The sequence below is a fragment of the Globicephala melas genome, chromosome 18, assembly GCF_963455315.2.
Source record: "Globicephala melas chromosome 18, mGloMel1.2, whole genome shotgun sequence".
Lineage (NCBI taxonomy): Eukaryota > Metazoa > Chordata > Mammalia > Artiodactyla > Delphinidae > Globicephala > Globicephala melas.
In genome coordinates, this window is record NC_083331.1 from 2,003,612 (window position 1) to 2,515,877 (window position 512,266).

The window sequence follows — 512,266 nt, forward strand, 5'->3', positions numbered from 1 at the left end:
ATGTGCAAACACATTATTTCAGCATTATACGTCTGCTGGAAAGAACTCAACATGTCCTAATTGTTCAGTAATAGAGGCCGATTAAAACCATTAGTCATGATCACAGATTATACCAGGATATTATTTATCCATTTAAAATGGTACAAGAATCTGAGGATTGACCAGCAAAATGTTCATGGAATGAGGTTACTGAACAACAGGTTACAAAGCAGCATGTTTAATTTGATCTTCTGTGTGTATCTACCATTCCTCTTGTCTCTCCATCTTTCTATCTGTACATCCATCCATCCATCCACTCACCTACGTACCTACCCATATACCCTAAAGGGTTAAATATCTATATCTATACCTATCTCTCTATATAACCTATATATAGTGTTTTACATGTATACAACCTATACAAGGGGTATCTATGGTTCTGTATCTGTGTGTGTGCGTGTATATATGTGTATATATGACATTGCTGTCGCTTCACCACAACCTATTTTACTTCCCTTGGTAAATTTCATACAGGTATTTATACCTTCTTTCCTCAGGCCTGTGAGTTTGGGAGAAGCTAACTCCACCTCTGGCCCTAGGGGTGGAGTAGCTGATTAAGGCCTAAAGTGATTGGTGTAATCGTATCAGCTGGCTACAGTGATTCAGAGGTGGACGAGTAATTCCTCTCAGCAGAGTAAGATGGGAGAATAAGTTTTCTGGAAAATTGTAGTATGACAGTTCTTTGCTCCCCTGAGATGACAGTTCTTTGCTCCCCTGAGAGAAATTCCAGAAAAGGCCCTCAGTCCCTCTCCTTGGATATGGTCATGTACACGTCTGTTCCCATTAGTGCTTGGGACTTTCCTGACATCATAAGAGAAGGGACTTTCCCTTGGTGAAGCTGATACCATGGAAAAGAGAGGAGAAACAGAACACAGGCATGTCCTTGGTGACATCACCAAGTCCCTGCGTCAGTAGCCCTTGAAGCCACACCGCCAAGACAAGGGACCCCCTTCATCGTTTAAATCAATGTACTTCAGTGGGCTTTTCTCCTACCTGCCATCAAATGCACCATAGTTTGGGTGTGTGTGTGTGGGCGGGGGTGTGTGCATTGGCAGATAGACACACACACACACACACACACACACACACAGGGAAAACACTTGAAGTGATATTCACCAGAATATAACAGTGGCGCACTCTGGGTTGGAATTACAGTTGATTTTCACTTCATATTTGTACCTTTTAGATACCTGAACCCGAATTACTTGATGAGAGGAAAACAATAACAAAGGCAACAAACAATTTATAAAACAAAGATCAAGCATATGTGTTTGGGGGAAAAAGATTAAATTCAGCATGAAGTGGAAAGAATCTGTGTGTGTGTGTGTGTGTGTGTGTGTGTGTGTGTGTGTGTAACTCTCATGATTTTCTGTGACCACAAGTACCAAATAAGCCAAAAGTATCATGTAGCAGCCAAAAAATACATATGAATATAATGCAAACGTAGGTTTTTTTAAAATACGAGAACAGTGTCAAGATCAAGGGTGTTAAAAATACCACTGTTCTGGGCTCAGGTCAGACCACCCTTGAAGTATTGTTTTGTAATTCCCCGTGCCTACAAGGATTCAGGCACTAACGGACATATTCCAGGGATACTGGGGAAGGATTTATGCATGCAGAAAGAGATGGAATTTTAAGACTTTTGAGATTGTTTTTCCACGTTCAAGATTCTATAGTTCTCCGATCTCAGGCATTGCCCTTGGACATTAAAAGACAGTCATACTATACACAAAGCAACCAAGCCTCGGAGAGCTTGAGGGACACGCCCAAAGCCACACAGTTCATTAACGGTGGGATTTTGTCCAGAAGGCACTTCACAACCCACGTATTAAGGAGGCTCTAGACCGAGGTGTTCAGAGTGACTGAACATGAACGTGGGGGCTAAGGCAGAATCAATGAGCTCCGCGTGACGCACGTAGGAAACCTCGCGAGGGTGAGAGTACAGGGGATTGTCATCCAATCAAGCCTCCTCGGGAAGGGCAAGGCCACTTGTGTGATGAGTTGAAACGAGTCCGAGTACACGGAGGGTTGGTGGAGACCTTTCTTTTTTGCCCTTTAAGACTGTTCCGATGTGAAGAGCTGTCTGAAGATCACCCACGGCGACTCAGGAGGAAGGGAAGGGGCAAAGACTAGTCCCTGCCTCCGGGGTCACCTCTGTCCTTCCTCACGGCTGGAAGGCCCCGGGCTCTGGCCAGGTGCCTGGCTGCCCAGAGGGATGTGACCCTCTCCCGCCCTTGGCAGCACGATGGGGCCTGTGACGTCTTCGTTTACAAAATAACTCATTCTTTTTGCGAACTGGCTAAAGGTTGGTGGCCGTATGAAAATCCAGCAGTGTTGTGTCACAGGGATTCAGAGAGTAGAGCCCAGATGGGCCGCCCAGGCTACACGTGGATTGCTTATGGCTTCTGTGCACGGCACCATTTGCCGTCCACTGGCTACCAGGTCCAGGGGTTGCTGAAACTGCGGCCCAGGGAGACTTGGGAAGAACTAGAAAAAAGGCAGCCGTGTGTCCTCTACAGGGGCGAGGTAGCTGATGGAGGAATTACAGTAGAACTAGGACTGTGTGGGGAGCCTAGGTAAATTAAATCTTCATCCGCCATTATAGTGAGAATTAATCAAGAATGAGGGGTAAAAATTATCCATCTTTTTAGATGAGCAAAGGGCACTGCCAGGAGAAACTGCCGACAGAGTTAAGAGGAGCCGCCGCCTCAGGGGTGGAGCTGAGTGGGGTGTGCAGAGGCAGGGCGCTCTTGCTTTCGATTTTAAGCACTCAGTGTTATTTTATTTTTAAAGATGAGCACACATTCCTTTAGTAAAAATGCACACACGCGCGCGCGCGCGTTGCTCTGAGCGGCACTAAATGATTTTCCAACGTGGGTAGAGCCTGCAAAGCCGCCTGCAGATGGGACACCAATGTATAATGGACCTATTTCTACCCAGAGGCTAGAGCGTTCATAACAGAAAATGATGCTGCCTTTGGTCTGTTCCCTCTCTGCGCGTCACCAGGGGGAAGCACTCCTCCCTCACCCTGCTCTGACTCTAACTTTTAACCCCAGCTTTCCCTGAGCTTAGTGATCTCCAGTTTCCTCATAAAAAATTATTGGAGCTTTCAGAATATAAAACATGAATTCTCGGTTATATAAAGATTTAGCTGAACACCATTTCATTTTTTTTTACCACAAACATTGTTTTAATATGCTATTAACTTTTACAAAATCAATTGTCAATATTACCAATGTCCAAACAAACTCCTAGGGTCATGTAAGAAGGACCTGGCGACAGGGCTTCTGAAATGTGAACGCAATTTCTCAAAAGGATGTGTACTTTTTATTTGAAAATTCTCCTGCACTATGGCGGTACTTCCCAAAGAAGTAGCATGTTGGACGTTTGAAAAACCATGGGAGATTGAACCGCCAGCAGCTCATGGGAAAACCTCTTACTATAAGTATCTGGTGTGTTTCTCCAGATCCTGTTGACATTGAAAGACACAGAAAAAGACATAGATTTCTCTTTTAACCCACAAGACCTGTTGCTCCCTTTACCGGTACATCCATCTTCAAAACCGTTCCCTACAGCATTCTTTACTTTGTATTGTGTGAGTCACACATCAACTTTTTTCTTTTCAACCTCAGAACCACTGTTTTTCTCCCGTTATTGCCAAACTGAAGGTACAGTGTAGCAAAAGAGCGTGCTCTTCACCCCCAGCTCTCTGAAGGGCAGAGGGTCATGGTGCCTTAAGCTCTGGAAGAATACTCTTTGTTCTGTAGACATGGACTTACCAGCGGCATCCGGGAGAAACGAGGACTCCTCTGGGCGGTTCCAGAGCTGAGAGGTTGGGCAGCATCTCCCGTGCATACGTTCATGTCAGAAGACCAGCTCCTGGCATATGCCTCAAGGAGAGTGAGGTCTTTCCTGTGCTCCGATGGAAACTGGCAGGGTTCTCCAATAGGTGTTAGGGTTTGAAGGGAATGAGATAGTGACATTAATTTTGCAAAATGTTCAAATTCATAGAAACAACCCTATTTTGCTACACAGTGAGTTTAGGACAAGTAATGCAGTACCTTTGCTTTACCCTTTACATTAGCGCCCTTGTGTTTGTCTTTTTTCCCCCCTTTTCCCTAGCTGGGTTTCTAGTTTCTGTTTGGGGTTTAATTTTAGGTGGTTGGAAAAGGTTGGACCCTGGGTGAATAATTTTCAGAATGTTCAGCACCTTGGAACTTCTGATAGGGAGAGCTTTTCTTGGTAACCTTCATCAACAATACTCCTAATATTTCAAAAGAGGGAGGTTATATTCACCTAGGCTCTGGGAATCGCATTTTCACACATCTAAATAAAGAAACACTAAATATCATTTGAGTGTGCTTTTTTGCGAACAGGAATCCTTCCTTCTGGAGTTATGAAGGAAGACAGAGGCTATATTATTATATTCCGGGGTTTGATCTGTAGACGTCTGAAATGTTACTGTTAGTCGTTTCCACAGGTCTTTGAAGGCTCCACCTAGACTTGATTCTGCACCAAGATAATACAACCCATTTTTTTTCCCTGAGGGAATTTATTATTTCTTTCTGGATCCACATTTCCTACGTTACTCTGACTCTTACATCTGTCTCCAGCTTGGGCTACGCCTAACACATTTCCAAAAAGAATTCACTGTGTCTGAAAACATAGATGTCTCAGCCCTCTGTGCCGTCTGTGGGCGATTCAGTTGTTGGAACGATGCTCTCCCCGGCAGTACTGGCGGTTACAGCCTCTTCAAACAGCAGAGACCCGAGGACCTCTGCCCCTACTGATCTACTCTCCCAGCTATTTTATCTTAACTAAGTTCTAGAAGGAATTCGTGCAGAAGTCGAGGGGTGGGGAACCTACCTCAAGTGCACAGATTGTATGATTGTGTGTTTACCATTTCCTAGGAGCACGTTGGATAAAAGACAACGAGGCAGCATGGACATCACTTTTCTCTTGCTCTAGAGCATTTCTGAAGATAAAGTCTTCTTTACGACTTGAGGTCAGGGACCCACACCAGCTGTTACCCTGCCTCGGATGCAATGATACTCTGAAAGGTCGTGAAGGTCGTAGGCTATTTCTCCCAAACATAAAGGGAGAGATTCGCTAAGCCTTTTGAAAATTGTCTAGATTTTGTGTTTTCCCTCTTTCCTTCCCATCTATCTTCTTACAGTTTTAGGTCTCCCAATTTGTTGCTGTCGATCTTCAGTGGATATAGAAAGGATCAAAGCTTGCTAGAAATTTTTGTAGAGTGAGGATATAAAGGTTCTGGTGAAGGAATTTTCTAATCGTCTCATGGACTCTGTAGTGTCCATTTGGGCTTCTTAGGAATTCCCCCTCCCTTTTATTTTGTGTCTTTCCCCATTCTTGGCTAGATGCTAGATCAAAGGTTTGTAAATTATGGTCCAGGATTCCACAGGGGTGCTGAAGAGCCACCACAGATGGGAGCTAGAGCTCCTGTTCCAGATTGTGGATCTGCATGCAGTTGGGTTTACAAAACGTTCATGTTGGTCAAACAGTTTAAAAACCGCGTTCTAGGGCTCCCCTGGTGGCGCAGTGGTTGAGAGTCCGCCTGCCGATGCAGGGGACGCGGGTTCGTGCCCCGGTCCGGGAAGATCCCACATGCCGTGGAGCGGCTGGGCCCGTGAGCCATGGTCGCTGAGCCTGCGCGTCCGGAGCCTGTGCTCCGCAACGGGAGAGGCCACAACAGTGAGAGGCCCGCGTACCACTAAAAATAACAAAAATAAACCACGTTCTAGATGGATGAGGTTATCACACAGTTAAATTACTTATAGGCAAGTAAGTCGATGAAGTCCATGAAGACATAAGCAGCAGATGTATTGAATTCTTCCATTGACAGATGTGTTGTCTACTGGTACAATTATAATCAACCCAATACCACCCAAACCACAAAACTCTTTAGACAAAGAAAAATGGGTGAAGGTGAAGGGTCACAGAGTACTACTAGTTGATTTTTAGAAAATTGGGATCGGCTAGTCTTCGGGGGTTCTGCTGAATGAGTTCTTCCTTAATATTAAACCCTGGTGAATTTCAAGGAAAATTTAATCCATATGTTTCTGATTCAATTACTCTTAACTCATTAAACGTTTTTTAAAAGCTATTTGAAATTTGAGAAGCCTTTTTACGAGTGTTAGTAATCCTTTGTTCTTTGAATTAGGAAGGAGAATTTTGCCAAGAGTTAATGGTACTTGAACCTCCATACGCTTAAGGGGATTCTAAACTTAGCAGAAGGTCCAGGATTCTGTCATAGCCAATGACTCGGGAACTTGCGAAATCTCGGCCACTTGCTACTCCTTCCCTGCCTGCCGATGTCAGATCGTTTCTTTTACATGTGACGATGACCTTTGTGTGCAAGACAGCTAAGGCTGCTAAGGAAGGTGATGTCCGCCAATGGAACACAAACTCGGGTCATCACCCTGTTTGGGGGAAGCTAATCAGATACAAGGCGAACATTCTGAGAAGCAGAGGTACCTACTCCTCTTTTCCTTTGTTTCTTATTGTTTCAGGTCAGAATGTATCAATAGTTTGTTACCCCTGGGCTGGTATCATACAGCAGTTGAAGGAAGGCAGTGAAATGTTTTGTAATTGAAGGGACAGTAAACGTTCAAATATGATACCTGCAGAGTTCCTCAGAATTGAACAAGAACTGAAAAGCAACATATGTATGCAGAGAAAACGGCTCTGCTGAATGATGTCGACGGCGTATGTTCTGTTAACAGAAGCCGGGTTCATCTGAAGTAGCTACAGACTTTGGAGGTCCGAGCTGCTAAGAAGAATCGTCCTCCCCAGCTGAAGAGTGGGAAGATTTTGTCTGTTTGCTTTTTGTTTGTTTGAATAAGTTGAATCATGAAAGGTATTTCTGGAAAGAAAAAAGTCATTAAGACACACGGAAGCCATCATTTAGAATCATAGGGTAAGAGTCTGGAATTTGAAGACGCAGGGTATTAAAGATGCCCTAGTAGCCAGAGATGAAATGGCCCATTTGGATCTAAGATTTCAAAAAGCTCATGAGAGAGAAGAACAGAAAAGCCAGCAGTGGCAGGTAAGCCATAGCGATGGCCACGTAGTATCTCTAAACCCAAGAGAGACAGTTCTGACAACACACCCTGGGCATCCCTAATCACCTACCTCATCTTCCCAGGTAAAAGATTCTATAAGACCAAGTGGGATCACATTGTCCATTCCACTGGGGAAGGAGCAAGAAACCCATCTGTGGGGATCCAGGGCTGTTTTTCCACCACTGCTTTTTGGGAAGGTTCCTGTGTAGACAGAGCACTAATCCAGTCACTGCAGCCACTAAGGTTCCTCAGTGAAGCGATACAAGATGACTTCAAAGATGAGGGCTTCTAAAACCATAGAACTAAACTTGAAACATAGTTTCCATTGCTCTTGGTTCCATTTGCTTCCAGATAAACAGTTTCTAGTGCGTTAGCAATGTTTATATTATTTTATTTGTCTGGTAATTATAGAAGAAGGTCAAGGATGGCTTTCAAATGAAGGTCACAGTTGTTTGCACAGCACAAGCGTCTCCTTAGAACCACGTGTTTTCAAAGAATATTTCCTCGACAAGTTAACTTTAATTAAGGGTAAGGGTGTGAAAAAGTTTTGCTTAAATTTCACAAAATCTCACGCCCCCTGAAACAAACTCGTAATTTAAAAACCTATTCAATACCTCTACAATCTCATTCTGACTAAAGTGTTGGTGACAAGAGTTTATAGGAGGATGTGATCGTCTATCTGATAAGTTCGACCTCTATGGACCCACTCGATTTCTTATCTCCAAACCCTGCAATAATGGGAAAAAATTAGGCCTGCAGATTTTTTAATTAATAAAAAAAATAGACAAATGAGACATTTACAGAGGCAGAAATTATTTTTAAAGAGGAACAAAAAAGATACCAGGCACATAATTAAAACCTCTTGTCAGCCCTGTAGCTTATACGTGCTGTGAAATAATTTTCAAAAAGGTCTACCAGCAATTTTGCTCCTTCGAACTCTTTTGCAGTCTCAGCCCTCGACACGGACGCATAGCAGCTGCCCCGCCGAGCTACCTGAGCGTGGATGTGGGCCCACCGTCCACCCAGGAGAGGAACGTGGCAAAGGTACCCGTCTGGCCAAAGAAGCGAACACAAAAAGCTTCCAAAAACAAACAAAAGTTATATTTATTTTTTTTCAAAAAAAAAAAAAGAGTATCCAATTTTTCATGTCAATATAGATAATCTGCTTAATAAAATATCAAGTTTCGTTATTTTTCTTTTCTTCTCCTCCCACGCAGGAGTTGTACCGAAGTATTTGAAGTATGTGCGGTATTGGAAAAATAAGCCCGCGTGGAGCAGAGGCACAGATGTTTTCTGTGTTTAATGATTTTCCTCCTTCTTCTTCTGTTCTCTGTGTTTTAAAGATTTTTTTATTTGTGGTGGCCTCCCTTTGCTGGTTGACACCAGCTCAGGGCCCCGTGGGGACCAGGGTCCTTCAGAGGGTCAGAGCTCCGGGTCCCTGCAGCAAAGGGAGACCCTCTGACGCCAGGGAGACGGCTGTTCTCGTTTCAAAATCTAAAGGCCAGTTGGCTCACCTGAATTCTGTGTCTCTGGCGATGATATTAATTCACTGCTTATTCAGAGGACTCAGCTTACCTCAAAGAAGTAAAATTAAGTTAGCTTTATGTTTGCTTATCTAGATGATTTCAAAGAAATTCCTCCAAAAGACCTATGAGGTGAGTAGAACACCGAAGACAGAATCCAGAACAAGTTGATATCACCCTGATTTTATTCCAAGAAGTCACTTTGTTCTTCCTTTTCCCCTTTCTTGTTTGGACACAGACGGAACTGGCTCTCCTGATAGCTCAGGACAATTCTCAGAACAACCCGCTAATTTAGGGACGACCTTTAGTCCCCCGACCATCGGCCAGCCTTTCCTGCTAACGCTTATCTGGTTTGTCCTGAGAAACTGAGGTTAATGAAGAGGAACGAAAGGGGATAAAAGAGGACGATGCCATTTGTGGCTGTGTGGCCACGTCCTCAGGCCCTTCTCCGTGACATCCGGGCCGGGGCGCTGGCTCTACAAGGAGCAGAGGAGGACACGGGGGTCCCAGTGCTACGCCCGAGGCCTGCGGTCCACGTGGAGACACACCTGGGGATGCGCTGTGATGTGATGGGGTCGTGGCACCAGGAGGGCAGTGAGCCCAGGGCTGCTCGGGGAGGTCCTCTTGGAGGACTCCCATCTAAACCCACAAAGAGTTCTCTCCTTTCTCTTCCACCCGCATCACCAGGCCCCGAACTCTGCCCCAGGCTCCCCGGCCCTTCACCCGGTGTCTCTCCCTCCAGCTTCTTCTAGTTTGAAGCTGAGACAGCGGGTCACACGCCTTCTACTCCGCGCGATTGGGAGGACACATTTCTTGTTCTTTAATAAAGAAAGGGAGGGCGGAAGCGCACGGGAAGTGAGCACAGATAGAATCGGAAAAGGCGGAGGAAGTAATAGGTGGGCGCCGAAGACAGTCCAACGTCCTGGGCACCTCCGGGCAGTCAGGACGGTGAGAGACGCTTCCACGCCCCTGCGTTCCGGAGCCCACGGGGCTTGGCTAAGGTACCAGAATTTGGAAGGAGAGCAAACAAGCTTACTCTGATAGTCCTGCCGTCACCACTGGAGGGCACCCAGAGCGGGGCTGATGGAGGGTACCGGCCCTGAGGCTGGAGCCCAGCTGTTACCGCAACGTCGCGCGTGTGCGGAAAATGGGGGGCCGATTGGGAAGCTGCGGCTGTGAGGACAGACAGTGATGCCGAAGGCCGAGCAGAGCGCTCAGAACCTCCGGTGTTCCCCGCGGAGCTTGATTTGGGCTCGTCTCGGGGGTCAAGAAACCCAGGAGACACAGGCTCCGCAGCGCTGCTCGCCAGCCCGCGCCGCTCACAGGCCCAGCCTCTGCTGCACAGGTGCGCCGGGAACGGGCCAAGGAGGATGGAGCCGAGAGAAACGTCACCCCCACGTTTCCTGCTCCCCTGGGCCCTTCCTGATGTTCCCGGAGGGGACTCGCGCCATTTGTTCCTCTGAGATCCTGGCCATCTCTTCTCTCTACTTGAGAGATCTGTATCTTTCAGCGTGTTCCCAGATGCGAGGGGACCCTTTAGACACACAGCCTTGTTTCAGTGTCCTGGGGGAGGGGGTTCTGGAAGTCCCGAGGTCAGGGCACAGCCTTGATTACGTTCCCGAGGTGACTGTCCTTACTGGCCAGGCCTCTGCCTCCGTGTGTTCAACTGGTCCCTCTGGGCTGGCAGCTGGGAGGTGGGTCCTCAGCCCCTGCTGGCGCTGAAAGCAGAGAGTAGGCTGCACGAGAAGCTCCCGGCCGGGGTGGGGGTGGGGATGCACACAGCTGAGGGTGCACGAGGGGCCAGTGAGATTCCCGCCACTTTCATTAGCCACGTGTTTACATTCTAGAGCCGCGCGGTCCAGAGGGGTAGGCAAGGGCCATTGTGTGGGACCATTTAAATTAAAATGAAAGGAAATAGGCCTTCCCTGGTGGCGCAGTGGTTGAGAGTCCGCCTGCCGATTCAGGGGACACGGGTTCGTGCCCCGGTCCGGGAAGATCCCACGTGCCGCGGAGCGGCTGGGCCCGTGAGCCATGGCCGCTGAGCCTGCACGTCCGGAGCCTGTGCTCCGCAGCGGGAGAGGCCACAGCAGTGAGAGGCCCGCATACCACAAAAAAAAAAAAAAAAAAAAGGAAATAAAACATTCAGTTTCTCTGTCACACCAGCCACACTTCAAGGGCTCAACACCCGCGTGGGCTAGTGATTGCGCTGGGTACGGAACCCCTCCATCAACGCAGAAGGTTCACTGGTCATGGCCTCTACAGAAACCCTATCCACTGTGACTCTAGGTTCTTGCTTTACTCACGGGCTTGTCTTCAGATACAACCGAGTCCCATTAAGAAGTCATCCTTTTGGATTAAGAACCCTTCTACGTTTTACTTTTATTTTGAGGCCAGTTTAAATTTGTTTTTTTTCAATTTGATAGTAAGATGAGAAGCCATTGAGTTGTTTGTTTTAATCTCTCCTGTACTTGGATTTCGTGTGTAACGATGTCGTCACAGTGGAGTCTAGAGTGGTTTAGCGTCTTGTGTCTCTGCAGGACGCCTGTTCTGTGAGCAGCGCAGTCTGTGCCTCCCAGGATGAGTTGCCACTATCCACGCTTTCTACTGAGAAAAATGATCGAAACAATATGTTTATAGCGTGCAATCAACAAAAAGCTAAGAACACTTTATATTCAATCAAAATTTGTCATTTATCTTAGTTTTGATAGAGTCTCTAAGGGGGCCTGTAAGTTAACATTAAATACTGAGTGAATAAAAATTCTGAGCCAGTATAAGCACTTCAGCTCACGGCTGACCATCCATCTGGTCTCCGAATGGCTGGTCTTCATGAGGAGGGAGACGTAGGGACTAGGAAACATGCACATCCATTCAGAGCGGCTCCCGCACGGAGCAGACAGGTGTGAGAACAGGTGTCTGTACAGACAAGCAAAGCTGACTATTGAACCACCAGCATCCGAATAAGTTTTAAAAGGATTTCACTTCATCATGAATGAAACCTCTCATACAACTAATGATAAATCTGAACGACACAGTGGTGAAGAGACCTGGCTTTAAAGGGACATAGACACACCTGAGATCAGGTCCCACATGTTCCCAAGAGCAGGTGACCACAGGCGAGTGGCAGTCTGTTTCTGCTTTACAAACCCTGGATAACGCTTGAATGTACCTCATTTTGTTGGAGGATTCGATACAGGTTTATTAGCCTTAGCACTGTGCCTGGCGTGTCATAAGTGCTCAAAAGCTGTTAGGATAGAGATGACTATTCTTACTCTAAATACTAAAGAGAGAAAAAATTAAATGAAACCACAGGGTGCTACGTTAAGAAGCTGGACTTCAAAGGTGTACGTGTGTGTAACGCATGGGACAGCAGGAGCAGGGCACCCCAGCTACACATAGGCACTCAATCAGTATGTTTAGTGAATAAAACAATGTGGAGAGACTATTTCCTACTTTATCTCTGAAGCCTGGGTTTTTGTGGACTTTTGGCTTTTTAAAAAATTGATTGATAAATTCATCCAAAAGGAAGAGGTAGAAAGGAAAATTGGTTTAGCCCCCCCCAAACCCATCCACACCCCCTCTTAGTGATAGAACAATCGCAGTTTGCAGCCTCAGAAAGGCTCCCTGAGAGCAACAGGCGTTTCAGTGTCTTTCTGACCTAGGAATCAGGACTGCTTCTATATTCAGTGTGAAATCTCTCTGAAACGTTCACATGTCTCATTTGCCTCAACTGTGGCCTTTGTTTCTTCTGTGACTTGTCAACTTTCAGGTTTGAAAATGGTGTCGATAAAATATGGCCAGTAAATGAGTCAACTAAACACATTTGTCTCAACAAGGAAGCTGCAAGGAAGTGCGACTGTATTTTTAGAAACAAGTATAGCAGACACCACATAAGTGAGTGAGTGAGCTCTTCCAGAAAGTTTATCCTCCCTGTTCAAACTGTGATCAGAACAACTCTGACGGCGTGTTCAATAATCTTCCTTTGTTAGAAGAGAATTACATTCATCATCAAATGTTATCAGCCCAGATAACAGAAAATAAACAAAAACAAAGAACCACAACTGAAAGCGTTTCATTTTAAAATCATATTTATGTACTACGATATAGTGCTTAGGAATCTACTGTCAAGTGGTATGAATTTACGAGAACATAGATCAACTGTCCTATCAAACCACACAGATGGACAAAATTATGCTTCTTTATTTCTGTATGTGAATAGGAAATTCAGAATTGAAAAGTAAACGCAGCATTTTATAGAGAACTTGTAAAGGAAGCGGATGTCAGTTTCGTCGTGGGAGGTCCCTTTAATGTTATTTTATATAACTTTCTGTGATACAGATTTCAGTCAAGGTCCCCAAATGATTTTAGACTAACTGGCGAGTTCTAGTAATAGTAGAACATTAATTATGCCAGAGCTAAACTTTCTGCTAAATGAAGCTGTCTTCATGTTAGAAACAGACGGATGCTAAAGGTAAAAGTTGATTTCTTTCTTTCTTTCTTTCTTTTTGGTGAAAAGTCCTCAGTTAGAGTGATGTTTACTTTGTGTTTCAGGTGAGTTTGAGAAGCTGTCTGCTCACAGGGGTTTGTCTCCCTGTGATCAGGACGCAGTGTGGTCAGATGGGCGAGGATGCCTTACCTACACAGCCTAAACAGCCATACAGCGTGAACCAAGGAGGCACAATTATTTTCCTCTGGATCATACTTTAAGCAATATTAAATCTACATGGTTAAAGAAAACAGTAAAGCAAATATTGAGAAATTTTATGTATATATTTAAATTTGTGATAAATATGAGGAAGAATTAAAGACAAATGCCCATACAGGCGCAATGAGATAATTTCAGCATCTTAAGAATTATTGATGACGACTTAGAAGAACTCTAGTTGTTATATTTTTGCTTTGAATAAAATTAAAGCACTTTAAACCTTGTAATCTAACATCAGCATCTTCTCAGAGTGAGTGCAGAGGCTCAGAACATTTTGCTCCACAAGTCACGCATGCAACATCCCTATAGCAATTGCTCCCCTCTCTAAAACCAAACCAGACCACCGTCCGTTTAACCAAATAGCCAACTCCATACTGATGCACACAACTGTAGTGCCTATTTGTTTCCATTTCACTGGAAGAAGAGGAGAGCAAAAACCAAAGTCTGTACTATCTTCCTTGGCCAGTGAGAAAAACTGTGATTGTTTCCAAGTAAGAAATATCTAATGACGCCAAAGCATGACCATAAAAGAAAAAAAATGATAACCTGGACTTGAGCAAGAGAAAAAACGTTTGCTCTGTGGAAGACCTTGTTAAGAGGATGAGAAGGGAAACTACAGAATAGGAGAAAATATTTGTAAGCCACATAGCCAACCAAGAATTTGCATATAGAATATAGAAAGAGCTCTGGAAACTCAACATTAGAAAAGAAACAATCCAAGGAGAAAACAGGCAAATGGTATGAAAAGACATTTCACTGAAGACAATATGTAGATGGCAGATAAGCACATGAAAATCAAAACCACAATTATATATCATTATTACTATGAGTTACCCATCAAAATGGCGAAAATTAAAAATAGCCAAAGCACCGAACGCCGGCAAGGGTGTGGAAAACTTGGCCTTTCACACACTGCTGGTGGGGAAATAAAGTGGTACGGGTACACTGGAGACAGTTTAGCACTTTTTATAACACTAAACATGTACTTACTGTAAGATCCAAGAATTGCATTCCTGGACATTTGTGTTCACACAAAAAAAGCCATTCCAAAAAGCTGGGAATAGCAACTTTATTCCTAATAGTCAAAACCTAGCAAATACAACAACAAATTTCTTCATCAGGTGACTGTTTAAACACCTGTGGTCCATCCACAGCGTGGAACCCTGCTCAGCAATAAAAATGAACAAACTATTGATACATGCAAAAAATGTGGATGGAGCTCAAAGCAATTATGCTTAGTGAAAAATGCCACTTTCAAAAGGTTACGCACTGTATGATTATATTTCTATAACATTCCTGAAAAGACAAAATGACGGACATGGAGAATGGATTAGTGGTCCTAGGGGTTTGGGATGGGTTGCAGAGGGGAGCTAGCATTAGGGATTTTCGTGGCGATGGAACAGTTCTTCATGTTGATTGTAGTAGTGTTTACACAAATCTACATGTGCTAAAACTGCATAGAACTACATACATGTGCACACGCACACACGCACGCAACACAAATGAGTTGTATGTATTAAATAACAACATCTGAAGAAGATGGCTGGATTGTAGCAGTGCCAATTTTGTGATACCACACTATTTTTTCAACTTCTTATCAATTTACAATTATTTCAAAACAAAAAGTTAAAGAAAAACAGATTAACAAAAAATATCTATACATTTCTTTCTTTTTTTCCCAAGAAAGAGCCACTATCTGCCCATCAGGTACATAAGGATAGAAATTTGTGTGCAGTTATTGTATTAAGACATTAAAAATAACTACACACTCCTGCAACATTTCTGTTCAAGCCTGATTTCTATTACAGCTCTTGTCAGTCTTTCTCCCACTTGAAAACACCCAAGTGATGCTACAAAGTGCCACTGATAATTGTACTTGCTCTCACAGTGATTCTAAAGCGTGGGGAATGCACTTGAAAAAATCCATCATCCCCCCCGAAGAACTTCCCAGGTGAGAAATCCAAATCACAAATAAAAGATTATTCAAAGTTTTTAAAAACCCAAAGCCAATATTAACAGGACTTTCAAAGACACAAAACACGACAGAGTTTCACATTTAGGGAACGAGCGTCTTTTCTTCCAGATGGATGAGCATAGTAAGAGGATAAGATTGAGTATAGATGGTGTTTTTCATTCAGTGCGATTCATCTTTCAAATATTCATTGCGTCTACTTTATCCTAGTTACCATCTTAGGTCTTGGAATGTAAAAATATAGTTATTTTTTCTTCTTCAAAGTGCTCCTGGTTTAGTGGCAAAGACTGAAAAACAAATAGATAAAAATACGAACTGAACCTTGTTACGAAGTCCAACACTTCTGTATATACTTGTGGAGACTTTAATACACTGTCTTTAATTGATGAAAATGCATGATTAAGTGGAGGTGGATGGTCTCTAATTAACAAAATGAATGAATACCCTTGACAATTAAGTAGAGCAATCAAATTAATACGTATAATCGTTCTTTGAAAAGTAAACTGGAATATAATCCTGAATTTTGAGGAATAAGCTGATACAATGTATAATGGTTAGTGATAGCTAACAAATTATCTTTTACTCTAGGACTTCTCCGGAAATTATAGGTAATGGAGCTTAGAGTACATAAAACCGATGTGCGCTGTCTTAGAGACCACCCCTTCATGGTCAGCTTTTCCCTACTAGGTCCTACTAACTTCTGTCTAGAATTTTCTTCTTATTTTAAATATTATGTGTTAACTCAGTTCTGGTTACCCCATGCTCTTCCTTTTGTGGTTCTGTCCCTTTTTGCTAAAGAGGATGGCCCAGAGGAACCAACTGGGTGATCAGCGACAAAAGGAAAAGGAGGATTTGTATCAACGAGGGGACTCGCTTGTTCTGCCCCGTGTGCTTAGACCAAAGTGTGTCCGCCCCTGGCTCCTCACTTGAGCTGATGCGAGATCAATGAAAGTGAGGATTTCTTGCTCTGACTCATGATTTAAGGATTACAAATCAAGTCAAGAATACTTTCTATTGCTTTAGCACTTTTATTTTTGTTTCTGTTTTGTTTTTTTAATTTAATTTAATTTTTTTAATACAGCAGGTTCTTTTCAGTTATCTGTTTTCTACATATTAGTGTATATATGTAAGTCCCAATCTCCCAATCCATCCTTAGCACTTTTGAGTTTATTTATTTTCACACATGAGATCATCTGATCGTCTCCACAGTCTTTGGCAGTGGGTGTGTCAGTTCAGAGGAAACGGACACCTGGCAGGTCAAGGAGGAGCCTGTGCGAAGCCACAGACACACAGTGAAGGTGTGGCCAGTCCCACCAGCTCCTCCAAGTCAGGTGCTCTCCACTTAGCCCGTTGTGTTCTACGTCATTTTATGTTCTGGAATCACTTTGTTACTGTTAGTCAGTCTTGAACTTGGCATAACCGTAGAGGCTATGCTCCACCCAGGAGTAGACAGTAGGAATTTTCTGTCCCCTCCGCTCTTTGTGGGGGCTCTGTCACTCTGGGAAGGTAGGAGTGTTTCCTAAGTCTTTCTCAGCAATAACTCTAATGGGAGGGTTTAAATATACCACGCCCCCTTCTCGTCTGTAATTTCTTTCTTCCAAAACATGGCAACGGAATCCACAACTCATCTCCATCCGCTGATCGCACAACCAGCTGTCAGAGCTCTGAATCATGCCACTCAAGGGGTATTTTTTAAGGAACCCTCTTTTTGAGGCAAATGTGGTTCAAAATTTCCCTGTTATCTCAGATGTCTCTGAGATAGACCTAGAGCTTTCATCTTACTCTGGTTTCTGCAAACTTGAGGCTGTGTTGACGGAGCTCTGATTGAATTTCCCTCAGTCCTTGCTGACATGCATAACCCACGCCCTCTCCCATCCAAGCCACTGTCTTTTTCCTTGTGAACGCGCTCAATGTTTAATAATAATTGCCTGCAGTCCCCACATTATGCCATTTGCCTCGTGGCTCACGCTCGGGAAGCGTTTTCTTCCCTTGCGTTAGATTCCAAGGCCACTGGCGTTGGTTGGCTTTGTCTCATCTCTCTGAGGAAGCATCCCCTGCGTGTTACTGGTCCACCTACAGTGGTGATCATTTTAACATTCTTAAAATCCCAGACTCCAAACCGACAGTATTCTTGTTTCAGGACAGAATCCAAATAAAGGAATTAATACCTTGAGTTTATATGATATGATTGTGCTTTAGAAGGGGAGAAAAATTACCTCTGTCTGCACCGTTAACTACAAAAGGGTGGCCATAAGGACCATTTCCAGCCTGTCAGTCTGCACTAGGTGCCCCGTATTGAAGACCGGTGCCCAATTATCTTCAGCCAGAGTTGGATCAGTGTGACTGGGGAGAAACACAAATGCCTGGAATGCACCAGGCATCTGACGATGGTCAACAGGAATCGATGCCAAGCCTCCACAGATCCACAAAACCTGTCCCAGTTGGCAATTCACCCTACGCTCTTCCGCACAGGATAAACCCTGGGCTCTCTGACCCAGAGATGAGAAATGCAATCAACCATTCCTTATCTCTGTTAGACCTCGTGTGCTACATGTGTCCATACTTTTCTTCTTGACGTCCAAGGCAATTGCCCTCCGTGGCATGTTCTGATCACCGTGATGGCTTTGGGGTTCGTATGAGTCCATTTGCAAATTCCTAACTCATGAGCCAGCTCCGGCAACTTGTGTGACGGATGCATTTTACATATGGTATTTTCTTTTCTGTTTTCCCACCTAATGTAGCCTTTAAGACATGAGTCGTTAGTGCATTTGGGCTAAATTGTTGCTTTGAAATAAGAAAGGTTTAGATCATCCTAGAGAGAACTAGTGGACACAACAGTCGGCCTGAGAGACACCACAGAAGCCTGGCAAGATGTGGGCTCATCCAGGGCATCCCTGGGCGAGGGGTACCGTTTCCTCCCCTTCCCAGTTCCAATGCTGGGTCTTCATCTGGTGCATTTTATCAATTTCATTGAGAAGGTTTGTGTGTGCTCCTTTGGAGCCAACTTATCTTCTTATTAACGGAAAGTGCAGACCAGGAGCCAGGAAGTCTCCACCTGCTCGTCCATTCATTTTCTTCCTCCCAAATCAACTTTTCTACAATTGCCTACACCGATACGTAATAGGAATTTCTACCAGAATATAATGGAAGAGTCACTTTTTTCATGAATTTTTTTATATTTGCATGGATTATGTTGATCTTTTGCTGAATGACATAGCTAAAATATTGAAACATTGCGGGTGAGTCTATCATATTGTCAACAGCAAGACAGCTATTAAGGAAACCCAGATTTTAGAAAAAACAAAAAAAAAGCAAAATAACATATCTGGATTCTGAATCAGAAACTCCAAGTTTGAAGCCAAAGCAGCTTAGTTTTGGGTAAACTCAGTGGGGCTTCTGCCTCTAAGAGGAGGAGAGACCCGTGCCTCCTGACAGGTGGGTTTAATCTGCCTTCTTGGAAGGACAGAGCAGTGGCCGCAAACCCGGTGTCTGGAAGGGCCTTGGGGTGTGATTTACAACAAGGAGGCCTGGGAGCGGGACCAGCACAGTCGACAGTCTGCTTCTCAGGTTGGGATCTACAGGGCCTCACCCATGGTGCTCGGTGGGAAAACCAGCCCAGAGTTGACATGTTATCTTTTATTTCTTAAGAGAAGCCAAGGATCCAGGTTTTTTCTGGTGTGGCCTCATGTTTATATTTTTACTACTTACTGTTTTTTTTTTAAATTCTTTGAGAACCCCATCTGTCTAATGGGAGACCACTTTCCAATCTTTCTCATAGAGATGCAGAAAATGACCTTCTCCTTGCTTTGTTTTATTATTTTCAAATTTCTCGTTTGGAACTTGAGGCACCTTTTCTAGATTTTCTTCCTCCACTCACCTCCGCGCTGTGCTGGAACGTTTTAGCACATGAAGCATGGATGACCTGAATTCTGAGCGTAAGAGGAAGGCTTCGTGCTCATTCTTTTGCACTGAAGATCCATGTCCACTTGGAAATGGGTGGAGCCCAGTCTTGGGAATCTCACCTCTTATTTCCAAGTTGAACTCTTCTCCTTCCTCTCTTGAGTTTATGTATCCCACTCAAATAGAGTAGAGCGTAAATTATGCTGGGGATAAACTAAGTAAAGGAGCTTTTTGTTTTTTTGTTTTTTTGCTATGGAAGAAAGAATATATGCTCCCTGTTGGTTGAACTCCTGAATTCTTTTTTTTTAAAATTGAAGTACAGTTGATTTACAATGTTGTGTTATTTTCTGCTGTACAGCAAAGTGACTCAGTTATACATATATATACATTGTTTTTCCTATTCTTTTCCATTATGTTTTTTCTCAGGAGATTGGATACAGTTCCCTGTGCTCTACAGTAGGACCCTGCGGTTTATCCATTCTATGTATAATAGTTTGCATCTACTAACCCCAAACTCCCAGTCCATCCCTCCTCCACCCCTTGGCAACCATAAGTCTTGAACTTCTGAATTCTTGACTAAGCCTAGGAAGGACATGTCATGCCCATCTAAGACAAGTTTCTCTCCATAGCTCATCTTGCTGCTCAAAGGCCCTTGACACCAGAATGGACCCAACCGGTTCCTCTTTAGACTAGGAACCCCCCTACTCCCACCCCAGTGAAACTGGCACTACTATATATTCAAGCACATGTCACTCTGAATTATATCCCCATGTAACCTGCAGCACTTGAAGGTGGACGCTCTCCCTAGAAAGAGAAATAAAAGAATCTTGTTTAAATAACCTCTATCTCTAGATGATTTAAAATACTTTGACAGATCTATATTTTTTTTGAAAAATGAATCAAAAATAATTCAATCAGAAAAGCGACATCTGTTACCCATCAATAGCCTTGCAAGAGAATTAAAATGGTCTTTTTCTCTCCCCTGAAATCTACTGATAATTTTTTTTTATCCCATGCCATTCATTGAGATCAGATGCATTGAGTCCGTATCAACTCTTGGAATTACATAAATAATAAAGTCCTCGAGGCTGATGGCATGGGAACAGTGGAATGTGTAACAATACAATCAGGATTAAAATCTAGATTTAATGTAAAGCATTCTAACACTGTCAAGTAAGATGAATTTTACACTCCTTTGTTCTCTGAGGCCAGGTTATGCCGTAGTTAATGTTTTGTATTAAATCGTGTGCCATTTTTATCTGAGATGATGTCTTATTTTCTTTGTTTATGGCTTTGGAGATTATTATAACGAGACACATGAAAGAGGCGACAGAAAAGTACAAATGGATAAAACAGCATTCACTACCCAAAGCGAGTGTAAATGGAGCCAATAATTTTTTAACTTGTCTGTCTCTTAATCTTTTCTAGTGAGCTCAGTGATGATTTTTCTTGGTTCAAAACCTGTCACAGCATTCATTTGTGACCATTTTTATTGCTGGGATTAGTCGAGGTCTGTCAATTCTGAAACTCCACTTCTGCCCAACGAATGTCAGCTTTAATCACAAAATGCCCAACAATGCAAGAATTCCAGAGCCTACCTTTGTGGTTATGATTACATTTTAGAACAGCACTGCAGTTCGCGGACTGACCTAAGCCAGCAAAAATTCAAAATACAGGCGGCTCCTGACAAGCGGCCCTGCCTTTTGTTCTTTCTAAACTTCTTAGCTAAATTATTCGCCAGCCCCCAGAGTCAAAATAGACAGCAGTGGTGTTAAATGTATCGACGTGGTTAGGATTCATATGTAGACTCGGGCCACCTTCACAGGGCCTGGGCTGTCTGGATGTAGAAATGTCTCCACTAGAACCTCACTAGTGAAACCCAGGTTTATGTCTGACACCGAATTTGCATATGTACCGAAGAATGCTATGGGATTTGTCTGTGTGCCTGCAGCTGGATTGAAAGTTGTCCTCCCGGCATAGGAAGGGAATATCTGCTGGAGACGGAAAGAATCAGTGTCAAGTGCCTTTGATCTCCGCATTGGGACAATGTCCAGGAGTGATGGGATTTGCTCTGCTCCACCCGGGAGGGTCAGCCTGGAACAGAAGAGATTCCTTCAGGCCAAGGGAAGCATGTGGGCCTCTGCGCTGTCCTACCGCTCAGCAGAGGGGCAGGATTGGGAATATGATGCTGTGTGGTAAATCTAGGGTGTTCTGTGGAAATTCCCAGAAATCAATGTCTTCTGAATGAGCTGGAAACTCTTATAACTGCCTCTGGAAGGTTTAGCGGAAGCACTTCTCCTGGACCCGCCACTGGAGGCTCGGAAGACTGGCCATCAGCTGAGGATTGCAGGAGAAAGACTTCAGAGAAATGGAGAGAATCACGGCTCCATGTGGGGAGGGGCACGTGGAGGGCAGACGTGCGTGCTGTCCACGTGCTCTGTAGGTGGCACACCTGGACACCCAAGACCAGGTGACTTTGCTAAGCAGCAGGGCCAGAGAGCCACTGTCCCCAGGACACTAGGGACTGGAAGACAGTGACGGTCTCCCAGTTTCTCTACTCTGACTGCTGAGTCACCTCTTCAGCTTTCGGAGAAATGTTTACCCCAACCATAGTCCTTTTGGGGGTGTCTCAATGGGTCTAGGATGGAGACTGGGCGTTGCTTATTACGTTTCAGTGACCATTCTGATGCAATCCAGGATTCAGAGCTACTACCCCGAGGCATACAGTTTTAGCAGCACATCACAAATTTTAAAAAGTTAAGAAAGAAAACAAGCTTTAGTAAATGGATTGATGGTAATTGTGGACCAAGGCGGAGGAAGAGGGGATGGAATGCACGGAGGTTCTTAGGAAATCAAGCTATGATTAAAAATAAAATGATGGTTCTCAGACATGAGGATCCACAAAATCCCCTGGGAAGCTCGTTTGAATACAGAGTCTTTGCCACACTTGTGCAGATTCTGAATCAACACATCTGGCCTAGAGTCAGGAATCGGATTTTTAAGTTGGGCCCCAGCTGATTCTCATGCCAATGGCCCAAGGCTAACGCTATATTTTTTAAAAACCTGATGTAAGCACTTTCCTGGTTTTCAAACTATCAGAGAAGGAAAGGGTCTATATTCAGAATATATTCTGCAAGAAATGTTTCTTCCTCATTTGAGTTCATTTTATACTGCATCCGAGGAATGCCTTGCAAGCCACTAAAATGTTGCCCACAGATAGACTATTATTGTGACATGGCCTGCAGAAACCGTATTCTACTAGATTGTGTGTTTATATTCTGATTCTCCCATGAATTTTTAAACTAGGTCCCCAGTGGGTAAATTCATATTGCTTAGATAAGAACTTAAAGAGGACTTTGAAGAATATGTATGTCTAAGTTAAAATGGTAATTGCTAGTTCTTCAACTTTTATATCCCAGCAAACTCTTTGGCAGGGTTATAGGCTGTTCAGAACACCTGACCCACCCAATCTGACCACTGAAAAACAACAGAGCAGGCCTTCAGAATGACTGTGAGACACGGCCCTGCCATTACTAGGATGACAGTTCATTAGCTTCTGGAATATTTTGTTATTTTCCTGAACTGTGGTGGAAAGGTTTGGAGGGGGTTAATCATCATTATAAGACAATACAAGACATGGACTTTTTTCTCAGGGATTTTCTGCTCTAAGTGAGATAAACGTCACACATGCGAAACAATTGTGAATAATTTACAATAGTAAGTATAGTCAGGTACTAAAATAGGAGTTATTATTAAATTGCTTGGAACAGAGACTACATCATATGTGGAGTCCACAATGCAAGAAAGATGACTAAAACCTGGATCATTCAGGAAAACTTCCTGAAGGAGGTAGGGCTGAATATGCCCTCTGTTCTATTTTAGCGACTGAATGCATTCATTGCACGCAAATGTCAATCTCAAATAATTTAACCAACTTGAGTCTGTGAATGGGTTCCTGACCATCCCTGTCCTGGGCGACAAGAATTTTGCTATTGTTATTTATCTCACCTGTCGTCATAGATATTTTAAGAATTTTGCTATTGTTATTTATCTCACCTGTCGTCATAGATATTTTTGATATTATCGGTGTTTGGACTACTGAGTCACTTGCTTTTTACTAATGACCAGGACTTCCTGGCAGACTAACCTTTGCGTTCTTTCTCATCATCTTTAGGCTTGCCTTCCATCTCTAGATGCTTTGGGGCCCATTCCCTGTCCCTTAAGTCTTTTGGCTCTTAACCAATCTCTTTTCTACCAAGGTTGAATAATACAAGAAATAGAAACTATTTAACACGTTCTTGTCAAATACTAAGTAATGAGTATGCCACTGTTCCCACCGCTTACCATAAAGGCATTGACCCCGATGGACACAGCTGGCGTTAGGGGTCCGTAGTGGCTGGGTGGGGGAAGCTGAGGGAGCAATGGGGGAGATGGGGCAAGCCGTTTCAGGGCCACTTTGCCAGGGGCTCAATGTCCGTCCTCTCAATCAGTGCTCAGTACAACTCTGACAAGTAGAAAACCCAAAGGCTTTGTGGAGAAGAAAGCCAAGAAGAGAAAAATCGAGGTTCAGAGAGATGCAGCCACTGGCCAGGCTCACACAGTACTCAACACGCCGGGACAGAATCCACCCTCAGGCTGGTGCATCATGATGCCCAGTGACGACCCAAGGAAGAGCTTCCACAATTTCGGCACTCTGTAGTGTGTAAAGCTCGCTGAATATAGACACTTTATGAAATTATGACGAGTCCCAAAGGAAAGGAACAACAGCATTTCTATTTATTTTCTGTCCCCATTTTACTGATAAAATCCCATTTACTGAGAAGATGAAGGCTTGAGATGTGAAGGAACTTGTTCCATGGCGCCCTGGTCAAGTTTCCCACTAGAGTGATTGCTACCAATTTAGTTGGGCTTGGAAGTTACTCAGAGGGCCTTCTCGACAGAAGGAAACAATTCTACTTACCAGCACCAGAAATTTTATCACTGAAGTCTTGTCCTTCTGGTCTCTCCAATCTGTAAGAGTGTTCTCATTGAATTCATGTGTTCCCTGAAGATGTACATGCACTGTTGTTCATCACAACTGTGGTTAAAATAACAGGTTATATATGGCTGCAGAACACATAACCCCAGAAATGGTATCTCAAAACTAAAATGATTTATTTATTCAACATTCTTCAGCATGAGTTGACTTAACTGGGCTGGGCAGTCCCCCAGCTGGTCTCCCTGGAGGTTATTTACGTGGCTACATGACGACGTGCTTAGGGCTGTCGGATCCGGGATAGACTCGCTCAGAGGCCCAGCTGTTTGCTAAGGCCATGGGCACTCTGGTTTGTATACCAGTCGTGTCTCCGTCAGGACAACACAGATTTTATACGTGGCGACACCACAATTCCAAGAGGATAAGCCCCAGCGCTCAGGTGCTTATCTGGTCTTAGTTTGCCTTGCATTTGCTGATGTCCCATTGACCAAAGCAATTCATGGTCCCCGGAATAATGGCCCCCAAAGATGTCTACATCCTAATCCCTAATCCCCTAACCTGTGAATTAGTTACCTTCCGTGCAGAAGGGACTTTACCTGTGTGATTAAGTTAAGGTTGTTGAAATGACAAGATTATTCCTGGACTCTCTGGTGGTCCTAATGTAATCACAAGTGTCCTCATAAGAGGGAGGAGAAGGGGTGTCAGAGTCAGAGTAGACATGATGACCAAAGCAGAGGTTGGAGTGATGCAGCCACAGGCCAAGAAACGTGAGAGGCCTCCAGGGGCTGGAAGATGTAGAGAATGGATTCTCCTTAGGACCTCCAGGAGGACCACAGCTCTGCCAAATTTTGATTTTAGCCCTGCAAGACCAATTTTGGACTTCTGACCTTGAGAACTGTAAAATAATCTATTTGGTTCTTTTAAGTCACTAAATTTGTGGTACTCTGTTACAGCAGCAGGAGGAAAATGATACACAAGTCACTTATCCAAACCCAGGATCAGCCTTGGAGGGGGCACAAGGACACATGATTCACTGAAGCCCATTAAGGGAACAGTGCATCACACAGATGACCTAAATGCTCAATGACGAGGATTGTTTTACTAGATCGTGATAGTTCCCTATGATGGAATACTGTGCATTTTAAAAATCATGTTGTAATAAGAATCACAGTAAGAGTAAAATTAGAAGAATGACATCATATATTGTACACAAGATACTAAATGTAAAAAACAAGTAACAAAATATCAGGTACAAAATAAACCCAAACTTTTAGAGGGAAACCTAAATAAAACATCTTGGTTTCCGATGATAGATAAATAGATAGATAGATAGATAGATAGATAGCTACCAATAAATAGTCTGTATGTGTGTGTATAAAAATAAGGATTAGAAGCATATAATACAAACTGTGAATTGTAGTTTATGGGTGATTTGTTTGTTTGTTTTATTTTTTTCCACATGCTTTCAAGTATTCCACAATGATCAGGAGTTGTATTTCACCAAAAAGCAACACAATACATTTGTTGAAATGTAGTATAATAAAAGTTTTTGAGGAGAAGAGAAACTGAAAATATTTTTGAGAGGGCTTAGTACTGGTGTGTACTATTTGTATTTGCAAGAATAAGGGGGAAAAAGAAACCCTGCCCTGAAGAAGGTATAATCTACCTGCCCTTGAAGATGATCTATTCTAGGCAAAGAAGCAGAACACACAGTCAGGAGACAATTAAGGAATATGATCATGTGATTATATCTGAATGGTGATCAATCATTTAATTTTTTATTTTCAATCACATATTTGTCTGGATAAAACAAGAGAAGGTTTGTGTATCAGCATAAAGATAACTTGCGGTAGAAATTTTGAAAGCAGCAAGAGATGAAAAGAGCTTTGAAAACTAAACCCAAAATTTCAGATTGAAATGGCAAAAAAAATTACCTCTTGTTTGTGGTTTTGCTTCATTTTGTTTTGTCTTTAACTATTTTGAAAGCAGAAGATAACACCACATTGCTGTTGGTTTACTGTTTTGTTTTTTAGTCGTTTCTTTGGAAATATATATAAATATTGTAAAGTTCTAATGGTTCCAGGTCTTCTACTAGTGTGATGCAAGCCTGATCAGGGGTCAGCACAGTCATACTATATGCCGTCTGGGTGCCCTGCTCACATTAGGAAGGTATCTGCTTATAATAAATCAAACTTGACTAAATAGAAAACAAAAAGAAACATATTTTAGGTCTTCTTAATCATTGCCCGAAAGATAACATTAAGTACTGCTTACTTGCCAGCTCTCACGGTTGGTTTTTACAAACTTCCCCTTGTGACGAAGAGGTGCAAAGGCCTAAGCCCACTTCTGTCTTGTGTCGCAAGCAAGGACAGCAGGGAGGGAACAGACCTGGTGCAAAAGCAAGAAAGCATTGAACTAGGCTCCAGGGGGAAGGGGAGAAGCACATCTAGGAATTTCCCATTTGCAAACCAGACTTTACATCTAAGACCCTTGGGATTTAAGGCAAGAAAAAGAAGAAGGGAATACGACACTATCCCCTCCCAAAGTGTTAAATCTCACACCAGGAAGGCCTGGTTCAATTAGGGAGGAAATGAAAGGCGTCTGCTATAGTTCCTCAGACAGACCGCCTCCGACTCTGACGAGCCCACGGCCTCCGTCTCTAGGGGGCATCAGTAGAGCCACAGACGGAACTCTAGCAGTTCAAGCCCCTGCAATCCCTGTGAGGTCATGGCCACCCATCAGTGGTGTCTCGGTCCTGCTGTGGCGAGGAGGGCAGAGGCACGGGCTCTCAAACTTGTCCTCACCTGCGCTCAATACCCACAACCGCCATCAGTGAAGAAAGAGAACCAGGGCACCCTTTATCTCATCTTTATCCTCTAAAAGCAAGAGGTGGGTGTATAACGCCCCAATGTGATTGCGAGAGAGGTAGAGTAAACTCTTCTACGTTGGCTATTTCCAGAAGAGAATCTAAAGCATCACCAGCCCCATCAGGGTCTGCACTGGATCTTCAGAGCTGGTGAGCAACGCAGAATCCCAGGTCTCATGCCAGTTCCGCTGAATCAGAATCTGGATTTGATCCAGATTTGATTGACATTGATCACTTGACATGATCTCCAAGTCATTCTTCTTGAACAATAAAGTTTGAGAAACACCAGTCTAAAGGGCGTAAAAGAACGAACATCCTGGTGACCAGTAATTATAATGAAGGGAAAAAGAAGAGCAATACAGAAAGTTATGTTACGTTTTTCATCCTTACATATTACATGGCCTGAAATTGACATTTTAAAAACAAAAGAAACAACCAGTTCTGAGTTTGTATTTTTTGCATGTTGGAATTTTTGCTCAGATCAGTTAAAGCAAAGGCGGATCCACCGAAAAGCACAAGAAGGGAGACAGAAATAAAGATGGGGATTACGTCACGAGTATTTCACCGTTCGGATCCATATTCCCGTGGGAGGATTTGGAGAGGGGAATTGTTACCTACGAAGAGATAGTCATGCTGGGAACGCCTGCCTTCTATCTCACCTCTGTGACCTAAGAATACGTTCTCCAGATGCTTTTTTGTTCTAATCGTGATCTCGTTATTGTGCTTCAGCTAGATCGTGATGGTGGAAAGAGATTTATTTTTATAACTTATATTTGAATTTTCAAGCAAATTCTGCGGTAGCACTTTGAATACTTTAGAAACCAAGAGGAGGCCCTATTTCTGAATATAGGCAGCACAAGCAAACAAAGAGTCTTTTGAGAATATTCAGAGAAAACTTGATTGACTGTTCAGCGTCTTACGCTTTGACATTCGTTCAAAACTCCAAGTTGTGTTAACCCTAGGAGGGCTGATTTCCACAGCCATGTAGCTTTGGGTTTTTCAGTCAATTTAATCTGCGGGAAGAGTTTACAGTCACAGTCTTTTCCCGTTGTTCTGTGGCACAAAAATAGGGTGGCCACCCTGGGGAGACGTGGTACAGCCCGGGAGCTGTGGCCGGGCGGCCGGACCCTTCCACCGCATCTGCCCAGCACGGTCGTCAGCGACATGCTTGTAATGATGCATCTCTCCAGACGCGCGCTTTAAAAATACACACAGGAAAACCACATATTCCATTGTCCCATTTTAGCTTTCACTCAAAGGAAAGTAGTATTTTCAAATCATTTCAATGAAAAGCATCCATTTCAAGGCCAGATAAAATATCTTCTTGAAGCTCTAGAATGTTCCATCTTATCTGACAGACCTCTGACTCTGCCCAGGGCACCAGATGACTTTGGACACTTTCTTTGTAGGAAGGGGTTCTTTGTTAATACTCTGCTGTTTAAGAGCCCTGCTAAGAAACCCACTCTGTTGGGGGTTTCTCATTGACACTGGATGGGACGTCCAGGTACTGTACCGTCAGGGGAAATGCAACTCAAAGGGCCCAGTCGTTTGCATGTGAATATTTTGCTGTTCACTCTTGCCAGAGGAAATGAACACCAGCACAGATGTCACGTGGTATATGCCTGCAGAAGGATCTAGTTCTCTAGCCCTGATCTCACATGGTTCTGAACCAGGGTCTTCACAAAAGAGAAAAATTCACAGTTTTCACAAATTGCGAGGAAAGGGTCCTATCAGAGATGAATCCCAAAGCCTCATCGTCTTGAAGATGCTGTAAGAATGTGGATATCCTTGATAGGTCTTCGCTAGCTACTAATTGCAAGCAATTTGATTTATGAAAAGATTTGTAGACAGAATGTGAGAATTGGAGGAGACATTTTAAATACAACATATAAATATAATACTTTTTTAGATAAATTGAAAGAAATGCATAAACAGAACTTTTAAATGACCCATCACCCATATCCAAGAGCTAAACACTGTTGACACGCATGGGTGTTTTTTTTGGTATTAAAAATATGTGCATATTTACACATTTTGGGTTACACAGAAATACCATTTCCAAAAAAGCTGTCGTCGAGATAAAGTTTTATCAGAACGATGGTCAAGTACTGAACCTAAATAAACCAACACATCTCTGTCAAAAATGAAGTCACATTTTCAGTATTGTCTCTTTGCCTTCTGCAGTGGGCAGCCCCCAAAGTGGAAGCCAGGGACGAAAGAAACTGACTGGTTTGGTTACGACGGCGTAAGTAGCCTCACAGCTCGGGGAGATGTCACTCACTTTATTAAGTGCCCCGTCTCAGGCTCAAAGATGTTCCAGTCGAGATGATAAATTATGTGGCCACCCTAAGTAACAAAAGGAAGCCTGCTTTTAGTGCGTCCACACACTTTGTGTGGGAAATTAACTGTTCACCTGGGTATTGAATTTGCTTATCCAGGAAAAAATCTTTTTCCCCTGGACAAGGTTTTGTTGGCGGTCTCTTGGCCAGATAGTCACTTATAATTGCTGATCCCGCGAGTAAAAGACCCATTTAGTCAACTGTGTACAGTTGTGGGTGGTAGGGAAGGGGTGGGGGAGAAAACCCACCCTTCCTTAATCCAGAACAGCCTTCTTGGAGGGGGGGAGGGAGGGGGGAGGGGAGTTGCAGAGTCTGCACCAAGCCGTGGACGGTCGTGTTACTTGCACTCGGAGGTCATTTATCATCGCTGCTCAGTGGGCTCCGTCTACTGGCTCATCGCTTACTTTTGTCTCCACTTTAAATTTTTTATGGATCCACCCAAAGGTAATGAACCAGAAAATCCTAGGGTTCTTGTGTTTTTGTTATGAATTCCTGTTCCTAGGAGTCTGCAACTCACGTGCAAAAAAAGTTGTTCTGACTTGAAATGACTTGAAAATTGAGTTCAGAGGTCCACACTTCGGGGCGAATATTTCCTTAGAGACTTCTGGTGAAGAGCTAGGACAGGAAGATGACAGGAAGTTTGTGATTTTGAGATCTTCTGAACGCTCATAAAAAAGAAATTGGGAAGGAGGGTAGGGAGACACGCTGACCTATGGCCATCACCTTCCCCATCTTCGTCTAAGTGAAGGTGGACTTGGCCCTAGTCTGATTCACAAATTCATTCTTATAGTGATCTTATTACTTCCTTGTTCCCTCAGGCTCTTCCTCCTCTGGAAGGAAAGAGTCATGAAAGCAGGTAGGTCTGCTGAGTGGCTCCGGTGGTGACAGCAGTGCCTGCAAAAAGGCCTTGCATGTCTGCTAAACGCTCAACCAGCTCCAGCTGAAACTCTCTGGGGAAGCTGTGCTTTTGTCTGGAATTAATGGTCTGAAGTTCACCAATTTCTGTCCATTCTCTCCCTCTGTTTCTTTGGATCTCAAGTATTGAATTAACCATAATCAGGGGTTCATGGCATCCTATCACACTAGAATCCTGAGCCCATGCATAGCTCCCTTCCACTTACCTATTTATTTTCATTCATGCACTCATTTAATAATACATTAAACCCCAGTGAACCTCTACCTAATCAAAGACCTTGCACTTCCCCATTAACTTATGTGCACTTCCCATCCCATTTTATGGCCTAAACAATACATCCTTTAAATTTATGTGCTTCTGGGTATTCCCTGCATGTTTCTCCTGGTATTTGCTTTTTCACTCAATGTGACTGTTATGGGCTGAATGTTTGTGTCCCCTCACAATTCGTATTTTGAAGTCCACAGCCCTGAAGTGATGGTATTAGGAGGTGGGGCCTTTGGGAGGTAATTAAGTTGAGATGAAGTCATGAGGGTGGGGCTCCCATGAGGGGATCAGTGCCCTTCTAAGATGAGGGGGAGACTCCAGAGCTTCCCCCCATCCACGAACACACCCAAAGAGAGGCCAGGTGAGCACACACCCAGAAGGCAGCTGTCTGCAAGCCAGGAGGACAGCTTGCAGGAGACACTGAATTGCCCGGCACCTTGATCTCGGACTTCTCAGCCTTCAGAACTGTGAGGAATAAATGTGTGTTGTCTCAGCCCCCAAGACTGTGGTATTTTTGTTGTAGCAGCTGAAGCTGACTCAGACGGTGACTTTACAAAGATTAATCTACTTTGCCGTGTGAGGTCTCATTCTCTCGTTAATGCTCTGTAATGTTCCATTGGGTGTGTATATTTTATCTATCATTTTTTTGAATAGGTATTTGGGTTATTTACAGTTTTTGCTAATTAAGAAAAGGGCTGTTGTGGGCATTCATGGTATGACCCTTGATAGACACATACCTGGGTCCACTCTTGGGCATGGGATTGCAGGCTCATGGGCTATGCACATGTTCAGTTTCACAGAATAAGGTCAAAATGTTTTCCGTGTGATTGTGTACTTTACACTCCCACTAGAGATGCATAAAAACTCCCATTGATCCACATCCTTCCCAACATTTCGTATTGTCAGACTCCTTAATGTTCCTAAACTAGAGGGGTGTTTAAGAGGACATTTTATTTTATTTTGATCTGCATTTCTTTAGTGACTTCATATGTGTTTTCACGTGTGCTCCCCATAAGTGTTTCTTCAACTGTGAAACACTTTTTTTCACACTTGTTTTTCTTGTGCTTTGTTCAGTTTTCTCTCATGTACTTTTTTTCTCTATTCCTTTGAAAAAAGTGTTTTTGTGGGTTTTTTTTTTGCACATTCTTGATACTAGTCCTTTGTTGGTTTTAAGTGTCACAACTATTTCTCTCCAGTTTGTAGCTTGCCTTTTGCCTTAAGATGTTTGATAAACAGAGTTGAAAATTTTTTAAAAATATAATCGAATGTATAATTCTTTTTCATTATATCTGGCATTTTTTTATGTCATGTTTGAAAAGTATTTCTCTACCCTGAGGTAATAAAGCTGTTCCTTTATATTTTATTCTAGAAGTTTTAAAGTTTTACTTTTGACATTTAAGTTCTTAATCCATCTGGAGTTGATTTCTGCAAATGGTAAGAAGTAGGAAATCCATTTTCATTTTTTTCCACGTGAAGAACCAATTTTTCCATCACCATTTGTTGAACTATATTTTTCCCTTTATCAATTTCACAGTAGTGTCACAAAAACAGTCAAGAAAAATTCCCAAAAGTTTCTTCTCACTAGTGATAAAAAAAATACTAATAAGCAAAAGTGATCATTTTGAATCAGCATGTTCGAGGTAACATGTCAGGAAATTTAGAGCCATTTAATCAGAGCAAACTTATGGATTAGGGATGATATTTATAGCCATTTTATAGAGAAGTCAAGTAAGCCTAAGGACTGTCAAATGGATTTTATAAATATAATAAAGAGACGTTAAGTATTTCCCAAGGTCCTGCATCTGATTGTGTGTGGAGCAGGGATTCTAGCCCAGGTCTAACAGTCCATGCTTTCACGACTTCAGCAGGGAGGGTATTAAACAGAGCCAGCTTTCTCTGTCTTCATTCAACATTAAAGTGAAGAACTGGCCTACCAGGAAATGGGTGGGTTGGTCTTGCCCTCAGGAAGTAACCTTTCCTTCTTTTCCGTCAGGGTCAATTTCCCTCTTTGCTCCCTCATCCCTGGGCACATGCCCACTGAAGCACCCCTCCCTCCTGGGGTTGGAAGGGCATCCTGGAGTGTGGAGACCCCAGCCCTGGGTAGACTGGACTACTGCCTAGAACATGCACCCCCCCTCTGCTCCCAGGGCACTTTGTGGGACCATAAAGCTGGTGACGAGCATCTGTGCAACAAGCTACTCCCCATCCTCTGTTTCACATCACGACCATCTCTTCCTGAACATGCTCTGTGGCCTATACATGATTTTGAAAGACAGGCATAAGCTTTATTTCAAGAAACTGTTTTAAATGTTTGCAACTTTAGAAAAGACACAGAGAATCATGGAGCATGAGAAAACACAGACTTAGAGCCAAGTATCCACGTGAGAATCCACCTCTCCTTTACTGGACGCCTGACTTCAGATGAGTCCTCTAACTCAGGGGTTGCCACATTTTCCTGCCGAGGGCCCACACAGAAATAACTGGGACTTTGAGGATGCACAGTCTCTGCAGACCTACTCAGCTCTGCTGCTGTTGTGGGAAAGTGCATGATGAGGTCAGTGTGCCGTGTGCCAATAAAACTTTATTTAGAGACACTGAAATTTGAATTTTAGGTAATGGGTCATAAAATGTTACTGTTCTTTTGATTTTTTTCATCCATTTGAAAATGTTAACTTTTTTTAAAAAATTAATTAATTAATTTTTGGCTGCTTTGGGTCTTCATTGCTGTGCACAGGCCTTCTCTAGTTGCGGCGAGCGGGAGTCACTCTTTGTTGTGGTGCACAGGCTTCTCACTGCGGTGGCTTCTCCTGTTGGGGATCACGGGCTGGCTCTAGGTGCATGGGCTTCAGTAGTTGTGGCTCACGGGCTCTAGAGCACAGGCTCAGTAGTTGTGGCGCACGGGCTTAGTTGCTCCGTGGCATGTGGGATCTTCCTGGACCAGGGCTCGAACCCACGTCTCCTGCATTGGCAGGCGGATTCTTAACTACTGTGCCACCATGGAAGTCCCTGAAAATGTTAACTTTTAGTCCTGCGTCAGAAAATAACAGGAAGTGGTCTGGATCTGGCCCCAGGACAGTACTTTTCATGGCCCTGAGTTCAACTATCTGTGGCTGACTCATCTATAAATGTCAAAGCATGAGAATCACCTCCAGGCATTAAGTGTGGATAGTGTGAAATTAGTAAGTGCCAGCCACAGAGGAGGAAGTCAATGATTTTTTTTTAATTTAAAAATCAGAAATAATTGTTGTCATTATCAACTTATTCAATGGATATTTATTGTCCCTTTTCCGGTCAGCTATTGTTCTAAGTCTGTCACACAGAGTGAAGTAAGTCAGAAAGAGAAAGACAAATACCATATGCTAACACATATATAAGGAATTTAAGAAAAAAAAATGTCATGAAGAACTTAGGGGTAAGACAGGAATAAAGACACAGACCTACTAGAGAATGGACTTGAGGATATGGGGAGGGGGAAAGGTAAGCGGTGACAAAGCGAGAGTGGCATGGACCTATATACACTACCAAACGTAAGGTAGATAGCTAGTGGGAAGCAGCCGCATAGCACAGGGAGATCAGCTCGGTGCTTTGTGACCGCCTGGAGGGGTGGGATAGGGAGGGTGGGAGGGAGACGCAAGAGGGAAGAGATATGGGAACATATGTATATGTATAATGGATTCACTTTGTTATACAGCAGAAACTAACACACCATTGTAAAGCAATTATACTCCAATAAAGATGTAAAAAAAAAAAGGAGTTTCCTGAAGCCAGGGGTGGAGGGTGGGTTAGAATGAAAGGATGGAGCTGAGGGTTTTATTTGCCTGTTTTCATTTCTTTTTTAAGGGGGAGAAAGAACAACTTGTTAACATGCTGATTCAATAGAGGGTGAAATGGAGGAGATAGTGGAGAGATTAGCAAATTGCTGGAGCTGTGATCGGGGAATAGGTGAGAAACGGTCTGAGCCTTGCATAAGTGGAGGAGCTCAGGGTAGCTCAGAGCCGGGAGAACTCAGCCACAGAGACAGGAGAGCAGCCAGCGCAGGTAGATGCAGATGCTCGAAGGTGGGAGTTCATGGAAAACCTCTGCTGGTTGTTTCTATTTTCTCGGTGAAATACGGCTTCAGCAGAGTGATAATGAACTTTTAAAGTTCAGGAAGAGAAGATGTGAATAATCATTTGATTATTGTGTTATGATTGTTGGGTAGTATATAGAACAGTTTCTTAGGGGGGGCGTATGGGTTTAATAGTTTATGAGTGAATTTTAGAATATCTACAAATCCTCTAAAGCTAGAGGGATGATTTTCTCCAAATATGCATTTTTTTCTAGAAATTAGTTCCTAGCCCTCTTTAGATTATCAAGTGGGTTCATGGCCCACGCAAGATTAAAAACCAAAACACGACATAATAAACCTACTGATGAAAAAGGGTAGCCAGGGCATCACGTCAGGGTTTCTGCTCCACGCCTGGCCTGGACCAGAAGGCTGCCTATCCTCTTGTCTGGGATAATAGTTTCCTTATTGGGAGCAAGAAAATGAATTACGGCTGAGGACCAAATGCTGGGGTCCATAGAATCGTATTCAGACTGAGGTGTCAGAGGGAGACGGTCCCTGCGTGGGCATCTAGATGAGTCAACTGGAGCAGGGGGTCCAGGAGAAGATCCGGAAGGTGAGACGGGCACGAGCATAGCTCTGCTGTTCTCCAGATACACACAAGCCCCTCCACCTCCATCCCTCCCCCTCCAGACGTCAGCTTGCCTTAGAGGATGTTCAGCTAGGGTAAAATCACATTCAAACGGAAAACATTCAAAACAGTTTGGTTTCCTCAAGGTTAAGAAACACAAACTTACTTGAAATAAACAAATATGGAAGAGGAAAACCTACTTTAACCTCAAAACTGAAACACAGTCTCCACTTTGAAAAGCTAATGCAGCATTGAATGATCCCACTGGAGTGCTCAAATTAGGAGATTAGTTGAAATTTGAGGTGTTTTTTATATCTTTTAATCTACTTAATTCTGCATTCCTAAAAGATGTGGTACAAACAGGCAAGGTGTTTGATGTGGAATAATCATCATACAGAGCAGAATAAAAATACAAATTGTGATGAAGATAAATTATGTCACATAAAAACTACTCATTTGGGGAACTTAATTTTTTATTTTCCCTGAAATTAAAAAAAGGAACTGTTCAATTAGTAGATATTTTTAATTGAAAACTTCAAAAAATAAGTCCAGTTGATCTTTATTTGACATTCATATATATCTTCCTAACTTTTACTTCAAAGCTGAAGGGAAAAAATGCAGCTGTCTTGCCTGATTTTTGCCTTTGGTGTCATTAAGAGGAGGGGAAAGCCTGCCCCAGGCTGAGATGCTATTTACCAAGTTAAAGGCTAAAGCCAATTGTCACATCCAAGTTATAAAGTCCTTATGAAAACAGCAACTTATAATGGAAATCTGGAGCCACCTAAGCTCTGGTAGGGCAACATGCTTCAATAATAATAACAATAATAATAAATCTGGGTTTTCTATGTTCAAACTCATACCACATTCTTGCTGTGAGGAAAATCAGTTTATATTTCCAGGGAGGAGTTCCAAAGTAGAATTGGGTATTTATCACGACTGAGCTGAACTGACAACCTCTCCTCATCCTATGCTGCAGATCTGGTCCATGTTTACATGCGTTATTTCTAAAGTTAACGTCTTAATGAAAAATACTTCCTATCAGAATTGACCTTTCCTCTTATTCCTAAAGAAAGGTACCACCATTCTACTTAGGTGAAGGTATGACTACAATTCATTTTATTAAATAGCCCGTTAGAAAAACACTTTCTTTCTCAGCAAAGTATGCACTTGCTTTCGTCTTGGCACTTTCCTCTTGGCTGTCGTCATTTGATGGAAGCATTCACTTTGAAATGCCTGCCAAGTATTTTTGCCCAACACCACAATAACAATGCAGCAATGTAGGAGTGATTTATCCTAGTAAGTTTACAACGGCCGAGCCTGCGTGGAACATTCTGGAGTTCAAACAGAAGGTTTGCTTTTTTTCTCTTAAATTGCAAGAAGACTGTCCAACAGCACGCTGTGCCCGGCTGACCTTCCCTGCGCAGTATAAACACCACCAAGTAATTAACTGGTCACTTCGATTAAAAACAAAAGACACTAAAACACAAATACCTGTGCACATGTCCATCCTCGAAGGTACAGATCTGTACAAACACACACACACATACTTATGGGTATTAATCACTTTCCCTTCGATCCTATTAAGAGTTTTATTATGGACACATTTTTTATTAAGTAAGTGAAAGCATCATTTCTTTGCTTAATTTCAATGGGTTTAAAAAACCCATTTTTATTTCTACCATAAATTAATATGAGCATGTCTTGGTTGGGTTGCCTAACTACTGGACCTCACTTGAAATAACCAAAATGAATGTATTTTCAAATTTGCCTCTCGTTTTACGTCTGTGTGTGGCTTTTTAAAAAGATCCACAACAAAGGGAAAAATGCTTGTAGGCTGCAGTGCCAAAGGCTGAAGGCTTATTTAGAAAGGTCGCTGCATCCAAAGGACAGATTGCCAGTTCTTTTGAATTTTCCTTCCTTGCCCCTTCTATGGAAACAGAAAGAAACACGAATCGCCGTCTGGGAGGCAAAGGTAGGGACCACCCAGGGCAGAGCTCACGCAGTGTCTAGTGACCTTCTGCTCCAGCGCAGCACAGAAAGAGGGCGAGATCCAGACGCAGCTCCCGCGGAGCCCTCAAGTACTGCCACTTCATCTCGCCCTTTAGAGGCTTAAAAGATGCCTAAGCGGCTGATTGTTTCAAGAACAAAGCCAGACCTGGCTGGGACTGGCCCTCCAGAGGGCTCCAGCCTTCATTCTCTGACCTCCGCCTCCTAACCCCACTTGCCCTGTTTCTGGAGGATGCTCTGTTTTCTTTTCAGAACAATCTGTCGAGAAAGTGGGCTCCATGAATATTCAATCCCTAAAGGGCAACTCCTAAGAAATAAAGTGAGCCTGCACTCCCTGGCTCTGTGCTCTGTGTAGGGTGGTGAAGACAGACCCCCTCTGGACGGAGACGTGTGTGGCAAGGGGCACCTGCCTTAAGTCCGATCCACCGGGACCCATGGGCCAGATGCTGGGCCTGCACAGCCCGAGGGCAGGGTGAGTTCAGGGAAGCTTGGTAGTGACGTCAGCAGCAGTGGGGTAGCTGGGGGATTTCACATTTCACAGTTTTTCAGACTATTCTGCTAGGATTTTTAAAAATCTAATTTTGCTTGTACTCACGTGTGTTTGTGCTGGTGGCAGTGGTTGGTTGATTTTTTTTCGTTTGCTACGGAGCTTAATCAGGGGACCTCATTGTAAAGGACTGGTTTAGGATGGGGTGAAGAACACAATTATTTATAGATACCGGGTGGGGAGAGGGGGTGTGATGGTGGCTAGGAGAGCCACATGGACACAAAGTAAAGCGACAAAGTACATCGAGGTAAGCAAGTTTCCAGCAGACAGCCATTCATTGGGTCCGCAATATTTACTGAGTACTCTGCCCTGGTCAGACACTGAACTAAATGCTGGAAATTGAAAAGATAAATAAGGCAGAACTCCTATCCTTAGATAGACTCTAACGTAGGAGACAGGCCCACAAAGAAGCAGACTGTCATCCTTAACGCAATTGACTTATAACATTTATTACCAGGCCTGGCAAATGGTGGGTAGTCAAGAAATATTTGTTGGGTTCTTTAGCAAGCACCTAATAAAGGCAAGTTTCCTAAGTAGTTAAGTATTTGTTTCAGATTATTTTTAATATATATGTTTTTGTTACCCCCCCCTACCTCCCACACTAAATTGGTAAATTCACCGAAGTCAAACCTGTGTTTACTATCTCTTGTCTGAGCCTTGACGCGGAGAGTGAGGTCTGGTTGGTGAGAATTACATCCTGAGAGGAAGACAATTTCTTTTCACTTTCACGGTGTTTCAAAGTCATGTACATTTTACAAATATGACTATTTTAATATTAAAATAAATGCTAATATTTTTAAATGCTTAATGATGCCTACATTGTAGTCTGAAGTCCTTCGATGTGGGAAACCAGGCTGAATTGAAGTGTAGTCACAGCATATGTAACTGACTCAGCCTCTGGGCAGTTTCTCATGTGCCCTTTGGTGTCACAATAGCTTATGAATCTAAACTTTATCTGCCACCTGAAACAGGACACATGATCTTAATGGCTTCTTCAACGCCCACACACACTCCCAGGGTCTGTGCCCCCGTGAGGAATGTGGCCCAGACTTGGGACGGTTTATGTTCACAGATGACAGGGATTTCAGGGCTGTGTCTGCTCTCAGATCCACCCCGCCCCCATCTTTTTCTTTGCTCTGCTCTGAATTCAAGGGTCTTAATTCTGCTCCTTTGCCAACTGGTGACCCCCTGGTTTGTGAAATGGAAGCACTAGTATGAAACTGAAGGCGGGGACAAAGGGGGAGTCCAGAGCACAAGCACCTGGTCCTGTTATGTGCTTCTCAGAAGTGGTGTATTTCCTCCGTAGCCCCACCTGCAGCCAGTTGAAACCAATAGATGCAGAAAAAGCATTGCAAACTTCAACACCCATTCATGATAAAAATTCTCAAGAAACCATAGGAAATTTCCTAAAAGTGCCACCTTTGTGTAGCAAAAACTACACAAAAAGACTAATGGCAAAAGGAAAACTGCTAAACTTGACTTCATGAAAATTAAAGCCTTCTGTTCTTCAAAAGATGATGTTAAGAAAAGGAAAAGGCAAGGTACAGACCGAAAGAAAATATTATTGGTGCAGACATCTGACAGAGGACTTGTATTCAGCACATATAAGGAATTTTTAAAGTCTTAAAGTCAACAATAAAAAGAGAAACAACCAAATAAAAATTGGAAAAAAAAGAGTTGAATAAACTCTCAAAAAGAAAATATATTAATGGCACATAAAATAGATGCACCACATTACCAGTCCTCAGGGAAGAGTAAATTGAGCCACAACGAGGTAAGGAACCCTTAGAATGGCTGAAATAAAAACGACTGCTTGATAATACCACATGTCGGGACAGTGTGGAGCCACTGGAATGCTCTTACATTGTGTGAAGGGATAAAATGAAGTAGCACGACCACTTTTTGACCTGTTCGGCAGTTTTTCCTATAACTGCAACTTCACTCCTTACAGTTACCCAGGTGGAAAGAAAATCAGTCCCACGAAAAGAATTGTGCGTGAATGTTTATAGCAGCTTCCTCCAGAATAAGTTGGAAAGAGTGGAAATGTTCATTGAAAGATGAATGGATAAACATGAATTGATGAACTATGCTCTATTCATAGAGGAATATGATCCAGTACAAAACAGTAATAATATACTGCTGATACATGTGTAGCAGTGCAGGTGGATCCCAAGAACTCTATGCTGAGTGAAAGAGGCAAGGCACAGAAGTCGCGTTCTGTCTGATTCCTCTTAATGAGGAGCTTCCTGATCTGCAGGACTAATTCAGGATCCGTGGTTGCCTAAACCAGAGGGGCTGAATACTAGAAACTTGACAGGGGAGTTTGGGGACAATGTCGCTCTTTTATAGCCTGTTTGGAATTGTAATTACAAGGTTGCAGAGATTTCCAGAACTTACTTTACCATACCCTCAAAATGGGTGCATTTTATTGAATATAAAGTATTTTAATACAGTGAATTGTGTGTGTGTGCAAAGCAGATCAGAGACATATTTTTTATTCATTGTCCACCCACGCCAAAGTGTTAAAATCCCCAAGAAGGCATTTTCAGACACTGCCTCAGCTCTGCTCATAATTGATCATGAGTATGGGATTACAAGTATTGTAACTAAAGTACAGATTTTTTTTTTCCAGAATTGATTTTTTTTGAAGGAAAAAAAACTTTCCTTTCAGCTTTATCTAGCTTATGAGTCCTGGACTGTTTGTAAATATTTCATTTCCTAACAGTGTAAAGAGACAAAAGAAACCTCATAAAGTGCAAAGTGCTCAGAGTCGCAGCCACTCTCTACTGGGGCTCAGCGTATGAAAAGTATGTGACAGAAAGATATTTTTCCTCTTCCTCAACAAGGCAGATGTCCTAATACTTCTTCTTCCATAAGCACAGATCCCTTTACAAAAACAACACCTTCCTCTCGGGAAACATTTGCACATTTAAAATAATTCGGTAGCCCCCTTTCAGTTTCTTTGGGTGTCTGAGCACATCCTGCTTTGCTTGTTTTGTTTTGTTGGTTTCTGATCTGAGACCATCTGACATGTGCTTTGGTCTCCCCACTTGGAGAAAGGCACAAGGCAGGAGAAATGTAGTTGGCTTGCCCTTGAGATGTGATTCATTTCAAAGAGCAAAATCGGAGAGGGCACACAGGAAACTCCACCCTGGACAGAACACGTCCGCCCAGAGCTGCGAGACCCAGCAGTGCCCAGGGGCCGGCTCCGACTCCCTCTTACGGGGGCCCCTCGGGGACGGGGTCAGGGGCCCGCAGCCCAAGCCCTGCTGCTCCCCGTTATAGCCTGCGAGTTAGTGGTACGAAACACGACGGACCTCTGTAGGCCTCTCTCCTGGCCTTCCCTCCCCTGAGCTCCCTGACAGGGCAAAGTCCTCTGCCCAGTTCTCAGAACAATTTTTTACGAGCCTCCAGCTCCAGTTCTCTGCTTGGCTCGGGAGTCTTGCACCACTGTGTTTTCTTTTGTATCCATAAAACCCTCTTTCAATCTGGCTTTTCTTAACTTTGATGTCAGTGGGGAGAGATGGAAAACTTGAGGAGAAAGATGTTTCATTAGCCAATGTTCACTTATTGCAACCACAGACACATTTTGAAAAGCCTGGAGGAATTTGGGATTTGTGCAAGAAGCCTTGCATCTCTGCCCCGCAAAGAGGGTGGCCGATGGTGTCGGCCTTCTCTGTCTGAGCTTTAAAGGGCTAGCATCTCTTCAGCAGGTAGCAGATACATTCCTTCGCCTAAGTTATAATTTTAGATGTAGTGTCGGGGAGCTGCCGATAGGTGGTGGCAGGGCAGTTACCGGCTTGAGCTTGACTCAGATCAGCATCACGGACACGGAGGAATTTTCTGATGGCACTTCGTCCACCAGGAGCCCTTGTTGTCGGCCAGGTACTGTGCTCCCACCTTTGAGGAATGAGAGGCGCAAGGGAAAACAACCTGACTCAGTGTGTGTGGCCAGTAACTGGTGACACAGGGAATCCAACCCAGCTCCGGCCTCTGAGTTCGTGACAATACACTAGACCACCTTGCAGCCAGGGCAGGTAAACGCCGTATCACATTTTGTTTAAGTTTCAACTGAAAAAATACTGTAAGTCGTTATTTTCCGTCAGACTTAAGAGTAGCTGCAGCCACCTATAGCAAAACTCAGTCCCAAGTAGACAAGGTTCTAGAGAGCCGCGACGTTTCACACAAAGCATGTATGTGTGTGAGATCATTTACGAGAAGCGCTTAGAATAGAATGGTGTATGGGGGGCACTCAACAAGCACGAGCTGAAATTAACGGTAATGAAGTGGAAATCTGATCATAGAACTGCTTCCTAGGGGAGTCGGGGGGGAGGTCAGGAAAGTGATATTCCTGATCACAGATGAGCAAACGGACAATTTAGGCATCAAATCTGGAGAACACGGTGGTCTCAGGTTTAAATCTAGAACGGTCCATATCGGACCCTGTAATCAGGAGGTCACACAGTAACAGCAGGGTAATCATTCCTGGTGGCTGAAATCGTAAGAGGTAAAACGTGGAAACTTATATTCTATGCCCTGTTGGTGGCCCTGTGGCCCAGAGAATCGGAGAAAGTCTACAGAAGAGACAGACAAGCGTGGAGCAGACGTACAAAAGGAAGCCAGCCAGGACAACGCGTCTTAACTGTGCTGAGATCCAGGGTCCAGCTCAGTCCTCAGGCGTGGCTGCGTCCCTGGGTGCTCCAGCTCCTCTCAGCGGAGGAGAGTCCTTCTCTGCGCCCCCAAAGCAATTTCAAAATCTGCTGGCCTGGCTTTATTTTTCTTCATGAAACGTTATCTACCTTTTCCTGACGCTATACTACGTATACATGTGTTTGCCTATTGTCTGAATCCCCCAGAAAAGGTCAGGAATTTGGTCCACGGCACTATCTTTAGAGCCGAGCACAGTGCTGGACACATAGTCAGTGTCTGTTGAATAAATCAATGGTATGAATGGATAAAATCTCCTTGCGCTTAAGCTACTTTTAGCTGAACTTACGTTTCTTGCAAATCAGAGTTGTAGCTGACCTACAAGAGTAGGGGCGTGGCTGAAATGTTCAGATAGCAGGAAGCACCAGGATGCTGGGTAACAGGTAGCAGAGGTGGGAGAAAATGTACTAGAACAATGAGCTAACCATGCCGGCTGCATGACCAGGACACACCGGTTCCAAGATCTGCCCAGCACCATCTGATGACAACACCTGCACCAAAGAGTGATCTCCATTCCAATAAATGTGTGATCCGGAAACAAAGCATTATTCTTACTCCAGCAGAGCAGTGGTTTATCTGTCTATCTAGGTGGTAACAAGATGTGCTTATGGGCAGAAGAGCCCTGGCATTGCTATCCTGCCTCCAGTGGAAGTGGTCTTGAAATAAGGGCATCGTATCAGAGAATTCCGGTTCCACGATCTCAGACAGACAGAGAAACACAGCTGTGTAGCTGACGCTACTACCTAAGTATCTGATGCAAGTGTAATAACACTGAGAACTGAGTGTTGGTTCACAACTTCCAGAGCCTCCCGGGTGAAATCTGAAACCAGTCTCTGTACGGAGGCAAGGAGAGACCAAAGAAAGAGGCAGCCACTCCAGATTGGTAGGTGGCAGGTGTGACAAGCAAGGGAACTTACGTAGGAGGCTCGTTCTCGGTTACTGCAAAATGGCTAGGTCTCCGCATCCACCCACCAAATCTTAACAGTCTGTCTAGCAGCCTTACCTAGGTTCAGTCACGTGTTCAGTCCAGGTGGTCTCAACACCACATTACTCTCTCACGGCTGCACCCCTGAAAGGGTTCCTAGAGTGGGAACGGTGGCTGGAACACACATTCCAAGGACAGGGCGGGGTGTGGAGTCTCCGACTGCTTGGGTCCAGCTCGTGGGTCAACAGGCAGTCACGACTGAGAAGAAATGAAATCATGTTAGCATCCTCTGCTTAGTTAGCCAGAGACATACATAATATACTTTTTTTCCAGCCAAACTGGTAAAAAGTTTATAAAAGAGTGAATGCATCAATTCAGACCGCTACGTGTCCTCCAATGTGTTTCTGTTCTTCTGTAATAGAACGTCCAATTTTTAGCTGGCCATGTGCCCAGCCACCAAGAAGGATTACATTTACCTTCCACCCTGGTAGCTGAGTGTGGCCATGGTACTAAGTTCTGGACAATAACCTGTAAACCTGAATGGTAACTTCTGCATGGTGTCCTTAAGGGAGAAAGAAGTCTTTCCCTTTATCTTCTTCTTCTTTCCCACTTGCTAGAGTGAGGACATAATGGCTGGAACCCTGGCAGCCACCTTGGCCCACAAAGTGACCTTGGGAACAAAAACCCAAGAAGCCAAGGTCCCTGACACTTCAGTTCCACAATATCATCTCTGGACTGCATTCTCCTGGAATTGTACATGGAAGAAAATAAATTCCTAATTTCCTTAAACCCCTATTGGGTTTTCTTTCACTTGTGACCAAACCAAGTAGGGGAATTTATTCCCTATTAATGGCATTGATATGCATATGTTGGACCATCCTTGTACCCTAGGAAAAAATCCCACTTGGTCATGCTGAATGATCCTTTTAAGGTACTATCGAATTTTGCTAATATTTTGTTGAGGATTTTTGCAACTATGTTCATCAGGGATACTGGCCTATAAATTTTTTCTTATCCTGTCCTTTTCTGGTTTCAGTGTCACAGTAACGCTGGCTCCATAAAATGAGTTTGGAAGTGTTTTCTCCTTTTCTACTTTTTGGAAGAGTTTGAGAAGTATCGTTATTAATTCTTTAAATGTTTGGTAGAATTCACTTAGTGAAGCCATCTGGTCCTGGACTTTTCTTTTTGGAAGGTTTTAGATTACTGATTTATTGCTCCTTAAGTCTCCAGACTTATTCAGTTTAATCAGATTTTCTATTTCTTCATGATTGAGTCTTGGTAAGTTGTCTGTTTCTAGAAATTTTTCCATTGTTTCTAGTTTGTCCATTTGTTGGCATATAATTGTCTATAGTAGTTTATTAACGATCCTTTGTATTTCTGTGGTATCAGTTCTAATGTCTCCTCTTTCATACCTAATGTTATTTGAGAAAAACAAAGTATTTTCAGATAAACAAAATCTGAGTGTATCTGTCACCAGCAGATCTACACCATAAGAGACGTTTAAAGAATTTCTCTGGCTTAAGAAAATGATTCCAATTAGACCTCAAATGTACACAAGGGACTGAAGAAAACCAGAAATGTTATATATGAGAGAAAGTATGCAAGACTTTTCTGTGTTTTTAATCTTTTCAAAATCTTTTAAAAAAATAATAACTATTTAAAGGAGAGATAGCAATGCTCTCTGTGATTAAGATCAGTTGTGGCAATGAAATATATGACAGAAGTGCAAAGGAAAGGCGTCACCTCCAGCTTTTCTCATTCAGTAGACGTGGGATGGGGATTGAGAATTTACATTTTTAAGAAGTTCTCAGGCGAGGCTAACGCTTCTTGCTAGGGACCAGTCTTTGAGAACCACTGAATTATAGATTTAATGCTATCCTAATACAAATCTCAGCAAACTTTTAAAAAAACTAGTTGATAAACTAATTCTAGAGGGTTTAGAAAATTAAAAGAGTATAGATAGCCAAAATATTCTTGAAAAAAAATTGGAGGACTTACATTACCTGATTTCAAGATGTGCTATATAGCTACAAGAATCATGGCATAATGGTATTTGTGTAAATATGTGAGGACAGGGAATAATGAGAACACTCTTCACGCACTTCTGGTGGGAATGTAAATGTCACAATGACTTTTAACTGCTTTCTCGAAGTATCTATAGAGTTAAATGTACACTTCCCATATTAATCAACAATTCCACACTCAGGCATTCACCAAAGAGAAATGATAGCATATGTGCATGAAAAGACTTCTATATGATCATACAGGCTCCATGAATTACAGCCCCAAAGTGGAGACAAGACAAATGCCCATCACCTGGAGAACAAGAGAAACAAGTTGTGTCATGTTTGTGCAATGAATTCTACTCAGTAATTAAAGGAATAAACTACTGATATACTCAACATCATGGATGTCCAAAAAATTATGCTGAGCAAACCAGGCCAAACAGAAAAGAGTATCACACATCCTACATGATTCCATTTATAGAAAACTCTAGGGAAAGCATTTAATTTCTAGCAATGAAAAGTCATTGCCTGAGGCCAGGGACGGGGGAGACTTTGACTGTGGAAGAGATGAGGGATCTTTTGGCAGTGATGGAAAAATTCTATATCTTGATTGAGATGGTGGTTACATGTGTATACACATTTGTCAGAACTGATTAAATTGTACATTTCAAGTGTCTGTATTATATTGTATGTAAAGTATACCTAAATATAAGTGATTTTAAAAGATAATGTACAAAGGAGTTTTCAGGAGGCTATTATGTAAGACAGAAATACTATAACATTCTTTTGGGGTAAAATTTATCTTATTTAAAGTGTTTTTAGACGATTAATTATAATGCAACATTTTGAGGAATCTGTTAAATTTCTAATGACATACATTTTAATCTCTTTGTAGTCCATCACATAAAGCATTAGCTGTGGATATTTGAGAACTATGTTTGGGTGAGCAAGTTATAAGTTAAATCATATGTATATGTGTGTAAACTTACACACAATTCAAGTTTCTTACAGTTGTTCATATACTAATATTGTCTTAGTATATAAGATACTTCTTAATCCATATTTTCATAATATGTGAACTGCAGCAAATTATACGACTTTCTGTGACAAAATTTTTATTATTTTGCCTCATCTCTGCAGCAAGAATGCAATTATCATCAATAATTATAATCCAAAGACAAAAAGAAAAGCCTAAAGAAAGGACCAAATTGTTCTTTGTCACTAGGATGCTCTTCGGCTTAATTTTTGCCTTGGGTAAATGAAAATGGTTGATGGATTTTAATGTCATTTTAGCCCTTTAATTCTACAGTAAATAATTAATCTTTTATGATGAAATGTAGTCATGTTTAATAATTCTGTCATTGTCTTTCATTGCAGCTCTGATTCTTAAAGACCTTTGATCCCTAGATGAGGCTTTAGCAAATTTCCTCTCCATGTGCAGACACATCTTTCATCAGATGTAGGATTAACCAGGATTAGTGATCTTTCAGAGACAGGGACGTCCGGGATTCCATTTTCTGTAGTGATCGTTTTTCTGTGGATTATAGGGAGATGTAATATATGAAATATGGCAGTTCTTCAATTTTTGATTTCTTTAAAACCTAAGAGAACAGAGAAAATGGGGGTGGGCAGGAAAACTGTGAAAACACATTTTAAGACCTACAAAGTAAAACTGACCTCCAAAATCTGGAAGGAAACATAAATACTGAGTGAGGTGTGAAGAGAGATATTGAGGAGCTCCCCATAAACAGGGTATTTCATGATGAAATCACGGGATCACCTTGCTTTACCGGCCTTTCCTAGCCCCCAGGATTCTCCGGAAGGAATTCTGAAAGACAGTGCGTTTAACACCAAGTAAATTCTCTGGGATTTTCCACAAATTCCCAGGAAAGAAGTGTGTGGGTTCCCTTTGAAGTTTAATCATTTCTTTAAACTATTAATAAAGGAATCTTTCACAGCTCCGGCTTTTGCGGGAAACAGACAAAGGCCCACATTTTATATCACTTTGGGGGGGGAAAAAGAAAGTTATTTTAGGGCTTCCCTGGTGGCGCAGTGGTTGAGAGTCCGCCTGCCGATGCAGGGAACGCCGGTTCGTGCCCCGGTCCGGGAAGATCCCACGTGCCGCGGAGCGGCTGGGCCGTGAGCCATGGCCGCTGAGCCTGCGCGTCCGGAGCCTGTGCTCCGCAATGCGAGAGGCCACAACAGTGAGAGGCCCGCGTACCACAAGAAAAAGAAAGTCATTTTAGAACTTCCAACATATTGGCGTTACCTCGTCTCACCCCACGCCGGCAACACTCCCGTTTCGGCAGCTTGGTACCCGCGTGTGCCGGGTAAGCGCGCGCAGGGGCACTGCGCACGCGCGCAGACGCATGCGCACACACGCAGACGCATGCGCACACGCACGACTTGGCTCCGCTGAAGAGGGCGGGGCTCCCGGGAGGGCATCGAGGCGACGGCGTCTGTACTCCGGCGCTGTTAGCTCCAGGGCACCCGGCTACGACCCAGACGGAGGTGGCCGACAGTCAGTCAGCCTCTGAGGAGAAGCGGCTCCTCCCAGGGCTGAAGGGCCGCACAGGAGGCTGGCAACGAGGTATCTTAATGTCGTCTCAGTGGAGGCGTTTTTGACAAAAGATGCGCTTAGGCTCCGGGAAAGGGTTTGGTGACAGATTCCCCCCAGAACTGACTCCACGTCAGCACAGCAGCCGAGCATCCGCATCATGTCCGTGGTGGGCTCGTGTCTGCAGGAAGGAAGGGCGCGGGTCAGGAGGGGTTAGACTCGGATTGATGCGCGGCCCCTCCTGACCGCCAGTTCTCGGCTCTCTGCTAGCTCGTTCCCTTTAACGTACAGTTTTTAAAATTCGCTTAAACCTCATTTGTCTTCCAGTTGAAACTTTATGTGGTCTCTCCCTTTTAGAGCAAACTGAGTACGTGCATACATCCACAGATAGGTACATCCACATATACATCTGAACACACACATACATTCACATATACATGCACACATGAGTGCACATGCATCATACATACGCAGACTTACACACACACATATATACACATACGTACACACATATATAAAAACATGAATGGGAAGAAAAAATGTTTAACACTTCAAACTCCCGATCTTTACTTTTTCACCTTCCATTTCTTATCTCCCTTTCTCTCTCCTTTATTTGCCAGTAATCAATAAAAATTTTATTTTAATCAGTTTCAAAGCTAAATAGAGTAATTACCCTGCCGAGGAACCAGTTCCGTTCTGAGAGCATGTTTGTAAGTCCAATTTGTTCATGAGTCCAACAAAGTTAGCCTAGGTACCCAACTAACACAGTCGGCTATATAGTACTGCTGTAATAGGTTTATAATACTTTTCTCACAAATAATACATTTTTTAAAAATGCACAAAAAATAAAATATTTTTATTCTTACACTACAGTACTTTGAAAAGCACAGTAGTGCAGTACAACAGCTGGCATCCAGGGACTGGCACCGAGTGAACAGGCAGGAAGAGTTACTGACTGGAAGAGAGGAGGTGGGAGATGGTAGAAATGAAGGACCCTCAGCAACAGGAGACGGAGGGCGAGCTGAAGTTTCACTCACGCCTGATGCTGACGGCACAGGTGCTGGTTCCTTGCTGGATTCAGTTCTATCTACCCTCTTGAGAAAAAGCGATCCAGTGATATCTGGTAGCAGCTCTTTTTTTCTCATCATAGGTGACACAGTAGCACTAGCTTGCATGCTGAATGGCTGCTGCAACCTTTGTGTACCGTTCTGCGTTCAGGTCCTGTGCCTCAAAAACTAACAGTGCCTCCTCAGATAAAGAAAATCCCCTGCCATTCCCTCTTCGTGAATCTCTTTAGTTCTTCAGTTACTTCTTCTTCCTCTTGTCTCTCTCTGTCCTTTCTCTGGGCCTCCAGTTCCATAAGGTCTTCATTAGCAAGCTCCTTTTGTTGCACAGCAAGGAGTTCAATGAAGTCGTCCTCTTGCAGATCTAGCTCCAGCTTCTCGCTGAGGGTCACTATAGTTGCTAAGACCTCTTTGGACTCTTTTTCCACCTTCTCAAATCCATGAAAATCGGGAGCAAACTTCAGGCAAAGTTTCTTCCAAACCCCATTCATGGTGATGGCTGTAACCTCACGCCAAGCAAAGTCAGTGTTTTTTTATGGCCTTGTAGATGTTGTAGTCCTTCCAAAATTGTTGCAAGGATTTTCCTGATTCATCACTCGCCTTTACTGCCTGATGAAAAGTGTGAATAGTAAATAGTATTTCTTGGAAGTCACTGTAACTCCCTGGTCCATAGGTCGGATGAGCAATGTAGTATTTGGTGGCAGAGGCACTACTTTGACGTTGGGATGAAAGTCATCCATGAATGGGGGGTGGCCCAGAGCATTGTCGAGCAGCAAAAGAATGTTTTGCTGAGGGGCTTCCCTGGTAGTGCAGTGGTTGAGAGTCCGCCTGCCGATGCAGGGGACACGGGTTCATGCCCCGGTCCGGGAAGATCCCACGTGCCGCGGAGCGGTTGGGTCCGTGAACCATGGCCGCTGAGCCTGCGCATCCAGAGCCTGTGCTCCGCAACGGGAGAGGCCACAACAGTGAGAGGCCCGCGTACTGCAAAAAAAAAAAAAAAAAAAAGATGTGCCCTCTGATTCTTTGCCGTGTTTCTTCTTCAAGTCTTCATAAAGGCTTTTAGCTTTCTCTTGAATCAGCATTAAGCTGAGCAGGACTCAGCGCTGATGTTGGTCCTGCATCCGCACGCTGAGAAGTTTCTCCATCTCCTCCATCACTTTTCCATGCTTCTTCAATATTTTGTCAACATCGTCAGCCCAGCAGACTTCACATGTTCTATGATCTTGTCCTTGTTCTTTACAACTGAGCAGATGGTTGAATGAGTCATGTTATAAGAACAAGTGACATCTGCCGTCTTTTCGCCTCGCTCCACTCTCTCAATTATATTCACTTTTGTTTCCATCGTTATTGCTTGGCGCTTCTTAGTAGTACCAGCTACATCACCGCTGCTTTAGGCTTGTTTCCGGACATCCCAGGCTTGAAGTAAAGATACTGTACTACTGTATTCTGTACTGTACACTAAAGTACACAAAAGCACAACCACTTGTAGAGGATGCACGCATGTGACACTGTATGCCAGACACGTGAACTAACTTACGGGATTGGACGTGCGAATGCACGTTCACATCTTTGAAAGTTTGCAACTTGAAGGTTCGTAGGTAGGGGACTTACTGTATATGTTCTACAAAATCTTACAGATTATATCATTTATATACAACTACAGCTACTGAGAAAATAAGGTCCAGCCCCTGCACGGCTACCACACTGAAGAGCAAAGGCACCCGCAGACTCGCATCCATTACCTGTACCTGTCAGTGTGGTGTGGGAGACGGCCCATTCGAAGGATAAACCTCAAAGTCACAAAAAGTAGATCTTGTTTGTATCCTGATGCAAACAAGCCAACTTTAAAATGATACTTGCACATGGGGTCCATATTAGGTTATGATGGTGTGGTAAGTCTATTAGAAAAAATTTAAATACACTTAGCAAAGCATTTATGAGTGAATAAAATGATGCTTAATAATACTTTGGAAAAAACTATTTAGGGACAAAGATGAAATAAGATTAGAAAGATACCGACTGTTGATGAATCATGGTAATAGAAATACGAGAATTCCCTATACTAAACTCTACTTTGTTGTATGTTTGAAAATTTCTAATAAAAACTAAGACAAAAATAATACAAGAAAAATAATGTATGAATTTTTTCCCTTATATATTCAATACAAATAAAATTTCAGATATGCACTTAATAATGAATCACTGAATTCCTAATCAGTAGTCTGTAGTTAGTTCTCAAAGGAACACAAAATGCCTATTTATACCTGGAATTCGTGTTGGCCATCCATCATTAATATGGTATATTTACACTAAAAATGGAGACTAGGAAAACTAAATGCCTAACATGATGTAATTTTCCTTGAAGTGAGTTTAGGCATTCTTACAAAAGAATTTTAACATATTAAATATATTTTAAATGAAATTTAAATTATACATAGCATAACATTTTGTATACATGTCTATGTAGTACCACAAATTTTAAAAAAAGATTATATATAAAATAGAACTCTCATTCAGGAACATCAACTACATAATAATTATTTTCCAAAAGATCTAAGAAAACTAGTATTTATTAAACTCTTTAAGACTAAATGGTATCCTAGATAGTCATAAATAAACTATTTATTAATACAATAATAAAGCAAAGCAAGTTTACTACCAGATTCTCATATGAGACTCATGTTAATTAGGTAATAGATGTATATTCTCAAAAAAAAAGTGGGGAACTCAATTAAATTTCCAGTACAAATCATAAGTGCAAATTTGTTTTCTTAAATATGCATATCAAATTATTTTTCACTCAAAGGATTAATATTAAGTGGAAACCTATCCTCTGATGAATTTGTACCTTCTGGAATATAAGGTTAATGTCCAATAAAAATATAACGCAAGCTACAAATATAGTTTTTAATTTTCTAGTATCCACGTTAAAAAGAAAAAGAAATAAGTGGAATTAATTTTAATAATATATTTTATTCAATTCATATCCAAAATATAATTTTAGTACAATATCAATATTTTAAAGATATTAATAAAATAATTTACTTTTTGTTTTTCGTACTGAGTTTTCAAAATCTGTGTATTTTATACTTACAAAACATCTTAATTTAAATGCTAAGTTTTCATGGGACATACTGGATCCATGTTTAGATTCCATAACATTTATAGTTGAAAAAGAAGATTCAAATACTCAAGTTGTTCTACAATGCACTTAAATTTCCAATAACTTCATAGAGCATCAGGTTTTGGGTGTTTTTTTTAAAATTTATTTAATTTATTTATTTCTGGCTGCGTTGGGTCTTTGTTGCTGCATGCAGGCTTTCTCTAGTTGCGGTGAGCGGAGGCTACTCTTTGTTGCGGTGTGTGGGCTTCTCACTGTGTTGGCTTCTCTTGTTGCAGAGCACGGGCTCTAGGAGCTCAGGTTTCAGTAGTTGTGGCACGTGGGCTCAGTAGTTGTGGCTCACAGGCTCTAGAGCACAGGCTCAGTAGTTGTGGTGCATGGGCTTAGTTGCTCCACGGCATGTGGGATCTTCCCGGACCAGGGCTCGAACCCGTGTCCCCTGCATTGGCAGGTGGATTCTTAACCACTGTGCCACCAGGGCAGCCCAGAGCATCAGTTTTTAAACTTAAATGAAAACTAATAAATTAAACTTATAGCCCCTCAGTCCCACTAGTTGCAATTCGAGTATTTAGTAGCCACTCGTAGCTAGTAGCTGCCACGTCGGACACCAGAGCCCAGGTCCATGGTCTTCCTGAGTCCATGTGGATGGAGTACTACCCGAGTAGTTGAAGCAGTGAAAGTGAAGGTGGCGAACACCCATTTAAAGTGTATATTTTAAAAGGAAAATAACAAGTATTTCGGACTTTTCCTCCCTCCTAGAAAATAGCAAGACACTATTTAATTATTTTCAGTTTTATAGTATTAGCCACAGATAAAAATAAAAGCACATAATCTGTCTAGTACTCACCATTATTCTTTTTAAAAAAATATTATTTTGAGCATAAAATATTTGCCTTAGAATAAACAAACTTTGTAGTTATTTCTTTTAAATGTACAAAAATGTCCTAATAATAAATAGCTTGGATCTTTCCAGTTTTATTTCCAAGCCCTGAGCTATGGGCTTATTTCAGGCTGTAAAAACTGATACAGGGCGGTTCTGAACCACAGAAATCCTTCTAAATACAATTGCAGTGACATTTAGATCCACGGGCTGCCAAGGGAAATTCATTAGTTTCCCTCCACTAGCATCATTACATGAAGTCTCCTCCCTGGGTTATTTTTTGACTTTCCTCATTATCTTTTCATTCACTTTTTCTAATCACAACTTCATGCAGCTTCACGTTGGGCTTTGGATACTTCAAACACTACTGAACTACAGGGACATAATATATTCTCTAACCCAAATAATTTATTCCAGTGTGATTACAGAAATCGAACACTTGTATAGCACATATGATATGCCCCCCACTGATCTAAGAACGCTCCTTGTTCTGGTCTATGTCATCCTCCCAGCACCCCTGGAAGTATGTATTACTGTCTTTCTCATTTTACAGGTGTGGCAACCGTGCACAGAGAGGTTAGTAAGTCACCCAGCGTTACACAGTGAGAAGTGGTGAAGCAGTGCTTGAATCCAGGAGTCTGGTCCCAAAGTCCATGCTCTTCCACTGCTCTGTTGCCTCACCAGGGCGGCCTTTGGCCCAGCTGCTTGAAGTTACATCCTGAAGTCGGCATGTTTCTTCGGAATAACGTTTTATCTGCAGTTTCTGGTCCTGTTATTCCAGGACACATAAGCAGAGCCGATCCACATGGACCCAGTCTTAAGGCAATATAGGTTCTTGATTCCAAGATTCCACTTAGCGCTGACTACATCACCAGACACTGTGATTGCCACGAGTCACGGGCCCTGCCATTAGTCACCTGAGCAGCTCATCTTGTTATCCGGGAAGTACCCTGTGATGCTCAGGGCACTTGGAACTTCTTTCATTAATTGTGGATTTAGGAGTTTTACTCCAATATTGAGATACAGGTGAAAACCTCCTGCCTCCTGACCACAGCGCCCCTGTGTCTGTAAGTACCTTGAAATTGACTTATACTAAAAGTATCCTTTTTACCAATGGCTTTTTTTTCTGTCACCGGTAAACCTCTGTTTCCCTTCCTATAACAAATTTCTGTTTTGATTGCATTGCTTTTTAGAAATCGGCTGAGAATACATGTGTAGATGGAAGTACACCTCTTCCACCATTATTTGATAACCCTATACCAGTGGTTCATATTTTTCTGAGTTGAGAGAGATGGTGATGAGTTTTTTCCTTAAATTCTGGATATCAGTAAATAATTGACTTTTTTTTTTAACCCTCCTGGTCCTGCCAACCATTAATGGTTGGGTAAATATCTTTAAGAACCTACTACTAATAGATCTGAAATTGTTTTTTAGACAGATATTTTTCTGCCCTCCATTTTTAACGTACTTTTATTTTTAACATTAAAGTCTTAAAAATATCAACATAAGTCAATATTTTAAAAAATGCTATGAAGGTTAAGTAACATTTTCACTGTCATAGTTTTGTCTTTGAAGCAAATAATCTGTTTTCTTTGTTTTTCCTTTTGCCTACAATCCCTTCTGCGTGGTTCAGCTGTGCAGACGCTGTAGTGAATGGCCGAGTGGGTCTGGTGGGTGGAATGAACAGGTGTAAAGGTCTGAGGGGCTGGGGGTTAGGGGAGAGGAGAAGGGGGCCTCGCTGCATTACAGTCGACACTCTGGTGGGAAGCATGGACCAATTAAGGCTTCATACTCACCCACCATCCTCTGAAACTACCAAAGGTCCCCAGAATCTTACCATGGCCAATCCAATAATCAATATGAATCTTCATTACTTACCTTCTTAGCAATATTTGACAAAGCTGATCACACTTTAAAAACATGATGACTCAGTTTACAGGATACCATTCTCTTGATTTTTCCTTACTTTTCTGGTGACTCCTTTGCAGTCCTGTTTGCTGCTTGTCACCTTGACCTCTAGACACTGAAGTACTCTGAGATCAAGTGCAGACCTATTGTTTTTTCTCACCATATTTGTGCGGGTTCACACAGTCCCATGATTTACATATCATCTGTTCACTGATGAATCTCAGATTTAAATGTCTAGCCTTGAATCTGAGATCCACTCTCAAATATCCAACTTTCTACATAACATCTTCGCTTAGATATTTCAAATTTAATACGTGCAGTACTGATTTCTTATTTTCCTGCCCAAACCTGCATTTCCCATTTCAGGCCAAGCACCTCAGAATCATTTTTACTTCACTCTTTCAATCATCTTTCATCTCTCCAGTGCACATCTAATTGATTAGAAGATCTTGTCAATTTCAGTTGTCCAAGTCACCTCAGGCTGCCATAACAAAACATCGTAGACTTGGTGACTTAAACAACAGTCCGAGATCAAGGTGCTGGCAAAGTAGATTTCATCCTGAGGCCCCTTCTCTTGGGTTGCAGGGTAGGGTTGCAGGTGAAGAGGTATCTCATTGTGGTTTTGATATACATTTTCCCTAATGACTAACGATGTTGAGCTTCTTTTCATGTGCTTCTTGCTCATTTGCATATCTTCTCTGGAGAGATATCTATTCAGATCTTTTGCCCCTTTTTCAATTGGTTCATTTTTTATTGAATTGTATGAGTTCTTTATATAGTCTAGGTACAAGTCTCTTATCATATGTGATTTGATGATATTTTCTTTCATTCTGTGTGTATTCTTTTTGCTATCTTGATGGTGACTTTTGAAACACAAAAGTTTTACATTTTGATGAAATCCAATTTACCTGTTTTTCTTTTGTCACTTGTATTTCTGGTGTTATGTCAAAGAAAGCTGCCTAACCCAAGATCACAAAGATTTATTCTATATTTTCTTATAGGAGTTTCATAGTTTTAGCTCTTACATTTAGATCTGTTACCCATTTTGAGTTAATTTTTGTACATGGTGTGAAGTAGGGTTCAAGTTCATTCTTTTGCATGTGATTATCCAGTTGTCCCAGGTTAATTTGTTGGAAAGACTGTTCTTTCCCCCACTGAATTGTCTTGGAACCATTGTCACAAATCAGTTAAACATAAATGTGAGGATTTATTTGTCGATTTAATTCTTTCCCATTGACTATTTTCTATTTCTAGCCTTATACCAATAACATACTCTTTTGATTACCATTGCTTTGTAATAAGTTATGAAATAAGGAAGTGTGAGTCCTCAATCATTGTTCTTTTTCAAGTTTGTTTAGGCTGTTCAGGGTTCCTTCCTTTGCCACATGAGTAGTTCTAAGTTCAGGTTGTCAGATTCTGCAAATATGTTAGTTGGTGTTTTGGCAGGAATTTTATTCATTTGTAGACCAACTGGGGGAGTATGCCATCTCAACTATTAAGTCTTCCAGTTCATCAACGTGAGGTATCTTTCCATTTATTTAGGTTTTCTTTAATTTTTCAACAATATTTCGTAGTTTTTGGAGGAAAAATTGTTCACTCTTTTGATCTATTTTAAAATAAATTTAATAAATGAAATATTTTTAAAATATTTTATTCCATTGCTTGTAGTAATCTCTCATGATCCTTTGTATTTCTGCAGTGTCACTTGTTACTTCTCCTTTTTCATTTCTAATTCTATTGGTTTGAGACTTCTCCGTTTTTTTCTTGATGAGTCTGGCTAATCGTTTATCAATTTTGTTTATCTTCTCAAAGAACCAGCTTTTAGTTTTATTGATCTTTGCTATTGTTTCCTTCATTTCGTTTTCATTGAGTTCTGATCTGATCTTTATGATTTCTTTCCTTCTGCTAACTTTGGGGGTTTTTTGTTCTTCTTTCTCTAATTGCTTTAGGTGTAAGGTTAGGTTGTTTATTTGAGATGTTTCTTGTTTCTTGAGGTAGGATTGTATTGCTATAAACTTCCCTCTTAGAACTGTTTTTGCTGCATCCCATAGGTTTTGGGTCGTCGTGTTTTCATTTGTTTCTATGTATTTTTTTATTTCCTCTTTGATTTCTTCAGTGATCTCTTGGTTATTTAGTAGTGTATTGTTTAGCCTCCATGTGTTTGTATTTTTTACGGATCTTTTCCTGTAATTGACATCTAGTCTCATAGCGTTGTGGTCAGAAAAGATACTTGATATGATTTCAATTTTCTTAAATTTACCAAGGCTTGGTTTGTGACCCAAGATATGATCTATCCTAGAGAATGTTCCATGAGCACTTGAGAAGAAAGTGTATTCTGTTGTTTTTGGATGGAATGTCCTATAAATATCAATTAAGTCCATCTTGTTTAATGTATCATTTAAAGCTTGTGTTTCCTTATTTATTTTCACTTTGGATGATCTGTCCATTGGTGAAAGTGGCGTGTTAAAGTCCCCTACTATGATTGTGTTACTGTCGATCTCCTGTTTTATGGCTGTTAGTATTTGCCTTATGTATTGAGGTGCTCCTATGTTGGGTGCATAAATATTTACAATTGTTATATCTTCTTCTTGGATTGATCCCTGATTATTATGTAGTATCCTTCTTTGTCTCTTGTAATAGTCTTTATTTTAAAGTCTATTTTGTCTGATATGAGAATTGCTACTCCAGCTTTCTTTTGATTTCCATTTGCATAGAATATCATTTTCCATCCCCTCACTTTCAGTCTGTATGTGTCCCTAGGTCTGAAGTGGGTCTCCTGTAGACAGCATATGTATGGGTCTTGTTTTTGTATCCATTCAGCCAGTGTATGTCTTTTGGTTAGAGCATTTAATCCATTTACATTTAAGGTAATTATCAATATGTATTTTCCTATTACCATTTTCTTAATTGTTTTGGGTTTTCTATTGTAGATCTCTTCCTTCTCTTGTATTTCCTGCCTAGAAAAGTTCCTTTAGCATTTGTTGTAAAGCTGGTTTCGTGGTGCTGAATTCTCTTAGCTTTTGCTTTTTTGTAAAGGTTTTAATTTCTCCATCGAATCTGAATGAGATCCTTGCTAGGTAGAGTAATCTTGGTTGTAGGTTTTTCCCTTTCATCACTTTAAATATGTCCTGCCATTCCATTCTGGTTTACAGAGTTTCTGCTGAAAGATCAGCTGTTAACCTTAAGGGGATTCCCTTGTATGTTATTTGTTGCTTTTCTCTTGCTGCTTTTAATATTTTTTCTTTGTATTTAATTTTTGATAGTTTGATTAATACGTGTCCTGGTGTGTTTCTCTTTGGATTTATCCTGTATGGGACTCTCTGTGCTTCCTGGATTTGATTATTTCCTTTCCCGTATTAGGGAAGTTTTCAACTATAATCTCTTCAAATATTTTCTCAGTCTGGTTTTTTTTTCTCTTCTTTTTCTGGGACCCCTATAATTCGAATGTTGGTGCATTTACTATTGTCCCAGAGGTCTCTGAGACTGTCCTCAATTCTTTTCATTCTTTTTTCTTTACTCTGCTCTGTGGTAGTTATTTCCACTATTATATCTTCCAGGTCACTTATCCATTCTTGTGCCTCAATTATTCTGCTATTGATTGCTTCTAGAGAGTTTTAAATTTCATTTATTGTGTTCATCATTGTTTGCTTGCTCTTTATATCTTCTGTGTCCTTGTTAAACGTTTCTTGTATTCTCTCCATTCTATTTCCAAGATTTTGGATCATCTTTAGTATCATTACTGTGAATTCTTTTTCAGGTAGACTGCCTATTTCCTCTTCATTTGTTTGGTCTGGTGGGGTTTTACCTTGCTCCTTCATCTGCTGTGTGTTTCTCTGTCTTCTCAGTTTGCTTAACTTATTTTGTTTGGGGTCTCCTTTTTGCAGTCTGCAGGTTCGTAGTTCCTGTTGCTTTTGGTGTTTGCTCCCAGTGGGTAAGGTTGGTTTAGTGGGTTGTGTAGGCTTCCTGGTGGAGGGGACTGGTGCCTGTGTTCTGGTTGATGACGCTGGATCTGGTCTTTCTGGTGGGCAGGACCGAGTCCGGTGGTGTGTTTTGGGGTGTCTGTGACCTTTTTATGATTTTAGGCAGCCTCTCTGCTTGGGTGGGATTCTGTTCCTGTCTTGCTAGTTTTTTGGCATGGGGTGTCCAGCACTGTAGCTTTCTGGTCATTGAGTGGGGCTGGGTCTTAGCATTGAGGAGATCTCTGAGAGAGCTTTTGCTCTTTGAAATTACGTGGAGCCAGAGGGTCACTGGTGGACCAATGTCCTGAACTTGGCTCACCCACCTCAGAGGCTCAGGCCTGACACCCAGCCGGAGCACCAAGACCCTGTCAGCCACACGACTCCAAACTGGGGAACTCCACACTCCAGAGGCCCTCCTTTCGACGTGCTACCTCTCCCCTTCTGCGCAGGTCTTAAGTGTGTGATATCTTTGCGTGATTTATATATCAGGATAATATTGGGCTCATAAAATGAATTATAAAATGTTCCCATTCTTATAGTTTTTGGTTAAGTTTGTAAAGAATTGGTATTAATTCTTCTTTAAATGTTTGGTAGAATTCATCAGTGAAGCCACTTGATACGGGGCTTTCCTTTGTGGAAAGTATTTTGATTACTAATTCAACCTCTTTACTTGTTATGCTTGTTTAGTTGTTATACTTTACTTGTTATTCAGAGTTTCTGTTTCTTCTTGAGTCTGTTTTAATAATATGCTTCTTGTGGGAATCTGTCTGTTTCAACTAATTTATCTAATTTTTGGTCTACAGTTGTTTATAGTATTCCTTATAGTCTTCTTTTGTTTGTTTGTTTCTGCAAGGTCTACACTGATGTTTTCTATTTCATTCCTGATTTTAGTGTGTTCAGTCCTCTCCCTTATTTTCTTGTTCAGTCTAGCTAAAAGTTTGTCAATTTCATTAATCGTTTTGAAGGACCAACATATGGTTATTGATTTTATCTATTAACTTCTGTTTTGTATTTCATTTATTTCTGCTCTGATCTTTATAATTTCCTTCCTTCTGTTTTCTTTCGGTTTATTGTCCTCTTTTTCCAGTGTCTTAAGGTGGAAATTTAGGTTATTGATTTGACTTCTTTTATATATATACATATAGGCATTTACAGCTCTAAAATTTTTTCAAAGCTCTGTTTTGGCTTCATTCCATAAGTTTGGTATGTTGTGTCTTTGTTGTCATTTATCCCACAGTATTTTCCAGCTTCCCTTATGATTTGTCTGAGTAGACCTATTCCAACTTCCATATGATTGCTGTTAGAATGATGTCTCCTCTACCCATTTACTTTCAATATATCTGTATCTTTGTATCAAAAATGTGTCTTCTGGGGCTTCCCTGGTGGTGCAGTGGTTGAGAGTCCATCTGCCGATGCAGGAGACACGGGTTTGTGCCCTGGTCTGGGAGGATCCCACATGCCGCGGAGCGGCTGGGCCCATGAGCCATGGCCACTGAGCCTGTGCGTCTGAGCCTGTGCTCTGCAATGGGAGAGGCCACAACAGTGAGAGGCCCGTGTACCACAGAAAAAAAAAAAAATGTGTTTTCTGTAGACAGCATATAGTTGGACCTTCTAACAGGTCTGTAAACACATGAAGTATTGCATTAGGCTTTTTATATTATCTACCAGGTATTTTTATGAATATCTAAATGGTCTTCCAAATCAGTAAATCTGACCCATCAGACGTGTATGTTGGAGGGTAGGAAGGGACAGGAGCATGAGAGAGAGGGAAGTCATGGATAACTACAAAGCTGTTGGCATAATCAGTTGAGTGGGTGAATGTGGCATTTACTGGAACTGGAACACTGAAGAAGACAAGGAACATCATATTGGGAGGGGAGAGATCTTTCCAGAAGCTATTCAGATGGTTTTGAAGATTTAATGTGATAATGCATGCCAGGGGGCCTCATAAACGTAGGGCAGAACACAAATATTGATGGCAACAGTGCTGATGACGTCGGTGATGATAACTACCTAGCGGTCATGGGGTTCCAATTGGACAAATATTCTGGAACCACTTCTTTTACCTTCAGCTCCATATACCTGTTTCTAGCTGTCTAGCCTATGTTTTGGCCCTAAATATAAATGTTAATGTTAATCCTCTTATACTCCCTGGCATCTCAATCTTCAGCTCTCTCTCATTTCACTGGGATAAACACAGCCAAGTATTTTCTTCCAAAATACATCTACAGCACATCCAAAGGTTTTCCTACAGACAAATTCCCAGGACATGAAGCGAAAACTAAAAAATGTAGTATAAACAAAGCAACTCTATTTACAAAAGTCCAACTTAAGATTGAACAGAGGAAGAGTGAGTCAGCATCGCTCACCACCAACAGATGTTGTTATAGGTCATTGTGGTTGTTTTTAATCTCTGTCAGTTTTTTTTTAAACCTTAGCGTGCATAAGAGTCACCTGGTAGGCTTCCTAGGACCCGCAGAGAATCTGATTCAATGCCTGGAATAAATCATAGGTAATTGCCCTTTTAACGTAATCATTAAATGATGATGATGATGATGATGAGATGGTGTTGCCCATGGATCACAGTGAGAGAAACTGTCCATCATTTTGGTCATTAGTATCAAGCACGCCTGTCGTGTCTCTGCTTACTTCGGAAGATTACAACTGTCGGTAAGATTAACAAACCGTTATACCTAATGCCGCAGCTGTGTGAGGAAACCCCCCTTCCCTGAATATTTGTAGATCTCAGACTCTTCCTGCTGTTATTGCTTCTACTGAACACTCTGGGCTTCTCTTGATGCTAGTACAGCTGTTTTCCAGAGAAAATAACTGAGGAATGTTTCTAATGAGACAAATCTGATGAACAGTTATTTTGAAAACATTTCAGAAGCTGTTTACCAGGGGAGTTGCACAGACTTAAGTTTGAATTTATGGAATGTGTTCAGCAGAGTTAGTGTCACAGCCAATTATTATATAATTGCTTAAGATTTCCTGCTGTGTCATTCAGCTGTGCCCTCCCTGTAGAAGGCTCTTAGAGGGAAAAATAAAGTGTTGTCACAACCTCAGTTCCCCCTTGTCTTATGGTAGATCTATCAGGGTTGTAGATAGTAGAGTTACAGAATCGGAGTTATGTGAGGAGGAACACATTTGTTTTGGGGGATTGCAAGCCTTAGACATGGCCTAACAGAATACGTATTTAACCTGTGATGTGGCATCCCCCCAGTCAGCAGAAATGAAAGTAGATACAACTTTTTAAAATTGGAAAGTAATTTTAAAAACTATCAATTTATGATCAAATGGGTATTGCAAACAGTCTTTCATCATTTAACCCGCTTTTTATTTAATTTTTAAATGCTTCTTGAAAACTGGTTTTTACCACAGCTGCCTTGGTGCCATGGTGCAGAGCTAATCCAAGTAGAGTTCTGGAGAGAAATGTTCGTACTGCACCAGAGTAATATGATTCCACCATCTTATTTTCAATGGAAAAGTAGGAATCCCTACAGCCATGAGAGAGCATCTGCAGTCATTTCAAGAATGCCGGGAAAGTAGCTAATAACTCTTTTCTCAGCTTTATTGAAGTATAGTTGACAAAGAAAATGGTACAAAATTATAAGATATTTAAAGTCAACAATGTGATGATTTGATATATGTATACATTGTGTGTACATGCAATACATATACATTGTTTTCAGAGAAAGTTTTTTAAGCTCAAAGGGCCTGTCTTGTTTATTACTGTTTAGTACCCTGATACATAGTTGATACTCAATAAACAATTGATGAATGAATTAAATTCCCTAATTATTAGATTATTTTGATTACTTTCCTCTACCAAAATACTTCTGTGTTTTTACCATTCATCTTACCCTTTGAATACTTCTGCTATTATTCCCAGTGCTCAGAATATATCAACAAAAGAAGCAGGCAGAGATTCTAGTCCTCCTAGGGATCACTTCTAGCCAGGGAGAAGATGAGTTTAGATGGAGATAAAAACAATAAATATAATAAATAGCAAAGTCATGTTATCCTAGAAAATGATCAATGTTATGAATGAAGAAAAAGGAGGAAGCATAGTTGGCTGAAGAGTACCATGCTTTGGAGCAGTGAGGAAGGTTTCGTTTTAATAAAGTATTAGCATAGAACGTTTTTTAAAAGGTGAAATTTAATCAATTTGAAGGAGATGGAGAAATTAGCCATGAATTATGTGAGGGAAGGGCATTCCAGGAAGAGGAATTAGCTTGTCAAAGGCTAAAGTGGAAGGGACCTGGTGTTTCAGGAACAGTCAGGAGGTCAGCGAGGCTGCAGCAGGGAGAGGTGGGGAACAGTAAGACTATGGGGGTGTTATGTAGGGTCTTGTAGACTTGGGTTTTTTTCTCAGACCCCCCAGAGCTCTGTATTTTTGAGTTATCACTGTGACTGCTCTGTTGAGAGTAGACTATAAGAGGGCAAGGGTAAAACAGGGTGACCAACTCCATACTCTGGGTGAGATGTGATGGGGACTCACATCCAGGTGGTAGCAGTGGAACTGGTAGGAAGTAGTTGGCGTCTTTGCCTTTGGCTATGACGGAGTAGATTTTGTACAGACTAACTAGCCTGCCTAGAACAGGTTATAAAGGGGATAAAATTAAAATAACAACAACCTTCTGAAGGCACTTCTGTTTTCTAGAACAGCCAAGGTGTCTACAACTTGAGTGGCCGAGATGCTCAGAGAAGGGACATGGCATTGAGGTGAGCCACTTCTCTCATCTGGGTATCTGCCAATTTCTAAGGCCACGAAACTGAGAGGATTAGCTGAAAGCAGTGGCAGAGAACGACAGGAGTTTCACAGATGTGGGGAGACAGATGTTGAAATTTAGAGGTACCAAGGCAGCCCGGATTTGAGAAGAGGAGAGCCCGGAGGAAAGGTTGTCATGGAGGCACTGGAACTGGCCGCTTCTTAAGCTACACGGGGGTGAGGGGAGTGGGGAGCTTGAGAGGCCAAGAGTTCAAGCAAAACTGCACTGACAGTTCTAGACAAATGCAAGCAGGTGATTAAGCATGTGGCTGGGAATACAGACACCGAGCTTCAGGACAAGACAAACGGGGTACCGTGCAAACACAGTGAGCTTTCACATAAGATCCCCAAAGTACTATTTTCTAGGAGAAAGGGAAAATCAGAAATAGATTATCCTTCATTAAGACAGAAACCCAGTTTGAAACATCACCATCCTGAATGAATCAAGTGTATCTATTCCTATTCTAGTTATCCTCCAGATAAAAGGAAATAATCCTAGATGAAGATACTATATTTCCTGTCTCTATAACATTTATACACAATATCCTCCATTCAGCAGTTTATTCTTAAGCTTTTAGGAGATAGAACCAGTTGGTCAAAACGCAAGAGAAAAAAATAGAAACAGCAGCAGCTCCACAGGTGATTAAGAATTACGGGGAGGGGGAAGGGTAAGCTGTGACAAAGTGAGAGAGTGGCATGGACATATATACACTACCAAACGTAAAATAGATAGCTAGTGGGAAGCAGCCGCGTGGCACAGGGAGATCAGCTTGGTGCTTTGTGACCACCTAGAGGGGTGGGATAGGGAGGGTGGGAGGGAGGGAGACACAAGAGGGGAGAGATATGGGAACATATGTATATGTATAGCTGATTCACTTTGTTATAAAGCAGAAACTAACACACCATTGTAAAGCAATTATACTCCAATAAAGATGTTAGGAAAAAAAAAGAATTATCAGACTAATATGTTCAAGGAAAGAAATGACAGGATGGAAGTTTTTACCAAATAATGGAAATCTATTAAATAGAATCAAATGGAAATTTTGAAGCCATAATATAAAATAACTGAAATCAGCTGCTCAACAAACAGTTTCAGCAGCTGGTCAGACACAGGAGAGTGGGTCACTAAGCTGGAGGAGAGATCTGTAGAAAATACCTTATTTTGAAATACCGAAAGAAACTTTTCAAAATGAAAGAAAAGCAGTATAGAAGATAGAAAAAAGGCTCTGTGAAAGATCTAAAATGTGTATAATTGTAGTTCCAGATAGAGGCGAGAAAGTATGAAATAGAAGCAGTATTTGAGGACACAATAGCTGAGAATTTTCAAAACTGACAAAAGACTCAAGTCAAAGATTAAAAAAAAAAAAAAAACTATGACCACAAGCAAATTAAATTAAAAAGAAAAAAAATCCATCTGCACATTAGCAGCATAGTAAAATGGCTAAAAGGCAAAAAGGAAAATGTTCAAAGCATCTAAAGGAAAATAGACACATTTCCTTAAAAGGAGCAATACCAGTACTGAGAGCTGATTCTCCATAGAAATTATCTGAGCGTGAAGAAAATGGAGTGACAACTTCAATATGCTGGAAAAAAATAACTGTCGACCCAGAACACTTCATTAGCGAAAACAATCCTTTGGAAATAAAGACCTTTAGACACACAGAAGCTGTGAGAAATTATTAGCAGCAAACCTACAATGAAAGAAATAATCAGGGAGTTCTTCAAGCAATAGAAAAATGATGGAAACGTGGAAGTACGGAAAGGTAGGAGGAACAGTGGAAAAAGTGAATATATAGGTAAAGTTAAATGAGAATTTCTGTTTCTAACATTAATAGTTATGTCATATGCTTGAAAATACATGTAGAATTAAAGTACATGACATTAATCGGGAATTCAACCTTGTAGTAATGAAGAAGTAATAAAAAGTACTTATTATTTAGAGTAGTCCTAATCGGTGTAGGATTTATTTTGAAATCTATAGGGATAGATAAGCCTATAGAGAGGAAAAATGGAATAAAAAACAGAATCATAAATATTTGATTAACTTAATAAAGGGATAAGATAATCAGAGAGGACATACAGTAAGTAGTTTATACATATAATGCCAACTATATCAGTAAATGCTCCAATTAAAAGGCAACGCTTCAAGATTTTTAAAAATCCCAAATATATGCTGTTTCCAAGAGATATGATTTAGATATAAGGGCACGGAAATGTTAAAATAAAAGAATGTAAACGATATAATATGTAAAGTATAACCAAAACAAGCTGTAATCCCTTTACTAACAGGCAAAGCAGACTTCAAGGCGAGAAGCATTGCTAGAAACATATTTCATAATGATAAAACAGCCAGCCTACTACACAGATAAATTGTAAATTTGTTTTCAGCAAATAAAATAAAAATATATGAAGTAAAAACTGGAAGTACTGAAAAGAGGACTAGGCAGGTCCACAGTCACAGTGAGAGTCTTCAACATTCTGCCCTTAATTGCTGGTGGAGCAGACCAAAAAATCATACACAGAATATTTAAATTGCGTTCATAGCAAATTTGACCTAATAGATAAATCTAGAACACTGCACTCCACTTTTTAAATGCATTTGGGGTGTTTAGTGAAATTGGCCATTGTCTGGGCCTTGAGGCAAGTCTCACCGAATTTCAAACAATTGAGATCATTTCGAGTGTGTCTCTGGTACAGTGGAATTAAGCCACCCAGAAATAACAAACATTTTTAGAAAATACTAAATGAAACATACATATAATCCAGTGCTATATGAAAATGACAGTGTGTGACGACAACGTTGAACCACGTCGAAGAACATTGAAAGTCGGAAATAATCATCCCAGGAATGAAGACAGAGCTGGAGGCGGCACAGAAGGCAGACTCTGTCCAGCACGCGTGACATGTTCTCCTCCTTCCTGCCAAGCATCCTGTACACGGGGCTGCATATTTGTACAGAGGCACCACGGAGGTGGCTCTGGGAAACGTCCAGGGAAAACAAAATAACACAGGTTACTTTTAAAGCATAAAGGCAACAAACAAGCTGAGGGACGCAGAGGAATTCAGTTAATATTGTTCCTGTGAGTCTTGTTAGTGACGCTGAGGGTGAGCTGCTGGAGGCTTCAGGCCCCCAAGAAGACAACTAAGAAAGTGCCCTGCACAACAGGGCTGAAGGAGCGACACATACATGGTCTGTAGAGCTGACAGACAAAGGGAGATTTAGGAAAAGAATAGAAATGTTATACTGAGAATGCACAAGGTGTACAACAAAGATTAGGTGGGGCAGATGCTGAGAGGCAGAACGTGCTGATTGCCTCACCTCCAATGGCTGAGAGACAAAGGTGCCCGAGCACATAATGCTGGGAATTCACGTCAGAGAAGTACAAGGAAAGATGCTAAGAGAGCTAATACTTTGTCTGAAATTGGGTGCTAGAGAAGAGGAAGCAGAGGGGGAAAATAAGAAATCAGATACTTTTACAAGCTATCATAGTTCAGAAAATAAAAAAAAACAAAGCCATAAACTAAAGTTATTGCCTATAGTTCTAATAATAATGGTTACCCCCTGCCCTCCAGAACAAAAATACAGCCCATCCTGGATTTCAGGACTTCATAAAATCAAACAGAGAAAGGAGATCACATTGTATATAAAAGTTATAAATCTGAGACCAAAACATACCGGTGACAGCAATAATATAAACTGGCTAAATGAGCTGCATTCACACGTCAAAGAAAAAAAATAATTTCTAATTGGAACGTTTCATGCCCAGGAAACACACCTAAATCAAAGTGATCAGAATAGGCAGAGGTACACAAGGTGAGTGCCAATGAAAAGAAAGTAGAGCCTTTCAGCTTCTGGTCCAACACGGAAGGAGCTTAGGAGTTGCCACTCTGTCCTAACAACAAGTAAAAAGCTGAACAGATTGGAAAATCAATGATTCTTCTTAGATCTGTCAGAGAAGTGAGGTCACAGGACAAATGACTGCTCCAGAAATGGGACAGACCGGTAGATGTTGAGAATCATAACTTACAGGAGTAGAAACTCACGAGCAGAAGCCTCCCAGAGAACCAGTGTTGAGGTAGGAAACCCTGAGCTGTACTGAGGATTACTGGAGGTCCAGTGCAGACAAATCCAAGACTTGAAACACCCAGAGGGAGTCAGTCTTGGGGTGGCGGCACCTTTGTGCGCTTTACCTCTAGGAGGCCAACCACGTTCTCCCAGTAAATATCAGAGAAAATCCCCCCATGACTCCTGCAAGGGAAGGGGGCAAGGAACCATTCTTAGATAGGCCAGCGTACTTGTTCTTTTTTTTTTTTTAATTGAAGTATAGTTGATGTACAATGTTGTCTTAGTTTCAGGTGCACAGCACAGTGATTCAGTTATACATGTATGTATGTATATAGAACATATATATATATGTGTGTGTGTGTGTGTGTGTGTGTTCTTTTTCGGATTCTTATCCCTTATAGGTTATTAAAAACTATTGAGTAGGGGCTTCCCTGGTGGCGCAGTGGTTGAGAGTCTGCCTGCCGATGCAGGGGACACGGGTTCGTGCCCCAGTCCGGGAAGATCCCACATGCCGCGGAGCGGCTGGGCCCGTGAGCCATGGTCGCTGGGGCTGTGCGTCCGGAGCCTGTGCTCCGCAGCGGGAGAGGCCACAACTGTGAGAGGCCCGTGTACCGCAAAAAAAAAAACAAAACACAAAACAAACAAACAAAACTATTGAGTAGAGTTCCCTGTGCTATATAGTAGGTCCTTGTTGGCTCTCTATTTTATACATAGTAGTGCGTCAGAGTACTTGTTCCTATCAAGGCCTGCCCTCAAGAGAAACTAGTCACCCAGCATCTAACCTTTTTTTTAAATCGGAGCCTAGCTGACCTGGGGAGAGGGGAATACCCATTTGGGGAAGGTACGTAATCCCCTGCAGCCTTCCGTAGCTATCCTGCCCCACATAAGTGGTGGCGGGGACTGAGAAGCAGCGGTGAGGGTCACATTCTGGGGCGCAGGCTCCCCAAAAGACAGGGGCCTCATCGTAAGACTGTAGAGTGCACACCTCACCACTGCATCACTAAAGACCAGTGTACTGCAGTTCCTTCCACCCAGAACTTCCGTGTCCAACTTCCAACAAAAAATTAAAGGATACTAAAAGGGAAAAATGTAACTTGAAGAGACTGAACAAGGCTCAGAACCAGTCAGATGTAGCAAGAATTTTTAAAACTATGATTAATTTGCTAACAGCTCTAATGGGAAAAGTAGGCAACATGCAAAAAAAATGAATAGTGTAAGCAGAGAGATGGAAAGTCTAAGAAAAATCAAATAATAGAGGTCAAAAACACTAACAGAAGTGAAGAGTTCTTTTGATGGTTCATTAGTAGACTGGACACCGCTGAAGGAAAAAAAGATCTCTGAGTTTGAGGATATGACAATAGAAACATCCAAAACTGAAAAGCAAAGAGAAAAAAAAAATGACCGAGAAAAACAAAAGAAAAGAGAAACAAGATTATCCAAGGACAGTGAGACAACTACAAAAGGTGTAACATGTGCCTTACGGGAATACTAGGAGGAGAAGAAAGAAGAAGCAAGAAGCGATATTTGAAGCAGTAATGACTGAAAATGTCCTCAGTTAATGGGAGACATCAAAGCACAGATGCAGGAAGCTGAGACACCAAGCAGGATAAATTGTCAAAAACCTACCCTCGGCATATCATATTCAAACTTCAGAAAATCAAAGATAGAGGGAAAACTTTAACAGGAGTCAGAGGAAAAATACATATTACCTGTGGAGGAGCAAGGGTAAGAATTAGATCTGACTTTGCCTCAGAAAAGAGGAAGGAAGGAAAGAGTGGAAGGAAATTTTCAAAGCGTTGAGAGGAACCAACGCTTTGAAACCAACCAACCTAGAAACCTCTACCCTGAAAAATTATCCTTCAAAAGTGAAGGAGAAACAAACACTTTCTCAGACAAACTATGAAAGAAGGTTCTGCCCAGTAGAGCTGACTTGCAAGAAATGTTATAAGAATTTCTTCAGAGAAAAAGGAAAATGACATAGGCCAGAAACGTAGATCTACATAAAGAAACGAAGAGTATTGAAGAATGCATAAGTGAAGATAAAATAAAAACATTTATACATTTATTTATTTATTTATAGTTTATTCTTAATCTAACAGATAATAGTTTGTTCAAGATAATAAAGCAAAATGTATTCCATTATGTATGCTTATTATATGTATACATATACTTACGTATCAGGGAAATGACAGCAATGATACAAGGGGTGGGAAGCAGGAATTAGGATTTTTTTATTACAACGTACTTTCTTGCACTACACGTGAGGTGGTCTAGCGTTATTTAAAAGCAGATGTGGATTAGCTGTAAATGCATACTGCAAGCTCTAGAACAACCACTAAAACAAGTAAAAAGGGAGGTTTATTGATACGCTAAGAGAAGAGAGGAAATAGAATCATATAATAAAATGCTCAGTTAAAACCACAAATGGCAACAAAAGAGGGGAGTGAACAACATCAATGAATAGAAAACAGTAATGAATATGGTGGATATTAATCAACCCTCAGCAACACAGTGGAGCAAAAACAGAATAACCTCAGAAAGGGTTTCGTTTTGGCTTCTCATCTCATCCCCCAGGCTGGTCTGCTCTGCACCAAAGGGAACTCCCTGGCCCTGGAAATTTCCCCTCATGGAGAAAAGGAGAGCAGGGTGAGCAACCAGCTTCCCAAATTTGGGGGGCACTACATGAAGAACTGTTTTGGTTTTACCCACGTCCCCCCCCACCCCAGAGGCGGGCATAGCTGAGACATCTGGAGATGCCTAGCAGTAAGGAAGGGCAGGTGCTACCTACCTCAGCCATGTACTGGGAGAGACCATGGTTCCCAGTGGCTTGCTCTGCAGAGGACCCCAGACCCCCATAGTCCTTTCAGATGCTGCAAACTCCCTGCAGCTTTCTTCACTGACGACCCCATTGTGGACTCCAGTGGATGGTCCCACAGAGGACCCCGCTGCTTCCACCACTGAGGACACCCAACAGTCAGAGCAGCAGCTGCAAACCTGCTGCCATGCTCACTGCTGATGGCCCCAGAAGTTTCTGTGTTCCGACTCCCACTGTCTTGAGTCTCTCCTCACCTCAGCACAGAAGCTCCAGGCCCCAGGATCCAGTGTGGCCACTGCACCCTCGTGCTGCCAGCTCAGGGCCTGCAGCTGCTTGGGCGTACACAGTCGACCCCAGCATGTGTACATGCCCAGAGCTGGCCCGTGTGGCCACATGAATGCACACCAGCAGCCCTGCAGTGCAGGTGCACGTTGCCAGCTCGTGTGCCCACAGTTGGCCCTGGCCCCCGCCGCTTGCCCAGCCCTCACCACTGCATGAGTGCGGGCAGCCAGCCTCTGCCACCGCTTAGGTATTTGCAGCCGACCCCCCAGTCAAGTGTGTGCACACCACCAGCTCCTCCCACCACCTCCACCTGATCAGTCCCTCACTGCTGTTGCCCCGACCACCACCAAGGACCCCCCCCCCAAAGCGCTTACCACCAAGGACCACGCAGCTGCCAATGTCAGGAACCCCAGAACCCCCGGGCCACAGCTGCTACATGTGCCCACACCACCAGACCCAGGGTGCCCACACCTGCCCGCGAAGGCATTTCCTTTATGAAGTCAGTTCTTAATGTCTGGAAGATGTGACTGCTTCTTCAAATGCACAGACACCGACTAACTCAAAGCTACAGGGATCATGAAGAATCAGGGAAACGTGACACCACTGAAGGAACAGTAAACCTCCAGTAACTGACCCCAAAGAAGTGCAGATCCATAAACTGCCTAACAGAGAATTAAACATGTGTTCTAAAGAAACTCAGCGAGCCACGAGAGAGCACAGAAGAAAGAGTCCTCAAACTTGAAGGGGTCATTTGAATTTATCTGGTTAGAGGAGGAAAAAGAAATGAACATGAATGAAGAAAGCCTATGAGACTTAAGGAAACCATCAAAAGAAACAATATTCACATTATGGGAATCCCAGAGGGAAAAGAGTGGTAGAACAGCACAGAAAGCTTATTTAAACAAACAAGGGATGAAAAATTTTGAAATATGAGGAGAGATATAGATATCCAGCATCGTGAAGCTCAAAATTCCCAATCAGGTTCAACTCAGAGAAGACTTATCCAACTAACACACCATAGTAAAGCAATTATATTCCAAAAAAGATGTTAAAATAAATAAATAAAAAAGAAGACTTATCCAACTAACACACCATAGTAAAGCAATTATATTCCGAAAAAGATGTTAAAATAAATAAATAAAAAAGAAGACTTATCCAAGACACATTATAATACAACTGTCAAAAATCAAAGAGAAAATCTTGAAAGAAGCAACAGAAATCAGTTTGTCACATACAACAGAATGCCCATAAGTCTATAAGCATATTTCTCCACAGAAATTTTGCAGGCTCCGAGTGAGATGATATATTCAAAGTACTGAAAAAAAAAAAGAAACCCCCCCCCAAACCTGGCAACCAAGAATACTTTGCCCTGCAAAGTTAGCCTTCAGCATCGAAGAACAAGTATAGACATTCCCAAACAAAAGCTGGAGTTCATCACCACTACCACTGCCTTACAAGAAATGCTAAGCAGTTCTTCAGTGAAAAGGTTGCCAAATAGTAAAATGAAATGGTATGAAAGTATAAAACTCACTGGTAAAGACAAACATCTAGTCAAATTCAGAATACTCTAAAATTGTAATGGTAGTGTGCAAATCACTAATAACTCTAGCATAAAGATTAAAAGACAAAAGAATTTAAAATATGATAGCTACAATAATTTGTCACTGGAGACACAATATAAAAAGATGTAGGGATTCCCTGGTGGCGCAGTGGTTGAGAGTCCGCCTGCCGATGCAGGGGACGCGGGTTCGTGCCCCGGTCCGGGAAGATCCCACATGCCGCGGCGCGGCTGGGCACGTGAGCAATGGCCGCTGAGCCTGTGCGTCAGGAGCCTGTGCTCCGCAACGGGAGAGACCACAGCAGTAAGAGGCTCGCGTACCGCAAAAAAAAAAATATGGTTCCCTTTCCTTGGGCTTCCCTGGTGGCGCAGTGGTTGAGAGTCCGCCTGCCGATGCAGGAGACACGGGTTCGTGCCCCGGTCCGGGAAGATCCCACATGCCGCGGAGCAGCTGGGCCCATGAGCCATGGCTGCTGGGCCTGCGCGTCCAGAGCCTGTGCTCTGCAATAGGAGGGGCCACAACAGTGAGAGGCCCGCGTACTGCAAAAAAAAAAAAAAAAAAAAAAAAAGATGTAAATTGTGACATCAAAACCATAAATTGGGAGGAGATAAAAGTATTGAGCTTTTATATGCAAACAAAATTAAGTTGCTTTCCCCTTAAAATACACTGTTAAAAGATTATGTTTTATGTAAGCCTCATGGTATATACACTGAGAACTATAAAACATTTATAAAAGAAATCAAAGAATTAATAGATAAATGGAATGACATTTCTTGTTTATAGATTGGAAGAGTTAATATTGTTAAAATGTCCATTGTACACAAGGTGATACACTGACTCAGTGCAATAGGGGTAGAGATCAAAATCCCAATGGCATTTTTCACAGAAATAGAACAAAAATTCTTAAATGTATATGGAAATACAAAAGAATGCAAAAGCTAAAGCAATCTTGAACAAGAAGAACAAAGCTGAGGGATCGCGATTCCAGATTTCCAACTACAGTCATCCCTCAGTATCCTTGGGGGGTTGGTTCCTCTCCATGGATACCAACATCCACAGATGCTCAAGTCCCATATATAAGATGGCATAGTATTTGCCTACATCCTCCTGTATACTTTAAAGCATCTCTAGATTATCTATAATACCTAATATAATGTAAATAGTTGTAAATACAATGTAAATGCTATGTAAATAGTTGCCGGCGTGTGGTTAATTCAAGTTTTGCTTTTTAAATTTTCTGAACTTTTTTAAAAAATATTTTTGATCCCTGGTTAGTTGAATCCCTGGATGTGGAAGCATGGATTCAGAGGGCCAAATATACAAAGATATAGTCATCAGAACAGTATGGTACTGGCATAAAAACAGACACACAGAGCAATGGAACAGAAATAAGAGCCCATAAATACACTGATGCATATATAGTCAACCAATTTTTGAAAAAGGCACCAAGAATGTACAATGAGAAAAAGATGATCTCTTCAATAAGCGGTGTTAGAGAAACCGGATATCCATATACAAAATAATGGAATTGAACTTTTAACTTATACCATATACAAAAATCAACTCAAAATCGATTAGAGACTTGCATATAAGAACTGAAACTATAAAATTCCTAGAAGAAAACATAGGAAGAAAAACTTTTGACATTCTTGGCAATATGTTTTTTTAACTGAACACCAAAAGCACAGGCAATAAAAGCAAAAATAAATAAGTGGGACTACATTAAACTAAAAAAAAAAAAAATTCTGCCCAGCAGAGAAAATAGTGAGCTAAATGAAAAGGCAACTTACTGAATGGGAGAAAATATTTGCAAAGCATACATCTGATAAGGGGTTAATATCCAAAATATATAAAGACATCAATCGCAAATAAATAAATAAATAAATAAATAAATAAATAAATAAATAACCAACCCACCCAACTGAGAAATGGGCAAAGGACCAGAGGAGATATTTTTCCAAAGAAAATATACAAACGGCCAATAGGTATATGAAAAGATGCTCAACATCGCTAATGATCAGGGAAATGCAAATCAAAATAACAATGAGAAATCACCTCACATCAGTTAGGATAGCTGTTATCTCAAAATCAAAAGATATGTGTTGGTGAGGACAAAAGGGTACCCTCGTGCACATTCATCAGTGGATAAACGGATAAAGGAAATGTGGTAGCTATACAATGGAATATCGTTCAGCTGTGAGAAGGAAGAAAATCCTGCCATTAGCGACAACATGGATGGACCTTGAGGACATTAGCTTAGTGAAATAAGTCAGGCAGAGAACGACAAATACTGTATGTTCTCACTTATATGTGGAATTTTAAACTACCAAACTCCTAGAGACACAGAATAGATCGGTCGTTACTGGAGGCGGGGGGGCGGAGGGTAGGGGAAATGTGAGAAGGCGGTCTGAAGGTACAAACTTCCAGTTATAAGACAAGTAAGTCCTGGGGACGTGATGTACAGCATGGGGACTATAGCTAATAATACTGTATGTGTATTCGGTAGGTGCTAAGAGAGTTAGCATCTTGAAAGTTAGAGATCTTAAAAGTTCTCATCACAAGGAAAAAAATTTTGTAACTATATAAAGTGATGTTAACTAAATTTATTGTAATAATTCCTTTGCAATATGTACATATATCAAACTCATTATGTTGTACTCTTAAACTAATACAATGTTATATGTCAATTATGCCACGGTAAAACTGGAAAATAATTGGAGACAAAGTTTTTTAAAAGATTATTCATTGCATCATTGTTTATAAGAGCAAAATATAGGAACTCACCACAAGTACACCAAGAAGGTTCTGGTTAAATAAATGATGGTAAACAAAGAAATCTCTTTTCATTATCCTGTAGAATGATCGTCATAGTGTTGAGTTAAAAAAGATCAGGTGCAGAACAGTACATAAGGTGTTGCCATTTATGTAAAAGAAGAGGGGCAGAAGACAATAAACGTGGAAGCGTAATTCTTCCATTTGTGTAAAAATTTCAAGAAGGATTAGGGTTGCCAGATAAATACAGGCCACTCAGTTAAATCGGAATGTGAGATAAACAATTTTTTTTTCAGTTTATGTGTATCCCATGCAATGGTTTGGACATACTTATACTAAATAAGTATTCATTTATTATCTGAAATTTAATTAGGAGTCCTGTGTTTTTATTTGCTAAATCTGGCAATGCCAGGGAGGATACACAAGTGACTTGTAACAGTGTTTAGCTACAGGCTGGGGAGTCTGGAGTACTCATGAGCAAACATGAGACAGTTTGCTTTATACATTTTATACTTTGATTTTTAAGCCATGTAACCGCATTACCTATTAAAATAATATAAATAAATAAAACAAATAGAGAAAGCTAAATATTCATATAAGTGAACTACTAAAAACCATGTGTCATTAAATGAGATTTCTCTTTTATATTCTGTTTCTGGTGAAACCAGGCCACATCTGTCACCTTATAATTTGAAAATATAAATGTCCACAATTCAGTGAAAGTGGAAACATTCTGTGATTTTTATATTTTCAAAGTTTCCTAAGTCTCCCTAGGCTTCTAGTTGGCCCATTTCAGCGGTGGAAAAAAAAAAAAAAAAGTCAAACATCTGAGGTTTGGGATAGAGGATAAAAGTGTCATAAAGTATTATTCTTGAGAAGGCAAGCTCAGCCAGGTTTTTGAAATCTTCCCAAATCTTCCCAGCCTTTTGACAGCTTCTCAGATAACGCAAAAGGCCAGTCAGACATGTCTCTGCAGCAAGCACCAGGTGGGGAAAAAATCAAAGGGAGAGAGTGACATGGGACTTTTTGGAGTGGCACATCCACACCTGGTGAGCTCACACACTCCCACAGAAGTACGTATGCAGATGAGCTGATGCGTAAAAGTAACCCGAGTTACAGTCAACGTAACATAATTACTCAAGTGATAGGGAAAATGAAAAAAATTAGTCATTCTGACTAGCTCTGGTCTCTGATTTTAAAAAATAATATGAAATTAGCATGTGTTTTTAACTTTTTGACATCAATATCTTTATTGTGTTTCTTAATTTAAAATTAATTTTCCTCTTTTTTATAGATAGGAAGTATAACAAAATTATAATCCAAGGCTCCTTAACTGGTAAAAATGTAGCTTTACTATCTATATTTTTCTCTCAAGCAGGTTTTCGGGGTTTTTTTAGTATAAGTAAATGGCTTCTTTTAGGGGTTCAAGTAATATGAATCAGAAGAGATATTTTAAGCTGAAAATTTCTGAAGCTATCATTGCTTGGCAAAATTGTAGGGCAGTCAAGGTAGGTTTTTTTTTTTATTGTTTGGCATTTTGAAAGTAGAGTTTATAAAAATGTCATAGCCCTAGTTCTAATCAACTGAGAGATTCCCACCCTCCAGCTTTATGCCAGCTGGCTCATATATCCTCACACTTTTTTGGCAAATGGTCAAATACAACACACATTATAAGCAGCTGGATTAATCTGACAGCTCTTAGTAGAACCCTTTCATCTGAAATAGAAGGCTGCTATTTAATTACAGTCTAATTGGAAAACACATACACATTTATTCCTAATCAATGGGATTATGGCACAAGAATGTAACTTTGAAATTCCAAATGAAAGGTGTTGTTAAAAGTAAGAGCTCATAAATTTACAATTGTTTTCAGTATATATTTTTCTCTTCTTTTTAATGTTTTGTTTAATTGTATTTGAAGAAAAAACAGGAAAAAAAGGCAACAGTTACCTTTCTGTATCGTTTGTTCTCTAAAAACTGTAAAGAACACAACACAGAATAGAAATTTCTATAAATAAGACGCTGGAATTCTTAGTTTAGCATGCAGGGGTGTTTTTTTTTTTTTTCTGTCTGAGATTATAATCAAAACAGTATTGGTCTTTCTTAAAATTTCACCATCTCCATCATGACGATATTTGCAGTGTTTTAAATGAGAACCATATGTTCTTCTGTATCCTACTTAACAGTGGTAGCCAGATGTCTGAACAAATTATGAAGGACAGCTCTACCAGCTTCTCCTAACAGTTAAGCATATTCCTGACCAGTTACCAGTTCTCACAATCTGTCCTCACCTCAGCTGGCAGAAAGAAGAAAAAAAAGTCTACCTTTAGGAACATATATACATACGTGACCGAGACTTATTATTTTGGTCAATGGTGAAAGGTGACAAACTTTCTGAGAAGCAAACAAAAATACCTTTTAAAATATTTATAGTGTTCAAATGAATTACAAAAACTGGTATCTTGGTTGCAATCCTACTAGAATCAGGGTGAAATTCACGAGGGTTATCATCAACTACTGCCGTAATTTCTCAGTGGACAGTCTTCTGATTCTGCAAGTTTATTTTTAAATTTTATTTATTTACTTATTTTTTAACATCTTTATTGGAGTATAATTGCTTTACAGTGGTGTGTTAGTTTCTGCTTTATGAAAAACTGAATCAGCTGTACATATATATACATCCCTATATCTCCTCCCTCTTGCGTCTCCCTCCCACCCTCCCTATCCCACCCTCCCTATCCCACCCTCCCTATCCCACCCCTCTAGGTGGTCACAAAGCACGGAGCTGATCTCCCTGTGCTATGCGGCTGCTTCCCACCAGCTATCTATTTTACATTTGGTAGTGTATGTATGTCCATGCCACGCTCTCACTTCGTCCCAGCTTATCCTTCCCCCTCCCCATGTCCTCAAGTCCATTCTCTACGTCTGCGTCTTTATTCCTGTCCTGCCCCTAGGTTCTTCAGAACCATTTTTTTTTTTTTTTAGATTCCATATATATGTGTTAGCATACGGTATTTGTTTTTCTGTTTCTGACTTACTTCACTCTGTATGACAGACTCTAGGTCCATCCACCTCACTACAAATAACTCAATTTTGTTTCTTTTTATGGCTGAGTAATATTCCATTGTGTATATGTGCCACATCTTCTTTATCCATTCATCTGTTAATGACCACTTAGGTTGCTTCCAGGTCCTGGTTATTGTAAATAGAGCTGCAATGAACATTGTGGTACAGGACTCTTTTTGAATTATGGTTTTCTCAGGGTATATGCTCAGCAGTGGGATTGCTGTGTGGTATGGTAGTTCGTGGTTGTTTTTTTTAATATACAGCAGGTTCTTATTAGTCATCTGTTTTATACATATTAGTGTATATATGTCAATCCCAATCTCCCAATTCATCACACCACCCCCACTCCCCCACCACTTTCCCCCCTTGGTGTCTATACGTTTGTTCTCTACATGGTGTCTCTATTTCTGCCCTGCAAAACAGTACATCTGTACCATTTTTCTAGGTTCCACATATATGCGTTAATATACGATAGTTGTTTTTCTCTTTTTGACTTCACTCTGTATGACAGTCCCTAGATCCATCCACGTCTTTACAAATGACCCAGTTTCGTTCCTTTTTATGGCTGAGTAATTTTCCATTATATATATGTGCCACATCTTCTTTATCCCTTCATCTGTCGATGGACACTTAGGTTGCTTCCATGTCCTAGCTGTTGTAAATAGGGCTGCAATGAACATTGTGTTACATTGGGGTACATGACGGTTTTTTTTTTTTTTTTTTTTTTTTGCGGTACGCGGACCTCTCACTGTTGTGGCCTCTCCCGTTGCGGAGCACAGGCTCAGCAGCCATGGCTCACGGGCCCAGCCGCTCCACGGCATGTGGGATCTTCCCGGACCAGGGCATGAACCCATGTCCCCTGCATCGGCAGGCAGACTCTCAACCACTTCACCACCAGGGAAGCCCCGTGACGCTTTCTGAGTTATGTTTTTTTCAGCATATATGCCCAGTACTGGGATTGTTGGGTCATATGGTAGTTCTGTTTTTAGTTTTCTAAGGAACCTCCATAGTGTTCTCCAGAGTGGCTGTATCAATTCACATTCCCACCAACAGTGCAAGAAGGTTCCTTTTTCTCCACACCCTCTCCAGCATTTATTGTCTGTAGAGTTTTTGATGATGGCCATTCTGACTGGTGTGAGGTGATACATCATTATAGTTTTGATTTGCATTTCTCTAATGATTAGTGATGTTGAACATCCTTTCACGTGTTTGTCAGCAATCTGTATATCTTCTTCGGAGAAATGTCTGTTTATGTCTTCTGCCCATTTTTGGAGTGGGTTGTTTGTTTTTATGATATTGAGCTGCATGAGCTGCTTGTAAATTTTGGAGATTAATCCTTTGTCATTTACTTCATTTGCAAATATTTTCTCCCATTCTGAGGGTTGTCTTTCATTTTGTTTATGCTTTCCTTTGCTGTGTAAAAGCTTTTAAGTTTCATTAGGTCCCATTTGTTTATTTTTATTTCCATTTCTTTAGGAAGTGGGTCAAAAATGATCTTGCTGTTATTTATGTCATAGAGTATTCTGCCTATGTTCTCCTCTAAGAATTTTATAGTGTCTGGCCTTACATTTAGGTCTTTAATCCATTTGGAGTTTATTTTTGTGTATGGTGTTAGGGAGTGTTCTAATTTCATTCTTTTACATGTAGCTCTCTAGTTTTCCCAGCACCATTTGTTGAAGCGGCTGTCTTTTCTCCATTGTATATTCTTGCCTCCTTTATCAAAAATAAGTTGACCATATGTGTGTGGGTTTATCTCTGGGCTCTCTATCCTGTTCCGTTGGTCAATATTTCTACTCTTGTGCCAGTACCATACTCTCTTGATTACTGTAGATTTGTAGTATAGTCTGAAGTCAGGGAGCCTGATTCCTCCAGCTCCATTTTTCTTTCTCAAGATTGCTTTGCCTATTCAGAGTCTTTTGTGTTTCCATATAAATTGTGAAATTTTCTGTTCTAGTTCTGTGAAAAATGCCATTGGTAGTTTGATAGGGATTGCATTGAAACTGTAGATTGCTTTGGGTAGTAGAGTCATTTTCACAATGTTGATTTTTCCAAACCAAGAACATGGTATATCTCTCCATCTGTTTGTGTCATCTTTAATTACTTTCATCAGTGTCTTATAGTTTTCTGCATACATGTCTTTGTGTCCTTAGGTAAGTTTATTCCTAGGTATTTTATTCTTTTTGTTGCAATGGTAAATGAGAGTGTTCCCTTAATTTCTCTTTCAGATTTTTCATCATTAGTGTATAGGAATACAAGAGATTTCAGTGCATTATTTTTGTATCCTGCTACTTTACCAAATTCATTGATTATCTTAGTAGTGTTCTGGTAGCATCTTTAGGATTCTCTATGTATAATATCATGCCATCTGCAAACATCTTTACATCTTCTTTTTTGATTTGGATTCCTTTTATTTCTTTTTCTTCTCTGATTGCTGTTGCTAAAACTTCCAAAACTATGGGATTTTCCCTTTCATCACTTTAAAGGTGTCCTGCCACTCCCTTTTTGCTTACAGAGTTTCTGTCGAAAGATCAGCTGTTAACCTTATGGGGATTCCCTTGTATGTTATTTGTTGTTTTTCCCTTGTTGCTTTTAATATTTTTTCTTTGTATTTAATTTTTTATAGTTTCATTAATATGTGTCTTGGTTTGCTTCTCCTTGGATTTATCCTGTATGGGATTCTCTGTGCTTCCTGGACTTGATTGGCTATTTCCTCTCCCATATTAGTGAAGTTATCAACTCTAATCTCTTCAAATATTTTCTCAGTCCCTTTCTTTTTCTCTTCTTCTTCTGGGACCCCTATAATTCATATGTTGGTGTGTTTAATGTTGTCCCAGAGGTCTCTGAGACTGCCCTCAATTCTTTTCATTCCTTTTTCTTTATTCTGATCTGTGGTAGTTATTTCTACTATTTTATCTTCCTGGTCACTTATCTGCTCTTCTGCCTCAGTTGTTTGCTATTGATTCCTTGTAGAGAATTTTAAATTTAATTTATTGTGTTGTTCATCACTGTTTGTTTGCTCTTTATTTCTTCTACGTCCTTGTTAAACGTTTCTTGCATTTTCTCCATTCTATTTCCAAGATTTTGGATCATCTTTATATCATTACTCTGAATTCTTTTTCAGGTAGACTGCCTATTTCCTCTTCATTTTTTTGGTCTGGTGGGTTTTTACATTGCTCCTTCATCTGCTGTGTGTTTCTCTGTCTTCTCATTTTGCTTAACTTACTGTGTTTGGGGTCTCCTTTTTGCAGGCTGCAGGTTCATAGTTCCCATTGTTTTTGGTGTCTGCCCCCAGTGGCTAAGGTTGGTTCAGTGGGTTGTGTAGGCTTCCTGGTGGAGGGGACTGTTGCCTGTGTTCTGGTGGACGACGCTGGATCTTGTCTGTCTGGTGGGCAGGACTGTGTCCCGTGGTGTGTTTTGGGGTGTCTGTGACCTTTTTATGATTTTAGGCAGCCTCTCTGCTAATGTGTGGGGTTGTGTTCCTGTCTTGTTTGTTGTTTGGCATAGGGTGTCCAGCACTGTAGCTTGCTGGTCGTTGAGTGGAGCTGGGTCTTAGTGTTGAGATGGAGATCTCTGGGAGACCTTTCACCATTTGGTATTATGTGGAGCCAGGAGGTCTCTGGTGAACCAATGTACTGAACTAAGCTCCCCCATCTCAGAGGCACAGGCCTGACCCCCCGCTGAAGCACCAAGATTCTGTCAGCCACATGGCTCAGAACAAAAGGGTGAAAGAAAAGAACGAAAGAAAGACAAAGAAAAGAAGAAAGAAAGAGAGAAAGAGAGAAAGAAAGAAAGAAAGAAAGAAAATAAAGTTAGTTAAATAAAAAATTAAAAAAAATTTAAAAGTAAAAAAAAAAAAAAACCAGAAAGGAAGAAGAGAGCAACCAAACCAAAAAACAAATCCACCAATGATAACAAGTGCTAAAAACTATACTAAAAAAAAAAAAAAAGGACAGTCAGAACCCTAGGATAAATGGCAAAAGCAAAGCTATGCAGACAATATCACACAAAGAAGCATACACATACACACTCAGAAAAAGGAAAAAAATATATTTATATAAGAAAAATTTAAAAAGGAAGAGAGCAACCAAATCAATAAACAAATCTACCAATGATAATAAACTCTAAATACTAAACTAAGATAAACATAAAACCAGAAACAATTTAGATGCAGAAGGCAAACCCCAAGTCTACAGTTGCTCTCAAAGCCCACCTCCTCAATTTGGGATGATTCGTTGTCCATTCAGGTATTCCACAGATGCAGGTACATCAGGTTGATTGTGGAGATTTAATCCGCTGCTCCTGAGGCTGCTGGGAGAGATTTCCCTTTCTCTTCTTTGTTCGCACAGCTCCTGGGGTTCAGCTTTGGATGTGGCCCCGCCTCTGCGTGTAGGTCGCCTCAGGGCTCTGGCTCACTCAGGCCAGAGGGAGGGAGGGGTATGGACTTCAGGGCGAGCCTGCGGCGGCAGGGGCCAACGTAACGTTGCGCCAGCGTGACGTTGCCCCGGCGTGACGTTGCACCAGCCTGAGGTGCGCCGTGCGTTCTCCCAGGGGAGTTGTCACTGGATCCCGGGACCCTGGCAGTGGCGGGCTGCACAGGCTCCGGGAAGGGGGGTGTGGAGAGTGACCTGTGCTTGCACACAGGCTTCTTGGTGGCGGCAGCAGCAGCCTTAGCGTCTCATGCCCGTCTCTGGGGTCCATGCTGATAGCCGCGGCTCGCGCCTATTTCTGGAGCTCCTTTAAGCAGCGCTCTTAATCCCTTTTCCTTGTGCACCCTGAAACAATGGTCTCTTGCCTCTTAGGCAGGTCCAGACCTTTTCCCAGACCCCCTCCCGGCTAGCTGTGGCACACTAGCCCCTTCAGGCTGTGTTCACACAGCCAACCCCAGTCCTCTCCCTGGGATCTGACCTCCAAAGCCCGAGTCTCAGCTCCCAGCCCCCGCCCGCCCCAGCGGGTGAGCAGAGAAGCCTCTCGGGTTGGTGAGTGCTGGTCGGCACCAATCCTCTGTGCGGGAATCTCTCCGCTTTGCCCTCTGCGCCCCTGTTGCTGCGCTCTCCTCCGTGGCTCCAAAGCTTCCTGCTGCCACCCCCTGTCTCCGCTAGTGAAGGGGCTTCCTAGTGTGTGGAAACCTTTCCTCCTTCACAGCTCCCTCCCAGAGGTGCAGGTCCCGTCCCTATACTTTTGTCTATTTTTCTTTTTTCTTTTGCCCTACCCTACCGGGTACGTGGAGAGTTTCTTGCCTTTTGGAAAGTCTGAGGTCTTCTGCCAGCGTTCAGTAGGTGTTCTGCAGGAGTTGTTCCCCATGTAGATGTGATTCTGATGTATTTGTGGGCAGGAAGGTGATCTCCACGTCTCACTCCTCCACCATCTTGAAGGTCTCTAGCCGATTCTGCAAGTTTAGTAGTAGATTCCTTAATGTTAAAGGCTGTTGTTGTCAAAGCCACACAAAGCAGAGAAAACAGTGTCTCTTGGAGCAAATGTCTAATATGAGGTAACGCACTCAGTATCTGACACATCTCTGCACAACTCCTTTCTGCACAGTAAAGATTAGGTGTGCTTGTAATAATAACGAATTTTGACTAGTTACTTAGAATGTAGTGCACATATATAAGGTAATATTTTTAAATAAACAACAAAATAAATACTTTTATACATGTGCTTTCAGACGGCTTTGGACAAGTAAGTTAAATCGGCAGCAGCTACTAAAAAAGATGATACATCACTATAAGATGGGTTATATATCATATGATTGCATTGGGTTTTTCTTAATAAAATCAGGTTTTTTTATTGAAGTATAGTTGATTTATAATATTGTGTTATTTTCAGGTGTATAGCGTAGTGATTCAGGGTATTTTTTTTTTTTTTTGCAGATTACATTCCATTGTAGGTGAAAAAAACTGAAAAAGAAGAAAAAGTAAAATATAAAAGTAGATTCCAAAATAGTACTTATGATTTCATTTCAAAAATCTATCATATATGTTATGTATGTTAGCACAGAAAAATATGGAAAATACTCATATTTTTTCCAATGCTTAAATCTGAATTGATAGGGCTAACAACAACAAAATCAATCCACATAACTAACTACACTAGCAGGAGATACATATATATTTGAAATATGACACCTAAATACATGCAAAAACCAAGGATTTGACAAATTTCAACATAGCTTTATGATTACAAAAAAGTCTCACCAAACTGAGGATAGAGAAAAGATCTATCTCAACCTGATAAAGGGCATCTACGAGAAAGCTAGAGCTAAATTATATTTAATGGTCAGACATTGAACACTCCCCCCTTAATATATGGAATAATTCAAGGATGTCCTCTTTCAGATTTGCTACTAACATTTTAATAGAGTTCTTATTTGTGTAATGAGGCAAGAAAGAGAAACAAAGGCATACAGTGGAAAAGGAAGATGTAACATTGTCTTTATTCATAGAAATCATGATGGTATAAGTAGACCATCCTAAAGAATTTACAAAAAAACTACTAGAACTAAGTAAGTGGATTTAGCAAGGAGGAGGGTAAAAGGAAAATAAATCAACTGTATGTCAATATACTAGTATCTTTAAAAAATAAAATGTTGACATAAAGATGGTTAAATTAGCAATAAAATCATAAAACAGTTAAGGATGAATTTAACAAAACACATGTGGGCCCTATCACTGAAAACCATAAAGTGTTTCTCAAAGAAAATGAAGACACTAATGCTATACAACCCAACATGGATGACCCTTAAAAACACTATGCTAAGTGAAGGAAGACAGGCACAAATGAGTACATGCTGTATGAATTCATTTGTAGGGATTTCCTGTGAAGATCCTCCATATTGACATAGAACATAGCATTAGTTTCCAGGGCAAGGTTGGGTGAGAGTGACTGCAGACAGACATGCAGGAGCTCTGGGGGTGATGGAAGTTTTCTATATGTTGAGTGTGGTAGTACTGACATGGGTATATACATTTGTCAGTTTCATACACCTGTACACCTAAAATGCTGTAACAAAGAAATGCCAGAAGAAAGAGACCAAATTGTCATCCTTTGTTGATTTAGAATATACAAGTGGAAAATGAAAAAACTACTGGATCCAGTAAGATATTTTGCAATAACATGCTGAGCAATTCCACTTTCCAGAGAAAGAGTATAAACACTCAAGGGGCCGTATCTGAGGGAGAAGGGAGATTTGGTGTGTAAGCCTGACATGGTCTGCTGCCTTTCCCTGAAGCATTTGCAAATTCATTGGTTTTAGGGTCAAAGAGACTAAGAACCTGAGGCTGAAGCAGATGCTAGAACGAAGAAGAGCTGAGAAGATACTTTAACAGCTGTGAGGGACATGAGAGATGGAAAACGTTAGTTCAGGCTTATCAAGACAGAGAAGAGAAGGACAGAGAAGAACCTGACAGTCTGAGGCACTTATCTCTTTTCATTAATTGTTAAAATCCGTCAATTCCTAAGCAGTGTAGGCTAAGAGAAGGAGAAGCCAAATAGAAAATGATTGCTAAGAGCGTCATGGGTAAAACAGAGACTTCCAGTACTAGCAGTGTAGTGAAGTGGCCATGCAGATAATAATAATAATGATGGATAATATACACAAAGATCCCAACTACTTAAAGGAACTGGAGAGTTCCCATAAGCAGTCAGAAACAGGAAGAGAGCTTATTCTCAAAAACCGCAACTGGAAATAGTAAGAGTGGTGCATTTGTAGCTTAGTTGTGTAAGGATGCTCAGCGCCCTCCCCAGTGACTGAGGCAGGAAATATTAGTGAAGAATTACAGCCTCCATTGGTCAAGGTGTGAGAGATCAGAGCTTAGGACTGAAAAAGCAGCTGGATATGTGATAAGGGAAATTCTAACAGCAAGTAAGCAGTAGGAATAAGACTCAAAATCTGAGTATAAAATCTGCCTAAATCCCTAACTGTTGAAAAACTCAGTGGTGCACAGGGAAGATATGAGAGGGCTCAGTGCAAAAGTGGACAGAGCTTCATCAGGTAGTGTGAGTTTGCTGCTTTTTAACTGAGTGCATTCCAATACTGTACACAGCCCAGATAGCAGACATCTGAAACTGCACAGGCTTGATGTATCAAAGGGCAGAACATAAGCCTTGCAGAACAGCTGGAAATTAGCAAGGAAACCACAGAGAGGATTCAGCTCCCAAAATGAGTATAATTTTTACTGAAATCCATTGCTGACCATGAAATTAACACAGGCCCAGGAAAGATCCCCAGCGGACTGGGCTATAAAAATCAGTGGTTGAGTGCGGTATAAACAGAACAGAGAGATAAACAGCTACACCCTGGGAGTGGGAAGAGGGAGACAAAGTTTGAAATTTGAGTCAGACCTGCAGTACTACCACAATCATCAGAACACAACAGAATACAGAGTTGCTACAATGTATTGTCTCCAGTGTCTAGATTTCAACCCCAAATTATAGAGCATGCCCCCCCCAAAAAAAGAAAAACTAAAAAACTGATGCATTACCTATACTTAGGGAATAAAGACAGTCAATATAGACTGACTCCAAGTGAGCCTAGATAAAGAATGTAAAGCAGCTATCGTGTATGTGTTAAAAAAGGTAAAGAGAAATACAAGGGGAATATATATGATAAATGAGTGAAAGGATAGCAAGTCTCCACAAAGAAATAAAATCTATTAAGAAACAAAAATTCTAGAGCTGAACAAGTAACAACTGAAAATTAAAATGCACTAAATGAGATCAATGGCAGATTGGGGTAGCAAAAGATAGACTCAGTATTCTTGAAAATAGAAATCACTCAATATGAAGAATTTTTTAAAAATTTAGAAATACGAACCGAGCCTCAGAGACTGTTAATATAAACTGTATGAAATATGTTCATTGGGGTTTTAGAAGAAGAGGAGAAAGAAATAAAGGCAGAAAAAGTATTAGAAGAAATAATGGCAAAACATTTTTGCTAAACATGTTAGGAAAATTAATTTATAGATATAAAAAGTGCAACAGATGCCAATCATAATACAAACAACAACAAAAAATCACATCTAGGATCTTCATAGTCAAACTGCGGAAAGCCAAAAAATAATGACAAAAATCTTAAAGAGGCAGGAAAAAATGCCATGTTGCATACAGAGAAATAACTACTGACTTTGTAACAGTAACTATGGAGGCCCGAAGACATTGAAGTGACATAATTAAAGTGTTAAAAGAAAAACACACACACACTTACCCAAGAATTCTATATCCAGTGAGAGGATGCTTCATGAATGAAGTTTTAATAAAAATATTTTCAGATAAATGAGAGCCGAGAGACTCTTACCAGCAGATTTGTACTATTAGGAATGCTGAAGGAAGTTCTTCAGGCTGAAGCGAGATCATATCAGTTGGCAACTCAAATTTACAGGAAGAACTGGAGAGCACTGAAAACTGTAATGTGTGTTAATGTAAAGTAAGAAATACAATTAAAAATGGATTTTCTTAGTTTTTTGAAAGACTTGAATAAAACAAATGTATAAACACAATATGTATAAGAATATATTTATAAACATTATAAATATTACAACAATATCACTAAAGTGAGGGGTAGTGGGTAATGAAAATATACTGTTGCCAGGTTCCATCTTTTAACTAAAATAATTTTATATTAATGCTAATTTTGTTAAGAGAAACAAAAGCAGACAGAGATATGGACAATGATTAAGAAATGGCATCTCTAAGCACAACCATGTCAGACTGGATGAAAAAAAAGCAGAGGCACCAATTACATGATCACTACAAGGAACACATTTTAAGTTATAAAGACATAAAAAGCCTGGAAATAAAGGGCTGGGAAAAGATATACCACGAAAGTACTAATTAAAATAAAGCAGGATCAGGGCTTCCCTGGTGGCGCAGTGGTTGAGGGTCCACCTGCCGACGCAGGGGACACGGGTTCGTGCCCCGGTCCGGGAAGATCCCACATGCCACGGAGCGGCTGGGCCCGTGAGCCATGGCCGCTGAGCCTGCGCATTCGGAGCCTGTGCTCCGCAACGGGAGAGGCCACAACAGTAAGAGGCCCGCGTACCACAAAAAAAAAAAAATGTACCCATGTAATGTATTAATAGAGTAAAAGAGAAAACATCCATTCATGATATAAATTGTCAACAAGCTAGGAATACAAAAAAACTTCCTCAGCCTGTTGAAAGCTGACATTATACTTAATGGTTTCCCCCTGAAATCAGGAGCAAACACAAGCATATCTATTTTTACCATCTATATTCAACATTGACCAGATAATCTAACCAACACAATAGGTAAGTAAAAATATTTTTAAGTAAAGAAAGGACTTTAGAATAGACAATAGGAAATAAAATTTTCTTTAATCACAGATTAAATAACTGTGTATGTTTATCTATTTGTCTTTTCTTTGTATGTTCCGTTTCTCTTGCCATCAGTGCTCTTGCCTTCCTTCAGCTTTATCCCTTCCATCTCAATCTTCCTGACTCAGAGACTCAGAGCACAGTTACAGAAGCTGTTTTAATATTCCCATATGCTGGTTTCCCTTATTTGTCATTTCTGGGCATATTTCTAATGATTAAATTTTCTCCTGGTTATCAGTCACATTTTCCTGCTTTTTTTGCATCCTTAGTTTTTGAATTGGACGGCAGATGTTGTGAGTGTTATGTTGTTGCCTGCAGGATTTTGTTATATTCCTTTAAATACTATTGGATATTTTTCTAGCATGTAATTGTATTACTTGAAATCATTTAGATTATGTTAAGACTTGCTTATGTTTGTCAGGACCAGAGAACTTTTATCTACAGCTGATTCGGTCACAGTGCTAAAGCATGTCCACCCACAGTCCTGTATATCACAGTGGCGAACTCTCCAGTGGAAACAGAAACTGCTCCCAGCTTTGTGTGAACAGGGGAATTTTTCTACCTTGTCTTCTCTAGTTGTTCCTTCTCTGACTTTGGACATTTCTTCTCATGCACACGCGGGTCAGCACTCAACCAAAGCCTCGAGGTCACCCCTCTGCAGCTCTCTCTGCACAGCTCCCTCCTTTATGGTTTCCAAGTCACAGGCACCTTGGCCTCCCTGAACTCAGAGAGAATGGCAGGCTCTGTGTGGGCTCTCCTTCCACTCTCTCCAGGCCTTTAAACAATGCAACCATGAGTTGTCCCGTTTGTTTCCCTTTTTGACCAATTTTATGGTTGTTAAATTTGTGAGCATAGGGAGGGATGAGCAGGGGAGAGTGAGGGGCTTGCTAAGTCCAGGCTCTCTTCCTTCATCTTTACTGGAACTTACTTGATTGATTTCTAAAGTAATAAAACTACAATTCTGAAACCACAAAAATTCTATAATTTGCCTGTTTAATAATTCAGAACAATTCCCAACCCACCCCCAGGTTTATAACTTGTCATCTGTGTTTTTGAAAAGTAACATGATACTTTGGTTTTTTGGGGTTTTTTTACATCTTTCTTGGAGTATAATTGCTTTGCAATGGTGTGTTAGTTTCTGCTGTATAACAAAGTGAATCAGTTATACATATACATATGTTCCCATATCCCTTCCCTCTTGTGATACTTTTTAATGATAACACCCTTCCCCCACATTAATTATCTTGATTTGGCACCATATTAATCTGGAGGCAAGAATTAGGTTAAAGTTAAAATTATGCATTATTAATTTCCCATAGACCTACATTCACAGCTGTGTGTGCATTGTGCCTACAAATGTAATAGAGAGCTATCATTACAAAATGAAAACCCAAGGAAATAAAGGATGAAAGGGAAAGAGATATAAGAAAAGTGATAGGATTACAAGTAACAGAATCATATGAAGTGAAGTGTAAACATGTGCTTGGTGATCACAGTTTTCCACATCCTCTATGTTTTCATTTCTAATTTGGAGGTGAGCAGACCGCCCTCTAGTGGGGTAGAGAAGCATGTCAGTTAGCAAATTGCAGAGGGAACCAACAAAACATTCAGCAGTATTTTTCTCCCTCTTCTTCCTTTACTTAAGAGATTTTACTTCAAATTTAAGAGATTAGTAGAACTTAGAATTTTCAGAGTTTTACAAAAGAACTTAATATTTTATTCTCACATAATCATCATGAAGCAGATGGCACAGAAATTCATAGCCCTATTTTACAAATATTGAAGCCAAGGTTTGAATATAGCTTGACCTGATTGGTCAGCTATATTAATAACTAAATAATGTGATTAGAACTTACAAGTCTGGTGTTAGGAGTAATGTTCATTTTATCATGGAAAGAGGTACACATTTCTACAGCAGAAGGCTGCTGAGACTGTGCCTAGATTTGTAATGACAATCACGTTGCAGAATGTCTATGTTTCCCATTTGGAACTTCTCCAGACCTTTTTAGCATGTAATCTTGATCCTGATGACTAAGGTCATTGCAGAGAAATAAAAACATCTTCTTAATTTATTATATGAGTTTTAAAGTTCAAAATAACAAAATCAAATAGCATAGATATATTCCCTGAAGATAAAATTGCTGAGAATTTTTGGAAAGAAAGTTTCCTTTGTTTGAAAAAAATGCATCTTCTTAACTGTATCTTTTTCCAGTAAGTACTAGAAAATTTCTGACTTTGGGGGTGTGTCTCAGGGAAATTCCTGAGTGCCTCATCGGTTTTGTGGTATGAATTTATTTAGAGGCTCCATTAACTTTATTTTGTTAAGAAACCCTTTGACCTTTTTTGTTCACTGTGGATTTTTTGTCTTAGTGGCTAAGATGGATGTGAAGGCCAACCCAATAACCTACCTTCTAATTTTATCTCATCATCTCAAAAACATATTTTTACACCTATTACCTAAAAAGAGTAATTAGAGGGGATGATAGTGTGGTTTAGTGGTTAAAGACTTGGTCTGAGAATTAAAGAACCTCTACTCCCACTCACTGAGCTGACGCTCTGGCATGGGTTAACCCTTTAAGTCCAGTAAATGCAGAGCTTTCAAAAGGAAAACTAACACTTCTTCAGAGGTGATGAGGCTAGTATTTTCCAGAATAGAACCACTATGTAATTGTCTTGGGTGACTGTAATTTATTTTGAGGTTTTACAATCAGTGGTAGATTTTGAGGGGAGTTATTAAGAGATCATGACCTGGATGAGCAAAAAGCACACCCTCTGGTTGGCCCGGGTTTACTATTGCATGCCCGTGAAGGCACAACAGAGTCTGGAAGACTTGCTTGATTGTAGAAGACCCAGGTATTAAAGACAGTATCAGCTTTATTTTACTTTTGCCCAAATCTGTAACGCTCTCAGTTAGTAGCATACTATTGGAGCTGCTGTTCAATCCAAAAGCACTATAGGGTTCAGAGAGGAAACTCAGAATATGCATTTCCAGACCTGCCCACTACGTACCTCCAAATCCACTGGAAAAAAAGACAAGAAACAAGAATATAGAGAAGATATCTCCTCCACGCTAAAGTTAGGACAAGAGCCAAGTTCATACAACAAACTCAAGAAAACACTGCTTATAAGTACAAATTGAACCAAGCTGAGGGAGAACATTAGGAACCTTTCAAATAACACAATAAGTAAAGTAACCGTAAGAATTTTGACAGATTTTACTTGTATTCCCTGAACAGTTTTTAGATTATATAATTTTCATTCATGAAAATTAAAGAAAACATCAACTCCCTGACATAGAACATAGGACCACAGAAAGAGATAAATGAAAAATTATATATCTAAGGGAAAAAAATTACAAGGAAATATAAAATTTCAAAACATTCAACAAAACATGAGTAGAATTGACCTTGGAGAAAATAACATTAAGATATGAAATAATAAGATTAAAAAGAAGTCTTACAACTCAACAATAAACAGCTTAAAAACCCCATTTTTAAAATGTGCAAAGGATTCGAATAGATATTTCTCCAAAGAGGATGGCCATAAGCACCTAAAAAAGATGCTCAAAGTCATCAGTCATCAAGGAAATGCAATCAAAACCACAATAAGGGGGCTTCCCTGGTGGCGCAGTGGTTGGGAGTCCGCCTGCTGATGCGGGGGACGCGGGTTCGTGCCCGGGTCCGGGAGGATCCCACATGCCGCGGAGTGGCTGGGCCCGTGAGCCATGGCCGCTGAGCCTGCGCGTCCGGAGCCTGTGCTCCACAACGGGAGAGGCCACAGCGGTGAGAGGCCTGCGTACCGCAAAACAAACAAACAACAACAACAAAAAAAACACAATAAGATACCAATTTTCACCCACTCGGATGGCTAAAATAGAAAAGACACACAAGACAAGAGTTAATGAGGATGTGGAGAAATTGGAAACCTCACACACTGCTGGTGAGAATGTAGAATTGTGTGGCCACATTCTGGAAATTTAATGATGGAGTTATCATACGACCCAGCACTTCCACTTGTATAGTTATCCAAGACAGATGAAAACAGATGTGCACACAAAACTTCTGCACAAATGTTCAAGCAGTATTATTCACAATAGCCAAGAGGTGGAAACAACCCAAATGTCCATCAACAGATGAATGGATGAACGAAGTGTGGTCTATGAATACAATGGAATATCATTCAGCTTTAAAAAGGAGGAAATTTTGACATATACTACACCATGGATGAACCTTATGACATTGCACTAAATGAAATAAGCCAGTAACAAAGGACAAATATTGTACGATTCCAAATAAGGTCACATTCTGAGCTTCTGGGTGGACATCAATTTTTGAGGGACACGATTCAAAACCTAATTATTTCTGTGTTAAGCAATAGTCTAAGAATATTTTCATATAATATATCATTTATTCATCACAATAACCATGAGGTAGGTACTAGTAATTTCCAATTTTTTAGGTAAGAAAACTGAGCCATGGGAAGAACACAAAGCTAAGTGATTAAGTCCGTACTGACCAGGGACCATGGTCATATCTGAAAGCATGTGACTGCTCTGCACACTTTGCAGCACTGGCTTGGCTGGCCACATTCTTGCACCTTTATTCTCTTTTGCCTTCTTCAGGAAGTTTTCTACTTTTCCACTGAATGATTTATTTTCAAATATTTAGTCATTGATTCTTGTTATGTATTACTTCTAATGGAAAACAATAGTAATAGTTCGAATGTCCAACGGTTTGGGTTAGTAGTAAAAGATGTCCAACAGTAGGATTTATATTCAGTTAAAAATAATTTTTTTTAACTTCAAAGACAGTACATGTTCGTTTTCCCCAAAATGGATATATAAAAGTTATAATGGAAAAAAAATATCCCTTATCTCACTCAGTGATAATCATTATTAAGACCTTGGGGCACACATTCCCATTCTACATATAGTTTCCTTTAATATGGGACTGGTCTTGCATACTTTAAAATAAGCCTTCAGTTGGGAAATTGGAGATTTAGTTTGCTTACTCAGTTACTCACTGGTTCGCACGTTCAGTAAATGTTTGCTGAACACCTGCGATGTGTTGGAAGTGATGCTGGTTGTTAGGGGATGATGGTGAGTGAAACCTGAAGAGTGCTGCCCTCCTGCAGTGCACAGTCTGGTGGGAGATGCAGATTTCCATAAGATAATCACATGCACGAAGGAAACAGAGCTGTAATGGGTAAGTGCAGGCAAATAACGAGGGGGAGTGTTTCAGACAGAAGACACGTCATGAGCAAGCAGTCAAGAGCTGCTGTGAGTTAGCAGTGGCTCCCAGGGTGTGAAAGGACCAGCCAGCCAGGGGTCGGGAGGCGTGCTGTTTGGACATACGGGTGGAGAGTTAGGCAGGGAACGGATCTGCACTCTCTTATAGGCAATTAGAAACCTTTTGTATTCGTCCTAAGTACAGCTGCACTCTGTCCGAGGGTTCTGAGTGGGATGTGACATCAGTCCATCTTTCCCAGCTGCAGTCCTATTGCTAGACACTTAGTTGCTCCAATTTGTACGTAAGTTGTTCTAATAAATATCACATTATTAAAGTTTTTTTCTCCTACTAATCTTCTAGCACTGAATTGTTATTTGTCCCAACTAATTTCACATTTAATGACATTTAGATATTTTCCACTATTTACTTTTGGGGGGCAATTATTTTGTTCCAGCATTTGTTTTATAAACTTCCAAAATAAGACACTATATTTGAAAAATTTTAATGATATTAAAAGGTAGGAATAAGATGTTTAGAGAAATGAATAAAAATGCATCATCCCACGGGCAGTATTTATGCCTCAAGTCTCAAATGATTGTCACAGAAATAAACGATTATGATGCACCAGATGAACAAGAATTAAAACCCAACAAGGGACAGGACTCCTTTTTGGGTAAATTGTTTTTTAAACATCTTCTCACTAACCACTTTCTTTTCACAATTTTAAGTTATTTTGCAATTGGATCATCTGGAGTGGTTGGTTGGAATAATTATTCATCCAGCCTTTGAACTGCTCCTCATGGGGAACTGACCAGCTCCTGAGAGAGCCAGCCCGCTTCCTCTTCAGGTCCTTAGAACTGGGTTTTCCTGGTGGCCTGTGCTAGTTTGCCTGTGTCTGGAACTGGTAACAAGGAGGGGATGATTGGGAAGGAGAGGACAGGGAGTTTGGCTTTTTTTTTTTGGAATGAATGAATTCTGAAAGTATCAGTCCTATGAGACAGTTTTTGGTACACCTGGGATTATAAACTGAAAAGCAACATTTGACTCACTCTACAGTGGAGGGACATAGCTTCTTGACGATTTGATGACTTTTATCATTCCATTGATAATTCTGAAACCCAAATTTAACCTATAGCTTCTAATCTTTCTTTTAGTGACCACTTTTTTTTTTTTTTTTTGCAGTATGCGGGCCTCTCACTGTTGTGGCCTCTCCCGTTGCGGAGCACAGGCTCCGGACGCGCAGGCTCAGCGGCCATGGCTCACGGGCCCAGCCACTCCATGGCATGTGGGATCTTCCCAGACCAGGGCTCGAACCCGTGTCCCCTGCATTGGCAGGCAGATTCTCAACCACTGCGCCACCAGGGAAGCCCTACTGACCACTTTTTAATAGCTGTATTGAGGGTCAGTAGATTTGGTTTCTCTTTAGCCCCTGATTCCAACACAGGTTGTGAGAAGAATAAATTAACCAAGGAATGGATGAAAATGAGATTGCCGATGATAATGCAGGGAAGGAGGATCAGGACAGCTGGACTGGATCGCAGCTGTAACCAGGGTAATTGGACAGCCCTCACTGAGAAGGCTGCATGTGACTCAAGAATTGCAGAAAGAGCCTTTCAGGCAGGGGAGCTACACATGGGGGCCCCTTGGGGCAGAGGCTTGCTTGCCGTGCCGGAGAAACGGCAAAGGCCAGCAGGGCTGAAACCCAGTGTCAAGGAAGAGACAGAGGCTGCACAGTGCAAGGCCGCCTCTGTGATGGGGAGACTGCAGGAGGGGACCGTGAAGGAAACAGAGGCAGAAAGTTGGGTAAGAGCCACGTAAGACTGGCAAGGGTACCTTGGAGGTCACAGAGAGTACGCTGTGCTGTTCTGAGGGTGGTGGAAGTGGGCTCGTTGTGTCGTTAGGCAGTGTTTCAGAAAGAAAGGCCAAGCCGCTTTTTCAAGACGGTGCGTTAATCTCGGTGCGCGTTCCTAGGTAACACAGAAAATAATGCTAAAATTTGCAATCCCGCTGTAACACATAAGGGAAACCAGAGGCTGTGAGGAATCTCTGTATGTTGTAAACTAAACAGAAACAGTCTAAAACCGAAATTGTGTGTAAGACAGGGCAGAGAGAGCAGAAGTGGAAGGGAACCCAGCGGGAACCGGCAGAGGCCTTCCTAGCGATACTGCGTCAGAAGTGGTCAGACCGTTCACGCTCTCTCAACCTCCTTCTCACGCCTCCAGCCAGGCTGCAGTGACAGAGGTCTGCCTCTACCTGGGACTCGGTGGGTCACAAAGACACACGCAGTGCCCCTCAGGGCTGGTTACGGCTGGAAGGAGCTTGGAGGGCACACAGGAGACCAGCCACCGTGGTACCTGACGTACGGCTCGTGAAGAGCGTCCATCTTCTTACTGAGAAAAGGCTGGGCGAGTCCCAGCAGCACACGCTGCCTCCCTGCCAGTGGGCTATAGTAACAGACACAGCAGGTACATCCTCATTCAACACCTGCCACGAAAGTGAGACAGGTTCAACGAACTGGAGAACTCACACCTGAAGAAACAAAGTTCCTAGTGCAGTAAAATAGAGCTTCAAAATAATACTTTCCTAAAAGCCAAAGGATGGTATCAATAAAAATGTATCAAAGGAAAATGGACACTGAAGAAAAGAGATTCAGTAAGCTAAAGAATTAAGCAAGAGGGCTTCCCTGGTGGCGCAGTGGTTGAGAGTCCGCCTGCCGATGCAGGGGACGCGGGTTTGTGTCCTGGTCCGGGAAGATCCCACATGCCGCGGAGCAGAAAGAATTAAGCCAGAGGATTTTCTCAGAATGTCATACAAGTGGATAAAGCGAGAGAAATCATAAAAGAGAGACATAGAATAAAACCAGAATATCCAACATCTAATTAAAGGCAGTGTCGGTGGGAGAGAATGTGAAAAATATATATTTCAAGAAGCAATAAAAGAATATTTGAAATCATGGAAGAGATGAATTTTCAAACTGAAAAGGCCAGTTAAGTGCTGAGTTGAATTTATAACGCCAGCAAGCCAGCCTCACCTCTCACACAAACACAGGGAATCAGTGGCAAAGTGAAAATCTTAAAATTTCCCAGAAGGAAGGAATAGGTTATTTAAAAAGCAAGGAGAAACTGGTGGACATTAAACTTCTCGGCCACACTAAGTACTAGGAGACAATGGGGTAGTATCTTCCGTATTCTACGGGAAAACAACGTTCAACATAGAATTTTAAACTGAGACATTCAAGCCCTATTTAAAGGGTAGGAGTAAAAATGACAATATTTTTGCATGCATAGAGCAAAAACTCTATCCACTATCTACCTTTTCCAAAATAGGTATTAGAGGATGAACATCAGAAAGAAGAAAATAAATCCTTGAGGAAGAAGCATACAAATATTAGAGATTTTTACTATTTACTATTGAGCCAAAAGTATTAGATATATGTGTGTATCTGTCAGAATTTAAATCTGTAAACATTATAACATGTACAATTTTATACCCATATATTTAAACATATTTTAATTGCGATGAAATTGACAAAACCTAAAATGAATCATTTTAAAGTGCACAATTCAGTGGCATTTAGGCTGCACCCCTTAAGTTTTGGTACCTTGAGTTCTTATTTTCGTTTGTCTCTAAGTTTCTTTCTAACTTCTCTTGCGGTTTTGTCTTGAATCCTTTGGTTACGATTACGTTGTTTAATATCTAAATATTTAAAAATTTTGCCCAGGTTTGTTGTGGGCTGTTCAGTTAACCTTCCAGTGTTTTGAGGAATGTCCCATGCTCTTCTACCCTGAGGGAGATCTGGTAGTCCCCAAACAAGATGACATAGACACACACAGTTATTTGTGCATCTGATCTGCCGTGTTTTCTCCAGAGCAGGGTGTCAGGGTCCTGCACTGGGAATGTGGGCTGCCAGCTTCGGGATGGCTGTGAGTCAGGAGGTGGGGGGACAAAGCAGTTAACACACCACAGATCTTGCCTACCACTTCTGGTGGACTATTTGTAATTCAGGATTCAACTGGCTGCTGTAAACCTTTGACCACTTTCCAGAGTTCTGACCAAGTTGGTTCTGTTCTGCTTGATATATTGATGGTTCTTTGGAGGCTCGGGCACCCGGAGTTGCCCGCCAGGTCATTTTTGCTGATGTAAGTCTTCCACACCCACTTACTTTTACACTGTGGGGAAATGGTAAACTTTGCTGAGAAAATATAAATTATAATTGGCTTGAGAAAAGGTAGAAAACTAGAAAAGAACCATAAATAAAGAAGAGATTGAAGTAGCAATCTAGCTATGACCCACAGAGTAGAACAAGGCTTTGGAGATTTTCTAGTTGATTTCTATGAAACTCCCAAGAAATAAATAATTCTGAGCACATAAGAAATCGTCCCATGGGAATTTGGAGAGCATACGGGAATAGAGCTTAGGTGTTAGACTGAGGAGGATGGAATTGTAAGTTTCGATCTGCTATTTATTGATGTAAATGGTCTCACACAGGATTTGGGACTTAGAGTGCTGATTTCAGGACTTGGAACGGCTGAGTTGGCTGGTCGTTGCCTGGACCTGGTGGTGGCTCACGATCAATGGCAGGGTGGGGATGGGGCAGTGCTGGAAGCTCCCTGACATCCTCCAGAGGAAGGTCTCTGAAGGCTCAGAGAGTAAGCATGTTGGATTGGATAGATCGTGTGTGAGCATCTCAACTTCCCCATCAAGTGAGATAACCTGAGAGGCCCTTGGTCTTCTTGGAGTTCTCTTGAACATCGAGGTGGTCCGTTTCCCCGGTGACATTACACTAATGGGACATGAGTGCAGAAGCTCCTCCTGGGAGTCCAGGCGCCTGAGCCTTTGCACTGCCTGTTCTCTACAAGGACACTCTTGTCCAGACATCCCACAGCAAAGCCCTCACCTCTGTTAGGTCTTCACCCAAACTTTTCTTTTTCAAACCGACCTCCCCTGATTACCCTATTTAAAACCCTATCTAATGTTACATGCATTTAAGTAAGAGCACATGTGGGGATAAAGGATGAACAGATGAACAAAATATTAAAGTGAGAAGGGCTTTCTGTGGACTGACGACAATGGTACACCATTCATTGTGGAAGATCATTTATCTAAATCTTTGCATCTAAAAACCAAAAAAGAAAAACAATCTTAAAAGGACATCATGCATCATAGTGTAAAATTGTGTATCATCTATTTTATTTATGCATAGACACGTGTATAGTGCTGTGTAAAAATGTGCCTGCCTCTTCCCATATGTGGTGTCTCTGGGGAAGGTGACAGGCGAGAAACGAGGGTGGTTTGCAGTATTCTTACAGCCAACATGGGAAAGTCTCGGTGTCCATCCAGCCTTCATCATGGGCACTTAGATGCCTCCCATCATTTCTATGTCTTCATCCAAGTGTCATCGCCTAACTTTATTAAGGAGGCAGAGAGGACTTGGGCGGGGGGAACAGAGATGAGGTGGGGCAGCTCAGGGATGACTCCCCACCCCATCCCAGGACGTGCAGACTGCGTCCAGCAGAGAAGACAAGCCACGGAGATGTTCTCCAAGGAAGCGAGCTCATGGTCGTTTTCCTTTATAGGAATCAGTCTGACTATCGTAGAAAGGAAAAGAAGAAAAGATGGAAGCAGGGAGTCCTGCGCAAGGCCAGCGTGTGTCTGGAACGTGCAGACATGATTGGGAGGGACAGACAGGGGCACCTAGAATCAGCATCCTTGCTTTGTTGTGTGGCTGACCATGGCATAACCCAGCACAGGAAATAGAACTGGGATGATCGCATCTCATTCTGCCTCCAGCCTCAGTCCTTGGCCTAGCACGAAGTGCATGCATTTTGCTGAATTAGGTGCCAATCATCACAGACTGAAACGAGGCACAGTAAGATAATGAGAGTCAGCTCTCTGCCTCTGCTCTCCATGAAGTATACGCCTTATTCCCGAGGTCTGGAGGAAAAGCTGCTTCACCTGATGCCTTTTCATTGCTACCTACAGTCTGTAAAGTGTCATGGTTGCCATTTCCCCTTCAGAGTGGTAGTAACACATGCATTGCATTTTCTTTAAACTGTATCAATTGAACTTCTATGAAAATAAATGATTAAATACTCACACAAACTTTTATTTTAAATCAACAGCCATCATTACATAGGCCTTGATTTATCCTACATAGAGTAAATTAAAAGTGTGGAAAAATCATAGTTATTCAGGAATACAAAACAAACATCTAAATGAGTAAATTAAAAAATAAAATAAAGGTAGTATCCCCGTAGTTTAAAAGAATGGCTTTGGTAACATTAAGTGAATAAATGTTAAGAAGAATATCTGGTCCATGTCGTAATTATCAGTCAAATGCAAGAGTCAGACAAATTTACCAAAGTGGGCTATGAAGCAGCGATCTTCATAATATATTCAAAATCTTAAATTCATCTTTCTTGGTTTTTACCCATATAGTTCACAAAACTAGAAAATTTAATACATAGAAAATATGTATGCATGTATGTTTTAAAATTACTCAGAGTAATGATACATGCAACTGTTTGGCTTCCAATCCATGCATATTTAAAGGCCAAAGATGTTGGTACAGTGTTTTAATTAACCCGACGTTCCCCAGGGTTAAACAGAAGCTCAGGGGAAGTGACAGAGACAAATGGACCCGCGGCAGCTCCTCGTCACCTGCGCGTCCTCCCTGGGACCCCGCGTCTGTGCTTCTCTCTCTGGATGCCCCGAGATTCAGTATTCCATCATGGAAGACATGTCCCTGAAACATTAATTCCTACCGTTCATAACTCCCTTGAGTATTACGAAGGGGAAAAATCACATTTTTTAAAAAAAATGGTCTTTTTTCATGGTTTCTGCATTTGGTAGCAAATTAGAGACTCTGGGTCCTCATTATCCAGTACTCTTTGCTCACACTTGGAGGCGGAGGGAGCATCAAAGGCGGCGCAGAGAGTGAACTGGGCATCGCCAGTGGGACCTGGCCTCCCAGCTGTGCCCCACCGCTCCCAGCGGCCAGCGGTCTGTTCACCCTGCAGAGGACAGGGTCTCAGGGCTGAGGCCGGCGGGGGGGGGTCCCCCGAGCGCCCTCGGTTACCCCGGGTCAGTGTGCATAGCGGTGAGCTCAACAAAAAAAAACACGAAACTTAAAAAATATCTAAAAGCCCAGTTGAGCGTGAAATCGCCACCAAAGAGGACGTCAACAACTAATAAATATTGCAGGTGACCCAGAATTGGCATGCGGTTAAACTGAGAACATCCGTTTTCATTGCGAAATAATCAGCGTCACTCTGCATAAGACTTCATTTAATTGTCTTGAACCTAATTTCATGTACTAGAAAGACCACTGTAGTAAAATTCTAAGTCAAGGTTTAACCATGTATGAGCCTTGTAAAAATAAATAAATAAATAATAAAAATGCTTAATTACTGTGATTTAAAAAAAAAAAAAAGACTTCATTTAAGGGACCCTTTCCCTTGAGCTTGCTGGAGACCCACGCCCTGGGGCTGTGATGTCGGGCCCAGAGCCGGAGCGCGTGCACCCCGCCTTCCCGCAGGAAGCAGGGCATCAGGAGGAACGGCAATCGAAAGGCAATTACCGGGCACCAGACCGGCACAATCTGTTCAAGGGACTTGTCCGCCGGCATGGGGTCCGCGCGCGCAAGAAGGACCGGGTAAGGGATCCTTCCTCAAGCCGCAGAGTTTCCCAGAGATGCCGAGGGATTCGTGCCAGGTCTCTCGGCCAGAAGGAGAGCAGGGCTGCACCTTTCCGTCCTTGTTCTCTGTGCAGAAGATTTCTGATGTCCCAGACATTGAGGACCTCCATTTGATAGAGCAGCCTGCTTTGGGGATGTTGACAATCAGTATTTTTCCTCTTTGCCTTCTCCCTGGAGATTATGTTAGACAAGTAATTATTATATTAGCCAGAGTCAAGGCAAGAGAGAAGACAAAGCAAAACAAGACCCGAGTTAAAGAGAAAATACGTACCTGGGCAGGTAGCAAGGCAGACATTTCTTTCTGGAGGTCCAGCTATTTCTATTTCTATCTTTGAAATCCAGCTAATATTTTAAAAGAGGGCATACATGATTCTTGGTGTAGTTTTACTTTGTTATTTTGGCTAAAAAAACTAAAAAACTACTTTAACAGGATGACTGTAAGAAAGATAAGTTTCATTTATGCTTATCAGAGGCATTTACAAGAAACAACCTAAGTTTTGCTTACACAAACCAAGTTAGTTTATAAAATAAACTAGCTGAAGTATCTGTTATGTGGCTTAACCCGTTTTGTCTCCATGGGGAATTTGCATACCTGGTCTCCAATTTATTTCATTTAAGCCCACCTGGAAAGACGTCAAAGATAGGTTGTTGCATTTTAAACGTTTTTGCAGAAAAATAGATATGGTATGTTCTTGTTTTATAAAATAGATTGTTAGCACATGTATTAAAAATGACCTTTAACTGGGTGTTCTTTTGCACACTGGAGAGTAACGTGGTGGGGGAAGAGACTTTTAAAAACCTTTTGAATTATATTTGTCTCTCTCATTTATTTATTATAACATTATCAGAAACAAACGTAGATTAAAAAGCAACACATAACAAGCCTAACAGACAAAGTCTCACTAAGAGGTTGTTATTATAAGTGAAGGACAGAGGTTGAATAGGGGAGGGAGATGATGACCCCTTAATGTGAGAGAAAAATAAGACTCTTCCACCTTTGAAGTCAAACCAAATAGCGCTACAGGCAAATCCTTCCATACTTTCCTCTGTTGCTGGCAATGTTTATCTTCTGGTTTGCTTTTCAAACCTCTATCAAACTTCTGCCTTGAACCTCTGATAGTTTTGGACCAAAAAGAGAACTGAAACTTCTAAGTAAGAAGTATCAGGTGTTAGACCCTGCCTGGTGACCTTCGGTCACAGGGAGTGAGTGGCTGGTCCAGGTCAGGTCCCGAGCAGACACGAGTAACAGTGCATCTGTACATCTCTCAGCCATGATCCTTCGGAATTACATCTACGATGACAGCTCTTATCAGAACGTTGAATTAGTCGTGGTTACATCCTAGGGAAGGAACTGTGCCCCGGCACACAGTTGGGATGGTGAACAATCTCCCATTTCCCCGTTGATATTTTGTGAGATCGTTACTGACATAAGTATATTCCAAGTTACCAAATCGAAGGGAAGAAATAAATGAGATGTTTACAAGGATTACAAAATTCGGGGTGGAAATTCTTAGTGAAAATGCCTTTGAAGATAACAGGAGAGAGAAGCCAAAATTCTTGACAACTCAGGATGAAAACACCTCAGGAGATACCATGGAAAGAAAGGCTGGATGACCACGGTCACAGCCACAGCTGCAGTGAGTTCAAAGCTGTCTAAACAGCCAGTGTGAACCTTCCGAGAGAAAGAATTCACCTTTTCCTGATATCTGCACATTGATTTCACGTTGCTGGACCTTGACGAACATCCTTCGGTTTTAATCCACCAATGCATAGATCCAGTCTGCCAACAGGGGTTTAAATATGTAAGAGAAACCTCCTCTGAAGCATGGAGAAAAGGGTTTTCCCACTGCCAAGGAACCGGAGCTCTGTGTTTCCCAGGAGATTTTGCAGAATAGTTGAATTAACGGTGCAGTGCAGTCGTGCAGTCAGTGTGAGAGGGGCTGAAGGAAGAGTGGTCTCTCCATCCTGGATCAAGGATGTCACGGAGCAGCAGGTAGATCCCAGCTCAGGAGCTCAGTGGATGAAATCCACTGCTTAACCTCACTCTCCTAACAGTGAAACCAAGGGCAGTAGATTGGATCAGCAATGGACAAATTTTTATATTATATTTTTCAGTTTAAGAAACCCCTTGTAGAAGAAAACTGTACTTTTTAGAATAAACAAATAAAAGAGATACACTTGTCCAAGCATTTTCTCTGAAGCAGCCTGGGAGGGTCTGGTGGAAGAGCGAGAATAAATGCATCTGAGTTCTCCCAGCATCCCCACGGTTCGGCCTCAGGTCTGCCTGGGTCCACAGCCTCTTACTCAAGTGCCACTCATATTTACTATAGTTCTTTGCAGATTTTCTTACTCAACACCTGAAAAACGGTCCCCCTTATAATACACATGCCAGTGTATTTCATACTCCAGTGTACTTAGAAAATGTAATAAAATTCAAAATAAAGAGAAATGAAAAATAAAATCAAAAATTTAATTTTGGGGGCTTCCCTGGTGGCGCAGTGGTTGAGAGTTTGCCTGCCAATGCAGGGGACACGGGTTCGTGCCCTGGTCCGGGAAGATCCCACATGCCGTGGAGCGGCTGGGCCCGTGAGCCATGGCCGCTGAGCCTGCGCATCCGGAGCCTGTGCTCCGCAGCGGGAGGGGCCGCAACAGTGAGAGGCCCGCGTACCGCAAAAAAAAAAAAAAAAAAAAAAAAATTAATTTTGTTTATAATAAAACAAAATTTATTGAGTGCTTTTATATATTAAGGCATTTTTCTAAGTGTTTTTGCAGATATTAACTTATTTAACAATCTCCATAAGAATTCCGGGGATCAGGTACTATTTTTACCCCCTTTTTATACTAAGAAAGTAAGGCACAGGGATTTAGGGGTATTTTTAAGGACTAAATGGGATAACAGCTTATGTTTTTAACACATTTAAGAGGGAAAGGAGTTAAAACAATACACAGACACTTATAAAGAAATATTAATTCAGCATCATCCTTAAGAGATTTCCATAAACCTTATAGGAAAATATGTAGTACACATGGAAAACACTAAAATAGTTTCCGACCTAATGGTATATGAGAACGTAACGAAACTCGGTCCAGCTCCGATGAGCTCGTTTACAAATCGAGCCGCCAGGTTACCCTCACTCTTCCGGAAACGCAGCGTTGTCTAAAACTGTATTCGCTCGCGTCTGTCTGCCAACTCAGAGAAGCAACTCACCTCCAAAATGCTGGTAATACATGTGGATAATGACACATGGGAAGACACTTCTAGTGCTCAGTAAGGAACGTCCGCCCTCACCCTGAGGATCCAACCAAGTCGACCTGCGAGGATGTGCCGTGGCCAGGACCTGTAGAGACTAGAGCAGGGCCCGCACGCAGAGTCCCAAGCAGCTGCTGACACCTTCTCCCTCCCTCCCCCGTCTGCTCCGTCTTCCTTCCCTTTGTCCCCTGGCTCGTGGCCTTCCATTTCCCATCAATGAATTCCCCTTTTTCCACATCTGGCTCGCCAGGGTCCACTCGTAGGGAGCCTCCTACACGGACCCCATCTCTCCCACTCCATCCCTTTCATCACCTCACCAGCCTCTCTTGAGGGGAATCCGTGTGGTGTGAATTCTACAAAATGCTGGCGGAGCAGAAGAGCACACAGAAATTGTACAGTGTTCTCCTTGTCCAGTCTCATCAACGGCAGCTGTCTTGTAAGCAGCTCTTAGAGAGGCTGACGCGTTTGCGCTGCCCCTGAGCAGCCTGGGTTGACGTGCGACTTTATGCAAAGCACACCCCAAATGTATGGGAGGAACACAAACGTTTCTTAAAAGATCCTTTCTATGTTTGTTGAATGAATGATGGACCAACAGATGAGTTAAAACGTGCAGAATCACCGTGATACAAGACACAGTTAAGTACACGGATAAAGTGAAGTATAATCTTAGAATCTGCAAAACATTCCACTTTGGTTTACGTATTTTCCATAATGATATGTTACTCTATAATCAGACTTTAAAACATGTGGTTTCTCAGAATTTTATAAATTTGTATAAATTTATAAATATACAAAGTCATATAAAAATAGATGTATATATTTTGTATAAAATATATATATATGTATATATATATGTATATATAAATATACAAAGTCAATTTTTATAAATTTGGACAATAAATAAACAAGAAAATAGTTGAGCGAGGACAAGTAAGACTGCAGAGATTTTTTCCCTGGGATGTACACTGACACCCTTTTTCTTTCCAAACCACATTTTGCATGTGACTCTTTTAAAAGTGTGTGAAGGAACGAAGATGGATATATTCATCTGGATATGGTCCTGCTCTTGGGGTGAGTTCCCTGATTTTTTAAAACTCTTTACTCTTAAATCAAGTTCACCAACAAGACCAACAGAGCAAGAAAGTTTTCATAGTTGGAATCCACGCTGCTACTTTATAATGTCCTAAAAATCTTTTTTATTTCCTGATAGAAAACATTCTTAAAGACAAAAGTAAAAATCAAAGTATTGTTAGTGATTTGACCAACATATTATTCACACATTTGAAAACTAAATTAAGAGAGCAAGATAAAATAGACTAAAACGGTTAACAATCAACCTAATGTTTAACATTTTGATCTCAGTTGTTGAAAGACAAAATACATTTTCAAAGTAGAGCTGGCTGCACATGAAATTGCAGTGGGGAAATTTTGTTTTTGATGTTATCCTTCTCCAGTTTCGACAGGGTGTTTCTTTATCGCTTGTTCTTTCAATCTCTCAGTCTGTCAGTGCCATTCCCTCTATGAAAAACTTACTCCTGGAAAGAGATTCATTTTATTTCATGACTTCAGTGAACAGATATTTTAGCCAAGTATCATGCTAGGTGTTGTGGGGTGATGCAGATGTGAGCAAGGCGTCGTCTCTGTCCTTGTGGAACCTCCAGTATCACCTGGTGTGTGACCAGGGGAGGATAAGCAGAGCAAACTCAGTGTTATCGAAAGGATTATTTACAGATAGAGTGAGAGGGCATCAGAGCAGAAGTATAATTCTGATGGATCGCAAGGAAAAATCAGTTGTACTTTGATAAGCAACTACACCAGAAATGAATGAATAAATATATTCTCAGTGTCAACACTCAATATTAAGCATTATTATTCCAAGTGGAAAGAATAGCAGGGTAAAGCAGTGGATTTCCACAGAGGTTTCTAGGAATGTAAAACTGAACCTAAAACAGCGGGACACGAATGGAGAAGCACTCAAGCATTGAGTAAAGCTTTCAGGTTCACGGGACGTAGAGTCTGTTTCAGGAAACCACTGACGGTCAGTTCAGAGAAAACTGGCACTATGGGCATTATGCTTTTGGAAGATTAAACGTGTAGCCCTGCAAAACGGATTGAAGGAAGAGAAAGTTTCTGGAGGGGAGGCCATTTCGAAGGCTACTGGGACAGAGCCCGTGCAGGAGGTGGGAGAAGTGTGCACAGAGCAGAGGTATGGAGGTACGGAATTCAAGGTGTCTGTGACAGAGATTAGAACGCAATGTGACGTCACCTCCAGCTTCCTACCTCTCTTTATCCGTCCTCTTCCTCGTCCTGTGTGATTTTGTTCATCAGTGGTCTTCGACATTTCAGCACCAATCCATGGAGGTCTCGCTCTGCCCCAACTGAGCATCCCGCTCTGATTAAGTTTGAGGTTGGCCATCCCCTCTACATCTCCAGGTCTTGCCCTAATCTGCCACTGCCCTGCCCCCTTCTGCTCCACTGAGACTTGCAGATACATTTCCCCAGATAACTCCCCCGCCTTCAGTTCAGTAGCGTCATTCTCCTCATTCTCCTTTATGCTCACAGTTGTATTGGCACTGACTGCATATATTTACCTTTTTTTCCCTATTCTATTAGTTTGAAAGTTTTTATTAGACTAGGACGATTTTTAGTAACTAAGGCGTGAACAAGCTACTATGCGCATATCTGCTCTGTGGGATAAATGCATCTTTACCTGGTAAGTGGATAATTATAACGGTGAGAGATCAAAGTATAAAACTCCATCATATTGTATATGTCTTCTATTCTGAGAAATACTATTGTGTTTGTCAACTCAGTCAGTGCTGTGTTTTGTTGAATAATACATTTCTAAGATTTATCTGGAATCAGATGTGAGAAATTTGAACTATAGGCTTGAAAGTTAAAAACAGTTTCTATTCCCAGAGAACCGAAGGATATGAGAAAAACCCCTACTTTAGCATCTTACTTTTTAGATATGATATTCAGTGACAGATTTGTACATTTTCTTGTACAGACATTAATTTTTTTCCTTCAGTGGAATACTGAGCCACTGCCTTAATTCCAGTAAGTATCCAATGATGAATGAATATTTTTTCTTTTTGGTGCTCCTAAAGATGTCTACACTTGCCTCAGTTATACTGCTGAGGCAATCTGGGTTTCCCACTAGCACTGGCACTCTTAATGTCTGCTTTACTTATTTTTGTTGATAATGATATTAAAGAAAAATGCAACTAAATTTTGACTAATTGAGCAACTTCAATTTGATATACAAATATGGTAACAGCACCATCCGGCTGTGTTTTTTTGTGGGCGATAGTCTTCAAAATTTACAAAAGTTCTAACTTTGTATAAGGAAAGCCGTTTAAGAATATCAATATCTAATAACAAAATTTCAAGTTGTTAAAAACTGAATATACATAAAAATTGCCTGTTCTCTCAAAAACACATGGCCTACGTTGTCTTGGAAAAATATGTTTTCTAGGAATCAAAGAACAATAGCAATGAGACATTTTAGCAATTATCTTATGAGAAAGAAACAGAGGCCCAGAGAGGTAGAGAGATTGACACAAAATAATGCACTTTATAAGGCCCATAAGGGATATGTGTTAAACATAAAAATCTTCTCTACTTCTTTGTACTAACCCACATTGCACTTTTAAACATCTAAATTTGGTTTTTTTAGTTGTGGTAGAATACCCACAACATAAAACTTGCCATCTTAACCATTTTTTCTAAATTTGATTTTAAGCACTAGTATTTTGGATCTCTGCCACAGCGCATCAGACACTGAGCTTTGAAACGGGTACCATTTCTTGCGATGTGGACTACTGCTAGAGGGGCTCAATAAATATTTTGCCAGATAAGTAAAAAAGTATACTGGTGTTTGGGAGCTGGGAAGGAAAGGAAGAATCTGGAAAACAACTCTGAACCTTGATTTCAATTTCTGCCTAAGATAAACTCTTAAATATAACTTGACTTTTCAGTAAAACAAGTGCCTTTAAGTTAGGACGTGTGTGTCTTACTGGTCCATCTCAGGGTCCACTTTTAACCCCGATCTCTACTGATTTAAGTGCGTTAGGAGCACAGACAACCACCATTTCTCCAACTCCTACATCCATGGCTGGACACACAGTGCAGCACAAAGAGCCCTAAGTGATGAACTACACAACCAGGTTGTGCTTCAAGACCGTCTCTCTGCCCGTATAGCCCAAATATGTGTTTAAGAGTTTAAAGTGTTAAGTTTTTCAAATGTACTAAATGTGTTATTTGTAGGTTTCTATGAATTGCAGAATACCTTTTTCTGAAACCCTTTAACTAATTTGCCATTTTCTTTCCCCATTGGTTTCTGGCTCCCAGTAAGTAGGATGTCCTTAGACATATAACATCCTTTGAGCATGCAAGGCAAGTCTTCTCTTGTCACTTAAGTTTTATTGTGGCCAACTGTTCACAAGTCAAATAGTTTTAGTTGGGAGTATTTTTAAGACAGTAAGTGCCTGTGTTTACTAAAATGTAGGAAAATCTTTGCTTCCCCACGTTAAATAAAGCCCCAAGAAAAAGTAATTTTCTTCCGTTGTTCTTAGTATCTTCTAACTTGGAAAAATTACATTCAGAAAAAGTTGGTTTAATGATGTCAGATAAAGTACAAAGTTTCAAAACTCATTCTGTGAGCTTAATTTATAGCTACATAAATGCTGATTCCGGGTTTGAACGCTGAGGCAGCCCAAGGAACACCATACCAGCTGTGACAACTTGCAGGTTGGGTCCATTATAATTGAGTTTTACCTATTTATCCACTATTTGCAAGAACTGATTGAGCTGCCTCTCGATTTTACCTACACTCTGGGCTTTTAGTGCATTGAAATTACAGTTTTGAACTGAAAAATACCATAAACAAATTAATCTTTTTAGGAAGAGGCGAAATATACTGGCTTGAGCGAAACAGCTTGCAATTTTTATTAAATATTTTAAGTGCTTTACAGCCACTGGATTGCATTGGATTAGACTGCATTTCAGAGTCATCTTTTTTCTCTTAAATCAAAAATTGTTACCAATACCTGACATTTTTAATTAGCTTCTGAAGTTTTCTGCTTCCTTTTCGAAGAAAGGTGTTATGTAGTCCTCTTGTTTATTCTACTCAGCCAGACTCAGTAAGGCATTGTTCTTCGTTCTTCTCATTTTTCTTTTCCTTTATTTTTCATTTTTGTTTATGCTTTTTTTTTTTTTTTTACAAAACCATCCTTCCATTGTCTTTAAATAGACTTTATGTTTTGAATAGTTTTAGATGGAGACAAAAATCGAGAACATAGTACACGGTTCCCATACGCCCTGCACACTGCTTCCCTGTCATTATCTCAGATTAATGCGGTACATTTGTTACAACCAAGAAACCAATATTGATACATTATGATTAAGTAAAGTCCTTTATTCAGATTTCCTTAGTTTTAACTTAATGTCTTTTTCTGTTCCAGGATCTCATCCAGGAACCCTCTGTACAATGAAGTGTCGCGTCTCCTTAGGCAGACGTGACACTTCAGTTAAATTTTGTGAAAGTTGTATGCATTGTGTTTAGATGAATTTTTTTCAAATGAATCCAATAGTCCCAGCACCATTTGTTGGAAAGACTGTCCTTTCACTATTGAATTGCTTTGCTCCTTGGTCAGAGATCAGCTATATTTATGTGGGTCTGTTTCTGGGCTCCCTATTCTGTTCCACTGATCTATTTATCTATTCTTTCACCAATATTGCACTGTCTTGATTACCATAACTTTATAGCAACTTTTTTTTTTTTTTTTTTGCGGTACGCGGGCCTCTCACTGCCGTGGCCTCTCCCGTCACGAAGCACAGGCTCCGGACATGCAGGCTTAGTGGCCACGGCCCACGGGCCCAGCTGCCCCGCGGCACGCGGGATCCTCCCGGACCAGGGCACGAACCTGCGCCCCCTGCATCGGCAGGCGGACTCCCAACCACTGCGCCACCAGGGAAGCCCTATAGCAACTTTTGAAGTTAATAGTGCCGGTCATCGAACTTTGCTCTTCTTCAGGGTGGTGTTGGCTATTCTGGGTATTTCCCCTTTCATTATAAACGTTAGACTCATTTTGTCGATGTCCGCAAAGTAACTAGCCAGTAGTTTGATTTAGGATGATGTGAATCTGTAGATCAAGTTGAGAAGAATCTTAACAGTGTTGAATCTTCATATCTATGAACATGGAATTTCTATTTATTTAGATCTTCTTTGACTTCTTTCAGGAGAATTTTGTAATTTTCTTCATATAGATCTTGTACATATTTTGTTAGATTTATACCTAAGTATTTGGGGGGGAATGCTACTATAAATGCTGTTGTTTTAAATTTCAAGTTCCAGTTGTTCAGTGCTGGTGTATCGGAAAGCAATTTATGTTTGCATATCAATCTTGTATCCTGCAACTTTGCTATAATTGCATATTAGTTCCAGGAAGGTGTTTTCCCAATTTCTTTGGGATTTTCTACATTGATCTTTTACATGACAGCTTTCTGCTCTAATTTTTATTAGTTCTTTTTTATACGTGCTCTGAGCATAAATGATTCTACTTTCTGTAATTCTCTAAAATAGAAGTTTAGATTATTGATTTTAGAATTTTTGTCTTTTTTAATGTATGTATTTAATGCTATAAATTTCCCTCTAAGCAATGCTCTCGCTGTGTCTCACACATTCTGATAAGTTGTATTTTAAATTTCATTTAGTTCAAAATTTAAAAACTTTCTCTTGAGACTTCTTTTTCCATTGTGTTATTTGGAAACGTGTTGTTCAATACCCACATGTTTTGGGATTTTCCAACTATCTGTATTGATTTCAAATTTAATGCCCACGTGATCAAAGAACATACTTTGTACTATTTCTATTCTTTTAAATTAGTTGTGTTTCTGGCCTAGAAAGGGGTCTATCTTGATCCATGCTCCATGTGAGCTTGAGAAGAGTGTGTGCTGTGATATTGCTGGATGCAGAATTCTATAAAGGTCAATGAGGTCAAGTTGTTATGGTGCATTTCACCTCAGCTGTATCCTTGCTGATTTTCTGTCTGCTTGATATGTCAATTAATGAAGAGGAATGTTGTCTTCTCCAGCTATAATCAAGGACTTGTCTGTTTTTCCTTGAAGGTCTGTCAGGTTTTGCCTAAATAGAGGCAAAATCCTCTCTGGCATCTTGATTCTCTCTTGCTAGGTGCATACAAATTAAGGAGTGTTGTCTTCTTAGACAATTGACCTTTATATCATTATGCAATGTCTCTTTTTCCTTGTTCTGAAGTCCACATTGTCTGAAATTAATTCGACTGGCCAACTTCCTTCTTATCACTGTTAGTATGATACATATCTCCCCACCTCTTTACTTTTCACTTGTGTCTTTAGGTTTAAAAAGGGTTTCTTGTAAACAACCCGTAGTAGGATCTTTTTAAAAAATCCGCTCTAACAACCTGTCTTTATTAGTGTATTGAGACCACTCACATGTAAAGTGGTTATTGACATAGTTGGATTCATAGTTACCATGGTTGTAACTGTTTTCTATTCACTGTTCTTCTTTCTCTTCTATTTTCTGCCTTCTCTGGCTTTAAGTTAGCACTCTATATGACTGTATATTCTCTTGGCTTGTCAGTTATACTTCTTTCAAAAAAATTAGTGGTTTCCATAAAGTTTGCAATATACGTTTATAACTAATCTAATTTTATTTTCAAATTACACTGTACCACTTCGTGAGCACTGCGGGTGCCTTACAGCAGAGTATTCCCACATAAAATTGCTGTCTTTATCTCCAGTGTATCATATGTTATAATCAATCACACAATACATTGTTGTTATTATTACTTTGAGCAAACATTTATCTATTAGATGGATTAAGAATAAAATAAATGATTTTACTTTACCTTCTTTCCTTCTCCAATTTCTTTTTTTAATGTAGATCTAAGTTTCTGACCTATGGCATCTCCCTTCTCTCTAAAGAACATATTTTAACATTTTGTGCAGGGCAGGTGTGCTGGTAATGAATACTCTCTTTTTGTTTGAGAAAGTCTTTACTTTTCTTTCATTTTTGAAGAGTAATTTCTCTGGATGTAGAATTCAAGGTTCGTGGGTTTTTTCCTTTGAACACTTCAAATATTTCCTTCCATTCTCTTCCTGCTTGCACAGTCTCTGATGAAAAGCATGCTGTTATAATCTTTTTCCTCTATAGATAATTTTGTTCTTTGCTTTATTTCAAGATTTTCTCCTTGTCTTTGGTTTTCTGCAGTTTGAATATGATATGCCTAAGTGTAGGTTTTTTGGTATTTATCCTACTTGATATTCTTTGAGATTCCTGGATCTATTCTTTGGAATGTCATTAATTTCGGAAAGTTCTTAGCCATTATCACTTCAAATATTTCTTCTGCTCCTTTCTTTCTTCTCCTTTTAATATTCTATTTATGTGTATGTCACATCTTTTGAAAATACCCTACTGTTCTTGGATATTATGTTCTATGTTTTCCTTTTTATCTATTTGTATTTCAGTGTGGAAAGTCTATGATGCCATGCTTCAAGTTCACTGATTCCTTCCTCAGCTATGTAGAGCTTACTGATGAGCTCATCAAAGGCATTCTTCATTTCTGTTCACAATGTTTTTGATTTCTAGCATTTCCTTTTGATTCTTAGAGTTTTCATCTCTCTGCTTACCTTACCCATCTATTCTTGTATGTTGTCCACTTTTTCATTAGAGACATTAGCATATCAATTAGTTACTTAAAAATCCTGATATAAAATTTTCAAAATCTCTTCCATTGGTGAGTGTGGTTCTTATGTTTGCCTTGTCTCTGCTGACTATGTTTTTGCCTTTGAGCTTGCATTGTAATTTTTTGTTGAAAGCTGAACGTGGTGCACTGAATAGAAGGAACTGAGGTAAGTAGGCCTTTGGGAAGAGTTTTTGTGTTTATCTGGGTAGGACTTAGGCTGTGTTTACTGTTTGGTGTAGAGGTGGGTGTCAGAGGCTAGAGTTTCCTCTGGTGCCCACGTTTTTCTCTCCCATATTGTCTGGGTTTCCCTGGAGACTCCTTCTCAAATAGAGTCTGAACTTTGTAGCTCTTTCAGCTTAAGGCACTCTTATTATTCAGGATCCCTGTTAATTGCTGGCAGGCAGTGGGGGAAGGAAAGCAGTCATTAATTTAATGATTAACTTCAGTCTTTCTGTGTCCCTCAGCTGTGATTTTCGCAACCATTTCTTAGCTTTTTCTCTCTCCCCTCCTTAGATGAAACGGGAAGGTTAGAGTTGACTGGAGTTGCGTAATTGCCTTTCTCCCCAAGTGAGACAAGGCTCTGGTGAAGTCACTGTCCCTGGGGAGTAAACACTCATCATAGAGAAAACACCGGGCACATTTCAAAGTAGTTGGTGTTCTCCTCCTCATGCTGCAGACAGACGTGATTTTTCTCGGCACCTACCATGAGAATCTGCTGGGTTCCTTCACTTAAAGTCCACGAAAGGATGAAGTCCCCCTGGACTGCAGCCCCAGGAGTTCCTCACCACCAGTCTAGTCCAAACTCAGCCTCCAGCAAGTCATCACATTACCACATTACCACTCGAGTATGCCTGCAGTGCCTGCTGCTCTGGGCAAACTGATCTTGGCTGCGGTCCCCTGAATTCAACTGAATCTCCAGACTTCAGGCTGGCGATTAGCCCTGGAACCTCAATTCTCTGATGGGTTCAAGAAAGCCTTTGATTTTCAGTTAGCTCAGATTTTCTCTTGTTGTGAGGACGACAGCAATGATTTCCAAGCTCTTTACATGTTGGCACTGAAACTGGAAGTGCTCTGCACATTTTTTTAATGTAGTATTTTTCAAAGGCACTGGCACTGTGCTTAACATCTGGTTACTAGATAAAAACTGTGTGGTTAGGAAAATATTTTTTCAAGTATAAGGCTGAGAGATCAATCCATAAAACTTTGCACACCTGAACAAGTGTTCTGTGGACAAAGATCCCTTTAGCAATTGGGGGGTGTTTTTTATTCTCTGATATTGTACTGCTCCTTTTTTTCTTTCTTTCTTTCTTTTTTCTATTTTTTTTTTTTTTTTTACCATGCCACAAAGCTTGCGGGATCATCGTTCCCAGGCCAGAGGTCGGGCCCGAGCTCCTGTGGTGGGAGCTCAGTCCAAACAGCTGGACTAACAGACAACCTCAGACCCCAGAGAATATTAATCGGAGTGAGGCCTCCTGGAGTTCCTCATCTCAGCACCAAGACCCGGTTCTATCCATCTGCCTGCAAACTCCACTGCTGGACATCTCAGGCCAAACAACCAGTAAGACAGGAATACAGCACCACCCAAAAAAAAAAAAAAAAAAAGAAAGAAACAACAAAAAAATATGTTACAGACGAAGTAGCAAGGTAAAAACCTACAAGACCAAATAAATGAAGACGAAATAGGCAATCTACCTGAAAAAGAATTCAGAGTAATGATAGTAAACATGATCCAAAATCTCAGAAAGAGAATGGACAAAATACAAGAAACATTTAACAAGGATCTACAAGAACTAAAGAGCAAACAAATGGTGATGAACAACACAACAAATGAAATTAAAAATACTCTAGAAGGAATCAATAGCAGAATAACTGAGGCAGAAGAATGGATAAGTGACCTGGAAGATAAACTGTTGGAAGTAATTGTCAGGGAGCAGAATAAAGAAAAAGAATGAAAAGAATTGAGGACAGTCTCAAAGACCTCGGGGACAACATTAAACACACCAACATTTGAATTATAGGGGTCCCCGAAGGAGAAGAGAAAAAAGAAAGGGTCTGAGAAAATATTTGAAGAGTTTATAATTGAAAACTTCCCTAACATGGGAAAGGAAAGAGTCAATCAAGTCCAGGAAGCACAGAGATTACCATACAGGATAAACCCAAAGAGAAACATGCTGAGGCACATAGTAATCAAACTATCAAAAATTAAATACAAAGAAAGAATATTAAAAGCAGCAAGGGAAAAGCAACAAATAACATACAAGGGAATCCCCTTAAGGTTAACAGCTGATCTTTCAGCAGAAACACTGCAAGGAAGGGAGTGGCAGGACATATTTAAAGTGATGAAAGGGAAACACCTACAACCAAGATTACTCTATGCAGCAAGGATATCACTCAGATTTGATGGAGAAATTAAAACCTTTACAGACAAGCAAAAGTTAAGAGAATTCAGCACCACCAAACCAGCTTTACAGCAAATGCTAAAGGAACTTCTCTAGGCAAGAAACACAAGAGAAGGAAAAGACCTACAAAAACAAGTCCAAAACTATTAAGAAAATGGTAATAGGAACATACATATCGATAATTACCTTAAATGTAAATGGATGAAATGCTCCAACAAAAAGACATAGACTGGCTGAATGGATACAAAAACAAGACCTGTGCATATGTTGTCTACAAGAGACCCACTTTTGAACTAGGGACACATACAGACTGAAAGTGAGGGGATGGAAAAAGATATTCCATGTAAATGCAAATCAAAAGAAAGCTGGAGCAGCAATTCTCATGTCAGACAAAAGACTTTAAAATAAAGACTATTACAAGAGACAAGGACACTACATAATGATCAAGGGATCAAACCAAGAAGAAGATATAACAACTGTAAATATTTATGCACTCAACATAGGAGCACCTCAATACATAAGGCAAATGCTAACAGCCATAAAAGGGGAAATAAACATTAACAAAATCATAGTAGGGGACTTTAACACCCCACTTTCACCAATGGACAGATCATCCACAATGAAAATAAATAAGGAAACACAAGCTTTAAATGACACATTAAACAAGATGGACTTAACTGATACTCATAGGACATTCCTGCCAAAAACATTAGAATACACTTTCTTCTCAAGTGCTCATGGAACATTCTCCAGGATAGACCATATCTTGGGTCACAAATCAAGCCCTGGTAAATATAAGAAAATTGAAATAATATCAAGTATCTTTTCCGACCATAACGCTATGAGACTAGATATCAAATACAGGGAAAAAACTGTAAGAAATACAAACACATGGAGGCTAAACAATACACTACTAAATAACCAAGAGATCACTAACGAAGTCGAAGAGGAAATCAGAAAATACCTAGAAACAAATGACAATGAAAACATGACGACCCAAACCCTATTGGATGTAGCAAAAGTAGTTCTAAGAGGGAAGTTTATAGCAATACAATCCTACCTCAAGAAACAAGAAACATCTCAAATAAACAATCTAACCTTACACCTAAAGCAGTTAGAGAAAGAAGAACAAAAAAACCCCAAAGTTAGCAGAAGGAAAGAAATCATAAAGATCAGATCAGAAATCAATGAAAAAGAAATGAAGGAAACAATAGCAAAGATCAATAAAACTAAAAGCTGGTTCTTTGAGAAGATAAATAAAATTGATAAACCACTAGCCAGACTCATCAAGAAAAAAAGGAGAAGACTCATATCAATAGAATTAGAAATGAAAAAGGAGAAGTAACAATGACACTGCAGAAATACAAAGGATCATGAGAGATTACTACAAGCAAATATATGCCAATAAAATGGACAACCTGGAAGAAATGGACACATTCTTAGAAAAGCACAACTTTCCAAGACTGAACCAGGAAGAAACAGAAAATATAAACAGACCAATCACAAGCACTGAAATTGAAACTGTGATTAAAAATCTTCCAACAAACAATAACCCAGGACCAGATGGCTTCACAGGTGAATTCTATCAAACATTTAGAGAAGAGCGAAAACCTCTCCTTCTCAAACTCTTCCAAAATATAGCAGAGGGAGGAACACTCCCAAACTCATTCTACGAGGCCACCATCACCCTGATACCAAAACCAGGAAAGATATCACATAAAAAGAAAACTACAGGCCAATATCACTGATGAACATACATGCAAAAATCCTCAACAAAATACTAGCAAACAGAATCCAGCAGCACATTAAAAGGATCATACACCATGATCAAGTGGGGTTTATCCCAGGAATGCAAGGGTTCTTCAATATATGCAAATCAAGCAATGTGATACACCATATTAAAAGAGTGAAGGAGAAAATCCATATGATCATCTCAGTAGATGCAGAAAAAGCTTTTGACAAAATTCAACACCCATTTATGATGAAAAACCCTCCATAAAGTAGGCATATAGGGAACTTACCTCAACATAATAAAGGCCATATATGACAAACCCATAGCCAACGTCGCTCTCAATGGTGAAAAACTGAAACCATTTCCAATAAGATCGGGAACAAGACAAGGTTGCCCACTTTCAGCAATATTATTCAACATAGTTTTGGAAGTTTTAGCAACAGCAATCAGAGAAGAAAAAGAAATAAAAGGAATCCAAATCGGAAAAGAAGAATTAAAACTGTTACTGTTTGCAGATGACATGATACTAAACATAGAGAATCCTAAAGATGCTACCAGAAAACTACTAGAGCTAATCAATGAATTTGGTAGGGTCGTGGGATACAAAAGTAATGCACTGAAATCTCTTGCATTCCTATACACTAAGGATGAAAAATCTAAAAGAGAAATTAAGGAAACACTCCCATTTACCATTGCAACAAAAAGAATAAAATACCTAGGAATAAACCTACCTAAGGACACAAAGACCTCTATGCAGAAAACTATAAGACACTGATGAAAGAAATTAAAGATGATACAAACAGATGGAGAGATGTAGCATGTTCTTGCATTGGAAGAATCAACATTGTGAAAATGACTCTACTACCCAAAGCAATCTACAGATTCAATGCAATCCCTATAAAACTACCAATGGCAATTTTCACAGAACTAGAACAAAACATTTCACAATTTGTATGGAAACACAAAAGACCCCGAAGAGCCAAAGCAATCTTGTGAAAGAAAAATGCAGCTTGAGGAATCAGGCTCCCTGACTTCAGACTATACTACAAAGCTACAGTAATCAAGACAGTACGGTACTGGCACAAAAACAGAAATATAGACCAATGGAACAGGATAGAAAGCCCAGAGAAAAACCCATGCACATATGGTCACCTTATCTTTGATAAAGGAGGCAAGAGTATACAGTGGAGAAGACAGCCTCTTCAATAAGTGGCATTGGGAAAACTGGCCAACTACATGTAGAAGAATGAAATTAGAGCACTTCCTAACACCACACACAAAAATAACCTCCAAATGGATTAAAGACCTCAATGTAAGGCCAGACACTATAAAACTCATAGGCAGAACACTCTATGACATAAAACACAGCAAGATCCTTTTTGACCCATCTCCTAGAGAAATGTAAATAAAAACAAAAATAAACAAATGGGACCTAATGAAACTTAAAAGCTTTTGCACAGCAAAGGAAACCATAAAAAAGACGAAAAGACAACCCTCAAAATGGGAGAAAATATTTGCAAACGAAGCAACTGACAAAGGATTAATCTCCAAAATTTACAAGCAGCTCCTGCAGCTCAATATCTTAAAAACAAACAACCCAATCCAAAATGGGCAGAAGACCTAAACAGACATTTCTCCAAAGAAGATATACAGATTGCCAACAAACACATGAAAAGATGCTCAACATCACTAATCATTAGAGAAATGCAAATCAAAACTGCAGTTAGGTATCACCTCACACTGGTCAGAATGGGCATCATCAAAAATTCTACAAACATTAAATGCTGGAGAGGGTGTGGAGAAAAGGGAGCCCTCTTGCACTGTTGGTGGGAATGTAAATTGATACAGCCGCTCTGGAGAACACTATGGAGGTTCTTTAGAAAACTAAAAATAGAACTACCATATAACCCAGCAATCCCACTACTGGGTATATATGCTGAGAAAACCATAATTCAAAAAGAGTCATGTACCACAATGTAACACAATGTTCATTGCAGCTCTATTTACAATAGCCAGACATGGAAGCAACCTAAGTTTCCACTGACAGATAATGAATAAAGAAGATGTGGCACATATATACAATGGAATATTACTCAGCCATAAAAAGAAACGAATTTGAGTTATTTGTAGTGAGGTGGATGGACCTAGAGTCTGTCATACAGAGTGAAGTAAGTCAGAAAGAGGAAAATAAATACCATATGCTAACACATATATATGGAATCTAAAACAAACAAAAAAAATGGTTCTGAAAAACCTAGGGGCAGGACAGGAATAAAGATGCAGACGTAGAGAATGGACTTGAGGATATGGGGAGGGGGAAGGATAAGCTGGGACTAAGTGAGAGAGTGGCATGGACATATATACACTACCAAACGTAAAATAGATAGCTAGTGGGAAGCAGCCACATAGCACAGGGAGATCAGCTCGGTGCTCTGTGACCACCTAGAGGGGTGGGATAGGGAGGGTGGGAGGGAGACACAAAGGGAGGAGATATGGGGATGTATGTATATGTATAGGTGATTCACTTTGTTATAAGGCAGAAACTAAGACACCATTGTAAAGCAATTATACTCCAATAAAGATGTTAAATAAATAAATAAATAATATATATATGTAATATCATATATATATTTTTTCTACCAGAGGGAGGGTATCTGTATGATCACTGAGATCTTCCTGTTTTCCTTTTGATCCCACTACAGATGATAAAATACGCTGGAGCATGATAGTAGCTACTTAAGGGGCTGTGGCAGCGAGAACTGAGCAGCTCTTCTCCTGTAGCCAGAAACACCCTGTGCACATCTGACTACATACTGAACTCACCCCACAGCCTCGTGAAGCACAGGTGTTGAGGAATGAGACAAGTACAAAGAACAGTCTCTCCTAAGTGCGTCCAGACGGTCTTCAGGACAACTTGGACTTAATATTTTCAGTATTTTTTAGAGCTTTAATCGCCATAAGTAGGGACCATGGTATCTGAATTTTATAGGTAGACAGAGTCCATGGAGGACTTCTAAACTCACACATTCAGTCATAGATAATAAAATCAACCTAAATACATATGAATTTCAATTGTGGGTTTTCACGTCAGATGGTTAAGTCAGCATCTGAAACCTGAAAAATGCAGGCTGCGTTCCGTAATCAAACCTATTGATTTCACTCACTCTCTATATCAAGCCTTCTTTTGTCTCTTTCTATCATGTTTTGTTCATGTCCTGTAGACAGTGTGTATGCTGGTTTTCTATTTCCTAGAAATGTGTCTTTCGAGTCCGATTTTGCCGTTATGAAAACCAAGAAGGACTTTAGTCCTGCACAGTGTCATGTTATTTAAAAACCACAGAATATGTAAATAAAAATCATCACCACCATGTATAAAGGCAGGGAACAGAGACATTACCGTCCAATAGTAAATTCCATCATTGTTTGCCTGTTTGTTTGTCAAAGCCTTTATGAAGCGTGCTACTTTCGGGACTGTGTCCACAAGCTCCAAAATGACCTAAAGACGAAGCGTGGAGACCAGGAGGGAAGCAGAGAGAGGTGGGGCCCGAGGCCCAAAATACAGGGGGTTAATGCAAGGAGGACTTGAGTCCAGAGCGGAGGCTTTCTCACTTCATAAATTACCATCCTGATGTACATTCAATACTGGCGAATTCGGTGCACAAGTCATGCAAAGAATGTCCGTGGGTGGGGAGGGCTGACAGGAGGGGTCAGGCAGCAGTGTCTGCGGCTCGGCTTGCTTTGTTAACGGCCCCAGATTTCAAGCAGATACGAGGACATTCTTCACATACCTGAGAGCGCCGGGTGCTCCAGCACACTGTTTCCATCTCTAAGTGGATCTCGAAAGCTCTTTCTAACTAAAACGCTGGCAAGGAAACAATCCCATCACTACATGTCGTTGTCATTTTGTCTTTTGGGTGATTGGTTGCAGACGCTGGTTCGAAAAAATGCTTCGGGGTCCTCGTCACCCCACCTGCCAGCCGTCCACACTGAGCCACCGACTGGGAGAGCAGCCGCTAGGCCACAGTGATCTGGCTTCTAAACTTACTTACGTTTTCTTACCTCCACTTACCGGTGCTTATTTTGTAAAAGAAACGTCCGAGGGTTTTAGATGATAGTATAAGGCAATAATGGATACCTTAGATAACTTTATTAAACATAGATTAAACTTGAATTATAGAAATACAAGGAATTGTATTTCTATAGGAATATTCTATGTTCTTATAGAAATACAAGGAATATCAAATATACACAAATTCAGGACAAAGTTTAATTCAAAATAGAATTGGACTGGGAAAGCAGGAATATTACTTAGTCTTATCTTTAACAGAAATAAAAAATGAAGGCTGTAACAACTAGATGTTTTCTTAAGTGAAGGAAAGTCTAAGACTAATTTTTTAAAACGTGAATAGTAGATAACCTGAAAAGTTCCTTGTGATAAGGCTATTGTATTACTTGTGGAACGTATTTCAAAGCATGGCATTTTAATATTCTTTACAAGATATGACAAACAAGGGTTTTATTTTTGTTATTGCTATATAATTAAAAGTTGTGTAAGCCAGGAGGTGTAATCGTATTACACTGCTTAACTGTAAATGTTATTAGTCATATTAATGTACACTCTGATTACTGATTTATCAAAAGGGAGATATACGTATTTTGGAAGAATGGGAGGGGGGTAGTCTATGGATATGGAGGACTATATAAAATAGATTAATTCTCAACCTGAATACAGGCAGACCCCGTTTTTAAATTTATTGTGCTTCACAGGTAATGGGGTTTTCACAAGTTGAAGGTTTGTGGCAACCCCACATGGAGCAAGTCTTTTTCCAACAATATTTGCTCACTTTGTGTCTGTGTGTTACATTCTGGTAATTTTCACAATATTTCAAACTTTTTCATGACTGTTACGTTTGTTATGGTGGCTCTGTGATCAGTGACTTTACTGCTACCCCTCCCTGAAGGCTCAGATGATGCTTAGCAGTTCTTAGCAATAACGTATTTTTCATTAAGGTATGTGCATTGTTTTATTAGACAACATGCTATATTGCACACTTAATAGACTACAGTAGAGTGTAAACATAACTTTATTTGTGCTGGAAACAAAGTTATGGTGACACACTTTATCTCAATACTCACTTTATTGCTGTGGTCCAGAGCCAAACCCGCAGTATCTCTGAGGTTTGCCTATATAAGGAGAGTAAGAGATATCGTCTAAAAGCTAGAAATCAAGAAAGAGCTGTCTGTCCAAGCATTTATTTGGGAATGCTGTGGTAAATTACATTAGAAACAGCTGAAAGATAGGAAAGAGTAGAACAAAAATTAGGAGGATGGGCTAAGGACCATCATTTTTCTTAGACAATTATGTTTTTTGTTTTTGTTTTTGTTTTTTGCGGTACGCGGGCCTCACTGTTGTGGCCTCTCCCGTTGCGGAGCACAGGCTCCGGATGCGCAGGCTCAGCGGCCATGGCTCACGGGCCCAGCCGCTCCGCGGCATGTGGGATCCTCCCGGACCGGGGCACGAACCCGTGTCCCCTGCATCGGCAGGTGGACTCTCAACCACTGCGCCACCAGGGAAGCCTGACAATTGTGTTTTTAATGATCACTGTCAGAGTGCCACTTGAATACATGCACATTATTACTTGGATAATTTTAAACAGTTTAACAAATTTTTTAAAGAAATTAAGTCCTATTAAAAAAATTTTTTTTGGTATAGACTATAGCAATATTTCTCTTCAGTTAATATAGAAAAGTAGAAATGAGAATTAGCCAACCTATTATTTCTTGCCAAAATATTAAAACAGCGCTGAGAACAATCAAAACTAAAGAATATAGCCTGCAATTCTGCTTTCCTAGTAAATAAAACTATCGTCATTTTCCCGTCCAGACTTGTAAAAAACTTCAGCCTATTGATCAAGACTGAAACTTTGAGACATGCTATCTTGGTATGAATCCTCGTCGTATCTCTTATTTTGTGATTTGAACAAGTAAGTTAACCTACTTAGTGGGCACATACATCACTACATTATTTAAAGGTTGAATAAGATGATAAGTGTAAAACACATACCTTGTGCCCAGCACATGTTCAGGTTAGGTAAATGTTGATTTTTCTCTTGTCCATGGCTGAAATCAAAGCGTGGGCATATTTTTGCATCTCTCCACATAAACTCAATTCAGGAGCCACTTTCCAGCTTCCGACACTGCCGTGCCCTCATCATGCCCATCCTGTGTTCTGCTAACTCCTACCCATTCTTTAGAAATGCCTTCACTAGTGGCCCCTACGCACAGTGATTCTCCCTCTTCCGTGTTATCCTCTGCAGCATCCTGCTATTTCCTTAACGACACTACCATGCAAAATAATTATTTCTGCGTGTAACTATTTCTTCGGTATCTATTTGTGTCTGATAACAGACTTTTAACTCTTCAGGGCAGGGAGGATTTCTCTCTCAATCATTATTATAACCTCAGCTCTGAACACAGTGTTTGATACGTAGTAGGTGGTCAGGATACGATTGGTTCAAGGAGTGACCGACTAGTAACTGTGGTGTGACTTTCCGTAGGTCTCTGAACTGTTTCTTTCTTCACTGTCTCCCTTACTATCAGAATACTTCCAATTTCAGCATCTTCCACTTACTGGCAGTACGCTGAAGAATGCTCTAGGAATAGGGATTGTTCTTGTTTGGGATTATATATGTTTAATAAACACACCGAAGTGTGAAGATCTCTGTCTCAGTTCTCAGATCTAGTCTTATACGACCACACTCCTGTAATCACCGACTCAAATCGGTGATTCAATGTATGTCTGAATGTTTAAGTGAAAAAATACACCAAGACCATCCATCAGGCAGTTACGAGGCTTCCTCAAGCTTAATTCCACTTTACAGCATTGCTTTTCTTAATCCATCTTCCTAGTGGCCAAATACTTTGTACAATTGATGCCTCATCTTTTAAGAGGAGAACAGTACAACATGGAACACATTTGTCCTCTTGGGTTTTTTTTTTTTACAGTTTTATAATATTTTCTAAATGCCCATATTCCATTTGATATCTTCTCATTGAAAGCACACTTACTAGAAATATTTCAAAAAATCTCCTTTTGCAAGTCACCTTTTTAGGGAAGCTTTCCCTGGTTATTATCTAAGCCTGACTTATCCCTGGTTATCATCTAAGCCTGACTTATCCCTGGTTATCATCTAAGCCTGACTTAGGTCCCTTCTCACCCAGGCATCATTGCCACCATCACCAATATCATTCTTATTATCACCATCCTGTAAAAACTGCTGAGAGCCTGTGTGTGTGGCGTTACACTAAATGCTATACGTGTACTATGTTGTCTAATTATGCAAAAGCAAGCAAACCTCTAGTCACAGTGACAAACCCCTAACCTTGGTACATCAGGTCAAACGAGTTGTTTGACTTTGCCCCAGTTTCAGTTTTATTTAAGCTGGTATAAAGCAGATTGTTTCTTTTCCATTTTGGTGGAAGCATAGAGATTGAGTATTTGTTTTTCAGTACTGGATTAAAAAATTTTTTTTATTATTGATTTTTTACTGAACTGTGTATCTAGATGTTGGCTGTCAATTAGCTTTGATAAATGGGAAAATATATACATATATTATATATATACAATAAATCTATATATTTATATAGATATAAATATAATTACTATATTATATTATTATATATGCAATACATACATGATATACATAAATATTAGATATGATTATCTACCAAAGCTAATTGATAATAACATATACAAAATACAATTATATAAAACTACGTATGTATTAAGGTATCTATACACATGTACAAACATATACGAACTTATATGTATTAATGGTCTATTCACATATACCTTCTCTCATGATTCAGCAAAGGCCATCATGAAACAGAGTATTTAACTCAGAAATGAAACTTGGGTGTGAACTCGTACACAGGGAACCCCCGTTACTGACTTGTCACGTTACTGAACGTCGTCTTTTCTTTCTTGAGTCGTGATAACGCAGACCTGTCCTCTAATGTCGTTTCAGTGTCGCTTTTCTCAGAAATAACTGCCAGCAAGGCCGCATGGATTCAAGGTAAGTCTTCGCTGTAGCAGATTATATACTAAAAAAAAACCTAGCATTATAGTTTTTCCATTTTTCATCCTTTTGAAAGCCTTAATATTATTGCTATGAATGTGATTGTATGAAGCTATAAATTCCTCACTTAATCATTTTTAAATCTCTCTGACTGTGACCAGGAGTTGGAAATACATAAATGTTAACTTTTATGCTTTTTTCCATGTTCCCAAGCCCTGCTCTTCTATTAAAAACTGTCATCTGTTACCTAGTCAAAGGAAAATGGATAAGAAAAGCTTATTGTAGTCCAAGGAACATTGCTTTTTGCATGAATTTCCCAACTTTAATAGGAATGTAGGCTGACTGACAAAACTTGGAGTTTTCAGAAACTGAGTGGGAAAGGACACGTCCCACCTCCTGCTTTGCTTCTCCCCAGCGTCAGTGTAAAAATATCTGGTTTGCAATCTGTGTTTGGGTGCACTCCGTCACCAGAAATATTCCTCTTGGGACTCAAGTATATTTCCTTCTGATTGTTTTATAATTTCGAAGTCAGACTCAGTTTTCATGGCTTTTTATCCCAGGTGAGGATAGGTAATGCTTGGGTCAAAAATGCACCTTTTTCATAAAAGAAAGGACAGACGCCCTGGCTTCAGCAGAACTGTTTTGCTCTAAGCACCTTTCACTGAAGTTCGGCATAGCCGGACCATCAGGCTGACAGCAGGAGTTGCCAATATTTTGTTTTGGTTCTTTCAAGGTGGGAGAAGTCTGGCTTTACAGCTTACAGGATTTCTTTCCAGCTCCTTCTTTCTCTAGTATAAGATCTTGGGCAACTACTTGCTTTTCTTCTTAGCCTTCTTAGTTTTCTCATTGGCAAAATGGCCATAATCACACTTACTGCAGGGGTTTCTACTGATGTTTCGAGGTCTAAAAGGAATAAGGTTTTTATGTCACATCGCAAATAGTCAAATCAGTCCTCGGTAAGTAATATCATCAAGCTGTATGATACCTATGGTTTCCAAACTAAGTTTGAATGATGATTTTCATATTTGTCAGAACTCTGAGGAAGTGGTTGACTCCAGGACGCAGGCAGAGAAAATACAACGTAGACCTGGAGCATTCTGTGTTACTAGAGAGTGGAGTGCTCAGGAGAGGACAGGACGTATTACAAGGGCAAAGAGGCCGACATGAGAGAGCTCCCGATGGCCAAGCCGGGAATAATTTGAACAACAGAAATAAATGGAGTACTGGATTACCGCCCACAGGATAAAATAAATAGCCATGAGTCCAACATCCTGGTGTAAGTACATAATTGAATAAATAACGAATAGAGAAGAGGGATATCTCTTCTTTACAGAGTTCCAGTTGATGAATGTAGAAGCAATGAGGAAAATACAAAGTCAGCACTAGAACACCACAGTAATAGTTGTTGTTGGCCAGATTCACCAAATGGTGTGAGTGAAGATTTAAGGAGAAACAGAATCGTTGCGTTCCTCTCAAAGTATCTCTCCCAAGATATTTATTAATTGCAAAGGGAAATCTTTATAATGGAAAAAGCTACAGACACCACCTTAACTAAGTAATCAAGGTAAATATCCCTGATGATAAAACATCTCGGCATCATATACCCTCCGGATGTCGCACTGAGAAAGGCCCATCACTTCTGTGATCTCCTTTAAAAAATGGACAACTTCAACATAATAATAAAAAAATAGGACAAACCCCAATGAGGGGACATTCTATAAAATAACTGACCAGTACACCTCGAGCGCCAAGGTTCTGAAAGACAAGGAGAGATTAAGGAAACGAAGGAGGTGAAAAACTAAATTCAGTGTGAGCTCCTGCGTTGGACCCTGGAACAGAAATACGGACGTTAGTGGAAAAATACCAGTGTTAACTGCTTAGTTTTGGTAATCGTACTATGATTATGTAAGATATTAACACTGTGAGGGACCAGGGGAAGGGTGTAGGCAACTTCTTTGTAAGCCTAAGTTTAATCTTTTTAAATAAGAAGTTGAAATATCTGTTAGGACAAAGTTGTCATTCTTCTTTGGGAATATATCTAGCCATATCACTGAAATTGCATATTTCTAATTTATTACCAATAATTTTACAAAGTTTTGGGAGAACTTCTCTGAATCTATCCCTGAGTACATGCCCTCTTTCAGAGCTAAATCCTGTTGCCCTTCATCAACAATATTTTAATTTGGGGGCGGGGGGGTAGGTTGACCTCTGGGTCACAGAATGATTTGAAGAGAAGCAAACCCATATGAAATCATGAACTAGAATGAACTCAGAGATGGTACCCAGGAATTGTCTGGAAATCTCTGTGAAAGGCCATCAAGAGGGCAAAGAGGTTCAGGATGGAATGAACCCCAGACTCTATGTACCTTTCTGTTCTTCAGACTCTCGCCGCACTTTCCTCATCTGTTCAAGGAATGAAAAAGCATGTGATTTCCCTTCAGAATGAGCCTTGTGTGAGAAGCAGCCTCGTACAGGTCGGAGCAAACATCAGGGTCCCCGAGCTGAGCACAGCACTAGTGCCCATCAGAAATGCAACAGGGCCAGGCCCAGGCATTGATACACTACAGGCACACTCATTGCAAAACGATGCAAAGAACACACATACCTTTAATCAAAACGAAACACTTAAAAAACATTTTTTCATTTAAACAACTCCACCATCTTGTCCCAACCGTCACAGAACTTCTGGGTTTCCATACCAGGAAAACTTTTTAAAAAGAAACTTTGAGACTCTGCTAGGCACATCAAAAATGGTTCTTTTATGGTTCATTGTCATTTAATTAGACTAACAGGGTTTCTTAAATGATACAGTTTTTGCTTTTTATTATATCCAATGCGTGGGATTTCCAGTCAAAGTAAGGCAGGTGTGCCCCGCCATTGAGGTGCTCATTTCCCTGGTGACGGTTGGGCCACGGTGCTCTGGTTCTGACCCTCTGCAGCAGGGTCTGCATCTCAGAGGAGGTGTCATAGTGCTGGGCAGGCGACCTCTGCCTCTGCTGTCGACTCGTAACCACGGGAAAATTAATGCTAGGATGGGGGTCCTAGATAGAACGTCTTATAAAGACATTTAAGATAATTTTCTTATTTTTAAAGAATGAGATCTAAGAATAAAATAAAAAATAATATTTCTTTCTAAAAGGAGAATTGTTTGAAGATCCAGGAAATTATAAATTAAATGTCATGTTGGGCTCCTGTTTCCCAGTGATTAAAGGACTTGGCTGGAGAGGCCCCTCTCCTCAACGCCCCCCATGTACGGAGAGACAGGTTCTGAGGGTTTCCTCTCAGCTCTTCCAAGTACCTGGCACGTGCTCTTCCTAAAGCTTAAACGCAGTGAAACTTAAACTTTCTGGATCGTAAGCCCCTCTCGGAATATGATGAAATGTGTTGATTGTGGGAGAAAAAAGTATATACACAAATCACCCCCCATCTTGCTTACTATTTCCGGTGCCGCCTAGATCTTGTGAAATCCACCCCCCGCCGCCGTGGACTGGAGAGCTGGGGAGAGTCCACTTTTACCTACGCAAACAAGAGTTCTCTTTTATTGTGTATTTTCCACGTGCTTAGCATGTGTTATTTCGTCTAATTCTCAAAATAATTCTATGCATAACTGAGGCAGGTGCAAAATGAAAATGCAGGACCCTTGGTTTTAAAACCGTAGGAAAACAGTGCTTATAACGACACTGAAACACAGCGCTCTTTACTTTCTTCCTGGGTCTTTCACCTGGGGTTTCTGGGGTTCTTTTGTTTGCGACGTCACGCTGCCCTCCTCCTGCACAGGCGTGCCCAACGGGCATGCAGGGCCCCCGCGTGCGCACAAGGCCTAGCTGGGCCCCTTTCCCTCCCGCCGGGTGGGGACGCCTGTGCTCTGGCTTCAGGCGGACGAACCTCGTGACCTCGAGCCCGGCATCCCACTTCCTAGGGGCCTGGGGTCAGGACCGGGCTAGAAGGTCAGCCCGTGGACCACGGCGATGCCCGGCCAGCGCGCCCCAGGGCTCCTCCATCGCCCCGCCCATCACCGGCGGGATGCGCACAGCGTCGTCACCCTCACCCCAAGGTTGGCTGCAGCAGTGGTCCCTGGGTGGCACGGAGGGGGAGGCCAGAGAGGACCTAGGGGGGCCGTGATGGGGGCGCAGGCAGCTGAAAGCCTGTCCTGGGGAGAGGGGAGAAGCAGCAGTGGGGGAACCCCTTGTGAGCTAAGGCCCCGAGCCCCCCCTCCCATGCCCCCTTGCCCCACTGAACTTCACTTAAGAAACAGATTCAGGGGCTTCCCTGGTGGCGCAGTGGTTGAGAGTCCGCCTGCCGATGCAGGGGACGCGGGTTCGTGCCCCGGTCCGGGAGGATCCCACATGCCGCAGAGTGGCTGGGCCCGTGAGCCATGGCCGCTGAGCCTGCGCGTCCGGAGCCTGTGCGCCGCAACGGGAGAGGCCAAAACAGTGAGAGGCCCACGTACCGCAAAAAAAAAAAAAAAAAAAAAAAGGAACAGATTCAGAGATGAAATTATTAAATGTCAAGACACTGGAGGTAAAGAAGATCAGGGTGTTTAGGTAACGGTCCAAGGCACAGAGAGTAATCGCGGAGCAGGGATTCAAAGCCCGGTCTGCGGGTTCCAAAGCCAGCTCTTCAGCACTCAAGCACACAATGAGGTGGTGAGGACAGGTGTGGACCGGCAGGGACCGAACCTAACCACCTGTACACCCACAGGGAACCGTCAGCCCTCGGGAGGACCTCGTTAGTTTAACAGGAAAGAGCTAAATCGGACTCGAGTTCTGTTTCTTTGACTTTAATATTTGCTTTTTGTTGCTTTTGTTATTACAATCCTACATAATGGCCTGCCTCGGGGAACTCTGCCCCTCTGCCTGAGTGTTAAACTAACGTGCCTCTGTTCAGCTCACAGGGAGACGTCTGACCCCGTCCATCCACCTGGGGATGGCCGCAGGAAAGAAGAAATTAACACATCCCCTCCCCTAGGCTGGCCATCCCATGGGACCTCTGCAAAACTATGGCCTTTTTACTTTACTTCCTCATCTCCTCCCTGTCTCTGTGCTGTAAAGGAGACTGGCATCCAGACCCCAAAAAGATGGTTTCTCAGAGACACTCGTCTGCCATCTCCTCGGTCAGCCGGCTTTCCGAATAAAGTCATCTTCCTTGCCTCGGCACCTTGCCTCCGATTCCCTGACCTGTCGTGTGGCAAGCAGAGCGAGCTTGGACTCGGTAACTTTAGGACCTAGGGAGACAAAGATGAAGGACAGGCATCCTAAGTGTTCGGGGTTCCAAAGAGGAAGGGGTGGGATCGGGCAGGGGCTGGGAGTGCCTGGCCCCAAGCAAATGGGAGGTGGGCAGGAGGGGCGGACAGACAGGGCCCAAGGGGCCTTCTGCCGCATGCGTGTAGAAAACAAGGACAGGGCCTGAGAGGCCACAGGAGGCCCCTGCCGGAGGCTCAGGAATCACAGTCAGCCAGGCTCACGGCCCTGAAGCCAGACGTCACGAGAGGCAGAAGCACCCGAGAAGTCTAGCTGTGAAGCAAAAAGAGTGTCCGAGACAAAGCACTGGAGACACCACAGTGAAAGAACCAGGTCTGGGTGACGGAGTGTGTTTGGAGTCAAGGCAGAGAGCCAGTCAGACCGGGGAAGGATGGATGAGGCCTTCGGACGGTCTGAATAATAATCCTTTTCAAAACACAAAAATCACCAAGCCCCACTGAACTTACTCATTCGGATTTAACTGTACACCAACTTGCCTGTACTGGCCTCACCTAAGCACTTTTTTCCCTTTGAGTCTTACCGTGATTTCTCCATATTGCTAAAACATCAGGCTATTTCTGTAGCAGCAGCGTCATGTATCGAACCCAGACTCCCTAGAGAAGCGAGTGGAGATGCAGACTCATGCATGATTTGAGACTTCCCACATGATGTCCACGGGCGCTCAGACAGCGGGGTACACCTGGCTTTTTGCTAGGCGACGTGTTTCGTTGTATTTTGTAACAGAGAGATGCGTCAGGCTACCCTGGCACCTGGACGAAGCTGCCCGCTCAGAACAGCTGTGGGCACGCAGCCTCCATCTGTCCCCCGGGCCCGTCCATCCAGGCTGGGAGGGGTGGCCTTGGAGACAATATAAAACAGCCTAACTGTAGCTGAAACCAGCATCTTTCTTGCATAGAATTTATTTTATGCTTCTTTCTTTCAGTCAAGTTTGTGCATTTTCTGGTATAGAATGTCTCTAACAAAGCATTCTGGATGATTGCTAGTCCATTCACGGAGTTCAACTTTGCCAAGTCAAATTTACCCGTTTCAACGGCTCCACCAAAGTGAGCTCACCCTCAAGAAGTCCCACCTGCTCTTGGAAGAGTAGTTGCCGTTAGCATAGAACTCTGCCTTCCACCAAGCATGTGGGTCACCTTCTGCACTAGGACAAGGCCCTTCTTCAGCCGCCCAGCTTGGCTTTGCCCTCCACTTCCTGCCCAAGGGGAGAACATCGCTACGCTGCTCACCAACAGATCTGCACAGGAAAGGGAGCTCAAAACATTCACTTTATGATTTTTTTTTTTTCCTGCGGTACACGGGCCTCTCACTGCTGTGGCCTCTCCCGTTGCGGAGCACAGGCTCTGGACGCGCAGGCTCAGCGGCCATGGCTCATGGGCCCAGCCGCTCCGCGGCATGTGGGATCCTCCCGGACCGGGGCACGAACCCGCGTCCCCTGCATCGGCAGGTGGACTCTCAACCACTGCGCCACCAGGGAAACCCTAACTTTATGATTATTTTTAAATTTATTTTTTATACAGCAGCTTCTTGTTAGTTATCTATTTTATACGTGTTAGTGTATACATGTCAATCCCAATCTCTCAGTTCATCCCACCACCCCCACCCCACTTTCCCCCCTTGGTGTCCATACGTTTGTTCTCTCCATCTGTGTCTCTATTTCTGCTTTGCAAACCAGTTCATCTGTACCATTTTTCTACATTCCACATATATGTGTTAATACACCATATTTGTTTTTCTCTTTCTGACTTACTTCACTCCGTATGACAGTCTCTAGGTCCATCCACGTCTCTACAAATGACCCAGTTTGTTCCTTTTTATGGCCAAGTACTATTCCATTGTATATATGTACCACATCTTCTTCAACATTAACTTTAAATAGCTCTGATAAGATAGACAAATGTAGACACTGCTCTTCGCAAAGTTTAACTCATCAACCATGCACATGGATGCGTATACAGATACAGATTAGCTAGCTGAGGATCAAATAAAGGAAAAAATGTGGTGGTTTCAAACTCTTTTTATGCAGATTTCAAAAGATGAAATAGAGTTTCATAAGAGTACACTAGTTTGCTAGGTCTGTCATAGCAAGGTACCGCAGACGGGGCGGCTTAAACAACAGAAATCAGTTTTTTCACAGTTCTGGAGGCTGGACGCCCAGGATCCCAGTGCTGGTGGGGTTGGTTTCCTCCCTTCTTGGGCTGTAGAGAGCCCTCTTCTCTCTGCATCTTCATATGGTCTTTCCTCTGTGTGTGTCTGTGTCCTAATTTCTTCTCTTTATAAGGACACCAGTCATATTGGATCAGGGCCCCACCCCAGTGACCTCATTTCACCTTAATTATCTCTTTAAAGGCCCTTTTTCCAAATAAAATCACATTTTGAGGTCCTGGGGGGCAAGACTGTGACATGAATCTTGGAGGGACACGCACATTGTGCAGCCCTTAACGATGGGCAACTGTACTTTGTGAGACAGGACCCCTGATGTGAGCCTACGAGTCCGTGCTGAGCGTCGTGTGCATAGTTCAAGGGTGAGTGTCAGGAACACGACTGATTCGACTTCGTATGGTATCTCACTCTGCAGAAAAGACTCTCATTTGTTTCTGTTTTCCATCACTCAACTAAATCTTAACTGAACACCCATTATGTGCAAAATGCTGTTAACTGCAGCACAGCTAGAAAAGGATTCAAAGACACCTGAGGTGCTCCCCATTCTCAACACAATTCCACATCTTCCTTGAGAACCGATGAGGTTATGTGGTTCGTATATGGTAAACGCCAGAATGCACACTAGCCCTTAAGACAGTGACTAGTGACAGCTGTAGACACTCCCTATAGGTTTTGAATAAATATTTTATGCATAAATATAATTATTTCTACAGCGTTTTGCCTTTGGTACCTGGAGAGGTTAAAAGGGAAGCTGGTTCTATTGTTCAGAACATTTCTTTGTGACATTTTTCCAGTGACAACTGAGGCTTTAGGAGAAAAGACAAGGCTTGGAGTGGCTCTAAAGTAAATGACTAGTCACGCTAGAGCCTCACCTGGGGGAAATTTGGGAGAATTTCTGTGAAAATCAATCATGGGGAATTGATAGGGAATCTAAGATCGTATCACGTTAAAAACAAAAAGCCAGCCATCCTTTGGCTACCTGTTAACTCTTTATTAGATGAATGCATTTGCTTGGTCACAGTTTACAGATCTTTTTCCCCTGAAGACAAGAATTCTGCAACTTTAAAAAAACTTTCTCTGTGGAAGATTGAGTGGAAACAACAATGTATTACATTTTTTCCCCTTCAAATGTTATGAAAAATACTCTTTCTAGATTGATAGCCAACACTTCACTCTTTAATCCTTCTGGATCCAGCTTTGTACCAAGTTAGAAACCTTTAAACACGTTTGTTAGCAGTGGTCTGGGCCGGCTGGCTTTGAACTGCTGTCACACTCCCGGGGCTGTAATTTCTACGAACCTGCCGCTCACACAGGCTTGCAGAGCGCTGCCGAGAGCCTCGTGTGAGACAAGAAGAGTCATAAATAACAACTGTGTGAAGCCCTCCAGTTTTCATCCATCGTTTAGACTTAATACAAAGGCATTTCAGAAGTGAGTGCTATTACTGTCTGAAACAATGCAGGCCTGCGGTAGGTCTATTTGAGACAAGATTTTACAGCTATGTCATAAAACATATCTGAGTAAAAACACATGGTTTCTTGATCGTTAAGATTTTTCCAACTGAATGGGCCAAACTTCACAATACAGCAGAACTTAATGTTTGCTTTGATACCTGTAATGAACGGCCCAGTAATCCCAGAAGGCCATGAATTTTAACGAAAGATTAACCGTTTCCTACGATCTTGTGCACGTTCACTGAAACACACGAATAAACCTCTTTTCCGGATTTAGCCTCAAAAACATGCCCACGCGTGTGGGCTCAGGTCCATTCAGTTCGCTCCCAACAGCTTCTACCTGCTGATGTCAATGCTGATTTCCGGTCCCAGATCCCTTCTTGATGATCACAAAAATGTTTTCTCCAAAAAGACAGCGCCAACTACCTCGAAAAGGGACCAAATAGTAGATAGAGCAAATCAGAGAAACCGCAGGTCTGGGAAATGTTAACCGAAGTGATTTCCTGAAATTCCTTATTTCAACTCATTACAGGGACACTGAAAAGGATCTGGCCATAGGCAACACGCACCTACGTTTCAGGTTCAGATTAACGGCCGGAGTTCAATTTTGGTTAAAGAGAACACATTCATCCCTCTTTAGAGTGGTTTTCCTACTGATTTGTTTTTAAAAGCAGCCACTGCGAGCACATGCCAAGATGCGGTTGTTTCTCCCTGACACCCAGAGTGGCTGAACCGTCCGAGCGCACCTTTTCACAACCAGCCTCCTCCCCACGCCGGACACTGGCGTTGTGGACACGCGGCAGCCACGATCCACAGTGCACACGAGCTGCACAGGCCCCCAGCGCCAGGCGACAGAGAAGGGCAGGCGCGGTGCAGGACGGCGCATCTCTGGCCAGGGTCCCGGCAGCACGGCCCTGCCCACACCTCGCCCAGATCCCAGCTTTGGCTTCATGGTTTCTGATTCAAGCAAGTTCTGGGAATGAACCGAAGGAGGGAATCATCCAGTTAGTCCTTGAGACGAAGTGTTTTTAATGCTCTCTGGCTTATTCCGGGTTCTTAAGTTACATCCTCTCCCGGTGTGCTTTTCTGGCCGTGGGTGGCCTGGGTTGGTCACCAGTGGTCCACGCTTGGCAGAAATGCTCTGCCCTGCTCTCCACCGCGGTCCGAGAGGTGGGGCTCCCCCGACCCAGGACAGGCAGGAGAGCGTGGAATTTCAGGCGTTTACACACTTTCTTAGATTGGAGCTCGGTTTCTGCAGCGGACTCATGTTTCACCTGAGAAACTGTAACAGGGAACAGCCAATCCTGACTCCATGTTGGATCTGTTTCTTTCCTTTAATGGCTGCTTCCTGTTGCTTTTGTTCCCTAAAAAGATACAGTCTATACATAAGGGCCTTCCCCGGGGAACCCTGCCCCTCTGTTAAACCAAAGTGCCTTTGTTCAGGGGAACATCCGGACCCTGTCCACCTGGGGATGGCGGCAAGAAAGAAGAAATGAACACATCCCCTCCCCGAGGCTGGCCATTCCAGGGGGTACTTGCAAATCGTACGGCCGTTTCACTTTACTTCCTCGTCTCCTCCCCCTCTCTGTGCTGTCCAAGAAGCTGGCATCCAAAGCCCCTGGGATGGTTATTTAGAGACATTAGTCTGCTGTCTCCTCGGCCTGCTGGCTTCCCGAACAAAGTCATAGTCGCTGCCTCAACACCTCATCTCCCGACGTACTGGCCTGTCCTGCGGCGAGCAGAGCGAGCTTGGATTTGGTAACAAACCAACCCAAAGAGTGTGAGAGCATTGCACCCACGGACACGCAGCCAAGAAGGTGGTGAGCAAATCACTCCGTACATTTGAAGCAAACAGGCTGCTTGAGGAAGGGACACATCATGCCTTTATGACTGACCATCAGTAAAGAGAACTGATTTTAGATTCCACCAGATTACTTAAAATTTTACGTATCGGGGCTGAACACATATGTCATTAATTCCCAAATAACATTTAGCTTTTGTGATTGAAACAAGAATAGCCATGAATCTATATTACTTGGTATTCTCCACCAGACACTGTTCTAAGTGCTTTACCTAGACCACACACCAGCCCTACGAGGGGGGCAGGACACTGAAGCACCCCCGGAGCTGACCTTGGGTTCGGACAGAAGTCAAATGCTACACCCCAAAGTGAGATCACAGATATAATATCCATTGCAAGGTTTCTTGAAAACGGTAACTGCTCAAAGCATGTTTGCTACCAGTAACGGTACTAAAATTGCAGGGAAATGAATTATTCCTGCTACCTTCCAACAACTTTGCTCAATATTTATGTGAAGAAACATAATATTCAACCTGCTTCCACTAGATAAATGAATGTCGCACATGATTTCTGAAGTTTCATCTTATCTCCCCTGCCCACACATGTATGAGCGGGCAATAAAAGCTTAAAGTTTTTTGAGCTACGAAGATTTGGAGGAAGAAGAACAAAGGGCGTTATTTACTAAAGCTACTTCGGCAGTAAACTACTGTTATAAGTAGGTGTACTCAGATTTTTTTCATCTCTTCAAACCAAATTTGGCAATAGAAGTTGTTCAGTGTTAGTGGCAGTATTAAATTGTACTGATTATATGTGAATCAGAGAAATATACACCCCCAAATGGCGTTTTCAATAATCAGAGAAGTATTTTAGATGCAATTTCATATGCAAAAATGCCTGTCGGACACCCAAGGCGTTGCCTATTGCAGAAATCACAGGCTTTGGGCCTGGCCCAGCCAGCTTCAGATTGCTCACTGTAGATGTGTCCCTGGAAGGTTTTCTCCACCTTCTTAGCCTTCCACGTTCTCATCTTTGAAAGGGTGACTGGGTGGATTAAGAGGTGATGCCTTTACAGCACCACACAGTGTCTAGCATTTACCAAACGCCCAGTAGGTGGTAGGTTTCCAGAGTCCACATGTTCTTGTGGGGAAGGAACCTTTCCACGAGCAGAAGACCAGCGATGATGTCCCCTTCCAGGCTATGTTCATAGGTTTGTTTGTTAGGAGCGGAATTGCTCAGTTTTTGGGGGGGGGAGGGGGCAGCTGTGTGAGGAGGGTTTGCCCACCTGGGCAGCAGAGTGGAGGGGGGAGGGGCAACAGAGTGGCCGCACCAGAGGGGCATCACATCACTGTCTTCCTGCACCGTCTTCCGGCCATCAGCTTTGCATTAAGGCTGAGAATGAGGGGACGGGGTGGAGGAGAGACGCACGCAGGCTGTGTGGGTTGAAGATAGGGATGTGACAGAAAACAGAGCAAAAATCTCTAGGGAAGATGATCAAGGAGGCAAACTCAGGAGGAAGGCCTGTAACCCGGGTCCCTCTGCTGGGGCTTCTCTGCTCCCCTCTGCTTTCCCAGCTGTCCGTCTGCCTCCCAAAATCTGAGTGAAAAGTCTCTTACTTACAGTTCCCACTAAGAAAGCTATAGTATGCATCCCACCCTTGCTGAGCAGTGAACACCTAACTCTTAAATTGTTCACATTCTTACTTGTAGTTCTTCAGGTACTTTAGCAGATACTTATTGTGTTTCCCACTGCAAAGGAAAACAAGACTTTTGCTGGAAATACAAAGCTGGATGAGGCATTGCCCGGCTGACCCAGGAGCTGGCAGCCCAGCATGGGAGGTTAGGTCGAGCGCAGAAAGAGAGAGCACAGCAGAGACGGATGGATAGTGCCCAGAAGCAGAGGCCAGCCCGCGGTGGGCAGACGGACGTCCTGCAAGAGGGGCCCCTCCGCTCTCTCTTAAGTAAAGGGAAACTGGGGGAGGCACACCTTACAGCACTCTCTCTCTCTCTCTCTCTCTCTCTCTTTGGTTTAGTGTGCAGGCATTTAGGGCACACTTGATGGCCTCACCAAAATCAGGGAAGTACAGAGCAGACAGAGAGAAGGAGAGAGTGCTTTCCAACACAGCCTGTCCAAAATGACACGTGCTTCTCAGGCACAGAACTCTCCAATCTGTAGTGACCGCAGGGAACTGCCCACAATAAACAGACCCTGAAAAGAATTGCAAACCCTCCCTGGGCACTGTTCCTTTGCCCAATTAAGACCTGGCATTCATGTGACGGATGCCCTGGTCAAAGGACCAGACTCCGTGTGCCCTGGTGGAGGTGGCCAAGGGCACGAAGGGCTCCCAGGCCCCCCCGCCCGCTGGCGTCTCAGGCAGGGACGGCTTCAAGGAGCGGGGTGGACGGAGACGGCCCCGCAAGGGTCAGGCCTGAAAGCAGAGTGGTAAGTTTTCTCTGTTTCTGTTTAGTTTAATACACGCGAATGTCCAGAAGCGAGGCCCACTTCTTATTTTCCTAATAGTTTCAACCGCTGTGTCCTCTCACGGGGGCCCCGGAGGAACATTCTGTGCAGAGGAGCACAGCTGTGTGACAGGAGGGAAGGCGCTGGGCCAGCTCCACTCTGTCAGTATCTGCAGTCTCCCCAGATCCCCAACCTCCCCAGCCCTTAACCGTGTATGTGCGCATGGGTATGTGTGTGTGTGCGCGCGTGTACACGTGCACACGTATATGTGTAATCGTGACGTTTGGGATTATAGCCCGGATAAACCTAAAGGTCACAGTCAGCATCATTTCAGACGCTCTTTCCTTGATGACTCAACCGTACTACTTCTGAATTTCTTAGAAGAAAGGATGAGTGAGTTCCGCAAGTGGGGAAACTTAGCCTGAGACTTGGTGTGGACCTCAAACACTGCAAAGCAGACGCGGGGACAGAATCAATGATTTCGTACTCTGAGCCTGCCCAGCCCCTCCCTCTGCCAAATTACAGAAAGCCAAGGAAAGAGAGCATCCCCCCCGATACACACGTGGGTGCGTTTCTAATTCCTCTTGAATCCCAGCAGGGCTGGTTCTGTTCAGTGTCCTGTCACAGTAACGATCACCCAGGTTAAGAGCGAGCCCTCTCCAAGACACGATGCTATTTACATGAGAAATCCATCTTCCAATGTGTGACATTTTTTTCCATTACAAAAACTGCAGCTCGCGGTATGAAAACGGCTGATGAGAGGGTTTAAGGGTGGCGTGTGAGCTCCTGATAATAGCACCACCCATTCCGGCGCCACTCAGACCTGAGCACGTTGCATGGGGCATCTCCTGCATCCAGACGGGGTGATTTAGTTATTTTTAGCCAGCCCTGGTTAGATGGGAGGCGGTGCAATAAGGGATCTCACCCAAGGTGACCCCCGCACCGTAAACAACACCTCCTCCTGGGCCATGCCGGTTGGGGGGCTCTGTCCACTCCCTGGGTCCCTGCTGCCTTAGAGAAGGACTCACCCTGCCTGTGGGACTGTCCCTGCCAGGTCACGAGAGCCAGGAGCGGACTGTCGCAAAGGGCATCTCGTTCGGTCATGGTCACGGGGTTCTAAACAGGAAAGGGACTTGTACTCTGTGTTCCCTTGCAGTCCTTGGAATTTTTCATCAGTTTTTGAGTCAGCCTGAGTCTGTTCTGGAATTCGGGAGACTTAATCGTGCTGCCATGTCAAGGAATTATTGCAGATGTCGACATGATCCCTTCTAAATGAGCCTTTACATTTTCGAGAAATGCCTTCCTTTGAAGGGAGGGTGCCCACGAGGACCCCAGTGACCAACATATTTGTGATTCCCTAAGACTTCAAGCCAGCTCTTGGCACCCCACCAGGAATCTTTGGTAGGAAAGTTTTGAGCTAGATACTTTCATATAATAAATTCTATCTGACAATTCGGGCACTCCCTTTCATGACCACATCTCCGCTTGCCAGGCGGGTACACTGTACAGAGTCAGTGGGCCCAGTACCCACCCCGGGCCCGGGAGTTACATGTGCTTTTTGTAAACCATTCTTTTAATGAGTTCAAATGAGACTGTTTCTAGTTACATCTCATATAGAAAATGTACCTTTTTTTCAAGTAAATGCCTGCAAATTTATATGAGAGACACGTATCACTAGTAAGAAGATTCAAAAACCCAACTTTATACGATTCGAATTTTATCAGTAATTGTGAACCGTTTTTATAAAACGCTAGCTAACCTTTTTCTTCTTTTAATGTAAATATAGTTGCTGAAGAGGAAAAACCATGGTGTTTAGCCCAGCAATTTAAAGATTGTCCCCTTTGATGTGTTCTAAGTATGGAAAGCTTTTCTGTATTATACCCTTAACGCAGAGAAAAGGCTGTTAGAGAATCCTTTATCCCAGCGGAGACCCAGTTCACGCTGCAATTGCCTTTCACTCTGCAGAGCCTAAAGAGAGATGGAAATTTTATATGGCCTGATGTCAATCAGGGATGTGCCTTGTGGAGCATCTAGTTAAAATAGCGAAGTTAAAGACCTTGCCTACTCTTCTTAACTGCGGCTGTAAACTGTCTGCCCAGAACTTCCCTCCGTGTTCAGCCACGTCTCCAGGCCCCACTCCTCTCTTTCTCTGAAGTCTTCTTGCCCAGAGTGAGCATGGAGGAGCCGGCCTCTGTGCATCACCTCTCCTGTACTCACTCACTCACTCATTCATTCGTTCATTCTAGTCATTCGGACATCCTTCTCGACTTGTTGGCCTGACCCAGGCACTATTTCAAATGCCACGTTGAACAGAGCCAAGAGTGCGGAAATCCTGGCCTGATCACTTACAAAATACGAGAGGTTTGGGCAGTTACCTGACTTAACCTCTCTGGGCCTCCAAACAGAGAAGGGAACACGCTTACCACACGTGGCTGTAGATATTGATGGGGAAGGTAGCTCTACCTTCCCGTAAAGCGAAAATGCAACACCCGTACTTGTACGTTTTCCTTTACGGTGGTGCTTTCAGCCTTCCTACAAGTCTTCAAGTACAGGATCGTTTTATCCTCACGCCAGCTTTGTGAGTAGAATTTATTATCTCTCTTTTCCCAAGAACTGAGGCAAAAGGAAGACCACAGATGGGCGGACTGTCCCCCCAGTGCTGTCCCAGCACAGGTCCTGCTTCTGGACCATACGCTGCCCCGCGACGTCCGTCTTGCAGAGCATCACGTAATGACAAAAATAATGTTAACGTCAGGAACCACCCGTTCATAGCCTGGAGATCATTTTTTTTCTGTAGGAGACAATTATCTGTGGGTTCCCCGAAGTGCCTGGAAAAGTACTTTGATACAAACCCACTGATGCCAGAAATCCCAATAGTAACAACTAATTCCTTGAAGGTGAACATTGACCTTTTCCTCTAATATTTATCAGAAATGTACATGGGCCTAAAAGCGGAAGCATATTTAGTCTGTAATTCTTCAGAGCATGTGATTCTGTCAGCTTCGCCCTTGAAAGAAAGAAAGCTGGGTAGAGAGAGATCTGGAGCACACTTTTGGGTCTAGGAATTTTCTGTAATACCTTTATGACTTAAATATACTGTTTATAGCTTTGTTTAATCTACAGAAACAATTGGTTATTAACCCAAAGTCCCCATATTAGGAATTTAAAAAATAAATCATGTTATGCTCATAAATTGACTTATTAATAAACAATTAAAATGATAAAGAAGATTATTATAAAGGGGGAAAAGATGGCCAGTGAAGGGGAAAAGGAAGAGACCTCGGGACTTGCCTGGTGGTCCAGTGGTTAAGACTCCGCACTCCCAGTGCAGGTTTGATCCCTGGTGGGGGAACTAAGATCCCACATGCCGCACGGTGCGGCCAAAAAATGAATAAATAAAAGATAAATAAATAAAATGCACACACCCAGTCATTAAAAAAAAAAAAAACGTAAAAAAAAAGAAGAGGCCTTGGGGCAGGAGGAAAAGACAGCAGTGAGGCAGAGAGGACCCACAGAGCACGGCCATTTCCCTACACAGACAGAGTTCTCAGGGCACATCATCTGACCCAACCAGGTCTACTGAATTGAATTTACACTTTGATTCAAAAAAGCAAAGTTTCTGCCCCTAAACCTATACTTGCCTCTTGACGGAGGCTGATCCTTTCAGGATAGCACCAAAGGAGGCATGAATTCCCTGTGTTTTTTATTTTAAGGAGGTGCTAACATGCAGTTTAATTATAAGCACTTAAATTCCGGTGATGTCAATGGCCTCACCTCCGAGGGACCCCAGGGCAGGGCCGCAGGACCTGGAGCGGTGGCCAGTCCACAGGCACGTGTGGATTCAGCACACAGGCCTGTGAACGTGGCCGGGAGCCTTTTAGGTAACGTCTAGGAACAGCTGGCTTCAATTCAAGATTTTGTGGAAAGAGCAGAGTAGGGGATGGAAAGTTCTGAAAAGGTAAGGAGTCAAGTTCAGTAGACACAGCACAGGTTGTGGCTGAGTGTTCAGAATTCTCTTCTGCTGTTTTAAACTAGGCCCATGGAAAAGTCCAGCTGACAGACCAGTTATTAATGGGTTCACTACGTTCCAAACAACATATGGAAAACTTTCCTGTAAGAAGAGAACAAAGTATGTATTATTTTATTTTTATGTTACAGAGAGAGGTTTTTAAAAAATTGTTTTCTGTATTCCAAAACGGAACATGTTTGATGCAGAAAACTAAGTACACTGAAAAACAAATACCGATAAATTATTAGTTTATAGACATTTATAATTTATATCCATATTTTAAGTTTAAAAATATAGAAAGCATTTTTTTTTTTTGGCAGGGTTGCTGCATTGGGTCTTCGTTGCTGCGCATGGGCTTTCTCTAGTTGCAGCGAGTGGGGGGCCACTCTTCGTTGTGGTGCGCGGGCTTCTCATTGCGACGGCTTCTCTTGTTGCTGAGCATGGGCTCTGGGCGTGCGGGCTTCAGTAGTTGTGGCTTGTGGGCTCAGTAGTTGTGGCTCGTGGGCTCTAGAGTGCAGGCTCAGTAGTTGTGGCGCACGGGCTTAGTTGCTCCGCGGCCTGTGGGATCTTCCCGGACCAGGGCTCGAACCCGTGTCCCCTGCCTTGGCAAGCGGACTCTCAACCACTGCGCCATGAGGGAAGTCCCATATTTTTATTTTATAATAATCTTCTTTACCATTTTAATTGTTTATTAATAAGTCAATTTATGACTATAACATGATTTATTTTTTAAATTCCTAATATGGGGGCTTTGGGTTAATAACCAATTGTTTCTGTAGATTAAACAAAGCTATAAACAGTATATTTAAGTCATAAAGGTATTACAGAAAATTCCTACACCCAAAAGTGTGCAAGTTTTGAATGCTCTGAAGGAATCAGCTACATGTTGCAAAGCAGCTTTTCCCAAAGTCCATAGTGAATGATAATTAATGAGAAATGATATGAATAATTGCCCACCTTCCCTTGCACTTTGTTCACCCTTTAAATTATTTCATTTCAGCACCATAAATTAGATAGGAAAAGCTGATATTTTTTTAAAATTTTGAAACTATTTAGTCTTATTCTCCAAATTGCTTATTCATTTCCTTTGGTCTGTTTTCTACCGGGTATCCAACGTTTTCCAATTTATTGCTAGGCTCTCTTTATATTCTAAGTAATTAAGCCTTTGTCATGTATATTATTACTTCATTATTTGATTTCGAATTTTGTTATGGAAAACTTACATACACAGAAATTTTAAATATGCGTAGAATAACATATATAAATATTTTCTTGGGAGTTTTACCTTTGATAACATGCTTATTTACAAAGGTCTTCCCAACTCCAAGAATGTAGAAATAATTTCTTGTACTTTCCTACACATAAAATCCATGAGGAAGTTTATTCAATAAGAGACAGAAGCCTTACCTTTAGAAGTTTTGAATAGTTAATCAGTTGCCTCAATGTCATTTGTTAAATATTGTCTGTTTTCCCCGCTGATCCGCTAATTCTTGCAGTGTACTAAATCTCTATATACAGCTTTTTAGCACATTTATTCTTCCAGATGAACTTTGAAATCAACCAGTAATTTTAAATATCTTTGAAATTTTGAGTAGAATTGTGTTAAGTGTATAGATTATTTTGGGGAGGATTTACAATATGTTTCTGTATTCAAGTATTACATCTTTTAGTGGGACGTTTTATGTTTTGTGTTTATGTTTATGATAAGATGACTTTTTAAATCTAACCAATTAGCTTTTTTGGAAATGTATTGCTTATTGCCAGAGCAAATCTGATCTGGTCCCCATAGTTTATGACTGTTTGTCCCCAATAAGGATATTATATATTATGCTACTTAATTTGTAACCAAGACCATTCTGAGTTTTTTTTTTAAGTTTTGATTGATTTTAATTGTTTTCTTAGTCCAAATAGATAATTGAATCCTCAGAAAATAATTACCAATTTGCATCCACCTTTTCTTTTTTGTTTGATTAACTATGACAGTAGGAAACTCTTTAAATTCCAAACTCTAATGTTTCACCATTTAACGTAGGGATTCTTCATCAGATGAAGCAGGTATATCATCCTCTTCTTTGCTTAAGTGTCTAACCAGAGTGCACACTCAATGTTATCACCTGTCTTTAGGGATTCTGATTGATTCTAAAAACTTTACGACAATATCTACTCTCCACTTTAAACTTTTAGAAATAGAAGTTTAGAAATAGAGTCCCTGAGTGTGGCTGGGCACACAACTACCACACGACGGGCTTTTCCCAGCTTTCCTTGAAATTAGCCCATGGGGTTAATTTCAGGGCGGTGGGATGAGAGCAGAAGTGAAGTGACAACATTTGTCTTCCTGCCTTAAGGGCAGCATCTCTGTGGAGACGTTTTTTCTTTCTCCAGTGTTGGACTGGGTTAGTAATAAGCAGACCAGCACTCGGAACAAGAGGTGGAAGTTACTGGGATTCCATAGTGTCCACCCTCCCGGTTGAAAGCCTGGGTTATCTCAAGGGTCAGAGCAGTTGACCAGTCGAGACCACTGTCTTCCCCTAGACTGCTAAGGAAAGGACATAGTATGTGTAATGTATACATCAATTTATATTACTATTTGCATATGATATGTAAATTTATAAATATATTATATATTCATGTATATATTTAAGTGATTGTGTTTTAGCATCTCTTTCTTATAGACGCTTCGTCTATACCATAACTAATACACACATCAATTAATGTAGTCATACGTTTTTGTCTCTTTTGATCTGGAAGAGGCTGGTATAATAACCCTTTAGTGTGATGTTAGATTTGGTTGACTACTACTTAGAGTTTTTATGTGCACTTCCGTTAGGAGACCGGTCTGTATTTGAGAGAAGTGGATGGAGTAAGAACCTGGGCTTTCGGGCCAGACTTCCTGGGTTTCAGTCCTGTTGTCTGTTTCTTGATGGCTCCAAACCTGAAGATATTCACCATCACTGTGCCTCAGTTACGTCATCTGTGAAACTGGGAAAATCACTGAACACTTTCAAACAGCTGGTGTGAGGATGAGCTAAATCAATACGAGTAGAGTGCTTCAGACAGTGCCTGGCACAGAGCAGGTGTTCACTGAATGCAATTATTAGTGTGAACGTGTGCATTTTTGTTGTTGTTTTTGTCCTCAGGTTTCAGTATCTGGATTATCCGACTTACTTACTGGATTAATTTTAATTTGTATTTCTTTTCCATTTTTCTCCGCTGTGGAACAGTTTAACTAGCATAGCCATCACCCATTTTGTGAAAACAATTCTTTGAACTCTTTTAATTAATTCTAAGGAAGTCGTTCTACCTACAATGTTTACATCTTTTCCATAAATTACTTTACCTCTGCCACTGATCTTATTCTGGGATTGGTTCTTCTTAAACATTATCTCCTCTAAATCTTCACCATGGGGCCGAGGCTTCTGGAAAGTCGATATATGCCTGAAACAGAAGTCCCCAGATATCTGCTGCACAGGTCTAAGTCCACACTACAGTGAAACCATGGTGACCGTCCAAATTAATCCCTCAAACCTTCCGTGCCTCCCCTTCACTAAAGGCGCGTGGCTGGTGAACGAAGTGCCCCATTCTGTCTGTCCCCAAGGACTGTGTGATTGTCACAGGGCAGGTGTGAGCTCGATGGGGCTGGGTGAGGAGAGACAGGTAACATCGCTGTAGTTTTCAAGCCTTGTGCTCCCCTGCACCTTCCTGCCACCCACCTCAGAACTATTGGAAATGTCTCTGTGTTATAAACTTTATGTGAAATATCGTTAGCCAAGACACGTCACCCTACTGTCAAGGAAACAACAGTTGAAATGATCAGAACACATGAACAAGCATTTACAGTTGCCGTGGTGGACTGAACTGTTCCCCCCAAAGGTATTAAGTCATAACCCCCAGCACCTGTACATGTGACCTTACTTGGAAATACTCTTGTAGATATAATCAAATTAAGATGAAGCTATACTAGACTAGGGTGTGGCCCAAATCCAACAGCTGGTGTCTTATCAGAAAAGGAGAGGCAGACACCGAGACCCAGAAAGACGGCGGGAAGAAGGCCCTGTGATGGCAGAGGAACACCGAGGACTGCGGCCACCCCGAGAAGCCACGAGACTCAAAGATCCTCCCCTAGAACCTTCAGAAGAAAACCCTGCTTCCGAGAATGGCCTGCTGACGTCTTGATTTCAGACTTCTTGGCCTCCAGAGGTAGCAAGAATAAATTTCTGCAAAGTCATCCACTCTGCAGTAATCCATTGCGGCAGCCCTAGGCGATTCATCCAACTGCTAAGAGGAAACGGAAGAGCGTCAGCCTTTTTTCCCCCACAATCCACATGGCTTTTATTTTGCTCTTTCTCTTGTCCTATTGCCCTGAGTACAAATTTGATTTTGACTTGGGGGAAAGGTCTTTAATCACCCTCCATTAAGGTTGATATTAAGCTTTGACTCTAGGACGTCACCAAAGAGAAAGAGCATATTAATCCCCAAGTGTGTAGAAGAAAGTAATGAATGCAGATAAGACTGGAAATAGACAAAAGAGAAAACGTGCAAAGCCAACATCAGCTTCTTTCAAAAACTAATCGAAGTAATAACATTAATGAGACTCATCAATGAAAGGAAAAGCACAAATTAACAATATCAGATACTTCAAATGTTAAAAAGATATTAAGGTGATATGAAGAAAAATTCTATGCCAATAAATTTGACTATATAGATTAAATGGAAAAATGTACTGAAAAAAGTTGATCAAAGTGACATAAGGAGAAATGAAATGTCTACAAGTCCTTTATCTATTAGATATATTGACTAGGAAATTAAAAATCATTCGATAAAAAAGGTTTCAGGTCCAAATGACTATAGTAGTGAATTCTGTAAAACTTAAGAAGAAAGCAGCACCAATCTTACACACACATTTACCGAAAAAAATGATACTGGAAAAATTTTCAACTGGTTTTATTCAGCAAGGATAACCGTGATGCCAAAATACGGCAAAGACATTACCAGGAAAGAAAATATAGACAAATATCTCCCAGGAGCACAGGACCAAGCATTACTAACAAAATATAAACACACCTGATCCAGCAAAAGATAATACATTATTACAACAGAGTTTATTCCAGGTGTACACATGAATTCACCATTTAAAAATCAATCCTCATAATTCACCTCACTAACAAGCTGAAGTAAAAATTTTAAAAAGGTGATGTCACTTGATGCAGATAAAATTCAACAGCCAAACATGATTTTTAAAAAAGAAAATCAGCAAACTAGAACAAAATGAAATGTCCTCATTTAACAATAAGGCACGTCTAAAGTTAACATCGCAGTTAATAGCGCCTCCTTTACCGCTTTACCTTATGGTCGGAAGGAGAGCGTTTGCTCTCACCATGTCTGTTCTGGGACTTCCTGTCCCAGTCGGTGCAATAAAGCAGGATGCAAGAGAGCATCCCAATTGGAAACAAAGAAGAAAAACTGTACATCCTTAAAGATGATGACTGTGTATGCAGGAAAACCTCATGGAAAATACAAAATGAGGAAAACACCAAAGTCCTAGAACCAAACAGTAAACTTAGTAAGGTCGTAGGATTTCTAAAAAACTTTTTATTTTATATTGGAGTATAGCTGATTTACAATGTTGTGTGAGTTTCAGGCGTGCAGCAAAGTGATTCGGTTTTACATATACATACATCTATTCTTTTTCAGATTCTTTTCCCTTATAGGTTATTAGAGAATATTGAGTAGAGTTCCCTGTGCTATACAGTAGGTCCTTGTTAGCTATCTATTTTATATATAGTAGTGTGTGTGTGTTCATCCCAATCTCCTAATTTGTCCCTCCCCCCAACTTTTGCCCTTTGGTAACCCTAAGGTCACAGGTTTAAAGGGTCAATATACAAACTTCAAATACATTTCCATATAATAGAAACAAAACATGTGAATATAAAATTGTAAAAGAAAATATCGCTTCAAAAGCATTACAGTATCAAGACCTAACAGGTAGGGATGAATCTTAGAAAATGGGCAAAAGAAGACATGCAGGTGCCCAGTGAGCCAATGCAAAAGTGCTGGACGCGTCTGGCCATCGGGGAAGGAGCAATTAAAGCCACAGCAGGTGCCCTTTCACACCCTATGGAAGAAACGAAGGCAACCGGGCCTCGGCATCTCATTTTTGGCGCCTCCATGGAATAGTACAGATCCGGAGGAGGAGACTCCCTTCCCAAAGCAACAAATGTAGGACGGGGAGAAAACCGGTCCACATGTTTGGGGAGCAGGATATTTGCACAGAAATGCATTCCAACCCTTGTTTCCACCTCATTCCAAGTGTTCGTTTCAGCTTCCAGGAGGAAAGCTTTCCAAACTAAAAATAAAAGTTGCCTGCATTTCTACAGAGGTTTTAGCCTAACATTCTAATTTACTGCCTTCAGTGCCCTTTAAACGTCACGGTAATGGCAACAGGAAAACAGAAGGGAAAAAAAATGAGTAAAGTGTATTTTGGAAAATTCTCCTCTTGTATAACCGTGTCTCCACCAGTAGCTTTGCCGTGGAGGTGGGTCAGCGGTGGGGTTGGCAGTGTATTGCTGGGAGCTCCATGGGGACGAGGCCAAGATTAACAGGACTTTGAGAAACAATACGCCTAATTTCACGGTGACCCTCCCTCACCAGCATCCTCCGCACTCTTCGAAATACGCCTTTTGATTTGTCTTTCATTATAAAAGATGATGACTGCATCTAGGAAACAGGATGGATTTATCCTAGTACATCGTAATGACAAACACTGCCAGATTCTGAGGCTTCTGAGGCTGAGTGGTGTCCGCTGCATGGGCTCCACCAAAGAACTGAAGTCTGAATTCAGCTCATTTGAAAACGTCCTCCACATGGATATTTCAAAAGCTGTCGTTACTCCCAGGGCTTTCCTTGAATATAAGAAGTAAGTTACTAAATCATATTTACGTGTATGAGATGACCTTATCCCTACCTGAGGGCGCAGGAAGACAGATATAAATATTCGTCTACAGACAGCAGCATGCGTTCTTAGTTTGCTTTTAACACGTGCATTCAGAGAACTCAGGAGGCCCACCACTGTTTTCCAGCAACAGTCCTAAGTATCAGTACAAGTAAGCTGACTGTGCATCTTTCTACTGGAATTGGTTTAGCAAACAGAAATATTTTTAGTAGAAAAGTATCATAAAAGTGTCACAGCCATTATGTTGCAAATGCAGCTAATTTATTGTCTAAGGGACAGATTTCTCCCTTACTCGTAGAAATTCCATAGAAATGTATATTTTTGTGTGTGTAGGTACTTTGAGTTTATAGCCTGGATGTTATCTCACAGAAAGAAGCACTAGGTCTTGGAGGTTTGCGCATGCATGGGGGTAATGATGTTCATGTTAAAGTTACCAGAGGTTCCTGAAATTTTCCAGAACTTACTACCGAATTTTTGAGGTGACACATTTGATTCAGCCATTCATTCATTTAAATACTGGATGACCTCAGTCCTTTGAAGACCGGGGCAATGCAAGTGTTCCATCTCTTCCACAAGTCAGGAGAGGAAACACAACGAAACCCTGACTAGGGACTTAGCTGCAGTGACGTGCATGGCGGAAAGAACCTGGAGAAAGCATGTCATTGTAGCCCGTGTGGCGACGGGCAGAGACGGGGCAGGCAAGTGAAGTAACCGGGCCTGCCCTGGCCTGCCTGTCCTCTCTGGTCTCGGAGCCTCCCGGTGCAGAGGCCGTCACGGGACGCCCGTCCCGAGGAGGCCTTTGTGCTCTGGGCTGTCCTTGAGCTCGCGTAACTTGCCCTGCCTCTTGGAGATGCAGGGACCTGGAACATGTCTCCTGTGTCCCACACCACCTACGGCCATTGATTTCGTTGCGACTGATGGTAACGTTCTTCTCCCCTCTGCAGAGGGAAACGCTCTAAGGCAGAACAAAGTGGACGTTCTTGGTCCCCAAGCCTTTCCCTGAGCAGAGGTGGAATGCAGAAAAAGAGGAAGAAGGTATTTGAATATAGAATTCTCCTTTTTAGGGGCAATAACCAGGTTATCTCAGACTCCTGGAATTGCCTTTTCTCTGGCCTTTAGGTCCTTCCTTCCTCCCTCCCTCTCCCCGCTTTCCTTCTTCTTCTTTCCTTCCCTTTCTTCCTTTCTTCCTTTCTCTCTTTTCTTCCTTTCTTTCCTTCCTTCCTTCTTTCTTTTTCTCTTCCAATCTTTTTTTTAAAATTATTTATTTATTTATTTTATATTCATTTTTGGCTGTGTTGGGTCTTCGTTTCTGTGCGAGGGCTTTCTCCAGTCGCGGTGAGCGGGGGCCACTCTTCATCGCGGTGCGCGGGCCTCTCACTGTCGCGGCCTCTCCCGTTGCGGAGCACAGGCTCCGGACGCGCAGCCTCAGTAACTGTGGCGCACAGGCCTAGTTGCTCCACGGCATGTGGGATCTTCCCGGACCGAGGCACGAACCTGTGTCGCCTACATTGGCAGGCGGACTCTCAACCACTGTGCCACCAGGGAAGCCCTCAGTCAATCTTTAAGAGTGACTTCAAGTCCATAATTCTCTTTCTAGGAACCCCCTAAACTAACAAGGAATAAACCTTTCAACCAACACTTTTATATACAAGGCAGCGTGGTACCAGGGCAAGGATTTCATCACCTGGAGCTTTGATGACAGATTCACTGATGTCTCTCTGGGAAGAGTAGCAGGATTCATTTTCCCTTGTTCCCAGTCACAGAAATAACACAATATGATTCGCTCTGGTCCTCCTCCAAAGGCCGGCCCCTCACTGCTTCCTGATGGGAAGGAAGACGCTGTGGGGTGACGTTCCCCCTTTCCCTGATTCCCGCTCTCAGTAGCCTCTGGGGGGCACAGAACACACCCACTCGGGACTGTGCATGAGCTTCCTTTCTGGAGTTTCTGCTCCAAAACAATTGCAATGATAGAAAATCAAGCCCAACTATACCTGTTTATTGCAGTGAGCCCACCGCATTTGGAAAGGATATTAAATAACAATTATGTTTTCATAAATTGACTTTGCAGGAGAAGGATTAGATATTTAAACTATTATCACGTCCATGATCTTTCAGATGAAAACTTTCACTTAAAAAAGGAAAGCGATCTCATCAAGTGCCAACTGTACATGTTTTTTTAAATAAAAAAATTTTAAAGGTGAAAACGTAATACGAAATTATAAAAGCTTGAATAAATATATCTATGCGTTGGAGACCCATTGTAGGTACCGACATATGCTTTGTATTTCACAAAATAGATGTTGTTAGAATTCAGATATGCAGGGTTGCCAAAACTGCACGTGTTTCCTTAGAGACCTTTTAAAAGCAGAAATCTAATTATACAAAAAATTTGAGGAAAATAATAATGGCAATTTTAAAGTTCCAGATGTTAGAGTCTTTAAACCAACTAGGCTAGACAAGTGTCAACAGTATGGTTTTCTTTCCTCTTTCAGAACCTTGGTCTCTGAGGGTGAACGGCATTGCACCGCCCAAGGCACGGGTCAAACAGCTATTTATCCCCTGCTTTACTGATACAATGTAGTGCTCATAACAATGAAACAAGTGCTACCCATTATCACAGGCAATCAAGAAAATTAAACCTCCTTAAAAATCATTTACACAAATACAAAGCATTTCAAACTTAAGTGCCGCTGTCATTATTTTTGTTTTTCCAAGGTATGGCTAAGTTCTCTCTCTCTGGCTGATATGTCCAAGATGTCACTGACAGTGGCAGCAAGACCACCAGATTGGTTCTGATTTTTGTGCTCCACCTGTATGTCTTTCAAAATTAAGTATCTGACATCTAATTTTACTGAGATGTGCCTTTTCCCAAGTATCTAATATCCTAGAGAACTAACGTAAAAGTCATCTCTTGTCCATTTCCTGAGAGTTTGCCTAAAAAGTGTAAAAACTGCACCAGGGGCTTCCCTGGTGGTGCAGTGGTTAAGAATCCGCCTGCCATTGCAGGGGACATGGGTTCGAGCCCTGGTCTGGGAAGATCCCACATGCCGCGGAGCAACTAAGCCCATGCGCCACAACTACCGAGCCTGCGCTCTAGGGCCCACAAGCCACAACTACTGAGCCCGCAAGCCACAACTACTGAAGCCCGCGTGCCTAGAGCCCATGCTCTGCAACAAGAGAAGCCACTGCAATGAGAAGCCCGCGTACCACAATGAAGAGTAGCCCCTGCTCGCCGCAACTAGAGAAAGCCCGCACGCAGCAACGAAGACCCAATGCAGCCAAAGATTAAATAAATAAATAATTAAAACAAAACAAAACTGCACCAAAGCTAGGTTGACCAGCCCGAAGTGTTCTTTGAGACAGCGTGGGGGAAGTTCCAGACCTGCCCTGCTCATGGAGGAGCGGAGCCTCAGCAGAGCAGCTTCAAGAATCTTTGCTGGAACACGCGTCCCGTGCGCTCTGACCTCTCACCTTCGTCATCTTGTGGATGCTCAAGACACTGGAGCCAATGCTCTGAAGTGCCCGACTTCCTTCCCGCCTCAGCACTGGCTCAGCGCTAAGCCAGGAAAAAGGTGGCTTCTCTCTAGACAAGCAGGAATCAGCAGAAAGTAGACAGAGTGAGAAATAAAACACCCCCAGGGGCATGTCTCTGTCTCCTCCAGAGGCCGCCCAAGGTCCTGCGTGGCCTTTGTACATCTCCCGTCCCAGGACTCCTGTCCGCACAGAGGCCCCCTCCCACCGTGATCTCAGAATCCGGCCCAGATCTTCTCCGATGGAAATTCCAAAAGGACCTTCCATCCTGAAGAAGTTGCTTGAGGAAGAGAGTGAGTTTTCTCAGGGCCTCTGGCCAGGCTCACAGGAGCACAGCAGTAGGTAACAAGCTGGCTTAGCGTCAGTTGCTCTGAGGGTAACGCACACCCAGAGAGATGCTAGGATTTCTCAGAGGATTTGCACTTGTGTCGGGTGATTGCAGGAGAGTTTAAGGTAGCGAGTCTTTGCTTGAGGTGTCAGGAGGTACAGGGGACCGCATGATGGGACCTCCTAAATCCCACCTAGAAGCTGGGGGGCCTGGACAGTAATGATTAAACAGCGGCCGTCACCCGCCCTGCGTGGGAGGGGAGACGTTTGGTCACTTCCGCAGCTGGACAGGGTCTGTGTCTGTGCTCAGATACCCTTCGAGTTGTCCTGTTTGTCCTGATGCTTCATCGCCACATAACAGCCTTCCTGACATTGAAATGGGTTTATGGTCAACAGGAGAACACCGAGGCCTTGCGCTGAGCGCCAGTCCAGTTCATAGCAGCACAAAGGACTAGCTGACAGCTCCAGGCCAGCTCCTGGACGCCAGGGCTGCCTTCCTCTCCCTCAGCCCCCAGATTTGGCCGATGCAGACAGAGGAGGCCACTGGACACACTCCACGCTCCTCAGACGCTCCGCGTGGGGACATTTCACTGTTGCTCGCCGGGGCTGAGATTACTGAGAGGACACGAACCTCATCCATCCCAGGAGATTTGCTGGGTTCTTTGATATGACGGTAGCTGCCCGGTAGCCTGGAAGATTCTGCACAGGACACACCAGCCAACTGGAACAGAGGCAGTTATCAGAAAGGAAGAAAAATTAGTCCTCAGAATGAGTCTTGAAACCAGGGGCCTAGATTAGAAAACCAGACGAGGAGTCCAGTCGGGTGGTCTTGGGAAGCCAGGTGACCTTCTCTCAGCTCCGTCAAGGGCTGACGATCTTGCAGTTGGCACCAACAGAACAGTGTTCGCTAGAGCGTGCGTTTCCCCAGGGCTCAACAAGGGCCAAAGACCGACGGTGATTCTCTGCAACAACTCTGGCTAATGCTTGGGTTTTAGACTCTTCTTAGCGTCAAAGGCAAGGTTTGGACAAACGTTGCAGTTGCGGTGTCCCTAACTGAGAATTGCGCTGGACTTGGTGTGCACGAAGGCTTATCTCAGCTGTCCCTTCTGGGAGTTTTATAAATAAACCTCATTTTGGAGGTTTTTGTGTAATTTTTTCCATGCAAACATGATCAATTGGAGTGTAGATAACTGTAAGTGTTTGCAAATCTCTAACACATATCCTGAATACACAGGCTAAGTGTGTATGAGGTATAGGTGCAAACCTGACGTCTGTGTAGGAAAGAATGATCTGACGGTGCCCAGACTGTTTGGGGAATGTCCGGCTCATTTATCTCAACAGGAGGAGGCAGATTTTGTGTCCCTTTATGAGGACACATTTTTTTGAGTCAATTTAAAACAGACAAAGTGTCCCTGAAGTGAACAAGTTAACCATTGTGGTCAGCGTAGCTCCAATATTAGCGTTTTTTGGGACTGGCTAACTCGTGTTGATAGGGTTGTAATGACCTCAGCGGAAATGTTTTGATAATGTGGAGGTTAAAGTTCACTTTGTAGAAGACTGAAGGTTGATATTGATGTGAGGGAAACTTAAGAACTAAAAGGCACCCGTAAAAAGACCGTCTAGTCTCCAAAGTGTGTATAAGAGCAGCTAGCCGGTGGGGTTGTCAGATGCAGCAGACAGGTACTCAGAGAAGCCCCTGTGCGCTGGGAAAATGTGCAGGAGAGCTTTGTGAGTCCTTCAGTAGGAAAAGGAGAGAGACCCCAGGGGATAAAAATATAGGATGATGATAAGGGAAATCGTATTAGGGTCCTAAAGGGGGCCATAATGTACTAATGGGTAAGGTTAGTAGTGGAGCAAAAGCACAGAAGAGTGCGTGGGCCAATCAGAAATAGTCTGATTCCATTGTCTTGGGTGGAAGGCGTCTGCTTCTGTAGTCAGTGGCTTCTGGAGAATTCCAAAGAACCCTTAGTTTAGGGTCTTTCAAAGGATGGGACGTCTAGTGTCAAGGAGAAGTGCTGCGTGTTGGTTAACAGGATACACACCTTCACTTTGACTGGTAAGTCCGTTATTCAGAGAGCATCTTCCCTCAACGCTCACGGGCAGCTTCTCTGATGCTTCTACAGACATGCTGAAATGTTTCCATGAGCGGGTGGGCGTGCAGACAGCACCAGCAAGACCTCCTACGACTAGCTCACCAGCATCAGGCCGATCCCTGCTCCTGTGGATAATATGGTGAAATGTCTTAATTTCATTCTATTCTACCATCGCTGTCTTTTTAGGTGATCATACAGCATTTCAAGGTTTTTAAATTTGCCATTTATCTCATAGGAGTGCTTGGATAGGTCAGGAGATCTCTTGGTTTCTAAATCAGGTTGAAATGAGGGACATACCCCACATCCTACCCACTATCAACATGAATGTACATATTTTATCTTTTGTCAGGGAATTAACCATCTGAATTGATTTCATTTCTGTGACAAGGTTTTATTTTAGGGGTAAATTCAAAAGTATCTTGTTTGGCAATTTTCTGTTTTACTTGTTCTGTGTGATTTGTTAACAAACAATTAAATCGCCGTCATCCGAAGGCGTCTCCGGGCAGTTTGTGTAGAGTTCCCAAATCTGGGTCGCTCCCGGAGAAAACTACACAGTCGTGGAGTCTTTGACTTCATGTAAAGGAAGGAGGAGGGATGGGTTTGACAATGATGTGTGAAGGACAAAGCAGTGATGTTTTATAGGAAAATGAAAAGTGGTGAGCACTTCTTTTTCTTCTTGTCAATAGACAAGATTTGCGTAGGAATCCCACTTCGGTAGTTATGGGTACTCAGTGACTTACTTCCCACGCATATGTGCTCGTCTCTAACTGCAAGATTTAAGAAAAGGATGAGACTCAGGAAGGATATAAGGGAGTTCTCGGCACATATAGTAAAGAAAGGTAGACCCAGGATGACCAGGGTGGAATTTTAAGACACAGAATGGCTACATTACCATCTTAACGAACAGAGGCCCAGAAGTTAATATAGAGGAAGAAAAAATAGGACTGGCTTTATTATCCTGGTGACAAATATCACGCATGTGAGTTTGTGTCAGAGCTGTGGGACATCTAAACGTGGTAACTAATCTCTGGTTTGCTTGTTTGATATTTTCTTTCAAAATCTCTGGTGGGCTTCATCTTTTCCCGAAGTACAACAAGGGTATATCTTAAGAGACCCACAGACTCACTTCTCTGAAAGACAGGAAGATAGAAAAAAAGCTGTGGATCTGGAGAGGAGAGAAGCTTCGGTCAGCAGTTGTGAGGTGGGCACGTGCACGGGATCTCAGAAGACAAGGAGGCTCCCTTCCCAAGTCCCTGTGCCAGCTTTGGCGCTCACCATCCCTTCAGAGCTCACTCCAATTTTCTCACCACCACGCAGTCCCAATTTTCAGGTAAGAGATGCAACCACCATTGGTTTAGGCTTTTGTGAGAGCCTGCAATCTTTTACCAGTGTTTTCATGGAGAAATGATTCCAAGTTCCAAATATAAGACTTCTTCGAAGCTTCTGGAAATGAACCCCAGGAACTTCTAGCCTCCTTCAGCTTAGCTTAGAGGCTAAGCGGCGTGGCTCTTCTGCTTGTTTTATCTCGTGGCCAAGAGGAAGTCACCCGTGTGGAGGAATAACAGTCAGCCTTAGTGACAGTTATCTTACGATTTCTAGGGCTAAAAGAAGAAAGATTTTCAAACCTGAATTTTGGGGAGCGTTTTCATTTGTTTTAGATCTATGAGAGGTAGACTGATCAGAGACTATATGTCTCACAAGCAGGGTTTAAAATGTTGCATTTCAAGAAAAGTTGACAAGAAACATTCACATTTTCCCTGCCTGTTTTAAAACATCATTATGTGCTCTTGTGATTTATGGCCTCTCTTGTCATTCTGGCACCTACAATGGATAAGATCATTAAAAACTTTTTTTAAAGCTTTTATTTATCAGAGCCATGGAAAAACGACATTCCTATTAGCTTTCGTTGGAAAAGTTAGCAAAGCATGTTGTAACTCATTCCAGGTAATAGCTTTCTTTTGTATAGCTATTACCCAGACCTATCTAAAGAAACAGTTGAATGCGAATTATTTCAAAATCAGAATAGTCTCTGTAAAATTTGAAATGCACTATGCGCCTCAGGTGCTGACAGCGAAGCCTATGCCAAGCATTTGATCCACGGATACCCGTTTTCCAAGTTCTCCAGATCCTTAGATGTGCATCTCTTCCATTTTTTTCTGTGGCCAATTTTCAAATAGGGGATCGGGAAACAGTTTAGAGATCATAAATCACACTGATCGTTGGGAAATAAAAAGGGTTCCTTTGCTTCTTCAGATGTGGTTCCACACAGTTTTACAAACCTTTGAGCTAAATCAGAAATCCAGACGCAAAATTATGGTGCGTACATATATCACGTCTGTGACGTTCCACGGAGGAACGTGGGGCTGGAAGACCTGACCAGGCTATAAGCTGGCATAAAAAAGCTCAGGTCAACACTGCAGAAAACAATGGAGAAGAGTTTAAAAGTGAGTGTGGTTCCACTGCTGTGTATATATCTCACTAAGTGACTAATTCAGCCAAAATATAGCATTCACTGCACGCGATCATATTAAAGAACTATTGTATTTGCAACCTACTCATTAAACGGACCTGGTAATAGTTTCATTTTTACTTTAAAAAATTCCAGTCTTTCTGATAGGACTAGTGACTGCCTCCCCTTTATTTTTACGTGTCTTTATATTCTCCCAGTGTTCTTTAAATAATAAAAATGAGTTACTTTTCTAATCATAAAAATACATTTAAAAATGCCTACGCTGTCTTAGAGACACTCTTCACATCTTCCTGTCTTCTCGGCTGCTCTGCTCACGTCGGCGTCTTCTCCCTTGACCTTCCTCTAGCACGTTTTTGGGTGTTTTGGTCGTGTGTACTCCTCACTTGCTATACGTTGCTTTCCTTCCCAATGAGGCTGCAGGAGGCTTGACCGTGGGGATAATTCATGTGCTTTGCTGCTTCTCAAAGTGGCGACGCAACGTTAGCACAAAGATGATAATGATGCCCTTTAAGATTGCTTTTTTTAGGGCTTCCCTGGTGGCGCAGTGGTTAAGAATCCGCCTGCCAATGAAGGGGATACGGGTTCGAGCCCTGGTCCGGGAAGATCCCACATGCCATGAGGCAACTAAGCCCGTGAGTCACAGCTGCTGAGCCCGTGCTCTAGAGCCCGTGAGCCACAGCTACCGAGCCCACGTGCCACCACTACCGAAGCCCACGTGCCTCGAGCCCACGCTCCGCGGCAAGAGAGGCCACCGCAACGAGAAGCCCGCGCACCGTGACGAAGAGTAGCCCCCGCTCAACACAACTAGAGAAAAGCCTGCGCACAGCAACGAAGACCCAACACAGCCAAAAATGAATAAGTAAAATAAATAAATTTGTATAAAAAAAGAACAAACTAATCCCAAAGTTAACAGAAGGAGGAATATAATAAATATCAGAGCATAAATAAAAAGAAATAGAGAATAGAAAAACAATAGAAAAATCAACAAAACTGAGATTTTTTAAAGATAAAGTTGATAAACAGCTAGACTAAGAAAAAAAGACAACAAAATCAGAAATGAAAGAGCAGACATTACAACATATGACAGAAATAAAAAGAATCATAAAGGACTATTATGAACAATTATGAGCCAACAAATTAGATAACCCAGAAGAAATGGATACATTTCTAGAAACGTACAACCTATCAAGACGGAATCAAGAAGAGATAGCCTAAGTAGACCAATAACAAACAAGGAGATTGAATCAATCATCAAAAGACCTTCCAACAAAACGGAAACAAAGACAACAGACAAACAAAAACCTTCCAACAAAGGAAAACCCAGGACCAGATGGCTTCACAGGTGAATTCTCCCAAACGTCAAATAAGAACCAACAGCTACTCTTCTTAAACTCTTTCAAAGAGTAGGAGAGCACTCCCAAACTCATTTTATCAGGCCAGCAAGGGTTCACCCCAAAAAATCACGTATAATAATGTTGGTAGGAGCTTTATTTCTCTTAGCTAAAAATCTGGAAACAACCTCAAATTTCAGCAACAATTTCAGTAATCAAATTGTGTGTGTGGGGGGGGGGGTGTTAAAATTTACTTTTGAAGAATTGATTTTATTCTGAGAACGGATTTAGATTTATAGAAAACTTGAGAAGATGGTAACGTGAATTCTCACATACCCAGCACCCACTTTCCCCTATTGCATCTTACATTGGTATAGTCCATATGTTACAACGAAGGAACAAATATAGCATTATATAGTTTAGAAACTTCATAGTTTGTTACGATCTTCTTAATTTTTACCTAACGTTCTTCTGTTCAGGACCCATCTGGGACACTATAGTACATGGAGTCATTACAGCTCCTTTGGTTTCTCTGAGTTGTGATAGTTTTTCAGTCTTTCCTTGTTTTTGATGACCTTGACCACTTTAAGATGTATTTTGTAGGCTGTCCTTCTGTTGGAATGCATCTGATGCTTTTCTCAAAATGAGGCAGCAGTTATAGGTTTGGGGGAGGAAGATCGCCTAAGTAAAGTGCTATCTCATTGCCCCCGATCAACATACACACTGTCAACATGATTTATCACTGTTGACACTGACCTTGATCACCTGGCTGAGGTCAGGTTGTCAGGTTTCTCCACTGCAGAGTTACTCTTTTATTCCCCTTTTTCACACTTGACCCTTTAAAAGGCAGTCACTCTGCACAGCGCACACTAAGGAGTGAGGAGTTATGCTTCCTCTCCTTGAGGATAAGGTAAATTCCAGTATTTTTATATAATGGAATATTCAGCAAGAAAAAAGGAAAAAAACACACTACTGATAAAAAGAACAATGTGGTCGAATTTCAAAAAATATTATGACACATGAAACAAGCCAGGCAGAGAAGTGTACCTCCTGTAGGATTCATTTATATGAAACTCAAGAATAGACAAAAATAATCTATGGCCACTGAAATCAGAAGGATGATTGCCTCCAGGGAGGGGGCCTGATCATAAAAGGGGCACCAGGCAATTCTCGGAGGTGATGAAAAGTTCCATGTCCTGATTGGGATGCATTCATTTGTAAAAGTACAGTTAACTGTAAACTTAAGGTGTTGATTTCACTTATGTAAACAATACGTTAACTGAATTATTACACTTAAAAAGAGTCTTTTGCATTTATTATCAAATAAGTAATTAATGGTCTTGGTAAAAGCAGCTTCAGTACAACTGCTGGTGCAGAAGATTTCGTGGATCTTTTTTAATCAATACTTTTTTAATTGAAGTACAGTCGATTTACAGTGTTGTGTTGATTTCTGCTGTATAGCAAAGCGATTCAGTTATATATATATTAATTCTTTTTTTATATTCTTTGCCATTATGGTTTATCATAGGATATTGAAGATAGTTCTCTGTGCCACACAGTAGGACCTTGTTGTTTATTCATTCTATATATAAAAGTTTACATCTGCTCACCCCAGCCTCCCACTCCATCCCTCCCCCAAGATTGCCTGAATCGTAAATTTCCCTAAAAGACCTGCAATAATAGAAGGGAGTGAGTGAAAGAACATTACTTATTCAAGAAAGATCACTAATTAAACTCGAGAAATTAGAAAAGGAAGACAGAGGACTAAAGATTTACAAAGGAAAATAAACTGCATGAGCGTACAGTAAGAGTGCTGATCTCATAAAGGAACTAAAAATAGAGTTTACAGAGTATCCAACTGCCACGGCAATCCAACTGAGGGGAAAATTTAAGGAGATGGCTGACGCTCTTGCAGCAGGCTTACCTCTAGACCACAGACCAGCAATTTTAGTCTGTCTTACATCTCTTTATAGTGATCTCTGGAAGTTTGCTAAGCCCTTGGAACTTAAGCCCTAGTAAGAAATAATCCCTTAAATTTTAAGACTTTTCAAGGACACACACACAGGTACTAAAGAGCTGTAATTTTAAAAGCATGTGTAAAAGAACATGTAAAATAATAGAGTGTATAACACAGAAGAGTCAGCACAGTTCTCACATGATTGTCTAGTGAGCTGGTGGCTGCATTTTATTTTGTCTGTGTAATTTGAGAAAATCTCTAGAATATTAATAAGAGAACAGAGAAGATCATTAAAAGAGTAGAGGGGAAAAAAACTTCTCTGAGAATAAATTTGGAAAATTATCCATCATGCCGTAACAGAGAAATTCTTTCTGTTGGAATACAAAAAGAAAATACTCTGCATAAGAAATCAGAACTCTCAGAAGAACTATTTAACCTCTCCTGGAGCTCTGGGTAGAAACAGTATCTTAGAGAAGACACAAAGGCACTTACCATAAAGGAAAAAAGAACGAGAAATAGGACCTTTACTTTGTATATTTGTCCTCGGGTGGGAAAGGAATCAAGATTCTTAAACAAATGTTTTTCCAGAATCTTTATATTAAATCTAGAACTATAAAAATAATAGCTCAAAACTGGGAGTTTAAAGCTCAGATATTTTAAAATCTTCTTCGTCAAAAAAAAACGTTTTTTCTAGGACTATTATTATTAAAGCAAGAGCCAGACTCTGAAAGACTAAATTAAATGGAAAGGGTTGTTAAAATATGTACATGCAGGCAATCACAGATTCCAGTGAAAAACAGAGAGAATATGGATTTTAATTACATCGAGTTTAATTAAATCCTCCTTCCAGCACATACTTTTTTCGGCACTCATTCATTCTACAAACATTTACTGAGGACAGATACTGTTCTGGGTACTTGGTTTTCAGAGATGAACAAACAAAATCTGCTGTCAAATAACTCACTGTCTGCATTTTTTCTGGATTTATTTTTTTTTGAAATAGTATTATTTCAAGACTGGGAGATGGATAAGATCTTCTCTTAGAATTCCTTCTAATCACATAATTTTGTTAAACATCTTGTTGCCAACTCAAGAGATCAGCATCACTAACTCATCTACATTGGTAAGAGCTTAAATAAATATATAGTTATTGTTGGGCTTTGAGAAAGAATATTGGATTACATACCTAGGGAGCTAAAGCCAACATAAAGGAACATTTATGTCTCTGTTCTCCTATGGCATGGGGTTTTGATTCCAAAGAACTCCTAAGCTTAAGTTATTTATTTAAGCATTTCTCCACTATCACAACATCAACTGGTTATTGCATTCTATGTGCCTATGATTCTTTCACTATTAGATGCATAAGTATTTTAAGATGTTTCAAGATAAACCTGATGTATTTGGGTAACTGAATGGTTACTCAGGTAACTGAGGTTGGTTCTCTCTGTATCTCCAACTCCATCTCTAGAGATAGAGGCAGAGAGAGAAATCTCCAATCAGGAAATGGCAGTGGAGCCTTTTTAGTCCATGAAACCAGGTAATAATTTTTGTTGTAGATACTGATTTTAACCGATTGCTTTTAACTACGAATACCAGTTCTAATGTACGAAGTACAAGTTCTAAGTGGAGAATAGGGAAATCGGTGAATCAGATCTTTCCATGAGACTCAAGGATTGAATTTTGTCTTGATTCTTTCTGAATCTGCCATTCTTATTTTAGCTGAAGTTGTTTTACCTTGAGTGGAATTGAACTGGGCGCGCTTAAGACATTTTCCGGCACCATAATTTAGGATTCATTGAAATTCTTTACTTTGTTTTCTTAAATTGTTTCCAAAAATAACTTCAGAGGCCATTAGGTAAAATCAACAAGAATATTCAACAAAGAAATAATTGCCCCGAGTTCTTATGGCCCGGCTGCGTGGGGCGGGGGCAGGTTTACACACACACACACACACACACACACACACACACACACACACACACTCCACATAGCTGAAAATGCTTCAGTGATTGGTCATTGCTATCAAATAACAGAAAACAGCTGCACTTAGTAAAGTAACAACTGGACTGCAATTGTAACCCTAGCTTTTCATTTGATACTTGGTTGGGGGGATGGGAACCTTCCACCACATATGATACAAAAATATGACCAGCGCCATGATTACAAAATTAGTGAAGCGGTGAAATCGGGCACTTGCCGGTTTTTCGTCTTGCAGTCTCTTCCCTCTGCCCCTTTTGGTCCCATATCGTTTTCCCAAGGTGACGTCAACAAGTATCTCCCCCGGGCACGTGGCCTATCACTTAGGAGGTACTCATATTTGGTTAAGAAAATGCATAAGTGATCTTTTTAAATGCTCATTATTAACATCTCTAGGAAGTTTAACAACTTTCAGCTTAGAATTGAGGCAGCTAGAGCAAAAGTGTCATCGGCAGGATCACACAAGCTGACGTTCCTTCACTGCATGTAGAGTCTGGGGCTGACTCGGTTGGTTGAGTTCGGGTGCTCAGACGAGGGTTCCAGAGCCTTGCCCACCTCTCCTCCCTGACTGCCCCAGCTGCTATTCTCTGACCACACTTCAGCCAGCTTCATACCCTCCTTTCACCTCGTGGTGCTTGAAAACACAACACCCATCCCAACAGCTGGAAGAGAATTTCCAGTGAGGGTTCTGATGGCCAGTCCGTGTGGCACACCATTCCCTGGACACGGCACGGCTGCCCTGCAATGGACAGCATTCCCCCCCAGATGCTGTCTCCCGGCAACCATGGTTACTACCTGAGATTCACTCACTCGCATGGGACCGAAAACTATCTTAAAGCAAGTAATGCAAATAAGAGAACTGATTGGATATCAGATCTAAGGGTATGCTGAACACCGAAGCCTCAAGAAAGACAGGGGTGCGTCTGCACTGCAAAAGCCCAGGAACCAAGGGCTTACATGTTTCCAAGAGCCTTTCCACGTTTTGCCAGGTCTGTTTTCATAGCAGCTGAATTCTCTGTTACGGCAAACTGCCCTTTTCTTGTAGTGGGAATCACGGAAACATGGGGAAAGCCCAGGGATAACCACCATGGTAAATTCTCACACCACCCACGAGGGTAAACACTGTTGAAACTTCTAACACCATAGATTAATTTTACTTGTTTTTAAACATTGTATAAATGGAAATCGTATAGAATGCCCTCTTATGTGTCTGCTTCTCTCAGTAAATATTATGCTTTTGGGATTCTTCCGTGCTATCGCTGTTAGTTGTAATGTATTTGTTCCCATCGCCATATAGTATTAACTTGTCTGAATATAAAAATATTCTTTCCTTTGTTCCATTGTTGATGAAAATTTGGGATTGTTTCCCATTTGGGGCAAATAACACTTTGATGAACTTTCCTCAGGGGAAGTTCACACATAGGTACACCTTTCTTTGGATATATGCCTAGGTGTGCAATTCCAGGTGAAGAGTGTTTAGCTTTACTGGACAATGCCACCCGGTTTTCTAAAGTGGTTTTATCAGTTTATGCTCTCCCCAGCTGTGAATGAGAACTTCAGTTCCTTCACTTCCTTGCATACTACTTCAGGTTTTGTTTTGTTTGGTCTGTTTGTTAATTCTGGTAGGTAGGGTTATCTCATTGAAGTCTGGTGTGCGTTAGGTCACAGTTAACGAAGAAATCTTTTTATTTGCTTATTATCATCTCGCTGTATCACCTACATTTACTGATTTTATTTAGCTATACTAGTTTTTTTTAAATAATGTTTGTCTACTATGTTTTCTATCCATTCTCTTATTTTTCCTTTAACGTTACATATAGGGTGTGTACCCTTCAACTGAAGGACTTAAGGCTATGTAAGTAACGTGTAGTTGTTTTTCTGTCCAGACTGGTAGTCTTTGTTTTTTAATTGGAGAATTTAGGCCATTTACATTTACTGATATATTTGGGTCTATAGCTCACGTTTTACTGTTTGATTCATATTTTCCCCATGTGTTCTTTGTTTCTATTCTTTCTTCTTATCTTCTTTTGGATTAATTGATAATTTTTTCGAATACTGACTTGCATTATTTTTACCATTTGTATTGATTACCACAAAGATTAAAACCTGATTTTTAAATTTATCTTAGAACAATATAATCAGTAATTTTACTGATGTATATTTAGTTATAATTTGTTTTATTATAACAAATACTGCATATACATTGGTTATAATATACTAATGTGTAATAGGTACTTTGCTTCCCACACAACTCTTTATTCCTGGGAACTTTTAAAAATTACATATAGCTTCTTCTCACCCTAATGTTGTCATACATCTTAGTGTTTTATATACTTTAAGTCATCATACTAGATGATAGGTGACATTTTTATTGTTTTACCGTGTTTGTATTTTCTCATATGTTTCCACTTTTTGTTACTCTTCATTCTTTTTTGCATTTTCACGTCTCCATCTAGAGGGACTTTTGATCTTTCTGAATGGCTCCCATTTAGGTTTAGTTTAAAGCAGCTCTAGATGAAAAGAATTATTTTGATTTTTGTTCACCATAACCTATATCCTTTTTACTTTTTTCTTTCTATTTTACACCTGTCTTTTAGTCTTGAAAATGTTTGCTAGCTTATTTTCTAGTTCAGTCAGTCTCTTCTGCTCCGCTCTCGCTGTTGGGAAGCCTGTCTTTTTTTTTTAACATCTTTATTGAAGTATAATTGCTTTACAATGGTGTGTTAGTTTCTGCTTTATAACAAAGTGAATCAGTTATACATATACATATGTTCCCATATCTCTTCCCTCTTGCGTCTCCCTCCCTCCCACCCTCCCTATCCCACCCCTCTAGGTGGTCACAAAGCACCGAGCTGATCTGCCTGTGCTACGCGGCTGGGAAGCCTGTCTTTTGACTTCTGAATTCCAATTTTACATTTTTCAATTATAGGATTCTTACTATTATTTTGTGAATTCTACATCGTGTCATCTCCATTCTTGAACATGTTAATCATGGTTGTTTAAGATCTGTTTATCATACTTTCATTAATTGGGTTATTTGTAAGCTAACACTATTTTTTACTCTTTTCAGCTTTTTTGGTGTGACTGTTAATTTCTTATTGAGAATTAGATTCTACCTAATCTAAGGAAGATTGTTATCCTCCTCCAGAAAGGTTACAATATACCCTCTGGTGGTGAGATTCAGTCAGGGTGCATCATTTTCATCTAATTTAGGACCAAGACGACTGTGAGCTGGGTTGGGTGTTACTGCAGGCTCCATCTCCATCCTTCACTTATTCCTAGAACCTTTCTCCCCAGCTGGCCCACCTCAAGGCCTGGAGTGTCTAACAGAACCTTTCTGCTTCACGGTGCTTGAATACCATTGTTTTTATCTCCAGACATTTTCAGGAAATTCTATTATGTTTTTCAGTGGCTTTACGCTGAGCCTCTTATCTTCTTAAGAATTCAGTAAATGCCTCTAGGCAAAAAAACATAAACTATAATACATCTCTAGGTCTCTTCTGTCACTGGGAATTTAGCTTCTCACATCCCAGCTGTTTTGAAGTCCCAAACTCCAGTTTCTTTGTCTCCAGTCCTCCGGAACTGCCAGATGCTCTGTTGGTGCCTTATAGAAGCATTTCTCTGCCTGCAGCTTTGGTTCTCGCCTCTGGACAAATTGAAAAATGCCCAGACAACAGTGACTCTGGGGAAGGTCTTATGTACCTCAGAGGTCTCCTCTCCAGGACCTTGATCCTTCCATTTCTCATCGCCCTGACAGCTCTCCAGTGTACTCAAATGGTTTCATCCAGTTTTCCTGTTTGTCCTCAAGCTGGAGTATTGGTCTGCTGCAAGCTCCTTCATAATAAATGGAAGCAGAAGTGTCAAGGCACATTTGATAAATAAAAATGTGTACTTCTTGCATCCATTACTGTTGTTAATAGGTTACCGTCTTTAATTCCAAGGAACTAAAGCTTCTACACCATTTCATTAGACAAGAGTAAGTGCAATCCGGCAATCAGCTACTCTCTAAATCACCCAGAAGTGTTGGTCAGAGTCAACCAGCAGCAAAACATCCTTGTCTTTTACAGACGTCGTTATATTTGGGGTTAGACACTAACTTTTAGTAAGACGCACGGCTTACCTCAAATGCAATAGCTTCCTGTGATCACCTCATTAGGTCACCAGAACTGCTATGAAAAATGAAGTTCAGCCTGTTTGTTTGTTCACTTTTCACATGGTAAATTTTGGACCATCTACAAAGTCAGATGTGTAATCTTTGCACGTTTCAAATACATTTCATGCCATTTTTATCAATGTGAAATATGCAGTTTTCAGTCAAAATATACTAATCCCATACTGCTCTATTTATCTATATTTAAAACTTTCTATTCTTTACAGACACACGGAAGAGACCTCGTGCCCTTCATCTCACATTCCAAAAGATTTCTGAGTGTAAAGATGGTTCTATTCCATCAGGGATGAACACATAAAATATATAAATAGGAAAATATTTTCCATGTTATATTTTACCTAACGTGTGTTCACATAGTATTAAACGTTTCTCTTTGGTATAACTGGTCTTATCACTTTGAGAATTTATGCAAATGTCATTGAATGAATTCAGGTGCTTGAAGCTCTATTTTAAGGCAACCATGTGATATAGCTGGCTTAGTAAAATGTGGTTTTAGTATGAAAAAGTAGAAGTCGCATGCCAGGACGAGAGAAGTGCTGAGCCTGCTTTATTCTGTTGTGGTCAGGACTCACCTTGATTTTGGTGTCCTTTTTAAACCTCTCTCAAGGGCAACATCAATGACAAGATAGTATATCGTGTCCCTAGGACAGGGAATGACTCTTAAACCATGTTTGCGTGGAATAGTTCACAGGACCAAAAAGAAGCTAGTACATGTCAAGGGACAAATTTTCCAATATTGGGACATCTCTGACATGGAAGCATAAGAGGCATTCTTGGTCTTTAGGAAGACGAGAGGCTCAGGGTCAAAGGGTGAGCAGGACTGACTTGAGATTTATATGAAGAAGAACTTTTTAATAATTGGAGCAATACTGTGGTGGGTAAATTAATGCAGGAAGTAGAAAAGCATAAAGCACTAAAGATGTCCAGTGATTTCTTGGGGATGGCATCAAGGGGAGAGTCTAGGTGATTTCTAAAATTTCTTCCAACTCTAAAACTATAAGACCCAGCAATGTCATATAAAGTCAGATCTCTGCTTTCCTTTCCCATTTAATAACTTCACATTTATTTACATGGAACATCAAAATTGGTTTTTCTTTCTTTCGTAATTTGGGGGAAGGATTGGAAATTTGAAGAAGAATAAGCTCTCTGCACAAAATTTTATCATGATGTAGTATTTAGCTCAAATTTCTGCTGTCTGGTCATTTCTATAATCATCAGTAGTAAAGGACACAGGACTCATGGCTAAGATCTTAAATCAAGCGAGGTTTCTGCCACCTGAAAACCAGGACAGCCTTTCCTCCTGTTTCCCTCAGATTCTCCTTCTGAGACGTCACCAGAAGCATGTTTAACACTCATATTTGTACCAACATCTGTTCAGGAGGATCCAGGAGTTATCTAAAACATCAGAAGATTTCTGTCCCGTGCTCCCCACATCTGTCTGAGCCCTCACCAGAACTACCTGTAATGTCCATATTTCTACCCAGTGGTCCCCCTAGGGCAATCCGCGTTTCTCTCTACCTTGCACCTCAAAACCCTTCCAGCCTCTACCCATTACCCAATCCCAAGACCGATTCCACATTTTTAGCTGTTTGTTACAGCAGTATCCTACTTCCCGGTACCAGAATCTATGTTAGTGTCTCGGGGCTGCCGTAAGTAAGTACCACAAATTAGGTGGCTTAAAACCACAGAAATGTATTCTCTCACGGTGCTGAAGGCCAGAGTCTGACCTTCCCCAAGGGGGTCCTAGGGAGGATCTGTTCCATGCTCTTGGGTGGCAGATCCTCAGCTTGTAGCTGCATCCCTCCACTGTCACGTGGCCCTCTTCCCCGCGTGTCTCTGTCTCAGTGCATCTCTTCCAGAAAGACACCAGTTACTGAACTGAGGACCACTTAATCCAGTATGACCTCATCTTAACTAATTGTATCTGCAAAAATCCTATTTCTCACATAAGGTCACATTTGGTGGAGACACTATTCAACCCACTACACGGGTTCTGTGTTCTTTGTGGGCTGTAGTGTGTCTGATCATCCTTATAGTTCCAGAATTAGCAGTGGCCGGCACTTGAAGGAAGGAAGGAAGGAAGGAAGGAAAGGGGAGAGAAAGGGAGGGAGGGAGAGGATGTTCTCAGTCACTAACTCTGTCAATTGGGACCAGTTTAAACCTCAAAGTTGAGATGAATACATTAAATAATGCCCACTTCATCGGAGCATGATTTAAGATTGAGCCTCGAATTTTGATCCTCCTGTTTCGCCACATAACTGTTTCCCATTAATCTCACTGATTGTCTCCAAATCAGCTTGAGGACACCGTCCAGTCCACCCACGGAGATGCAAGTTTGCCATTTGTGGTTGAGTTTATTCTATTCCAGTAGGATTCTCATCACATCCTTTCTTCTAGTTCTTCTCACAAGAGAAAACCCTCCTCGACCACCCATATTTCTATATACTCAGAGTGTAGCTGTGTGGCCTTGGTAAGTCACTTAACCTTTCTGTGCCTCTGTTTCTTTACCTGTAAAATGGTACAAATAAGGGTACCTAAAACATAGGATTGCTATAAGCGTTAAACAAGTTATCATTTATAAAGTGTTTAAGGCTGTGCCTGGTACGGAGTAAATGCTGCGTATGTGTTTGCTAAATAAATTGTACTTCACGGCGCTGAAGAAAAGGCAATGACGTTTTTCTGTAAATGAATTAGGACGCAGCCATCGAGTGCCCAAAAGGCTCTGGGTGTCTCTCATCGTTTTCTTCGAGACGTAGCAGCTGAGAGCTGGTGTCAGCGATAGTCACTAAAGGCAGCATGTTTCTCATCGTTTTCTTCGAGACGTAGCAACTGAGAGCTGGTTTCATCGACGTAGTCACTAAAGGCAGCGACACGAAGGAGAATTTTCTGAGCAGCGTTTTCCTGGCTGAGCTTAAAGGTCGGCTGCTCAAACACTTCTGTTTTGGAGATACGACACTTTACAGCATGAATGGAAAAAACCGCCTGGAAGCGAGAGCGTTTTTTTCTTTTTACGTAACACCCACTATGTGTACCTTACATTTCATGGTTTGCAGAATGTTTGCTTTAAACAGTAATAGGGCTGCAGAAAGCCTGCCTGATGTGCCTCCTGCTCTGGGAGTCGCAGAACCTGGGAGAGCTGGCGGCCTGTTGATGGCCTTCCTCGGCTTCTGCTTTGCACACTTACTGGAAGGGCTGTCAAAGTTGGCACAGCTTAAATGTCATTTTTTTAAAATAACTGAGGATCTAAAGGCAGGCTGAGGTTGTGTGTGTGTGCACGCGTGTGCACGTATGCGAGCACGTGTCAAAAAATGAAAGAGTTTAGCAAATATCTTCATTTGATTAAATGTGAAAATGAACTCAGACTTCACTTAAAATAAGTCGCTTTTCTCAGCCTCCTGTAGGACTGTTTCAACTGAGTTCAATCAAGGTGACACTTACAAGCTGGGACCCTGCCAGGTAAGAATGACATCACACGAGGAATGTTCTTTGGCTGTAGCCCTGCCTCTCCTACATCCTTACCTCCCACCCCCCCGTTTTGTCCTTTGCTAGAACCTGGAATCTGTTCTTATTCCTCTTGGGAGGTCCGTTTACGTTGAAGGCACATCTGGCTTAATTAGGCTGACAGCTTCTCCAGGTACATTGGACGGGGTCCAGGCATCACATGCATTGCCATGAACTTGGCAGTTTAACCTTTCATAAGCTCATCCTTAGGCTGCAAATGAACTCGAGAGATGTGCTTTTATTATTTGTTACTACATGTTCATTTTCTACCTTGCTACCAAAACTGTCATCGGAGAGACCACGCTACAAGGCAAAAAGGGCGCTTCCCTCGTGCCAACTGGTGAACAGCAAGGACCCAACTACCCAAACCTGTGAAATCTGGGCGGAAAAGCGTAATAATAAGTGGTCCAGGGCGGTTCTGGGGAAGGGGCTGAGAAAACAATTCCCCTTTCAAGACCCATGGCTTGCGTTTGCTTACATAGAACCCTTAGGCAGTAAAAGAGTGACTACAGTTATTGCCGCTTTGGCCCCAGCCAGCAGAGAAGGTGGTCTTCGGACGCCCCACACGCAGTGATGTTCTCATCCGCACTCCTGTTCCGCCAGCAACGGGGTGACCGAAAGGTTGGCACATGAGGATGGGATGGGCCGGGCTGTTGCAAAGCCACGCAGCCTGTGTTTGAAACTGCCTGCACTGAATGCCTTTGCAGTTGCTTTCATCGGCGTGCACACAGCTTTATTCCAGGAGAGCTCCATGCAGAAAAGCTGAGAACAACAACTGCTCTAGTCACCTCCGCCCCAGCCCGAGCCCAGATTCATAAACGCAAAGGCAATTCCAGAAGGCCCTTGCAAGGAAAGATGGTTTGCCTTCTCCCACCATACGCACTCAGAGAAGGAGAGTGCCTTGCTGGAGGTTCAGCTAATAGAATATTTGGTTCTCTGGGGGGTTTCCTTTTCCCAAGGAGCCACACTGTTGGCCTTCCAGGGGACAAAGGGAGTCTTTCAAAACGGAAGGTCCTTCAGTTTGCCTTCTTCCTCGAGCTGACGTTTTCTACCATTACAGTTAACTTGTCTTTTTCTCCCTGACAATTCACCTCTGCTCTGATTGGTCCCCGGAGGTGCACACGAGGCACCAAGTTTCTGACACCACGCCCCCTCCGGGAATTTCATGTTGAAATGCATTTTGTCTTACACAATAGGCCCAGCCGTACATTTTCCACACGCATGTTTTTGTGAACTTGACTTCACCTTTAGATTTTTTTTTAATGCCTCATTTTCCTGAGGGCACTTTTTGCGAAATTGATAAAATTCCTAATCTGTAGCATGTAATGGGCGAGTCCCACCTCAAGTGTGGGTTCCTAGCATTCTCCCGAAACTTAAAGACTTGGTGAAGGGAAAGAAGACCGTCAGCAATGGACGATGTCCCTTAACACTGGGAAGTGAGGCTCAGCACACGGCGCGGGGATCCGCTTCCGTCGGGGGGACCTCCGCACGTCTTCCCACGCCGGAGGAGAGAGGCTTCCCGCACGCCCAGGAACTCGCATCAGCGACCTTCTCCACCAGGGCAGGGCCAGCCAGCCCCGGGAGCCCTCCACCCTGACCCTGACCCTGACCCTGACCGGTCCAGCGGCGCACCTGCCGCGCTGGAGGCTAGGGCCCGTGCATCTCAGAAGCGGGATGCACTTTGAAAATAAGAGCCGACGGTGCGTGTGAAGAGGGGCGCAGGCTCAGTGTGGGCTCCCCCGAGGGTTCCCGGGGCCTGGCAGCGCTTCGGAGGCTGGGGCGGCTGCGGCGGCTGCCCGAGGTCAAGCCGGAATGGGTGCCAGGATAGATCTTCCTTTCTGGACGGAAGCGGGCACCCGAAGGCCACTAGGGGCTCAGCTGTCTCCCTCTTTGGCCCAAGGTCCACGGCTGCGGCTCCCAGCGGGCCAGCCCCACGCTCCACCCCCCTCGTGCCGGGGAATGACCAGCCTTGGCCCCCAAAGCCAGCCCGCCACGGGAGAAAGCGCCAGGACGTCAAGGATGCCCGTAAAATCCCAAAGACGAAATATTCAGGTCGCTCATTTCAGTACATAGCATATATAAATAATATTTCTTAGAGATGCTTAGCTACAATTTAAAATATATATATATATTTTTTTACAAAAGTATGTTACCTATCACTATAAAGTTGCTCACAGTGTACAGATAGGAGTAAAACAACAAAGGAACAAAATGAGAAAAAAGTTTTATCACATTATTCTTCTTGCCCCACCAGCCAATTACACGAACGGGAACAGTTAACATATCAGATTTAAAAAGTGCACCAGCAACTGGCTCTCATGGATGCTTTGATCCATTTCCTAAAACAGACAAAGAATAAAATTCGCAGCTGAGCAAAAACAAAACATCAGCTTTCAATGTGATGGCGATAAAATCTGTGCTTCTTGATCAAACGCTATCAGAATAACTGATTTGTTTCTTTACTTTTTCAAATCTGTGTACAAGTCAGGTCAAATGTCTGTTTTAGTTTGTATAACTATTAATAACCATACAATAAAATTTTATGATGTAATGAGACACCATGCCATGAATGTTAGTCACGGACCGTGCACCATGCACTTCTGTCCACTGTAACTCACTCGGCACAGCGGCTGGCTTGTTTATAACAACCCCTCTTGACAACTGGAGTGCTGCCTTTTCCCTGCATATTAATTAGTACATGTGACAGAGGATAACGCCATCTCTGGGACAACAAAGCCTTTCATTCCCCTGAGCCTCTGGGCATCCACTTGGCTGTCTTTGTAGACGCTTTTTCCTCGCTGATTAAATGAGATAAATTCAGGCCACTTTCTGAGTTCCAGTGAACCGGGAGGGGTAATCCGGCACCCGTTGGAAGCTTGTGAAGCTGGTGACCAAGCCGCTCACACCTCCCTGGCTACTCTGTCCTCCCAGCCCGGGAGCCGACCGGGAGCCTCACCTCATGCAGAGCTGCTCCTGCTGGGTTTCAGAGCCACATCTTCATTTTTCAGATTTTTCAAAAAGGCTTTGATGGTCAGAGCTCACAAGTAAGTACAAAGCATGTAATTTAAGTCTGAAAAACATGTTGATAGTAAAAAAAAAAGTTGGCTATTTGACTTACTTTAGCTCAAACATCCAGCTATTTGGAAATAGCTGTTTTTGACTGAATTTCTCCTCTCATCCAGGTGTTTGGCATTTTGTAGACAAGGATTAAGTGCCCATATTAGCATATACTGTGTCATATCCCTGGAAATTTGGGCAAACTAAAAGAAATTGGCTTCTTTCTTAGCAAAATCAAAATAAACTTTTCTCATTTCGTTTATAAGGTCACATCCCAAAGGGGAGGTGGGTTCCATGAAATAGTGGTTTTCATCCAGTTGCTACTTGTTTCACTCCGGGGTAAGGATTTCCAGCGAATAAGACACGTGAGCTGAGCAGTCGGGGACCGTGGAGCTGCGAGGCCCCTCAGGACGCTGCGCATGTCACCTCCATGCAGGCACGCGGCCTCCGCTGGCTGCCCCCAGCTGGTCCCTGGGGAAGCACCTCCCAAAATGTATAGACAATGCAGATGGACTCTCAGCCTCGGAAGTTTCCCTCATTAGAGCTGAGGGTGTGGGAGAACAGAGCCTGGAGCCCTGGCCACAGGCAGAGGCAACAGGCGGGGCTGCGCCACGCCCCGCATACTCCTGGGGGCCCGGCCGGTGCACGGGTGGGAAGAGGATGCTCAGGGACGGAGGCCCCCATGCGAGGAGCTGAGCTCACGTCAGAGCCGAAAAGCAAACCCGCCGTGGACTAAAGCATAGCATTCGTTTGCCCTCTCCTTGCTTGTTTTCTAGAAATTTACGGACGTGGGAGACTCTGGGCCAACCCGCTGCAGGTCCAGGCTGGCAGCTGCTTCGGTAAATTCCTCCAGGGAGGTGGATCGGATCCTGGTACGGACGATGACACCAGGGTGGAAGAGAAGTTATTGACAGGTACGCACAGAGACAGCAGGATGTTTGGAAACAATGAAAAATTCCCGCAGCCAGCAGTTTCCTGTCTCTTCCCAAAGCCCATGCCAGTGTGGGTGTCGCAGCTGATTCCTGGGGAAGACAGAGCGTACGTAAGCCCTTTCCACGAGATCACAATATCGGGGGTGAACGCGGGCAAGGCCAGCTCTCAGTGCCCTGCGGGTATGAAATGAACCCTGGTCTCCAGGTGTGCGAAGCCATCTTCCTATCAAGGTTTAAATCAGTATTTTTCCCGTCACGCTTTTCTGAGGTCAGGAGTTCGTACAGCCTTTGTCGTCACCGTACCCTGTGTGCGTCACACCCAACAGAAAGAGCTCTGGCTAGACGTTTAACCAATCAGGTTTTTTTGTAAAGATCATATCCAAATTTCACCAGCTTTGGGATTGGGGGAAAATCACTCAACGTTCTGAGTATTTCTTTCAGTTTTCTATAGTGAAATAACAATAACACCCACAATTCAGAGTTGCTAGAAGGAGCACACGAGGACACAGATCTTCGGAGCTTTGCAAACCCTCAAGTATAGGACACAAGGCCGGGGGGTGTGCACCTCTGCCTTGTGGGCCACAGGAAAGCATGGGGACGCAGGCCTGCGGTGTGCGCAGCCTTCGGAGGCTGTGTGCCACAAGGTGGAGGGACTTGATTTGCATTTGACAAAAATGTCCTTCAGATCAGCAGGTAGAGAACTGAATCTAAGGGGCGGGGAGGCCTTTAAGAGGCTGCTGAGGTGTTGGTACACAAAAGGCAGAGAGGCAGTGGAACTAGGGCGGTCCTGACGGCGAGATGGGCGCGGTCAGAAGCAGCCTGTTTAAGACACTCGAAGCTCCAAGAGTCAAGTGCGTTTTCACAGCGTGAACGGTGTGAACTTGGGAAGACAGAGTGAGAAACAAGTTTGGGAGTAAAACACAAGAGAGCCAGTTTGGCACGTGCTCAGTTGTTACCTGCGCGCACCTGGAAGGGAATGTGAGCTGGCGGGACTGAGTCTGCAGACCACGGGTGACGGCAGGGCTGAGACGCGAGTTCCACTTGTCAATAGAATTGAAAATGATGGTTCCTGGGAGCACTCAAGCTTCAGGGGCAGAGGGGTGGATGGCCAAAAAGGGAAGATGGCCAGAGACTGGGCGCCAGGGTCCCCCGGCACCCCGAGGGCAGGAGCCAGCGCCACGGGGACCGGGCCAGCTGCGGCCGTCTCTGGAGGTCTTCCTGACTCCATCAGTTCCTGGCAGAGTCAGGCTGGGATTCCGTGCAGGGCTGTGCCTTTAGCCAGGTGCCACCCACTCACACTAGGCGGTGGACCCGTGCGGGCAGGGGCCGCCTCCTGGTCGTTGCTCTGGGTCCTGAATCTGCCCCAGGACGATGGCAGACTTTGAAACTGGTGTTTGTTGAGCACAGCAAGACTTGAAAATCTGCTTGAATATCCTAAGATTTGATCCCATTTTGTAAGTAACTTGTGTCAGGAGAAGCTTCAATTGCGTAATAGGTGGGGTATGTGTAAACGCTACTGTATCCGTAATACCTGGCCCTTGCTGCATCTGGGGTGCGACATTTTGCCCTCAAAATGTATATAAAAAAGATACGGCACGGAGACAAAAACAGAGAAAGCTCTCTCGCTGCCTCTCTCCTCTGTCCTTTGACTTTTTGAGAGCTGTGGCTGAAAAGAAATCCTCTAAGATGAAAGCTACTAATTCCAGTATTTCACATTTGGGGCCATTTTCCTTCATTTTTAAAAACACTGCTGTAGCCTCCCCTCCGCTCCCCACTCCCAGCCATGTTTCTAACCTGCCGCAAGGCCAGCAACACCTAATGCAAAGCGTCCGCGTCAGCGGGTGGCCATGCATGTTCATCACCGCCCCCTGGACCGTCCTGGTGATTTCTCTCTTGCATCTCGCATCTCCTTATTGGGTTTATAAGTTATGTGATCTTTCGCTTTCTGTGTCGATTTCCTGTTCTCATTTTGCAAATTCAGTGCCATGCATCCACTTCTATTAATTTGGCACCTGGAACTGAGATTTACTGTGTGGTCTGACATCTCTAGTTCAAGCAAAATAAAACATCAGACCTGTAGCTCTCTCTCCATTGCCCCAAATTGTGTTGCTGTTCTTTGTACCAAGCTGAGTCATCTCCTTAAAGCATAGGCCTCGGTTTCCTTGATCAGTAAAGTGGGGATCATACCTGCAGTGTTTCCTTCTCATAAAGACGTGATAAAATTCCTAAAGTAAAAATAATTTTTATTGGCTTCTGTGCTTCAGTAAATTATTTTCCTTATAAAACTTGGGGTCACCTGAGTGATAAGGAAACCCTTTTCATCCATAGCCAATGTCTGCAACAAAGTCCTGGCTGGAAGCTCCAGAAGTGGCCAACCAAGCCTCACTGACCGTATCTCCAAGTGTCGGTGACACCTATGGAAACAGTTATGTCTGTTGAATCTGAAGAGGATTAGGTGCCCATGAATTAGAATAACGTCTGCAGTTACACCAGGGAGGATGCAGTTGCCAGGGTGATCCATCCTTACGCTTCAGGATGGAGGCCGACTAACAGCTGGGTTTGAGAAGAAAGGTCTTCTCCCATGATCAGATTTCATCAATGGTCAGGGCAGGATGAGTCATCCACCTGCTGAAGCTCCCGGGCCAGACCTTCGCTGCAATCAAACATCGACTCTAGAGGACCAGGTCCTCCCGGCCACTTAGGCAAACTCTGTGACTTACAAGGAAAGGTCCAGACTCGCAATGTACAGATCCACGTAAGCCTCAGTGTCCACGAGGGGCTCCAAGAGAAGCCAGTGCAATTGTTAACCAGGCCACAAGGCTAGGAAAATGCCCGGAGGAGCCACTGCCAGGGGGACGCCAAGTCTGCACGAGGCTGTCCTGCTACCGGGTTTTAAAAGTAGTCGGTTTTCTACGTCTGTGACTCTATCTCTGTTTTGTAAATAGGTTCACTTGCACCATTTTTGTAGATTCCACATATAAGCGGTATCATATGATATTTGTCTTTCTCTGTCTAACTTATTTCACTCAGTATGACGATCTCTAGGTCCATCCACTGAGGGGGAAAGCGGGGGGAGGGATAAATTGGGAGATTGGGATTGACATATACACACTACTACACGTAAAACAGATAACTAATAAGAACCTACTGCTTAGCACAGGGAACTGTCCTCAATACTCTGTAACGACCTATATGGCAACAGAATTGTAAAAAGAGTGGACATTATGTACACGTGTAACTGATTCACTTTGCTGCACAGCAGAAACTAACACAACACTGTAAATCAACTACATTCCAATAAAAACTAATTTAAAAAAAAGTAGTTGGACATTTTTTAACACAGTAGCTCTCTCTCCCTTTACACTCTCTTCTCTTCCACTCTTCAATCTGTAGCGGGAAAGACTCTGTATTTGGTAATTTAAGCTCTCATCTTAAGAAAAGTTTGAAGTAGCTGTGAGTAAACGCTGTGAGCAGGAAACCTGAACCCGGAGTCGGTGTAACCGACCAAGTCCCTAACACATGGGGAAAGACAACAGCACCGGAAATAAACACAGCCGCGCATACATCAGCAGAGAATGTGGATGGAAACTTCCCTGCGGGTACCACTGGGAACAGGGAGAAAACAAGCAGATGGTAATACTGGAGGGAGAGGGAAATAGAAAAAGAAAACATGAAAAGAGGAACTACTGAGCTGTTTGCACAGGATAGGAGAAATTCTGAATTGCTTTCTACTTAGCAAGGTAAGAGTTAGGATAACAATTACGATACAAATAAAGAACACATTCATGAAAAGGATTACATAAAGGCGTAAGAGGACTTTAGGCTTAAAAATGGCGTCCAGGCAATTCTAGAAAGTACGTACATATATATTCGCCTAAAATTAGTGATAAAACTGGATATGTCAAAATCTAACTTGCATTTGAAGAGATATAAAAGAGCCTGCAGACATGTTTAGTTGAAACAAATCTAGTAAATCACAAACAAAATGCAAAGCAAAATTCAAAACTACGATTTTTCAAAGCATCTGTTTTTTCACGCATGAATAGCCACCATCACGGTTATTTATCAACGTCTCATATTCAATTGTTAGACATGTTATTGGTAACTGAAAGTATGTGTTACCTAAACAGGTATGTTTTGCAGAAGCACCGAGACGGGCATTGCTTTGGTTCATGTCTGAATCACTTCGGCAGCAGGCGCCGTGTGTGCAGCCAGGTCTGAGCAGGTGCTGGGTGTGGAGGGCACAGCCCTAACAGCACGCGGCCCAGCCCCCCGTCAAGGGCTTTGGGCTGGTCAGTCGTCAAGCTACTCTGTTCACATAAAGGTCTTCAGATTTACGCCAAGACGCATCTTTCACACGAAACTCGATAAATGCTTCAGCTTCAAATGGTAAGCAATCCCCCCCATCTGTCCTCAAGCACCATTTCCTCTGAGCCCTCCCTCCCCAGCCTTCTGAACTGGTGAGCCCTGGTCTTTCCTGTTTCCAAAGTCCTCCCTGTGCTGCCCCTAGAGACGCACTCAACAGTCTGTTCTGTCCGACCTGCCCGCTCTCAGTCTGCTACTGTCCTGTGCGTCACACATCACCGAGCCCCAGAGGGTTCAGGGAGTGCCTCGTGAATGAAGGTTTACGCGACCCGAGCAACAAATAAACAAATGACGTGATAATTAAACTGAGCTGTCCCAGGGCAATCATGAGATCTGGACAAAATAAATAAGCCGATTTACCTGTGCCCTGTTTTCGTTTTTATTTCCCTAGAAATGAAACACTCTTCATTTGGATTAAAGATTCATTTTCAGTCCGAAATGACATGTCCAAATTTCTCAGCTTCTCTGGATTACTGGATAATCCAGGGGTCTTTCATTCCTCAGATTAATTTATTCTTCTGCCCTCTTTGAATAAAATGAAGTGTACAACTTGAATCATGGAAACTACTATTTTAAAAATTGTTTACGGGGGATAAGGGGAGAAGGGATAGATTGGGAGATTGGGATTGACATATACACACTACAACTACTATATATAAAATAGATAACTAATAAGTTCCCTCTATAGCGCAGGGAACTCTACTGAATACTCTGTAATGGCCTATATGGCCATATGGGAAAAGAATCTAAAAAAAAAAGAGTGGATATATGTATATGTATAACTGATTCACTTTGCTGTACACCTGAAAGTAACTCAACATTGTAAATCAACTATACTCCAATAAAAATTTAAAAAAAGAAAGAAAGAAAGAAAGAAAAAAATTATTTGGGATAAAAAAAAGTTGTTTACAACCTATATAATTAGACAGGTAAATATGGTCTAAGCACGATACATATATTTTAAATGTGTAATAGTGCTACCACAACCATTGATGAAAGATAACTTTGTTCTGGTTTATATGAACAAGTTTATACATCTTGAATACTTCTTGCAGGTTGTATTATGAAAATATTTTCTCTCTTGAAGAAGGGATTAGTTGTCAGAAATCCGATATGTTCAGCAAGAGAAGGAATCTTGGTTTTCTGATGGAGGTGGATTTTCTGTTCAAGATCAGTCATAACTTGTTCCTATAAAAACACACAAGGAAGGGATAAGGCACATTCTTCCCTAATATTGCAGGCAAGCAAGTTCAGAATTTAAAGATGAATTACCTCATTGTTCTACTAATATACAGTAATTAACTGCGCCCCTCGGTTTAAGTTACTAATTGGGGGATTCCTATCGGGATTGGAGGTACTTCTCCTCTCAACAATGTTCACTTCTAAACCAGTTGTTAGACACCGTCTCATTAAGTTACTACTTCAATCGCTACAGCTGCTGCTTCTTCACCTCTTTCTTCAGAAGAATCCCATCCAGCAGAGGCGGTTTCCATGTTTCATAATTACTCCTCCTCCAAGGAAGACCAAAGGAGCTGACGGCAGCGCCATCCCATGACTGCACATCTTGGAAGTGATGAGGTACAGTCAATAAAATATAGACGTACGCAGGATTAATGGAGCAGGTTGCATTTCAGAAGTAGAAAACCCTTGCAATACCAATTATAAATTATTTCTTAAAGCTCACTGCATTAAAAAGAAAATCTCTCTGATTTCTCTTAAAGTCACTTTAAATGGACCCATTCTGCTGGTTGTTTGTCTTAGTTAACCTTACATTAAGCTTTATCTCTAGTTTAGGAGTTTACTTTTCAAAAAGTCACTCTATTTGCAAATAAGAGAAAGCTCTGCAGAAAACTCAAACTAAAACACAAAATCTTCTTTTCCCTCAATCAGAATTTAGCAATGAGTTCACTGGTCCATGACACTAAAATGTATTTCTCTGTTAGCAGTTGACACAAGAATTCAAGCAGGATATTAAGCTGAACAGCAAGGTCTTGTGAGAAAATCAGGAAGAGTCTTCAGAAATCCATCGCCAGAGGCTCCACACTGGTGAAGGGGGACTCGTGCTGGAGGGAGGGTGGGTGTCTCCCCTTGGGAGAGGTCGCAGGTGCATTAGATTTTGAGAAGTCTTGGTCTCAGACGGCCATGCTTTTTCCCACAAAGCTGTCAGATATGTTTTACCCTTAAAAAACCATCAAGAAGGTGTGAGAAATAATGGAAGCCAGACAAAAACCAGTCCTGTCCTTAACTGCTTGTTTGGGGAGGCCCAGGCCTCCAGTGGTGGAGAATCCTCACCAACCTCGCCTTATAGTACGATGAAAACAAACACAAGTTAAGATGTGGGTTCACAGCTGCGAACCAGGCCACAGGGGCTGGATGAGATCAGGAAACAGTGCCCCTCAGGGTCTGCTGAGCCCCCTCGGGCCTGTTAGCTTCTCAGTCTCCTGGATATGCTGAGGTTCAGGCAGAGCAAAGATAAGGTTTCCGTGTCCCCTTAGCACCTGGGCCGATTTAGCAGTGGTGCCCCTCACGCTGGGAGAATTCCTATCCTTCTAGAGTTTTCCTCCAAAGCAGTTTCTTCTCAAGGGTGTCCCAGGTCAGAGAATTTATGGTAGATTACTGGGTGGTGAAGAGGCCCCTCTGCCCTGTGTTCTGAGCTGTGGTGCAGAGCAGCCTCTTTGGGCTCGTGAGGACCTGTGTGTCTGTGAGAGATCTGGAACCAAAGTAAGAGCCGTAGAAAAACAGCGACAGCCAGGACAAAACACACCGCCTCGCTTTGACCCAGGAAATGGAAAGCATTCTACGTGCCTCCAAATTCAGCCACATTCAGGCTCGGGCCATGGTGAAGATGGTTTTTTTCCTGTTCATCTATAGAAGGCACTAAATGTGCATTAAACACCCATATAGGAAAATAATTTTTTAATAATGGAACTTAATTTCTATGTCCCGGCATGCCCCAGTCCCACCAGGGGCAGGAAGTTCCTTCCCATCACTTCCAGGGAAGCCCATCACCTGAGGGCCAGGCAGTGCTGGCATGGGCGGCTAGGCCATCCAGTCATGTTCGTCTCTGCAGGGACGGCTGGTTCCCAGCAGCAAAACCTCCCAGGTCCCAGCTGGGCCTCCTCCTTCAAGGACCCTGCAGGTCTCCGGGCTGTTTCTCAGGCACCTCTGACCCCATGCTGGTGCAAGGAGCCACAGAAGCATTGACGGGTTTCAATACACCCTCTGCAGCTTCCAGGAGCTCTCCAAGGCAGCGCCAGCATCTCCAGCAGCAATCGTCACCCGGTGCTCTGGTTCCTGGACCCGGGGCCCTGCGCTGATGCTGGCTGATGTCCCTCACCCTCTGAACTTTCAGATTTCCTAGAAACTAGATGTTTGTGCCAACCCACCAGCGAGCTGTACAACGTTCACCCTCTCCTCTTCAGCAACACCTCAGCAGCTAGTGGGTGTTCTAATAATTCTAAGGAAAATATTTAACCCCTCCGGGCAGAGAAAGCCACCCTACACCTCGATGGCTCCAGACTGACTGCTCCAGAAGCTTTATGCTCCAAGTCCCTTAAGGACTAGACTTTTTTTTTTAATTAAAATTTTTGTTTTGAGATAACTGCAGATTCACATGCAGTTGTAAGCGATCCCAGGTATTGAATACCTTGTACCCGGTTTCCCCCAATGGTAACGTCTGGCAAAACTACAGTACAATATTACAACCAGGATGTGATGCAGTCCACATACACAACATTCTATCACGCCAAGGACCACCCCATTTTATCCTCTGGCAGCCACTAATATGTTGTACTTTCTCTATAATTTTGTCATTTCAAGAGCATCATATAAATGAAATCATATGGAAACATTATATATAATATAAACATATACAGAATGTTACATATTGCATATATAATACGTATATGTTATATATGTAATATATATGTACTATATAGCATATGTGCAATTTAGTACATTAAAGTACGTATATACGATATGCTATATGCTATATAGTACATATATATTATATGAAAATTTTCGTGATTGCTTTTTTTCCCCTCAATATAATTCTCTGGAGATTTAACCAGGTCATTGCAGGCGTCAGTGGTTTCCTCCTATTTGATGCTGAGTATGGACGCCCCACATCCACTGAAGGACATCTGGGTTCTTTCCAGGTTTGGGCTCTTATGCATAAAACTGCGATAAATATTCGTGTATAGGTCTTTGTGTGAACGTAAGTCTTCATTGCTCTGGGATAAACGCCCCGGAGAGCAAATGCTAGTAGATACGGTAGTTACGCGCTCAGCTTTTTAAGAAACAACCAACTAGTTTCCAGATTCCCACCAGCAGTGCCTGAGGGACCCAGTTTCTCTGCACCCTCATCAGCATTTGGAGATGTCACTATTTTATTCTAGCCATATCGATAGGTGAGTAGAAATAGCTCTTCATGGCTGTAATTTGCATTTCCCTAATAGCTAATATTGTTGGACATCGTCTCGTGTATTTATTTGTATTTATCTGTAAATCCTTTTCATTGAAATGCCTGTTAATATCTTTTAACTATTTTCTAATTGGATTGTTTGTTTTTATACTGTTCTGTTCTGAGATTTCTTTATACATTATAGACACTTGTCATTTATCAAATATTTAGCTTGCAAAATTTTTCTATCAGTGTATAGCTTGTCTTTTTATCCTCTTAATGAGTGTTTTGCAAAGCACAACTTCTTAATTTTGATGAAGTCCAATTGATCAATTTCTCTTTTTATGGGCTGTGCTTTTCATGGCAAGTCTAAGAACTCTTTGCCCAACCATACGTCCCCAGATTTTCTCCTGTTTTTCTCTAAAAGCCTTAAATAGAATGACAGATTTTGACTTAAGTTTTGTTTAAGCTGTGAAGTTTAGGTCACTATTTTTTTTTTCTTTTTTTTTGTCCTATGGATGTCCGGTGGCTCCAGCTCCATCTGATGAAACTCTGTCTTTTGCCTTTTGTAAAAGTGCCTCGCCCCTCCTCCTCTTCCTTCCTTTTGTCTTATTTATAATTATCTTGGATATTCCTCAATTTTTCATATGAACTAAGGCTCAGTGGTCAAGTCTCATTTAAAACTGCCCTTTAGTAATCTGACTGGAATTTCACTGAATCTGTATATTAAATTGAGTACAACTGACATCTTTAAAATATTTACTTTTCCCATTTAGCAAAATGAAATATATCTCCATTTATTCTGGGTTCCTATGTCCCATAACTTTTCATAGTTTTTTCTACAGAGGTCTTAAACAATTTTTGTTAAATTGTTTAAACTATACCATATAGTTTTTGTTGACAATGAGAAGTATATCTTATTCTACTGTATTACTTTTATTGTTCTTATAAAAACTCTCCACTACTTTCAAATACCAAATATTTTGAATCTCCCTTTCCAATTCAAATATTTCAGCTTTGGTTAAAACCTCCAGAGAAATATTAACTAGTAGGGATAATCCCTAACTTGAATAAGAATACATCTAAATATGGGGATATATGTATAACTGATTTACTCTGTTATAAAGCAGAAACTAACACACCATTGTAAAGCAATTATACTCCAATAAAGACGTTAAAAAAATACATCTAAAGTTTTACCATGAAATGCTACTTTTAACAGATATGTTTTTAGAGTTAAAACAACCCTCCTCTCTAGTTTGCTGAGAGCTATTGTCATGACTGTGCACTGAATTTCTGACAGCTTCTTCTGCATTTGTTGTGCCAAACACAATGTTGTCTCTTTCCTTTACCTTACTAGTATGAGTAAGAGCAATGATAGAGAATAATACTGCGTCCTGTGACAAATTCCACCTCCGCATGCTCTATTTTCTTTAAATGCTGCTACATTCGCTATTTTTTTTTTTTTTTTGGTGAGATTTTTGAAAATGTGATCATGAGTAACCTTGCTCTGGGTTTTTATTTTATTTTCCTTGTCTAGCTAGATGCAGATTATTGGCCTAAAATAATAGGTGCATAATTGAATGCACCTTAAAATAAGATGCATAATTTTATTTTGCTATGTTCTTGGAACAGTTTGTCTTGAAGTTTTGTTAGAAGTCATCTATTAAAAAATGTCTCGTCTTGTTATTTGAAGGAGGGATCAGGAGGGACCAGCATACAAATGTATTTCTTTTAAAAGTTATTGGTTTAAGTTTCTTAAAAAACAAGTTTATTTGAGACAGTTTTGGTAAGGTATATTTTTCTAGATAATAGTCTACTTCATCTGTATTTTCAAAAGTTTGGTACGATGCTGTATGTGGCATTTTCTTGTTTTAAAATATCTCTCAGGGGCTTCCCTGGGGGTGCAGCGGTTAAGAATCTGCCTGCCAATGCAGGGGACACGGGTTTAATCCCTGGTCCGGGAGGATCCCACATGCCGCGGAGCAACTAAGTCCGTGTGCCACAACTACTGAGGCTGTGCTCTATAGCCTGCGAGCCACAACTACTGAGCCCATGAGCCACAACTACTGAGGCCTGCATGCCTAGAGCCCGTGCTCCACAACAAGAGAAGCCACCGCAATGAGAAGCCCGCGCACCGCAAGGGCTCCTGCTTGCCATAACTAGAGAAAGCCCGCGCGCAGCAACGAAGACCCAACACAGCCAAAAATAAATTAATTAAAATAAAATCTCTCTCTGTTCATTAAAGTTATGCCTACTTTGTAATTCTTAGTGTTATTTGTTCCTATCCTGACCGATCCTGAATTTCCCCTGCTCACTCTGTTCAGATTATGATTTTTAAGCCTCTCAGAGAAAAGCTTGAATATACATATTAAATATGTGGTTTTCTAACAACATGTGACAGTATTCGGCGCCTCTAACTTTCTCCCTAAACTACAAGACTTTAGCATGTTTAACCTTTCCTGCTCATATTCCTTATTGTTACACGCAGAGTTAGTATCTTCGTGATTGACAATGAATGAACTTTGGTAATACGTTTTGAATTCTTTTTCTCTGTTCACTATTGTCTCTGTCATGGCACACACATTCAATTCTTTTTGTCTATGTTTATTTGCTTCCTGCAAATATACCTTTTACAGTACTTTTAGTAAGCATATGTGGTTTGTAAAGTCTCACCTGTCTTTATAGTTCTCTATTCTGTGCTCCCTGTTGAATGATAATTCAGCTGGGTATAGAACTGAAGTTGATATTATTTGTCTCTCAGTGATTTGAAAGCTGTTCCTCTGCGGCCCTCTGCTCCGTATTGTTGATGTTGAGAAGTCTATTCAAATAACTGCCATTCTTGATTGGGGAATTCGTTTTCCTCATTATCAGTTTAATATCTTCCCCCTCTATCTAGGTGTGGATTTTTTAAAATCTTTCATGGGATTTAAAATGGATAATAGGGCTTCCCTGGTGGCGCAGTGGTTGAGGGTCCGCCTGCCGATGCAGGGGACACGGGTTCGTGCCCCGGTCCGGGAAGATCCCACGTGCCGCGGAGCGGCTGGGCCCGTGAGCCATGGCCGCTGAGCCTGCGCGTCCGGAGCCTGTGCTCCGCAACGGGAGAGGCCACAACAGTGAGAGGCCCACATACCGCAAAAAAAATATAAAAATAAATAAAATAAAATGGACAATCAATCTAGAGACTCCATACCTTTCTTCACTCTGAAAAATTCTCAGCTTTTAGCCACTGTCTCTATAAACGTTGTTTTTGGTCCACTTCCTCTGGTCTTGGTGTCCTTCTGTTCTTAACTGGATTTTGATTTATCCTGGACCTTCAAAGTCTGTCTACCACTTTACCTAACTGCTCTTTCGTATTTTCAAAAAATCTCTTTGTCTTTTGGGGACACATTCTGAGTAAATGCCACAGTACTGAGTTTCAGTTCTCTAACTGTCTTTGGAACTAGAACGTTTTGGAAGTTGGATTTGTAGGCAGAACCTGTCAAGAAGGATCTCCATGCCTCTGTTTCTTTCTCTCTCTCTCTCCCTTTCACTCACACACACACACACACACACACACACACTCTTTACTGACTTTTCTAGGAACTGCAGTTGTGCACATCTTCCCCAGAAGCCCACTCCTGAATCCCAGCCTCTGCAGGTCCAGAGCCCCTACTCTGAAGTGATATTGGGGATATAACTTGCATTCATTCATGCAGTTAACTAAAGTGAAGCACAGCTGTTCTGAGGAGCACTGTGCCAGAAGGACCCTCCAACCCTGGCCATACAGCCCTGGCCACCACATTTCTGCTGGCCCTCTACCAAGAACTCAGCATGACTCCATTTATTATTTTTTTTCCCAAGGAAGACACATTTTACTATAAGAGAAAGGCAGTAAGTGGACAACTGCGTAAACAGAAAAGTGGAAACGCAATGTTACAGTTATACGCTGTAGATTAGGCATCAAACCCAACATGGGGGTAAATTTGAGGAGTGCTTATTGGCTCAAAATATTCCCTCAGCACTGAAATTTCACTTATATTCTTTATTAAAGTTGGTTATTCCCCCACACAAGTCCCCCAGATGTGGATGGCGAGGAATAATTCTGAATGCTTTCTGAACCTCAATTCTCAAAATCAATGGGTCAGCAAGACCGGACATTATCTCCTTTATAGTTTTAGAATCTTGCTTCTTTATATCCCATCTAATGACCTCATAATCTTTACTACGGTAATAGTCCCCTCACTGTTCATCCTGATCTAATATTTATGTAAGAGTTAAATCCCATGTTTTAAAATGCTGTTAAAGCTCACTCTTATTTCACAATACGATGAGTTGACTTTTTCAAGGAGGCTATCCTCTTATAACACTTAGTTTGGGCCAGTCACGTTCTACATGACTTACGTATTTACTCACCTAATGATCACAATAGTCCTGTGATGTAGATGCTATTAACAGGCTCACTTTACAGCTGACCAAACTAAAGCACAAAAATATTATGTCACCTTCCAAAGGTCATGGAGCACGTAAGTGGCACGCTGGTCCCAGAGACTGTGCTTTTGACCGTTACAAGTAACCACAATATCCACGTCACACCACCTTTGCCTCTAAGGTTAACAAACCGAAATTTTGCATCTTTGTAAGGCTTTAAAGTTCTTTGGGGACAGAATCTAGCTTATTCATCTGCATACCATCCAGGGCTGCTTTCAAACTACTATGGCGGCAGAATTGAGTCATTTTGACAGAGACCTTATGACCCTTAAAACTAAAATATTTACTGTTCTGGCCATTTGCAGAACAAAGCTGCCAACTCCTGCTGTAGAGCAATAGTTATGCCTCCTGCAAGCGGTCCTCTTAAGTGAGGGTGTCTTCCAAGCTCTGAGGGGCAGGTTTGCACAGGCCGGCGATGCCCGTTTGTGGGCTGACATGATGAGACACACTCACACTCGACTTCAGGCTGATCTCACAGAGCCTGGACCCGTGGTGTTGGAACCAAAAGGGACCCTGGAGGCCACCTTCATCTGTGACCAAGACCACCAAGAACCTACAGGTGCGCAGACCTGAGCCGGTGGAGGAGCCAGCCTTAGCCTTCGATTCTCTTTAAGCTGCGGCTCAGTAGAGTGTCGGGAATTCTAGAGCAGACCTAAAACTGACATTCAGTACATTATTTTGAGATTAAATAAAATATGCCCTCCAAGGATTGAGTGCCCGTTTTCAGAGGGGCATGTGAATAAATGCCCCTGCAGAGTCACTGTGCTCTGCAATTTATTTTTTTTAATTGAAGTATAGTTGACTTACAGTATTGTATTAGTTTCAGGTGTACAGCAAAGTGATTCAGTTATACATGTGTATGTATTTATCTAATTCTTTTTTTGATTCTTTCCCAGTATAGGCTATTACAAGATGCTGAGTATAGTTCTCTAGGCTATACAGTAAACCCTTGTGGTTTATTTTACACATGGTCCTGTGCATCTGTTAATCCCATACTCCCAATTTATCCCTCCCCTCCTTCCCCTTCGGTAACCATAAGTTTGTTTTCTATGTGCAATTTGTTTAAAGAGCAAACTGCTGTACGGCAGGAGTGTCTGGTCTGCAGCCTGCTTGGTGCTTGTATGTCGGAAAGATTACAAGGCAACCCAGCACGATTTTACCTACAGGTCATCAAGGCTAGTTTACTAGTCCGTTGAACTGCCCCAGGGGATCATCAAATTCTACCTTAGGTAAGTTTTGCAACAGTGTGACGATAATTTCAAAAGGTTTAAGTGAAAGAAACAGCCAAGTTTTTCCCCCTCTCAATTTTTAATTAGTGATATTAAATTACAGAAATACCGAAAAAAAAAACAAAAAACCATTGACCATGAAGTCCATCTGTCTTTTAGGCTCAGGCAGATTGTCTGAAGTGGCACCTAAAGGGTATTCACGTGGGAGGAGGAATTACCAGCGTGAAGCTCCAGTCGCCCCTTCCATCTGCAAAGTGTGGACCTCGAGTCTCCCTGTGGGAGCTGAGTGAACACAGCATCCCTAAGCCCACAGGACCCCGAGCCATACTCAAAATTACATGCAGTAAACCTCCCGGAGATGCTTTGTTCTATTTCATTTTGAACTCGTGTCCCTCCGGAGCCACGTTCACTACATTTCTGTAGCTAACATTGAATGTGGGAGCATATCGTGTTTTATACTGATTATGATACCACCGTGTCCTCTCACATTTATTTGTTGGTCATTAGCAGATCTGTCTTGTCCTCTCAGTTCCTAATTTTGACCAAAGTGGCTCATCCCAGATACATGAATCCTTTTGTTCAGTGAGTGTCCTTTATATTTAAGCACTGAATGCATCAAGCTCCCTTAGGCATCTATAATGAGCAAAACGCTATCCTATTTTAGCTAATGGCTGTATTAACTTTGTTATCTCTTCGTAGAGGCGCAGAGAGAAAGCTGCACGTGCACAAAGGGAACGTAGCTTAACAGGAAGGGAGTGCCGTGGCTCGCATTTTCCACCGTATCACACGCAAACCCGAGGACGTGTCGCGGTGGCCAGTGGAGACGGTGTTCCCCGGTGGTACTGTCTTTCCCTGCGTAGACACAGTGGGCAGGTGTCATGATTAGACTTGACAGCTTGAGTCTGGAACTCCGAAGGGAACGCCAAGGACAAGGAGGTAGTGAGGTGGAAGGAGAGGAGCTGGGGACCATGGGAAGGAGGGGCCGCGTGCGAGAACTTGGGCTGCTGCCAGGAGCCACTGCCAGGGCTGGGGTCCAGGGAAATCTGGCCACGCTCTCCCCCAAATCTGGCCTCCCGGGAGCTGGAAGGGAGACACCAAGGATAAGGTACACACCACTCTATTTGCTATTTGAGGGGTTTGTTCGCTTTTCTGTTTTAATGACAATGATCAGGGTTGCCTGCAGTGCAAGTTCTGGGGCACAAGGTTTATACCAAGGAGAGACTGAAATTCAGAAACTGCGTGTCACTCTTTATCTGGCTCTTATCCGACATGTACACAGTTCCTGATGGAATACAGGTACAGTAGGAAAAAATATCTCACCCCCAATATTTAGGGCCTGATCCTTTCTGAATTTAAGACACTTCCAGAGTTGGGATACATTAAGCCCCAAAGCTTACAAAAATTAAAACAAAATTACCTGGTAAGGTATGGTACAAACCATGTAATTTAAATTTCCTAAGAAATGAACAGTTTTACAACCATTATTATATGACTATATTTGATCTCAACTTGCAATTGCTTAACATATGCACATGCTAAGAACATCTTTTCTAGTCAGGACATATAGATTAATTCCATTGTTTTTATTGGATGCAGAGTATGTCACAGCTTGGATATATCAAAATTTATTTAACTCTTTCCTTACTGATGGTCATTTAATTTGTTGAATTTGTTACCATGTTTTGTTTTTTGATACTAAAACTAGTTTTGCAATGAAAACAAAAAAAGAAATGAACAGTTTTTAATTGCATTGTTAGAAGACCTTTTATTCAATACAAATATATTATAAAATCTGGGATGTGTATTAAGGATCTCTCTCTTTCAGTCATTTGAAAACATACGGGTTTATCTAATAGGAGAACATAATGCAATAAATCCGAGTGCATACCCAAATGTATTTTAATTGCCAATTACTGCACTGAAAATAAACATTTGCATTAGATACCCATTTCTGTAAAAAAGTAATGCTATAATTTTTAAGTAGTATTTATTCAAAGCAAATACTTTTTGATATACAGGTGGGCTGTGACAAAATGGTATCATCATGATTAAAATCCGCAGAAACCTAAGGAAGAGAAAAACGAGCCCTTTGGAAAAGATTCATCCAAGGCAGCAGTATACTATGTTATGCCTCTATCTTCCTAACTTCTATTTTCACCTGGAGAGCCATCTTCTTTATGGCAAAGATCTGTGTTCCATGAAATTGATTAGATGTTTTTAACAAGAAGTCATTTTTGAGCCATTCATTATTACCCTCACAACCCTGAATGTTACATATAGTCACTACCCAGTCATTTGTAACCTGGTAACTCACAGCATCACCGCTCATGCATTCATCATTATACCATCTCAGCATCACCAGCCATCACAGCATCACCAGCCATCACAGCAGCAGCATCTCAGCATCACCAGCCATCACAGCATCACCAGCTAATGCAGCAACTCCAACCAACACACGCCCACTAACCATCACAGCATTGTCGTACCACCAGAACATCATCAGACAATCGGAACATCACCATACCATCAAAAATTGTTTTTTAATCAATCCAATGATAATATTTTAGGAATAGAGTATAAGGAGAAATTTCTAGGGACCAATTATGCACGTCTCCTGGGAGTCCAGACTGAGATATATAAATGATCTGCAATTCTCTGAGAAATTGTAACACAGAAAGTCTGGTCTGATACATAGATTTGGTTAATACTTTAACAAGAATTGATAAGAATGGAATATATATGAGGGAAATATCAAGAGAGAATGTCAGCAACAATTAGAAAATATCACTGAAAGAAGGAAATCAGCTCTCAGAGGAGCTGGAATCACACCAACGATAGCCGTTGCCCATTTCCTAGTTTTGCCAGCTTGGATACCCTACCACACCTGCTTTTACAATCCAAACAACTTGCTACTAAATCCAGTCTCCAAGACCTCTTGTGTGCATGTGTTTTAAGTTTATACCCGCCACTGCTCAGAGCCACCTTCCTTGAATTACTTCAGTGCCTGCCAAGCTCTTTGCCCAGGTTTGATCCAGTTGTTGAAAACTAATAGCTAGAAGAGCAAATCTGCTGGTGACACTGCGTCACTGCACCACTGAATCGTGGACAGAGTTCCAACAAGCACCTAGGCCTTACGTGGAAGAGCAAATCTGCTGGTGACACTGCGTCACTGCACCACTGAATCGTGTATGGAGTTCCAACAAGCACCTAGGCCTTACATGGCAACTGTCAGAGCCAACAGGTAAATCTTTCAGGATCTAGTCATTTTCAAAACTGTTCCACCTCAGAAATTAGATGTCCATCATTTATGGACAGTATCTGTGATCAGAAATCTGAGTAAGAGATCAAGTAATCTATGGTTAAGGCTATGATACTGATTTTAACTCTTAGAGAAGTTTACTTAAAGAAAGTAAGAAACTATCATCAAAATAAGAATGCCTTTGAAGTGTATATAAATTGTATTTAAATCGCTGTGAAAATCAAAAAATAGTTATGCCATTATCATATTAAACATACCCTTTGTTCCCTTTTCTTTGTTGATTTCATTAGAAAAACTACTGGCTTTGCTTTTTTTAAAAACCCAGTTCATTCTAAATTAGATTTTGTATGAACTGGAATGTTTCAGGGAGAAGAAAGGGGTAAGTCTGAGAAAAAGATCACCCACAGACCCTCTGGGTTTCTCCCTTCGATGGATTCAGATATTTTCCCACACACTCCTATTCTATCAACTGATGTAAAATGTAGACCTACAGCATATGTGTAAACACGACTCCAAAGGCGACGGAGGTGATCCTCTTTCCAGGATGGAATCTGAGGTTTGTTTTTTTTTTTCAATTTTTTCCTTTTTTTTTTTTTTTTGCGGTACGCGGGCCTCTCACTGTCGTGGCCTCTCCCGTTGCGGAGCACAGGCTCCGGACGCGCTGGCTCAGCGGCCATGGCTCACGGGGCATGTGGGATCTTCCCAGACCGGGGCACGAACCCGTGTCCCCTGCATCGGCAGGCAGACTTTCAACCGCTGCGCCACCAATCTGAGTCTTTTATGCCCCGTGTGTGTGCTCAGCTGAGCTGTGCCCCGACCCCTCATGCAGGTCCTGCCCCCAGATCCCAAATCAGCCAGTGTGGAAAGCGCCCACCGAGAGCACAGTGTTGCCCCACGCCCTCCCCTGTCCACACCGCTTCAGTTTTAACATCACTAGTTAATCTAAGTCTTATTCCCTTCTATTGGCACGGACACGGCTCCCTCTCAGAATGTGTCACCCAAAGCACAAACTGAGTGTCTCCTCAGTGGACGCCCAGAGCCAAGTGTGGTACCCAAACCAGGTTTGTTCAACGGTCAGTGACTCACAGAAGGGATGAAGGGATACAGAGAACGGCTCACACCCATTTCCCCGCCCATCGGATGTATTCACTCATCACAAAATTTCCATGACAACCCAGAGCTGCTTTCCCACTTCAAATAGCACACCCTAAAAGCCGTGATTCCACATGCTTAAAATAAGGTAATTGTCAAGAATAAATTTCCCCTAGAGCGAAATTAAGGGCCTGTCCAAATGTTTTTCAGATTATTATAATTGTTTATGCAGTACTGCTTATCCATCCGAACTATCTACAGAAATGGACCCTAACTCAGCAAACAGACAAATTTACTTGGCTCCGTTTTAAGATTAAAAGCAAGATTACAAGTTAAAAGGAGAACCCGTTTGATTTTTGATACTCACTGTACCTCCTTACTAGAAAATTATACGTCCTGAATACTCGACATGCCAATACTCCTTCTTAATTGAAAAGTAAGATTCATACAGGAAGGCAGAGGTTTTTTTTATCATTTTGAACAACTAAAATATTACAAACGAATGACACGAGTGTGAAGAGAAAGAGAACGAAGCAAAGCTCTTAACCAGTGCCATTTCTGTAACAGCTCCTACTTGGGAAAATAACATTGTTCAGCATCGCTGGGGAATGATAACCCCTCTATTAAGTAAAAGGAATGATATTGGTTGGGATGACTCAGAATTGCCTTGGCACTTAAATAAATTCACGGGGGGGTGTACGTGCTCTTAGTACATGTGTTTATCTAATACCTAAAACTTCTGTTTAAATAGAAAATGGTCACAAACTGTTTCTTTTTATCTTGTAAGGCAGAAAAATGGCATGTGAGCGCCGGCCAGGAAAATAGTCCCTGCATAAGCGAATAAACACCCTTATCCTCCCCACGGTAATGGACGTGCCAGGTGATCTCCCCTCTGGCACTGGAAATTATTCATCCAGTGTACTCTTAAATCTACCATTGTTTCCTGGTTTTTGAAGACTTTCCCAAAAGGCATTAGCTAATTTATCCGACTGATTTCATAATGAGAAGGGGATTAATTACCTCTCCCCATCTTTGTCTCCAATCAACTCTCCCTCTACAAATAAAACTACCTAAATATATGTAGCTAATGAGAACAGAGAGGAAAAGCTAAGATTCTGCATTTAGGAATGAGTCTCAAGTCTGAGAAACTGTCCTAGTCCAGAGGACCCTCAGTGGATATGATGACGCCTTGTAACAGGGAATCCAGGATGGGATTGGTAAGAACTAAGGAAACAGGAACAAACTATGGACTTTAGTTAATGACAATGCATCAGTATTGGTTCATTCACTGTGACAAATGTGCCCTAGTAACAGAAGATGTTAATAATGGGAAAGTGAGCCTGGGATGCATGGGAACTCTATACTACCTTCTCAACTTTTCTGTAGATCTGTCTATTCTAAAATAAAAATTATTTTAAAATGCTTTCTCTTACTGACTGAATTATTTTGACCCCGATGAAATATATTTAGATTATGCTACAGTCAAAATTAGTCTAAAGATTTTTACAAAGATCTCATCAATTAAGAGATAGAGCTGAACTGTGACAAAACACCGTCTTCCTTTGATTTTATAAAACAGTGTATTTTTCTACGCTTATCTTCATGTGATTAATAAAGCATGTAGGTGAAATGAGCTAGCAGAATTCACCAAAGTTGTAGAACATTTTGAGTTGCTCCATGTAAAATGATTATGAATCAGATTCAGGAATTACGCAGAAGAGTCTCTTCCCGGGGACCAAGGCACTGTGGAACTGGCTCATTTTTATTAATATTCCATCGTATTCAATAGGTGACAATGGTAGGAAGTCACCATATTAAAACTAAGCACAGGGTGTGGGGTGGTCCACGACGGTGAAAACTACGTGGCTTAACCAGGTCATAACTGGGCCAGGAACTGCTTTTTGGGACACAATGCCCTAGGAACGGAACAATTACAGGAATCAAAAACGACCAGAGCCTTTCTGAGTCTTTTATCAAATGATTCCGCAAGACGATTCATTTCTAAAATCTTTCTCTCACTGACTAATAAATATCTTCCATAGATGTGGATGATGAACGTGTATATACACGCTTGGAAGTTTTAATATTTTACTCTCATAAAATTAGTAGAAGTGAGGGGCTCTGCAGTTTTCTTTTATTCCAGAAATAAGCTTTCCATATAATCTAATGGAATCACGTGTGCCTATATCCTTGTGTGCGTGTGTGTGTGTAGAAGCAGGTCACAAGTGATGCAGGCTCGCAGATACACTGAGAAAGCTATCAACCAAGTGAATAAATCAGAGACTACGTGTTCCTGCCCTTACCCTGCAGAGCTAGGTTATCATTTATGGGTTGTTTGGATTTCTTACCCCCTCCTGTAGGGAGGAGAATTGTGTGAATTCTTCCTCATGCTTAGATGTGTGAAAAGTAGCCCTAAACGTTCCTTGAGAAAGCAAACATTGTAGTTAATGCAGCACGTTAACATATTACAAATGTTGAAATGGACTTTTTTCCTTTGTGATAAATCTCTGCTAACAGTGGGTTCTTCTCAGCCTCCTCCAGTGTGGCTGGTCCCTTGAGAAGGTTTCTAACGAACAGGGGTCTGTGGAAATCCAGCCAGAAGTGTGAGCCCACGCGGCCTACTTCACCTGACGGCCTGTTGGCAAATGGAGAAGATCCCGAGATCAGCTCACCCCACGCTGTGATTCCCAGAGCACAGCCTGGTCAGGGTGCTTGGGGGAAAGTGCGTCAGGGTGAAGTTTTCCTCGTTGGGCTTCTTTACAGAAGGGGAAGAGGAATTGAATATCCTGAATCCGGTCCACGTGGGGCTCCCACTGGTGTAAAGGGAGGATTTGAACACGAAAGGAATGTGAGTTGCTCACTCTAACTCCTGCAGGGTGTATGTGGCCCAGATTCCTGCCCTTCACAAACAGCCTGAATCAGGGCTCCAGACAGGAAAATGAAGCCCATCCCGGAGGCAGTGCCCGTTTGAGCACCCTCGATTTTTTAAAGACGTTTTGAATAATTTTTCTTCATTTTCTTGTCTTCATGGTGAATTACAGCATCCCCCCTGCTATTTATAGCGTTTGCACATCAGTCTAAAGACCGGGATAGGGTCTGTTTCTGCAGCACAGAGGCTGCCCTTGGATGACGGGTCACGTGCGTCAAATCCACGCCAATGTGTGACAAAGCGCTCTTGGAAGGGCCAAGATGTGAAAAGACTACTGGAAAGCACACGCGTGGTTTTTGAAAGAAAGGGGAGAAAGAAACGGCACGTTCCCATCCCCAGCAGACAGAGAGACCGGCAGAAAGTGCTTCATTTTCAGTAAAACTTCTCAGGCTCCACTGAAACCTGGATCAGGTTTATTCCCAGTGATGCCCCTGGTGGCCCTGCAGTGGGAGTGATTACAGGGGTGACTTGCCCCCCACCACCGATATCGTGGGGATCATAAAGGGCCCCTGGGGAAAGTAAACCACAGTTCATGTCCCTGTAAAGGGAGCAGAGGAGGCAGGGACCCTGCGCTCTCCCCAGACCCCGGCCTGTGCCTTCACGTCCTAATGGGATGTAACAAATGGACTGAACCCCGAGGCCATGGGGCTCGCGCTTACACGCGTAATGATTTTAAAACGTGTGGCTGCATCTTGAGGAAGAACAGACCTTGACATATTATCCGTTATCAAACGGCGGTAATTGACACAGAGACAGGCTGCGCTTTACACTGGGTTGTAATGAATCTGCCTGGCTGACCCCAGAGCCTGCACTTCTGAGCGCCCACGACTCACGACCTGACGCTCTGTCAACTGCTCCAGGAGAGATGAATTACGGATGAGGTACTAATGACGCATTTCATCACCTGTTTACCTTCAGCGATCAGTGGCCCTCCTTTAATTTACCAGAAAGACGTTTTTTGAAGCTACTGTCAGTTAGAACGGCCTCTTGTTTGAAGTGGTTATAAAGTAACACATACCTGAGGAAACTTGGCTTCTGGTTCTGGTACTAAAGTCCTACAGGAAGAGAAAGAGAAAAAAAAAAAATCAGGGTTTTCTAAACAAGAGAGGAAAGGTTAACACTTGTGACTTCTTCCATTAGTAGGTTTTACTTCTCAAACAAGGGCCGCCAATAAAGTTAACCCATCAGAATATGTTCTCATGATTTAGGACCAATACTGAAGCAGAAGTCCCATAGGCTCTGTGCTGCACTTCATGTCAGCATCCATTCCTAATACGTGGAGGGTCACAGAGGCACCATCGCAGAAAAGAAAGAGCAAAAGAAGTGGGCTGAGATCCCAGCTCTGCGTGGCATCGGTAGCCACTTATCCTACCGCATTTCAAATTTCCTCAAACGCCTTTCCCACTGGATCGTTGTGCAAATAATAAGACAACATTAGAAAATGGCTTTATACTGTCTGGTACCAAGCAAGCAGCCGTGCCATTCTCCTTTCTCTTGCATTTTAACAGCTACTGACATTCAATCCTATTGATTTCAAATCAACAGATATTTGTGCTGCAGGGGATAGAAATCCTCATTAAGGAACCATAATAACCAAATAACTATAATAAAAGGTAGAATAAAACAGGCAATTTCTCTAAGAACTTTCTTTCCTGTTTATTTCAGTTTTAGGTTTGTTTTCTTTTTCCATTCTTCATTCATTTTTATATAACAATATTACATGAAATCTCATGAAATCTAGTTTAATATGTCCTAGTTTCGAATCCTAATGTAATTCACCCCTGAAAAAAATCACAAAGTTGCACTAGCTTACAATCACCTCCCACACAGAATCTAAACTCTACCTGGTGGGTGAAGCCGTGGGCATTTACTAACCGTATCAGCAGACGCTAAAGTTACACGTGACAGAACTCAACTCAAACCAGCTTGATCTGGTGGCGGACATACTGGCCCCCTTGCCTAAGAAAGGGGCAAACGGCCTTGGGCATAGAGGGATTCAGGAATGCAAACATCTCCCCAGGAAGCCTTCTCTTCTTCACCTCCAGGCTCTGTTTCCCATTTTCTTGGCCTCCTTTTCAGGCAGGCGGTCTCTCTCTCTAGGCTGGCAAGATGGCCCCGTGGCAGTTCTGGGCTTACAACGTCCCTACAGCCAGCAAATCCAGCGAGAAGAAATCATCTTTTTCAGGAAATTCTAGCAAAAGCCTTAGAAAGGTGGTGCCTGGTCCAGTTGGCTTATGGCCCCTTCCCTGAACCAATCACTGTGGCCGGTTGGTACAGACTCTGATTAGGCACCTCTACGACTGAAAGGGAAGGAGGCCAAGCACATCATACACATTCAATGGGTTTTCTACAAAAAAGACATGTTCAGTTACAAGGAAAATTATAGAAGAGAGTACTGGCTAGTCGGTGATACCCCTGCTCTGGTCCTGAGGCTGACCTGGCTCCGACCTTCATTCTTCCTTAGATACAAGTTCTTGGGGAAGGGGCAGTACGGTCTTCGGCGACCTTCACTCAGGACACCGACCCTGCCTCCCAATGTTCTCCTTCCCGGAGAACTTCCGTTTTTACTCTGCCCCATTCTCCTTCCCGGTCCCTAAATCCTCACACCTCTCTGCACCTCTCTGGTCAGTGACTTGTTTGGCCTCGTAAGCTGATTCCTGAACAAGGCTGTCCTTATCAGGCTACCGGATCCGTCACCCTGGTCACCTCCACGAATCCTGTCCAGCCTGGTTTCTAAGGAACCCGCACACACGTCCCCAAAACTGTTTCCCAGCTTCTCTCTTACTGCTGTCCAAGCTCCAGAGACAAAAGCGCCCAAAGACAAGCAGACTTTCTCTAAAATAGTCCTCTTTTGCTAACTCCTTGTGGGTTTATCTTCTGTCACTTTTTTTATTAGCCTAAACTAATATACTCCTCAATTTCTCATTCCATTAAATCTATTCATGTTTTTCTAACCACCTCCCCCCCCTTTATCCTGACTATTGGACTCTGATATTACTTTAAAGGCCACAGAACCACTGGAAAATGGAAAATGGTATGGAGTTAGATTTGGAAGGCACGGCTCAAGGACCAATTCTACCACTTCTAACCGGGGACTCGCTGCAGATCACTCCCCACGGGGACAGCTCAGCGTCGGTGAACTGCGACACTGTCCTCAGAGCTTGCTGTGAGGCTCAGATGAGACGGGGCATGTCTGTCAATGGCAAATATTTTTCAATTGTATGCTTCAATTTTTATACTATTTATTATTTATTTCACATACTTGTTTTCAGGATACTTTGGTTTTGCTACTTCCACCCAATTAGACGCATTTGAAGGAGACCAGGAATTAGGAACTATATCCTGCTAGCATAGCTTTAGGAACACAGTAGATGCCCAATAAGTATTTTATTTCCTGCTTGGCTCTGGAATATAACGTAAGGAGAAATATTTGGCAGTTCTGAGCCTTTAAAATTGGAGTGTCAACCCTGCTATCACTATAACTTCAACGCCAAAGTCAAGTCTTATCCTCTAGGCAACACGGAATAGATGAACAGAATTCCATTTATGTAGAACTGTCCAGAGGGAGCCATTAATTCATTTTCTCTTGAGGAATGAGAAGGAAAGGCAATTGCAGTGTAAAATTAATGACTCGTATGTCATTATAAAGCTGGGAATACCTGCTGAACTTGTAACTTAATTTTGGATTCAAGGAATAGATTATATTCGCCCAATCTTATCCTTCTGCATGGAAAGCAGAGGAAACCAATGTGGAGAATGAGTGACAGACAGACACAGGGAGACACACGAATAAGATGTGAAAACGCCATCCTCGTTCAGTGTCCCTCAGCTTAGACTGCTTTCCAGTCTTGCGTTTTATGAGGCACCTCAGCATCCTTGTAATAAGTTCCCATGTTTACTTAAGATCATCTGAGTTGGATAAAAATCAGCCCTGATCAACAGTTTAATAATGTCATTTCCAATACACAAGACAAGTAAAAATTCTACCATTATTCACTTCACGAAGGAAGACAAAATACTAGGTTCATGATATTAGGATAAATATTAGGACGCAAAAGGTGAGGGAGATTTTATTTCTGTGTAGGGTGGGCACCTGCCAGAGGACAGAACAGCTCTTTCCAGGCACAAGGAAGCTAGTTTCTCTACTAATAGATTGTCCTGGTTGAGTCTAGAGTCCCACGCTGGACACTCAGGTTTGAACCAAGCCCCAGCACTGTGATTTAATAGCTGCATCACCGTTCCCAAATCACAGAACCTTTCTGCCTCCTTTTCCTCTTAGTAAGAGGCAAAGAGCAACGAAATCCATGGCAAATAGCAACGAAATCCATCACGTAGCGTTGTTTGGATGATGAGATGTTGAAATGTACCAAGCACGCTTAGTATGTGTCTGGAATGAAGTAATATTCAGTAGCTGTAACTGTATTTATGACTGTGGAATTAGGGGTTTTTGCAGAGTTGAGGTTAGCGGTCTGCTCTTGAAAGCAAAATATCTTAGAATTAACGAGTAGCTCCGGTCTGTTGAAGCTGCTCCCACAACAGCTCAGAGCAGCGTTTCTCCTCTCAGTGACCAGCCTTGGCAACGTCTCCACCTCCACAGCTGGGCTTGCACTTGAACCCGTTCCATCAGGAGCGTCCCCTCAGTTTTCTCAATCCTTTACATCCTTAGCCCTGTACCACAACCACTGACATTCCAATCCACGCTACTACAGCATCAAGAACCTCTAAGAAAATACAACTATTATTTACTAACCCTGATTCACTATGGGATAAACAGGTACTGGTGTCTATAACAGGGAGATTTTCTTCAAAGCAAAATAAAGCAAAACAAAATTTTAAAAAGCACTATCTTAATGATTCATTTCTGACCTCAAGTTTCAATTAATGGAAGGCCTCATTCTATAAACAGTCCAATGAGTGACCAAGTGTCTACTTATCGGTCCATCTTCACTGCCATTTATCAACCTATCAGTTAAACCTGTTTATCATTCCTCGTGATCCTTAGTCCCAGTATATTGGATCTAATTCTATCTTTAAAGCATGATCTACCGTGTACACTAGTGAAGTCCCAAATTATTGTTACCCAGATGTGGACTATTTCCACTGTTTAGCAAACCTAACCAGAGTTTGGGGAGAATTCTAAAGGAGATTTAATTAAATCCTCCCATTTTATTAGACCTCAGCATTTCTGGTAAGAGTTGAGTGTGGCAGAACACTGCAGTTGGGGCTGAAATAAAATCTAGAGCCTGTCTGCAGATTTCATTTAATTATATTACTGCTTCCATGATGAACATGGAAATTACGTGTTGACTGGAGAATCTGAATCACAAAGAAGGACCTCTAAAAAAAAGAGCTTTTAAAAACCTTAATTTGACGTCTGGGTTGAAAGATGCTAAAAATAAAATTAAAACTAGCTCTTTCAGGGGAAATACTAAGATATTCTCATCTAGCCAGCAAAAGTACTCTAAAATCACATGCCAATTAGACAGCTTTTAAATTTATTTTAATATTTGTTTCTTCTAGAAGTAAACAGTTAATGCAATCTTTTAAAAATAATTCTCAGTATTAAATGGCCTTGCGGCTCCTTCTCTATGTACTTACAAATGTTGGTGTATAGAGACCTCACTTCGGTGATCATTTTCAGCTTAGACGCCTCAGGGAAAAAAGTACAGGTCATGGTCTGAAAATGAAACAGTGGTATTTTAACTTAGCTTTTTAAAAAAGTTTATTTATTTTTGTCTTACTTTAACATGGTCACATGTTAATATATATTTTCCCTAAGTTATATAGAGCATAAAGATTAATTTGCTGGGTTTTTTTTTTTTATGTTCGTCTTCTGTACTCATACGTAGGGCTACCAGTTGCTAGAGAGAAAAAATAATTTTTCTCCTTCCCACTATTGTGGTAGAGAATCACACTCTTAAACCTCTCAAAAGTCATTAAAATCCATTATCTGCTAGCAGAGAAAGTGATTTTCCTTTATTTGTAGTTATTCATACAATAAATCTAACTAACTCTTGAGAGCTAAGTCCAGCCCTGAGTATGAATTTCTACCCTATCAGCTGCAGTGTGGATTATCTGTAAGGCGATAGAAATTAAGCTTCACCAAACAGAACTGCATGCTGGTTCATGGTCATAATTTAGAAGAAGTTAAATGAGATGGAAAGAGTAAATTTTTCTTCTTAATTGACTACTTCCTGCAATTCATCACTTTAGTCTTTCATAAAGAAATCTACCCTCAACACCAGCCCTGTACCTGACCAAACACCACTGTCTCAATACATCAGTGATATTTTCCCCACTAACCATTTCCATAAGATTTTTTAATTATTAACTTTCCTAGAGAATAAAAATTATGAATGCAAACGTTATAATTCATCATGTCGATAAACTATTTAACATGAATTATACATTATTTTATTTTTTTTAGTCTTTTAAAATGTTTTATTAAATTATAAAAGTCATGCATGCTTATGACAATTTCAACAACACAGGAAACTATAAAGTGAAAGATAAAGTACCCCATCATTTCACTCCTCACAAATAATCATCATCAAAAATGTTAAAAAAGGGCTTCCCTGCTGGCGCAGTGGTTGAGAGTCCGCCTGCCGATGCAGGGGACACGGGTTCGTGCCCCAGTCCGGGAAGATCCCACATGCCGCGGAGCGGCTGGGCCCGTGAGCCATGGCCGTTGAGCCTGCGCGTCCGGAGCCTGTGCTCCGGGACGGGAGAGGCCACAACAGTGAGAGGCCTGTGTACCGCAAAAAAAAAAAAAAAAGTTAAAAAAAAAAAACAGCATAAAAAAAAAATCATCATCAATAATTTCTTACGTATCCTTCCAGAAATTTTCTCTTCATGTGTAAGCATAGAAAATCTTTACACAACCCAAGCAGATCCACACTGTACACAGTTTTGCAAACTACTTTCACATTTTAAAAACGTATTTTTTTAACATCTTTATTGGAGTATAATTGCTTTACATTGTGTTTGTTTCTGCCGTATAACAAAGTGAATCAGCTATACGTATACTTATATCCCCATATCCCCGCCCTCTTGCGTCTCCCTCCCACCCTCCCTATCCCACCCCTCTAGGTGGACACAAAGCACCGAGCTGATCTCCCTGTGCTATGCGGCTGCTTCCCACTAGGTGTCTAATGAATTATACTTTAAACTCAGGGATGAAAGCTCACTCTTGATGACTTTCTTTCAGCACAACTCTTACCCCATTCTCAGACAGCTTTAGCATCTCAAAGGATTTGTCATCTTACTTTTTTTTTAACTTGGTTATTGGTTCATTCCTAAAAGGCTATAAAAAGATAAACTGTAAAAGCAACTAATTTATAGTTACGGGATGTGAGTCCTGCCAACTTCACCTCTGTGCCCTCAAATATTAATTTCTTTGGATTTCAGATTTTTTACGCCCCATCTAAATAAGGCTTGGCTAGATGTACGGTCGACCACTTCTTCAGCACCACAATTCTTTACATTCTCTTTTCTTCCTCTGTAACAGCTATACTTTTAAGTATGTTTTTGTGCTTATTGGCTTGTAGTTATTAATAATAATACAATATTAATAAAATCTATCTACCTTTTATTAATCAGTAATAGATATATGTCTGTCTACCTAACTAACTAATCAGGGTTTCGTATGAGGATGAAATAATCATTGTTACCATCCTTAATGGATGTAACTTTAGTCAAAAGCAGAGAGTCTTGATGTTTTTAGTCTGAACTGCATTACACGACTGCGTTTAGAAACTGTCTTACAACTTTGCTCTGGGAACCACTTCATCAGGTGATCTCTCAGACTCTTTCCAACACCAGTGTTCAATCATTCACAACCCACTTGATAAAAATCATTATGTCTTCAAAGTACAGTTCTGCCATGTGGACTTGAACAATGAAACAGATTTAGGCTACGCCATCAGTTGTAGCAAGGATCATGTACAGATTTTCAAGCATTTCCTCCTTTCCATGGGTTCACTGCGGTGAATGTCAAAGGGAGGGGCCTGCAATCCATCCGTTCTACTGGGCATGAAATATGGTTGCATCAGGAATCGACCACGTGTATGGAACGTCTTTAGGAGCATACACACTCGTATGCACTGCGGGATCTGTCCTCTTGCAACCACCTGAGTCAACAAGGCATATCCACATTTTAAAAAAATCTAATACAAGGGAAACACGCTGTCAGGACCAATTAATTAAAACAGTGGTTGCTATGGGTTAGGCAGTGAGGGCTCTCTGAGAGGTTGGGTGATCAGGAAACTCTCTGTGGACGAGGGAGAGTCAAATCACCAAGGATTCTTACGGCTCAGGCTGGGACCAGGCACCTGTGTTACAATAATGTCAGGACAGAAAACACATTTTCTTGACTGAGCTAGCATATTCAGGAGGATTTAGAAAGTGACAGCCTTTGCAACTCAAAGTATATGCAAAAGTCCATTGAACAGAGGAAAATGTTTGCACAGATGATCAGTTTGAAAAAAAAAAAAGAATTCTTTCCCTTTTACATTGATTAGGAAGGTAGCAGAAAGAAGGAGCTGATAAGCACATAAAGGAAAGAGGTTGTGAGTCTGACGATTTTTATCAGGGAGACCAGCAGTAAGCAGTTTCCTGAGCACAGCCTAGAAGAAGCATGGAAGGAAATTTATATGAAAATACTGGTCTTTTTCCCAGATGTTTCCCATGTCTAGACAGTTAGTGAACAGAGATGAATATCTCTAGTCTTACTTCATGGACCAAAAATCTCCTCCTTTTAAAATGTCTGCCTGGACGCCCAGAGCGGGTGTGCCCTATGAGTGATTTTCAAAGTATGACTCAAACAATAAGAAGCTAAAGTGAATTCATCTATTTTTTGTGTTTTGTTTTTATAAGGACGGCTGATAGTTCCCTTGGTATCAAGACTTCTCGAAAAGGGGGAAAAATAAGAAAATGAAAAGAAAAATAGTTGATTTGATTCTATGCCTCCTGTCAAGTGCTGTTTTTAAAATTCAACTTTGAATTTTCTTGTGGCATGAGGACAGCGTTATTTCCATTCCCAGGCTCTCATGTGTAGCTTCACTGAGTTGCAGGGTGGAAAGAGACTTCGAGAATTCAGCCAGTCCAACCGTCAACTGCAGAAGCAGAGATGGAGGCCCTGGAGTGTTTTTCACTGGCAAATAGCCTCCTCCCAAGGCCAAGGAACTCTCTGGAGTATTTTTTTTTTTTTTGCGGTACGCGGGCCTCTCACTGTTGTGGCCTCTCCCGTTGCGAAGCACAGGCTCCGGACGCGCAGGCCCAGCGGCCATGGCTCACGGGCCCAGCCGCTCCGCGGCATGTGGGCTCTTCCCGGACCGGGGCACAAACCCGTGTCCCCTGCCTCGGCAGGCGGACCCTCAACCACTGCGCCACCACGGAAGCCCCTCTGGAGTTATTTTGAAAATACAGGACTGTCACACCCTGATCACGACAGAGGTGTAGACCCCCGTTCACCAGGGGACGTCAGCCAACTTTTTAGAGTGGGATGGGATGTCCACTGTCACCTAGGAATACAACCCTTTGATGTATTGTAGCTTAAAAAAAATTTTAAAGGAAAAACTTATTTCTGAGGAAGGGCAGGATTGAATTAGTTTGCGGGAAATTTAAGCCCAAGGATGCAACAGTATCACTGTTGCATCCTTGGCAACCTAGCAGAGAATTCTGGTTACTCTTGCACTTAAATTTTCATTCACGCGCTTTAACAAGCTACTTTCTTACGGATTTTGCTTGGGGAGGTATCTCACATCCAGTGCCACGCGCTCTGAGGTGTTCTCACCTTGAAAACATTTCTTCACGTAAAGAGCCTACGACTCTATACTTAAAGATACCCACGTTTCACGTAGGCATGTTAATTAACTTTAGCGCTTGATGAAGTGCTTTCCAGCGTCTAAGATGCTGAAGAGGGCATGACTCTGAGCTTCAAACGTCAAGTGGAAATGCTTGGGTAAATCTGGGCCAGGTGATTATTAATTTAAGGCCAATCAATGATTGACCATTTATGTAGTATGAGCTGCATTTTAAAAAATCTTAAATTTGGTCTTTTCATAGACGTGGTCGACGGGAACAAATGACGCAGGAAAACAAAACATCAATAATTCTAACCTCAAAAAAGACTGCCTCACGGGATTGCGGCATTATAGGAATCTGTATGGTAGATTAGGACATTTACGCTCCAAGTCCCTCCCTAACTGAAGAGCCCATGAATCCGTGACCTCTGGACAAAACAGGGTTTCTCAACTTCGGCATCATGAATATCTTGCTGGATAATTTTTTGTTTAGCAGCATCTCTGGCATTTGCCTACTAGATAGTGGTAATACTCATGGCAATCCCCCACTCAGTGGGAAGACAACCAAAACGGTCTCCAGGAATTTCCAAATGTCCCCTGAAGGGCAAGATCACCCACCAGTTGAGACTAGAGAAAGAATTTTTTAATGCACTTTTTAAAAATTTTATTTATTTATTATTTCTTTTTTTGTCTGCATTGGGTCTTCGTTGCAGTGCGCGGGCTTCTCATTGCAGCGGCCTCTCCTGCTGAGGAGCTCGGGCTGTAGGCGCGCTGGCTTCAGTAGTTGTGGCACGCGGGCTCAGTAGTTGTGGCTCGCGGGCTCTAGAGCACAGGCTCAGCAGTTGTGGCGCATGGGCTTAGCTGCTCTGCGGCATGTGGGATCCTCCCGGACCAGGGCTCAAACCCGTGTCCCCCTGCATTGGCAGGCGGACTCTTCACCACTGCGCCACCAGGGAAGCCCTAATGTACTTTTTAAATGTTAACTTTCACCCCCTCCATAAACCCCCTCCCCAGTTACAATTCAGTGAATGTCCTAAGAGCATCACCCCAATTTGGGACCAAAATGTGCTGGGCTTATATGACCTCTAATCAAACTTCAATAGTATTAAGAACGATTAAGCTTTCTTTCTCATTTATTCATTTTCCTTCTGAATAGTTAATAACAGTGTAATGCTTTCTAATGCTTCTTTTGATATTTGCTGTCTCTATTAACGTTTTTTATACATGGCTCTTTAAAGAACGAAAACCGTATAAATCCTCAGGTTTCAGCAGTTATGTTCTGGATCGCTCTTAAGTTTTCACTTTGAAAGACTGATTCGGAGCCTGTGACTTACATTTTGTTTTATGAACAAGTATATATGCATTTGTTTAGCTGTTTTAAGATTGGCAGTGAAGCCGTCAAAATGACGTGGCAGCTGTCACCTCTGTGTCCAGCAAGAATGTATGATCACCGAGAAATAATGCAGCAGTATTTTGCAGTTTTTTTCAGTGGGGCCGGCCACCATCCTGCATGACCACAATCTAAAACCACAGAGGAGAGCTGGTGTTGTTCTTTGGCACTTAATAAAAAGTTAACGCTGGGCTTCCCTGGTGGCGCAGTGGTTGAGAGTCTGCCTGCCGATGCAGGGGACACAGGTTCGTGCCCCGGTCCGGGAAGATCCCACATGCCGCGGAGCGGCTGGGCCCGTGAGCCATGGCCACTGGGCCTGCGCGTCCAGAGCCTGTGCTCCGCGGCCGGAGGGGCCACAGCAATGAGAGACCCCCGTACCGCAAAAAAAAAAAAAAAAAAAAAATGTTAATGCTGCCTGGATTCATTTAGGACAGACTTGAGGTAGGGATTTTAAACCGTTTATCCAGAGAGAACGAGGAAGAGCAGAGCTTACTGTTCATGGTATGGGAGGCTGCTGGGACTCTGATACGACTGCCCACATTCCCCTGACCTCCAGCATCACGGGTCAGCCCTCTAGGGCTCGGACCCCAGACTCATGACACCCCTCCCGCCATCGCTTAACTGAAAATCTCCCCCCAAATACTTCCTCTCATAGGCTTATTTGAAAACTACACGTGAACACAAGGAAGCTCCTGGCTGGTATTTCCTGAAACTACACATTAAAAAGCATATGGCCGTATCCCCAGATTTCTACTTAGCGATATGACTTCACTTTCAGTCGATTAATTAAGAGTTAAGAAATTCTTCAATACAAATGGAATACAGAAACACAACCACAGTCCTTTATCTTAATTTCTATAATGTTAAAATTTTGTGAGAGCACAGAAGGAAATGTATATGAAACCAGGGTAGTAACATCCTTCTAGAAATTCTTTAAACAATTAAACACGTGTATTATTATGTGTTAATATTTTCTCCCCAGCAAGTGCCTGGTGTTAGGCCCTTAGTAACTGCTGAAGGGCAAATGCACAAGCTTGTTGTTACTGATGCTTCTTTTCCAAAAGCCCAGGCGCTCTAGTGCTGCCGCAGTCAGTCTTGGACTTCTTTCTACCTTTGCCAAAAGAATTCCCTTGACTTCTGCTCTGATTTGGATTCTGTCCCCTTGGTCCTGTGACTTTCTCTCTCTAGGATTACTTTTCAGTCTAGGGGAAGACATTTTCCAGAGTTCCCTGAGAAATGGTACTTGGCAGGTCATTTTTTCGAGAACTTGCATGTCTGAAAATGTCTTTATTATACTCATTCTTGATTGATAGTTGGCTAGGTATGAAATTCTAAATTCCCTCAGCATTTTAAGGTTTTGTTCCATTGTCTTCTAGCTTGAGGCACTGCTGTTTGAGAAATCCAGGGCCAATCTGGTAGTTCATTCTTTTTACGTGATCTGTTTTTCACCCTTGGAAACTCTTAGACATTTCAGGCCGTCTAACTCTGAGCTCATTCCTGAGAGTGCCTCCACCGTTTCTCTAATCATGTGTCACATGCAAACAAGAACTTCTGATTCCCATTTGTAAAATGTGTAATACAATATAATGAAAATTGCATGTAAATAGTACCTCGTGAAATTTTGCTCCATGAGGAGATTTTTTTTTTTTCAGTTGAAGAAAAGTGTTACCAGAATTTGTGACTCCATCAGCTAAGGGGACTTCTAGGGAGCTTCAAATCCCAAATGCAAGTCTTCTCCACCCCTTGGACTTTCTCCAGCTGGGATTCATCACTCCGGCCTCTGAGTTCGCTCCGTTTCATCTCCTGTGGTTTCTGACTTCTCCTCTCCTCCTGCCGGTTTCGCTGGACCTTCTCTCCTTGACCCTGGTTCCTAAACGTGGATATGCCCTTGGATTCTTTGCCGATGCTCTCCTACATGGCGTGAGAGCTGAATTTTAGAGGCCTCGTTTAATTTTAGGATATTAAATGTCACCATTATGATGGTCACTTTCAAAATATATATCTGATCATAACCTATTTTACATGTCGCCCTGCACTGCCACCAATATCGTCCTCGGAGCGGTGTACTGAAGAAAAGGCTGAACTGAGATCTTAGCATAGGTGTTGGCAAACTTCTTCTTAAAGGGCCAAAGAGTAAATGTTTTAGGCTTTGCTGGCTACACAGTCTCTGTTGCAAATACTCTCTTCTGCTACTGCAGGGTAGACGCAGCCATAGACAATACCTAACAAATGAGGGTGGCAGCATTCCAGTCAAACTTTATTTACAAAACAGGCAGAAAGTCTTATTTCACCCTGGGCTGCGGTTTGCCAATGCCAGAGCTATATCTTGAATTTTTCACTAAGTAGTTGTTTGACCTTAAGAGAATCATATGATGACCTCCATATCACAAAACTATTGCATTAGAAATTATTTCTTTTGACTAGAATTTTCCTCCTCTCGCCCACTACCTTATGGGCCTACTAAACTCCTATTCATTTTTGAGACCCAGCTCAAATGTTGCCTCTTGGATGAAGCCTTCCTTCACTCACGCTTACAAGATTGTGTATTAATAATCTTGGTACTGGACTTCCTTGGTGGTCCAGTGGTTAAGACTCTGCATTTCCAGGACTTCCCTGGTGGCACAGTGGTTAAGAATCCGCCTGCCAATGTAGGGGACATGGGTTCAAGCCCTGGTCCAGGAAGATCCCACGTGTCACAGAGCAGCTAAGCCCGTGCGCCACAACTACTGAGCCCGTGTGCCACAACTACTGAAGCCCACGTGCCTAGAGTCCGTGTTCCGCAACAAGAGAAGCCACTGCAATGAGAAGCCTGCGCACTGCAACGAAGAGTAGCCCCCACTTGCCACAACTAGAGAAAGCCCACGCAGCAACGAAGAACCAATGCAGCCAAAAATAAAAATAAATAAATTTATTTAAAAAAAAAAAAAGACTCCGCACTTCCACTGCAGGCGGCACGGGTTCGATCCCTGGTCAGGGAAGTTCTGCATGCCACACAGTGTGGCCAAAAAAATCTTGGTCCTTATACTATACTTGTGCCTAGTCAGAATTAGCTACACCTCCTTTTATTCCCATATAGAATACACTTAGAGTCCATTAAAACACTCCCAGTGCCCTTCTGTAGTTGTTTCACGTGTCTCTCTTCACCCCTTGATTTTCAGCTTATGCTTTGAAGCTTCAATATCTATTGAAGTCCCTGCTATGTAATTTATGCTGAATCGTTGCTTGTTAAACATTTGTGCACTTGTGCGATGTAATGGCCTGCATGTTCCTTATGCTGTCTTCCTGCTAAAAATATAATTATACATGTTTTAAACCAAACTCATCCTATTTCTTCCCAATTCTGTTTCTCCTCTTGTTAATGACATCCTCAGTCTTAGTTACCCAGGGCTCAGAATTAAATCTATCTGCATTGTGGTTAAAAGAATAGAATCTGTGGGCTTCCGTGGTGGCGCAGTGGTTGAGAGTCCGCCTGCCGATGCAGGGGACACGGGTTCGTGCCCCGGTCCGGGAAGATCCCACATGCCGCGGCGCGTCCGGAGCCTGTGCTCCGCAACGGGAGAGGCCACAGCACTGAGAGGCCCGCGTACCGCAAAAAAAAAAAAAAAAAAAGAATATGATTTGTGTCAGACAGATATGAAGCTGAGGCTCAGTTAGGATCCTGGGCACATTACGACTGTCTCGAGGCAAAGTTTCCTTATTAGTAAAAGGATTAGGTGCAGCCCAGGGTTACCGTGGGCAGTCAGTAAACCCTGGGCTTTGAATGCGTAGCTGACTCTACAAATGGCTCCTGTTATTTCTTACTGGGCTCGTTCTAACATTGCTGCTAGTGTGATCTTCAACAAATTTTGGAGGAAAACTCATTTTCCCTTTAACTTTTCTTGGTTTGCGATGACACTACCTGATGCCCTTGATCCTGGAACATGTGGTAAGAGCTAATTCCTTCTGGAGACATTTAGTCTCTCTGTAATACTCAAGTAATATATGTTACGTTAAATTTTATAGCCAAGAATTAGTTTATAATTAACTGACAGTATTTAATTGGATGTGACTCTTTTTAAAAACCATGTGCTCTGTCTATAGAGGGAAAATATTTATCTTTATATTTTTAGATGTTTTGGGGAAACCCCCATATACTCAGGCCTACTGTATCTTAAATGCATCTAAACATTTTGTGTAGCCATTGGCTTTCAGTAACTCAATGAATGATATTATTCAATCAAGTGTTTTTTAAGAACTTTTTTCTTTTCATTTATAATCAGAAGTATACAGATGGCTGTTAATTTTGTGTCTGCACCCTCTTATTCTTTCTGCACAACACAAATTCCTATTCATACTCCAAGCCGTGTTCCTAAAATTCATTTGGTTCCCAAATATCTATTTTCCTGTGACAGGCCTTTAATTCTGTTCTGGAATAATATTTTAATATTCAGTTTAATTTAACCTTTTTTATAAACTTGTGTTATTTTAAAGAACAGATTATAAGCTCTATCTATGAAATAAAATTATTTTATTAATGTTTATATTCTCACACAACCTGGTATAATTCTGCCTGTTACACAGGCATCTCTTCTTTTCTCATCGTTGTATTAATGTAATAAAAGTTGTATCGAACAAAGCTGAGCAGGTCTCCAGGAGCCCTGTTCCACAGACTAACTGAACAAATGTTTCTTGATTTCAAATTATTAACATGCTAGTTTTAGAATAATATTGATTGTTTTCTTTGAGGAACAGTGAGTGAATGAAATATACATGTAATGAATCTTCTCTGAGTATCTAAACCCTAAGTACATGCATTCACTTAAAGGATGCGCTATGATGTTATGCCCTACGAAACCCCATCCTACTTTCCAAATACCTGTATAGTAACTGAGGCTGCAGGATGTCCCACAACTTGCCTTCTCTGAAGAGGTTTCACCTCTGACTGAAAAATCATTATGGCTATTATTTATTGCTGCAACTCTGCGAGAACTAAGCCACTAAGACTATGCATGAGAATTTCGAAGAGAAATACAAAAGTAAACAGTAGGTTTCACAGGAAATTTATCAGACTTAACATGGTAATAAATGTGGTAAAAAATAAAACCTCAAACATAGCAACCAGCAAAACAATGAAAACAATGCCTTAAACTTTGTCCACCAGCTCCACCACATGGCATCATGAGAACTTACAGTTTATATTCAAGGGGAAAATAATCTTCCCAAATATTTCAACATACCTATTCATGGTGAATTGAATGTCTCATGGCCAAAAAAAAAAAAAGGATTGAAAGTAGTAAGAAACAACTTTTATGAACTAATGTACGTCCTTTTATCTTGTTCTAAGTTTAAGAGGTTATAAGAATACAGTATTTTCACCCCGCAGGAAAACAGATGCTAAGGTAAACTAACTTTGAATTTTAAACATAAACTCTTGCAGAATGTTCTGCAATATTATTTTACAGTTTACAACGTTGGGTTGAAAGTTCACGGTTTGTTTTATTCTATCCAATATCTATTTTACACAATAGTCTTATATCTCTGTGCAAATCATTTCAAAAAATACAGGAAGATATAAAACCATAAGGTCATCCCTTTATAAATTTCAGAAGGCTTTAAAATTAAACAAATTATTTCTTTGATTTAACATTCTGATCTCCTACCACGCTTTGGTCTGTATCCTTACGTTGCAGCCTACAAGTATAATTTTAAAAAAAATAAATTCTGCAAAACTATTGCTGTGAGAATCCAAAGCTGACCAGCCTAAGGAAAAGGACAGGATTTGGGAGGGATTTCAAGCGCCCATCATGGGGAGAAGGAGTCGGATAACAGAGGTAGGAGGGTGGGCACCGCAGGGCACTAACCTCTGAGTTCTAGTGTCTTCTGGGTGTCTTAGGTCTGATCTACAAACACTGCAATTGGACTTGCCTGACTCAGGCACCTGCCCTGAGCTCGTCACCTATCCCAGGGAAGACTCAGTCACCTTTGCTCATAGTCACCGAAGAAGGCCATTCCTGGGCAACCAGCGAGTGTCAGCAATACCTGGGTACCGTCCCTATAACCAACACCAGCACCAAGATGGTTCTAAAGGCAGTGGGACTATTTAAAGGAGGAGATCGCTTCCAATTCCACTTTACCCAGATGAATTACCAAACTAGCCAAATCTAGGTAATTAAACATTTCCAGCCCAAGAGGGTGAGGTCCAAATTATATTTATGGATTTTAGACCACAAATTGTACATAATGGGAGAATTACAAACTTCTCTCTCTCGATGTGACTTTGGTCTTCTTTCTTTGGGCAGATTGTGGGAGTACCAGCTAAATGAAGCTTTTTTGACCAATAAAGCATTTGGTCCTGTCCCATTAGGTGTTAAAGGAGGTTACAGGAATTATGACAACCCTCTGGACTGGATGAATTTTCACAGCTGCACCCTTGAAAGACACTACCTGTTGCCAACAGTGAGTTGGCAGGTGATGGTGGCTCTATGACCATGACACTAAGGTCATGTCTGCAGGCAGGGACCCACCTGTTTATGCGAGATATACAGCTAATGCATTAGCACATGTGCGCTTCTTAAATCTCTCTTATATCCTGAGGGCAACTTTTCAATAACAAAATAATTCCCCCCACCATTTATGAGGCACTTACTCCATGTCAGGCCCACATCTGCTTTACATGTACTAACATATTTTAGTGCATGTACAACAACCTTGTGATGTAAGTATTATTATTATTATTATCGTCCTCTTATACATCGAGAAACAAAGAAATGTAGTCCCAAGATCACACATCTAGGGATGATTTAAATCAGGTCAATCTGCTTTGAAGCCCACCCAAAGATAAATTTCCCTATAAATGCATGTTTAAGGTCTATACCGAGAGATAAATTATCCTTTTCTCAAACTTATTATTAAAAAGTATAGATAGTGTACAGATTCAACTGCAATATAATTCATATAGAAGGAGCAGATTCTTGCCTTGTTCTGTGTCAAACTCTGGACCTAGGAAGAATCCTAGTCTCCTAACTAGCTGATAGCAGTAGCGACAGACCTCATCCAAAGAACTGCACAGAAACCATTTCCAGTTATTGTTTGTACCGTTCACTTGATAGTTATAGCAATCCTATATTGAACACCTACCGTAAGTCAGGTGGTTTCCCTACATTGTCTTATGTAATCTTCCCAATACTGTCAGATTGGTATTATCATTCCCCCTTCACAGATGAAGTCGGGGGGTGGCAAGTCCCAGGTCCTAAATTGGGTCCAGGTGAAGCTGCCTTTCACATCCAACTGGGAGGGGGAGAGCTTATTTCATTTTGTTTCAATTTTGAGGCTTATACTTTTTCCGTTACAACACGTAACACCTCTAGAACATTCATTTACCTCCTTGTGTTTAATCTCACCTCCCCAGATATACAGTGAGCCAAAGGTCACTTCAAATTCCAACGAGATGCACCGTCCTGGGGAGGGCTGTTATCAGCGGGTATCAGGTATCGTGGCCACATGGCTGACCCATCTAAACTGTATTTGGTGGGCACCCTTGACATCGCTCAGACCACAACGCAGAGATGCCACGTGCTCTGCAAAGGAGTGGCTTTCCAGCTGAAGAATTTGATAAGCAGTCAACAGTCTCTGCAGAATCACATAACAATTTCCTCTGACTTTTCCATCAGAGATGTCCCTCCATCAACATTCTGTGCACCAATCCACGAACAGAGATAATATTCCCAGAATTCATTTCAATTATGAACAGCATAATCAGGGGGTTGGTTGAGAACTCTTGAGTGTGTGTGTGTGTGTGTGTGTGTGTGTGTGTGTGTGTTATAGGTTTACAAGCTTTCAGTAGTTCGTTTTTTAGAAATCTTTGCGTATGCTTCTTTGAAGACTTCTGGATCCTCCGCGCCAACGCACCAGTATTTCTAGCTAGAACCAAAGTTAACTATTGACCCGCACACTGTCTTGCGGGAGACCCAGGCACTTAATTACCACCCCGTTATCTGCTTTCGGTATCTTTCCTCCTGCCCGAATCAGCTCAACAATTTCCAGACATTACTACATTCGTACGATTTTTCATCTTCTCTGATGTCATCATTTGATCACCCACTTTTTGATCTTTACAGTTCATCTAAGTTTTTTACTTTCGGAGAAGCACTACATTGTAGGAGGACTTTAATTTTTTCCAGCCTAAAATTTAACTCTTGCTTTACCTTACACTTTCATTTAAGAAGCTATTTGATTTCTTTTTAAAACGTATTAAAACATCAGTCCTTGAAATGACTTTGAAAGTGTCTGTTCTCTCCAACCCTAGTTTGTGTATTCCAGAAATGGGAACTCTGTGCTAGTTTTATTCCTCTTTTTGGACAATAATAACTATCCCATAGCAGCAGGGGCTGTATAGACACAGTGTACTGTGCAGTAGGCTGCGTACTCCTTTCAGACATTAGCACTTCCCTTGCCTGGAAAGATTCATTTGACACTAGTTTTGAAGTCCTCCAGTGACACAAATGTGCATTCCTTTCAAGGTCCCCAACCTGTTATACGAATGTTCAACTCAATGATCCTCCAGACAGGTCCTCAACTCTCCACAGCCTTCATTCTACAAGGGATGTTATCTTATCTTAGAATTACACTTAAATTAGGCTGAGATGATCTTTCTTAAACAAACTTTGTTAGCTAATACTTAATACATTACAGCATTCAGGCACTAACTCACCATTTCCCTAGGAGGTGTTCTGAAGTATTTTCTCGTGAGTTTTTTTCTTCTATTTAAGGAGGATTAGAACATCTTTTCCTTATGAATCCTACAGATAATTATATTATCTATAGGATTTTGAGACAATGTGTTCCAATAAAGGGACATAAAAATGTTAAGAACAGAAAACAATGAAGGATACGTATGTGTACACACACACACACACACACACACACACACACACACACGGGGAATAGGGAAAGAAGAACAGAGGAGAATAAAATTCATTAAAAGCTATAGATTACAAGTAGGAGACTACAATAATATACTAAAAATTGTAGATGCCATAAAAAGTAAGGTTTGTTGGAAATGTTCTCCCTACGTTTGTAAATAGTTACTATAATGTTACTTAAGGAAAGCTTTTGTTGAGCTGCAGAAAGCAGTTACACTGCATTTCAAATTTTAATATTCAGTTGCTAAAATACTAGCGCCTTAGAGATAATAGACAGCAGGGCGAATTGGTGTCATTTTCGTGACAACAATACAATTTTTAGTGGAATTCACCTAAGCCTGTGGAGATGGAGAGGGAGACCTCAGTCTAATGCTCTTTTTTTAAATCACCCCCATGCCATCCCCTCCCCAGGCTCCAGGCCATGGATGCTCTCGGGACAGCAAGGCAGAGGCTCAGAAAGGTGTTTTCCAAGAACTGACGGAGGCGCAACATTCCGGGAACAAATCACCCACCAGCATGATTTTATTGTTCTGCTTGCAAGAAACACAGATCTTTCTTAGAACTTCAGCGCGTGGCCTACATCACAATTCACAGGCGTTCAGGCCAAAGTCGCAAAATGTTTGCTGGTCTGCAGTGAAAGTCTCTGTTCTGTGCAGTGAAAGCACCAGTCTTCTGGGTGTTCCTAACTGGCCTCGTCAAAGCCAGGCTGGGACATTCTCTCCCTGCAAAGCAGCTCAATCTGCAGCATCTCTTTATCTGCCTCTCCCTGCCCCCTTTTAAAAATCAAACGTATCCTTCCACCCAGTTTTATTTTCCTTACCAGGCACATCGATACACACTCCGGACCCATAATAACCCGTTCAACACACCTACAAACTCTGTTTAATCCACTAAGGCCTTATGAAGTGATTCAGAAAAATCGCATAAACAGTGTCACAACCAGAAATGAAGAGTTGGTATTACCTGGACATATTACCTTTCTGAGAGCATGCAGATTTATTTCCCCCTCCACTTTCTTTGTTCTGTATGTAACGTTACAGTGAAACCAAATCTACACTCTAGATGAAGTCTGATTTTCACATTTTATGAATTTCATCAGCGTTAAGTATGTCTAATACCCTCCCTTAATTTTTATAAATTTGAATTAATTTGGAAAAAAATGGAAATGAATAAAACGATTAAAGAGTTAAATAAAATCAATACATTACTATCCAGAGACAACAAAGATTAAATTTGGGAATAATAATTTCGTGATTTTTCTCTCTATATTTATTTATACCCAAGTAAAGCATATGCGTACTTAATGATGTATTTGTTAATTAATAAGTTAATAATTTTTACAACTAATGAAATGGATAATTGTGCATGATAAAAAATTAAGAACAAAATGACAGAAAACACTATTCTTTTTACATATATATTTTTTAAATTTATTTATTTTTGGCTGTGTTGGGTCTTCGTTGCTGCGCGCAGGATTTCTCTAGTTGCGGAGAGTGGGGGCTGCTCTTCATTGAGGTGCGCGGGCTTCCCATTGCAATGGCTTCTCTTGTTGTGGAGCACGGGCTCTAGGCACATGGGCTTCAGTAGTTGTGGCACGTGGGCTCAGTAGTCGTGGCTCGAGGGCTCTAGAGCACAGGCTTCAGTAGTTGTGGCACACAGGCTCAGTAGCTGTGGCTCGCGGGCTCGAGTGCAGGCTCGGTAGTTGTGGCCCACAGGCGTTGCTCCACGGCATGTGGGATCTTCTCAGACCAGGGCTCGAACCCATGTCCCCTGCACTGGCAGGTGGATTCTTAACTGTGCCACTGGGGAAGTCCCGAAAACGCTATTCTTAACGGTTGAATAATATCTTTTGGATGTGCTATGAATTCTTGTCCATTCTTTTGAAAACACTTCCATGATTCCAAACTGTAGTACTATTATATTTCCATTTTTGTACTTCGATCCAGGCCAGATCTCTAATCATGACCTTGGATTCTGAGATATGAAATTGTGGGCTCAAAATTTAAAACATTTAAAAGCTTTTGGAACACAAAGGCCAATGTGTTTCTAGAAAGGTTCTATCAAATTTATCAATCACTGTAACTCCATACCTCCTGACCATAAATTAGTCATAATTTAATTGTTTCCTATTTTATAGTTAATAGTTAAGGAATGTAACTTGTGTTCCATTTATTACAAATCTATTGCACATTGTATTTTAGATTGATTTGCCATTTGTATGAAATTTGTTAATTGACCTTAGGTGATTTTTATTAGTGCTTTAATTTAGGTGTTTTTGTTTGTTTACAAAAGCTTATTATATATTATAGTAATTAATACTTTATCTGGCATTTATATAGCATATTGTTTTCTTAGCTCTAATAATTTTAATCTTTTGACTTCAGTGTGTTAAATGTAATTAATTGATGTTTTCTTGTGTGACTTCAATTCTTTTCAAGAGATTGATAATTTAGTGTTTAATTTATGTTTTGGTATATGATATGAGATGAGAACAAAAATTGAGTTTTTCCAAGTAATTAGATGTTCTTCCCGGTACCACTAATCAAACTATCCATTCTTCTTTGGTGTGGTGTGTTTTCTTGATCACACACATGCACACACCACACACACACACAGAAAGGGAGAGAAGGGCTTTCCTTCCACCCGTTGAAGCTAGCAACAGAACCAGGATGCTTAAATATAAGTAAGTATCATTTTACATCTGATAGGGCTTAATTTCCCACATTCTTATTCTTTTTTGTTCTCCCCATTCTAACTTTTTCTAACTTTTATTAAGCCCTCCCCCTCAGCATCCTCATGAAACCTATTTCCTTTATCCCATGGCTAATAACTGTACTAACACTTTAAGAATTTAAGTTAATTTGGGAAAAGTTAATATCTTTCACATAGTTCATTTACTTATTCAAGATCATGGCACATTTCTCTATTCCTTAAAATTCACTTTTAAGTTTCTTAGTAAGTTTTCTGGGTTTTTTTCCTGTATGTTTAACATAATTCTCTTTAGGGAGATTCTTAGTAGAATTTTTGGATTTTATTTTTCTGATTGTTCTAGTTTTCTTTGCTATCATAATCTTCTCTCATCTCTATACCATCAAACTTATAGAAGCTATACAAGAACACTTTTAGTTGTATGCTAGCATTCACTTGCTTTACTGAATACTCATGTTTAATTTTAGGTTTCTATCCAATTGATTCTTTTGCATTCATTAAGCATGGAATTATGTGATTTCAAGTAGTGGTGAGGTTGTCAACTTTGCAATAGTTCTATCTCCTTTCATGCATTTTTGTTGCATTGACCAAAATGTCCAGAACAATCTTGATTAGTTGTGATACGTTTATAAATATATACGTCAATAGAAATCCTGACTATATCTCTTTGTTATGTTTGTTTTGCTGTTTTATACCACAGGAATACAAAGGATCATGAGAGACTACTATGAACAATAAAACCAAAACACTGGATAACCTAGAAGAAATTGTTAAATTCCTAGAAACCTACAGCCTAACAAGAATGAATCATGAAGAAATAGAAAGTCTGAATAGACCAATAATGAGTAAGAAGACTGAAGCAGTAATCAAACACCTCCCAACAAAGAAAAGCCCAGGACCAGATGGTTTCACTGGTAAGTTCCACCGAACACTAAAGACAAATTAACGTAAACCCTTCTGAAACTCTTCCAAAAAACTGAAGAGGCAGAAACTCATTTTATGAGGATGGTATTACCCTGACACCAAAGACAGATAAGGACACCACAAGAAAAGAAAATCATAAATCTATACCCCTGATGAACGCAGATGCAGAAATATTCAAAAAAATATTAGGAAACTGAATTCAACAGCACATTAAAAGGATCACACACCAAGATCAAGTGGGATTTATCTCTGGAATGCAAAGATGATCCACATATACAAATCAATCAGTGTGATATACTATATGAATTAAATAAGATAAAAATCATAAGATTATCTCAACAGATGGCACAAAGAAACATCCTCTCATGAAAAAAAAAAAAAACACTCAACCAATCTGGTACAGAAAAAACATACCTCAACACAATAAAGGTCATACCTGACAAACCCACAGCCAACATCATACTCAATGATATGATGGTCATACCCGATCGTTTCCTCTAAGATCAGGAACAAGACAAGTGGCCCACTGTCACCACGTCTATTCAACATAGTCCTGGAAGTCCTAGCCAGGGCAATCAGGCAAGAAAAAGAAATAAAAAGTGCCCACGGAAGAAGTAAAATTGTCTTTGTTTGCAAATGATATGATCTTATACATAGAAAATCCTAAAGACTCCACCAAAAAAAAAAAAAAACTCAAATAATAAATGAATTTAGTGAAATAACAGAATATACAATCAACATACAGAAATTAGTTACATTTCTATACATTAACAACCAATTACCTGAAAAAGAAATAAAGAATACAATCCCATTCACAATAGTATCAGAAACAATAAAATACTTTGGAATAAATTTAACCAAGGAGGTAAACACTTTTACACTGAAAACTAAGACTTTGGTGAAAGAAATTAAAGAAGATATAAACAAATGGAAAGATATCTCATGTTCATGGATTAGATGAACTAACATTGTTAAAATGTCCATACTACCCAAAGTCATCTATAGATTCAATGCAATCCCTATCAAAATTCCAAGGGTGTTTTTAACAAAAATAGGAAAACCAACCCTAAAATTTATATGGAGGAATGAAGACCCTGAATAGCCAGAGCAATCCTGAGAAAGAAGAACATAGCTGTTGGCATCACACTTCCTGATTTCAAACTATACTACAAAGCTGTAGTAACCAAAACAGTATTTTTTTAATTTTAATCATTTATCATTTATTGATTGATTTTATATTTTGCTATGAAACTTCAAGCACATTTTAATTTGACTTATGCTTTTAATCAACATAAAAGGATTCTCATTTTGCCACTCTGAACTGTTTGAATTATTAAATTTATTTTTTTAATATCCGTTTTATTTGTTCTTATTTTATACTATAAGAAATACCATATGAAATATCTTCTTGACTTTCATTTTACCACTGACTTTGATGGTTTTCATCTTCTTTTTAATTTTATTTTTTTAAATGTATTTGAGGGGACTTCCCTGGTGGTCCAGTGGCTAAGACTCCACACTCCCAATGCAAGGGACACTGGTTCAATCCCTGGTCAGGGATCTATATCCCACATGCCACAACTAAGAGTTCTCATGCCACGACTAAAGATCCCACGTGCCACAGCTAAAAGATCCCCATGCCTCAACTAAAAAAAAAAAAGATCCTGCATGCTGCAACGAAGATCCGTGTGCCACAACTAAGACCCAGCGCAGCCGAATAAATAAATATTCCAAAAAAATAATTAAAAAATAAAATGTATGTGAAATAAATTTTCTTTGTTGATTAAATTCAAAATTAAAATCTGCTTTAATTCCCCCATGCAAGACAAAAATATATGTGACACATTTAAATTTTTTATCTTCTTTTTTAAATTCATAACCTTAATACATAAAAACTGTTGTTTTTATATTCAGGTTACCTTTCCTGAATTACCCCTGTCTGTATATGTATATCACCTTTATTAAGACTGGTCAATAAATGTGTATTCTATATTTTCCGTATTTATTTTCTTATCTTTTTTCTTTTCATCCATAGATATCTCACTATTAACTTTAGAAGATAAAGTTCTTAATCATAACTATGTAAGGACATGCAAATGCAAAAAAACAAAAAAACAAAAAAAAAACCCACTTTGATATTATGTAATAAAAATATCCAGAGTTCAGATTTCAAATTACCTCATAAATATCATGGTCAGTATGAAATTTATTAGAGTTTTTTGGTTGGAATACAATTGAACAGGAAACAAGACTCATTGTGTATTTTTTTTGGTATTGAAATACTGAAATATCTCTTTCAATTTAAATTCTAACATAGCTAAATAAAGTGTGAATTTAAAGAAGGTACAAAAATAACAAATAATTCATTTTAAAGTTACACCTAGTTCTAGATGTTTTGCAATATTTAAAGAGAAATAAAGAAAAGAAAACATCATTCCAGCAGCCTAGGTCAAAACCAAAGTTCAGATTTGATTTGTTTAGTTGAATTCTATTTTTTTCCTCACACTCCAGTGGCCTAGTGTTCTAGTCTAGGGGTCCTTTCCTTTCCTTTTCTTTTTTTCTTTTAACTGTTTGACTCCCTTCACCCACTTCTCCCACCCCACCTCTGGCAGCCACCAATCTATTCTTTGTATCTATGAGATTGATTTTGGATTGTGTTTTTTTTTTATTTTTTAGATTCCACATATAAGAGAGATTATAAGGTATTTGTCTTTCTCTGTCTGACTTATTTCACTTAACATAATGCCTCCGTGTTGTCAAAAATGGCAAGATTTCCTTCTTTTTATGGCTGAGTAATATTCGTGTGTGTGTGTGTGTGTGTGTGAGAGAGAGAGAGAGAGAGAGAGAGAGAGAGAGAGAGAGACATGGTCTTGGGATCACCAGATGAGCTATCAGCAAAGCCATGGAGTACTGAAAGCTAACTGACAGGGCACAATGACCTTCACATGGTGGAGAAAATTTAACCCTAAGTGCCTACAGAGGAGAAGGAAACAGCAGGGATGAAGCAACAGAACACAAAGGACTTTTAGGGCAGTGAAAGTATTCTGTGTGACACTATAATGGTGGGTACATGTCATTGTACATTGGTGCAAACCCATAGAATGTACAATACCAGGAGTGACCCTAACGTTACCTATGGACTCTGGGTGATAATGATGTGTCCATGTAGGGTCACAGATCATCACCAATGTACCACCTGGAGGGGGATGTTGATAATGGGGGAGATAGGCGTGTGTGCGGCCCGGAGTTATATGGGAAATCTCTGTACCTTCCATTCAACCTTCCTGTGAACCTAAAACTCCTCTAAAAATACAGCTAATTTGAAAACAAAATGAAACAAACCTATGAAGCAAACTGGTTTGTACAGAGACTGGCAACAGAAAGGCCTAGGAATAGAGGCATCGGGCACCCCTCAAGGTGGAGGGCAAGGTGGGCTTGAAGGTGGGAGAACAGGTGACCTCAGTGGGGGCAGCAGCCCGCCCACGTGTCCTCACCAGGGGCAGCAGGGCCCGGGTCTCCTCTCTGTGGAAGTTGAGCCAGGACCTGCAGAAGGGACTACCAGGCACAGTGGAAGGGACGTAACAGGCAAGGGCGGGGACAGTGGGCAGAGGGGCGGCCTTGGCACTGAACGGTCCCACTCACTTCCCTTCAGCCCTTTCCCTGGGTGGTTCTCACACTGTGGTGACAGTGCTTCCAGGATCTGTATGGGAGATGGAAGGGATCCAGATTAAACACAGAGGAGCGAAGGGGAACCAGGATGACGATGAGGGACGGTGTAGGATGCACGCTTTGCTGAGCGCTCGCAGCGAGACCAGGACCGGTCCAGCAGGAGGACACGGGCTGCAGGAGGGACATCGATCATGGACTAGTAGGTCACCTGAAGGCCACACTGAACTGACAGGAGCACCACAGTCCTTTCAAAGGGGGACACTAATTTACAGGGACTTAGAAAGGCAATCAAATTTTTTTAAAAGCATTAATCATTCTAAGAAAATAAAAAACAAACCAAGGTGACATATATTCAAAATATACTATGTGTCATCTATGAACAAAAGAAAGCTTACCTAATCATACATTATAACCGCTAATTTAGCCAAAATCATCATGAATTAAGTAGGGAGAGTGGAGGTGGTGTGTGTATGAGCGTTTGTACGTGAACGTGTACGAGAATCCCACGTGTGTTTGGGGGGGGTAGCTGAGAGGGCGTTGAGTATAGAGGAACTTAAAAACCATGAATGAGTATTTCAGAAGTATTCATTTGAGCCTATTATTTCAAACGTGAAAATAAAGCAGCTAAAAATCTGAAACTGATTGCACCCGAAGAGGCTTGGGCACAAGGGTGGGTGGATCCTGTGTTACTCTTTGAAGTTTACTTTTCATACATACAGGCATTACTTTGATTTAAAGAAAACTTTTAAAGCAATTAAACAGGAAAAATGCATCAACAATGCATCACAATGGGGCTTTGCCACCTGCGTTTGACTTCACCTACATCGCCGTCTGGTGTCTTCCCAAAGGACCAGAACAATGCTGCTCTCAGGTTCGTATCTGTGGAGTATCACTGCTGCCTAGCATCCCAAAGGCGTTCAATAAATGCTCTGAATGAAATATGTAAATCCAATCAATATAAACTGAGCCTTCTTTTTCCAAAAAGCGAACGGGTGTGACTCAAATAACACTAAAGCAATATTAAAAAGACAGTGAATGGGTATCCAGGCAAGAAAGTTTACTCTGAAGCCAGATCTTGTTTAAAATCCATCCTACGCCTTTTTGGAAGATTCCTGAACTTCCAACATTTGAATTTTCTCATGCTTGAATGGTGATTGTAACAGTTCACTCGCAGGGTTGCTACGAAGATGGATGGAAATTACATGGTTTAGTAAACGTCAGTTTCCCTTTTCAGACCAGTGATAAGTGGTATAGTGGCTTCAGTGGAAAATGTGCATGGGTTTATAGATCTTGATGAATTAATTTATGGAAAGGAACTAGAAGATAAACCAAGTGCTGTAACACAGCAGCTACACTGCAAAATCCATGCTGAAACTTTAAAGGGAATCTGTGCCCATACACAGAACCAGACACGTGAATACTTCCCCTAATTCTGCAAAAATTCTGGTTCTAGATGCAACAAAATCTTTAACTGAGACTTGAACTGGAGAGTTTAATACCTAGAAATCTCTCTCTACGCTTGTAGCAAAGCCAGGGCTTCCCTCGGATGCCCTTGGACTGTCAGAATCAGCCCTAATCAAAGACAGAACAAAAGAAGAAATAAAAGAACAATCATTGGAACGCAGATTTTTTTTTAAAACCGAAACTTGTTCTTAACATTTTGAGTTTCCCTGCTTCACAGGTCTGACTCTGGGCATTGCACCTCCAAGTTAGCTTCTCCAGGGGCAGAGCTATTTCGGAATCCAAGAGAGTCCTATGCAAGAAGGAAACACATACTTCTATGGGAATAAAAAAAAGTCAACATTCCTTAAAGATGTCTCTTATCAATTACAACTCAAGTGTTGATTACAAAGGGAAACAATTTCCCATTCAAGACTGCCTAACTCGGGTCTAGTTTAATGTATTCATCTAAGCTAAGTTAACTTTCCAAAGGTCTTTAGTACAGCGAGCCGGCGTCCCCTCCTCCAAACCCCACCCGCAGACTCTGAAAGGAACGTATATGATCTGGACAATACACAAAGGAACAAGTGGGGATACAGAAACAAATGGCTATTGTGATGGGAGCCTGGAGGTTCCTGATCCCGGCTGAGGGGCTAGAAGGAAGGCAGTTAACAGTGGACACCAACAAGAGAGCATTGTGCCCGCGGAAGACTGCACTTTGTGTACGAGGGGAAAATCAAAAGCATTGTAGACATCGCTCTGATTTCCCATAACACAAATGTTGTAAGACCAAGAACAGCTGAACGAGACGGCAGTTCATACAGGAGACAAGTCCAAATGATGAAGCCTAGTCATGGTCAGCAGTTAATTAAATTCAACACGCTGTTTTTATCATCCCTGGGCTTTGACTCTCTGACACTGACATTCCCCACACTCTTCTTAGGGAGTTTTGACTTGGCTGGAATCTCTGGGTAATAATCATCTTCCATTTAGCTGAAAGCAGCCGGGAGAGGGGCCATTTGATCATTGTTAGTGAAGATGGTGAGGGAAAGCATCAGAAAACCCTCTCGTTTTCCCAGGGTGGCTGTAATTAGCGTCCCTCTGAGTCAGTTCTTAGCTGTGACAAAGACCTGGGCTTGGTGGCTGGAAGAAGGGGTGTCTTCACAGGTGTGTGGGTGAGGAAGGGGCCAGAGGAGGGGTGGGGTGGGGGAGGGTACAGAAGAGGGGGCGTGGGAAGAGGCCGCATTCTCCTATTGCTTTCTTGACCTACATAGATTTCCCTTTGGGGACTGAATGAGGACACATAACTACCTGCTCTGAAAGTTGCACAAAAGAGCATCTGTTCTATTCTAAAGGTGAGAAAAATCTTTGTACAGGGATAAATATAGAAGCACACGCAGCAGTATGAGTGTCTATATTTATTCACATCCAAGTTAAAAGGACCTTTTTAAAGCCAACGAGAATATTTTCTATGTATGACCTTCATGTGCCTAAAAATAATTTCACTCTCGTACACACAATTCATTTCTTCTTTGAAGCAGAGAGGAGAATAATTAGTGTTTCCAAACTCGACATCATGACTAATTTGAATATAATATGAGCCCCGAAAAATCTCCAAAAGAAAAGTAAATCTCCTGGAAATGCAAAGGAAATACTTTCCACCAGCTCTGTAATTGTTTACGTTATATCCCAAAGATGTTATGACTTGATTTAAGGATTTAATGATATGGCAGTAGCTTTGTCCGTGGTTGGCCAAAAATAAATTTTTAACCAGGTTCAGGTCGGTCACCTGGACATGGAAAATGTACTCCCCACCCTGGACGGCTGTAGGAGGAGACCTTGTCAGCATCTCCATCATGGGCGGTAGGGGATTCGAGTCTTCCAGCAGCCCCCCACCCCGGCTCCCACTTCCCTGAGTGCATGGCCACCCAGCCCTGTCAAAACTGCAGGGACCCCAAAGCTCTCTCCCCTCCCCACAAATAAAAACCAAACAAAGCAAACCAGCAGAGCCGAGCTCTGCCGACCATTTCATGTGTGAATGTGTGTGTTTTCAAAGTCATGTAATTTCCTATCCCTTCCCCCAGAGCTGGTACTTCTAATTCATTCAACAAGTATCGAATGAGCACGGGGGAAACGCGGTGTCCTTCTAGGTGCCTGGGAGACCGCGCGTGGGAACTGCACGTGGAAAAATCCCTGCCCACGAGCTTCTAGTGGAGGGAGAGGCAGTCGATAGGGAGTCAACACATACCCAGAAGGATGTCAGGTGGATGCAATGGCAATGATTCAGAGTAGGGGAGGGCGTGTGGGGTAGGAGAGCTGACGCCCTGTGTAGGAAGGTCAAAGAGGCCTCTCGGAAAAGAGGGCGTGGAGTGAGGGTCTGAAGGAAGTGAGGGTGGGGTCGCCTGATACCTGCAGCTTCCTCCCACTTGCCGTGGCCTGGCCAAGCCTGCCATGGGGCGGGTGAACAGGCGGGTAGACGTGGCGACCCTGGGCGGGGGTGAGGGGAGCCAGCCCCAGGCCACAGACACCTGGGCCCCTTCCCTGAGGGACACGCAGAGCTGTGGGAGGGTGTTCAGCAGAGCGGTGGCATAATGTTCTTCATCTCAGTAGGACCGCTCTGGCCGTCGGAAGGTCCTGGCGTGCACCCAGGTAAGAGCTGGGGACCCATGTGGAAGTCGCAGAGGTGATGAGACATGGTCAGGGTTTTGGGGGGGGGTTGGTATATTTTGAAACAAGAACCCGAGGGATTTGCTGGAGGGTTGGAGTGGGCGTGAGAGGAGAAGAGGCATCTAAAGGTCACAGTTGCCACTTAGAAGTAAGAGGAGAGACCGTGCGAGGGACAGATGTGCAGAAGAGACGCTGAGAAGGCATCAGACACAAAACGGGTTCAAGGGAGGACTCTGAACTGAAGGCACACGCTCGGGAATCACGGGCTTCTAGGAAAGAGTGCCGGCCTCGCGATGCAACGCAGTAACCCAGGGAATGCGTGTGGACCAAGCAGAGGAGAGAGAGGCTTGGGCCCAGGACGCGCTGCAGCGCTGGGCCCTGAGACGCCGGGGAGCCTGCCGAGAGCCCCCAGCGAGGAAGAGGAGACAGGAGAGGGGTCCCAGAGGACAGCCGGGCGAAGCACCAAAGGGACAGCAAGGAGTTCTCTACCGGAAGCTACCGATGGAGTGAAACGTGTGAAATAAAGACAGAAGGGGCCACTGGATTGGGTAACGTAAACCATTACATTAAAGTAAAAGTCTATGAATATTTCTATTCCCTGTATTTGTGGAAAGGACACATGTCAGTGGATCATGAGAAGAAGTAAGCAGACAGAACAGAGTTAGGCTGGCCCAGTGGCAGGACGCCGTCTCCCGCGGGGCTCCAGGGCACCGGCAGCAATGAAATCCCATGTCTGCAGGCCACTCTCAGGCGTCAGGAGTGACCCTGGAAGCCGTGAAGCGACAACGTTCTTTGCTGTTAAGATGCCGTCTGGGGCACCTCACCAAGGCCGTCTGCTTTTCTCCAGGAGCCTCTCAGCATCCTTCAAGCAGGAAAGGCTTCCAGAGAACAAGGCTGTGTCACCCACACCCGCTTCCATCCTCATCACAGACTCTGAGTGAGATGCCGGGCCCTGGAAAAACAGCGTCCGGGTGATGTCCCCCCAGGAAAGGAAGCAACGGCAGGCCCCCATCCGTGTGAGGCACGCCAGGAGGCCCAGAGCAAAGACACACGGCTTAGCTGTGCATATCAAAGTATTGAGAAGCCCGTCGTTAGTTTTCCTCGTTTTGACTACATTCACCGTGTGCGTTCAGATCTGCAACATAAAACAGAGGACAGAAGGAGAGCAAAGGAAGCCCCCGCAAAGCTGCTGCACGAGTCCTGGCGCACGGAGGTGCTTCTGCTTCCCCCGCTCCGGGTCACAAGTCCTAGCAACGGGGGCTGCTGCACCACCCCAGAGGAAAACTGAAGAAGGGCTTTAAAATACATGCAAACTCACAGACATTCCTTTAAATGTACAGAAACTACCATTACGTAGTTTCATTTTAATCCGAAAGAAGCTCTGGCAGGGTTTTCTGCTGACTCTGCTGAACTGAAACCCCTACCATCTTCTGCACAACCTCACTTTCTATCCCACCCAGAAGCAGAGCCAATAAAACACGCACAGCGGAGCAGACAGAAACCCACGTCTCCCTCATGCACAGAATCGAGATCAACGGGCACGGGAGCTCAGATTCCACAGAAACCGATACAGGTGCCGATGCTGTCCTTGTGCCTGAAGAATCTGGCTCTCCAACGTCTTCCTGAAGGAGCCCAGGCCGGCTACCTGACCACAGGTTTTCCCATTCCCGTCAAGTGTTAGACAAACAACGGACGGTTGGAAACAGGACCACGGCTAATTTAATGCTCTTTTAATGTCAGGCATCCTTAACACAGGAACCAACCAACATGGTGGAGGCATTTCATATGGGAAAGAAAAGCTTACGGCCTTTGTGTTTGTCTTAACATCACCCACTTCTCCGCCCCCCAGCTGCTTCTTTCTTGAGCTCAACCATATAAGCCACTGAGTCAAAACTAACTCTAAGGGGCTCAGGCCCCTCCTTCAGAGGCCAGTGTGGGATGATGGGAACATACTCTGGGAGTGTGACACTGGAAGGCCAGGAAAGCTTGTGTGCATCCCTTAAAGAAATCTCTCCAGGTGAGCCTAGATGCAGAGACCCCTGTTTAGAATCACCTGAAACTGAACCTAAATGACTGAAAACCATCTAATCTGGTAATGTTTATTGCCACTTTCAGGATGACTGCTGTAAGTGAAGAAATAAGAGCTTAATTTTGACTAAATATCTCAGGATCTCTAGCCTGGTGTGTGTGTGTGTGTGTGTGTCAATGTGCTCAGGGTTGAATTGGAAAGAGGAGGGTTAGGGTACCTTTTATTTTACTTTAAACCAATAAAACCCTAGCTTTATAGTGAGAAAAGATTCTTCACTCATCAGGGCATAATATCAAGGAGTTCTGACAGTATGGATTCCTTTTTGAGCAAGTCCATGCATGTAGGCTACACATATATATTAGGGTGTTTGCTGCAGAGCTAAAGGTCACAATTCTTGTCCAGAAATTGCATTATGTCAATGATGTCTCTAGGCTCGTGGCCACATCCCTCCAATCTTTGGCTCCATCTACACGGCCGTCTCCCTGGGCATCTCTGCTTCTGCTCACGAGGGATCTTGCCACTGGATCGAGAGCCCACCTAAATAATCCAGGATGATCTCATCCTGAGACCCTTAACTGCATCTGCAGAGACTCTTTTTCCAAGTAAGGTCGCATTCACAGCTTCAGAGGGTTAAGATGTGGACCATTCCACCAACTGCAGGTGGATAGGCTTTTAGCAGATGGAGAGAAACAAGGACAGTTTAGCACAGCTGCAAACTGATGCACAGCACTACGCCAACATGCAAAGAAATCCTGACTTTTCCATTTTCTATAACTAAACTTTTAAAAACATGTATATTTTTTATTGGAGTATAGTTGATTGACAATGTTGTGTTAATTACTGCTGTAGGGCAAAGGGACATATATACATATACATTCTTTTTTTATATTCTTTTCCATTATGGTTAATCGTAGGATATTGAATATAGTTCTCTGTGCTATACTGTAGGACCTGATTGTCTACCCATTCTATAAAAGCTGCTATCTGCTAGCCTTAAACTTAACTTTTTCATGAGTCTCTACAAGTGCCAGTGGAGATGGAAGGAGACTTCAACGTAGGAACCCAAGGAGAGGAGTCAGGGAGAAGGGAATCTTCAACCCTTGCCTTCCCTCCACCTGGCTTCTCCCCCTCACACTCAATGGCAGAGGAAGGGCTAAATCTCCCACTCCCACCTTATTCAGGAAGGAAACTTCTCTCTGTCATACCATCCCCTTTGCCAGGTGATAACTACCTTAACCTAAGAATAAAGTACTTGGAAACACACTTAACAAAAGTGCAAAACTTGTACACCAAAAATTATAAAATACTGTTGAAAGAAAATTAAATGAGACACGTAAATGGGATATTCATAGGATATTTAATATTATGAAAATAGAGATATTGCCCCGAATTTATCTACTAATTCAACACATTTTATTTCAAAATCCCCGGTACCAAATTTTTCTAAAAATGTTGACCAGCTGTTACTAAATTTCATATGGAAATGGTATAAAACCAGGATAGCCAAAACAGTCTTGAAAAAGAAGAATAAAGTTGGAGGACACACCATTCTTGGTTCCAAAACTTGTTATGAAACTATAGTATTTAAGACACTGTGGTATTGGCATAATGACAGACAAAACAGTGCAATGAATATAATTCAAAGTCCAGCAATAATCCTTTCCCCTTATGATTAATTGATTTTCAACAGGATGCCAAGACAATTAAATAGAGAAAGATTAGTCTTCCCAATAAGTGGTTCTGGGACAACTAGATCTCCACATGCAAAATAATGAAGTTAGATTTCTTCATAACATAAACATGAGCTGACTCAAAATGAATCATAGACCTAAATGAAAAAGGTCAATTATAAAACTCTTGGAAGAAAACATAAGAAGTCTTTGTGATCCTGGATTAGGAAATGGTTTCATGCTTATAACAGTAAAGGCCCATGTAACCGAAAGAAAAATAGGTAAATTACTCTTCATCAAATTAAAAATACTTTTGTGCTATAAAAACTGGGAAAACTTTATGTGTAAAAGCAGTCCACAGAATGAGAGAAAATATCTGAAAGTTATCTATCTGATAAGGGACTTGTTTCCAGAATATATATTAAAAAATCTTTTACAACTCATTAATAAAAGATAAATAAACCAATTCTTTAAACAAGCAAAGGTATTAATAAAACCTTCTTTGTTCACAGATGACATGATTTTCTATGTCTATGTAGAAAATCTCAAAGAAACAGTCCAAAACACCTCCTGGAACTAATAAGCAATTATAGTAAAGTGGCAAGATATACAAAAGCCAATTTCTTTCATATATACCAGCAATGAACAAGTGGAATTTGAAATTAATAACCCAATACCATTTACATTAGCACCAATGCATTAAATACTTAAGTATAAATCTCACAAAATATGTGTAAGATTAATATAAGGAAAAGTACAAAACTGATGAAAAGAATCAAAGACCTAAATAAATGGAGACTTCTTGTTCATGGATAAGAAGACTCAATATTGTCTAGATCTAATCAGTTCTTACCAACTTGATCTATAGATTCAACACAGTGGCCATCAACATCATAGCAAGCTATTTTGTGAATACTGACAAATGGATTAACGTTTATATGGACAGATAAAAGACTGAAAATACCCAACACAGCAATGAAAGACTTACTTCTAGACTTATTATGAAGCCACAGTAATCAACACAGTGTAGTATTGATGAAAAAAATAGGCAAAGAGAGCCCAGAAAGAGACCCACATAAATATAATCGCCTAATCTTTGTCAAAGGAGCAAAGGCAACTCAGTGGAGAAAAAAAGAGTCTTTTCAACAAATGGTGCTGGAACTGGACCAAAATATTGAATCTAGACACAAACTTTATACCTTTCACAAAAATTAACTCAAAATGGATCATAAGCCTAAATGTAAAATACAAAATTATAAAACTCCTAAATGATGGCATAGGAGAAAATCTAGGCTACCTTGGTTTTGGTGATGACTTTTTAATTTTTAAAAAAATTTTTAAATGTTTTGTTTTTTAAAATATGTTAGATATTTATTTATTTATTTTTTGCCACACATTGTGGGATCTTAGTTCTCCGAACCAGGGATTGAACCCAGGCCCTCAGCAGCGACAGCACAGTGTCCCGCCAAGGAATCCCCTTTTTAATATTTTTTTTTCTGGCCTGGTGATGAATTTTTAGATACAGCACCAAAAGCACAATACTTGAAGGGAAAAATAATAAATTAATGTCAGTCAAATTGAAAACTTGTTTTCTGCAAAAGACACTGTTAAGTGAATGAAAAGACAAGCAAAAAATGTTTGCAAAACATATCAGAGAAAGGACTGGTATCCAAAATATACAAAGAACTCTTAAAACTCAACAATAAGAAAATAACCTGGTTTAAAAAAGTGGGCAAAAGATCTGAACATACACCTCACCGCAAAAGATACACAGATGGCAAACAAGCACATGAAAGTACATCCAACACCGTATGGCCTTAGGAAACTGTAAGTTTAAACAACACTGATACACCCACTACTCACCTGTGAGAATGGCTAACATCCAGAACACCGACATCACCAAATGCTGGGGAGGACATGGAGCAACAGGAACTCTTACTCATTGCTAACGTAGCAAAATGCTACAGACACTTTAGAAGACAGCTTACCAGTTTTTCACAAAACTAAACATATTCCTACCACACAACCCAGCACCTATGCCCCTTGGTATTAACACACATGAGCTGAAAACATATGCCCACAAGAAAACCTGCACATGAATGTTTACAGCAGCTTTATTCGTAATTGCCAAAACTGGGGAGCAACCAAGAGGTACTTCGGTAGGTGAATCAACAGATAAACCGTGGTCCATCCACCTAATGAAATAGTACTTAGTGTTTAAAAGAAAGGAGCTATCGAGCCATGAAAAGATATGGATGGGTTAATGGGTACAAGGATACAGAGCTTCTTTTCAAGGTGATGAAATATTCTAAACGTAGACTATGATGATAGCTGCACCACTCTGAATATACTAAAACCCAATGAATTACAGACTAAAAAAAGAAGTTCTTTGCATCCATACCATGCATTATATATTAGACTTTGAACTCTTATTTATGTTTTCCCATTTGAGCCTCCCAATAAGTTTTAGGATTAATTATCTCCTTTTCTACAGACAAGGACACGTGGTTCCAATTAGTTATGCTAGTTAGTGAGGAAGCTAGACAACAGACACCACCTCCTACAAACCCTTCCTCCTACTGTGTGTTCTCACCACCCCCCTTGCTATCTCTTCCCAGAACAAGGGCCGATGGTGGCAGAGGAGGGTCTTAGACAGTCTGTCCAATTTGTCCACTTACTTTATTCACAGTTTCTTGAACGAACCATGTGACCGTTCGGTCAGGTTGAAATTCATTTTGATCCAGTATATATAATGTGGCTTACTGGATTTGGAGGGGACATGGTCATTCAACTTTTATTTGCAAGCGTTTAAGAAGCCAATCATGCAGGTCAGTGACCCCGATCCTTCAAGAAACCCTGGGGAACCTCAGAAGCACATTCCAAACTTTTGGAAAGATTGTCCTTTCCAGAAGGCATCATTTTAATTTTCATTGTAGTGTCTTGACCAACTGTGTGGACCTGCCAGGGAGACCTTGGCTGGCATGATAACTCATTACTCACTGGACAATCTTAGGTACGAATTAAAGTCTCTGAAGTGCAATTTTCTTTTGAGTAAAATGTGAATAATAAAGGGACTTCCTTGTTAGGTTATTGTGAACATCGCATGAGCTGAAACACACAAAAGGTTATCAGAGCACCCCGCCTGCCACATATTTCATTAATAAAATTCAGTCCTGCTATTATTACCAAAAGAAAGAAAATGAAAAACAAGGAAGTATTTTGAAGGTCCACTGGAGGACGTGATTATATTTTGGAGAGATGGACAAAGGAAGGGGAGGAGTTAGAGGTGACCCCAAGGTTTCTGCACCAGAATAAGCAAGACAGTGATGCTGCCATTGAATTTAAACTAAGCTCAGTAAGTTTTTTCACGTTGGATTTAGTCGCATGAGAGCAGAAAACTGAAATAGACTTGGGAAGAATCTATTGTACAAGCAAACGCTCTTTGCTTCAAAACAGAAATAGATTCAATGACTATTTGATGAATGAATGAATAAATCCAGGGTTATCACTAAATACCCCTTGTTGGCTCCTTTCTAGATTTTGTCCTAATTCCCACATGCAAGCTTAGTCCAAAAGAATCTGAAGAAGGACATCTCTTAACCCAAAAGATGTGACTTCTCCAAACCTGGATGAGCAAGAAAGGCGGGTGCTCTGTGCTTTCAGACACTTTTAGAAAACCTGAATGTGGACTGGACGTGAGATAATACAAAGGTATGATTGCTAATTTGTTTAATGTAAGAAAATGCCTCTAATTTTTGGCGGTGCAAACCAAAGTATTGTATTTGCTTTTTGAAATCACTCAGCAAAAGAGAAAGAAAAAGAACATATGAACAGGATTGTGTTAATGGTAGAATCTGGGTGATGAGATTATGTTGGCTCTTTCTTTACTTTTATTTTTTGTCATAAAAAGAAAAGAAGTGAGAAGTATAAAGACGAAACATCAAGACACTCTGAGCGATGGAACAAAACAGCGGAATAACCTTGAGACTGCCCACTTCCAGAACACATGCTAAATAAATAACAAAACACTGTGGTGTGAGCCAATTAGTCCTGGTTCTTTACTGTTTTCGGTTGAACATTTTTATGCCATTGTGAACAGAATACTGATTTCGTATTTACCACGTGGCTATTATAAAATACTTTTTTCATAGTTTTAAGAGCTGACTATTCTATGAATCCTTAAGATTGATAGAGCACATTTCCTTCTAAAACCATAGTGTTCCTTACACGGTTAATTGATTTCTCTCTACATCTAGCTCACTGAAAAGAGTAATTAAGCATTTTACATATACACAATAATGCAAGATTTGGAAAAAGAAGCAGAGAGACAATAAAATCTGCATGGAGAAAAACGATCAGTTTAGGGAAGTAAAACAAATATATATGTACGTAAACAGTTTATTTGGTGTGGGTTTCAGTTTAGAGACAGTCTCTCACGTATGATAAACCGTAATCTATTTTCATAGGTCGTGGGATAATGAAAACAAAAGAAACGTCGTCGTTAATTCCAGTAAAATCGTGTCCTGTTTCTCATTAGCTATTTACAATTTAAAGCTACATAGAAGAAAATTGCTAACTATGCTTCTCCACTAAAATTATATTCTAGCATAGCTAAGATCACGTTTTGCTTCATGTTATTTTTAAGTAAACATATACAGTGCCCGTGAATAAACTTGTTTTCCTCAATGTAAGTGAAAAGTGCAAGTTTGGTCATAATTTTCCACGAATAACAATCAGTAAATATGTGATTAGACTTAGTGGTGAGAACCAGCCACCTATAGCAGCAGGTTAAGCTTCTGTCCAAGAGATTTTATTTGAATTTTAACTTAAACACTGTACAGTGCAGTGAATGGCACGTAGCCTGTTTTTTATTTTCCTAAACTTCATCAATTCATAAAGTTTTAGGTATCTTCACTTAGAATTCTGTCTTGGGCATTTTCACACACCAGTACTTTTTTCAGGAAGCTCTATGGTTGCTCTGGGATTTTGTTTTTATAACAGACTACAGTTAATCAGAAAGAAATGTATTTCACTTTGAGTTTATTTTTAAATTTAAATGAATGAATCAACTCGAGCAAATTCAGATCTGATAAAACAGGACTCCAAAACAACCCGCCTCTTGGCTTTTCTGGATGCAGAATATTCAAGTCAAATGTAAACAGGAGCCTGGTTCCAGTGAGGAGATAATCTCTGTTTGCCCCAGGTACTCTGATCTTACCATTCTGTGAGTAGAAAAATAATCTAATTAATTTGATTGCCTTGAAGTCCTTGCTTTATTGCAAATCATAAAACCAGATGAGGAATAAGATGAAACAACACTGACATGCCCCTGAATGCTTGAGATTTTTCAGTAAGGCGGGGAACAAAGGATTTATTTCTCTAACTAAAGGATGATGAGATTAGTTTCCCCGGTTTCCCATTAGCGGCTGTATATCTTTCTCATCCTCTCTCGGTCCTTACTCAACTATTTGAGCTCCTCTATCACTAAACTTGTAATGTATTCCCTGCCCAGCCTTCAAAGCCATATTCACATTCACAGATAAAAGGCTCGGTGCACCGTCCGGGGTAGGACGGCCACAAGCCACCCTGTGGTGATGACATGAGCACATGATAAACGTCCTGACACAAAAAAGCTATTTTTTAGAGATGGCCACCACTCCATAAGCAGACCTTTGTTGCTCTATCTGTGAGTTAAAGGATCGTTCCTCCCACTGAAAGGCCCTGGAGTCGACAGACCGACTGCTCCAAGCTGCTGACACCACAAGACAGAACAAAGAATCTGTCCAAGACTTGATCCCCTGGGTCGGCAGAGGCCAAGTTCAGCCAAGCCATCGATCAAGGCCCTGGAATGTGCAGCAAGAAAATACCCGCATTCTGCCAAAGGGAAAGCCAAGCTGAGTCACTGCCCCTTCACGGGACGAGGGAAACTCTTCCACGTCCAAAAGGCACCAGCAGCCTTCATCCAGGTCTGCGCCGTATAATGGGTAGATTTTCAGCAAGTGCTCAGAAGACAAATGATGCTTTTATCTGGCTTCTCCCCCTGGCAGGAAGAGTTTACGTTAAACCCACTTAGCTGTCTGGAGTGCAGCCTGCGGATTACCTGTTTGTATGAATCGAGTACATTACCTGGTCACGTGGCGGGGGGAGCTGGGGGAGGAGGAGATTTTTGTCAAGTTGGTTTTGCTTTGAAGGGATCTTCAGCGATTTCTGAAGCCTCACAAAGACGACTATACATTCTGGGCCCCACCAGGAGAGAGGATTAAAAGGGAACAATATACCGGCTAGAGACGTCCGTCTTGTATTTCTAGTGATTTTATTAGTTTCGCCTCACTCAACTGCAAGCTTTAACATCAGCCACTCATTATGGCAAAAAAGTTGGGACGTGAATAAAAAGCATATCTCTGACATAGTCTTCCCAAGCTTGGGAGCTAAGCGTCCAATGGAATTTTGAGATAAGGCTTCAGCAGGTAGAGTGAAACAATCCTCTTTTGAAAGAAAACCGAAAGGCCCTAAAAGTCAGGTATGAAGACAGCATTTGGAGGACAGGCATCTTAAATGTTAACAAAGTTGAACTCAAATACCTAAAATGATTAATTGACCAAACTCGCGTTGAGGTTAAAGCTTTTTTGTTCCTAAAACACATTTTGATTCCAAGAAGGAATTCTTTTCGCAGCCACCCTGAGTGAAGTCTTAGTTTTAGCCTCAGAGGTTTGCTTTCTTTGTATTTGTAAATTTCAGTCTCAGCTGACGGCAGGTCGGGGGATAAGATGAAAATGGCAGGATATCAGAGAATTTAATTTCCAGCCTCAGTTCCAATGCCCGATACCAAATTACATACTAAGTCTTGTTGGTACAGCTCTCTAATGTCAAAAGTTGACAGTCAATATCTTGTGGACCTACCACACACAGCTTTTGTTTTTTTTCAGGACCAAATAAGATAAACGCATGTGGAATTGGTTTGGGGAAAAAAATCTGAAATATTGTGATGAACTCATCCTTGGGTTGAAGTTAGAGTGAATCTCACTGATAGGGAATGAAAAGTTAATCTCCAATTTTGTTCTCCATTCCATTTCCAAGTTTCATCTCTTTAACAGACAAAGAAATCACTGGACCACTGACTGCATAACAGAAGAGAAAAGTGGATTCTTCAGCACTTTGTGCCCTGCCTTCCGGTCATTTCCTGTGTTAGCTCTCAACCTGAAGCAATTTCTAACTGAGACCAAAAGCCCATATTTGGCCAAGATAAGAGGCAATTAAATAATTTAAGTTTAAAATTCAGGCCTCAATTTCAAATTGACAAAGATTTACGGATTAGTATCTATTGCAAAATAAGTGTTTTTTTTCTAGAGCTCGAGAAATACAAAAAAAAATCTAATTTACAAAAACCGAATATTTCTACACACATACTTCTTTAAAGAGCAAATGCTTAGGTATTTATTCACATTACGAAAGATTTACTAACGTTAGCACAGCTTTGATCATCCCAAGTAGAGTTGCTTTTTGGCAGCTCCGTTAGATGTAAATTGTACCTATCATAAGGTTCACTCATTTGACTGTACAAGTTCATGGGGTTTAGTATACTTCAAAATCTGTGCAACCACCACCACAATCTAACCTTAAAATATTTTCATTATCTCAAAAAATAACGGTGCGCCCATTAGCGTTCACTCTGGCCTCCCTCACCCCAGCCCTAGGGGTTAACAATTAACCTACTTTCTGCCTGTTCTGGGCATTTCATGTAAATGAGTTCATACAATACGTGGCCTTTCTTGACTGGCTCCTCTCGCTGAGCACAGTGTCTCTGAGTTGCATTCACGTCTCAGCCTGTGTCACCACTTCATTCCTTTCGTTACCAAATAATATTGCATTGTGTGGATAGAGCATGTTTTGTTTATCCGTTCGTCTGCTGATGGAAATGTTAGTCATTAGGGAAATTCAGATCAAAACCACAAGGAGGTAACACATCGTATTCACCAGATGGCGATATTAAAAAGACAGACAACAGCAAGTGTTGGGAAGATACAGAAAAGTTGGAAGCCTTATACTTCGCTGGTGGGAAAACAGTTCAACAGCTCCTCAGAATTGTAACTACTGAGCCACCGTGTGGACCCCTAATTCCACTCCTAGTAGATTCACAAGAGAAATGAAGACACGTGCACGTGAATGTTTACAGCATCCCTGGGCACAGCAGACAGAATTCACTGTATACACTATTTCCACAAACATACTTCAAATATAAAAGCTGACATTTCTAAATTCTACATAACTTCTCTAACCTCTCACGGGAGAGAATCTGTGTAGGGGAGGCCTTGCGGGGGACACTGGTACCACTGGCCGGGTAGGGTGTCAGCCTCCTGAGAGCACGGCTTTCCTCCTCTTGTTTGTTTTGTCTTGATTTTAGGTATCATCTAGGAAGTACATTAAAGTAGAATTTCTAGCAAGCTCCTGAAAGAGTCCCCATCAGCCTCAACTAAGTAGGATGACTTATTAAAGGTGAACAATGTAAATGAGAAACTATCATTATTATGATGATGATTATCATCACTATTATTTTGCTGGTAGAGTACTTTGTCTTTGATACATTAACTAGAATCACACTTCTCATGTTCAGAGAGTTGGCCCCTAACTCCTCGTGCCCTTGCGGGTCACCAGGTGAGCAGCCTTTAGAGGCATCTGAGTTTTCTACCCGGTATCTCATCTCTTTGCCTGTTTTTACCCTCAGCTGTGACCCCCCATCTTCACACGTATGTTAACGTGAGCCAGGTCACACGGTTTTCAAAGACGGTCACTTTAGTGACTGTGCTTTCTTCCTTTACCTTGGGGTCAGGTTGTTCCACGCTCAGAAAGACGAGGGAGGGTTAACTGTGTATAGAGATAAACAGATCTGTGTTGCTGGAGAAATAAGTACAATAGGGGGGTGTAGGAGAACAGTTTTATTTGTCCTTTTCACCCAAAGGCTAAGCCATTCCTATCAGATCAGCCAGTCCCACTGCTTTCAATTTTAGTGAAGCATATTTTTTTTATACATAGGAGTTCGGGATGTAAAACGCAATAAGCATTCTCAATTGGAAAAGCCACATACAACTTGAGAACGTGTCCCTCACGCCTCCCTTGCATCCTATGTGTGCCTGGACCGGTGCTAGGCACACAGCAGTTTCTCAGTGAATGGTTTAAAAATTAAGGACACAAAAATGAAGAGAACAGCTGAGGCTGGAGACACGGACAGATTCTACAAGTCTTCAGACTGAAAGGAGAGTCAAGTGGTTGGATCGAGTGTCAGAAACATTTCTCTGACCTCAGGGTTGAGGACAGACCGGAGGAGGACAAGATAAAAGTAGAAGTACCAGTCTATCCACACAGAGGAAAGGAGGGCCTGAACCACACACGGGAATTAAAACAGAGAGGCAGTATTTACGAGAGGGCGGGGAGGGTCATCTGTGCGGCAGACTGACCGCCTGGACGCGGAAGGTAAGAGGAAGGCAAACCCCAAAGATGTGTCCAGGTGGCAGGATCAGGCCGTGGCCTCGTGGAGGCGCCTCTCACCTGGGCAGGAACTCGCTTGGCTGGGGTTAGAGAAGAAGTGAAGTTGGGTGCTCATGGAGGATTCCGCGCCTGGGTTATCACCCAGTGATACGTCGGCAGGCAGCGGATCACAGAGGCCTGGGGCATGGCTGGGCCGCGCAGACTGTGAAGTCTCCAATATAAAGTAGCCGTTTAAGCCTTGGGAGTGGAGGAGCTTTCCAGGAAGAGGGCAGAGGATGAGAAAAGGATTATAACTGGAGCCCTAGGGAACAACAAAACTAAGGTGTAGACAGAGGCCCTCACCATCCCTAGAAAGATGGTGTTACTCAGAAAATCTGTCATTATTGATAAAGAGTCAACCGCCTCCTGTTATGAGTTGAATCGTGTCCCCCGCAAAATACATACGTTGAAGTCCTAACGCCGGTTCTTCAGAACGTGCCTTTCTTTGGATGTAATGGGTTAAGATGAGGTCCTCCTGGAGGAGTGGGCCCCTAATCCAGTTTGACTGGTGTCCTTGTAAAAAGAATGTCACGTGGGGCTTCCCTGGTGGCACAGTGGTTGAGAGTCCGCCTGCCGATGCAGGGGATGCGGGTTCGTGCCCCGGTCCGGGAGGATCCCACATGCCGCGGAGCGGCTGGGCCCGTGAGCCATGGCCGCTGAGCCTGCGCGTCCGGAGCCTGTGCTCCGCAACGGGAGAGGCCACAGCAGTGAGAGGCCCGCATACCGCAAAAAAAAAAAAAAAAAAAAAGAATGTCACGTGAAGAAACAGACTCGCACACAGGGAGGGTGCCAAGCGAAGACTGTAGTTATGCTGACACAAGCCAAGAAACGGCCAGAAGCCAGGAGAGAGGCCAGGACAGATCCTTACCTGCTGCCTTCAGAGGGAGCTTGGCCCTGCAGACGCCTTGATCTTGAACTTCCAGCCTGCAGAACCGTGGGACTAGACATTTGTTTCTAAGCCACTCAGTTTGTGGTACTTTGTTACGGCGGCCTCAGTGACTGGACAGAACACCGCTGCCACACAAAGACGGTAAAGCTGTTCTGTTCTAACCCCCCCGCACTCCTGGCATCCTTCTTGGACCTTTCTCCTGATTCTCAGAGGTTTCTGGGTGGGTAGATCATCCCCATCACTCACCAGAGCCTGAGAATCAAATGGTCCTGCGTGGCTTGACCACTTCTCTTAACCTAGTCTTTCCCCAGCTTGAGATAAGCCAGGAAATATCGCTGTACCTCAACTTCCTCATTTTAAAATAAGGCAGTATGATTGCAAGACCATTTCCAGCTCCAAGTTTCTAAAAATAATTGGATGGAAAATAACTTGCAGAAAAGTGAGGATGAGAGTGTCAGTTCCCTCCCACCCCCATCTCTTCTCACCACGAAACATCCTGAGCTTTTATCTGAGCAAAGGTAGAGACCTCCCTTGGGGCCTCAACAGATAAATGCTCACAATTCGCTTGCCGTATTTTTAAGCCTTTCTTATGGGCTTCTTAAATATGAAAGTCTCATAACTGCATTAACAGTATTTTTTCCTTTATCTTAAACCTGTCCTCTTAAAGCTTCAAACTTTACTACGATTTGATGTTAAACTTGATGACTTACAAAATCACAGGTATCAGACCACAATTCAAATCATTCTCAGATTCATCCCTCTAGACCGTGGCCCTAAATTGTTTTTGTCATTTCACCACCTACGAAGCCCGTCTGATTTCTGCCTCACCTTCTAATCTGCTTTCTCTGCCATCAAGGTTAGGGTGCCCATCATTTCTATCTGTCTCCTCCCCTTCTCTAACTATATTGCTCTAACTCACCATTTCAAATTCAATGTCTTCCATAAAACTAAGGAACCACCTAATGAAACAAAGGAAACTCTTTAGTGCCATCCTGGCTTTAGCATCTGCGCTCTCCCTGGGAAATCACAGCCTTCACCAAACCAGTGGTGTCACTGCATATCTTAAATACTGTTATATCTTAAAGACTGTTATCTAAATGTTGTTGAAACTTTATCACATGCCAACCTGAGAAAAAATGTTGTGTATATTTTTGAGATAAGACAGCCATCACGACGTTGGCCCAAGGACTGTATCTGGGAGTAACATTTCACACTGTTTTTTTGTTTGTTTTGCCCTTTACTGTCATAACCGTGAAATGCGTAATTCATAAAAACAGTAGTATTGTTTCAGGAAGTCAAACCGTATTGTCATTTTAGACCTACTTGTAGTAGAAGAGAAAAAAGGTATGTTCTTTCAAGCCTGAGCTTTGTACGAATTTTACATATTTTATTTTAAAACCAAAATAAATAAAAGCCTTGTTCTTTCATCCGCCAAGCACAATGCAGGTTCTTAAAGAAAATAAAATATTGTTAACTGATTCTCCAAAAGCCCAGTAGAGTGTAGAACCCTGTTTTTCACTGAGCATGTTTATATCTAAGTATGTAGTTTACAGGAGTTTTCACAGTGACTAGGAAGTGGCCCTTTAACAAATGGTGGGCAAATAGCCTCGTACTGAGGGGACAGGAGTCTCAAAGGAAATGGCAGAATAGGGGGGTGCCAGGCCATCAGCTGAGAGTCTTTTACCAGTGGAAATGTAATGAGAAATTTATCTCAAAACAACTCTGAGTCAGGTTGCTTTACCCGTTTTCTAGAAAAAGGAACCGAGTGTCATTTCCTGCAGCTTGTAAGGGGCAGAGTTGGGACCATCTGTATCCAGGTTAACACATCCTCCTACTTCTCCTGGTCACAGAAGAAGCCGTAAGCGAGCTGCCTGTATTAATGCAAAGAACAGCTTCCTTTCCAAATAATCTGAATTCAAATTTCGTAGACTCCCGATGAATACGGTTTTACTTTACTATTTCTGAGACTCTACCCTATTGCAGGCTGGATTCCTTTTCAATTCTGAGTTGCAGGGAAATCCATCCTAAGCAAAGTCTGTCTCTGTCTCTCTTTCTCACGTACACACACTGTTACCCACGTTTAGGAAGCTGCAGACTTTTTGTCGACTCTGTGTACGTCAATGGGCTATAACGCGTACCTTTTTTCTTTTCCTGGCTGCCAAGGCACGGTAGGTACATAAGTGGATTTATGGTGCCACCATGTGGTAATATACAGAGACTCATTTAAAACAATTTTTTTGAATTTATTTATTTTATTTTTGGCTGCATTGGGTCTTTGTTGCTGTGCGAGGACTTTTCTCTAGTTGCAGCGAGCGGGGGCCTACTCTTTGCTGTGGTGCGCAGGTTACTCATTGCAGTGGCTTCTCTTATTGCGGAGCAGAGGTTCTAGGCACACGGGCTTCAGTAGTTGCAGCATGTGGGGCTTCAGCAGCTGTGGCTCGTGGGCTCTAGAGCGCAGGCTCAGGAGTTGTGGCGCACGGGCTTAGTTGCTCCACGGCATGTGGGACCTTCCCAGACCGGGGACTGAGACCATGTCCCCTGCATTGGCAGGTGGACTCTCAACCACTACGCCACCAGGGAAGCCCCTCATTGTTTTATTTTTTTACATCAGGCTCCCTGGACTTCAATCTGTGGCTTCTGCATCACCTCTCGTACCACTATTCCCTGTCTCTCCGTGAAAACACTGCCATCCAGAAGGAGAAGTTTGTGTGACTTTGGTCTTTTGGGTGGGATATTAAGTAAAAGATGAGATGTTGAATGCTGCTTTCGACTGGACCAGGCGTGGAGTTACTTGTGGGTGTACTTTTTAAATGAGGCTTCACTTGCAAGGGTGCCTTTGATTGCTAAGAGGTATGAGTAAAGTGGAGTCCAAGTATCTGTGAGTTAGCTACAGGCAAAAAATAACCAGCTGGAATAGAGTTAGTGACTGGTTTTCTCCAGGTACATTTTCTAATGTATTCAACAAGAATCTGTCGAGTCCATGACTAGCATGAAGTATCCTCCTAGGAACTGTGGGAGCTCACAGACAGACAGATGGATGAAGATAGATAGACTGATGGATAGGTATACAGACAGATGATAGACAGACAGACAGAGAGATACCAACAGAAGGAGACAGTGACAGATTTCCATCTTTGATCAGTCTATAACAAACGGGAACAACAATGCCTAGGAAGGTCATACAACACAGCAGCGGCTACAAATGATTCCTGTCACAAGGGATCTGCCTCTAATGGCAAAGTCTTTGTCATTTACCTTAAATCATACAGGGATATATGTATTTGTCTATATAATATTATATTTTACAAGACAGGATAGCGTGATGATCAACATTGCAAACTCTTAAGCCAGACTTCCTGGTTTCAAAACTTGGCCCCATGATTTGTCATCTAGGCATATTCCGGGAAGTCATTTACTCTCTCAGTGCCTCAGATCCATCAGTAAACTGGAGATTATATTCAACTCTAAAGGTTGTCTAAGGACTGGATGGTTAATAGGAGTAAAAGCTCTTGCCATAAGTAAAGCAACGCATGCACTGCCTGGCACGTAAGTGCTCAGTAGACGCCAGCCACCCCCACGATATTATATTTACTAGCTTCAATTATTTTTACAGATGTTTCAAATTTTACCATATAAAGAAATAGGGCTGCCCATCTTAAGCTAGAAGTCTTCAAAACAGATTACTACAGTCATTAATACTTACATTTGACAAGATTAGTCTCCAAGCTCCATAAACAGAAGCACTATACGAAGTGGACATAGGCTACAGCACCTTCAGGTCTATGGGCTGCCCAGCCCTAATCGCTCTGTCATTTAAGGGGGTTTCCATTAACTTACAGAGGTGCTAGCCATCTCAGATCCTTTTCTGCCAGATTCATACAACCAGTGGTCTAGGGAGCCAGGATGTGAAGCCGAGCCCCAACCAAAAAGGAGAGTGAGACGACCTCGTGGTACTTCACCAGTAGGAGATGCTATTTAATAGCCCTTTTTTCAGGTTCTGACGAAATACTGTATTCTGTTGAATCTGGGATGCCACAGGTTGTGAAATACACATTATCTTAGGTTCCATTAAGAAAGAAAATACATGCAGCCAATTAAACTGGGATGAGTTCAACTATAAGATACATTCTGATTTCTGGGATGTTCAAATTTGAAAAAAAATACAATATTAGAAATGATAAATTATGGTCTTAATTGTTTAAGGAGTTCAGTAATTTTAACTGCTAGTGCTTAGAATTTACTCAGAGAAAAGCACTCATGATCTTGCAAACCCAGGGGGTCCTGGCCACAAAGAGGCCATGGTCCATGAGTGACCAGGCCCCTTGTTAATCCACTCAGCACAAGCGGGACTTCCCACGTCCATGTAGACAGATCTCTGCTTGCAGAGCTCATCTTCTATTGGAGGAAAACACACAATCAACAAATAAAAATATAATTTCAGGTAAGTGCTGTGAAGACAACGAGTGACTGGTAAACAGGGACTGGGGAAGGAGGACAAGATCTGTAGAATGATTGGGAAAGGCGTCTCTGAGGGTGTGACTTGAGGCCTGCATGATGCAACGCCAGGCAGGAGGTTTTTGGGAGAGTGGCCGAGGCCCTGGTCAAGGGCACCAGCCCCAAGACGGAATGAGATGGAGGGAAGAGAGTGAGTCTGGAGGATGGAGGACAAGAGGGAGGACACGAGGAAATGCGAACAGACTCAGATGAGATCAAAGAAGCGGGCGGGAGCCACGGAGAGGAAGGAACCGCGTTTCCTCTTCTCCCCCGTGTCCAAGCTCAGCCGCCACGGGCACAGACCCACTGACGGGTGGTCCATCCGTCTCCTGCTGGCAGCCAAGTCCATGGAGACCAGCTGGCCTCCTCCCTCTCTCAACTGTTAGGGTGAACTCTGCCAAACTGGCGGAGACACAGGTCACAGGGGAGGAGCTATCCCCTTTGGTGGATAAGTTGGAAAATGGCACGTGGGTCACATCCCGGGACTCAGTTCCATGAGCAGAGCCTGACCTGCATGCAAGTCCAGCTCTTGGTCTCTGCGAACGCAAACTGCATCCTGTGTGAGCCATGGACCTGCTGAGAATAAGGGAGACCTTATATTCAGTCTACTAATTATGGGTCTAATGAGGACAATTTTGTTTTTGAAAAAAATTACAAAGCCAGCCATGTAAGGGGAATGCAAGCCGGGCGTTTCCTGGAACTTAAACAGTTTACGTTTGTAAAAGAAATGACAAAGTATCAGCTCGGTTATTTCAAAAGTTGTTCTGTTATAAGGAAAGAGCCTTTGGGTCTGACGGGGTTGAGGTCAACTCCCTTGAGCAGTGTAGATTCCTTTCCTTCAGGAATCCACACCCGCCTCCCGTGTGCCCGGCTCACAGAGTGTCATGGATTTCAGTGGATTTGCCTTGGAAACCCAGGCCCCCCCATCCACGTGTGACACCACACTTCACTCTGCCTGCTCATCTTCTGTATCTCACCCCCTAAGCAGGGCATTCATCCATCACTTACGTTTCATACAAGAAGCTTAAGAACGTGTATGACTGGGCAGGACCCTACGGGGATGCGGGGGGCTTTGCCATCACCTGGTCTGGTTTCCTCACACACGTCACAGATGTGCCCCAACTTGGCAACCACACAGATGTCATCTGCCCTCCAAATGGTGCCTGAGCTCACGAACGGCCGTAAACCCAGCTCCCTCACTTCAGTTAACACTGGTTACCCATCCCTGGATCTCTACCCACGGGTCCCCTCACCCTCAACGTTCACACATCAAAGGTGCAGGAGCACAGACAGAATTCTAGCTCTGGGCACGAAACAGAACTGAATTTCCCATAATTCTCAGGTTATACTGGTATGGTGAGCTCTTAAAAGAAATTATGCTGAAAAAATACAGCCTAATTACATGAAAATCGTGTTGAATGGAAGTTACTAAAAAAAAAATCATTATTTACTTCTGGAAGTTAGTTGATTTTATTTTTTTTTCAAGCAGATACAGGATATTACCACCAGAGAGCACCATGGTTCTTCCTTAATCTATATATACATATCAGTTACACTGATCCTTAATTTCAGGGGTTTCTTAAACAATACCCATCATAATTTAAGCTGAATTTGGAAAATTCTTTTGCTGTATTTTTGACCTTTGTCTATTAAAATATCCAAAGGTATTTCAATTTTGTTTTTTAGTGTGAGATGTGAAAACACATTTAAAGTGTGTTTTCAAACACCATGATATAATTTTAAAGAGTTTTAAAATACTTTTGCTTAAAACTGATCCTGCCTCATTCAATGTTGTTTACATTTGACCTCTTAAGCTTGTGCATATGCCATCCATTTCCTGATTCTCATGAAATGTTCGTGTTAATGATCTTTAGGTCTTATTTGTGGAAGAATACAACTTTATTTATGAGTCTTGAGAATTGCTGATGGGCTTGAATACCGTTTTAGAATCATCCCACTCTTTTTTTTTTTTTTTTTTTTTTGCGGTACGCGGGCCTCTCACTGTTGGGGCCTCTCCCGTTGCGGAGCACAGGCTCCGGACGCGCAGGCTCAGCGGCCATGGCTCACGGGCCCAGCCGCTCCGCGGCATGTGGGATCTTCCCGGACCGGGGCACGAACCCGCGTCCCCTGCATCGGCAGGCGGACTCTCAACCACTGCGCCACCAGGGAAGCCTCCACTCTTTTATTGAATAAACGTTTACACTTATCCTCCTCACTGCCATCATCTCTAAACTCAATAGATACTATCTAAGGCCACTCTCTGCTCTAACGTTTCATGAGTGTATGAGACCAGATTCAGAATGCACCAGTCAGAGAATGTTGCTTCAGAGACAAGTACATGAACAACCCCTGCTTTGAGTCAAATCTGACCGTATGATTGTGTGCTCTTTCCTAACTCTGAGGGTGTTTTTAGAATAAAGTATGTGTGGTCAGGTTCCCATAAAGAGGAACTTCCTTTTTCCCTGGCTGGGTTCAGGAACGGACATTTGGGAAGGTTGCAGTTTTGGTTTCTTGGGTGATGATTTCAACGGCCTCTGCCTGGAACTCACCTTGCTTTTCGGACATCACCAGATACCACGTTGGCCACACAGATATAAGCAAGTCCCCACTCAGATCGTGAGCTGTGCCTGGGTGAGAGTTGCTTAGAAGAACTAGAAGAACTGACCCAAAACTTCCAAGAGTCGGAGTCCAGGGAACCTCTGTAATGAGATGCCCCTGTCAGGACATAAAACCAGGGTGGGCGGGTCAGCGGACAGGGTGACTCTATGGACAGACTGTCCTGTGTTTAGTATCCAGAGGTGGCCTTTCCTACTGCTAGAAGGAGAACTTGGAGAAAAACAGATTCCTTCAATGTTAAACATGAGAGTTCAAGGTCATGTTAATTTGATCTTTGAAAGGGATGATGAATATAAGACATCCTTGAGATATAAAAAATAATCCAGCACTAGTTTTGAAAATTGTGACTTGAAATAAAAATGCTTTGAAAATGTCCCTTATTACACGTCTTCTAGAGCAGGCCCTGAAAAGATCATCCAAATAATCGACTGGTTATTCTTCCTTATAGAAATTCCTTTAATAATACAAGAATTTTCTGCTGGGAAAGCAAAACTGACTTTCATTTTTCTGGGGAAGCAAAATTGTAAAGGGATACAAAAAATGCAGGTATTTTATATGACAGAATTGCACGTGGCTTAATTTAAAATAAAGGAAGACATGATACAGTGAAGTAGCCCTAAATTATATGTCTATGATTTTCAATTGCATGGGATGTTTATGCTTTAGGAAGCTTTAATTTGGGTTAAAATCATATGAACACATATAAGCCTCTGTTTCCTTAGTGATTAAATTAAAATGGGAGAAGACAGCTCTCTCCTAATACATTCACGCTATTGTCTCACTAACTATTCTCCAGAGGACTATTCCAGGTAAATGATAGGAGGTTTTCTATAGAAAAAAGGTTCTAGGGCTTCCCTGGTGGTGCAGTGGTTAAGAATCCACCTGCCAATGCAGGGGACAAGGGTTCGAGCCCTGGTCCAGAAAGATCCCACATGCTGTGGAGCAACTAAGCCCATGTGCCACAACTACTGAGCCTGCGCTCTAGAGCCCGGGAGCCACAACTACTGAAGTCCGCGTGCCTAGAGCCCGTGCTCTGCAACAAGAGAAACCACCGCAATGAGAAGCCTGCGCACCTCAACGAAGAGTAGATCCCGCTCGCCCCAACTAGAGAAAGTCCGCACGCAGCAACGAAGACCCAATGCAGCCAAAAATAAAATAAATTAATTTAAAAAAAGAAAGGTTCTATGATGAAATAAGTTTTCAAAAGCCTACATAACTTATCTCCTTCCTGGAGATTCACAATGAGTATTATTATTTAAGGATGCTGAGAAATTCTGGAGTAAAGAACCTGCTAGAACTTTTTGATGTAATTTCTCAAAGCTATATAACCACACCCTGAGCATATTAAGGAAGTATTCCACAGCACACAGGTGAGGAACGCTACTATAAACAAGAGCATAATGGAATAATTTTCACCCCAACACCACCAATAAACGTCTTAGTGGAGATGCAGAAGTGACAGTGGATTTATACAACTACTGAAGGTAAAACTGAGTCTCAATTAAACCTCAGTTGCATCTGTATAATCACAATGAACTTACATTTGGAATTTCTGTACAGTAATAAATTATAGCTTGTCCTTTGTAAAGTAATGAGGAATTCCTAAAGATTTTAAAGGACTTCTCAACTGGAAGTTAGGAGAAATTGAAAGCAAGGTCTGGAAATTTTACATTTAGATTAGAAACAACTGTGACATGGAAGTCCATATCTGCTAATTATCAGCTAAGTGATCTCGGATAAGTTATTTTAATTCCCTGGGCCTATATGAATGTTAATTTATGTAATGCACATAATGCTAAAGATATATCGGAGACACCAAACAATCTTAGTTCTGTTTTCATGCCTCATGGACATGCTCTTAAATCCTACAGATCTATATAGCATCGTGTTCTAGTTACTAAAACTAGGTTAAGAATCAGTGCTTCTACAAACATGGTTACCAAAGAGGATAGCAGTGGGGGAGGGGAGGGATAAGTTAGGAGTTTGGGATTAACACACACACACATACATACAAAACAGATAACCAACAAGGACCTACTGTACAGCACAGGGACCTATACTCAATATCTTGTAATAACCTATAATGGAAAAGAATCTGAAAAAAATATATATGTATTTGTATAACTGAATCACTTTGCTGTACACGTGAAACTAACACAACACTGTAAATTAACTATACTTCAATAAGAAATTTAAAAAATTTTTTTTAAAGAGTCAATGTTCCTATCCATTAAAATCATTTATTTTCATGCATTTGGTTCCATGGGGACACCTGGTGCTCCTGACGGCCCGACATCCATCCAGCTCCTCTTTCTAAACGTACCCTGATTTATTATCCAGGCAGGAACCTGTCCACAAGTACAGTCTATGCATTTCCAGGGCAGCTGATCCCACCCCAAGCTCAGGATTTGGCCATAAACATTGAGTGAGGAAAAAGTAAAGACTCAAATAAGATCAAGGGGACCCAGAAGGAAGCTGGGGCAGGCTCTTCCTAGAAAGCGCTCACAAGAGGTGCTCTCTGGTGCTGGATACTCTGTTGGCCTCATTACAACCCTTCTCGACCCTGCTCCTTCCTGCTCTTTGCCTGGGAAAGCTGCCTTCTGTGGATGGTCTCCTGTAGGCTCCCAGCTCTCTCATTCAAGGTTGATTTTGGTTAATGGAAGACTCCAAGGACAGACTGCAGAGCAAGGGCAAAACAAAAGGGCAGAGCAGCAGCCCCGCCCTCAGCCTGCTTCTTGGTAACTGCCCTCTTTCATCCGGCTTCTCCCTCCACTGTCTCTCAGAATCTTGTTATGGAACCTACATCGCTTCCCTCATTTTTAGCCTCAAGAATTTTCAAGAAGAATTGGCATGTCGGAGTCAAAATTCTCTGTTGTGTCCTGGGAGAAAAGAAAAGTCTCAGAACTAGCTCATTAATCATTTCTATTTCATCACACAAATAAATAAGAACATAACAAAGGAGATAAACACATAAGAAAAGAGAAAGGTGCCACGATGACATTATATTCCCGTTGCTGCAGAGGACACACAGGCAAGGTGTGGACAATTTTACCAGCATGGGGACAGAGTTGTCAAGGAAAGGTGTTTCATAAAGGATAATACAATTAAGCTGAATTTTTAGATATAAGCAAATAATTTCAGTGAAGACAAAGAGGACAAGGAAATTCCAGGTAAGTGATAGTCAGACAGCATGGTACAAACTGTGCCTGCTACTGTCACTATGAGCATCTTTTTGGCAAGTGTTTTCGCTGCATATCTGATCGGCCAAAAGGCGAGTTTGCCATGAAGAGTAACATAACTGGTTGACAGTTTTTGGTTTGATGGTTTGGTTTCGCCTGGTTGAAATGTGTTAGCATCTCTTCTAGTCATCGACCTTATTGATGGTTTTATCCGGCTGACAGATCACAATGATTTGCCCCAAGGGCTGGTTTCTTATTTTGAGACACACCACACTGGAGAAGAAAGAGGCCGAGGGCCTCAAGGACCCGGAGTTGAGCCCACTTTTCCCACAGAACCTCGGAACGTCTACGGATGGGCCGGGGACCACGTGCCAAGAACCGTCAGGAGGCTTTCACAGCACCACAGAGAGCTCAGGTGCAAATGTACGTCCCGGGGCTTGGTAACGGACACCTCTCCTAACGAGGGAAGAAACTTTAGCAACAACAGAAAAAGTCTGATGCTGAACGAGAAGACGAATCAACGAGCAAGACGAAAACGAACAAAATGCTATGAATGAAAGACCTGGAGGACAAGCGCTTACATACAACGCACAAAATAAAATCAGTTATTGGCACAGTATTGCTATGAATCTACACACATTTTAAATGCATGCAAATATTTCTATTTCACAAAAAACTTTTTAATTTTGTTATTCATTTTTCCACGCTTCACATTTATGTCCTTTTTAACGTTCCTCCTTTATCTTTTGTAATTTTATCTTTTACGGCAAAATTGCCTTACAGCCAGTCAGTTATGGGACAAAAATGTTCACAGCAAAAATGCTTACTCAAAGACGCTCACAGCAAAAGCACCTGAACCAATAAAAGCCATAAAGTTCTGAAACAGAGAGAGGTGTTTGAGGAACTTTGAGAATTTCATTAGGATTGAAATACTGAGTCTGAGACATCAGGAACAGGGGAAGAGATGGGACTAGAAACAGGCAACGATTCGTACAGGATGGGCCTTTACTGCCACGCGAGGAAACAGGGTTTTGTTCTCCTGTTAAAGGTATCTATTTAGGGATTTTAAGCAAGAGAACAATATGACCAATGTTATACTTCAGAAAGAGCCCTCTGGCAATATACTCATGTGGAGAATAAATAAATGGAGAGAAGGGCAGTATTGGAGGCACAGGGACAGAGGAACGATTATAATCTTCTGTGTTAGAGATTCTAAATTAGGATCCTGGCCAGGGGATGGTGGACTCAGTTCTTAGACAGACAAACTGTAAGGGAATAAAATGTTTAAATGATTCTAATCAGAATAGGTGAGGATGGAGGACAAAGAAGGATGAATCCCATATTTCAAGCCTTGGTATATGGAAGATGCCTGAGTCTTCTCAGGCTGCCGTAACAAACACCAAGACCGGGTGCTTAAACAGTGGAAATTCTGCAGGCTGAAGTCCGAGGTCTAGGTGACAGCCAGGTTGGTGTGTGGTGAGAACTCCCTCTTTGGCTTCAGACAGCTGCCCTCCCACTGTGTCCTCCCACGGCCTCTTCTTTGTGCAAGTGCGAGGGAGCGGGGCGGGGAGCGGCTGCGGCGTGAGCCCACTGGTGCCCCTTCTTACGAGAACACGGCTCATCAAAGTCAGGCCCCACTCCCAGGACGGCACTTAACCTTGGCTACCTCCACATGGTCCTGTCCCCAAATACAGTCACACTGGGGGTTAGGGCTTCAGCACATTTGGGGGGAGAAACAATTCAGTCCATGAAGAAGAATACCCTATCAATAGAGAAGCTTAATGTTTCACTGTTTTTATGTAGCCGTCGTTGTGTTTTACCCATCCTTTCAGTACTGTTACCTTATAACAGGCAATCACAATGTATTTGAGTTTTTGAGGCCCCTGATCTTTCTGGTTTATGCAGAATCCTTTTATAAAACCACACTGGTACCTAACTGGAGAACATCTTTTGGAAACAATGGTCTATGTTCAGGCTATTGGTGAGGTCGATAATGCAGTTCACACATTTCTGGACCCTGAGAAAATCACACTTATAAAACATTTTCCAACCAAATTACACATTTAACATAAAGTCTGAGAAGAAGAAAATCTACATCATCTAAACTTTTCTAGTCTTCACTGCCTTTGTGAGTCAACTTCTAAAGGAAAGCAAGTGACCTCAGATCATCATAGTTTGGGTTATTCTTTGAGTATCTGATGCTTAAAGGATCTGCCCCCTGTAGAACGATACAGGGCAGGCTCAGCAAAGCTGGTAAAGGGAGTGTTGGTGTTGTTCTAACACCAGGTAAAAAAGGTAGAGAGGATGACAGATGACTGATAGAGATGATAGATAGATAGATATTAAATAGATAATAGATGGATGATAGACAATAGCTATAGATGATAGATAGACTTAAATAGGTAAGAGATTATTAGACAGACTGAACAATCAATTATGTGGAAGCACGAAGCCAAATATTGAGAATATTGAGACAAATAAAGCATATGCCCCACTCTGAAGAAAACGCGTTCATTTATTCAATAAACAATTATTAAACATCTACTGAAGGCAAGTAATAGATCCAGAAAACGAATAAATAGGAATGATATTTACCACCATGGATCTTAAACTATAGAAGAAGCAACAGAAATTAAGAAATAATTTTAAAAGCTTTAAAATCCCACTTTGATAGGTGCTATCAAGGAAAACTAGATCCAAATAATGATTCTGACACGAATTTCAAGTGCTTATAATACACGAATTTCAAGTGCTTATAATACACAACTATTTGATTAATGTTTTCTAAAGCAAGCTAATCCTCTACGTAGCCATAACTGAAGCAACACAGGGACTCATAATATATTTAAACACTTGGACATTTGAATCCCCTGTCAATGCATCATAATACACCTTCTGGTGTGAACTTGAGTCTGATTCAGTGCTGCACACAGTCAAAGGACTTGAAGACCCACACATAAACTATCAATATATACTTTTTTTAATATATATTTATTTATTTTTGGCTGCATTGGGTCTTCATTGCTGTGTGCGGGCTTTCTCTAGTTGCGGCAAGCGGGGGTTACTCTTTGTTGCGGTGCGCGGGCTTCTCATTGCGGTGGCTTCTCATTGAGGTGGTTTCTCTTGCTGTGGAGCACAGGCTCTAGGCACACAGGCTTCAGTAGTTGTGACACGTGGGCTCAGTAGTTGTGGCTCGCGGGCCGTAGAGTGCAGGTTCAGTAGTTGTGGCGCACAGGCCTAGCCGCTCCATGGCATGTGGGATCTTCCCAGACCAGGGCTCGAACCCATGTCCCCTGCATCAGCAGGTGGATTCTTAATGACTGCGCCACCAGGGAAGCCCCTCAATGTATCCTCTTGATAGCTCTGTAGCTACAAGGTAAGCTGACACTTTCCTCACTTAGCTTGGTCATGTTTTGTTAGAAGCCTCCTCCCCCAACACCTGCTGGGCCTATTGTCGTATATAACTTTGTAATTTCTCTGCACCTTTCAAAACACTATTTTTCGAAGTATACACACATGAATTCATACTGTTATCATTTAGAGACTGCACTGAACACATATTTCCAAGTAGGAAATTTTTATCTTATTTGCTTCCTATAAGATTTAAATTGTCCTGCTTGATCAGGCCAGAGTCTTAACCTCAGTGACACAAGGGTCTCACACCTGTCTCTGCTTCTTTCACCATTTTATAAACTGAATAAAAATAAAATGAAAGGGAGAGGTCATGGTTTATTGTCTTTGTTCTGTGCACAGCAGCTGTCTCTTTAGTCGTGTTTAATCCTATCTGGGGCTTGTTTAACCCTATGTGCTGGTTACAAAATTGCAGCAAGAAATAGCAAGGTTTAATGAAAAAAAAACCAACATTTACTTAAAACCAGTTACATAGCAGAAAATATTAGATCCATTTTCTCTTGTAATGGTCACAACCAGAGAATGGTCTTGTTTCCAGAGAAACATATATTGTTGTTCTCATTTTATCAAAGAGGAACTTGGTCTTGGAGAGATTAAGTGATTATCTCAAGACCTAACAGCTTGAAATCAGCAGCTGATTTCTCTGATATCAATGGCGATTCTATCTTCACTACAACACCTTAAACTATCTTGACCAAGCAAAAACACTAGCTATTCAAAGGCCATAAACACCCTTCCACTGCACAGACACCAAACAGAATGAAAATCCATGCCCTTGGGAAGCTTATATTCTAGCAGGAGGAGACTGAGAACAATTAACAAGAATACACACACACACACACACACACACACACACACACACGTATAAGATTAATAGGATATTATATATAAACAACGATCATATATAGTCTATACAAAACCATTAACAAGATATTATATATGATATATGTATTTACATATCTTGTCTGAAATTATCACTACGGTAAACTCAGATTGTTAACCGGTGGCTATACTACGTTAATTAACATGTGGGAATAGAAATGTCCTTTTCTACAGAGATTCAGCATCAGAACATCCTGCCCGTCTCTCCATGCCCTGAACCTCCAGACTACCTGGACTCTCTTATATAGACGTCTTGGGAGGCAGCCTCAGAAAGATAGGTTTCGTTTTATTTTGGTTTTCACGCCATTGTACCTGAACTAATAGCATGGAATCATAACTCAGGACTCTACCTCAACGAGACTTCATTCATCACAAAATAAACTTCAGGTCAGATTCCATGAAGTGCATCAGGAGGGATGTTTCCTTGATGGATACCACATCATTCTTCCATGAGGCATACTCAAGGACAGAGCTTCGCAGTGACATTCTCCACAATGAGATCTGCTCAGAGGTCGGGACGGCTATATGGCCCCTCACAGGTGGCAGCTCCACAGCTCACTGTTCAGAGATACAGGTCCCTGGCTGAGCGTGAGGACCCACTTGGATTTAGGCACATTCTTCCTATCTCCCTATCAATAAATTCTAAGTGATATAAAATTGACTGTATTAAGATTGAGAATCCTGATAAATTTTATTAGGGGAAATCTATTTTAACATGCTGTTCTAGTTTATTGTTTCTGCAAACTTAATTGGGAAACATCCTGAAAGCACCAAAGAAACTTGCTTTAACGAGCTGGGAATGCTCCCGCCCAGTTCAGGCAGTGTCTGTAGTGACCAGCAGAACCACTGAAGACTTGAGGTCAGCCTGTCAATACCCTCTTTCACCCTCACCTCCATCCAGATCAAACGTACTTGGAGAAGAACTGACTTAAGGTTCAGAAGTCTTGAGGACTAGCCTCAACTGAATTGTTTGCTAAGTGTATAATCTTAGACAATATCTGAGCTTTTTTGCCTATCACCTTCCTCACCGGGAGGATGAGACAGTACCCAAGCCTGTTCATCTGAGGGTGTTTAGAGAATGCTAGGAAAACATTCAAATGTAAAGGATGCAATAGGTTGTCATGTATTTTCATCACCCTGATCATTGTATTTGATTTTTCCAATAATACATTTAGTCTGAGTATCACGTCATATCTTATGGTAACGAGGATAACCTTGTTATCTGTGGCACTTTGGCTAAAACTGCAGACACCGAGGATTTGAACGGGGGTGCCCCAAAGGCCGATCAGGAACCTACAGGTCACCAATCAGAAAAAGTCTTAGCGCACGGTGACGAGTTCTAACAAAGAGTTATTCCCAGCATCTCTCTGTCAGTAGGTCTATATATCAAATTCTGTGGATTCACTTCAATCCTAGTCAAAATCTCAGCAAGTTATTCTGTGAATACTGACAAACTGATTCTGAAGTTTGTATGACGAGCAAGAGACCCAGAAAAATCAACACAGTATTGATGGAGCAGAACGAAGTCGAAGAACGGACACAATCCAACTTCAAGACTTACTATAGAGCTACAGTAATCAAGACAGAGTGGTGTTGGCGAAAACAGAAAAATAGATCAATAGAGCGAAACAGAGAGCCCTGAACAGACCCTCACAGTGCTGCCCGCTGATCGTTGACAAAGGATCAAAGGCAGTTCCATGGAGAAAGGACTGTCTTTTCAACAAACGGTGATGAAACGACATCCACATTCCAAAAAATGAACCTAGAGACAGACCTTCTACCTTTCACAAAAATTAACTCCAAAGGGATTATAGACCAAATGTAAAACACAAAACTGTAAAACTCCTAGAAGATAACAACAAAAAAAAATCTAGATGACTTTGGATACAACTGTGTCTTTTTTAGATACAACACCAATGGCATGGTCCACGAGAGAAATCACTGAAAAGCTGGACTTCGTTACAATTAACATGTCTGCTCGGTAAAAGACACCATACAGAGAATCGGGAGACAAGCCACAAACTGGGAGAAAATACCTGCATTATATCTGATAAAATTTAATCCAGTGATATAAAAAGCATGATACCTATGACTAGATGGAGTAATCCAAGACATGTAAGGTTGGTTTAATAATTTAACACCAACCAATGTGATTTACCATATTAATAAAACTTTTACGTATGCATATGTAAAAAGGAGAAAGAAACGTCATGTGATCATTTCAGTAGAGGTAGAAAAGTCAATTTAAAATTCAATACTCATTCATGATACAAACCCTTCAGTAAACTAGGCGTAGAATGAATTTTCTTCCATCTGGTAAAACACACCTAGGAAAAACCCACGGCTAAGATTATACTTCATGGTGTAATATCGAATGGTTCCCCCTAAAGTTGAGAACAAGGCACGGATATCTGCTCTCATCACTTCTGTTCAACATCGCACAGGAGGTTCTAGCCAGTGCACAAGGCAAGAAAAGGAAATGAAGGAAATAATGTTGGGAAAATAGGAAGTAAAACTGCCTATATTAATGGACAACATGATTATGTCCTTGGCAAAAAATACTAAGGAATCTGTAAAGAAACTGTTAGAACTGATTAGTGAATTTATTCTGCAATCTGCAACATAGCAATTGTATTTCTAGGTATTAGCAGCAAAAATTAGAAAATGAAATAAAAATAAATTATTTTACAATAATATAGAAAGTGTAAAGTTATTAGAAATAAATTTAACAAAGATATGCAAGACTTCTACACTGAAAACTGCAAAGCACTGCGGTGAAAAAGAAACCTAAAGAGCGAAGTAAATAAAGACATAAGTCATGTTCATAGCCTGGAAGACTCAAAAGTTATTAGGATGCTAGGGATGTCCTGTTTAACCTATGTATTAACACAGTTCCAGTCAGAAGCCCTGCCTGCTTTCTTTAGAATTTGATAAGATGATTTCAAAATTTATATGGAAATGCAAATAATGCAGAACAGCCAAAGCAATCTCGATAAAGAACAAAGAACTTACATTACCTGATTTCAAGACCCACTATAAAGCTACTCTCATCAGTTTGACATTGCATTTAGGATCAACACCTAGTTCAATGGTGCAGAACATACAGTGCAGAAATAGAGGCACATTTATGAGGTCAACTGATTTTCAACAAAGGCACTTAAGCAACTTAACGAGGAAAAGAAAATCTTTTTAATAAATGGCATTGAAAAAATGGATATCAACGAGGGAAAAATAAAATAAAATTCAACCTCCACCTCACCATGTATACAAAAATCAATTTGAGATGGATCACAGACCAGAACATAAAAGCTATAACTATAACATCTTTACAGAAAACAAACATGGGAGGATTTCTTTGTGGCCAATCGATAGTTCTTAAACACAACACAGAAATCACTAACAATAAAGAGGTAAGATTGATAAACTGGAATATATTAAAGTGTAAAACTTCTGCCAGCCAAAGGACACTCTGAAGAAAATGAATAGGCAAATCACAGAGAAAATATATGCAAAACATGTATCTAACAATAGACTTTTATGCCAAATATATAAAAGATACCTACAACTCAGTAAAAAAGAAGATAAGCAATCCAATTAAAAATGAGCAAAAGGCTTAATAAACACTTCAAAACAGAAGATGTACAAATAGCCAAAAAGCACATGAAAAGATATTCAAAATTATTAGTTATCAGGGGCTTCCCTGGTGGCGCAGTGGTTGAGAATCTGCCTGCTAATGCAGGGGACACGGGTTCGAGCCCTGGTCTGGGAGGATCCCACATGCCGCGGAGCGGCTGGGTCCGTGAGCCACAACTACTGAGCCTGCGCATCCGGAGCCTGTGCTCCACAACGAGAGAGGCCACAGCAGTGAGAGGCCCGTGTACCGCAAAAAAAAAAAAAAAAAAAAAAAAAAAGACACGGGAGCCAGCTTGAGGGGCTCCCACTGGTCAAATGTAGAAGAATTCGATCATCACGATAAATAATAATTGTAATGGATTAAAATTTTCAGAATAAAATAAAAAATTATTGGCCCAAACCTATACAAATAAATTACTAAATAAACAAATAGGAGAGAAAAGGAATATTTCTTAAAATAGGATGCCAACAAATAAACACAGGCATAACGATGGAGGCATAAAAATCATTAATGCACGTTAACTAGAGTGGATAAGTTTGATGGGGAACAGCGTATGCATGTAGTCTCAAAGTATCGCCCCATAAATTACATATTATTTAAAAGGGAAAAACAGTAACTTTACAGTAGAGACACCTGGCTGACAATACCTTAATCCAGTTATCAAAGTTAACATCAGCTACGCTGGTACAAACTGACATTACGTGTTTCTCCATACGATATAATAAGGAGAACACAGCATCATTTCTGCGGTGTTCTTACGAAAATAATCAAAAAAGACTCATTCTTCAAAAGAGTCAAGGTCAAGAAAGACGAAAAATTAACTAATTAACTAATTAATCCCAGGTAAAGGAGATTAAAATGATATGGTACCTCAATGCAGTGTCTAAACCCTGGATAGGATCCTAGAACAGGAATAAAATAGTCATAAAGGGCACTGGACAACTGATGAAATTTGGACTTGGACTGCCAATTAAACGTCCTGATTTTTATCATTGTAATTTGGTTACATAGTATTTGTCCTTGTCCTTAGGCAATATACACTAAAGAACTTAGTGCCAAAGGGGCACAATACGTTCAACTTACTCTGAAGGGGTTCAGGAAAAGTAAATGTTATCTCTATATTGTATTATCTCTCTATGTACTATACCTGTCTCTAGAGAAAGAATGATAAATAGGTCACTATTCTTGAAATTTTTCCACTTTCGAAATTATATTAAATGAAAGGCTGCATAAAAGAATGCACATCGAAATAGGGAAAATGCATACAAAATTGTATCTTTCCTATTTTGATGGTTTCTCTCAAATGGGCATAGGTCAGGAAGTTGTGAATTATTCAAATTAATAGCGAGAGTAGGTGGAGGCTACTGGTTAGAAACAGCAGGAAGCAAATTTTACTATTAGCAATTCACGACGAGGTACAAGGTTTTAAAAATCCTTACGCAGAGGAGGTGGCTGAATGCAGAAGATCACAGCTTTCTCATTTAAAACGGGCAAGAAATCTACTGCACAAGACCTTCTGCAGGACAGAATGGATTTTAAATGCCCTAACATTACATGTTTTCATAGAGTACTCTGAACCGCTATACAGCTGCTGGAGATAGGAAAGAATTGACTTCTTCCTGTATTTGATAAAACGACTGGAAATAGCACTTTTAAAACAAAATCATCATTTTGTTTCAATTTTCAATCCAAGAAACCCCTTGACTTTCACCCCATGGTTACATATGTCTTTGTAGGCTCACAAGAAAACGCATCAAGAACTCACACTAACACAGTCAGGATGAAACCTTTTGACTTACAGCTTTTCCCCTATTATATGAAATTCCTGTCATAAGTCATATACTTGAATCCTGCCATGAGTGTTAGGATGCCCACGGCACCCTGAAGGCTGTGAGATGACAGGTCATAAAACGTCAAGTCTGGGAAGGACAGCATTGGGTAAATACTGCTGCTAGGAGCTTGTGCCTTGGGGCTGAGCCAAACGTGGAGGAAAGCCAGCACACGGCTCAATCAACACTAGTTACAAGATGGGGAAACAACTCCCGCGCCCCTCAAAGCACCATGTGAGTGAACATACATTCTAGTTGTTTTTTTTTTTACTTGTAAAACATGTAGTCAGGAAAAGGGAAACAACGGAGAAATAACTATGGCACAGATATGTCACTTATTTTTCATAAAAAGTCAGGGAAATACAAATGATAACACTCTCTCTTCCTTTATAAACATGACGACAGATTTAGTGAGGCTGACTGTACCGCTGAAGCTCCAGCCACTGTGGGATGGACTTGGATTCCAAACTAGGTGCCGTTCCAGACCAAAGGCTTATGCCACGTCACATCCTTCAAGAGACAGCGACGGTCTTCACTCTCCCTTGGGAAAAAGTGTTCAAGAAGAAAAATTGTTGCTGCGCTTCCCTACTTCTTTCCCTGCACTTTATCAATCTGCCATTATTCTGAGTTGGAGAGAATGGACAGAGCCAGTTCTGGGGGAGCCGGAGGCACTCACAACAGTGAGGATGGCTGAGGTCCCGGGGCGGGGAATGCGGACGGGCTGTCCCTGCCCTCGAGCGCGATGCGGAATGCCACACTCCGTGGACAGTTCAACCGCAAGTGTTTCTAGCGGGCATGTCCTGCTGTAAACCGGGAAGGATAGAACGAAATGCATTTGTTTAGATCTACAAAAAATGAGACCTTATCTCCTCTGAATAACAAGAGAATGTTTGAGAGTTCAGGTCAGGGTGAGAAACAGGGAGGTACCTACCATGAGCTACAAGCAAGGAAAATGAAGCTGTTCTTTGAGCGTTCAACTAGGAAAACCCACCCAGAGCAGATGAGAAAAGCCATCCTATGAGCACGCTAGCATAGTTACAGCTACACTACTTGTTAACTGCCTCTTACGAACTGGTCAGAGGACTGGACATTTTACACATTTTCTTACCTCGTCCAATCCTCCTAACAATCTCATGATTTAAACTGGATTAACTCAATGTCACAGAGGAAAATGAGACAGAAAAATCAACTTGGCTAAGTCCTAGCTAAGCCTGAAACCTAGGCTGTTAAACGTCAAAGTCTTTGTTCTCACCTCAAGGCTGTGTTGGCCAAAAATGGGTTTCCGAACTGCTGGGGTGATCTACAAATCCTACATCGGGGGGAAGCCCTGGCACAAGGCTATAAGGTAGGCAGTAACAGTCCATCCTTCCCTATTTTACCTATAGGGGAAGATTAGATAACTAAAAGAGGGTTATCACCCTGCAGCATAGAAAAGAACATCCAAAAAATGAGAAATGCCAGTGCTTACTCATAACTGTTCAAAGAAGATACACACGAACGCATGGGGCCATAAATTTCTAGCACACGAAGAGGTGTCCTCCGTTATGGAATAAGAATGACTCACCTGGCATCACCACACACGCTGCTGAAACAGGTCTCCGATGTATTCATGCCATTTCCCTCTAATTATATGATCAGTAAGAACTTTACTGAATTACCAAGGAACATTCCAGAGTATACGCCATTCTATTTTATGCAAACAAATTATGCAACTAGAAATAGTCCGATTTAAAAAAAGAAAAATTCAAACGTTTGTGTAAAATATATTAAATCATACAAAAATGTCATTCTTAAAGAAAAAAGGAGAATTTTAAGCCATGCTGCAGATAAACCACCTTAGATGGAAACAGAAATGCTTCCTTTTCCTTGTCAATATTATCAGTCTTGTGATGCCTTTTATATGCATCAGAAATCTCTGAGAGTGATTTAGGGATCATGGCGCTTTTATTTTAACATTCACTACGCATAAAATTTTAAATAATTTTATATACTACAAATAATGTAATTCAAATGTTCATTAAATTGTGGTGTCAATATGAGAGTGGAAAAACAGACCCCCAAATCAAGGAAGGACCAAATGTTTTTCAGTTAATGCTAGAGAGAACGTTCTGAAAATTTTAAAGCTGCATTATGGGAGCACAGCTTTCGTGCTGGCAAAAATCACTGTATATCAGGCAGGGATGATGACAAAATACTGGTGACATAATGCAAAATAAATGCCATAGCAATGTGCCCTTACACTTCAATTTCGGGAAATTTCTAAGCTCTGAAAAAGCATACTACCTACCTTACATTGATTTCTTTATGAAAATTACTCCTGAATTATTCAAGTTTTGAATTGCTCAAGGTCTTCAGAAACAAAAATGGGATCATTATATTGAATGCAGAAGAAAAATCATTCCAGTCAGAAGAAAGAATAACGTCCTTTAGAAATTAATGTATTTGTGCCTGATTTATACACTTCCTTGTGATGCCTGATCAATATTTAGAAAATAAAAGGACAAATGACTTTAAGAAATGCAGCCTTACAGGACTCTCAGGTGAAGGTCACCTGAACTTCCTTCCACCTGCCACCCTTTCTCTCTGAGATGGAGATCTGTGCCCAAACATGCCAGGGCTAGCATCTTAACAACAAAGGTCAAGAAAATTCTCTTTCCTCCGAATTTCTTACTTGCCATTAAGACTGTTTGATCACAGAGCAAGAAATTAAAAAAAAAATACAGATCAAAAGACATGCTAAAATCAGTTGTGTACCTGGAATATAGTACCGTCTTCTGATGGAAAGTTTATTGCTAAAATGCACATGCCTGGCCCTAAACGCGCGTACTTCCGAGAGTCTGCACCACTGAACTCTGCGCTCCTCTGGACCAGCTCTAGCTCGTCCAGTGTATGCCTCCCCAGTGGCTCTCCCTTGCTTGGCCTCTGGTAGGAGGTGAGGAGTGGTGGCCTCCTCCTGGGACGGGTTAGAGTCCGACCTGGCACGGGCTGTGTGCGTGCTGGCAGCGGCCCCCTCACTGTAGTAACTCTGTTCCTAGGAGAGTCCCTGGCCCATAGGTGCTCGGTGAATAGCCCTTGAATTGTTTAATGTGGGGGGCCCTCTGACTCGTGCTGGGGCTGAGGCAGGGGATAAGGCCCCAGGGTAGGAAACAGCCAGGGGGAAGAAGTGCTTTATTCCTGCGAGAGCAGCTTGCGCTGGAGGTCAGGGAGCTGGGCCAGGACGTGAGGAGAAGGCTCTGAGCATTGGGGCAGCGTGCTGGGTGTGTAGACATTACATCATTCTCACATCTCTTGTACCCAGAGCCCATGGTGAGGGCCCTGGACCCAAGGAAGAGAGGATACTGGTAACCTTAGCATCACACAGAAAGTAACTGAAAGAACACCTACTGAACGCTGGCAGAAGACCTCAGACTTCCCAAAAGGCAAGAAAATCCCCATGTACCTGGCCATGTGGCTGACGGGGTCCTGGTGCTCCAGCCTGGTGTCAGGCCTGAGCTCTGAGATGGGAGAGCTGAGTTCAGGACACTGGACCACCAGAGGCCTCCCAGCCCCACATAATATCAATCGGCGAGAGCTCTCCCAGAGATCTCCGTCTCAACACTAACACCCAGCTCCACCCAACGGCCAGCAAGCTCCAGTGCTGGACGCCCCATGCCAATCAACTAGCAAGACAGGAACACAACCCCACCCATCAGCAGAGAGGCTGCCTAAAATCATACTAAGTCACAGATACCCCAAAACGCATCACAGGACACAGTCCTGCCCTCCAGAAAGACAAGATCCAGCTCCACCCACCAGAATACAGGCACCAGTCCCCTCGACCAGGAAGCCTACACAAGCCACTGAACCAAACTTACCCACTGGAGGCAGACACCAAAAAACAACGGTAACTACAAACCTACAGCCTGTGAAAAGGAGACCCCAAACACAGTAAGTTAAGCAAAATGAGAAGACAGAGAAATACACAGCAGATGAAGGAGCAAGACAAAAACTCACCAGACCAAATGAAGAGGAAATAGGCAGTCTACCTGAAAAAGAATTCACTGTAATGATACTAAAGATGATTCAAAATCTTGGAAATAGAATAGAGAAAATGCAAGAAACGTTTAACAAGGACCAAGAAGAACTGAAGAGCAAACAAACAAAATGAACAACACAATAAATGAAATTTAAAATTCTCTAGAATGAATCAATAGCAGAATAACTGAGGCAGAATAATGGATAAGTGACCTGGAAGATAAAATAGTAGAAATAACTACCACAGAGCAGAATAAAGAAAAAAGAATGAAAAGAATTGAGGACAGTCTCAGACACCTCTGGGACAACATTAAACACACCAAAATTCGAATTATAGGGGTCCCAGAAGGAGAGAAAAGAAAGGGTCTGAGAAAATATTTGAAGAGATTATAGTTGAAAACTTCCCTAATATGGGAAATGAAATAGTCAATCAAGTCCAGGAAGTGCAGAGAGTCTCATACAGGATAAATCCAGGGAGAAACAAACCAAGACACATATTAATCAAACTATCAAAAACTAAATACAAAGAAAACATATTAAAAGCAGCAAGGGAAAAACAACAAATAACATACAAGGGAATCCCCATAAGATTAACAGCTGATCTTTCAGCAGAAACTCTGCAAGCCAGAGGGCAGTGGCAGGACATATTTAACATGATGAAAGGGAAAATCTACAACCAAGGTTACTCTACCCAGCAAGGATCTCATTCAGATTCAATGGAGAAATTAAAACCTTTAGAGACAAGCAAAAGTTAAGAGAATTCAGCACCACCAAACCAGCATTACAACAAATGCTAAAGGAACTTCTCTAGGCAGGAAACACAAGAGAAGGAAAAGACCTATAAAAACAAACCCAAAACTATTAAGAAAATGGTAATAGGAACATACATATCGATAATTACCTTAAATATAAATGGATAAAATGCTCCAACCAAATTTCACAAATCCTCACCAGTAACAGCTCATTTGATAAAGTAAATTTATTTGACATTCCACTCAATAATAAGGGATTGGCTTTTTAATATTTATCATCCATTTATGTTCCTTTTCTTGTGAATATCTTTTGTTTTAATATTTTCACATTTATTTGTGCTACTATGATATACATTATGTGACTTATGACATGTAATATACTATATATTCTATTGTATATATTACATAGAAAGGCTTGCCATTTTAATCTTAGCAAGAATGTCTTTACCTAAACAAATAACAGGTTTTCACTTATCCATGTGTTCATATTTTTTCCTATAGAAACTTTACAAATATTCTGCAAGACCAGAAAGTCTTCAATCGGAGTATGACAAGAGACTGTCACCCGTATAAGTGCTATACACATTCATAATCTTTTCCATAATCCAAAATGCTCTGAAACTAAAGTAATAGGATTTTATAAAATTATTTGTAAGCAAAATGTGATATAAGATTATATGCTCATAAAAATCCGTGGGCTAGGGACTGCCCAATGAGAAATATGAAAGTCAGGTATACAGCAAAAAAATTCTACCATGTGATCAAATTCAATAATTCTCTGTATTCTGGGACTTCCCTGGTGGCACGGTGGTTAAGAATCCGCCTGCCAATGCAGGGGACACGGGTTCGAGCCCTGGTCCAGGAAGAGCCCACATGCCACGGAACAGCTAAGCCCATGCGCCACAACTACTGAGCCTGCGCTCTAGAGCCCGCGAGCCACAACTACTGAAGCCCGTGTGCCTAGAGCCCGTGCTCCGCAACAAGAGAAGCCACCGCAATGAGAAGCCTGCGCACCACAACGAAGAGCAGCCCCCGCTCACCACAACTAGAGAAGGCCCACGTGCAGCAACACCCAACGCAGCCAAAATTAAATAAATTTTTAAAAATAATAATAATTCTCTGTATTCTGAATGTGTTTGTGTGCTGTGTGTGTGTTGTGTGTATGTGCCCTGTTCATCATAATGCCTAAATATATCTCAGATCAACTCAGTTCTGTACTCCTCACTTCCTGGGTCCTCTTTTCTCCTTCCTGTCTGCGTGTTTTTTAAAATAGTCTTCATTTTCTGCTTTATAACAAAGTGAATCAGTTATACATATACACATGGTCCCATATCTCTTCCCTCTTGCGTCTCCCTCCCACCCTCCCTATCCCACCCCTCTAGGTGGTCACAAATCACCTAGCTGATCTCCCTGTGCTATAACTGATTCACTTTGTTATAAAGCAGAAACTAACACACCATTGTAAAGCAATTATACTCCAATAAAGATGTTAAAAAAGATGTGGCACATATATACAATGGAATATTACTCAGCCATAAAAAGAAACGAAATTGAGTTATTTGTAGTGAGGTGGATGGACCTACAGTCTGTCATACAGAGTGAAGTAAGTCAGAAAGAGAAAAAAAAATACCGTATGCTAACACATATATATGGAATCTAAAAAAAAAAAAGGATCATGAACCTAGGGGCAAGACGGGAATAAAGACACAGACCTACTAGAGAATGGACTTGAGGACACAGGGAGGGGGAAGGGTAAGCTGTGACAAAGTGAGAGAGAGGCATGGACATATATACACTACCAAACGTAAGGTAGATAGCTAGTGGGAAGCAGCCGCATAGCACAGGGAGATCAGCTCGGATACTGGATAAGGGACTGTGGATGTTAATATCAATCATAAAAGAATTCTGTTTCATAGACTCGGCACTCACACATATTCACCTTCTGGCATGAAGCCAAACTAAACAATCATTTAGGTATATTTGCAAGTGACTGTAGCAGAATGCCACTGCACCCATGATTTTTTAAAAAATACAAATTCATACTAAAATCAGGTTATGACTGAAAGAAAAAGAAAATTTGGAAAAAAAGGTGTTTTCCAGTGAAATTGTCTAGATCTTCTTCAGTCTCTTTACAAGAGTCCTTTGTAGAAATAATAATTCTACTTAGCTGTGTGTAAAATTGGTGGGCTAGGGATTCCCCAGTGAGAAACAGAAAAGTACAGTACGCACCAGAAGAGCCCTCCACGTGATCTAAGCTCATAAATTCTACTGTATTCTGAGTGTATACATGTCATGCATTTTGTGTGTCTATGTCATGTTCATTATGATGCCAAGACAGATCTCGAATCTCTTCAATTCTGCATTCCTACTTCCAAGTCCTCTTCTCTCCATCCTGTCTACATTATCCCTAAGAGAACTCATCTCTCTCATGGCTTCAAATTCCCTGTGCTGGACCCAATAAAGACCCCCAAAGATGTTCACAACCGTGTAAGGCTATACATTACTTTACATGGCAAAAGGGACTTTGCAGATATGGTTAAGGATCTCAAGATGGGGCGATTATCTGAAATTATCGGGGTCAGAATCAGAGAACGTGACGCAATGATGGAAGCACGGGTGTTGATCAGAGAGAGAGAGTTGCAGCTCCTACCTGGAAGGTGTGAAGATGGAGGGGTCGCTGAGCTGAGGAGGGCAGGCAGCCTCTAGAAGCTGGAACAGACCCGGAGATGGATACTTCTAGAGGCTCCAGAAGGAACACAGCCTGCTGACACGTCGACGTCAGCTCGGGGGAACATTTCAGACTGCTGGCTTCCAGAACTGTAAGATGATAAATGTGCACTGCTTTGAGCCAATACATTTGTGGTAATTGATAACAGCAGCAATAAGAAAATAACACATTCCCCTACCGGCAGACAATTCCCACTTGAGAATGAGCGAGACTAGGCTGCTGAGTTCCAGACCTATGTCCTGATTTCCATTTGGCATCTCCACTTGCATGTTTCAGAGGGACTTAAAACTTAGCACGGTCCAAAGGACACATGCTCTGTGAGAGTCATGGACATTACAATAAACTACAGCTGTGGAAAAGAAACTTAAATGCAGGACAAAATTTGTGTAACCTAGGTACACAGTTTACTGGTTCAGGACAGGCTTAGTTCCAAACTTGCAATGAATGACCTTAAATAATAAGAAATATTGCCCCCAAAGAATTATCATAATGCAAATAAGTCATCTGCTTAAAAAACTTTTAGACATCAATTACAATATCTCTTAAAAGACTTTAGAATTTTAATTATCTAAAGGTTATTTAAAAAAAAAAGTTGGGTTAAGAGAAACTTTTTTCTATCATGCTATTCTTTTAATTGCCTGGGAGAAGCCAAAAAAGTAATTAAAATACTGAAAGTGTAAGGGATTATCATCACCAGAGTATCTTCAAAAACAAAATAAAACAAAACAACACAAAAAAATAATTAAAAACTTGCTAGAGTCTTTTAGGTCATTGGCTTCCAGTGAAAAATCATACTAAACACGGACTAATTAAACCAGGGCTTTCATTGTAGATAACGCTAACTCTATGAAACGGCAAGAGAAAAATAAATTATATATTGATCAAGGGTAAGTCATGAAAAAGACAATAGGGCTTGTAAAATATTAGGAAACACGTAGGGAGAGACTTAAATGTCCGAAATACTACTCTTTCAGAAATTATTTGATTGGGTTTTACCACCATGAAAACCTCCATGTTCTCAAAATATCACTAAGTCCTCAAAATTACCCATGCATGTGAATATTTGTACATGAATATATAGACAGATATCTAGATATACATGTATAACTTAACCCATTAAAGTTAGTATCTTTCTTTTAACATGGGATTCTGTATAAACTGGTGGCTTTTGCAAAGTAACCTCCTCATCAATAATTTCATCCTGTCTATGAACTCTTAAACTTCACTTCATGTCTGTACATTCAAAGCTCAAATCTCTCACCAAAGTACAAAATGAATTTCAAAGAAATGGACCAAAGGATGGCTGGTATATGCATATATACATACCAATAAAGTGCATTTGCTACGATTGCGTTAGCAATAATAGCTGCATGTACTACTGAATATTTCAAACTTCAGACCCTGTTTATAGCACTGCGTCAACACGTATTACAAGGCTGTTGTCCTGTAGATCTTTCACAAGGTCCAGCTGAGAATTACACCATGTCATCTGCCTACTGTTGATGCTGAATGGGGACTGTGGCAAACAGCCCAGGCACTGGAATATTCTAATTAAATTAATATTTTGATTACTACTGCAAAAGATTATAATGCCATGACTACTGATAAATAAGATTTGAGCTCTGTGCTAAGCGCTTTATCTGCTTATCTCATTTAAACCTCACTGCAACCCTTCAAAACGAATATTATTCATGTAAAACACTTCTTACAAGTGAATATACTGAGTAAAGAGAGGTTAAGTAACTTGCAGAGGTTGCATAGGTAGGGAGGGGTAGAAATTCAAAACCGAAATTCAAACCCGATTATGTAACACTAGAATGTATTTTTGAATAAAACATTAATTGATGTGTTAGAACTAAGTAACACGTATCATTTTTAGTCATTTTAAAAAGCAGTGAATACATAATAACAGACTACCTGATGACCACACGAAATTGTTACAAAATAAATTTGTAGGGTCTGTTTCAGCATAAAGAATAAATGAGAAAATATATATGTGCAAAAAACACATTTTGTAAATCCCATTATGTTGCCAGAAATGACTGCCTATCTGGGGAAAAATGATGACCACTTATTACGTATCATTCAAAATTAAATTCTAGATGATTCGATATTTAAAATATAAAAAAGTTTTTAAACGTCTAGAAATATTAAGAAAGTGTTTGGAAACTAAAGATTTAACTAGAATACTTTTTTAAATAATGGAACAGAGCGTGCTGAAGCAGGATGCAATCATATTTTTTACTGAGGTATAACTGACACATAACAACATATTAGTTTCAGGTGAGCAACATAATGATTTGATATTTGTACGTGCTGTAAGTCTAGTTAACATCTCTCATCATGCACAGTTATTTGTTTTCTTGTGATTAAAAGCTTTTAAGATCTGCTCTCTTAGCAATTTTCAAACATGCAACACAGTACTATTAACTATGGCCACGATGCTGTACTTTACATCTCCATGACTATTTAATAACTGGAAGTCTGCACCGTTTGACCCCTTCACCCACTTCATCCAGCCCTAGCCCCTTCTCTGGCCACCACAAACCAATCTGCTCTCTTCTGTTCTCTGTATCTGTGAGCTGTCTTTTTTTTCCTATTCCAAATATGTGAAATCATATGATATTTATCTTTCTCTGTGTGACATATTTCATTTAGCATAATGCCCTCAATGTCCATCCGCGTTGTCAAAAATGACTTTTTGTGATTTCTTTTTTCTGGCTCAGTAATATTCCATTGTATAAATATGCCATCTTCTCTTTATCCATTTATCCGTCAATGGACGTGTAGGTTGTTACCATAACTTGGTTATTGTAAATAATACTGAATTTGAACTTGAGGGTGCACATACCTTTCTGAGTTAATATTTTCTTTTTCTTCAGAAAAACACCCAGAAGTGTGATTGCTGATAGTTGTATTTTTAGATTTCTGAGGAACCTCCACACTATTTTCCACAGTGGCTGCACCAATTTGCATTCCCACCAGCCGTGCACAAAGGCTCCCTCTTCTCCACACCCTCACCAACACTTGTTATCTGTCTTTCTGATAACAGCCATTCTGACAGGTGTGGGGTGGTATCTCATAGTGGTTTTGATTTGCATTTCCTTATGGTTAGTGATGCTGAGCACCTTCTCACGTGCCCGTTGGCCATCTGTACGTCCTCTTTGGAAAAACGTCTATTTGGACACCCTGCCCAGTTTTGACTGGATTGTTTGGGTCTTTTGCTATTGAGTTATATGAGTTCTTTACTATACATTTATATTCGTGCTGGGCACAGCTGGCCAAGGTAAGAACTTACATTTTACCTGGAGTGAGATAAGAACCACCCAGGAACCGTATTTTGAGCAAAGAAGTGACAGGGTCGGGCTTAAGTTTTAAAAGAATCATTCTGGCTGTTACATGAAGAATAGATTATCAGGGGCCAAGGGTAGAAGCAAAGACACCCGGATCTTCACATTCACTCTCCGGTGGCCTTCTACCTTAAGTGTCTACGAATGCATTGGTCTACTTTCAGGTACCTCAGGCATCCGGTTTACTGAATGCTTCTGTGCCAGGCACTATGCCACACACCAGGGCACAAAGGTGATGCGGCACAGGTCCTGCTCCCTAGGACCTACAATTTAGTGGAAGGCACCGAAGCAAAAACCCCGTGACACACAGAGTGTAGGTGCTATAACAGAGGGTTGTACCACGTGTTATCAGAGGAACAATAATGAATTCTGTGATTATTCATTTCTCTTCTAATAATTTCTGATGACTCCTGGGAGGTAAAGAAGGAGAAAACCAGGGCTGTGCACCCCATGATCTGTCGACAAGCAGCAGAGGGAAGAGGAGATTCCAGCAAGTCCCCAAGCGCACATGGAATGCAGCCGTGAAGACTTCAGCGGAATAGATCTGTCCATGCTTGAAAGTTAATACCTAGTAAAACATAGCATGGAAATGATGGAAAAAATACGGAGACATAAGTGAAAGAAAACACAATTTAGAAGACCTTGAGGTGCGGCCAAACTATGGACTTACTTTCCTGCAGGAGTCAGGGAAAGGCTTTAGAAAATGATTTATGTTCTAAAACATTCTGGAAGACCTCTGTGCAATAAGAGCAAGTCCCACTGAAAGTACAGGCTGAGATGAACACACAACAGACAACAGACAGGTTTTCCTAAATTATAAGCTACCAGCTTGAAAAGAGGAAATGCACCTTCCCAAGACTTCACTGATCTCTAGTCACTGTGGATCCATAAAGGACTCCACCATAACCAGAGAGGACAAAGCCCAAGTAAGATGGGGACCATGACAGACCCAATGCAGATGTGTTTAAGACATGGAAATTTGAAAATAAAGAGATTAGAAAACACCGGCCAGGTAATTGTATAAAAATGAAAACTGACTTCGAGAAATGTATATTTGACAAAACTGAGGACAGGGTCAAAGTACTGAGTGTGAGGAGGGCAAATGCTTTATATTGATAAAGGGACCTTCATCGAAAGGTCAAAAAACTTAAGGACTGAACAGCATTGCTCTGAAATATATAAAGAAAATATTTTCAAAAAATGCAAAGAGAAACTGGCAAAACCAGACCTACTGGCAAGTCATGCTGAAAAAAATAATGGTATAAAGAATCTGAATATCACACACATCCAGCTTGGTATGATATATATATATACTTATATATACATAATTGTGTAGCAAACAAACTGAAACTATGCATTCTTTTCAAACACCATGGGACAGTTGCAGTAATTAGCCAGATGTTAGGTTACCAAAAAATTCTTTTAGAAAGTCCCAAAGCAGAAATTACACAGCCCAAGTTCTGATTACAATGTCACAAAACCAGACAGTGAACAACCAAAGGCTAGCCCAAAAGAACTTGCCACTCAGAAATGTTAAATCGCTCTTCTAAATGACTCAGGATAAAGAAAAACTTAAAATTAAAGACTATTCAGAAATGAGTGAGAATAAAACACCATATATCAAAACACAGAATTTGGACAAAGCATTAATCAAGGAAAATTTGACTGTGAGGGCATTTACTAGAAATGGAGAAAACCGGGAAATATATGAGCAAAGGAGTCAATTCAATACAGTAGAAAGAGCAGTGGTCCAAACGCACAGCAAGGAGCATCAAGCCAGGGGATGTGGAGTGAGTTCCAGAGCCAGGCTCTGGGGTAGAATCCTCCTCTCTCCAACTTGGTCCTCAAGAGGTATTTCACCTCTCTGTGCCTCAGGCTTCTCATGAGCAAACCAGGGCTCTCATCGTTTTGTTAAAGGATTAAGTGAGATAATGTGGATAAAATTCTTAGGAGAGCACCTGACACATGGTCAGCACCCAATAAATACCAATATAAGCTTATTTTAAGAGGAAGGCAACAAGGTAATTCAATGAGTCAAGGACTCATTTTCTAGGGGCAGAGGTGGAGGCAAGAGCATTTTCTGTAATAAGAGCCCTTTACCGGAATCTCAGTGCCTCCAAGTATGCTGCGGTAGAGAGCACACTGAGGTCGGAGCAGTGCACATCGATCAGTAACGGAATCTATCCAACATCTAGGGAGGCGTTAGTGCTAATTCTACACAAACCCTTTCAGAGAATGGGCAATGAACAGCCACCTTCCAGCTCATTTTATGAGAGCTGCATAACCTTGATTAAAAAACTTGAACAGGACATTCCAAGAAAAAAATCAGCCCATCTCTTGTATGAACATAGATGCAAAACTCTTAAACAAAATACCTGCCAACCAAATCCAGTTACATATAAAGGGATAACATGAGTGACCCAGCTGAACATATTCTAGACACACAAAGTTGGCTTACCATCAGAAAAAAATCAACCAATGTAATTCATAAAGGAGAAAATTAAATAGAATAAATTAAAATAAAGGAAAAACTCATAGACTTATCTCAATCTATGCAGAAAAATATTTGAAAAAAATTCAACATCATCTGATAATTCTAAATCTTAGCAACTAGAAATAGAAGGAAGTTACTTTAGTCTAAAAGACAATAGCTGTAAAAACGTTACACACCATGGTGAAATGCTAAACACTTCTATTTAAGACTGGGAAACAATCTTGGATGCTCAGTCTCCCCTTCCATTCACCACAGTTTTGGAGATCGTAGCCAGAGCAGTAAAACAAGAAAAAGAAATCAGGAGCATTGATTAGAAATGCAGGAATGTGATCAACATTTTGTGTAGGTAACATGATTAGGTACATAAAAATAAAAAAATAATCTACAAATAAACATTAAAATTATTATTTGAGTTTAGTAATGTTATTTTATATAAGGCTAATACATGAGACTAAACCTCTTTCTCCATATCAAAACAAAGGGAATTTTTTATTTAAAAAAATAATTTTAAACAAACCTAATGAAATGTGCAAAATTTCTACATAGAAAACTGTAAAACACTGAAAGAAATAAAGAATGAAGGAAAAGAATAAAGGACACGCGAGGACTTCCCTGGTGGCTCAGTGGTTAAGAATCCACCTGCCAATGTAGGGGACACAGGTTCGAGCCCTGTTCCAGGAATATCCCACATGCCGCGGAGCAGCTAAGCCTGTGCGCCACAACTACTGAGCCTGCACTCTAAAGCCTGTTAGCCGCAACTACTGAGCCCGCGTGCCACAACTACTGAAGCCCGCTAACCCTAGAGCCCGTGCTCCACAACAAGAGAAGCCACCGCAATGAGAAGCCTGCGCACCGCAACGAAGAGTAGCCCCTGCTCACCGCAACTAGAGAAAGAGTGCGTGCAGCAACAAAGACTCAATGCAGCCATAAATAAATAAATTTATTTTAAAAAAAGAATAAAGGACATGCCATGTTCATAGGTTGGAAGAAGCAATATTGTTAAGATGTTCCTTCTCCCCAAATTGATTTACAGATTCAATGAATTATCACTCAAACTCCAATAGGTTCCTTTGTGAAATTGGCAGCTGGTTCTAAAATCTACATGGTAATGTGAAGGACCAAGAGTAGCCAAAAGAGAAGAACAGGGTGGAATGACTTGCTCTAATGGACATCAATATTTATTTCTAAATGACGGCAGTGAAGCAGTACGGTATTGGGTGCAGAGACAGACAGACCAATAGGACACAAGTGAGAGCTCCCACATGGGCACTGGATTTATGACTAAGACAGTATGGGAAGCACAGCATATGGTCTCCTTGAGAAAAGGGCTGGGAAATTCTGGATATGCATAATGAAAAACATGGAATAACCTCTGATTCACATCTGATCATTAGATCTAACAATGTAGAGGTTGTTCATGTCCCCATCACGCACAGTTTTCATGGAGTGATGGGGACTGAAATCTGATTAGCACAGATTCAAAAGAGATTGGGAGAAGAGGAAATTGTGCTAGAAAATGCAGACAACTCCTTCCAGGAGTTTTGATATAGAATAAGATATACACACTACTATATATAAAATAGACAAACAGCAAGATCCTACTGTATAGCACAGGGAACTATATTCAGTATCTTGCAATAACCTATAATGGAGAAAAATCTAAAAAAGACTTACGTGTGTGTGTGTGTGTAATTATTCAGTATATATACTGAATCACTTTGCTGTAAACCTGAAACTAACACAACATTGTAAATCAACGACACTCCAATTAAAAAAATGAAAATATTAAAAATCTAATCATGTCATTCTCTACTTAAAATCTTTCCATTTTTTCTCATCAAAGCTACTCTTTAGTGAAACATTATGTGCAAGGCACTGTGATAAAAGCTTTATTTATAGCATTCTAATTAATCCTCACAATTCCAGGACATAGGTACTATTATTATCTCAATTTTTAAAAGGAACACAGACCTACTAGAGAATGGACTTGAGAATATGGGGAGGGGGAAGGGTAAGCTGTGACAAAGTGAGAGAGAGACATGGACATATATACACTACCAAACCTAAGGTAGATAGCTAGTGGGAAGCAGCCGCATAGCACAGAGAGATCAGCTCGGTGCTTTGTGACCGCCTGGAGGGGTGGGATAGGGAGGGTGGGAGGGAGGGAGACGCAAGAGGGAAGAGATATGGGAACATATGTATATGTATAACTGATTCAGTTTGTTATAAAGCAGAAACTAACACACCCTTGTAAAGCAATTATACTCCAATAAAGATGTAAAAAAAATAAAAATAAATAAAAATAATAAATAATAATAAATAAAAGGAAGGACCTGAGGCTTACAGAAATTAAATAATTTGACGCAGGGTTACACGGTTCTTGGGGATAACCGACCTTGACATCGTTCAGTTTCTTGAACACACACATCTCAAAACAGCCAGACACGCACTTTGCCCTCAGTCATCCACTCCCGCTGTCCCCTCTCTGATCCTGCGGGACTTAAAGTTTCTTTCTCCAAATGTCCTCCCGACATTCTGAGCTACACTATGTCTCCCTGCTGTGTGCTTGTAATTTTCCTTCTAAACTATCTCCATGTAGTCTTATGATCAGGTGATCTCAAGTCCCTTCAAGCTCTAAAAATGACTATGATTTCACCAAGTTTAGAGCAGCAGTTTCTTATTATAAGAAGTTGGACATAGATTGCTCTGTATTTTTGTTTAATTTCCATAAACTTTTTGAAAATTCAGTGAAGATTATAATTTTATTTATTCTTGAGGATGCTGCCTGTGTAACTGTGTTCTAAAAAAGTTATCGCGATGATACGATTAAACATCTGGCAATACAAAAGGAAAGCATCCTTTCGGTACTCGGCTCAGAAAAGAATAATGAACTGCCTGTCTCACAACAGCATGTCCCTCCTCAAGCTGAAACGTGGAGCCTCATTCTTCCTGAGCCAAACAGACTCGCCTAACGTTCTTGTAAGCAAGTTAGACAGCCAAAGAGCCCTTGCCTCAGCGCCACCATGAACAGCATTGTTCCATGAAATAGATGTGTTGTCTGAAGCATATCCTAGAATCGTTTGGCAACCATCCAGGAGACAAGATGATAAAGATTAAAAGTCATTATAGTTACTTTCAGAGCCAGAGTTAGACTAATGCATCTTTGGGAAGGACAGCTCACACATCAAAAACAGCCTTAGCGTGACCTCTTAGAGAAACAGAGAAAATTATTAAGGAGGAAAAGAAAGGATTATAAGCACAATCTTTATAAGCACGGCTATTTATTTGGCAAAAGCACAGGCTGGGAGGAAGACAGAAGGACATGACGGGCGTGGCTTTACAGACACATGCCGTAGTACGCTTTTTCGGTGGGTATATGCACACGCATCGCTGTCAAGTATCTATTTTAACACCACAACCCCAGACGACTTTTGATAGCCTGCTATAGAACAGTTCAGTGTCTACTCTATTAAGGCAGATGCAAAAAGCAAACAAAAAGTTAAATAGTTTATTTGACTGTACCTACTGAGTAAAAAAAGAGAAGAAAATAAACAATGTAGATTGAGATCCCATAGCAATGTGACATAACACTTAAAATCATGAGGTTGAAATTAATCTTGGTATATGGGATATTTTTTCTAGGAGCCTTGAATCCTGCATTAATTAAGGCTGTTTGGGTTGCAAATAAAAGCCCTGCTTTCACTAATTTTTTTTAAACATCTTTACTGGAGTATAATTGCTTTACAGTGGTGTGTTAGTTTCTGCTGTATAACAAGGTGAATCAGCTATACATATACATATATCCCCATATCTCCTCCCTCTTGCGTCTCCCTCCCATCCTCCCTATCCCACCCCTCTAGGTGGTCACAAAGCACCGAGCTGATCTCCCTGTGCCATGTGGCTGCTTCCCACTAGCTATCTGTTTTACATTTGGTAGTGTGTATATGTCCATGCCACTCTCTCACTTCGTCCCAGCTTACCCCTCCCCCTCCCCGTGTCCTCAAGTCCATTCTCTACATCTGCATCTTTATTCCTGTCCTGCCCCTAGGTTCTTCAGAACCTTTTTTTATTTAACTAAGAAAGTTTTCATGGACACCAAGAGCAGGAATGCATGCAGGACACAGAAAAAGAGGCCAAGGGCACAGAGCACCACCACCATGGCTGTGTCTCTCCTGTCTGCTTCCCCCAGCGTGCTGACCTCATGCTGTTCTTACTGCAGCACGGTTTTCTCTACATGGTGAAAACAGGAGCTCTGAGAACCCCAAAGTTGTATGTCTTATGACCTCAATCACCCGGTAGACATTTCCCTCACACTCTCTGGTCCCAAGTCTGAAAATTACCAGGAAATACGCTCATGGATGCAGTTTGGGTGAAGAACTTCACATGGCTTCATTAATAGTGATCGTGTAAAAAAAAAAAGGAAACTTCTGTGATAAAAAGATGGGTGGAGAGGGGGATGGTGATTTTCACAGAAGCCTGATTCGGGGCAGTTCAAACAGTGGATGTCTACTCTACACATACATGTGAAACTAACAGAAGAATTCCCTAGCAATAAAATAACTTAGGGAGTGGGGTCAGCGGCATGGAGGATAGAAGTCCCAGCCCTACTTCCCCACAGAAAAATGGATTTAACAGTGATAGGCGGACAAAGAAATTCGCATTCAGATAACCCCAAAATCCACGTAAGAAGTTGCAGTATCCTGGGGGAGCAGAAAGCTAAGAGGGCTGCACTGAAATGGGTTAGAAGATCAATTTTACTTTACCTGCTTCGGCCCCGCCCCCACTGGCATAGCGCAGCCCCGGGAGAAAACAACCGTGCTCCGTGCTTCTCCCTCAGCACGTGCAAGCACTCAGCGTCCTGGGTCCTCAGAGGGCTTCCCCAGGGCAGAGCTTGTGTCTCACCTCTTTGGAGCGCTGACGGAGCCAGCACGGTTTGGAGGCCTGTGAGCCACTGAAAGCACAGAGAAATGAGAGCGTCTTGCTGGCGCAGCTCGCGTGAGTGGGAGAGGATGTACAGCTCAAGGCTGCTCCCTCAGAGGGGAGGGAGGAACTGGAACACGTGCCCAGTGTTCCAGCTTTTCTCATGGCAGCCTGGGGACTGGATTCTGTCTTGCCTGCCTTGGGACACTGATGGGAAGCGGTATACTTTAGATGCCTGGTGGCCACTGAGAACAGGAGAGAGTTAGCTGATTACTGCTGTAGAACCAGAGAACTTAGAGCATCACACATAGACACCAGATGCAGCAAGAGACGACAGACTCCTGAAAAAGAAACTGGCCACGCCCCTCTACTTGAGAAAATGCATGCACGGGCCAAGAGAAGTTACATCCTCCCCAAAAATGCTTGAGATACACCTGAAACCTGTAGTTGGGCTGTTTGGTGAGTGTCTTCACCTGCATGAAGCCAATTTACAGGACTGGGAGAGACTGGCTGGTTTTTCAAATGTGCAGGTTCCAACACGAATTTTTAAGACACATGAGAAAAACAGGAACACACAGCCCCAAAAAGGACAAAATAAAACTCCAGAAACCGACCCTAAAGAAACAGAGGTATATAAATTACCTAACGAAGAAATCAAAGTAATTATCATAACGATACTCTGTTAGCTCAAGAAAATGAGGCATGAATAAATCAAGAATATCAACAAAGAGACAGAAAATATTTTTTTTAAAAAAAGAACCAAACAGAAATTCTGGAGCTGAGAAATACAATAATATCCTTCAAAATGAAGGAGAATTAAAGACTTCCCCAGATAAAAAATGCTGAGGAGGGCTTCCCTGGTGGCGCAGTGGTTGAGAGTCCACCTGCCGTTGCAGGGGACACGGGTTTGTGCCCCGGTCCGGGAAGATCCCACATGCCGCGGAGCGGCTGGGCCCGTGAGCCATGGCCGCTGGGCCTGCGCGTCCGGAGCCTGTGGTCCGCAACGGGAGAGGCCACAACAGTGAGAGGCGCGTGTACCACAGGGGAAAAAAAAAAAGTGCTGAGGAGTTCTTCACCAATAGACCTGCCTTACACGAAATGCTAAGGGGCAGGTCCTTCAAGTTGAAATGTAAGGATGTTAAACAGCAACATAAAAGCACATGAGAGTATAAAACTCACTGGTAGAGGTAACTATATAGACAAATATGAAATACTGGAACACTGTAACTGTGGTGCATAAATCTTTTTTAATTCTGATATAGAAGATAAAAGTATAAAAAAACTCTAACTATAAAAATATTCTAATGAATTCACAATACAAAAAGATGTAATCTGTGACATCAATAACAAAGTATGGAGAGAGGGAGAAGTAAAAGTGGAGAGTATATGTATATGATTGATGTTAAGTTGTCATCAGCTTAAAATAGATTATTATAAGATGTTTTACAATAAGTCCCATTGTGATCACAAAAAAAATATCTATAGAAGATACAAAAAAGAAAATAAAAAAGAAATCAAAGCATGGCACTACAAAAAACATCAAAGAATCATGAAGGAAGGCAAGAAAAGAGGAAAAGATGGACAAGAAAGCTGTAAGACAGACAGGAAACAATTAACAGAACGGTAATAGTAAGTCCTTCCTTATCAATAATTACTTCAAATGTAAATGGATTAAACTTCCAAATCAAAAGAGTGGCTACATGGATTAAAAAAACAAGATCCAACTATAAGCTGTTTACAAAAGACTCAGTTTAGATTTAAGGACATACATAGGTTAAAAGTGAAAGGATAGAAAAAGACATTTCATACAAATGGTAATCAAAAGAAAAGGTGGTCCAGTGGTAAAGAATCCACCTTCCAGTGCAGGGGAGGTGGGTTCAATTCCTGGTCTGGGAACTAAGATCGCACATGCCGTAGGGCAACTAAGCCCGTGTGCCACAACCACTGAGCCCACGTGCCTCAACTAGAGAGCCAATGTGCCCTGGAGCCCACACTCCACAACTACAGAGAAGCCCTTGTGCCGCAATGAAGATCCCATGTGCTGCAACTAAAACCTGATGCAGCCAAAAAATTAAAATTAACAAACAAACAAAAAAAACTGTCACTAGAGACAAAGAAGGACAATATGTGGTGATAAATGGGTCAATACACCTGAAAGATAAAACAATTATGAATACATGCATCCAAAATCAGGACACACATAAATAAAAATGAAGGGTGAAAGAGAGTAAGACAATAATAGTAGAAAATTTAAATAACCCACTTTCAATAATGGATAGACTATCCAGAGTATCAATATGGAAACAGTGGACTTAAACAACATTATAACCAAATGAACCTAATGGACATATGCAGAACATTCCACCCAACAGCAGCAAAGTACACATTCTTCTCAAGTGCACATGGATGGAACATTCTTCAATCTAGACCAAATATTAGGCCACAAATCAAGTCTAACAAATTTAAGAACATTGAAATCATGTCGAATATCTTTTCTGACCCCAATGGAATGAAACTAGAAATTAATGGCTGAAAGAAAAATGTAAAATTCGCAAATAAGTGGAAACTAAATAACAATCTTTTGAACAAAAAACGGGTCAAAAAATTAATAAAAAGATAAATTAGAAAATATCTTGAGACAAATGAAAACAAAACTATAACATACTAAAACTATGGAATGCAGCGAAAGCAGTATTAACAGGGAAATTTATAAAAATAAGTCATACAGTAAAAAAGAAGATCTAAAATAAACTAACTAAACCTCAAGGAACTAAGAAGCACAAACTAAGGCCAACGTTAAGAGAAAGAAGGAAGTAAGATTAGAGCAGAAATCAATGAAATAGAGAATAGAAAACAATAGAAAAAATCAAATTCTTTCTGCAGAGATCAACAAAATTGACAAACCTTTAACTAGATTAAATCAGAAAAAAGAAGACTCTAAAAAATCAGAAATGAAAGAGGAGACATTACAACCAATGCCACAGAAATTAAAAGCGTATGAGACTACTTTGAAAAATTATACAGAAATTATCCAACAAATTGGATAACCTAGAAGAAATGGACAAATTTCTAGAGCTACAACCTACTGAGACTGAATCATAAAGAAACAGAAAATGTATACAGACCTATAACTAGTAAGGAGATTGAATCAATAATCAAAAGTCTCTGAACAAAGAAAAGCCGTGAGCCAGATGGCTTCACTGATGAATTCTACCAAATCATCTGAGGAAGAATTAACACCAAATTCCTCCAAAAAACTGAAGTGCAGGGAACACTTCCAAATTTTATGAAGCCAAAATCACCCTGATACCACAGATAGAAAAGGACATGAAAAGGGAAAAAACTATAGGTATAATAGATAAGTATAGATGCAAAAAATTCTCAACAAAGTATTGGTATTAGCAAACCAAATTAAACAACACATTAAAAGAATCATACAAATGGGAATTATTCCTAGGATGCAAGGATGTTCAACACACAAAAATCAATCAATGTGATATACCACATTAACAGAACAAAGGATAAAACTCTCATGACCACCCCAATAGATGCAGAAATGTATTTGACAAAAATCAACACCCTTTCATGATAAAAACACTCAACAAACTAGGAATAGAAGGAAACTACCTTAACATAATAAAGACCATATATGACAAGTGCACAGCTAACATCATACTCAATGGTGGAAAAACAAAGCTTTTCCTCTAAGATTAGTAAGAAGAAAAGTGTGCCCACTCTCTCTACTTTTATTTAACATAGTACTGGAAGTCCTAGCTGGAGGAATTATGCAAGAAAAAGAAATAAAAGACATTCAAATTGAACAAAAAGTAAAATAATGTCTGTTTACAGATGGCATAATCTTATATGTAGAAAACCCTAAAGACTCTAGCAAAAAATGGTTAGAATTAATAAACAATTCAGTAAAGTTGCAGAATACAAAATCAACATGCAGAAATCAATTGCAACCCTATAGACAAACAACAAATAATCTGACAAGAAAATTAAGAAAGCAGTCCCATTTACAATAACATGAAAAAGAATAAAATACTTAGGAATAAACTTAACGAAGGTGAATGACTTGCACACTGAAACCTATAAAACATTACTGAAAGAAATTAAGGAAGAGACATATAAATGAAAGACATCCTGTGTTCATGAACTGAAATACTTTATATTGTTAAAATTACTACTTAAGGTGATCTACAGATTTTCTTATCAATATCACAATGGAATTTGTTTACAGAAATAGAAAAAACAATTCTACAATTCATATGGAACCACAGAGGACTCTGAATAGGCAAAAACAACATCTAGAAAGAACAAACCTGGAGGCCTCACACTTCCTGTTTTCAAAATATATTACAGAGCTACAGTATTCAAAACAGTACAGTACTGGCATTAAAACAGACATATAGACCAATGGAACAGAATAGGGAACACAAAAATAAATCCAGTGTATATGGTTAAATGATCTTCAACAAGTGTGTCAAGACTACACAATGGGGAAAGGATGGTTTCTCCAACAAATAGTGTTGGAAAAACAGGATACCCAAGTGCAAAAAAAAAAAAAAAAAGAAACTGGACACTTTCCGTACACCATACACAAACGAACTCAAAATGGATTTAAGACTTGAAAGTATAAAACTCCTAGAAGAAAACACAGAGAGAAAGCTTCATAACATTGATCTAGCAATGACTTCTTGCTATGACACCAAAAGCACAGGCAACAAAAGAAAAACAGACAAGTGGGAGTACATCAAACTAAAAAGCTTCTGCAGAGAAAAAACAAAGAAACAACCACCAGAGTGAAAAGGTAACCTATGGAATGGGGGAACATATTTGCAAACCATATATCTGATAAGGGGTTAATCTCCAAAATGTATTTTTAAAACTCCTACAACTTGGGGCTTCCCTGGTGGCACAGTGGATAAGAATCTGCCTGCCAATGTGGGGGACACAGGTTCGATCCCTGGTCCAGGAAGATCCCACATGCCACGGAGCAACTAAGTCCATGTCACAACTACCGAAGCCTGCGTGCCTAGAGCCCGTGCTCCACAACAAGAGGAGACACTGCAATGAGAAGTCCGTGTACCGCAACAAAGAGTAGCCCCCACTCGCCACAACTAGAGAAAGCCTGCATGCAGCAAAGGAGACCGAACACAGCCAAAAAAAAAAAAAAAAGAAAGAATTCAATTTTATTTCAGATTTAGAGCATTTTAAAATTCTCAAGCAAAAAAAGAAATCAGTACTTCACATAAGCACATTTATTCTATTCTCCTATTCTCATGATTTTAAAAATAATATCCAAATTGCCACTTTAGTAAAGGAGATAACCAGATGGCAATTTTATTTCTAGAATTTTATTTCAAGAGGGTCAACAAATCATTCTTGGTTAAGCTTTTAGTTTATATAGCTTAAGTGTTTCTTAAGCTTCTTGGATCTGCAGATTTATAGTAGTTTTCAGATTTGGAATACATCTTGGCCATTATTTCCTCAAACTTTTTTCTGCCCCTGCTTTTTTGGATCTCCAATTACAGACATGTTACATTGCTTTACATTGTCCCACAGGTTACTGAGTCTCTAGGTTTGGGTGGGTTTTGTTTTTTTTCTGTCTCTTTTCTTTGTCTCTGTTTGGATAATTTCTATTTCTGTGTCTTCTACTTTATGAGTTTTTCATCTAATCTGGTGTTTATCACATCCAGTTAAATTTTCATTTCAGTTGCTGTTTTTTTCAGCTCTTGAATTCCCATTTGGCTCTTTTTATATCTTTTAGTTCTCTTGGTATTATGTTTTAATGTCCAGTTTTCCCAACACCATTTATGGAAGAAGCTCTCATTCACCCATTATATATCCTTGACTGCTTTGTTGTAAATTAATTGACCATATATGCATGGGTTTATTTCTGGGCTGTCATGTTCCATTGACATGTGTGTTTTTATGCCAATACTATACTGTTCTGATTACTATATCTTTGTAATATAGTTAGAAATCAGGGGGCATGATGCCACCAGATTTGTTCTTCTTTCTCAAGATTGCTTTGGCTATTCGAGGTCTTTTATGGTTCCATACAAATTTTAGGATTGTTTGTTCTATATCTGTGAAAAATGTCACTGGAATTTTGAGAGCAATTGCACTGAACGTGTAGATGGCTTTGGGTAGTATGGACATCTTAACAATATTAAATCTCTAAATCCATGAACATGAAATACCCCATAAGTTTTTATGTGCAGTATTCTCATTTAATTATCTAAATTACCAATGATTGTAGTGATTTCCTTGCTACCAAACAGTTATTTTGGAGAACGTTATTTTAATTTTCAAGTGATTGTATTTTTGTTTAAATAGTCAACAGTGTACAGAAAGGAGATTTGTAGGATTCTTTTGTGGTTCCTTGATTAACAGGTGAGTTTTTCTTTCTTACATGAAATTAGTTCTTCCATACCGATTCCATTAAGTGTTTCTCTTTATTTTCATATTTTCCTCATCATCTCAGTGGGAAATCAGTGTTCTGTGACTATGACAATGTCAGGGTCATTTTAAATTCCTTTTGAAGGAAAAGTAAGTTGCTGTCTACTTAGAATGTGTTGAAAACCAACCGCCAGCCTCCATTGTGCCAAGCCATGATTTTTTTCTGCATAGCATGATTGTGGGACCCTCCAGCAACAGCGATTCAGGAGTAGCTTGAAGATGTGGCTGTGTAATTGCTCTACACCTAGAGTCACAGAGACAGTAACAGCTCTGCAAGGGACCAGGCAGATCATCCAATTAGTAAGTACAGTCCCTTGTTTTGTAGACTTTTCCACACCTTTAGTGGAAAATTTGCATTCATATTTGCATGAAGAGCACTAGCCTTACATAACAGAAGACTAACAACTTAGTATAATTTACGAAAAGATAATTTTTAAAAGGGTTACCCATAACCTCAGCTCCTTTAGAGACGAGGTAGAAATGGTTTTTCATCAGCCTTTAAAACTAACTATATTTTCTATTCTAAATGTCAGTTGGTAAGTAACTCACCAGAGTAGATCATGAATAGCACTCAAGAGACATTGGAAAGTTTATATTGGAGATTCTGTATTTCAAAGTAATTGGAACTTCTTGATCATGAAGACAGGTGATGTCTGTGGAACATCTATTTGTAACTTAAAAAGCAGGTATATCCTGAGCTACCTCTAGGTGTACTCTTTACATAAACAGCTGTCACCTGCTCTGGCCTTACCCATCTTTACTGTCATTAATAGGATCTCCTTTCCTCACCTCCCTCCTAATAATTAGACATGGGGTTTCACTGTTAGACTTAAAGCCAGCCCTGTAATAACGTTAATACTATTACTGATGCTGCTTTCATCTTACCTCTAATTCTGATTTTAATTCTAATACTAATACCAGCTAAAGTTCACTGAGTGCTTATTAGACACCAAGGTCTTTTCTAAATGCTTTACATGGATTATCTTTTTTTAACACAAATAATATCTACTACTATAATCTCCATTTTACAGATTAGGAAACTGAGGCACAGATTGTTGAGTAACACAGGCCAGTGGTAGAAGTGGGCCATCTACCCAGGCATCTACCCAGAGCCTGGAGTCTGGTTTTAAATGCTGTGCTACTGCCCGGCCCTGGAGGTCATCTGGGTATTCAGGTCATATCCAGGTGAAAAGGGGAATTCTGAGAGCCTTCTCCAACTACAAGGGCCCATGGAACCTGTCTTTCTTGTAAAAACTACAGGCAACTTGCCCAAACTTGATCCTGCCTGCATCAGAAGTCTGATGAGAGTCACACGCCTGACTTTTCAGAGCAGGAGAGAGAAATGGGCTTCATAAATCATAACCTCCAGCTGTTCATTTCCGAGAAGGAGAAAAAGACCCCGAAAGAATAGCAGACTCTATTCAGATGCCTGACAAACATCTGACTAGTGATCATAACCCAGAGATGAAGGGCAGGAGATTACCACACTCGCACATTTTCTTTCCAGGGGCTGTTTCTCAGAGGAAAACAATGGATCTTATTTGGAAATACTTCCTCCTTGATCTCATACTTTTTGTTAATTTTAAGGTGGTAATGTTCAATGGTTATTCCCGTTGGCGTCAGATAAAGACTGAAATTGTCCATTGAATTTAACAACTAGGCAGTGTGGCTACAGCAGAGGGAATGAGGGAAACAAGGTAGGGGTGAGGTTCTAGAGGTGAGATGGCCCAGGTTCACGGAGTCCTGTTGAAATGCTGGCTTTCATTCTGAACATGGTGAAGCCACGGGCATGATTTGCATACGAGAATGGCATGATCTGACTCAAGATTTTAAATGATGACACAGGCTGCCATGTTGTGGACAGACCTGTCCACAACAAAGGATACAAGGACAGAAGAGATCAGTTAGGAAGGGATTTTAATAATCCCAGCAAAGGAGGACAAGGAACTTTGGTAGCAGGAGAGACGGAGGGGTGGAATGCCGGGATGGAAGTGGAACCAGTTAGATTTGCTGAGAGATGGGATGTGGGTAAGAGAAGCAGTGAGGTCCAACGATGACTCCAGGGCTTTGCTGATGGCGCTGGTCCTGATTTTTTGTTTGTTTGCTTGTTTGTTTTGTTTGCACGGCTACAAGGATGGAGTTACCACTAGCTGAAATGAGGAAGTATTCAGAAGGAAAAACAGATGGCCCAATGCACTGGTGCCATGTTATTCCATTTCATTAATTCAATCAATAAAATGTACTGCGTGTCGATTTCATGGGCTGCTCTATGTTAGATGTCAGAGATGGAGAGAGAAACACACGCTGTCCGTACCCTCAAAGAATCCACAAGCTAGGAGGAGACAGACATGGAAGACCATGTTTCAAATAATTTACTTCCCTCTTAAGAGGAGGAAATGTGTTACCACGGAAGTGACTTTATCGCCCCACAGAACATGACTAAACCAAATCACTCCCCAGTCCCATCTACTAAGGTTCTATAACGTCAGGAGAAAAGTTTGAAATATCCTCATCCTGAGCAGGTCCGAACAGCTAAACCCTAAGGGCAGGTCAGTGTTTGACATCATCCCCCCGACCCCAAGCAGGTACACACATGACTTTATACGAAGAGACCTGAGTTGACGAAATAACTCTATTTATCTATTTTCAAAATTTCCCTTTATCTTGAAGCACCAACTGTGAGAAGCCAGGAGGACAGAAGAAGATCTAAGAGTAAATCAATTTAGAATAAATTGGCATCCTTCTGAACACAGCAATTTGGCAAATGGGAGGAAAAGTGTCAACCGTAAAACTCAAAGAGCATATTATCACTGTACATGCCTTGTTGGTTCTGAAATCCTTCCTTAGGGTGTTAAGATTTTAGACTCAAGAAGGACATGAGAAACACAATCACGTGTTTTGTTTTGAATCACTTATTCACAGTATAACCTTTTTAAAGTTGTCATACACTGTAGACATTTTAAGTTTTGCCCCTAATTTTCAGAAATATAGAATTTTTCCTTCCAGTGTGCATATACTTACTACTGTGATTATATAATATTATACATATTATAAAATTATCATTCTACTTTGAAAACTAGCCTCAGTAGTTTATAGCACCGCTATACTGAGCCAGCTTCCCCAAAAGCTTCCCTGGGTTGAGCTGATCATATGTCATTTCTAGGGTTAATTAGATACAAATTCTAGGACTAAACCCGTAGTAAGAGCAAATTTATAAGCTAACAAACCATTTCCAGAGCTCTTACTTTTTATGCTAACATTTCTACTGTGGTCTTGAAAATGAGCGTGGCTATGCATCTACGAAATGATTTTAAATAAGCTAATAAAGACGGAGTGAACATTGAAGAATCTATGCAACAGTATAGAGCTCTTCCTTCAAATTTACGTTTGGATCTGACCATGCCGGCAACAGAAAGCACATCTCTCACACTGGGGCAAACTTCTGAGCAAAGACCTGTTACCTTCTCCTAAATCTATTCCGAACGCAGAAGCTATTCCCAGTCCTAAAGTACAAAGTTCAGGAAGATAAGAACCACTGTTATTCGTTTTTGTATCCTAGTGTCTGATACACAGTAGGTCTTCAACAAATGTCTGCAAATGAATAAAGGAATTAACTAGATCACTATTTTTAATTTGAAAATTGAAAGTATTTTCACACAAGTTAAAGAATGTATCAGTGAGGCAGAGTGACCTAAGGCATAATAGTCTTGGTTACAGGAAATTTCTCTGGTTGATAATTACTCTACATACTGCAGTATATACACATACCAGAGAATAATTTGGTGAAACCTCAACTTAGTTGGTAGTGGAGTAAAATATTTTGAGATGCTATTTAAAAGACATATGCAAATGAACTTATAATTATAAAACTGTATTAGAAAAATCATAGTACTTCACGTAATATGGCACTTTGAGAATTAAATGGTATAACACCTGTAAAGCCTTTGAATAGCGACAGAGACCTAGCAGGTGCTTTGTGTACTTTGCAAGATGAGGAGAGAGGATGGACTGTTAAAGTTAAATTTGTAAAACCTTGAGAAAAACCCATATGAAACTGTAATGAATTAAAGAAACGTTTATCAATCACCTACTACACGCCAACTCTGTATAAGTTGCTCGACAGGGACTGAGGCATGACTGAGATGCAGTTTCTGCCTCCGAAGTGTGAAGGTGAGATAATTATAAATAGTTAAAATGCAACATCCAGGTGCTATGATGGAGGTATGTCCAAAGCTCTGGGGGACAGAGCAAGATGAGTAGCTAGGCTGTGGAGAAGAGGACCCTGGAGCTGGGTCACAGAGGATTCCCAAAGGGCAAAGGAAGAATGGTTTTCCAAGCAGAGAAAACAGACGCTCAGGAACCTGGAAGCGAGACCGTGCTGTGGAGTCACTTGAATCAGGGACAGACAATGTGGGGCGATGCTTCGACAAGAGCGGGACGATGGGCGACCTCAGACTGAAGGGCCCTGTGGGTTTAGCGTTCTTCCTCTAGGCAATGCTGAGCCACCAAAATTTCGATTATACCATCGCCTAAAGCGTAAGATATTTTAAAACAGCATTTCCTCAAACACTTGGGAAATCTTCTGAGAGCTGAGCCACTGACAAAATACAGAACTTAGAGTTCTGAAACGTCTCAGAAGATAAGGCTCTGGCCCCGCCTGGGGCATCCCTGGGAGAAGCCTGGAGGCGCTGCAGTGTTACCAGCTGCACTTCAGTGAATTGAAAGAGGAACTTAATTGAGTATCAGGCATTCATTAAGGTATTGGAAGGAATCTGTCTCACTGTCCCTGACCAAGGTCATTAAACAATGCAATTTTTGCATATATTATATACAAAGCTAAGATTAATCCTGCTTTTCTTATATATCAATGTTTCATCTCATAATCGCACATACAGAGGCAAGAGAAAAACTGAGCAAACTCCAAGGCAATTAACCAGAAATAGGAAAGATCCTCCTGATTTGTCTCTTTAAATCTCTATGGAAACTATATTGACAAAGAACATGATGGTCTTCATATACAAACCCTTCTCTTTAGAAATGAAAGTACCTATTAAGAAGTTTAAAGTACCGGGCTTCCCTGGTGGCCCAGTGGTTAAGAATCCGCCTGCCAATGCAGGGGACAAGGGTTTGAGCCCTGGTCCAGGAAGATCCCACATGCCTCGGAGCAACTAAGCCCATGCGCCACAACTACTGCGCCTGAGCTCTAGAGCCCGCAAGCCACAACTACTGAGCCCACGTGCCACAACTACTGAAGTCCACGCACCTAGAGTCCGTGCTCTGCAACACGAGAAGCCACAGCAATGAGAAGTCTGAGCACGGCAATGAAGAGTAGCCCCCGCTCGCCTCAACTAAAGAAAGACTGCGCGAAGCAACGAAGACCCAATGAAGCAAAAAATAAATTAAAAAAAAAAAAATTAGGGGCTTCCCTGGTGGCGCAGTGGTTGAGAGTCCGCCTGCCGATGTAGGGGACACGGGTTCGTGCCCCGGTCCGGGAAGATCCCACATGCCGCGGAGCGGCTGGGCCCGTGAGCCATGGCCGCTAAGCCTGCGCGTCCAGAGCCTGTGCTCCGCAACGGGAGAGGCCACAACATTGAGAGGCCCGCGTACCGCAAAACAAAAACAAAAAAAATTAGTTCCTTTAAAAAAAATTTTTTTAAGTACTGACTACTATGAATATAAATGGGCTTTCAAATACGATGGGCTTTAAAAGGTTTCTATCCTACGTGATAAGAAATGAAAGCCTCTAAGTCCGAAAGTTATGTATGTTTCAAAGGCAAGCATTTTACACTTTCCATGTCCGTTATTACATTTTATTATGGGAGGCAGTATCCCTGGAATAATGCAACTCCATTTCCTACATTCGGTATAGACTGTCTCTAGACGTATACAGGGAGCTGTTTCAATGGATCTTTATTACTGTAGATCTTCATGACAACCACTCTGAGTTCATTTCAGATACTATCACATTCAAATTTGGTGACTCAAATGGCCATAGCACCGAATGGTCTGTCCCTCTAGGAGATTTGTACGTGTTTTGATGGACACTTAGTGTCATGTTGAAAAATTAAGTGTCCCTATTTTTCCCCTCCAGTGCCAACCACTTTGGATGATTATATCCCTTCTGAAATTGCTGTTGTTCTAGCGTTGTTTTTGAGGGCCACTTAAGTACCCAAATCTACTCACATTTTTACCCCTGGTATGGCAGCTTGGAAAAATGTAAAACGCTACACAGCAAAATGAAGGCTGTCTTTAAAGAAATATGAAAATTTTGATCGTCATTTAAAGGAAAGCTGGAAAGCTTTTCACCAGCTCAGAAGCCCAGAGACGTTAATAACTCAGCCAAGGTCACATAACTTATATACATGGTGGGCCGGCCTGACTCCAAATTGCAGTCTCTGCTGACATTCAGGGCTCCGTTCATATTTAGTATTAATCTACGATGTTTCCATATGGATTTCCTGAACACCTGGACTCAGGCATGAGGAACTGAAATGCGTTTTTCTATGTTGATTCATTCAAAATATCTTTTCCAAGCACCAAGTGCCAAGTCTTACGTTTGCAACAAAAAACTAAACACTGTTCTTGGCCAGAAGAATGCTTAACCCAATTAGGGAGGAAATCTCATGAATTACAAAAACAAAGGGGGAAAACACCGTGAGGTGTTAAGTGCTGTTCAGAGAAGGAATCTGCTCCCACCGTGATGGGTGTGGTGCTGGGTGTGGGAGGCGCCTGGCAACGCGAGTGCCACCAGATTAGGGAAAGTGGGCAGACATTAGGGCCCACCACGGGTCAAACACCGCGTACAATCCAAACTCCTTTTTCAAGACTGCAAATCCTGGAGATGGCTCAGAGCCCCGATTTGCCTTTGACGGCTCAGATCCAATACGCTACCGCACGTCGTCACGCCCTGTCTTGCAGTTCCCATGTTCACCATCCCATCCAAAGCCAGCACTACCCTGAGAAACACCGCGAGGATGGAAAACTACCTGGTCTCCTTGTCTGCAGGTCTTAAGCCCTCTAATGCACCCTGCTCCTAGCTGCTGCGGCTTCCTCTTTGGACTACGTACTCATTCTCAAAAGCTTGTTGCTGGCTTCCTGTGATCAAAAGGAGTGGTTTTCAAGCTACATGTGCAGCCCACCCCACTTTTTCAAGGAAAATCTTAAACCCAGAACCCCAACAACTAAATCAGACTGAAATGTATTTATTTGCACAAAAATTACTCCCAACCCCGCAGGCCTCAGGGATCTAGGAAGCAAGTTTAAAAAACACTGAAACAATCAAGAGGGGCATCGAGAGGCACCTTCACTAAGGATCACAGCCTAGAGCCTTGCTTCCAGCAGCCTTGCTACTTATGGGCCAGAAGCACAGACCTCACTCGGGAGCAGGGGAGAAATGCTGCCCCTCAGACCCACCCTGGCCCTGAATCAGAAACAGCACTTTAAAGATTCCCCAGGTGGGGCTTCCCTGGTGGCGTAGTGGTTGAGAACCTGCCTGCCGATGCAGGGGACACGGGTTCGTGCCCTGGTCTCGGAGGATCCCACATGCCGCGGAGCAACTAGGCCCTTGAGCCACAACTACTGAGCCTGCGCGTCTGGAGCCTGTGCTCCGCAACAAGAGAGGCCACGACAGTGAGAGGCCCGCGCACGGCGATGAAGAGTGGCCCCCGCTTGCCACAAATAGAGAAAGCCCTCGCACAGAAACGAAGACCCAACACAGCCAAAACTAAAAAAATAAATTAATTAAAAGAAGGCTGAACATTAAAAAAAAAAAAAAGATCCCCAGGTGACTTGCATGCACAGTAAAGCTGGAGAAACACACAAAGCGCTCTAGCACTCCACCATCTCCCCACACTCATCCCTTGAATGGCTTCCCCAACGCAGCCCCTCCCCTTCCCGGAAGTGAGCATCCCACAGCACCTTATTAGGTGGCTTCACCCCTCCCCCACTCTCCAGGTGCACCGGACACCTTCTCCCTCTGTTACCGCACCACCTGGGTTTACCTGCTGGGCTTCATTCTCACCATCACTCGACCTCTGATGGTCAGGAAACAGCCCAGACTTTAGAATAAGCAGGATCGCTTCCCCCTGGCTGGGGCCTTTCCCACCCCTCAAACAGATGCGATCTACCCTCTTCAGACCCCAAAGCTTAGAACCATTCTTATACAAAGACTATTCTATTTTCTTGTGTTTTAGCTAATTGGATGTTTGTTTTGTCTCCTATCAGATTGAAAGCTCTCCGCATCAGGAGCTCTGGCTTGCTTAACATATGGCGTGTAAGCGTCCACAAAATATTTCTGGAATGGAATTGATTCTTGTGGGCAAGGGAGCTGAATAAAGGGGAGGGAAGTGAAGTCCGATGACAGTGTTCCCATCCAGCCCAGCCCAAACCACGGTACCTAAGTCCAGCCGCCCGGGCTCTGCATTTCAAACTTCACTTCAGGAACGTGGGGAGGAGCCCTGCAACGGCAGGACTGTATTCCCGGGTGGTGTGTGGAAAGCGTCTGCCGAGACTACAGATTCCACGTCATGCTCACTGGAACTGCAAAACTGAAGTCCACGCTGCAAGTATGCTTCTTGAACTCCCAGCCTTCTACAAGTATGCTACTTCTGAAAACTGTAGAAAATAAAACTAAAGCAGACTTCCAAACAAATGCCACTGAGTCGTTAGATTTCAGATGACACAAAAGTCATTTTCAAAGGAAGAAAATCTAATCATGACATCAGGGTTTAAATAAGCGTATTTTATTTATTCTAAAAATCTCACTTCAAAGAGGCTGGTAAGAAGCATATAATACAAGGCTTAAAATACCACAATATGACACGAACTAAAGAAAAATAAGACCGGAATGTGAAAGGACACACAATGAGGCCAATAGGTGAGGTGAAATTTTATTAAGACGTTTGCTTTGCATTTTTTCAAATGCACAAGTAGACAGCAGGGATCCTGTATTTTGTGTTAAGCTTTTAGCGGCCGACAGAGAAAAGGAAACATCCCATTGAATGATTCACATCTAGAGCATAAGATGGGCTGGGTCACCTTTGAAATCAAGATTTTTGATGAATATTAGAGACAGAGCTAGAGAACATTCTTTCAGTAAGTATTTGAAAGATGCCCATTTAGTGGGGTTTTTCAAATTTTGGCTTTATTGAGGTATAATTGACCTATAAAATTATAAGATATTTAAAGTATACACCCGAGCGATGTGATATATGTATACATTGTGAAAGGGCTCCCCATCTAGTTAATTAACCCAGCCGTCACCTCCCATATTTACCGTTGTTTTTAGGTGAGAATATCTGAGTTCTACTCTCTTAGCAAATTTCAATTATGTGATACCATGTAATGTTGACAGTTGAATAAAGAATTATTTGTCTCAAGAGACAATGGAACTGGGGTTGTGTTAGCCACCTTTGGTCAAGACTAAGATTCTATTAAGATAAAAATAAAGCCAAAATTTTATTAAGACAATTACTTTGCATCTTTTCTAAGGCGCAGATAGACAATGGAAGAAAATTTAAAGTCATAGAAGATAGACAGCCACAGAGTGCAAAGGAAAAAGGCAATGTCTCAATACACATGGGGGATGAAAGGATTTTATTGTACCTGGATTTAACTCTTAACAGATGCTTTTTAACTTCCCCCAGAATGACATTGGTCATTTGACTAGAGGGAGTGCTGAGGGAAAATTTTAATAGAGATCATTTTAAAGGCATAGGAAAAAAGATGGTGCAAAAGTATATTAAATGTTGATGATGGGGTTACAACTGACAATAATTTTTCTTTATATTTCAAAATTTCTACAATGTATGTGAATAGTATCATGATCATAAATATCATATATATTAAATAACAATGAAAATACAAGAAAAAGAGATGCTATTCCATTGCAAGATGAATGATGACTGCTTTCAAAAGAGTTACCAGAGGTATAATTCTGTTGTCAGAAAGGAGTCCGAATTGCTTGGCCAAAATATTCTGGCCATTTTCAAGGAAAAAATATCACAAATTAATAAAGATAAATTGCCTAGAGACAGATTTCAATGAAAGTGAACATACAACAGCAGCGTATTTATTACCCTGAATTGGTAATTTAACAGAGGCACATCTGGTACTGAAATACATATTGTTTAAACTATCTGAGCACATCTGGTCTTATCTTATTAAACAAACAACGCAAATCCAGGTAAAACTGGGCATCTCCTCACGTCCCTGGGAATTACGATACAAAAACTTTCCAAACAGCAGAACACATGCAAGGAGACATAGGAACGCCTCCAGAAAAACACACATTCATCGATCAGCACGTTAAATTAGGGATGTGTGGGACCGTGGATAACTCTGGAAATTGAGCACAATTAAAGACATGCTTGCTTCAGAAAAATGACAGTTTTAAAATGAAAGAGAGAAAAATAAACTTATAAGTACATTCTAAAGAGCAGACAGCTTTTTAATTACAGGCTGTACAGAATCACACCCTTATTCACACATGCATCCACTTGTGAACCAAAAATCTTTACACGCTCTTGTGTGCCAGCTTCTGATGAGATCCTGGCGCCAGGTGAGTGAACACGATCATCACAGAGCTCCAGGTCAATGGGGAGCTGACAGCACGCTAAAGCCTGGTGTGTGCTCTACAGGGGAAGGTCCTAACGTTTCAGAGAAGCCCCGAAGCAGAGAGAGACTTGGCACCCACAACTAACAACCCATCACGCAGCCCCCAGGATTAACCCAATCAATCGTGACCTCACCATCCCACTAGCTCCTAGGCAGAGGGCCGCTGCTCAGTGCGGGTTTGGTGAATGAGTCTCTGGCTGAGGCCTCAGCCCTCTGCATCCTGTTCATCGCTCCCACTGGCCCACAGAAGCACCGATAAATAATGCCGAATGAATGAATGAACCGTTAAGCAAGGGATTAGAGGCCTTGATGTTACTTCTCATTGTCTCTCTTCAAGAGTCAACAAAATTCTCATATGTCTGGGGAAACGTGTGAAAATAGGGAAGCTATGTTTAAAATGTCTAAACTTTGCCTTGGAAATGACCTTAAAATGTTAAGGCAATTTGAGAATCATGAAAAAATGTAATTAAATAATTTAAATTACTGAAATTATAACCTCTGTAAACAGGACAGGAAACGCTGACCCAGATATTGTACTACCAGACAGCAGCACCCTATTCCCTTCCATCGTGTCGTGAATCTGTATTCTTTATTCAGAACAGAACGCTCCAGTAATTACTGGGAATGTCTTGTTGACACCTGTTCAGAAGAACATTTTCCCCTCCTTCGTGTGATTTTATTTCATAAAGCAGGAACAAAATACTCCAATAAAACACATCTCTAATTTAATATTAATGGGAAAATGATTTCTCTTTAAAAGATTATTTTTAAAGCATTAAAACAATTTATTCCTTTAAGCAAAGAATCATCTGTACAATTTATTTTAGAGATGTTTTTCTATCTCACATAGAATAATTACCTAACCACAGCTTTAAACATTTGTGAGCTCCATATTTTTAAGAATATAAAATAAAACTGACATGATTGCCGCTACCAGTAAATTTACAACCTAGCAAGGTAAACACATCAAAAGAAACAATCTACTAAAAGCGATGAAATAAATGTGAAATATATAAGATGGCATATACCAACCAAGTCACATGATGCAATAATTAATAAATGGCTCAGAGAACAGACCCTCAGGAAGGGGTAGAGGAATCCAAGATGATTGCACAGAGGGGTCGGACCCAGGAAGAGCCTGAAGAAGGGGAAGGATTTTGACTGCAAGCACAGAAACGGAGAAGCCTGGTAGCCAGGGGAATCTCAGAAGTCAATACAGGTAGATGGAAATTTCCTACAAAACTCTATGGCCCCTTCTAGCTCCCTCTAATCAAGGAGAAGTTAAAGGTGTATTCCACGCAAAACTGGAATTCTAGAGACAGCACGTAAACACACACCACAGGAATCTACTTGGTACGCACCAGAAGGATATGTGTGTGCGCTATCAGACGGATATATGTCCCATCTCAGGGAGAGGTATCATGCAGGATATACGTTTAGGTATCACTTCATATCATATCAGAGGGACCCAAATCCTATCTATGATCTAAGACTGAAATTCCTGACCATCAGAGTTTGCTTTTCCCAAAAAGACCCTCAAAGGAAGTGGCATCCATCCTTCAGAGCCGTACGTTTCACTCCCAACAGCTAACGTCATCCCACCCACAGCCAAGGAAGCATCGGGATGCAACCTCTCCTCTGGCGGGTTAATCTGAGAAATCTGTCTGGGGATTTCTCTTCGTGTTTGACCACCGTGTCCTCCAGCCTCTCAGCCTCACTTACCACAGTGATGCCCGCTTACCCGTGAGAAGCCACATGTACGTGGCTCTGAACGCCAAGGGCCCTGTATGTATTCCTCATCTTCCTCCCATCTCACTGGGGACTCCTCACTACACATCTCCTCCTCTCCCCCAACTCCAAATGCTGGAGGGACCCAGGACTGAGTCTTCCAGACTCTTCTCTCTCCAACTACACTCCAGCCCTTAGGTATCTTATCCAGTGTCACGGCTTAAGTCCCAGCTTCCATCCTTATAGCTCCAGCCAGGAGCCTCCCGCATCATCTCCCGATGCATACGTGTGCTTACAAGACACATCAGCGTTGATGTCTTAGAGGGGACTCAAATTTAGCAAATCCAAAACCAAACTCATCATCACTCCCCTAAACCTGCTTTTCCAGCCATCTCCAAATCAGCCCACGAGACCATCACACATCACTGTTTGGGGCAAAAATGTGAAGTTCGCTCCAAGTTGGCTCTTTTCCTCTGACCTCACATCCAACCCATCACCAAATGCATTGACTCTGGGCAACACATCCTCCACACTGACCCGCACTCTTGCCCGGGCTGTGGTCACCTCCCACCGGGACTGTCACGGTAAATGTCTGTCACGTTGCCCAATCACTGCAATCTACTCAATCAGTGGCTTACACGACAGATTACATCTCACAGTCTGGAGGCTGGACGTCCAAGATCAAGGTTTGGTTTCTCCTGCGGCCTCTCTCCTTGTCTTGAAGATGGACTGCCTCCATGCTATGTCCTCACACAGTCTTTCCCCCTTTTCCTCCCACCCCTAGTGTCTTTCTTGTGTCCTGATCCCTTCTTCTTACAAGGACACCAATTAGACTGAATTAGGGCCCCACCCTAATGAACTCATTTAACACTAATTATCTCTTTAAAGGCCAAATCCTTAAATATAGCTACATTGGGGGTTAGGGTTTCAGTATATGAATTTGAGGAGGACACAAGTCAGTCCATAATGGTATCATTCAACAGTTTCCCGTCTCACTCACAAAACAAGCCAGTATCTTTTCAGTGGCCGGGGAAATAGTACCGGGTGTGGCCACCCCGTCTCCATTCTCTCCCGAGCTCCCGCACTCAAGCAAACTGGCGTCTTTGCCGTTCCTGGAACGAACAGGCACACTCTTGGGACTTGCAGTTCTCTCCTCAGAAGAGTCCTTCCCTCCCTCTCACACCGTTCTCAGGCCTTTACGGAAATGCCACTTCTCTAGAAGACCTTCCTGCCTAATTTACAGCCTCACCTTGAACACCACGACGCACTCTCCTGCCTTATTTTCCATCAGGACACCCATCCCCATCTCTCCCTATGTTGACATGACACATATTTTACGTATTTATGGGTACCTGTCTGGCAGCAAGCTTCATGGTGGCTGAGGTCTTTGCTTTATTCAATGCTATACTTCATCATCTTGAAGAGGAACAAATATTCTCCTATCAAGGTGACAGAAATTCATGACTGTTTTCAAGGGTACACTGCAGATAGGAATTATCCACTATTTCTAGAACTTATTTGGTCTTGGCCACTAAATGACCTCCACTTTCTCCCACTTGGTAATAAACTTGTACTGGTTTTTGGATCTCTTTCTGGCTGCTGACTTTGCACAGCTGCTCCAAATCCATTATCATTTCTTGTTTCTTTGCTTGTATACTTAGAACATGCTGCAATCAGCACATACAAATTCATAAATTCAGACCTCAAGGGCTTTTCTATGAAACCCCTTGGTTCACTGAGGTGTTAACATAAACAATAGTACTACAAAGAGTTAGAAATTTTACATGAAAGGAGAGAACGTTTACTGAGCACCTGCCGTGTGCCGGGCACTTTAGAAGTGCAGGATTTCGCTGAGTCCTTACAACAAGCCCCTCTGTTACTACTGTTACTACAAGCCTCTCTGTTACTACTGTTACTGAGATGATCGATACTGTATTAAGTCTACTGATTTGATTGTCTCCTCTCACACACGGGAGCTGATCCTGTTCGTTGAATATAAGAAAATCTACGGGGGTTTTTTTCTCCTGAATGTTCGGAGTTAATTTACGACTCTTAAGGATTTTATATAACAAGAAGCTTATCTTCTCCAATGAGCCAACATTCTCCTGTCCTGACACAGCCTCCATCTCAGAGACGCGGTATAAGGAGTCAGGAGGGGAGAAAGGCACTGTCTTCAACAATTCTCCAAATACAGCATAATGTAGTCATTAAGAAGAGTCTGGATTCCTGAGTGCAAAGCCCAGCTCTCCCATTTACGAGCTGTACATCTTGGGAAGATACTTCACTTTTCTGTAAAATGGGAAGGATGGCGGCAATGACAATGACAGTATTCATAGAGGTGTTATGCCCACAACCTGTAACAGCTTCAATAATGTAAGTTATTGATCTGCAACTTGCTTTTTTTCATTGCACAAACACGTCACATATGCTTCCCCTGATGATAAGCATTTAGTTGATCTCCAATCTTTTACTTTAATAAACAATGCCAAGGCAAGCACCCTCGCACACATTCCACAGGTTTATGTGAAAATCAGTCCAGGATATATACAGAGAACAGAATTGGGGAAATGTTCATCTCCAATTTGTCTAGATATCGCAAAATTGTTCTCTAACGTGTTTGTACCAACTTTTACTGCACCCCAAGCAGTGAGTGACACCCTCCTCATCATTTGATTGTCAGGCTTGATGAACATGACCATCTGATGTGTGTGAGATGATGTCATCAGATATTCCGTTTTCATTTCCCTGATGGTTAGTGAGGCTGGATATCTTTTCATCGTGTTGGCCTTTCAGATTTCTTTTTCTGCCAGTTGCTTATTCACCAACATATCTGCTACATTTTATTGGTCAAGGTAATTCATAAAACCAACCTTGATTTGAGGGGAGGAAAAACAGAGTCCACCTCTAAACAGACAGAGCATCACGCACACAGAGAAGGGAGGAAGGAACTGACCACGGCCATCCTCAAAGGCTGTCCCTTTATCAGTCGGCTGCTTGCCTTTTTGTAATTGTTTTAGTTAATTTTATAGGAATTATATATTACTCCCAAAAAATAACTCTTTAACCATTTCGGTTATTACAGAGTATTGAGCAGAGTTCCCTGTGCTCTACAGTAGGTCCCAAATGAAAACAGAATTTGAAAAGAATAGATAACATGCATGTGTATAACTGAATCACTTTGCTGTACACCTAAACTAACACAACTAACTAACAACTAACCGCTGTTAATCAACGGTACTCCAGTGTAAAATAAAAATAATAATAATTCTTTGTAATTTATGCATCACAAATGCCACTTCCCAGTGTGTGGCTGGTCTTTTCACACTTTACAGAGTCTTTCGAACCACAGAAGTTTTTGGTTTTAATATAGTCAAATTTATTGCCTTTGTCTCATAAACTGTGATTTTTGTGTCTCTTTTAGGAACATCTGTGCTCTCCAAAAGTCACATTCTGCTGCTCCTCCATATGCTTTGAATTTTAGTATCTACATTTGGGTCATAAACCATTTGGTACTTATTTTAGTGCATAGTTTGGGGTAAGAATAAAATCTATTTTAACTTTTTTGCATGTCACAAGCCAATTCCCCCAGCACAGTTCGTTAAAGCGTCTAGATTTCTTTATTTATTTGTAATGTCCTTCTGCCATATAATACGTTTCCTTATGTTTATGGGTCTATTTATGGCCTCTCCAGCTATAATACAAACACTATTTTAACAACTTAATAAGTAAGTTAAGCCTGAATATTTGGTTTGATATACCTTCATTTTTCTTCTGCAACTTTTCTTGACTATTAATGGTTCTTTGCTTACTCATTCAAATTGCAGTCAGTTTGTCAAGTTCCACTTATTAGTATCTTGATTGCTCTTACATCAAATTTTAAAACTTAATTACATTATATGCAATCCCAATAAAAATCTCACCAGGCATTTTTCATTTTTTTTCTTAGAAATTGACAAGCTGATTCTATAATTAATATGAAACCATCTAGTGTGTAGAAATCCGGTATATCCAAAGCAGTTTTTGAAAAGAATTAAGTTGAAGGACTTATACTATTTGATTTTAAGGCTTATTATGAAGCTGTAGTAGTCAGGATTCGGTGACACTGGCCTGAAGACTGACAAATAAATCAATGGAACAGAAAAGACCCCAGAAATAAACCCACATCTGTACTGACACTTGATTACCAGCAAAGTCAGCAAAGCAACGACAGAGAGGAGAACTTTTTCAATAGGGATGGCAGGAACAACTGAACACCGTCCGGAAAAACAGACCGTAATGCCCACCTCAAAACAAACACAAACATAACTCATCATGGATTACAGGCCTACATTTAAATGCCAGAACTACAAAGCTTCTAGAAGAAAACATAACAGAATATCTTCATGACTTAAGAGGCAGGGAAAGGTTTATTTAATAGGACACAGAAATTTCAAGCCGTAAAAGAAAAAATTAATCTATCAAAATGAAAAACTCTACTCACGAATTTATAAATAGATACTATTGAAAATGAGTAAGAAAGTACATACTGAAAGGAAATATCTGTTTATCTGACAAAGGCTCGCTATATAGAAGAATGCCTTCAACTCGATAATAAAAGCCAGTCTAACAAAACACGTGCAAAAGATTTGAATAGGTACTTCCCAAAGTACCATATGTGAATGGCCAACAAGCACGTGAAAAATTTCTGAGCACGATTAGTCATCAGAGAAATGCTTATACAACTATAATGAGATACAGCTACACACCCACTAGAATTAAAAAGACTGACAGCACTAAACGTTGGTGAGGATGAGGGGAATCCGAACTCTCATGCATTATGCATAGGAACGTAAAATGATAAACCTCTCTGGAAAAATGTAAGATGGTGTCTTAAAAAACTAAACACACACCTACCCCACAACAAGCAATTCTACTTCCGGGTATTCACCCGAGACAAATAAAGTATGTGTCCACAGAATGATCTGTACAGAAACATTCGTAACTGCTTTATTCATAAGAGACAAAATTTGGAAAGAAGCCAGTGTCCATCAATAGGGGAATGGAAAAACAAATTGTTTCAATGAAAAATGTTATTCAAAAATAAAAAGGAACAAACTACTAAAACACGTAACAACGTGAAGGAATCTCACATACATTATGCCGAGCGAAAGATGCCTTACTCAAAACAATAGACACTGCGTGATGACATTTACAGGAAGCTCTAGAATAGGCAGATCTACTCTAGAATAGAAAAACTCAGAACTGTGCTTGCCTATAAGGATTAAGGACACGAGGTGGTGGTCGTGCCCCACATCTGAACAGAGTTCTGAATTACCCAAGCGTACATGCTGTCAGAACCCATGGAATGTTCTGTAATGACCTAAATGGGAAAAGAATTTGAAAAAAAATAGATACATCTCTATGTACAGCTGAATCACTTTGCTGTACACCTGAAACTAACACAACACTGTAAATCGATTATGCTCCAATACAAAAACAAAATTTAAAAAGATTAAAAAAAAAAAAAAAGCTCATGGGATGATGGTATACATAAGACCTGCCTTCCGTTACCCAAAGCAATCGATGTATACTGAGAACGTCAGCCTCTACACTCCCTGGAAAAATCATCTTCCTGAGATAGGAGTTTCTCTTGTTGGGGAAATTGCCCCCCAGCAGGAAATGGGGGCACAGGGATCTGTGGAATGTGACAGGGGTCACCACAGACTAGGTGGAGCACAGCTCTGAAGCGAACCTGGACCCCGCCGTGTCCTAACCGGGTGACCTAAGTATTAGAAGTCACTACTCTTGCTGAGACTGCCTCCTTCAGAACTCGGGACAATAATATTATTATAAATAAAGTCTGAGCATTTCATGTGGGAATTAGAACAAACTTATGTATTTCAGTCCCATTTTCCTAACCAGAGTCTGGTTTTAGGCAGGGGCTCAAGCCCAGCTCAAAATTTGGTGTAGAACCTATACATTGACTTCACTCTATGTAGGAACTGAAGCCCCTGCCCCAGCCCCAGGGTCTGTTTCCAGGAGTGATAACCCAGGGGCCACGGCGGTGCAGCCCGCACTCAGAACCTAGCTCTGGGGTCCTCCTTCTTTCTGGCAACTGAGAATTTCCTATTTTTCATTTAGGTTTTTGGGGGCTCTTTTTTTTTTTTTTTGGTCTTGGCTGTGTATTTGGAAAATCTTTATATTTCATGCAGCATTTCTTCGTATTTGCAGGGAAAGAATATTAAGGAAAGCCATTCCTCATCATGTTCGCACTTTAACTCTTCTAAGTCTGGTTTCTTCCTCTACAGGATGGTACTAGGGACGCTAATAACACTTAGTATCTATCACTAAGGTTGATGAGAAGATGAAGGGAGACTAAGCATGGAAAGCACTGGTGTATAAGGTCTCTCTTCTAGAACCTAGTCCAGTGTCCAACCAATCTCAAAGAACAAAGCCAGAGGATTTACATGGGTCCCTACCAAGAAAATGCACAAGGAAAAGAAATAAGAGCTTATACACTGGAAAGAAAGAAGTCGGGGCTTCCCTGGTGGCGCAGTGGTTGAGAGTCCGCCTGCCGATGCAGGGGACGCGGGTTCGTGCCCTGGTCCGGGAAGATCCCACATGCCGCGGAGCGGCTGGGCCCGTGAGCCATGGCCGCTGAGCCTGCGCGTCCGGAGCCTGTGCTCTGCAACAGGAGAGGCCACAACAGTGAGAGGCCCGAGTACCGCAAAAAAAAAAAAAAAAAAAAAAAAAAAAGAAGTAAAGCCATCCTTATCCGAAGATCATAAGATTGTACATTTAGATAATCCAGTAAACTAAAGACAACATATTAGGTGCTGTAAGAGAATTTAGCAAGGCTTCTGGTATAAGATAAATACGAAAAACCAATTGTATGTATCTATATACTAGCAACAATTAGTTAATTATTTGATTTTTAAAACACTATAATTTATAACTGATACCTAGGAATAAGTCTAACAAAAAATAAGCAAGACCCATAACAGAAGAGGATAAAACACACCGAGAGAAAGAAAAGATTTAAGTAATGGAGAGATATTCCACATTCATGAATTGGAAGACTTAACATTTAAGTTGATTTTTCCCAAAATGAAGTATAAATGTAATTCAATCCCAATCGAAATCTCATCAGGCGTGTGTGTACACGTGCATGCGTAGAAATAGAAATGTAAAAATTAAGGGCGGGACAAGTCAATTTTGAAAAAGAGCAAAATTGGAAGGTTAGAGTTCCAGATACAAAGACTCGTGAGCAAGCAGTGATCACTAAGGCAGACCAGTGCAATCAAACAGGAAGCCCAGGAACAGACGCTGCCTTTACAGTCCCTTGATTATGACAGAGGGGACAGTGCTCCATAGTGGGGAAAGGGCGTTCTCTGCAATAGTGAAAGTGGATTAACTAGGTATCTATTCCGGAAAAAAAGTGCCCCACTATGTACTTCATACCATACATAAAAGGACAGATGGAACACAGATTTAAAGATATTAAACAATAAACCTCTAGGAGTTATCATAAGGGGGAGTTCTTCGTGGTGCTGGACAGGCAAAGATTTCTTCAACAGAACATGAATGCATTAACCATAAAGAAAATCTAGTTCTTAAAATGAAGAACTTTTGTTCAACAAAATTCACTACTAAGAGAGTGAAAGGCAAAAAAAAACAAAACAAAAAATTCATTTGCAAAACATATATCTGTTCAAGGGAATCATATTCAGAGTATAGTATATACGGAATTCCTAAAAATTGATGGAAAAAAAGATATCACCTAATTTATAAACGGGGAAACGCCTTAAGTAGTCACTCTACATGGAATAGTTTTCAAAATATTCAGTCATTAAGCAAAAACAAATTAAAAGCAAAATGAGATACCCAACCACCAGAGTGGCTAAATAAACACATAATAACCAAAACTAAGTACTGGTAAAGATGTGGAATGATTTAGACCTCTAACACTGCTGGCCAAGTCGTAAACTGGCAAAACCATTTTGGAAAGCACGCCCATACCCTATGACGTAGCAAATCCACTTCCAGATACATAGTTAACTGAAACGCATTCATCTGTGTACAAAGACATACAGAAGAAGGTTCATAGCACAGGCAGCAAAAGCAAAGATAAGCAGATGGGACAGCTGCAGATTTTAGAACTTCTGTGCAGCAAAAGAAAGAATCAGAGTGAAAAGCTACCTACAGAACTGGACAAAATGTTCGCAACTCACGTATCTGATAAATATTTGCAACTCACATATCTGATGGTAAATACTTGCAACTCACGTATGTAGATTAATATCTAGAAAATATAAAGAACTCAACAACCACCACCAAAACAACCTGGTTAAAAAATGGGCTAAAGATTTTAATAGACATTTCTTCAAAGAAGATACACAAATGGCCAACAAGCATATGAAAAGATGGTCAGCATCACTAATCATTAGAGGAATACACATTAAAACTACAACGAGACGTCACCTCTTACCTATTAGGATGGCCACTGTCAAAAACAAAACAAAACAAAACAAAAAACAGTGTTGGCAAGGATGTGGAGAAACTGGAACCCCTGTGCACCTACCCCTACCTCATGATCCAATTAAATTGAGAATTCTATACCAGGCACTTTAAAATGTAAAGCAAACCCAATTTATTAAGTGTAAAGGGCAAAACTGGAAAAGAAGGGACTGGATTCTTTATGGCCCCAAGGACCCAGGAGACTGGCCTGAGCTTGAGGGACCCGCATCAGGATGGAGGCTGCCAACACTGGATGTGACAGCGACCATTCCCTCAGAGATTGTGTGTTCATCGCTGCTAGTACCCCGTCTTTAATTATTAAGGAGAACGTTACGGGATCCAAGTTAGGTCTCCAAATATCTGTACCGTTCCTTTAACTTATCTAACAAGACAGAGCTGAGTAATAACAAATTGTTTCACAGCCATGTTCCCATGAACAGCACAAAATTTTCTCTAAAACACTGTACACTCCAAAACCAACATACTCAACAACTAAATCTAATCATACTCCGTATGCTTCTCACTTTACTTTTTCTCAGTGCATAAAATCTTAACAAGATTCTTTTAAAAACTCCTTATGGGAAATCTGACACCACCTCATTTCCTTACACTCCAAAGTGAGTTGTTCAACTCACGCTTAAGAAATTTCCCATGTCTTTCTCTTTGTTTTTCCTCTCCTGGCTGGCACAATTTTTGATATGTAGTAGGTACTGCTTTATTTGTTTAATTTTACTTAATTGAAGATATAAAATCAAAGTTTAAATGTTCATAAAAGTTTAAGAAGGAAAACTTTTTTAAAATCACTAAAGTTGAAGCCAATGAAATGACAGGAAAACTATAAAATACCTATTTTCTTCCATCCAAAAAGTCCTTATTATTCTATTACAGATTATTCCAAAGCATTTTAAATGATTTTTTTTTTCAAAACCAGTAAAGAGCAAAAGGGTAAAATTTTAAAACACGCTACAGGAGTTTGAGCAAATTCAGAGTTTTCTCATCATTAAAGTTAATGAACCTTTGAGACTATGGTTTTAATATGAAATGATGATGTTATTCTTGAAATCTGTTCATGACTATTCATGGTGAAGCAGTTTTAGGTTCACCGAATTTACATGTTGCATATTACAGAGCGTGACAGCTTGAAATCCCATAGCCAAGAAACCCTGTGACTTCCAATTCAAGTTAAGTTATGTCTTAAGTTTATAGATATGTGAGTGAGCACATGTAATCATGTTCTTATACCTCCTTAAAATATTTTAGGGCCTCTCATGTTTGCTCCAGTGTGCTAAGCCATATGACTTTCTAAATTTCTAGCACAGTCCAGAGACTGCAAAACTTTAATACATTGTTTTGAAACTGTTTATTAGAACACAAAGGTATCTGAAGGAGAATCTGACACAGTGACCATGAAGTTTTCTTATTCAAGGAATCTTTTTGAGACTCATAAAGGTTACAGACACTGTCAAAACAAATGCACACTTACACAGAATTCTGCTTACAATTTTAGGAATTTCAAAGAATACTGAAGTCCAATTCTTAGATCCCAGGTTAAGAATCCTTATCTGAACTTCTTGTTTTTTTTGCAGTTCGCAGGCCTCTCCCTGCTGTGGCCTCTCCCGTTGCGGAGCACAGGCTCCGGACGCGCAGGCTCAGCGGCCATGGCTCACGGGCCCAGCTGCTCCGCGGCATGTGGGATCTTCCCGGACCGGGGCACGAACCCGTGTCCCCTGCGTCGGTAGGTGGACTCTCAACCACTGCGCCACCAGGGAAGCCCTGAATGTGGATCTTGATGTTTGAATATGTTTTAACCTTGCACGATGTCTATACTAACAATGTATGGGTTGTTTAATAAATAAATATTTAAAATAAAAAAAAGTGATAGCCTAGGCATACGAGTGGCCAAAGTAAATGTATAAAGTGAGGAAGATCATCAACATCACGTGATTGCTGAAAGTGGGGGAGGTGCAGAGAAGAGAGGGAGGTAAGGGAGGGGAGGGAGAGAAACGGGTTTACTGGCACAGAAATAAATATTGGTCTAAAAAGTCACGCTGCTGCTAAGGTTAACACGGCTTAATCTATCCAATTAAGTGAAAATGTGAAGATGATAGAAAAGTCTGCCATAGGACTTCCCTGGCGGTCCAGTGGTTAAGACTGCACTTTTCCAACGTAGCGGGTGCAGGTTCAATCCCTGGTCGGGGAACTACGATCCCACATGCCACACGGCAACTAAGCCCGCCTGCTGCAACTACTGAGCCTGTGCACCGCAAGGAAGAGCCTGCGCACTGCAATGAAAGATCCCAAGTGCCACAGCTAAACCAAATAAATAAATATTTGGTATTTATTTACCAAACACAGCCATATAGGAAAATAAATATTTTTTAAAAAAAGAAAAAAAGAGAAGAGAAAGGGTGAGAAACCAACCCTGACAGTCGGGTGGTTAAGACTCCAAGCTTCCACTGCAGGGGCCACAGGTTCGATCCCTGGTCAGGGAACTAAGATCCCGCACGCTGCGAGGTGTGGCTAAATAAATAAATATAAAAAATAAAAGTCTGGGGCTTCCCTGGTGGCGCAGTGGTTGAGAGTCCGCCTGCCGATGCAAGGGACGCGGGTTCGTGCCCCGGTCCGGGAAGATCCCATGTGCCGCAGAGCGGCTGGGCCCGTGAGCCATGGCCACTGAGCCTGCGCGTCCAGAGCCTGTGCTCCGCAACGGGAGAGGCCACAACAGTGAGAGGCCCACGTACCGCAAAAAAATAAATAAATAAATAAATAAATAAAAGTCTGCCATAAGGTAACTGTAAAAGGAACAAATATTATCTCGGTTTTTTAACCGAGATCTTACTTGGAGTAAGATGGACCGTGCTCAGATGATGCTTCATGCAGAGAAGGAGAGGTGCCGCAGTAGAAAAGCCAAGGTTTCAGAAGCAAGCGGATGCCAATCTGCACAAGGAGGGACAAGTGTTTGGAACCCTGAGTCGAGGGAGGACTGGGAGAGGGCAGGACAGAGGTGGGAGAAGAGGAGCAGGGCGGGGTGCAGGGCGGCAGGAGGACCACACTCTGCACAGGTGCTGCAACAGGGAAGAACGACTCTGACTCCATGTGAGATCTGTTCCTTTCACTTTAACCCTTGGGCTCTGTTTAGTCAGGCTGGCTCTGCACCTTTTGTAAAAGAACGTTGCCTAGAGCCTGAAATACAAAGGACAGCCCATTCTCCAAGCTCTGGCCTTTAAGAGTCTATTCATGTAGAGGCACAGCTGCAGAATGTCTGGTTGGAGGTTCACAGGAACATCACGGCCTGACCTACCTGACAGCTGCAAGAACAAAGGGTCCTACACCAAGAAGTCTGCAGCAACTAACCGCCTCCCTCCCTCACCTTGCCTTTAAAAATGCTTTGCTGAAACCCTTCAGAGGGTTAGAGGATTTGGGGGCGTGAGCCACCCATCTCCTTGCATGGCCTTGCAAGAAACCTTTCTCTGCTCCAAACGCCAACGTTTCAGTTTGTTTGGCCTCACTGTGCGTTGGGCACATGAACTTGCGTTTGGTAACAGTATCTCTTCCTCAGAACCCCCAAATCTTGAGATTGGTCTAAAACTCACAGAACGTTTAACGTGAGTGGTCGCGTTATGGAAGACACTGAATGACCCAAACGCTTCCTCTAAGGTGATGCAGGAGCCAAAACAAACCTGTTAATTCTTCGAAAACTCTTTCTGACAACAGAACATATTTCCAAAGAAGACTGCAGAATCTTCTCTGGAAATGTTACGGCTAAATTAGTTATACAAGAGATTAAAATGATGCAAGTATAAAACCAGTTGAAGTTATCAAAATCTGCTAAGTATCTTCTTTAGTATCTTTTAACTTGTTTCTTGTGATTCTATGATTTCCTTTCTTCAAAAGCCCACATATTTTAAAATATTAGACACCATTAGAAACAAGAATTTCAGGTACTGAATTTAAATACATCTGTAAAATTCCCTCATGCACATGGATTTCATTAAGTTCAGTGAAGCAAATAAAACCTGTTGTTATGAAAAGGACCTTTGACAGCTCATAATTACATAAAAATAAATGCACCAGTTGAAGAGTAGAATAAAATTAAGATGTCAGCATTGATGAATCTCTTAACTAAAATTTTTAAGAAGCACTTTAAGACTCAGTAACTTTTCCCTGTTTTGTGTGGTTATATTAAAATGGTAACAATTAATTTTGCAGCAACTTGACAGTAATTATTTAATTCTTAACACATCGTGGAAGGTAATTTTTAGAAATGACAGACTAAAATATATATTTAAATCTGCTTAGTTAATTACACCATGAAAGACTAAGATGGAAAATGCAATAAGAATTCAATTTAATTCTAAACCTGGACTAAATTTATAGATTAGAAGTAAATGATTGGTTCTAACACATGTACGTAAGGATTACAATACTAAAACGAATACTAGCTCCAGGTCAAGCAGCTAGTAAAAGGCATTCTTGGCAGCGGTAGCAGCAAGATTCCTTTTGGTAAATATTGGTAGCTGACAACAGGACAGATGTGTTGCAGGCTTCACTTAAAAGCTACTCTCAGATCAAAATCCATCACACATGGTAGGTATTGCACTGAAGCTGTACACTGCCTTGGGTCAGTGTACAATACGGTCATTTTAACAGCAGTAATTCTTCCAATCCATGGGCACAGTATATCTTCCCATCTGTTTGTGTCATCTTCCAGTTCTTTCATCAGCATCTCATAGTTTTCTGAGTACAGGTCTTTTAACTCCTTAGATTTATTCCTTGTTATTTTATTAATTTTTATATGATTGTAAGTGGGACAGTTTTCTTAATTTCTCTTTCTGGTAGTTCCTTGTTAGCGTATAGAAATGCAGCCACTGAGTATAATATTAGCTTTGGGCTTATCATATATGCCTTTATTATGTTGAGGGATTTCCCTCTAGAGCCACTTTGTTGAGTTTTTATCATAAATGGATGTTGAATTTTGGCAAAAGCTTTTTGTGCATCTGTTGAAATGATCACATAGTTTTTATTCTTTAATTTGTTAATGTGGTGTATCACACTGATTGATGGGTGGCTACTGAACCATCCTTGCATCCCTGGGATAAATCCCACTTGATCACGGTATATGAGCTTTTGAAAGTATTGTTGAATTCGGTTTGCTAATATTATGCTGAGGATTTTTGCATCTATGTTCATTAGTGATAGTGGCCTGTAATTTTCTCTTTTTATGATATCTTTGTCTGGTATCAAGGTGATCCTGGCCTCATAGAATGTGTTCCAAAACGTGTGTTCTGTCCTCTGCAATTTTTTGGAATAATTTGAGAACGACAGGTCTTAACTCTTCTCTAAATGTTTGGTGGAATTCACCTGTGAAGCCATCTGGTCTTGGACTTCTGTTTGTTGGGCTTTTTAAAATTATTGATTCCATTTCAGTAATGGTCACCAGAGCTATATGCTGTACGGCTTCCTCCTATGTGGGCTGCCCGGGCCCTTCTCTTGTAGCAGGCTGACTACTGTGGGCATGCTAGAAGGCTTGTCTGACCTTTGTTCCAGTCGGTTGCCAGGCCCTGCCTTGTGCAGAGGCTGCCAGCCGGCCGTGGGTTGGCAGGTCCAAGTCCTGGCACGGCTGGATACAGGGCCAGGGGAGTCTTGGTCCCGCTGCCAACCTGCTGGCGGGTGGGGCTGAGTCACGAGGGGGTGACCTTCTGGTGGGCTGGGCCAGTCCTGTCGTGGTTGGCCGCAGGGTCCATGGTGTCCTGGAGCTGGTGATGGGGCCACGTCCTGAGGTCTCCAGCTGCAGGACCCTGGGGGTCCTGGAGTCGGTGTTAGCTCTCAGGTGGGCGGGACAAGGGCCCGGGGCATTCCAGGGCTGGTTCTCACCCCTTGGTGGGTAGGGCTGGGTTCTGGGCCCACCCAGCTGCCTGGCCTGAGGCAGCCCAGGACACCAGTGCTGACCGGCTGGTAGGTGGGGCTGGGCTCTGGCACTAGAGGGAGGATTTCAAAACGGCGCTTACCAACACCTCATCCTCATGGTGGGATGAGCTCTGCACAATGGCTGCTGCAGAGTCCTCACCGCAGGCTGAGCGCTGCTACCTCCTGCCTCTCTGCGAAGCTCTCCAAGATCAGCAAGTGGGTCTGACCCAGGCTCCCTCCAAGTTACTGCTCTGCCCTGGGTCCTGCAGCGTGTGAGATGTGGCATGCGCTCTTTAAGCATGGAGTCTCTATTTACCACAGCATTCTTCTCTCTTTATCCTTGCTTTTCTCTGTTAAATTTCTAGCTAGTCTACCACTGAGCTCTTTGCTATCATGGAGCTACAAGCCTCTTCTCAATTGCGTATTACCAAGCTCTCCGTCATTTCTGAGAGTGCCCTTCCCCACCATCTCCTCCAAATAAAATCCATCTCCTCAGGGAGGGCTGTGGAACTCCCTGCTTAGCCTGCCTCTGCCCCAGGCAGAACCTCGCCTCACTGCTCCAGAGCTGGAGGCGGGCACAGTGGCCTCCTCTCTCACCATGACCTCCCACCCTACGACTAGGGCACTGATTAGGGACTGCAGCCCCTAGTCTCCTCTCCTCTCCGAGTATGGAACTGCCCCCTACGAGGGAGCCAAGATGGGGACAGTAGTGGCCCCATATCCTTGGCCTGCCACACCTGGGGTAGAGGTTCCACCCTAGAGTGGTGGCTAGGTACGTGGGAAGTCCCAGACCTGTTGGCCACACCTGCCTGGAATAAAGCTTGTGCCTGCAGCTTGCGGGAGGGGGCTGAGGATGCTGGAGGCCTGCCCCTTCCAAGGAGAAGCCAGCAACGCAGACTGGGACCTGGAGGAGCGGAAGGCCGTCATCTTGGCTGCAGCCACACAGCGCACCACACTGAGCTGGGGTGGCACAGATTCAGTCCTAGACCGAATACCCAGATTCTTGCTGTTCTTACCAAGATTTAGTAGATTCTCATGAATGAATGTTTCTCCATGTACTGTATACCCTCAGGACAATTTCCAGAGACTTTAAATAAATGTTTTTAAAATAATTTTCACCACTCACTTTTGATTGTTTCCTGGAGAGAGGGTCTACAAAGAGCCTCACATCACCATTCCAATACCTTTTCTATTTATGTTCACTTCTACCATTCATTTAAAATTTTCTCTTTGTGTTTTACAATCTAATATATTAACTTTCTGCATGTAATATATTCATAAATACGTATAAGATGCAAATAACTGTACATGTCCTGTGTTGATCAAAATATCTCAGATAAGGTGCTCAATCAAAACCATTTGGAGAGTTCAGACCTTGTACACACCCCTGGCTTTTTCCATGTTCCACTTTGGATATAATTACCTTTTCCATCAGGGAAATCATGGCACGTGCTCTGGGTCCTTGACGCTGTCACCATCCCCAGCAGGAAACTATTGCCAGCTCTTTTTTCCTAAGCCAATGAGAGAGATGATGTTGGCTCTGGGATCGTGTCAGTTTCGGCAAGCAGAATACATTAATAACTTTTACACTATTTGACACAAATATAAAATCAGCAACCTTTACTGTATAGTATGGACATTTTTAGAGCAACAATTCCCAATTCTTTTCACTATGCTGCCTGTGAAATATGTAGAAGATTATTAATCCATCTTTAATAGCACATCTGAATCTACAGCAATCTTACTTATCCCTGTGAGAGTAAATTTTTTTAAAGAATGGTTGTCACTATCACCTATGAGGTGGAGAATAATTAATGAAAATTTTCATTGGACTTTTCTGGGAAAATGGCTTTTGATTTCCACCTGTGAAAAGTCTGCTTTAAAAAAAAATGTAATCTAAGAGTTGTAAACATTTCTGCCTTGCAATTATCCACTTGGTTACGTGAAAAACATTTTTAAATACCCCAGCGTCTTTGTGTTTCCATTTGCTTCCAGATAAAACAGAGTTATCTCCATTTAAAAATTCACAGAATACACCAGTAGGACCCTTTCAGGAATGTGTTTGATAATTTACCTCCTCAGTACGTTCACCAAACACCTGCGGACACCCCGGCCATTCCCCGGACACAAAACTGCTGGAACCAAGTCACTCTCCCGTGCGGTGTCAACAAGTAAACAGATGACAGACACAGAAGCACTACCAGGAAAACCCTATGCCTTATCATCATTTGAGCGAACCGCTCCAGGCTTTAAAAAAGAAAACAAATCGTAGTACAGCTGCTATTCCAAGCAGCGGGTGGGCGCGCAGTCCCCTTGGTGCTGCGGACAGAGTTTCTGCAAACCCCGCGGGGGCCGCCCAGCTGCCAGGCCCCGGCCCTGCTCGGCGTCCGGAGCCGCAGAGGCTCGCGGGGGACAAGCCGGGGGACACACCGGAGCCCGCGAAGGGCCGGGTCCCCAGCAGGGCCGCCCTGGCCCCCGCGGAAAGGGCGGCGCCGGTTCTGGTACCTCGTGGGACGAGGGCCGAGGCGGGAACACCGGAGCTCCGACCCGCACTGCGTGACGCGACGCCGCTGCACCGGGAACGGCTGGAAGGCGCCCCCGCGGCGGCAGAGGAGACGGGCCGGGGCCCAGCGACCCACGGGGACGTGACGCGGGGTTGGCACGTGGACGCGCGCGCCGAGCGGGCGGGCGAGACGCCTCGGGGGCCCCGCGCGCCCCGCCGAGGTCTGCGGCCCCCGCCCGCCCGGCGCCGGGTCCCGGGCGCCCCGAGCCCGCGCGGGGATGTGGGCCCTCCTGCCCGGGAGCGCAGTCGCCGCGGCGGCCGCCGAGGACGCAAGACGGAGCCGCGGCCCGCGCTGTCCGGGGAGAAGACGGCGGCCCTTCCGCCTAGGACGACGGGACTTGCGGCGCCAGCCCGCGCCGCCGGACCGCGGAGAGCAGCGCAGGTAAGGAGCGCAGCCGCGGGCCACCGCTTCGCCGTCAGCTGCCCGGTTTGCAGCCCCTGAGCTGGCCCGCGCGTGGGCAGGCGCCCCCAGCCCGACCCCGCACCTGATCCTTCCGCCGCTGCGGCCCGCGGGTCCGGGGGGAAGCCACGCAGTGTAGTTGGGGCCGTCCGCCTGCCTTTGCCCCAGATAGTTTTGCCGGCCGAGCCGCCCTCGGACTGGACTTAACTTCGGGGGAGTGACTCATGTTCCGTGAATTGGTTTTGCTCATCGCGTCGCCCTGGGTTACTGACCGGCCCGCCCCCGGAGTTAGGCGCGAGCACACTTGGGGGCTGACCCGGGCTTCCCGGGGCGGGGCGGGGCGGGGGGTGGAGACAGAGAGCCCTGAAGTCACGTGTCTCACACCCGCTTCCCTGGGGTGGTCCCTCCAGCCTCAGCCACTACCCACCGAGTACCCATGGTTGGTAGGTACATATTTGCGTGTTATCACTTGGTTAAATCGGGATTAATTAGAAAGTTGATAGGAGCCGTCGCTGGATAGTTGACTGGGACAGTCACGTACGGTTTTTCTGGGAAACAGCTGCTCGTCCCGTGTTACCTGCTGTCGTAGGAGCAGATGTTATAGAGATGGCACTCTGTGTAGATGCGTGGTATTGTTGTACTAGTGCTGTTGGGTGTCCCTTAAAGCGAGTAAATCTGTGTAAAACAAGGGAATTGTACTTTTTCAAGTAAGCCTTTTTCTATGACTCTCGTGCTTTTCTTCCTTGAACATAAGCAGGTTATTTAAAAACTATGAAAAATAGATTTTACAGTATTTGTCAAATATTTACTTAAGCTGATCTCTTGGTTCTTGGTGATGGACTATTCTACTGGAAGGTTCAGTGTGTCTGGTATTAAAACTTCCTCTGGAGAAAATGTGCTTCCAAACATTCCAAACAAAATGATTGCAAAGTGGCCCCCAGTCCACGTGTGTAAAACATCCCGCAGTGAACTTTTGAGGTTGTAGAACAATCATGTTTTCAATTATTTTACTTTCTCTGAATCTTACGTTCTTTCCATTTTCAGTGTTTGTTAGAGCTGAATCAGACATTACATACAATATTTAGTAGATACTGCACATAAATCATTAACACAGATAGTACACTTACACTTCAGGCTTAGAAACATAAGAAGGTGCCCTGCATAGCAATTGTAATCTATGAATAATGTTTCTTTAATCTCAGAAAAAATGTAGTGATGAATAATCCATTGAACAAATTAGATTCGTTAGAACTACATAGCAGACTATAAAAGGAATAAAACTCACATTTAACCAATAACTTGTTTGCTTTTTTAAACTATGAAAACACCTCTCTCACACATAATGAGGATAATGCTCATTTCATTTTTAAAGAGGCATTTTATTCCTGTGGCTAGATCATATTTTAAATATATTAAAAATATATATGTACTATTACATTTTAATCGGCACCATTTCATTTTCTTCGTTCTGATTTTTTTTAATAAACCTGTAGGTTACTTAGAGTTTTGTTTTTAATTTTATTTATTTATTTTTGGCTGCATTGGGTCTTTGTTGCGGTGGCTTCTCTTGTTGCAGAACATCGGCTTTAGGTGCGTGGGCTTCAGTAGTTGCAGCATGCAGACTCTGTAGTTGTGGCTCGAGGGCTCTAGAGAGCAGACTCAGTAGTTGTGGCGCACGGGCTTAGTTGCTCCACGGCATGCGGGATCTTCCTAGACCAGGGATCGAACCCATGTCCCCTGCATTGGCAGGCAGATTCTTAACCACTGTGCCACCAGGGAAGTCCTGATTTTTTTTTTTTTTTAATTTATCAGACCCGCGTTTAGTCTTTACTACTTAAGATTGTGCCCTGCAAGAGCTCCTCTCTTACTGTGGATAACATCTGCAAGTATCTACAGACATAGTTACAGTTAAGCAAAAAAAGGTAATTGTATTTCTTTCTCCGGAATTGTATTGTTAGAAAGTGATGTATGTGGGAATGATCATTGTAGTGTAACAACCCAAACATTTCATTTTCTAGACTTAGGAAATGGTGCTTTGTAATTTTTAAAAAACTGCCCATTTCATTGTCTTCTTAGTTAAATTTATACGAAGTAAACACAACTTGTTATGTGCTCTCAGTGATACAAATACAGTGTTCTCTGTATAGACAGCCCTCCTTCAAAGTATATTTGCATATAAATTTCTGAACATGACACCTGCCAAATTAGGAAACAAAATAACTACATATAACACCGTGTCTTTTTAGCATATCATTTTGTTAGGTGTGAGGGAGATATTTGTACTGGAATAGGAGGCCACAGGAAAAGGAGATAGTAAAGAGATGCTTCCTAAGTATTTTAAGGTCATGGACCCCTTTGAAAGTCTGGTGATAGTTACAGATGTGCTAGGAAATGCCTGGACATGCATACCTACTTTGGATTCAATTTCAAGAGGTTAACAGCTCTCTAAGCCCAGTCTTGGACTCTGACCAAGATCACTTAAATTAGATTTTTAGCATGTCAGTAGGCTTCGTTGCTGCACATACAAAACCCTAAGTCATTCCATTATATCAAAACATAACTGCATTAATAATTACCTTAATAATGAAACAATGAAAACCTAATTGGAAAAGTAACATGAACCAGATATTAATTTATAAAAATGTGCTTATTATCTTTGTCTAATGTTGGTTGCTAAACCCTTTTTTTCAAAAATAAGGTCTCTGAATGAGAAAAGGAAGAATTTTTAAATTTGAAAAACTCAACTGAAATCATATTGCATTGAAGACAAAGACCTAAGGAGCAAACAGATATGAAAAAGCTAGGGCTGTTTACAAGTCATATTCTTACAAAGAATGCCTGTATGAATCGTGGAGCTATTTAGGTGCAGTTCTGTGGGTTGTGTTGGAACTCAGGGTCCTGACCAATGGCCCCTCTTGGTAGACACGGTTTCCTCCTCTGTATCCTTCTCCTTTAAGATTCATGACTCCGTCTGTTTGTTTGAAATCTCTTAATTCAGGATGAATTGAGGGAAATATCCAATAAGTTATTCTCCAGAGAATCTCCTTCTCAGATGTACCCCTAATAGCTTGCTCCTTTACCTCTGTCCTCTGGCATTTGCCTTAACAACAAAAGGGCTGTGTCCATGCCATCGATTGAGCTCCTGCTCTAACCCAGGCACTTGAGGAATTCCATTTCATCCCATCTTCACAGGCACCCTGTGATTAGGGCCCCCCTTTACACAGGCGGAAACTGGGCCACAGAGGCTGTCATTGGCCCAGGTGGCTGCTGGGCGGAGCCGGGTAGTAACAGAGACCTGCCTCCAAACCCGTGGTCCCCACTGCAGCACAGTGCCCAGGACAACCTTCCCACAAGCCCTGCATTTCACTTTTCTTATGGATGCAAAACAGCTCAAACAGCCAGTCCATGTGGCTAGGGCTAGTGATTCCTTGAATCAAGGGAAAAGAAGACCAACGTTTAAGGTTAAAGTGACGTCGTATAAAAATTAAGCACCACTAACCTTCACGCCCTTAAAACCTCACAGAATCTGTCTTTGGAAACTCTGTAGACACCTCCTTTAGGTCTTCCTCCTCTCATTAAGTGTACTTCTTTGACTTTTTAGTAAGTCAGGTAAATATAGGAGATTGATAGAATAATATCTTATTAACGCAGTATTCTATTAGCAAGTATCGAGGTGAGTTGAGTATAGTAGAAGGGTGGTTTAGCCCACTGTACTTCCTTTTTATGAAAGATTTTAATTTTATTAACATTTATCCTAATCTGCCTGGGACACTTCTGTCATCCTTTACACAGGATCATGTTTCACTGCCCCATTTTTGCCTGTCTTCCTTTTTTCCTTTCCTGCCCTTTCTTGACGGGTCCTAGACCAGATTTTCTGTACATTTCATGGGAGGGTTTAGAGCACATATTTGTGGTAAATTTGGTCAAACTCACACCCACACACGGTGCAGGCTCGTGGTTGGTACAGGCTCTCACTTTGCTGTCTTTCCATCCACAGCCTTGAGGGGGGAGGGGCCTCTCCTTGTATTTCCTTCCATGGCAGGAGCTCTGGCCTTGCTCTTCCCAGAGGCCAGTGATCCCTGTTGGGCACAAAGATTCAGGCTTGGCCTCTGGGCCCGAGAGCGGGTCTCCTCACCTGCTGCCTCCGCACCTGTGAAGCTTAACCTCCCACTGTCTCTGACGGTGACTTCCGTCCGTATTTCTAGCCCTTGAGAATTTTCCACTCTTTCCTATAAGTTTGACTGTATATACTTTTTAATTAATTAATTAAATCATTTCTTAAAAATTGAAGTATAGTTAATTTACAATGTTGTGTTAGTTTCAGGTATACAGCAAAATGATTCATTTATACATTATATATATATATATATATATTCTTTTTCAGAGTCTTTTTCATTATCGTTTATTATAAGACATTGAGTAGAGTTACCTGTGCTGTACCGTAGGTCCTTGTTGGTTACCTATTTTATGTATAGTAGTGTGTATCTGTTAATCCCAAACTCCTAATTTATGCCTCCCCCCAGCCTTTCCCCTTTGGTAACCATAAGTTTGTTTTCTGTATCTGTGGGTCTATTTCTGTTTTGTAAGTAAGTTTATTTGTATCGTTTTTAGATTCCACGTATAAGTGAGATCATACGACATTTGTCGTTCTCTTTCTGACTTGCTTCACTTAGTATGATTGTCTCTTGGTCCATCCCTTTTGCTGCAAATGGCATTATTTCATTCTTTTTTATGACTGAGTACAGTTGATTTTAGTTTTTTGAAGGTGGAGGGGATGTAAGAATGTCATATAACTATCAGATTCACTTCTTGAATTGACAGTGCTAATTAGACACAGTAAATTTATTTTTAAAATAGTAAAACCAAAGTAAAACGTGACCCACAATACAGTTTATTTCCAGTGGGTTGTATCAGGAGGTAGAAAACTTTTTCTGTAAGGAGGCATGTAATACATACTTTAGGCTTTGTGGGCATAAGGTCCCTGTCACAACTAACTACTCAGCTCTGCAGCGTTGGCCGCCACGGGGATCCCTAAGAGAATAAGCATGGCTGTGACCTGGTCTCACTCTACCTACAAGGACAGGTGGCAGGCCTTATTTGACACACAGGCCATTGTCTACCAAACCCTGACCCATACTAATGAAAGCAGTCAATTATTAAGAAATATGTGGAATATTTTTCAACATAGACTGGAATATATGTAAACATTCTTTTTTTGAGAAATCACCTCATACAAAATTACTGCTTAGTCATCCTCGAAAGATTTGGCAAAGAAGGAATTAGTCCCTTTTATCCTGACTTTGCTTTCTCTTCTCACCTCTTGCTTCAGGGAATGAGATAATACACAACCCCTGTGCCCCCTGCAAAACACAAACAAACAAACAAAAAAAAACGTTGCTTTCCTCGCTGGAGCTAAGAATTCAAACTGAGTAAATTAATGTTTGTAAACTATGTCCAGGTTGTAAAAATTAATACAAATAAGCGTTTCTCTTTTTTTGAAAAATAATATTGTAGTAGCTGCATCACTGAGAATATACTCTACGTGTTGCATTACAGTAAGAATCATCCCTGAGTTCCCTCACTCTGCAAAACCGTTGCAACAATGCACAGCGTAGAAAACTATATGAGTGACCCGTACTTTAAAGGGGAGGTTGCATTGCACCTATCAGTAAACCATGGTCATGTGCATGGTTTTGATTTTATATTTTTATTACTTCATACAATAATCAAATGAGGTGAGCCAGATGAGTAATTGTTCTTTAAGAAAATAAACAAGAAATAAGAATTGGAAATAGGAAAAAGAAAAAAAAAACTTAATATTTTATAAAGTTTGCCTTTTTGGCATTTGTAAGATTTTATAATTTCATTAGACTAAATATTCTTAGTTTATACTGGAAAGGAGTCCAGATTTTTCTATGTTGCTTAATTTAAAAAATATTAGCTACATATTGAAAAGTGGTGTTATCCTTTATTTGCTACACCTTAAACAGTTGGGAGATATTTTCCAACTTACAGATTTCAGTTATTTGTAGATTTTTTTTTCAAATAAAATAGATGCCCAGGGTGATGAAAGGGAAGGTATCTGTATATACTTTGGTTAAGAATATTTTCCTGCAAATAAACTACTTTTTTTTTTTTTTTTTTTGTGGTACGGGGGCCTCTCACTGTTGTGGCCTCTCCCATTGCGGAGCACAGGCTCTGGACGCGCAGGCTCAGCGGCCATGGTTCACGGGGCCAGCTGCTCCGCGACATGTGGGATCTTCCCGGACCGGGGCACGAACCCATGTCCCCTGCATCGGCAGGCGGACTCTCAACCACTGCGCCACCAGGGAAGCCCTAAGCTACTTTTATTAGATTTAGAAAGTAAATGCAAGGCCTGCAGGTGTGCTTCACTAGGAGTAGGACAGGAGAAGACAGCAGAACCCAGAGAATCCCACAGGTATAGCCTATTTGTTCCAAAGGCAGATGACTTCAGTGTGGTGGTGCTCACGTGCCTCTGTTATTTCTGTGTGTAAGTTAGAGTAGCAAGAGTGTCCCGTAAAACCTGAGCAGTGTGCTGGCGGGGATGTGATGCAAGAGGAACTCCCATTCACTGCTGGTGGGAGTGCAGAATGGTGCGGCCACTTTGGACGACACTCTGGCAGTTTCTACAAAATTAAACACGCTCTTAGCATATGATCCAGCAATCGTGTTCCTTGGTATTTACCCAAAGGAGTTGAAAACCTATGTCTACACAAAAATCTGCACCCAGGAGTTTATAGCAGCCTTATTCATAATTGTCAGAATTTGTTGACAACCAAGATGTCTTTCCATAAACGAATGGATAAACAAACTGGTACATCCAGACGATGGAATGTTATTCAGTGATAAAAAGAAGTGAGGTATCAAGCCACAAACAGACATGGAAGAACTTAAATACATATTACTAAGTGAAAGAAGAAATCTGAAAGAGCTACATACTGTATGATTAAAATAATATGACTTTCTGGAAGAGTCAAAACTATGGAGACAAAAGCGAGAGAGAGGCATGGACATATATACACTACCAAACGTAAAATAGATAGCTAGTGGGAAGCAGCCGCATAGCACAGGGAGATCAGCTCGGTGCTCTGTGACCACCTAGAGGGGTGGGATAGGGAGGGTGAGAGGGAGACGCAAGAAGGAGGAGATATGGGGATATATGTATACGTATAGCTGATTCACTTTGTTATAAAGCAGAAACGAACACACCATTGTAAAGCAATTATACTCCAATAAAGATGTAAAAAAAAAAAAAAAACTATGGAGACAATGAAAAAAGAGCAGAGGTTGCCAGATGCAGGGAAGCGGTGTGAAAGAGATGAACAGACAGCACAGAGGATAATGGGGCAGGTAAAAAATATTCTCTATGAATCAATACCGGAGGAAAGCTGGACAATTCACAAATATGTAGAAGTTAAACAAAACGCTCCTGAACAACCAATGGGTCAAAGAAGAAATCAAAAGGGAAATGAAAAAATACCTTGAGGCAAGTGAAAATGACAACACAACATAAAACCTTTGGGGTGCTGCAAAAGCCATGCTAAGAGGAAAGTGGGGAGCAAAAGTGCCTACATTAAGAAAAAAGAAAGGTCTCAAATAAATAACTTCATTTTATAGCCCAAAGAACTAGAAAAGGAGATCGAAGTCAGCAGAAGGAAGGAAATAAGAAATGTCAGAGCAGAAATAAATGAAATAGAAACTAAAAAGACCATAGAAAAGATCAATGAAATTTGGAGCTGGTTTTTTGAAAAGTAATTAAAATGTACAAACCGTTAGTTAGACTAAGAGAAAAAGAGAGGACTCACATAAACAAAATCAGAAGTTAAAAAGAAGTCATTACAGGGCTTCCCTGGTGACGCAGTGGTTGAAAGTCCACCTGCCGATGCAGGGGACACGGGTTCGTGCCCCAGTCCGGGAAGATCCCACATGCTGCGGAGCGGCTGGGCCCGTGAGCCATGGCCGCTGAGCCTGCGCGTCCAGAACCTGTGCTCCGCAACGAGAGAGGCCACAAAAATGAGAGGCCCGTGTACCGCAAAAAAAAAAAAAAAAAAAAAAGTCATTACAAACAATAGAACAGAAATACAAAAGATCATAAGAGACTACTATGAACAATTACATTCCAACAAATTGGATAACCTGCAAGAAATGGATATATTCCCAGGAAAAATACAGCCTACCAGGACCAAATCAGTAAGAAACAGAAAATCTGAAGAGCCCAATAACAAGTAGGGAGATTGAATCAAAATAAAAAAATCTCCCAACAAAGAAAAGCCAGAGACCAGCTCTGGCTTCACAGGTAAATTCTACCAAACGTTTAAAGAATTAATGCAATTTCTTCTCAGACTCTTCCAGAGGAGTAAAAAATGCGAACACTGTTTTTTTTTGCATTTTTATATTTTGAATCCATCTGGTCAAATTGGAGGAGATACAGGAGATGATCATTTCAGAATGGAATGTGAATGTGATCCGTTTGATCATGTCAAAGTAGGCAGGGGAAATGCTGATGTCCTCGGTTGGAGAGCAGAAGGGTGGAGAGATAGATGCTCTGTCATTAGGGACCAAGAAACAAATGCTTACACAGACTGGAATTTCAGACGTGACCACGGGTAAAACAACAATAGAGAAAAGGAGAGAAAGGCTACTGGGTGATAACGTATATGAACTCAACCCACAGGGTGAGTCTGGAGTTAGTAAATCAAGCTATAGCAATATAAAGTTATTTGAAGGTCAGAGGTAAGTATGGGGAGGAAGATGTAAGTAGTGACCTCAGAGCAGTGGACGTGGGGATGGCAGGGAGAAGCGGGAGACGTCGGGGTTTATCCCAAGCCCTTCTGATGGATTTCCTCTCCAGCGTGAGCCGGTTCTGCCTTGGTAATTACTCAGTGGGTTTCCTGTCATTCTGATGGGCACACGCCACACTTCCATTCTCTGCCCAAAAACTCTATACTTACTGGAGCTGCAAGATCTGTTCCCTATAATTATACAAAGTTATATGTTCATGGAATAATACTTTTTAATGATTATGACTCACTTCAGACATTACCATAAGATAACTTTTGAAATTTCAGATCATGCTCCGTTTTCTCTTCTGAAATCTAAAAGTTTTCTATTGCTTTTAGTCTTTCCTTTTCTTACCTCTTACTTCTCCAGCATCCCGATGGTTTTATCCCCTCTGTCTTCCCTGAAAACACTGAATTAGCCCTTTATACTAAATATTGACTTCTAAATTCTCCCAGAGTACCATGAAAAACATAAAATACCTACATTCAGTAGTCTAGTAATCAGTTTCATTTTTTATTGACATGGCAACTCTGAAGGGAATATGAATTATCTTTGTTAAAATGCATACACTTGGATCATCCCTATTTAAAAATATCTACTATATTTAACAGTGAGAAGCTGGGTGAGAATCGTCCAGGTAATTACATTAATTACATTCCAGATGAAAACTGAGTTTTCAGTTGTGTATGGAATCATTTGATCGCTTCATTTTGCTTACTTGAAAAGTCTGTGGCCACCTATTTTGAAGACGTATATCTTCAGTTGAAAGTGCAAATAATTCATATGGTATTTTTTAAAGGTTTAAAGTTTATCACTTACAAAGGAATTTAATTTGATTTCACATTTCATTTGCCCCGAAAGCCATCCCTTATTGCTGTTATACTGACCTCTTCTGGATAATTCTTGTAATGTCATCCTGATTGTATATGTTAGCTCTATTTTTTTTTAACGTTAACTGTGCACTATAGAATTGATATCATAAAAAACAGAGTCTGGTGTAACTACAAAGTTCAACTAATTGAGGGTTGACTCTAGGCGGGTGCTGAGCGGGGAGTTCATGGTCCAGTAGAGAGAACAGGTCGATAAACCAATGATGGCAATGTAAATACAAACAATTATAATACATTTAAAAATCCATATACGGAGGCTTCCCTGGTGGCGCAGTGGTTGAGAGTCCGCCTGCCAATGCAGGGGACACGGGTTCGTGCCCCAGTCCGGGAAGATCCCACATGCCGCGGAGCGGCTGGGCCCGTGAGCCATGGCCGCTGAGCCTGTGCGTCCGCAGCCTGTGCTCCGCAACGGGAGAGACCACAACAGTGAGAGGCCCGCGTACCGCAAAAAAAAAAAAAAAATCCATATACAAGGCTGCCTCTGAAAAGGTAAAAGATGAGAAAAAGATGAGAGGTGACTCTAATCCGAGGTACAACCAGGCAGCCGACAGCACTGTGACTCCCGTGGTTTCTTATGGAGCCCAAAGGAAGGGGACAGGTGAGATGGGCAGGGCTCCACCGCAAAGGTGCGTGTGCCTGTCCAGAACCTGGTACCATATCCTGACGGCTTGCTGAAGGGCTTGAAGCAGGGCGGTGATAAGGACAGAATTACGTGTCCTCAGCGTTTCTCTGGCAGCCCCAGGTATAAGGTGAGCACAGCGGGGCCTAGAAGCAGGGAAGCAGGTCGGCTACACACAGACCAGGTCCCGCAGTCAGGGGGCACTGATGGGTGGAGAGGGAGGCAAGGCAGCAGGAACTGGGGAGCTTAGGGACTGGCAGGCTGGTTAGCGAGGGAGATTCCCAGATCTGTCGCCCCTGGTTTTTGTGGAGGATGGACGAAAGAGCGGGTCTGGGCAGATGATAGAAGTGCGGCCTGGTCTGGGGAGATTCTGCCATACAGGTGCTCACAGCTGCAGTTAGCGTATAAAGCCACAGGCGCTGTTTAAAATGGGCCTACTGTGTATTCATCAACTTCAGCTGGGCCCGGAATGTGACCTAATAGGTCTCACTAGTAACTTCCCTGCCAACTCTTCAAGGCAACTGCACCCTTGAATTATCTTGTCTGAAAGTCACTTCTCTCCACGCCCTTAGCAGCTCTAACCTTGAACAAACTACTTTACATCTAGTGGAGGGTTAGACCAGTTTTCTTTAAGGACCCTTATAGCTTCAAGATGTTATGATTCTGTTGAAAACAGATGAGACGTGTATGTGAGTTACAAACCCGAACTAGACCTACAGTGGAAACTTTGAAGATCTCGTTTCAATAATCTCAACTATGCTAAAAAATCAAAAGATTTCTCTTTTCTCGAAATCATCCTCCAGCAGGACCAAAAGTAGAAGTCAATAGTGTTAAATGAATCTGTGAACGTGAATGGAGATCCAACGTACAACTTGACCAATGGCCTTACAGAGCAGCCCCCAATGCTGAAAAGTTCATTGCTATAAACCAGGTAACTGATGGTGGAAAGGTCCCTCAGTAAGTAACCTTTCAGTGTGACATTTCAACCAGAATATTGAGTTAGGAGTTTCAAATTTTGACTTTTCAGACACACAGTAATACAGAAGTACCTCTCATAACATCACTGTTAAATATAGTAGATATTTTTGTTGAGAATCGGTAGTTGTGCCATGGTTTTATGTCTAAACGAATTGCCATGATGAGAAGAATAGTAACGTGTGAAGAATTCCTGGAAGATTTTCAAATGTCTTATAAATAAATGTACGATTAGTTGAAGCTGTATCAGCTTTTCCTGTAAGACCTGCAGCTGTTGGTATTAAGCAGCATCAGATTTCAAAAGAAGTTCCAGCATAAATGAATAGAATAAGAGCAAAGGTCTCCTGAGAAGAAAATAAAAATTAACTGTATGGATTACCATTACATTGCTTCTCATGATCAAGGTTTAGTGCTAAAATGGGAATTTAAATGTATAATTTAGTCAGTTTTAATTCAGACTCTAAAAGTAATGCAAAATAAAAGATTAAGGGTATTTGAGATTTTGATATTTGTTCTGTGTTCTTTACACCTTATAAAAATTGAATGATCTACTTATCGTCCTTTTTAAATAAAGGTAAGACAACATAACATCACCTTGTTACATTCACATAATTTGTTAAACAAAATATAAATTTAGTTTACTTAGAAAATAACTGTGATAATTTTAGCATAGAGTTTACCTTCTGTTTATTATGATGATCATTATTTAAGGTTTTCTCAAATGTTAAAGTTTTTTCACTTAAAAAGAAGCCTAAGGAAAGTGGTTTTTAAAGAGTGACTATTACATGAGAATATGAAGTTTACTTGGAGGAGAACAGTATACATTTAATACCAATAAAGTTACGAGTTCTCAATGTTGCCTGTGAATTTGAAGTGATTTTTTATGAGATTTTTGTCAACATTAGATTCTACTGGAAACGTGTCCCAGAAGTTTTTGCTGTTCATTTAAGGTAAAGTTCATTTTAGAAAGTTACAATTACGTAAGACTGTCCTGATTCGGGGTTTAACTGGTGGTTTCGTAGGAATTTTTTCCCTCTTGGCACACTTAGTGCTGTGTTCTGGAATTGGTGCCCAAACAATTTTAAGTGTGGTATATGAGCTGTTTGTGTCACTAAGTAAAATTAGATGCGCCTGTTGCTAACAACCGGGGATGAAACTTGAGACAAGGCCAGGCCAGGGAGCCTTTTCTTCCAGGCTGGTTGGTGAACTTGAACTGTCCCCTCTCACTCAGCGAGTCGTGGGACAGCCTGAAACACTCTTGTCTCAGAAGGATCTGGAGCGGTGCAGTTAATTCACAGTGTGCTTTTTACAACGTCTAAGGTAAGTAATCGGTTTTTACTTGGATCTTATATAATTATAATGTTCAATTTAAAAACCAAATAGGTATGAGGCTTCTTGATTATTTTTTACCTTCATAGGTATCATAATAGAAAATGAATTTTAAATGTTGAATAAATTTAGCTCAAAATGATTATGTATTAAGTATCAACAAACTGTACTTAACGTCTCATTTCAAGTTTCTTTCAAGTTATTACGACTACTAATATGCCACCTGTTTTTATCAGGATTATGCCCTTTCTAATAGTTTTAATTTGTATCAATAGAATACCATGATAGCATTTCCGTATTATCGGGCATTCAATCGTTATACTGTAATTAATCTAGACAAAGGATAATCTTTAAGATCACCTGCTGCTAATTCTACTCTTAAACTTCTGTGGCAGAATTACGTTTGATCTACATGTTGTCCATAGTTTTGTTACGGACATTTAAAAACAGGGTAAAGTTCATGAGAACAGAAGTCCAGGTAGTTTGATACGTTGAGAATAAGCAAAGCAAGAGTAAAGTACCAAATGTGGCTGCCCAGCCCTCCCTGGATGAAGAGGGAAGAATTTATCTCTCCCTAAATCTGGAATAAATAACGTGTTGCTCAAAATATGTATGAAAAAGTAAAAAGAAGTCGAATCAAGGTAAACTTCAGCTTGTTTAAAGTGTCTGTTGATTCTGGTGGATCCTAAGTTAATTAGGGGCCTTAGAAGACAAGTTTGTAAAGAAAGTCGTCAAGAAAGATAATAGGGAAAAAATAGCTCAGCTGGCTGGAAGATGTGTCAGCAGGATGGAGTAACTCACTAGGTAGGAAAGGAACTACAAAACATACTGTGTTTATTTTTTGCTTATTTTCTTGGAAACATTTGGGATCCATAGAGCCACTTAACCGCCTTATGGTTCAAGTCGGTGTTAGTCTTAGAGGTTCTCGAATTTATCTGAGGTTTCTTTCAAAGCCAAAGGAAAAGTAGTATTTCAATATATTTCAATATCAAATTCCAAAGACTAACAAATCCAAGTTTCCCAAACATGCTGGCTAAGCTTGCAGCTAAAATGCTGCAAATAAAATTGTTCTATAATGTCCTTTAAAAAAAATACACACTCTAGTCACTAAACTAGATTGCTATTATATTGAAGATGAAACTCAAAGAATAATTGTCAATTATGAATGGGTGCCCATTTGGTTGAATTTTGCACATTTTGTTGGACCCGGGTAGGGTCTTCTCCGTGGCTTCTCTCAAGCCAGCCCAGCCCTGCTCACCCACCATGAACGTGGTTTCCCGGTGGGGAACCCTCAGGACCTGCCTCCCGCTTCTTTCTGTCCTTCCCGCCTCCTTCTCCTCCCAGCCTCAAAAGCATCCGGTGTTGCTCTTCTCTGGACCCACTTCGGGACCAGATCTTTCTCTGGTGTTCTCATGAGCTTTGTAGAATTCCTCACCCACTGTCCTTGCCATTCCAGACTCCAAGCTCATCTCCTATTTCACATGTTATTGTGCCTTGGGGAATTTTATGGGAAAATAGATGCAGGAGTGTTTAGCCATCTGCAGATTTGCAAGGGTCGGTCTTGAGACTTCTCCCCAAGCCCCTCACAGTGCCCGAGTCCACTTGACTTTGGTCCGGCTGGTGTGCTGTGCACGCTGGTGAAGGAGATGGGCTTCCCAAGGGCTGCATGTGCCCAAGGCATCTGTGCTTTGTCCTGAAGCTGCTGGGATAGAATTAGTCTTGGGGAAGGTCACTCTGGTTGTCATGGAGACTGGATAAGGGGCGTGTCAATGTAAAACATTGACAGATGGCCTCAGCTGAGGCCTGGAAAACAGACCCCGAGGGAGAACCAGCAGGAAGAAGTTGCCATGGAGACCGTACCTAAAACCCAGCCTCACCTTTGTGACTATTTTAACTCTATTGTAAACATTCGCAGTGAGTTTTACATGTGAAACATCTCTGAAAAAGCACACTGTCAAGAAGCCTGATAGACCACTTGAGTTGGTCAATTGACCAACTGATTGTTGATGGGTGGACAGAATTGATCATATCACAGAGCTAAGAAGGCATGACTTTGGAACTCAGTCTGGTTTATATGGTAGCGAAAGGGAAATACCTAAGATAGTATGGTTGAAAAGCAAAGGTAGGAACAGTGCTTTTCTGATGCTAATTTCCTCCCAAATCCAACTCATCTATCAAGGTAGAACTTTATGTGATCTTGAACCTTAACATACACTGTTGAAATACAGAGTGCTAATGGATGAACATTCCTAGTAGAGAATGAAGTAGTGTGATGGTCACTGAGATGTGAAATGCAGGAACTGTCAGCCTATAATCTATGACCTATGCATCAATCACATCATTATGGCAATAAAAGGGCCAGGAAAATAGCAATGTGTAAATCTATTATTTTCCCCTTTTGCTCTGTGGGTTCCGGTTATTTTCCTAGCAGTTTATGGAGTTTCTGTTAAAGTTGGTATGAGACACATATGAAGTGTGGTAAAGAGGGAATGATTTCGGTTTTCAATCATAACATTGGAACTAGACGTGGGGACCTATTCCACAGATACATCGTAAATGAGAACATACTTCATTCTGCCTGCCTGCCTTTAACAAATACGTATAATTGAGTCCCTACTCAGTTCCAGGCACTACTGTAGGTGCTGGTTATATTGTGGTGAACAAAACAGTGAACAAAACATCCTTATTTTGGCCTTATTTCCACCAACTTCAACTTCTGGACCTTGATATTACCCTTTAGTCAAATACTATATAAGGACATCGTAAAAGCTTCAAATTTCTAAGTTTCTTTAATAAAACCAAGAATAAAACACTAAGAAAATATATTTGAATTGCCCATCTCTATAAACTTAACACTGCTTTAAAATAAGCCTCTATCTGAACTAAGCAAACATGCCTTTTAAAACCACAGTTTTGGGGCTTCCCTGGTGGCGCAGTGGCTGAGAGTCCGCCTGCCGATGCAGGGGACGCGGGTTCGTGCCCCGGTCCGGGAGGATCCCACATGCCGCAGAGCAGCTAGGCCCGCGAGCCACGGCCGCTGAGCCTGCGCGTCCGGAGCCTGTGCTCCGCAACAGGAGAGGCCACAACAGTGAGAGGCCCGCGTACCACAAAAAAAATAAAAATAAAAAATAACTGAACTCATTTCTGAGGAGTCTGTTTAGTTCTTTTTCAAACCCACCTTTTAAAAAAATCCTTTTATATTAGTTCCTTTTGAGCATCAGCCATGAATTTATCATTTCCGTGTCTCAAACTCCTGGCAACAGCCTATCCAGACCAGGCATTCAGTAAATGTTAGTTAAAATTAACAATGTCATTTAACAACATTTATGTAGTGGACGCTGTATTCAGTTACTATACTATGGACTATGACAAGAATCAAAGAATGTAGAAGGCAGAATTTCTATCCTTAAGATGGTTTTATTTTAGATAATAAATAGGTAACCATGAATTCAAGAGCATATGAAAACTTATATTTTTGCAAAACATACTATAATGTTCCATGTCTGGAGCCTTACGCATTAAAATATTGATAACTATATTTAGAAGCATTTAAAGCTAATCAAAATTAAGGATACCATCAACATACTTTAAAGATGGTTAACAGGGAAAGGGGTGGGAAAATTTTTAGTTAATTAATTAATTTATTTTTGACTGCGTTGGGTCTTCGTTGCTGCATGCGGGCTTTCTCTAGTTGCGGCGAGTGGGGGCTACTCTTCATTGCGGTGCGCGGGCTTCTCATTGCGGTGGCTTCTCTTGTTGCGGAGCACGGGTTCTAGGCGTGCGGGCTTCAGTAGTTGTGGCACGTGGGCTTCAGTAGCTGTGGCTCGTGGGCTCTAGAGTGCAGGCTCAGTAGTTGTGGCGCACGGGCTTAGTTGCTCCGCAGCATGTGGGATCTTCCCAGGCCAGGGCTCGAACCCGTGTGCCCTGCGTTGGCAGGTGTATTCTTAACCACTGAGCCACCAGGGAAGTCCCCATAAATTGTTTTTGAAATAAAGGAGCCTATGAAAATAATTTTTGCTCAAGATGTAGTAAAACTCAAAATTATTTACCTTGGAGTATAGATTTTTAAGTTCTAACATAAAACGTTATCTTATTAATTTTTTGTCAAGGGTCTATAAGTAGATCTTAAAGCATAATGCGTTGTTCCAGAGCAGTTTCTTGCCAGCATGAATACTAATACTTTACAGTTATCTGACCTCGAAGTGATAAAGAACTGGTGTCCTTTCCAATGCTAATTTTAACACATATCTGAAGGAAGCTAGCTGAACCTGATAGCCTCTGAAAGTCTGTAACAGAAAAGATTGAATATACAGTGTCAAATAAAAATGGAAGCCACCATGAGTCACCGTTAGAATAGAAGCTAATAATTTATTAAAATAACAACATCCACTTTTTAGAAAAAAAAAACTGGAGTGTTCTGCCTCATCATTTTAAATCATGCCTGTCTAGAGTAAGATCCTTGTCCAGTGCAACACATCTAACACTGGTTAATGGCAGGTTAACCAAAAGAGTTAAGGGGGGCAATGATAAAACGTGGCTTTGTTACCCACCTCAGGCCCAGGTGCCTGCCGCTCAAGCAGCCCTGTTCACACTTTAATTTTTAACCCCGGAAGACCCATTTTCATACTTCTGACCTCCAAAACTATAAAATAATAAAACTATGTTGGGTTAAGCTAGGTTTGTGATAGCTTTACACCAGCAATAGGAAGCTCTAGATAGGAACAGAAATATGTCGCAAGTGGAAACCATACGTGTGCGTGCACGCATGTGCACGTGTATACACACACGCTTAGAAAACTGCTGTTTTTATCGATCTGTAGCAATACTGTAAATTAATGCACTTGCTTTAAATTCAGATTCTCTGGCCACCCTTCCCAATCCAATCGCAGACTCTTAGCCTATCTTTTACAGAAAGTGTGGTTTTGCCACCATTATTTAGATGACAAGTGCTTTGAAATAAATATAACAGAGTGCTGTGTTGGGAGTGAGTGGGTGTCTGGGGAAGACTTCTTTGAGAAGGTGTCATGTGAGCAGGTCTGAAGCTGAGGAGGGAGCTGGCAGAGGGTTTCAGGTGGAAGGGATGCCCAGGAGTGAGTCCTGACCTGAGGGTTCACCTGGGCTGATAAAGAGTGAATGGGGCGCTGTGAGCAAAAGACCAACAGCTGCAGATGAAGAGGTGAGCAAAGGCTCTCACGTAGGGTCTGGGAGGTGATGGAGGAGGTTGGATGTTCTCAGTGGGGAGAAATCACGGGAAGGTGTGAAACTGTAGAGTGACAGGCGCTGACTTACATTTCACATGTCTGCTTGTGGGTAGAGAGGGGTTTCCAGAGGGGAAGGAAGGGAAGCAGGTTTGCAGTGGTGCAGATGACAGTTCGCAGTGGCTGGCACCAGCGCGGTAGCCGTGGCAATGGAGAGAAGTAGACAGATTTGGGATGCAGGTTGAAGGCAGAGCTGATGTGGGGCTGTGTGGGTGGTGATGGACTTTCTAATCCAAAAAAAGACTGGAGGGGTCAAAGGTGAGTGAGTGAAGAATGCCCTCATGAAATTGTTAACCCCTTAGGTTTTGAATAATGCAGATTGTCAGTCCTGAGTGTTTGAAAATACTGAGCGATGAATAGCACCATTTTATACAATCAGCTAGAACACGGGGAAATGCCTGTTGTTTGGTTGGAGAGAAATTTATAGAATTATTTTGACCATAACATTTTAAATAAGGACAGCTCCAAATCACTCCTAAAAATAAATGCATAAAAAACCTCAGAGGAGAATATTTTATATGATTCATCATTTTGCTACATTTACAATCAGAAAAGTCATCATAATTTCTAATCTTAATTTAAACAGTTAAAACCATGTTCTTTTTTTCTTTGTGGAAAGGGGAAAATTGAGCAACTTTTAAAAATCTCTTCATAGAGTTGAAATTGTTACTAAAACTCTTAACCTCATTTACATAAAACAGGGAATGTTTGTAAACATTTGTACACGTGCACATTTTGATCTTTCTTGAACTAGGTCAGTACTTGGGAGCTTAATTATAGGCCAGAGTTGGTGTGGTAGGTATCTTGAAAAGAGCCTTTTTAATTCTGAATAATTTAGTAGCTGAAGGAAGATGTAATTTAATCATTTGGCACAAAATTGAGTAATTGGATTTTTTCTTCAGAAGGCTCTTGGGTACCAGCTTGATTTTCCTCCCACTGAATCTTTTAAGAATGTGATAACTGGATTGTTGTAGGTTGGTGCTTCAATTGCAAGCTTAATCTTGCAGAATTTTGAAAGCTGTATATGTATTGATTTTATTGATCAAAATCTGAAAATATAATCACTGGATTTCAAATGCATTTGTCATATCTAAATACATTGCATGACAGATTATCGCTGTGGTTGAAATACAGTGACATGTTTCAAAGTAATAGCCAATGCTCATTTTAAACATCACTAATTTGGGAAATTTGTTATTGGGGTAAAAAGTATTTTGTGGGACTAATGGTCAATCAATATTGACAAACAAATCCTCTTTCTGGCCATGTGTCTCTCCCTCTCTCCCTCTACCCTCCTCCCCCCCCCTTCACCCCCCCTCCCTTGCCCCCCACCCGGTGGCAGATGGTACGTGAACAATACACCACGACCACAGAAGGCACCCACATAGAGCGGCCAGAGAACCAGTCTGTCTACAAAATCGGCATCTATGGCTGGAGAAAGCGTTGCCTCTACTTATTTGTTCTTCTTTTGCTCATCATCCTCCTTGTGAATCTTGCTCTTACAATTTGGATTCTTAAAGTGATGTGGTTTTCCCCAGTAAGTATTTTTTTTCCTGATAAACATGTTCTTGTTTTGTTTGTGCGGTCACTTCATCCACATTGTATCAACAGAAGCTTCCTTTCATGCAGTTAATGTTGGTTTCCTGTCTGGATCAGAATTTTCAGTAGCAAAAAATAATATAACATTCACTTTTCTTTTTTACCTTTTTTAAATAATTTCACTGCGAACTGTAGCGTGTTGGTTTTCATGGCAGTGCTGTATCCTGGTTGGGTTGGTGGCTGCCCGAATCTGTACGTATGTTAAAACTCATAGAGCTGTAAGCCTGAAGAGTCCATTGTATGGCATCTTAATTTTTAAAAAATTTTAAATAGTAATGGTAAGATTTTTTTTTTCTGACATGTTGGTGGGCTCTTGCATGTTCTTATAAAGTGATTATTTAAATCTTATATGCATTTCCTAAATAGTCCTTTGTATTTACACAAGACGTAATAAAATACTGAATATTGAATAAAAACAAAGTTTTAAATAAAGTGTTTAAGAGAAATACAGTAAAGTGCCGATAGGAAATCTGTGAAAATGCATACGTGATTTAAGTTGATGCTAAAAGAAGTGAAGAAGAAAGCAATAACAAATCTCTTTTTAACAGACAGGGATGGGTCACCTGCATGTTACAGAAGATGGACTTCGCCTGGAGGGGGAATCGGAGTTTTTATTCCCACTGTATGCCAAAGAAATACACTCCAGAGTGGTAAGCAGATGAGGACACGTTTAAAGAATTTGTGTTTCATGAGACATAAATAGCGGTGAAACACAGCAAGTTTGCTTTTCTGATGAAAGGTGTGCACGCGGTGACGCTGCATGTCTCCCTGGCCACGTGCCTTGGGTGGGCCCTAGCGAGCGACCAAAACCTTGCCTGGAAACCCCCAGCCCCGCCCCAGCGGATTTCTGCTTACATCTCATCGACCGGAATTGTATCACTTGGGTCTCCCTCCCTGCAGGACAGGCTGAGAAAGCATTTAGCCTTTGCAGCCCCTGCGGTGGAAGCCAGAAAAAGAATAGTGTTGGAGAGAATCCATTGGATCAGACGACCAGAGTGGTTCCTGGGACAACTTATTGTCTAGGCCCGGGAGTGGGCCTCACAGCTCTGACCTGGGCCATGTCCTCCCTTTCAGGGAAAATGATAAAAAAAAAAAAAAAAAAAAAGAGCCTGGAAGTTGGCGCCTGAAGACGGTTCCGTCATGGAACTGTCCCTTGCTGGCTGTTACTTTGGGAGAGCCGTCATTTAATCTCTTTGAGCTCAATTTCCGCATCTGTATGTGAGGAGTAATGCTACCTCCTTCAAAGTGTGGAGATGAAAGGAGAGGCTGGATGGTAAAAATCGCTGGTGAATTTTTAGCTCTTATTATCCTGCTGGTTATTTCAAAACACAGCAAAGACAAGTAGTAAGGTCACGCCATTGGATGAAAGGTGAGACAATGGCAAATCCATCTGCTTCCACAAAGCAAGTTGGAGAATTTCTGACCTGCTAGCGTTCCAAAGCACTCCTGAAACTTCTTTCCTTCTGAAAAATCGTATTATACCCCCCAACTTGGGAAGATATTTGGTTCCCTCTGAGTGGCATAAACCCGCCTGAATCCAGTAGCCGAATTACTGCGTTCCTTTTGAGGAAAACTGTTACAGAAGAGCCAGCAATCTTCTGTGAGACAAAGCCTCCGCTCAGACTGTGACCCCACTTACGTGCTCACAAAGCCACTGTATCTTCCAACAAAAAGCTCTAAAAACGTAGGCATCCAACAGATTTTAAAAGCTCTTTTGAAATTGTGAGAAGCCTTTGGCGTTTTGAAGATAATATGGTATTTATTTATAGAAGAGCTAACCGCTCTCTGATTTACCTTTTAAAAAGATATCATGTCCTGGACATAAATTATGAGAAATGAAATTTTAATTCCTTGGAAAAGACAAAACACTGATTAAAACTTCATTGTTTCAGCTCTTCACCTTGAGAACGGACTTGGTCCATTGTAACCAGTGCACACAGGCTCTGTAAACCCAGGAGGTTATTATATTTTGTGGGGGGAAAAAAATACTGCATTCACCCCCTTCACACAATATAATCCAAGTTTAAACAATAGTTTTAGCCGCAAATTGATAGGTTCACAGGATCTATGACATGGGGGAAATTCTTTTGTGTAAATCCTCAATTTATATACAAATTCAAAGGTCTAGTCATTTTAAATAGTCTGTATTTGGCTGACATTGTAAATCTGTCCTTAGGACTCATCTCTGCTTCTGCAGTCCACGCAGAATGTGACTGTAAATGCACGCAACCCGGAAGGAGGAGTTACAGGCAGGTTAAAAGTGGGTGAGTCCAGCTTCATAACAGTGCTTTGCGTGTGTGTGGTCCATGAACAGTTGTGCTGAATGCATCCATTTGTTTCTTTTTTCTTCTAGAGAATTCAGAGTTATTTATGAGCAATCAAAGTATGAGTTTTCTAACTATCATGCTGTGTGGACCACGGAGACTAGTTCAGGTGGTGGGAGGACAGTCTGAAGTATTTTAAGTGAAGTTATTTTGGTTCCAAGAAATAAGAGGACCATTTAAGGTAGTACAAGAAACAATGATTGTTGGCAGGATACAAAACAATCTCACAGAGACTGAGGAAAGGAAACAAAGGAGCTGCCCTCAAGAAAAGAAAGACCAGGGCCGGAGAATCAAAGTATTCATCCTCTCTCTCCCTCTCTCCCCCTCCCTTTCTCCTTCTCTCTACCATGTTCCCCTCCTTTCCGTGAATCTCTGTCCATGATTTTCACTTGGTAGCATGGTTGCACCGGTTCTAACTCTACAGGACTCTCTGGTTCTTCATCCGATTGGCTATAGTTCTCAACACCAGCCAACTTGGTCTTCAATGTCATGAATTCTCAATTCACAGCAAAGTACTCTAATTGGCCCAATTACTCTGTTCAACCAACTGCCCTTAGCTGAGCCATGTACACCCATCCGATCAGCTAAGACCAAAGAATATGGTCACGTGGGAGAGAGGTCCTTTGGAATTGTGCGCAGAGAGCGAAAGGATTAGAAAGAAAGAACATCGATGGAAGAAATAACAAAAGAGCAAACAGCTGGTGAAAGGAATATACCTTCTCTACGCCATCAACACTTTATAGATTTGCTAAATCTAAGAAATTGGATGGCTCTCCAGATTATGGGGAAATAGATGACAAGTGTACTACCAACACAGGCAGGTAGCTTTCCATGTCCCCCTTTTTTAATGGCTGTTGTTACAGAACAATAATGTGACATTGGAAGGTACAGCCATAGCTTAACTTTATGATTCCTTTTATGACAGTAACACATGAGTTCCGTAGTCTGTGTTCTGATTTAATCTTTATAACTTTTTCTAAATGATAAATTGTATTTCTCTTTTGCTTAGAAGCTTGTTTTATCACCAAGTCCAGTGAAATTCTCAATAAATCTGGAGATGAACCTGAGCTTACACAGCATACATGTTCATGATACTTGTCTAAACCAAATCATATTTCTTTATAAATTATGTTGTATTATGAATTGTGTCTACCATTTCTTAAATTTCTTAAAAATTTTTAACTGACTGTAGCTTTTAAATGTTTGAGGGAGGGCTTCCCAGGTGGCGCAGTGGTTGAGAGGCCGCCTGCCGATGCAGGGGACACGGGTTCGTGCCCCGGTCCGGGAAGATCCCACGTGCCGCGGAGCGGCTGGGCCCGTGAGCCGTGGCCGCTGAGCCTGCGCATCCGGAGCCTGTGCTCCGCAACGGGAGAGGCCACAGCAGTGAGAGGCCTGCGTACCACAAAAAAAAAAAAAAATGTTTGAGGGATTTTTACCCATCCTTTGTCATTCATTCAACAAACATTTATTGAATATGTGCTACTTTCTATATGCTGTCAAGTAATTAATAACATTTAGAGTGTGTAATTATTTTTTAGGAGTTCCAAAAGTAAAAGATTCATTTTATATTCTTCTGAAAATGATTTAACACAAATACTCATTTTCACATTTAATTTTTTGCTAAGTGTGGATTTTCATATATAGAGGAGTTAAAGATAACATAAATCTGTCTCCACTTTTGTGGATGAAATAATGGAAGCACTGAAAAGCTAATTTTCTCAAAAACACACAGCTAGTTAGTAGAGAAGCCAAACCAGGAGTCACCTTAGGACTTGCTTCTCCAACAGGGGTGTTTCCACCACCCTCCCTCTCTACACAGATTTCATTAAATCATGGCGCACCGGGAACTGTCCTAGTTGCTGCAAATATGGTGTTGTTTTTGTCACCAAGGAATTCACTTTAAAAAAAAAAGTTTCCCATCAGAATTACTTTAAACTGTTAACCTCAAATTTTGAGTTTTAACCTTAGTGTTTCATACCTGAGGTAGAGTTAAAATAAGTGATTTCTGTTAAACCTTCGGTTGGAAAGCCTCTGCTATACTGAGAATCCTGAACTCGGAAATATTCAGCTCACCAAATCCAAGACGATTTTCAGTAAATGACTTCCCACAATCACACTCATTCCAGCCTCACACTTCCTGGGAGAAGTTAAATTTAGCCAATCTGGATATTAAAATGTGATTTATGTGAACTAGACAAAGTAATCCCATTTAATCAAATGAATAATTGTTTATTACTAAGACCACTGAAAAAATTGGCAACCAATACAATCAAAGCCAAAAGTCTTAAATTCCAAAAGGAATCAAACATGGGAAAGCAAGCATCAGCAGCTAGCATTTCAAATCTTGGGACTAAAAGACAACAAATTGTGAACGACAGTGGAACCTTCTAGTTGTAAATGCAGCTCTGGTTACTACAGTTAATGTTCTTTTGACTTCGAATAATAGAAACCAGTTCTGGTTAGCTTCAAAATAAGACTTTTTAGCTGAATGGGGTCAATTTTGGCAATTCCTAGTTCCCTGATATTTTGTTTCATCTAGGTTTTCAACTTTATTTGCATAGAAGTCCACATAGTACTCTCTTTTTGTTTTTTTAATTTCTTCCATTTCAATGGCATTATTTTAATGGCTACATAATAGTCCAAGGAATATATATAATTGTAAATATAATTATAAAATTATATTATAAATATATTTATTGGAAATACAATATACAATAATATTATTGCATATTTTATATATATATATATATATATACACACACACACACACAATAATTTGATTATGTAATACTCAAAAATTGGAGTTAGGTTATTCCATTCAGTCAATGACACAGTTCTTAATTCAGGCCACTCATATATTTAGGAGGTATTCAATAAATACTTGTTGAATGAATGAATGGAGGAATGAATAAAAGACTGTGTAGGAAGGGATGGGCTGGAAAGCCAGCTTAAGTGTGGGAGAGAGTTCTAGGAGATGGGGTGGGGGAAGATGGCCTGTCCAGGGTGCTCCAGAGTGGACAAGGGTTCAAGTATAAGCCTGAGCCACAGCTTTGAGGGATTTGGGGTCATAAGTGGGAAACAAACTCAAAATTTCTCAGGTAAAACAGAAGAGAGAAATTTAACAAAGAAAGGAGTAAAAAACAAGGGCTTAGCATCAGTGTTCACAACAGTCAAAACATAGAAACAACCTGTGTCTATAGACAGATGAATGAATAAAGAAGATGTGGTATACACACACACACACACACACACATAATATATATATACATTGTGTATATATACAGTGGAATACTACTCAGTCATGAAAAAGAAGGAAATAATGCCATTTGCAGCAACATGGATGGAGCTAGAGATTATCATACTAAGTGAAGTAAGACAGAGAAAGACAAATATATGATATCACTTATATGTGGAATCTAAAATATGACACAAATGAACTTATCTATGAAACAGAAACAGACTCACAGACATAGAGAACAGACTGTGGTTGCCGAGGGGGTGGGGGAGGGGTGGATTGGGAATTTGGGATTAGCAGATGCAAACTAGTATATATAGGATGAATAAACAAGTCCTACTATATAACGCAGGGAACTATACTCAATATCCTGTGATAAACCATAATGGAAAAGAATATATTTATAACTGAATCACTTTGCTGTACAGCAGAAATTAATACAACATCGTAAATCAACTATACTTCAATAAAATAAAGTTTTAAAAAACAGTGGGTTCATCCAAGGCAATTGCTGTGAACAGCACTGGAGCCCTTTCCTGGTTATTATAGGTCCATGAACTCATGTGCTTGGATGTAACAGACTAGCCTAAAGAACAGAGTCAAGCTATACAGATAAGAGTCACTGACTCCAGGCTTATAAAGGTGAACCTAGATGATACCAAAGCATTAGTAGAATGAACTTAACCACAGTTTTATACTTCCAGTCCAGTATCTTCTGTGATACGATATTTGCAGCAGCAGAATAAATCTTTCCTTTTCTCAAAGGACTCTGTGACATTTGTTTTTGTTGTTGTTGTTGTTTGTTGTTTTTTTTTTTTTGCGGTACACGGGCCTCTCACCGCTGCGGCCCCTCCCGTCACGGAGCACAGGCTCCGGACGCGCAGTCCCAACGGCCATGGCCCACGGGCCCAGCTGCTCCGCGGCATGTGGGATCTTCCCGGACCGGGGCACGAACCCGTGTCCCCCGCATCGGCAGGTGGACTCTCAACCACTGCGCCATCAGGGAAGCCCTAATTCCTTTATTTATTTCCCTCGTTATTTGTACCAAAGCCTTTCATTAAAAGTGTGATTTTACCAGATAGCTCCTTTTTTAATCACAACGAAAGTATTTGAGTTTTCTTTTTTTTTTAATTAATTTATTTATTATTTATTTTTGGCTGCATTGGGTCTTTGTTGTGGTGCACGGGCTTCTCATGGCGATGGCCTCTCCTGCTGCGGAGCACAGTCTCTAGGCGCGCAGGCTTCAGTAGTTGTGGCTTGCGGGCTTAGTTGCTCTGCGGCACGTGGGATCCTCCCAGACCAGGGCTCGAACCCGTGTCCCCTGCACTGGCAGGCGAGTTCCCAACCACTGTGCCACCAGAGAAGCCCTGAGTTTTATTTCTTAAAGAACTCTCCTGCACATGAGGGTGACTTGCTCAGCTCTAATGCATGTCCAGCAAGGTTATAAAGACTAGTAGAATATTAATGAAAGTTAAAAGATTTAATTTTAAACTCACTTACTTTAAGAGATGATTATTCCTGTGGTGGGCTTGTTATCACTGGGAGCACAGTTTCTTTTGAAGTGGAAAACGTATTTAAACTGAACATTCTATGTATTTTTTATAAAGTGAAGATGGAATTTTATCCGCCTCTGTGCGTTTGTTTGAGTAGCCCCTCTACCTGGAATCTCGCATTCTCCCTTCATCAGGGAAACATGAACTCTTCCAGGTCAGCCCAGACATCCCCTTCCCTGAGGTGTCATCCCTGAACCCCCAGGAGGGACAGGAATTCCTTGTCAGGGTTCTCACTGGACACTGTCCATGGTTGTGTCACGGCACTTATCAAATTGCCCTGGGACTAGATTTATATGCTTTTTTCTTCAGTAGACTATGAAATCCTATAAGTTGTGAACTGCATCTCCTCTTTCATGTAGCCTCAATTCTTAGCACGAAACCTTGAACATAAAAGCATACAATAAATTTGTGCTGAATGGAAGAGACTCACTTTCCTGAATTTTCTTTGATTTGAGGATGTATGTAGCTTTGTTACTCATGAAAATTATGCAACTAAACTCATTCGTTGAATATTTCATCAATGTATATGAAACAATGGTTACAGAAAAAATGTCATTTAGTTTAACCACTTTCACTTGATAAATTCTCCTCGAATTGTTATATGAACGTCCAATAAGCTAAACAGTGAACTCTTATTGGATAATTTACTCCAGTTTTTTCCTCTTGATTCTAAACTCAACTTCAAATTCATCACTTAATGCAAATCAGTGTTTGTATGATAAATATGTAAGATATATCAGTGACCCAGAAGAGGTAAATAGTGACACCGAATCACAGGATAACTGAGTTTGGGTGAAAGCTCAGGAGAGCAAAAATAAAGGCAACTATCACAAAACAAAGCCAGGCTTCCTTAAGAGAAAGGAGATAAAACATAGAGAAAAAAAATGTGTTCCACTTTGTAACATGTGAACACATGCACATTTAAATGAAGAATCTTTGGAGGGATCTGAGGTACAAATTAGTGAAAAAACATAAGAATATGTTGCTGACAATATCCAAAACTGATTAATGTATTAGTTGAAAAGCTTCTATTTAATTTCTAGCAGGTACCAGTCAACTTGAAATAGTACTGTGAGAGACACAGGGACACATACACGAAATCTGCAAGTATCCATTTCACAATAAACTTACTTTTCTAGATAAGAAAATAGAACTAACAAAAGAATGAAGGAACACTTGTAGTTCCTTAAGCAAATGCTGAACGCTATGTTCTAGAGAGATGAAGCCATTATGCTGCTAAGGTTAGAAGGACAGGAAACACAGAGAAATCAGAAAACATAAAATGATGGATACCCGACTGTACCAATGAGAGACATTGAACAAGATCTCACACGCTGAAGGTACAGCGTCCCCAGTGCCTGGCACACAGAAGCACACATTAAGCATGTGCTGAGTACAGTCGTAATTTAAAAGCCAGTGGGTCGGAGATTGGGATTGGCGTATATACACTAATATGTATAAGGTAGATAACTGATAAGAACCTGCTGTATAGCAAAAACGAACAAACAAACAGAAAAAGTTCATGTGAAAGGAGTAAGCTTGGAGGAGAAAGTGATGCCCTGTCCCTGAAATAGAAAGAAGGGCTGGAGAAGACAGAAATGGCTGAGATGAAGGTGAAGGGCAGAAACTTGAGGGTGTGTTTCCATGGTGATGTCTGTTTGCTCCATGGAGTAGGAGGTGAGGACTAGGGCAGAGGCAAGAATCTGAGTGTGACTCATTCATTGTCTGCGTTAACTTTGGCCATTGAAGGAAGCCATTCATAAGATGGTCTTTCACAAATCTCACATTTCAGAATATAAAACCCTCAGTTGGTTAATACTCAAAAGAATACCAATTTCAGTAATCTGCGTAGAAGAATCATATTATTTTTGGCAAGTCTTAAAAACCTGAAAAAATTAATTTTTATATAATTCATTCATACATATATTTGATATAGATCTACATACATGTGACCTACATTAATTTTAATAATATAATAGATTTTGGCTTAGGACTTAAAATTTAATCACAGAATCAAAAAAATTACCGGTAACAAATCTTAAATGTTTAGTGATTTGGTACTGCTGGGTGCCGTGGCATGTGTAGAAGTAGAGCTTTTAACACTGCAGAGACTACACACTTTATAATAAAATGCTTTCATTCATTCTTTAGGTCCCAAAATGGTAGAGGTCCAGAGTCAGCAGTTTCAGATCAACTCCAAGGACAGCAAGCCACTGTTTACTGTTGATGAAAAGGCAGTTGTGGTTGGTACAGATAAACTTCGAGTAACTGGTATGTAGTAGCTCTTTATTTTTAATTAAGGAATAATTGACAAACAACATTAGTTTCAGGTGTACAACATAAGGGTTCAATAGTTGTATATATCGTGACACGATCCCCACAGTAAGTCTAATTAACGTCCGTCACCACACATACTTAAAACTTTTTTCTTGTGACGAGAACTTTTAAGATCTACTTTCTTAGCAACTTGCAAGTACACAATACGGGGTACCCGTAGTCGCCATGCTGTATATCACATCCCCGCGACTTATTTGTCTTACAACTGGAAGTTTGTACCTTTGACCACCTCCACCCATTTTGTCCACCTCCCAACACTCACTTCTTGCAACCATCAGTCTGTTCTCTGTGTCTGTGAGTTCAGGTTTTGTTTTGTTGTTGTTTGTTTTTTAGATTCTACATATCAGTGAGATCATATAGTACTTATCTTTCTCTGACTTTTTTCACTGAGCATAATTCCCTCGAGGTCCATCCATGTTGTGGCAAAGGGCAGGATTTCCTTCTTTTTCTGGTTGAATAATATTCCATTGTGTATATACCACATCTTCTGTGTCCATTCATCTGTAGTAACTCTTAAGAAAAACAGTATCACATGGAGGGCACTTCCGCAAAAGCAAATTGCAGTTTTGGCAAGTTTACTGTGGAATATTTCAGACCGATAAGAAAAAGTTACTGTAGTTAGAATTTGTTGACTTTTCTTCATGGCATTTCTTTTGAAATTCTTTGACACTCTCTTAGAAGAATGAAATCTTCCTCACAAATCTTTACCCACTTTTTTCCCCCACCATATTGTTTCCTTTTATCTCTTTCCAATTGGTGTAACCCAAAGGCTTTACACAGAAATAGAAAACTACCACAGCCATCATATAATTCCAACTGTGTTGGGAAAATTGCACCAAAAAACAAAACTTGATTTATTCTTTATGTCATACGACTCCATAGTTGCCACAATGATGGTTAAGTTTCGTTAAATATGTAAGATACGAGAAGAATATTTTTATAAACGTTAATTTTTCCAAGTAAATTCCCATTCACGCTTTTCTCCACTACGTACTATAAACGTTTGATCTCTGTGTTAAATGGATTGATTTCAAGTAGCCTTTGGAGTTTCTTGGATCAGCAAAAGCAGCAGCAGTTGACAGCCAAGGAAAGAGGAGTGAGAAGCGACAGAGAACCAGGTCATGCTGGGGGCAGAGAAAGAGAATTCAATGCTTGGCTATACACTCTTCCCTCTGGCCACTTGCCCTGAGCGTGGGGCGTAAGGGGAGGGACTCAGTGGTGTTCCTTTAAGGCGGCCCCGCCAGATTCCTGAGTTGCAGGACATCCTGACCTGAACACACGTCAAGAAGTGCTTTCTTGCCGTTGCCTTTGTCTCAAGAACTCAAAGAGTCACGTGAAATCCCTCGTCCGTTCTTAAACAGCTGCCGTATATACTCTAGTCAACGGGGAAACTGAAAAATCATTTTTAAACCAAATTCATGGAGGAGATTAAACAATTTCACCACCCCAGTTTGAAATTGATCTCAGCCTTCAGCAGTCTCATTTTTCCCCCTAAAAATAGAATTGTCACCAAGTGACCAAAATCAGCATGTCTCTTTTACTAACCCCAGTCGCAGAACATGGTATTGGAGCAGCGTCAAAATGTCATCTTCAAAAAAAATATTTTATCCCGTCGCCAGAACTGGCTTCTGGAGGATGATGCACGGTTGGGTACTTCGGTTCCTTGGTAGTGATTCGCTGGGCGGGGTCCATTCCCCAACATTTAGGAAGGAAAACAGGGCCCTGTAAGAGTATCCAGTCTCATCACTAAGGGGAAAGACACAATCTAGCAATAAGGCAGTTCAGTCCCTTCATCCTTCTCTGATTAGCTGAACGGGATTGCATGTGTCACAAGTGACGACGTAGACATCCTGGAGGCACCCACAAAGCCACCCACAAAAGAGGACCCGGAAAGTAAGGTTTCAGCCACTGAAGAAGTGAAGGTAAACACAGCTGGGGAGTCCATGTCCCTTACAGATGTGAAGACGGATCTCTAGCAGCTGCTCAGAGAGGACCACACCCTTCAAGCACACGCTCAACACATCCGGCTCCGGACCCAGTCATGCAGCCCTGTGGACAGTTGATGACCTGCTCCATCAGTTAACAGCCCTTCAGCTGAAAGGAACAAAAGGCCCAATTAAAACTGGCTTCAACTCTAAGGACATACATGATCCCACAGGAGGTCTCCAGGCTGATTCATTCGGTGTTTTCCCCCAGCTCTGCTTCTCTCCTGACTTTCCCCTTTCAGTGGTGGTGAATGGTCCCATCAATTCCAAGGGTCACTTCCTTGTGCAGTGACTTCTCCAAACTTCCATAAGAGGACCTTGATGGCCTCAGGGGGTCTGTGCCCCTTAAGTTGTCCTTCCAGCCTAAATTTTCCTCATGTTAAATTGCTTGCGTTTCTCTTTTTTTTTTTTTCTGTACGTGGACCTCTCACCGCTGTGGCCCCTCCCGTTGCGGAGCACAGGCTCCGGACACGCAGGCTCAGCGGCCATGGCTCACGGGCCCAGCCGCTCCGCGGCATTTGGGATCTTCCCGGACCGGGGCACGAACCCGTGTCCCCTGCATCAGCAGGCAGACTCTCAGCCACTGCGCCACCAGAGAAGCCCTGGTTTGTAATTTTGAAAGTTCATTTTGTACTGACGGGTGGAGCCCAAGACAGGGGTGTGGTCTAGGCCAGGCAGAAGGACCTAGATAAATCATGATGAGCACTTATCTGTGAATAACCCTGCTGTACATAGGTTAAAAGTGTGGGCTTTGAAGTCAAATCACAGTCCGGCCACTTAGCTGTGTAACTCTAGGCAAGTTAATTAACCTTTCTGTTCCTCAGTTTCCTCTTCAGTAAAATGGGAAAATAATCATACCTGCCTTGTAGGGTTCTGAGTACTAACCAAGTTAGGCTATATCACCTTCGAATCTCTGCACCCTAACCCGATACCCACACCATGCCTTGCACATAATTAGGTTCTCAGACTAGCCAGACAACTGGGAACATACTGATTCGTGCAAATTAGAAAGTCAATTTTAAATATTCAAAATCTGGATTTCTCTATAAATTTCCTGATGTGCCTTAAGAAACAGAGGACACAAGATACAATTTTTACACGTAAAATCTAGAGAATGAACCAAATTACTATTACCGAAAATATATGGACTTAATGCAATTTTCAACTGAAATTTCTTTCAATTTGAGGGCTAATATTGCTTTCTGGTTTTAAAATAAGCCTGGGTATTTGTAACTGCTTTAAAAATCATATTTTGTTTATAGCCATCTAATGAAATCGTGGTATCCTTGGAAAAGCAGGAAAGCAGTTATACCTATTTTTTTCCTGCAACTCAAACATCTGTACGAATTCAGCAACGATCAGAGCCTACGTGTCCTGTGATATGCAGTGTAAATGCTCGATTTGTGGGCTGCTGTTTATTTTACTCTTGTAAAAGCTTCCTCTTTGGTTTGTGTTTAGGGCCTGAAGGGGCTCTCTTTGAACATTCAGTGGAGACGCCCCTCATAAAACCGGACCCAGTCCAGGACCTTAGGTAAGAATTTTGTTCAAATATAAACAAACTCTCTTACAGAAGATACCTGGTTATGTGCTAGAATAACACGTTAGCAGATATTACCAGGTTGTTTCTTATTCCATTAGTTGTCTTTACTCTGATGAACTTCCGCCCATAACAAGTCATTTCTTACAAAAATCCAGAGGAGGTTAGACGTCCTACTGTATGTCCCGTCCTTTTGTCTCTGAGCTCGTTACTAGCCCTGCCCCTGCCCCAGTGCAGCCTGTACTGTTCCAATAGCTATTCCTGCCTCCAGAAAATCTGAGGGACTTGGCTAAATGCAGCTATTTTATTTATTTTTTCCGATTTTTTTAAATTGTGGTAAAATACACGTATAAAATTTATCATCTTAACCATTTTTAAGTGTACAGTTCAGAACATATTTATACTTTACACACTTTAAAAGAATTTTTTTCCTTTTCCATTATGGTTTATCACAGGATATTGAATACAGTTCCCTGTGCTATACAGTAGGACCTTATTGTCTATTCATTCTATATATAATAGTTTGCATCTGCTAATCCCAACCTCCTAATCCATCCCTCCCCCACCCTACCTGCCCCTTGGCAACCACAAGTCTGTTCTCTATGTCTGTGAGTCTGTTTCAGTTTCGTAGATAAGTTCATTTGTGTATATTTTAGATTCCAAATATAAGTGATATTATATGGTATTTGTCTTTCTCTTTCTGACTTACTTCACTTAGTATGATAATCTCTGTGTCCATCCAAGTTGCAGCAAATGGCATTATTTCATTCTTTTTTATGGCTGAGTAATATTCCATTGTCTACAGGTACCACATCGTCTTTATCTGTTCCTCTGTCCATGGACATTTAGGTTGCGTCCATGTCTTGGCTATTGTGCATAATGCTGCTATGAACATGGGGGTGTAAATGCAGCTAATTTAAATGTTTCATTGATTCCACATCAGCCAGAGTAAAGTCCAGAATGCTACTGGGGCACTTGGCTTGTGACCTAGACTCCTTGGGGCTCTCTAGGTTGGCACCCTGGGGCCTCCTGCCTCACCCGTCCTGAGACTGAGCCACTGCCGGGCCCGGACTCCACGCTTCCACACACGCTGTCCCACCTGACTGGGGTGCCCTCCTTCCCTTGGAGACCCCACGAATATCTGCTTGTCCTCACGCTTCAGGTCACATGCCACGCATGGGGCTATGGTTCATGTGGTCCACAGACCCTTCGTTTTTCCCTGGAGAGCATCAGCTGAGGCAAACACTGCACGTTTTAGTGAAAGAGGACGGTGTCTTATATGGGCTTGAAATTTGCAAAAGGCATTCTTAAAAATCTCAGTTTACATTACATTTTTTAAATATGTGCACTGCTGGCAGAGACAAGAATGTTATAAAACCGAGAGCTTGACGGATTCGTATACGCAAAAAAGTTGATATATCTTTTTCTCAATTGTGGCAAAATGCACATAATATAAAATTTACCATCTTAACCACTTTCAAGTGTACCGTTCAAAAGTCTAAGCTACGCTTATTGTTGTGCAGCCGTCCCCCGCCTCCATCTCCAGCATTCTTTACATTTTGCAAAACTGAAACTCTGTGCCCATTAAACGCTAACTCCCCATTTCCCCGCAACCCCTGCAAACCACCATCCGAGTCTCTGTCTCTATGAATTTGAGGACTCTGGGCACCTCATTTAAGTGGAATCAAACAGTATTTGTCCTTCTGTGACTGGATTATTTCACTTAGCACAATATCCTCAACGTTTGGTATATCTTTACATCATAGCAGAATATATAAAATCACCCAGTTCCATATATAAGTTTATTCTTTATACAGAGTCTCTGTGTGACTGTGTGTATTTCACTTTATTACTAGGCTACTGAATGTTCTTTGCTGCTGTAACTGTTTATTCCAATAGTATATTTGTATTTTATAACAAAAACAAATAATATTTTTAAAAACAAATGTCTTAAAGTCTACAGTGTCACTTAAAATCACGTTTAGAATTTGAACTTGAAAAATATTCAGGAGACAATTAACATGTTAACATATTATGTATAATAGGGAATAATGTACAGTAGGAATCCCAGCTTTACAGACAAGCCTGGTGACCTTGGCCAAACTAACCTTTTGAGGCTATTTTTTCTCATATATAAAACGTTGATAGGGACTTCACTGGCAGTCCAGTGGTTAAGACTTCGCCTTCCAATGCTGGGAGTGTGGGTTTGATCCCTGGTCAGGGAGCTAAGATCCCCACGGATCTCTCATAGCCAAAAAACCAAAACATAAAACAGAAGCAATATTGCAACAAATTCAATAAAAGACTTTAAAAATGGTCCACATCAAAAAAAAACTTTAAAAAAAGTTGTTAGTAATGCACATCTCAGAGTGTTCTAGGAAAGATTTAATAAGCTATTAAGTTTAAAATATTTTTTCTAAACTGAAAGTGGAATACAAATAATCATTTTTATTATCAAGTAGATATTCACACAAAATGGAATTGGGGTTAGGAAATTCAGCATTTCTCTTAATTTTAATGTCTAATTAAATATTCATCAAAAGCAAATGAGAGTTCAATTCATCTTACCCACTTAGAGAACACTGGCAGCATAAAAATACATTGTGACAATTAAATTATAACAGTTTCATTGATTTTGATAAAGGACCATAAGATTAATATTACAGAATTATTATAGTTAGGGGAAAAGAACATTTTATTTTCCTAGGAGAGGAAAATGATTCAATATCTTTAAAAAATAATCCCATTAAAACCATTTTGGAATTATAAAATAATGTAAATTGTAGAGATGCCAAGCCACTCTTTGAAATAAATGTCACTATTTTAAAATTACAGGTCTCAAAATTAAACAATTCATCATACGTTTTCCCATTAGGAAATAAATCTGCTGGCTTCTACAGCAGTCCCTTACTAAAAAAGAAATGGCAGAAGGGTATTATTCTCTGGCTTTCTAAAGGGTGATACTAAGCGAGGATTACATAACCCAAATGTTACAACAAAAGTGATTGAGAATGTAACGAAATTGTAAGGAACTGCTTACAATAAGGAATGAGGTTTGGATGGAAGACGTGAACTAATATGTACTGAACGCCTTCCACGGTCAGGAAAGGTGCGGTCACATAGTTTATCTCGTTTACTCATCAATTCGACCTGAAAAGTATCAACTCGATCCCCATCTTATAAAAGAGAACACTGAGCTTTAGATAGTAGCGCGTTCTAAGGCACAAAGGAAAAACATGTAACCAACTCATGACTTAACTTCAGCTCTGACCCCAAAGCCCATCCATATACCCTCTGTTCCCTCTTTCTACCACGCAAGTGAACCCGTCATGATTTATTCTTTGATTTACTACCAGCCTCCACTGATTGAGTACACGAGAGTCGTATTTTCTTCTGTAAGTTCTTGCCGTAAACTGTCTTTCCCTTTTTATTTCTGTCCAGTAGCATTACTATTGCTGGCCTGAGTAAAGTAAAAAGATATTCCTGGAATATCATAACTGACCCATGAAAACTTTGAATGTGGATTTTGTTGGGTTAAGATCATGAGGCATTTATAAAAAGATCTCTGAAATATACACGTTTAAATATCACAATTCAAATTTTGGTCTTTGCTCAAATTGTAGTCATGAAAGGGTAGCAATTATTATTTTAGTTAAGACAAAAATATAATTAACTTGTATTTAAGCTAGATTTACATTTCTTACGGCAAAATCATCCTCAAAAAAAGTGTGAACTCTGACATACTGTTTTAAAGCTACTTCTCATTCACACATGATATAATTCCATCTTTTTTTTTAATGTAGTGAAAATGCATTAAGTGTATTTAAATGCCAGAGGCTATGATAGATGTTGGTTCTACAGTGATAAAAGGCATGGTCCCCGACCTTAGTGAGTTTAAAGTCTATTGAGAAAAGAAACATGCAAACAAGTTAAAACAACATAATTCTTTGCTATGATGAAGGTACAAATTATAGTGAGAGAATAAGAAAAAGAGCATGAATTCTTCAGGGTGATCTGAGATGAAATCACAGATAAGGAGTCACGTGAACTGAAACCTAAGCAATCAGTAGATGTGGATACGGTAGGGTAAATGGCAAAGCCTCTGCAACCCAATAGGGATGTGACGTGATTAAATATGTTATTATTTGTAAATTTGTGGAAACAATGCCTAGCACATAGTCAGTAATATATATGTGTCCTCATTAGTTAAGTAAAATGAGCAGACATGGAAATATCTGTTCCTGTTTCAAACACTTGTAAATATTGGTTTGCTTAATAAGAGTTTATAAATATTGCTCAACTAGAAACCAAGGAAAGCTAGTTCCCAGGTCCCAGTAATAAAGAGGAAATTCATGGTCAGAGCACAGCAGAAGCTAAGTCAAGGGTACTCAGGGAGAAGTCAGGATCCCATAGAGGTTAAGGGCTGGGACTTTAATATTTTATGGGGACTGAGATTCTAACGTATAGCCTAGTGTATATGAAATGCCCAAACCGAGCTATCTCATAAATCTTGGCCTCTGTGAAACAGGTATTTCAATTTACCTACTAGCCCAAGGATGCTGCAAGAAAGTTGCTATTTTGGGCTATGGGTTGAAAAAGTTACCAAGGAGAAATCATGGGTTGCAAGCATTAGGAGGACTAAATCCACACTACCTCATTGTGCAGGAGCTCTAAGCTGGAAAATTAACATTAAAAACTGCACCAAGGGCTTCCTTGGTGGTGCAGTGGTTGAGAGTGTGCCTGCCGATGCAGGGGACACGGGTTCGTGCCCCGGTCCGGGAAGATCCCACATGCTGCGGAGCGGCTGGGCCCGTGAGCCATGGCCGCTGAGCCTGTGCGTCCGGAGCCTGTGCTCTGCAACGGGAGAGGCCACAGCAGTGAGAGGCCCGCGTACCGTAAAAAAAAAAAAAAAAAAAAAAAATTGCACCAAGTCTATAAACCAATAGTGATAAAAAAAAAAAGAGAGAGAGAGAGAGAAACTACATTGAAGATACTAATGGCATAAAAACACTCATGGAAAAAAAAAATCTTGCTGAAGATGAGCTTACTAAAAGAAGAAGAAAAAGGCAAATGAATAAGGAATTGAACTACCGTGGGGAAGAATTAGCAGCCACTTCAGGTTACCCCTGAAACTCCAAGTAGTAGAGCAAAGCGAAGAGATTTTAAAACAGGTATGAATAAAAGGCTCAAAGAGAAAAAAAAAAAAAAACTTGAATACAAAGGTAAGGCAAAGACAAGATGAAAACAGAATATTTGGAAAATAACAAAAAGAAGTTCTAGGAATGAGAGATTGAGTAATTAAAATCAGTGGCAGCCAGAACTTGGCTTCTCATACCATTCTCCAACAAAAGGAATCAGGATCCTTCGGAGAAATCCTTGGCTCATTCTAGGACTGGGAATATAGATGAACTTAGAGCATCTTATAGCCAATAAGTAAGAAATGCTCAAAAACCCAAACAATGAGGGTATGTCAGAAGGAACACAGGCGTCAACTCTAGGTTGGCAGGTATCAAATCTCCATGATTTTTAGATTCATTTAAAAAAATAACAATGTTTATAATATGGAAGAAATTACATCTTTTGCAGATACTTAAATGTATGATAAAACATTTAGATGTTAACTTAAAATATGTAATGGGCGCCTCGTTTTTCAAAATTCTTTTAGAACAGCCATGAAGCGCACTGCTTGGTTTTCTGTTCTACCAAGTTTTGGAATGTGTGGGTTTTGGGGATGAACATACTCAGTTTTACTAACTTGGCCTGAACAAACTGTTTTACCAAACTTGGCCAACATACACCTCAGAGTGCTTGCAATGATGTCTAATTCATGAGCAGTAAGAGTTGGTCTTTCCTCACGTTTTTACCAATATTCGGCACTGTCAGAGTTTATGATAGTTTTCATCTGATGTGTGTTATATTGTGTTATTTTACTGTTTGTTTCCCTGATGACTAGTGTGGTTAAGCATCTTTCATATTTTTATTTTATTATTAAGGTTGCTTCTTCTGTGAATTGACTCTTCATCTCTTTGCTTCTTTAATTACTTTTCAAAATGGATTTGTAGGGATTAAAATATATACATATTCAGAATATTAGCCTTTTTCCTATTATATTTCTATTAATTTTTAATGTTTATGTACTGAAATTTATTAATCATTTCTTTTCTTACTTCTGGATTTTAAGCCATAATTAAAAGACTTTCCCTACAGGAAGAGAAACTCGCCAGCCACGTTTCTTGTATGGCTTTCTCTCTTACATTTGGATCGCTGATCCACTTGGAGTTTATTCTTGTATGAGGTACAGATACAAGAATGTGGGTCTAATTTTCTCTCTTCCAGCTGGCCAACCAGGTGCCAGCAACTGCATTATTATGTAGCTGCCGCCACAATTTGAAATGCAACCTTTATCATAGATAAGATTTCCCTGTGCATCTGGGTCTGTTTCCGCAGTTTCTACTCTATCCTGCTCAGCTGTCTATTCAGGTCCAAGTACCAACTTTGTTACTTAAATAAACTTTAAAAGATATTTCAGTGTCTGGTAGGGCTAGCCACACACAGACACACATATGCACATACACGTACACATACACACATATACACACACACATACACACATGTACACATAAACACACATACACATACATACACACAGATGTACACATACACACAAACACACACAACACACACATACACACACTCTTGCAGCTTTTCCCTTTCACGCTTTCTGTCTGCTGTTGCTTATTTTCCCACATGAACGTGAGGTCTTTGATATCCGGCCACTGTTGAACGCGTTCACAGAGAGGTGCACTTCAGAGCATTCTAATCTCAGCCGTTTGGGTAAAATGTGTCTACACCTGTGCTGCACTGAAACGTTTCATCTTCAAGGATAGAAATGACGCAAAGGGGACGAAGGTTGCTCTCCCAGGAGTATCGCAGTATAATGCCGTTAACAGCTAGTCACAGGGCCTGTTGAGGTCGTTTGCGGTTTGAGAACTGGTCTTTGAAGCAGACTCACCCTCACCACGGTCCCTGGAACAGGCCTGACCTGTGCAGTTGCTCACCCATCCACCTCCCTCCCCTGCCTTCCCTCCCCTCTCCTTTCTTTCTCTCTGGCAGGAGGAATGCAGGCAGTTAGCAAAGTCAGAAGGGGCCCGCGATCAGCAGACCAGGCTCATGAAGATACAGCGTGTTTCCCCAACACCTAAACCCAACAGAATTTGACCAATAAATTCTAGGAATGTCTGTTTCCTCGCACTCAAAGTAATATTTTAAAATGTGTAACAGATCAGGTCTTACATACTGAGACGTACATAAGGAAGCTTTGTTTTCCATAACAAATAGTGGTAGACAAGAAACTTGCTGATCAAAGGGAACAATCCACCTGATTTAGAAGTCGATCAATACTACTCAGCCATAAAACAGAATGAAATGATGCCATTTGCAGCAACATGGATGCAACTAGAGATTATCATACTGAGTGAAGTAAGTCAGACAAAGAAAGACAAAAACCATATGATATCACTTGTATGTGGAATCTAAAATATGACACAAATGAACTTACCTACAAAACAGAAACAGCCTCACAGACATAGAGAAGAGACTGGCGGTTGCCAAGGGGGATGGGGGGGTGGGGGAGGGAGGGATTGGGATTTTGAGATTAGCAGGTGCAAACTATTATATATAGAATGGATAAAAACAAGGCCCTACTGTATAGCACAGGGAACTATATTCAATATCCTATGATAAACCATAATGGAAAGGAATAGCAAAAATAATATACGTATGTACAACTGAGTCACTTTGCTGTACAGCAGAAATTAACACGGCATTGTAAGTCAACTAGACTTCAATTTTAAAGAATTGTGAAAGTCGATCACTCAGTCAGTTCAGCAGCAAATTCATTCCCAGGCCCTTCGCTCCTCTTAAACGTCACCCTTTCTGTCTCCTGCCCCCCTCCACCTTGTGTTCTCCTTCTTGTGGAGCTTTACACATTTCGAGGAAGTCGCCCTTTCAGCTTTTGGTTGAGTCAGGTTGGAGCAGCTGAAAAACCTGTCCAGTGATCACGTTGTGCCATCTGGTGGAAACTCAGTCTTTTCCAGGCGGAGGCAAATAAGAGAATTTTTCTGCTCCTGTGTTCCGGGTTCTGTATCTGTGTTTGACTACATCACAAGGAGATGCTGAGACGTTTTACAAAAACAACGCCAGCGGAGGCCAGTCTCCACCCTGTCAACTCCATTAATTCAGTATTTTTCCAAAAGAAATCTTTGCATCTGCCCTGTAATCTTCCTAAATGAAAAAAAAAAAAAGCAAACAACACCTAGAGTCCAGATTTACATCCTATTTTGTGAACGTGTTAGCAGATGTACGCGTTGCGCTTAAATTTCTCTTTTTCCCGAAGAAGTTTGTATTTTAGCTAAAAAATAGTTTTCCAGAGATATTCACCAATAGCATTTTCTTCTGCTGTGGTGTGCCAGAGTGCTAACCACGCCGTCAAAGCTACTGCACAGGGCTAGGACTGTCTAATGTTTGCATCTATCTTCAGAGGATGCTAATTTCATGGACTCCATTGATGGGAAGTTAAAATTCTTTACTGCACTTTATTTCTGGATTTATCAATGAGTAACGTGCCCTATGTTAGCATTCAAGAATGAGTGAAAATACCATATACTTTACTGATTATATTTTCTATGCTAAGCCCTTGGTTGGGGGATTCCTGGGGTGGCTGTTTCTTATGCTATTTTTCCTGGTTTCTCTCCCTCATTTCAGACTAGAATCCCCGACACGGAGTCTCAGCATGGACGCCCCGAAAGGCATTCATATTCAAGCTGCTGCAGGGAAAATCGAGGCCCTTTCCCAGATGGACATCGTTCTTCACAGCAGTGATGGGACAGTGAGTCCAATAGATGGGGGCGGGGTGGGCCTCCCGTTGCACAAGCCTCACGTCCCCTGAGCACGAATGACACGCTTGTCCGTTAAGGCATCGGCATAGTAAATTTATGGTAGTTTGTAAAGAAACGTCATGAAAGGCATAGCACAGAAAATGTGAAAGGAAGGAGAAGACAATTTAGCACTGAAAGAAGGGCCAAGAAAGGTTAAAATCATTCTGTGTTGGATCCAGACTGCTTTGTTTGGTATTTGTGCTGTCGAGTCTCTTGTTGTTGTCAGCTTTGAAAAAGTACTAGACTCTCAGAGCTTACAGAGAACATCAGTGCTGTCACTTCCTGGTGAGCCAACTGCCCTCAGTAGGGCTGTCACTAGGAGTTACCTGTGACAACCGTCATCTGTTACTGCCAGGGGTGCTCGCTCGCACCAAGTTCTGGGTAAGCGAAAATTAAATATGAAAAGTAAGAGCTACAGGAAGAAAAAACCCGGAACCTCAGGTCCAGAAATAAAACATCGCTGATACGAACTGTGGCTATAACGGGCAGCAGGGTACAGGCTCCCCACTACTGACCTTTCTAGTGCGAGACCAGTTTGCCAATTACTGTGTGAATTCAGGGACGTTAACAGGCCTCTCTGGGCCTACACCCTCAATGGTCAAGTACAGGAACTAGTATTTACATCAGAGTGTCGCAGGGTTATGAGACCCCAGTGCGGTAAGATAGCTTTGAAATGATACTAATTTAATAGTAAGAGGGAGGTGTTGTTAAGGCAGCCCCTGAGTACACAGGACCCTCGAGGGCAGCCCGCTGGTGGGAAACCAAAGTCATCAGGCGAAGCCCCTGCAGGTTGTAACTTACAAAGTTTTGATGCATGGAGCAGGTAAATGCAAAAGTGGAAGCCAGGAATTTTGGAATCTTTTTACTAAATCATAATGTCACTACGTACTGAAAGCGTGTTACCTTGAAAAAAATCTATAGTGATCTTAGTTTTGAAATAATATTACTTGTTTTCATGAATTGGGTGTCGTTTTACAAGTAGCAGTCAGCCCGACCCGTACTTGGAGTTGATGCCCCTTCTTACTGGGAGCTAGTTCAAAGTGAAGAGATGTCTGGCCTCCCAGAAAATATTCTCCCAAAAAGGCAAATGAAGATGAACAACAAAGCAGTATATGGACCATCAGTGACCAGAGTTTGCTGGAAGGACAGGAAAAAAAAATAACTAGAAAAAAATTAACCAATTAACCAGGAAAAAGGAGAGAGGAGAAGCCAGCAAGTTAGGGAAAAGCAAAGAACTGGGCAGAACCCAAAGCATTAGATAATAACCTGAATAGGTTCTGCTCTAAAAAAATAAGACCCACTTGACTTCCTCCTCTGACAGTGACCCAGACCCCAGGGCAAAGCCTGCCTATCACGCATGTGTACTGTCACCCACCGCTTCCATGAAGAGGTCAGCATCCCGAGAGGGGACGCAGACGCAAACGCCAGTTTATTAAGAGCTTGGAGTATACAGGATGAGAGCCACGTGAAACAAAGGAGGGGTCCGACCTTGTTGGCGACGAAGAATGTGGAACCTCCCCAAACGGGGTTTAATTCCTTCTGATAAGTGAGCGCCCTGGTCAGGCTTGTCTGCTCTGTGTGACCACACTTATTGCCTTAAGCTGTCAGATCACCAGATCTCAATAAATGGCCATTTGTTTGTATTTCAGTTCAACTAAACCTCGACAGGAACAAAAACATCCAGTGGCTTTCATCTTATTTTAGTCGTCTGTGTGTCTACTGCCTTCCTGCATTTCATAGAAGGCAGTAGAGTTTCAAATCGTATTTTAAAAGCTGGGGAAATGGTTGACAGCTATTAGGATGAGTTTAATTGCCTCTCACAGGAAAATAAAATCAGGAGAAATTCCAACAATCACAGGTTAAAATGACTAAGATGAACCTACTTCTGTGGCTTGTATCAAATACTTTATCCTGATAGGGAGGAGAAGCTGAAGGTCAAAGTGGAACACAAGGTAAATGTGAATCAGGCAAAGATTGTATTATTTGGGTCAAATAATTCTGAAAGGTCTGCATAAAAGTGTCGCATCATACGTTTTTCTAGCTCGCCTAGCACAACGAGTAAAAGAAAACAATGACTTCCTCCAGTTCCTAAGGACTATTTATCCCCTGCCTGGATGTAAACTAGAAATAGGCTTTTAAAGAATCAGATTAATTGTAATTCGATTTCAGTCAAGCCAGATGCCTACTTCATTTTCTCTGCAGAGGAAGAGCGAATTTGTTTGGAACGATTTGAGCGTTTAATTTCGTGCTTGTTGCGTCCATTCCTCCTTGACCGCTTCATCTCTCGTTCTCTCTCAAGCAGCTTGTGCTCGACGCTGAGACCATGTGTTTACCCAAGTTGGCCCAGGGGACTCAGGGTCCCGCAAGCAGCTTGCAGGGACTCTACGAAATCTGTGCGTGTCCAGATGGGAAGCTTTACCTGTCTGTGGCCGGCGTGGGTACCACATGCCACGAGAACAGTCACATCTGCCTCTAAACCAGGGGCGTCTTCCACGGAGCTACCTGCCTCGTTTCGGTGAGCTTCGGAGTGCTGACCTCAAGCCTTCACACCTGGAGCAACTCGACAAAGTAAAGCTGAGTTGGCACATGGGAAGGAAGTAGGACCTGCTTTCGAAAGGAGCTCAGAAAGAAAAATGTACCAGTGCAAGTGTCCCCGTGAAACTCCATGATCTCAAAGTGGCAGCTGGACCTTAGACACAAAAGTCAAAGGACTATCAGGAGAATGTGTTGATTCCACTAGACTGATTCATTTCCATCAGAACCATTGTGACTTTCCCTTTCTTGTACGCGTCGATCTACAGTGAAATATTGAACTGCTGTGTGGAATATCAGCTGTGGGTATCTGACTCCCCACGAGAGTAGCTGTGGTCCTGCTGAGGTGCCGCGAGAGTTCCATGAGGCTTTCCTCTGTAAAACCTGTAAGTGCTCTCTTCATTTTAATGCAACGTGTGTCAGGTTTCACAAGAAAATCTTCAAGTTTTGAAGGGACGTTAAGGCTGATTTGATTTTCAACATGTAGTCAGAGGAATAAATTATACAAAACCATGCTTTCTTTATATAGTCAATGAGCGATGAAAATCAACCTACATTTTTCACAGACTTCACAGTTTGTCTTACTTCCTTTAATCCTCATAACTCTTTGAGGTAGGTACTACTTTTCCCCCAGTTACCGGTGATAAAAAAGGTTCAGATGAGACAAGTCACAAGGTCACACAGTATCTGTTAAAATTAAACTAAACTGTGACCCTGCATTTCCACATCGGTTTTCACTTCAGACAACTTTGACCTGGGTCTCATTCCATCCGCGGCACCAGTCTACCTGATACCTGCGCAGATGGGCTGGTGCTCGCTTGACAAGTGGAGAAACTAAAGTCCAAAGGGGTTTGTCATCCACCATAATCGCACCACGGGTAGGCAGGGGCTCCCAGGTACCCAGCAGGCATGCTTACCTGACGGGACAGGTGAGGGACCAGGTGGGACCTCACGGAGTCAGCCTCTCACACTCGCCGTCGGCTGTGTGATGTGTATTTGCATCCGGTGGGCACACTGAACCCAGGAGCTGACGGGACGGGTGAGGGACCAGGTGGGCCCTCACGGAGTCAGCCTCTCACACTCGCCGTCGGTTGTGTGATGTGTGTTTGCATCCGGTGGGCACACTGAACCCAGGAGCTGACGGGACGGGTGAGAGACCAGGTGGGCCCTCACGGAGTCAGCCTCTCACACTCGCCGTCGGCTGTGTGATGTGTGTTTGCATCCGGTGGGCACACTGAACCCAGGAGCTGACGGGACGGGTGAGGGACCAGGTGGGACCTCACGGAGTCAGCCTCTGACACTCGCCGTCGGCTGTGATGTGTGTTTGCATCCGGTGGGCACACTGAACCCATGAGCTGACGGGACAGGTGAGGGACCAGGTGGGACCTCACGGAGTCAGCCTCTCACACTCGCCGTCGGCTGTGTGATGTGTATTTGCATCCGGTGGGCACACTGAACCCATGAGCTGACGGGACGGGTGAGGGACCAGGTGGGCCCTCACGGAGTCAGCCTCTTACACTCGCCGTCGGCTGTGTGGTGTGTGTTTGCATCCGGGGGGCACACTGAACCCAGGAGCTGACGGGACGGGTGAGGGACCAGGTGGGCCCTCACGGAGTCAGCCTCTCACACTCGCCGTCGGCTGTGTGATGTGTGTTTGCATCCGGTGGGCACACTGAACCCAGGAGCACGTTGGTTTTGTAGAGGCCACTCACTCACTCTGTAAAATGCCCTTTGGCACACAGAGCCATGGGTGTCGGTTTTGGTTTGTGGTTTACCAGTTGTTAGCATTAGAATCCCCACATGGCACAAGACGTGGTGGGACCAACAGCACTGCAACTTTGGGGGGTTTTATAATTTATTTATTTATTATTTATTTTTGGCTGCGTTGGGTCTTCGTTGCAGTGCGTGGGCTTTCTCTAGTTGCAGCGAGCGGGGGCTACTCTTCGTTGCGGTGTGCGGGCTTCTCATTGCGGTGGCTTCTCTTGTTGCGGAGCACGGGCTCTAGGCGTGTGGGCTTCAGTAGTTGTGGCTCACAGGCTCAGTAGTTGTGACTCACGGGCCCCAGAGCGCAGGCTCAGTAGTTGTGGCGCACGGGCTTAGTTGCTCCACGGCATGTGGGATCTTCCTGGACCAGGGCTCGAACCCATGTCCCCTGCATTGGCAGGGGGATTCTTAACCACTGCACCACCAGGGAAGCCCAGCACTGCAACTTTCTAATTAAAGGACTTATAACTATAAACACAACTTCAGTTTCACTTTCCACAGTCTCAGAACTGAGAGAAAAGTGAGTATTTCCAGTGCTGTTTTGACAAGGTGTTAACAGTGCAGCCCACTTCTGACAACTCCGAGACTTTTAAATTACTAGTGTCATAAACACTTGAGATTACAAAACAAAAGTACAGTGTTTCCTAAGCAGTTCAGGGCAAACTCAACTCTGAATATAATGCTCCTAGTTTCTGGGGGCGGGGGGAGGGCTTTAGATTATAAATTGGTATTCGCCTTTTCCATTTAGTTGAGTCCTGATTTTTAAAATTAATGTCTGCTTTCTTGCTCTAACATTCCTATTGTCATAGTAAATAATGTCACCGTTTTTGTGTCATATGTACTTTCCTGTACCATGTCTGTGCAGAAGAAAAATGTCTTCCAGCCCAGTTGATGTGGATGGAACACAGGATCACCATGGAACATTGCTAAACTAGTTTGGTTCTCATAGAACGTGTGTACATGTCAAAAAAAATGACGCCGATGATAAAGTGAGGTCGAGAAGAACAAATCAAAGAGAAAGTGTGGGGAATAGAACCTTTTAAACAAAAGGTGTAAATCAGATCTTTTTGCTCCTCTGCTATAATGGAATCATCCCTAAAGTTGTTTCTAGCTTCATTCTACAGAGTGATCAGGAATTTCTCCTTGCTTAGAATAAGAACTTTTAGATGGGCTGTATTCTAAGATGTGTTACATAAACCTGTCTTCTTAAGTACATTATACAGTGTAACTTAAATTTCCATTAAAGGTGCAAGGCCATGCTTATGAATGTACCCAATGAGGCATACACACGATAGCCCTACACCCTAAGCGCTTACCGACCGTCCAGTGCTCATAATTTTAGTGACCTCGCAAAACAGCCCTTGTTTCTTTTCCAATTTCCGAACCGACTGAGAAGCAGACACAAGTGAAAAAGATGAAGATCAAAATATCAGCTTTAATAGTAAAGTTGGATTTGCAGCAAAATGGACTTGCTAAGACCTTTCAGCAGAACAACCCCGAACCTCTCCCACCCCTGCAGGCTCCAACTCCGCAGCCCCTACACGAGTTCAGGTCCCCCTGCCCTCCCGGGCACCCCCAGGTCAGTCTCCACTCATGCGCGGACAGGGAAGCAGGGTGGGAGCTCCCGCGAGGCTGGGTCGATTTGTATTGGTTCTCGTCCCCTCCCTTCCCTGATCCAACACGCCTCTTCTCCCTTGGCTTTAGCTGGCTTCTCCGTATTGTAAATGCCACTGCAAATTGGCTGTGGTTTAATAACCGAACAAACTTTGGGTCACGTATAAACAAGCGGGTGGAACGAGCGGGTCTAAGGGCACCGAGGACAAAAGGTGGATTCTGAGCTAACAGTCAGTGCGGCTTCACCTTTTGTCCTGGGCTTTGTATCCAGAATAAATGAGGGCACTTCCCGGGCCACTTAGCAGCTACAGGAGAAACAAGCCCAAATTTTAAACACAGCTCTTATTTTTCAGTAAAATGTACCTCGCGTTGGCTTTGGTATCCAAGTCTTCCCCAGTCTCGCCCACACCTGACAGCACGGGGGGCCCGGGACCGGCTTCCAGACCGATGAAGGAGTGATGACACTTTAGGCCAAACTTGTCAAAACAAGATAAATGGAGAAGAAGCGTCAGAAGCCAGAGTTTTAGGAAATTCCACCTGCCGACTGCAGCTCCTGCCTGTGGGGTGCGCGCCCTGCAGGTCGCGGACCTGCCGGCCCCCGCGATGGCAAGTCAGCTCCTGGAAGGACAGCTCTTCCCAGGTCTGTGTCCGTGTGTCTTCTGCTGGTTCTGTCTCTGGTAGAAGCCGGAGTCATACATGACTCATTAAAATCTCATCTAACTGCTGTTTTCTACTAGCTTTTATCCTTGAGGTCTGCAAAATATTGGAAGGACAGAAGATGTCAGCTGGCGCTAATGAAAGACAACCCCACCAGTCCCCAAAGCAGACCTGTTCTCTTTATTTGACTGAACGCTATTTGAACATTTTCCCATCATTCTCAGGCTCGTCACTGGTCTCCCCCCGGAGGCTGTGGAGCATTCCGCCCTTCCGCTCACGGGGAAGCACAGAACCCGCTCCCGAGTGCAGAAGGCCTGTTCCAACCCCTTTCTCAGGAGCAGCTACGCACACACCGGCTGGCAGTTTCCACCTTCTTTTTAATAAAAAAAACAAAATAGGGGAGCCTAATACAAAAAAATAGTTCAGGTCCAAAATTCCTTACCCTGAATTTCAAAATCTAAAAAGTTCCAAAAAATGAAAACTTTCCAAATACATCTACTGCAAACTATGGGTGGCAAAACCTGACCTAAATTTAGATGAGGCTACTTCTCACGTCTGTGTAGTTTACTGTGGGTGGGTATTCATGGTCTCACTGCAGAAATACTAATGTGTTTGATTAAAGGGAGCTGCCCAACTCTGATGGAAAAGCCTCATTAAACCCAGTTTATATGCACTGGTATTAATGTTCTAAAATCCAAATTCCGAAAAACATTTGGATGCAAGGGTTTCATATAAGGGACTGTGGACCTGTATTTTTTCTTTTAAAGGAAGTCTAGAAAAAAACACAAAACTCCACCTAGATCATACCACAAAAGCCAGACAGGGTGTTCTGTGTACATTTTAATATCCAAAAGCAATGAAACATATTCCAAGTGTCGAATCTGAGTTTTAAAGTAGCAAGAACTTAAGATTAAGTCCCAGGCAGCTGGAGACCCAGCGTTCGGGTCGCCCTGGAAGAGAGAATTCCAAGCCTGGTCTGCCGGATTTAGAAGCCTTGTGCCTGAGGTGTAAAGATGAACATGTCCTACCTGTTAGCGCTCAAGTGTGAATTGGCCCCAGGCACACAGCCCTCCCCTGAGGTAAGGTCGGTATCAATCCAGCCTCTACCTAGAGAAGAACCATATTTAACGTATTTCCAAATACATATGTATACCACATATGTCAACTAATTTTATTCCCTAGAAAGGCGAAATAAAATCAACTCTTAACAAAATCAGTGAGCACCTAATAAACCTAGTATATGTCCAGTACTTTATATTCAATCATAAGAAAAGGAACCTATTAAAATTCCACTATAAAATATATAGGAAAGTTCTATCCTAATATTTCCAATAAACACACAAATACACACAGGTCAGAACTTCATATAGGAAGATATTAGGTTTGATTTTCAAGGAACTGTTTCTCAGGAAATACCAGCTACAATGATTTCATATGTACATTTGCTTTATTAAAATTGTGGCACTTAATATAATAGCAGAAATGATCACATGGCTTCACATCCAGAAGCAATACAATAGTGGAGGCGCAAACATTCCTTATTACCAATAAAAGTAAAAAAGTTTTAATATGTTCCATAAGCCCTTAATTGCATAAAATATTATATTTAGCATCATTTACAGCCAGCACACTTATAGAAACTAATTACCATCACCTTTCTTTTACATTCTGCAAAAGAAGTATGTTCGTAGGACATTCAAACATGATAAAAATTAAATGTCAGTTCTGAATCGTTCATGGGGAAAACACAAGCTGATAATTCCTATTTTATAACTTATTAGATATTGTCACATGATTTTACAATTTTTTAATGCCTTCAAAGTGAAATCCAAAAAACTCCACTAAGTGCCATGTTGAAGGACAAAAAATGTTTACTGCAGCACCTTTAGACAACGAAAGGTCACATCCTGTTCAGCCACACTATATAAATTATGACGTTCGTGGAAAATATGTACAAACAAACATAAAGCAAATGTTCTAACAGGTGACAGATGTCGCTTTGGCAGGCGGTTCTTGGAAGCAGTATTCACATCCAGAGGCCAGAACGGCCACCACTGGGGTCTCCCACGTGCTACCTTCACGAACCAGGAAGCCTGTAAACCCAGGGCGGGAGGACATCCAGAACAAGGATGTAAAGTGTACTCAGTGCGTCCCAGCAGTACCGTCTGCAGAGTCTCAATCAAGTAATATTCAGGAGTAAAGTACTGTACCATGTTACACATGTACTGAGGGTCTAATAGGTAAAATTGCAAAAAATTCATGATCGGATCCAGCTGATAAGAAAATAACACACCCAAGAGGATCCACGTAAAGAGATAATAAGCTCCGAAGACTTAATTCCCCTTATTTGTTTAAACCAATGATATGTCCAGTGTTTCATTAGCTCCTACATGGAAGACATAAAACTAACTTCACCCTAACCAGAGACAGAGAGACTCTTATCTAACAAACTGCTGAGCTTTGGTTGTATAAAGTGCAGTCCAACAAGCCGCCACCGCAGCCGGCCAGCTGCCTCCAGCAATTCCACAGTTCACCACCAGCCTCAAAATAGTTCTTAGATCCAGTTAACGTCTTCTGTTGAAATTCATGTTAATAACAACTCCAAAATTCTCCCCAAACAGTCTGCAGTGTGCTTCGCAATTCCTAAACAACTGGCAAGGAAGCTTAAGGACAGCAATTCATACTTGTGCTACAACACATTTGAGACCTAGCTCTGCTTCTTCTTTAAATGCGTTCACACTTTTTGTTGTATAAAATTTTCAAGTTTTATGATGATACAGGCAGTACATTCCATCACTCTCATGGCAACCTCAGAAGTGAACCTGTCATTCGGGATCTGTGGGAAAGGCAGCAGATCGGGGTACCTTGTTTTTAAACTGTCTACACCGTAAGCTTCCAAGGTGTGGACGTCATTCGTCAGGCCTTCCAGATGCTCACTGTATTCCTCTATTTTCTGCGCGAGTGCAGTCGGCTTCACGTCTTTGTCGGACTTGCCCCGCACAGCATAGTCGGCGGCGATCAGAGCCAGCTTGGTAGAGAGGAAACATTTGAAGCACACCCATTCGTTGGCGTTTTTGTGGAGGTCATTCCTGGCGGCTGAGAAATTGGCTCTGGCTTGTCGTAGCCACCTGCGTGCTTCGACTGGGTTACCGACTGACTTGAAGGTGGGGGGAACAAAGAACCTCGGAGAGTAAGTCTGTCCGGCTGAAGGTGGGCATTTTTCCTTATTTTGTTGTTGCCTTTCAGATTTATGGCTCGTTGCTTCTTGATTCCATGAAGTGTAAAATCTCTGAAATGAGTACTTCTCTGACTGAAATCGGGATGCTGAGGTTGAAAACGTTCGCCTCGAGGCTCTGTCTGCATTTTGATCTAGAAAAGCCTGTTTCTCTAATCTGTTAATTTCATTCTGCAGATGTTTAAAAACTTCATTAGCAATGTCATGATTCTCTGGGTTTTTGTCAGGGTGCCATTTCAAATACAACCGCCTAATAATCTTTTTTCTTTCAGATTCTGGAAGCTTCCAAGCTTGCTCCACCACTGATGTCACTTCTTTTAAAATTTCTGGTAAAGAATTCACCATAAGCTTCTTGGGGGAATGATGCTTCGAAGATGAGGTCTTGTGGCTCTCCCTACCAAAGAAAAGAGGAGGGATACTTCGTAGACCAGGGGCCAGGAACTCTGTAGGGCTGGTGGGTGTGGAAGGGGCACTGTCTCTGCTCTGAGAGCTTTCCTCTGGCCTTGAAAACTTATACAGATCAAGAGAGCTAACTATTTTATATTCACTATAACCAATATCAATCTGATATATCTTTCCTAGAAAACTAGAGTTGTCAGCATCTTCTCTTTCAACTTCCTGTACGATAATGGCGTATGTATATGTCGGCTGGTACGACCCATAGATCTCCCCACCTTCAGCATCAACGAGGTACCCGACGTATTCCCCGGGATAAAAGACATTCATTGGGTCCATGAGCAGAGTGTAATGAATCTCAGCAGGTATCGGAGTGCCGGGCATTGGAAGTTCAAGTTTCGATGGTTCTGAAGAGTCATATTTCACTCCTAAACTGTCGAGTTTCTCACTGATCCTGTAAATATCATTGCATCCTAGCATAGCAATTAGATATGAAGTGTCGGAAATCAAATTGTCGGTCGCTGATTTAAGCGTCATTGCCAGGGCTAACAGGAAGTTAATGTCTTTACTGTCTGAATGCTGTATGTAGAGCAGGATGACTGCATTCCCAAACCTCTTCAGGAAAGCAAAAGTTTCACTTCTGCTCTGAGGAATAGGATTGAAACCTTTAACTCTTAATGTTGTCTGAAGCTTCTCGAAACAGGACACTTTCAAGCCTTCTCTTAGAGCTTTGCAGAGTCGCACGGCTTTCTCCTCGTTGGCCAGAAAAGCGTTATCGTTTTCATGCTTCATGATTCTGATCAGGCCTGTGATGAACTGTTCAGAGGACAGGAGTAACTGCAGCCTGCCCTGAAGAGAGCACAGCGCTCCAAACTGGCAGACCCTGGGAGTCTCCTCATCCAACTGCTCCTCGAGGATGCTGCTCAGCAGACGTGGTCTGAGTTTCTGAGGAAAGAGCATAGTCAGCTTCGTGTGGAACCCGTGGTCTTTCCCCAGGTAGCACTGGCTGAGATCCACCAGCATCTGCACACCGATATTGCCCTGGATCCTGCTCTTGTAATGCGGGGCGTCATCAAACACCAGGATGTTGGACTTCACCAGCCTCCCATCCTGGCTTGGCAGGTAGAGTGCAAGGTCCCGGATGTTCTCGAGATCGCCCCGCACCTTCACCGAGTCATTCTGTAGACTCTTGAACAAGCCAGAAACGACTCTCTTAACGGTGCGCATTTCATTAGGATCTAACTGTTTTCCTTCAGAATTTTTGAATATGCGGCTCAGCACTTCAACATACTGCTTGGTTGAAATGATATCTTCAGTGCCTAAGTGTTTGAACAGCTGGTGAAAGGTGCCCAGTTCTAAAGGCAGCTTGTACAGATACGGTTTAAAATCAGACTCGTACTCAAGATTGATCACCACCTCCTCCGGCTTCAGAAGCTTCCAGCCATCTTCCACCATCACAAAAGCAACGCCCCGCAGCTGAAAACGGAACTCCCTTTTCTCTGCGCTGAGAAACTCGTATATGCTCCTTAAGACCTTTGCTCTAGTCTTGACCATGTCTTCATCCAGAGTTGTGATGTTGCATATGTTCCTGCAGTTATTGATGACCTTATCCAGAGGGGGGTCCAGGTTCACATTCAGCATACTTAAAACCTGCTCCAGCTGTTCTTGTGGACCAAGGTCACTCCCTTCTTGTTCTTTGATGCTCAAGGGGGTGGCTTTCTCTGGAAGAATAGGGCATGACGTCCATAACAGCTGGAGCACGTCGCACTGCTTGAATTTTGGATTCACCTGTGCTCCGTTGAACTTTATAAGAGGAAGCGTTCCGTTTACCTCTTGATACTGAGGATGAAATCGAATGAATTCGGCAGGGGCCCGCTCGGGACATAAGAATGGTATTAAAGACAGTTCTTTCAAAAAATTTCCAGATAACAAATCCATTCGTTCTTGGAATATATGGTGGAGAAGGATATCGACTGTATTTTGCAGTGTTTCTTTAGACCAGTTTTCTGTATTAGCCCTCACACTGATCTCCTTAGCAAACTGTAACAACTGCTGCTGAGAAAGGATGTGTTTTAGTCCGATATTTCTTAAGAATTCTACCCAGGATGTCATAAATGCAACTTGATTTTTGGGTTTTATAAGTTGTTCCAATTTTTTAAAGAAGTCCTTAGGAATAAACAATTTTTCAGGAAGCATAACTTCAAAAACTCTCACAGTTCTATCATAGAAATGTTTGGCTTGCTTTAGTCGACTGTTAGTGTCATGGATTATCAATAAACTTTCCAGTTTTTCGAAAAGTTGTTCCTTGATCTCTGACAATTCTTCAATACTTGAGAGTCTATTCTTAAGATAGATCAAATGCTCTAATTTTGCATCATAAGAGAGATTTTCGATTTTTGGTAAGAGGTGTTTCAAATAGACCTCAAGATCATCTACAGGCACACAACCTAGCACCTCATATAGTTCTTTTAAGTGTATTTTTTCTTCAAGAAATGCAGAGGACGATGATTGTGTCCATTTTTCCACTTCAGCGGAAGGAATACTTTTTGTAAGCACATAGCATGTTCCAAATTTCGCAATGCTCATATAGCGACCGCTGATGGATTTGTAGCATGGGAGTGACTTTAAAATTTTTACGTCATCTTGGGACATCAAGTGATTCAAATTGCAGTTGAAATACATCAAAAGTGCTTCAAAGTCACTTTCCACTAATTTTTCAGTTCTAAAAGTTGAGGTTTGGACCATATAATGCACAGCCTTCAAAATGCTTGTGGGGCTCTCTATGTTTGCTGTGTAACATGACAGCAGAGGAACAAATGCACTGTCTTTGGAGCAGATTTTGTTCAAAGCAAGCTGAATACAGCCAGCTTTCATGAGAGCATGAAAAACCTTATCACTCTGGCCATTTGGAAAGACTGCAATGTGCATGAGACTTAGAGGAAGCAGAACATCACCTTCGGGAACTACAAGCTGATTGGCTGACACAGTAAACTTTGTTCCAGGGAGCAATGCCCAGTCTTTTAGGGTGTCAACAACAGTGTCAAAGGTTGCTTTTGTCTCTTCTTGATCCTCTTTCACATTTACGGATTCGCTGATAAAATGCCATGCACTCTTAAGCCAAGACTCACTTGTAAAACTGTCTTTCCACTTTGTGCAACTTTTGGTCTTATATTCACGGGGCAACACAGAGGATAACAAGTCAGCAAAGCTGGAAATGTCAAACACTTTTGCAACTTTACAGTTCAGTAAAATATTACTGTACTTCAGGTACAATGTATTCATGAACAAGTCTTTGCGGGATGGAATCAGTTCATGGTATGTTGTTAGAAACTTGGGTCGTTTTGCATCAAAAGTTTGCAAAACACTGTCTAATGTAATGAGAAGGGGCAGTCCCTCCACTTCAATCCCGTTTTCTTCTGCATCCTTAAAACAGTAATCAACTAAGAGTTTTAAACTGTGAAAAAGTTTCAGGTTAGTCTGCTGGAGACGACAAGGCAGCTTCCCAATATGGCAATTAGTATCGGGAGAGGAAAACGTCATTAAAAAAGATCGCACGTCAGCAGGGGTGACATAACTAACAGGAATATCGGCGTCTATCAGACAGTGGTACAGATTAGCAGTTTCATCACAGTTATAAACCAAGTTGAAGCCAATTTCCAAAAGCAGGTGTTTCAGCCTATAGACATTTTCTGCCACTGTTTTGCGTGTGGTGATGTTATAGTCTGCATTTTTAAGGTGGTGTAATTCATCCTGCAGCAAATTGTCAAAAAATGGTCTGGTTTTATTTGAAGTCGACATATTAATCCAGGTGATTATAACTGCAGAGTGCAGGTCGGAGCCATCAATGTTCGGAGCCCGCACAACGGGTAAAAGGCGCTTCATGTCCTCGTGGATGCAGCTGTAAAGTGCTTTCACCAGACAGTATAAATCTGGCTGTAGATCAAGCCTGTTGACTGGGAAGAATGACAAAAACTTCTTTAAGGTGTCCTTTACAACATGAATAGGCGTGTTCTGTAAGACCGATAACGTCGGGTCAGAACCAGGGAAATAGCGCTTTTTTAACTGGATTAATAACTCGACGTACGCGGGAGCGATCAGGGCCGTCATTAAGCTGTTGTTCCAGTCACTCCGAACACCCACCCCATTGTCATCCCGCCACAGGTTCCTCCTGGCTGAATCGAGAGCAAAGTGGCCATTCACATGAAACGGTAACCCCGTCTCTAAAGAGAGGGGCAGAAAGCAGAAGGCCCTGTGGGGCTTTTTGTAGTTGTGGGTGATGCAGGCAGCTACTCCACCACGTGGGAAGAGAGTGATATCTTGGTTCTTGTGAGCTGATATAACACTCTTAGATACTTTCTCCATACTTGAAAAACCTGATCTATTACAAATTAGCCAGGTGGTAAGGTTTCCCTCAGAGTCCTCCGTATCCATAGTGTAGGTGATCTGCTGAACTGGTATGTCCTTGAGCGGCCTCTTTTTAGTGACACTGTCAATCACAAATGCATGAAACTGCTTCCTTTTCAGCCTGTCTCCATCGGTGATGTTGCCCTTCACAGAATACAGCACGTTTAGGGCTCCCGTAGCTTTATCTATTTCACAAATAGAAATTTTTTCCATGTGATTAAGAAACATTAAAAGTTCAGCCCCATCTGACCGCAGTTTGTCCAAAAGATTCTGGACCATTCTGTCTGATGATGGAACTGAAGAAATTTCTGAAACTTTTGCCATTTCTGCATTACGAAGAGGAAATCGAAACATTGTGCAATTATCCAGTTTAAAGTGGGTTCCCAGATAAAGATCCAGAACATCTGAGAACTGTGTCCTAAAATCTGCATCCAAATCTCTAAACATGCGTCCAGGACTAACAGATGTGGCTCCTGGTGCGTATCTGGCATGAGGATCAAAAATACACAGGATGTCATTGCCGGAAATAAAAGAAGGGCAGTCTGTAATGTGATACACAGAATTGAATCCTATTCCGTATTGTCCAGTTTTACACGGATTTCCTTCCTTGGTGCCTTTCCCGAGGTTCTGAATCCCTCTGACATCGTCTTCTGTGAAAGGCTGGTTGTTGTACACACACAGTGCTGGCCCCTGCAAGGGGGCCCACTTGTCGTCAAATATCCTATCAACTGGATGCTGTCGAGGGTCAAACACAAAACAGATTTCTGTAGCCTTTGCATCATCAGCATTCTGAAGAAGTTCTTTCAGCATTTCCTTTTCTGAAGGATAGGCATTAAGGATACTCTTAATTCTGCTGGTCAGTTTTTCCTTCTGTCCAAATTCAGTGCCCAGTGTTGTAAAGCAGATGTTGGACGCATACCTTTCTAAGGCTTTATGCCGCTTTGGTACTGCTCCTAGTTTCACAGCCACTTCCCTCGGTATATCTGCATGACAGTATTTTACAGTGCTATCCTTTACTTTTATCCAGGGACAATCATTGTAGCATAAAGATTTTGCAGGGAGAAGCTTAAGATTAGTATCTGGCAATAATATATGGCCATAATTTTTCTCACAAAATTCTTGTTTCTTTTCTCTAATGAGACTCCATATTCCTTCACTGATTATTCGCCGGCAAAGCTGAAAATTCTCTTCTGTTATTTGTTTTGTTTCTTTTTCTTGAGCAATAGATTCCAAAACAAGGGCAAAATCTTCAACAGTAAAAGACTGCCTCACACCCACACTTTCAAAAAGTTCACGGAAACTATTTTTATATTTATTAGGCAACTGATAAAGGTATGGGGCTGCTTCAAAATTCAAATGAAAAGCAATTTTTTCTGAGTCAACATATGCACTCTCAACTAGAATGAAGCTAAACGTTTTTAACTTTTCAATAATTGATATCTTAGTGATGTCACTTTGCATCATTGCTTCATGAAGGTATTTGTAGCAAGCATTGGTGATGTTCTCCTGGTACAATGTGATTCCATCATCAACTGATTTTGCAACTTCTCTCAATTGGCTTATGACCAGGTCAACTGTGGGCTTCCGCAGTAACCCCAAAAACTCTTTAACAGCCAGTGGCACTGAACCGCAGCCTCTGAAGGAATGTGAACTTTCGTTTAGAACTGGCTGCAAAAGACAAACTATATCCTGATGCTCAGCTGTATAAAGGTCGGTTGCTGCAAACATGGTTTCAGGCTTAAAACTGTTACCTTTCCAGTCCAAAGAAAAACCTGCTGGTTTTGTGAGAAACGGGAGGAAGGGGATTGTTTGATATTTTGCAGCAAAGTCCTTTGCTCTAGGATCCCTTATTTTTAGTTTTTCATCAATAAGACTTAACAGGATGCTACTTCTTAGGCAAGCAGCACCGTGATCACTTTTATTAATTTCAGCTACTGACTCGGCACGTTCTAGCATGTCATCCCATAAAATATCATCTTTTGCCATACCTAACTGGACGAGTTTAATCAGAATAATAGGATTTAGGTAGTCCTGAGTAGAGCCGTAAGGAAATCGTCCGTCTTTAGTATCAAATAACTTTGCAACCCGTCCTTCAGGGTGGATTAATCTTGATGGTAAAACCAGAGGATGCCCCTCCAGCGAGCAAGGGATACATGGAGTAACACGAAGAATTCCTGAGAACTCATCAACTTTCTCATTCAGAACAAAATTCATTAAAGGATCTCTGAGTTCTGCTTCAATTTCTTGAATATTTGGAAAAAACACTTCTGAAAAAAACTGTTTCTCTGAAAATGTATTTTCAAGCAGTATCTGTTTGCAGCCAGCTTCTTCAAATCCTAATTTTACTGAAGAAGGAAGTTCAACAGCACAGAGGTTTTTCGACCCAGTCTTCTTGAGGTATTTCAAAAATATCTTGAAGGCTGCTGGACCAACATCTCTTCTCTTAAGTATACAGTCATCTAGAAATCTCACATTCTTCATGGAAACCCATGTGGATCCATCAGAGAAGACTCTTGTCAATTCCTTCCCTTTCCCGTGAGCTATATCTTCATAAAACCCTTGACAAATTACAGAGAAGTCATCATGAACCAGATCAGGGTCAGGCCACACTGCATGGTAAGTATAGTCCATCAGCTCCCCACTCATGGCCAGGTCACGCAGGATGCTGAGTGCCTCTAGGTAAGCTTTCACAACCACGTGTCTCATGAAGGTGGTGTTCCAGTGTCCTTTTGTATCTGTCTTCCAGATCTCTTTCCTGTTTGAAGTAACAGCAAAGCACCCGTTGATGTGAACTGGCAATCCTGTTTTGATTCGTAGGGGCAAATAGCAGAACACCTCCCCAGCCTGTGGTCTCACAACCCACTTCCCGTCCTGGATCTCAGCCAGAAAAACTCCCACAGCCCCACAAGGAACCACTCCCAGCCTTCTCCCGCTCTCACTCAGGGAAAACTTGAGAGCCTCTCCTGTATCCATGCAGGTACATATAAGCCACACAGTACACTCCATTGTTTTTTGTGGTAACTCATCCGATGGCTTTTTGGATTGGCCGGACTTAGCCATTTCAAAGAGAGCAGCTGGGTCATCATCTGGACCTCTAAAAAGTGGCGACTGTAAATCAGCAATCCTTCTGAACACGTGGTGAAATTCCTCCACTGTGATCTGAAGGATGCAAGCGGACTTGGGTGCATCAGCGGGGAGCTTCTTGTTACTGCTGTCGCAAGTCTTCATGAGCTTAGCAGCTTCTTTTAAAACACTGATGACAGGTGCAATCAATGCTTTGGAAGAGCACAATTTTTTTTTAATTATGATTGTATCTTGAGCTAAGCTGGGATTGGTTTCCTCAATTTTCAAGTACTTCAGATACATTGAGGTTACACTCTGAGTGAAAATGATAAGCCTGTGTCCACAGAGACTGAATTCATCCACAAGAGAGTAAATATCTGCTGTGTTGTAGCAGGTACTGCTAACTTCACTCACTTTGGCTTCCTGCTGAGTTCTAAAGGACAGTCGGAACAGAGTCCCACTATAGCTGTAAGGTGCTTCCACGGTCAGAGGTAACTGACAGCCAAATACGTCTATGAATGGTTTGAACTGATTAGGAAATTTCCTAAGTCTTTTCTGCTGTTTACTCCAATTAATTTTGATCCCGGGATTAGATCTGTCTTTAATGTGTTTACTGATGTGGTTTATGTTGGGATCAAACATTATCATGAATTCTCGACTCATGATGATGGGAATGTCGGTGATGTGGTACACGGAATTAAACCCAAGACCAAATTTCCCAACTTTGTCAACTTCTGCCCTCTTTAAAGATTCCCCTAGCCTTGTTATGTTCACAAAGTCCGAATCTGAGAATTGAGAGTTGTTGAACGACCACAGAGCCGGCCCATGACACGCTGCCATCCCCGGGTCCAGGAGATTCTCTCGAATGTCCATGTTTCTTCTCATGTCAATCATGAAGCTGCATTCTGTTGCATTTGCGTCGTCAGCATTTTGAAGAAGTTCTTTAAAGATATCTGACACTGAAGGGTATTCTTCCAGAATATTTTTAATTCTTACAGTCAGTGGTTCTCTTTGTCCTGACTGCTCAAAGCCCATGTTTTCGGGGTTGATCAGTCTTGTACTGAGGCATGGGACTTTCAGCCACTCTGCAGTTTTCATGGGTATGTCCTCATGCACCAAAATGATTGGTTCCACGGAATCTTCCAGTAAGTCATTCAGGTCATCAACTTTGATGTCACAGTAACAGCATTCATGAATTGGCTTCATGATAAGCTTGGAAGGATCTCTGCTATGATGTATAGGAACTGGTGTGTTGAGGCTTGCTGGAATCTGATTGCTATAAAGCCATCGGATGATATTCAACATCAGATGAAGATTCTGTTTGCTTTCTTGGTCACTGAGGTCTTGGCCGCTTTTGAGGTACACCTTCTGAATGACCATGGAAATGTGATCTGGTGTCAGCTCCTCTACTGAACCGCAGGCCTTGAACAGCTGATGGAACTTTGCCATGGTCTTAGGCACACTGTGCAAATAAGGCTGAAGGTCAAGATCATAAAACGGTTTTATCACAGCTTGGGCGAGAGGACAGAACTTTTTGCCAGTCCAAACCCATGGAAATTTTAAGGCTCTAAAAGCATCCTTCCCTTCATTTAAATGATCATGCATGAATCCATAAATTTCGAGCAAAATGTGCTGGAACTGATAGTAGTCTTCATCACTAAAGGTGTTCGAAGTATACCAATCGACAACAATTTTAAAGTGCTTTAAGACAGCATTGATATCAGGTTTTGTGAAGATACCTAAAGCTTCTTCCAAGTTCACGTGGACACTCTCAACAAGAGGAAGTGATGAGCCGACCAGAATGGCATGGGCCGCGTCGCACATGTCCGCGGGGGCACAGAGATCCCAGAGATCCCCTTTCCAGACTAAGGATCCTGGGTAGTTTGGAGGCCTTTGCTTGCAAGCTGGAGCCCATTTTATTTTCTTCAGGGCCATCTTCCCTTCAGGTGACTGCAGCAGGGCGTGGTTCTTATTTAAGACCAGTAAGAGCGTTCTGGCTTTCTTCAGGAGCATTTCCTGATTTGGACAAGAGCTGGCCTGTAGAGCTTCAATTTTTTTAGCCACTTGCACAACATCTTTCTCTTTGAGACTGGCTTCGTTTTTTAAACCAATCTGTCTTAAAGAGTGAAGAATATCTGGTGAGGTAAAAGCTGAGGGTGGGAAACAAGTTTCCTCTTCATCATAGAAGAGGTCCTTTAACACTTCCACATCAGGGTCAAAGAGCTCACTGGCCGACACCAGCCGCTCCTGTGAGATCTGAATGAATTTTAATGGCATTAGCCAATCAAGCACATTTGGATTCTCATTTTTAAGAGAGGATAGATTCTCGAGGACCCACAGCATAAGGTGTGTCATCTCCTCGTGTGAATAAAATGCATTTTCGATGTCTTTTAAGATAAGCTTTAGGCAGCTGGTGGTCTTTACCTTCTCCACCTTGAGCAGGTTTGCCAGGCGGATGGTGGCCTCGTCACTGCTGTCCACGACTGAGATGGAGAGCCGCAGGCCAGCCGGGAGCCTGGATGTGTGGTGCAGGACCCTGCAGCCCTTCAGCTTGGTGTAGGAGGAGATCCCCTGACTGGATGAATAGTTAATGCGCTTGAATATTGTCAGTTCCTGAATTACTCTTTTCTCCTTTTCACTGCTATCAGTTAAGTTAGCTAAGAACTTCCTTAGGGCATCTTTGTGCGTTGGAAGGAGCGACGCAACCTGGTTGCACAGCTTCTGCAGAGGCATCTTCTCCATCATCTGCAGAACAGCACTTGGGGATGGCGAATGAATGTATTTTTTAATAAGTGGATGTTGTATGGAGGCATCTAATTGCTTAAGGACAATCCCTCCAAGTTTTTGTACAACGTCAGCTAAAAATTCTGGGAGCTGTGCTTCAGATTCATCATCTAAAATGACTAATGAGGGGATCCTGAGTCTGATGAGTTCCACACACGTCTGACCTTCTTCTAGTGCGGTTCTAGGGATTAGTGGCATCTCATCAAATAAAGTCAAATCCTCTGAAAAATGTATATAGAGATTCTTCCACACCATTTTAAGCCACGAAATAGATGGGTGCTTTTTGTCTTCATCACATGGATACCACTGAACAATCAACTCCCTGCCAGGCCAGAATGTGTTCACTACTTCTTTGATAAGACGTGCAAAACGTTCTGGGTTTAGAAGCTGTAGCTGGGTACACGGTCTTCCTGTGAATCACATAAAGAAATGTTATGAATACATACAATTCTACTGTAACGTATTTAACTTTCTATTCTCACAGATTAGACAGATTAAATAGTACTAGAAAGTCATTTTGAGAGTTTTAAGTACACTGTGAAAACGCAAAAATAGGGCATAACTGGGCTGATCACACATAAATCCGTATTTATAATAGCTTGTGGGAGTGATAGTTCTCTCTGGAGAAAGTGCTCATTTTAAATAAATATCTAAAATGCATTTAGATGTGTTTTAAAAATTATCCTATAATGCCCTGCAAATAGAATCAACATGGAAAATAATTTTTAGTGGTGATTTGTTCACAAATAAAAGCACCAAAGAAAAGTTTAAATAAATACCCTTTTATTTAAGGGTAAGTAATTTATAAGGAGGCCCGGTTTCCAGGAGCCGGGTGGCCACAGGATAAAGCAAGGCCCAAGTGAGCGCACGGGGGCTAGCACCCTGTCCCAGCTGACCAAGGCTGCCAGGAGCTGAGGCCGCCAGGACACTGGAGTTTCCTCTCCACCAGTTTCCTCTCCACCACAGCCTCTCTGGGACTGGAAGTCTCTCATCTGGAGAAAGGATGAGGCTGAGGTTCTAGCTCTAAGACTGCTCTGTGCATGTGTCCGGGTACGGAGCACAGTCACCGAGGCAGCGCTTACTTGGTACTTAGCACAAAGTAAAGTGTGTTCTTCTGGGATCTGGGCTTTGCAGAAGTGCTTCAGGGACAAGCAACAGGGGAAGCGGGCCCTGCTGTGAAGGCAGGGTTACCCCCAACAAGGCAGCTCCACTCCCAGATGTTTTATAAACTAGGAGACTAATAAGGTTTTCTCTGGGGAAAAAAAGATTTTTGCTGACTTTTAATCAGTGGTCTAGAAAATAACATTTTATTTCTAAGTGCATGTTGTGTTTCAGAGTATTTTATCTGCAATACCAGAAGTAATAAAATTTTAAAATAACACTAGGTACCTATAGGTATGTTATTTGCCCATATAGAGAAATAAAAAGCATCTCAAATTCAATCTTATGGAAAACTAATATTCCATTTTCTCCCTAGGTACACGTAATTTCTAGACTCTTAAAAGACTAATTTTGGCAAGTTATAAAAGGGGGCACACCTCAAGCCCCTTGAAATTTTTCTGTATCAGCATTTGTTAACCAAGGAAGGACACCCTTGTTCCACAGACTCACACATCAGGAAGATGACCTTACTTTCTACCAAGAAAATTATCTTTCATGTTACAATAAGACATTTAAAATTACTGCCATAGAAGTTTAAGCAAGGGCATACTTTTGCAACTTTTGAAGACATCAATACCCACATTCTGATTATTATCAGTTTCTACATTGTGTGACTTAGGGTAAGTCATGTAGTAATATTTAAGAAGTCATAAAATCTTGTCAATAGTCTGACTAGCATCGCCTTCTCGGTCTGTGAGTCCCATTAAGATATAATTGTTTTAATTAATTTGTTTAATATTCTAAAAAATGCTTACTGAATTGCATTAACTATAATAGAATTTCCAAATCACAAGTAAGGCAAGGATACAATATCAAAGATACAAAAAAGGGTTAGAAATTAAAAATCAGAACACTCAACAAAAAAATCAAATATGCACCACACTGTGTCCTACGTTAGTAATTGGCACATGACATGCATTTTGTAGATAATCCTATCCAATATCCTTGCGTGAACTTTGGAACTTATAAAACATGCCTACCTTCAGGAAAGTTATCTAATATCAGTGTATAAATAAAATGCCAATAAAACCCGCACACCACACGTAACATGCGATTAACACCAGTCATGCTCAAATGAAAAAACAGCAGGGAAAACAAAGGAGAGAGAAAATGTAGTAGGACACAATTCTAAGTACAAAAGTCAATTCAATCTGAAGTCCCGATTTCTGTTTATTTCGTATTTAAGCCTTTAGCTTTTACCCTAAAATATAAATGTTAACACAGAAAGAAGTCTCCCTGCCCTGGATTAGAAAGTCACTGAAATTGTAAAGCATCTCCAACAGTATCAGTAAAATAATTTCACAGTGTTTTAATAAATGACTTGTGTTTCTGTGGCCTAGCCTTTAAAATCATCAGCACTGTCAAAAGAGGTTAAGTAGTACTGTTAGGTGTCCCTGGAGACAGAAAGTGCTTATCTAAACTCTCAACAGATGTGTCTGTTTAGAAATATCTCTTCTCAAGGTAGTTTGTGCTTTCCTATAGATCGGTTCAAGATAATCACATCGACATGCTGAATCACTATTCAAGGACTGCACTACGTTTTTTGTTTATTTATGTGTTTATGTTCAGTCCTAACTTTGAGAAAGGTTTTCATCATGAATGGAAATAGGATATTACAGTCTACTTCAAAATAAGGTGAGGGGCCAATTAAATGGTATGCCATCAGTCAGGCAGACCTTCAAAGGAAAAGGAAAAAAGGGAAAGAAAATGAGCACACAGGGAAGGCGAGGACAGCCCGCCGGCAGGCTCAGCACTCCCTCGGGCTCTCTGCAAGCCTGGCGGCAGCACCTAACACCCCAAGGGGGCCAGCGGAAACCTCATTCTACCTCAGAAGGCACGAGCGTCATTCAGAACAGCACTCGTGACCAACTTCTCTCCAGAAGTCATCACTGACACTGCTTCGGCTTCCTAGTTTCCATCCCTAATAGGAGACGGACAACAGTGGGGAGATGGCTGACACAACCCAGAGTCCCCAGGGCAGGTGCTAACTGTGCAGCCCGCTGACATCAAGATCCTGTCTTCCTCTTTGCTCACACCTTAAAAATATAAGAGTATATAGTCATAGCAGGTGTGGATGATCAGCTGCTTTTAACACAAGCTAGAAACCAAAGTTAATATTTATATGAATTACCACTATAACAATGACTTGGTTTCTAAATTTATTTCAGCTTCAAGGAAGAGACTGACTCAAAAAATAATGTTTACTAGAAAAACAATTTCTGTAAAGCAAATCTTACATCCTCTGATCTTCCAAGTGAAACATGAACTGGGGGGAAATAATACAAGTTGAGTCAAAACTTGTTATTAAAAAAAAAAGACAGTCAATAACTGACACTCAGCATTGTGCGAACAGTCAGCGGCCGTCCCTAATGGGAGCTGGCAGCCACTCTACCTTTGCTTGTTCCCCGGGGGCACTAGGCACACTGGACCACGCTCCTCGGTGGCCAGTCCACGCAGGGCCTCTCACTTCATCGGCACAGATCCCAGAACGGATCCCCTCTGACATTTTTAATCTCAATATTTACGTGCATCATATAATAGGTGTGTGCACTCTCACACTTTCCCATTAAATACCACAGCTTAAAATACCAATTTCAAGATAATTCTTTCATTTGAGACTAAATGTCCGATGAAATGAATGTTTCCAAGTCATTTGAATATGGTTTTATTGTGGTATGTGTCACAACCACCTATATACTCCACTAGTATAGTTTCCTCTCTCCTTTAATAATTACCACCAGAAAAAAAATACTGATATAACTTCTAGCTACTTAGGTAAGCGAAAAACCAGGATTCAAAGAATCAAATGAACAAAAACATCAGGCTACAAATGAACACGTTTAGTCATCATACCTGAGTATCCCCAGAGAAGTTGCTGTGCTAGAATACAATTAAATCCGTTCTTAGAAAAGGCCAGATTGTCACAATTCTCACGTGACGGCTACAGGAATTGTTCTGTATCTTAAGATAACAGTTTGCAGAATCTTACACATCATTATGTAAAAGAAAAGCCATAAACAAAACTCCAAACGTAGCAGAATGTACATTTAAGATTTAAAGATGTATTTCAATACGAACTAAAACCAAACTATTAGGCATTCCTACCATTTGTCTGACTCAACTTTTTTTCTATTTATTTCCTTCAAAACCCATTGACCGGCTCCTCTAACTTCTGACTGTCACCCATTTGCTCAGGTAGCCTAACACAGAAATAATCTCGATCTGTAATAGGAAAAACAAAACAAAACAGAATCATCGTTCCAACTCTGCAGCTCTAGCAGGTCACGTAAATCCTTCAAATTCTTTCGGCTTCGACGTCCCCAGCCCTCAAAGGAGGGTGACGATTATCTCAGGATTGTGGAGAGCAAAGGAGATACTGAAGACACAGGAAAGCCTGACTCACAGGCACAGTGGGGGGTCTGCCTTTTCGTCCTTGTCCGTGCAACACCATCCCACCTGGCCCAGCCGCGGGGGCTTAGCGTTAGCTTGTCACCCAGGCACTGGGAGTACAAAAGAAGTAACAGACGGCCCCTGCTCTCAAGGATTCGTAGTCTGGCACAGTGAAAACGTGCCTGTGACCAGGCAAAGGGGAGCACATGGACTGCGACGGGGTCCGGGCGTGAACCAGAGACGGCCCCTCAGGCCTGCGGTGCCGGGCAGGGCCGGAGACGCGAGAGTGGGAAAGGGAGCCGCTTGGAGGAGGCGCATGGGCTGAGGGTTAGAAGGTGAAGGAAAGTCACAGGGCCAAGCGGAGGAGGGAGCCAGTAGTCTAAGCAAAAGGAACACCGTGTGCAAAACACAGGTATGAGAAAACCTTAATTCAGGTAAAAAAAAATTTACCAAGCACCCACCTTGAAGTGGGCGCTATGCTGCACGGCGGTGACAAATCTCACAGGGTTCTGGTCTCACAGGGTGCAGGGAACTCAAGTTTGTGCACCTGCAAGCGCCTGTGGTGACAAGAACAGAAGAGGGATACCGAGGGGCCAACCACGGGATGCCCCGCAGGCCACACGAACAAGACCGCGCCTGTCCCGCGTCAGGATCTGCTCGAAACCTGCGAGCGGGGCAGGCGGTGATGAGACGAGGGGTGTGGGCACAGTGACGGCGTGTCTCCGAGACAGAGGGCCTGCAACACAGCCAGAGAAAATGCAATCCCCAGACCCCGGAGACTGGAGAACAAGGATGGCGAGCGAGGGGTTCATTCCTGGGCATGGTAACGGGTGCCTTTCTCAAGAGGAAGGACCAGGCAAAAGGAGAGACAGACGCAGAGAGAGGATGAGGACCCCAGCTGGGAGAATGCCGACCTTGAGACTCCTAAGGAACTCCAGGGGCAGAATGATAGCAGCTGCCACCTCATCACCATTTCTTATGAGCAGGTAGCGTGTTAAACTGTACACGTTCTGTACACATCATCCGATCTTCAGAGAAACGCCTACCACGACTAAAACATTACAATTGAGGTTATCAATAAGCTGCCCCGCTGCGATAATGCAAACTGGATAAAATTCAGTTGGTAAGTTGTGACTGCCTGCCATCCTCCACTCAACCCTTTTTCTCATTTCATTCCACTTGTAAGAAAGCAATCTTGCATTTCATGTAATCGAATCTTGAGGGCCCCAGATATACTCTTTTTTTTACATCTTTATTGGAGTATAATTGCTTTACAATGGTGTGTTCGTTTCTGCTTTATAACAAAGTGAATCAGTTATACATATACATATATCCCTATATCTCCTCCCTCTTGCGTCTCCCTCCCTCCCACCCTCCCTATCCCACCCCTCTAGGTGGTCACAAAGCACCAAGCTGATCTCCCTGATATACTCTTAATGGAAGGATGTTCCTGTACTGCCATGATACTGATGAGGAAAGAGAGGCTCAGACAGGTCGGGTAATTTGTTCAAAGTCACACGATGGAGGAGTTGACTCTGAGCCCAGATTTGTGCGGCCACAGAGCCCAGGCTTGTAACCACTACACTGCACTACACTGCCCCTCTTGAGACTGGGGTGATAACCGAAGGTATGGAGACCATTACATATGCGTGACAGTGGATGCCTGGGGGTGAATGAGTATACTCGAAGAAAGTAAGGAACAAAATGAGAGCTGAGCAAGGAGTTCCTGAACTAATCCCATTTAGGGGGTAAGCTGAGGAACGGGAATTCACAAATAATTCTCAGAAGCAGGCAAAGAAGTATAAGGACACCGAGAGAGTGGTATCATCAAAGCCAGGGAGTTCAAAGAGGGAGTGACCAATAATACCAAAGCTGCAGGGAAATCAGGTAAAAGGAACAGAACATTCCACTAGATTTTATAATTTTTAAAAAGTCATTAACTGGTGACCTCAGTCAGGCAATTTTATTGGAATGACGTAGAAGCAAAAGTCCATGTGCTGTGATAACAGATGATGAGAAAGTACAGACAACAAACACACGCCACTCCTTCCAGAAGCTGGACTATGTCGGGATGCAAGAAAGCGAATCAAAGTCAAGGTCTGTTTTGTTTTCCCCCAAACGTAAAAGACGGAAGCGTGTAATTGCAAATGGGAAAGAGGCAACAGAGGTGAACGGTGAAAGTACAAGTAGTAACTTAATACTTAGCTCAGGATTTTAAATGTGAAGCAAGTGAAAGGTAAAACTACCACACAATGACACAGATTTTGCTCGGGCTACAGAATTAGAGAAATACCCCTTGCAGAGGAAAAAAACTTCATACTTCAATTGTATGCAGCAGTACTTTCAAAACTGGCCAATCAGATTTTACTGATAATTGGTAAACAGAAGTCCACAGTGCTTTGTGTCAGCAAAACAATCACACAGTCATTATTTAGAGCAAAAAAGACCCAGTGCTGTTAGACATCTGGGACGTTCCCTACCACAGGCAGGGAGCTACACAGACGTAATACTCTCGGCCTCTCCCCTCCCCACTAGTAGTTCCCCACCTGCCCCACACACCAGAAAGAGGAATGACTTATCAACCAGTCAGGGTGAAGAGGCTCTGCCCCTGCCCAGGGAGACTCGTGGGGCAGGGCGTACCCAGGAAGGAAGCCCGAGGTTTCCCAGTGCCCCTGCAACTGGCCTGGCGAGCTCACCCGCCTCTGGAGGGGTCACAGCACAAGTCCACCACGCGCCGCAAGCCAGGAGCCCCACTACCAGGATTATCAGTAACACAGGGGAGACTGGCGACGTCTACCTGCTGGATCCCCCTCTGTGCATCTCTTCACTGACGCGGCTCTCAGGAAAGCAGAGGTGTCATTTATTGGGTCCCCATCAGTCCCTATACATGTTTCATGTTTAATGTTCCCAAAACATGGCAATAAAGTAGTATCAAAAACAAATTTTTGTCTGGAACCAATGGTATAAAAGCGATAGAGAAGATACCCAGGAAGCAGTTACCCATCACCCATATGGCCAGATAAAAATACCGGAAAGGCTAGAGATCAGGACTATTAAATAATCACAAGGGTGGCAGGCCAATACTTTAATCAAGATAGGAAAAGTGACCACGAAGACAACTTCTGGGGTAACTGAGCCACAGGTTACGGGCAACACACACAGTGAAGACATCTCTTCTAGTTTAACAGTCAAAAAAATTAACCAGGAACCAGAGATAAAACATGGTATTGGTATGATCCTACAATAACAAATCAGAAGCCACAGTAGGTGAGAAAATGAAAAGACATACAAAGTGGAAAGACTCAGCGTTATAACAATGTCAAATTACCAAAGTTAAGAGTATATAAATTTAATTTGTCCCTAAAAATATTACAATAGGTACCCCATCCATCTAAGGCCAGAGAAGCAAGCTGTGGCCATGTTCTGTGCTACGGGGTACTGGAACATTTGAGTAAAAGCAGTATGATTCTGCTGGTTCTCTACCCCTTCCACCTGATTTGATTCTGAATAACTTCTGACTGATTTCCAAACCCCTAGCTACCTCAGAAACTACTGGCCATTAACAAAAACTCTGTCTTCAGAAGAAAGTAAAACCACACAATGAAATAGCACAGCCATGAGAAAGGGTGATCTACAACTGCGTGCACCAGCCTGGACGGATCTCACAAACTCGGAGTAAGCGAAAGCAGCGGACAGAGTGCACACTGTGATTCCCCCCACGGGGAGTACAATAACTTGCTGAATCAATCGGTGCCATCAAGAGTCAGGGTCACAGTTACCCTTGAGTGGACAGGACTGTCACAGAAAAGGCAGCCAGGAGTCCCTGGGTGTTGGCAGTCTTCTGGTTTTGATCTGGGCATGTTCAGTTTATAAGACTTCATTAGGCCTACATTTAAGATATGTATACTTTTCTGTACGTACATTATATTTCAACGTGACGTTTTTAATGAAGAATGTAATAGAGAATTTGAAAAGTAAGGATTTCTAAAACTTTGGAGCAAAGAATGGCAGAGTAGTAGGAATCCATGTTTAGACCCCCAAAAAGGCTACTCTGAAGATGACAATTCCCAGTTAAGGAAGGGATCTCGATATTGGGAACAGCAGTGTCCCAGGGACACCCTCCCGGTTCACACCCGCACTCCCTTCAGCGTCACTCTGCTCCATCCTGAACTCGCCTCCCCCATTCCAGCTCCTTTCCCTTCTGTTTACATGAATGATGCACAATCATTACCTTTGAAAAGAAAACAGCATATAGTATAAAAGACACATAACAAAGAATATGCTTTACAACCTCAACTAGTAGGACAAATCTAGAATTTTTCAGGCCAATATCTAACTTTGAAAATGTTCAGGCAACAGTCTTACAAGAGAAAGGATGCTCACAAAAGTTGAAAGATAATACTAAACAGAACCATGGTGATTTTTTTCCCAAAAAGGATTCCCAATAAAGGACACCCAGCCTTCGCTACGACCCCAGGAGTGCCCTTTCCTGGCCCTGCGGCAGAGGTCATTTTGTCAGCCTGCATCTCCTCAACGCTGCCTCAGGACAGCCACACAGAACTGAGGAGGCAGGTGGTGTGAGGACAGAGCAAGGCTGATGACCTTCTCTCCGCGTATGCGCCCTCTAACCCACAAGAGTGCCCTCACCACCAGATAGGCTACAAGGGATGAGGCTGGGGGCACAAATGGAAAAGAAACGGGGAGCACTGAAACCTGCAAAGCACTGCGCACGTGCCAGGGACCACATCCATAAAGGCACACCGCCAGACCGTGACAAGAGACTTTTAAATACAGTATCACGTTCGGATTCTTTTGGATGTCAGAATCCAGCACTGACACATCTTAAACTACAACAAGTACGTGAAGTTGAACCACATGGAACTGCTGAGTGGTAACGTCTAAAATGGATAACTAATAATTTCGGAACGGTTCAACTTAATAGGAAACTTACATAAACTGTCATTTTTATCAATACATATATTAAAAAAACAACAACAACTAAACAGCTGTAATACCTCGGGTTTGGGCAGCTTCCTTTAAAGCAGCCAGAAGGTGAGGCTTCAAGTTATCCAAAATAAATTTTCCTTCGAGACCTGGGAAAAGGGTCCTAAACAGTGTAAGAAACACAGCAATGTTAATCTTCTAACAATTCTAAGATACAGAAATTCAATCATATAATTTCAAGCCAGTTAAATGTAATTACTATATTACATCAATTATGAGGCACACATCTAATCACACTGCAACACGTTTTGATCAAGTATTACCCAGGCTTCACTTTAAAACATGAGGGCATCATGGACCATATCTAAATCCAGAAATTGTCTAAACTTCTTAGAATAAAATTCATTTTATTTTCTGAAATGTCAATACACACCCTGAGTTATAAAGAATTACTTAGTGTGGTATTTTAATTAATTTAAATTAACTTCATCAAAATAATTCACTTTTGACTAACTGTAGTTACTATTAGCTCTTTATAACCATTCTTTTCTGTGTTCTGTTATTGGAATTTCCAAGAAAAACAACTGCTTAGACCCGCTCTTTAACCGGTAAACATCTGGATGCCTTTCACCTTAGAAAGTAAAAATGTATCCTTTCCTATTTTAACAAGCAGCTCTGCAAAAGTCACCCTAAGGTAACATCCACACTGACAGCTGACGAATTTCACAGCAGCCAACTGAAGTGCGGGCAGGGGCAGAAGGTGGGGTCCGCGCATACCTGGGATAGTTTTCTGAGCTTATATAGATCACATCTTGATCGGACACAGACGAGGAGAAAGGGATGAAACTTCCGTTCTGTAGGGGCAGCAGCTCCAGCCCCAGCAGCTCGCCGTAGGCCTGGTCGGAGAGCACGAACTCTAGCAGATGCAGCTTCTCAGCGGCGCTGGTACCGCCCAGGTGCGCTGCCTTCCGCAGCACCTGCCGGGTCCACGCGGGCGTCACCTTCCTCACGGGCCTCGCGCTGGACACGGCGAGCTGAACGGCGGCGGCCACGTGGGCCGGGACCCTGACGACCTGCTTCCCTGAGCTCTGGAGATAGCTGAGCACGGACCTGGTGCATTCCAGACTCTCGTCCAGTTCCGAGAAGCAAGCCTGCTCCAAGGGGACCCAGTGGCCGCTGAGGGAATACAGGACTGCGTGCTGGAACAGCTCGTGAAACAGAGGCTCCAACACGGGCTGCCAGTGCGCCGTGGCCCGCTTGACGTCGGGCCACAGCTTGTAGATGACGTCCACCGACAGGGGCAGGTCGGGGCTCCTTCCCGCCTGCAGACGTTCTATGGAGTCTAAGATCAGAGTGGCGTAGGCTCTAGGGACGACGTTCAGGACGAGAAACTCATTCCACAACGCGGCCGGGTCCCTCCACTGGTCCAGCTCTCTCCATTTGATGCTCCTGCGATTGTCCGTCAGGCCGAAGAAGCCACTGATGTGAGCTGGGAGGCCGGTTTTGCTTTCCTCGCCAGGCGGTAAAGGAAGGAAGCAGAAGGCTTTCCCGGAGAACTCGGACGCTGCTGCTCCTCCCTCCTGCTCATCTCCACTTGACAGCAGCATGGCTATTCCAATGACGGGGACGAACTTCAACTCATCAGCCAACGCATCAAGCCTACTACTAATCCCTCGCCCACCCACGCTGTTACACACCAGCCAAGACGTTTTCTGTGCACCCCTGGCACTCTCATCTTCTAAAACTATATTTATAGGGTACGTGACACAGGTTATGCTGTTGCTGGGAATCTTCTCACAATAGTTACTGATGGCGGCCCCCAGGATCTTTATAGAATCCGGCCGCTCCTGTGTCAGGGCTGCACTCTCACTAGCAGTCACTCTGAAGACCAGCTTCTCTGTTCCGTCGGCCTCGCGGACGTGTAAGGAGATGTCCTGCACACTTTTCAGAAAGAGCAGCACCGTGTCTGCATCTGCCCTGAAAGACTCAAACAACTCGAGAACTTTCTGCTTATTGTAGAGGTTACTGCTAAGCTGGGAGGGCTGTAGCCGGAGGGGGAAACGGAAAAATGTTCCTGGAAAACTGCCGTTTATAAACGTCTCCTTGGTGCTGCCAAAGATGCCAATAAATGGTGCAAACTGGTCTGAAAGTTCGCTAATTTCTCTGCTGTCCTCTTTGAGATTCCAACATTGGCCTGATTCATGTGGACCAAAAAGTGTCTGATGAGGATCTAACATCCCAATCTGATCACCACTAAAGATACAAGGAACATCTGTAAAGGAAAATTCAAGTCATGATCAACTCTGAAATTTAAAGGACAACTGTAAGCACAACTACAATACATAGTTACTATCATATATTACACACGAAAAAGCATGAGCCACAAGATGACTCTACACAGATTTATCTAAAAACAAACTAAATCTAGCTTTGGAAATAGAATTCTTTGAGCACAAAAAATGATTTCCCTTTTGATTCAAAAAGTACCAGGCATTGAGAGACTTTACATGATTGTTGTGAAAACCTAAGACACATCTTCAAACACTTACTAAACAATTAAAATACGTAAAGAGAATTTGGATATTTACACGCTCCCCATAGCCAAGTGAAGCCAATTAAACAGAACAGAGTTGCAGCCAATGCTCAAAATAAAACTTCAACCACAGATTCTCTGAGAAAAGAGGGAAGGGAAAGAACAACACAGATGATCAGCAAGCACCGTGCCCTGGAGCGAGTGAGAAATGGGCAGTGACTTGAGGGCCTAACCTTCACACAAGACACAACTCCGTGAGGTCCACCTGTAATACGCGTGGTCACTGACCACAGCCTCAGGTGTCACAACCGCCGACTCCTAAGCTCTCGCGTATTTTAAGTAGGAAACGTTACATCCACCGGCCCAGCCACCATGTCCACCAGCAACGCCGGTCCACGGCCCCCTCGTCCACACTCCCTGTTCCACTCCCACTATTGAAACTACGTCAGGGAGGCTCCTGACGGTTGTAAAGCAGGACTCAAGAACTTCGCGGATCCTCAGATTAGAGAACAGCACCCCGGGTAACACTGTCCCACATAAATGTGCTCGTTCTCCGATAGCGAACAAATCCACAGTGAGAGCAGATGCTGACCATCAGGGGAATCTCTAAACAGTTCACTCCCGTACAGCTGGCTCCATGCTTGTGCAACTCACGTGTGTGCCCCATAAAATTTAAAGACTACTACATGACACAGATGTGAGGAGCAACTCACAAATGCTTGAACACATGAATATTAATATTCGTATAACTGCTATATAATGATTTCATCACTGTTATTACATAACACATAACTAATATTACTTAACACAATATCACACAATATATCATAATAATGTAAATGCGATGTAGAAAATAGGCTTACTAAAAGTGGGCCATAGTGGTGGGGACCCTCCACCCCACCCGCCCAGGGCAGCCCCAATTCAGGCCAGGGTCTGAGAATAATACCACCTCTCACTCTCAGCAGTGCCCCAGTTTGGGCAATAAATTATGTGCCACTCTAGCTACAGCTACAGCTCTGCCAGCTCAACCCTCCTTCTCCTGCAAGTTCAAAATGCACAAACGGTGTCAAACTAAACGATAACAAGTGCTAATTTCATAAAAAAGTTTTATCACAAAACTATAGTAAATACTAAGAGCTCTGATTCTGGAAGAACAGCCATATACCCTTAGAGGTGTCTACCCTAAGAGTTTCAAGTATTTCCTACTATAACTATGAATCAGAAACCTCATATTCTTTCTAGATTACAAGCATGATTTCAAAGTAATGGTTAAAATACTCGTAAGTTTAAAGAGAGTAAAATTTATATGAGGAAAGTGAGAAACCAGAGTCATTTCAAAGGTCCTCCCCTTGTCAGTTATTCAATACCACTGGATATTATACTTTCTTCTTCCTGTTATTTAAACCTATGTACAAGAAAATCTGTGAAAATCAGTTTGCCTGACTCTTAAAGATTTGCAGTGTAAAAGTTTTTAGAGTAACAATTTTGTGTAGGCTTTCAACAGCTCACGTAAAATCTCAAACCTCACATAACATGACTTAATATACTACACTGATTCCACCGGAAATGATGGCATTAACTTTTGCATCACATGATGAAGATTTGGTATAGTTACCATGGTAACCTGAGAAAACACAAGACGCACTGATATTTCATTGATATACTTCTTGCCACTGGCAGAGAATTTGGGAAAAATGCCTTTTAAAACAATATCATCTCTGAAGTTAACCCAATGAAGTACAAAATATAGGCTAAAATAATTTTCAGTCTCAAGACTGAAAAGCCAAACACCATACCTGTTATATGATAGACAGAATTGAACCCAATTCCAAATCTCCCGACCTTCAGAGGGTCGTCCTTTTTCCGGCTCCGTGCTATCTCCTGAATGCCGTGCCAGTCCTCCGGGGTGAAAACCGCATTGTTGTACACGTAGAGAGCTGGCCCTGGGCATCGAGAGGCACATGCAGGTGTTGAGAAAGAAGGGAGCGTGGGTGTTCACTTCTCTTACAATAACTTCCTCTACACAACATTGCTTATTTGATGGGAAGATGGAAAGAAATGAATGGAGTGACTGATTGGGCATTACAGTTTGGTTGTTTTCACATTAAAAACAGAAATTACGGGGCTTCCCTGGTGGCGCAGTGGTTGAGAGTCCACCTGCCGATGCAGGGGACACGGGTTCGTGCCCCGGTCCGAGAAGATCCCACATGCCGCGGAGCGGCTGGGCCCGTGAGCCATGGCCGCTGAGCCTGCGCATCCGGAGCCTGTGCTCCGCAACGGGAGAGGCCACAACAGTGAGAGGCCCGCGTAACCGCAAAAAAAAAAAAACAAAAAAAACAGAAATTACAAATTAATGGTAAAAACTACCAGCAGAAGAAATATAGTATTGTTGACCAAAAATCCAAAAAGGAAAAATTATGGACTTAGATACTCAAAACACAGGGCAAAGAAGAAAATTAATCACAGTGTACTACTTTTAAATTTGTTCCTAAATAGAATATTTATTTATTTTTGTGAATGGAATTACCTGTAAATGTATAAGAAGACTAAAGAAACCCTGTTAATATATTATTTCATAGGGTGAAAAATAACCCTTCTCACGTGCCTATGAATTCAAGCACAGATATGGGGATGCTGGCCACAGTTTGCTTTACAAAAATGGCGTGGCTGCTACTTGGAAAACAGTCAAAGTGGGGATATGAAAAGGCCAAGACCGCGAGGCTTTTGCAGGAAGGACAAGCACGTGGAGGCTGCCTCTGCTAAACCCAGGCCACAGGGTGTCCTCAGACACAGCAGGAAAGGGCGTGGGGGAGCCCCAGATTTCGCCACACTCCTTCACTTGTACCTCTTCATTAACCACATCCTTGAAATCCTTAGTAAAGTGAGAAACTGGGGAAGATCTCTGAGTCTTCTGCATCGGATCTGACATTCTGAGTCTTTTGTAATCTCATTACATAACAAACAAGTTGAACTCAAGAGTTCTCGTGTACAACACTAAGTGTCAGTAAAGGGAAAAAACTGTGACCCAAGAAGATGACACCAGCCAAGATACCGCTCATGTCTGAATGCGAGAGAAAGACCCTCAAACACCACAAGCACGGAGGGCCCTCAACAAACATTTGTTAATTAAAGAGATCAAAGATCATGTCCACTTCCTTCTGTATGTGCAAGTTTTAAAAAATTGTCTAATCTGACGTCACTTTAAAGAGCCTCTCTCTAAGTATGCTTATGCATAAACTCAGCTAAATAATCTTGTTTCATAATTTTTTCTTTTAATGAGGTGAAGTCAGGGCTGGAAGGAAAAACTCCTAGACATGAGAGAATTGTGAAGCAGAATACTTCCAGGATCTCTTCCCGATCTCTTCCCGTATACAGTTCTACAGGACACTCCCCAAATCAGGATGACACCAGACAGAAAGCATTGTGACACACACAATCTCCTTGAACCCCCAAAGTGACTGGGGGGGGGGGACTATGTTCTCGCCGCTCCACAGGGGAGAAGGCTGACAGGCAGCCAGCCTCAGGGCCCCGCCCAGGCACAGGGAGGAAACACGAGGGGCAGGCCCGACTGACACGCCACACACCAGCACCCCACGGACGTGGGCCACGGGGAGCCCCGTGCAGGATCAGGGTTCAGACAAAAGTCCCTCATATCTACACGGGGTATCTTTCAACAATGACTACATTAAATCACAGACTCTCAGAGCCAGGAAACCTGACTGGTTTCACCCTCTCACCGAACACATGAACAATGGGGGTGAGCTGACTTGCCCAAGATCATGAAGGGGGCAGGAGTCAGAGCTAGAATGGAAACCTCCTGCCATACTACGTCTCATCCCATCTCCTTATAGGATTTTAAAAATGCAACTTCCATATCACAAATATGACCTAAGAATAAATATATGTATTTATATAATAAATATATCATAAATGCTAAATATTTAGTATTTAGATGTTTAACAGTAATGTTGATTACCCTCCTAAATCATGAAACCTCTTAAAAAATATATGACTTAATCTCCTTAAAAATATGTCCAGGAAAGTCTGAACTGACCCTCCCTTTTCTCGATAACTTTCTACCACACACAGTCATTCACAATCACCCTACTGACTTTAAAGCTGCACTAAAAGTTACAAATGTTCTTTTCAACACAGCACTTCAAAGCGCAGGACTTCAGCAGTCTTTACGTTCGTTATCGCTTCTTACTGTCTTTACTTTCATTTTCCTTACTCACTTCTCTCCTTCAATCTTTCTTCTCACCCTACTTCAAAATAATTCAAGGGCACTCTCAAAGCACAAAGTGATACACAAAGCCACAGCCTCTAACTTCTTTCCAAATGCAGAGAAGTGTTCTATTTGTCTCGCTAATGATATAAATGCTCACAAGTTGACTGAACAGAAAAAGAGATTTATGTATTTACATTGCTTATTACTCTGAGTTTCAAGATTTTTATTCTTCGCTCTGTAAAAATACCAACTAGCAGAGACATCTGCCCACAAAAAGCAGAGAAAAACATCTCTTGGAGTTAAATACGCCAAGAAGTGAAGGACAGGTGGTAACTTGACTGTTCATTAAACACTCAGTTGTAAATCACTAAAATTCACCTGTTTGTTAGTACATAAAATAAAACTTGTCCATAACTAATTATTGATTCTTACCCTGATATTGTGCCATATCTTTTGACCAAAGAGTCTCTGTTCCATACTGAGTTTCATCATATAAAAATTTAACTTCTGTGGCCCCAGCATCTTCTGCATTCTGAATTAATTCCTAGTCAAGAAATACACCAAAAAATAATATTTAATAAAACAGTAATATACTGCCCATCTTTGTATTTACCTATAATATTTAAAAAGTAATTACACATAAGTAAAGGAAACCCACTATTTGCATCGTGAGCGAGGTCTTTGTACATTCTTACAGTTAGCAAGTGCTGATGTGTAGTCCTTCCACATTGCTTATTGTGTAGATCTGTGCGCCAGCCAACTCAGTATAATTTTTCTCCCTTGGATATTTTAGTACAATTCGATCTAGTTTAGTCTAACGTAAAGAACAGGTGACAGGGCTTCCCTGGTGGTGCAGTGGTTGAGAGTCCGCCTGCCGATTCAGGGGATGTGGGTTCGTGCCCCGGTCTGGGAAGATCTCACATGCCGCGGAGCGGCTGGGCCCGTGAGCCATGGCCGCTGAGCCTGCGCGTCCGGAGCCTGTGCTCCGCAACGGGAGAGGCCACAACAGTGAGGGGCCCGCGTACAGCAAAAAAAAAAAAAAAAAAACAGAACAGGTGACAATTTCCTGGATGAGCTCTGAGTTAGACCAAACCAAATCAAGGGGTTATATTTTAAATGGATGGGTCTTTAGACACAGAATAATCCACCTGTATTAGCACACTCGTGAACCTCTAACTTTGGGGGGCACTATTTTTTACTTTCCCGGCACCCTGGAATCACTAACGGGGGTGGGGGGTGGCAGGGATGGGCAGGAACTGCAGAGGGCGTACACTGATACTACAGCCATGCCGACAGCAAAGCCTTCATGAGAGCGGGTGACACAGCGCACTGCCTGCACGCAACAAGATAAGCATCAGACTGAGTGCGGGAGCAGTGTGCAAATGAGAGCTGGCTGTGACATCAGGTGGGTGGTTAGTTCACCCCGTGCACACCAGAAGGCTGGGGACAGTTATCCCACATGCCGTTCAACCCCAAACACGAACACTTGACCACGCTTTTATCTACCTCCTCATCAGCTGCAAAGTCTTCCTGTTTACACAACTTTCCATTTCTCATGGGATTTTTAAGACTCACTCCCACCCTATTTAGTCTAGTAGAATCCCTAAAAATTAGCACTCTTATTTACATTAGGGTATAATATAAAATAATATTAAAGGTAGAAATAAAAATTAAATAGGTAGCAAGATGCCCGTTTAACTTACAGGACGACAGCACTTCAGAGGCTGGAACTCGCTTCCGTCTGGACAGCTACTTGAGACTTATGTGTATTTTAGGCAACAGAGATGAAGAAAACAAGATAACATCCCAAGTCCCAGATTCCAACTACCAGTCCCAAGTTGAACAAAAAATACGATGGGGCCCTTCTTCTCAGGGGATCTCTTTCAAACTGATTCTGGCACAGTAAATGTGCCAATTTGCATAAGATCTTGAGCTAGTCACTAAAATTTCTCTGGATCTATTTCAGCAAACATCACACAAGGTGGTGGCCTAAGTCTAGGCAATTCTAAGATTCCTATTACATCTAAAGTGGTAGAATTCTACTAAAATATCCAAGGGACAAAAATCATACTGAGTTGGCTGGCACACAGATCTACACAATAAGCAAAGTGGAAGGACTACACGTCAGCGCTTGCTGACCCTAAGAATGCACAAAGACCTCGCTCACGACCACTGCCTTGTTTGCCAACAGGATCTCTATCACTCCTTTTTGAATTGATGAGGCCCTACTAAATCCTATCTTAAATTTATTCTGTTCACCTCTCTCTACCCCCATAACCCAATAATGACACCCTTCCCACCTTCACTTTCCTAATATCTCAATATAAAAATGGCTTTCAAATTAGCCTTCTGTGAGCCACCGATCCTGTTCTCAGAGACAGACTTAAACTGCCCCAGTGCCTCATCATTACTAAACCCCCTAGGGTACAGCACTCCCCAGTCAGCGCCTGCCTGAGCATGACTGATACTAAGGTAAGCTGAACTGACCTAGTGCTTATTCTCTAAAATGTTACCATCTAAACTAGAAAATATCATAAGAGCTAAGATATTGAACATAATAAACACTAAATAATTAGAGGAAAATGCATAATAACTGATCTACTTTTACACTTAATTAAGGAAGTTTCTTATTAAGCTTAAATACAGAATCTAACTTTTGCAGTATCTTCCATTTGCATTCTTTTATGATTGTTCAGTTTGTTTTTTTAATGAGTGTATTCAAACTAAAAGAATATATTGTAAATAGAAATACTTAACTAAAACAATTATCCTTTTAAATAAACTCTCCCAAAAAGCAAACTTCTAAATCTAGGGGAGTCAAACAGGCATGGGTTCATGGCCCCTGAATGTGGGTTTTGTCTTATTTTATTTGGTCGGCTGGTTGGTTTGTAATGCCCCTGCACAATGTTTTACATAAAATTACATTACGTAATTACATAAAATTACCAAATAAATGTTCCTAGAGCAACACTGCTTGACTACAGCACACTGCAGCTTAGGGGGTTCCTTTGCCTCTGAAACCTCACATATTTACATGGACTGCATCTCAAGCCATCCCATCCAGCGTATGCACTGCAGGTGCAGAGGGAAACAGACACAGCCATTCAAATCTAGACAAAATTCTAAAATGTAAATACTAACAGGCCTTGTAAGTAATACTACTCTGTCTCATCTGTATCAGTGTAAATGCACACATGCACACACCCACACCTCACCTTAAGAATCTGTCCTCCTTCTGGATATCTTCTTAAAATGTCCTTGAGGAAATCAACAAGTGGGGGAGTTGTTTGACCAAATCGACCTGAGAACACGGGTAAAACAATTTAGAAGAAAGTCCAGCCCTCTGGCCTAGTATCAACATGTTACTTGGTTCTGAGACACAATGAAGGTGTGCAAGTTCTGACTTCACACACTTCACTGCAGCCCTCTGGTACGAGGGCTACCTGACTAAACAGATTCAGTACAAAGTAAAGCAGATTCAATTTTATCAAAGCTCAAGATTTTTAATTAAACTACAAATTAGGTTTTAAAACTGTTCAAACATGTACCAAATGCCACATGAGATTATTGATTCGAACATAAAGATGGTGGTGGTGCTGCTACTTCCCGGGGCAAATGAAATAAATGGAGCTATTTTGTGGCCGCTTTGCCACTGAGTGATAAGCCAGAGGCTCTGGTGCCTGTTACGGCATTAATGGTCGCAAGCGCAACCAATGTTCTGAGTGTTTTGAAATACGGCACAATGTCTCAACGGCTGCCCAGTTCAAATACCCTGAAGTCTCTCCTAAACTGGAGATTCTCAGAACTGACCAACCAGGTCACCTTCAGACAGGTGACAGCAAAGCGTAGGGAGCATGGGCGACGGGAAATAATTTCTCAGATGCACAGAATAAAAATACATCTGTTTACAAGTAAAAAAGAAATCTGTGCTTAAGACAAAATCATCACTATGAATTTATCTGCACCATTTTGGTACAACCACCCGCCACGACCAAGCATCCACAGGACCCTGCCCGCAGACTGCTCCACCCAACGCATCCTTACAGCTCACTGGCTCCACCCACACCTGTGTTCCTCTGGCCCTGACAGCCCCTCATGACATCCAAATGTTATGTACATTCATTTTATTTTTAAAACATAATCTTTATGCGACTAAAAATGGAATTTACTCCTGGTAAAGTCAATGTTATACCTCCCCCTTTTAAGCCTTTTGATTGAAGGTTTACAAAAAGATGACAATTTTGGGAAGTCAGATCTCCAATCCTGATCCAGTCAGATAACTGAAAAAAGAAAATAAAATTATGAAAAGCAATATAGTTCCTAATTCTGTAAGTTCAAAACTTTACCTCATTTTTTTTCACCTAAGAAATGTTTGTTTTACAAAACAGTAATAGAGTCACAGATGTAGAAAACAGACCTATGATTACCAGGGGGGAAATGGGGGAGGGATAAATTGGGAGATTGGGATTGACATGTACACACTGCTATATATGAAACAGATAATTAATAAGGACCTACTGTATAGCACAGGGAACTCTACTCAATACTCTGTAATGGCCTATATGGGAAAAGAATCTAAAAAAGAGTGGATTTATGTATATGCATAACAACAAAAAAGAAAGATTGTTTGTTAAGTGTTCATATAAGGAAATAAGTTGTTCTGGAGAAGTGAATATTCCAGAGAACAAAAATTTAGTCAAAAATTTTATTTAAAAATGTAAATGCTTTTTCCTTAAATAATTACAAATAGATAAAGATATATAGATTCTGCTTTAGAATAATTTTTAAAATTTTATGGTGAATCAGGATTATCAACATGAACAAAATCATTCTTTTGATCGGCATTTCCAGAGAGTATTACTCAGAACAGAGCTCCATGGGATTCGACAGATATTAGAGGACCAAAAAGAAAAAAAAAAAGCTTTAATTTGTTGGAATAATTTGGTTTTTAGGGCATTCAACACATTAATATTATGGTAACCTTCTTTAAAAGGATTATACTATGTGGTATTTCACAAATTTTAGCAGTAATTTTTTTTCATTTATTTTGAAGAGCATCTTATAAGATACTGTTCCTAGAAATACACTTCGGTAAACTGCTTATAGACGTTGTTATAAAAAAGCTATGATGTGAAAGGAAGAGACAAGTGAGGACTCCAACCTCTGAAGCTGCTTGGGTCTATGATTTCCCCAACTGGCTTTCCTGAAAAATGCCTCAATATTCGTTTTCCTTTCAGTGACTGCTCTGTTTCCCACAAAGGTGGGGTACAGTGTGTGATCATGACCCACAGGAGCAGGTATGGACTGCTTTTCTGAAAAAATGCCAGATCCACTTCTCCCCAGCAACGCACTCATGCTACTGAGGAGTGACTTTCAGGCAACAGTCTGCAAACGCTACCCCGGCTCTCGCCTCTGGTAGAAGAGGTGAGAACTGCCTCTGCAACTGACCCTTCCTTGACAGGGAGGACAGGGTTCTGAAGGACACTGCTCTCCATATCACGACTCCGCCATCTCCATAGTCCACCCCCCACCTCACACGGCTGCCCTCCAGGCTCCCAGAGCTTGGCCTGCCAAAAGGTGCTTCAGTGGCCCTCCTCCACCGACAGTGGCACCAGCGTGTCCATTCCCAGTTCCCCTCACATCTGTCTCGGTCTTCTCCACTTCCAAATGTTCAGACTCTCAACTTCTGTTGGATTTTTACAACCATCCCCCATCTGGTCTCCATACTTTCTGTACATCATCTTCATTCTAGTCCCCATTTCTAAAATACAAATCTGAACATGGTTGTTAACAGTTGTTACAGCTCCCAGTTTATAAAGCACTTTCATATACGTGTTCCCACTGAATCTTAAGGCAAGCCTGTAAAAAAAACCTCTGTGCGCAGGAAATACGGACAAAGATAATCACAACAGTACTGTTGTTAACAACAAAAATTCAGAAACAACCCAAATCCTATGACATATTCACACAGTGGAATATTATACAGCAATGAAAATGACTTAACTAAACTGTACATAAATTGGGGTGAATATTCATAACATAATATTGAGTGAAAAAAGCTAAATCCAAGTTGCTACATATAGCATAATAAGCTTCTTGTTAAGTTCATAAACAACTAAAAGTAAACAGTATATTGTTTAGCTTATACACACACATCCATACAAACACAGGTATCCACACACACACACACACACACACACACACACACACTTACGATAAAACTATCGAAACAACTATAAAAAGGCAACAGAATAAAACACGCGAAGAGGTAAGGCAAAAGAGACAGGCATACAGGCTGGGGAAGAAAAGAACAGAGGGAAAGGAAACCGGCAACAGCATTCTAGTTCTCCAGTTGGATGATGTCATCAAGGTTGTTCATTCTATTATTAATTAACTAATGAATTGATTACTAAAAGAGAGCTATGCATAAGCCAAGGACTAGTAGTCCAGTTCAGTTAGCTAAGGTACTTTTAAAGAACAGCAAGAGGGAGGAAGGAAGGAAATCTGTAACGCAGGAAGATGTCTCCAGGTGTTAAAGAGGACTTGAAAATGAAGAATACACGGAGTAGAACCCTGTTGGTGACAACACACCTAACCGCTGTGTGAGCCTGACACTGAACGCTTTTGGTAGATTGTAATCAGTGGCCCATAGCAAGGCGGTGATTCTCCCAAAGAGAAATCAAGCAGCAGAGATAACCTCAACAGTGCTACCTGCTTTCTCCCCGAGCCTGCCAAGACTTGGGAGTTCTGCTTGGGCCTCTCTCCTTGGACCCGAAATCATTCAACCAAGCAAAGTGACACTGGTCGTGTTCATCTCCAGAGGCAACGAAACCTTAAACGTTGCCCATTTCAGTCTTCATATTTTGTTTCAAACAGAATGATGACAAAATACTTTGAACGCCGGGTCTCTGTTCAGGCCAGCCTAAGCCTCCCTTAAGGACCTCAGAGACGCTCACTTTCATTTACTAGGAAACAATAACTCTCTCCAAATTGTGAAGCCAATAGTATAATATTAACTGCAGTCTGGATCTCCCAACACTTCTTCCTCTGTTCAGCTGTCAAGAACACAAGGAGGTTCTCAAGATTCAAGAGCTGATGGGCAGGACATTGCTGATCAACTAAAAGACAGGAAAGGTAAGCGATACTTCAGACCTCCGGGTTTGAGGCTCAAACACATTTGGCTCGAGGAGAAAGTGTCAGGAAGATACGCAGCTCTAACGAACAGCTTCACTCTCTTCACAGGACAGGAAGAAGAACTTACAGATTCCTCTTCCAGACCAGGAAAAGCAAGAGACAAGGAGAAGGATGGTAGGTGACCTGGAAAGACTGAGGACCAAGTAAGTGCCCAATGCTAAGTCCAAAACCAACCAGAGCCAGCGAGTGACACCGAGGTGTCAGCAGCTTTTGTTTCTTTTTACCCTGAAATATGCAGAAGTCTCACCAATGATTCAAATCTAAGAGGTTCTGAGCGGCACTGAGTAAAAACGGAAAGAAACCACTTCTGTGAAAGATTCGCTTATAAAAAGGAGACCCTTCTTGATGACACGCGTTAGCATCACTAAGTTCACCAGTTCAGTAGAAGTCACAGCCCGTCCTCTGCATCAGGAGAGAACTGTGCCCTCTGACTGTTTTCTAGGAGAGCTCCATCCTTGAGTTCAAAGTTCACTTTTAATGGTTTAAGCTCTTCTTTGTTTTAAAGAACTTTTATTTATTCGCAATAGACAGCCTGACAGGTTCTCTCTGATGTGGAATAGTCAGAAGTCCATAGACTTTGGAATCAGACAGACGTGGGTTCAAATCCTGACTTGATACTTTATCTCTCTGAATCTTAGCTTTGCTCTTCTACAAAATGGACTAGTCACAACCATCTCATGAGGCTGGCTGTTCTGAGCAGTAAATGAGATGATACATGGAAAGTCCCCAGCAGAACAGTGTGTGGAACATGGTTAAGTGCTCAGCAAATGTTAATCATATTCCCAGTGAGTTTACCAAGGTGCAGAAGGAGAAACGCACTAAGCAAGTTGCTTCCCAAAATCATGCCCCCAGCCCTGACCGCTATCCCTTGAGCTTCAGTGCCAGAGCCGTAGCTGCCTGTTGACGATCATGCCCTAGACTCTTACACAGCAGGGACCTCAGAACTGGTTAGAATTCATTTTATCCCATTCCTACCAGAAACAGGAAAACAGATTCCAACATGTTACTTAACCTGGCCTCTGTTACCCGCTGGTAATACAGGAACAGGATCTAGGTCATTTACCTCTTCATGCATTTTCCTAGATGCTTTATACTCTGCCACCAGCTCAAACACATGCAAAAGCGAACTGAAACCTGGATCCCCCGGAACTTGTTCATCTCTGCTAACTGATCTTTCTTTTCCTGGTCTGACTCAAGGCCTGTGAACATCCTTGGCCGGGCCTTCTCCCTTATTCTACATCCAACACCGCCACCACCCCTCCCTCGGTCTGCACAAATACACACCCCCGTCTGGTACCAAACCACCATAATTTTGTCTTTTACAAAGCCCGCTGTGCATCCTTTCCTCTCAGTTTCAGCTCCACGATCGAAGGCTGGAAGCTCACCCCTCGCTCTAGCACAAGCTTCCTAACTAGACTCCCCGCCGCGCACCCACTCAATCTGAAACACGCTGCACACCACGCCCGCGTCCACCATCCCACAGCAGTGCTTTGCAGAGACACTTCCAGAAACCTTTCCAATAGCAAGACAGAGCCCCAACTGACTCTTTGGCTCTGACCACATCTAGGGGATAAGATGACAAAGGAGGACCAGAGGAACAACCAAAGAAGTAGGTAGAGGACCCGGGTGGGTACACAGGAAGGTCAAGAGCCTGGGGCAGACACAGATGAAGAGGTAAGAATGACAAGCTTTCCTCTTCAGCCCTGCCCAAAGCCCTCAATCAAGCCACTGTCTCACACCAAAGACCCTGGGGAACCAAGGAGTAAGGAGAACTGATCCCTGGAGGAACACAAGAACACAAGAATCTGTCAAAGAGGGCAAGAGACCAGAGGGTGCACCCAGGCACACAGAAGGCCAAGAGTACACTGAGAGGTTACAAATCACGGGTACCAAGCATGTCCCCAATATTTGTACTGTGTAGTAAGGAAATCCAATACTTGAAATGCCATCCTGGGTGGTTCAAGCAGTCCTTGTGTATCTGGTTCAACTCTTTTTTACCTCTTTATCACTTAAAAAGTGAAGATATTTACTAGGATAAAATAATAAGTTAATTTCTAGTAAAACGTCTCCATTTAACACCTCCTTTAAGAAAACTGTAGTATTTCCACCAGTCTTAAAGGTTATATATAACATGAAATACTCCAATTTTCCAAAGTTTTGATCTGTTAAATCATTCATTTGCACCTTACAAGTTTTACTATAAATTTACTCCTCAAAATAACAGCTTCCGTGTTAAAGTATGCCTGAAGAGCCTCTCGGTCCTAAATTTCTGTGATTCAGAGATGGGTAGAAACATCCAAGACATAAAAGGTGAAAAAAAGTACTGACCAGGATTCCAGTTAAATGCATAACAAAGTCAGAAATATATGAGTAATGATGAAGTCACTTCAGTGGTTATGGCTCCGAAGAAGCAAACCAAAAAAACAAACAAAAAAAAAACCCTCTTGCTAAAACGTCCATCAAAAAAGTATCTTAATTTCAGGAAGTGAAGATTCAGACAAAAGGGGGGAAGGGGAAACAATGCTGAAACGGCAAATCGACAGATTCACAGCAGTGACAGGCACACAGCCCCGTCATTCGATCGGTATCCACCAGGCATGATCATTTCCAGGCGAGCGGGAGCCCGGTCGCCCGTCCCGGCCGCCCCATCCCCGGCCTCTCCCCCCAGACCCCGTCCCCGGTACACCCCGTCCTCCGCCCCGGCCCCGGGTCCCCGTCCCCGGTCCCCAGGCCCCATCCCCGGGCCCAGTCCCCGGTCCTGCCGTCCCCCGGCCCCGTCCCCAAGCCCCGCGCCCCAGCCGCCCCATCCCCAGGCCCTACCCCCGTCCCCGAGACCCCGTCCCCGCCCTACCTGCCGGCCTCCGAGCCACAGACGCTGCTCCGACGCGGGGAAGCCCGTCTCGGCCGCGATGCGCCGCTTCACGTCGCGCACCGTCCAGATCGCGGGCACTGCCATCGTCCTGCAGCCCACGCAGCCGGGAAGCACGGTCACCCGGAGCCACCTGTGTGAAGGCAAAGGCCTCAGCGGGCGCCACGTGGGGCCGTGCCCTGGGCCGACCCGCGCTCACCTGTCGCCCATGACTTGTCCTCACCGCCGGCGCTGCCGCGCCCGCACCATGCTCCCGCCGCAGCCCGCGCCTCCCGGCCCGGCCCGCCGACAGGGAGCCGCTGGAGGAAGCCTCGGCCGAGCAGGGGCCGGCAGAGGCGGCGGCGCGCTCTCGGCCGCAAGGGCCCCGGAGGCGCCGCCCGCGGGCACGCGCCCGCCAGGACCGTTAGCTGAGGCGACGCCTGGCCTGCGCGTAAGGCCCACCCGCAGGCCCCGGGCCCCGCCCATCCGAAGGCCCCGCCCCCATGGACCGTTCCGGAGGAGATGCCCCTCCCGTCAAGCCCTGCGTCTCCCTCACCTTTCCTTGAGGAGACCCTAGACCCACCAGGCCCCGCTCCCCCTCAGGCCCCGCCCCGCCCATCAGGACTCGACACGCCTACAGGCTCCACCCCACCCGGATCTGTAGTTGAGAAGCTGCCTGGCCCCACCCCTCCCTCACGCCCCGCCCCCGCCCGCCATCCCTCCGTCTGCGACAATGCCAGGCAGGGACCGCCAGCAACACTTCGCTGGAAACGCGGGACGCAGGTTTACAGAAGACTTGTGTTTTCCTTGACCGAGTTCAGAAGTGCCAGGACATGCAGAACTAGACCTGCAGGGCCTACGTCTCCTTCAACCGTAGTGATTTGAGTCTCTGGAAGCATCTCCAAATGAGGTTGACGGTGGCCTCTCGGGCACCAGCGGGGAACGAGGCGGCCGCAGAACAGTGTCCCCGCGGATTCGTTTCCTCTTTGTTTTTAAGGTACAAAAGGAGGATCGATGATTCGGTTTCCTGATGGAGTAAGGACTGCCAGCAGGAAAGTGATAGATGAGAATGCACGCGAGCGTATCCTATGACGCGTTAAAACATATGCAACTTATTTTGGCAATATTGTCTTCCGTTGTTGTGGCCCGTTTCCCATCACACCTGCAAGCTCCTTGAAATCAGAAGCACGAGTCTCAGAGTTGATGGAATCGCCCCAGAGTGACTAACGTTGCCTTGTAATTTGAAAGTGTATGTGGCTTGTTGACGCTTCAGAACATGTCAGTCCTTTCTTCCGGCTAAGTCTCTCGTAGGTGTGGAAGAGACACATTGCAAAAAAAAAAAGGCAACGTCTACTCAGGCAACTCAAAGGCTCTGTCGTGAACAGGTAAACTTGCGTGCTTCTTGTTTAAATACCCTTAATAGAATTAAATTTTAATGTTGACCCCAAAAATGGTATTAAATACTGTTTTTCAATTTTACCCAGAAAATATTACTCAGAACTCACTATCAGTAATAAAGATACAAAACACCCTTACAGCTGTTCCATCCCTTCCTTCCAACCGTATTTAAAAGTGAAGTTGCTATAAGCCATGCAGGTTTTTCCCTACTTGGAACAAGTAAGCACGTTCAATCAATTACAGGAGAACGTGCAAATTCAGTATAAAGATCAGGCCAGAAAACCCTAACGGATGAACGTTCACGTTCACTTCTTCAATCAGACGAGGCCATGCAAGCAAGTGCATTAGAATATCAATAACAAGTAGAAAGACTGTGAGCGCTCAGCCCTCTGCTAAAGTGCCAGGACAAATCTTTCACACCTCAATCCTTTGATAACCCTCAGATCTCTGATTTCCTTAAGGAGCCAGGCAAACAGGGTGTAGTGGCAAAGGAACAAAGGTGCACAGTGAAGACTCGAGAGACAAAGAAATGATCTGAAGGGAGAGGATTTCACAAGAAGTGAAGCAGATTTGGCTGGGGAAGGAGGCTGATCACAAAAAGCTTTGAACACCTGGAGTTCAAAGTACACTCAGGATATCCTTTAAAGGGTTGGTCAGCACGGGGAATGCAAATCTGGAACTCAGGCGAGGTGTCAAAGCTAAGGATATAGATTAGGGAATCATTCTTTTAATCACTCTGTTGACGTTTGTTAAACCTCTCCTGTGTTCTAGAGGCACACACTTCTAAACTGCAGGAATACAGCAATGAACAAAACAGAGTCCCTATCTCATGCTTACATTTTGAGGAAGAAGACAATAATAAACAAGTGGACAAATGATACATAAATTCACGCTATGAGGTCAGCCAGTTCTGTTTAAGTGAGGGGAGGGCGTCGGGGCAGTGCAAGATGGGACAGGAAAGGCACTCGGATGGTCGCAGAACTTCTTCCTAGGAAGTGACAGCAGAGGCCTGGGTGAAACACAGGAAGATGAGCTTATCCAAAGAGAACTTACAAAGGGGGCAGAGAACTGGTGCAGCTCACACTCCCCTCCTCTTTCACCTGCACTTGGTGTCGCTGCCTAATTCTTCCCCCTCTTCCAGTTCTCTCTCTGATCCATGCCCAACCCAACACAAACTTAGATTTGGAATTAGTGTCTCTTGTTACTGGTGGCTTCCCGGGGCCTGGAAAAGGTCCTAACACAGAATAGGTGCTCAGTAAATATATACAAAGAAAGGAAGGAAGGACTGAGGAAGGGAGGGAGGAAAAGAGGGAGAGACGGAAAAGAAGGAATGAATAAATATCTGGAAAATACAGAAAAGTGTAAACTCAAACATTATTCATAATTCTAACACCAACCTTAATACAAACAACAATTTTATACATGGCCATAAATTTAAGGGTTTTTAATATGATGGTAATTATACCATGAACACATAGTTTTCAATGTTTTTATCACTGTGTAAATCTCATTTCTATTAACTGCCTAACTTTCCATTGAGAAGAAATATCTTAGGCTACTTAACCCGATGAATAAGTATGGTAGTTTAATTTTTAATAAGTATGGGTATTTTAATTTTTCAAAAGTGCACAGACTTCGTAACTGTTGAATATCTGTTCATGAAACGTCACCATTACGTATGATAAGAAGGAAATCTGCAAAATGTATTCTAAGAAGTGTTAAGCTGAGCCTTATATTCATTCTGTAGGAACCTATTATCAAATGCAGAACAGCAAGAAGCCGAAGCTTTAGTCCTTTCTTTTAGAACGAGTCCAAATCAGTAAGATAGGAGGGGGTCATGGGACCACCCTCTGAGCCTGTTTCAGTTATAGAGGCGGGCAAATGAAGCTGTTTTATTGGACAAGCTGGAGTCAGCAGGACGCAGAGAACAATGTTATTCCTTCTAATGACCCCTGTTTTAACTTGCCCTGGTGCTTTCTCTCTTTCCCTGGATGACGTAATCTGGCATTGCATGGGCCCCAGCTTCCCCATCACTCTTAGATGATGAAAATCTTCCAGTCCCTAATATGGACACGTTTTAGTAACTGAAAATCCTATCCAGGGTAATCATCAAAATGCCAGGCCAATCCAGGGTAAAAACTCTTAAATTTTTATTCTGGTCCATTTGGAATCTCACACTGCAGATTAGAAGCATAGCTCCAGGCTCAGGTTAACTTCCCCTGAAACAATGCTTTGTGATTTCACAAACTGGTATGCGCCTGATAGCATATCTTTGATCAGAGGGAAACAATTAATTAGCCCCTTCTGGAAAATGTTCTCCACTTACACAAAGACAAAAGTATAACAAATCATTATTCCTTTGTTTCATGAGTCAGCACAAGGCTGTTTAGCTTGGAAATAAAAAGATGAGGACATTGCGGGCATGCCATTCAGTGAAGTCCTTAAGAATAAGTCAAACCATAAACGAAAGAGGGAGAGGAAAAAGATCTCTAAGGGAGAGAAAACAGCACCTGCAAATCATGGAGTCAAAAATAGCAATAAAGCTGAGGAACTTCTAATAGTTCCCTACGAAAAGGTCAGAGGGCAAAATTCGTGCTGGGGCATAAAAAATATGACCACGCGGTCATGAAGTCTCTATGCCACATATGGAGTGACTGGAGGGGATGGGGAACCCCTTTCAGATTTTAATCAGGTTAGGCGATCATAGCTACATTTTACAAAGATTCCTCAGGCAGCAGAACTGAGGGTGACTTAAGGAGACAAGACTTAAACTAGGAACAAAACCAAGGGAAAAATTGTATCCGTGAGATTAAGTAAAAAGCTTCAAAAAGGGCGTCAGCAATGCCAAGTAGCTGAAGTGCCCATAGGATCTGACACCAGGGAGGCCATTGTTGACTTAGTTCTTTGCTCCAAAGCCTACAAGAATTTGTAGGATCCAGGGTCAAGCTATTCAGCGTGGCATACAAGGCTCATCACAGCTGAGCACCAATCAACCTTCTCAGAGTCTTCTCAGGCCACCCTGCCAACCATATTATAGCCTGTGTCCGAGACCAGCTGATACTAATATGTAACATTCATGGAATACTCACTACGTGCCAGGCACCTACTAAAAACCTTCTGTGATTCAGCTCATTTGATCTTTCCAACTATGCCGTGAAGTACATAAAAACCTCAACTGTCAGGTAAGGAAAATGAAACTAAATATCTTACTTACAGATCTACAGCTATAAATGGGAAAGCCAGAATTTGAACCCAGGTCGTGCAACTCCAAAGCCCCAGCACTGTTCAGTGTTAAACTACAATATTTATAAAATGCAGTCACTTCACTTTGCCTGGCTCTCCTCGTGGGCTTCACCTGCGTTGTGCCACCTGCCTGCATCCTCTACCCACCCCTCTCCATCTGACAAGTCCCTAAGTCATAGTCCTAGAATCACCACTTCTCAAAGCTTTCCTCAACCCTTCCAGGCTGCTTCCTTCTGTATAATCTGAACATTGTATATTCACATTGGTGCTATAGCGCTGATCACATTTTTATTAATCATATTTCATTTCTATTCATTGCAATGCATTTTTCCTTGAATCTTAAGGGCCAGCGCACAGAATTATTCAACAAATGTTACTCAGACGTTTAGGGTTAAGTGAATGACTGCATATAGGTGGATATTCACTCCACTCCTAAGATCAGTCAATAAGGTTTCATTTTGGTTTTTACTTCTGTTCAAAATGCTTTTGGCTGCAAGTAACTGACTACCTGACTAGCAGTAGCTAAACTGATAAGGGTTTGTTTTTCTCTCACGTGCAGAGGAAGACTGCTCTTCTGCAGTGTCAGGACCAGCACCCCAGTGACGTGGGGACCTTCTCTCCTTCTCATAAAATGGCTAATACAGCTCCAATATGTCCATATTCAGTGTAGGAAGAAGGAAGAGGGAAGACACCCATCCTGTTTTATGGGAAAAGAAGAATTTTCCCAGCAGACTTCTATTTCTCTCTCATTAGCCAGAACTTTATCACATGGCCACCTCATAGCCGCCAGGAAGGAAGGAAAGTGGACACAGTTGTCTCTCGGTATAAGGAGCAGGAGGGAGGGGGGATTGGTTCCACGACCCCCGTGGTTTCCAAAATCCTTAGATGCTCAAGTCCCTTATATAAAACGCCATAATATCTGCATATAACCTACACACATCTGCGTACTTTGAATCACCTACAGGTTACGTATAATACCTACTACAATGTAAATGCTCTGTAAGCAGTTGCCGGCTCCTGGCAAATTCACGTTTTGCTTTTTGGAACTTTCTGGATATGGAGTTTCCACAGGTTTATTTAGCTCTTCAAGCCTCCATAGTAGGTTCCAGCAAGATCGTAGGGATTTGTGAGTGATCACTGGATCAGCCCGCAGCATTGCTCTAATCTACATGGCAAAATTATGTTCAAATAATCCGCAGAAATCTTAGAAAACAGTGCAACTGATAAGATTTTAGAAGATGTCGTGTAGTAACATACCAAGGTACATTTTTCTGAAGGATGGGGGAGGGGTGATATTGCGTGCAAGTAATCTTTCTTGGCCTTGGGATGGGAATTTGGGCAGATCCTATGACTTTTTTGCTCACTCTAATATAATGGCAGCCCTGAGGTCACTTTAAGTTATTTCAATTCTATGATTGGAAGAAGTTCAGCCAAAATCATTACGTAAAAATTCAACCTTCAATCCTCATTCGAAGGTCAGTTTTCTCCTCACTGAAGCCATCACCACCCCACACTAAGGCGGGTGGTCAGAGCCTTCCTAGAGGGAAGGGGTGGGGGTGGGGGCGGTTCTCTTCTCTCCTTGTTCCCCCAAGTAGTCAGCTGCGATTGAGCCCACACAGGCCAAAGCCCGGAGACAGGAAAGGAAAGAGGGTGGTCTGTTCCTACTTGGCTGGGTGGACCTGAGCCCTGTGGGCCTGGCAGGTGATTGCGGTCACCTTTCTCTTCCTTACCCCTGTGTTACTGAGCCTCTGTGTTTGATAAACCTCCCCCCGTTCCTGCTTTCCATCAGATCGCCTGACCTTGAAGGAGCATGGGAAGTCCACCGTCCTGAGTCAGACTTGCTGGTTTCCACTCGTTTTGTCTCCATGCTTTCCTGGGGCATCCAGCACCTGCCCTCTGCCTGCCACAGCCTCCACTGCCGGTGAATATCCTAAAAACACTGAGTTGGACCCTTTAAAAGGTGCATTTTATGGTATGTGAATTATATCTAAAAATAATAACATTGTAGTTGATGCGAAGGCAAAGGCATTCCCTGTACCACAGTGTGTAGAGTCCCTCTGGGCACAAACATTTGTGAATGTGGCTACTTTGACTTTTCTGGTGAGTCCAGTGGTTTGTCTATTTAACCGTCTTCTTAAGATGCTCTGAGTCTTTTTCCAGAATATTCGGAACTGACATCTTTGCCCTCAGATACATACAGGAACAGAATGAAATACAAACGCCTTAGAAGGACATTCAAGTTCTACTTTGTCACGCTCATCTCTCACTGCCCGCCCTCGCCCCAATTTACTCTCCCCCACCCCTCCCACCTACCCTTCTGGGCTCTGCTACAGCCTCCTGAAATTAACTCCCCAGCTCTCTCACGTGGTCTCTGCCTGTATTCCCCTTCCTTCCCCGATGTCCACTCCTCCTTCAGATGCACCCCAAGTATCCTTCGCTGGGAAGCCTGGTGCTCACCTTCTAGATGACTTCCCCCATGGAACCCACAACTCCACCATCAAAGCCTTACGCACAGTGATCCTTTGCACAGAGGATCTGGGCTTCAACCAGTGAGGCAGAGCTTATCCGGCAAGCCACGTTCAATACAACAAGCCAGACAAGTGACAGAACTTCCCTTCTCTTTGTGCCAATGGAGACACGGTGCCTTAACTTTTTTTTTTTTGAAATAACTTTGATTTTATTTGTAATTGTATATATTTGCTTATAACTTTGACAAAGAACATCAAAGAATTTGGCACTGAAATCTCATATTGCCGTGATTAAAAGGAACCTGAGAGCTTGGATAAGGGCAGGGTTAATAATAATGATTTGACTATGATATCTTATCCCTGAATGCTTTTGACATATTTTATAGTGTTCTTTAAAAGCTCAGTAAATATAGTATGGTATCCTGATTGGTCCTGGAATGGAAAATGATACTAGTGGATAACTAGTGATTACAAATAAAGTCTGGAATTTAGTTAATGATAATGTCCTAATGTTGTATCAGCTAGAACTCTTGTGATTGAAAGTAACTGAGGCTCAGTTCAGTGTACAAGGAAAATGGAACACTCGTGAGTTTATCTCAAATTAGACTTGGTATGGTACAAACATCTTTCTCTCTATTCTGCTACTCTCTCTGTCTTTCTCTCCTCTGGATCCCTCTATGTTGCTCTAAAAGAAAACCTGTGTACTTCACTAAGATGCCATTGTTAGCCCCAACCAGTTATCTACTTAACATTCCAAGTGGAGGAAATGTATGCTTCCCTCTCCAATATCTATGTATGAAAAGTGCTAAAGAGCTAAAATCTGTTTTAGTTATTTATTCACCCTTGAAATGATTACTAAGCCTGTTCATCTTGGCCATCCAAACTCATGTGATCAAATAAGAATCAATCAACTACAGGGAAAAAAACTGTCTTCGGAAAACTGAATCTATGCAGTCATGTCACCAACATGTATGATCTCAAACAGGATAGGGCTTCTTTGCTACATGATCCCATGGCATCCTGCATATTCCTCAGTGAAATTATTCTAAATCATCGCAAGTCCGCCTTCCTCATAAGATCATCTTTGGTGACTTGAGTTATGAAATATTGCCTTACTCATCTTTCTATCTCCATGTTTATCTGATGTTAGTAACTACAAAATATTTGATGAAAGGAGACAGAAAATAAATCAATCTGATGCAGGTAAGAAAAATAACTGGAGTTAGCACAGAATATGTTAATATTCGTTTTTGTTTTTTGGCATTTAAGCAAAATTAATTTTGTTTAATGGAGGCATTAGATTTTAGTCCATGCCTCTGTTTGTTTCTCTGAGGTGTAAGTGACATGTAATATTAGTTTCAGGTGTACAACATAATGATCGGCTCTTTGTATATATTGCAAAATGATCACCGCAATAAGTCTAGTTAACATCTATCACTACACACAGTTACAATTTTTTTCTTGTGATGAGAACTTTTAAGATCTACTCTTAGCAACTTTCAAATATACAATACAGTATTATTAACTGTACTCACCATGCTGTACCTTAAATCCCCATGGCTTATTTATTTTATAAAGATGCTCATTTTTAACATAGCTCCTAGATGCTAGCTTTTCCCATCTTCTTTTTTTTTTTTTTTAAAGTATTATCCATTTAACTTGAAGGTGAGGTTCTAGACTCAGCATTTTCACATAATGAATGAGAATCCACTGGAGCATCTGGTTTCTAGCCAACAGGTGAAAGAAATCCAGCAAGGCTCTTTAAACCCCATTCAGGATGGGAGTCGGGGTGGCCCAGGAAGCCTGAATGATCATCTCAGATTCTCACTTAGTCTTCCCTTCTACACAAGGAAGGAAAATGGAGATAGACGAGACGGTGCCTTAACTTTTATTTTTAGTTCCATTAAACATGCTTTGGAAAATGATGTCATGTTTCTGAATGAACATTCCTCCCTTTCCTCCTTCCAAAGAGGGACTACGAATTCCCTAAACTGCCGTAAAAGTTTTGAGAAAATAGGATTGTATAGACTTTACATGATGCTTTTGAATCTATTGTTAATGTGAATGCGAGGTAGTTGTTTGGTTGCCAAAAATCCTAGATGATTCAAAGATAGCTTTGCCAAAGCGAAATTAACCAGGAAGGGCCTTAAGTGTAGTCATGGTTATACACAGCAATGGGGTAATACGAAAGAACTTTGCATTAGAAAGGAAAACAGTGACTCAGGCCCTCAGAGTTTGTAAAGGTGACACATCTTGAGCCATATTAGCCATTTCAGGGAATAATAAAACCACATATGGTTTCTGAATTCCTCTTCCATTATGACGACCTTGATTAAACATCCTCTTGGAATGCTTTATAGAAAATACGGAGATAGAGTGAGCTGACTATAGCAGTATGTTCATTAAAATAAATGTACTGCATGTTAATAATTAGAGTGTTTTAATGGAGTCTCGGCCCTAGACACAATGGTAGGAAACTTACGACATAAACCTATAAAACACTCCATCATAAAACTGATTAAATTGAACATAAAAAACGGAAATGGTATGAGCAATGAATACCATAATACACTCTAATACACTTCTTCCTTTTTTCTGTTTCTTCCAGCTATCGATATTGTGCTTTTCTTTCAGGAAGTTAATAATTTTCCTTCTGTTTTGTCCTTTATTTACACAAGTTGCTTTTCTTCACTTTCCACCTGTCTCCATCCTCCACCCCTTGTGTGGAGGTGAACTGATGGTCAGACCCAACCCCCCCTGCAGCCCCGCTCTCACACCTTTCCATGGGAGGGATGTCACCGCTCCGAGCTCACTTCCTCACCTGTACGACCCTTCCTCAGGGTTACGGTGAGGTGAAAAGGGCTGTCGCTGACCTGGGAGGGTCGCATTTATTCATACAATAAAAATGCGTGACAGGGATTCCCTGGTGGCGCAGCGGTTGAGAGTCCGCCTGCCGATGCAGGGGACACGGGTTCGTGCCCCGGTCCGGGAGGATCCCACATGCCGCGGAGCGGCTGGGTCCGTGAGCCATGGCCGCTGAGCCTGCGCGTCCGGAGCCTGTGCTCCGCAACGGGAGAGGCCACAGCAGTGAGAGGCCCGCGTACCGCAAAAAAAAAAAAAAAAAAAATGAAAGGGAAAGTGCTAACATAAAGGAAAGTTCCTGAGCGTCACGGTGGTGTCTTCCATTAAAGGTTTTCTTGGATGAGCACGGCCGCCTCAAGTTCCCGTCAGGAAAGAGACTGCCCTCCTGGTTGATTCTGTGTCTGGACTGAGTTCTGGTTCTTCCTTTTCCTCCTTCATCATCTTTACTCCCAAGCGTGCCCAAGGTCAGCTCCCATCTGCTCCATCCCTCACGCCGTCGAGGATCTGCATCCCTGCCAGCCACATCCCCCCTGCTCACGAGGAGTCCCACTTCAAAGTGCCCTGGGATTCCCTTCAGGTGCGTTTCCCTGTGTCTGTGTGTGTTTAGAAATAGAATTTATTTTTCTTTCGTCTCTTTAAACCTTCTTCGGAGAAGACCACGCACACGGGCTAACTCTCAACAAGACGTATCCCTCTCGATGCCACGGCACAGTCTCCTCTGATCCCCACTTGCTTCTTCCAGCAGGAAGGCAGTGCAGCCTATTCCTGTCTCTCAAGAATATTTCTGTTGCTGTGTGGGCACTAGGTTCAGAGTTTGGGAAGATGAGTCACCTAACCGCCTCTAAGATCATATCACAGAGACCACTGACCACTGTTCACTTAAAGCAGTCATTGGGATGGTGAGAAATTCAAAACCACCCATAATAATAATACCTGCCATAATGAAACACTTACTGGGCACCAAACACTTCTAATTTAATCTTCCCTAAAATCCTATGAGGCATTTTTTTTTTTTTTTTTTTTTTTTTTTTTTTGCGGTATGCGGACCTCTCACTGTTGTGGCCTCTCCCGCTGCGGAGCACAGGCTCCGGACGCGCAGGCTCAGCAGCCATGGCTCACGGGCGCAGCCGCTCCGCGGCATGTGGGATCTTCCCGGACCGGGGCACGAACCCGTGTCCCCTGCATCGGCAGGCGGACTCTCAACCACTGCGCCACCAGGGAAGCCCTATGAGGCATTTTTATTTCTATTTTACAGATTGTTTTAAAAAAGAGATTCAGAAAGGTTATAACTTCCCCAGACCACACACAGGGCCCAGATCTAACCCCACTCCGTGCAAACCCATACCCTGTCCATACCCCCATATGGGGTTGTTATTGGTGCTAATAGAGATGTTTATATCCTGGGGAAAACATGACTCCAGGGTCCATGTTCTACTGTTCAAATAAGAGAATGGTTTTCATGTATAAAAATTGCTGTGGCTCCAGAGACAGATTTGGGGTTCACTCTAAGGAAAAATACTCCACCGATTAGAACAATACTCATTTGTATTCGTTTATCACCAACCACATGCTGAATCTTTCACACCCACTGTCATATTTCATTCCCAGGTAAATCTACAAAGAAGACATTATCAACCACATTTATAAACCAGGATTCAGGACCCAGAGATGGTAAGTAATTTGTCTAAGATTTCCTTGCAAATGCCAAGTGTCAAGACTGGAACCCAGGTTTCCATTCAACTTCCTTATTCTATGCTGCTCCCCAGAATTGAAGTAAAGGGGAAACACTTTGCTTGAGATTCTAAAAATCTCACACAGTCAGCATGCTTTAGGGATAAAAGTGCCCTAAAATCTCTCCTAAGAGCTAACTACGATCTTGTGTTTTCAAGCACATGACAATTTTATAGTCTGGCTGGATGTAGGCAGCACAAAAGCCCTCACACACGTGCTGGAAAACACTTTTGAATGAATATGGTAAAGTCAGACAAAGACAAATATCATAGGATACCACTTATATGTGGAATCTAAAAAAATGGTCCAAATGAACTTATTTACAAGACAGACATAGAGTCACAGATGTGGAAAACAAACCTATGGTTACCGGGGGAAAAGCAGGGGGAGAAATAAACTGGGAGATTGGGATTGACATAGACACACTGCTATATATAAAATAGATAACTAATAAGGACATACTGTATAGCACAGGGAACTCGACTCAGTATTCTGTAATGGCCTATATGGGAAAAGAATCTAAAAAAGGGTGGATATATGTATATGCATAACTGATGCACTTTGCTGTACATCTGAAACTAACACAACATTGTAAATCAACTACAGTTCAATAAAAATTAAAGATAAATAAGTAAATACATGTGATAAATATATAAGCATGAATTACAGAATAGAGATATAGACAGATCTATATGTCTATAGAGATATAGACAGCAAACGGTGAGATTTCACAATTCACTAGTTCTGTTCAGTTAATTATAGCCAATTGAGTCACTTGTGTAAAAATACACTCCCCTATGTTTAGTTGTTAAGCAGCGTCTCAGATAGAATCCCTAGACCATAATTTGATTAAACTAACATCCTTTGGATCAGAAGTATTTGAGAAATGAATTTATGAAAAATGGAATCTTTTTTATTTTGTCGTATTTTATTTTTAATATTTCTTGCTTACATTCATTAAAGATTTTTAAAAATAGAAAAACATGTTCTTATTTATCTAATGTCTAAATATTTGGACTTGGAGTAATAATGTCAACGAATGATCACTTCAAAAGCTGACCATTGTTTCATCTCTGTGCAGAGTCAGCGCCACAGTAACTTGAAAATATGAATCATAGAGACTGTGTCCACAAAATTACAGATCTGTGAATTTGTGGAAAACAGTGTTCTGTTTTTTTCCCTTTGCTTTATATAAAACGAGGAGCATGCTACAGCCGTCCTCACATGGAAGGGTTTATTAACAGCTTCATGCATTTGCTGTTTGGAGAACAATGATAGTAGTTGGCAGGCAACCACTACTGGAGGGGACACAAAGGAAATGCTAGTTAAAAATAGGTCAAGAGAGCTTTTTAAAGAAAATTGGGAATGAATCCATAAAAAAACAAAATGACTGAATTTTACATGATTACTGCAATTGAACAGATGCTTCATCTGTTAAAATCCTACATTTTTGCTCATTTCCCGAACCATTTCAAATTTTCTCTTGATAGGATTTTATTGGATAAACTAGATAGTTATAAAATGGAAAAAGAAGATGTCTATTTACTTACTGCTTCTAAAAATGAATATTTCTGAAGCACCAGGGACAAAATTTTTAAATAGAGAAAGGGTAGAATAATATTCAAATGTACAGTTTTTCTTTCAGAATTCACCCAAATCTAAATCTAAACAAACCGTATGATTGTTCACTATTTCCATAATCTTTACAACTATAATGGCTAAGTAATTTACATTAAAAACTCATCAATGGAAAACTATTAAGGGCAACAGAATGTAGTTCAGAAAACACATAATGTCCTTAGCAAAGAAAGTTATATGTGTATTTGTCTTGTAAGCCTTTGGTCACTTTCTTGTTTTCTAAATATTTTCCCTTTTTGGTTAAATAATCTAACGATATTATAGATGCAAAACAAGTATTCCAAGAAAGAAATGCTGGTCATTCTCTGCAAACCCTCTCCTTACACATGCAGTCGGCCACTGTGTCCAAGTGCTCAGTCCTGATCAACACCTTTTGAGTCTGGCGCCTTAGACCGCTCGGCCATCCTGACACGACTGATCAACACCTTTTGAATCCATTCCCTCCATCTGTTCCTGTTGGTTCAGGCCCTTACCCTCTTTTACTCAGACCACTAGGTCAGGGTCCCAGCTCTTCTCACTGCCCCAAATCGTTTCCCCTCCGACTAATCCTTCCTGTTGCCACCGAGTTGATCTATAAGGAAGTACGACTGAGCCTTTCCCCAGCATAACAACACTCAGTGCTTCAAGTTCAAAGGCTTCAGAGACAGGCTCACCTTTCCTGCCTTGTCCCGCCCTCCTTCCTGAGCATGCTCCCAGAGCCCTGCAGCCATGCTCATATCGGGGTACCTCTTTTGCACATTTCCCTGGACATTCTGTTTTAAAGATGTTAAAGTGGGAAAAAAAAAAGCACCAACAGCTAGGCACGGCTTAACCAGTCAACTGAGTGGACGCAGAAGGTTGAGACAACTCAATCCAGGGAGAATCCATGCTATTAACTGAAAGAATAGGCTAATCCTAACCTAACCCTTTGAGCAGCCTTCACTAAATAATTGTAAGTAAATTGGGTAACATTCATGGTTTCATAAAGTTTCCAGAATAGGAAAGGGTTCTTAATCATCTCTTATTGTAACATGACCTATGGATCCAAAGAATATGATGATGAGGTACTATTAGTAAAGCGCAGACGTAGAGATGGCCGTCCCAGTGTTTGCCTTTTTTCAGTGGCTGTGAGCAGTGGACAGAGAAGCCATCAGTTGCCTCCTCCGTACTTAACACGGTATCTGCAAGACACGTGTCCTCCTCGCAAACCTTCTCTCCTCTCCTTCTGGGGCTCGACTGAAGCTTTAAGCTAAGCCCTCCCTAGTTAAAAATAAAGGTATGGTAAACGTGTGTGACGGGTCTGTAGCACATCACTGTCTTTTAAAAAACACATTTGCCTTCACCTTTCTCCATGCAGGTGAAAGGAACAAATGAAATACTGCCTGAAATCCGTTCATTCGGGACCCTGCACTCCGCCACCACTTCCTTGCAACGTCAGAACGGTCAACTCCTTTCTGTTTTTTTCCCTTTTGTGGGCAGTGGGGAGCAGGTAGCAATTTAACGTTACGTCAAAATGTCAAATGGTTTAGCTGTGCCTTCAGAGGCGAGATGTCACAATCACATGCAATCACTTATCCAGCTTTTCTGTCTTTTATATTTTCTACGATTGTTCTAGGGATTTTGTATTTTCCTATTCACTCCTGGAGGGCTTTTTCTACAGAACCTACTTACTTGGTCTAGGAGGTGCTGCAGCTTTCAGATTGAGTTTGCCTCTGAAAAGAATCAGCGTTTTGTTTCTGTACTGTTTTTCGATGGCTACTGCTTTCAATCGTAACAGACTAGAAATGAGAACCATTTACATTAAAGTTTCACATATAAATGGTTTTGCCTACTGCTTAATTTTAAAAAATCATCTCGAGTCAATTTGACGCTATGCTATCACTTCTCTATGAGATTCCTTCCCCCAGCACCCCTCCCCAGGAGATTCAGTAAATGAGATAATTTAAAATCCTGTTTCATGCTGGGTAATAAGTTAATTTTCTACTATTCTGAAGAAGAAGCTATAGTTGATTTTTCAGCGAAGGGGACCTTCCTAAGCAGTGTGTAAAGGGCAATGATTCCAACTGCCGTGAATGGTAAATAACACATGTGTTTCTATGGCTCTGACTGTTCCTCTTCTCCCATCTGTGCCTTCTGGTGACTGCACCGAACTTGCCGTGGCTCCGTACACGAGTCCCTCCTTCCCCCAGAGGAAACTGCCTGGAGCGGAGCAGCCCTTGGGGCTCCTCGGAGACCACCCTGCAGTTTTAGAAGTGCCCCCCGACACAGCTGTACACCCAGGGCCCTGCCACGAAGACCAGGGAAAAATAAGACGTCTAAGGGTTCGCTTTAACACACCGACGCAAAGAAAAAGAGGGTCGTGAACAAATGTTGTGGATTTCAATCATCACTGAATCTGCCCATTGGCTATATGGATGTTCATTGCAATAGTTCCCCCTACTTCTGTGGACGCCTGAAATTTCCCATGGTAAAATTTTTATCACAAGGTAGAGGGGTACCAAGGGCAAGCACAGGATTTCTGTCAATTCCAGGTGAGGAGGGTGAAAGCCCGAGCACCCCTCCACATACACCAACACTTTCCCTTTGCCCCATGGGCCCACTCTCCACCCTGCTCTGGGCCCCTGGCCAGAAATCCCCACCACCAACCAAGAAGGACAAGAAAGACGGGTTTGCAACTGCTCATTAGGCTGGGATGGTGGAGGCAGCACCGTTCCTGGGGCGCCTGCGTGATGACAGATGCTCTGGACTGTGGGGGAGCCATCAGGGCTGGTTTCTGGAGGATGGAGGGATGAGAGCAATGGTGCCCTTTTCCACATCAGGTACTACACAAGTGTCTTACATTCACCGTCTCTAACATTATTATAGGCATTATCTTCCCCATATTATGAAAAGAAGTGACTTACTCAAGGCTCCATGACTAGTAAACGGGATTCAAACCAAGTTATGTCTGGCTCAAAAGTTTATACTCTTCCCATTGCACAATTTGTTTTCTCCTAAAGGAGCTGGGAGGGTGCTTGTTGAGTTGGTCTTGTTGTGTTTGGATGCAGAGGTAGGTGTCTAAGGAAGAGAGGAAGGAGAAGACACAGAAGGGACAGGATGGGAAACATCCTCCCCTCTCTGGCCACACACGAAAGACCGGTTTGGAGCCTATGAGGACAGAAGGTGAAGGACCAGTGCCCTGAAATACTGAATGGGAATAAGTCCATGCAGCACTGCCTCTTTCCTAGGACACAAAATCAGCACGGGCTTGAGGAGAAGCCATTCCTCTTCCCGACCTACCATCCACAGGTGGCAGTACTTTGGTCCCAAGGGTTCCATTGGGATAAAGTGTTACTGAGGCACCAGCTGCAGGGGTCATGACAAGTGCCCTTGACCAAGAGGCTCAAGTGGAAAGAATGTGAGCAAATTCGTTCCTGGGCCCATAGGAGATGTCACCGCTTGGAGGACACCCAGATGTAGCTGGGGAGGAATTTAAGCCAACAAGAAGAGCATGGAGGTTAAGGTCTTACCAACAGGTGAAGCTCTGAAGCCATGGAGACATGGGTGTAAATATTAATTGACCTTATTTATACTCACAAGCTATTGGAACCTAGGAGGTGCGGAATAATTGCTAATCCACTGTTCCTTCTTTGGACTCTACCTCCCTGGCTCTATTCCGGGGTTACTGCCACCAAATCCATGACTCCATCAGAAGTCAGGGCTGGCAGGGTTGCTTCGCCCTCTACTGCGCACCTGCTCTTCCCTGTCTGGGCTTAGTTTTCATACAATTGGACTCAGCTTATCTGCCTGCTCTCCTGAAGACTGGCCTCTGCTCTCTCATCTGAATCTTTGTTACTTCGATTATGGGATAGTAGGAAATAAATATTTGGTCTTTGCCTCTGGGTCCTGGCACAGAGCTCGTAAAACTCTCGGAATTTCCTGAGTGATACGAGTGTTTTCTGTATGCTGATGGCAGGGCCCCCAAATAGCCTCAGATGGGGGTGGGGAGGGGAGATGGTCACCCCAGGAACCAACCACATGATTAGAGGGTAGGAACTTTCTCACCCGTTCTGATCTCCAGGGAGGGGAGATAGACTAGAGATCGACTTCAACCACCAACGGCCAATGATTTAATCAATCGCGCCAACATGATGACACTTAGCTGGGAACTCTGGAACGACCACCAAGCTGCAGGAGTTTCCAGGCTGGTAAGCACATGGAGGTGCTGGGAGGGGACGTGCACCTGGAGAGGGCCCGGGAGCTCTGCACACCTGCTGCCCCCAAATCTTGACCTATGCATCTCTGCCATGAGCTGTTCCTGAGTTGTATTCTTTATAATAAACTGTAGTCATAAGTAAAGAGCTTTCTGGGTTCTGAGTCAATCTAGTGAATTACTGAACCTGAGGGCGGGGGTCCTGGGAATCCCTGAATTTGTAGTGGGGGTAGCCCGGGGATCCCGTCCCTGCTGGCACCTCGAGTGAAGGCAATCCCGCAGGACTGAACCTGTAACCGTGGGGTCTGTGCTAACTCTGGGTCGTTAGTGTTGGAATCAACTTGAATTGCTGGACACCCAGGAGGTACTGGAGAGTTAGGGAACCGATGGTTGTTGGAAAGATCCTCATCAGGTTGTCGACATTCATCTTAAACGACATTCCAACACTGCCAGGTGGTCAGGACATTCTCCCAGCCTCCCTGGACAGACTGACACATGAACCAGCATAGTGCCGTCAGGTAAGGGCCTCCTACACACAGCCCTCCTGGCCAGAACTGCCGTCATCTCTCACCTGGGTTGTGACAGCAAACCATAATGGGTTTCCCCGCCTCTACCCCTGCCCTTCACACAGCAGCTAGAGGGACCCTTTTACAAAGTAAGTCAGACCGTGTCAACCCCCTGCAGTGGGTTTCCATCCCCTTCACAGCTTCCTCTTCAACCATGACTTCGACTCCCTGGCCCTCAGTCCCTCCCCACCAGCACACCAGTCTCCTCCCTGTTCTTGGAACGTGCCAAGCAGTGCCCACCTACAGGATCTGCACGTGCTCCCCTGTCTGGAACATTCTTCCCCTAAATAGCTTATGACTAATTCACTCACCTCCTTCAAGTGTTTGCTCAAATTTCATCTCCAAGAGGTCTTTCCTGAGCATCCTATTTAAAACTGTGACACACGTTCCTACGACACCCCATCGCACTCCCACCTCCTTTTCCTGCCCACTGTTCCTTTTGTTCCATTGCATGAGGTACCATATAATTTAGTTATGTATTATGTTTACTGTGTACTGTCTTCCTCTGTTAGAAAGGAAAAGTCACAAAAGTCGGTATCTACATCCATTTCATTCCCTTACATATTCTAAAGACCAGGCATAATAAATGCCCAACACGTGTTAGTTGAATGAATGACTTTAAGGACAGAGCTTTTGTAGCGAGCAGAACTCTATGGGGTCTTCCCGGAACAGACCACCCCCACCAAGTCCCCTGCCTGCCTCTTGTCTGTAGAAAAACTATAGCCTCCTAGGCCTTCCCTGAGTTCCAAAGAGTAAATTTAATCAGAGAAGTGAGAAAACGCAGAAGGAAAGGAAAACAGTCAAGCAAGACAAAATAATAATAGTTTAGCCATTAAACAAAGTCAAGGACCTTTAGTTCCTCCTCCAGGGCTACAGATGATATTCTGAGCCATGTCCTTTGAGCTGTTTTGCAGATACTGAAATCCCCACCAGTTAACTGCATGCTGCCCACACGCATGGAGACCCCAGACCAGTTGGAACCAGAAGGTTGATGATGTTGACTCCCAATCACTTCACCACCAACCAATCAGAAGCACGTCCACGAGCTGATCACGCCCTCCACAAGCCCCTCCCCCTGTCTTTAAAAGGCCTTCCCTGAAAGTCATCGGGGAGTTTGGGTCTTTTGAGCGTTGAGCTGCCTGTTCTCCTTGCTTGGCGCCTGCAATAAAGGCTGCACGTTTCCTTCACCACAACTGCGGGGTCAGTACGCTGGCTTTACGACGTGTGGGCGAGCGGACCCAAGTTTGGATGGGTAACAGTTTGTCTGGAGGATCCTAATTGAAAGGGCTGCACTGCCATCCCCTGGTTGGATGGACACTCGACACCTTGGATGGACCCTGCAGGAAGATAGCACTGGTCCAGTTGTGGCCGGGCTTGAACCTGACAAGGGCTCTCCACTTGGCCAAACTTCAGAAGGCTCCTCTGAGCCCTCTTTTCAGCTAGGCCTTGTCCTCAGGCTCTGTCTTTGAACTGCATAGCCCAGTTTTAGCAAGAATCCTGCTGTAGTTTAGCAAGAATCTCCTCACCCTTGAGATCTGATTAACCCCCGCAGCTAACCAAAGTCCTCCTCCCGAGCCTGGATACCTTATCACCCTGGCCTGCCTTCAGCAAGTATCCTGTCAAACCAGTTTAGCTGGTTCCCCACCCTGGATGCCTCCTCTTAATAATTTGCCATCCACTGGCCCCCTCTCTCGGCTCACTGGCTATAACTACCTAGATGTCTTTGCTGTATTATGAGTTAAGCCAGATCTCCTCCACAATTGCAATCGGTGTCAAGTCCTAAATAAAATCTTCCTTACCATTTTAACAAGTATCAGCATAATTTTTTCTTTAACCAACCTTATGAGTTTGAACAAGTCACATAACTTCAGTCTTCTCACCCATCAAATGAGACACTAAGACAGGATCTCTTAGACACTGTCACCAGCCTGAATCAACCCCAAATGGACCAAGCTCTTTAGCAAGTTCTGTACCTAGAACTGTTTCCTTAGCATCCTAGGGGGCAGTTTCCCCAAATCTCGTCCACCCCTCCATATCCTGGAATCTGCTCTTTGCCCTGTCACATACTGACACTCCAGAGTCCCCCTGAAGGCAATGGAAGGGAACCAATCCCAAAACAGCCTTCAACAAGTGAGACTAACTCAATTTTTAGTTTAATGTTCAGATGGTATAGTCAATAATATATCTGTTCTTATCTTAGCGTAACATTCTATATTGCTTATCACATAGATAATCTAACTTCTTTTCCCCAAAAACTTGCCTAAAGCCAGTTCCCTGAGAAAGCTGTGTGTGTTAATGCGGTGGCTCAGAGCAAGGCCCACGGCCCACACATGCCCCTGAGAACTCGGGATACAGTGCTCCAGAGATCAAGCCCACCCTGCATCCTTTTGAGCTTTAAAACTTAGTATCTTGCCCCAGGGACAAAAAGACCAGACAATCAAGTTTTACATAGTTGGTCTTAGTAAGACAGGTTTTAAGTGTCTTAATAAAAGTGTGTTTATAGGTTGATGCTTTGATTATCAACCCATATACTCTGCTCTATGTATTCATAAATGTTGCTGTAACCAGTCACTGACATTTTCACTTTAAGTAAATTATAAGTTCTGCGGAAATTCTAAAGTACCCAAAGCCTATAGGATGTAAATCTCTGCAAAGATATTCTCAAGTTAGTTGACACTTTGTTCTAGCTGTAAATAGACTTTATCACCTAGTGACTGCAAAGATCATCCAATCTGTTGGTTTTTTTCACTATATGTTAGACGCTTCAAATCAATCCTGATTGTTGAAAATGTATACTAAGTGTCAGCATCAATGAGTCTATGTTATCACTGCTATTTCAAATAAATTTATAAATGAAATTATTTCTAACAAATCAGCCAACGGATAAGTTGAATGAAAATGAGGTCACCTTTAACTTGAAAAAAAATCTACTTTCAAAACTACATGGAGAAAGGCACTACATGGAAGCAGTTTAGAAGGTAAAAAAAGAAAAACTCCAAAGAAATACTGTGATATAACACATACGATGCTACATGAGGGTTCTTCTTTCAAGCTTAAACGATTTAGCATCAGAAATAGTGAGAAAATTAATCTCAGGTGACTTCTTATAATATTAGAAATAATCAAATATTGCAATTTGTCAATAAAAGTCAGACCCATTAAGTAGTCTCTATAGCTGTGTGAACCACACATTTGAATGACAGTCAGTCACAAAATGAATCCCGATTTAAGTTCTTTTGAAAAAGTGACACTTATGTCCTCTGTCTAATGAATAAAAATTTTCAAAAGGTAAAGAAAAAAACCAAATGTTGGGTTTTTTCAATATTTCAAATTTGGAAAGGCAAATTTGAAAAATCTTTGTATTCATTGACATCATTGGGTTACAAGATGTGAAGCCCTAACTGGTCTCTGTGGCCCTAAATTTTGAATTACTGAACACACTATTTGAATACAGCCGTCAAAAATCAATGAAAGAGTATTTTGTTATATGCTTAAGAAAAAAGAAGAGCACAGAGAAATTTAAGGGGTAATTATAAACATACACCGATACTGTATTTTTGCATAAACCCTGAAGCTTATAAAATATGTTCTCATAAAAGAGCAACTAAATTTGAGGAAAGGAGCAAATGTTACCTTTTATCGTCATAGTTTATAAAGGAGAAGCAGAGAGCTCGCTCTCTCTCTTCTCTCAGCTTATTTGATACAACTCCAAGTACTTCACAGTTGTTATTTAATATTTTCTAAATAATCATATGGCCAGTGAAAGGCACCAATGTATACATTTTACGAAAGAGAAAATAGGATACATCTAGTCAACTGTCCATCGTAAGAGCCACACCAGGAAACAAAATCCAAAACCGTATAGAGAAATGTAAGGAGTGATTGTCAACCACAGCTTGAGGTGTTATCTGCACAATTCCCATTAGAACCAGTGAATCTATGGTTGAGTCACTTTTAACTCTAAAGAGCTTTCCTTTGTTTTTGTCAACATATGTTTCATATGGGAAAACCCAATAAGCCTTAAAATCACAGTGCAAAGTGTTGTAACTTAAAACATTAACTCATTTACCTAGTATCCTTGGTCTCCATTATCACTTGGCCTGGAATATCTGTCTGGGAAAACCATGAAAATATTTTTCTTTCTTCCAAGTCTTTCCTTTGTTTCCTGTAAACGTGTACTCCAGTTCAGTTCTGCCTGGCCAGTGAAAAGGCTGTTTTCCCCTCAGCATCCACTCATCATCTGATGTTCGAAAGCGTTGCTGTGTTTTGTGTTTGTGTTCCTTAAAGTATGACTCTCCAGTCTCAAAGTGTTGCCTCCTTGCGTTACGCCTTCTGATCCAACAACCCACAGATGTTCTTAAGGTAAAATGGTATTGATTAGCTAATGGGTTTTGGCTTTTCCCCAAAGCAAAGAGAAGCTATTTTCATCTGAGAATCTTCCGTATTTCTTTTTGAAGGAGTTGGGGAAGATATGTAGACGTTCTCGGGCTCCGTGTTCCTCACCCTTATCTCAGCAGACGTGCAGTACTCCTTGGCGAGCACCTTTCTTCTTGCTCCTGTGATACCTGCATCTTGGCATCACTTTTGGGCTCCTGAAAGAAAAATCAAGGAAGGGTAAAGAGGGGTAGGGGAAAGTACTCAAAGTAAAGGCACTGACAATGCAGTTCCTCGTGGAAGACTGCCACGGTTCTGAGCTCCAGGGACTTTCTAATTATAAACTGCTGGTTGCACCACAGCCCTGCCAAGTAGCATGGCACTTAGCCTTCCCCTCACCACCGGCAGACACACATCGTAACCACACACGGCCGTCTCTATAAATAAAGACATGCCCACTTAATTTAGCTTGATGTTCTCACTACCTGCACATTGCTACGCATCCCTCTAGGTCCCCGGCTTCTTCCAAGTGGAATATGTGCTTCCCACAATGTGCCTTTTTTTAGGAACGATACCCCTAGATCCAAGCCTATGACTTTACACATTATAGCTCATGTTTGAAAATGAAACATCTACGTTTTAAAAAGAAGACATTTTACTGGTCATATGCTTAATAACCATTGTTGCCTGCAACAGTCTAACATTTTAAGAAATAAACTAGAAGAAAAAGATGACAAGCTGAAACAATGGTAAGCCAGAGGGATGAATGAAACTGAATTTTCTGCCCACTCCTACAAGTATCATGGTTACAAATTCTTTATAATTTTCGAGGCGCCCTCTTAGACATTATCGCAGTTCTTTGATAGAGACAGAAGCGCGAGTCTGGAAGGTGGGTCGCTGTGCTTCAGCGCCCTCGACTAGAAAGTGAGGGACTGAAAATGGGAAAACCAGTTCCTGACTTCTTATTCTGTTTTTGCTACCCAGCAATGTTTCCCTTTGGACAAAAATAATGTAGAGATAATAATCTAAGCTATATTTAGAACACTACAGATTCTTGGATTCATTAAAACCCAGGGAAAAAACTCACTGCAAATCCTTCCCCAAACACTTCCCTAGTGACTTGCTAAAATAAAAATATTCCTAGGCACCATGAGTGAGACTAACGGAAACAAACCAATCCGAAATCTTATTATTCTTTTATAGGAAATCATATATCAAAACATTTGACTGCCTCCTGTCAAAAATTAGAATAATTCTAGATTTTAAATTAAAATTTAAGAATTAAAATTAAACTAAGGAATTGTAGTAGCAAGAGAATGGAAACCTTTGGTATGATAATGGATTTTAAAAATTGGACTCTGGGGCTTCCCTGGTGGCACAGTGGTTGAGACTCCGCCTGCCGATGCAGGGGACGCGGGTTCGTGCCCTGGTCCGGGAAGATCCCACATGCCGCAGAACAGCTGGGCCCGTGAGCCATGGCCGCTGAGCCTGCGCGTCTAGAGCCTGTGCTCCGCAACGGGAGAGGCCACAACAGTGAGAGGCCCGTGTACCGCAAAAAAAAAAAAAAAAAAAAAAAATTGGACTCTTCAATTTGAAATGCTCAGATTCAGAGACATTATGTATAATAAAGTGGAAGAACAGGATTGATGTCTTTATCTGTAGAATGAGAGAATTAGCATGTGTTCTAAGTTATCAACGCCTCTAAAATTCTATGAATCTAGACAAGTATATGTACTTTTAACTCATCAACAATTGTGAGAATAGGAATTAATCCAAATATGCTTTTTTTATTAATTTTTATTGGAGTATAGTTGCTTTACAATGTTGTGTTAGTTTCTACTGTACAGCAAAGTGAATCAGCTATAATTCACTTTGGTCTAATAATCTTGTCAAAGGGAGAAATGCATTATATAGATGTGCCTTTCATGAACCCATGCTGGGTCCCAAGGATCACCGTGTCCTAACAGCTCATGACCTCTCGCTAGTAATCCAATCTTCAATTTTAATATCGCTTCTATTATGAACATCTTCCTTTTTTAGACACTGGATCGTTTGTGTGTGTGCATCTCCCCAGGACCTGTCTTATCCTCTAATTGCGCAGAACTCACCATCTGCGGTTGAATAACTATATGCCAATGACCACACATGTGGATGAGAGAAGGCAGTGTGTTGACTGGAACATCAGTTTCCCAAACAATAGTCCCAAATTATAGTCATTTCATAATATTTCTCATATTTGAGATGCAACATACCACTTTGAAGATCTTTGGCCTATTGTGTACCACCTGTTTGATTATTAATTTTTTTTCTTTAAATGACTCTCTACGTAAATAAATGTATTATAAAAGGAAACCCAGTACCATGTTCCACAAATAGAAGGTAACTCTAAAAATAAACAAACGGAATCTTATTAAATTCTGGTTGAAAACACAAGTGTCCATGAAAAACACTGCATCTTTGACTTGCTCTTTCCTCATTATAAATGGGGATTAGTAAATTTATGGGGCATTCATTGCCTTCAATGATTTTATTCAGAAAGAAGAAAGGCTAAAAATTAAGTATCCATTTCAAGAATTTCGGAAAAAAGGTAATGGGGATAAGCTCAAAGAAAATAAGGTTGAGAGTAGATAAAAGTAGAATTAATGAAATAGAAAACAGAGATACAATGGAAAAGTTAGTTCTTTAAAAAGACTAATAATATTGGCCAACTTGTGGCAAGACTGATCAAGATAAAAGCAAAGAAGAAAAAAAATGTTGGAATGCATCAGAAATGAAAAAGATAAGAGAACATTATTTTTTCTAAAAAAAACTTTTTTTTTGGCCGTGCTGTATGGCTTGTGGGATCTTACTTCCCTGACGAGGGATTGAACCCCGGCCCTGGCAGTGAAAGAGCCAAGTCCTAACCACAGGACCACCAGGGAATTCCCAAAAAAAAAACACTTTAAGGTAATGCATTTTCAAATTTTGAAAATGGACAAATTCTTAGAAAAATATAAAGTACCAAACTAATTCAAGAAATAAGTCAAGCCTATGAAATAGTTTCAATCACTGATATTTATAATCTCCCCTTGGGGAAAACATTAGGTTAGATGGCTTTACTGGTAAGATGTACCAAATATTCAATAAACAAGCAACTCTAAAAGCTACAGATTCTACCAGAGAACATAAAAACAGACAATATGCCCCAATAATGTCATGCGACTGAGAATATTCCCAAATCCAGTTATCTAAACTAGACTGGGACAGCCTGAAAAAGGAAAATTACTGGCCAATCTTACTCATGACCATAGGTGCAAAAATTCCAACTACGTATTAGGACGTTGAATGGAGCATGTGTAGTATAATAAAGATAATACTTTATGACCAATTTATTGGACTTATCAGAGGATAAAACTCAATATCCATTAATGAACCCCCCTCTCAAAAAAAGGAAAGAAAACAAAAAACTTTTAGTAAATAGGAAGTAGATGGGAACTTCCTTAATGGGCAAACCTCACACTGGGCTATCTCCACTTCTAGTAAACATTTCACTGCAGGCACTGCCAGGACAACACAAAAAAAAAAAAAAAATGAGAGGGGCAGGAGGAGGGGGGAGGAAGAGGGGACAAAACAATTCACCATTCACAGATGGGACAGTCGAAAAGAATTTCAGACAAATTAACAGAATTAATGATAGAGTTTATCAAGATTCCTGATAAAGTTCAATTGTACTTCTACACACCAGCAAAAGTTTTTGTTTTTTTTTTGTTTTTTTTTTTTTTGTGGTACATGGGCCTCTCAATGTTGTGGCCTCTCCCGTTGCGGAGCACAGGCTCCGGACGCGCAGCCTCAGCGGCCATGGCTCACGGGCCCAGCCACTCCGTGGCATGTGGGATCTTTCCGGACCGGGGCACGAACCCGTGTCCCCTGCATCGGCAGGCGGACCCTCAACCACTGCGCCACCAGGGAAGCCCAAAAGTTTTTTTAAAAAAGGAAGTTTTTAAGACAACCATTTATAATAGCACGAAAAAATAAGTTACCTTGGAATAATTATAACAAAAGAACTTGTATAAAAATTTGAGATAGAAAAGCTATAAACTTGAACAAAAGACACCCTTTTAAAAATGGAGAGATGTATATGATGGGCAGGAAGGCTCAATATCACTGAAATGTCCACTCTCCTCAGATGGATCTTTTAATTCAAAGGAATTCCAATCAAAATCACAACAACCATTTTTTTTTTAAGATTCCATATATATGTGTTAGCATATGGTATTTGTTTTTCTCTTTCTGACTTACTGCGCTCTGTATGACAGACTCTAGGTCCATCCACGCAGACGTAGAGAATGGACTTGAGGACACGGGGAGGGGGAGGGGAAGCTGGGACGAAGTGAGAGAGTGGCATGGACATATATACACTACCAGATGTAAAACAGATAGCTAGTGGGAAGCAGCCGCATAGCACAGGGAGATCAGCTCGGTGCTTTGTGACCACCTAGAGGGGTGGGATAGGGAGGGTGGGAGGGAGGCTCCAGAGGGAGCGGAAATGGGGATCTGTGTATACGTATAGCTGATTCACTTTGTTGTACAGTAGCAACTAACACAACAATGTAAAGCAATTACACTCCAATAAAGATGTTTAAAAAAAAATCCCAACCTTTTAAAATGAAACTTGAAATTCTAAAAGTTTTATGGAAGAACAAGGGGATAAGAATAAAGACACTCCTTCAGAAGCAGGAGGGGAAAGACATGCTTTACTAAATAGCAAACTGTAATATAAAACAAGAATAACTAAGTTGGTATGGCATTCACACAGGAACAATCAAACAGCAGAGAGCTTAGAAACAGATCCATGCATTAATGGAAACTTGATACATGACAGAGGTGTTTGTCAGTTCAGTGGGGAAAGCTGGACCCTTCAAAAAATGTTACCCGGACAAGCGCTTATCCACCTGGAAACAAATGTATCTGTACCTCACACTGCATACAAGTATCAATTCCAGATGATTAAGGGCATAAGTGAGAAAATCAAACCTTAAAGTTTCTGGAAAGAAATATAACCCAATATCTCTATGACCTCAGGGTACAGAAGAACTCCTTAAACAACAAATAGAAAGCCCTAACCGTAGAAGAAAAGATGGCTACATTCAAACCACATTAAAATTTAGAACTTCTGTTCACCTAAAGCAAGCTACATAAATCAGAAGAACATATTTGTAACACAGACAATCAAAAAAAAAAAAACTTGAAAGTAAAAAAAGATACAACCTCAAAGAAAAGTGAGCCAAAGACTCCAATTTATATATACTCTTTCCTATGCATAGCATTTCCGTTTTAAAATGATAAAATTTAAATTTGTACTATATTGTGTCTTCTACATGGGATAATGTTGAAAGTGTTTATAACATGATGAAGAGTATATAATGACAGCTCTGTCTGAAGTAGTATTTTTAATATCTTTCATTTATTATCATAATAGCTGTTCATTAAAAATGAGGCACAGATGGAATAACAGAGTCTACGTAATAAGATTTTAAAAGAAGAGGAAAGGAAGGGAGGGGAGGCAAGGAGAGAAAAGGGATTTGCAGACAGGGTCGCCCCTCCCAGCATGGCTTCATTTTTTGGTGCCTACTTGAGCAGCACCCACTCCTTCCCTAAATACCTCTCTGTTATCAGGGCATGAGTCCAGCCCCTTGTGAAACCTCCCTGAGAACTTATTCCCCAAACATTCAAAGTATTCCTTGGGGTTCCCAAGATCCACTTGGTGCCAATAAATCCTTCTTCATTAGTATGAAATTCTGCACGTGGTATTTAAATAATAGTACTGTAGGGGAGCAAAATTTGCCATTTATCATACTAAGTGAAGTAAGTCAGAAAGAGAAAGACAAATACCACATGATATCACTTACATGTGGAATCTAAAATATGACACAAATGAACTTATTTATGTAACAGACTCACAGACATAGAGAACAGACTTGTGGTTGGCAAGGGGGAGGGGTGGTGCCAGAGGGATGGATCTGGAGGTTGGGATTAGCAGGTGCAAACTAGTGTCTATAGGATGGATGAACAAGGTCCTACCGCAGAGCACAGGGAACTGTATTCAATATCCTGTGATAAACCATAATGAAAAAGAATATATATGTATATGTATAACTGAATCACTTTGCTGTGAAGGAGAAATTAACACAACATTGTAAATCGACTATACTTCGATAAAATAAATTTTTTAAAAACTTAGGATGGGGCTTCCCTGGTGGCGCAGTGGTTGAGAGTCCGCCTGCTGATGCAGGGGACGTGGGTTCGTGCCCCGGTCTGGGAGGGTCCCACATGCCGCGGAGCGGCTGGGCCCGTGAGCCATGGCCGCTGAGCCTGCGCGTCCGGAGCCTGTGCTCCGCAACGGGAGAGGCCACAGCAGTGAGAGGCCCGCATATCACACAAAAAAAATACAACTTAGGCTGATTATGTTTAAGGCCCCAAAGCCTCAGGGAGAACCTCTGACCTTCCCACGAACTGCCTAAAAGAACACAGAGCACGTGTTCCAGGAAGGGAGAATCACCATACATAGCTGTATTATGCACCAAGTCTGTCTGTTACCATTCTTCTCTGTGTCCCATTGTCTCTGCCTGGCCCAGTAAACGGTTGTTCACCAACCTCTTGCTTTTCCATCTTCATGTCAATTGCCTTCCTCCACTTTCAAGTCCCAAAGCCCTATTCCCAACCTCCTCTCACGTCTCTAGCTGAGGATGGTATTTAAGATGAGGGCTTCGGCCACTTTGGCGAGTTACCCAGTTCCTGGGTCTGTCCATGTATACACGTTAATAAAATTTTGTCTGATTTTCTCATCTTAATCTGTCTCATGTTAATTTCATCCTTAGACCAGCCAGCAGAACTTAGAAGGGAAGAGGAAAATGCCTTCTTCCCCAGCAGTACCTTACCTATGTGTAGTCCTTACAATTACATGCATTGTTTCATGTGATCCTCAAGACAACGTTATAAAAGAGGTAGACCAGATAGCTTCCTCATTTTACAGGTCAAGAGTCCAAAGCTATAAGAGGCTAGAGGATGTGCCCACACCCTACAGGCATAGAGATGGGGACAAGATGACAGAAGTCCTCGGGACCTGTCGGTGTTAGTTTACAGAGATGTTAGCTCTGCTGGCGGAGTGTGAAGGAGCGAGGTTATGCGCACCATCACAGAGCCTCCTAGGGCACTAGGAAGTGACAGAGCCCCAGCAGACCTCTTGACCCCCAGGTAAGGGATTTCAACAATAAACCAGGCTGCTTTCATATAATAATAGTGAAATATGTGGAGCGCATCAACATTCACACATAATTATGTGTTGTTTATTATATATATAATAACCTTTATTATATATTGTTTTACTTATTCTCATGATTATATATTGTTATGTATATTGTTTTATTATATATTGTTTATTATATTTATAATGAACAAGCCTTTATTATATATTCTTTTACTTATTCTCATGATTACTTTGTACTAATTTAAGATCAAAATATGTAGACAAAGAAATATTAAAATGTCTTTCTTGATTCTCAGTACATGCTTTCACACACACGTTCATTCAGTTCAACAAACATCCATTTCTTGGTGTGCTGTGGCCATTCTACCTATGCAGATATATGAACACATCTCTGCCTATAATTAAGCATATATTTAGTTCTATTTCATTTTTATTGTATTAAACTACAGAAATGTTTTGTTCCTTACTGATTATAGGAATACCACTATATAGATTTTTATACTTATGTGTTCAATGCTTCTCTTGTGTATAAATCTTCATCTGATAGTGCATCTATTTTTGAGTGCTTCAGTGTACCACACATTTACTTTTATAAATCCTTTACAATAATGCATGGAAGATAAAAGCTAGTAGCCTTTTTATGGCATCTGATATGATTGAACAGCAGTCTGATGCAATTTAAAAAAATAAGAAATGTCAACATTCAAACTATCCATACTGATAAATTGACAATTCCTCAACAAGACAATCAAATTAATCAAGATATGATAAAACTGGGTCTTTTTTTTTTTTACTGCTTTCATGATAATTTTGTGTTTACATATTTCATTAACACAGCCAAGAAAATTAGGATATCCTAAACTTTGTACCCAGTTGCATTGTTATTGATAGTAAAACTGTAATGCAGTATGGTAAGGTTATCTTGTAGAGGTATGGTATCTTTAATTTGTTAAAGTGATTTCATAGATACTACCTTATTTCAGTCTCATAACAGCCTCGTGATTTGGTAAGAAATTATTAATTCCATTTGACAGATCAGGAAACTGGTGTCCAGAAAAGTCAAGCACCATCTCATGCTGGGACTTAAGCTAAGGTCTTTACTCCATCTCTTACCTTAATCCCACTATTGAGTACCTAACACAATACAGACACTCAAATATTATTTCCTTCTCTGCCCATAGGGTCCCCAAGGGGGAAGGAAGCTACTCCTGTCATATCACTTTGGGGAAGAGTAATTCAATCGAGGTCACGACCCGGGAGTCACATAACCTCTCCGTGCCCAGCCTTCCTCACTGTGACACGGGACAGCTTGCCCCATCTACACACAGAGTCATCATGAACACCAGCCTGAACGGTGTCTAAAAGTACTTAATGAACGGCAGGCCGGTCCTGCACATACGGGATGCCAGTCTTTTTGCTCATGGACTGTCCTCTAACCCACAAAGGGACAGGAAATGCTCATGCTCTTCTCGCCCACTGATCCCTGTTCTCTCACGCATCAGGGGCTAAACAGTCAGTGCCCTATGATGGCTATGAGGGAACAGGCCTGGCCGTCCACCCTGACCAGCTGTGAAATCCCCGCGTTCGGCTTTGACTCCTGAAGCCACCGCCCACGGCTAATACAAGCACAGTGTGTCCCTCCAGTGATTTCTTCACCTTCCCAGCAAAAACACCCTATTGTGGCAACCTGGGCTTCCCTCAGAGCAGTCGGATTTGACACCATATATGATCTCATTTAAGGAGCAGGAAAGAAACACGCTTGCTCCACTTACTCACTGGGGTGAATATTTCTTTGAGTTGCTCTACTTGAAATGGAAACTGGCCGGATACCCAGGGCTTAACTCACGGCCGCTGTGCCCAAGGGCCCTGTCTTAAGGAAGCAGGGACGTCCAGGGTGCCCCGCCCCCTTCACAGTTCACATGGACCCCTGAGCTCTACCTGTCAAGAAAGCTTCAGTTTCCCTAGAAGCAGTCTTTTCACCTATTTATAGCAAAGACTAGAGCCAGAGTTGCCTTCAGCGATCTCCTGCCAACAGGATACACATTCCTCTAAAGCTGGGAATTAAAAATCAATATTACTCTTCATCATGTTTGATCAGACATATTCACAGGCAGCTAAAACCTCTGTGACGTGCTGAAAATTCACCCTTGAAAGTCCCTGACGTTACAGAAACAAGGAACCAATATAGACAGACTGCGGGCCCACAGAAAGCCTCCACTGGAATTACCCTCAGAATAATGGTCGTGCTCTGCTTGCTGTCAGCACAAAACATGAGTCAGCACAGACTTGAAAATGGCATCTTTGCAAAACAGAGAAGTCAGATTAATTCACCCTATAAATCAATAGACCAAAATGTAAGGCAAAGCAAGAATGGCGGCTGTCATTAATTAACAGAACTGTATGGGCACAATCTACCGTAGAAAAGGTCATGGTCACTATAGCCTTATTTGACCTCAAGTAAACATCCCTGAAATGGACGATTTACAAAAATGCACTTTACAGAGCCGAGAAGTGAAGTTAAAGGTAAGGGAGGGCTTCCCTGGTGGCGCAGTGGTTGAGAGTCCGCCTGCCGATGCAGGGGACACGGGTTGCCGCGGAGCGGCTGGGCCCGTGAGCCATGGCCGCTGAGCCTGCGCGTCCGGAGCCTGTGCTCCGCAGCGGTGAGAGGCCTGCGGAGTGCAAAAAAAAAAGGTAAGGGATACTTATCAGTGTGTGTGTGTGTGTGTGTGTGTGTGTGTGTGTGTAATTGAAGATTTCCAGTAGAATGTACAGCAGAAAAAATACTGTCTCAAATTTAATAAGAAAAATGTATAAATTATTCCCTTACTGTCCCAAATCCCTTCTATGTTGTACAAATCTTCCTCGTCCACTTTGCAAAAAGTTCCTCAAGAACGTCTAACTCATCTTTGCCCCCCTACTCGGTCAGATGCAGGGCCATGGATACAGAAGGTATTCAATAATGAATGAATAGTTTAGTCATTTTGGCCCATTTCCAGGTAATAAAAGACACACATACTGTCATAGTATATCTTGAATTGAGTTGATCTAGCCTCAACTTTTGGTCCGTCGACAGGCAGAGCTAATTGTTGGAGGCAGGGGTTTGGAAGGGCTACCACTGGAATAAACTCCTTGAAGTCTTAGGTTTACCTTTAAAAGCTCAATTATCTTCAAAGATAAATTTTACATAAAAGTAATATGCCATATGGGTGAACTGTATAGTATGTGAATGATAACTCAATAAAGCTTTTAAAAATAATATATTAAAAATAGATTATATGATTGAAATACATCTCTTTTGATATTATCTGACTAATATTATTATTATCTAGCTTTTTGAAGGGAAAAATAACATTCACTCATTCACTTGAAAACCAGTGCTTCTCTGGGAGCCTGCCAGGGACTTTGTTCACCAGCCATCTGATCCCAGAGGTGGGGAGGGGAGAGGGTCACTGAGCTATTCTCAGGCCCAGTTAAGGAGAAACTGAGGCTCCAAGAGATGAAGCATCAGAGCTAGTCTGATGTAGAGCCCGTTTTCAAAACCGCGTTTACCTGACTCCTAATAAATGTATTTAAAGTCTCAGGTATTTTTTTTCAGTCACTAGCCGGGCCTCTTGGGAAAATGAAGGTACATAATACGTTCCTCAGGATCAGAATTTTCTTAGGATAATCATTGAACTTAAACATTTAATAAACAAAAGTATCAATAAATAAACCCAGGGAAATGTTTGGCATGTTATGGAAAATTGATAAAGATTAGATATAACTTATATTTTGAGTTTAAAAACCTAACAAATTAATATCTTTACGCTCAAAGTAACTATTTAATTTATCAGTTAAGATTCTGTTTATATCAGGTTGACAGACTTAGCAAATAAAAATATGCCCAGTTAAGTTTGAATTTCAAACAAATAACAAATAATTTTTTTAGGTTATGTTTATCTTATGCAATAGTTTCTGTAATTTATCTGGTAACCCTGTTAGGACTTTTTTTAATGGTTAAATGTATCATTGCATTAAAAACAAGGAGGGGGTGGGATGAATTGGGAGATTGGGGTTGACTTATATACACGACTATGTGTAAAATAGATAACTAATGAGGACCTACTGCATAGCACAGGGAACTCTACTCAGTGCTCTGTGGTGACCTAAATGGGGAGGAAAACTGAAAAAGAGGGGATATATGTTTATGACTCACTTTGCTGTACAGCAGAAACTAACACATACATACATCCCCCCATCTCCTAAATGTTTTCTTTATTTAAAAAAAAAAAGACTAAACCTCTATTAATATGGTGAAATAGTGCACAAATTCCAGATGCCCCAAAACTTCAAATACAAACTCCTCTCTAGCACTTAGTACTTTAATGAAATAAGGAGATCTATGAAGTTTAAATGACCACCCATAAAAATATTCAGGCGGCTTTGACTTATTTTAAAATGTCGCCGTTTCAGAACATGTGAAAAGGATATGTGAACTGCAGAGCCCGTATTTTCTTGACTAGAGGATAGACTCGTGGTCTCATCCAGAGAGGAATATTGAAGACGAATGCTTGTCTGGATGGCATGTTGCTGTAAGTGGACCATAGGTTTCCCCTTACAAAACCGAGAAGCCCCATGGCATCCTGGGCTTCACACCGCCAATGACCTCTTAGTGCCCTGAGAGGGCACACAGGGTGCAGGGGTCACCGCTCAGGGTTGGCAATCTGAGCGCTCACTGATATCCAGCAAGAAAAGCGAATCTAGATACCGCCCAGTCAACCCCCTCTTTCAACAAATAAGAAATGGTCGGGGCTCCACTCTCTTTCAATTTTACATTCTATAATCTGCAAAATGGGTTGCCTGTTTCACAAGGCTGTTGTGAAGATGAAGAGAGACAACATACGTGAAAGCGTGCTATTTGATCAATAATTGTGATAAACTGGAGTATACCAGGCCTTGAAGGAATGTAAAGACTGTCTACGCCATACCTCTTATCTCAGAGCTGAGGTTAACAGACTCTCCCATTAGCACAAAGAGAAGCCACAGCCGAGGCAGAGCCACGCCTCCGATTCCCAGGCCAGTGTTTCTTCCACCTTCCTTATGTGTCCTGGCACAATGGCGCCGTCCTCAACTTACATCTGACACTATGTGCTAAGCGCAGAGTTTAAGGAAAGCAAAGGTGGCCAGGAGAAAGGCACGCAAAATAGAAACTAAAACAGTAACGGCATTGGCAGTACGAAAAGCCAGTTGCCACCCAGGTTGTCCAAGATCAGAACCGCCACGGGAATTGCTCCAATTTCAAATCAGCTCCTTTTGCACCGCCCACTTGGACTCATGGCCGGACAGTCAATATCATCCTTAATTCTGCCACCATACAGGATTTGATGGGAGCCAGAAAAAGGAAATTGGCCTTTCCTCTTCCAGTAGAACATGCCTGCGGCAACATGGAAATACCAGCATCACGTTTATAAGAGATCCTTAGCAAGTACTGAATATATTTTTTGTACTTAGAGCTGAGGAAGAAGCACTTGGTCAAAAGATCATTTCAACATTCATACCTTCAGGGAAATGGTATGAGAAACCTTCATTTTTTTTGATTTTTTAAAATAAAAATTTATTAAAGAATTAATGACAAAACAGAATAATAAGCATAAATAGTAAAACAGCGAACAAAGAATTACCGAGAACCCAGTCCCTGTATAACACTATATGTACATTCTTACTGTTAAACATGGCCTTATCCAGTGTGAACAGCAATTTATGCTTTGCTTATTTTTGCTTGTCAAAAAACGAAGGATGTTCTTCTTTGCTTAATGAATAAATCTTTTGTTATTTTACCTAGGCTCTCCATTTGGGAAAGAAAATCTTGAAAGTATGCTAATTGTAATTGTATTATAATTGAAAGTCAGTTATGTTGTCAGCAGCTTGCATTGTTCTGTTGGAAAGAATTGTGAAAACCTGAGCTTCATCTTAGGATGATTATTTAGTCAACAAGGACACTATTGCCATTTTCATCAAGGTGGTTTATTAATGTCTAGTCTTAGAAAAAGATAATTTAAAATTTTGACAACACTTTTTTTGGCTCCTACGTACCTATGCATTAAGGAATCAATCACCTAATGACATAAGCAAAATGCCTCTTCTTTCTCCTATCAAAATGCTTTCTATTTCTTCCATCCACCTGGCTCTGGGATGTCAGCAGTCACAGTGAATCAATAGAAGGAAAGAAGACGGGGGCCCTTACAAGAGGAAAAATGATCCACATTTCATTGTGCCCAAAGACAATTCAGATCACTAGATTTACAAGAATGTTAGAGAAACCTCTTTCGCCTGCTTCCTCACGGAGGGGTGGATTGAATGAGAAAATGACAGAACACCCGCGAAGCAGCTACATTTGTGCCAAGTACCGTGCTGGGTGCCTTCAGATGCACTGGCTCATTTCAACCCTGGAAAATTGTGTGAACAACTGCCATTATCTCTGACACAGGAAGGAACTGAGGCTCGCAGAAGCTGAGTGGGTTTTCAGGGGCTGCAGAGCTGAGATCTGAACCCAAGGCTTCTGAGAGCAAATCCAGGGTAAAGCAGCAATACACCAGACGCTGCTGATGTAAGCCGAAAGTCTTAAAATAAGGCTGTCAGTCAGGTTTTCCTTCCTATTATGTGAAGAATAGAAAACACCATATCCAGCATGGAAAAGATCTTACAAACCAGGCCAGGAACAAGGAAAATACGGGAATATGGTTTGTTTGAAAGGGAGACCGAAGGAGCCTTGACCTCCACAGAAAAGGAGGCAATTGGCCAGCTGAAAAGCCAGGAAGGTAAAGAAAGGATGAAGGACGGCCACGGAGGAAGGAGGAAAAGGAACTGGGTATCATTTGTCCATGATGTGAAGAAGACTGCAGCAAGATTAGGGAAAGACGGCTGGTTAGTCACAAGTAAAACCACTGGGTTATGACAACCATGCATTAACCTAATACGTGTCTGGTTATCAAGGAATAACTTCCGAAAACAATGTGAGAGATTTGCTTTTCAAGTGACAAATAAAATGGGATTAAGTGTCAGTCGTTTATCTGCAGTGGAGGAAAGGTAAGAGCTCCCCTCAGTATAACTTCAGGGCAGCTCTCCTCAGCTGCGGGGGCATATGGGCTTGACCTGCATTCTGCCTTTTACTCAAATGAACAGGCTTTCTTCACACAGTGAGAACAAAACCTACATAAAAATTAAGGTCCAAGCTATCGACATGTTAGAAGCAAACCCGACACTCTTCACCGAGGTATCAACCTTGTTTTAAGAAAAAGAGTGAGAGATTTTCGTTGCTACTGTTAAAACTGGGATACTCTAAGAATTTAATGATCACTTATTAAGATAAAATTTAATAACTAAGTAAAATGTTTTCAACTAAAAGCAGGATTTTCAGATATTACTACTTAAGATAACTGCAATAAGGGCATCATTTACGAGCCTGCTGTTTAAAGGAGAACAATTACTATAAATTAGCCTAGAAGGCACTTGGGGAGTCCCGCTTTATTATTCAATAGCACTCTGCGCTCCACACTCTGCATTACAGCAGCAGACCCTTTGTGAGCAAACCCACAGGACGGGGTGGGAATTAAAATGACAAAGCCGGGAGCTCCGAGCATCTCGGCCGCGGGGATCTCTCTAGCAAGGCTGCAGTCGGAGCCTCCCCGGTAAACCGCAGGCTGCGGCCCAAAGGGGGAATCGCCAAAAGAACCCCTCACTTACAGCAGCACAGAGCTTTAAAGAAGCGTCTCTGTCCTCTCACAAGGGCGTTTCCCAAGGCGACCGCAGGGCCCGGGCGCCCCGGTCCCAGCCCCGCTCTCAGAGGACCTGGTGACCCATCCCCCGCGGAGCCCGCATTCCCGTGGGCCCCGGCCCGCTCCCGTGACATCCGGCCGGCCCCTCACATACTCACCGGTGGCTGCCAGCATCGCGTCCCCGGCCTTTGTGGTCCTTGTGTCCCATCAGCAGGTTCCAGCGTGACTGCCACCGCAGCCGCACTGGTCCAGGCCACCGGACGCCGTGCCGCAGTCAGCAGCTACCCGCCCACACCCCGCGCGCCTTTTTTTTTCTTTTTAAAGAGACAGGACCATCACCAACCTTCGGTTTCAATAATGCTGCAAAATGCGGCTTGGTCGCTCCAACTGGTGGTACAGAGGACAGTAAGTGCATTATCTCTTCTGTTCACATTACAAAGTTGCACCTAGGAGGAAGGCATGCCTACCAGGAGATCATCTCTCTTGGACACTGGTATACCTAAGGCTGTGTGACCTTAGACAAGTCGGTTGTGGGCGGCATTTTCCCCGTGGAAAACAGACTGTGACCGGCCACATCCAGTCTGGAAATCCTATCATCTACTAGAATTGAAGAGCAGCCACACACTTGCTGCTAAAACACGATAATACGCTCTGTTTGCCTTGCAGGTTCTAGCTCACAAGGAATTTTTTGTGTTTTATTTGGATTTGGGTAGGAGTTTCCGAAGGTTAAAAAGAGCATTCGCTCGAAAGGCTTTGTAAACTGTGAAATGCTGCACAGCTGTCAAACGCTCTAAGTTTTCATTGTTACTGTCTATTTAATAATAAAACGATAGGAACGATAGATCAGGTAGTATCTATCTCCTTGCTTCCTACAAGAGGAGGATGTGAAATACCGGGAGAGTCTGTTTTCATAGACAGCCCTACCTCCCCTCCCCCTTCGGTGCACTGTCCTCCTCATCCAGGTTCCCGGTGGACGCGTCTGCTTCACCAGTGTGGATCTGGACTGCAGGCTTATCTGGGAACGGCTGGAGCTTTGAAGCTCTGGCTTGCTTTACCTCTGAGAATTTCTACCTCAGCTCAGCAAACTCCAGAACTCTCCCCTGGGGAGACCAACCAGGCCCCCAGTGTCAGAATCACTCCAGATTCAAAGCCACCCACCTCTGCAGAATGGCCCTGTGCGGGCTGCACTCAGGACACTAAACTGCCTGGTGTTTCCCTGGCATCTTAGCCTCACAGAGTTAGATGGATAAATATAATGTCCTAGGAGCTGGTAAGGAAGTGTTTTGTTCTAGCAAAATCACCGTGTAATGACAGATTTCCATCAGGGAGAAATCGTGCTGGGGAGCCCTTTTCCCTGATTCTCACATGGTGCCGCGTGGGCCCTTGGTGGCAGGTGGAGGCCAGCCTGTCCCCTCAGTTCTAACAGCACCGTTTCGATGGTCCCCAGGTGAACGAAGCCCATGTCGACCGAGACGCGGGCTCCATAGACCCTGGGGAAATCTTCAATTTCTTGTTCACCTAGTGCAGTTATCTGCTCGTAACTCTGAACTATTAGATAAGTTCTAAGTTTATAACTCCCCACTCCCCAACCTGTCAAGGAAAGTGGGTCCCTAAGAATACCCCGGGTAGGGGGTGTGGGGATGCGAGTAGCAGAAGCCCAGAGAAGAGCCTGGTCGTGCTGACCTAGCTGGAAGGTCCTCCAGGTGTCAGGAATCCTAGGAGAGGGAAAGCTGCGGGGTGGAGAGGACCCGAGAGAGCTGGAGGAGGGGCGGGGGAGGGGAGGGGAGATGAAGGTTTCTATGATGAGTGAAATTTGGGGGAGAGACTTAGTGAATTTCCAGGAAGCCGTGCTGCAGCTTGTGCGGTGTCATTCTGTCCTGTGTCCCCTCATCAGGAGCAAACTTTAGTAAGATCGTTCCCACTTCTCCCCGACACTCTGCTGCCGGGTTTGGAATCCCTCCGAACCTGCCACAGTGCTGAGTCACGTCAGCCCGGGAGCAAGAAGACATTTGGGGAGGGATGCGGAGTCTGCCTCAGGGTGGAGACCCCCTGGGTGAGGACTGCCGCGTGGCGTGGCCTCTTCCTCGGGGCCCCTGCCCCTAAGCGAGAACCTCCGTGCCCTCTGACTTCTGTCCCTCCTTCTGGGTCAGTGATGCCATCACCCAGGTCTACCAGCCCAGGCCTACGTGCTCCAATTGCTTCTTTGGTATCTCTCGGATACATTCATCAAAACTGGCTCTTCAGGGACTTCCCTGTTGGCACAGTGGTTAAGAATCCGCCTGCCAATACAGGGGACACAGGTTCGAGCCCTGTTCCGGGAGGATCCCACATGCTGCGGAGCAACTAAGCCCGTGCACCACAACTACTGAGCCCGCGTGCCACAACTGTTGAAGCCCCCGTGCCTAGAGCCCGTGCTACGCAACAAGAGAAGCCACTGCAAAGAGTAGCCCCCGATCTCCGCATATGTATATAAAAATATATATATTATAATATATAATATAATATCTAATATTTTTATAATACTATATATAATAGTATACTATATATATAATATTATATATAGTATAATACTATATATATAATATTATATTTTTTTTTAAAAAAGTGGTCTTCAGGGCTGTGTAGACAGGAAGAAGGGTCGTGGGCTTGCCTGCCACCTGTGTCCACACAAATGCAGCCAGTTACACCGAATCCCATGGTCTTGTGCTGTCACTCATTCGGTGACATTTTTGCAATTGAATGACAAAACCCAGATATTTTGTCTTAAATAGCAGTTACTGCCTTACAATAATTAGAAAGACAATGCGGGTTTCTTTGAGAAAATATGACAAGCATAGCCCATCATCCTACCATCTGATGTAGCTGCTCTTCATCTTTTGATACATATCCTATTTCTATGTTTATACATGTATCAATTTTGTTTCTGGTTTTCCCTCTTAAATTATACTGAGAATATTTTCCTCTTTCATTCTTTGAGAACATCCTCTTTAATGCCTGCATTATAACCCTTCTTACAGCGATGCCATAATTTATTCAACCAATTCCCTGTTGTTGGACTTTAGGTTGACGTACATGGTTTTCAGAAAGGTTGATCCATTTGCCCCACCTACTCACCTGCGAGGAAGCACCCGGTGAAATACTGGTTCTGCAGAAGTCACCCAGCGACGTTTCAGCGCCTTCACAAGCTTGCACAAGGCAGGCCTTTCCACTGTCATGACACTCGCACGTGGTTCCCCGTGGCTTTACACTCGTTCTGCAGGTTCCTGTACCCCCGTGACCCCCGCCTGCACTGTCCAGGTGCACCAGCACCTGCAGGAAACTGCACGTGTTCAGTTAAATTCCTGGTACCGTTCATGGTATTTGAATGCTGTTGTCAAAAGATTTAGACTTTGTCCTATCAATGTTAGGAAGTCAAAGGCTTCCGGATCTTCTGTGTTCCGGTCCATGATTGGCTGTTGATGCACACGGGTTAGAGGTCACCGTATCTCCACCTCACCTCAAGCTGACCCTAGGAAATAGCATAGTAAAGTATCATCTAGAGCCACCCTTGCCCGGAACCACGAAAGCTTAGCCAGAGGAGAAGCCTTTGCCACTTGTCTGGGGCTTTTGTCTGCCACTTGTCTGGAACCAGAAAAGCTTAGCCAGAGGAGCTTTGCCACTTGTCTGGGGCTTTTGTCTGCCACTTGTCTGGAACCACAAAAGCTTAGCCAGAGGAGCTTTGCCACTTGTCTGGGGCTTTTAAGGAGCTGGCATCACCAGGCCTCTGGCTTCTTCTCCTGGAAGACTCCCAGCCATGGCTTTCACCACGGCCCACTCTCCCTTTCCAGCCATGTCTTGGGGCCTAACCCCTCTGCCCACGCGACCTGCACCATCCAACTCGTACAAAGTTGTATGAGTGTCAGATTTTTATCAACTCAGAGATGGCCATTCAACCTGAGAGACGTCAGCTCCATCTCGGCACCTACTCATCATTCTGGAGTCTTAGCTTTCATGCCTTTTCCCCAGTCTCTGTTAGCTCACCTGTGTACAGGGCTCTCTCCATCCCAATAGCTGCTTTCAGCAGCTTAGCAAGCAAACATGGCTTCAACCCCTGTAAAACCAGTCAGGGTCTAGGCAAGTCACCTATGACTTTCAGTTTTTTCATCTGTGAAATGGGAATATTACCTTCCAATGTGGGAGTACACGGTGCTCGGCATATAATCAGTAACTTCTAGGTGTTCAAATCGTAGAGGTTATTAGTTTTGTATACTTCCTGCTTTAAGACACTTTTCCAAGTTGAGAAGTATAACTTTAGACCTGGGGGCAAGACACTTGCCCTTAAAAACTACCTATGTTACTTCAGGTCAATTTTTAGAAAATCCCATTACATTTCTAACAACAGCAGAAAAATGATCCCATGACAAGACCTGAGAAGGACACGGAGCCCCTGAACTGTGAGAACACGAGGGCCATTGGAAAAAACTAACAGACCTACGTTCCCATAAGCACGCGGCCCTCAGTACAACCAGGCCGGCAGGGAAGAGGCACCAGCCACGTTGTGGGTTTCCTGTAAGTCCCCACAGCCTCTGGCCCCGGTGGACATCTAGGTGTGTGGCCAACGTTAGCTGAACAGGGGTTTGGGGCAGAGCACGCTATGTGGGGGACCAGACTATGGCGCCCTGAATTATGCCACTTTGACCTAAGGGTTATTTCGAACTGACGACAGTTGAGAAGCAGCAGACACAGAAAAGCTCTAAGTCCTCCTCTTAATCACCGGGGAGGACCCTGGGCTCCTAGCAGCCCACCTTGAGAAAGCCCACCTCCCTTCAGCTTCCCCTGGTGTGTACCTTCCCACAGTTTGTCATTTTCCTTTGCTCGTCATACCCCTACACAGCCATTGTCCTTTGTGACGAGCCTGTGTAAGCCCCAAGTTCTAACCACTCCTTGGCGACTCATCCTTGAGCCTCTCCAGGGTGCATGGGCGCGGGGCATGGCTTATCAAAACTTCTGGGCTTTACTCTTGTGAATCTGACCTTTGTCAGTTTAATGTCAGAGTCCCAGCAGAACCCAAGGGGGCAGAGGAAGGTTTTCTGCTCTCTGGCGCGTACAGATTTGTAACTGGTTCCCTGAACTATTTTCTCAGCAGTCAGTCCCTGGAGCTCAGCTGTGAGTTAGGAAGCCTGCAGCTTCCTAGTCCTGTGATGTTCCAGAATAACCAGGCCTTCTGAGGCGCAGTCATATAGACAAAGAGACAAAGGCCAGCGCCACACAGCTTCCTTGTAAGTAGCTTTCTGTACAAAGCTAAAATTGGGCTCTTTTTGTCCCCGCTTCAAAATATAACGGTGTCACAGTGAAGAAGTACAAACTTTGCACATCTTAATTACAAGGGACCCAATTCTGCCACTTGATGCTGTGTAGGCAAAATTACAGTCGATGTTCACAGTGATGCATGAAACCAACCTAGTCACCTAAAAAACAGAAAAGAAAAAAAAAAGCACACCAGTTTACAACATCATCAGCTCCTTAGAAAAGGAACACTGTTGTCAATAACCCAAACCTCTTGAGGCCACAAAACGAAACACAGTCTATACAACTAGGAGTTGTCTCAGGTCAGCCTCCCACTCTCTTCGGGGTTTTTTTTTTTCTTTTTAACTTGAAAAATATATCATTTTGAATATATAAAAACCAACCATAATCCTACCACTCAGAAAAGCACTGCTGGCATTTTTTAGTGGGTGGAAATCATTCCAGGTTATTTCCTAGGCGTATGTGTGCGTTCGACAACTATTTATTTATTGATCACCCTGTATGTGTAAGGCCCTGTTCCATGCGCTGCGGCAAACAAACAGCAGTAAACAAATGGGGGGGGGGGGGCCTGCCAGGTGGAGCTTACATTCTAGCGGGGAGAGACCAAATATATACAAATAAACATATATGTAAACATAAAATCAGCAGTATGAGGAGATAATGATGACATTGAGGAGGTGCTATTACAGACAGAGAAGCAGTTGAACCAAAAACTATTTACTGGACACTTACCATATACCAGCTGTATAAAATACAGAATTTTCAGGCTTAGAATCTGAGTTACAATTCTTAACCTAGTAAGGTTAAAGACAACAATAATCAAAGAAAAAAATCAAATAGTCGACCTTTTCATATATTTCCTTCTTTTTGTTTTTCTTAAACACTCAAAGTGTTAATTTTTAATTACACAAGTAACATCATTGCATTCTTCTTGAAAATGACTCAAATGTTACAGCTAAAAGAAACCTTCCTTTATAACCCGAACATCCCGCCAGATTCTCATCTCAGAATAAATAACCGTAATCATGCCGAGCGTCTCCTTCCAGAGTAAACCTAGATCCTTTCGATAATACGTATCACTACAAAGATGACAACGCGTTGTATCGAGTCTTCTGAAGAGCGCAAATTAGATTCCCCGTCCTGCAAATTGCTTTTTCCACCTAATAATCTGTCAGTAAATAGTCTTAAATTTCATGCCAGTACCCCAATCTTTCTAACTGTTGCATCGTACTCCACAGTTAGGACAAATCAGCATATTTAACTCCTCCTTTCTTGATAGATGTTAAGATGATGTCCAATTTGTAGTATTTAAAAATAAGACGGTACTTGCCTCTTCATGTCCCTGTGACTCTTTTCCTAGGGCAGGTAATAAGGAGTGGAATGGTTGAAACAGAGGATTTAAATCTTAATATATGCTGAACAATGGCTCCATCCATTTAAGTGCTTGTATTGGTTTAAAATTTCACTGGAAGTACATCCTTTGCAAAATTAGAACCACAATATATTCATTGTTTAAGACTGCATTTTCTCCCATATAACAAAATTCTGTGAACATTTTTCTATGTCTTTAAGTGTGCTTTTAAAAGACAATTTTTAATGGAGGCTTATTATTCCATTTCATTTGATGTATTATAATGGCTTTTATCAATTTCTCTACTGTTGGATATTTCAGATGTATCCAATTGCAGCTATAAATCTTTGTATGCATTTAGCATGATTTCCTCATGCTGTCTTCTTTGAAGTTAACAGTGGACCAAAGAGGATGGACATAAGATGTTTAAAGCATCTTATACCAGTTGCCAGATTGGTCTCCAGAAAGACTTCACCAGCTGACATTCCCACCAGCAGGAGGTGGGGATAACCACGTTCATTTTTAGATGAGCCGGAATTCAGCTGTTCTGCCGGACGTACTACGTATGAGGAAGCCATGGAGGACTTTGTGAAGGTACCAAACCCCCCCACCATGGAAGGACTTCACACAACGATGTGAGGCAATGCGACAGAATGGGTAAGAACACGCCAGCTGTGTTCAAGCCCCGGCTCCCCACCTACCACTGTGGGTCCCGGTAACACCTCTTGTCTTCAGGCATCAGCGTCCTCGAACGTAGAATGGGATGATGACAGAGCCTGTGTGCATAAAGCTTTTTGCACAGCACCTGGCCCAGCTCTCCCATGAGTATTAGCCAGACATCATTACATCGTTGCCAACTATTCGCCTAGAGCAGCTACTGCTCCACAGAGGCCCTTGCGGGGAGAGGGGAGGTGGTGACAGGTGTCAGCCCAGGAGCAGCTGCCTCGGGTCATGGGTGACGTGACTCAGGGAATCCTCTGCCACAACGCCGGGCAAATGTTGGTATAACCTCACCGCGGACACGTGTGTGGAAGGTGGAGGGGGTGGCCTGGGGACACTCGGTCCCACTCGGTGACACACGAACAGCTACAGCATCCGAGGAGCCCAAGAGAAGCCCAAGAGAAGCCTGGCGCGAGGCAGTCCCCCTCCATACCCAGGCCGGGTGTCCTCCCGGCCTCAGCCTCCTCCACACCATTCATCCTTTTAGCAAACCTTGTTTCCGTCCCCATTGTGGACTGAATGTCTGTGTCCCCACTGAGTTCAGACGCTGGAGCCCTGTCCCCAGTGTGATGGTGCCAGGAGGTGGGGGGCCTTTGGGAGGGAACTAGGGCACCAGCGGGGAGCCTCACAGCGGGGTTAGTGCCCTTGTTGGAAGAGACAGGAGAGATGATCTCTGCATCACGTGAGGACACAGCATGCAGGCGGCTGTCCACAAACCTGGAGGAGGGCCCTCACCAGGAACCCACCACGCTGGCGCCTTGATCTCAGACTCCAGCCTCCAGAACCGTGAGGAATCAGTGCCTTGATTAAGCTGCTCAGTCTGTGGTCCCTGGTATAGCAGCAGAGCTGGCTAAGACATGCCCTTCTAGTGCCAAGACTTGCACTGGGCCCCGGGGATGGAGGGATGGGGACGGCCCCTCCCCAGGGGAGTGCAGGTCCCCCAGTAGAGGGAGGCACACAGACACGCAGTGACAGTGCACGTTTGTAACTGGGTGTGTCCACCCAGGGCTGGGGAAGAGGACAGAGAGGGTGAAAATGATTGCCTGGGGGGCTCCGTGTCAATTAACTGGTATTCTCAAGAGAAGCTTGTGCACAAAATAGAACTCAAATGTGATTTTCATATTAAAAATTAATATTTATTTTATTAAAGTTATACATTTAAAGTTTTCCTTTAGCTCTTAATCCAATTCACAAATCTTATTATCTTATAAAAACATAGCATGATTCTAGTGAATTTTAGCAATCTCTACTAAGGAAACTTAGACAACTTAATTAGAATGCCATAAATCATTCAAACTTATTAATAAATGTAAAATCTTCAACTTACTTTTATTTATTTATTTATTTAACATCTTTATTTGGAGTATAATTGCTTCACAATACTGTGTTAGTTTCTGCTTTATAACAAAGTGAATCAGCTATAAATATACATATATCCCCATATCTCCTCCCTCTTGCGTCTCCCTCCCACCCTCCTTCTCCCACCCCTCTAGGTGGTCACAAAGCACCGAGCTGATCTCCCTGTGCTATGCAGCTGCTTCCCACTAGCTATCTATTTTACATTTGGTAGTGTATATATGTCCATGCCACTCTCTCACTTCGTCCCAGCTTACCCTTCCCCCTCCCCGTGTCCTCAAGTCCATTCTCTACATCTGCGTCTTTATTCCTGTCCTGCCCCTAGGTTCATCAGAACCTTGTTTTTTTTTTTTTTTTTTGGATTCCATATCTATGTGTCAGCATATGGTATTTGTTCTCTTTCTGACTTACTTCACTCTGTATGACAGACTCTATGTCCATAGGGTGGCCCATTCTTAGACCAACTAAGGACCTGCGAGCTGTGGTCCTACTCAAAAGATGGGCTGAGCCCATCAGCGTAGGAATTTGGAAGTGGGAGACAGAGGAAGCCAGTGAGTGATGAAATTGAGATGAACATGTGTGAGGTATGAGAGAAGCTAAGGAGGGCAGTGTGGACCATGTGCAGGCTGGATTGTGAGACAGCAAAGGCTGTGCTTGGGGAGAGGAAGTGTGGGGTGGAGAGAGGAAAACAGGAAGCAGGTGCAGGAAGAGGTAGATTTCCCTCAACAGGGAAACCAGGAGCCCGAGGAAGGAGCCTTACGCTTGGTGATTTTCCAGATTCAGTTTCCAGGAGATCCCTCTGTCTCTGATTCTCATGAGGCTCCTGAAACCTACTTAAAGCCCCTTTCATCTGAGCCAGGTCAATGTTACTGACAACCAGAAGCGTCACTGACTCAAACAATTTAAGTCTGAATTGACACTTTCTATTGACTATTATAAAATATTTCCCCAAGCTTTATCTATGCTTTAAATACATAGTTTTTAATGGCTAAATAATATATCGTAGTATGGACACATTGTATAAGAAATCTAAATACAACGAAGTTGATTACTGTTAATGCTATCAAAATGAATCCCAGGGTACTGAGAAATCTAAGACCTATGGTTGCCCAGATGACCCAGGAAGAGCTCCAGTATTCAAGAATCCTTTTACCCACCACACGTGGCAACACACACACACCAGGACTGACTGTGGAGAAATCTAGCATGCCTTCAAAAACTTCCTCGAGTGCTGTTTTCCTAACTGAACCCATTACAAATATTTTTATGAGGGCACAGTGGCTATTTTCCAGCTACCCCCTGCCTTTGTAACTCATGTCATAGCTCTGCATGGTCTTAGCCGTGGGACAAGGAAATCCAGGAAAAAGGCGCCCATGAAGTCCAGGTGAGCAGATTAGACGCACAGAAACAACACTTACGCCTAAACCCTAAATCTGCCTTTTCTTTCTAATAGATCTACTAGATGGAAAGAACATAAAATGCCATGGTTGTTCTTTACAGGGAAAGCGGAAATGGCATCAGCTACCTCGGGCAAAGTGTGAGGAATGTGGGCTCCATCCCATTTCTAAATAGAATATCAAGTGCTGCACTTGTGGGTTTGGAGATTGGGAAAATAATCTATCACCTTTCCCTCATGCAAATTTCACCTGCATAGTAAACTGAAAGTTCTCCTGTAGCTCCTCTTTCCCAGTTTAACAGGACAGTTAGTTTTTCTAGCTGAGCTTCTACAAAACCCCTAAATTCATGCCAATCCTCCCACAAAATTCCACCCACCCAGTATTATCAAATACACATGAGAGAGAAAAGCCACAGGATAATTCAAGCAGCAGGCGCATCTCTGAACTTCTTTGGGTGCTTTGCCTTATCTTTTTCCAATGATGGAGCTAAACCACCTACGAGGTAAGGGACAATGTTCCAGCTCTTATTTAGCGTTATTTAGGAATGACTGTGGCCCCCTTAGGTCAAAGGTTAGTTCTGAGAAAATGTGAGATAAAGTGTGTAAAAGATGAAGCTTATTTTACAGATAAAATGCTGTATGAAACCCTCTTTTGCTGGAGGGTCGAGTAAACCAAAAGTTCTGGTGAACAGACTGAACTATGACAGACGTGGGTTCCAGTCTGATCTTCTTGACCCTGGGCTAGTCCCTCACCACTCTGTGATTTGCTTTCTTCGTTTATAATGTGGTTTTACTGATGTATTGCCTCCTTCATCCAGGTTCAATGTATTCTGTATCAGTAACACCTCCCTCACTAAGTTAATGAGAAGATTAAGAGAAGTTTGTGACGTGTCTGCACTAAAAGTGGTCTTAATGGGGAAAAAAAAGGTCTCTTTCCCAGGGGCCTTACTGAGGGTTTAGTCCCTCTCCCTGCTACTCCCTAGTTTAATTATTGCCTCAGATGTATCTCATTTGGCCTTTACATTTTGGCCAGCACAGTGTTGGTAAATAACTTAAATACTTTTTAAAAATTGTCAACATTTAAAAGTTGGAATATGTCACTTTCAATCCAGGTTTCTGGCTTCTCTCGACCAGTGGGAGATCTGAGGACACACAACCCATGTTCTCAAAGGACCATCGGTCCACAGTCAGCCCCGGCTGGCAGGGGTGCTCCTCTGGAAGGGGTCAGGTTGGCTTCGCTTCACGAAGGGAAACCAGAAGTATGTCTGCACACTCCACCTTGGGACGTGGAGGGGACCTCATTCATGGAGGGCCAGGGACTCCGCCTTTGTCATTTACTTCCTACCTCACAGCAAACCTCACGATTAAACCAGGCTCACAACGGAGGAAACGGGAGCTAGCAGAGGTCAGGTACCGCCCCCATCCACGCCCACCTAGCGGAGCGCCGAGGTGGAGTCCACACCTGTCCCACCGCGACCCAGGTCCTGAGGTCAGTGGGGTTGTTACCAACCCTTTGAGTCGGGTCCCAGCAAGGGTCCTCCCGCCAATAGAACGAAGCCCAGTTCGGTTCAGAAGCAAAGGAAAGTTTCATTCTTTGACCAAAGACCTGGGAGGTGGGAGCCTCCTCTGCTGGGGCTCCTTTATGGGGTCTCAGCCACGGGGCAGGGGCGGGGTTCTCAAGGGCCGGGTTCTCGCGGGGCGGGCGCAGGCGCAGCTGGGCTGCTCACTCTCCAGGTTCCGTGCCTGGGGCAGCCTCTCTGCGCACGGCCCACCGCTGCCGCCATCTTGGACTGAGTGTCGGTGTGGCGTCTGCACGCTGCCAGCCGAGCGCTGGGAGCTCTAACCCGACGTGTTAGGTGGATGCTTCTGTGCGCGGCCCTGAGCGGAGGTGTCAGCGCAGCCATTTTGCCCCAGGAACCCTGGTGTGAGATGCCGGGGTGCACGCGACCCGCTGTGAGCCAGTGACACTAGACTCAGCACAAAGGAAAAGGAAAAAAGGTTAGACTTGACTTTATTACCAGATTCCGTCTTTGCTTCTCCGGAATTGTGAGTGGCCTTTGCCGGTGACAAACCCTTGCTCTACCGGCTGCCCTGTTCCGCACCGTCGAGGTCAGGACGCGGGCGGCGTCCTGACCCGGGTGGAGGAGCCGAGCTGCTCCTCAGCCCCCGCGAGGCCTGCGCGGGCGCCCCCGGGGCCTCGGCCCCGACCGTCCACATCCCTGGACGACCCCCATTTGTCTGACCTCTTGGAGACAGAGGACCCCAGGCAGGTTAAGATACGTGCCCAAGCATCGGCAAGAGAATACGGGCACCGGCGAAATCCTCCTGACAGGGCAGGGCTGCGGGTCTTCGGCCCCGACCCCGAGGCTCACCGCCGGGCTCAGCGTCCCTGGTCGCACGGTCGTGGTTTTCCGGAGGAGAAGCTCCAGGTCAGAGAGAGGGTCCCGCGGGCGGTCAGGGGGCCGTGGCCCCAGGTCGTGTCTGTGGAGGCTGGGGCTCGGGGCCCCTTCCCTCGAGTGTGATGCACCCACGGAGTGACCCCTGCCACTTGGGGGCTGATGGGTGGTCAGGGCCACCAAGCGGGGTGCGTCCGCTTAGGGGCACAGTTCGGGGAACATAGTGTGGCCCGCGTTCATTCACTGCCCCCGCGGCCTCCTAGGTCTCCATCAATGCACCGCTGTGGGGCTTTGTCGAGCTCTCCTTCTGTGGAGACCGGGGGACGATTGGATGGACCTGGCCTTGGAGGTGTGAGGGGTTGTTGCCAAGTTACTGGTTCCAGGGCCGCCCTGTTGGCAGTTGTGTCCACCTTGCTGTTTCCCTTTATCACCGCTGCACCCCCTTTGGTGACCCCTACAGTGAATCACTGCTGCCTTTATGGGAAACTGCACTGCTTGTAAGTGCTTCCGTATCCTTAAGCCATGTTTCACCTGTTTATATTCCGCAGTAAGCGTCCCTCTTTCCTTCCAAATAGACCGTGTGTGTGTGTGTGTGTGTGTGTGTGTGTCTCGGATGGCATACGCATACTAGAATCTGTGTAAACTTTCAAGATCTTCCGTGTCCCGAGCTCTAAGGCTCAGGTGAGGGCTATCAGCTCCACCTTTTGGGCAGAAGTCCCTGGGAAGGCTTCGTGTGTCTATCACTTGGGTCTGGGAGGTCACCGCGTGTCCCCCCAGCCTTTCCCCCCCCTCATAAAACTGCTCCTCTCTGGACCATTCCTCTTTGGGGTTTGGAATCGGGGCAACTGGAATCGATCGTGTCTGTGGTTTCTGTACAGTCGTGCTCCAGGGGCTCCGTTTCTGTGTGTAGCTGGGTAGCAGGGTTTAGCGTGTGACAGGTTTTTGTGGTGGCCATCGGGTTGTCTAAAAGCAGAGCCTGCACTTGCATCCGCCCTTCAGGGGATAGGCACTGTGTTCCCTTAGGACTTAACAAAGCCGGAACCTGGTGTGGGGTCCATATCGTGATTGGATTTGCTCCAGGGAGGTCGACTTGCTCTGTCCGGGGAGGTTTGTCCCCAGCCATTAACATCATCCTCTTGTGCCCTTTGTCTATGGGGACACCACCCTCCAGCTTGCCTCCCATTAGGTGGACAGCAGCCCCCAATTTATGTGAGATATCTGAGATATCTCTTCTCAGCAGCGGTACAGGACATTCGGGGACATACTGGAAGGAATGGGTGAGCGTGTGTTGGTCCAGTTTACATTCTAGTGGCTCTAAGCATGCCCGTTCTTGGGCCTTCCCTGATACCCCGATAATATTACAATCTTGGGACCCAGTTTGCCTGAACTGGTGATCAGAACCAAGTAAGTAGCATCAGTGTCAACTAAGAATTCGACAGGCTTTCCCCCCACGGCCAGTGTTGGCCGGGGTTCCGGGGGGTTCAGGTGGTGCGCCAGCTTAGGAGTCCCCAGCCCCGTCATTCTCCGTCTCTGTGGACCATCTGCCTTCGAGGGCTGTGGCCGGGATCTGCCATTTCTGTCCCCCTTCGGAGGCGGCAGGGTCATTCTCCCTTCCAGTGTCCCTCGTTTACATACGGTGGACTGACTGGGTCCTAGTTTCCTTGGCTTGAGGCCCCTCCGCAGGGGCTGGGGTCACTTGCTGGAGTCGAGCGTCTCCATGGGCAGGTAGTCCGGATTCCTGGGCTGACCGGCTGACACTGGAGGCCAGCAGCCAGTAGGTGGGCTTGCCTCCGGGCCTCTTTACTCTCTGACTTTTCTTCCTTTATATCTCGGTTATTAAACACCCAGTAGGCAACCTGGATCAGACAAGAGGTTGGGGTATCTGGTTCTATTTCCAGCCTCTGACGTTTATGCCTAAAGTCAGGGGCAGTTTGGGAAATGAAATACGACCTCAGGATTGCATTCCTTCCAGTGGCTCAAGGTCAGTGGTGGTACAGATTCGAAGGCATTCCCGGGGTGCTCTAGGAATGCCAAGGGGTTTTCCATTGGCTCCTGACTGATTTCCTTTATCTTATTCCAGTTGACAGGTTCTTGCCTGCTGCCTGGATTCCCTTTAGGACCATATCTTTATAATAGGTCAGCCTCAATCTTCTCCCCTCTTTCCCATTGTCTCCGTGGTCCCAGTCGGGTTCCTTATCCGGGACCACTTGATTCCCCGTCTGAAAATAGCATGACCTGCGTTGTTTCTCTTCCCTGTGACTGCTTCCTCTCAGGCTTTTGAAAAGACCACGGCCTTTTCTTCCCCTTTAGGAGTACATTGAGGAGGCCCTGGATGTCGCCCCAGGTGCTGGGGATTGCCAGAATTTGTTACCAACCCTTTTGAGTCCATCCACAGCGAGGATCCTCCTGCCGGTGTCGTTAGAGCCAGCAGAATGAGACCGAGTTTGGTTCAGAAGCAAAGGAAAGTTTTATTCTTTGATCAAAGAACGGGGAGGTGATGCACAATGTTGTGTTAGTTTCTGCAGTACAGCAAAGGGACCCACTTATATCAATACATACATATACATTCTTTTTCATATTCTTTTCCATTATGCTTTATCACAGGATACTGAATACAGTTCCCTGTGCTCTACAGTAGGACCTTGTTGTTTATCCACTCTCTATATAATAGTTTGCCTCTGCTAATCCCAAATTCCCACTTCAATCAATCAGTCAATCAATAAAAATAAATAGAACCAAAAAAATGGAGAGGCTAGAGCTCCTGCTGTCGAGCACATGCTTCCCCAACAGGCAGAGGAGGGGCTGCATTATAGGGTCTCAGCAGCTGGGAGGGGGTGAGGGTCTCCTGGGGCGGGCACAGGTGCAGCTGGGCTGCTCCCGCTCCAGGTCCAGGGCAGGGAACACAGCCTTTCTGCACCAGGCCCAGCGCCGCCCTGTTGGATTGACTGTCACAGGTGGGGCTTCTGCACCTGGCCCTGGAGTGCTGGGAAACACGCATCTGATGTGAGTGTAGTACGAGGCCTCTGCACACGGCCCCTTGTGAGCCAGTGACACTAGACTCAGCACAAAGGAAAGGGAAAGTTTAGGCTTGATTTCATTACGCACGCTCTTATCTTTATCTCCTGGAGTCGTTTGCGGCCTTTGCTGTGACAGGCCAACCTGGGAGACGGGGACTAGATGAAAAGGCCATCCAGCTGCGCTGGGTGTGGCCTGGGGGCTCCTCTGGTGCGGGCTCCACTGACAGGCAAGCTGATTCTCAGGGGGCTTCACACTGGCAGCTGCTTGGCAAGAACTGAAAACGCTCCACATCCTGTTGTCCAAGCGAAAGGGACTCAGTTTGGGGCTGGTCTCCCATGCTGGCGAGCCCGGCCACCAGTCTCTCTGGCGACTCGGTGCTGTCTGGATTAGTCCGTGTGTCTGTACTGATGTTGGAGGCATCTGTACTGATATCCACCATCCCAGGCCCACATTTCCCCAGAGGCCGGGGCACCACCAACCTTGGCGACTCTACTTCCAACCACGGGGGGGCGCAGTGGCATCACTAAAAAGATTCCCACGACAAAGCTGCTAGGACACAAGGTTTGGGGAAAAGACTCATGGTTGTGGTGTTTTGTTTTTTGTTTGTTTGTTTTTATGATAAATTGTTCTAATACAAACTCAAATGCAGTTGTTCAAAACAGAACCTGTTCCAATCCCCTCATTTTGCAAATGAGAAAACGAAGGCCAGAAAGCTCCAGGGCCTCAGCCTCCCAAGGTGCACAGGAGGTTGGCGGCCACCTACCCTGCAGGCTTCTCCAGAGGATGCAGCATGACCCAGCCAGGGTCTGGGGCTCGGCGAAGGCCATGCACAGCTCGAAGGACACAGGGAGGCTCGACGGCAGCAGCCCCACTGTGTGCCATGGAGAACTGTCCAGGAAACCTCAGCATCGTTTCCAGATTGGAGGAAGTCGTAATGTAATGGGAAAATCAAGGAGTGCACAGCACAGGAAGAGTGGATGATGGAAGCATGTGGAGCCCAGAAGGGCTTCACTGGCTGCAGCTGCACCTGTAGGGCCAGCAATCACCCTCGACCTCCTGGCTACCATGTTTGCACGGAGAGCTCCTTCCCTCCACGCAGAGTTGACGAGCTCTGTCTGTTCTTGAGTGTCTGATGAAGAATCTAATTTAAATGATTATTAGGACAGGCCAAAGCAGGGTAGCACTGCCCACTGAAGACCCTGCACGCCGTGGGCAGCTAACGCAGGAGGCTGTTGAAGGGAGCCTACCAATGGATGGAGCCTAAGGACTGATTATCTGGGCTGATGCATCTCTAGCATTCAGACAAATCCGCATTTAAAATTTTTATTTTATTTACACTTTTGCTGCATTTAGTCATTCTAAATTAATTGCTGTGGTCTGTGTAATTTTATTAACTATCTTTTCTTACATATACCTTGTGTACCTTTCCAGGGTAATGCAGTAAATAAAGAGGAAAAGAACTTGAGAGACTGAAGCACTCAGAGTGAGTCATTTCCTGGTTATCAGACCTAATCCTGTACTAGCGTGGATGCTGTATCCATGGTTAACCTCATGAGGAGGCAAGCTATTCACCTCTCATTTCTTTAAAGATGTGCAGTCCATTTCTTCTAGAGGCAAATATCCTAAAAAAAATTAAGCTAGACAACAAAAGATAGTTATGCTTTATCATTTCTATAAATTCTGCCCTTCTCCAAAAATTGTCTTGATAAAATTTACCCAAAAAAGCATATGATATCATATTTATAGAACATTCCATCCAAAAACAGCAGAATACACTTTCTTCTCAAGTGCACATGGAATGTTCACCAGAATAGATAGTATCTTGGGTCACAAATCAAGCCTTAGTAAATTTAAGAAAATCAAAATCGTATCAAGTATCTTTTCTGACCACAACGCTATGAGACTAGATATCAGTTACAGGAAAAAAATCTGTAAAAAATACAAACACATGGAGGCTATACAATACACTACTTAATAACCAAGAGATCACTGAAGAAATCAAAGAGGAAATCAAAAATGCCTAGAAACAAATGACAATGAAAACACAACGACCCAAAACCTATGAGATGCAGCAAAAGCAGTTCTAAGAGGGAAGTTTATAGCAATACAATCCTACCTTAAGAAACAAGAAACATCTCAAATAAACAACCTAACCTTACACCTAAAGAAATTAGAGAAAGAAGGACAAAAAAAACCCCAAAGTTAGCAGAAGGAAAGAAATCATAAAGATCAAATCAGAAATAAATGAGAAAGAAATGAAGGAAACGATAGCAAAGATCAATGAAACTAAAAGCTGGTTCTTTGAGAAGATAAACAAAATTGATAAACCATTAGCCAGACTCATCAAGAAAAAAAAGGAGAAGACTCAAATAGAATTAGAAACAAAAAAGGAGAAGTAACAAGTGACACTGCAGAAATACAAAGGATCATGAGAGATTACTACAAGGAACTCTATGCCAATAAAGTGGACAGCCTGGAAGAAATGGACAAAGTTTTAGAAAAGCACAACCTTCTGAGACTGAACCAGGAAGAAATAGAGAATATGAACAGACCAATCCGAGCACTGAAATTGAAACTGTGATTAAAAATCTTCCAGCAAACAAAAGCCCAGGACCAGATGGCTTCACAGGTGAATTCTATCAAACATTTAGAGAAGAGCTAACACCTATCCTTCTCAAACTCTTCCAAAATATAGCAGAGGGAGGGACACTCCAAATTCATTCTATGAGGCCACCATCACCTTGATACCAAAACCAGACAAAGATGTCACAAAGAAAGAAAACTACAGACCAATATCACTGATGAATATAGATGCAAACATCCTCAACAAAATACTAGCAAACAGAATCCAACAGCACATTAAAAGGGTCATGCACCATGATCAAGTGGGGTTTATCCCAGGAATGCAAGGATTCTTCGATATGTGCAAATCAATCAATGTGATACACCATATTAACAAATTGAAGGAGAAAAACCATATGATCATCTCAATAGATGCAGAGAAAGCTTTCGACAAAATTCAGCACCCATTTATGATAAAAACCCTCCAGAAAGTAGGCATAGAAGGAACTTACCTCAACATAATAAAGGACATATATGACAAACCCACAGCCAACATCATCCTCAATGGTGAAAAACTGAAACCATTTACACTAAGATCAGGAGCAAGGCAAAGTTGCCTATGCTCACCACTATTATTCAACATAGTTTTGGAAGTTTTAGCCACAGCAGTCAGAGAAGAAAAAGAAATAAAAGGAATCCAAATCGGAAAAGAAGAAGTAAAGCTGTCACTGTTTGCAGATGACATGATACTATACATAGAGAATCTTAAAGATGCTACCAGAAAACTACTAGAGCTAATCAATGAATTTGGTAAAGTAGCAGGATACAAAATTAATGCACAGAAGTCTCTGGCATTCCTATACACTAATGATGAAAAATCTGAAAGAGAAATTAAGAAAACACTCCCATTTACCATTGCAATGAAAATAAAATACATAGGAATAAACCTACCTAAGGAGACAAAAGACCTGTATGCAGAAAATTATAAGACACTAATGAAAGAAATTAAAGATGATACAAATAGATGGAGAGATATACCATTTTCTTGGATTGGGAGAATCAACATTGTGAAAATGACTCTACTACCCAAAGCAATCTACAGATTCAATGCAATCCCTATCAAACTACCACTGGCATTTTTCACAGAACTAGAACAAAAAATTTCACAATTTGTATGGAAACACAAAAGACCCCAAATAGCCAAAGCAATCTTGAGAAAGAAAAATGGAGCTGGAGGAATCAGGCTCCCTGACTTCAGACTATACTACAAAGCTACAGTAATCAAGACAGTACAGTACTGGCACAAAAACAGAAATATAGATCAATGGAACAGGATAGAAAGCCCAGAGATGAACCCACGCACATATGGTCACCTTATCTTTGAAAGGAGGCGAGAGTATACAATGGAGAAAAGACAGCCTCTTCAATAAGTGGTGCTGGGAAAAGTGGACAGCCTCATGTAAAAGAATGAAGTTAGAACACTCCCTAACACCATACAGGAAAATAAACTCAAAATGGATTAAAGACCTAAATGTAAGACCAGAGACTATAAAACTCTTAGAGGAAAACATAGGCAGAACACTCTATGACATAAATCACAGCAAGATCCTTTTTGACCCAGCTCCTAGAGAAATGGAAATAAAAACAAAAATAAACAAATGGGACCTAATGAAACTTAAAAGCTTTTGCACAGCAAAGGAAAACATAAACAAGATGAAAAGACAGCCCTCAGAATGGGAGAAAATATTTGCAAATGAAGCAACTGACAAAGGATTAATCTCCAAAATTTGCAAGCAGCTTATGCATCTCAATATCAAAAAAACAAACAACCCAACCCAAAAATGGGCAGAAGACCTAAACAGACATTTTTCCAAAGAAGATATACAGATTGCCAACAAACACATGAAAGAATGCTCAACATCATTAATCATTAGAGGAATGCAAATCAAAACTACAATGTGATATCATCTCACACCAGTCAGAATGGCCATCATCAAAAAATCTACAAAAAATAAATGCTGGAGAGGGTGTGGAGAAAAGGGCACCCTCTTGCACTGTTGGTGGGAATGTAAATTGATGCAGCCACTATGGAGAACAGTATGGAGGTTCCTTAAAAAACTAAAAATAAAACTACAGTACAACCCAGCAATCCCACTACTGGGAATATACCTTGAGGAAACCATAATTCAAAAAGAGACATGCACCACAATGTTCATTGCAGCACTATTTACAATAGCCAGGACATGGAAGCAACCTAAGCGTCCATCGACAGATGAATGGATGAAGAAGATGTGGCACATATATACAATGAAATATTACTAAGCCATAAAAAGAAACAAAATTGAGTTATTTGTAGTGAGGTGGATGGACCTAGAGTCTATCATACAGAGTGAGGTAAGTCAGAAAGAGAAAGACAAATACCATATGCTAACACATACATATGGAATCTAAATTAAAAAAAAATATCATGAAGAACCCAGGGGCAAGACAGGAATAAAAATGCAGACCTACTAGAGAATGGACTTGACACTGGGAGGGGGTAGGGTTAGCTGGGACAAAGTGAGAGAGTGGTAGTGTATATATGGAGATATATACACTACCAAACGTTAAATAGATAGCTAGTGGGAAGTAGTCGCATAGCACAGGGAGATCAGCTTGGTGCTTTGTGACCAAATAGAAGGGTGGGATAGGGAAGGTGAGAGGGAGACTAAAGAGGAAGGAGATATGGGGATATATGTATATGTATAACTGATTCACTTTGTTATAAAGCAGAAACTAACATTGTGAAGCAATTATATTCCAATAAAAATGTTAAAAAAAAAAGTATGATAGACCTAATAAAAGAAGAATGAGATGGGAGCTAAGAATCAAGAGGAAAAGATACAGTAAATACAGTAATGCTAACATGTAACATAATTTCTATAACTGAGTATGAAACATGACTCTGAGCTTCCTGGAGGCCAAGGCAAAAGTGGAAATGAGAAATATGTAATAACAGCAGCAGACAGAAAACATGATTTTTTAAAAAATTATTCTTCCTTGAAACCAAATCTAAAAATAATTGGTATATGTAAGGATTCATACGATGGCTTTAAGTGAAGAAATGATGGACAATATCCTCCATAAGAGTTTTTGCACAAATTGAAGGCGGTAAGAATTGATATTCCAGCACAACCAGTAAAGTTAATCCTGAGAGTGGCTGGGCCAGCCTAAGTGAACTTGTGAAGAAAAACTCAGAATTCCGGCAAATGGAGGCGTGGAATTAAGGTGGCTGTTTCTTCTACATCTTTGTGCCTGGAGCCAGGTATGAATGCTGAAGAGAGCTTGTTCCTATGTAAACTCAGATGGGATTGGTCAAAACAGAGTCTTGCAAGAATTCAGCATCTCTAATTTGAAATTATAAATGCTTCTCCTGGGCCGTGTGTCTGGCCCCTTGGCAGGCACTGGGGCACCCACGCCAGGCTGTCTAAGCGCGTCCACTGGCAGCTCCGGGAACCAACAGGGGACATCTCAGCGGTACGTGTGTGACACTGCTTTATTTCATCATTTCATCTCTGGATTGAATTTTGAGCAGATGTCCATTGCTCTCTTTTTTTAAGGTAAAAAGCGATGCAAAATGCTGTGGTTTTGAAATTACGTGAGCCCTTGAAAAGTATCAGCTTTGTTCGGCTTCGGGGTTTGTTTTTTCCTATACTCTAAGTTTCTCTTCTTGGCAGCAGAATATCTAATTGAAAACTCAGCACGCCCACTGACTCCCCACTCCTTCAAAAAAGAAAATCTGTGGAAAGTGTTCACTAACTGAGAGAAGTTTTCAGTTTGGTTTTCTTTTTAAATGATAGTCATTTACTTAATCTTCTAAGCATTTGTAATAAATTAATCAATTAACACCCGTGTATCAGTTTCTAATGTGTCTAATATTGCCCTGAGCTACAAAAAAAAAGATAATTTCTTCTATTCTCACAAATATCACAATCTTGTTGGAGACGAGAAACTGAGACATGTGATACAGTTAGAGGACTAGTAAGTACGAATATGTGTCAGATCCCCAAGTGCAAGTTCAGCGAAGGAGGGACCATGGTGGGAAGGGGTGGTCCGGGAAGGATTCAGGGTCTTTACCCGTGCAATCATTCCTCATGCCTGAGAGAATGAGAAGTATCTGAGAGCCCTGCTGCTCTCGGCCCTTCTCCAATCTGACAAATATTTATCCAGATCCAAATCTCTCCCCAAGTTTCACTGTGGCTCCTTGTAAGAACAGGAAAATCCTGCCCATGAATCATACACTGGGAACTGCACAGAACCCGGTCGGCTCTGAGCTTATCAGCTCACGCTGGGATTCCTGAGCACAGGCTTGCGTTCCCGCTCTCAATCCTCCCTTGGCGACCTTCCACTCCAGCATCATCTTTTGTGCAGAGAACCAGGCACGTTTCTCATCAGCATCAATCTTGCTCCCAGCCAGGTATGTCGACGAGCACCAGGATGTGAATCTGTGAGAGGGATTCCAGCCCAGCCTTCTCTCACAGCTGGGACGCTGGCCGAGTCATGGGTACAACCTGATCAGACATGAAGCTGACAGGTACATTCTTTATAATTATGGTCCTGTTTGAACTTTCGCCTCATCAAAAATGTAACAACCAACGAAAGAAGAAATCCCTACTTCTTTCTTAGTGTATTTTTATTTTTTCAAAATTTTATGACCACTGTTGAGGAAAGGAGTAAGTTTTGGAATTACTGAAACAACATGTTGATGGCAGCAGGGTGCCAGCTTCATCAGCTCCCCCATCCCACTGAGACCCCTTGACGAGCCAGGGGACAGAGACTGGGCAGCAGCGGAGGTGAAATTTACTAGGTAGGACCTTGGGTTCAAATGACAGATCTGCTGCAGTCCTATCAGCCCTCTCGGGAATTATAACACATTTCAACTTTGTACATTTCACATACTTCAAATATGAGCGCTCAGGACTGACGATAACTGGCCCTCATTCGCTCAGCAGACCTTTATTTCACACTGATGGTGGCCTGGTTATGGGCAGTGTGGTGAGGATGTTAACAAATGGTCCTGCCCTTTGGGTGGTCACTGTTTTATAGGGCATCTCTGAAAGCAGGAAGGAAGGAAGGTCCCAGAAGGGTGGCCTTTGAACTAAATCGGTCTTTCAAAATAAGTTGGTCAATAGAGTTGGACAGAGGGAAAGAGAGTTTTGGAAGATGGACCTTTCAGAGAAAGCAGTTAACTTGAGCCAAGGCATGGGCACAAAAAAGCCAGAGCATTTGCAGAATTTCAGAATTTCATACTGGGTAGAAGGAGCACGAGAGGGGCTTTGAAAAGTACGGCTGGAGACGTAATGAGAGTCCAGATCTCATGGCGCACAAAGGACCTCTTATGCTACCCAAAGGAATTTGGATTTTTTTTTTTTCTTTAGGCATAAGGAAGCCATTGAAGGTTTTTAAACAGGCAGCAGAGTAATCAGATTTACTCTTTGGGAATAAGAACTCCTGATTAGTTAATGAGCTCGTATTTCTTTTCTTTCATGTTAACCATTGTTGTATTTGTTGCTCTTTAGACTCTGTTACCGATTGAAATAACAAAATGACTGGAGTTAAGAGGCTATGCCACTCAACCTTCCCAAGTCTCAGTTTCATCTGTGTTTAAAGTAGTGGTTATATTATCTGCTTTGCCTCACTAAGTTTGATGTAAGAGCGAAGTAAGATGAAGGCAGAGCAACTGGCTTGTAGTACCGTTGTCACTGGTGTGCCTGTTGGACTCTGTCAGTTAGCTGGTACCAAGCAGGTTACAGATGAATCAGTGTTTACTTTCAATGGGGAAAGGATAGTCTTTTCAACAAATGATGCTGGAACTATTGGATATTCACCTGCAAAATATATATATGAACTTACTCCCTTACCCCATACCATACACAAATATTAACTCAAAGTTGGCCATAGATCTAAATGCTAAGCACTAAGTCTATAAAATTTCAAAAAGAAAACATAGAAATATAGGAGAAAATCATTGTGGCCTTGAATTACACAAACATATCTTAGATATGACACCAAGACAAAATTCAAAAGAGAGAAATCAGTAAATTGGATTTTGTTAAAATCTAAAACACTTTCTTTTCAAAACACATCATTAAGCAAATACAAAGATAAGTCTCAGGCTGAGAAAAATATTTGCAAATCATATATCTGATAAAGACTTGCATCTCAGAACTCCATGACTCTGTAGAGAACTTTACAACTCCATAGAAAGAAGACAATCCAATAAAAATTGGACAAAAAACTTGAACCAAAAAAATATACTATGGTTAAAAAATAAGCACATGAAAGCTGCTCAGTATTATTTGTGGTTAAGCACTCACACATATTGAGTGAATGAAATATAGAGAGAGACAACTTTTTAATATCAGTTGTGGCTCTTTCGGGTGAGAAGGAGAACAATGATGATGTCATTATTAGCCAAGTGAGCCTCAAATGAGTTAATCCAAATAATTTACATCAAGGTAAATTTTTAATCTAAAATACTTATATATTTGAGGTAAAACTGGTAAATTTCTTCTTAAATTATTTGGATAATAGTTCAGGGCTCCCCGGTGGTGCAGTGGTTAAGAATCCACCTGCCAATGCAGGGGACGTGGGTTCGAGCCCTGGTCCGGGAAGATCCCACATGCCACGGAGCAACTAAGCCTGAGTGCCACGAGTACTGAGCCTGCGCTCTAGAGCCCACGAGCCACAACTACTGAGCCCACGCACCACAACTACTGAAGCCTAGAACCCGTGCTCTGCAACAAGAGAAACCACCACAATGAGAAGCCCGTGCACCGCAACGAAGAGTAGTCCCCGCTCAACGCAACTAGAGAAAGCCTGCATGCAGCAACGAAGACCCAACACAGCCAAAAATAAAATAAGTAACATAAATAAAAGAAAAAAAAATCTTAGTTCAAAAACTGAGAGATGTTATATCATACCATTTTCTATCTTGGCTGTTAGAATTTGTGTGTGATTTGAGGATCCAAACCTCAAGTTGATCAAGTTCAGGATCATACTGAACAGGTGTATTCACCTCCCATCCCTCCTGAGAGCCCTGGGAAGTGACAGTGTAGCAGCACAAAGGGGAATAAACCCATACAACAGAGAAAGTAAATGAGAGGGATTTCAGTAGACAAGACATTTCAACACATGCCCAGAGGACAGAAAGCAGATGGACAGGGCAGCAAAGGAAGCTGGAGCCCAGAATATAATACTGGGGACCCTGTGGAGTCTCCCCTGTGGAGGCCTGGAGAATCTCAGGCCTCAGAAATGCGAGGTATAGTGGGCGTAAGTGAAGGAGAAGGCAGAAGAGCAGAGGGGATGATGGGCTGTGTATCTTTGTGGCTGCTGTGTTGTCACCTCTCTTCCACCCCCTCCCCACCCCCTCCTGAGCATGTGGAAGGCCAACATTGCCACTATTAAAAATAGTGGTAAAGGAGGTGGGTTTTTTTGTTTTTTTTAATAAATTTATTTTCTTATTTATTTATTTTTGGCTGCATTGGGTCTCTGTTGCTGTGCGCGGGCTTTCTCTAGTTGAGGCGAGTGGGGTCTACTCTTTGTTGCTGTGCGTGGGATTCTCATTGCGGTGGCTTCTCTTGTTGCAGAGCACGGGCTTTTAGGTGCGTGGACTTCAGTAGTGGTGGCTCGTGGGCTCTAGATCGCAGGCTCAGTAGTTGTGGCACATGGGCTTAGTTGCCCTGTGACATGTGGTATCTTCCCGGACCAGCGCTCGAACCCGTGTTCCCTGCATTGGCAGGCAGATTCTTAACTACTGTGCCACCGGGGAAGTCCCTAAAGGAGGTTTTTGTAAAAGAGACTGTACCGATTTACCTAGGAAGATGTAAATCTTCTGTCCTAATGCTTCGTTACAGAGACTCCTTCTGGCATCACGGAGTGGGGATTGACTAACCCAGTCGAGCCACCTGTGGTGAAGGACCAGTTCCTTTTTACAATTTTTTAATCCATTGCAGACTGTTACTTTTTAGAATACAGTGGAAATGAATTACTAGAAAAGATAAAAATGTAAAGGCAAAGACATGCCAAGTACAAGCCCAAACGTTTTATCATTAGATCCAAGAGACACACAAGATTGCATTTCTATCAATGTAATCAAAACAAACAAAATAGGGTGAAAAGAATTATAAAAATGGTACATATTTATTGATAGTGAGCATGTAGTTTTTGTCATTCTGTGGTTGTAACTAGAGGTTGTAAAAGAAATAGTGATTGTCCACACTTTAAGCCTGTAAGCATTGGATGGGCATCACATATAAAAATATTGAAAGTTTTTATTGTAAAAAGTGAGCCTGATTCTTGCTTTTAAATGTATTTAATCCATGTTGGATTATCAGCAGTGCTATTCACAAAGGATAATACATACCTAAACTGTTTCCGTGTACTTTTTGCTTTATTTTTTGAAATAAAATTTACACACCCCAAAACTTTCCATTTTAAAGTGTACAATTCAGTGGTTTTTAGTATATTCGCAGAGTTGTGCAACTACCACCACTATCCAATTCCAGAACATTTTCATCCCCCCAGATGGAAACTTTATACTTGTTAGTGGTCATTTCCCAAACTCCCCCACCCCCAGCCTCTGGCAACTGCTAGTCGCCTTTCTGTCTTTATGGACTTGCCTATTACGGACATTTCATATAAATGGGGTAATACAATAAGTGGCCTTTTTGTGTCTGGCTTCTGTCACTTAGCATCATGTTTTTAAGGTTCATCCATGGTGTAACGTGTATCAGTACTTCATTCCATTTATGGCTGCGTAACATTTTGTTGTATGGAGGGATCACAATTTGTTTATCTGTTCATCTGTTAATGGGCAGTTGAGTTGTTTCCACTTTTTGGCTCTTATGAACAATGTTGCTCTTAACATTAACCTACAAGCTTTTGTGTCAAAGTATGTTTCCAGTTCTCTTGGGTATATCCCTAGGAATGGAATTGCCAGGTTATGTAGTGACTTTCTGACTTTTTCAGGAGCTCCTGTTTTCCACGATGGCTGCCCGGTGTGCATCCCCACCAGCAGCGTAGGAGGGCTTCCGTTTCTCCATATCCTCGCCAACACCTATGGTTTCCCCTTTTAAGTAATAATTATTATAATGGGAGGTAGCTGTTGTTTTTAGTGTGTGTAAAATGATAAACCATTGTAGATTTGATTTGATTTGCATTTCCCTAGTGATATTGAGCATCTTTTCATATGTTTATTGTCCATTTTTATGTCTCCTTTGGAGGAATGTCTATTCAAATCATTTGCCCATTTTAAACCTGAATTATTTGTCATCTTCTTATTGAGTTGTAAGAAAGTTTTTATGTATTCTGGATACTAGACCCTTATCAGATACATGATTTAGAACCTCTTTTCCCATTCTATGCGTTGTCTTTTCACTCTCTTTATAGTTTCCTTTGATGCACAAAAGTTTCCGGTGTTGATGAAATTCAATTTGTCTAATTTTTTCTTTGCTTACTTGTGCTTTGGGGGTCATCTCTAAGAAACTATTGCCTAACCCAAGGTCATAAAGACTTACGTTCATGTTTTCTTCTAAAATTGTTATAGTTTTAGCTCTTGAATGTAGATATTTTATCCATTTTGACATAATGTTTAAATATGTTGTGAGGCAGGGGTCCAAATTCATTCTTTTTGCGTGTGGTTAATCAGTTGTCCTGGCATCATTTGTTAAAAAGAGACTATTCTTTTCTCCATTGAATAGTCTTGGCACCCTTTCTCAAAAAAATCAGTTGACCATAAATGCATGGGTTTATTCCTGGACTCTCAATTCTACTCACTGTTCTATGTCTGTTCTTATTTCAGTGTCACCTGTGTGGATTACTGTAGCTTTGTAGTACATTTTGAAATTAGCAAGTGTGAATCCACCAAGTTTGTTCTTTTTCGAAATTGTTTTGGCTATTCTATGTCCCTGGCATTTCTGTCTGAATTTTAGGATCAACTTGTCGATTTCTGCAAACACAGTAGCAGAAATTTTGATAGTGATTGCACTGAACTGTAGATCAATTTGGGTAGCATTCCCATCCTAACAATATTAAGCCTTTCACTACACAAACATGAGATGCCTTTATATTTATTTAGATCTTCTTCAATTTCTTTCAGCAATGTTTTTTAGTTTTCATGTATATAAGTCTTGCACTTCTTTTATTAAATTTATTCCTAAGTATTTTATTCTATTTTAAATGGAATTGTTTTCTTAATTTCAGTTTTGGGCTGTTCATTGTTATTGTATGACACAATTGATTTTTGTCTATGGTCTTGTACACTACATACTTCCTGAACTCATTTATTAACTCTAATAGATTTTTTGTATGTGGAATCTTCAGGGTTTTCTGTATATAAGGTCTGTCATCTGCAAATAGAGACAGTTTCACTTTTTCCTTTCCAGTCTGGATGCGTTTTATTTTATTTTCTTACCCAGTTGTCCTGGCTAGAATTTCCAGTACAATGTCTTGTTCCTGAACTTAAGGGGGAAAGTTTTCAGTCTTTCACTATTAAGTAATATGTCACTTGTGGATTTTTTTGTAGATGCACTTTATCACGTTGAGGAAGTTCCCTTCAGTACCTAGTTTGTTGAAGGGTTTTAATCATAAAAGGGTGTAATTTTGTCAAATGCTTTTCCTGAATCAATTGAGTTGATCACATGGGCTTTTTCCCTTTATTCTATTAATGTGGTGTATCACACTGATGGATTTTATATGTTGAACCACCTTGGAGAGAGAGTTCCTTAAACATCTGAAGGCAATAAACCTCTGAATCTTTGGCGGGGGCTGGGGGGCTGCATGTGCGTGTGGCATAATACCTTTAACCCTCAGACAGGCAGCTTAGAGCTCTGCCTTAGCCTTCTCTTCCTGCTGGCACAGAACCTCAAGGTCAACTAGAGGGGAGAGCTTTTATAATAATAAATTACACAATAATTTGAATGTGTCATCTACACGTAATATAAGTATATTATACAAGTATATATATATTTATTTGTAAATATTTATGCACCCAATATAGGAGCACCTAAATACATAAAGCAAATACTAAGAGACCTAAAAGGAGAAATAGACAGCAATACACCTCTTTTTTTTTTTTTTTTTTTACAGTACGCAGGCCTCTCACTGTTGTGGCCTCTCCCGTTGTGGAGCACAGGCTGCAGACACGCAGGCTCAGTGGCCATGGCTCACCGGCCTAGCCGCTCCGTGGCATGTGGAATCTTCCCGGACTGGGGCATGAACCCGTGTCCCCTGCATTGGCAGGTGGACTCTCAACCACTGCGCCACCAGGGAAGCCTGCAATACACCTCTTTATACAAAGAAGCAAATTATATTATATAAACTTTGTGTGAATAATACATGCCACACATATTTGATAAACATGTATTAATGTCATGTATATTCAATTTATTTATAATTATTTGTAAGTTATAATTTATAGATTTTTATAATTCATTTATAATACATATAATACATTAATTTATATGAACATGTACATTTTAATAATTTTATAAATTTCTTACATTTATATTTTACAAATTACCAAGCTCTCCAAGATTAAGAGCTGGGCCAACAAAATGGAAGCCCTGAGCAGCAGGTTGGCTGCTGTCCTGAGGACTACCTGGCATACCTGCAAATGCCTACAAACTGGTGAAGCAGCTGACCACAGACTGGCAGTGCTGGAGGACCTTGTCCTGCAGGACTCAGCCACAGGTTTCGCTGCCGACCTCTCAGTGCAGTGGCAGTCCTTCTCCACTGCGGAAGTCAGCAAGGCCCTGGATCCAGACATGATTTCCAAAAGGGAACTTCCAGGAGCCAAAGACCAGGCAATGCCGAGTGTGGACAACTCCTTTGGGATGGCCTATGATGAGGCTTTCTGGGGGTGCCACCATGGCAACAGTATGCCACAGCTGCTCATACCCCCTTCATAGAGGAGGACACATGGGACAGCCCACACCTCATCAGGTACTACAATGTCATGTCTGACATGGAAATTGAATTTATTAAAGATAAAAAGGCTGATGAAACATGCTGACGAGGAAGTACACTGAATTAAAGCGTCCATAGAAAATATGGACAAAGGACCTGAATAGACATTTTCCCAAAGTTATACGAATGGCCAACACATCCATGAAAAGGTGCTCAATATCACTAATCACTATGGAAATGCAAATCAAACCCCACAATGAGATACTACTTCACCCTGTTAGAATGGCCATCATCAAAAAGACAAAACATAACAAATGCTGGTGTAGATGTGGAGAAAAGGGAACCCTTGTGCACTGTTGGTGGGAATGTAAATTGGTACAGCCACTGTGGAGAACAGTATGGAGGAGATCAGATTTGTGGTCACCAGAGGCAGGGGGTGGAGGGTAGGGGAACTGGACGAAGGTGGTCAGAAGGTACATACTCCCAGTTATAAGACAAATAAGTCCTGAGGATGTGATGTACAACATGATGACTATGGTTAGCACTGCTTTATGATATATTTAAAAGTTCTGAAGAGAGTAGATCCTAAGAGGTCTCATCACACGGAAAAAATATTTTTTGTATCAACATGAGGTGATGGATGTTAACTGAATTTATTGTGGTAACCATTTCACAATATACATAAGTCAAGTGAAATATACATATATTTTGCTGTATACCTTAAACCTATGCAATGCTATATGTCAATTATATCTCAGTAAAACTAGGGGGGGAAGATAAGGAGGAGAAAGTTTACAAAACAAAGTACATTTCTTAAAAAAAAAAGAAATTAATAGTGCATTGATCTACATTCTGTCATAATTTCTTTATTGTGAGTAAAATATTTTCCTGTCCTATAGCCGAGTCATCAAAATATACTCCTATACAAACCTTAAATGCAAAACCATATTAAACATGCCAGCTTGGGTTTCTCAGCATTGTGTTAAAATGCTACAAAATTATGTATTTGAGCATTCTGAATTTCCCTACTTGTCTCATTGTGGACCAGTAGCCAAGGGTTTGCAGACCAGCACCAGTGAAGGAGCCCACCTAGGAGCTCTTCCCTGAGCAAAGCCCTCACATGTGTGAAACTCCAACTTCCTCTTCCACAGAGGGTCCTGGGAGGAAAATGGACCCATCAAACCACAGCCAGGGAATCCCTCACCACCTACCCAGAACAGTCACCTGCTTCATTCACTCATTTATTGATTCATACATGCATTCAATGAATGAGAATTACCACAGGAGGAAAATTAAAAACACACAAAGAGAGATTTCCCGGGCAGTTCAGTGGTTAGGACTTCTTCCAATGCAGGAGGTGTAGGTTCGATCTGTGGTCGGGGAGCTAAGATCCCACATGCCTCCTGGCCAAAAACCCAAAACACAAAATAGAAGCAGTATTGTAACAAATTCAATAAAGATTTAAAAAATAAATAAAAACACCCAAAGAAAGTAAACAGAGCAAGTGACTCTGGAGTAAAAAAAAAAAAAAAAAAAAAAAGATTCAAAGAACAGAAGAGAACTTTAGAAGAAAGTTTAACTGAATCATTAAAGATTCAACAAGAGATATTAAAGAATTTCTTGGATTCAAGTAAGTTTCCTTTTGAAACATAAAAACAAGAACATAATGTCTTGAAAAAGAAAGCAAAGATAAGCATTTGGAAATGAAAAATATGATTGTCAAAAAATTTTTTTTCAAAAGAAAGAATTTCAAAGTTAAAATAACTTACACCAAGCGGCAGGTGGTGGTGGTGGTGGGAGGGATTAAAGGATGAATGAGATGGGAAAGTATTTAAAAAGAATTAAGAGAAGTAGGCAGTCCAGGACATCTAATATTTGACTAGCAGGAGTTCTAAGAAGAGATACCAGAAAATGAAGGGTAGGAGATCATTCTTTTAAAGTGTGAAGAGGACAAAACTTTACTCAGAACCAAAAATGTTCAGAGTAAATGGGACCATAGAATTCCAAGCAGGACAAAAGAAATTAAAAGGCTTGAGACTCATCCTTGTGAAATTTCAGAACAGTAATAATAATAGGAGACTTAGCAATATTCCAAAGAGGAGAAAACAGACCATCAACCAAGGAGAAGATTTCAGTTGGCATCAGGTTTTTCTCATCAGCCACACATACATTAGAAAATACTGAAGCAATGCCTTCAAATGCAGAGGAAAAATTATTTTGAAACTTTAATAATTGGCCCAGACAAACAATAAACTATGCAAGGGAAATAAATGCATTTTAAGTGATACTAGAAGTTCACCTGTCACATCTTTTTTCTCCAGAATTTACTGGAGAATATTCTGTAGTCAACTGAAGGCGAAAGCCAAGCTGACTCACTGTGGAGGCTACTGAAGGTCCAGATGGGGTGGAAGACTCCAGATGATGGCACATGAGTTTGTCCCAGAAAAAACTCAATTAAAATTAGAACAATTAAGGACTCTGGGAAAAGGAGGACTTCATGCAGTTAGTGTGACAGGCAGATACATTTTAGGTTACAGTGAAGGTATATTATTCCTTTTCCAACAAGAAGTATAAAAATAATTTAAAACTTGAGGGGAAAATGGAAAGATGCGAAGACTGGCTCACATGTGACACTTGTACTGTGTGAGCTTTGAGCATCTACTGAAAGTACAGAAAAGGGGTTCATTTGACTGTCGTGAGGCCCATTCCTCTTGGACACCACCGCAGTTCTGCACTGGACACTTAGAGAAGGGGATGTTAACCGGGAAATCCACCCAGCGCTGCAGGAGCAGTGTTTACAAATTCATAAAGGCTGCCCTTGGCTTTCTACTTTTAGAATCAACCTGCAGACACTGAAGACTTAATTATAGTTGCAGAATGAAAGGTAAAATATTATCAGCCTTAATAAAGTCATAACTGTCAGAAGCTGCCAGTGAACAAGGCTAAGGAAAAAGAGGGAAGATTGTAAGGCATTTTATATGGCACAAGGAAGTCAAAAACATTAACAAATGTTGATGAAACAAAGAAATACACTATGCTGCTTAATATGACAACAATAACCAACAAAAATTTTTTGAATTGTCAAAAAATTGTCAAAAATTTAGAGAAATGGAAATGGGGAAAGGCAGTTCTATAAGTGAGATAAGTCTTTATCTTTTGTATCAGGAAGTAAATAAATATTGTTTTAAATGTATTGGTCACTTGCATTTCTGTGAAATGTCCAGAAGAGGTGAATAAACCTATAGAGACAGAAGATAGAATGGGGATTGCCCAGGGCTGGGACTGATAATGTGGGGTAACTGCAAATGGCCAGGAGGACCATTTTGGAGTGATAGAAGTGTTCTAAAATTGGATTGTGGTGGTGCTTACACAACTATGTAAATTTACTGTAATTCATTTCATTGTACACTTAAATAAATGAATTTTACACATACATTATACATCAATAAAGCTGTGTTTAAAAAGAACTGTTAAAAATTGACAGATCAGGGCTTCCCTGGTGGCACAGTGGTTGAGAGTCTGCCTGCCGATACAGGGGACACCGGTTCGTGCCCCGGTCCGGGAAGATCCCACATGCCGTGGAGCGGCTAGGCCCATGAACCATGGCCGCTGAGCCTGCGCATCCGGAGCCTGTGCTCCACAACGGGAGAGGCCACGACAGTGAGAGGCCTGCATAACGCAAAAAAAAAAAAAAAAAAAAAAATTGACAGATCATTGGAAGTTTTAGCCACAGCAATCAGAGAAGAAAAAGAAATAAAAGGAATACAAAGTGGAAAAGAAGTAAAGCTGTCACTGTTTGCAGATGACATGATACTCTACATAGAGAATCCTGAAGATGCTACCAGAAAACTAACAGAGCTAATCAATGAATTTGGTAAAAACTCATTAATACAAAATTAATGCACAGAAACCTCTTGTATTCCTATATGCTAATCATGAAAAATCTGAAAGGGAAATTAAGGAAACACTCCCATTTACCACTACAACAAAATGAATAAAATACCTAGGAATAAACCTACCTAAGGAGACAAAAGACCTGTATGCAGAAAACTATAAGACACTGATGAAAGAAATTAAAGATGATACAAACAGATGGAGAGATATACCATGTTCTTGGATTGGGAGAATCAACATTGTGAAAATGACTCTACTCCCCAAAGCAATCTACAGATTCAATGCAATCCCTATCAAACTACCAATGGCATTTTTACAGAACTAGAACAAAAAATTTCACAATTTGTATGGAAACACAAAAGATCCTGAATAGCCAAAACCACCTTGAGAAAGAAAAACGGAGCTGGAGGAATCAGGCTCCTGGACTTCAGATTGTACTACAAAGCTACAGTAATCAAGAGAGCATGGTACTGGCACAAAAACAGAAATATAGATCAATGGAACAGGATAGAAAGCCCAGAGATAAACCCAAGAGCATATAGTCACCTTATTTTTGATAAAGGAGACAAGAATATACAATGGAGAAAAGACAGCCTCTTCAATAAGTGGTGCTGGGAAAACTGGACATCCTCATGTAAAAGAATGAAATTAGAACACTCCTTAACACAAAAATAAACTCAAAATGGATTAAAGACCTAAATGTAAGGCCAGACACTATAAAACTCTTAGAGGAAAACATAGGCAGAATACTCTGTGACATAAATCACAGCAAGATCCTTTTTGATCCACCTCCTAGAGAAATGGAAAATATTTGCAAATGAAGCAACTGACAAAGGATTAATCTCCAAAATTTGCAAGCAGCTCGTGCAGCTCAATATCAGAAAAACAAACAACCCAATCCAAAAATAGGCAGAAGACCTAAACAGACATCTCTCCAAAGAAGATATACAGATGGCCAACAAACACATGAAAGAATGCTCAACATCACTACTCATTAAAGAAATGCAAATCAAAAACTACAATGAAGGTATCACCTCACACCAGTGAGAATGGCCATCATCAGAAAGTCTACAAACAATAAATACTGGAGAGGGTGCGGAGAAAAGGGAAGCCTCTTGCACTGTTGGTGGGATTGTAAATTGATACAGCCACTATGGAGAACAGTATGGAGGTTCCTTAAAAAACTAAAAATAGCACTACCATACAACCCAGCAATCCCACTACTGGGCATATACCCTGAGAAAACCATAATTCAAAAAAAAGTCATGTACCACAATGCTCATTGCAGCTCTATTTACAATAGGCAGGACATGGAAGCAACCTAAGTGTCTATCGACAGATGAATGGATGAAGAAGATGTGGCACATATATACAATGGAATATTACTCAGCCATAAAAAGAAACGAAATTGAGTTATTTGTAGTGAGGTGGATGGCCCTAGAGTCTGTCATACAGAGTGAAGTAAGTCAGAAAGAGAAAAACAAATACCGTATGCTAACACATAGATATGGAATCTAAAAAAAAGGTTCTGATGAACCTAGGGGCAGGACAGGAATAAAGACGAAGACATACAGAATGGAATTGAGGACACAGGGAGAGGGAAGGGTAAGCTGGGACGAAGTGAGAGAGTGGCATGGACATATATACACTACTAAATGTAAAATAGATAGCTAGTGGGAAGCAGCTGCATAGCACAGGAAGATCAGCTCGGTGCTTTGTGACCACCTAGAGGGGTGGGATAGGGAGGGTGGGAGGGAGACGCAGGAGGGAGGAGATATGGGGATATATGTATATGTATAGCTGATTCACTTTGTTATACAGCAGAAACTAACACACATTGTGAAGCAATTATACTCCAATAACGATGTTTAAAAAAAAATTGATGGGTCAAAGAACAGATGCAAAAGCACATTATTTAGAAAATGTTAGGTTAATGTTATGTAACCAACCGGAGTAAAAATAGATGTTTTCAAGAATCATCTAGGAACAGTGGGGCATGGTGAGAAAGTGAAATGGAGTTTGTTGTTTATCATTTATGCTTTTCTATGCTATTTGATTTTTTTAATCAACACATAAAAATTAAAATATTTTTAAACATTTAGATTCATTGATGCAGAAGATAAATTCCTATTTTTAATCTTTTAAAATTTAAATATGAGTAATGATGCCATTGGGTAAATGAGCAGATTTTTTTTTTCTCCTAAAGACCAAGGCCAAGTTGCACACTCTTTTACAAGCTGCCATTGGTAAGTCGATGGAGGCAAGAGCTCAGCTGAGCATAGTCAGAAGTGTGCAGCACTCCCAGAATAGAACAGTGTAAAGGAGAATAAGCAACTGACCATCCCGGGAACAACATTTGGTACAGCTATGCTAAGTGGTTGCCATGCATTAACAGATCAAACATAAATAATTTTCAGGGAAGCAAGTGCCCTAGAAAACGAGATGACAAGTGAAGTTGATAATGTTCTCAGCTGTCTTCATCTGTTAGTGTAAGAACGATGCCAAAGTAATCATCTGTACGCTTGGGTTCTGAGCCTCATGAAGCAGCCTTCTTAACCTGGCCCCAGACTGATAGGGTGGCTGACGAGAGACCGTTAACTGTGAAAACAAATAGCAAGAAGTTTTCGAGATGGGAAGTGTTAGGGTGGATCCGGAGCCTTAGAGCTGCAAGCTGAGGGCCTTGCAGTTGTTTAGTCACCAACACACTCAGCACCGAGGTTGCTACAAAGTGCCTGGGAATAGTTCAGTGTCATTTTGTTGGGTAACCAGAAACTTTAGACACGGACTCCCTTTCAAGTAGAGTGCTATGTTGGTAATAATAATAAACCCATTGAGGGATCGCATGCAGCCAAGCAGACAAGGAAAGGGAACGTGTTGCCTTTGGGCCAACTCCATCGTATTCAGTTCTGTTGCACAGCCTTCCTAATAACGGTCTTGGTTTGCTCATGTTTTTTAGAATCCTCTTTTTACTTAAAAGTGTTCTTCATCCAGTTTGAAACTGAATTCTAAGAGAAAGCCAGTTGTGAGCTGGAGAAGTTGGAGACTGATGTTCTCCTGGGTCTGTTCACGAGCCCTGGGGCCTGCTTTCTCTCAGACATAAGGAGGCGCATGTGAGATCCCCACCAGCTACAAATGTTCACATGCTAGGCAGGATGCAGAACTTCAGGGAGGTATAAAACAGCGACCTTCCTGAGTTACACGGGACAAATTAATAAAACGGTAACTAGCAATAGAGACCAGCATATAGGGTGTTGTATGGTGTGTGTGTGTCAAGTTTTGTTCAGGTCCTTTGATGTTGGGTACGTGAAACCATCAGTGTGTATGAAGGTGTGTGTGTGTCCGGGAGGATGCAGACGATACTCAACATCTTAAACATTGAAAGGAAAATATGAATGAGACTAAATTATGATCACTCTCCCCTCATTCATCTATCCCCCCTTTTCCAACTCTATCTGCTCACATGTTAAGTAAGCTGCATCTCTTCATGTTTTACCCCAGGTCAGGGTGATTACTGAGCTCAAAGATCTAACAAGTTCACCACAGACAATGCCTCCCTGACAGTATGCACCTAATCCAGCACTACCCAAGTCCACTATTGGGACACACGTAATCCAGCTATAAAGCCCTAAATGCAGGTGGGGGTGGTGGTCCTCTTCCTTTGGACCTTCCCTCCTCTGCACCCTCAATAGAAAGTTAGAGAAAGATACTCAAAATCTCTCTTCACCTTTATTCCAGCCCAATCATTTTATACTTCAAAAAAAGGAAAAGAATTGGAATAATTAACATAATTTTTCCCTGGACCCTATTTTCTTATGTTCACTTTGATTGGACATATTTGCCCACCATTTCTTTTTCTTGGACTATCTAAACAGCCAGAGTAAAGAAGGCTGTTTTCTTCTTTTCCCTTTCCTTTAAAACTTAAAAGTTGGAGTTCCATAAAAAGTCAAAGTGGGGGACAGGGACTCATCAAAGAAATAATGCAAGAGGATTGCTCAGAACTACGAGTCACTAGTTTCTGTATTGAAAAGCCAACCAAGTAACCAAGCAAATACGCACGATCATATCAGAGCACGTTGTCAAAATTTTTCAGAATTCCAGGACGAAGAGAAGCTCCTAAAACCTCCTAAAGGCGAAGGAAAGAAAATGCGGTTAAGTGGAAGCCAGAAAGCAATGGAGCAATGCCTTTGAAATGCTAAAGAAAATGTTTTCATCCTGGAATTATATACCAAGCCCAACTATAAATCAAGTGTGAGGACATAATAATGGTATTTTTTAACGTACAAGTTCTCAAAAAAATTTTTTGTCCCTTACATCAAAAAGCTAAAAAAAAGCTGAGCTTTTTTTTTTTACTAAAAGCTACTGGAAGATGAGTTTCACCAATATAAAGGAAGACAAGGAACAAAAGAAATAAGAAATCAGCACAGGAACAGGCAAAGAAATGGTGAAGAGAGATCCCATGAGGACAGCTGTGGACCAGGCCTGGAGGACAAGAGGTCTGAACTAGAGGAAACTGGGAGGTTGTAGAAGAGGTTTGTCCTGAAAAAAAATGAAATTGATCGAATGCCTGATGTGATCTGGGGGAAGATTTGGACAATTTGTGAAGAGTTTGTGGTTGAATTAGCAAAAAAGACATAAAAATCAAGGGGGGAGAAAAAGATTATTAACTCCAAGAAAAACAAAACTTTGCACAGAAAGGGAAAAGTAATCACGATTTACTACATGGCTCAGCTACAGATAACATTTACCTGGTCATAATGATGTAAATACTGAATACTGAGCTAATTATTTTACAGCATAGCTACTTTTGGAACTGGGAGGAGAGGCATAGTTAAGTAAGCCTCTTTTATAGTAGGAAGATAACCTACAGCTGAACAACTGAGAAGTAGAAATAGAAGCATGCCATTAGAGAATTATACCCTAAAACAGGTAAACACAGCTGTCTCAGTAGAAAATGAGGTGAAAAAGGGGTGGAGTCTGTTGTTTCTCACAACCAGCTTGTTAGCTTAAACTAAGGGCATGTATCACTTTGATAAATATTAAAGCTAAGACAGATGCATACAAAAACAATCCAATTAACAAAGGGGTTAGCACCAAGATGGGTTGCTTCTGATACCATAAAACTGTGGAAACCTGAAGCTTCCATTGACAAAATAATTATCCAAACTGGCTTCAATTAGGGGAAAAAAAGACATATATACTTGGAGTCATTGTAGTCAGAAATTAGTGGAATTTTCTGGAATTACAACCTTCTAGAACTAATAAGAAATAAGAAAGATATTAGAAGTGGGAAATGGTTTACATTACGAAGCAGAGGGCTGGCTTTAAAGAGCTCAGATTATTTTGCGAAGATGTGCGTCACCAGTTTAGGCTTATAGCTTCAGTGTCTGAGCCTGTGCTTTCACACAGGGCAAACCATGCTGTGGGTCACATAAGAAGGGGTGATATTGGGAGGTTGGCTACATGTGATCGTTCTCCAGTTTACTTCTAATCAGTGATGGAGATTGTCTAAGCTCTGGGGATCTCCAGCCGTCCTTGTCCTCAGTTTTCAAGAAAAAGATTCAGTGTAGAAACAGTCTGGAGGGAGTCATGGAAGAGGAGAAGGCTCAAGAAGAAACCACTTGGGAAATGCAGTCGCCTGGTGGCTAGGAAGAAGGTGTTCGTACCACCAAGACACTGGAATTCAAAATAACAGATCAGATGTGCACAGCCTTACATAGGCAGTGGAAGTGAGAAACAAAAGACAAAAAGACTGGTCCCGCCGTGACTGGCAGCGCGTTCTGCGCCCATCTGTTTGGGTTTACTGAGCTGTCCTTTGCCAGCAGAGTTGGGGAAATGCATAAAAATAATTCCATCCCATCTCAGGCAGGCAGTATAATCAGAAAGGGAATATAATAAACCAATTCATGGAAATGCTGGGGTGTACCCTGTAAAAACTTAAAGCCAACATCTCTGAGCCAGGGTTGACTTCTTCAGTAAACTTTTGCTGAGTTTCCCAAGACAGCATGTCTCTTTCTCCTTTTCCCAGAAGCGTCCCAACCCCAAAAGCCTTTGGAAATAATGTCCTGTGCCAGTTTCCTAATCCCAAAACTCTACAGCAGATTATCCTAAAATAATGTCATTAGAAACGCTAGACTGGATTCTCAGTTGATTGAATTATAAGTTGATATGAAGGCAACTGCAGCTATAAAGTTGGACGATAAATCCTAATCATGTCCCTTGAACAACAACAACCAAAATGTGGGGAGGGGGTCCTTCAGTAAAACCTGGGCTTCTTCGTGTCTCGCAGATCGTGACGCTTGGACTCCTTAAGTAAAATAGTGAGGCTCTGTCTTCTTCCTTTGACCCCACAAGCCATGCGGGCCCTCAGGGGGAGAAGAGGCAGCCCTGACCCCTCGTGTATGCATCAGAGCCCCTGCGGAAGCAGCAGTTCACCCAGGGGCACCACTTCACACACATCAATGCAGAGACCTTTCACAGAGCTGTGGGCCACCCCAAGGGCTCCACCAAAGATGCGAAGAGACCCCAAGGTGAGCATCATTAGGGGAAAAGCCAGGTTCCCCCGGTTTGATGGGAAGACAGGAGAAGGGAAGGTGACCAGAGCCCAGTGGCTACATTCTTGGAGGGACAGTTGTTACCTGAATGGTGGGCTGACAGGGGGAGAGCAGGGGAGGACGATCCTGGGCTCTCTTCCCTCCTGCTCTCCATCCTCTGGCCAGGCCCAAAGCTGGCTGACAAGAAGCTGAGAAAGGGAGTTCACAGGGATCAGTCTCCCAGGATTCAGAGCGAAGAGAAGAATGCATGGGGAAGGTGGGGAGGAAGGAAGCAATGAGGAGAAAGCAGCACAGCTGGCACGTGAGCCAAATGGTCGGCTGAGACGACACCTGGATTGATTTTTCAGAAGCTTGAAAAGTATGTATACTAACATGTGCGTGCATGCATATGTAGAGATCACACACACACGGACTAATCATCTTTGTACCTCCAAAGCGATCTCAGTTCGCATAGAGTCATGAAGACACAAAACACTGTATGTTATACAAATATGGATGTCATAGCAACCCCCTGCCCCACAAGATTCCCATTCGGCCTGGAGTGAGAGGCCTGGGTGTTGTATTTTCAACAGCTCAGTGAGTGGTTCATTGCACATAAAGTTCTGAGAACCAGCCACTTCAATATCAGTCATGCACCTCTAAGGAAAAATTTTTAGCAGATTATTTTCCTTCTGATGACGGGGTTGGACCTTCTCTAACCTCCTGAAGGAGCAGTAAAGGTGGAAAGGTGTGAAGGGAAGGAAAGAAGGCAGAGAGAGGGGCAAAGACAGCTTCTGAAGGAAACAGGGAAAAAGCAGGGAGAAGAGGGGCACGAAATAATAAGAAAGAGGAATCAGAAATGTGCACGTGTGGCCGACATCATAGTAGAACTTTTATGTAGGGTCCATTTAAAACCTTTAAAAATTCTAAGCACTGAGAGCATTATGACCACCTGCTGAGAAGTTCTAAAGACCACAACACCCGGTAGCTACAAGCGCTCCCACGTTCCAGAGCTTGGTTTGTGAATACCATCCTGCAATGAAAGAAACCAGGGATCCTTGGAGAAAGAGCTGCTTCTAAGGCTGGGGCAGGAAATATGCAAGACGTACCTGGAGCATCTTGTGGCGCCAGGAAGTGAGAAAGTACTCAGAAAACAAACGAGCAGGAGCATCTGCAAGGGACACGGGCTCCAACCTGAAAGGGCTCCCGACAGCCAGAACGACAGAATAACGCGTACTGGACGACAGCCCAAAGTGAAGACGATGTGCACGCGTCCACAACTCTATAAACAAATGCTAAATAACTAAATGAGGGGGAGAGATACGGTTTGCATACACAGGAATTCCAAGCAATACACACAGACACTCCCCTCGCTGGGAGTGGAGTTGAATTTCCTCCTTGGAGGGTGGGCTGGGCTTAGTGACTTGCTCCCAAAGAATAAAGAAATGGGGAGAGAAGAACAGAGCCTTTACAGTGGAGAAACCTCACTGACACCACCTGAACCAAGTGGAAGTGAGCATCGCCAGCAATGTCGCGTGGAGATCTGTGCCCTCAGGACCGTATGTGGGAAGGACACGTCTCCTCGGGGATAATCTTGCCAGAAACCCACCATTCTGCTCCAATTTGGAGGACATCAGATGAACCCAAATTCAGGGACATTCTAAAAAAATGCCTTCCCAGTACTCCTCAAAACTGTCAAGGTTATGAAAATAAGGAAAGGCTAAGGAATTGTCACAGAGCTGAGGATCTCAGGGGACATAACAGTGAAAGCAACGTGGGGTTCAGGATGGGCCCACGGAACAGGGAGAAGAGATTATGGGAAAACATGTCTGAATTCATGTTTTAATAAAGTCTGGATTTTAGCTAGTAATGGAGCAATGTTAAATTTGAGGAATTTTAATTTTTTTGAATTTTATTTTTTTATACAGCTGGTTCTCATTAGTTATCCATTTTATACATATTAGTGTATAGATGTCAATCCCAGTCTCCCAGTTCATCCCACCACCACCCACTCCACCTTCCCCCCTTGGTGTCCATACGTTTGCTTTCTACGTCTGTGTCTCTATTTCTGCCCTGCAAACCGGTTCATCTGTACCATTTTTCTAGGTTCCACATATATGCGTTAATATACGATATTTGTTTTTCTCTTTCTGACTTACTCCACTCTGTATGACAGTCTCTATGTCCATCCACATCTCTACAAATGACCCAGTTTCATTCCTTTTTATGGCTGAGTAATATTCCATTGTGTATATGTACCACATCTTCTTTATCCATTCATCTGTCAATGGGCATTTAGGTTGCTTCTATGACCTGGCATTTAGGTTGCTTCTATGACTTCTGTAAACAGTGCTGCAGTGAACACTGGGGTGCATGTGTCTTTTTGAATTATGGCTTTCTCTGGGTATACGCCCAGTGAGGAATTTTAAAAGTATACAAATAACTTTAATTTTAAATAAAAAATGAAATATCTGTTAGAACTATTGATACTTCCTATAATATCTAAAGCAGTTTTTAAGACACTGGCTTGAGTACTATCTTGATTGAATTACAAACCACTTTTGAAAAATGAATACTGCAAAAAACAACATAAACCCTTCTGCTTCGTTTTATGCACAAGGATCATCTGGATGTTTCCATTCACTTGACTGAATTAAAACCAGCTCGTCCTCCAGGAAGCAAAAAGTAACAGCCATGTGAGTTCACTGGCCAAAAGGTGCATGAATAAAACCTCATGTCAAAGTTCTGAAATTTTCCTTGAACTAAAAATAAGCAAAATGAGTTGTTGATGACTAGATTGCTGATAAGGTCACCCCGGGAGACATTCCAGAAGCTCTGCAGATAATCATCTGCTCCCACAGTAAATTTCATACAGTTGGCCCATAAGAAATTTCACTCTCTGAAGTGATAAAACGTTTTGATTAATGCAAAAAATTCTCTTTCGAAGTCCAAATAGGAAGCAACTATTTGGATAGCTAGAGGTACTATGCAAAAATTAGGTATTGAGATGGGATAATAAGTCCCTGTGCTGGTAATTGGTAACTATAGGCTGAAACGTGGTTATGGTGCCTTTTTTCTGGATGAACCTCAAAGCCCTTGATTCACAGTGGTGACAGCGAGTGGTACGTTTCTTTAGACACCTCCCTCTGGGGACAATGAACTGGTTCAGAACAGCTCTGGCTAGAGATGGTTTACCCAGGGATAAATATTCTATTATAAGGCTTTTTATTCCTAGAGTACTGAATCCCAAGGATTCTCTGCAGGGCCAACTTAAAGGACATTTACTGAGCAAGATGTTTCCTGAATGTTTCTCATGGGTTGGAAAATGGTTTGTAGGGAGAGAGGACACCTGTACTTCCCTAGGCACCAGATTCCAAGAGTGACCGATAAGCTCCAATCACAGCAGCAGTTTCTCCATCCAAGGCCTTCAGAGATGTTGAAGGACAGAGGCAGACAGACAGACAAAGACAGACAGAGAGAACCAGACTTAATGTTCCCAAAGTACTAATTCACCACGGAGAAGACAAAATGTTTCCATAACTGTGATAGAGCATCCTGTGGCAGCTAAGTTTTATTTCATTCTTACGAAAATATAGTTTTTTAAATTTATCCTAACCGAAAAATTGACTTTGTTCTCTTTTAAATATCATTCTCCAATATGAACTGCTGAATCCTGGGACCACAAGTAAGATACTCTGAAGGGCTATCTCCTTATCTCACACCGAGAGCACAACTTACATGGAAACGTTCACAGCTGATTCATCCCTGCAGACATCCCTCCATCCCCTGGATGGAGAACAGAACCAGATATCCCCATGGGGACGGCTAAGTAGTTTTTTAACTACAGAAATGACTGGTGACGTGGACCAGGAAAAGTTTCTAGATGCAGACAGTCTTTGCCATGCACCACGGCAGGAATTCCACAGTCGCAAACAAATCCTTGCCGAGACATTTGGATGGATTCAAAGCTTAACTTTGAGGGGAATCCCACCTCTGCTGCCACTGCCCCTAACAGCCCACCATGTGCTGGGATTGTGTGGACTTCCGTTCCAGCCAGAGCCCTGGCCTGATGTCCCAGCATTTATAACCAGAGGTCACTCACTCATTTGGTAACCAGAACGTATCCTATTCTTTTAATGACTTGATTGAAACTTCCTAAGAAGAACTGTGTCTTTTTATCCCCAAATCCAGCTCAGACGTAACCTGATGAATGAATAAGCTACACTGTTTCATCACCCAAAGTCTCTTGTGTAAAATCTAACGTGATCCTCTCAGAATCTGCCACCAGGAAGATGTCGTCTCTTTTAAGGAATTTATAAGCATCTTACATTAGAATCAGAATTATTTAACTTGCTAAGCTTAGCTTTTTGCCCTGGCAGCCAAATCAGAACCAAATACTGTATTCAATAGCAGTAACGAGACAAGGCCTTGCAGTCAGAGTGTTTTCTTTTCTGGTTTTGGTTTATTAAACTTATTGTTTATTTGTATTTTATTCTAAGCTGCCTCAAATTTAGAAAGACAGTGATCGTTAAATAAGTAAAAAAGTGGCAACGTGGGTTATGTCAACTGATCCATGATTTCAAGGTGTCCTGTTCCTCCCCCAGGGGCAGGAGACTACGTTTCTTCCCCTCCCTGGGAAGCCACGGGGTGTTGTCTGTGTCCTGGGGGGAGGAGAGTTTTCCGTCCCTCCCCCAAGGCAGCTGGTTCTGCTTTTACACCTCCAGGGGCAGAGGGTACGTGGGTGGGCTTTGGGCTGGTCCCCAGGGGCAGCTGCCCTCCTCTGTCCCAGCACTGAGGGGCTCCGGCCTCCTGCGTCGGGGGTGGGAGCTCCTGTTCCGTCTGGGCTCACGGCTGAGGGACATGCTCGCCCGCGTGAGCCTTGGGGATCTGCCTTCTCACGTGTCTGTATGCGGCCACCTCCTCCTCGCGCTGCGGGTGATCTGGCCTCTCCTGGAAGGGCTGGTCCCTCTTTGAAAGTCTGTTTACTTGGTGACCTTGTAACCTCGGCTCTCTGATGGGCTCCAGAAAAGTCATGATTTGGCAGATTATCCAGCTTGTTGTCGTTGCTAAGGTGGGAGTGATGTTCTTTTGCAGTTTTCTACATCCTAAGTAGAAGCAGAATCACCAAGGTGATAGTCTAAATCACCACTGGGTGTTCTTCGAACACCCTTCAGCTGTGGAGCCATGGTTCCCATCCCCTCCTGCCTTCCTTACGTCCAACTGGGGCCCGGGCTCTGATCCTTTGCCAGGGTTCACATTCCGATCAAACCCATGACCTGAGTTTATTAGTCCCATGCCCAGGCACCTGGGTAACCAGCCGTCCTGATGGGAAATCAGATTACACCACGGGGTGGAGAACCACAGCCTCCTATGTAGTTATCACTTTTCACATCAGGGCTGTATTTTGGCAAGATCTCATAAATTTTCACAACAGGAACTTTGAAAAGCAACACATAAGGTTTACATACTACAAAGAGAAATAGAGATGAATCATTTTCATAATTAATGCGTAGTAATTATATCAACACAGTCAATCCAAGTAATTTAATCTTAGCCCCATGATATGGGCTCTGACGTTACCACGAGCTTGTTTGGTCTGGATCAGTACTTGACAGATTCGTACTTTTTCTTGAGTGTTTTGATTCATGAAAATATATGATAAAGTCTATATGAAAAATGAAGCCTTGGTACCTTCCTGAAAGTTATTTTTACAAATTATGGAGGCCTTTATAACAGTGTCTTTCCTAATCATCGTCTTTCCAATTGTCTTTATTTTCTATGTTAACTTGTCCTTGGAGGGCTACTGTTTCTGGTTGGTATTATATATGCCTGGAGAAAGCAAGCAAAATGTCCATTTGAAGTATCCTAGTCCAGCAGTGAGATTAACCAGCTTTCCTAAAGTTGCTACAAGATTGTACAGAACAAAAATTATACTGTTTAAAGTTTTAAAGCAAGTAGTCTCCAGTTTAAATAATGGCAGATGACTGTTTTTTTCCTAATAAAAAAGTTATAAATACAGTAACTCTAAGGGCCACACCACATGCTACAAATTTTTCTGGAACAATTTTTTATAGTTTAAATTACAAATACCAGAAGTCAAATGTTTATAATTAAAAACTTAAATTCTGGTATCACAAATCCCAGACTGTCAAACAGAGAGCACATACCTTTTTTTTTTTTAAATTTAATTTAATTTATTTTTTTATACAGCAGGTTCTTATTAGTTATCCATTTTATACATATTAATGTATATATGTCAATCCAGTCTACCAATTCATCACACCACCACCCACCACTTTTCCCCCTTGGTGTCCATATGTTTGTTCTCTACATCTGTGTCTCTATTTCTGCCCTGCAAACCGGTTCATCTGTACCATTTTTCTAGGTTCCACATATATGCGTTAATATACGATATTTGTTTTTCTCTTTCTGACTTACTTCACTCTGTAGGACAGCCTCTAGATCCATCCATGTCTCTACAACTGACCTAATTTTGTTCCTTTTTATGGCTGGGTAATATTCCATCGTATATATGTACCACATCTTCTTTATCCATTCATCTGTTGATGGGCATTTAAGTTGCTTCCATGACCTGGCTATTGTAAATAGTGCTGCAGTGAACATTGGGGTGCATGTGTCTTTTTGAATTATGGTTTTCTCTGGGTATATGCCCAGTAGTGGGATTGCTGGATCATACGGTAATTCTATTTTTAGTTTTTTAAGGAACCTCCATACTGTTCTCCATAGTGGCTGTATCAATTTACATTCCCACCAGCAGTGCAAGAGGGTTCCCTTTTCTCCACACCCTCTGCAGCATTTGTTGTTCGTAGATTTTCTGGTGATGCCCGTTCTAACTGGTGTGAGGTGATACCTCATTGTAGTTTTGATTTGCATTTCTCTAATAGTGATGTTGAGCAGCTTTTCATGTGCTTATTGGCCATCTGTATGTCTTCTTTGGAGAAATGTCTATTTAGGTCTTCTGCCCATTATTGGATTGGGTTGTTTGTTTTTTTAATATTGAGCTGCATGAGCTGTTTATATATTTTGGAGATTAATCCTTTGTCCGTTGATTAGTTTGCAAATATTTTCTCCCATTCTGAGGGTTGTCCTTTCGTCTTGTTTGTAGTTTCCTTGGCTGTGCAAAAGCTCTGAAGTTTCATTAGGTCCCATTTGTTTATTTTTGTTTTTATTTCCATTCCTCTAGGAGGTGGATCAAAAAAGATCTTGTTGCGATTTATGTCAAAGAGTGTTCTTCCTATGTTTTTGTCTAAGAATTTTACAGTGTTCGGTCTTACATTTAGGTCTTTAATCCATTTTGAGTTTATTTTTGTGTATGGTGTTAGGGAGTGTTCTAATTTCATTCTTTTACATGCAGCTGTCCAGTTTGCCCAGCACCACTTATTGAAGAGACTGTCTTTTCTCCACTGTATATGCTTGCTTCCTTTGTCATAGATTAGTTGACCATAGGTGTGTGGGTTTATCTCTGGGCTTTCTATCCTGTTCCATTGATCTAAATTTCTGTTTTTGTGCCAGTACCATATTGTCTTGATTACTGTAGCTTTGTAGTATCGTCTGAAGTCAGGGAGTCTGATTCCTCCAGCTCCGTTTTTTCCTCTCAAAACCACTTCGGCTATAAGGGCTTTTTGTGTCTCCATACAAATTTTAAGATTTTTTGTTCTAGTTCCATAAAATATGCCATTGGTGATTTGATAGGGATTGCACTGAATCTGTAGATTGCTTTGGGTAGTATAGTCATTTTCACAATATTGATATTGATTCTTCCAATCCAAGAACATGGTATATCTCTCCGTCTGTTTGTATCATCTCTAATTTCTTTCATCAGTGTCTCATAGTTTTCTGCATATAGGTCTTTTGTCTCCTTAGGTAAGTTTATTCGTAGGTATTTTATTATTTTTGTTGCAATGGTAAATGGGAATGTTTCCTCAATTTCTCTTTCAGATTTTTAATCATTAGTATGTAGGAATGCAAGAGATTTCTGTGCATTAATTTTGTATCCTGCAACTTTACCAAATTCATTGATTAGCTCTAGTAGTTTTCTGGTGGCATCTTTAGGATTCTCTATGTATAGTATCATGTCATCTGCAAACAGTGACAGTTTTACTTCTTCCTTTCTGATTTGTATTCCTTTTATTTCTTTTTCTTCTCTGATTGCCATGGCTAGCACTTCCAGAACTATGTTGAATAATAGTGGTGAGAGTGGACATCCTGGTCTTGTTCCTGATCTTAGAGGAAGTGCTTTCAGTTTTTCACCACTGAGAATGATGTTTGCTGTGGGTTTGTTGTATATGGCCTTTATTATGTTGAGGTAGGTTACCTCTATGCCCACTTTCTGGAGAGTTTTTATCATAAATGGGTGTTGAATTTTGTCAAAAGCTTTTTCTGCATCTATTGAGATGATCATATGGTTTGTTAATATGGTGTATCACATTGATTGACTTGCGTATATTGAAGAATCCTTGCATCCCTGGGATAAATGCCACTTGATCATGGTGTATGATCCTTTTAATGTGTTGTTGGATTCTGTTTGCTAGTATTTTGCTGAGGATTTTTGCATCTATATTCATGAGTGATATTGGTCTGTAATTTGCTCTTTTTGTAGTATCTTTCGTTTTGGTATCTGGTTTTGGGAGTGTTCCTTACTGTGCAATTTTTTGGAAGAGTTTGAGAAGGATGGGTGTTAGCTCTTCTCTAAATGTTTGAAAGAATTCACCTGTGAAGCCATCTGGTCCTGGACTTCTGTTTGTTGGAAGTTTTTTAATCACAGTTTCCATTTCATTACTTGTGATTGGTCTGTTCATATTTTCTATTTCTTCCTGGTTCAGTCTTGGAAGGTTATACCTTTCTAAGAATTTGTCCATTTCTTCCAGGTTGTCCATTTTATTGGCAATGTTGCTTGTAGTAGTCTCTTAGGATGCTTTGTATTTCTGCAGTGTCTGTTGTAACTTCTCCTTTTTCATTTCTAATTCTGTTGATTTGAGTCCTCTCCCTCTTTTTCTTGATGAGTCTGGCTAATGGTTTATCAATTTTGTTTATCTTTTCAAAGAACCAGCTTTTAGTTTTATTGATCTTTGCTATTGTTTTCTTTGTTTCTATTTCATTTATTTCTGCTCTGATCTTTATGATTTCTTTCCTTCTACTAACTTTGGGTTTTGTTTGTTCTTCTTTCTCTGGTTCCTTTAGGTGTAAGGTTAGATTGTTTATTTGAGATGTCTGTTGTTTCTTGACGTAGGATTGTATTGCTATAAACTTCCCTCTTAGAACTGCTTTTGCTGCATCCCATAGGTTTTGGATCGTCTTGTTTCCATTGTCATTTGTCTCTAAGTATTTTTTGATTTCTTCAGTGATCTCTTGGTTATTTAGTAATGTATTTTTTGACTTCCATGTGTTTGTGTTTTTTATGTTTTGTTCCCTGTAATTGATTTCTAATCTTACAGTGTTGTGGTCAGAAAAGATGCTTGATATGATTTCAATTTTCTTAAATTTACTGAGGCTTGATTTGTGACCCAAGATGTGATCTTTCCTGGAGAATGTTCTGTGTGCACTTGAGAAGAAAGTATAAGCTGCTATTTTTGGATGGAATGTCCTATAAATATCAGTTAAATCTATCTGGTCTATTGTGTCATTTAAAGCTTGTGTTTCCTTATTAATTTTCTGTTTGGATGATCTGTCCATTGGTGTAAATGAGGTGTTAAAATTCCCCACTATTACTGTGTTACCGTCGATTTCCTCTTTTATAGCTGTTAGGCCATTGCCTTATGTATTGAGGTGCTCCTATGTTGGGTGCATATGTATTTATAATTGTTACATCTTCTTCTTGGATTGATCCCTTGATCATTATGTAGAGTCCTTCCTTGTCTCTGGTAACATTCTTTATTTTAAAGTCTGTTTTATCTGATGTAAGTACTGTTACTCCAGCTTTCTTTTGATTTCCATTTGCATGGAATATCTTTTTCCATCCCCTCATTTTCAGTCTGTATGTGTCCCTAGGTCTGAAGTGGGTCTCTTGTAGACAGCATATATATGGGTCTTATTTTTGTGTCCATTCAGCGAGCCTGTGTCTTTTGGTTGGAGCATTTAATCCATTCACATTTAAGGTAATTATCGAGATGTATGTTCCAATGACCATTTTCTTAATTGTTTTGGGTTTGTTTTTGTCGGTCCTTTTCTTTTCTTGTGTTTCCCACTTAGAGAAGTTCCTTTAGCATTTGTTGTAGAGCTGGTTTGGTGGTGCTGAATTCTCTTAGCTTTTGCTTGTCTGTAAAGCTTTTGATTTCTCCATTGAATCTGAATGAGATCCTTGCCGGGTAGAGTAATCTTGGTTGTGGGTTCTTCCCTTTCATCACTTTAAATATGTCATGCCACTCCCTTCTGGCTTGTAGAGTTTCTTGTAGAAATCAGCTGTTAACCTTATGGGAGTTCCCTTGTATGTTATTTTTCATTTTTCCCTTGCTGCCTTCAGTAATTTTTCTTTGCTTTTAATTTTTGTCAATTTGATTACTATCTGTCTCGGCATGTTTCTCCTTGGATTTATCCTGTATGGGACTCTCTGTGCTTCCTGGACTTGGGTGGCTATTTCCTTTCCCGTGTTAGGACAGTTTTTGACTATAATCTCTTCAGATATTTTCTCGGATCCTTTCTCTCTCTCTTCTCCTTCTGGGACCCCTATAATGTGAATATTGTTGCGTTTAATGTTGTCCCAGAGGTCTCTTAGGCTGTCTTCCTTTCTTTTCATTCTTTTTTCTTTATTCTGTTCCACAGCAGTGAATTCCAGCATTCTGTCTTCCTGGTCGCTTATCTGTTCTTCTGCCTCAGTTATTCTGCTATTGATTCCTTCTAGTGTATTTTTCATTTCAGTTATTGTATTGTTCATCTCTGTTTGTTCTTTAATTCTTCTAGATCTTTGTTAAACATTTCTTGCATCTTCTCGATCTTTGCCTCCATTCTTTTTCCGAGGTCCTGGATCATCTTCACTATCATTATTCTGAATTCTTTTTCTGGAAGGTTTCCTACCTCCACTTCATTTAGTTGTTTTTCTGGGGTGTTATCTTGTTCCTTCATCTGGTACATAGCCCTCTGCCTTTTCATCTGGCCTGTCTTTCTGTGAATGTGGTTTTTGTTCCACAGGCTGCAGGATTGTAGTTCTCCTTGCTTCTGCTGTCTGCCCTCTGGTGGATGAGGCTATCCAAGAGGCTTGTGCAAGTTTCCTGATGGGAGGGACTGGTGGTGGGTAGAGCTGGCTGTTGCTCTGGTGGGCAGAGCTCAGTAAAACTTTAATCCGCTTGCCTGCTGGTGGGTGGGGCTGAGTTCCCTCCCTGTTGGTTGTTTGGCCTGAGGCGACCCAACACTGGAGCCTACCCGGGCTCTTTGGTGGGGCCAATGGTGGACTCTGGGAGGGCGGATGCCAAGGAGTACTTCCCAGAACTTCTGCTGCCAGTGTCCTTGTCCTCATGGTGAGGCACAGCCACCCTCCGCCTCTGCCTGAGACCCTCCAACCCTAGCAGGTAGGTCTGGGTCAGTCTCCCATGGGGTCACTCTGGGTTCTGATGTTCACACTACTTTGTGTGTACCTTCCAAAAGTGGAGTCTCTGTTTCCCCCAGTCCTGTCGAAGTCCTGCAGTCAAATCCTGTAACCTTCAAAGTCTGATTCTCTAGGAATTCCTCCTCCCGTTGCTGGATCCCCAGGTTAGGAAGCCTGACGTGGGGCTCAGAACCTTCACTCCAGTGGGTAGACTTCTGTGGTATGAGTGTTCTCCAGAACCCAGCAGTCATAGGATTTGATTTTGCTGTGATTGCGCCCCTCCTACCGTCTCGTTGTGGCTTCTCCTTTGTCTTTGGATGTGGGGTATCTTTTTTGGTGAGTTCCAGTGTCTTCCTGTCGACGATTGCTCAGCAGTTAGTTGTTATTCCAGTGCTCTCGCAAGAGGGAGTGAGGGCACGTCCTTCTACTCTGCCATCTTGAACCAATCTCAGCACATACCTTTTTAATTGAGGATCTGCCAGGGACCCCGCAGAACCGAAGGCTGAGACTGGCAGTGAGAGTGGTCAGGGGTGGGCGCGGCCCTGCCTGCCGGGGCCGCCAGGGCATCCTCCGAGGGGGTAGGACTGTGCCCAGCTTGGAGGTGATGGATCGCCTTGAAAGAGCAGCATGGGCAGGACCCATCTTTTATAAAAGCACTCACTTAGAATTGATGCCTCTCTGTTAGTGGAATAGAGCAAAGTCTGTCTGATACTCTTATGTGGCCAGCTCTGCAAGGTTTCTTCTGCAACTGAGAATGACAGAGCAAGAATGCGTTTCTGGAAGCCGACTAGTCCAAACCCTTCTCCAGAGAAGAGGTGAATGACAATTCTACAACTAAAATGAAAAGATCAGCCAATCCTTTGTCAGATAAGAAACACATTTGGAAGAAAAAATAAGCCAGATGGATAGGTGTTTCACAAAACTAAACCAAACTATACCCCAAAATATAATTAGACAACAATATTAACTTTTTTTAAGCATTTAGAGCAGATCACCCTCTTTCATAGTCTCATTTCTTAGGCTAACTTACGTTTATCAATTAGCTGACTATATGTTTATTCTCTAATGATGAGTTATTTGGAATGTAAACATTTTGAAAAAATTAAAATCTTCTTATATTTCTTTCCTTAAACAATTTTTTCATTCATTTAAAGTCAGTTAAGATTTTATTTGATCTGAGAATTTCTAATTGATTAGGAATATAACATATATCTTGAGAGAAAATATGTTCCTCGCAATTATGTAACTTCTGTGTCAGAAAACTATTGGGATTCTCCACCACCTTGCACTGTTCAGATTTGTATAAGCTATTGCAAAATACCATCACCTTTTATATTAGTTACTTTGTTTTAAAAGGCACTAAGTATGACTTCGTTTACTTCTGACGGAATTGCAGTTGATCTAAACAAGATCTAAAACTACAAACCAAAGCATCATTTCCGAAGGAAGCCCCTTGCGCTTTTATTGTAACATGGCTAGCTCACTTTACACTGGCAATCTCTTCCATATCCCTTAGTCACATCTGTTTCATGGATTTACTTGGAAAACAAAAGGGCTGTGAGAGCCTGGAAGGCACTGATGCTGCCACCATGCATGGATTCAATTCCTCGGTCTTTGAAATCGCCTCCCAGACACATTCTGTGCATATGGTGCCATGTGGAACAACTTAAGCCAGAGAAGACGGCGTCAATATTAGATCAAAAGTATTTTTCCAGATGCCACTTCAAAATAGCAAACAGAGCTGTAGAGCTTACTTCCCAGTGGAGACAGCCTTTGGAACAATGCTTATCATTCACATCTCCTGCTTCTGCGGATTAAAAACATTGATCCATTCTTTTCAAAAGGCCACTGAAATATTTTGTACCCACCCAAAGAGAGTTTAACAGAGTCTATTAAATTCCCACCCTCCTGGGCCTGTGGCTCAGGAGAAGAAAACCAGTGACATGAACAGATAAGAATTAGAGTCTGGAAAAGATACTTTCATTAGGAAAAAAAAAAACAAAAACGGAGATAGAAGGAAGCCAGTTAAAAGGAAAAAAAATGAGGATTCGAGGTACAGATTTCCTTTTAAGTATTTTTGCGTGTTTTTATTTTCTAAGTCCTTCTCTGATTCACTCAGCCAAAGTACTCCGCCTCTCTCAACATTCCAGGGACATTTTATTTAACTGTTCCTCTGCAGGGAATGATATCGTGTACTAAAGAGATTTGGGCACGGTTAAGTGTGAGGTTCTTTGAGGACATGAACCTCATCTTCACTTCACTTTGTATATCCCTGGGTGTCTTCCAAATACAGTCCCTCTCTGTGGTAACAATTCAATAAATGTTGAGTTGAAGAGGAACAGGATGGGATGGAGTGGATGGAACAGGTAAAGGAGAGACCAAGGACGAGATGGGAGGAGTTTGAGACATTTACTCAAAATCAAAACAAGTCCACAAAAACGTATGCAGAGAACAAAGAAGTTTGTTCCAGTTATTCCGTGTAGCTGACAGGGAATGGAATGGCTATCCTGCTACAGAAAAGCATATGAGTTCTACCACATCTACTCATCAACCACTTCTCCCTCGTATAAAATAAGGGTTTGTATGTGGAGTCAGGAGGGAGAGATTCTCCTGTTCCGAACTCCAGGTGCACCTGCAGCTCTATCTACACTCCAGCTGCCTACCTCAGCCCAGGCTTCCAGCTGGAGATGCTCTTGCATCAAAGAGCAGGGGTGGCGATGAGTTGAATCTGAAACAGTTATGGGTGAAGGCTTCAGCCTGTTTGACCCCCTATTAATTTAGCTCGGATGTCTCATCACTAAGGAGAAAAAAATTAAAAGAAAGAAAGAAAAGCCAGATTCCTTCCAAAGTGGCAAAAAGAGCACAATGAAGATGTCTCAGTATGTTCTCCACAATCTCACCCAGGAAAGCCACTTCGAAGCTCTAGGTGGAACATGATACTCTTGGATTGTTCCAGAAGTGTTGCTCAATCACAAAAATCTGAACGGTTCCTTGGCAATAAACAAATATGTAAATTATGTTGCTTCAGCATTTTAAGTGGTGGGTAGCCTGAAAATGCTTTCTAAAAAAAGATTAGTCTGTGTGTTAGACAGATGTACTAGACAGACCGTCCTTCTTAATCACTGAAAATAATGCCTCCTTTCCCACTAACTGAATCCCAAATAACCTTATATTATTATGACACTTTCAGAAAGAAAACACCTGTGTATATCACCTGGCACAATTTAAAACTTGTTAACAAGGTGGTGACAAGGAACTGGGTGCCGTTTACCAGTGGTCGCTACATGCTTCCAATACACAAAGTCGATTTTGATCTCCCCAGTTCCTTGCTCACTGGTGGTTTAAATAATTGCGTACCTTCCCTCAGCGAGGTGGGATCACTGTTCTTTGCCAGCAGGTGGTGCAAAAACCATATCGTAGAGATGGTTCCAGAAAAACAAACGGACGTCTCAAGTTGGGAGCTGAGGTACACATGGACCCTGCTGGTGGAGCTCCTTCTGTAACCTTGGCAGGTGCCACTTCCGTAATACATCACCCCTTCCCACCCGACCACCAGTGGTGGGACACAGAGTTGATTGCTAATTCCACACCTTTGGTTGGACACAGAGTTGATCCATTTTGGCCATCATGACAAATTTCATACTCATCAGCTCTCATTGCATTTCCTCTGCTTTCTCCAGCTCCTTGAGGTTGATAACCAGACCAGCCCAAGACCGTTAGCCATTCCCAAGAGAGGCAGGTTATTTGTGACGTGACTCCTTCTTCTCACCTCACCTGGAGGGCCCCGGATGAGATTGGGGTCCCTAGGTCCGATGGACTCTGTCTACTAAGCTTCTGTTTCCGTTCCTCCACCTCATTCTTTGCTTCCAATCAGAGATGAGATTCTGCACCATCAAAACTGGTCCGAAGCAAATGACTATGATTATTTAGTGACAGAAATAGTGAACTATGGGATGTGTTGTGGAGAACAAACAAAGCCAGTTAAAAATGTAAAGAATTTGCTCGTAGACATTTTGAATAGTTTAAAATCTGCTTGATTATTTCCTATATGATCTCCTTCAAATTCCTTACCTGTTCCATGCCTCGATTTATTTATTTATTTACTTATTTTGGCCACGTGACAAGAGAGGGCACAGGGAAAGTCGAATGAATTGTAAGCACTCAAGAAAAAAGAATAAACTAGACCCAAATTTAATTCTTATTCACTGTACCAGGCACTGTGCTGTGGACTTCCACAAACTTCAGAAAAACAGCTACTAAGGGATAGTTCCAGGACTTAAATCCAAAATCCAGTTGGGTCTCCCAATGTGTTTCTCTTCATATACTGATCCATAAATGCTAATTTGATCTTAGGTTACAGACTCTAGTTTTCAGGTCTGAGCAAGGCCCCAGGTTGAACGTGACACTCAATGCTGTGGTCCTCCTTGGCTGCTGAGGACACGCTGTCACAGGGATGCTGACTGGAGAAGGTCCCCCTCCCAGAAACACACACACACACACAGTTCACTTTAAAATGCACCCCAGTTTTAAATTACTAGAAAGATGGGACATTCTGCCCTATGTCACCGAGACGGCTGGCTGCCTGAGAATAATCTGTTTCCTTTCAACAGAGGACTAAGCACCCAGATTCAAGTAGGAGAGAAGACAAATTTCCCCTCATTCCCCACTCTTCTGTGATAGCCAGAGATATCCTTGGGGAACCTAGACAGGCCTTACATGATCTCACCGCCAGCTGGACCATGCCCAAGAGGCTCAGTTCCCAGGCAGCTCTCTTCCCTTATCTGCACCTGCATTCCAGCGCTCCCAGTGGGCTGGCTCCAGGCAACTCGCTCAACCCGCTTCCTCCCTTCCTTTGCTCTGCCACCTTCCTCTGCCCCTAAGGGAGCTGCACAGGGGACCCGAACAGTGTCCCGCCCCCAGCCTCCAGGACTCCCAGGTTCCCAGACGAACCCCACTTTATTTAGCTATGGCTGTGTTTATGTGCACTTACTTTTCACGAGGATTTAGAGCAGCTCAGATTCATCCCCCTAATTCTAACCAAACACAGAACTTTATATGCTCCATGAATGCAGTTTTTATTTGTAGGTTTTCTGTATAATCCTGTGAACTTGTGTGAGATGGCATGTTCTTTACGGATTCGCATTATCCCCTTGACTCTCATCATACTGGCAGTTGTCTGACCTTAAGACATGTGTTGATCCTAATATGTCCTGATATCACACTTAAGAATGTAGATGTTTGATCTGTGTTTTATCCTTTTTATTGCTGATTCTACTTGTGCCTAATTTTTGTACTCAACTTTTGCACTAAGTTTATCAAATGAGTGATCCAGGTGATAGCAGAGACCACCTATCACTTATCATATTAGCCAAATTATTCAGTACATGTTTATTAAGTATAAACCAAATACAAGTCACTGAATTTAGCTCCAGGAAAGAAAAAACTGAAAAAGTAATGCTCTCAGTCCTCAAAGAGTTTATTATCTTGAAAAGGGAAAAGATTAAGAATGTACACACACTTCTGCTAAGAAGCAGAACGGGGCACGCCTATCTCAGAGGCATAAACAAAGTGGTCTAGAAACAGACAAGGGAGAGGTCTTTCTGGCAGAGGGCAGGCTGGAGATCGGATGGGGGCTGGGGGGGTCTGTGCATCTGAGGATAACGGCATTCGTATCAGCCGGAGGCGCAGAATGGCCAAAACTGAGAAGAGGGGACCAGCAGTTGACGTCTACTGCAGCTGCAGTTGGCGAGGGAACAGAGCAGAGACCATCAGTAGCACTGAATTGAAAAGGGTAGGGGGTGTGGATTCAAGAGGCATTCAGAGACGGATCCTCAGAATTCGACAAGTGCCCCGTGTGCCCGCAGGACTCAGCAGTGCCCTTCCTAAGCACTGGGCATTGTTGCAAGCGTGTCACGTGTGTTAATGCTGAGTCCTCAGGACGAACTCCCCAAGAAAACCGAGAAGAGAAGGAAATGAAAGAGCAGGTTGAGAGCCAGGTTGCCAAGAGCCTCCAAGGCTCTACGAAGCCGAGACAGGATTCAGAGGCAAAGGGGATTCGTGGTGGCTTTTCAGCAAGATGTGCTCCGGCAACACAGGGTGGTGAGTGGTGGGTGGGCCCTAGAAACTGGCTTGAACCCCAGTCCCTTATCTACTGGACCTGTCTGCTTGGACCAGTTACAGGTGGATAGTCGTCAGTCCCACGTCGTCCAGCTGTAGTGAGGATTAACTAAGTTAACACGTGTAAAACATTGCAAAGGGGGGCCCGGCATGTGCTGAGCTTAGAGTTACACCTTCAGATCTGGGCTCCAGGCAGGTTAGACGGCAGGTGCACAAGTGAGAGGCCAGGCAGGGCTGCTGAGGTCATCGTAGGCTGGGAGGACACAAAGGTGACCTAAAACTGGAGGGGGTGGATTCAAGAGATACTTAAAGGGAGGATCTCAGAATTCGACAGGGTTGGCTATCTGAGTGAAGCCTCAAGGACGACGTCTCTAAGGTTAGATTGTCAGGAGAATGGGGTGCTAGAGACTAGCACAAGAAAAAACCCCTGTTTGGAGGAAGAGGATGTGTGTGGTGGGTGATTAAGATGGGATCGGACTTGGATGTGTTTAATTTGGTCACTAGTGGAATCCCCAAATAGAGGTACAGAGTAAGCAGTTTCAAATGCTTCCCAAAACACAGGAGAAACAAAACCTATAAGATTTACCCTCTACTATTATTCGCATGGTGAATCTCCACTCAGTCCTCAAAATGTAGCTGCCCCCTCTGTGGACACTATTGTGTTTATCAAATTGCGCTGTATTTGTTTATACGTGTAACTTACTGAGCTCCTTAAGGAAAGTAACATGTCTTGTTTTCATCTTTTTTTTTTTTTTTAACCGTATTTGGCTGAATTGACAAAGGGATATAAACATCGTCTTTAGAGTGCTGCTAATTTAAATCGCAGAGATGTATGAGGTTCCCAGGGAGGGTGAAAAGAAAGAGGAAACAGAAGACCAAGGGTAAATCTCCCCTTTAGGGGACGCCTACATTTAAAGGTAAGAGAAAGTGGGGAAAGCAGTGAAAATCGGGCCCAGAAGGAGAGGTAGCTGGAGAGTAGAGTGCTGCCTCGGATGAGACAAGAGGAGAGATTTAGAAAAAAGAGAGGTCAGTGGTATCATGCCGAGAGAGGCACAGGAGAGGGAAGGAAAACACAAACGCTGTGGGTGCCAGGACACTTGAAGGTGGCTGGGAGATACACCAGTTAGGGGCTGGGGGAAGGACCGCGGCCTCAGTATGGGGGGCCGACATCCAGGGGACGTGGGCTCAGTAGATCCAAGTCTTCTGAGTTCTGAAGGAAAGCCCGAATGCAGATGCGCGTGTGAATATTAAACCTCAGCAACTAACTCCAGTTCAGAAAATAAAAATGTGACGGCCAGTGCTCTGTGGGGCAGACAAATCCCACCTGCCCTGGAGGCAGCCAGTTTCCAGCACCCAGGCCAGAGTGATGGGGCAGTGGAGGGAGAGGAGAGATGCCGAAATGGTGTTCAGTGGTCAGTAGTTGTCAGGACAGGGCAGAAGTCATGTTACAAGGCGAAGCAGTGAGTAGAGCGTTGAGGACACAGAGGCAGGACACACAGCAAGTCATACCTCCTTGTGGTCTCTTGACTTCCTGACCAGGAAGAACAGCCACCTACGGGCGAGCTTGCCTCAGAGGCACCAGGCGCTCGCTTTCGCTCAGACAGCACAGGGAGTTCCATTTACTCGTTTATGAAAGGAAAGCTCAGCGCAGGGAAAATGGAAGTTATTGTCTCTCTAAAAGCCTTTTCCTCTAATACCTGCAGGGGCCAAGATAGCCCAGACTGGATTTAATCAGTTAAGGTCAGAGCCATTAGCATCCATTAAGGCGCTGCTATCTGGGGTGTCTTTTGAAGTTCCGTGTGGACCAGGCAGATCCTTTCAAGTCCTGAAGTGATTTTGTTTTGGCTGCGGCCAGCCAGCGGGGGAGCCAAGCCAGGGCCTCAGGGAACCCAGGATACACTGCAAGCTGGGGCCCTGCCATCACCCAGCACAGAAAGGGCTCTGAGCGGGGTCTGCTCCAGGAGATGAGTCTAGCCTCTCAGAGGGTCTCTGCTCTGTCAGCACAAACTGAGTGTCTAGGTCAACTTATCCCATCTACAAAATGGAAATGATGGTAATAAGGCTAAAACCTGATCCAGGAGGTTCCTGCATTTATCATAGTGTAACATGAAATTGAGTACTTAATAGAAGTGTGTGTGTGTGTGTGTTGAATAGAGAGCTTCCATCTAGTTAAAAAATTTAAAAACTGAGATTTTTTTTCTCTTTAGTCCATTAACTCCAAATCACAGAACAGACAGACGTTACAGACGCGCATCCAATGGGCTGTTTATAACCACATTCTTCATTTCGTTGGAGGCACTCGTAATTGTTTCATTTCAAAGACAGTGCTATTTAAAGGTCATGACAAATCTTATTGGAAAGCTCCAGTAAACATACGTTATTTCACTGAGCATTTCTGGAAATTACCTCAGAATTGTTCAAGATGGTACAGGGCAGGTTTGCTTCCCTCAGAAAGAAGCAAATGGTAATTTAGTAGCTGTGGATTCAAACTAAATAATGTTGCCAAAACAGTAGGAAACATCTCACTCAGGACCTTACCTTAACCAGTGGTGATAATTCTCATTTTCATGAAAGCTAAATACAACTTAGGGCTTCTGAAGCGCTCTACTAATGCACAGTTGGTTCGTTTAATGTTTCATCTTTCCAGTGCTTTGATGTATGGATTTGTTTATTTTGTCATCATTTTGTTTAAAGACACTCTATGATTATTTGACGGCTATGCCCATTCTTGCCATCCTTGAGATTTTAAAAACTACCTGTCATGGGCAATCACTAGGACCATTCTGCTGAAAGAGAATAATGGGATTAAAATACCACACACATGCAAGGAATATCTAGGAACATAGTGGAGTCGATTTAAATATATACTGAACCAAGGATAAATGCATTGGGTAGAACACGGATACAAGTTCATTCCACTTCAAGGTCTGTGGATGCAAAGCACATCTTTCCTCCAGGTAGTGCTGCTGGTGGCGAAGGGCTGGCTTTGGGTGGCCCTGAGACGTCTGTCTCCTTTTGGGTAACTCTGCCCCTGGCAAGGAGCTGGGTGAGGGTCACAGGCATGGCAAACTGTTCCACTGTGAACAGGGATTCTCACAGGCTTAAGAGAAAACGTTTTCTTAGAGCACAGCCCTCTGCCCTCAGATTCCACTTCTCACCTTTACCTGGACCTGCTCATCCCTTCAGAGCAAGGGCCACCCTCCCAGTGATGGGCTCCAGGGAGGGGTGTGGCTGAGAAGGCTACAGAGAAGCTGCTGAAGTTCCCTCCTGGACCACAACCTGGGAATTTTACAGACCTCTCACTGCACCACTTTCACCTTAAAAGGTCTGCTGCAGACTGAATGTGTCCCCCAGATCCCTATGTTGAAGTCCTGACCCCCAAGTGGGGGTATTAGGAGGTGGGCCTTTGGGGTTGATGAGGCCATGAAGGTGGGGCCCTCATGAATGGGATTAGTGCCCTTTTAAAAGAGACCACAGGGAGCTCCCTCACCCCTTCCACCATGTGATGTTACAGCTAAAAGACGACTGTCCGTGAACCAGGACTCCAAGTCTGCTTGCTGGCGCCTTGATCTTGGACTTCCCAGCCTCCAGCACTGGGAGAAATAAGTGTTTGCTGTTTATAAGCTGCCCAGTAGATGGTATTCTGTGACAGCAGCCAAACTGATTAAGACAACACTAGAAGTAGAGAACCCCATTCAGGTTTCTCATAATCATGGTTTTTCATAATTAAAATTATGATATGACTTAACAGTGCTTGGTGTCCAGGTGCTTTTAAAATAAAAATGTGATCTCTATAATATCATTATGCTGTAAATAGTACGAAATAGAGTTGGTATGGTTCTTAATAGTCTGCAAAAGCACTTCCCTGCAATTTAACTTGTTCAAGCCTAGGATGGAGGTAACAAACACAAGTGTTCTTACCGTGATGCTCATCTCAGGTGCAGATACTGAGATTTAGAGACATCTAAACTTAATATGTGTCAGAGTTGTCATCTGTCTGACCTACTAAAAGCCATTCTTTCCCACTTCACACCATTATCCTTGGTCAAAATTTTGTAAAATTCCTTTGTTATGCAGTCCTGGGGCAGGTGGAGTTTCTCATCCATTTACACAGTCACTGTAAAGCTAAATCAATAGTGCTGGAAACCTGGATCTAATAGAATCCTTTAAAACGTGGCAAGCATTCAGTATACCTAAAGTAACAAAAAGAACTTGCTGTAGTATTACTCTGCCACATATAGGCCTGAAAATGCCAGTCTGGGGACAGAGTTAGTGAAACCACTGCCATTTTCTCTGGCTACAGTGGCTGAGTCCTCTGCAAACCACAGAACCCCAGCCCCCAGCATCGCTCCTGCCGGGAGCAAGCGTGCGGTCCACGTTTCCTGACTGCTTGTTGAAACATGCGATTTATTTCTTGCTGAACACTGATTAACGTTGGATTCATTTAAAGTGTTGAATAGTAGACACATCACCAAGCCCACAAATACGTCTCTCCTGTGACTAAACAGAATGTCCACCGATTAGTATATTTTCCCTCCTTCCTGACTTGCATTCCTATCACGAACAGAAATCCTCTCTAGTGAGCTCTGTGCACCTCGGAAATCTCTCATCACTGTCTTTTTTTCCTCTAATGTCTTTGCCTCAGTTCAGTGACTCCACAATGTTGCTGATTTGATCCTTTTTAAGCTGCTCCGTGAAAGGCAGGCTGCCCGTGTCTACTCACAGGGAAACAACTAGCAAATGGAGTTCCTGAGTTCGTGGAAACCAGCCAAATGCTTCTGGGGCTCCTGCTGGGGCTCCTGCTGGGGCCCGTCCACCTCTGCCGTCACCTAATCACAGTGTTGCTTTTCTCAGGGGACCAGAAACAGCCGTCTTTCTTCTGTCATTCATTATTTCCCTTTTCAAACAGTTTTGAACCGTGTTTTCTATCCATCCTCTTACAGAACTGGATCAAATGTATTCTTTCACGAGGCTAATCTGAAATGTGGGTCTAGAGTACGGGATCTCGAACAATCCTTCCAGTTCCGAAGACACGGGCCCACAGGTAGGGGAAGGCACCTCTTTTGATTTAAAGTTGTCTCATCCAGAGGGAAAAAAAAAACCCAAAGGGATTACTTAATAATTATTTCCAAGGTCCCGTAAAGCCGGCCTCACCCTTAGTAGCAATGCTTTAAGACAGAAGAGGATGTGGTGGTGCAGTGGTTGAGAGTCCGCCTGCTGATGCAGGGGACACGGGTTCGTGCCCCGGTCCGGGAAGATCCCACATGCCGCGGAGCGGCTGGGCCCGTGAGCCATGGCCGCTGAGCCTGCACGTCTGGAGCCTGTGCTCCGCAACGGGGAGGCCACAACAGTGAGAGGCCCACGTATTGAAGAAAAAAAAAAAGACAGAAGAGAATGAATGGTCAAAATCAGCGGTTCTCAAGTCGAGGGGGCTCTTTGCCTCCCAGGGGACATTTGCAATGTCTGGAGATATTTTTCATTATCTTGACTGGGGCTTGGGAGCAGCTGCTACTCTCTTGTAGCAGGTAGAGGTCAGGGGTGTGGCTGAACATCCTGCAGTGCAGGGGACAGCCCCCCCCCCGCCCCGCAAAAGAATGTTGTTGTGTGAGATTGACACCTTCCTGACCACCACACACCTGTCTCTGAACCACAAGACTAGGGGAGTTTTCCCAATCTTGCGACAGAGAAAATGCATAAGGGTGTGGTGATGCTTATTGCCATTCTCTTCTCACCTGTTGCTGATGCTGAGAAATAGCTCCATGATTGCATGTACATCCGTCCCTTCACTGTTGCTCTTCCCTTTGACAAGACTGTGGGGAATGCAGGCTTGCAGAGGGTTTTCTAGAGACCCAGGTAATTTTAGACATTCTGGTCTGGATATATTTTTTCTCTTCATTTTCTGAACTGACTTGACTGTAGATTAATATTGTCTTTACTCTGGTTTTAAGGTCTTAAAAGCAACTATAGCCATTTAGAGGGTATCAGATATCATTGAGGTGAGTAACCGCGATCATCATTAGATCTGACTTGTGTTCCATCTGCCCACTCTGCCTTAAATTGTAGGCTCCATAATAACTAAATTTAACTTGGAAATGTTTTCTGTCGTGTTTATATAACATGTTTTGACCAGCTCTGCCTAGCAGCAAGCCAGAAGAGAAAACCGTAAATAGATTTTAAAAGTTTTATGATTCAGTGCAAACAGTAATCCACATTCAGGGTTAAACCTTGAAATTCCAGAAAGATTTGAAGGTTTTATAAGGTTTACCTACCTATTATGTTAACTTCTACCTTCTTTAGTATCTAACTTAATTGCTTTGAAAGACAGTTCTTACAATGACTGGTTTTGTTTTCTTTTGTGTTTAACCTCGATTTTGCCAATATATGTAGCTGATTTCACTAACTCTCAAGTATTTGCTGCCTTTGGGGGATAATATCTTTAAAACTATAATAGATGACAATAAGTCTGCCAGGATGCTGTCTTAGGTGGATAAGATTTCCGTGGTGGAGCTAATTATATAGGACACTGGGTGGTGTAGCATTTAAAATCCAGAACCAGAGTCCGACAGCCTGGGTTCATGTTCAGCCTTAACACTGGAGGGTGGGAGTGTAGCCACTTGATTCAATCTCTCTGTTTCCTTGTGTGTAGCATGGGAATAATAACTGCATCTCCCTCACAGGTATTTGTCAGAAGTAAATTAGTTAAATCAGTGGTTTTCAAAGTGCGGTCCACAATCTGGTAGCAGCATCACCTGAGAACTGTTTGAAATGCACATTTTCTGGCCCTGCCCAGATGCACTAGATCATAAGCCATCCAGGTGGTTCTGATGCACACAGAACTTCGAGAACCACCAAGTTAAGCCACGTCCTAATAAGCACACAGTAAACCTTAGCTACTGTTATCATGCAGTCTCTGTAAGGCTTCTCTTTTCTAAAGCAGTTTATACCACTGTCTACTTATTTCTTTGGAAACATCTATTTCTGACGCGCCCTGGCTTCCGTACCCTCCTGGCTTTCAGTCAAGCCCAAAGCGACTCACCCAGACTCCGGCTCCTCCCTCACCCCTCCTCCTTCCTGGCTCTGGGGACTCCCCACCACCCCCTCCCTGCCCCGCGGTCCCCATCCTTCCTCCGTGAGGCCTGCGCAGACCTCGAGGCAGAGGAGGTGCTCTCTTTGCTTTCCCAGAACATATGACAATGTGAGAAAGGGCACGTGCCCTGATGCCAGAAACCACAGGGACGTTGTAATGGTTTCCTTTAGGACACAGATCTCCACCTTTGTGGTTCATCACACCGCACAATTGCAGGGGGCACCATTCGTACCATATGCCATGTAACCCTGCCCAGGTGTCTTCCTAAAGGGAATTTTTAGGACAGATAGGGAGGAGAGAAGATGACCTCACAGCCCTGAGAACAGTGTTTTTGGTGAAGTGGGGCCCCCGGCACGTCTCAGAGTGCTGGCCTTGCTTGCCCAGCAGAAAGGAAAGGCTCGTTTGGGACTTGGACACCAAGCAGAAAGCAAAGAGGCAGTGTCGTCCTAGAAGGACTTCGGAGGAAGAAAGCCTGGTGTGATACCAGCAGCATCCCTGTCCTCACTCAGCTTCACAGATTAATTTAACTGACAGAAAAAGGAAGAGCAAGCTTCCTTCTGAGGAGTGCAGCACAGAAAGGGGAGGGGAGAGAGTGACAAACACGACCTTGGCCAGGCGACCCTGGGCAACGTCAACAGTCATAAAGCATGCTGACAGCACATGCCCTTGATCTTATACGATATGGTGAAAAGGGTACTTCACCTCTGTGGTCTTCCTCCCCAAAGCCCATAGCCCTGGTCTAATCGTGAGAAGAACACTAGATGATCCCATCAGAGGGACAGACCACAAAATGCCTGACTAGTGCTCCTCAGATGTCCAGGTCAGCAAGAATAAGGAACATCTGAGAAACTGTCAAAGACCAGGATCGACTAAGGCGCCATGAGGACTAAATGTGATGTGTCCTCGATGGGATCCTGCAACAGAAGAAGACATTAGGAAAAACTAAGGAAATCTGTCCAAAGTATGGACTTCAATAACAGTGCATCAATATTGATTCGTTCATTGTGACAAATGTACCATACTAATGTAAGATGTTAATGATAGGGGAAACTGGGTAAGAGGTATATGGGAAATCTTTTCAATATCTTCATAATTTTTCTTTAAATCTCAAATATTTCTAAGAGTTAACGTTTGTTAAAAAGAAATAAAACAGTAAGACTTGAGGGGATTCAGCCACTATGGAGAGCAGTATGAGTTTCCTTAACAAACTAAAAATAGAGCCAAAATATAATCCTGCAGTCCCACTCCTGGGCTTATATATATCCAGAGAAAACCGTAATTCGAAAAGGTACATGCGCTCCAGTGTTCATAGCAGCACTATTTCCAATAGCCAAGACATGGAAGCAACCTAAATGTCCATCCACAGATGAACAGATAAAGAAGATGTGGTACATACATACAATGGAATATTACTCAGCCATGGAAAAGAATGAAATAATGCCATTTGCAGAAACCTGGATGGACCTAGAGATTATTATACGAAGTGAAGTAAATCAGACAGAGAAAGACAAATACCATATGGTATCGCTTATATGTGGAATCTAAAAAAAAGATACAAATGAACTTATTTACAAAACAGAAATAGACTCATAGCCATGGAAAACAAATTATGGTTACCAGAGGGGAAGGGGGGGCCTAAATTAGGAGTCTGGGATTAACATATACACACTACTATATATAAAACAGATAAACAACAAGGACCTACTGCATAGCACAGGGAACTCTACTCAATATTTTGTAATAACCTATAAGAACTTGAGAAAAAAAATATATATATATGTATAACTGAATCACTTTGCTGTACACCTGAAACTAACACAACATTGTAAATTGATTACACTTCAGTTAAACAAAAAAAGTCTTGAGGGGCGAGTGTGACAGTGGGCGTACCTGACATTCGTGTTGCAGTTCCAGACAACATTTCTAGCCTTATTTCCTCTATTTAAACCTTACACATCAGCCAATATGACGATGATTTCCTTAAGGTCAGGATTCTACTGTTTATTCTCCACAGTCTTGCATACAGGATGTGCTTAATTGTTTGAGAAATTGACAGAAGGGAAGAGAGAAGAAGAAAGGGAGAGATATAACCTTTCAGAGAAACAAATGAATTTTCCTAATTTCTTGGAAGATACAAGAGATAAAGCTGAGGTCATAAAGTATAAGTTAAGGAAAATTTCTACCTGAAGAAACTTCTAAAACAGAACCTGGTGGTGAGGAAAAGTAGTACTGTTTAATTTATTATAAAAGATTTAGCAAATCCGTGGGGGAGCACACTGGATTTTAAAGGCTCTGCTTCAAGACGTGCAAGCATTTTAAGGTCCTCCCCTAAGTACAAAGCCTGCTACAGCTCATCAATTCAAATAAAGCTTTGGTTGTGGTTATCTGCAGGATGTTTTCCTATCATGTCTTGTCTCACATGAGACTCTTTAAACAAGTGCTCTAATGGTCTAGATTTCCTTTGCAGGTGCTGCTGCTGCTGGCCCACCCGATATCCATTCCCTCACCTTCCTTGCAAAAACCCTGTCTGTTCAGGAAGCTCCCAGCATGCTCAGGAAAGGTGGGCTCTCCTAGGCCCAGCTGGTTACCTTTGATTGCCCTATGACATCATGGTGATCCCAGTCACCTTTGCCACTGATGGTTTAAGGGTAGGGATGTTACTCATTCTGGTCAAGGATATGAGAGAAGTTTATTGGGAGGGGTTGTTTGCTTACATTGTTTAATGAGTACAGAGTTGCAGTTTTGCAAGATGAAAATGTTCTGGAGATCGGTTGCATGACAATGTGAATATACTTAGCACTACTGTACATTTAAAGATGGTTAAGATGGTAAATTTTGTTGTGTATTTTACCACAATTAATACTTTAAAAATATATATTGAGTATTCCAGTCTATAAACACAGTGTATCTATTTGTTCAGATATTCTTTCGTTTCTCACAGCAATGTTTTGTTGGTGGTGGTGGTTTTGGTTTTTTTTGTGGTACGCAGGCCCCTCACTGTTGTGGTCTCTCACTAATGTGGCCTCTCCCGCTGCGGAGCACAGGCTCCGGACACGCAGGCTCAGCGGCCATGGCTCACGGGCCCAGCTGCTCCGTGGCATGTGGGATTTTCCCGGACCGGGGCACGAACCCGTGTCCCCTGCATCGGCAGGCGAACTCTCAACCACTGCGCCACCAGGGAAGCCCTCTCACAGCAATGTTTTTTAGTTTCCAATGACCAGATTTTACAATATTTTGTTAAATTTATTGCTAGGCACTTCATGGTTTTGATGTCATTGTAAATGGTGTTGTTCGAAGACAGTTTTACTACTTCCTCTTAATTTGTATTTCTTCCTTCCATCCTGCCTTCCTTCCTTCTCTTCTTTCTTTTTTGGCGATGTTGAGCTCAAGTGGGGAGACAGGCATCCTTGCCGTCCTCCCAGTCTTAGAGAGAAAATGTTCAGTCTTTCTCCATTAAGTACGTTGTTAATGCTAGGTTTTTCACAGATTACCGGACGGAGGAAGTTCCCTTTTATTCCTAGTTTGTTTAGAGTATTTATTATTAGAGGGTGTTGCATTTTGTCAAATACTTTTCCTTGCGTGCACTGAGATTATCTGGAAGTTATGTGTATTCTGTTAATACGGTGAAGTATCTTGATGATCTTTAGCCATCCTTAGATTCCCAGCAGGAAACCCACTTAACCATGATGCACTATCCTCTTTATGTATTAATGTGCTTGATTGGCTAACATTTGCTAAGGATTTTTTGCCTCTGTGTTCACAATATATCTTTGTAAATGGCTGTCTTTTTTCTTGTAATGTCATTTTCTGGATTTGGTATCTGGACAATACTTACATCATAAAATTAAGAAGTATTCACTTCTGTATTTTCTCAAAGGTTGATAGAAAGGCTTTGGGTAGAATTCAGCAGTCCAAAACTATCTGAGTCTGGAATTTTCTTTATCGAGAGATTTAACCACAGATTAAAATATTTCATAAGCATAGCCTATTCATATTTTCTGTTTCCTCTTGAATCATGTTGGTAGTTTGTGTCTTTTGAGTGATTTGTCCATTTAAAGTTTTTTAATTTATTGACATAAAGTTGTTCACAATATCTCATTATCCTTTTAATATCTGCATGATCTATATGATGACCCACTCTCATTCCTAACATTAGTAATTTGTCTTTTCTTCTTAACCACTCTAGTTAGAGATTTGTAGATTATACTGATAATTACAGAAAATAGCTTTTGCTTACACTGATTTTCTCTACCGTTTGGTTGATTCCTAATGTATGAATATGTGCTCTAGTCCTTATTTTTTTTCCTTCCTTCTACTTTTTCATTTGTTCTTCCTTTTCTAGCCTATATAATACCTCTAAATACTACTTAAACTGCACCTTACAAATTTTTATATATTGTGTTTTCATTATCAACAGTACCATGGGTATTGTTTGATTTCCAAATACTTATAGACCTTGCATTTTTATTCAGTTTAGCAATCTCTAACTTTTAATTCAGTTGTTTAGATAAT

General features: G+C 42.0%; 3 protein-coding genes and 2 long non-coding RNA genes across 30 annotated transcripts; 3 read left to right on the forward strand and 2 right to left on the reverse strand.

The window, feature by feature from the left end:
- Positions 1 to 26,469: 26,469 nt before the first annotated feature.
- Positions 26,470 to 317,237, reverse strand: LOC115866801 (uncharacterized). Of its 16 annotated transcripts, none has more exons than XR_009559843.1 (7): positions 317,065 to 317,237; positions 315,440 to 315,527; positions 269,962 to 270,128; positions 202,487 to 202,565; positions 197,907 to 197,943; positions 43,519 to 43,698; positions 26,470 to 26,581 (listed from the first exon to the last, which is right to left on the reverse strand). XR_009559843.1 is itself a non-coding variant. In XM_060288177.1 (6 exons), exons 1-5 carry the CDS (start codon positions 317,227 to 317,229, stop codon positions 122,766 to 122,768), a joined length of 504 nt encoding a protein of 167 aa, XP_060144160.1. In that variant the 5' UTR covers positions 317,230 to 317,237; the 3' UTR covers positions 99,915 to 101,689; position 122,765. The 16 variants fall into 16 exon arrangements, 11 of the variants coding, with proteins under 11 accessions (XP_060144158.1, XP_060144160.1, XP_060144161.1 ...); XR_011376902.1 differs by lacking the exons at positions 26,470 to 26,581; positions 43,519 to 43,698 and adding exons at positions 99,915 to 101,689; positions 122,765 to 122,812; XR_009559844.1 differs by lacking the exon at positions 202,487 to 202,565.
- On the forward strand, positions 179,404 to 181,834 carry LOC132593865 (uncharacterized). Its single transcript, XR_009559847.2, has 3 exons — positions 179,404 to 179,531; positions 180,970 to 181,085; positions 181,451 to 181,834. It is a non-coding gene; the product is annotated as an uncharacterized lncRNA (long non-coding RNA).
- SGCG (sarcoglycan gamma) lies at positions 316,806 to 371,002 on the forward strand. 10 transcript variants are annotated; one of them, XM_060288170.1, is made up of 12 exons: positions 316,806 to 316,961; positions 318,792 to 318,901; positions 328,094 to 328,221; positions 329,171 to 329,215; positions 329,497 to 329,585; positions 336,195 to 336,389; positions 337,000 to 337,101; positions 338,628 to 338,715; positions 345,715 to 345,834; positions 349,344 to 349,416; positions 358,186 to 358,309; positions 360,661 to 361,405. In XM_060288170.1, the coding sequence occupies exons 6-12, from the start codon at positions 336,195 to 336,197 to the stop codon at positions 360,832 to 360,834; spliced, it is 876 nt and encodes a 291-aa protein (XP_060144153.1). In that variant the 5' UTR covers positions 316,806 to 316,961; positions 318,792 to 318,901; positions 328,094 to 328,221; positions 329,171 to 329,215; positions 329,497 to 329,585; the 3' UTR covers positions 360,835 to 361,405. The 10 variants fall into 10 exon arrangements, 9 of the variants coding, with proteins under 9 accessions (XP_060144153.1, XP_060144151.1, XP_060144154.1 ...); XM_060288168.1 differs by having other exon boundaries at positions 329,171 to 329,585; XM_060288171.1 differs by lacking the exons at positions 328,094 to 328,221; positions 329,171 to 329,215.
- SACS (sacsin molecular chaperone) lies at positions 366,354 to 442,813 on the reverse strand. 2 transcript variants are annotated; one of them, XM_030882694.2, is made up of 10 exons: positions 442,715 to 442,813; positions 427,252 to 427,774; positions 405,109 to 405,259; positions 399,256 to 399,343; positions 398,279 to 398,364; positions 395,496 to 395,607; positions 392,632 to 392,778; positions 389,080 to 390,574; positions 388,374 to 388,465; positions 366,354 to 379,217 (listed from the first exon to the last, which is right to left on the reverse strand). In XM_030882694.2, exons 2-10 carry the CDS (start codon positions 427,269 to 427,271, stop codon positions 367,660 to 367,662), a joined length of 13,749 nt encoding a protein of 4,582 aa, XP_030738554.2. In that variant the 5' UTR covers positions 427,272 to 427,774; positions 442,715 to 442,813; the 3' UTR covers positions 366,354 to 367,659. The 2 variants fall into 2 exon arrangements, with proteins under 2 accessions (XP_030738554.2, XP_030738555.2); XM_030882695.2 differs by lacking the exons at positions 427,252 to 427,774; positions 442,715 to 442,813 and adding an exon at positions 405,326 to 405,451.
- On the forward strand, positions 405,846 to 417,226 carry LOC115866799 (uncharacterized). Its single transcript, XR_004044836.2, has 4 exons — positions 405,846 to 406,490; positions 411,536 to 411,718; positions 415,406 to 415,653; positions 416,685 to 417,226. It is a non-coding gene; the product is annotated as an uncharacterized lncRNA (long non-coding RNA).
- Positions 442,814 to 512,266: the final 69,453 nt, after the last annotated feature.

What these genes read in the sequence shown, in the direction of transcription:
- LOC115866801 (XM_060288174.1), bottom strand. Translation starts at nt 317,229, where the DNA reads ATGAGCAAAACCAATTCACGGAACATGAGTCACTCCCCCGAAGTTAAG. An exon ending in CGCAGCGGCGGAAGGATCAG is followed by an intron (nt 315,528 to 317,064) that starts GTGCGGGGTCGG and finishes TCATTGGCTTAG; the next exon opens with GAAAAAAGAGCTGGCAATAG. An exon ending in CAGAAGCCAAGTTTCCTCAG is followed by an intron (nt 101,690 to 197,906) that starts GTATGTGTTACT and finishes CATAATCTCCAG; the next exon opens with GGAGAAGGCAAAGAGGAAAA.
- SGCG (XM_060288168.1), top strand. Translation starts at nt 336,195, where the DNA reads ATGGTACGTGAACAATACACCACGACCACAGAAGGCACCCACATAGAG. An exon ending in AAGTGATGTGGTTTTCCCCA is followed by an intron (nt 336,390 to 336,999) that starts GTAAGTATTTTT and finishes TCTTTTTAACAG; the next exon opens with ACAGGGATGGGTCACCTGCA. An exon ending in GACCCAGTCCAGGACCTTAG is followed by an intron (nt 349,417 to 358,185) that starts GTAAGAATTTTG and finishes CCCTCATTTCAG; the next exon opens with ACTAGAATCCCCGACACGGA.
- SACS (XM_030882694.2), bottom strand. Translation starts at nt 427,271, where the DNA reads ATGGAGACCAAGGATACTAG. An exon ending in ATGGAGACCAAGGATACTAG is followed by an intron (nt 405,260 to 427,251) that starts GTAAATGAGTTA and finishes GCCTTCACACAG; the next exon opens with GTGGCTCCGGGTGACCGTGC. An exon ending in AAAAGGCTTAAAAGGGGGAG is followed by an intron (nt 398,365 to 399,255) that starts GTATAACATTGA and finishes CCGTGTTCTCAG; the next exon opens with GTCGATTTGGTCAAACAACT.